This window comes from Aphelocoma coerulescens, chromosome 11 (genome assembly GCF_041296385.1).
Source record: "Aphelocoma coerulescens isolate FSJ_1873_10779 chromosome 11, UR_Acoe_1.0, whole genome shotgun sequence".
Taxonomy (NCBI): Eukaryota; Metazoa; Chordata; class Aves; order Passeriformes; family Corvidae; genus Aphelocoma; species Aphelocoma coerulescens.
In genome coordinates this window covers 17,545,989-18,122,704 of record NC_091025.1, presented here as the reverse complement: position 1 = coordinate 18,122,704, position 576,716 = coordinate 17,545,989, and the positions used below count along the sequence as shown (strand labels likewise).

At 40.0% G+C, this 576,716-nt stretch overlaps 1 protein-coding gene and 3 long non-coding RNA genes across 16 annotated transcripts; 2 read left to right on the top strand and 2 right to left on the bottom strand.

Annotated features, from left to right (window-relative positions):
• Positions 1 to 135,204: 135,204 nt before the first annotated feature.
• CDH8 (cadherin 8) lies at positions 135,205 to 496,802 on the top strand. 11 transcript variants are annotated; one of them, XM_069026618.1, is made up of 14 exons: positions 345,536 to 346,107; positions 347,087 to 347,259; positions 361,065 to 361,155; positions 361,249 to 361,511; positions 400,389 to 400,683; positions 417,247 to 417,366; positions 429,746 to 429,913; positions 433,638 to 433,825; positions 436,522 to 436,775; positions 443,913 to 444,049; positions 462,179 to 462,300; positions 469,649 to 469,766; positions 492,921 to 493,172; positions 494,779 to 496,802. In XM_069026618.1, exons 3-14 carry the CDS (start codon positions 361,074 to 361,076, stop codon positions 495,270 to 495,272), a joined length of 2,493 nt encoding a protein of 830 aa, XP_068882719.1. In that variant the 5' UTR covers positions 345,536 to 346,107; positions 347,087 to 347,259; positions 361,065 to 361,073; the 3' UTR covers positions 495,273 to 496,802. The 11 variants fall into 11 exon arrangements, with proteins under 11 accessions (XP_068882721.1, XP_068882718.1, XP_068882719.1 ...); XM_069026620.1 differs by lacking the exons at positions 345,536 to 346,107; positions 347,087 to 347,259 and adding an exon at positions 135,205 to 135,355; XM_069026617.1 differs by lacking the exons at positions 345,536 to 346,107; positions 347,087 to 347,259 and adding an exon at positions 135,205 to 135,411.
• LOC138116784 (uncharacterized) lies at positions 275,465 to 281,574 on the bottom strand. The gene is made up of 3 exons (XR_011154354.1): positions 281,490 to 281,574; positions 278,041 to 278,133; positions 275,465 to 275,741 (listed from the first exon to the last, which is right to left on the bottom strand). It is a non-coding gene; the product is annotated as an uncharacterized lncRNA (long non-coding RNA).
• LOC138116852 (uncharacterized) lies at positions 340,563 to 345,220 on the bottom strand. The gene is made up of 3 exons (XR_011154365.1): positions 345,062 to 345,220; positions 344,425 to 344,482; positions 340,563 to 340,644 (listed from the first exon to the last, which is right to left on the bottom strand). It is a non-coding gene; the product is annotated as an uncharacterized lncRNA (long non-coding RNA).
• A 5,097-nt stretch (positions 496,803 to 501,899) lies between the features above and the next one.
• On the top strand, positions 501,900 to 517,056 carry LOC138116996 (uncharacterized). 3 transcript variants are annotated; one of them, XR_011154441.1, is made up of 5 exons: positions 501,900 to 502,060; positions 502,685 to 502,745; positions 503,299 to 503,378; positions 512,867 to 512,925; positions 516,035 to 517,056. It is a non-coding gene; the product is annotated as an uncharacterized lncRNA (long non-coding RNA). The 3 variants fall into 3 exon arrangements; XR_011154442.1 differs by lacking the exon at positions 502,685 to 502,745; XR_011154440.1 differs by lacking the exon at positions 501,900 to 502,060 and having other exon boundaries at positions 502,576 to 502,745.
• Positions 517,057 to 576,716: the final 59,660 nt, after the last annotated feature.

Genomic DNA, 576,716 nt, shown 5'->3' with positions numbered 1-576,716 from the left:
GGTAAAATAAGAACTTTCCATAGAAATGAAATAAGAACTTTCCATAGAAATGAAATAAGAACTACAGTAGCCACAACTCGTTCAGTTTGAAGTTTTATTGCCAAACCAAAACTGAAACCAGAGTCAATGGAGGCCAAGACTCTTCAATTAAATTCAAAGGAGGCTGCAGTGTGCATGATTCTCCATTGAATTAATGAGAAATATGGTATATGGGTTTGATTCTTACATTTACTGGAATCTGAAGTCAAGGCAAGTGCTAGAGATTCCTGGGATCCCTCAAAGGGGAATTGGTCAATTTTTACAGTTATAAGCTGCTCTGGAGGAGAGGAGCTGCTCTCCCTCCCTTCTGTTCCATGAGCTGATCTTCATCACGTAACAGAATGAAAGGGGACGACCTGAACATGAGGGGAAAGAAATGAGCAAAGCTGTGCAGTCTGGGATTTATGGAACTCTCCCAAAGGGTGTGCAGTGGGGATTAAAACAAATCCTTCCTAACTGAGCACTCAAATTTCCAAAAGACTGGATAATTCTTTGAGGAAGAGGGAAGGACTGAAAGACAGGAATGTCACCTGTCTCCTGAAAGTGGCAGTTATTCTTGTTATTTTTTTTTAAAGGAATTAGGATTCTACCTTCATGAGAGACTGGGAGCTGTGAACTACAGCTGAATAAAGTCACCTACTGGTGCCTAGTGGATCCAAAGGCCAGATCTATCTTAAGGAATCCCACACAATGACCCGAGGCTTCCATGAGTGCAGGGGGGTTGCTGTGAGTTCCCAGTGCTGTCAGCACTTCAGGATCCTTCCACTGAGGTTTTTGTGTCTCCTCATTCCATCCCTCTTTCAGCACCACTCACACCAGGCACATGGGAAAGGCTGGGTCCTCACCCACACAAAAAGCCAAAGGTAGCAGAAGAAACAGCACATCCCTCTTGTTTTTGACCTGCACACCTAAAGTGCACAATTCTGCCTGCAGAGCATCCAGGCAGCCTCAGCTCAGAATTCAGTGCCAAGGGGTGTGGCCTGGTGGTCAGATGCCCAGAGTTAGGTCTTGCAGAGCTCTCTGTCACAACCCCTAAGTGCCTTTGAGCACTGGGCTAAGTTGTTGAGGCTGAATCAGAGCCTCAAGCAGTCATTTTTCTTGTTAGTGCTTAAGGCTGGCTCCAGGAAAAGCCTTGATAAAATATGAAAGCCTTTACTGAAGAATGGAATAAAATGTCTCAGGCCAGGGGATTATCATCAATATATCTACAGGGAGCATAAAAATACCCATAGTCTAAGCATAATTATCTCCTTTTCTCTCTAAAAACAAAATGGCACTTCTGCAGTCATACATTTTGGAGATTCTGCTGAGCTGGGCCAGAATTTTTACAAGAGCATGTAGGGACAGAACAAAGGGGAGTGACTTCCCAGTGCCAGAGGGCAGGGCTGGATGGGATATTGGGCAGGAATTGTTCCCTGGGAGGGTGGGCAGGCCCTGGCACAGGGTGCCCAGAGCAGCTGGGGCTGCCCCTGGATCCCTGGCAGTGTCCAAGGCCAGGCTGGACATTGGGGCTTGGAGCAGCCTGGGACAGTGGAAGGTGTCCCTGCCCGTGGCAGGGGTGGAATCAAACGAGCTTTAAGGTCCCTTCCAACCCAACCCATTCTGTGATCCCTGTGGTGCACTCCAAGGCACTGCGCTGCATCCACCACTCAGTCAGCATTCCCATGGATTTTAAAAGCATGGAAGCTGTTCCTCTGGGCCACCTGCAGAGTCAGCAGCTCCTGTGCCACACCTTTATTCAGGTGGGTTTGTCATCCAACAGCTCAATGTGTCCGTCTTACATGTGTTATGGGCCAGTTCTTCACACTAATTAAAGTACGTGTCATAACGATGAGAGCTCTGCAGTGCCAAGCATTCATGGTATGGTTTCAGGCTACAGCATCAATCCATAAGCTGGCCTTTCTTCCCTTGTGCCACTATTTTATTTTCAATTGGGCTGAGCTGAGGGGACGTGCATTGCACACACTGCTGACTGAGCCTGTAACAAAGATTTCCTTGACCTCATTGGTGTCTGGAACACAACTCAGCAGAATAAAATTTCAAAATGAGGAAGGATTAACTTATGCAAATAAGTAGAAATGTATTATTTCCTGAAAAGTTGCAAAACCAAATATGTATGGCAAATGAAAAATCCCCTCAAGGATCTAGACTTTTGATGTAACTGAATACTATATTGTCAATTACTAAATGGATTTTAAAATCTTCTGATGATTTGTAAACATGATACAACGCACATAAAACAATCATCAGATTTGAAAAATTCCTCAGTTTGCCCAAGGGAAATAAATAAGCACAAAGTAAAATAAATCCTTGCCAGCATCTCTCATTATTTTATGAAAAATATTTCTTAAACATTTGCCTTTTAAGTGGGAGGCTTCATAGTAAATACTCTAAACTGTGTGGAGAAAAAAAACTAAGAATGATTCAGTAAATGGATTCTTTAAAAAAACCCCTGAATATCCATTAAGCCATTGAATAAAAAGTACAGCTTTCAGGTTAAACTTTTCTTTCTGGCTGATCCCCAGTCTATAAGACACAAGAATTCAGTGTGTCAGTTAACCATGAGCTGCTCAATAAATCCAGTCATGAAGGCAACTGCAATTTTAATCAACCTGTGAACAAAATGTGGGTTTAATACTTTAAGAATGACACTCAGCCATGTTAGTCGCTTAAGCCTAAGACTTGGAAAGCATTACACATCAAGAAATGTGAGCTTTAAAAGCTGAAAGGAATCTCAGCTCAGGAATCTCAGAAACCTTATTAAACACCTACATGTGTACACAGAAATCTAAATATCTTAAACTGACCAAAACAGTCCTGGTTAAATTTTACTTTATTAAAAAAAAAAAAAAAAAAAAAAATATATATATATATATATATATAAATTGTAGCATGAATATCCCAAGATATTTTAAAGCCTGAAGTTTCTTTTAACACAAAGAAAACACAAATAATCTGTTGCTTTGCTCCCCCAAAGATGGGGATTTGCCTGACCAACACCTTTAACTGAGAAACCAGCAGAAAGAAACTTTAAGGCAAGAGATTATATTTTGGGCAGATCTCACTGTCAAAAGCATTGGGCAAATTTGTAAAACAATCACACAGCTGAGTTCAGCAGTGTGCTAAAGGCATTGTTTCAGTGGAACCACAGCCCCACTGTCCTTGTTTTAGTGACAGTGCAGAGCTGAGCCACTGAGCCCCTGACATGAGACTCAGTTGGGAATGGAAGAAGCCTAAAGAGAGACTCAACCTGTGCTGCCTCCTGACCCCTGCCAGCCATGCCAGGGGTCTTTTGTCCTTAGCAACCATGTCCAGAAATTCCCTTCTGTCAAAGCAACCATCCCACAGGAGAACATTTCTGAGGAACTCCGCACAGAGAAGGTCAGCAATGTTTGATCTCCTCACGCTGCTTTCTTACATATTGGAAAAGGCAGGTGAGAAAATGAGTAAATGACACCCTCAGGATGTTTCAGAACATTGGGAATTTGTCATTAGTCTCTGAGACTGGCAAATATTATATCCTATTGATCAAGAAGACATGGGATATTGAGGAAAAACCATGTTGTTTTGTTCTCTTTCCCTTTTACTTTGACAAATTACATTGCCCCGTATCACACTAAATTCTTCTGAGTATTGATTTTTTCAGTCCCGGCTTGACATTTGAGGTGACTGAAAGGGTTCAATGTGAGATCCTGAAGAAAAAAGAGGGAAGCAGAACAATGGTGCTGTATGGGGTCTGCAGCCTGCAATCCATCCATAATCCGCAAAAGATGACAAGGCAGATGGATATTAAGCCATTTTCCTTTCGTGTTATTCTGTTGTTTGCCGCAAATGTGCTGCTAAGCAGTCAGAGAGCACATCACAAGGGGCGGCTTCATCCCAGGAATTGCAAACGGCTTGTCCACCAAAGGTTAGAAAGAATCTTTCCCAGAAAATGCAGTAGGAGCTCCCTCTACTGATATTTTTCAGCTTTCCGACCTTCCGGGATTCGCAGCTGCAGGACACCCAAAAACATTTAAACTACACACACTTCCTTGTGTGTTTCCTTGTCACATAAAGGAACAAAAGTCATCATTTAGTGTAAGCTCCATCTAATATTGGCATTATAGATTTGCATAAATAGATTGCTGCATCCATATTACCCTTGTGATTCACCAGTAGAACTAGGAAAAAATTACCTCTGCTTTTATAAAGCAGTTCTAGAGTTTCTTCTATCATGAGGCACATCAGCTTTGAGAGGCTGGAGGAAGCAGTGTAGCTGTATTAATCTGGATTTGGTCTCTAGCAAATACATTCCTTTTCATTTTATAAAAAAAATGGGCATATTTTTATCAATTTCACTTGTGGTATTTTAAAAAGAACAAAAAGCAGCAATAAGATTGTCTTAATAGAGCCAAAGTGTACCTAACAGTTAAAGATGTAATTCATCACCTGTTCTGGGGCATTATTCACCACATTAAGGTAAAACAATCAATGGTCTCTTGACACAACTAAATGAACAAAGTTTTTATCATGACTGTAAGCACTTTAAGGTGCAAACACAATATAAAAAGCCAGAGGGGTTTGTAGCACTAAACATCACTATTCAGCCACATTTATAGGTAATATGATGGAACAGGCATTGAAAATCAGGTATTAATTGCACATTAATATTGGCCATAGCTGTTCACTACCCAAAGGACTTACAGACCAGGTGAACCAAGGTCTACATGTGCTATCTGACCTAAGAGGTGGAATGTCTCACTCACTTCACCAGATTCAGGCCACACTGCATTTTAAAAATCCATCTTGGTACAGAGAGAAATAGAGATAACTATAGGAAGTTCGGCAAACTCATTTTTTGTGTTCCCAGTCATACATTTTTACTGAAATGTCTTTCAAATTCCCTACAAACTCTATAAGGGATCATTAAAAAAATCTTTATTAAAGACAGCCCTTGTTTGAATGAAGAGAGTCAACGTAGTTCAAGCAATACTGTGCAAGAGAGAAAAGAAGAAATATCTGTGTTGAGATGCAGCTCTGGGGTATTTGCCACAAGACATTGCATTTTCCTGAGCCAGAATGTGATGTGAGCCACTACATTTGAGGTCCTTTCACATCAGTTGAGAGCTCTGCCTTTGGTTCTATGTGAATTAGGCTCCTCCTGTCAGTTTGAAGGTTTTATAATTCAATGTGGGGGTTTATATGACTACTGACTTTGACCATTATCATGTAAAAGAAAGTGTCATTATTTAGAAAATTGCTGTTTCCTACTTCTCAGGCCTCTCCATTTTACCAATTCCATTTTCAATGACATGCAGCAAACTGAATGCAATCAAGACAGCATTTGTCCTTCTGCTTCCATGCAGTTCTTTTAAAGTTGAAGTCAGACAAGTCACATATATATTTCACTGCTTTACACCTCAGGGTGAAACTTCAGGGTGTCATCTAGGGCTTAGTGATAAAAGAAGGACTGATTAAAAGAGACTGACACTACAGAGCTGATAGAGTTGAAGGACTCTAGGGGCTTCCATGCTATTAAAAATCAGTCATGATTTTCTTTCAAGAGGACTGTTTCAAACAATGAGATTTAAATATTAATTCAAAGCAACATTTGTTGCCCCTCTGCTCTGTGTATTTCTGGATGCCTCATTACAAAAATAATTTGATTGTCATCTGTATCTGTCAAATGGAAATCTAACAAAATGCTGTCTGTATTGTTGAAGTTAAAGAGATATCAGCGGATTCCAAAATGACTTTGTACTAAATCCTACCCAGGAAGATTCCAGCTGAAATGGAATGATTGCTATGGTAGCTTTTCCATGAGGAAACATGATTTAAATTTCTAATTTGGATGCAACAATTTAATATTTACACCCATGCCAACTATACCATTTAACAGCAGGTTTCCTGCTTAAAATTCAGGAATTACTGTATTCAGTAAAATATTAATACACTGCACTTACACAGGGCCTCAATTACAGGATCTAAAAGTGCTTTTTAAGCATTAATTCAGATTCACATCATCCCTGAGAGGAAGGGACTTGTAAGAAGCATTATACTTGATTTTTAAAGCAGCTGAAGTAAGAAACAGGAATGCCACGCTCCTGGCCCAAGGGCACACAGCAAGGCTGCAGTAAGGCCAGGATGAGAATTTCGGAGTTCTGCTTCCTACTGCTCTTCTCTCGCCATTAAACTACAATTTTTTCCCCAATTTTTCCTTACAATACCAGTTATGACCTTAGGTAAGTGTGCACATCCTTCATTATCTTTGTCTAGACTTTGTGCGAAGATTTGTCCATTGGGTTCAATATATGGGAGATTTCCATGAAAGCCAGACTCCATTGGCACCTGTACAGAATCTGGCACAAATCTGACAATAAATCAGTTGCCATTTACATCTTCGAAGGATTGTTTAATTTAATCATGGAAAATAATATTTCTCTCCTGGTACTGGATTGGGATTGTTCTTCCCACCCAGGAATTAACGTCTGAGCTACCCAGCCTTAATTCAATCAGGGAACAATCACATCAACAGCCACAGCTTTTCCAGCCTGAAAGGGAATTGAAATTTTTCACTAAGTAAAGGCAACATGTCAAATCCATAAATTATCAGCTTATTGATAATTATCAGATTACTGATTATGATAATTATCAGCTTAAGGATAGTTTAGAGATTTGATACTATATTATCAGGTTACTGATGTTTTAGGCTGAGAAAGTTGGGGCTGCTCAGCCTGGAGAGGAGAAGGTTGTGTGGAGACCTCACAGCACCTTCCAGGGTCTGCAGGGGAACCAGAGAGGGACAATTCCTCAGGGACTGCAGTGGCAGGACCCAGGGAATGGCTTCCCAGTGCCAGAGGGCAGGGCTGGATGGGATCTTGGGCAGGAATTGTTCCCTGGGAGGGAGGGCAGGCCCTGGCACAGGGTGCCCAGAGCAGCTGGGGCTGCCCCTGGATCCCTGGCAGTGTCCAAGGCCAGGTTGGATATTGGGGCTGGGAGCAGCCTGGGACAGTGGAAGGTGTCCCTGCCCATGGCAGGGGTGGCACTGGATGGGCTTTAAGGTCCCTTCCAACCAAAACCATTCTGTGATTCTATCACCCTACTTTAACAGCCTAAAACTAATGTCAAGTTCTTTGACATCCTATCCTTGCCATCCCAAATATGAGCAGCCTGTAATTTTTCCAGTTATTACCAGCATGCAGTGCTAAGTCACCATTTTGCCAGAGCAGAACAACAAAGAAGAGTAAGAAAATTAGAATGGAGCCACAACACCTGTGTTAGGAAAGATTTTAACACTGCACAAAATTAACTGATTAGAAGTTACCACTTCTAATCAGTTATGCAGTTTTCAAAAATACACACTATAACTGTACCATAAACTTTTCCTTTAGAAAGGATTCTATTGTAAAAGCATTACTTGTTTGCTAGGAGTAAATTTTCTTAGCATTAGTTACTATTCCCTAGAAGCATCTTTCCTTTCTTCGAGGATAATTTACCAATAGAGAACAATAACAAAATCTTATTCCCTTTGCCAAAAGGCTCTGAAAAATCTTATTTACTGTGATACCAGGCCTTTTAAAAATGCTGCTGCGTCTGAAAGCTTTTGACTTTCAGCGTGTTTTCTTTTTTCCATTTCATAAAATGTGTAATGTCACTTTATGTCTCTAGTTTCTCCATATCTCTTCTCCTGTCTGTCTCCTTCTATAAAACACTTTCATGCATTGTTTAGCTGATGTCAAGAGCTGTGGAGAGCAGGTGAGTAGTTCTCCCATTGACTGCTTAGGCAATTCAAAGAACATCATCATAACAGAAAAAACCAGCAAAGAACAGTAAAAATCTGATGAGAGCTTAGAGTGCAAAGGGTGAACCTTCTACTTTCCCACAGCTTGAAACTGTATTTTTTTTTTAGCACAGATACAGTTCTTACTGAACTGTAGCACTATGTGAACATATATGCTATTATTGACCTTACCACCTAAGCTGGCAAGGATTCAATCATCAAAAAATACAGACTTTTCTAAAACAGAAGCAGTTGGAAAGAAAATTTAATTTTGCTGAAGTATTCCATGGCTGTAGAAAGAGCACAATTTCACAAAGTGTTTCGTCTCCTGCTGATAAAGCTGATGAATAAACAGGAAAGGAGATAAATGGAAAGAATCTGGCCCCCAAATCTGCCAGACAGCTTTCAAAGGATTCTTCCTCTCTTTTTTCCTGGGTAATAGGAGGAACTACTGAAAAGTAATCCTTTCTGGGAGAACTGCTATGTGGGGGGGGGGGGGGGGGGGGGAAGAAGCTGAACCTCTTTATCTTTTTATGAAAAAATAAATTGAAAAAAAAAACAAAAACCAACCAACTTCACAAATGTGTTGCTTCAAGAAAAGGCATTTTCCATTTTTGGTTTTGCAAGAAGGACTTGTCAGTGAGGGATCAGGTGGAAAGCTACTCTGAGTCCTGCCTTTTGGTGGGGAATGGAGCTGGATATTCCTGGCACCGTCAGGACTGTAACGTGGACAGGCTGCTGGAGAGCTGCAAATACAACAGGCTGAAGGGTTCTGCAACAGTTCCTCTCTGTAATGTGATGCCAATTGCTGATTTCATCTTTTCCTAGAACTGATTTTAGTTTTTGCAGTTTATGCTGGGTCTGAGTAATGCAGTGGATACAACACTTCTAAGGACACCTCTATGTCAGCTTTGAATACTAAGCCACAACTTAAAAAAAATAAATTAGAAGGGTCAAAATGTGAGTTTTCCTTCTGTTGACAAGATGTGTGAAAGCTCTGAAGTAGAGGGGGAATGCCCCTCTCAGCCACTCCTCTGGTTAGTCATGTGTTCACAGGCTGCTCATTTTGCTCACAGATTTATGGGTCCAAGAAAAGATTTGGCAAAGTTCGTGCTCAGAGCTTGGCTGTGAGATATAAAGTGTGAGGATCACATAACAGAGAACTTAACTTCCATAATTCTGAAGGGATCACACCACCAATGAATAACAAAAATACACAGTGATTTTTGGCTCTTTGTACAAGCCTGAGGAGTCTGTTAGGACCAATTTAGAATGCACTTAAAAGACAAAAGTTTTAGGGGATGCCCAATAAAATGACATCCAGTGGCAAGGTCAACCAGTGCTCTTCACCTCTGCAGTCACTGCATTCTACTTTTAAATCTGGCAAAATCAGTGCTAAAGATGTCACAGTTTCAATGGTTGGTTAAACAATTCCTCCCAAACCAGATTTTCAAGCTGGAAACTTTTTTCAAGAAACATTATATGTTGCTGTAAGTTCAAAAAAGAGTTTCCACATATTATTAGTAGCATAAAAATAATGAATGAATTGCTTAATCTAGATTGATGCCAAAAGTACATGTTATGCTGAAAAATTTTTATTTTAAAGAACATTCTTAGTAGAACTACACGCTTTTTTTTTTTTTTTTATGTTTATCATTTTTTTTCATTATCTCAATTTATTCCTCCAAAGAGTACCCTAAAGGACAGGTAATTTCTAGGGCAGGTGAACTGGAGTTAGGACAAGGCTGACAAGGACAGACTGTCCACCAAGCAGGACAAACCACCATAATATGTCAAGAGCAATGCAGCACTTTTCAGAAGCAGCCACCACATCAGTTAATTAGGAATAGCTAAATCTATAATGAAATCCAAATTTTTAATACCAAAGACTTGATTAGCTTTTATCTCCTCACTTAAAATAGTTAATTTTTCAGAATTTCTTGAAGAAAGCCTAATTAGTTCACTTGCAGAGTTACCCTAAAGAAACAATAAATGATACAAAGGAAAACAACACTAGAAAGAAGAATGGTGTCATATAGGAGGAGAGGTTTTCATGTATGAACCTCAGAGAAGAGAAGGCAGATTTTTCAGCTAGACCAATTAGAATAAGTGTTTGAAAAAGTAGAATTAACAAAAGAAAAATAACTTATGAGAGGACTTTTGCACTAGAAGGGAAGGAACTAACCTGTTTGTTTAAGTTAGCAACGAATTTCTTGTGCTTTAGAGGACTAAAATATCTGAGTATTAGTAATTTGCCATGGCATGATAACAAATATGCAGAATAAGAAATACTGTCTTCTAAATAATATATTAAGATAAGAAATTACCCATAAACTTTTTGCACAAGTGCATCTGAAAAACTCTGCAGGTCTGAAAACATAGTCAGCTATTTGAATAATCGATCAAATGTGGAGAATTGCTAAGGAAGTGTGACTGGAGCGAAGGGCTCCTGCTGGGGAAGTAAATGGCTACAAAACAAGTGGCCTGGGGAGTGTGATGAAGCGTGGCTGCCTGCTCGCTGCAGAACACCCACTGCCTTCTGTGATTTTACATCTTGGACATTAGTTTTAATTCTCTACTTTGCCAGCATTGCAGGTACTCCATCCTGCTCAGATTTCACATGGTAAATGCTGTTCTGCAGTTTGGATGTGGGTCTGCTGTTATAAAAAAAAAGGAAAACGAGCCGGTAGGTGATGAGGCAAAAAATTCACAGACCTTGTTTGAAAGCCACGGCTGAAAATATCAGAATTCTTACTTTATAGCTGCCCTCAGAAACTCTTAGAAACAAAACATTGTGATTTTGAGGTACGAGTTAGATGTTGAGTTAATATTTCTATTCATCACTTACTGTGTATGAGTCAAGGAGAAATGGAATTAAGTATTAAAACTGGATATGGAAAATTCTGTCATAGAATCACAGAATCATGGAATAGTTTGGGTTGAAAGGGACCTTAAAGCCCATCTCCTTCACTTCCTGCCATGGGCAGGGACACCTTCCACTGTCCCAGGCTGCTCCAAGCCCCAATGTCCAGCCTGGCCTTGGACACTGCCAGGGATCCAGGGGCAGCCCCAGCTGCTCTGGGCACCCTGTGCCAGGGCCTGCCCACCCTGCCAGGGAACAATTCCTGCCCAATATCTAATCTGAGTTTCCCCTCTTTCAGTTTGAACTCTTTATTCAGCCCCTGGAAGGTGCTGTGAGGTCTCCACACAACCTTCTCCTCTCCAGGCTGAGCAGCCCCAGCTCTCCCAGCCTGGCTCCACAGGGGAGGGGCTCCAGTCCCCTCAGCACCTCCGTGGCCTCCTCTGGACTCTCTCCAACAGCTCCATGTCCTTCTTATGTTGGGGGCACCAGAGCTGAATGACTGTATCAACTTCTCATATTTTAGAACTCAAAAAAGTCCCTTATTTCTTCAACTGACTTTACACTAATTACTGAAGGAGGAATTAATAGATGTTTTCCTATTTTTAAAATTCCTTCCTTTCTTTTAATGTTCGGAGATCTCTAAATCTCAAGAATAAAGATCTCTGTCCCTCATCCTATCACTTGCACGGAGCCACAGGAGAGACCCAGCTCTCTCTACCTAGAGGATTTTTGCATTGCTCTCTAAATGGCAATGAGTATCAGTTACTAGAGGATGTATGTACACTTCTATTCATGCTTTTAACTCCAGGGGATTGCTAAAAACAGAAAAAAAGAACCATCTAATTTTTTACTCAGCAAATTAAAGATATAAAACCAGACAGAGTAGACATAAAATATTTTCCTATAAAAATACTTCATTAGAAGTTACTTTTTAATTTATGTTTAACTTATGCTCTCTCTCTATTAAAAATCTCACTAAATTAGTTAAAGAAGTCAACACTAAGACTGTCCTGGAACTTTCATTTCTTTTTACATTGCTCCAGTATTTATCTTAGGGATTTTTTGTTTCTTTGTTTGTTTGGGTTTTTTGTTTGTTTATTTGTTTGTGGGATTTTGTTTTTTGTTTGTTTGTTTGTTTTGGAGGGTTTTTTGGGGGGTCTTTTGGGTTTCTTGGGTTTGTTTGGGTTTTTTTGTGTGTTTTTTTTTCTTTTCTTTGTTTTTTAAGGAACTCAGGGTGCCAGGATCACTGGCACAGATGGCATACAGACAATTTTTTTTATATTATGCTTTATTATGTAGGTACAGGAGAATAACACATTTAAAAACATTCAGTGGTGAAGTCAACCCATGCAGTTCAACCTGTTGAGATATAGAAATCCTTCTCCAACATCTGAACTATGGAAACCAGCAGCATTCTGTCTGCATGGTCAATAGCTTGTAATTAATAGCAAGTTTAAGGAACTTCCTGATTAGTCATTTAGCAGACTTTATAACTTCATTTTTTTTCACCATGGGAAAAGAGAAGGGAGGTGCAGAGAAACTGAATTAGGTGAGGAATTATGTTCCAGAACACAATACCATTATGTGCTTTACCTCGCTGCCTCTGCAAAGTGTATATATGATCCTAATTCCCAAACTAAGCTGGGAGTCCAGAACCTTGCCAGAATTTGTTAATCACTAGGAAACATGTAACTTATTCTGCAGTCAATAGTTAACAGTTGGCAGGAGCATAGCCTTTGGTTTGGAATTGATTTTGCATTTGTTCAAGGATGACATTCGTGCTGACAAGTGAGACCAGATAATTCAGATTTATCAGTTCTGACTTGCTGAATAACCATGTCAGAGACATGATGGATGGCTCCCAAACTGGCACTACGACACTACTTGGAGAAGGTGATAAATAAAAAATTTAGCCTTCTCTGTGCTGCATAGGTTAATATTCCAAAATGTTAAATGGCATTATCATAGATTTATGGAATGGGTTGGGTTGGGAGGGACCCTAAAGTTCATCCCATCCCACCCCTGCCATGCCCAGGGACACCTTCCACTGTCCCAGGCTGCTCCAAGCCCCAATGTCCAGCCTGGCCTTGGACACTGCCAGGGATCCAGGGGCAGCCCCAGCTGCTCTGGGCACCCTGTGCCAGGGCCTGCCCACCCTCCCAGGGAACAATTCCTGCCCAATCTCCCATCCAGCCCTGCCCTCTGGCACTGGGAAGCCATTCCCTGGCTCCTGTCCCTCCAGCCCCTGTCAATTGTCTCTCTCCATCTTTCTTGTAAGCTCCCTTCAGGATACCAATATCTTCCCAAACCTGTAAACATTCAAAAATTGATAAAACATCTGTTTCAACAGTACTTTTTAGACAAGAAACACTGAGGTCTCCATGCCATGAAAAGGTTGGGGCTGAAATCAGCTTGGACTAGTCATTTGTCTGAGGAGAGAAGGCTTCACACAACAAACTCCCACCAGTCCCCCAAGCCATTGCCCCCAGAGACAAGAAAAGCAAAGTTCATTTCTGACAGTGGCATGACAGCTCTTGGTTTTGTCTGAAATGACAGCTCATCATCAGTGACATTTCTGAGCAAGAATGGAGCAGATCCTTCAGCTGCCATTGGGGGCTGAGGGCATGTGGAGAGGAAGGCCACGGATCCATCATCTTTGGCTGTGTGCCATTCAGGAGGAGAACAGGGCTCTGAAGAGCATGAGGAGCCACTCCCGTGGCTTCCAGGACCTGGGAGAGATGAGAAGGTCCTGGCAGGCAGGATGTTGCAGAGCCAATTCTGTTATGCTAAGGAATACTTCACCCAGTCCAGGAAGAACTGTCAGGCCCTGAAGAATGTGGTCCAAGTTGTGGAAATCATAGAAATGAATCAAGTTCTGCATATATTTTATCAATTTCCTCCATCATCATTGCCCATGGAGGGGTTGTAATTAACAGGCACTCTGTAGAAATATTTACAGAAAGCATATTTACAGAAAACAACTGAAAGAAGAAAATCGTTACAATTAATAATTCAGCTGTCATGTCTCTAATGGTTTTTGTAAAAATTAGTAAAAATCCACAAAACATTAAAAGTTTAAGGGGTATCCAACTATTTAATTCTCTTTTATTCTTACTGGGACAGCAATGTTCATCTTGCTTTCTGAAAATGGATGTACTTCCATCTTGAACTATTCAAGGACATCTATTTGTAAAATTCTGTTTTCATGAAGGGCTTGGATTTTTTTAAATTATCAGTTTCAATCTTTTTTTATAGGATAGGAATATCCTTCTACAATTTGACTCTAGGCACACCATCTCAGAGTTGAGAAAACAGAGACTCTATAAAAACCACAGGTTTTAATAAGTCTAAAGAGACAGAATTAGCTGATTCTTTCATTAAGTTTTCCTCTGCCTGCTTTAAAACTCAAAGTACCTCTCTCTTGCAGTCTATTAATACAGTATTGCAATCACTGTAAATGTTCATGACCTCTCAAATGTGGCATTTAATGTTTAATTACCAGCTCAGGAATAGACAGCCTAAGACTCACAAGAGAAGATAATAGTCAAGAACAATTTCATATTCTACCTTATAAGCACATGACAGAAATTGATATTGAACATTGTTGACCCATTTCTCCCTTATTCAGCTGTATAAACAACTGCTCATTAAGTGTCATAAAGAGCAAATTTTGTGTAAAACAGATTTCTTCATAAAATAAGTAAAGAGCTACGTAAAAGCAATTGCCTTTTGGATAACTTGTTCTCAAAATTCTTATTATTATGTTGGTTAAAAAAAAAAGAGAGTAATTCAATATTAAAAAGCAGACTTTCTACATCCACATAGATTCTGACCATCTGGAGAGACAGACATGTATGCAAATATAGAAATAATTGTTTGATCACTTAAAGATGTTTGGGAAAGGTAACCACTCCTCCCTAAAATATATATTTTTACTTGTAAGTGTCACTGACCATAATCTGTGCACAACTTACAGCCACATTATAAAGTGCAATAAATTAAATCTTATAAAAGTGATTTAGGCAATAATCATTTCAGTTATCAGGGCCAAATCCACACTGGTTTGCAAAGCAACTTCCAGATTGCCTTTGTATTATTATTGATAACTAGATAATGAGAGTCTCGTGTAACAACAACCCATAATTCCTGAGTTTAGTACAACACCCACCAGTAAATATGGAAACACTCCCACGTAGGATGACACAGCTGTAGATCTCTGTACCACTTGTTCCATCTCATAAACCATTCTTACATTGGCATACCACGATTGGCAAAGTAACTCATTAAAGATATGCACCAATGGATCCTAAATTTGTCATTTCACCAGGAATCCTATGTACCCAAGCTTAGTCACAAAACTGTTCCAGCTGTTGTTTGACTGCCAGGGAATCCTTGAAGGCTTAACATCTACATCAGTACAACTCTGAGACCTGTCACAAAGTTGCTCCTTAAATATCATGTCAAGAGAACAGAGCCATCTGTTCTCAGGTAACACTGAAGTGTCCAACACTGATTCCAGGACTTTTCTGGCATAACTAATACAGGAACAGACAAACACCCTGACAGAAGAGCACTCAGCTGCAGCAGGAACAGATCCACTGCATCATTCCAAGGTTTAGTGTGAATCCCTTGGGATTTCTTGTAGTCTGTCTACTGCAAATTTGTGAGAGGCATAAGTCCATTTTCTTATTTGTACCTTAGAAAGGTATTAAAATAATGTTTTCTCTTTATCTTTTTTTTTTTTTTTTTTTTTTTTTTGTTAATCTATTCCTTGTTAACACCCACACTCATTTCACAAGGCTCAAAGGTGATATATCAATGGTATCCATGGACTTTTTTTTTTTTTTAATAAAAATAGAAGCACAAGAAGAAGAAGTTCCAAAAGATAAATTCACACAGCAAACTGGAACAGTAGGAAATTCCAGCTCATAGGAGGTTCCACGTAGTTCTGTTGACTTCAGTAAAGCTGTGCTGCTCTATGGTAGCCAAGAATTTGCTCATCTGTCCCTGCAACCAGGCCTTGATGTATCTTCACAGTCAACAGTGCAGCATCTGAGTCAAGCAGATCAAAGTAGAAAGTCAAGTCCCAAATCTGCTTGTGACAACAGCCTTAAACTGAGAAAGATTTAAAGACATTAGTACAGCGTTAAACTGTGATAGAATATTCACTTCATGATTGAAATGATCTCCTTGAACAGGTTAAAATCCCAGAAACAGCTGTCCTGCCTAAAATTCATTTGAAGAGCTCTGCTAACTCCTGCATGCAGTTAATGGGTGAGGTTCAGCTTCTCCCTTCTCCTGGTGAGTGCTTGGATCCATGTCCAGCCCCACTTGAGGAATTCAGTGCTGACCTTAAAGCCTACACTGAAGTACAGGATACATTCCTCAAGTGTACTGAATCACCACAATGTTCTTATCATTCATACCTGTAATGCTTCTCCAGAGACTAAATAACATAATTTCTAAGGTTTATTGATTCTGAAAGAGTATCAGTGAGGCAGGATGCTTCAAATGTCCATTAGCATGCACTGCTCAGACTGCCAAAAGGAAGAAAAACAACAACAAAAAATAAATGGGTCTGAAGCATCAACAACAGCATGAAACTCCCTGTAAGTCTCCAGAGCAGCTGGAAATAGGGAATCCATAACACACAGTATTCCCTCCTTCTGCAAGGCTTCTCCATCCCACTCCATAGGACCTGGGACACAGATGAGACCATGGAAAGACTTGAAGGAAGATGTTTGGATGTGGAGACAGAGTGAAAGGGAGAACGACTTCTAAGAGAAGATTTTAGTTGTTGTTTCATTAAAAGCAGCCTGAAAAGAAGCCACAGTTTTTGATACTTCCACTGGAGCCTCACTGTCCTACATATTCTCATAGGAGAGGGACAATTCCTCAGGAACTGGAGTGACAGGAGCCAGGGAATGGCTTCCCAGTGCCAGAGGGCAGGGCTGGATGGGAGATTGGGCAGGAATTGTTCCCTGGCAGGGTGGGCAGGCCCTGGCACAGGGTGCCCAGAGCAGCTGGGGCTGCCCCTGGATCCCTGGCAGTGCCCAAGGCCAGGCTGGACATTGGGGCTTGGAGCAGCCTGGGACAGTGGAAGGTGTCCCTGGGCATGGCAGGGGTGGCACTGGATGGGCTTTAAGGCTCCGTCCAACCTAAACCATTCCATGATTCTATAATCTCCACATGCATGATCACAGTAAACTCCTGTCCCCTGAGCTCATCTGTGCTTCAGTGACAGTAACTCGTGTTGCCACTTGGTACAGAAATGGGACATTTCCAGGTTCTTTGCTGTTAAATTTGCTCTGTGCACTTGTTCACCCGTCCCTGACTTTCTGACATTTGAAATGCAGCGTGAGGCATCACTTCTTGGTCAAACATTTGTGTGATGCTATGGCTGCTCTTAATTATTTATTGTGGTTGTTTCAGATGATGCAAGGTCTGGGAATACTCATCCTGTCTATTGTCAGTTTGATGTTTGCTGTTTGAGGTTTTTCCCCAGGAGCACTCTGATGACATTAGGAAAGGAACATAAAACAAACCAGCAAACAAGCTGCTGCAAACTGTGATAAATATGCTGCATTTGCACACACAAAAAGCCTCAGGTTTGTTTGTTTGTTTGTTTTTAAATTATTCTAAATGGAGTGATTTTTCTTCTCATATGAAAGTCACTCTCTTTAGCAGCACAGAGCAATTAAGGTGACAAAAGTTCTGCTCTGACTTGTACCCCACAGTTCTTGCTATTGAGTCACCACGAACCCACACTGCTGTACCAAGAAGTTTATTTGGAAGGTTTCTCATTAAAAAGATGATTCACGTGGCCATGCTTAGTTTGAGATCTAACAAAGGCATAACCAGAGTTGGTCTGGCTGTGACTAAGGCAGTGCTGGAAGAACTGCATCAATGAAAGTGCAACTTTATTCAATACAGGAACAATCAGGAAAGGAAAATGCAGGGAAAGTAAAGAAAGCACTTACATACAACAACAGGACTCACTAAACACTCGTCAGGCTGTGTTTAGTGAGAGATGGAGAGCACTAGATATCAGCACTAAAACATGCTGACACTTAATTCTCTCCTGCTCTTCCCAGTCACTTTTGAGAGCTCTCTACACAGTGTGTCACTGGATTTGTCTTTCATGTGCTCTTACTGGGAACAATAGAATGATGGCATTGTCTCTGACACTGCCTAATGTGTACAATGGCAATTTGAATGCATTTAGTTCCTATCTATTGTTTTAGGTGACAGGTGCCAACCCCCACTCCCAGTCTACAGTGTCATTCCAAAGGCACAGAATATGAAATTTCATATTCCTTCAGCTCCACAAAAAGACAAGAATTTCGAGAGAGATAATTCCCTCAGCTGCTATTGTTTTTGCCAAAGGTCTCCTTAGCTCTGTGCTGGATCAGTGCTCCTGATTTAGCAGAGCCATGTTACTCAGTGCAGAACTGGGGGACAGGAAAACATTCAGGCTTTAGACATCTCAGTTCTGCAGGAGAAAGGACAGCAAGGATGGAGACTGCATACAAATGAGGAGGCCACTCCACCAATCTGTGTTTAGATTTGTCTTTGAGGCAAGTCATCAACAAAAAGGTCTCTTAGACACCCAGAAATTGCTGGAAGACTTGCCTTTACATGGCCAGTTCAGGATACCAAATCATAAAAATTGAAATATAAGTAAGCATTAGTTATGGTATCTATCCCTCATCAGAATTAACAGTGTTATTCTCTGCTGATTTTTAGTATAAAACTTGCTTAGAGTCCTGGATACAATAAATAAATGGGAAAAGAGAAATATTTCAGGTACTACTAGAACAGATAATTATGTGACATGCTTGTTTATTTATATATGGATTAAAAAATCCAGAAACATTGCTAGTCACTAGAAAGCAGCCACTTCTGCCAATGAAGGATGAGTTAAAACATTCAGCTTGAAGACACCACTGAAGTACCAAGTTGGGAAGCTTGCTGCTTCTGGAAATTTAGGTTATTTTCTCATTTTAGGTGAGTGGAGCTTTCAATGAATTTGTCAATATCATCACTGACTTGCTTAAATGTATAAAAAATATATGTGTGTCACATTATGTATGGAACTAAGCTTTGAAATGTGTTGGATTTATCCCTTTAAATTAGAGATAAAACTATAGAAGCTGATTTTACTCTTAAAATACAAGAAAAAAATAATTACACATAAGAAACCAACTTTTAAACTAAAAACTGAGAGCTCTTTCTTTTTGCAGGGACTTTTTTCAGGATGGCTACACTGGAGGCAAGGTATGGTAACCAATGGCATAGAGCCACAGCCTCATTGAAATGCAAGTGGTGCTGCAGAGTGCCAGGGAATGTTTGGCTTACTGGAAGAAAACTAACCTTGAGAATTCAATTTCCTTTGTCCAAGAAATATCATCACTAATCTCACAGTGTAGTTCATTTGTAATTAGTGATCAATCAGGGAAATTTCTGTATTCATTAACAAAGTAATTAGTGAATATTTAGAGGGACCAGTAAAAAAACCTACAGATCCGTGCTTCTAATTTAGTCTTAGTACAGTGGGAACCTTTCCTCCCTGTTCTTATGGAAAACTAACTAAAGTATACAAGTAATTTTCTCTGATTTCTACATCGTGCTGCTGCTTAGATATTTCAGAAACATTTCACATCTTGAGTTCTGAAATATTCTGGAATTTTTAGTTTTCCAGAAGTTCTTTAAGCACTTACAAATCTTGCAAGAACATAAGTTCCTGTGAGGAGTGGACAAGGACTCTCAGCTTGCCCAGTCTGGGGAAAAGGAGGCTGAGGAGGGGGTGGCCTCACTGCTCCCTGCAGCTTCCTGAGGGGGACGTGGGGAGGGGAGTGCTGAGCTCTCCTCACGGGATACAGGGATAGGACACACGGAATGGTTCAAATCTGCACCAGGGGAGGTTTACAGTGGAGATAAGGAAGCATTTCTTTACCCAGAGGTTGGTCAAGCACTAGAATGGCTTCTTAGAGAGGTGGTCAGTGCCCCAGGTCTGTCAGGGCATTTAAAGGACATTTGGACAATGCCATTAGCAATGTGTTTTGACTTGGTCAGCCCTGAATTGGTCGAGCACTGGGACTGGATGATCCTTGTACATCTCTTCCAAATGAAACAGTCTATTTATCTTATCCTATCCTATCCTATCCTATCCTATCCTATCCTATCCTATCCTATCCTCTATCCTATTCTCTATCCTGTCCTATCCTATCCTATCCTATCCTATCCTATCCTATCCTCTATCCTATCCCCTATCCTATCCTATCCTATCCTATCCTATCCTCTATCCTATCCCCTATCCTATCCTATCCTATCCTATCCTATCCTATCCTATCCTATCCTATCCTATCCTATCCCCTATCCTATCCTATCCTATCCTATCCTATCCTATCCTATCCTATCCTATCCTATCCTATCCTATCCTATCCTATCCTATCCCCTATCCTATCCTATCCTATCCTATCCTATCCTATCCTATCCTATCCCCTATCCTATCCTATCCTCTATCCTATCCTATCCTATCCTATCCTATCCTATCCCCTATCCTATCCTATCCTCTATCCTATCCTATCCCCTATCCTATCCCATCCCATCCTACTATCCTATCCCCTATCCTATCCTATCCTATCCTATCCTATCCTATCCTATCCTCTATCCTATCCCCTATCCTATCCTATCCTATCCTATCCTATCCTCCATCCTATCCCCTATCCTATCCTATCCTATCCTATCCTATCCTATCCTATCCTATCCTATCCTATCCTATCCTATCCTATCCTATCCTCTATCCTATCCCCTATCCTATCCTATCCTATCCTATCCTATCCTATCCTATCCTATCCTATCCTATCCTATCCTATCCTATCCTATCCCCTATCCTATCCTATCCTATCCTATCCTATCCTATCCTATCCTATCCTATCCTATCCTATCCTATCCTATCCTATCCTATCCCCTATCCTATCCTATCCTATCCTATCCTATCCTATCCTATCCTATCCTATCCTATCCTATCCTATCCTATCCCCTATCCTATCCTATCCTATCCTATCCTATCCTATCCTATCCTATCCTATCCTATCCTATCCCCTATCCTATCCTATCCTCTATCCTATCCTATCCCCTATCCTATCCCATCCCATCCTACTATCCTCACATCTGGAAAAATTCTATTCTCTTATACATCACGGCAAGCAAGCTTAGGCATAATTTGGTGAGCATGACCTCCTCTTGATTGATTTCTCCACAAGGCCTCTCTAGAGGCTGCAAAACCTTGCCTCAAGTCACACCTTTTCAAAACTCCAGTGCTCCTTACACATACATTGGAACAGGTCAGTGGCAGGATGCTGGCACCACCTGCTTTCCCCACCACTTGCTGGGGGTTAAGAAAAAGTCTCCAGAAGAATAAGGAGCACTTGAGTCAAACACCAAGAGAGCAGGAAATAAAGGTTTTGAGCAGAAGGAGCAGCAATACAGGGGAATGGACTGGCAAATTATGAAACCCAGATTCACAGAAACCCCTAAGAAGAGATTAGGCAGGCACCTGCTGGAAATATTTCTATAGCTATAGCTAGGAATCTTGCCAGCCCTCTGCTGAAGAGGAGGAGTGTCTGCATGGAAGCTTTCCTGCCCCAATTTAGATAGCACACGGCTGTGGTACACATATTCCCTTATCCCACCCCAGCATCATTGCTGCTGTGTTAATAAGCACTTGGAGACCCATATTGCAGCAATTTCCAAAATGAAAAGAGCACATTGCTCCACCTGTGACATCAGATATAGTCCAGCTGCAGTATCCAGAGTGCTTCATGTGCTCTCTGAGACCCAAATCCTTACATGTCCTCTCTGCAGTGTGACCTTGGGGGCTACATTAAATCCATACAATTCCTAGGCAGTGCCCAGGGCCTTTAACACTACAAAACAAGGCCAGTTAGAAAGGTACAATTTCTCTCTACTTGCTAAAGGACCTCTACAGGGGAGCAGCTGTTGATCAGTCTCCCAGGCACTGAGATATTTGCAGCCTCTAAAGCTCCACAGACAATTCATGACTGCAGTTCACACCTCTCAGGTTTTAGATCTCTTCAATCTCAGGATTAAAAACAACACCCCTTAATATCTGTGTTCTTTCCTTATGAAATCTTCTGGCCTGTGCTGGCTGAAGCCAAAGCAGTAAAATCTCACAACCCCCTGTTCTGTTCTTCTTAGGGTATAGGGGAGCATGTTCTTATCTCACTCTCCTGCCTGGGACAGATGCAGTGCTGGGCCAGCCCAGCAGTCCAGCCCAGGGCTCTGCCTCCAGCAGCAGTAAAAGCTGTTTCTGAAAATCAGAAAACCTTAACTATTTTCTTCAATCTGTTATTTTTTGCCCCCCTACAGGCACTGGAGTTGGGAGAATGTACCTCGCTGCCCTCCTTTTTAGGATTTGTGAAGATATCCTCCACAGATTTGTCTAACCCTACATTAAACCTGTTGACACTCTCTGCCTGTACCATCTCATGGGGCAGGAAAATCCAGGAATTCATTGGATGCAGTGCAAAGAAATTCAGCCTCTGTCTAGAGACCACCTTCTCTGGCCCCTTCAGTCAGTGACACACCAAGGGTCACTCATACTGGCTGTCCAGACAGACAGAAGGTCTGTATATATTCATATATTTATATTTATATCTGTATAAACTCAGGGCAAGGCTTTGTTAGAGGGCTGCCATTCCCAGGCATTCGGTGTGGAGTCGATCTGCACAGGCACAGTTCCCATTTTTAAACATCCAGAGCAGAATGAAGTGCTGGACAACTGTACCAATATTTCCTACTGCTCAGGAAAAATTTCCAGGTGAAAAAAACAAACAAACAAAAAAAAGGAGATGCCTTGGTCTATTAGGAACATTTTAAGTCCACACAGATCTCTGAATTCTATTGATAAACAAAAACTGTCCCTACTACATGAGCTGGTACAAAATATTGACTTAAGTGAGAAGAAGAATGGATAGAAGATACATCCAATTCCTTAAATTAATTCTCTTAATTCTCAAACAATGTCTCAAGGCTTTCAGTGGATTTCTAGAGTCAGATTTTATATTTGATTATGTGTTGCAGAAATTCTTCACAATTCTGTTAACAGGTAACCATAATGTTTATGATGAAACAAGCAATACTTGCCCTTCTCTTAGAATTCTATTGGAATTGTGCTATCATTATTTTGGATGTGTTATACTAATTTTCTGACTTTCCTGAATGATCAAAGTTCATTACCATTATACTTTAACATAATTATACCTGACTTAATAGGCACCAAATTAATTTTCCATTACCTTAATGTACCTGCTTTAAAATTATGATATTCAACTCATAGTAATAACAATAAAAAAAGAACATTCTCAAACAAAGGTAAGAAGTGTTTGAAGGGAACAAATCCTTGCATTTTCAGCTAGTGAAGTATGAGGTGTGGGGATACTCAATTACTTGCTGTTGAAATTATGTTTCACTTTTAAAGAATAAACCAGCTTTGTCCTAAAAGCATATATATGTCTGGGATACAACATATGTGTGCTTGAGAAATAACAACTCCATTAAATCTATCTTTCAATAGCAAAAAAAAATCTCTTGTAAATATAGAGTGCAATCTAATTTATTTTGATAAAAATAAGTTCTACACTCTGTAAAAACTGTTTATGAAGTAGCTGGAAATATTGGATTTTTCATTCATTGCTATTTTGTCCACAAGCTTCATGTAAATACTCATATAAGAATGCAGAGGAACAAGAGAATGACAGAAATACACAGAACTATCATGTATATATTTATATAAAACATACCTTAGGAGTTTTAGAATAAAACTAAACAAAAAGTGCCTTTTTCCTACCTAAATACCTATCTTTTCTTGTACCAAAATCCTGTATCTGTTATGAACACTGTGTCTTTAATAGACTGGATTCTGTAAACACTTCTTATTTAATTTCATGGAAACACCACTATTACAAGGATAAAATTGTATATAAAATCAAAGACTTTGCAGCACTGAAGGCAATATTTTTCAGAAGAGAGATTTCAAAGCACAGCCTTGCTGTGATGTTCAAGAAAAGCCATGTCAGGCCCTGATAACACTTGGCAATAAGTGCCTATCCCAGCTGTTCCACACATAAGGATCATTGGGTTCCCAAACAATAACCCTCAGCCATGAAACAGAAGGGTTGGGCCTGCCTGGGTTCTGAAGCTGCTGAGGTCCTGAATTCTCAATCTTTTCTCAAGGAAAACATTCAAATGTTTTCCCTGGTTATTTCTTCAGGACTGTGCCTTGGGAAGGGAAAGGCAGTGTTTTGGTACTGCAGAACATCCAGGGCCAAGATTTAACTGCAGTGAACAGAACCTGAACAATGGGAAGAGCACAGTCCCTGAGGCTTCTAAATCAATATATGTGGAAGGATGCAATGGGCAACCCCAGCAGGGGCAGTCAGGGAGGAGGGAGAATCGAGATCAGAACTCAAGCTCAGCAGAAATAATTTCCTAGGTGAGTCTCATGTGTGAGAGCTTTTCTCTGCTCTACCAATCATTCTGTAAACATTGGAATGTTTCTGAGACAGGAGTTGACAGACATTTCTGTAGGTGTAAAAATGCACAAGTTTCCACTCTTCCAAATCACTCGCAATGATAACCAAACTCCCCAAGCAGGCCCCCTAAATAGTCCAACCACCCAACCAGGTAAACCAAACAAACTGACTGGAATAATATCTGTAAGCAAATTTCTGGATTTGAGCTCCTGCTTTGGTCAGGCAGTGATCATTTGATAACAGAGTTGTGTTTTTTTCCCAGTTGTAGGGGGGCCCATTAAAGCAAACAGCCTCCTGGAGACTTGAAAATGTATGTATTGAGTCTGTAAGGGGTGCCACGATATAAATTGACATCTATAACCCACAGTACTTCAAAGAAGTGCAGCACAAAGCACGTTGCCATGTCTAATAACCATAAGTGACAGATGGTTGCAGGGTTTCTATGCTTAACAACTGAGTGGAGAGGCAGCATTTGTCCTGGATTAAACTGTTGCATTTTGGAGTTGCCGTTAATTACAGGGGAAGGTAGGTTATTAAAAAGGAATGTATTTCATTGGATCATTTCCCTCTCGCAGTCCCTATCTGTGACATGTGTTTTAAGAAAGTTTATCACACTGGTTCTGTGAGGGGACGAGGGTCAAAGAAGCACAGCCTTAGTCTAGACTGATATAATTGGCAAATACATAATTTCACAGATTGAGGATATTTTGGAAGAGTCAAAATTCCAGGCTTCAACATTTATCACCACAATCAAAGGCAGGCACGGCATGTAGGTGTAAAATGTGAGGGAAATTTCGGTCTTGCAGTGTTCTACTGATGTAATTCCAGTAAGAAAACCAGAGGAGTCAACAATTCTCTGCATTTTATCATGCAAATGGTGGCTCTTGCTACAGTGGCAGAGGGAAGGAAAATTCTATAGATAATCACATTATAAAAGGTTTTTCTCATAACTACCTTGTTTATAGTGTCATGCCTAACTTAGTCCTGGCAGACTCTGGTCTAATTAGTTGTGTTTTAATTGCTGATGCCCAAATCAGTTTCATAGCAGTGGATTCATATTGATCTTTACTATGCCATTACTCTTTTTAAAAAAAACCCTTTTGTAGTTAACAGTCACCTCTCTCTGCTTCCCAGAAGGTTTTCTTGAATCAAGAAAAGCCCATCTTATTCAGTGTTCTTTACAGATTGCTGTTTCTTTGATGATTGCTTTCTCTTCCTGACATAAATGAGTCAGTTCCAATATCAAAGAACATAATGATATCTTTAAAAAAACCCAAAAACAACAAAAACCCCACAAACTTGAATTTATGATGTAAGATTTTTGGAGGATGTAAGACTTTAAGAGTTGAAATACAAATCAGTTGATGCAATTGCTTCAGTTTCAGGCAATTGAGAATTTCAGTAAGTGCTAAAGATTTGTTAACACCACCACTTTGTTTAGCTTTTTAATATTTTATTTCCCTTTCCTTTCTGTTTTATAGTTAACTGTATTGTATTTTAATTGCTTGCTTGACATGATGGCATCTCAGTGGGGGCTCATGGGGGAGTTTTATAACACTTTAAATAATTAATGGTAATTAATAGACTGCATTAAATCAAGCTCTCCTAATATTTTCTATTTCTTCTGTGTACACCAGTGCTTTCACAGGATGAGAGTTTAGCTCATCTTTTACAATGTTTTAGGCTATTTATTTTTACCCCATAAAATGTGAAATACTTTAAAAGTCTTTGTTCTGTAATATGCTGCCTTTTGTACTCCAGAACAGCATCAAACACATTGGAGACATTTTTATACCTCCTTTCATTTTTAATGAAAATGCCACACTGGAAAAATATGCTGTTATAATTTGGGAAAGCCAGATTTTGTCATCCTTACATAAATAGAAAATTACTGATTAAGTTTGTGGGGCTCTACTTCATTCTTATAGTTAAAACTTGGTCACAAAAGTCCACTACTGCTTAAAAAGGGTATACAAAGTGCTTAAACCCACAGAAACTAGCAAGTTTTGTTACTGGTAGAATGGTCTGACATCATCCACCCGGAGTAAGGCAATCCTGTACTTGAAGCTAAACCTGTGTCTCAAAGTCACTAAAAGTTACTTAATTATGATGAGCCAGAGCCTTGACCCAGTGAATGTTGGTGTTTGAATAAACTGCATTTACCTGTTTAGTCCTATTATAAAGTGCTTGCACACATTTAGATGTAGCATTTGATAGAAACACAAAGTTTATTCCTGGCCAGTGAGATGTTGAGACACAAGGACAAATGAAGTGACAGCAAACTCCCTCTCATTTTGTTTTGCCATGTGATGTTTAGAGTTGAACTTGGAAATAATCTAATTTTTGTAATTTTTAGACATGTTTATTATAAGATTATATTATCTTATATCTTAAGATTATTTATTATACAAGACATGCATGGAGTATTTCAGCTGTCAGGTTCATTTTTATCACTGATAAAGTTATTGGATGCTAAAAATTTCCATATTTTCTTAAAACTAAGGATCTTTGCTTATAAAAACAACTGTGTTATTATTCCTGAAGGTTTTGAAACTGAGACATTAATGTACTAAAGGCTCAAAGACCACACGTGGTTATTCTCAATATCAAGCTCTTTCCTGTTTTCCTCAGTTTTCACTTAGGACACACAGGGCCTTTCCTGAGTTGCTTGTATTTCCTTATTCCTCGTATTTCAAAATACACCTCTGTGCCACCTTCCTTTTTCATTGTATCAAACTATGTCTCTATTAATATCTCTTTGTTTATTAATTAAAGCTCCAAATTAGGAGAACATGAAAGAATAAATAACATCTGAAAAGTCTGTGTAGCCGCATTCAACTCAGAAAAAATATCATTCAACCACAGAAAAAATTAGGTTGAAAGTGGCCTCATGATGTCTGTAGTCCCACCTCTTGCTCTAAGCAAGACTAACCCTAAAGTCAGGTCAGGCTCTTCAGGGATTTGTCCCATCAAGCTCTTAAAATCCCCACAGATGGAGACACAGCAGCTTCCTGGGCAATCTGTTCTGGCGCTGAACCACTCCCATGTCAGAGGCATTTTCCCTATAGCCAGCTGCAAAGTCCCTGAGCTTTCTCATCCTCTGTGCTTCTTTTGGAGATGGAACTCACAAATGAGGCAACAGGAGAGTAGGAAAAAAATTTAAGATACTTCACCCAAAAATGAAATACTGAAAAGATGCTTTAGAAACACTTTGAGTAGTCAAAATGTATGAAGTGGCATGAGCTGTTTCAAATGAATTTAATCACAGACCCATGGAACGATTTGTGTTGGAAGGGACCTTAAAGCCCATCCAGTGCCACCCCTGCCATGGGCAGGGACACCTTCCACTGTCCCAGGCTGCTCCAAGCCCCAGTGTCCAGCCTGGCCTTGGGCACTGCCAGGGATCCAGGGGCAGCCACAGCTGCTCTGGGCACCCTGTGCCAGGGCCTGCCCACCCTCCCAGGGAACAATTCCTGCCCAATCTCCCATCCAGCCCTGCCCTCTGGCACTGGACAGCCATTCCCTGGGTCCATCCCTTGTCAATTGTCTCTCTCCATCTTTCCTGCAGCTCCCTCTGGCAGGACAAGGTGCAATTCCTGCAGCACCAAGGACTGAGGTCAATCAGGTGTATCCTAGATTTAAAACACAAGTCAGGCTGTAAAGACAGAGGTACCCAGAACTGACATAAGAAGTGAAAAACAAAGATAAAGCTTCAACTCCTGTGACTAAGACAGAAACAGAGCAGCATTTAATAAGAGGTTTTCAGACTTTCATGAATATGTGATGTGAGTGCTTGGGGTCTACTCACAGGCACGCCAATTTTCCTTAATATAACCTCCCTTTAGATTTTATGTCAAGATAAAGGGATCTTTCCCTTGAATACTTCTTTCTTGCAACACTCAAGTTCATACCTTTATCAGAACCTTCTTTTCAAAACACAAGTGACAGAATTCTGACTTTGTTCAGCTGTGTCGCCGACTTCCAATTGGACAAATATTTAATTCACTGCTTCTATTTTTAAACAATGCTGCTGAATAATTTGAGCAATTGGATGCTGAGCAGAGCATTTTTTTAAAGTAACATTTTCCAAGTGGTGTCATTAGAAAGAGAATAATTCCTAAAAGGTATCACACGTAAACTCTTTTTTTTTTTTCAACTTCTAGAAAATTCACAAAAGCCATTGTTCAGAAAATGAGTGTATAAATAATACTCTGCTTATGAGTATAAAGCAAAAACCACCGAGCAAATGCTGTGACTCAGGATGGTTTCTGCATTTCCCTGTGATTTTATGCAGCCTCGAAGAGTGTAAAAATAGGAAACATGTTCCTTAACTTATGGAAAAGATGTCTTAACTTTCATCTTGATGTAAAAAGGAAATTTTTTAGAGTAAAACAACCATTCTCTGGAACACCCTCCCCATGGAGGTGGCAGAGTCCCCATCACTGGAGGTTTTAAAGATGTGATGGGAGGGTGTGATAGATAAACTCCTTTTCCCATGGAAGTCTGAACACAACAATCTTTCAAGGTCCATCCCAAACATCCAACCTGGGCTGTTTTAGGCTTCTAGGAAACATCACAGCCAATTTCACCACCAATCTCACCTACTCCTCTCTTTCACCACAGCCACCTGCAGGGTAACAGGCATATGGGTCCTTAAGTCTTAATTACTCCTTAAGTCTTAATTACAGCCTTCAAAAGACTAAGAAACATGTGACAAGCAGAAAGATAAGAGAATCACCTGAACTTTTTGTCTGCATTTTGGCCATTTCTCGTGGCTTTCTTAAAGATATAAACAAATGAGGAAGTATCTCTCCCTTCAGGTGCAAGGGATATATGTTAGACCACCATGCATAATTTTTAAAACTATAAACAGCACCAAATTCTTCATTTTACAAAGGAGCTGTGCTCACAGCTTCAAATGGCTGTCTCAGGCTTCTGGTCAGGTCCTGGTTATAAATAATGACACTGATGGATCAGCTGAGCTCAGCAGACATGGAATTGTTAAAAATTGCCAGACATCCCAAGGAAAGAGCAGTGTCTGGAATGGTAGAGAAGAAACAAAGGGAAACAAAGCCTGGCTAAAATAAGAAAGTTGGAAATATGTTTTCAAAGGGTGAAAAGTGCAAAGCACTGAAATGAAGATTCTTGTAAATTTATACCTGATTTTCTCCATCCTTTCTGTCAGCTTTGCACCGAATTCTGAGGTTTTTTTCTCTGAATTTGTCACAATATTTTGCAGAAAGTAAACTTAAACCCAGGCTGACATAATAATGTAGGCCCTATCATCAGTCGTGCCACATGTGGGGAAAACATTCCTATCTCCAGCCCCACGTTTAGGACCTGCTGAGGAAGGGAGTGAAATAATGCAACAGAAACTCCCTGAGACACAGGAGGGCTCCTCCTTCCCTGGTTTAAGGCACAGCTCAATTCACAGCCTGGCTACATAAATTACAGGCTCATTCCTAGGAAAGTCAACAAGGGGAAAAGACAGCAGCCATCTATCTGTGAAATGTAAAATACTAATGGAAAGTACATAAGGCTTTTTTACATAGACTACACACCATTAACCTACTCTCCTCCATATTAGTCGATCATTCTAAACTCAGCTGCTGCCTTTACTCGAATGTTTTTATTTGCTGTTGCTCACTTGAAAAGGGGGTAAAATACCAGGTTATCTGAACACCATGGAAAAAAGCTACTTTTAAGGTAGTTAGAGTTCTGAAGCCTGCCCTCATAATTCACATGATACAAAAGGCATTATAATTACAATACCTCATTCCTTTGACAAAGATTATAGCAAGGACAGAAAATGCCCACAGATTAATCCATCATTCTGACACCATTTTTAATGAGTGGGAAATGCCAAAAATATGATCCTTTACCTTTGCAATTCAAAACCTGTAATATCATGGACCAGTATGAACTCCTCAGATCTGGCATTCCTGCCCAGGAGCTTGCCACTGATCAGACTTTTTAAAACACATTGCACATCACCTGCACAGATTAGAAATTAGATATGCATAAATTTTATTGTATTTTAGAGCAAGAACAAGAGGATTTTCTGTCTTCATTGCTTTTGAAATATCTTTCTTTTGAACAAAAGTGTAATGTGCCAGTGTCCCCTAGTGGGCACATGAATTCAGAGGTAGCAGGTTCATTTCATACCTGTCTGTGCCCATCAGCGTCAGCGCCTTCAGAAAGATTGTGCTGGGCTATTGCATGAGTTTGCACCTTTTTTCTATTCTAAAAACACACCATGAAGACCAGGTCTGATAAATTGTTGTGAAGAAATAGTTAATTCAGAGAAGACAAAACCAGATGCAATTACCTGGGGTATCCAATGGGATGGGAAGACAGAATAGATTTGAATGACTACTTCTGTTTTCTCCTCTACGCTGTGTAGGGTGAACTTGGGTAGGTTGTTTCCTGTACGTGGGCTTCAGTTTTGCTTGGAGATAAAGATTTTTAATAGATCCCCTCCTCATGGAAGCACTGCACCACAGTGTTTCAGTATTAGGTGACGGGTAAAGAACAGTTGCTATATTTTTTCAAGTATGTGTCAATCATCTTCCTTCTCACTTGAATTACCAGTAAGAGTCTGGAGGGATCACAGGAAAGCAGCCTAATGAAATGCTTAAATGAAAAAAATGACTGAAATAGGGATCACTTTCAAAACTCACCTTTCTTTTAAATGAGCGTAATCCTTGTGAATTGGAGGAATTCAGAAGTCATTTCTGCATCAGGGGGAGAACTAACCCCTTCGTGGGCTTCCAAGTGCATTGGAACACTCAGGTTCTTCTAAGAAAAAGTTTTCAGTTATTTTCGGGTTTCACTAGCATGAAATGGGCCACAGAAGCTGCAATCAGGTGTCTGTTCATGACTTAAAATAGCACTCAATGTTTTTGGCATCCAGACAAAGCTACAGTCTCCCTGACATGGGACGAAGAGCTGGAGCCAGAGTGTCAAGGGTGGATACTGAGATTCAGGATGTGGCTTTTGAGGAAATTGAGCATTATTTGCACTCAACATCAGTCACAATTTGGGGGCTGGGACGGCACAGCCTTAGGAGTTGCCTCATCAATGAAACCAAAAAACTCATGCCCTGGCCATGTGTGCTGGGACCCCAAAACCCCCTGCCCTGGGCTGAGCCCCAGCGTGGGCAGCAGGGGAGGGGGGATTCTGCCCCTCTGCCCCTCAGCTGAGCCCCCACCTGCAGAGCTGCCCCAGCCCTGGGGCCAGCACAGGAAGGAGCTGGAGCTGCTGCACAGAGCCCAGAGGAGGCAGCAGCATGATCAGAGGGATGGAGCAGCTCTGCTGGGAGGAAAGGCTGCCAGAGCTGGCATTGCTCAGCCTGCAGAGGAGAAGCTTTGGGGTGAGCTCAGTGTGGCCTTGCAGGGCCTGAAGGAGCTGCAGGAAAGATGGAGAGAGACAATTGACAAGGGCTGCAGGGACAGGACCCAGGGAATGGCTTCCCAGTGCCAGAGGGCAGGGCTGGATGGGAGATTGGGCAGGAATTGTTCCCTGGGAGGGTGGGCAGGCCCTGGCACAGGGTGCCCAGAGCAGCTGGGGCTGCCCCTGGATCCCTGGCAGTGTCCAAGGCCAGGCTGGACATTGGGGCTTGGAGCAGCCTGGGACAGTGGAAGGTGTCCCTTTGTTGGAATTCCATTCCATAGTTGAGTGAAATGATTTTTAAGGTCCATTCCAACACAAAAAATTCTATGATTCCACAATAAGGAGGAAAATAGCAGATTTCTTCTTCCCTACTTACCAAGTTCTTTTCATAAAATAACACGTTTACAAAAAGAGAAAAAAAGCACGTATTGATGCCATGATGATTTTTTTGCCTTTTCTTTTATACCCCTTTTATACCTTTTTACAGCTTCTGTATTCTTAGTGCTTTTTGCCTACATTCTTGGACTTGTTTGTTCAGCCAGGAGACTCAACATTTGAGAAGCTTTGTAGTTAGGGATCAGTGTGCCCCAGACCCCAAGGTCCTCTCCAGAACACATTCTGTAAACCAAGATAGAACCATCCAGGGGAAGGTTCCTTGGGGAGGGGGGCTCACTCGAGCCTCTCATTGGGGAATCTTTGATAGATCTGCTAATTAGTAACACCTACAATGTTATACCCGACCTATTGGGGGTGTGCACTGTGGGGTGCATGGAGGTGCATTCGACCTGGACGTGTGCACCTAAGGATCCTTAAAATAAATACCAAGGTAAAATCCCTTTTTCCCTTCTAACCCTGTTTGAGTCTTGATTTTAAGACCAGAAAAACCATCATATAATTAATGTCAGAATTTTAATGATATATTTACATTTCTAAAGCAAATATTACCTGGTAGAATGGCTTCTCAAGAACATTACACTCAAGTTGTGGGAGATGCAGATTAAAACTTTCTCCCTAAAATCCCTTTGTGTAAATCATGGTGAAATCGCTTCATCTCTCTGGGCAGCAGTTGCATCCCCCAAACTGTGTAATCCTTCCTTTGAGTGCTTTTTAGGAGCTGCTGATTTTGTCTGCTTTGAAGTGTCCAAGCCCTGGGTTAGGATGTGGCTCTGTGGAGGTGCCCCTGTGGGATCTGTGACAGCAGGGTTTCTATCTGTGCCTGTGCACCAAATAATAGATACCTTTCTCCTCAGCTTATTTCTTTGTCCATTGCTTTGATTCCAGCATTTATTTATTTTACAGGAATGGCTTCATCTGCCTTGTGGGATAACTTTCAACCTTCCAAAAGCCAGACCCTCACAATCTGTTTGGTAACAAAGGAATAGCTACAGCACTGCATACACCTCCTGCAATCACAGAAATCAATACAAGATAATTTTGACATTTCTTTAAAGAAATGGAATTCTGTTCAAACATATCTATCAAGATATGCTTTATTGCAAAACAAAGCTGCAAAAAGCCAACATTATTGTTCTTCTTCTGAATTTATACAGGTGCTAAATCACCTTTTTTCATGGAGGGTATTGCTTTAACAAAAAAATGCAGTTTTATGAAGAGATGTAAGACAGGAGAGCAATCAGAACAGCAGAAGTGCTGCTACACCGCCTTATCTTGGATCTTTAACCTCTGGAGAGATTGACTGAGCCAGGAAAATACTGCTGGGTCACAGCCCCCTTTCATTCAGACTGGACTTACTCCAACCAGGGAATCCCTGCCAACCACCCGCTGCGTTGTGGGAGACCTCATGATCAGTGTGACATAACCTCAAATCTTATAAATATTAATAGCTTAGCAAGGATCAAAACACAGATATGGAGAAGCTCCTGAGCTCAGGGCAACACATTTTGTTCTTTAATCCCAGCACAGAGCAGAAATCCAATAGCAGTGGGGGGCAATTGCCTTCTCTTCCCAAGGCAAAGTGCAGCAGGTGCCAGTGCTGCATTAGCACATCCCCTCTGGGAACATTTTATTGCCCTACTAATCACACCTACCTGCATCCTGCATCTTCAAGCCATCTTCATATTTGCATCTCTGACAAAGTGCGCCTCCAAGGAGCCATAAGGAGGGTCTATAAATGTGCCAGGGTAGGGAGGGGCAGCACAAAGCACTGAGGGCAGCAAATGGCTTCCCAGAGAAAATATCCCAGTGCAAAACCAGGAGTAAAAGTGTCCAGGCTGGTTTCAGTTATTATTAGAAGTGTCTAGTCTGGACATCTAATACATTTGATGACCAGCTGCTTCATTTGAGAAGGAGTTTGGTCTTGATTCCAGCCTCCTCACCAAATCCACACTTTCAGAACACTATGGAATACTTGAGTGTCTTTTTCCTTCCAATATGACATGCATCACCATGTTTTTAAAGAGGAAAATACAGTTTGAAATATCTGAGATTTTAAAACTTGTTCAGAGCTGAAGTTATAAATTAATAGTGCAATACTTTCCATAAGTAGTCCCATATTTAGTGACAAATCCTTTCAGTGCAGCACCAGTGGAGTTAAACTCCCAGAGGGAACCCTTCACAGTCTGAAAACACCACTCCCCTTCCCAACCTGATCTGCCTATCAAAGCAAAATTGCTCAATAAACCTATCACATAATGAGAGGAAAACAACCCAGGCCGTTGGGTGTGTTCTGAGAGCAAATTGTCTTTGCTTCACATTAATGAAAGTTGAGACAAAATCTCTTTCTGGCATCATAATCAGAAAGAGAAGCAAGGAGAAAGAGACAAAGAGCATCCTGGTTTTTTTTTAGTTTCATCACTTACCAGATTTTGAAAGACATTTACAACCTGTACAGCTGATTTTAAAAGGGTGGTTTGGTTGCTATTGAGCTCGAGTGTAAACACAAACACAAGCAGAGAGGACTTGGTGAGGGAGGCAGAGGTGGGTGGGAGGGACAAATGAAACCCCTGCCAAGTCCATCCTTGCTCCATTTTCTCGATTACCTTGGAATCCAAGCAAGCAACTTATTTTTTGGATGGAGGGGCAGGAAAAGGACAAGTAGGTTTAACACATCCATTCTGAAAGACTGGTTTTTTTTCTCCACTACACAAGGAAAGGGACAGCAGGTTCTCAGTGTTATTGACTCTTTCCTTCCCACAGGAGCTGAGTGGTTTAGTGAAATCTCTCCTCATTTTTTTCAACATGAACAATCCTTTGATTAAACCTCTATTTGTGTCTTTCTCTCAAATCGGTGTCTAATACAAAACATTCCAGTCTCCAATGAAAATTTATACTTCAATAATGAAATAATTTCTTGTATTGTGGGTGAGTCAGGGTCTGCTCATGATTAAGAAACACTAAATATGACAGATTACTTGCAATTAATTATTACTTCATCCCCTCAGAGAATATACCCTACAACAGAATGCTTTCACACAATCTCCTGAATTTCTCAGCTCCCCAACTGCTACAAACAAATGCATTTTGTTTACCTATTGCCTATGAAATAGGTTTGTTTGAAACATGACCTGGAAGATAAAATAGTCCAATGTTGGTGAAGTGCTGTAACCAGAACAGAATGCTGAATTTTACGTTTTTTTTTTTTTTTTTTACACATAACATCTCTCTGCCCATATAATTATTTTAAAAAGACAGGAAGAAAAGAAAAATAAAAGCCAGTAGGATCTAAATAATTTTCTCTCATCCTCTTCGCTGCAGTCACTGGATTATCCAGGCTTCTCAGTCTGAATCAGTGTGCATTAGGAATGTTCCCGATTTCAAATACACAAATACCAACATCAAAATGGGAGAGTATCCACAGGAGTCTAAAGTGAGGCTTGTCCAAATCTGTTTGCAGCAGAAGGGCCGTGGAAAGCAATCGCCCTCTGCACACTGGCTCAGAGGCACTGCGGTCTTAATGAATTTCAGGCTCAGACCAGTTTACATTTCCTGGCACTTGGTGCCTCAGTGGCATCTGGTGGGGGGTTATTTATTTATTTATTTTAAAAAATTTGCTCTGCAGCACAAGCCTCGGTAAATTTGCAAGGTTTTCGCAAGTCAGCTTGAAGGGCTTGTTCAGCAGACCTTGAATTATCACTAAATGATCAAAATTAGCTGTCAGCTTTGAGGAGGGTAGAAAATCCAGTGGCATTGAGTACAAATCTTAGTGCTCAGTGCTTTGGGGGCACTCTGGAAGCTTTGAGCACAGAACCTTTGGGTTTTCAGCTGAATTCGGGGGGAGCAGTGTTGTGTCTAAGCTTTTCCTTCAGCACTGCACCTCAGCAGGCGCAGAGATCTGTCATCCCACAGAGCAGCCACTGCATTAGTGGTGGCACAGGCAGTTCGACCTTCATTTATCAAAGGAAAACATTCACCTTCAGCCTTTTAAAGCTCCTGCAGGAGTCACTTTTGCTGAATTCGCTTGTTACTCCTCTCACTGTTTCCTCCAACACATCTTCTCTAGTTCTCATTCTGTAACAGTTTTACAGAATTAGAGTACACTGGGATATTGAGGATGATGCACAGGCCAAGGACTGGAAATTCACAAATATCCACTACAAAACATCAGTGCTAAACACAGAAAGGCCTCAGTTACAGACTCATGTAAATATTAAGTTCATAAAATCAAGACCAAGAAGCCAGGAAGCGCTAGAATTCACCTTAGCCTTAATTTCTTCTATTTGAGAATACATGTCCCACTTTCTGTATACTTCATAATATCTGATAATCTCTGTGGTGATATTAGAATTTAATGTCCTCATGTCTAATTCTTCTGTAAGACCAACTCCTCCCAAAGGCTGAGTTCAACTAGTCCTCAACTAGACTAGATGAGGAACTTAAATAATTCTGTGTTAACCACCTAGATTATCGGAATACTTTCAGATGTACAACAGTTTTTCTAAGCCTTAGAAACAGCTGTGCTGCCTTGGCTAAAATTTTGCAAACACCCAAGGAGGGAAACTCATGAAAAATTCCAACTGAAAATGTGCAGCACTACACATGAAGAGAAAAAGGTGTGGGATATCCCATTTAAAAGGCATTAAAAAAGTAAATAAAAAATTAAAAACAACAGTACTGTGCACATTCAAAACATTTTAGCAAGCAAATCCCAAAATAGCCTTATAAAATTGGTAGAAAAATGTGAAAACTGATAAAAGATATCAATTAAATAACTTAATCATGCAGTCAGTAACAAAGGAGATGTTGCATTCCACATTTCTCCTCCTCTGAAACCAATGTCAAACCAGACCCCAATAACGGTTTGCAATCCCTTTCAGGTACACAAAGCAAACCTTTGTTGCCACCGAAGGATATTTGTACAAACAGAACAGGCAATTAGGTCTGAAACCACCCATTTCACATTTGCAAATGCATCCTGATAGAAACAAATGGAGAGGGTTCAGGTAAACAAGTTTCAGCACATTTGCAAGTGAAAAATCCCTGCCAGCAGGTGGTAATTTGGTCTACCCTGGACACTTTAAGAGCTATTGAATTGCATGTCACAGCGCTGCAACCTATATTTCACTATATGCTCTGTTTTCCCTAAGTGTTTGGTAAGGCAAGGAAAACCAGAGCCAGCAGAGAGGCACACAAACAGAATAGCAAATAGGAGCACCTTTCATTTCAGGCTTTTTTATCAGAGAATTATATTTTCAATCCTAACACAGGTCACAATAGTCACAATGGAAGTTTGTAACTTGCTTTCCAGGCACGTCGTATGGTTGGGAAAGATTTTCACATAATCAAAGTTGGATATTTCTAGAGAGATCAAAAGAGTCTGTGAAGTGGAGAGCAGGTGCTACAGACATCTTAGAGGATCTGAGAATGCAATTAACCAGCAAATGAGCCTTGGAAAACCCAGTCTTGCTGAACAGATGAGCACAATAAAAGCCACTGAGAAATGAGATGGCCAAAGCACTCTAATAACAGCAGCAGCATGGAGACATCTGCCCTGTGCCTTAACCTTTAGGAAAAGAGAGCAGATCCCACACAGAGAGGGAAGTAGGGACAATTATGTAAATGTCTGGTGCTCCTGGAGGAGATGGAAGTTTACTGATTGCTTTCAGAAAGGCTCAGTTAAGCAGAGCACCATTGGCCTCTCTCTGTTCACTCCAGTGGATTGGTGCTTGGGATGGCGGGTGCTGGAGGAAATGGGTCAAGTGGCTTCCACAAGATTATCAAATCCAAGTGGTTTTACCCCTCAGCATTTATGCAGCAACTTTTCTCATCATTTATATTCTGACTGCCAGCCTCAAAGTTGAGCACTGGGAGGTGTTTAATAAGCTTTGTGGGAATCTGTAGTCACTGGCAGCCTTTAACATTTGGACAAATGTAATATGGCTTGGGACAAATGAAAATAATCCATCTGAACAATTTCTGCTGATGCCAAATTTCATACAGGGCTTATTTCAACAATGGAAAAGTGAGGTCTCAAACTTTGAAAATAGGTCAGACTTTCTATAACTCTGAATTTTTTTGGGGCTTCTACAATACACTCTGCAGTAGCTTATGTCTTTACAGGGTATTAATCACAAAAACCATCACATATCAAGCCTAGTTTGGATTTAATAGGCATTCAGGTTAAAAGGGGGATTTTCTGCTCTGACACAGAGGATCTCTGTGACAGGGCCATAAAACGTCCTCTTTTATGGAGAGAAGGAATTCAAAATGGCAGTATGGGAATGCAGTGTGATGTCACTCACCTCGGGATGGGCCACAAGGTGCAGATGGCACATCAGCTTTAAACTACAACTGCCACGAAATGTTTCACGATGCAGAATTACTGAATATATTCTTATTTCAGTCTCCAACAGCTCTGAAGCCTTAGAGAGCTTTGTCTTCCCCACCACTTAGGCTTGCTGTGACTTGTTGAAGCTGGAGTTGTGGCTGGGGTGACCTCGGGGCCCCGCAGCCAGCAGGGCCAGGCTGTGCAGCACCCCTGGGGAGATGAAGTAACAATTATTTCTAAAGGCTTTTGACTAGTTTGCTTGATCATTTTTTGCTACATTTTTAAGTGTAAGGACCTGGACCTCAGGTTGACACTGGATAATTTTTCTTTTTCTTTTTTTAAAACTAATGATTTTTAGCACTTCACAATCCATAAAATAGACAGAGTATTTTGTTATAGCGCTCAAAGGATTCTTAAATGGCACTTAAGACACTTCTGAGCCCAGTTCTTACATACTTAGATGTAGCTACTTCCCACTACTAGATTTAAGAACGTTTTCCAGCCTGAGTTAACCATGTAGAGATTCAAATATCCCTCCCGCACTGAGAATGAGCCTCACACTCACCCTTAAGTGAGTTTGTTGGCTTAAATGTAGCTGAACCTTAAATTACCATATCCCTGGTGAATGGAAGTGTCAAACCATGTGCTGTCTCCATCTTTGAAATGCTTCATTTTCATATTGCTGCCTCCCCTTCTCCCCATTTCATGATACGCAGTTTCACAGGAAATTGCTGTTTCCACTCCTTAATGCTTTTTATTTTTTGCTTTTTTTTTTGGTATAAGCTCGATATTTTATTAAAACAAGGATAGCAGTTTAGCACCAGTGACTTCAGAGATCCTCAGTGGCTTTTGCAGTAGGATGGTTAAGGCATGATGGCTCTCTCCTGTCATTTATTAAGGATTTAAGGAAATTAAAATCTTCCAGTCATGGAATTGATATTTAGAGGTCATCAGTCCACACAGTTGGAAAGACATTCGGAAATATTTTCTGAATCATGCTAGGAGAAAAATTTTACCCTTACTATTAATTAGCACAGTGTGACAAGCAAAATTCTCTTCAGGTTTTATTCCTTCATTTGTGGATAAAAGTCTTAAACTTCATTTGCTCATTTTCATTCTGAGGCAGCAGGCTGGGTGCTGCTTCCCTGAAATAACTCCTTCTCCCAGCATGGCTGGGTAATTCCACCTGATGGACCAGAGTTAGGGATAGCTCCAGGGAGAAAAAGATGGAAGAAGTGCTTGGATTAGTACCCCAAAGCACCCAAGGCTGAGGGATCACCATGGGAACTTCCTGTTGGTTCTTACGGGATGCGCTCCAACAATTCTCTCCCCTTAAAGCTTTAGGAGAAATACTGGGACTGCACAGCTGATGACTCTAAGGATCTGACCTGTGCTCTTTTCCATCTCTTTCCTCCTTTTTTTTTTTTTTGGTTTGGTTTGGCAAGGGTGCAGGTCAGGAGGAATTTAATGTCCATGAAACATTCCGAGTGCCTCAGCAGCTACAGTTATGTTTCTCATCACACTGTAATTTTTCACTCTGACCATCACCTCTCTTAATGTTGGGCTGGTTCCTGATTTTACTTTTTCGGAATGTATTTGCTGATATTGATGTTTTAAAAAATCTGGATAATAAAATGAATCCATTTTTACTTGAGTTGAACACAATCATGTTGCCCTGGCACTTCTGCCCATATTGATTACTTGGGAAGTAATGATCATGTTTACTCGTCCAAGTATGCTGTGTATTTTTTCAGAATTCTCTGATGTGAACAGACACAGCCCCCACTTTGAAATAAGAACTAGTATTGGATCAAATACAGAAGCCACTGCTTTGTTCACCCTTCTCTCAGAATGTGAACATTTATCCCCAAATCACAGGGAGTTATATTATATTGGATTAAGGCCAATTCTTGTCTTGTCCTTCTCCCACTGCATGTCAAATTCTCATAAACACATCATTAAAAAAGTGTGTAAGAACTCTCTTTCTCAGTCAAACACAAAAGAGTGATATGGGCTTCTGCAAGAGGAAGAGTTCATCCAATCCCACTCCTGAAGGGTTGCCATGGATTGGTTTGAGTTCCCCTGAGTATCCTCAGGACCATTGAACTGACTCCTTAGGATCAAAGAGAAGGGGAATTAAGTAGAGTGGAGGTCACACACCACACCTGTACAATTCTAACTTCTTCTTGATGATTTAAAACTTTCTGCATTTCAATATATCACAGATTTAAAACATTCTGCATTTCAATATATCACAGATTTTGATCAGTGTTTTCTTCCACACAGTTTCTCGATCATTTGAGATTTAAACTGATTCATTCTGAAAACTTTAGGGAGAAAGCATTAACCCTGCCAGAGCGAAAAAAATCAAAATACTGTAGGATTTCTGAAAGTAGTTGTCACTTGTGTATTGCTCTTGTATATAATGCTGACAGATTATGTTGGAGAATTCCAGAGCTTCATTTAAGCTGCATAGCAAGGTCTCTGTGGTGCTGCAAGTGGGACATTGCCAAGCAGAGATTGCAGCCAAGAGAAAACTTCAAATAGACTTCAGGACTGACCCAAGGTTTGTGAGCAGAGAACAGTGATCAACAGAAGTTTTTGGCTCATATCAGATATGACATGTCATTGTCATCACAGAGATAGAAATCACTTGCCCTGTTGTCCTTCACTGTCTTTAATCTGATTCTCTTTATGTCACTTTTCCGCTTCTGTGTGTGATAACACAACAGAGCTGAATCCTTCTTTTCCAGTTCCCTATAAAAATATTCCCAAATTCACATTGGTGCTGGCATTGTAGCTGCCTTCTCTTCATCTCTCACCTTCCTTCTAGAAGCAGCCCAAACCACCAGATATCCAGCCCATTATTAATTGTGTTTTCTAATGATTTATTAATTGAACAGGGGAGCAGTACTTCTGGCAACATTTACACTTGCAATTAGGGAATCAGATCCTCCATAGCAGAAGTCTAATTTTATTTGCCTTATCTTAGAAGTAGCTGGCTCAGATATGAAGAAATTTGTATTACTGAGGGATACAGAAATCTGAAGATGCAGAATCTATTCTTTTGTAGAATACTGTGAGCCAAATTTGTTAAATTTATGCACACTCATGGCACTGTGTTGGGTCTCTCAAATGTTTCCACACTTATTTTGTTTTGTTTTTTTTTTTTTTTTACTTTCTACTTAAATTGATTGCAAATCAGCTTAAAGTACCAGACATGCTGCTGGCATTGCTCTTTTCCAAACTTTGTGTGGGTGATCTGGGACAAGTGGCTTGACCTCTCTGTTGCTTGGGCAGGTATTTGGACGGGGCTATGTTGTGACCAAAAGTAATACAATTATTAATGGAATATTAATTAATACAAGTGTAAATACAAGGAGGGGTGGAAATAAATGGTATTTAAGGTCCTTTCCAGCCCAGTCCATGCCAGGATTCCATGATTACAATGCTAAGAGTGTGCATGCTCAGGGAACCTGGATGGCACACAGCAAAGAAGGAGGTCTGTCTCCTCCCTAATATGGCCAAAAACATGGATAAGCCTGTGAAACTTCTCTCACAGTTCGTTTCAGTTGCAAACTGCCAGGATATCAGAGAAGTCATGTGGATAAAATGAGAGCCAGCTGAGGCCAGAAATCCATCCCTAATCATCCACCAGGGTGATTCCATCTAACACCATCTAACAGGGGAGTCGCCCCTGTTAGGAGGGATATGGGAGAAAAATAAAATTGCAGCACTTTCTCCTACCCTGCCTTTACACAGAAGCCTTGTTCAAGCACCCACATAGAGTTCTCCAAGGAAATTTCATTCCAAGTTTATTCTACCAGCCCTTTGTCACCCATACTGGACACCTCTGTCAAGGTGTGTATAAATTACATCATAATAGATGTCTCTGCTTCCATAGGAGATCCACAGATATGTGTTCCACTGTTGACTGAAGTATGTTATAAAAGTGCATGGAGCAGCCCAAAACACTCCTGCCATTCCCAGTTTTTATGCCATCACACTTCCAGAAGTGCTCTGTCATCTCTGGCCTTTAATATTTCAGATTGTCACAAAGTGTTTTCAAAAAAAGCCTGAAAAAACCTATAATAATATTTGATCTGTAATTTAATTATGAGATTTGATTTAAATTGATGGCATGTAGATTGGTTAGAGCAGAGCTTTTGGAATTATCCCCTGCCATGTATAGGGAATATAATTCAAAGCCTTAAAGAGATTAGGCTTGAATTTTGAAGGCGTCACAGACTTGTTTTATTCAGCCTAATCTCTACAAAAGTATGTTTGGCAAGGATTTACATGGAATAGTGCCATTTGCTCCTCAGATTGAAGTTTTGTTCCTCTGGACGATCTTTAGATGCACCAAAGAGTGGGGAAAACAGCTTTAGTGCACTGATTAAAACCAGGGTTTGTGACTAAGCATGGTAATGGTGATGATGGAACTGATAAAAGTAAAATACCCAAACATTTGATTAATCATTTAAAAAGGAACCACGGAATCTATTTTAATTTTCCCACACCTTACACCTGGAACCTTGCTAGGAAAGGGTTTGGTTAATACATAATATAGGCCTTAATATAGGTAATATCTTTCAAACTGAAAGCTTTCAGGAATTTCTTGGAAGCAGGCAGGTATAAAGATGCTTTACCTACTGGTGAAGTATCCTAAAACATTTGTGTAGAGCAATTTCTACCAGACAGAAATGAAAGTCAAATTAATTATTTGTAAAGACGCCAGACTCCATGAATTATTTCCTTTGGTTTAAAGGAAACAAGCATCAATACAAACAACAAATATGTGTTTGCCAGAAACCAAACAAACCCATAGTTTACAGCATCTGTCATTAATCCATCAAATATAATTTTCAGATTTCTTACACTTTTTTTCCTCTATTTGACAGTGATCAGACCTAATTTACTTAATGCAGGTATTTTCAGGTTACCACTGCTTTCATCATTTTGAATTTTTTTATTATTAGAGATGGATAGTTCCTAGGACTTTCCTGTCATTTTTAATTATTATTTTTTATTCATCTAGTTAAAAGTCAAAGTCCACAAGTAACTGAGTGGTCAGCTTGTCAGCAGATCCCTCTCAAGTGACTGCCCCACATCTGTTCTTTATTAAAACAGAACCCTGCAGTTAAGCCCAATTTTGTTCCTCTGGACGATCTTTAGATGCACCAAAGAGTGGGGAAAAGAGCTTTAGTGCACTGATTAAAACCAGGGTTTGTGACTAAGCACGGTAATGGTGATGATGGAACTGATAAAAGCAAAATACCCAAACATTTGATTAACACCTGATTTAGCAAAAAAATTGTTTCCAGCAGAAGTGATTTAATTTGTTCCCACTTCAGATCCACCCCTGGGAAGTGCAAAACTGAATTAAAACCAATCAAAAGCACAGTGAATTTTCTTTTACACCTTTCCTTGCCACTGAACGGAGTCTTGTAGGGCACAAGACTGGGCAGCAGATTTTCTTACTGTCCAGTCACTCAGGACATGGGAACAAACCAGAGCTGTCCATCAGCAGTTCTGTTTCAAACTTCCTAAAAATTTTATTTAGCTCTTTTTAAAGGCTACATTAGAAAAAAAAAACAAAAAACAACAGTATTAAACAACCAAGCCAACCCAATCAACCAACCAACCAAACACCCCATAGAACAAACAAACCACAAAAAAAACCCAACTTGCTTCAACTTTTGTTTCTTATCAATAAGATTCCATTACCAAACAGCAACTAATTACTATTTTATGACTATCTGTTAGAAAGTTTGGGAAAATCCACTAAAATTGAGGTAGTGGTATTTGATTTTTCAATATTTACAAACATTTTCTCTTTAATATCCTCCATATGGGTTGCCTTTTTCTCCTTCTGTCTCTGTTCTTCAGCTGGTGGGGATGGCTTTGAGTGCTGAATACTAATGAACGGATTTTTGGCCCAACATACAATTGTTCTGTATTATTAATTCAGTTTGAAAAACATCTGAACTGAGTAGGAAACAACTGAGATCCCATCGTGCAGGGCCAATGGAAGATGCTGGTGGAAACACACGTGAGTGCAGAGAACACTTGTGAATGTGCAATGTTCTGCTCAAGGTTTCCTCACGTTTTCCTCTTGGATGCACCTTCCCAGCAAGAACATTCTCTGTGTTCCTGTTGTTCCTGCAAGCTCCTCAGTATCTCCAGCACTTTTGTTGAAATGCAGCAGAGAAACGAAACATCTGGCAAGTCACCAAGCCAGAGTGACTGGGAAAAGCTGAAAAATCCCTCGGAGAGGGAGCAACATCTGCTTGATAGGCAGTGAAAAATAAACCAGCAATAAACTCATTTTAACAGCAAATAAAAGGTACACAGGTCTAGGGAAAGGTTTTCTAGAAATGCTGATTACTCACATTATGCAATTAAATTGGCATTACTGTGTTTGACAGTCATAGAAAAGCAATTGTGAAAAGATTATGTGTTCAAAGAAACTGATATAAGGACTTAATTTTCTACTTGCATAGCAAGAAAATCTGCCTTTTGAAGTCTCCTGGGTATTTTCTGGGCAAGAACCTATGAACTTTGTCTTCTGCAATCCCAAAAAAGCTGTAAAAGAAACACTGTGCTCATTTGGGTCTGAAAAAACACTGCAGTCCCAATGTTTTATGTTCTGTAGAAATGCTATTAAAAAAGATGAAAGAAAATAAACCTCCACCTCACTTAATGAAGAGATCAGCTAATTCACCACTTGAAATTAAGGACAACTAAACTTTTATCATTTACTGCAAAATTCACCATGATTCTAGATAAATTCACTAGAAATGATTTGTGTAAGAAGCTGTTGCCAGTGAGGGTTAGCCAATGGAAGATAAATGCAAGAATATAGATGTGAGCAAACAGACAATATTTAAGTTATGAACTTAAGAAATATGCTGTGATCACACAAAAAAATCCAAACTTCCCAACAAGGTACAAGGTGCTGGTTTTGTCATGCACAGGCTCAAATCTGTTTATGCTGCAGGTCCAGTTTGCTTGGGCCTCAGCGAGTGAATCCTTTCCTAAGTTACATACTCTGAAATAATGCTGAGAACTGCAAGGGATCATCCCTGAACACAGATACACCACTGAATTGATCAGATTTGCACCCTTTGTGTCTACATGGGAAGTGTGCACGGAAGAAATGGGATTTTGTCCCATAGGACTGCAGCCTGATGCAGGTGAGGAAGTACAAGATATGTCAAGAAACAGCTCTGAAGAAACAAGGGAGAAGGTGAAGTTTCATTTGCAGTGTCCTCCTGAATCACTGCATGACCATGAACACAGGCAGTCTAAGATGTCCTGAACTAATAAATTCCACTGAGAAGGGCAAAGCTGTGGGAAATAGCAACTGTCTGTGCCCAAGGAAGGGCTCACAGCTGAACTCTGACAGCAACAGGAGCACTGCAGCACTTCAGCTCTGAAACAGAGCACACAGGGTTCTACCTTCACCCAAGAGCCATCAGAGCACACGGGCTGCACCCAAAGTTTCATGGATTTCCTCATGCACGTCACCAGGCTCTAAAATCATCTGTATCATGCTCAAGTGGATGGGAGAGGTTCTAGTCCAGTGGATTTAGATTTTGGAAAGTTCTTCTTGTAAAAAGTAAAAAAATCTTTAAAAGGTCCTATCACAAGGATAGAGGTAAATTACCGAGTTTTTATTTCATTAAGCATTTCTGAATTGTCAAGAAACCATTGTGTTGCATTAAGTAAAGTGCTCTCAAAGAATTGAGGCTACATTTCTGTCATTTGGGTCCTTAAAGGCAGTCCTATTTCAATAAATACTTATTCATTTCTGAAATCACAGGTTTTTGTAAAACCTGGAAGTACTTATAAAGGGTTATGTGAGTTTAGTTAAAATAATTTATCTTACTTGAACCTACATTCTTCACTGAAAGGATCTAAACTTTTCTCCCACACCATATAAATGGCTCATTAAAACTAGTTACATTCCTTGGTTAGTTACATATGAGCTGATGGATCTTGCTTGTAGTTAGAAGACAAAGAAAAAAGTAATTTTAAAAAAGATCAATTAATGATTCTCATTGATCTGAACAAGCTGGGCCTGACAAAAAGGCCCTGAAAGGTCCAAATTAAAAGATGTAAGCTACAATAACTGGCTAGAGATTTATTTATGTCCCTGGCCTTTCCAGCTGCCTGCACTGGGCAAGCAGCACAAGTTGTTTATGCCTAGAGAAGGCAGGAAGATCGGGATTGACAATGGCTGTTGTCATCATGGGAGGACAGATGTGGAGAGAGAGGAATTAATCACATTCCAGACCACTCCTGTAGCATATTGTCACATATAAATCCAGTGTCCCCATTGATTCCTATCTGTTACCTAAATGTTCTGACCAGAACAGCTCAAAGCCACAGGTTGTTTTAATGACTGTATTATCATGAAGCCTTCCTTCCTTAATAAAAATAATACTGCAATGCACTAAACCAAAATGATAATAATAAAAAGATAACAACTGCCAATAGATTCCACACAGGATGAATTGGCTTCCAACTTACAGAAAGCTCTGAAATATACATTTGTCTGTTCAACATAAAACAGATTAAATTCTTCATAGTGAAAGCCTGGCAGAGGTTTTTAAGACAGATTTCTTTACCTTGCTGATATGTTTTAATTCTCTTGTCACTCCACTTACCACATCTAAAATTGTTGTTACTGGTACATGTCACCGATCTGATTTAAGGACTCCAGAGAATTCTGCCTCAGAGATGGAGATTTTAGCTATTCCCCTGAGTGAAAAAAGCCATTTAACTTTAGTGGATGAAACTGCCACCAAAGACAGAGACACTAAATGCATGTGACATCGCCCTTGAAACCACAAGTAATTACTACCACAAGTGCCACTCACACACCAGTATGCAAGAGACACTTAACTGATAATGTAATAATAGACCACCAAGAGAATATACAGGCAATCTCCATTAGAGAGAAGAAATTTAATAAACATTTACCAGCTAAAATATCCTGTGTGAGGTGACATATTTCTCTGGCATTCAGTGCACCTGAATGTGAACTCTTTTGCACAAGGTTCACCTTTGCTTGTGTATCTGTGCACTGGTAACACCAGGCAGGTTGGCAACTCCCTTTGACTCCAACAAGTATGGAGCAGAGGTTTAAGATCACAGAATCACCGGATGGTTTGGGTTGGAAGGGACCTTAAAGCCCATCCAGTGCCACCCCTGCCATGGGCAGGGACACCTTCCACTGTCCCAGGCTGCTCCAAGCCCCAGTGTCCAGCCTGGCCTTGGACACTGCCAGGGATCCAGGGGCAGCCACAGCTGCTCTGGGCACCCTGTGCCAGGGCCTGCCCACCCTCCCAGGGAACAATTCCTGCCCAATATCACATCTAACCCTACTCTCTGTCAGTTTGAAGCCATTCCTCCTTGTCCTGGCACTCCAACCCTTGTCAATTCTCCCTTTCCATCTTTCTTGCAGCCCTCTTCAGGCACTGGAAGGCTGCAACCAAGTCACTCCAAAGCTTCTCTTCTCCAGGCTGAACAATCACAAGGAAGTGGGTCTTCATCTCATGAAACTCAAAGATAAATCAGTTGCAGAGGGGAGAGGTTACTTGTACCCCGTTTCTCTGAAATGCCAGTGTTGTGGCACCGTCACTCCTGCCAAGCCCTTCCCCGCAAGCACCAGTGCAGGCCGGGCAGTGGCACACACCCACAGCAGGGGCTCGTGTGGCCGCTGCACGTCTGCACACACAGCACAGCACTCCCACAGCCCAGGCACGGGATGTTCCCACACATATCCCGTTTGCACTGAGGACTGGACAGCAGCAGAGCCAGCCTGGCCGGTTCCAGCTGATGCACTGAGCACTGCCGGCTATTTGTGCACCAGCTCTTCGCTCAGTTCTCAACAAAAAGCTGAAAACGTTGGATGACTCATGTCATGCAATGTCTTGAAACACGTTTATGCAGGGCTAAACAATTCAGAGCCCAGAAAAGATTCCTTGCTGAGTTCCCCATCACCACAGGCTCATCCAGACCTCATCCAGACCAGGACATTTCAGCGAATGTAACTTTCTTTGGTTCCTTTTGCTCTCCTGCCCTGGCTCTGGGTGTCCCTCACCCTGCTGCACCACAGGTCCCCAAATCCTTGTCATGCAAATTTTGGTCAGGTCACAGGCTCTGGCCTGGGGCTCCCACTCCGAGCCCACCCTGCAGCTGCACTGAAGGGATTCCAGTGAAGGGGATCACAGAAGGACATGATACCCTCTGTCATCCTCTTCCCAGCCCACATTCCCAGCACCTGGGACCCTCCCCAGCGGTAACCTGTGAAAGTTAACAGTAATAACTCAGGTACCCATGCTGAAGCCCTGGTGAGAGTTATGCAAGGACGAGCAGAGCTGCTTCCCTCCCAAGCAGTAAGTGAAATGGCTTTAAACAGGACGTAACTGGGGGCAACAGGGAAAGATGAAAAGGCATCCATTTAAAGCAGGGTCGATAATTATCAGCAGGCAGAACCAGCCTCTCTCCCCATGCCCCTCCACCCATACCTGGGGATGCACTGTACATGAGCATCAAGATAACATTCCAGCACTTCCTCACTTACAACTCGTTTACAATTCACCATAAAAGCAGAGAGAAGTCTCCATGAAGGGCAGGTCCTCCCTCCCCTCACTCTACTGACACCGCCCAAGCCGAGGCCAGCCTGAATGGCTGCAACTTCAGGGCCACCCTGGGACTTCCCTCACGTTTCTGGGTGGATTGTCACAACCAGGCAACACACTGGGCATCACCAAGAGCACCAGCATCCCTGGGGCTTTTTGCAACCAAATCTTTATGTAGTGTCAAATTACACACTGGTCCTTTTCAGGAAGAAATTGCTTGAGTCACTGTGGCAAAACAGAAAACCCTATTGTGGGCGTCTTTCCTTTCTTCTGCTTTCACCTACGACTCCCACATTTTTATAACTGAAAATTGCAGTTTTGGTTTGGTTATGGTGAAGTCTGAAGTCTTTCACTAACAGATGTACAGACGGGAATAACTTTAATCTTACAACAAAAATGTATTTCTAAACAAGTACATCCCACCTGTCCCACATCAGACATGTGAATGAGACTTGGCTTAAGTATTTAACTTCTCTTGCTCTCCACAAGTCACAACCAAATATTCCTTAGTACTCTACCTTTTATCAGAAAAAAAAGAAGAGATTGTTTTTCTTTCTTCTTTATCCACAGCTGTTTAGAGTGGACTCATTATTTTTTGAGGCCACCTTGCACACTGCTTTTACTTACTCATCTAAATAATGACAAATCCACAATAATGTTTTTCTCTAAAATCTTTTTAACCAAACATTGTTGCATTCGAATTTTTTCAGAGCTATGCCAATTTAATTTCAGTGACTTGTGTATATTCTGTTTTACCCAATTTCAGAATCTTCTATAGAACAAGAATTATGGTTTCTGTATATCACCAAAATAACACAAATAGGTGCCATGTTTGGAACTCAACGTCTTTTGGAAAAACAAGCTTAAAGATTTACCTGCTTCATACACAAAAGCTTGGGACTTCCATGAACAGCACTGTTATTCATACACAGATTTACAAGGGGAGCTTTTAACTGAATGTTACTTAAATAATACTCTGATAGCCCCTTTTCAGGAGTTCATGTGATATGTTTCATATTTCTTGAAAAAAGTAATTTGCGGTTGATTTAATTTTCTATTTTTAATTTATTTCTATCTTCCTAAAAAAAAAAAAAAATCAGTTTTAGACCTTCATGGTTGAAAATTTGCTTTAATCATGTTTCAGGATCAAACTCTGGTAGCTGTAATTATGATATTGTAAAGTAAATAATAATATTTAGCTACACCCCTGCTGTCTCATGAGAATAATACCTAATTGCCAAAATCTGATATTTTAATTTAATATCTTCATTGCAACAACACACTGAGTTCCTAGCACTGCAAAAATTAATGAGCTTTGCTTCGAAAATTAACTTGAACTGTAAATAATTAAGCATCACCATATCTACATGTTCACAGGAATTTGTTACACAAATAATAGGAAAACATTCTATATTTCTTTCCTTCAGCCTGTCAATGCCATTAACAGATCCTGAAGGGATCTTTCATAGATATTCAGCACATCTAATAAGGGTGTGGCTCTGCGTGCAGCACGGACTTGATTTGGGGGCTTAAATTATTCATTAGATTAAAAAAAACAGACGAACTGATTTCCATTTTGGCTCCTTTCACAAAACATAATTATCTTCTAAAATGGCATAACACTTTAAATTAATGTTCTCAGGCACTAACAAAAGCTATAAAATTTTCAAATTCAGTGCCAAACAGTTAAACAAGTGCCCACTAGATAGCTGTTAACATGTAAGGTCATAATATTTCCAGTGGCCAATAAATGTAGAACTTGTCAAGGAAATTGTCTTCAATGAAAAAATACAGGTCTAGCTTTGCAATTTTTGTGCTCAACAAAAAAAAAAAAAAAAAACCCCAACACATTCCATTACATATTTATATTAGGGAAATGAGCAATATTGTCTGAATAAAGGGTTTTGTCAGAAGGGAACAAATAAACTTCTGCCACAGAATCTCCTCTGTCCTGGCTTCTCTATGACCATGGTGGGAGCTTTTTTGCCAATGTTTCCTTGCAGAAGGAAGTGCTGGAGGGTCACTCCTGGGAGGAGAGGCTGAGGGAGCTGGGAAAGGGGCTCAGGCTGGAGCAAAGGAGGCTCAGGGGGGACCTTGTGGCTCTGCACAAGTCCCTGACAGGAGGGGGCAGCCGGGGGGGTCGGGCTCTGCTCCCAGGGAACAGGGACAGGAGGAGAGGGAACGGCCTCAGGCTGGGCCAGGGGAGGCTCAGGGTGGACAGCAGCAGGAATTTCCCCATGGAAAGGGTGCTCAGGCCTTGGCAGGGGCTGCCCAGGGAGGTTTGGAGTGGCCATCCCCGGAGGTGTCCAAGGGACACCTTGTTTGCTTTCTTGTTTATTCAATAGTAAAATGCAAAATCTACTGTATTTAACGTAAGTCTTGAATTAAGAACCCAGCTAAGCTTTTTTTCAAGGCCAGAGCTCCATTCAAGCTGTGTCCTTGGTTTTCTGCCCTTTCTCTCTAACATTTCTCTTTTACTCCTGCCTCACACAGATGCTTCTTGTCTTCCCATTTCTCTCACAGACATGCATCACTTCACAAATTAATAACTAATGAAGCCCTTATGCTCTCCCATGCTTTGCATAAACCTTTCTTCTGCCTGATGACGTGGGATTGTTTTCTGTGAAGATTCCTTTAGTTTTAACAATTGCCTTTGTAGAACCAGATAATTATTTATAACTAACAATTCCCCTGAATAAAGAGCAGCTGTTTAAATTATCCAAAATTATAGGTCCAATGCCATTCACACCAAAGTATGAATGTATCTGCATCATAATTATGATGATAATTCTGGATTTTTTGCCAATGGAATATATGCATACAATACTTTTTTAAAAAACTGTATAGCAGCAATATCCCATTGGTTGGTTGTCTTAGCTTTACCTTAAAACAATTTTATATAAAGAAGGAAGTGAAGTTTTATAATTTTCTCAAATATATCCAAAGCCATGCTTCTGTTTCCTTTCATTTTGCTTTGTCTGCAGTAATCCTCTGCTGCAAAGTACCTTTAAAAACATAATTATTTTCATCATTAACAATCCAGAGTCCTTAAGGCTGAATATGTAATGGTAAGGTGCTGCAAGCAATGTGGGGTTTCTAAGATGCTTAGAGAACTTGGTGAGATGGTCCTTGACTTTTAAAATATTGGTTTCAGTGGTGGTATCCAGTGATGTTAGCTACCTGAAGACCTTGACCTGTGCCTTCAGGGCATACTCAGCACTTCAAGACATTTTCATATGTAGTCATCTCGCAATATATGCTCAAAAAATATTTATTATCCCAGCTTTTTTTTTTTTTTTTTTTTTTTGCATCTGTCCTGTTATTGAAGAATTTGGGGAAATTCTTACATAAAGGGTCTTCATAACACTTTAAAGAAACGTGCTCCTGGCTTAGTGTTGCAGCTTCATCACTGTAAGGAAATAAAAAAAAAAAACATGGTTCTGAGCTTGCAAATACCTCTCATGTCAATTCAATTGGGAATTCTGCCCCTCTGCCCCTCAGCTGAGCCCCCACCTGCAGAGCTGCCCCAGCCCTGGGGCCAGCACAGGAAGGAGCTGGAGCTGCTGCACAGAGCCCAGAGGAGGCAGCAGCATGATCAGAGGGATGGAGCAGCTCTGCTGGGAGGAAAGGCTGCCAGAGCTGGCATTGCTCAGCCTGCAGAGGAGAAGCTTTGGGGTGACCTCAGTGTGGCCTTGCAGGGCCTGAAGGAGCTGCAGGAAAGATGGAGAGAGACAATTGACAAGGGCTGGAGGGACAGGAGCCAGGGAATGGCTGCCCAGTGCCAGAGGGCAGGGCTGGATGGGATCTTGGGCAGGAATTGTTCCCTGGGAGGGTGGGCAGGCCCTGGCACAGGGTGCCCAGAGCAGCTGTGGCTGCCCCTGGATCCCTGGCAGTGTCCAAGGCCAGGCTGGACATTGGGGCTTGGAGCAGCCTGGGACAGTGGGAGGTGTCCCTGCCCATGGCAGGGGTGGCACTGGATGGGCTTTAAGGTTCCTCCCAACCCAAATTATTCCATGATTCTGTGAAAAAACCTTGGAGGACTTAGGAAAGAAAATAGAGTATTTCAGGCTGACAAGTGATGCTGATTCTTCGCTGCCTTGTCAGAAGAATGAGAAGATCAGCAGAGCACTGCTGAGTTACACAGCTGAGCACCACATGCTGCAGGACTCTGATCCCATCTGAACAGAACTGGCACATTACAAAAACCATTTCAACTTGTTCTCATTATCAGCATCAAGAAAAATACAACTGTGAGCCTTGATGAATCCATATATATTTATTTTGTGCGAGGAGGGTTAATTCTCAACCATACTTGTTATTAATATGCATCTATTTTAAAGCAACTTTCTATGTCCTAACCAAAATAAATACGTTATCAAAACAGTTGGCATTTCCTGCCCCTCTTTGCCTGGTCCCATAGCAAGTCACAGGGATTGTGTGGTACCTCACAAGCTCAATTTGTGCTTTTGTTTGTCACACGGCTTTCAGAAGGCTCTCTGTTGACACACTGGTTTCACCTACTGTGGTTTCTGTGAAAATCAATTTATTACTTGGCTTGTTTGTCTGACAATCAGATAATAAAGTAATATTTGGAACAAAGTCTGTGCTGGGATAAGAATATTTCCCTTCTAGCTGAGAGATGCATAATTGATTAGGAGGAATATATGAAACACAGAAATCCCCTCCTATTCAGCTCTGGCATCTGAGTTACAATTTATCACCTGGGTATCAGCAGGGGAAATGGATTCTGTATTCAGTAATCCATACTTTTATTTGCTTCGAATAGATGCAGCAATCTGTCTTCCCTTTCTGTGCCCTCCCCTGCCAAATCAGGCACAAATACCCACAGGTGTTAAATACAATGACTGCAGTTGGTGCATTTCCAAAATATAACAGATTATGTAGATGTAAGGCCCAGAGAAACCACAGGAGACAAAAAATTAGTTAGGATACCACCTCCCTAAAGGGGATTTTAGGCTCACAGAATTGACCAAATCACAGTCTCTGATCCAGTTAGCCTTGTTCATGGCCCTGCTGAACCTTGGTGGGTGCCTAAATTCACTGGTTCTTCCTCAAGGAGCTCTCAATTTACCTGAGCTTCCCCAACACCCAGCTGCAGGGGCATTTTTCCCCTTCCAAACTCCAGAGTCACCAATGCTTCCCTAGAAAGGCACCTATTCATTGCTTAAAATCTGCCTGGATGGCCCAAAAGGCAGTGAGGAGTAAATTGAGGAAGACTAAAAACACCAGAGGGGCAGAGGGGTTAGTGGGCAGCAGGTAAGGGGAAGTCTTCTCTCAGAGTTGTTCCAACGTATGCTGGTGCTCTCCCTTTGCTCCACAGGCACACACAAAAATAAACAATATCCTGAAAAAAATTCAGAAGCTATTTTTCAAGACTATAGAAAGACCCTGGGCTGTGTTTTCATCAAATTTTGCGTATCTCTGACTTGCTCCTCTTACTGCAAAGCAAAAGATATCCTGACTTACTCTGGGAAGCCAGAGACATCAGAGTAATTCAGTGTGAAGTCTTGCTCTAGAAAAACAAAGGAATCATATTTGAGGCACATAAATGCTATCTAACATACAGGACAAAATTCTGCACTGGATTCTGTGGAAAACATCTGCACTGGCAGTATTTGGAAACAAGTAATTTTGATTTCTGTTGAAGATAAACCATCCTGGCAATAAGAACAAACCCTCAAAATAAGCAGTGCAGTACATTTTAAATCACCCCCTAATCACTGTGTGCATCCTGTGTATCTGCTCCAACTGCTGTCCGAAAAATATGACCCTCCCTCCCAAAACTCCTCCCACTGAAATTGTGGAGCAGTATCAAAATTTGCCTCCCCCCAGAGGACTGGAAGCAGAAGAGACCATCCCTAACGTGGCAGTGAGCCCACAGAAGCAGCACCTTTCACTGAGGATTTATTTATAAAGCTACTCTTTCATTTGTTCATTGTGAAATAATGAGTTGCAGGAGAGGAATGCTCAAGTTTTACACAAACCCTCTCAATAAGAGATTTTTAAAGTGGTTTGTTTTTTGTTTTTTTTTTTTTCTGTATAAACCTTTTGTGAAGCACTAGAATGTGCTGCTCAACTTGTTCTGAGCAGGGTGTCAGATCAAATGACCTTCAGAGATCCCTTTCAGCCTAAGTTATAATCATACTACAGGTGATTTGCTTCCACCTTGTAGGGCAGCACAATGGAATGAGGCTCTTTCTGCCCTGTTTATACAAAGCTTTGATCAACTACAGTAGTGTATGTGGATCCTGTGCTGTTTAAATTTGACTATGGCTATTGATCCTCTGGCTAGGACAGAAGAAATAGGAAGAATAAGAGAATTTGATATTAGTACAGGATGTCAATTACCCACAAATATCAAACTGCCTTGCACGGGACAAATAAGTTTCAATTTAATGCCTGCATCGCTGTACAAGAGTGAGTTCTCCTCCTGTGATACAAGGGCATAGAACATAGATTATGAAGATGGTTTTGGCTCATTCATCTTTTCACTTTGGCCCTTTTTGAAAAAACAAGCCAAACCCTACATTCACACACAGAACAGGGCACGGGAGGCTGAGCGTGGAGGGATGTGTTGGCACTCTGGGAAAAGAAGGATTTTCATATATGACCACTGTACCACTAAAGTAACAGTACTGCTCAGGAACAGATACATAACCCAGGCTGCTTGGTTAAGTCATAAGTTCCAGATTTTTCTGGTATTTATCACTCATGAAAGCCAGTAGGGATTGCATTCAATGCGACAGATTAGCAAACGATTCCAGTTACAGCTTCAGCAATTACAGGAACTCCACCCCACCTCCATAGTACAGAATAGGGGAAAAAATTAATTCCCAAAGGAATCGAGTTTAAAGCCTCATATTATTGAACTCACTTCTTTTATTCCTTTCAAGTAAGTATGAAAGCTTAGTGAGCTTATCTGATTTTCATATCTAATCATTAGACAGAGAGGAGGTGAACAAGGCTTTCAGATGTTAGCAGGAGGGATGAGAGGGAAAAAAGGAACACCTGTCTTTAATCTCTGCATACATCTGTTATTAATATCAAGGGCAGTAGGAGTTAAAAGGTAGTCCATAACCATAAATACAGGACAAAAATAACCATTTGAAACTTCAGATATACTTGGATGGTCATTTAGGATGATGTTGAATAAAATTCAAATCTATTTGTATGGTCATTTAGAATGGCACTGAATATCCAGGAGAAATGTGCACCAGTTAAAGACCTTGTACAAGCCAGTGTCCTGATTTTAAAGGTTAGGAATGTTCCTCAGAAATGCCAGCAACTGATACAGGTCTATGAGGTGAAATCACATTCAGAGCTTCCTGCATTTCTAGATTACTATTGTCAGTTTTAACCTGTCCTGTACATATTTTATCATCCCTATTCATGGCTGCTGGTCTTTCTGAAATTGGGTGTGGGTGATACTGTGGGAATCACATTACATCCCTCTGCTGAAAAAAGAAAATGGTATGTGGGCACCAAAGGACCAGAAATCTCCCCAGGCTGACTGGAAGGGAGTGTGAACCTCTGTGGATGTTCAAGATGGTACCAGGTAAAACAACTCTCCTGGCAAGAAATGCCCAAATCTTCCAATTTAGATGATGGAACTTTAGATACTTTCAAAATCTGGAGTCATATCCATGAATCATGGAAGGGTTTGGTTGGAAGGAACCTTAAAGCCCATCCAGTGCCACCCCTGCCATGCCCAGGGACACCTTCCACTGTCCCAGGCTGCTCCAAGCCCCAATGTCCAACCTGGCCTTGGGCACTGCCAGGGATCCAGGGGCAGCCCCAGCTGCTCTGGGCACCCTGTGCCAGGGCCTGCCCACCCTCCCAAAGAACAATTTTCAAGAAACAAAGATTTCATGCTTGGTTTTTACAGGAACAAGCAAGAAGCCCATGCTCAAGGCCAAATTAAATATTTATTAATTAATTATAACAAAGTAATTAGTGTCAAATTAGAATATACTGGAGATTTGATTAATACTTAATTGTCTTTACTCACCTGGGAGTCTGTTGTTTCTATATTTTCTGTCAAGTTAAAAATACAAGAGGAGAAAAAGTTGTGTATTGCATTGAATGATACATAATTTTTGAAGGTTTCTGTCAAGCAAAGAAGATAACAGAGCTAATATATATCTACATATCAATTAAAATTTACATTTTTACATATAAATTTTAAAAATCTGCATTTTACTAGCAATCCTGAAAGTTGCCTCCTAATTTAAAGACTCAGCTCTTCTATACCATAACGTATATTATTAGTTTTTCTAGTGAATGGGATAGCAGGGTCACACCCAGGATTCATCTCACCTACATTCTAAATTGCTGAAACTAAACCTAAACACTAGTTTAATGGCAACAGGAGTTTAACTAGCCAGTTTTAGACCAGGTTGGAGAAAAGACATGAGGTTAAATAAAAACCTAAACCCCAAAAGTCATTCCTGTCAACAGCCTCTGGGCAAAAGTAACATGAATTTAAAGGGTAGGAGTAAGATAACCTGAATTTAGAAAATGAGAAATCCTTGCATAACCCTGGTAAATGTGAAACATAAATTGTACAGTTCTGCAAGGGTTACAAAATGTGTCTGCTTTAGCAACCATCTCTAACCAAAAGGCCTAATAATTCTCTGGGAATGCCCTAGACTTGCACTGACCTCTTGATTATGGAAAACTAGGAATTGAGATCTGGCTGATAAGATCCGATTTTAAACCCTGCTCACTCTGCTTTGATTGCATTTAAAGAAAGTCAGTGAAAGTGAAAGCAATTCATGAGTGTTTATGAGCTACAGACACCCAGTAACAAGAAAAGAAACAAAACAGGCTGATCACTGTCACCTTCCACTTTTTTCAGGCAAACTGATGGGTCATTTTTGCCCTCCTGTCGTCCCAAAAGGTGTTGGACATTCCAAACATCAGCATAGTCCATGGATGTCCTTGTCTTTCTCTGGAGCCAGAGTAATTAAAAAAAAATAAAATATTTAAGTAAAACCTACATTCCCACATAATTTTTAATAAGCTTTTGGTAGTTCTCATTAAAGACCCATGCCTCTTAAGATTTCATCTTCTTCTTCTGTACCTTTAATATTGCTGGATTTACCAAAATATATGCAATAGATAATTTGTCAAGGTTGACACTGTAACTTAGTAAATACTTTCACCCAATGTGTGTGCATAGAGGAAGGAATTTCAGGATATATTGCTGGAAATTCATTTGGGCATTCACCTTAGATGATTACTGAACAAGTCAAGAACAAGAGCAGAAGAATGAACACTGATTTTCAGTCAGTTGTGTAACCATTCACATGTAACTGTCCATATCATACATTTGCTTCCTCAAAAAGAGGTGGAAATCCAAATGACACCATGTGTTTATAGAAGTCACTGAAATAAGTGTTCAGATAAAATATTAAATTTGTCTGTAACTTTCCACATCAATGAGGTGCCTGCTTTGTCTCTATGCAAATGCATAATAAATTTGCTACAGCAATATTGACTTTCATCTTCACCTCCCCTGTATGAAGAAAAGCCAACTTTGTGGAACATAAGCAGAGGGTTTTAAGAGATATAGACTTTATCTGTCTTTACCATATCAACACAGAGTGAAGGAGATTAAGGTTTTGTTGGACATTTACAAATAAGTGAAATACACTCTACATGTCCAGAAAAGAAGCACAAATACCTCCAGAGCCAAACTGTATTGCAGGAAAGCACTTGGGCACAGGATTGCAGTCTTGTGCAATGAAATACACCTGGTGGAGATTCCTTGGCTAAAGCATCTGCCCAATTTACCTGGTCATTGGAGGCTTCCTGTATGGACAGTGGAGTAAGGCAACTTCCAGGGGTGATACACCTCATTAACAGAACAAGGTGTTTATTGACTATGGGAGCTGTTGTTTTCAAGCATTTTCTTTTTTTTTTTTTTTTTTTTTCCATCTAATTTTGCTAAATGGTGGCAGACCAGAGATGGATGAGGGCTCAGATGCTGAAACTCTGTGTTTGGACAGGTGGATTGAGCTCCTCACTGGGTGTGATGGGCATCCAAACCTCAGGAACATTAATCTACCAGCACTCTCTGTGTCCAAAATCATGAACCGTAAAATCCTGGAATGGTTTGGGTTGGAAAGGATCTTAAAGCCCATCCAGTGCCACCCCTGCCATGCCCAGGGACACCTTCCACTGTCCCAGGCTGCTCCAAGCCCCAATGTCCAACCTGGCCTTGGGCACTGCCAGGGATCCAGGGGCAGCCCCAGCTGCTCTGGGCACCCTGTGCCAGGGCCTGCCCAGCCTCCCAGGGGAAAATCCCTTCCTAAAACTTAATTCAAATTGACTCTCTGGCACTGGGAATCCATACCCACTTGTCCTGTCCCTCCATCCCTCGTCAATAGTCTCTCTCCCTTTTTCCTGTCATCTGCTTCAGGCACCAGAAGAAGGGAAGGACTACAGCTCTATTATTTCATTTAGTTACCAAATTTGATAAAGAATTTTGATTTGAGAGAATTAAAAAAAAAAAAAATCTAAAGATATTTCCCCCTTTTTCTTTTTTTTCATGTGTGTGGATTTTTTTTTAATTTTGTTTTGCTTTTGAGGCAATTGAATTGCTTCAAAATGTAGCAGCATACAGGAATAAGCACTCAGAAATATATTTTTAAAGGTGAGAGTTATTAAATACACAGTTCAAATTCTTTGGAGAAACACCTATTTGCCTCAGTTTGCCATACTGGGACATGTTTAGCATCACTGAAAATTAGGCCTTTATTCAAGTGCTTAACTTCAAGCAAACATTCATACAGACCTGTGAGAAATACGAATGTTCAAAATATTTCAGCTTGGACCCTTCAGGGACTATAGAACCTGGAGAGAGGGAAAGAAGAGAAATGTTATTCACAGCATTTTGTGTAGCAGAAATTCTACCATATCAATGACCAGCTGAAAAAATTAAATCTTTTAAATAAGGTCAGAGAGGTTTGAATGCAAATCTATGCTTTATATTTTATAATCGTATTATATTTCTGTGAACAAGAGGATGGCAAAGCAACCAGCTTCTGCCCCAGCTTTGCTCTGATCCCGGTTAAATTTCCAAGTAAGCATCAGATGCAAAGAGCAGTTTCATAAAGGCCTGAACTTCCAGGAACTCATTCTGCTATTGCCATCTTGTGGATGACCCACAGCGTGGTGCTGCTCATTTGGCATCCCTTCCCTCCTGCTTTCGTGAGGAATATTTCCTGATATTCCACATTGCCATGGCAATCCATTACCTGAAAGTTACAAAGTTCTTTATGTCAAAAGAATTGAATTTATTAATTTCAATTAACCAATTAAAGAAAACTAAGCTTGTTTCGGTAAATTGTGAGTTACTTTTTCCAAGTAAGATTTTGAACAGTGGTAGTATCTGAACTTTAAAAATTATCAGCTGTGCCATAAAAGTGTCTTTAATTACCTTTGTATAGTTCCCTTTTTGTTAGATGACTGCATTGTGCTGAAGAAGAATGAGCCATTGTTTAAGGCACAAGGCTCATGTGATTCACGAGACTTCAAAGTCACAAAGCCTGGAAGATAAAAGTTTTAAATATAAATGTGTAACAGATTGTGCAAAACTCAGACACCCTGGTGCTCAATGGGAGGAGCTATATTACATATAAAAAAGCTTTCCAGCAATATTGTGGACTTGTTATTTTTGTCTCACGTTTAACATGTGAGAACACCCCCTGAAAACAGGAGTCCCAAAGGCAAGGAGATATGTGATGTAATGATGGAATTCCCAGGTTTAAAAAGATTTGTGTGCCTAAAATGTCAACAGCTTTGCTTCAGATTTGCCCTCATGAGTCTAGGACTAAACAAAATAGTTAAACTAATGGCAAAACAGACATCAGAACAAAGCATTTCACTCCCACTGGGGCAAGAACTACAGTGGAAGTACCACAGTTACCTTTTAGCATCTTTAGAAAGTATTTTCTAGCTACAAGCAGCCTCCAGTGCTCTCTGCCTGCCTTATTCCAGCTGCTGGGCAAGTTGCTTCCAACCTGGAAGCCCAAATGCCTGGTGGTGATGAATCCAGTCTTCTTGGCCACTTTGTTATGTTGGACACATGGAATTTTACCCCCCTGCTTTGACCCTTGGACAGTTTTTTATCTTGTACCTCCATATTCCTTGAACTCTTTTCTCCTCCTTAAAACCTATTTTCAGTATCACTTCAGTGCAAGAAAAATTCAAGGATTTTTGAAGACAGTTTGTAGCTGGGTTCAGTTTAACTTTTCTGCTTGTTTAGAAAGCAAGTCACAGATTTTGTAACTGGGAAAAAAAAAATCATATTCCATTGAAAAGTATTCCTTCAGTAAGTTTTCCCTGGGTTTTGGGTTGCTTATACACAATACAATTGCTGTGATTATAAATATGATAGAAGCCTCTGCGTTTTGCACCACAGCAGAATTTTGAATCATAGAAGCACAAGTGCTTTGTCAAGGTGGACCCCATTGGTACAAAATGAAAGAGGATATTAAAATACAGCAGCTTTTATAAATGTTAAAGCCCCAATCTGGACAGAAACATGCCAATAAAAAGATTCAAAGGACAAAAAATCTGACCTTAGGAAAAAACTCAAGGAGTAAAGTAGAAAAGACATAAAGACAAGACTTAAAATAGAAAAGACAAGATAGAAAAGATGTAAAATAGAAAAGACAACCCCTTGTCAGGCATCATATTATATATTTTGTCAGACAGTTTCTGATTATAGGAAAAGACTCTGCCATTAAAAATAAATTACAAAAGTAGTTTTTTTTCCATATGGTTTTCCCTACACAGTAATTTCTAAATTTCCCACTGTGAATACACGATTAGTCAGTGCCTATTTACACAAACTCTGGGAGCTTGCAGAACACTATTCAGGGAAAGGAGGGCTGAGAGAAAATCCTTTTAAATCAGCAAACATTGTGGAGTACCTCAATACTGCTGTTGGAATTAGAGTACTCCAAATTTTGCTGAGTGGAAGGGGCCTCCCAAAAGTGCTCCTGCACTTGGGCAGAGGGAGATATAAAGAAGATGGGCAAACCATGTGGTACCTCATGGCATCACTTCTATAAGAATGGTTATATGAAGGTCACTGTTACTTGGAACACTCTGCACCTCTGTCCCAGTCTGTTTTATACCTTGCATCCATGGATTTGAAATATTCCTGATGCAGAGGACACCTGGAGAGGAACAACAGATATGAAAGTGGACACCGAGAGCTCTAAGTTTTGCACAATGAAGCTCCTGGAGACCAAGGTTTAGGAACACAGGTGGGAACCACACTGGAACCTGCCAGCTTCAGTGGCCAATTCATGTGGCCATCTCCAGGGTCACCAAGTTTTGTCACCTGGCACCATATAACATCACCCTTGGGGCCTGGGGCTCTTGTCAGCCCACTGACATTATAATTAGTGTTCACAAAGCCTCACTCGCCCTTCAGAACTGCTGCTACCCTGACTCAGTGCAGCACACCTAGACACAAGTTAGTGAATGTAAGACAGTTCTGGCATAGAAGACTTTTTTTAAAAACTGATACCGTTGGTTAAAACAAATATTTAAATTTTGTCTGAAAACACTAATTTGGTATTCTTCACATAAAGATATTTAGAGACTTCTGAGGTAACACAGGCAAGCTGTCTGGTGCTTAAAACTGACATGAATGTTCAAGTTCACAATATTTTGTGTGATGTATTTTATTCATGTCAAAAGCTATCTTCTGAAAGGAAATTATTAAAGGGGTGATGGTAGAAACTTTAAAAGTTGTTTTGCATCTCCCGCTTCAAAAAGTTATTACAGTTCATTAGGATTATGATTTACTAGGAGAAAGGAACAAAATTCATCCCTGGCAGTGTCCAAGGCCAGGTTAGACCCTGGGGCTTGGAGCAGCCTGGGATAGTGGAAAGTGTCCCTGCCCGTGGCAGGGGGTGGAATGGGCCTTAAGGTTCCCTCCAACCCAAATGATTCTGGGATCTCTCTTTGCAATAGGTCTTGAAATATGGCAAGCAATATTTTGGTCCCTTTTTGTTATATATTTTTAATTGCATTCTGGTTAAGCTGAGCTCTGTGATGTTCGTTTCCCTTTAGGGTGATGGCTTTTCCACCTGGGGCCCATTGTCCAGTTAAACCTGGGCAGGCAAATGGGCAGAGGCCCCTCACAGAGGACAAACCTTCTGGACTTGCTACAACTGGTTAATGCCCAGGGAGGGACACAGAAAAAGAGCTTGTGCAAACATATGTACAATTTATATTGTCCAGCCCAGCATTCCATAACTAAGATGTAAAATTTATAAATGCCTATTTATTATCTTTAATGTATTTCTCTGGCTCTATGATTTATTGCCCCGACATGAATTACTTGATTGAATCCTATTTTCCACTCCCTGGCTCCTCACCCCCAGGATCTCTAGCACTGTGTTTTTGTATTTCTTTAGGGATGTAGATCCCATCAAGTGATAGCCAAGTGCATTTAACAGGAACACCGGTGATTTCAGCTGCAGGACTCTTGGCATGAATGAACTACAAACTGAGTTTTAGAACCCTGAACAAGATGTCTAAAGTAGTTTTAAATAGCTCCCACTTACATTGCTTAAAAGATCTGAGGAGCTGTTTATTTTCTGAGGGCATTGTGAAGTTCTGGTATTTCAAGAATTCAGAATACAAACGGTTTTCATATAAACACTGAATTTCAGTAGAGATTATTAGAACAATTGAAAGGCCTTGCAATAGAGAAGTAATTGATCTGTTCTATTCAAATGAAGAACACTTGTGTACAGTTTAATAAAAAGCATCTCTCATAAAGATTATGTCCTGCATATTGTGGGAATTCTGTCACCACAGACAACCTAGATTAATTGTAATAATCAGAAATTGTCACTAAATCTCTCAGCTTATGCCATCTAATATTGTGTGAATAAATTTCATTTTCTAATATTATGAAACAGTAAGAGTATAATAAATCATCTACCTAAGTCCTTTGAGAATTTTTGCATAATTTTCCAAAACAAATTGATTTTAGCAGTAAAGCTACTAACTTACATGGGGAGGAATGGTTTTCATAGTGTGATGAATTTAATTTCTATTTCCCTGTTTGCATGAATTCACTCCAGCAATTCATCACTGCTAGAATTAAACTACAGTCATGTTTTAGTTAAGCAGGCACAACCTACACCTGGATGACAATAAAGGGCCTTTTAAAGGGAGGATGTGAAATGTAGTGAAAAGCATTGGAAAAGCCACCCTAGCTGTCAAAAAATATAAACAATAAGATGCTGCACAGCCATATTAAGTATTTGGAGAATTTTATCCATAGATTAGTTGTCAACTTACAGTTTTTGAGGTCTAATCTTTCTGATAATTTAAGTGGTTTTGTTCTAAGATGGGATATTTTTCTTAAAAAGAACAAGGGTGTAAAAGAGAGTTTGCAAAATGAGTAGGTTTAAATTAGGACAGAATGAACTCTCTTTTCGGATTTTCAAAATGAGTCATCCATCCAAACACGTACAGCATGCACAATATGGGAATAAATTATATTTTGCTGTCAGTTCAAGCTGGTTCAACTTGGGACTGAAAAGTAAAATAATACCACTGGCAACCCAAGTATGAAAGGAAAGAATTTGTGTCTTTATGTCCACAGTCCAGCAGAAAACAATCCAGTGCCTGATGGGAACCCAAAGTGAGTGAGTTTATAGGTCGGGAAAGCAGTGCAAGGATGTGTTTTCCATGCCTGCTCTCTTTGGTAAGTGCTGCTCTCAGGCAGGAGGTGCCTTCCCCGAGGTCCCATTAGTCGGGATTCAGTCAGTGTCATGCAAAGATTCCACCCTTCCAACAGGGCAGGCCAGGAGAAAAGCTATCCAGGATTGTTCCTTGCTCAGTCAAGAAAGCATTAAAATACTCACCTGCCTTTTCTTCAGATATCAAACCCAACTGAAAGCTGCAGGAATCCAGGACAGAAAGGAGCTAAAAATGGACCCCTTTTTTCCCCATCTCGGGCAGCATCAGATCCAGTGTTCCCTAACAAACACAGCCATAGGACACTAAACAATAAAGGAAGTTGCCTTTTTTGCCTGTTGAGCTGAAGAGGGTTATATTTTAAGGCATAGTAGAGCTTGGATTTTGCCTGTGGATATTCTAGGAATAACATAATACAAAAGAAAAAGATGCAGATTCTCACGGGAATGGTCACAGTGATCAGACTGGCTACTTTGCAGCTTTTCCCCTCCCTCCATCCTTAGGATAAGAAGCAGAATGCTTCATTGTCATGATCCAGAGATGGTTTATCAGACCACTGACCCCTCTATTTATAAATTGATGCCCATATTAAATTTCAATGATGCAAAACTTGTTTGCTAGGTAATGACACGACACATTTGAAAGGAGAGCTGTCACTTAGTCTGTTTAGCACACACAATATGGAAATTAATTTCACAGAAAGTAACTTGCTCCTCCGAGGGAAAAGGACACTGCAGATATTTATAGACTATTTGATTAGTTCCTTTCAGCAGCATCAAATAGGATGATGCTGGAGCAGTCTGTATTTACTTAATACTGAACCTATAAAGAATCCATCATTTACATATTCTCCTCAAAAGCACCAGCTGTACATTCTTAAATAAAGTCATAAATGGCACTGACAAGACTTCATTCTTTTAATGAAAAAAGAGACACTCTGTGGTACAGACTGTGCCTGTACTTCACTTTCCAGACTTTATATGATCATAACTCTATAAATGTTCTCAATTGGAATAGGAGAAAGGGAAGTTGAGACTTCACTTGAAAGTGAATTTGTTTGCTTGTGGAGTCTATGTACATTCAACAACATTTGATTTACATATGTTATGGATAATTATTCCAAGTGTAAGAGTAAATATGAAAAAGAAAACATTATAGACAGCAGAGTCATTTTACTTCCAATCATCATTCTACTTCACCCTTGCAGGATTCACATCTGTGCTCTGCAGGCATTGCTTGGAATCTAGATTTTAACCGGAAATTTTCCTTTGGATAAGTTTTAGTAGTGCCAAGCTCAAGCTGAAGTGGTTCCCTCATTTTTTTGAACCAGTGTGTCCCTGTTTCCTGGCCACGTAACTGGATGGGAATCCTTTCTGGGGTCAGCACTTTGCTCTGTGCTGATGGCAACAGAGTGCTGGATGCTTTCATAGCACACCAAAAATGATTCCTAATTGGACACATTGTTAAGTCTCCCGAGAATATTTGTCATATTTCCCAGACAATTCATTTCAACTCATTCCCTTCTTTGTATTTTGATTTCTTTGGTTCTCCTGATAACCTGTATAGATTTTACTGGGCCACTGTCAGATTTTTTTCCCCTTTTTTTTTTTTTTCTTTTCATTCTGACTTGTAAGATCACATCTTGCTTCCTCTATGGAAGCTTCCAACATACAGAATGTTTCTGCGACACTTTCATGGCTATTTCAAATATCCCAAGCCCCTCTACACAAGGAAGCCTGAATGTCCTAGACACAGTGTAATGCTTTCATTTACTTTTCATTGTACTTTAGAATATTTACTGTATTTTCTTAAAAAAATAAAATAAAATAAAAAAGTAGAGGCAGAGGGAAGGGACAGGAGCAAGGATGGAGAAATTATTTTGTTAAGGAAGCTCACACAACCTCAAGAGCCTTCTGGAATGAATCCTTTTAAACCCAGCTTTTTATGTCCTTGATTATGCAGGCTGCATCTTCCCTTTAATAATTTCCTCCCACAGAGTGATTTGGAATTACATGATCTGTGGCATGGAGCTGTATAGCAAGCAAGACACCCAAAAGCAGAAGTTTTTTTTTATCAAGAAATTAAGCTCTTCTTTGATTAGAAAGGCAATTATGTAGCCATTAGTCTAACACATCAAATCTTGGGAAGTAAATAGAAAACTCAGCAAAACAGGAGCAAATGGCCACAAAACTCTAAAATTTATAGACAGTGCCTTGTTTTGACAGCTTCATAAACTTGTAACAAAATCAGAGCAACAACAGTGGAGGTTTTGGGGATGTGCTTTGTATTTTCTTTTTAATTTATTTGCAGTTCACTGCAGAAAAAAGCTGAACCTGTGAGAATGTATAATTTCCCCTCCTCTGCCCAGCAGCTCCCACCCCACCATGGTATATTGAGCACACATTGCCAATAAAGACTGCTTGAGTCATACACAAAAACAGCGGAAAATGCTCAAGACTGAAGTAAAATTTTCTAATTCATGAACTGTTAACTTTAACACTCATGTTCTTTGCTACAACTTGAATGCCTGCTAAATGGATGCATTATTGCCACAGCTTTCATCACCAGCTCCTGCAGTAATCCTTCTGTTTAATGATCCTGATTTAAAAATTGTTACAGTTAACAACTCCTGATATTTTACTTTCAGCATTTTGGCATTCAGAACTGCTTAAATGAAACAGTTCAATCTTCTAAGTGACAATAATAGTTCTCATTATACCAACCTGCAGGACTTCCATTCTGCTACATTTTGATATATTACGGCCCTGCTCTGCTATGATCATTAGCATTGTATTAAAAATACACTTAATCTTTGTCAGAAAGCTCATCAAATATTGAATTTTTTGTTTGGAAGTTTAACTTTCTTCCTGGGAATCACTCTTCCTCTTCCCACGTTGGACATGGGCTAGAATTTAGCTTAAATCTAAGAGTCTGACTGGATCATGCTGCTATTGCAAGTGTGTACAACAATGCATTAAATCTGACAATTTTTAGAGTAATTCATTGATACTACTCAGTAATCTCTGTATTATTAGACAAAAAAAAAAAATAAAATAGGAAGGACTTGAAGTGGTGCTCTTGAAGCCTGTCAAAGGAGCTACACTTTCTTGCTTTCATGATTTTATAGTGAGAAGAGGAGGAGAGGAAAAAGTCGAAACAATTTGCTACTCAGTCTCCAGGAAAGGAGGAGACAACGTTCTGTTTTCTGTGTAATTGCAGCATCTATTTGTCCATCCAGCAGTTCAGTTGAATTTGACAAATGAGCAATGGTCTCACAGAAAATAAATTACCAGGAATGCTGTTAAAACTTGGAGCTACACAGCTCCAAACAGACACAGTTCCATTTATTCTTTCCTACCTCTTGCTGATGAATAGATATGGAACAGAAATGACTGAAAGTACTAAGAAACAGGAGCTGTGTGTGATGGAGAGGAAAACAAAGAGCATCATGCAGAAGATGAAGATTAAAAGGGGGATGGAAGAAGAAGAAGAGAGAAAGAATCAGCAGCTTTGACATTTTCTTTTAATTGGGGACTATTTGAATCAAACCAGGGAAAGGAAATTTTCCAGGCACAGGAACAGGACAAGTGATAACAGAGGTACAGAATGTTTTTAATGCAAAAAGTTCCTTTTGTACAAAAGGCAGAAAGGGTGCTCAGGCCTTGGCAGGGGCTGCCCAGGGAGGTTTGGAGTGGCCATCCCTGGAGGTGTCCAAGGAAGGGCTGGAGGTGGCACTCAGAGCTCTGGGCTGGGGACAAGGTGGGGATGGGGCACAGCTTGGACTGGATGGCCTTGGAGGGCTTTTCCAACCTGAATGATTCTGGGATTCTGTGATAGTGAAGACTTCAGTGACCACGTAAAACTGAAAAGGCCTTGGGAATTCCCTGTACAGCTGCTGTAGATGCAAAAGGTGCTCTCTAGATGTGTGTCACAGGTTTCTGTAACATCCAACCCGTAATCCTCTGCACTGAGGCTGCCCCAGATCCCTGTGGCCTAGCCCAACTCTCATGGATCTCATTTATGTGCTTAAAAGGATCTTGGCAAAGGATCATCAGCTTTTGTGTTGGTGATTAAATTCCAGCGGCCATTAAGAGAGGAATATCCTGAAATCCTTCGAGCTTCAAGTTTCTGAAGAGCTCTGTACCTGCTCCTTGTAACTCAGTGTAGCCAACACTGCATTTAGAAGCTGTCTGTGCAGTCCCACTACACATTAGTATTTTATGTGCTAGAATATGGGAATTAGAGACAAGTTACTTTTGCTGATACCTTGTTCCTGGAGATATTCCAAGGAACAGAGCTCACGCATAGCAAGGCTACACAAAGTGCCAACTGTTTCATAAGCACCCACTATAAGCAATTTCAGCCTCATCCAAAAAATGCAACTTACACTGGTAAAAAAAAAATCACAGTTGTCAATTCTAATTATTCATCTCAAAGTGAATCTTGGCTTCATGTTAATTTTCTTTTCATCAATGAATCAGTCCAGTTAAATCTCTTAATTGTCATTTACTTCAAAAAAGGAAATGTTATTTAGGCAACAGTTCTTTCAATTCTAAGGTAACAGTGCATGTAGACTTTAACATTATTTGAGTATATGATCCAGTATGTATATAATTATTTCATTAGAATTTGGTTTAGGGCATACCATACGTTTCTATGCTGAGGAAATTGAAATAAAGAAATTGAATAAAGAAATTAACTCATTATGGAGACTGTGTCATTGGAGGTTGACTGAAAGGTTAAAATTCCTGCTGAAAGCCTATGGAAGACCAAATGGCATTCCCTGGATTCTACTTTAGATTATTCATACTACATGTCATACACCTAAAACCTTCCCTGGTAACAACCTCAGCTGATGCAGTGGCTGAAATCTGGCTGCTGATGGATAAGTAATCAAACCAAATCACCCTTCATTTGTCCTTAGAGCAAAGTCAGGATTTGAATGTCACAGGATTTTAACCTGACCCCATAAACTGAAACAGGGTAAAGAATATTTTCATGTGACCAAGGAGAACGTGGTGCTTCTAGAACAGCCCAGTGAAGGTAGCCACAACTAATTGGCTACAAACACTATTCAATAGACAGGCAGAAGAATTAAAGACTGTGATGTCGATTTGGGTTGGTTTTGTTCAATCTGCCACACAAAGATGTGTCACAACACAAGAGTCTCAGATTAAATTTGTATCTCATATTCCTACTTAGATAAAGTGAATAATCAGGTTTATGTGTTCCTTGCTCTCTGTCCCTGCAGAGGATGTCCTTCTGTGCTCTGGAAAAAGTTCTGAGGCAGCACTGCTTAGAGTGACCAGGGAAACTCAGAACACAAGTTCACAGATCAGTGAGATTTATTTTAAAATTTTAAATCACATTAAAAATTTCTTTGCAAGCCAAAATAGAGCAACAGCACTGTGTACTCAAATGACTAACCTTGTAATCTCCTCCTAAATACATAATATTATTTGGATTCACTGCATAAAAAATCAAAACCTATTCCCAGTTCTGAAGGCCTAATTGTTCAGCAAAGAGTTCATTAGCTGGGAAGCTGATTTTTTCTTCTCTTCTGTAGCTACAAAGGGCTCTCTCTACAGTGATGGCAGCTTTGCTGTTTCACCTTTGTCTCCAAAACTCTTACCTGGCCAGCAGAGCATGGGAAGATTATCCATAGGGTTGAGATGTCAGCAGATCAATAACTGTCTCTTTAGGGACACAGAGTGGAGGAGGCTGAAACACCAACAGAGCACCACCTAACCACAGATTTCCTCAGATTTCAGCACTTGTTACACTTCTGGATGCATAAGTCAGCTGGAAATTTTCTACCCTAGGGACAGGATTGTCCCACAAAGGTTTATTCAGCAAAGGGCTTCCAACATAAAAGCTGCTGAGTGTTATCTTTGAATGAATCAAGGAAAAAAAAAAAACAAAAAACCAACAAAAACAAACAAAAAACCCCCACACAATCCACAAGTCCCAAGTTTTGCATTATTTACAAGATTTGCATATCAGAGAATGAATTGCCCAAGGCAAAATTAAGACATTTTGCATAGAAGTTTATTCAGTAGAAGAAAAATGCAACATTACAGAGAAGAGTACAATGGGAAATCCAGATGTGTAATTCACTTGGAAAGATTGATAAGAATGCCTTGAGAAAGCTGATCAGATGAAAAATTCAAATGAGGAAACAGTGGTTTAGTAGATAAAACTGGAGATAAAATTCTCTACCCATGTTTGGCAAAAGATTTTGAAATCAGGTTGCTGCTTCTTCCTGTTTTCTGCTGGGTTTTGAGAACCTGCCTGAGAAGGTAAGCCCTGACTAGACTTTTTACCACGTTTTTCATCCTCCAGATCTAGAAGGAAGAGGAACACTGCTTCTCCCATAAAAATCGCCTAAAGCCTTATGTTTGTGCAGGCATTATTTCTTCCAGTCTCTGTGCTAAGAGAAGAGGTGAAGAGGTGGGTTGGCTTTATTTTTTATGACTTTATTCTAGTTACTGCCACCTGGAAACATCTAAACCACCACTGACAGAATGAGTAGGGTACACAAAAAGCAGCAAAATGGCAAACAACTACAACAGGGTTTTTTTACAGGTTAATCCTGATGTCTGACAAAACTGCCCAATTCATAGAAGATGCATTTTAACAGAGCTGAGCATCCATGGGCAGGAAATACAAGAAATACAAATGGAAAGGGAACACCTCAGGAAAGACAGGCCCTGCCTGGTCCTTATGTTAATGTCACACTGATTGAGCAATTCAGTGCAAACCTAAAGGAAAAAAAAACATTTTACTCCTCTGCCAAGGAATATTTCTCGTTGATTGGGTGTTCCCATGTTTAAAATCGTGCTTGGAGAATGGAGCAGGCTCAGAGAGAGACATAATGTTATATAAGAATTGCAGAAAAATCCTTGTGGTGAAAGATTGAAAGAGTTCAATCTACTCAGCTTTGCAAAAGGAAGATTGAAAGTGATTAAAATTGTTGTTGTAGAGGCACATTTATGAGGAGAAAATATCAGTTACAAAAGGGCTCTACAACCAAGCAAAGAACAGCACAACATGAAAAGCGAAGGCTGGCAAATAAAAGCTGTTAAAAACAATTGGCTTTAACAGTGACTGTGATAGAATAACAGCAGCAAACTATTGAGGTAAAGAGAAAATTTTCCATCTCTTCAAGAATGCAGATTGCATACCAAGAGAAATCCAGCCACACAGAAATTCATATGATCAAGGCAGAGTCATTAGGGTAAGCATATGATAAACTTGAAAAGGTAATTTCAGGCAAGAGAGGTCTGCTAAACTATAAAATATACATCTGAACAGTCTGCCCACATCTGAATGTGAGAAGCTGCTTTAATGAATCCATGGACACAAAATATAAATCAGTTACCAGATAATTAAGACTTGTGAGTAGCCAAAGGGCAGAAATATTTTTGATGTCCAGAACCAAATCAGGACCAGGACATTTCATAGAATCACAGGATGCTTTGGGTTGGAAGGGGCTTCAAAGATTGCAAACCTCCTGGCATTTTTTCCATTAAAATAACTGAAAAATGTCCCCTAATTTGGCATGAACTTGTTATTATTTTCTCTTTTGGGAAATCCATCTTTTTTGTTTGTTTGTTTGTTTGTTTGTTTGTTTGTTTGTTTTTAGCAATTAATATGAACTTTTAAACACCTGGTTACTGTGTTCACATTTATTTACATACATCATCTCTTCACAAGGCAGGTGCTGGTTTGGGATTTCAGTCAAAAAGCAAGAATTCACTTCATATTTCCTCTCCAAATGCTTGTTTGGATGTTTTTCTTGTGAAACTTTCCTGGACCAAAAAGAAATGAGTAAGGAAAAAAAAATCTATTAAAGGAACCAAGACTGCCTATTTGACATAAATCAGGAGTTATCAGCACCTCATAAGTATTCTGGGATATCATTATATACCAATGGTACAAGAAACAAGATTCTGTTGGGTCCTACACTGATTTTCTACCTAGTCTGTGCTGCTGATTAAGACATAAAGGGACAGGAGGAGAGGGAACGGCCTCAGGCTGGGCCAGGGGAGGCTCAGGGTGGATAGCAGCAGGAATTTCCCCATGGAAAGGGTGCTCAGGCCTTGGCAGGGGCTGCCCAGGGAGGTTTGGAGTGGCCATCCCTGGAGGTGTCCAAGGAAGGGCTGGAGGTGGCACTCAGAGCTCTGGGCTGGGGACAAGGTGGGGATGGGGCACAGCTTGGACTGGATGGCCTTGGAGGGCTTTTCCAGCCTGAATCATTCTGGGATTATGAGATACACAACTTGAAGAAAAAGGTTTCCCAGTTGTGACTGGTTTCATAACAAGAAAGGAAATTTCTCAGAGTACCTTGACCTTCACAGTCATAAAAAGTGGGCTAAAATTTTGCTCTGCCTTTAGCAAGCAGAAGAAAGCTTATGGTATATCTGCTTTCCCTAAAAATAGGGTAAAAAAAATTAACATCTGAAAACATCTGAAAATGCATATTTTTCCTTCATTGAGGAGCAAATACCAGACTGCTTAGCTTTAAACACATGGCCTGGAGTTCTCCTGACTTTGGGGGAATGAAAGCCTTAAATCAGATTCACATTGATGGAAGTATGAGTGTGGAAATGAATAAAAGACCAACGCCATGCATTGAATTCACACTTCCTGGAGTGTCTCTTATGCATTTGTTGACCAAAGAAGAGATTAATTGTTTCACTTGTAGAAATTTCACTGCTGCCTGAATTTCAGAAAGGCAAATATTTAAGCAAGAAAAAAAATTGCTGGCAATAAAAATTGGATACTTCTAAAGCCATTGGTAAAAGCCTCATCAATATTCAGGTGAATATAGAATACCTTCCTGAAAAGCAAACAAACCCCTCATACATCAGTATCAGTCACAGTTTGACAAGGAAAAGCAGTTCCTACTTCAGAAATTGTCCTAATCTTAAATGAAAATGTTTCAAAAAAATAAAGAAAATTAGAAAATGGAGCAAGAAATCCCTCCTGGTTGGACATATCAGGAAAATGCTGATAGGCAATACATCATGTTTGACCCCGATAACCTCTGATCAAAATTTAAATTGTTCTCTGTAGAAATCATTATATTGTAATTATTTTCTCAAAAGACTCATGATTATTTAAATGGCATAGGATTTATCACTAAGTGATATTCCCAGAATGAAAATGATTTCATCAGAATAATAATAACCTTGCTAGAAACGTCAGTACAATAGCGAGTTTGTACCAAATCAAAAAAATTTAAAAATCAATACATCTGGGGCTGAAAATTTTTACCTGCACAGCATGGAGGAACTCTGAGCTACGTAAATTGCCACATCTAAGAATTTTAATAAGAAAAGTCTCTCTGACTGGTACTCCTCACTTTAATATTATCAAGACCATCTTGATGACTCTTTTTTTTATGGATTCTGCTGCTTTTAGCTACAATCCAAAGAACAGAAATATGACAAATCTGTTTCCAAGGGCCTGGAGTGCCAGGACAAGGAGGAATGGCTTCAAACTGACAGAAAGTAGGTTTAGGTTAGAGATTAGGAAGGAATTGTTCCCTGGCAGGGTGGGCAGGCCCTGGCACAGGGTGCCCAGAGCAGCTGGGGCTGCCCCTGGATCCCTGGCAGTGTCCAAGGCCAGGTTGGACATTGGGGCTTGGAGCAGCCTGGGACAGTGGAAGGTGTCCCTGGGCATGGCAGGGGTGGCACTGGATGGGCCTTAAGGTCCCTCCAAACCCAAACAATTCTGTTATTCTATAACTCAAGATGAGGAGCTTAACCTTTTTTGGGGGGAGATTATTTTAATTTCTGGTCAAATTTAGAATAATACTTGAAAAATATAGAATTAAAGCTTTCAACATGTAAAATTACAGATCCATACCAACTTTATGGCATGAACCTGATAGTCCTTTGCAGAATTACATTTTTAATCTTTCTGACTCTGTTTAAAAAAGGACCTTTTGGATAACGCACAGTTGCAGAAATGGCAAGAGCAATTGGAAATGTATATGTGACAGTCAAAAGGATAACCAACAAATAATCAATAATCCTGTTATTAGAACAAAGAACTCCTGAAGTTAGAACAGCCTTGGATGTGTGTCTGGGGTGTTTATATGTAATGAATAAAGTGACTTGGAAGCTCACAGAACATTAAGATGAGATCTCCAAGTAAATTCCAGAAATAGAAGCAACTAATATTTATTTACTGAACTACATATTTTTCCAAGAAGCAAACCAATAGCTCTGTTTAAATGAAGGGGCCATGAAGAGTTGCTTGACAAGCTGTTGTCAAGAGAGATAATTCCTGATCTGGAGATGGGAGGAGTGTTCTCTGCAGGCATCAAAGGACACACAACATTGTTCATGGAAAGGTAGTGATACACAGGTAAAATTACACCACACAGAGTCCAGGTTAACTTGCTACTTCTTCCCCTGGATAGCTCAAAGATTCTTTATAAAGGCATTTTTCTCACAGGAAATCTGAAAACTGAAGCCTGCTCAGGAAGTTTCTTGCCTTCTGTGATTGCTTGGCTCTCCTTGCAATTGAGGTAACTACCATCACACATCTGTTTTTTAATGATACTCTTAAACTCCCCATCAACAATCAATTTGTGGCTTTGCTAATCACTGTTCCTGTGGCTGCATTTCACCTTAGAGGTGGCTGGATTTCTGTAATGTTGGAACCAGTCTTCCCTTGGTGCACTCACAAAGCAACAACCCCTCAAAATCATTGAAACAAAAGAGACATAAAACTGGAGGCAGTTTTTCATCTCTATAAAATAAATGCTCAAAGTATTTTCATTCTTGTCATTCTACAAAGCACAAGACCAGCATAATTACAACAATTTCATGTACAGCAGACCTGGAATAAAGTCTGCTTCAGGAATCTCTTCTGATTCACCTAATTGGGATTTGGAGCGCTTAATCTTATTTCTACCACCGTGGTACTCCTATCAGCTATGTTCTGTATTTTAGTTGCTTCCCAGGAATGCAAAGCATTCTTAGTAGCTGTTTTATTGAAACTCTTGCTGCTCCACTGTCTCACAACAAAAAGTATTTTTGACAAAATGCTGTTGTGTACAAGAAAAGCATTTTCTTCCAGGTGATCAAACCCACGGGAAGACATGAGGTATTCTCTTCAGTGTATTTGCCTTCCTCTGTTCCAGTCCTTCTGTGAGATGTTATTTTTGATAACATTCTCATGTTCAGGTCACAGGAATTTGTACTTTGTCTCATTTCTGAAAACAGGTAACAGAAGCTGAATGAGGGCGTGAGGGAGCCTGAGCCATGCTGAGGTGAGTGACCATTTGACCTCTGATTTATGCTGTGAGTAACAGGAACATTAGTGCCCTTTCCAGGTAATCCATTAGTCTTATTTTCATATTATACTTCCATAAATCCTTGCAATAGCTTTTCTAAAGATGAATGACTATGCAGCCTCAGTTGAGAAATTAATAGGAGGTCTGCAAACCATGGCCAGTGGAAGCACCATCAACCCACAAAGCAGCTCAGCAATGTTTTTGCTGAAACTGTCTGCAGCTGGGTGATTGGAGTGCAATTTATTTTCACAAGCCATCATTTCAGGCACTTTCAGATGGCTTTTTATGGACATTAGTGACATTGCCCTGCATTAATTGCAGGTACTATATTTCCTTCTTTTATTTCTGTGCTGCTGTTCACAGGTGTGGACCTGCTGGAGGGGCCACCACTGGATCACACCCTGAGCAAGGCTGGGAGCGACCTCTGGAGAGTTTCTAATCCACCCTGCTGCCCAGACCAGGGGCAGACAGAGCAGGTTGGTATCTCCAAGGATGGAGAACCCAAAATCAACTTTGGACAACCTTTTCCAGTTTTGGCTGTCCTCACAGTGAAAAGGGGTTTTTTTAGGTTTAGATGGATTTTCCTGCATTTCAGGTTGCTCAGATTACCTCCTGTCCTTCCACTCCATACCACTGAGAAGGGTTTGGCTCCATCTTCCTTTCTACCCCTGTCAGGTATTTACACACTCCTGCAATGTTCACAATTGCTATCAGCAAGGGATAAACTGGAAGAAAAAAAAGTTGCTTTAGCCTCTTCCTGCTCCATTGATTTGTTCTACTTATGGAGCAATTTTACATAGCAGTACTGCCTGCAGACTTGAAACAGGCTGGAGGCTCCTCTGGGCTGGAGGTGAACAATAATTCCTCCTCTTCTATTCCATGGAATTGTAGCTCAGACTGAATTAACCCCTGAGAAGAGAGGCAGACCTTCTCCCCTTACGGGAATGAGGAGTTCCTATGCTGCTTCTCACCAGGTTGACAGAATACACAAACGAGAGGAGCCCCAATTTCCCCTCTGCACAAGGAAGATTTTGACAACAAAATAACTCCTGCTTCCATGAATTTTCAAATTTTCTATCAGAATAATGTATTTAAATTCAATTTATAAATGAGTTATAATGGCAGAAAGGCCAGGAAAGTTTTGGTACCAGAAAATAAGGACTAGAGAGGTAACTTCAGGTATTTTAGTATCTTGCTCATTGTCCTCCACCCCCACAGAGGGATGAGGGAGAAAATAGGAAGAACTAGAGTGGGAAAACTTGTGGGCCAAGTAAAAAACACTTATCAAGTACTGCTGGGAGCAAACCAAACTGAGGTCACCCCAAAGCTTCTCCTCTGCAGGCTGAGCAATGCCAGCTCTGGCAGCCTTTCCTCCCAGCAGAGCTGCTCCATCCCTCTGATCATGCTGCTGCCTCCTCTGGGCTCTGTGCAGCAGCTCCAGGTCTTATGCGAGAACAAGAAGGAGCTTGGTGGATAAAAACAGGAATATTCTCCTCTTCTTAGAAAGGCAGCCTGGCCAAGTCGTGTGATTTACAGAACCCTGAGCTGCTTAACAAAATTATTTTCCTTTACTCTTCTGACAAGCCTCTACTTATTAAAAGTTTGTTTTGCAGGAGTGCAGCAGCTCAGGGTCATTAGGAGAAGCAGAGCAAGAGCAATAATGACCTCACAGCTGTATTGTACAGGCTACAAAGAAAGGAGAGAGTTTGTATCTGAAACCCTGAAAATTTCACATCATGAATTAAAGTTCTAGTGCAAGTCTGCATTTTAAAAGACTGAAAAAAAGCCCTGCTTTGGCACATGACACTAAAACTTTGAATTTCAGCATTTCTTCAAAGGCATTCACACATACAACAGGAAATAATTCTTTGCATATTTAGTGAGCATTTATAGCAAGAGTCATCACTTCTGTTCTCTGTATCATCACAATATTCATCACAATGAATTTTAGTCTAGACAGTTTTTTCTCATGATTAAAAATGTTTATTCATAAAATAATTTAGTTTCACATTTGAGAACTTTGTATAATTCATTTGCATTAAATAACAGTTTTAGTGGCTTGAAAAAGGAAACAGCTCCACTTATTTTCTGTATACACATCTCATAACAGCATTTGAATATTTAGGTTGCTATCATTTATAGCTGCTACCACCTTGGATTTCAGTGTAATTTATCAGGCTTTGTAAAAGTATCTCTGCAATACCTTGATTAAACAAACATTCCATTGCTAAATTAATCAGAGCTTTCACAATATTTCCACAGAATATTTGTTTGAATTAGGACTGGTTTTAACTAAGATACCTTCATGACCAAGAACTGCAATAGGCATTTAATGTAACAACCAAATACTTGACTGCCTTTTCTCTGTGTTTAGACATTACTGCAGCTCCTGGTGACTAGATTAGAAGTGGTGTTAAGGAAGATTTAGATTAATGAAACAACATGTAAAGTCATGGGAGAATATATTAATAGAAAAACCACACAGTTATCACACAATCTGTTCTTGCACTTGCCCATTAACACAGATTTATTGTGCCCTTACACAAATGAGTGCAAGTGTGCTTGACTCTAAAGGCTTGGACCAAAGATTCTTGACATCAACAGAAAACTAGTGACTTCAAAGAGCTTTGCAGCAGAGTTTATATCATCTGTGAGACAGACCTCCCATACAAAAAGATATGCAGCATCAGATCTGCTAATTTAGACTCCAACTATTATGCTTCAAACCAGGGTTTATGCTAAAAGCAGATCTGATAATTAACTGAACTGGACACCTGACTCTTTCCAGGAGTGCCAATGGTCTCTGCCTGTTCAGAACAAGGCTTGAGCCCAGGAGATCCAGAGACAGTCCTGTAACACTGGTGGCAGGTAGGGACACCAGGAATGAAGTTCCAGCCTGTTCTCTTCAACAGGGGAAGAAACACACCCTGTTGAAGGAATAAACCTTCCCCAGCATTAGGGTGCTTTTGATAAATTTACATATGCACTGACAAAGAATACCTCCTGCATCGGTCCATACCTTAATTCTTTGTGCTAGTTTCCATCTAAGAAGGATTCACACCACACTTAAGGTTCTTTTTTAGACTAAAGACAATCCTTTTGTTAATCTGTAGCAACGGGACATGTTTATAGTCCTGTTTAAACTGGAACACCACCCAGAGTTGTGATGTGTCCTCTGCTGTCTCAGTGATCCAGGGCAATATGAAATGCTGCTGGCAAATAAATTCTGACAGCCAGTGCTGTGAAGCTATTCTGACTGTCACCCAGGATTTCTGAAGTACAGCCAGCACTGGGCATCCATTTTTACTGACCCAAAGCAAAGGACAGCCTTTTCTTACTCTTTGTAATACTCACACAGACCACAGAACTCTGGAATTTTACTTTATTCAAGTGCTTCTCTTTTTAGGAAAAACTGCCCTGCACTCCATGTAGTTGCACTGCTCAGTGTGGCTGAGGAACTGGATTTGGACTATGAATAGAATATAGTCATCCTTAATATTTCCCCAGTTAATGAGCTGTATTAAAATAAACCTGCAGCTTCATCCATTAGCTCTCCTCTCTACAGGAGAAGGGAAACGCAATCAAAAGAGAAAAGGAAAAATTAGTTTTGGCTTCAGGGCATCTTTGTTTCAGTTTAGCTATGGCATCATCTAAAATCAGGAAATATTCTAAGACTATCAACATTCTAAGACAAATTATGGTGTTAGTAACCTTAAATGGTGAGTAATGTCATAGACTTGGGTGTCAATCTTGCTTCATATTTTTATTCCAAAGGCCTTATTTTCAGTCATTGCAGTTCACCTCCGAGTGCCTTAGGTGAAGTGTTCTCAATGTGAAAGCATTTACCTTTGGCCAGATGGAAATATTCACCCCTCGCTGTCAGATTTCTCTTATCTTAACCAGCACTGTGGAAAGATGGAGAGAGACTGTTCTCCATTTAAATTCTCCTATCCTCTTCCCTTTGGCTTTCTTAGCAAATTTTGAGGAAGACAATTGCTTGGCTTATTTTTTAGTAAATCATCATGTACAAGTATTATAGTGGCCTTTTCCTTCTCCTCCCACCTGCTCCAAAAAAATAGTGCTGGAAATTACTATGTGCTTTATTTTTTCCAATGTACTCAGTGTAAATCTTAAATTCATTGATCCCTTCTCCATGCAGTGGCAAATTGTGACATATTTCCCTATTACTTTCAGTCACTTTTAGCTACAGATAAATATCTAAGGAGCTTGAAACTGATGGTCATAAAAACAATAGATGGGGATCTTTCTGCTAAAGGCAGAGGCTTTTGCTCTCACAAAGGCATAAGACACCCAGATTTTGGCAAGAAGCTGCCATGTACCCATGGGCTGACTTAAGGAAACTTCTCATTCCAGCCATGCAGGACCCACTCTGAAGGTGCTGCTGGCAGCACCTGAGCTGGGACCAAGGTCCCTCCACAGCTGCTCCTCCCACACTCATGCCCACACCCACACCAGGTTTCCTCACCAGCTCAGCTCCAGGATTTCTATGGCAGAGTCTCAGATGTCCTGATCCTCAAAATAATTTAATCTTGGTGCAACAACTCAATAACAAAACCACAGCCTGAGCTGATGCCTCAGTGTTGGTCAGTGCTGGCTGATCCTTAAATGTCTGTTCTGCTGCCACTTCATCCCTCTGACAGCTGCTTCTGCTTTTCCCTCTCTTCCAGCAGAGCAGAGTATGGCACGATCCACACATGGCAGTGCCCAGACAAATACCTGGGGAGCCTGGCCCCAAACTTCTCAACATACATCTGTGCTTATCCAGAAAGGAGGACAAGACACACTTGTTTGCACAGAGCAGAATCAAGCACATGATATCAAAAGCTGGTGTCCAGGACACGGTTGGCACAGGTTAGCCAGATTCATTCTAGTTTGAAGTGAATTTTAAATTAGTGTATATGGATGAAAAATTCAAAGTCCAGCCTAAATCCAATGAAACTACATAGGCCTTGTTTTCGATATCTTCCTGCAGCATTTTACAGCCTCACAGAATAACATGAGTTGGATATCCGAATAACCTGGAAAGTCCCACAGGGATCATTGATCCAGCCCCTGTCCCTGCCCAGACACCCCACCAACCCCACCCTGGGCATCCCTGGCAGTGCTGTCCAAACGCTCCTGGAGCTCTGGCAGCCTCGGGGCCGTGCCCATTCCCTGGGGAGCCTGGGCAGTGCCCAGCACCCTCTGGGGGAAGCAGAACCTTCCCTGCTCTGCAGCCCAAGCCTGCCCTGGCGCAGCTGCAGCCGCTCCCCGGGTGCTGTCCCTGGCCCAGAGCAGAGATCAGTGCCTGCCCCTCCTCTTCCCCTCACAAGGAAGCTGCAGCCCCTGCTGGGCTCTCCCTTCAGTCTCCCCTTCTCCAGCTGAACAGATCAAGTGCCCTCAGCCATTCCTCATTCAGCTTCCCCTCCAGACCCTTCCCCATCCTCATCCTCCTCTAAGCCAGTCGAAGATGTGGCAGTAGCTGATGGCTTCCTTGCCAGCTTCCCTCTGCAATTTCCATTGTTTAGACACAGACCTAAATTGAGGACTATCCTCAACAGCCTGGTGAGATCTGGCAAATTTGTATGCAATTGGTGCTGCAGGAGAGGCAGTGCTGGTAGGGAAAAGAGGGTTAGCAAGCTGCCAAAATCACTGACAGTGAAAGGATCACATCGACAACACACTTCCTCGTCTTCCTCACCAGAGCTCAAACACAAAGCTCAGGGAGCCAACAGAAGCAAAATACTCCCTTAGCAGAGGTCTGGCTCCTTCAAACTTTTAAGAAGCTCCAAGTCAGCTTTCATGGAGTTGCTTCAGAGCCCAGGAGTTCTCAGGTGTGCAGGAGAAATGAATCAGGATTTCAGGAAACAGCTCTGCAGTGGACAGTGGGAAGGGCTGGCAAATGCTTTTACAAAGGCAGTTCATATTGGCGCTACAGTTTCTCTCTGACATATTAATCCACACACCAGCAACTGAGAAATGAGACCTCAATTCCAGCTTGGATCATCTGGCCTGGGCTTCCACATGGATAAGAAGTGCTGTGATAGTTCTCTATAGCAGCTTAATTTCAAAATCGCTGAAGCCTGAAAGCTTCAAATGAGTTTTCCCTTTCTGAAACAGAAAATAAAACTTCAAGATCCAACTGTTGAAAAGCTTCCCTAAATCTCGAGGGAATGACAGTGCATTTTTATACAGCAACAACAGCCATCATAGCCATAATTCTTAATTAGAATAAAGCCTTAGCCATAGAAGATCCAATATGGTTTATGTACAACGTTTCTTACTGTTAATCTTAAAAAAATATATATATTTGAAAATTGTTCTCTTTCCTACAGAGTACTAAAAGTCCTAAAGCACACAGCACATTGATAGTAAATATTGAATTTGAGGAGTAGAGAACAAAAATTTTAAGTAACTCTCCCCCTGAACATTTCAAAAACAAGTCATAAGCAGAAATTGGAAGGTGCCATTACTATGCAACAGCAAAAAAAGTGATTGGCAAGGTCAGACTGTTTCTTGAAGCAGTATTTAAACACTCATCTTACTGAAACTTGAGAAAGTTGCTAAGACAAGGCACAACAGAGTATTAAGAAATTAAAAAGCCTTAAGTAGAAAAAGGCTTTCCTCACAGGGAGCATGAAAACAAAATTGATTCTGCAATTGACCTGAGATATTTGAATTGACAGAATTAAACCTAGTGTGTCCTCAGGAAGCTATGTAGTATAATTTTCCAATATTAGTGTGTTGTCCAATTATCCTTCTAAAAATGCATAAATCATCATTTTACCCAAATGCTTTCCAAAAATATTCTTACCAGAAGCACTCCCACATGGTGCTGGCTCAGGTCAAGGCCCCATTTATTTTAATAAGTATTCAACTGTCCTAGTTCCAACTGGTTGTTTAGGAAAGAGGATAATAAAAAAAGAGTAAGTAGCTGGAAAGTTCTCTCTCAACAATTCACACTGAGGGGGTTTCCTCAGACAGGTGTGGTTTTATTTTCACAGCTCTTGATGGGTTTCTTCTTCACAATTCAGAGTAACCTTGAAATCCAAATAAATTATTAGCTGCTGCACATCCTGCAGCAAAGGATTTCAGTGTTTAACAAGGTAAATGTTAAATTTTAAGATACTTTAAATTAATATATTATAGTACTGATGAGGAATGTTCAACTCTGTCCCCTCAGTCTGTCTGCATTCAGTCTGTACTTGAAAATAGAATATTAATCCCCTTATTAAAAAACCATAAAAATTAAGGTTACTCAACTGTGCATGTATTTAAAAATCTGTTACTGCTGTGCAAGCATTTGTAGGTTCAAGAGTAGGCAAAATACAACATTTTTGACTGTAGCAAAGTGTAACACCTGAACAAGGTGAAATGAATGATTTTCGGGCTGATTTATGCTTTGGCCTTTAGTTTTGAGAAATTCCTCTGTTATGCCCTGACTTGCCTGAAGATGGTACTGGCATCACACAGAGCTTCCTGCCAGCTCCAAAGCACCACAGCACAGCTCAGACACCTCCTCTTGTCATCCTCAGTGCAGAGCTGAAACCATCCCAGGCAGCTGTTCTGAATATTTTAATCCTGTTTCTTCTCTAATTTACAGTAATTTAAATATAAAATAATAGGTTCTTCATGGTGCATTATTGTGCAAATAGCATTTAATGAACCTATTTTTCTGCAGCTCTAACTTAGCTCTCCAGAGTGAGCATTGCTACAGGTGGGAAAATAATGGAAGTTTCAGTTCTGTATCCAAACCTTTAAAAATGGAGAGTGGCTTGGTTGACTTTTAACAGAACTTGAGGATGGAAAAGGAGAGAGAAAATGGTGAGGGGAAAAAAATATCTGCCTTGGGGCAGCCTGCAATGCATCATTTACCACAAGATAAACTATTTAATGCAAAAACACTGCACAGAAACACTGAAATATGCTGTTTTGAGGAAGAAATTAAGAAATACTTAAACTGAAAGGGTAATTTTTTCATAACAGTATTTCACTTTGAAACAGATAATGAAACACTAACCACTTGCTTATTTCTGGAGAGATTTACTAATTTTTTTTTTTTAATAAAAGAACTAAATCCTTCTTATTTAGGAGCAGGAAAACTGAGAGGAGTGATGAAGATCACTGGACATATAAATATTATATATATGTATGATGAAGGTTATATATCAGTTATGGATGAAAAAACATTACTTAGAGTCAGCTGAAGTCACTGAGCTTAAATGGCTTTGAATTTACATTTTTCAGCTTTCATCTTTTTAGTTTTTATATAAATTTGATAATTTTAACCTTTATGTCTTTTTATGTAATTGATTGATGTGCCAACAGAATATGAGCTTTCAAGGCAGAAGAAATCCACAAAAAAAACCCCCAAAACCCTGAATGTCCTAATCTTCCGATAATGAAAATGTAAAGATTTTTGTTTAAGCTAAAAAAAAAGAAAAATATTTATATGTGCCAGGCAGCATCTTGGAGTCTAATGGGAAATCTCTTTTTAATGCTGCTGGGGACAAATGATACAATCCAGAGTGACAGACTGTGTTCACCTTGTGATGAAAAATGAGATTTGTGAGGGAATATTCTAATGCCTACTCAAATAGGTGGACAGACTTATCTGGATCAGATGCTTTTTGTGATGTAAAATGCCTCATTTTTGGGTACCAAAGATGATCTTGTTCATATACACATGATGCTGAATAGAAAAGCCAAACAAACCAACAATCCAACATATCAGGGGATGGGGCAGAAAACAAAACATATCCACATTTTATGAGTTTCTACTCTGGTGGCAATGACATTTGACATTTCACCTTGGAAAGAACAACTGTATTGTAACAGAGAGCAGACTCAACTAATCTAATCCAAAACACCTAGAGAAAAAAACAAAACAAAACAAAAAAACCCTAAACGTGCATTACTATTTTCACTGACTTCAGGGACTTCACTGGACACTGAATAACCCATTTACATACAATGGCCAAATTTTTCTAATAAAAAGCCAAAAATACACCATAAATTTTCACAAAGATTCATAGATGTATAATAAAGACTTAGGAACTTAAGAAACTTAGGATTTATTTGCCATGTCAGGGCAAGGGGGAATGGCTTCCCAGTGCCAGAGGGCAGGGCTGGATGGGAGATTGGGCAGGAATTGTTCCCTGGCAGGGTGGGCAGGCCCTGGCACAGGGTGCCCAGAGCAGCTGGGGCTGCCCCTGGATCCCTGGCAGTGTCCAAGGCCAGGTTGGACATTGGGGCTTGGAGCAGCCTGGGACAGTGGAAGGTGTCCCTGCCCATGGCAGGGGTGGCACTGGATGGGCTTTAAGGTCCCTCCCAACCTAAACCATTCTGGGATTCCATGACTCTGTGAAGTCTTGAGAGAGCAGTTGTGGAATCTAAATATGGCTTTTCCAAATTAGGAGTAAAGTCAGGAAAAGACATAACTTGTAAGCTTTTATGGGTTGATTTTTGAGTACCATCACACAGAGATTCATACAATACCTTCCCCTTCTGAGGTGACCCCACAGACTAGAAATAAAACCCATTAAATTAATTGAGCTCCCCATGAAACTTGGAGGAAGGGTCAAAAGTATATTTTTTCTCCCACTCAGTAGTGAGACACATCATCTCAAAAACCAGCCAGAAAACAGACCTTGACCTTTCCCCTAATCCTGCATCAATTTCCATTTCAGCTCTATTTTCATAAAGATTAAGCAAAAGAACTGGATTGCAACTGCATCTGCTACCAAACTTGTAGCCAACACAAGTCTGAGATTACCCCTTAGCTACTGAATAATTAACATCCTTCCCTGTATCATACCAAATATCTGAAGGATTTCATGCTTTTGTGATGAAATATTTCTGGATTTTTGTCCATATCCTCTATTTTTTCCAGTTCTTCAGTGTTGCTGAAGGATGGAAATCTTTTCCATTTGAAGGAAGGAGAATGCCAAAATAACAACCTCATGGTTTCACTTGCAATTATATAAGTTTTGAGTACCCAAGTGGGATCCTGAATATTAAAGGTTTTTGAAAAATGTTCCCTTGGACCAATTACTAATTGCTCTGTTGAGCAATTAATGATCTTTTATGTCCTATTAGAAGAATCATTTAACCACCAGAATCTTGCATCTTTCTTTCATTTTATGTTTCCTGAAATCTGTTCCTCAGCAGAGAACACATTATCTGTATCACTTGCCTATTTTCTTCTTATTTGTGAACTTATGTCTTTTGATGATATTTCTCTTTGCTTGCATCTCCTTTGAAATTTGAATCCTTGGTCACTGACATTGTTGTGATGTAGCTTCAGCTCAGCTGCACTTCCTTTTTTTGTGAAAGACAAGTAAGAGAAATAATGGCTCAGTGTGAACCACAAAGGTTATTTGTTGTTCTTTGCAAAACATGCCCAAAAAGTCTTCTCAAAATACTTGTTTAAAAGACAATTTGAGAGGTTTTGTTATTGCTGCATGCATCTCCCATAATGGACATTTCATCTTTTCAGACCATGTGTGCTTTAAATGGATCCATTCAGGAAGCATTTTTCTGAGTTATTGATGGCTCTAAATTAACACCGTAATAACTAGAAATGGCCCTGACCTCCTGTGCTTTTGTGATTTGTCTGGAAGGCTCTCCACAGAAGACAGCATGGAGAGGAGAGCTGTGCTCTGGTTACACTACAAGGACCCTTCCCTTCCCTTCCCTTCCCTTCCCTTCCCTTCCCTTCCCTTCCCTTCCCTTCCCTTCCCTTCCCTTCCCTTCCCTTCCCTTCCCTTCCCTTCCCTTCCCTTCCCTTCCCTTCCCTTCCCTTCCCTTCCCTTCCCTTCCCTTCCCTTCCCTTCCCTTCCCTTCCCTTCCCTTCCCTTCCCTTCCCTTCCCTTCCCTTCCCTTCCCTTCCCTTCCCTTCCCTTCCCTTCCCTTCCCAGAAATGGCTGGAGCCAAGCAAAGCACTTAATTTATTGGATTCCTTTTGGCACAGGGGCCTTTGGGAGTTACTCCCTCCACAGCTGTTACACAGGACCACACCACTAATTCTCTGTCTTATTTAGGGTTTCGGTGCCAGAAAGAAATCCTGACTTTGTAGGGGACAAACACGATGCAAGGCTCAGGTGAATGGATGTCCCAGGGTGCTGTACACTCAGTATATGTAATTACATTGCAGTCAGGGCACTCCTGGAGGCTGAGAGCCTGAACAGTGAGATTCTGAGTCCTGCTGTCAAAGAATTGCTGGAGAAGAACACAGATAATTGACATAATTCTTCCTTTCTGGCCACATTTAAGCTGTGTGATGCTCTTATTAAGCTCAGATTTTTACCTATTCCTTATTTATTCCCTCAAAGAAAGTAACAAATGCCTTCTTCAGTAAAGCATGGGAGTCCATAGATTCTGAGCCAGACCCAACAGACTTTTGCAAAACACTTAAGGCTGGAAAAGCCCTCCAAGGCCATCCAGTCCAAGCTGTGCCCCATCCCCACCTTGTCCCCAGCCCAGAGCTCTCAGTGCCACCTCCAGCCCTTCCTTGGACACCTCCAGGGATGGCCACTCCAAACCTCCCTGGGCAGCCCCTGCCAAGGCCTGAGCACCCTTTCCATGAAAAAATGAAATATGAAGGCTCTCACAACATTCTCCCAGCTCTCAAATGTCTCTAACAGTTAAATCTATCAGCTTTGTCTTGACTGCTTTCAATCCTATTCCCTAACATTCATTTATATTCCCTTCAATTTCATAGGTGCTCAGACAATAATTCCCAGTTTTTAACTCCATCCTGGGCATCATGGGATTAAAAGCTTTTGTGTGTAGCACATACATTTCTTGCTGTGCTGTAAGTCCAGCACAATTTGCACCTGCTTGTACAGTTGACTGAGCTAAGAAATCTACTCCCTGTTCTCTTACCTGGAAACCAAAGCCAACCACCCAGACATGCAAGATGAATCTAAAGAAAAGTTTTGGAGTTCTGCTTTCATATGTCCCTAGAAATCCATCGTAAAAATTATTTTGCTCACTGGAAGCCTGACTGTAAACTTCTTATGGCTGTAATTCCTGATTTCAGCCAAGTCAACAGCAGCAATTCTCAGTGATTTTTATTTTAATCAACGTGTGTAAATTGCAATGGCCAGTTAATAGACAGCCAGGTTTGTATTTCAATATTCTTATTGATATACTGAAAGTATCCAAGACTACAGGATTCTCCTACATGTTTTTCTTAAGGCAATGTAGTTTATTTACATGCTTTAAGCAATGCAGCTGCATCCAGGAATGCATTCTAAAAATTCTGCAATTAACAAAAAATTGTTTAAAAGAAAGCTATAGCCCACATTTCTTTTACCTTATTGCTAAAAATAACAGTAATGTTTGCACTTACAGCAGTGCAGCATTTTTGTAGCCTTAATTTTTAAGCTCATCCAGCTCTCACTCTTTACCTTTGTATGTGCTGCATATTAATATTATTATTCTTGGCTCCGTTTATAGCTTCATGAAAACTGTACAACCTACTTCAGTATTCTTTAGTCCTTAACAAGCAAGACTGGGAATTGAGGAGTAATCAGTAATGGTTATCTGCCTTTCCTATTTAAAAACAATAATGATGTTCACTCATCCTGAACAAGGCCTTTAATTAATCATTGTAGTAATGCAGACTGAAGTCCCAGTGTTACTATCACTGACACATAACAGTAATATTAAGTCCTGCTTAAATGCTTTTATTCTGTAAATGAAATCTTTACATCAAGTCCCAATAATTTAGTAAAATTAAAATATAGCCTCATTGTTCTAGTTCTTACAGAATTTTCAAGCAGGTGTATTATTTTCAGGCAGGTATTGTTTGTATCCCATGAGAGCTGACAGCTACACTATTTAAAGGATATATTTTCAGGCACTGCATAAATATATTCATATATATTCTCAATATATTTTCCTTATATATATATTTAATTCTTATCTTTAGAGAAAAGTTTCTCCTTCTATAAGGTTTTTCACTCCATTTTGCAACATAAATCTAAATTCCACAAAGTGTAGCTTAACGTCCAGGTTTGTTTTTTGTTTTAATACTTCCCTTATTTAATGGGTATGGGGAGAACCCAACTTTGTGCATTACCTCACACACTGGTACCCTGATTGACTGAAATGCAATATTCACCTTCTATTTAGATGTGTTCCTCTTCTACTACTAGTTAATAGCCTAATTAGATTAAAAGCACCCAGTACATCTTTTTCCACGTGAATAATTCAAACGAAATGACTAATTAAATTCTTCAGGGAAGCACACAGCTATTTATGCTGCTACCTTGGAGTGCCCATCACAGTGGCCACGCACACATCTCCTTGTTCTGTCACATCTCAGAGCATCCCCCCAGGTTGGGAACGCTGCACAAGGAAGTGCTGTGCATCTGGATTCTCTGGAGAGCAGGAATCAGTTGTGCAGGGACTTAACAAACTCCAGCTCCTAAGGAAGAAAGAAAACAAAACCAAAAGGAAAGGCATTTCTGCAGCAGCCTGAAATGTAAAGGGCCACATTTCATATATGCTGTGCCCTATAGAGTGTCATACTCTGAAGGCAATGAATTACACTGAGTTATTGGGTTGCTTAACACCTCTTTAGCTGGACTCCACATATATTTATTTTTACAGGATTTGATACTTTTTTTTTCCCTCAAGCCTTGCCACAGGTACTCAAGGAAACTTTGGTGAGTATCAGCTTTGCTTTCCATCCTAGATTTTCCACAGTTCTCATGTAACATTCTGGTCCTGCCAACAGAGGAGTGAGTCAGCAAGGCACAGAGATGACAGTGTTAAAATGAAAATCAAAAATAAAAGAAAAAGAAAATAAAAAGGGAGGAAGAAAAAATAAAGGAAAGGTTCTTAGGTTTCCATTGGGTGACATGATATTCCAGAGCCAAAGACTGTTTTGCATTCCAGGCAGTTGTGGACAAATCTCTTGACCTCTGAGCTTTCAGTACCAAATTAGCAATTGTGGATGCTGAGTTTTGCCTACCCAGATCATCAGGTCACAAATACAGGTATCAATCAGTGCCTGTGAGGCACCTTGGTAATATAGAAATCAAAGCACTAAGTATTTGTCTAGCTGGGTAGAAACCTGGTATCAAGATCTCAGCATGAAAATTGAATCTGACTTTTAATGAGGAGATTTGGATAGGTGGTCCGGTTTTGAACTTAAAAACACTGAGAAACACTTTCCAAGTACACTTTTGTCCTTTTAATTAGAGCCTTTTCTCATTTTTCCAATCCATTTCAACAACCCTCTAATATTTTTTCAGCCTTGCCTTTTGAGGGGCAGACACAAAGTGAGGCAGATATACTGAACAAGGAGATATCAAAGCCTGAATTTCCCCTGTCGCTTTAACCACATGAAAGCTCTCCAAATGTATTCCCTTGCTCCTCTTAGTGGTTTGTATAATGAGATCAGTGGAAGTGAACACTAACATCTCCCTGTTCCATTTGCAGCTGCTGGGAGATGAAGGATAGCTGTGCTATGGTAATGATTCTATTTGAAAAGGGAATATTTGCTACTGCATTCTTTCTTACAGAGCTTTTTTTTTTTTTTTTTTTTTTTTTTTTTTTTTTTTAGTTTAATGTTCTGACTCTGTTCTCAGTTTTGGGGAGGAAAGGGAGGAAATAGAAGAGCACTAGAGAATGGGATGATCCCTGCCTCAAAAATTTAAAATCTGATGAGAAAGAAAGAGGACAGAACTAACTGGTGGTCTCGGAAGACAGAGAAAAATTTATGATAGGGTGAGGAGGGAAAGTCTGTGGTTGCTTATCAAAGCAACTTTATCTGGAGCTCTGATGTCCAAAATAACCTGTGCCAGTCTTCAGAACTGGAGCCAGTAAAGTTCTGCAAGAATCAGAGAATCCCAGAATGGGTTGGGTTGGAAGGGACCTTAAAGCCCATCCAGTGCTACCCCTGCCAGGGACAGGGACACCTTCCACTGTCCCAGGCTGCTCCAAGCCCCAATGTCCAGCCTGGCCTTGGACACTGCCAGGGATCCAGGGGCAACTCCTGTCCTTGTCTCAAATATTCCTGACATGCTCAACGCCCTCCCTCCAACATCCTGTATGAAGCAGCTCTTCACATGATCATCTTCCATACATATCAAGTGATTTAACAGTTTCAGATACGTTCCACAGATAAAGCCATGACAGCAATAAAAGTGCCCAAAAAGGCTCCCAAAGCTGACATTAAATTGGATTTATTTGCTGTATTTTGCATACATCCTGCTGTGACGCCACTCCAGGCTACAGAAGCTGCTGCTTATTCTCAAGTATGGAATGCTTATGCAAGGATGCACCAGTGCTCCCAGACAAGATGCAAACAGTTTTCCTCAGAAGGAGTGTTTTATGGTATGCGGATTTTTGTGAAAAAAGACAAAATACACAGACTTTCCCTTTGATAAGTTCTGGCTGAGAAGCGATACAATTATTTTTATTTTTATTTTTATTTTTATTTTTATTTTTATTTTTATTTTTATTTTTTTTATTTTTATTTTATTTTTATTTTTATTCTTATTTTTATTTTTATTTTTATTTTATTTTTATTCTTATTTTTATTTTTATTATTTTTATTTTTATACAGATTTTCTTCTCCAGACAGAGTAGCCAGGGGGTGTGTCCCTTTAACATATTATTTTCTCTAATAATACCGAATTTTGAGAGGCTTACTCCCACTCCTGGGCAGTGCAGTTGTTAGTCCCTCTTCAGGGATCACTATGGCTTAATCTTAGTTCTGAAGGAGAGTATCATTAGAGGTCTTTGAATAATTTATTTTTTGATTCAGGTACTGAACCAGGCAATAAAAACTAAGAATAACTATGCAGATCAAATTAAAGCTAAAACTTTCCACTTTTTCCTCATCAATTCCAGAACTTCAGGAGTTTAATTGATTTTGATTTGCAACAAGAAATGGCCCCATTTTGTTTCAGGGATCTCTTTGAAAAGCAAAGGAAAATAGGTAAAATTTTTGAACTGTGGGTAGATGAAATATTGGTTGCATTTTATTGTTGGCTCAAAAGTTAGTCTAAGGCAGAGTAAGAGAAGAGATTGAATCTGAATCATCATCTTTAGGGAATTGTCAGCCTTGTTGATTTTGTCTCTGCTTTACTAATTAATTATTTTATCTCTGAACACAATCTTGCTGAAATCTGCATGTAGCTGGCACAGACTGAATTCAGAGAAAAAATCCAGAATGAAACTACAAAAGGTCTTGTAGGAAAGCTGTAAAGAAGATTTACACTGACCAGGCAAATGCATGAGCAGGTAGCAGTTACTAACAGCTGAGCTTTGCCATCCAATTACGTATAAATGTCAAATAATCAAGAGATCTGTCTCGTTTATGAGCCTCAGTGAGTTAACTGTTCAGAACTGGACTGTTATCAGCTCACAACCTACTGAGAGTGATGCTGGAATATCACCTTGTAGCATTCCATGACCATCTTTTCCTCAGAAATCTCTCAGCAGCATTTCACTCTTCTAAATCAGAGAAATCAGACATTTAGGAATATTGTTAACTCTTGTTCTCTAATTACAGCATGAGCTAAGTGACATATGGGTGCTTAACACATGAGAACAGCTTGTGGGCAAAGAGCCTGGAATGGGGTCTTTGAGGAAATATATGGTTTTGGGGGTGCTTGTGTTAACTAAACCAGGAAAAAGAAAACATGCATTAGGAAATACATACACCTTTCACCTTCCATGGAATCATAGGATTGTTTGGGTTGGGAGGGACCTTAAAGCCCATCCCATCCCACCCCCTGCCATGGGCAGGGACACCTTCCACTGTCCCAGGCTGCTCCAAGCCCCAATGTCCAGCCTGGCCTTGGGCACTGCCAGGGATCCAGGGGCAGCCCCAGCTGCTCTGGGCACCCTGTGCCAGGGCCTGCCCACCCTCCCAGGGAACAATTCCTGCCCAATATCCCATCCAGCCCTGCCCTCTGGCACTGGGAAGCCATTCCCTGGCTCCTGTCCCTGCAGCCCTTGTCAATTGTCTCTCTCCATCTTTCCTGCAGCTCCTTCAGGCCCTGCAAGGCCACACTGAGCTCACCCCAAAGCTTCTCCTCTGCAGGCTGAGCAATGCCAGCTCTGGCAGCCTTTCCTCCCAGCAGAGCTGCTCCATCCCTCTGATCATGCTGCTGCCTCCTCTGGGCTCTGTGCAGCAGCTCCAGCTCCTTCCTGTGCTGGCCCCAGGGCTGGGGCAGCATTTTGGTCTCATAAAACTCCCAGATTTAGGCAAGGGGATGATGTGAGTTGTTTCTAGTGTTTGTTGATTAGCCGTTGGTACCTGTGAATGTGCCAGCACTTGTTAGTTCATTTTAATATAGAATAGAAAAAACCCTTTTCCCTTTTTTTTTATGTAAATGTTTGATGCAGTATGTCATTTCACACAGTCACAATAAAAAAATGAATCAAACACAAAAATAGTTGCTTTGTTTGCCAGTCAGAGAACAATGCCAGTTGTCAGCATTTGAAATACTATAGAGCCATTTGACATGTGTACAAAAAGGACTGTGCAATCTTGACTTGCCTTATATTGCATCTGCAAATAGAATTACTTAATAGGATTACTATTGAGTTATATTGAACATTTCTATTCCAGTTACAGCCTTTATGCATTGCCTCTCTTTGTACTTTACATGTGTAACTATATTATTAAAATGAAAAATAAAACACTGAAGTGCAAGCTGCTTCATTAAAAAAATATTTATATGGTATATCTCAAAAATACTTTGAAACTTGAACAATTATGGTAAAACAAAACTCCACATGCTAAAATTTATTTTTCATTATTTCAGAGTCCAAGTCCCACAGATTGGTTTGACTTGGAAGGCACTTTAAAGGTCATCTCATTCTACCCTCTACCATGGGCAGGGACACCTTCCACTGTCCCAGGCTGCTCCAAGCCCCAATGTCCAACCTGGCCTTGGACACTGCCAGGGATCCAGAGGCAGCCACAGCTTATATCAACACTAAACCTGTTATTTATGTTATGTAGTTAAAAAGTATGGATCAATCAAATTCATCATTTGAAAGATCATTATTTCTATTGGTCTGACCCAAAAGAAATCAGAGCAAAAAATGGGACGTTGCTCATGGGGAGGAGTGAAAACTGAAATTACTCGACAGGGAATGGGCAGAGTGGGGGGGATGTTCCCCTCAGGATGTCTGATTGTGGTTGTGTTTTTAAGCTGAAAGCTGGTAATAGCTACCGTTTGAATTTTTGGCAAATAATTTGTTGCAGCTGTAGTTGTTCACATGCACCATTAACTGCCAGGGCATATATGGAAAAAATTCCTGTCTTTTGCAGGGTATTTCATAGCTCTTCTGCTATAAGACTTAGTACCCTAAGCCATGAAAAATTTCCCAATTCCAAAGTATTTCCAACTCTCCAAGAAAACAAAAGTCCAACTGTACCTATTGGAATTCTTCACGGTGGTTAGAAGCAACCATCACTTCTGTTTACAGTATAGGATTATAAATTATATTGAAATATCATTCAGTTAGAGTCATTCTCCAACACTGCAAGGAGATGGATGGTCTCCAGGGTAAGGTTGTCATAAAAAGGAAAATCAAAGCAGCTGAATAATACAATAAGTCTGTGTATCAAGCCAGCTCAACCAAGCAGTGATAAGAACTGTGGCAGGCTTTGAGGAGCTGGCTGACAGATTTCATTTGTCTGAGTTCAGATCCTGCCCCAGTGTCATATGTCATATCCTCCCACCATCCCTTTGGTGTTCTACCAGCACCCCTCCAGGTGCTGTCAGGGGATTAGAAGGAGTCTGCCAGTTAAAATGCTTGAATGGATAAGTCAAGAGTACAAGTAAAGAGCCCATTTCATTTTTTTTTTTTTTTTTGGGGGGGGCCATTATATGCCACAGAATTGACACATCTTTTGCATTTGGCTCTGGGATTACATGTTAAACTTTAGGACACAAATGTGTAGTGCAGTGTTGAAATGGGACATAAATGATATGTCATATTTTATTTGACATAAATAGTAACGAGAAGGGAAAATGAAGATGATTAAGCCCTTTGACAATATCAAGAGTTAACTTTAAATATGTGACAACTGATGCAACATCTGGAGCCTCCTTTTCTCCAGGCTGAGCCCCTTTCCCAGCTCCCTCAGCCTCTCCTGGGGCTCCAGCCCCTTCCCAGCTCCATTCCCTGCCCTGGACAGGCTCCAGCCCCTCAGGGTCTCTCTTGAAGTGAGAGGCCCAGAACTGGACACAGGACTTGGGGACTATTAAGAGTTATATTTTACAGACCTGTCTAATGCACATTCCTGAGTTAGTTCTGAATGAGTTTTGAGAAATAATTGAGATTACTAAAGCAGGTATCCAGCAACACCTTGGTGCATAAATATCCAGCTGAGGATTCACCCACCCTGCATCTGCTGTGGCTACTCTGGATGTCCTGCTTACACTGGTGCTCCAAATCAGCACTGGGTACCTGTGCTCAGGCAGCTGCACCACACTGTCCACAAACACAGCTCAAGAGCAACTGTGCTCAGTTTTGGGAAGCAGCTCTGATGTGAAACACTTCAAACAACCCAATATATATATTTCCCCCTGCTCAGCAGGAGCAAGGACTGGAGCACCATGAGCAGCAGTTGTCAACACAAGCACACAGACACAGTCCCAAACTCCACTACTCTCCATTCTGTGCTCTTCCAGGGATGAGAACATGAACAAGTCCTCCTGTCAGAGACCTCAGGGCTTCAGGTTTTGAAGCTTCCAGCTCCAGCAGACACAAATTCCCATCTCATTTTACACAAGTCTCTCCCCTATATTTGCCTATACAAAACCCATGTAAAACAATAAAAACCCCAATTAAAAAAAAAAGTAATCAAAATAGCACATTTTGTGAGCAAAATTCAGCATCACACCTTTGATGTGAAACCTGTTATAATTTGAAAACCTAATCTAAAGCTTGCAACTGTTTCAGAAACCATTCTCCATGAGCATTGGATAGGTATAAGTTTTAATTGCAAATTCTTTGCTTACAGGAGAAATCTTTGGACATTATCAACACCCTGAACAGAAATGGGAAAGGACAAACTACAGTTTAAAATTTAATGGCACTTTTATTTCAGATCAAAATTGAAGGTTTTGCATAGCATTTGTGTTCTAGTCCAATAGGTTTCTAAAATCAAGGGAATAAAATTCAAGTCCAACATTATTCATAAAAAAAATATTTACATATGTATCTCTCAGCAAATATCACTTTATTGAAATGACAGGAATATTCATGCCCATAGCAGTGCTAAGCTTTTTGATCATAGATCTCCTGGAGGAAGTGGACAAAGGGCAAATATCCAAAAATTCCTGAGCTGCCAAGTGCACCTGAGCTGCAGATCACAACACAGACACAGCACACAAATTGTAGAAGAAAAAATAATTCTAAAATTCCAGTTCATATCTAGTCAAGACATAGGCTTCTACATTTTCATTTTTTATTAATTTAAAAATCTTTACCTTTTCATCTGTGAGCAAAAATAAAAGTGTATGTGAATGAAAATGTCTGGAGGGAAATAAAGCAGTAGCTGAAGCTGCCTTTAATCAGCAGCACTCAGCAATAAAATAGCTGCCAAAAAGCTGTTTCAGTGCACTGGAGTTACCAGTCCAGCCTGATGCCAGAGTGCCTCTGGCAATGTTGTTTTGACACACTGATAATGGCTGAAACTTGTTAGCAAGGGTTGTATTAAATCATCTTGTCACCAATTCTAGCTTTTATCAAGTTAACTTAAACAAATCCACCACTTAAAGTAGAAAATATTTTTTTTCCATAGAGTAAGTCTGGCTACAACATCTTTGAAATCTCATTTTCCTGTCTATATCTAGCACCAGACTTGTGTGTGGAAGACAGAAGAAAGGATAAGCACCTCTCTTTTTTTAATTTTAAAAAATGTAAAGTGGTATAATGAAATTGTTTTTCACTCCCAAGCTTTAAAAGCACTGCCTTTTAAATAATGTTGATCTTAGCTAAAATGAGAAAGAAAAGCACCTGGTGGGTGGTGCAAGATTTCACATCAAAAAGAAGCTCTCTAGAAGAAACAATATTTTTAAAGAGTTTACACTTGGTACTGTCAGTCATGTTTTGAAATTTGGCAACTTTGATACTTTAGGGTTGCAAAATAAAATAAAATAAAGCAATTAAGTGTCATAGTGGAGTCAAAGGATGCATATGAAGGATGACAGAAAGCCCACGTGGCAGCAGTAGATGGATTGGTGGCATGGCACAGCTGTCAGGGTGACTCCAACCCTGGAAAAACTGGAATTGCCAGAGAGGATGGGCCCTGACTTCCTAAGAGAGCACAAACTGCAGCAAGGACTCCTGAATGAACCCACACCCACGTGTCCTAAAGTTTGTGAACTCTGGGAGAACAGCCAACCACAACACTTGCTTTTATCTAAGCCCTTGTATTACACAAAGGTGCAACAAAAATGCCTCAAAGTGTTTCAGCAGTTTCTAATTAAAGTATGTGAAAAGTATGCTGACATAAGCCTCTGCCTTCTCTTCACTAAAACACAATTTCAGTAATCATAGTAGATTAAATCCTGTGTCTAAAAGGTTTTTTCACTCCTAAATCTAAATTGAACCTGCTAACAAATAACCTGATAAGAAACTAAAACTGACCACTTTTCTTTCAACCATTGTTGACTTTCTTAAACTAAATTATGCTATTTTTTACCAGTTGGGCAGAAATTGATTGTGGTTCATCTCTCAGGGATATCAGTCTCTTGGGCAGAGCAACCCCAAACTGGGATGAGCGGATGCACAGCCATATCCCAGGAAACTTTATGGATACAGAGAGCTGCTGTGTCTCCTGGCTCTGAACTCAAGGTATTTGGGTCAAGCTTGAGCTTCTTAAACTTTCAGAAAACTGGGAAAGTTAACATAGCTCTCAGAGGAATGGGCCTTCCTGTGTTCTTCTGGGTGAATAAACACTACAATTGTTTTGAATGAGCTGTTTTGAGTCACTTGAATTAGCAGGAGCTCCCAAAGGAAATTTTCATACTCGTGACAAATTCAGTTGGGATTGTTGTGTAAGCACAGTTTTAAAAGAGTAGATTGTGACTGGAGGATTTAGCCTGAGAATGATTAATCCCAGCATTGTGCACCTGTGACTAGGAAGGGAGGCAGCAAACGTTCCTATACTGAAGTGTTTGAAAAAAACTGCAAAATGCTTCTCCGGTAATCATGTTTCCCATCCATGAAGAGGATTTGCTGAAGCTTTACAACTCAAAATGGGGTTTTACACTGTCCTAACTAACCTGCTTTGCCAGCCAGACCCCTCTAATCAGAACCTTAATTCTGGAGAAAACTCATCTCTATTGGTCACATGTGAAGGCAACCAAATACCCAACTAAACCTGTTGGTATTTGAATTCTTCCTCTTCTCTTTCAAAAATAAAGAAGTATCTCCATGGATGAACACAAGGGCACTGCAAAATGCCCTGGATGCCCAGAGAAGCTGTGGCTTCCCCTGGATCCCTGGCAGTGTCCAAGGCCAGGCTGGACATTGGGGCTTGGAGCAGCCTGGGACAGTGGAAGGTGTCCCTGCCTGTGGCTGGGGGTGGAACAGGATGGTCTTTAAGGTCTCTTCCAACCCAAACCATTCTATGATTCTATGATGATCCTATGAAAATACTCTGCCCCCACAGCTGAGCTCCATAATTGATTTCCTTTCAAGAGCTAACTAAAATATCACCATGGGTTTTCTTCTTCGAAATCCATCAGCTACCACATGACAGCGTAGATGGGCAAAATTCACGCCTCAGCTGGATGAGTTCACGATAGTTCTGCAAGACTGACTTACAGGTTATCTTGATCACTGGAGAGTCAGTCAAATTCTTAAAGTTTCACATCTCAGTAAAGTTACTAAATCCTTTGGATTTCTAGTAAATTCACAATCCCACATTTTGACCTTCTTTCTCTGTAATTTACAGCAAAGGCCACATTGCTCACCTTAAAAATTCCCCTTGCAAAGAGAAGCAAAAGCATGAAAAGTATGAGTGGGTGGGTTCCCTGCACATTTAGCAGGGACACAAAGCCATTTCTCATACTTCACTAGCTCCATCTCCAGCTGGTTCCTTAGAATTCCACATTCCTTAATCCCATCAGTGCTCACTTCCAGCAGATACCAGCACAGAACTTCATCTGAGCAAGGTGGGGAAAATAAAGGGAAAGCTGATTTCAAAATCATGAGCTGAAAGGGGTTGGTTTAATGAGGACATTATTCAAGAATTCCACATATGTAACCTACTCCACGTCTAGCTGCACTTCATTTATCTAAATTACCTTTGCTTAAGGATGAAAATGGGATTCTTCGGGAGCCTCAACACTACAAGATGTAAAAGACAGAACAAGTCTAAGTGTTGATTCACATACATTGCAAATTCAGCTCCTTAAATCTGTGTCTGTGTACAGGACATTATTTTTAATTACATGATTATAAACAACACACAAGGAGAGAAACCTAGATTGCAGTCAAAAGGGGTTTTTCATGGGTTAAAGAACAGTCTCTTATATATTCTTTTTCCCTATAAATAAAATCAAGCCCAGAATTTTCCCAAACACAATGACATATTTAACTGGATAGCCAAAATAGTCTCACAGAAAGCCATTGGGATACTCTGTGAGTCCCCTTGGACTACGCAGAAAATCCATATTTTTCCAGTGTTATAAAAGAAATGGACACTGCACATACTACTAACACATTTTGGAATAAGGTTTTACAAAATCTCATATTAGTATTCATGCGACACTAAAAAGTCACCAATCGGCCCTGGATAAGAGATGTCTAGAATATGATCCTTCTTCTTTTTAATAAACAAAATCTTTTTATTCATGGAAAAAGATGAAAAGATGGAATGTTTCACTTGCATTGTGAAATTTGAAGGAATGACAAGTCCCTTAATACCAGCCTATGAAATATCAGATTGCATCTAGAAAGGTTTAAAGAGTTTATTAATCTTCAACAAAGAACAGAGAAAAACTCAGAAGCACTCAGTGTGTTTTGGAACAAAAAAAAATATTACTTATGAAACTTATAGTCATTAAAAAAGGAAATGGGATTTTTCCCATGAACTTCCGTTGGCATTGGAGCAGTCCTCAGTTCCTTTAATCACAACAAATAAAAGTTGAAGTACATTAAGAGAAGTAATACCATAATATCTTATGCTAAATTCAACTTTTTTACTTGCTAAGCACTATTTATTCTATCTGGTTAACTTTGAGAAGTTTGGAACTAGAAATGCCTCTTCTCCTGGCCTTTCCCTTTCTATGAATATATTGAAAAATTTTGAAAACAATCCAGAGAGTTTTCATTAACAAAGGGATATCAAAGGTATGTCAGGAAAATCTCCAAGGAAAGTTTAGTAAATGTTTCTCCATTTTTAATAATAAATATTGATTATTTAACAGCAAGGCTTCCAGATGCTGAAATGGCAAAAGCACTGCTGGCAGCAAATCAACACAGTTGGAACTGTCTACACTGAGTATTAGAAAATAAAGTTAAGTGCAGTAATCTTGGGAATTATTTTACTTCTCTAAGTAAAATACCTCAGCCGACACTATTTTAATTATTTCATGGTCACCAAATTCACTTTGTGCTGATGCTGTGCTTCAGCCAACACTTGTTTCTGAATGAACCTGAAGTTAAAAAAAAAATAATTAAAAAGTCATAGAGGGTGCAGCCAGGTGAAGGCTGGGCTCTTCCCAGGAAACAATGGACAGGATGAAAGGAAACGGCCTCAAGCTGTGCCAGTAAAGGGTCAGGTTGATGTCAGGAAGAATTTCTCCACGGAAAGGGTTGTTATTGAAATGCTTCTCATCAGTATTTGTTCTGAAAAGAAAGGGATAGAAGGAAAAATTGTGACATTGGTTGGCTCTTGGTTTGTATTTATTGATTTAAAAATCCATTTAACCTTAACTTGTTCAGTGCCTTATTATGCACAAGGAACATGACCTAACCAGTGCTAAACAACTTCTGAGAAGGAGCCTGATTGATTTCAAATCCCAGTCATTTAACTCCAAGCCAAAAAGAGCATTGGACTGCAAAGAAACAAACAGGCTTCAATCACAAGTGTTGATATGAATCTGGCCACGTGGGGGAAAGCCACCCAAGGGCACAGAAGAATAAAGAACAACAAAGTGAACAGAGATGTGAGAAGACAGGACCTGTTCATTATGGTTATACAGTAATTGAAACAAAGGATGTTTCAACAAAAGTCAAAATGCCTTTAAAATAAAACAAGGTGTGGAAACTAAATTCAAAGACATTATGTGCACCTTCGCCTGTTCTCTGAGTTTTAGAGACTCCACAAAGTGTTTGCAGTCTGCCAAAAGGCTGAGGACGTTCTTGAATTTGACATTTTAAAAAGACAAATCTTCTGAAAAAATAGATTCGAACAAGCCTCCCCATAAACAACCTTTCAAATGAAAGTCATACCTCTAATCTCTGCTCAGCATTCACAGCTTCTAACTCTGCAGATAACTTTATCCAGTGGTCAGGCGAGTGGAAGCAATTATCTATTCACTCTTAGGTACAGCACACAGCCATGTATATTCATTTTCTGATGAGGTGAGAATGGACTTTCACCTGACAAGAAGATCATTGAGAAAGACTGTAGGCTCAGTTTATTTAATCCTGAAAATATAATGGGAAGAATATAATAGCAATGGGAAGAGTAATATGACAATAATGAGAAACTCATAATATTCAAAATAATTACTGTAATATTCTTTTACCACAGGTGTAGCACAGACTGGGAGTGAGGAATACTTTAGCACATAAAAACTTGGTGTAGCATCTCCACAGAGAGACAAGCAGTAATCATTCACAAACAAATGCTAGAACTTATTAAGCATCAGACTGAGGCAGACAGAAACACAGGGTGAGGAATCCCAGCATGGATCATGGTTAACAACAGGCTGGGGAAACTCAGAGTAGACACCTCTGGACATGACTTACTTAAGTATTACACATAATAATGCCAATTAATGATGCTAATAATAATGCACTCAGATGGATAATAACAGCTTCCTCTGTGACCTGCAAACCCGACTTCTGGAAACAACCCTGCTAAAGTCCAGCTGAGTAGTTTCATACAATTTTTTTTCTAATCTTCTGTAGTGAGAACCTGTGTCTTACCCAGTAAAACAGATTAATACAATGTTTTCTGATTTTGAGAAAGACTTTCATTACATCTGCTTCCTTTTGATCTTTTTTTAGAGCTTAACACTAATGATGAGAATTTGATTTCCTGTGTTTATAATAAAGCTCGCATTAACTATATGTTCTTAATTAAAGCTTTAAGATGTATTACACAAGAACATGAGTAGATTTAAAGGCACTAAAGTATTTTTTGAAACAGTTTCAGCATTTTGCACTTTGCTTCCAGTGTATGAACACAGAGATTTCACAGACAGTGGAGCCAGAGCTGAAGACTACAAACAGGAGCAGCATTCCAAAAGCCTGCAGAGGAACAGGAAGAATGGATCATTTCTCAATAACTGAGGTGCAGCAGAGAATGAAGTTCAGTTTCAAAATCTCCTGCTGCAGGAATCTTTTCAACCTCCCCCAGCCCACATGGCTTTTCACCTCTTCATCTGATCTCTGTTCAGGAGGAGGGGTGAGAACTGGGGTGGTGAGAATTCCATTTACTGAATTAAGGTGCCATTATTTCACCTTCCCACCTCAAATCATCTGATTCATGAATAGCACAGAACCATCTGGCCTTAGTTGATACTGGACACTGAGGTAATTGTCCATTTGTCTGTTCCAAAGCTGTGAAAACACTGTGCAATACAGGATTTAAAATGAGCAAATGAATCTTAATGTCCACTCCTTCACTGGTCTGAGTTCACTTGCAGATGACACTGAGCTGAGGGGGCAGTGGGACCTGGACAAGCTCCAGAAGTGGCCCCTGGGAATCTCCTGAGGTTTAACAAGGCCCAGTGCTGAGCCCCAGCGTGGGCAGCAGGGGAGGGGGGATTCTGCCCCTCTGCCCCTCAGCTGAGCCCCCACCTGCAGAGCTGCCCCAGCCCTGGGGCCAGCACAGGAAGGAGCTGGAGCTGCTGCACAGAGCCCAGAGGAGGCAGCAGCATGATCAGAGGGATGGAGCAGCTCTGCTGGGAGGAAAGGCTGCCAGAGCTGGCATTGCTCAGCCTGCAGAGGAGAAGCTTTGGGGTGAGCTCAGTGTGGCCTTGCAGGGCCTGAAGGAGCTGCAGGAAAGATGGAGAGAGACAATTGACAAGGGCTGCAGGGACAGGAGCCAGGGAATGGCTTCCCAGTGCCAGAGGGCAGGGCTGGATGGGATATTGGGCAGGAATTGTTCCCTGGCAGGGTGGGCAGGCCCTGGCACAGGGTGCCCAGAGCAGCTGGGGCTGCCCCTGGATCCCTGGCAGTGCCCAAGGCCAGGCTGGACATTGGGGCTTGGAGCAACCTGGGACAGTGGAAGGTGTCCCTGCCCATGGCAGGGGTGGCACTGGATGGGCTTTAAGGTCCCTTCCAATACATTTTATGATGCTATGATATCCTTTTTGAAATTATTCTCATTTATCATGTACTTGCCTTGATCAGTGGTTAAGCTGTCAATAAAAATTGACACTGGGTGGAGAAAAGGAAAGAAATAAATGCTCCTCTAGGTAAATTAACAAGTTGTTATATCACTTCTTGTATCTTGAATTACTTTTTCATCCTCTCTCCAAAGCTGGCAGAAAATGCTTTAACACCTCATTAGCTCAGTGCTCTGAGTACTAAACTGCCTTCCTGGCCCTTAAATTTGTCAGCACCTTCTGTGTCAGAAGACAGTAAGAAAGAGGCCATAAATTTTTGCATAAATGAAAGTTTATATCTGAGAAGAATAGATATGATTACTAAACTTATGATTATCAAGCAAAATTCAGGAAATCCTCTCCCTTTGCCCAGCTGCATGCATTTCTATTTGTCTTTGGAATAACTTGTGTGACTTCCACGTTCATTATTTGCACTTCGTTACTGTGAACAGCATTAATGTGTTCTCCAAGGACATGTGATAAATAACATAACACATACCTCTCTTAAATAAATGTTGGTGAACACAGCATATTGTTTTAAGCTATTAGCAACCAAAATATAATTACTAAGCTTTTTGTAACCCCTAAAAGAGCCCTCTCGGTTGTCATTACACACAATTAGGTATTTATGGGTAATTTGGGATTTATGAGCTTTAGTGCATGGAATCTGCACCCTCCATATGCTTCTTCCATATCTTTAAACTACTGTAGGTTGCCATGGTACTTTCTTTTTCCTTCACATCATCACATTTTGCACCAGATTCCAGACTTCTCACAGTGAAGTAAGGCAGATGGTTATCCCTCTTCAGTCTCGTTGGGCAAGGGCGATGGATTTGCTTCACTGCCCAAGCTGTGCTCAGTGACAAAGCATGGGGAGCCACTTGAAGAGGCAAATGTGAAATATGACTTTCGAATAGTGCTATGCCAGCTCCTTTTCTTCCATGTTTTCAATCAGGCCAATTGCTTTAAACACCTTTTCATGGACTAAATTAGGGAGAAATAATTTTGTAGAAGTAATGAGGTCACCAAAAGGGTTGAAAAAACTGTGACCACCTACTCTTTGGTGGAGTGAACTTTATGAGATGATACACACAAAATATATATTTTAATACATATTTAAATAGCCCATAAACATGACAGATAAAGAGAGTTTGGGTTTTCCAAATTTCAGGCAAGAGGTTTCAAATTAATTTAATTTTATAAGAGGTGTCCAAAGAGGAGATTGTCATTCAGTTGAATTATGTATTACAAACTGGAACCCATCTTGATTTCTAGACACATGCAAAGCTTTGTTCCTGTCATTTTACTGACTTTCAAAGATAGTAAAACCTCCTTTGTTCTTGATAAGTCTGTATCTGCACAGTTCCACTGCCTCTGACAGAGCCAGCCCAGCTTTCCAGCAGCACAAATGAGAGGACAAGGCAGATCAGGGACTTTTAACACATCTTTAAGGTCTGATGTAGTTAGCTGCAAGCTGTCTCCATGCAGTAACCACACAGTCAGTAGGGAAACGGGCCATTTTCAATTAATTTGGACAAGAAAGCACTCAGTCAGACGTGCTGGTTTAGGCCCAGCTCTGTTTTCAGGAGAATGTCATGTCTGTGCTCAGATAAGCTTTTTCTCTTTCATGAGACAGATATCAAGAATAGTTCTTTTGTGAAGATCTAAAAGACAGGAATATACTAAAATAAGGCAATGCTTTCCAGGAAATGTATTTATTGATTCAGGTATGAAATTTATTTTCTCTTAAATCTGTGTCCAAACTTAGAAATAATCACAAAATTTGACTTGCAATAAGGAGTAACCAAAGAAAGAGAAGTTCTGTCTTAGACTGTCCCTGGAAATATTCCCACACTTCTTTTTTTAAAAAAACTTATTTAATTGCTTTATACAAGGACAATGAGAAACTAAGCCTTCATGATATCTGGAGACTTCTGATTTCCTATGTGTGGATTAACTTCATTAATCTTTTTCATTTTCAAGCCCTTTGCATCTTTGTGTTTTCTTTATTTTTGGTCTCTCAGATGCCATAAAACTGAAATTTCAGAGTAAATTATCTATTAGTCTTCTAAATACAACAGAGGCGATCTGAATTGAAAAAATTGTTGGGCAGAACTTGTAAATAACACTAGACTACAGAGTTCAGAGTATAATGTTACTAAAATAGACTTATTTTGGGCTTATGGCAATCTAGAATTGTCTTCTTAGTGATTAATTAAGGGTAAAATCAATTTGCATTAGAAACACCTATTTGTAATTGAATACTCTCCATGAAGAAGCTCTGAATTAAAGCTACCAAGGTCCTGGTTTCATTTTCTGCATGCTTGGTGACCTTCTCTGGGATTGAATGTTGACAATGTATCGTGGCAGAAGGTGAACACCTCTATCAAGGTGCTAAAATCCCACTTTTCCCCTTGGTTTTTTATCTGAGGGGATTGACAGACTGCAAAAGCCATGTGGCACAAAATTCATTCTACAACCACTTGAAACCTGCAAAATTTATACTCTGGATCTGGACAAGAAAAAGAGAAAAAGCTGCCTTTACTTTTATTGTAAATCAGGACCATTGGCAATGCAAGCTGCAGTGATATATAAAGATCTGATCCCTCTCAGCCCTAATTCTATAATTCACTTAATTAAACAGCACTGAGTTCATTTACACTGATGTGCTCCTGATCAGTTTGACTCAGATGTATTGCACCGAAATCCCACATTTTAGCGTGAAGTTCCAATCTCAGGGCTCACTTTCCCAGATAGAATCCATGTTTCCTGAAGTGCTAGGGAATTTTAAATAATGCAAAAACCTGAAGCATTTGGGAATAGCAGTGAAAGTTCAGCTTACCTTGGGTTTGCAGGCTGCTGGATGTAATGAAAAAGACTTGAGCAGTCCCTCTTGGCAAACCCTGCCTGCACAGAAAGGTTCTTTTTGTCACTGTGATTAATTAGGGACTTGGAGTGGTAAATAGGAACTTGTTAACACCGAAAACACAGCATAATAACAAAAAAGATAAGGAAAAAAATGCAACATTTTTTCCTTGAAAGAACATATGTAAACATTGATTTAATAAGCATTTTCATACTTTTATTTCTACTTTTTTTTTGCAGTAATAACAATCAAAACACAGGCTACTACAGCAGTCAGGTACAGAGGTGCGGGGAGAAGAAAGCTTTAAATCCAGGGTGCCCCCTCCCTATGAAACTTATCCATTTCACCTTCATTGTAACAGGAAAAAAGTGATTTCTAAATGCATCAATAATCTAAGTCCCATATTTTGGTCCTTTGTTGCCCCTGAGTCCCTTATCTTTCTGGCAGGCTGTGATATTATCTGTTTCACTGCAGGACAGAAAATAAGAGGGCTGTCAGGATGACATGCATCTAAAAGCACAAGCTTACTTTAAATGAAAGACCTTCCAACAATTGAAAATATTCTCTCCTTTAGGTGTGTTGTTTGATATTGCTTGACTTGCCAATACATTCGGATGGAGGCCAAAAAAGGCAGGAAAAAACCCTTCTAATGCCCATGCTCAGGCTGAGCAATATGGAACAGAGCTGAGCCTCTTGTTTTTTGGAATTCTGTCCCAGAAGGGAATACTGAGCCTGATCCAATCACTCCCACATTCCAGTTAAAATCCACATTTATTTTGCATTATGTTTAACTCAGTATAATAGAATCAAGTTAAAAAATAAACACAAACTGTACTTGTATATTTACAGTAATAAACAGAATACTGATACAACCCCTCATAATCCCTTAGGTTTCAGCCCATGTTAAAGATTAAGTACTGAGCAACATATTTATCTCACTGTGAAATATTTATCTTCTCCCCTCCTTTAAAGGATATATAATCTATTTTCCCTGCAGCAAAAATATTTTGCTTTGAAAGTACTTGTTTTTTTAAATCTGATTTTAATACTTAATTAAAAAGTACAGGCTTCTTTAAATGGAATAGATGTTAGAACTAAAATAAAATAAGAATAAAAATAAAAAATAAAAATAGAAATAAAAAAATAGTGTCACCAAAAAAAAAAAAAAAGGAATTTTAGTTGCAATATTAAGTGAAGCCAAATCACAGGGTACTGAGTTAACTCAGAAATAATCCAATGGCAGGATTTTGCTGTAGATGTCATACAAAACTAATTAGAGTTTGAGATTTCAAAAAAGCATTCAGTCTTGGTCTAACTCTTTCTTAATCCTCAGGAATTCAATGATAAACCACTCATAAGTTTTAGTGGAATCAGAATTATGTTTCTAAAACACTTACCAGGTATATACTAATTACTTGTTCTCCCTCCCAAAAAATCCTCTCCTTCCCCAGATCTGTTCTCATCAGAGACAAATATTTTGGGCACTGTATTTGTAAAGGTAGAACACTAAAATTCAAGTATTCATAGCAATATGAACTCAAGGAAAAACCAAGGTGTTGGGCAGGTTAGTTTGTGCCCAGACTATTGCAGAAAATAATTCAGTACGTGATGTGTTTTTCAATAATTTGTCGAACTGTAAATTGTGAAAAGTTCACCTGAAATCCTCTTTGCCTAAAATTTGGCCTTTCTCCTAAAATGCTTTCCAACACTGAATTTCCAGCACTGTTTAATTCCTGCCTTACATGCAGAGTCCATTGATGTATATTGGAATCACTCAAGCCAGGACACGTAAATTGCAGGTGGAATTTTAGCAACTCTAAATGGAAAATATGGTCGATAATTGTAGGAAAACAAGAGGTGTTTATATAATTGAGACCACAGCAGAGTGAGAACAGGTATCATTCTACTGGGTTTTTTTTCTTTCATTTGAAGAATTTGGGGCTTTGTTTGTTTTTTTTTTTAATTTCTCTGATAGCAGAGCTGTAATTATTACAAATTTACAGTAACTAATTATGTTTTCTGATTCTGAGTAAATTACTTCTGGGTAGCTGTAACACACAGGTCTGGTTTTCTGATAACAGAAATGGTCTGCAGTGCTCTGTTAATCATCTCACTCACTTAAAAGTAAAAAGAATAATGATATTTTCAAAATCTGATCTTCAACTTGGCATTCACCACTCTGTGTGTGCTAAACCTTTCCAAAGTGGTTTGACAGCAAATTATGGAGAAATCTGCATTTTTAATTCTCTTCAGAAAGTAAATTTACATTTGCTACAAGTGCAAATCATTCTCATATTTGACCAGTTTTCCTCCACTGGGTAGTTAATTGTCCTGTAAAGTTTTATTTTACGTTTATCACTCAGAGGTGGTTGGCAGGTGAAAAAAATAGTGGAAATACCAAAGCCTGGAACACCAAATGCTCAGCACACTGCTCTTCACAGGGGAAGGCAGCATTTAAATGGAGACATTCCCAAAACCCAGGATCCACATTTGTGTAATATCTGACAGTCCTACCCTGTCTGGCTGTGGGTGTAACCAGGGTGCCTGGGTACACTGACAGTCTGTCCAGCCTGGCCTTGCAGATGTGCAGGAGGCACACGGACACTTTTGAGAATGCAAATCCAGCTCTTTTAGGCAAAAGATGTTCAGCACCGAAAAGCCAGTAGGTGTTACAAAAGTGGACGGACATAAGATAGCGCAGGGAGATAACAGGGCACTGGGATGTGGGGCATGGCTCAGCACTGGGACTGGAAACTCACCAGCACTTGAGCAGCTCACGTGGGGGTGCCTTGCCTTGAGTGACCCCAGGTCACAGGAAAGTGGCACAGTGTTGGCACTGCAGTACCAGGAACACAGTAACAAACTATTTTCCCCTCCCTTCACCCTGAGCTCAACAATCTAAACTTTGTTTAAAGTTATGGATTTTTGCAGCATGATCACCTCGAAGACCAGAAGCATTGCTACCCCAGAGATGTGTGATGCTGCTCGCTGTGGCTCATTCTACACACTCAGAGGAAAAAACACTACATGGGTTAATGGTATTAATTCAGTTTATGGCTTCCAGAATGCTGCTGCTTTATTGTCTGTTTATGTCTTCGGAGAAAATACATAAGTAGTACAGTTAAAAAAAGTTAATCTTAATACAGTCTTCTCCAAATGCATTCCTTTGGTGCCTGTGATTTACTCTGCAATCTGCTTCTCCTTGAGGGCACTGCCACTTCTTTTGTTTAGTTTTGTTGTGTATTACACCATTATTTTACAGAACATAAAATATCACCAAGAAAAAATTAGGCCAGTGCAAAGATAATCTTTGAAATGTGTCTTGTTATTCATAATAGGGCACCTTGTGAATTTTCACCTGCGCTACACATCTATTTCACTTCAGCAGATGTTGCTGATACTCCTAGGGGTATTTTAACTTTCATTGCTTTATTTTCTCACTGAGTAACCAGATGCCAGACCACAGAAACCCCAAATCCTGGTGAAATGTATGTCTACTCCAGTGATCAGAATACAAATTAGGTCTCTAATCTACCCCAGCAGGACATAATTACAGATTGAAGACTGCAGGCAAAGCCCTAACTGGTGCTTACTTTGCATTTCTTCCAAATATATAACACATTTAGAAAGAATGATACCGAAGTCTACACTCTGCTTGGCTCTGACACTGAACTGCTGAGTGACTTTCTCTTTATTTTCACTACTGGCCAATGGGTTTAATAGAGAGAGCAAGAACAAGTCCAGACAAACACAAGTGGTGTGATCAGAAGCACGCAAGAGGTTCAGTATGAGGGGAAATTAAATAGGTTACACAACCTCTCCTTCCTAAAGGGCTGGGAAAGGAATATAACAGAGGTCTGAAAGTTGCTAGGAGTGCAAAGAGCAAACGGATACGTGTTCTTCCACAAAACACAGGAACCTGGGTTTATTCAGGGGAACTGTCAGGCAGCAGGTTTAAACCAAAGAACTCATGCAACCGATGTGTTTGCTACACGAAGGCATGGAGATAAAAGGTTGTACGGCTTCAAAGAGGAATTACAGAAGTTCAGAGGATGGAGATTTAGTATTAAGTATCAAACACTGATATCTGTGTGCAAGATCTTGTACAAGACACCCACATTTCCTAGAAGCTGGGAAAACATGACCCTAGCTATGATGCGTTCTTCCCCTAAAATTCCAGTAACCTCCTCTCTTGGAATGAGATGTCAGAATAAGCTAAATTTATACTTGTGTGGCCATTACATAATCAGCAAAACATTTATCACAGAATCACAGGATGGTTTGGGTTGGAAGGGACCTTAAAGCCCATCCAGTGCCACCCCTGCCATGCCCAGGGACACCTTCCACTGTCCCAGGCTGCTCCAAGCCCCAGTGTCCAACCTGGCCTTGGACACTGCAAGGATGGGACATTCAAAACTTCTGTGGGCAACCTGATCACAACAGCTCATGAAATTTCACATTTTCATGAAGCAGGGGAACTTCTGGTGGTAGTTTAAAAAAAAAACTACAGAAATTAAGGGAAGGAAAGACTGGGATTAAAAAAAAAGATCTTTTTTAATATTTGGACTTTTATTTCTTTTTGTTTGTGCAAAATTAGCAAGTATAATGCTTGACCAAGTTCACTTTTGATCCAGATAAGCACTGATGATCTTAATTTTTTAAAGAAAGAAGGTACTTTGTACCTGGAGATGTCAACAGAAGGCAGAAGATATGCTTAAATAATGCAGGGATTTTGCCACAAAGTTTGCAGCCACAGATTTCCACCCTGGGAATGCTCGAACACTGTGTGAAATCACTACATCACAACCAATTCCTGCAGTCAAGAGAGTAACAACATGCTTGACTGTTTAAGTTTCAAACTTAAGTCACACAAGATTAGAAATAAAAAGGGAAAATTACATAAAACAGAGCAATTACTCACTTGTGTCAAAATTGGGCAAGGATAGTATTATATGCAATATCACTGAATTAAAATGATTTTATTTTTTTCCAGTTACTTTAGCATTTGCTGATCTGTTTGAGATTTTACACATGTGATTTAACATGTAATTTTACTTAAAAAAAAAAAAATAGTGCCTGGAAAAAATCTCATCCATTGTGAGCAACAGCAGCTATAAACTAACATTTGTACCTTTTTTGTAACCTGGTTTTTAAAAATATGTCTTTTTCATATATAATTAAATGAACTGTTTAAACATCTGTATTACAGTGTCAGACTTATTTCAACTTCTCCAGAAGAGATGAAGGTTTATAATAATTTTCAATCATTTAAGGAAAGAAAGGTACCTTTTAGCTGGTGGTGATATTGAACTGGAATTTGAGCATTTTGTTTATATGTAAAATTATCCAATCTAAAAGAAAGTATAAAGTATAGATAATGTATTCTATCAAGTTGTGTGTTGGGGAGTAAGAATTAAAAACCAAAGTACCAGCCAAGACAAAGGCCATAGAGAGCCCCTGATCTATAAATAGCACTCTTAAATTATAAAATACTACAAATGGTTTTTCCAGGCTAATATTTCATTAAATAGAAACAGTAATTCCCATGGTATTAGCAATTTAAAAGCAGAATCACAGGGAATAAAGGAACACATGAGGGGACAAGAAAATCCAACCAAACTTTAGGCTAACTTGCCCAGAAATTTACTACTATCTGAATGATAGTGCTCTCAGTAATATCCTGAATATATTTATGTCTTTAGCATGTCACAATGTCCAAAAGTAGTGTTATTACAGTAAAGGGGCTGGCAGTTATAGGGATTTTAACAGCATTATGGAGAAAATTCTAGTATGGAAAATAGATTATCACCAAAACTTCCACCAAAAAAAAAAAAAAAAACAAACAACCAAAAAAAAAACCAAAACCAAAAACAAACCAAACCCCAAACCAGGCCTTTGGGAGATCTTTTGCCTTTAGACAAAATCATCTTTCATTCATTTGTGAATAAAAGCAAGAAAACATCTTCAAACCCACTGAATTATGTTCATTAGAAAGATACTACTAAGGTCATTGTATGAATAGGGAGTGTGGGTTGCTTCTAATATGTTATACATCTAAAATAATTGTAATTCCAATAGAACTCCAGAAAAGTTTGAACTGATGTGTTTTTCATACCCAGCTCAGGTTTTAGTTACTACCTTTAACCCCAAAACACCTGAAAAAGTTTCATATTTGACTTTCAGTGCTAGAACCAAAGCACACAAAAGTGCTCCTGTGCACCCAACATGGTGGTGGGGGGAAGAAGAAACCTTCATCTTTAAAGAAGAGCTTCAAGCATTCTCTTTAGCAGCCTGAAGGGAAAACGGGAGCTTTCCATAAAAAGATTAAAGAGCAGGAAAGACACTGGAGGAAGATCTTCCCTCCACTTGGACATGACAGATGATATACCATGTGCCAGTAAAATAAATAATTTCTAGCAGGGGGAATACACTTAACAGCTGAGCAACAGAGATGTAACTTATCCTGTCAGATCATGGGAGTGAGACAAGGAATTAGGAGTCCTGAAATAGTAACAGGGAACAGACAGAAGTAGTTAAGGATTCTACCATGTGACGCCAGTGTCAGACCCTTTGAAGACAAATGTGGCATCTCAGATGAAAGTATTATTGTTATGAATTTAATTGCCTAATAAAGGCTACAGAGATGGCAATTTATAAATTATTTAGCTGTTCTGCATTTTAACTGCTTCAGTTTTCTTAAGATATCTTCATCTTCTTAATTGATGCTGGAGCCATGAGTTACAGCTCCCCACCCAAACCTAAAGGCAGCTCCATAGGAACAGCTTTGTTACACTGGGAAGAGACTCCAGGCTGTCACTGAGTTCAGGAGGACAAAGATGAGCCTCACGTGCATTTAGACCTCCATTTATTGGAACTCAGCACCTGACTGGCCTTAACAAGGCCAAACAAGTGCCTTGGACACCTTTTGATGCAAGTCTGTTGGTATTTTGTTGGCACACATCAGCCTCCAACACTCTCTACGAGGACCTGAAATGTGTAATGGTAGTTGGAATGTGCTGGTCCTTAGCACAAACATCCCCATTATTAAATATTTCTGATAAGACTTGGATTTTTATGTATTTATTCTAATTCTTTTTAAACAGAAAATACTCAGGGAAACTTTTATTCATTTTAGTTTGATATGTCAGCAGATTTTTTTTTAAATGTCTTTTAAACTTTCCTTCAACTTCTCTTTTACCCTCAAGGCTACTTTTTCTGAGTATGAGCAAGTCACATTTCTCTTCTGAACAAAAATTACAATTCCTACTTTTCCTATTCTTACCATCACAAATACAATTACTTTTAATAAAATATCTTCTTATCCTTGATATCTGATACATTCTCAAAACAATTATTCATTTAGAACATTTCTGGGCATTAGAATCAGATAGATAAAATAAATTTTATTTTTTGGCTTTCTTATTAACACAATCTCTTTCTTTAGCTGTAGATATGATATATACACAATATTTTCTCAATGCAAAACATTTTAAAAGTGCACTAAACCCCTTTTATCTGTACTTTGTAAAGTCATACCCAGGAATACAAATGGGTCTGAGCATAGAACAGCAGTTTGGGGTGTAGATTTTGACATCCAGTGAATACAAGTTTCAGAGCATGAAGGAACTAGTCCCAGACACTTGTCCCAAAGACAGATGGGAAATTAATCACCAGCAATTAAATCTATAAATGATAGTTTAGTGAAGAGAACAATTAACAGTCCTCATCCTTTTGTGGTTATTCAGGTCCTGACCCAGTCAGTTTTGCTGTAGGATCAGGAAAAATTTGCTTACTTTGTGCTGATTGTTGCTGACACCAATTTTCCCAGTTTTAATTGTTGGATTATTCCTTCTTCTTGCAGCAAATGCTTTCAGCTCTCAGAGCTGAGGGGAGGCAGCCTTGGCCCAGGCAGGCATGGGACTGTGGCCAAAGCAGGCATCACAGCCAGACTCGTCCATGCTCTCATCACTCTCACTCTTCCATTTGCCACTAAAACGCTCCCCAAATGTTTCTTTTTGTGCAGCCTGGCAGCACCACATGTGTTTTAGGACAATAATAATGACAAACAACTGCAAAAATCCCCCAAAGCTACAATTAACACAAACTGTGATGTCTGATTTCGTTTTAGCTGTAGAACCAAAATGAGGTGTCTGTGCTTTGTTATCGCTCGAGTGAGGGGCGAGGGAAAGTGATTGGGCAACACCTCAGGCTTGACATGATTCTAACTCCTAATTAAGCAAACCAATTGCAGCTTGAAATGTAAGCAGACTGCTCTCAGGGACGTTCCATTCCTCCACAATGAGCACTCACACACTTGGATGCTTTTCCCAATGAAACGAAAAAGGAACACGTCTGAAGCAAAGAACCCACCCACATGAAATGGCTTTGACCCTACCAATGGATTTACTCTCCCAAATAGTCACCTCTTGAGGATTTAGTTTTCTTTCAGGCATCTTTGCTTGAGATCCCACAGAAGTAAAAATGTCCCACAGTATTCTTGGCCAGAAAATGATCTGTTAGATGGCTTGACAGTGCTATAAGGTGTATTTGGAAACGTTCTGGCATCAGCAATTCCCTGTTGGAACTGGAGGTGAAATTCTTCATGTCAAGAATAGTGTCACTCAGCAATTGTTCACATAAGACTTGTATTATAACCTCTTTATGTTGTAAGGGGGAACTGGATATTCTGTTAACAGCCAGGAGAGGAGCTGATGAAAAGCCTTCTTAGGGTTCCAGAAGGAAACGAGAATCACCTGTATCTGATTTACTCTGCTGCTTCAAGGACATACCCATACAGAAGATGGAACCCAAAATTTGCCATTGTTTCCCCCTCCTGTACAGTCTAATGCAGCCAGATTGGCAGGAAACTTGAACCTCAGGCTGCTGTGGTACAAGGAGTCCCTCTAAATGCACTACTTAGGTATTTCTCAAATCTACTTCTGATTTTTTCTAATAAATTTGCATCTCAGCCCTTTAACTGAGGCCAGGGGTGGTTAATTTTGCAGTGCACAGCGGCCCTGCTGACCAGGAGCTGTTTTCAATCCGTGTCCATCCCACATGCAATGCACTGGTTTGTGACAAAGAACTGCTTCTTTTGTGAGTGGCAACCATGGCTTCAACGGAAATTTTGGTTAAATATGTGATTCTGTGCATTTAAGGTGAACATGAAGATGGCAAAATAAAGACAGACTTATAAAATGAAATTGATAGAATCACAGAATATCCTGAGTTTGAAGGGAGCCACAGGGATCATTGAAATCCAACTCCTGGCCCTGCACAGGGCTGCCCCAAGAATCACATTTATATTACCAGAAAATGACTGAATTGTGCAAAATTGAGAAGAGAATTAACTTGTGCCTCAAAAGATCCCATGCCAATACACATTAATATTTCCTTTGGAGATCCTATAGGTAGAAGTGCATGTTTAGAGATTCACACCTGTATTTTAAATACCTCTGTCATCGTGGAACAGTAGCTACATAAAAGTTGTGTTTGGGTTAATCTGTAAAATACTTTTTTAAACTGAGTTAAAACACATGGTGATAGAGGAGTTTATATGAGAGATAAAACACCTTGTTTCCAAAATCATCTAGGGAATTTAGCAAATGAAGGTACAAAAAGAACAGCACTGTTACAGAGAGTAGATACAAGTTCATTATTATACTGGTTCAACTCTAGATAACACAATTATTTTATTCCCTTAGTTTGTGAAACTGTTTTGCAAAGATCAGTTTTCCTCAGCTGATCTGATGCATGCAGCAATTCCTTCATAATAGAAGTTTTTTTATGTCCAGTAGAGGCATTTATGGCAGATGTTTAATGCAAAATTACCACAAGTCTTCATTACCAACTGTTAGGAAGCAGATAACGAATTTGGTATGCCCTTTAAAAATAAGAAACTTCAGGAAATCAGGAAATCAGCTCTTTCTTCTTTTCAGGAAAATTTATTATGTTGCCTTATAGATTCCTTCCCTCAAACTATTTTTTCCTTTACTGCTTCCTTCTCATGGCTCCCTAAGCAAACAATGATGGCTTTTTCAAAGCAATTTATTTCTTTTGTTTTCTAAAGCCTCTGCAATTTGAAAATGCATAAGAAAAGTGCTGGGAGCAGCCAGGCCACCATAAATTCCCTACTGTTGCTTTTTGTGAGTCCATCACCAGCACAGATCCTGTCATTGATCTGCATGTGCTGGAGCTCCACAGAAATCAATGGAGACTGCTACAGGAAAAAAGGAATCAAAGGCAGGAAACTGTCTCCTAATGAACAGCCCTGAAGTCTGTCACAGCTCCCATTAGCAAAACCAACTCTGCAGAGAGTTCCCCACACACAGCCCAGTGCCAGCCAGGATTAATTTGGGAATATGGGCATTTCAACTCTCATCACTAACAAAAATCCTGGGTTTTTTCCACAGTTCTCCTCCCAGAAGATGAAACATAGGTTTGTTATTTTTCTCTCCTTTCCCAAACATACTTTAAGATTCCCTGGGCACGGAATGACTTCCTCAGTCTTGGTCATCCTTGGCATTCCTGGCTGAGCTGAGGGAGTATCTCGGAATATCCATCATGTGGAAGAGTGTTATCAGTAACAAGAAGGATAATTTAGGAAACCTGTTCCTGAACAGAACACAGTGGAAAAACAACTCTAAACTGCACTTTCATATTTACCTGGGATAGTGGAAGGTGTCCCTGTCCATGGCAGGGGTTGTAATGAGATGAGGTCCTTTCAATCCAAACCCTTCTACGGTTCTACAATTTACATTATAATTTACATTAGTACTTACATCCCACTAGTTCTGACCTGTCACAAGTCTTAGGGGAAGCCTAGACTTTAACAGAAAGTTAATTCAACATTTTAGAAATTCCTGCTTGATTTCTGCAATTCCATTACATGAACCAAAGGCACAGGTAGCCAAAAGGAAATTTTCCAAATTCCCGGGGAGGGAGAATAAACCCATTAATTTTGTTACCACTTCATCTTACTCCACACACTGCCTTGCTCATAATTAATTTTAAAATAATTTAAACAAGATATAATGATCTAAGTTATATCTCGTGATCTAAAGGATCATGGAACAGAGTTTTACTGGTTAACTAACCCCATGTTACTGATATGAAATCTGCCAGTGTCATAGGATAAAGCTAGACACATAAAATAAATCCAAACATTTTAAAGCTATCATTTGTTCCTCTTAATATATTAAAGAATGTTTCAAACATAAGAATTTTACATAGAATCTACAATAATCAACTTTAAAAATTTTAACACATTCTTTATTTTAAATTCTTCAAATTAAGAAAAAGAAAGTTTTTCTAAGCATAAAACCACACTCTGGACTATGTCATATTAGGCAAACAACACTGAAATATGAGAAGGCATCATGAAATTTGATGGTAGCAGTGATTCCTGGTGGAAAACAGTAAATTCTCCTTGAACAAAGATAACATGGATTTACACCAGAACAACAAAAACTGATCAGATATTTGTAGAGACATCCAGGAGGAACACTTATAATACAAGGATGCAGGAAAAGCATGGCCACTTTCTAATCCCACAAGATGTGTTCAGAGAATGTGAAGTATTATTTATGCATTGTCATAATGTTTGCATTTGTGCAGAGCCCCTGGATGAAATCTTGGGAAAAACTGAAGGCAACTGGAATTTACTACTGAGTTGGAAAAAAAACCCCAGGAATCCATTCTATGTCTGAAACCAACACCATAAAATATTTCTCCGTTTCTACTTGTATGTTTATTTTTTATTACCCTTATTGAACTTTTCTGCAAGAGAAATGCTGTCATAGTCTCTTCAATAATGATGAACTTTGTCAAGGCCATTAGAGAATTCAGAGTGTCCAAAGTGGCACTGACCTTCCACCTGCCTCCAAAAGGGAACATCCACTCTGGAGCTGCCACCCCATTCACCATGGCTGAGGTTACACAGCAGGAATAGCCACTTGTGCAAATAATAGACAATGCTGGGGATTTCAGTGTGATAATGATTCTTCTGGAGCATATTGTTCAAAAGAATTAAATATTCAGAGTAATCAGACACTCTAAATTGGAACTCTGATTCCTAGCAGTTTCCTACACTAATTTTGTAATTCCTTGGGTTTGACATGTGCAAGGTTAAATAAAAAAATTAAAATCATATCTAAAATGCAAAGATTTCCTAGAAATAAGGCATTATGCAGATGAGAGTTTCAGCTTTGCTCTATATTTTCACATTCTGTGTAACTTGGAGAAATTGATAGTTGGCATCAAGTGACAGAAAAAGTCTCAAGAAAATCTATATATCCTTTATGCAATGAAGCATGAAGTAATTGCATTGAAAATATAGTCTCTGATCCTGCAGACCTTCCATTTCCCCAGCACAACTTCCAAATAATTTGCTTTCATCTGAGTGAAAACCAGAGGAGCTTGGAAATGAAAGTTCACCCAGCCAGTCTAAGAACTGGATTTCATGAGAACTGCTCACCACAGATTATCCAGTTCCATTTCTGGTTTGTAGTGAAAATAGAAAATTAGCATTGGCCAAATACCATAATTTGATAATCTGCATAAAAATGTTTTAGGTATAAAATGTGCCCAGAAGTATCTGTGATCATGAGATATCAAAATCCTTTAATCCAAAGGCATCTTATCTGGCAGGTGTAAAGAGACTTTGCCTCCATCAATGGGATTCCTAATATCTGTCAGTTGAACTTCTCCATCAGATCCTTCCAGCAGTATTTTAGTTTTAGTTGTGGATCCAGGCTGTGTGGCTGCTCCAGGAACTTCCAATGGACATTGCCATCTAATTGCCATGCTGGTTGCTAATTACCCCATCTTACCACTCATATATTGATTCCATATTTATATTAATTCCACACAGAGGCAAAACCATCTGAAGGAGGGGGTGAGAGAGTGTCAGAGGAAAAACAAACACAAGTTTTTTGCTGTTCCTCAGTGGTGCAGGCAGATGGATGTCACACTGCCTTCAGAATTCCAAAGAATCTCAGCTGCTAGCAGGAATATGGGATTTTTTTTAAAGTCTTGTCTTTCTCCTCACACAGCATGTTTAATTTAAAGTTAATTTAAATTATAGCTACTGTGGTAGTGAAAGAGCAAGAAGGAAAATCCCAGATACAGACCAGTAACGGGCTGTGCATTCATTCACACAGGAGAGAAGTCAAACCCCACTTGTTTCTCTCGTGGTGCTGCCACTGCCTGGAAGAGCAGGCACAGGGATTCTACTTCATGGAATAACAGTTAAATACACCTCTGTGGATCCTTCCAAAGAGCAAGTGCACTCAGCAAGAGCTGAGTTAGAAGTTCTAAATGGCAATTATATTGTTCCCAGGGAGCAAACACATCATCATCCTCTGGCTGTGCTGTCTCTTGCTTTCTTTCCAAGCTTTGCTTTCTGCCAGGCTGATGTGAGTACAGCTACACAGCAGCGAGAGCAGTCACTTAGCAACTTCACTGTACCCACTTGGGAGAGGAGTGTTTCCAGGGAAAAGTTGCTTATTGATCCAAAAGAACTCTCTGTGACTCTGCTGTGCACGCAGATAAGGGCGAGTTTGGCAGCGTGATATATACAGATGATTGATAGATATGCCTGGAATGGATGTGAACGTGTCACTTAAGCCCTCCAAAAATAGAGTCATTAAAAACGAAAACCAAACATTTTTTGACACTTTTTCAGCATTTAAATAAGTTTATGAGAGATGAAGTACTCAAGGGACTGGAAATTTTGAGGAATAGCACATTTCTCATCGTAGAATCACAGAATGGTTTGGGTTGGAAGGGACCTTAAAGATCACCCAGTCTCACCCCTGCCATGGGACACCTTCCACTGTTCCAGGCTGCTCCAAGCCCCAATGTCCAGCCTGGCCTTGGACACTGCCAGGGATCCAGGGGCAGCCCCAGCTGCTCTGGGCACCCTGTGCCAGGGCCTGCCCACCCTCCCAGGGAACAATTCCTTCTGTATCTGTAACCTAAATTTCCCTCTTTCAGTCTGAAGCCATTCCCCCTTGTCCTGTCGCTCCAGTGTCTGATGAAAAATCCCCCTCTGGCTTCCTTACAGACCCTGGAAGGTGCTGTGAGGTCTCCACACAACCTTCTCCTCTCCAGGCTGAGCAGCCCCAGCTCTCCCAGCCTGGCTCCACAGGGGAGGGGCTCCAGTCCCCTCAGCACCTCCGTGGCCTCCTCTGGACTCTCTCCAGCAGCTCCAGATCCTTCCTGTGCTGGCCCAGGGATGGGGGCAGCTTTGCAGGTGGGGTTTCACCTGAGCAGGGCAGAGGAACAGAATCACCTCTCTCAAGGTGCTGCCCACTCTGGTTTTAATGCCCTACCCAAGGGGCTGTCTGAAAAATAAGGGAATAGGCTAAACAATTAAGAAACTTGCTTTGAAGAAAAAAAAAAAATACATATCCCATAACCTTAGCTGCTTCATTTAAATTCTTCCTGAGCATCAAGAGCAAGCAACAGGACAAGAACAACGGGCAGGGCCTGAGCCCAGGGAGCTCCCCCTGCACAGGAGGCAGAACTTCTGCCCTGGGCAGGGCCCAGCCCTGAGCAGATTGTCCAGAGAGGCTGTGCAGTCTCCTCCCTGGGGATATTGCAGAGCCCCATGGACACACTGCTGTGCCCTGGGCTCTGGGATGGCCCTGCTGGAGCAGGGAGGTGGCACCAGAGGAGCCCCTGGGGGCCCCTCCAGCCTCACCCATCCTGGGGTTCTGGGATATGTGTCTGATCTACCTCCAGGGCATCATAACATCCAGAGGAGAAAGGCCCAAAATAAAGCTGAGAAAAAACATTTTTCAGTCCTCTGTGAGCAGCTGCTGCTGGGGAAGCTGAACAAACCAGTGTGATCCACTCCCAATCTTGTTTGTATAAAGCTGTGGTAGAATTGCAGTCATAGCAGGGCTTTAGATGAACCCAGATCTCAGGGAAAGAAGATTCATGTGAGAAAACCCAGAAAGAGCTGTCCATCCTGTGCTTATTTAGCTTTCTCCATTATCTCTATGGAATACAAGCACCCTCCTTGCCTCTGCACATGCACAACTTTATATATTCACCTCTACACGGGTATTTTATCATATAAAATCACATAACATTATGTATCATAGAAAATAAATAAAAAGCAAACCACCATGACTGAAATCTGACAAACAAAAGAGACTGCTTTAATAGCACCGTGCTTTTGCACCCTGTGGTATTTCTATTTGCATATTAATGAAGTTGAAGGTCAGATGCCACTAATTACAACCTATTCACTCTGTCCAACATCCCACCAACGAATACTCAGGAGTGGACCTCTTAATGCCATTATGCAAATCATACTTAAGTACAGAAATAAATTCAAAATAGTGGCATCTAAAGCAGCATATTAGCAGGAGGTAAATTAATAAATATATTCAAGCAATTGAAATTAAAAATTATTATTCAACATGAGATTAATCATTACTGAATGATATGTAAAAAAAATAATTATTTCTTTCTCCCTGGTGTAACAGACTAAAACATCCAGTATCTTGGCAGGATGTAACATTCCAGCATTGGTCTGACAGACAACATGTTGAAGTAAATATTAAAGGATTACCTTGATCAGTAGAAAAGTGAAGAACTGATTTTAAGTTGTTTGAAAATATATTCATGGAAAAAAACTCCAAGAAAGCACCCAAAAGAAACCCCCCCCACCCCCCAAAACACCAAAAGCCCACAACATCTCATAGTATATAGCAGCTTGGTACTGGAGACAATATATAATATGCTTTCTATAAATAATTGCTAATGTAAACAATAAGTAAATCATTGTTTACCACTAAAAATTAGGTAACTCTCACATGTAACTCCATGGCATAAAAAAAAGTTTTTATTATTTCTTTGGTGTTGAGTGTGAAAATAAATCGACCATTTTTTCTATCCCCTTTTCTATAAAAAATGAGAGTGTAAACAACTGCACAACTTGAAAGAGAAGATCCCATATGAAAAACATCCCTGGAAACAAGCACTGAATTCAGACAATCCAGCATTTCCAGCACTTGCTGAAAAGGAGAAAGGAGGGAATAAGATTCTTTTGTCTCCTGTGTGTCAAATACAAGACTTGCAAAGACAAAGCTGTGTGTGAAGGAACCCCTGAAGTCATGAGCGAGGTTTCCGCTGTGGAGAATGTGATGGAGGTGCAAGAAAAGCCACAGGTCAGCATTTGTAAGGCAACAGAAGAGACTTAACCTGTGGCAAAACCCCAGAAGGAATTCTAGTGATGAGAGGGATAGAGTGATAGGGAAGGGTGGAGGGTGTCTGTGCTGCTGGTTTCAATCACGCAGGAAGAGAGAAATTATTTACAACTTAGAACTGGCAAAAACCAGAGAAGCATAACAGAGACTGAGAGATCATGGAGGAGTAAACAGTGGTACTGCAAAGTGGTGATTGGGAAAAACACTCAGGGAAGAGCTTGAAGGCAACTGAGGAAAAGAAATAGATTGGCAGGGAAAAACAAGTGTGATGTCATAGAGCAGTGCAAAGAGTCAGGCCACAAAACAAAAGGATGAGCACTTGTTCTGCAACAGATCAATCTCGCCTTAGTCCTTCACCCCAATATAAAATATAAAGGAGAGCAAAGCAAAAAAGATTATGTAAAGGATAACTCCCCCCCTAAAAACAACTGTCAGTCGAAGCAGCAGAAGCATCCACTCTGTTTTCACAAATTAAAGCTCCATTGTGGAAGAACTTTACTTGCTATGAAAACTTTAGGCTTTAAAAACTTTATCTCCTCTTCCAACGTCCTTCATACAAAAATTGTATTAATTCTCTTGCACCAAGACTTTCTTCTTTGGTTGCTTGTAAATAAATGTTCAGCTTTAAAATGATAACATTTCTCTGCAGAACAGAAATCAAGTGCCATGACAAGAGACCTATGGACTGAAGGGTAGGAGGGGGAATATCACCACAGCTGGAATTCAGAATATATCAAACTGTTTTTAACATTAGTGTCAAAACAAAGGGAAGGCAAGTGCTACAGGAAAAGCCTGGGACAATACAAGAATGCTCTCAGCATCGTGATACATGTTAAGAAAGATCATCAGCATTTCTTGGGGATAAATTTCCCTCAGAGTAGAAATCTGTCAGAGCAGTATTCAAAATGGAGAAGGGCACACAATGCTATGGAAATCTTCGTTTATAAAGGCAGGAAACAAAGGAAATTCTTTTAGAGTATCCTGCAGAGGATGGTGGAATAATAAATCACCATCTCTGGATCCTGAATTCTGTAATATTTACCCAAGAGTCTTACATCTATTTCTCAAAAATACTTTATCAATAAGGAAAAAAAACCCAAAAGAACCCCTCTCTAAGATTTCACCTTAGTCTATGAACTCAACAATTTAGCCAATAATGTCTTTGTCCATTTCCTACTTGATACTTCAGTCTTACACCTGTTTTATCTTTGTATCAGTTCCTTTGGATGAAGGACTCAGCAAAAGTCCTCAGGAACTAACTACAATTTGTATTCTCCTTCCCTTCTTTTTTTGCCTTTCTGTAGTATGTAAACCCTTTTAAGCTAATGAAATTATTCTTATTTTGGTTTTGTCTTTCATTTTTTTTCAGTGCAAGACAACTGGACAGGCACACTTAATGTAATTCCTTTTATATTAATCAAGGGAAAAAAGTGAGAAATTTATTTCCCCAGGTTTTGTTTTCATAAGGTTGTTGTATTAAACCCATTTCAATAGCTGTTATTTCATTATCATAGTAGCAGAATAAAGAAGAAAAAGTGTTTAATTAACAAATATGAATCAACATTTTAGGACTGATAATTTAGAGGCTTTAAAATAATGAACAAAAATAAAAGCACAAAGTCATGAAAGATAAGACTTAGCAGTATGTTTTTAATAAAAAGAGTTTTCTGGTTTTTGTCTAATTCCATCTGGTTTCAATCTTAGAGCTTTTCACTGCAGCAATCCATTAGATTGCATATCATGGCTATAAAAATCTGTCAGAGGAAAGATTTCCCCTCATGGTGTAAGAGAGCTGAATAATCAAACACTCCTCCCATTATATCTACAATAATAATTTCAACATTTGTTCTTCTATTGCAAATTCCTGTCTGTCATTTAATAGGCATGAGACACAAATCTTGCAAGGAGCTGAGGAAGAACTCATTTCCAGAATCCTTTAGCAGCAAGTTTTACCTGCACACAGCCCTTTGCAGCTCTGTGGTGTGGTTTACCCAAAGCAGTGATGTTTGAGCTACTCTGAAAGCTCCCCTGCAGCACAGGTTTACTTGTGCTGAGATGAACAATCAAATGTTAACAGGGTTTGTCTTGTCTGGCAGAACAGATTAACATTAACAAAAGTCACCTTTGTTACAGAAGTTTGGGAGTCTCTCAAACCTTTCATATGGACTTCAGAATGATGTGCTGAATGCCTTCAGCTGCTTTCCCCATATTTTTGCATGATTTTCCCATAATCATCAGGCTGCTTCTACTCTGAAACCCTCAAGGAAGGAAAATCTTGGCAATATTTGTAGGTATTCCGGTGGCATGTTAAAAATGGTCATAAGCAATTACTTAAAGATCTTTTTTACTTTTTTTTTAAGACTTCTGGAGTTCTAGTTTAGAACCATGAGAGTGGCTGAACATAGCCAAAACATCTCTAATTCATGTGTTGAGAGAGAGAAATCCTTTCATGGCATCCCAGTCCCTGAAAGGAGCCTACAAGAGAGATGGAGAGAGACAATTGACAAGGGCTGGAGGGCCAGGACCCAGGGAATGGCTTCCCAGTGCCAGAGGGCAGGGCTGGATGGGATATTGGGCAGGAATTGTTCCCTGGGAGGGTGGGCAGGCCCTGGCACAGGGTGCCCAGAGCAGCTGGGGCTGCCCCTGGATCCCTGGCAGTGTCCAAGGCCAGGCTGGACATTGGGGCTTGGAGCAGCCTGGGATAGTGGAAGGTGTCCCTGGGCATGGCAGGGGTGGCACTGGATGGGCTTTAAGGTTCCTCCCAACTCAAACCAGTCTGTGGTTCCACGAAAACACAGCAGGTCCCTCCCAACTGGAGAACCAAGGCAGACCTGAGTATATTTGTACATTTGGAACTACAAATATCCATCCTAACCCAAACCTGATGAGCACAGAGCTGTTCAAGAGTTCACCCCCAAACATGTGACCTGCTTCATGTCTCATTTCCTTTTCTTTGCCAGCCAAGTACCTCCATTTTACCATGTTCACCCTTTCTAAATCAATCAATCAATCAATCAATCAATGCTACTGTCTTGCTGGTGCCTCAGTGGAGATCACCCACCCACACACTTCAGGAGTTCCTCAATAACTCCCCTTGTAAGCAAGGAGGTTTTAGTACAGCTTTTTTCCTGCTTGTTTAATAATTCATTCCCACTGTACACAAACCAGAAAAATAGAACTGTTTAGTAGGAAATAGGAAGTATAGCTGGAACCTTGAAGTGTGAGTGTGCTGGTGTTAGAGCACGAAGTTGCTGTGCTGAGCCCTAATGAATACACAAGGCAATAAATAACTTAATCTGTAGCAAGAAAGCACTAGAATATTCACTTTACAGAACTAATCCACTGACATGCAATTCATTAATTATCCCCATTTGATCTTTTCAGACACTGTAATTGACTGCAGATGGAATGTCACAGTAAGGCACACAGAAAAGGCAGAAGTTACACTTGAGAGCTGGTTATGCCAGCCCCACTGACTGCTGACAACAACCACCACAGAACCACTGAGGCTGGAAAACACCTCCAGAGTCCAGCCTTTGAGCCATCACCACTTTGTTCACCAGCCCAGAGCCCTGAGTGCCACATCCATTTCCTTGGACAGCTCCAGGGATGGGGACTCCAACACCTCCCTGGGGACCCCCTGCCAAAGCCTGACCACCCTTTCCACTGTTAATGTTAAGAGCACACAGGCATAAACACAATCCCTGTTTTTCTCAGTAACTGACAACTCACACTATTATTTCAAATCACAGTTGAAGTAATTCAGAATAAATTTCTACGCATCAGCTGGAAGCAGTCTAAGCAGAGTGATTTCAGAAAGCTTAGTAAGGACTTTTATTTTGTGGTAATAACAGAAATGTAGGCCTTGGAGGCTTAGCACTAAAAGAAGGAAGAAAGAATTTCCTGGTGTATAAAAGGATCATTTATAGCAACATCATGATGGCCTCAGTGAGTAACACTTTGCAAAGGTCTCATGGTGCAAAAATACCAAAGATATTGGTTATATGAGGTGAAAAGCACTAAAGGACCAAGCTCCCTTGAGGAGCATACGAAGAATACTGCAGCTCCCTGTCACCGAAACAGCTTTGTTACTATTTCCCTGTGACTTTGAAATTATTTACATAACATTTAAGATTGCCACTTCTATAACAGGGCTAACAAGCAGCTCACAGGCTTTGCAACATTATCCAACAATGCCAGCTGTAAATTAGCACTAAAAGCTACAGCACAGCTAAAAAGGAACCTTTTCATTTAACTTGGAAGTTCAAAGTCCAGTTGACTTTACAGTTTCTAATTGAAGACTCTCTCTTTTCTCAGGTGGATAGAAGGTACAAAATTATTTTAAAAGGTGATGATAGGCACTAAACATAAGCAGATGCACTGGAATAAGAGAGGAAAGGCTGGGGAATTTTTTTTTTTTTTTTACCTTTGCCAGGTAAGTTACATTAAGGTTTTTCTTAATTTCTTTTCTTTCCTTCTTTTTTTTTTTGATGTCCTGATGATATGTCTTCAATACTAATGTAGAAGTCACTTAGTCCAGTTGTTAAATAGAAGCCCCCCAGCTGTTACAGAGGGTCAGAGGAAGTTGCAGAGCACATTATAGACAAGCTTCTTTGTATTAAATTGCCACACTGAGATGGGAGGTTACCTCACTATCAGAATCAGGACTTGTTTAACCAGGATAATCAGCTTGGGTAGTTAGGTAACACTCTTCATTAAATCTGCTTTGTAGCTTGTGATAGTGCTGAAATAAGTGGTACTCGCAATCATTAGAGAATATATTTCTATTTTCATGCAAAATGTTCTAGACCACACTAAAAATCTTGCTGTTTAAAGCCTTACACAACTCTGACATCCCAATTCATGTCCAGGATTATACTTGTCTTTTTTAGATATCAACAGATAAAAGATAAAATCACTTCTTTCTCACTCAAATGAGCAACTTAAGAACAAGGGAACAGATAAATATATTTCTTAACATAGTTTGGCTTAATTATAATGAGGCACAAGAGATCACAGAATCACAGAATGGTTTGGGCTGGAAGGGACCTTAAAGCTCATCTCATTCCAGTCTCTGCCTTGTGCAGGGACACCTTCCACTGTCCCAGCTGGTTGCTCAAATCCTGTTAAATACTATGAAATTGTATCTCATCTATCAGATCAAGAAATTTCTTGCAGCATAAGGTCTCAATCAGATTTTTATTCCAATATTTAAATCATTGCCCTTTGCATTTGAAGTAGAGCGGACAAGTACAGGGAGTTCCACATCAGCTTGCTTTTAACCAGTTGCTGAGGTTGGTTGTGTTGCTTTAAGCCTAATTAACTGCACTGACAGAAGTTCACAGAGGCTCCACACCTCCAAAAGGCACTGAGGACAAGGTGAGCACAGAGTTCTCAATATCCTGAGGAGCCATTGCTGAAACAGATGTTCTTGAAATTTATAAGTTGAAGAAAAACGTGACATTTCTTGTTTCCTCAGCAAGAGAATACTCAGTGCTAATATAGTGGGAGCCATAGCACAGAGAACACTGATTTCTTTTTTTTATGTGAAGAAATTAGATGGCCCCATCATCTGAATAGAAGATATATAAAATATTATTTATGTGAGTGAAAACTAAAACTTTTATTTAAGCCCAGAAGCTGGGCACTCTTCTTGTGCTCTGAAGGTGAAATGCTTCTGTGTTATGTAATAAGCCTTCATAGAACCAAAACCAAAATGTATTTGAAACAAAAAAATTACTTTATATTGCATGCTACTGTATAGGGGAATAAGGGGAAATCCAATCTCAAGACAATTTTCTGAAAGCAGAAAGAAAACAATGGAATTGCTAAGAAAGCAATCAGATACTTTTTTATACTACCTGTCTTGATTTTTTAAAAGCAATAGCTCTATCTCCCAAGACACAATTTAATACTTAATATAATTTATTTTTTCCTGAGTGCAAAGAATTTAAATTGTTTCTTATAGCATGTAAAACAAACCAAAAAAACACAGGAAAAAAAAAAAAAAGTCATTTACTTTTAAGATATGCAAGGAAGAAAAAACCCACATGTATTGAAATCGTAAAATCTACTTTCTCTTTTCTCCACACACAGAATAGATGGTGATAATGCAGCTCTGGAATCTCCATCCATAATTATTCATATGGTGCTTTAGTAATCTTTGGTCTACTGGAAATCACAGAAATACTCGGTTTTGATTTGGTTTTGCATCTTCCTTGGAAGATAACTATTAATCATGGAATAATGAAATAACATGAGCTGGAAGGGACACAGAAGGATCATCCAAGTCCAGCTCCTGTCCCTGCACTGGTGTAAACCACCAGTGGCTGACATTTCTGGAGAAGACTATCCAATTAACAAATTACAGAAGCCTGAATTCTATTTGCATCAATGAACTTGAGAAAACAATGACCCACAATCAGTTCATTCAAAATTTTAGTTTCCAAACTTTAGTTTCTAAAGAATCATTAAAATACTGTTGAATTTTCCTTTCATTTCCACAAAACACATTCTGTCTTTTTGAGTCTTAATTGCTTTTGCAATAGCACACATTATTAACTGCAACACTAAACGAGCTGGAAGTAGTGTTAGATGTTTATTGCTGAGAGGCATTTTCATTAGGAGACTGAAAGTAATGTACCTTTTCACTTTAGGGAGATGACATACACAGAAATGTAATAATTAACCCCCACTAAATTTTAAAATTGTTCTTAAAGTGAATAAAATTTTCCTTACTGATACTCTAGTTCATCTGAACAGATTATTAACTGCTAAATATGTATTTCTCTACTCAAACACAAAATACTACATGATGGATATTTTTCAAATTATTTTAATTACAAGATTGAATTTTTAAATGCTTCATGCCATGATCTTGGTGATGTCTCTGCATGAGGCCATCAGATTCCCAGGTTTTGGTGTCTGCTCATTTGTGATTCTCAACAAGATATTTCTTCCCTGAAAACTAAAGATTCCCAACCATTTCCTCTCTTTTGCATGTCCCTTTCAGTCCCTCCAAGTCCATTGTTCGTGGACTAAAAGACAGAAATGCAGAAGTTGTAGCTCTGCTTCAAGGAGAGATACAGTTCTATAGACACATGCAGGGAAAGATGAATTTTGGGATAATTTGATGTGGGTGTTTGGTGGATTACTGCACAATACAGACTGCAGGTTATCATTTGCTTTCACACATAAGAGCACTGACCCAGCTGTGCTCCCAAAAACCATTTCAGGATGAAAAGAGCTCCACCCCTGACTTAGTAAAGTTCTAACAACAAATTAATCTGAAAACATGAGCAGCCACAATTATTAAATTAGCGTGTGTGAGGAGTACAACAGCCCTCCTAAGTAACGGAGTCACTACATTTAATGACTATCAATTAAACAAATGGAGCCACAAGCACAAACAGGTATCTGCTCTCTGGGTGATGGACACAGGGTGCACACCCTGACAAGACTCCTGTCCTCTGTACCACACTGGCAATTCTAACAGGGTTAGCACAGATGCAGTCAAAGTGCCAAATGACTTCCGAGGCAAACACGAGCAGCACTTAACTTCTGATCTCCAGGTAATTAAATTTATTAGGAATGCAGACTTGAAGCCTTCTGAAGCCTCTGCAACCCAGTAAACACCTTCCAATTGGTGCAAGTCAGGCATCCTTATGCCTTCAGATGTCGGGGTCGCTGCTACTTTCTGCATTTGTTCTTTCTGGATATTGTTTTATAAATAATACACGTGAGTCTAATTCTGCTCAGACTCTGTCAGACAAAACTATCTGACATTGTTTGCTTTCCAGAAACGTGATTACTGCCTCCTGTCAGAAGTAAAGCTCTGTGGGAAATCTATTTTTCCTGGTCAAGCAAATACTTGGTGGTGAATACAGAGTGAAGTGGAGCACTCCAAGTACAAAAGGAAAGTGCAAATTATGCAGAGAGTGTGACTGGAGGAGAATGAGGAAGTGCAAAGCAAACTACATGTGTAGGAAAGTGCTGACATGTATCAGTGATGATGTAAGAAACTCATCACCAGCCTCTGCTATCACCTGCTAAGGTTCACAAAGCTGGAATCTACTCATTTCCATGCTAATTGTCATGGTCCCTGTCCATTCAGCTGGGGAGCTATCGGAGCTAGTCTAGAAGAGAAGGATAAGTCTTGCAATTTTAACCAATTGTAGGCAGGTGTTTGATTTACTTTCCAGAAGAAAACTTCTCCTGTAAGGTTTTTTCCCTCGAATATCCCAGGCTGCTCCAAGCCTTGTCCAACCTTGGACACTGCCAGGGATCCAGGGGCAGCCCCAGCTGCTCTGGGCACCCTGTGCCAGGGCCTGCCCACCCTCCCAGGGAACAATTCCTGCCCAATATCCCATCCAGCCCTGCCCTCTGGCACTGGGAAGCCATTCCCCCTTACCCTGGCACTTCAGGCTCTTGTAAATAGATTCTCTCAAATAATGTAGAGGAGGGTAAAACATTGCAACTCTTACCCAGTTGTCAGTGGATCAAGAACCTGATCCTTAAACAATTACATCTGGAATTCAGCAGCTTGGTACTCAGTACTCTGCTCCATATTACATGGCATTTACCAATCAGCACCATCTTACTAGAGAACATAAATGTGGCAGCTGTAGGCTTCTCAGTGATGGTTATTTACAGATGCCTGAGGGTTCCAAGATCTGGCATTCAATCCTTTCATAGTTCACAATCTATCAGAGCCACTGCCTCAATACTGTCAATGCTAAATTTTGACTTAAACTTCACATTTATTAAGAAAAAAAAAAAAAAAAAAGTTAAGAACCCAGAGAAGATATAAGCTATTTTATTTCTAATGTGGTTTTAGCTCCAGTTTGTATTCTTCAGTGCCTGACATTTTGCAAGTCATATGGTGCATTTCCTCAGGGAAAGTAAATCAGCTGCTCTCCTGGAGTGCAAGCTTCCTAATACACAAAAAAAGTGCTTTGTTTGAGAGCAAAAGCGCTGTACAGTTGTTATGGCAACTGGATTTTAAAAGGAAGTGCATAGTTTTGAGGGGCATCTGCTTAATTCCCAAACAAATTCTTCACCCCAGCTGCCCTGGGAGGAATGATTTTAAGTCAGTCTCCTGCAAGATGCAGAGTGACTTCCAGCTGAGCAGCTTAGCACAGCTCCCACTGGCTCCATGGAAAGGATGACCCCGGTGTTCCAGCTGGGGGAGCCGCTGCCTGTGAGCCCCCAGAGCCCCCTGTAAACACAAAGGGGCAGCACATTGCAAAGGCAGCTGAGGCAGTGGGTGCATGGGATAAAAACCTTAGCAGCACTCAGCAGAAACAGAATGTCCTCCCTTCCTGGGCAGACACACAAAACTAACTTCCAGTGCAGGTGTAAAGTCCTTTCAAAACAAGGAAAAAGCACAAATAGAAATCCATCTGGTGTGTGTGTGTGTGTGACAGGGGCTGGGAACTGCAGTGCTGCTCGTGGCTGTCACTGTGCTGTCAGAACCTGTCAGAGGGGTTTCAATAGGAAGCTGTGAACCAGGAACTGAAAGTTCTTTCATATCTTTAAGAAAGCCTGTAATACTTGAATCATCCATAATTGACAACACTGACTTACAGTTGTCTTCACTGTGTGGAGTTTTATGAAATTTCAACACTATACAGATGAAGTTTTGGGGGTGTTGTTTCAGAACCATGCAGCACTGGCATATACAACATATTTATGCATAAAGAGAAAATTTAAAAACAAAAATACTCACATTAGTGAAATTTTGTGCCAGGACTAACGGCTTTGCATAGAAAAAATGTCATCCAGGGAGTCAGAACTACAGCTAAAGAGCCAAGATTCCCAAACTGACATGGGATGCACAGATGTACTCAGGAGTTCTTTCAAAAGGGCATTTACCATCAAGCACAGAGTGGAGAAAAATATAACAGGAAAGTAACTGAACATGCCAAGAATCACACATTATTTTAAATTCAAAAATAATTAACTAACTTCTGAAAGCCATGTAAGTGAAAAAGATCAAAAACATACAAATCCTCCAGTAGCTTGTTAAAACACAAACAGCTTGAGAAAAGTAAAATGCCATACAACAACAATCAGAAGAAGAAAAACTAAGTCTGGAATCAACTAGAGTAAGGAGTTCAAAATATGTGGCCTTGGACCATGGACTACATTGCAGCTGCTGAAAATACACTTTCTGCTCACCTGGTAGTGCAAGTGCAGGACTTGTGTTTTGCATTCAAAACTCTGAAAGTCCTACCAAATGTACCAGTACTGCAGCAAAGCTCTGGGATTTGTGCTGGTAAAAGTCAGAGAGATTCAAGAGGTGTGAATAAACCCAGCAGAAATCACTTCTGGGGCTGCTCCCTTCCCTTTCCCCTTCTTTTCACGGCTGACTTTCTGTTTTCAGTGCTGCAGTGAAAGATGGGTATCAGAGTTGGCTGTTTATACATGTAAAAAATGGGCATCTTTAAAAATCTCTAAATTCTAGGTAGCCTATAAATACTGCCAGCTCTCTGCACCTGCACTGGACGCAGCCAGATTTATAGAATGAGGAATTGTTTGTTCACAGATGCATCTTAACATTAAAGTCCATTTCATTTACATGACCCTGGAGCCTTGTCCAGACAAGCTCACTTGAGCTTTACCCAGATGGTGCCCATTTGCTCAGGCATCATTTATTACAATTCCCTGAGGTGAGGGCAGGCAGCCAGCTGGCAGAGGCTCCCAGACTTGTGCTGGGGAGACTGCACGTCTTCATCACTGCATGGCAAACACTGCAATGACAGTTCTAAACCTGCCAATGCTTGCATCATTCTGCTGCTTAACCTGCTGTGTTCAAGCTTGTTTTATGCCTGAAAATTAAATATATATCTATAAATAGGCAGAGTTGTGGAAGAATTGCAGCAAGAGCAGAAAGGAGCTGCCCTGAATTAACAGGACACTGGTGTTGCCATCTTAAATAAAACTCCAAACTCTACAAGAAACTGGTGCAGGATAAAAATAAAAATATCAGGTGAGGTTGACAGTATGAAGAAATAATCAAGTTTCTTCAGCAGATTCTTGTTCTAACAACCTAAGCATTTTAATGTGAAGCTTTTTCACTTTCAGATATTCTGCTATGGCAGCATTACCAAACAGATGAATGAAAGCTACAAGCAAGAGTTTCTATTTAAAATGTCACAGGGTTAATATTCCATGTCCTAGCATACATGGAGGAAGACCAGGCAGTGCTGAAACATGAAACTAATTTATTTAAAGCTGGAAATTTTTTACCACTGTGTAACTGCAACTGATTATTTCAGTTTATTATATCAGATTATTATAATTATAATTATTTCAGATTAGTATATCTCCGGCAACATACAACCTATATCCCTACAAGACTTTTATAGATTACATTCATTAAATATGCTAAGTTCACTGTTGCCACACAACTGCTTTATTATCATGACATTTTCTTTAAGATAACACCTGCTATCAAATGCAACCCACAGAGCTACATCCATGTTTAAAATAATAATAAATAAATTACCCCCTTCAAAACCCATCTAAAGCCAGTGTGAAGATTATACAAGGCATACACTGGTAAACATAACAAATATCTGGCAGTTTGTAATGACCTGGTGGGGAATGTCAAGTTAAAATTTACCCACAGCAGAGCAGTGATAGTGAAGGGTCCAGTTTATGACACCAAACAACAGGGAATAAATTTGTATTACCCAAGCAGCAGCCAGTGCATACCCAAGTATGGAGCATCAAAAGAAATATAACCTCTTCTATTCCATCAACATTAATGATGCCAGCAACAAAAACATTTATTTTTTTTCCCAATTTTCTAATTTTCAAGTCTCTAAAGTATTAAACCATTAATATTTCCCATGGATCTAATAGAGAACAACTCACTCATTTTAAGACAGCTTCTGAGCATTTAAAAGTGTATCATTTCATACTCAAGGAGAGAATACAACAAGTTTAGAATTTACTCTGAAAATCCAACTTTTCTAGTTAAAAATGGAGAGTCTGAGATCTCTCTTCTCTTTTCCCAGGAAACCAATTCTATCTCTAAGTCTACATCCAGAGCTTCATTAAACACAAAATACTTGACCAAACAAGTTTCCCCATCACTTCCCTGTACAAATGACATCCCAAATCAGAGGTCTGGCTTTAAACTTCAGCAAGGACAAGGCCACGAAGCAGCCACCTCACAGAGAACAGAGCACAGCTCACCCAGGGGACAGGTGTGCCCCATCCCTGCCAAATTGCACTGGAGAATCACCTGGAGATGGTTTTCCCTCGGCAGAGCTGGAACCTGGAGCAGTTTCTCCCAGGCAAGTGAGGAGCTGCCTGCAGCAAAGTGCCACAGGTGCTGTATGAGCCCAGATCCATCAGGGCAGGGGATGGTTAAAGCCAGGGCACACTCAGCTGCTCTGTGTTAGCACGGCCTGATTGGTGTGAGGGTGGGAGGTAAAGCTGCTCTCCTTCCTGGGTGCTATTTAAAACAGCTCAGAAAAGGAGGGGAAGAGCTCCTTGTGTTTTTGTCGTGTAGTGGGAGTGCACGTGGAGTAGTGTTGCTTTGTAGCTCTGCTTGGGACCCTCTGGAAGACACATGCTGGTGGGGACATATGATATTACAGCACCTCTTCCTGGGACTCCCTGTCCAGGCTCCAGGTGAGGCAGAGGGATGGGTGTTATGATCCAGTTTAAACCTAGAAAAGCAAAGCAAGGTAAGTCTCTGTGCGTAAACCGGAAAGAACTTAGAAGGTTCAAAATATCCCCAGAAATGAGATTAAAACTAAATGAGGTTAGATGTTTTTGCCAAAAAATGGATGTATTTTATTTAAGAGTAAAAGAGGCAAAGAGAAGGGAAGAGAAAAGAGAGAAAGAAATAGAAAAAAGAAGTGGGTGTGGGGGAACAGGGAGAGGTGACAGGGGTTAGGTGGAAGCACATCACCCATTCAAGGGTCCCAACAACGTCTCGTTGCTCCTCTCCATCTGGTCTGCTGGGGGTGAGGGTCCCCCATCTCTGCCCCCACACCCCACACTGCCACACACCAAAGAGTGCAGAATCCCATGGATTGAGATACACTTTGGGCCAGCTGGGAATGCCCACGTGCCTCCCTTGCAGGGGCTGGCTTGACACACTGTCCCTTGCAACACTGAGGGTCTGTTGCATCACCTCTGGTGCAGGGTCTGGGGACCCCTTTGGGGAGCCCCTGTGATGGGCCATGTCACCCCTTCTGCTGTGGATAAGCTTCCTCCCCCCCGGTGAGGACCCCTCAGCTGGGCTCTGCACAGTGGAGGATGGGCAGTCACTGCACCAGAGGCTTTTCCAAGACACCCAAAGCCTCTCCTCCCACCCCTTGGTGTGGGGGTCTGTGGGAGCCTGGCAGCTGATAGCCCCGGGGCTGTGGTCCTCATCTTGGAGGTGTTAAGCCTGTGCTCAGTGAATGTCCCCAGCCCCGAGATGTTACTTCATCTTATCTTCATCATCGAGCAGTGTCAGGCCTCACTCAGGGCCCCATTCGGGGTGCAGTAGTCTTCTCTGCAGCTTTTGCAATACAGTTTTAAAAGTCCTTTAAGAAAATGTTTAAGTCATAAAATATAATATTTCAGTCTCTGACAATGGGTCAGCTTGGGATGGGTCCAGCCTGGGAAGCTGCAGTCAGAGGGGGAGTGTGCTGTTCTCTGCCCCTTCACTGCAAAGGCCACAGTGACGTGAGCTGGCGTTCCTTTGGCTGGGGTTTTTGGGAGAGGGGGTGGTGAATTCCACGGGCAATCCTGACTGTGGCAGTGCTGGCCCTGCCTTGTCCCTGGTAACACCATGTTCCCATCTTTGGGAGAAGCACTGCTGTGGCGCTCCAAGGGCTGAGCTGGGGAGGTCCCAGTGCTGGAAAGGCTGTGTTTCCAAGTGATTTCTCCATGTGTTTAGGTGCCTAGAAGGATATGCTTGTCAGAGGTGGCTCCCACTGTGTTTCTTAGTTGATTGCACATTTTAAAGCTGAGCTGTGTGTTGTGGGCAGGTGTGCTGGTGCTGAAGCTGGCCTGCTCCTCTCAGGGAGCTTGTTTTTTCTTTTGTAACCTACTGAAGTCATGTTGGTTTCTGTGAGTTTAGGGACTGTTAAAGTTAAGCATGTGTTTAAATCCTTCACTGGACCCACAGGCTTGTTAATGAATTGCTTTGCTGAATTGGTGATGGGTTTTTCAGCAGCTTTTCACTTGGCCCATCAGTGTAAATACTTGATACTGCTCTTTCATCAGTAATAGAAGGAAAATATTTTTCAGTTACTGAAACACAGAATTTTGCATTTTTTTTGTTTCCTGCCCATAAATGTGCCTTAAGGCTCCATGGAGCTGGCCAGCTGCAATCCTTCTTTTCCTCCTTCCATTCTGATGATGTTGGGAAATGCTTCTCCATGTTTTTGTTATTTTTTTTTTCCTTACACCTATCTAGAAACTCTGGCTTTCTCTTTCCCTTCAGCTATCACAGTATTTACTCAATATGTGGATTCTTGTACCCAGTGAATCTCAGAGCAATACACATGTTCAGTATCTCAAGCAGGCCCTGTTTCCACAAACTGCAAATTGATTTTCCCTCTCTGTTTTTTTTTTGTGAGTTGTTTAGACCCCACCTGTCCCACAAGTGAAGGCTCTTGGTAAGAGCAGGGACCTGCTGGGTTTCTAATCTAATCTTTGCTGATAATTCCTTTAGTACTAGTGGAGTTTTGTTGGTTGGTTGGTTTGGTGTTTTGTTGGTTTTGGTTTGTTCTTTGAGGGTTTTTTTTCCCTCCCCTCTTTCCTTTCTTGAGTTTCTGCTGCAGGGAAAAGTCTGTCTTGATGGATTTATTTCTTGTGGGGAAGTTGGTTTCTAAGTATTGCATCATACCAACATATGTGTGTGCTATAAACTTCCTGTTGCTTTTAATTAAGTTATAATTAATTGCAATTTTGGCTTGTGTTTGTTGCCTGTTGTGAGTTTTCCTAAACTTTTCCTGGTGGATTTCTAGGTTATAGAATGTGGGCTCTCAGGACTGGGTCTGTGATCCTGTACAAAACACAAAAGCAGTTCTTGGAGAATCTATTTGAGGGGTGCTTTGCAACAGAAAAATTGAATACATGAAGTGTTTGTAAAGAGAAAAACATGAAGCTGTTTTTTAAAAATGGCTACACACAAAAAGCCCCTTGTTCATGGTTTATAATAGTATTGTAATTCTAAGTTGTTGTCAGTTATGTGTAACTGGGGAAAACTAACTGGATTTGTTACTTTAGTTCAGCAAATCACCCATGGATTGATAATTAGTTTGTGACCTCAGATAATAAATTCAATACATTAGCAGCTCTCCCATGAGCATTATTTTTTGAAGGTTATGACTGCAGAATGTACATTTTTTTAACAAGTATTTTCCAAACAGTTCAAGTAAATAATGAAATACCACAGACTGAATATCACTTATTTTGACTCCTAACCATTCATTACTTTTCTTGAGAGGTTATAAGCATTAATTAACTTTTTTGTTGGTACTGAAGTACTGTAAAGGCAAAGTTTATTATAAGTACAATTCATGAAGGGCCAATACCTTCATTATAGTTTCAGGATGGGGGACAGTTTTAGGCACTCCTTTCATCTGTGCCTGCTGATGTCTTACCTGTGAAGGAGTGGATATGTTTTTTGGGGTTTTTGGCAGTATTTTTATGTATGAACTTGTTTCAGTGAAGCTGAAACAGACAGGTTTACTGAAAATTTGTTTTCTTTCAGCACTTGAGCTTTTAGGGTTTTTTTAGCTTAATAATTCCATTTTTTATCACTACATTCCTGGGGCTTTACTTCTGATAGCGGTGTAAGCGCTTTTGGAACATCAGTGGAAGGGTTTCATATTATTTCTAGTGACACAGTAACAGCCCCAGAGGAGTCATTACCATCACACTGCAGGCACTGGAGCTGTTTCAGTGTCAATGAAGTGTCTCTCAGACTTCCATCCGTGTGCTAACAGCCCCAGAGGAGTCATTCCGTGTCACTCAGAGAGCCCGAGCGCTTATGATGTCAATGGAAGTGTGATTTTAATGCCTGGCTACGTGCTTGTGAGAAAATTCCATAACTGTGATGGAATACAGGGTTTACCTTTAATATGTTGTTGTGGCTGCTTTGTGCAAGGTTTGAACATAAGCCTTAAAAGGAGAGGAATCTGCAGCCTCTGGGGTTTGTGTTTTGGCAGCTGGAAAGATGAAATCACTCAGGGATTTGCACCTTTTCCTGCACTACGTAGTGCCAATGTGTTGTAAAGCTGTGCCAGGGTGGTGGATGCAATGGAGCAGCAACCACTGTTCTGGCTGTGCCACACCAACGGGGAAAGCAGCAGTCCTGGCACAAAGGGATCTTGGGCACACCTGAAAATCATTTCTACAGTCAAATGTTGGTAGGCTGGTTTTGTACAATGACAGGCAGGTGGATATTTAATGCAAGATTTTGGGGCTTTAACAAGGAAATAATAATCTCTTTTTATAAGTTCTTTAAATGCACTATTATTATTTTTACTTAAATGCACTCTTTATTCCCTGCACTAATCTACATGGACACTTGGAAGCTATACCTCTTGATTACATATTTTTTTTCGCTTTTTGAAAATATTACTTCCTTAATCATTGATTATAATGAGCCTTACAGGTAGTACTGAAAAACAGGCTGAAATCATTTTTTGTCACAGTTTCAAATACAACACTTCGTTAATGCACTTCAAGGTTAATTGCTTTTTATGCCCTATTAAAGGGAGTGGGATGTCTTTTACATAGAGAGAAACATAAATGTTTAATTTTGTTATCTTTGCGTTAATACAAGGTAAAGGAGTAAGGTATCAGTGATTTTAAGAATATAGATTAGCTACTTGTACAAACCCACAGTTCCTTCAGTTCCCCAAATTAACCTATTTAAGGTACTTTAAAGTGCTAGTAATTAATTAAAAGTACATTTCCTTCTGGCTTTTTTAGCCCTAATTCCTTAAATTGCAAGTAAACCCAACCCAGGGATTGTTTTCCAGTGCTTCAGTAATTCTGGATTGTGAAGGAAGGCCATCTGTGTGTTTCTGTGTGTTCACACAGGGTAATGCACAACTGGGTGTGTCATTTAAAAAATCCACATAATGACAAATATTCTGAAATCATGCTGTGTCCTTTAATGGTAAAGTTTTGTTTCCATTCAGTACATAATCATATTTTTTTCCTGACAAATTTTGTGTGCAATGCAAATGCAGCTTCAGAAGGAAGAGCATTCTATGTTTTGGTAACTAAGAATTGTAGTATTTGCTGGTCAATATTTGAAAAATTCACAGCGTTTCTTTACCTCGATTTGTTATCATTTTTATATATATTTTTGTATGAATTTTTACCTTAAAATGGCATTTTTCCTCAGTGCTGGAAGGAGTGAGGGTGATTTTTAATTCCTTCATGTTGTCCCTCATTATTATTCCTCTATACCCACACTAATTGATCAGGTGTATTAGGCTTTCCAAATTGTTAGTCTAACACCAGGTGAATTTAGACATTCTCTCATTCTCTTTGCACACCAGGCTTCAGTTATTTTTCAGGACAAATAGGCAAAATGCTGCTCTTTCCTCCTGCTCTCAGAAATCGTGAGGTGGGAATATCCAAATTGAACAACCTTGTTTGTATGGGAAGACTCTGACTCTGTGCTGCCCCCCAGATCCTGTTCATGGTTTGTACAAAGTCTTCCTTCACATGAGTTTTGCTTTTACTATTACAAATTTGTGTGTTTTGCTGGAATATTTGTGATACAAGAAGTAAATTCTGATGGTGCATAAAGCACAGTGATGCTGCAGTCTGCAGATGGAGACACTTAGAGGTCTGTATTTTAAAAACAGACATTAAAAAGAAATTAAACAATTTTTTGGGGTAGGTGGAGGCTAAATTACTGTTTCCTCACACTTGAACACAAGAACACGTTTTAAAACTGAGAAGCTCTGGTGGAGGTGGCCTTGCAGTAGCTTCTGGTGAACATAATAACCTTACATACAATGCCAATAAGTTGGTGTGTATATATAAATACACTATATTTTGTATGCACTACGACTCCAAATAATTTGGTAGCTACAGAAATATCCCTTTACCCATGTTCTACTTTATTTCAGAGGCTGTGGCTTATAAACCAGGTGGTCAGAGGTGATTTGTAGGGGAATGAATTCTGCTTCTAGGATGTTAATGGCTCTCTATTAAGTATTACAGAATTGTTTGGCTTTAACTTGGATTCATGTTTTGACTAACAAAAAAAATGCTTTGACTGGCTAACAATATATTACCTAAATAATGCAATACAATACATGTATTTCATAACACCTGGCTGTGCGATTCCTTCTGATGCTCTCATCTTGGTGGAGGGACTCAGCTCAATGCTTATTTCTAAATGTGTAGTACCTTAGTGCCATTTACTTACCATAAGAGTTCTACCTTAATTCTTGGGGCTTCCTTTTTGTAGGAAGGAACAGAAGTACAAATGTAACTTTCCTTTTTTCAGTCACTTTGTCATTTGTTTCTGTTATTGCTGCAGAGATTCTCACAGTTGAAAATCTGCAATGTAAAATTGTTAGTACATATAAAGGATGTTGTTTTCTTCACACCTTGTGCAAACCCCTTAAGTGGTTTCTAGATTTTGATGGTGGCATTTTCCCTTTGGATCCTTAAGCTGTAAACTCTCATATCTGAACCATATTACCCTTGCATTCCCTTTCTCTTTTGTGTTGTATTGGTACCTTCTTATAGCAGACTCAGCTGTGCAGTTTTCTCAAACTTGGGAGCATGTTACATGAAATATGAAAAATGGTACTTAAATGGAATGAGCTTAACCCCTTAAGAGGAGTAGGAGTCATATAAGAATAAAACAAAGTTAAATTCTTACCATCTTCTAAATCAAGTGATCAGGAGCCTTCTGGTTACACTTTGCTGAGGATTAAGTCCTGTGTCACAGCAAATCTGAACCCACATGCTGCTGGTCACTGGAGTCTGGTACTTAACCAGGCATGGCAGCAGACTGCTGGCTGCCACCACTAGAAAAAGGGAAATGCACCCTTTCCTAATGTGTCAAAAGGGAAGAAGAGATTGGAAGTGAGTTTAATCTGGGACTATGAGTGCCTGAAAATTAACAGAGCACTTCTTCAAAGGGATAGGATTGGGAGAAACAGTGTCCAAGTGAGTAATAGCAAGATAAATGCTTTGATGTTGCTCTTTATAATGACCTCGCTGTGCTACCAGCGAGAGACCAAACACGACCTCTGCCCTGACTGTTTTATGGTTTCATTAGGTGGTAGCAGAGTCTGGCAGTTTGTCTCAAACGTGAGCAGGGCCATCATGACTGCAAACCTCCTCATCCTTTCACTGAGCATAGGAACACGTGTGGAAGTTGAAACAGTGGTTCTGTGCTGTTCCTTTTCCGTGCTGTTTTGACACTTGTAAACCAATTAGTGAGATTTATCCAGAGTTTTACAGGCTTCTCTCTTTGTCTTGGATTTCTGTGGTTTGAACAAATTGGCTTCAAGTTCTTTTGTGGGATATCTATCTATGTTTTATTTTTTTTTTCTTCTGAGAACTATTTTGAAATCTCCCCTGGTTTAGTTGTGACATATTTCACTGGTGCTATTTACTGATAGCCCCAGGGGCAGCAAGTACAGGTGGTGTTAAACACTGGTTTAGTGCTGATTGCAATCCTAGCAAGTGGCTGCTGTGGCTACTTGTTTGGGGTGTGTTTTGCTCTGGAATCCTTTGATATGCAGAAATAGGACTTAAATGAAGAATGTGCTGCAGTTCCATTAAAAAGAAATGGGCCTAAGTTTGTATATTTGTGAATTTTGAGAATGTTCAGATCACTCTTATTAGACAGCCATCAAAAATCTTTGAGAGAATAGGACCTGCTAGATAGATAAGTGACCACTAAGAATGCTAGTCACCAAAAGTTTTTGAACATGTTAAAAAAAGGTGTTACAAGAATGTAATTCCACTAAAACAAAATTGTTATCCACCTAACTTTTCTTCTTCTCTACCCTCACTTCTTGAGTTTGCATCTGCTTCTAAGAACATGTAGGAGTTTGCTCTGTTGAATATCAGTTCTTTCCTTGAATACTTGGGGGTGGAAAAATCTGTATTGGCTCTGAACCAAACATGAAACATTTGTCCAGAGTGTGCTGTCCTGGTAAGGTCCCACTGCTCATCCCCACTGCAGCTGTTTCAGTACTTCCTCAGTCCTAATTCTCTGCTCTCTATTGCTACTTCCATTTTTCTCCTCCCTTTTCAAAACTAAATTATTACAATGGTGCCTTTTTTTTTTTTTTTTTTATGAGCCTTGAATCACTGATGGGCCTGAAAGCCCCCCAAGTGTCTCATTTCTGTGTACCCAGCTGTGGTACAGTGGGGCAGGGAGAGGGGGAATATGGTCAGTTCATCATCCCTGCTGCTCCTTCCTCATGCAGAGGAGACCTGTCCCTGCCCCAGCAGCAGATGGTCCTCCAGGAACTTCTCCAGAGTCCTTCCTGTGGGCTGCAGGACTCTATGCCACGGACTGCAGTCTTTCAGGACCAGGCTGCCCCAGCACGGGTCCCTCCTGGGGTCACAGGTCCTGCCAGCAAACCTGCACTTGTGTGGGCTTGTCTCTCCATGGGTCTGCAGGTCCCTGCCAGGAGCTGCTCCAGTATGAAATTCCCAGGAAGTCACAGCCTCCTTCAGACACCCCCTGCTCCTGTGTGAGGCCCTCCAGGGGCTGCAGGGGGATCTCTGATCCATTCTGGACCCCAGGGGCTGCAGGGGGATCTCTGATCCATCCTGGACCCCAGGGGCTGCAGGGGCACAGCTGCCTCTCCCTGGGCTGCACCCGGGCTCAGGGGAACCTCAGCTGCAGCTCCTGGAGCAGCTCCTGGCCCTCCTTCTGCCCTGCCCTGGGGGTCTGCAGAGCTTTTCTTCTTCTGTGTTCTCACTTCAGCAGTTCTGCAGGATTTCCTCCCTCTTCTTAAATCTCACCCAGAGGTGCTGTCACTGCTGCTGATGGGCCCAACCTTGTGTGTCCTGGAGCCACCTGGGACTGGCTCTGCCAGACCTGGGAGAAGCTTCCAGCAGCTTTTCATGGAAGAAGCCCTGCCAGTACCAGAACCTTTCCACACAACCCCAGTACAATGTTGTTAGACTGTCAGTCTGCAAACTTATTCTTAGGGTTAGGGGTTACCCTTTTCAGGGAGGTGCAATTTCAAGTGATCTCTGCATCACGTATTTATTCCTTGCTTTTACAGTAATGCTAAAAGTAACATTTTAATTTTTAGAGAGCACCACGGAGGTGCTGGACGTTCGCAGGTGTAAGGATTGTTGCATTTTGTGATTTCCCATTTAGTGGCTTTTAGTGGGGGCTGCAGCAGCCTGTCCATACTGGGCAGTCATTTGTGCTTAAAGGTGGTAACAAAGGCAGACGTGGCAAACAAAGCGCTGCAGAGTGACCTTGCAGGCGGCTGCCCGAGGCCCCGTGCCGTGGCACTGACATCATTAACTGTGTCTGGGCCCTGAGATAATCAGACTTTAGAGGAACATTTCGCAGGGGGCACCTTATGGCTGCCAGTTCTTCATGCACTCATTACCATGCTCTGTGTGTGAACAAGGAAGAGCTACCTTGGGCGTATCAGCTCGTCTGGCTGCAGGTATTAGGGATCTTGACAGACTAAAGCAGTGTATTAAGAGCTTTCACTCTGATGATACTCTTAAAAATAAGACTTCAGAACATCTAGTGCATAACATGATTCATCTAAAACATCAAATAACATATGTTCTTAGCCTTTGATGGCAGTTTTGTTATGCTTCATCTGAAAAGTAAAATTAGTCATAAGTTTTTAAAATGCCAACTTTCTCTACAATATTTCTGCATGTGCATCTTGTGAAGAGGTTAATTTCTGTAATCACTCATTGACGCAGTGAATCGATGCTGGAGTGGAGTAATTGTTAGGATAAAATATTTTAAAACCACCTAAATTATAAGCCTGATTATCATGATGAGAATTAATTGGATTAAATAATCCTTTATAATATTTTTGGGTCTGAGGTCTGTTATACTGCGGGTCCTGTCCCTTGACAGAGGAAACATTTGCTTGTCCTCAGCACCATCTTCTGAATTCCTGGCAGAGTAAATCCTCCTCAGGACAGCATGTGCTTGGGGATACTTTTTTGAGAGGTCAAGTTGACTTCCCAGAATCTCAAACTTCATTTTCCTTGTCCTCAAGTATAGAATATCCTAAATTGGAAGGGACCCACAAGGGTTGTCCAGTCCAGCTCCTGGCCCTGCACAGACACCCCAACGATCCCACCCTGTGCCTGAGGGTGTTGTCCAAATTCCCTGCCTAGGAAACCCAGTAGGATACCATGTTTGTGATCTTAAGGGAAAATTAGCTTAGGATAGATTATGTTCCCAGAAGGTATCTAAGTACTTGACCTCCTTCTTCCATAGTGCTGCCTTCCCAAATAATCTCACAGACTGGTGACTGAGTGCTTTGCATTTGGTAACAGAGGTAACATTGTGTGATTTTTGTCAAGCTGGTGTAACAGAAATGCCTTCAGTCTGATAGTTTATACTGTTCCTGTCTGTCAGACAAGAGCTTGGGTAAGTTACCACATGTTTGTGAAGGCATTTCCTCCATGCTTAGAACATAAACACACTGAAAATGACTTGATTCAAAGGTGCTTTGCCTATTGCTCTTGTCCTTCAGACAATGCCAGTTGTAAAACACAATTACTATGCAAGAAATTTATTCACTCTAAGTAGCGTTGTTCATGTAATTTCTGATTTTAGGCAGAGTTATGAAGAATGAAATGCTAAAACCTGTAATTGTTTCATAAAGTAGCAGTAAGGGAAACACTGGAGGACTTGACCCAAAAAGTAAAAAAGAGAAAACCAATATCTCATTTATGTGTAACATTTCATTTAAAACTTTTACTTAGTTATTCACATTTTATTCATTACTCTTGTAATTCTCTGCTCCAAACAACAAAGCCTTTGTCCCATGTCTTTTATTAGAAGACCTTAATTCACTGGTGGTTTGAGAGAGAAATATTTAGATATCATTAAGGCATGGAGTTAGGCATATTATAGGTTCTCAGAAAAAATAATGTGGCTTGTATCAAAAATTAAATTAGGGACACTAAAAGCTTGTGAAGGGCACCTCATTATTGAACTTTGTTTTGTATATGATGTGGGTTTGGATGTATTTATGTTCAAATCAGGATTTTGTTGGTATAATTTGAGTGGCCAAATTTAGATGCAGGTCCGCATCAGTTACAAATCTGCTCTGTTGTTTGCATTTGTGCTCTCAGTGGAGATCTTACAAACCAGATTTTGTAGTCCTGTGAAATCTAGATCTGTGACAGATTTGCTCTGAAATTACCTGATGTATTTCATGCCTCCTGGAGGAATACCTTTAAAAAGATATCCACACTGTGCTTTCTGTCCCTGCAGTAATAATGAGCTGCCTATTTAGCTTAGAGTCCTTTGGTTTTATTTTCACAAGCAATTTTCTCACTGTGGAAAAAAACAGTTTTAATATTATGCTCTGAAGAAACTCTGGGCTTGAAGGAGGCTGTTGAAGGTTATTTGGTGGTTTATATATGCAGGAAGATATCTGAAGGGGACACACACGCCCTGAATATTGTAAAGAAATGTGCTGGGTTTAAAGCATCTGGTTAAGTGCTAAACTGTGGGAACTAAATGAATATTTGTCTTGCCAATTGTGTGGGTTTGGGCCCTGAAAGGCAACTGATGCAAAGATTCTATGATAATGGTTGGCAAATATTTTGAATGTACCTATGGGTGTTCCAAAAAATAACAGCTGCAGCAGGTTGGTGTTAGGAAGGATTTAATAACTATGGTAAGAGAAGCCCATCTCAAAAATAAACCATGGCCTGCAGGTGTCTGTAGTTGTGTTGTCTGGATTGAGCCAATAATTTCCTGTAAACGGGAATTTTGTTGTTTCTGGCTCTCATCCTTAGCTTTGCACCCATAACAGTAGTAGAGAAATGTTGAGTATAAATATTTGTAAGTTGGGTAATTAATCATGTGATAACTGAAGACAAGGGCAGCAAAACTGATTCTGTTGGATGAATTAATTATGACTTCACCTAAAGCAGAATTTCTACCAGCTGTTTAATGCTATATAGCTTCTGCCTGTGCAATTGGCCATTTCTTACCTTTAAACATGAGTAGAAAAAAATCATAAAACATACCAGAAAATTAGCATGAATTTCATATCTCAGCATTTAGTGACATGCCAAGATAGTATGTGCACTGTGTTTGAAAAGAATTCAGTAAATCATGATAGGTTATGGCAGTACTCCTTGTAAAACTTGCTTCTTCATTAGAAATATCTGGTTACCATATACTGGCTATATTTCATTGCTTTTCATACATTCTTGAGGGGTTTTATCTGATAAATCTTATAGGGGAAACAAAATTTGGTTCAATGCTCAACTCCTGTGTGTGTAGTATTGACTTGAGGTCACAGTGCTTCAACTCAGGCAGCAGCTGGGTCAATTCAGATTTGATTTCTGACTTGAGTGTGTTTGCTGTGATGGGATATATTAAAGACTGTGGAGTGTTCATATTTTTTATCATTTAAAATTTTTTTTAAAATTTATCATTTTTATCATTTAGCTGTAGTAAGAAGCAAAAGCAGGAGAATGTTACTCCCTGCACCCACATGTGTGCAAATGTGCTCAGGTGCACACTGGCCTCATTTTTAACCACGAGCTGGTGCCCTTTGAGCAAACCTGGAAATTTATAGCCCAGCCTAGTCTTGTTAGGGTTGAGATATTAACAAAAATAGAAATAAACTGTCCATATTTTTACTGAATATATTTGACCTATAATGTTGGAAATAAAGGTTACACCGTTAAATCACTCGTTCCTGTGTTCTTATGGTGTTTGCTTTGCTTTCCCTTACAAAGAATAAGTCCAGATTTTTACAACATCTGGTATATTTATAGCAATTAGTTCTGGACAGGTTGCACTGCTGTCATTCCAAATTGCAAAGTCCAAACACACACAAATTGGGACTAGAAATGATTTAGTCAATGAGTAAGTAGTTTATCTTACTTGAATTGGAAAGCTATCAAACCTGACAGGTGTGACTATTTTGATGCTGTTTGATTAAAATTGAGCTTTTTATAAGTGTTGAATCTTTTAAGTATGAGTATGAAGCAATTGATGTAACTATTGTTCACTAAGATTGCTTTCTTTGAATAGAATATATACCAATAAATAGGGATTGTTCATAAAAGAATTCAGAATAAAATGCACATTTACTTGTAAAATGGGTGTTCTTGTGAAATAAATGGACCAATTATAATAATTAAGGTTACTCTGGTGGAAAAAGGTGATTTATTTTTCTCATTATTGTATAGACATAAAGGTCACTGTCAACATCATTCTGTCGTTAAGTCACTTGACAGCTTTTGCTTTCACCTCTAATAATATTGAAAAATATTTACAGAGCCTACCTTAGTGCATTTCCTATGGCATAAAAAAGTATTTAGCATATTAATTGTTCAAATTGCTTATTTTTGGCATAGGTTTTGATGACAATGACCTGTGCCAAACCCCATGTATTATGTCCACACAGTGATCAGTAACTGCTCAAACACAGACTTAGGATAAAAGTTCAGTAACAGAGAAATACTTTTCAGCTATGGAAATGTCAGTGTTTCCAGTGAAGCTGCTGAAATTTTCTAGTATGAGAAGGCTAATTTGTAGTTTAAGGTGTGTTATATTGATAATGGTAAAGCATGTTACACACACACAAATTTATAATCACAGAATCTCAGGAGGTTTGGCTTGGAGGGGACCTTAAAGCCCATCCAGTGCCACCCCTGCCATGCCCAGGGACAGCCCCAGCTGCTCTGGGCACCCTGTGCCAGGGCCTGCCCACCCTCCCAGGGAACAATTCCTGCCCAATATCCCAATCCAGCCCTGCCCTCTGGCACTGGGCAGCCATTCCCTGGCTCCTGTCCCTGCAGCCCTTGTCAATTGTCTCTCTCCATCTTTCCTGCAGCTCCTTCAGGCCCTGCAAGGCCACACTGAGGTCACCCCAAAGCTTCTCCTCTGCAGGCTGAGCAATGCCAGCTCTGGCAGCCTTTCCTCCCAGCAGAGCTGCTCCATCCCTCTCGTTAACCTTATGATGTGTGGTGTAGCAATATATGAACTATTACTTGACTGTTTGGTGACAGCATCACTCAAGAAGGGAATCCTAAGGAGCACCTGCATCATGGCCCTGTCTGTGTAGGTGCACAAACCTGGGCATCTCTTCAGTTATGGAAACACAAGCTTTGAAATCCATTTGAAGTTTTGGAGTTGCCCTGTTCCTCTAGCTGATCAAGAAAGTTTGCTTGCTCAAGTACAGGATAAAGGACAAGAAGCGTGCATTGGGGAAAAATACTTCAAATAGATTCCTAGAAGGAAAAACATGTCTTTGTGGAATTTCCCTCCATTTTTCAGCAATTAGTTACTGTATCTTTGTCAGTGTAGTGTATATTTTAAGGGTTTTTTTTTATTTAAGTGTTCAATGAGGTATTTAATTTGATGCCTCCCCTAATCTGTGGTTTTCTTTTGGCAAGGAAAGAATCCATGTGCTCAGATAATGCTCTTCATTATCTTGCACAGTCTGATTACGTTGTTCCATGTCACTGTGTGAATTTAACCTGAGACTGGCTGCTGAGCTGTGGACATGAGGGTTACAGAGCACATGTGTTTGACTCAAAAATGTCAAATGTGGAAAAAACAGCAGTATAAACTAGTCAGGAGTGCTTCAGGAAGTTAACAGCTTTTGTGTAAACAGGTATTTGCAGCTGGTCAAGAATTGAGATAAATGGTCAAGATAAGCGTGCTTGAAAGCTTTCCTCTGCCAATCCCTAGACAAAGGCAGTCTTTTGCCCTCTTCATGCCTGGTTTTCATAGCAGACCCACAGAGACACGGAAATGGCGTTGCAGTGCAGGGCTGGAAGGCCTGGAAGTGTTTCTCTTTGACTGGTGCTGTTGTGGTGATTTATTGTTTGAAAAGTCACTCTGCATGTTGGGACCAAGGCAGACTCCGAGCAGAGAAAAGGAATCATTTATGATGTGTGATAACAATGTATGTTAACAATTGTGTTCTCATTGCTTTTCTGCCCTATTTTTAATAGGGCAATTTAAGAATTGTGCAGCTCTTCTCTGCTTCAAAGCAGATTAGCAGAACTGGAGTCAGTGGAACTATTTTCAGCTACCATGTGTCTGTCCCAGAGTTAGAAATAGGCCATATTTTTAGGTAGAACTTGATTATAAAATATTAATCTTGTGTCCTGAGTAGCAAAGATGTTCTGTTGTTGATACCATAATTCTGGAATACATAACAGCAGTTTAGTAGCAGAAGAAATGGGTAAAGATATGGCCCCTGTGGATTTCTGATGTTACTCCACACTAGTTTTTCATTACTTGAGGTAATTGGAGTAACTTTTTGCCAGTATGGTTCTATGCAAAAATGCCTCATTGGCTTACAGACTGAAAGATGGAACAGTTTGCATTTTGCAGTGTTAAAATTATCACATTTTAAAAAAAAGTTTTATCCATAACTGTGAAGAGCTCAGTTTGAGAGACTCAGCTTTCAAGGTTTCTGTCTCAGGTTGCTTTGTATGTTGAAGTTCCAGCTTTAATCTAGGTAATTATTTGATTTGTGAGCTTTCAGCTGAATGATGTTTGCAGCCAGTAGAAATTGGCTTTGTTTTGTACAAGTCAGAGTTGTTCCAGGTTAGCTGAGAATGTTGGCCTGCAAAACTTTTAGTTCCTGCCTTGAAGCCTTGAGAATTTTCTATCTTAGAAAGAATGAGTTTCTACAGGAAAGGCAAGAGATGCCAGAGCTTTAAAATAGTGGTTTACAAAAGACACTAAATTAATGTGTACTTTTGGATTGAATTTTTCTGATTAATGTACTGGTCTCTAAATCACCACAACTTTTTATATAAATGCTTTCAAATGCAAATTAGTGTAAGCAAGTGGGAGAATATGTGCAGAGAACACTAAAAAAAGGCAGCTATGCACTATATAGGGTCTCCTGTGAGAAACAGCTGCTGGGAGGAGGATAATCCTTCCAAGGAAATCCCTAATGAGCCATATTTTGTCCAGCTAGATGTTACCTCTCTCTGTGGAGGTATACATATGAAATGATTTTCACTACTGTTCCTAGGATGTATAATGCAAGAATGTGATGTGTGTAAAATCCTTCTTTAATGCTCTGAGGTGGTAATTTATAGTTCTATTTGATCTTTAGGTAAGATGCTTGCTCTATCAAATATGGTGATTAGTCCCTCTTGAATATAAGAGAGGGATTTCTGGCAGCAGAATTCTGTTTGACTGTAAAGCCTTGGAGGCTGGAAAGAAATCCTTCATACAAAAAATGTCTCTATATAGTTGCTCATCCACCAGATTCTAAAAAAGAACCTCTAAGCTGTCAAGAAGTACAATATGATAAAAGCAGGAATGATGAAAAGGAAATGGCACCTTGCAGCTGACCGTATAAAAGCATAAATTCCTCCTGGGACTTCTGCATATAAAAGATAGGTTTCACTACTTTTCTAAGAACACTGGATCACATTAACTTATTCAAATAGGAGGTCAGATCACAGTGTTTAGGTTTAAAGCTGTCCCACGCAGCCCTTGATAAGAAAAAATTGACAAATCACACTTTTGAATAAACTCATTTTAATCCTTTTCTTCCTTTTGAAGTAATAAAAAATATCCCTGTCATGCAGTTACCATTGCATTTAATGGCTGTCATTTAGTGAAATGGAAAAATGATATCAGAACATAATGCCTTCAAATATGGCTAATAGCATTTTACATGAGGAAAAATACTTTTATTTTACATGAATATAGCTGTTAGTCTATGATTATTATTGAGAATTTTACTGCTTTGCCTATTGCAGCAGAGTGATAAGAACAGATATAACTCCTGTCATCCATGTATAAGGACAGAGATTACTGTTCCTTAAATTCTATATAATTTTAAGAGCTTGACAAATTCTTGGCCAATTATCACTTTATATCATTTTTATTTGGTATAGTAAGAAAAACATCCCAAATTTTATTTTAAAACAATGCATTGATTTTTTGGGTTTGAATCTGCTGTCTTAAATGTGCTTTTATCTCAGAGCACATAGCTCTTGTTGACACTTATAGCAATGCTGTTGTATAAATGGGCATTAATTAATTCTAAATTACAGTGGGTTACATATGGAATTACAGATGACAACCAAATGAGTTCTTGGTGATTAAAGTTACTGACATTTCTCATTAACCTGGGGTGCACTGGACATAACCTGCACAGATCCTCTGAGCTGCACATGTGACCAACTGTGCTGATCCAGAGGTGGCCACACAAAGTGGATAAAGGACCACCTTAGCCTGAGCTGACATTTGAAAGAACCCCAGACAGCCAGACCTAACTGGGATCCACTCACAAGGAAAATTGCAGAGCCAACTGAAAGGCATCTTTGGAAGGCTAAGCATGCTCACTTCTCAACTCCAGTGCTTACTCCAGGCCATACTTTCCCTGGAGTTTTCACGGATATTTCACTAATGGAGCAACTAAAAGATTTTACCTTCTTTGTGCCAGACATGACTGTATTCTAAAGTGGGGAATTAAGCTCTGATTTGTAGTTAAGATGCAGCAGATCAACTCTTAATTATTGGAGGATTCTCCCTCCCCCAAAATAATATGAGACTCTTAGTTATGGGGAGTGGTTTCAGGAGCAGATGGAATGCTAAGTCATGGCAGGGTTTAGCTGGGAATTGAGCATGTGACCACTCCATAGCTGATTTTTCTTGGAGCATATGCATGAAACCACCAGGTTTTGTTTTGTAAGTGGTAGTTAAAAACAGCAGAAAGAAACTAGGAATGGTTTACAGCATAAAGGAAAGACTAAAGCATTACTTAGAAATATTATAAAGGTGTTTGCTTAGAATGGGAAATTTTAGTCCTGTGCACTGTTTATTCCATGATCCTCAGCCAGATTGTTGTTGCTCTGTGTCCATCATTGTTGCTTGTGTGATGCCACAAAATCATGAATATAGATAGATTCATGGAGGTGAAATTGGCTGTTCTCCTTGTGAATCGGTGGAGATGCTGATCTCCAGAATATTTCTGATGCAGTTTCTGTTCACAGCAAAAAGGGGGGAACTCCCTCATGTTCTTATGGGTTTGTAAATTCTTACTGGGAGAAAAAGGATGAATGGAATGTCCAATATGGAAGAATGTTAACCAGGGTTAATGAACAGTAACTATTCAGATCTCCAGGCAGGGGTGTTGTTATTCAGTATCTTTCAGAAGATGAATTAAAATAATCTTCTGTATTTCTCATTTGTCCACTGCCTCCAGCAATATTTTTTTGCATTTAGTTGGTAAGAGAAGATGCCAAGTATCTTTAGATGAACAGGTAACCTTTGCTTTAAACACTGCTTTCACTCTGAGCTAGTTTGTATATTAAAATACCAGTGGCATCCCATTTAGTTAATAGGTAGGGAAGTTTAAGGATGAGTGTGTGTAAACCTTTCTATCTATTAATTTTTTCCACGATGTCACAAATGTCAAATATGAAACCTTAAGCTACAGTGCTGCTTTCTGATGCAATATGTTCCCCTTGTGACTGCAAGTATGGGATAAAAGGATTTGCTTTTCATCATAGGCCAAATTAAATTTTAATTGCCTGTGAAAATACAAGTGTCAAAAGCAAATCTTCAAGCTGAGATTATGATCCTTTGTCACAGATGTTATGTCCCCATTTAAAAGTAAAGTAAGTGTTTTCTTCACTTGAAGTATGTTTTCCACAGAATATCCTAAAGTTCTATTTCAAAACACTTTGCTGTGATATGTGTATGTTGTTGCTAGTAGAGGATAATCTCAATTTGTGTATGATATCTGCAACTGTTATGCTTAATATGTCAGGTTTTTGATGTCCCATCAACGTGCAAGGACATCAAACGGAGCATAAGGGACAGCTGGTTAAATGGCTCAGGGTGACACATACAGAGCCCCTGAGCAACAGGAGTCAAAGGAGAACTTTCTTAGTGGATATAAATTAATGAATCTGCAGAGTCCTTAATGCTGAATTAAGGAAAGGAATGGACCCAAAGCTTTTTTGCCCAATTATAATTGTTACTTATTTCCTGTTATTCCAAGCTGTCTTAATCAGAAATGCTGGTTCAAAACCACTGTCAGGTTGATCTGCTTGAGCTGTCAGTGTGTGCTGGGACCCCAAACCCCCCTGCCCTGGGCTGAGCCCCAGCGTGGGCAGCAGGGGAGGGGGGATTCTGCCCCTCTGCCCCTCAGCTGAGCCCCCACCTGCAGAGCTGCCCCAGCCCTGGGGCCAGCACAGGAAGGAGCTGGAGCTGCTGCACAGAGCCCAGAGGAGGCAGCAGCATGATCAGAGGGATGGAGCAGCTCTGCTGGGAGGAAAGGCTGCCAGAGCTGGCATTGCTCAGCCTGCAGAGGAGAAGCTTTGGGGTGACCTCAGTGTGGCCTTGCAGGGCCTGAAGGAGCTGCAGGAAAGATGGAGAGAGACAATTGACAAGGGCTGGAGGGACAGGAGCCAGGGAATGGCTTCCCAGTGCCAGAGGGCAGGGCTGGATGGGAGATTGGGCAGGAATTGTTCCCTGGGAGGTTGGGCAGGCCCTGGCACAGGGTGCCCAGAGCAGCTGGGGCTGCCCCTGGATCCCTGGCAGTGCCCAAGGCCAGGCTGGACATTGGGGCTTGGAGCAGCCTGGGACAGTGGAAGGTGTCCCTGGGCATGGCAGGGGTGGGACAAGATGAGCTTCAACATCCCTCTCAACCCAAACCATTCTGTGACTCCATAAAATACAACTCAGTTGATGCCTTTTCCTGGTCTTAAAATCAAGAGTCCAACACAGTTAGAAGGAGAAAAGGGATTTTACCTTGGTATTTATTTTAAGGATCCTTAGGTGCACACATCCAGGTCGAATGCACCTCCATGCACACCCCAATGCACCCCCCAAAAGATCTGGTATAACATTATAGATCTTACTAATTAGCAGATCTATCAAAGATTACTCAGAGGCTTGAGTGCGCCCACTCCCCAAGGAACCTTCCCTTGGATGGTTCTATCTCAGTTTACAGAATGTGTTCTGGAGAGGACCTTGGGGTCTGGGGCACACTAACCCCTACTTACAAAGCTTCTAAAATCTCCTAGCTGAACAAACAAGTCCAAGAATGTAGGCAAAAAGCACTAAGAATACAAAAGTTGTAAAAAGGTATAACAGGAGTATAAAAGAAAGGGCAAAAAATCATCATAGCATCACAGTAACTGTTTCATTCCAGAGGCTGCTGGTTCATAGTTGTCCCACCAAAAAAGTCACCAGAATGGCATATTTAAAATGCTGTTTCCTGCAGCTGAAGCTGTACAGAACAAGAGAACAGTAGAGATTAACTTAGACCCTTTCTAACTGGTAACCCTGACATAGCACTGAACAAGGTTGCTCAGGGCACAGCCTTCTGTGCAGATTCTGACCATGAAGGGTACTGGTTTTATGCTCTTTAGAGATTGGATGTGGGTTTTGTTGACAGCAAAGAACCCATTTATCATTTGTTCTTTCACATAACAGTCATGGTCACATAGTAACTAGTTGCTAAAATCTGATAAAGGTAAAAGGTACAATTGTGTTCTTGCTGGAACAGAGTGAGAGCAGCGTACAGAGGCTGAACATTAAAGCTGACCCTTGCTGTGCTCTGCTCTTTGGATTGGGATCACTGTAGCTGCTATGACTTTTATGAATGGAAGAAAATAGGGAATATTATTTTTAAGTCTGTAGAAAAGCAGACATGAACTTAATGATTTTGTTTCATTCAATTATCATTCAAATATGGCATGTAATTGTAAAACTTATGGAACTATGAAAGTGGAAATTTATAATGATGCAGTCTTAATTTTATTAATTTAATCCATAAAGCAGATATTACACCAAGACAGACATCAAATTAAAACTCTCAGACTCTAATTAACTTTAGAAGTCTCTTATGTCTAATTTATATGGCTGTCATAATTAATTTAAATACTGATTTCAGCCTGGTCATGATGCAGAAAACTCCATTCAGTGGCAACCATTAAAGAAATATTAAGTGGGATCTTATTCTTTTAACCATGCTTTAATTTACTATACCATGTCCAATTGGCTGACATGAGTTGGACAATATTAAGGTTCTTTATAGGAGAAAGATAACTTGAAAAGTGGACCACACCACAGACTATTAGGATTGCTTGGCCTGTCATGCAGAAGGAATGTACCAAAGTAGAGAATAAAATTTTCTAAATGTCCTTTGGGTGACACCATGAAGTCATCAGTTTTGAATTTGAAGGTACCTTTGTGCTCTTTTGACTAAAGTGATGCAGGAGCAGAATTTCAGCGTCTGTGGACCAGATTCAGTAAAGGATTATAGAAACTTGTGCAGAAGTAGCAGGATCAGCTGCTGTGTAGTGCTCTGTGGTGTGCAGAGCTCTTTCTGAGTGTACCCTAAATGCATCAGGCTTTGAGCAGTTCAGTGCCCATCATGCAAAAATTTAATCCAGATTCTAGAATCCATTAATTATTCTGCATAACCTCACAGTGCAGCCCAATTCAGTAGATATTCTCTGGCTGAGCCCTGTTGATTGGGCATCAAAGAGTTTATTTATGGGTTCTTTCTATTTATGGTTTTTGGAGGAATAAGTAGCAGCAGCTGCCTGTTAAATTCTCCAGCTGGGTCATTCTATAGTGCAACAGGTAAAATAATCAGCCAGAAAACTGAAAATGTGTTTTGTTTATTACTTAGCACTTGGACACTGCTCTCAGGGATGCACAGGCTGGGAGTGTTGGGGTGTCTGTGCAGGGCCAGGAGCTGGACTGATGATCCTTGGGGGTCCCTTCAAACTCAGGATATTCTGTGAAGTCAGGATGAGAAGGAAATTGGGGTGAAGTGCCGTGGGTTAGCGCTGCACTCAGGGGACAGTAGGGTGGGCACAGCTTGTTTGAATAAAGGGACACCCCTGCTTGTAAGTCTCTACTGGTGAGCTCTGAGCAGAGGAGCCTCGATGTGTTCCTGGGACCTGTCTTAGTGACTCCAGCTTGGCTTTGTGTTGGCTTCTTGCTGTCTCTTGCCTTTGTCTATGCTCTTTGCTGTTAATTGCATACACACCCATCTTTTTTTCAATGGAATTTTATTGAAATAAACATCTGGGAATCTGTTCTTTAAAAGTTGTAGGTAGATACAGAATTCAGTTGTACTTAAACATAGTCAGAGGATTGAGGCTTTGAAACTTGCACATACAACCTGGTTAATCCAGCTCATAAAGAGTCCTATTGGGCTGCTTGGAATTCCACCCTCAACTGATGTAAAGCTGCACCGAGTATCTCCAGCTATTTCCAAATGGGAAAGTTAGGAAAGAATAATTGGTGAGTTATTGCTTTGCTGGTTTTTAGATACTCTGTAAGTCTGTTGTGTTGAATTTTCCAGTGGTTTTGGAACATTTTTCCTTTGCTTGTAAATCTTCAAAATATTATTAGGCTGAAGTTGAGTCAAGTGTTTGGAAATTTAGGTTTATACTTAGATTAGGATACTTATCTGCATTCTGGTTTCTTGCTTCTGGTCCATCAGAAAGCAAGAATTAAATCTGTCTGGTCTGAGCTTATTGCAATCTTTAAAAACTGGAAAAATCCTTTTAATCCTGTGCTTAAGTAGAAAAGTCTCATTTTGAAAGAGGCTGTATAACAGTGGATTAGATAATTGTGTGAAAATGAGTTTAGAAAAGCCAAGACAACATAAAGACAGTCATATAAGACTAATTATCACTTCTTTGGCATATGATAGCTGTCACATTTTTCCACTGAAAATATGGATACTAAGCATCAGAATAAAAGAGAAGGGAAAAACAACTGCAGAAGCATGTAAAAGCTGTATTCTTCCTTGCTAGATGCAATAAAGAGCTGGCACATGAGGAGCCATTCATCATGGAAATGAATGGAGTAATTTGTTAAACTTATTTCACAGATGTGAAAAGAAGTTTAACTGTCTTCATTAAAGTTTATATGGGATTTTTCAACTTCCGTGTTTTCCCTGAAATTGCTTCCCTTCAGACTGAACGGGGGGGAAACAACACCACATTTATTTTTATATCTACTGCAGCTGAGTTGGTTTTTGATGGAATATTTGATTTGAATCAATTTATGGTGACATATCATCTGCCTTCAGATGAGAGAGAGAGAGGTGATTTTTGTTGCTGCCTGGCAATTCAGGTAACATGACAAAAACATTGTCTCTAACAATTGGTGTGAATAAAAGTTGACTCCTTAAAACTTTCTCTCCAGTTAATAGTCTTAAATATTTGCAAATATGGACAAATTTTATCCCAGTATAAAATGTAATTTTCTCTTGCCTGGATTTGAAAATATCTTGAGAGAAGGAATAGTTCAGGGGATTCTTCACTTCATGATTTTTAATTATATTTTTTAAGAGATGTCGTTGATTGACTCGATGTTGATGTGAGAAACATTAAAAACAATAAGAATTTTATCTGAATTTAATACTTTTTTTCTACAAAGGCTGCCTTTTGGCCAAGCCAGTGTGACATATTTCCCTCTCAGTGATAGCTCTCTTTCAGAAAGTTCAAGCTTTTCTTTGCCCTATCTTGTCTTCTAGGAAAGAGTCATGCGTCTTCCCTCATCTCTGATTTAACATTCATGCTTCTTCATGGCTGTCTTAAAATGCTTTTCAAGTCTGGTTCAAATCATATTTTTCCTACACCTTTTAATCTATTATTGCCAGTCTGTAAGTTTATCACTCTGCCAAGCTCAGCTCACTCTCCAAATCCCACAGCTCATTCCAAATGTCAAGAACCTTTCCCTAGAACAAGTCTGTTATGCTTAGAACAACAAAAAAAAAAAGTAAAAAAAAATAAAATGCCATCCTCTAATTTTTTTCAAGTGTTCCAGAGAGAAATTCAAAATGCTTACTGTGGAAATGATCTATGACCTATAATGAGTTGGTATTTCCCCTTTAGTTATCCAGGTGAAACATGGAAAATTTGTACCAGGATGAAAAGCCCATCATCAGAAAAAATTCTACAGGAATTCAGGGTATGGTTTTCTTACGCAATAGTAGGGGCACAAATTCTAACTTGAGCAACTGATATTTGTCAAATATTGTAGATTCAAGTGAGGAGCTCATTCAAGCTGGTGGAGGGCTCAAAGAACCAGTGAGGTTGGAAAAGCCCTCCAAGGCCATGCAGTCCAAGCTGTGCCCCATCCCCACCTTGTCCCCAGCCCAGAGCTCTGAGTGCCACCTCCAGCCCTTCCTTGGACACCTCCAGGGATGGCCACTCCAAACCTCCCTGGGCAGCCCCTGCCAAGGCCTGAGCACCCTTTCCATGGGGAAATTCCTGCTGCTGTCCACCCTGAGCCTCCCCTGGCCCAGCCTGAGGCCGTTCCCTCTCCTCCTGTCCCTGTTCCCTGGGAGCAGAGCCCGACCCCCCCGGCTGCCCCCTCCTGTCAGGGACTTGTGCAGAGCCACAAGGTCCCCCCTGAGCCTCCTTTGCTCCAGGCTGAGCCCCTTTCCCAGCTCCCTCAGCCTCTCCTGGAGCTCCAGCCCCTTCCCAGCTCCGTTCCCTGCCCTGGACACGCTCCAGCCCCTCAGGGTCTCTCTGGCCATGAGGGCCCAGAACTGGACACGGCCCTCGAGGTCCCTCAGCAGTGCCAGCACAGGGGACGGGCACTGCCCTGGTCCTGCTGCCACCCCAGGGCTGGGACAGCTCAGGTGCCATTGGCCTCTTGCCCACCTGGGCACCCCTGGGCTCGTGTCCAGCCCCTGTCCCAGCACCCCCAGGCCTTTCCCACCAGCAGCTTTCCAGCCCCTCTGCCCCAGCCCGGAGCATTCATGGGGTTGGTGTGACCCCAGGGCAGGACCTGGCACTTGTCCCTGTTGTCTCTCACACCACTGTCCTCAGCCCATGGATCCAGCCTGTCCAGATCCCTCTGCAGAGCCTTCCTGCCCTCCAGCAGATCCATGCTCCCACCCAACTTGGTGTTAAACATAAACTGTCTGAGGGTGCCCCCAATCCCCTCATCCAGATTGTCCATAAATATATTGAACAGCACTGGGCTCAACACTGAGCCCTGGAGAACCTCAGCAGTGCCCAGCTGCCAGCAGGAGGTGAAACCACCCCACCATCCCTGATGTAATGTAATGGAACTGTGCCAGCATATGCACAGTAAGGCTCAGGTTCCTGGAACACAGCAGGCAGTGAAATTCAGGAAGTGCACAGGGAATGCATTTTTTCCACCATAACAGCAGACGTGCATATGTTTCTTTGTAGCTGCTAGAAACGTGACAAATTATCTGAGTAGCTTAACAGTGGGAGGGATATAGGAAACAATCTATGACTACTGCAGTTAGCAGAGGAGTGGAATTTTAAATGCTGATGGTAAATAAATGAATCAATAGAAAGTAATGACCCTTGTTAATTTATTCCTACAGAATAATTTCATAATTTTTAACGTTTTATTCCTAAAGTGCACAGAAATCTGCAACTCATTCTTTTATCACTCACAACCTCTCAAGACTATTGGTGTTTCAGAGTTGGGTACCACTTCAGTCACAGTGAAATGCTGTAGGTACCACATATAAAATTCCTTTGGTGTGCTCCTGTGACTCCAGAGTGCAGCAGAACTGGCAGCCTGCATTGTTACACTTGTCATGATATCCATGAGAAGTGTTCTGTGCAGGATCATGGAGAGTCGTGGCATTTCTGACCAAAAAAGAAAAGGGAGGAAAAGAATGAAACCCCACATGTAAAAGCTGTTAGAGCAAAGAAGTTTTGGGAGTCTCCATGAAGCCATCATAACCGAAGTCTAAAATTAGCATTGAAGATAATAATGTAAATGCAGGTCTGTAGTGCTTATTCAGAGAATTAAAAAAGGATGTATTAATATTTGCAGCTATAGACAGCTGTTATACTGCATACTCCAGGCACACTTTTGAATTGTTTAGATTTTTTTAAATTGCTTATTAATTTAAAGAGATGTAAATACTTAAATGTTTAGCCTGTCTATCCATCAATTACGGATAGGGTAAAATAAGGGCTCAGAAACTCCTTACAGAGAAAATGGGGGAAAAAGGATGGACTACAGTGGCTGGGGCTAAACCTGTCTCACCATGGCAGCTTTTAGATACTGATCAGACGGAAAAATTGAAAGAATATCCTTTCTGTGTTAGTAGTTTAAGGGCCTGCCAAAAGGGCAATGATTTTTATCACAGGACTTCATATAGATCATATAGAAGCTGTGGCTCCCCCATCCCAAGTGTCCAAGGCAAGCTTGTATGGGGCTTGGAGAAACCTGGGATAGCGGAAGGTGTCCCTGCTATGGCAGGGATGAGAGTGGATGAGCTTTAGGGTCCCTTCCAACCCAAATTCTTCTGTGAACTTCCCTCTCTTCAGTCCAAGGAGATGTTTTAGAACTGCTGTAGAAAGCACAGACTTTTTCAGCCAAATTAGTCTACCTGTAGCACTTCAGAAAAGCACTGCAGTGTTGTGAATCCATTAGAGGAGTGCTCAGGAATAGGAAATAATTTCACATTGCCTCAGGTTGAAACATCTGGTTCAAGTGCAAATTGCATTTGTATTGTCTTACAGCTCCCAGGAGCTGTACACGGGGGAGGGAAAGTCTGTCAGGCTTTTCCTAAAATTCATTTTGATTTTGAGTTTTTACAGAGCAGTTCTGAGTTCACAGCTCCTCTCCACAGTCTAGTGCACTGCCTGGAAGGTTTTGTTTTGAAAGCTTTGTTTGCAGCTGCCTTTAGCTGTGAGCGTGACCTGCGCTGCTGCTCCCCTTGTCTGCTTTGGTGGGATCTGGAGATGCCTGATGTTGAGGAGTTGTCTGCTGTCCCTCACTGAGCTCATACCTTGTCAGTTCACTGACAAGACATGGATGCTTTGCTAAATTCATCAGACACATTTATCAGTGTTGTAGATTCAAAAAGTTCCTTCTTAAATAAAAGCAAAAACGACAAAAACCCAAAAAACCAAGTACAGTGGTTTTGAGACTACAGTAAATGTTAAGAGCAATGACTCAAGTGGGGTATTTTCATTCTTGTGTCACTACTTGTCTGTCTCCTGTGCAGCAAAAATGGATAATTTTTGCTCTGCACCCTTTGAAAGAGGTCTAGCTGGTAAAAAAAGTCCTAGCAAACATTTAAATATGTGTATTGTTCCTTTTTCTTCATGAGTTAAGTAGACTATGACTATTTACTTTGAAAAAACAAAAAACAAAACAACCTATTTTTTAATTAACAACTTGGTTGCCTTGTGTTTAGGCCAGCATTGGGCAATTGTTTTTCAGAGGGAACTGTAAGAAGTAAGAACAAAATCATGCCTACAGGGCACATCTTGCAGTTTTTCTAGGTTAATACTTAATATTTCCAGTTTAAGTTTTGAATTTCATGATCTGGTTAAAGTGTAGGGATTCAAAATCTAATTTTTTTTTTTTTTACTTTTTCATTGTGACTTGGTATTTCTCAATGCTGTTTTGTTTCATTAAACAAACAAATTTTTGACTAGATTTCAATCAAAATATGAAGGCATGGGGAATCAAACATCACTAATAAAGACCTAAATCTTTACTCACATAAATAAAAGTGCATGAATTTAAGAAATGGACAAACCAGGATCAAAAATCATTTTCTCTAACAAAAACTTTCAGTTTCTTATGGATGCTATAAAGTGTTCTCCAAGTCATGAACTATTACTATTAAACTCTTTCCACTAGCATTATTTACCAGAGGTTAAAATTCTATCAAATGTCGCTTTTCACCCAGTCTATAGCATCTGTATTTGGTTTGTTTATATATGTGTTGTTTTTCTTGCGTGCTGTGAATACCATCAGGGCTTCTCTTGTCATGGACTGTTCATTAGGGACAATAAGAATCTAATTTTTTTCACTAACATAGTATTTGCACAAAAGAAAAAAGAAATCTAGCAAAAAGCAATATCACAGATACCCAAAATTGGCTTATTCTCTCTGTGTATCCCATATTTAAAATCCCAGCAGTGCAACATCAGGAACTCCAGATGTGCCTCATCTTTTGACTTAATGCTTTCAGGATAAAATCAGGTTGTCTTTCAATATTACTGGCAAATAATTTTGGGGAACTATCTCCTTGTTCTTACCAGACTTTGGTAATCAAAAGAGAGATAATTTAGAGTTTAAAAATATAGTGTTCAATTTCCTCTGGAATGCTTCAGAAATTAAAGAAATTAAGAACTAAGGTAAGAATCAAGTAGAGATAGAAAGGAGAGAACACAGAGAAAAGGAGTGGTTAAGAATGCAAAATTAGATAAAAATGATCTTAAATAAACTTTGTTCTACCTACAAGAGGTTTTTGGGGGTGTATCTTCTTGGAGAAATTTTCGTTTCTTTAAAAATTTTTAGTCTTTATTTATTTTCCTTGTTTCTTAAGTTTTTTTTTTTGTTTATTTTAATCTTGCTGTGCTGCTTTTACAGATCTCTGTCTGGACTCTAAAAATATTCAGGCTGATGCTTTAATAACTGCTGGTTCTCACTGATTTGAATTCTGTCACCCTCTGGTTTTATTTTAATGAACAACCCGTGGGCTGTATCCAAGCCATGTACTCCCAAACAAAAACACTCTTGCCATCCAGGAGGTGTTTTTCTTAGATTTGTAAAAACTGGTTCAGTCGGACTATAAATTTTTCTGCCTGCAGTGTTCTTGTTGGCTCTAAGTGGGGAAAATAGCATTGTCGTTTAGGTAAAAATTAAGAATTTGATCAGTAGATGGTGCTATAATCTTAGTTTTAGCTTGTTAGTGCAACAAGTCTTGAGAGGCTTGCTGCATGATTTCTTTGCACCTTTGAAAAGGAGACTTATAAATATGTAATCAACATGGTGCTATAATTATTTTACATGTTTGACATTTCAAATACTTTAATATGGTCTTTACTCAGAAGGCAATGCTATATTTAGGTTTAATTCTTGATGAGAATCTACTGGACAAGTAACTGGTTTGATTGTGAAGAAAATGCAGATTTGATTGTGCCCACTGTGCCTTTTTCCAGAGCTGTGCATTGGGTTTGCTGCGCTTCTACCCAGCCCATCTCCCAGAGGTTCCCTGGTGTGTGAGAGAAGGAAATCTGCTGTTTCCTGAGAGTGCTCATCTCTCTGGAACCCCAGAGATCTCTGCATGCTCAGTTTCTCTCTTTCTCGTCTCCTTTTCTCAGAGGGGAAAGGGAGAGGGTGTTTTTGGAGGTTTGACTGAGGTGTTTGTGCTCCTCAGAGAAGAGGAGCAGCAGGTGCAGCCTGTTGTTAAGATGAGCCTCTGGGGAGGGGGAGGGACTTTGTACCCCCTTACTTATGGGGTGTGTGGTCTGACTTTAATGGCTAAACCCCATATATTTAAATATATGAAGCTGGAAGCAGTGGCAGTGGTAAGGATTCTCTGATCACTTGCAAGTGCATTGAAAATTTAGGAGAGTGGCAAGTAGGGGCTGCATCTGGTAGGGAACTACACTTTGCTAGCAGACTTATCCTGAGTATCTATGGTTTGTGTAGTATGAGAGCTGTAAAAGTCAGCAGAGGTACCATCAAGGAATGGGGAATGGAAACCAAAGACCAAACATTCCTGGAATCTTTCTATTTCAAAACTGCAAGCATTCTCTCACCCTTTCAGAGACTCTTGTGGGAGCTCCTGAGCAGGTGCTGTGGGTGGGAATCTCTGTATGGGGCTGGAAACCAATGGGACAAACTGGTCACTTTGTGCTAAGGTCAGGAGAATTTCTAGCAAGTTTCTGTCAAATTTCAGTGTAACCTCTTTGGACAAATGTCTCTTCTTTCCTTGTAACTTTGCATGCATCCAGCACTGCCCCAGCCCCTCTGTAGGGACATGTCAAGCAGAGAACACAGTTCCTGTTCTGCAGGTAGTAGAGCTGTGGGAGTGTACGGGACTTCCACAAGGGCACAGCTCCTCAGATGTGCTCTGGCATTGAGAGCAGGTGGCACTAGAGATAGAAAGAATTGACTCCCACCTTGTGCATTTCTTAGCCTCTGTTTCTTTGCCATTACAGACTCCTATTTGAGGGAGGGCTGGCAATGATCATTTGCTAGCCTCTTTTGAGTAGGACTCAAGGTATGAAAAGTTTCATATTAATAGCAAAGATTAAGTTAAGTTTCACATGTCCCTGCCAATGACACAAAAAAATGTAAGTTATTTATGCTGGTAGAGCTGAGAGTACGTGAAAAGCAATTTTTATGGTAGAATTACTGTTACTTAGTATATAATGTTCCTGTTCTAGAATGACCAAATAACCAAAACAAAAACAAACAAACAAAACATTAAATGAGGCTAGTTCTGGAATGCCATGTTTCCTACTGTAAGTTTTGGGTAAAGGATCAGATGAAGCAATCTTTCCTGGTGTATAGACCACACCTGGAATACTCTGTCTAGCTCTGGGGTCCCAAACACAGGAAGGACCTGGAATTGCTTGAGCAAGTCCAGAGGAGGCAGCAGCATGATCAGAGGGATGGAGCAGCTCTGCTGGGAGGAAAGGCTGCCAGAGCTGGCATTGCTCAGCCTGCAGAGGAGAAGCTTTGGGGTGAGCTCAGTGTGGCCTTGCAGGGCCTGAAGGAGCTGCAGGAAAGATGGAGAGAGGCAATTGCCAAGGGCTGGAGGGACAGGAGCCAGGGAATGGCTTCCCAGTGCCAGAGGGCAGGGCTGGATGGGAGATTGGGCAGGAATTGTTCCCTGGCAGGGTGGGCAGGCCCTGGCACAGGGTGCCCAGAGCAGCTTGGGCTGCCCCTGGATCCCTGGCAGTGCCCAAGGCCAGGCTGGACATTGGGGCTTGGAGTAGCCTGGGACAGTGGAAGGTGTCCCTTTGTTGGTGGAATGAGATGAGCTTTAAGGTCCCTTCCAACCCAAACCATTCTGTGATTCTACATCAAAACTATTTTTGCTTCTCTTTGAAAAATATGTAGCAATGTTGAACAGTTCAGAGGAAAAGATCAGTGTGGTCCCTTGGCACAGTGGCTGCGTGCTTGAACAAGGAATGTGGTTTAGAGGCCCTTATTTGTGACAGCAGAACCTGTGATAGCAGCCACAAGGACACTGAACAGTTCCTAGTACTTTTGATTATTAAAACTGTGACAATTTTATGCTAAGGTGTGAATAGCTGTGAATGCAGAACCATTTTAACTGTGGGGGAGCCTTAACACGGCTCCTAAACAGGCACTGAAGATCTTACCAGGTGTATGTGGAGTCACATCTGTGCCACTTAATTGCTGCAAAGACTTGGGAGGGCCCCAAAACCAGTGTGCATTATAAAGTGGAAGTTTTTTTTCTTCCCCTCAAGATCTTCACTTGTGGGAGGATCCTGAAGGGACCATATGACTTACACTAATTTTTGCTAAGGAACCAGAGGCTATAGATGCAATACAAATATAATACAAATGCTAACCTGGAAAGGCCAACAGTATAAAATTTGTATTTTGTTTTATTTTATGTTGCTGACAGTTATGTCTTTTATGAGAGTTCCAGATTGCTCCCAAGCAAAGATACATTGCAATAACACACAAATACATTGTATTGTTAGGAAGTGGCTCATTATAACCTCATCTTATCATATAAACCACCAGCTCAGGGATGCATTAAAGCACTTAGAATGTGCCTTATGGGCCTGCACAAGAAACAGATTAATGCTTGTGAAATCATATTTTAATTTTTAAATATTCTTTCAAGATGAAAGGAATCCTCTTAGTGCCATGGGTAAGCAATATTTTAAATCTGTGTGATTGTAATGTGGTTATTAATTTAATGTATTATTCTCATACAAAAACACATATTACCCTGGGTCTGGTTTAAAGTGACAATACTGTAGGCACTGAGTGTTCCTTTTCTGAGCAAATACAGCAACACAGTCAATCAAAGCCAGGCAATTAGTTTGGTTTAGTTTTATGCAGCAATATACATCCTGATGTACTAGAAAGCACTTAATTGTTCTTAATATAGTTGTATTTCATATGATGTGGCCAAATGTAAAAAACTTTATACACTGGGGGGGAAAAAAGAAAGATAAACATGAAACCTTTGAGATCATGTGATGTAACTATACAATAATCCCTCTCCACTCTGAAAACAAAAGGAGACTCCTGAAATACATTATCATAGTTAGAAATGGAATTAAAAATTTAAATAAGCAGTTGGTGCTGCTAAGTTCTTCTTATCTCCCGAATTATCACTTCTGAATTAGAATACAGTGTACCAGGCACTAAAGCCAAAAATTCAGTATTTCTGCTGCAGATAGACAATTAATGCCTCCCTTTATTCCAAAGAATGAAGGTGATGTCATGATGATTTTTTGCCTTTTCTTTTATACCCCTTTTATATAGCTTTTTGTATTCTTAATGGCTTTTAGCCTACATTCTTAGACTTATTTGTCAAGCTAGGAGACTAAACAGTTTAGAAACTTTGTAGTTAAGGATCAGAATGCCCCAGACCCCAAGGTCCTCTCCAGAACACATTCTGTAAAATAAGATAAAACCATCCAGGGGAAGGCTCCTTGGGGAGGGGGGCTCACTCGAGCCTCTCATTGGGGAATCTTTGATAGATCTGCTAATTAGTAACACCTATAATGTTATACCTGATTGATTGTGTGGGGGATTGCGGGGTGCATTTCAGTGCATTCCACCTGGACATGGTGCACCTAAGGATCCTTAAAATAAATCTGAAGTAAAACCCCTTTTTCCCTTCTAACCATGTTTGAGTCTTGATTTTGAGACCAGAAAAAGGCATCAAGGATGAGGGGGAAAAGAATCAAAGCAACAGCAACAAAATAAACCCCCCCAAAAAAAACAATCTTGTAGGAATTTGTAAATGGTTTGTAAAGGGTTCAGAGGCAAAAAAGCAGCTGAACTTCTAAGCTTTGTAAGAGTTGCAGCTGCTGCCAGCTAAGCAGCCTTTTGCAAGTTATCCATGGAAGGATGTGGCCCCAGATGTCTACAGCTGTAGGAAAGAATATAATGATAGAGAAGATAATATTGAATCCAAAATTAATCTTGCCAGTTAATCCCAGAAATATAAGAATCTGAGTTCCTTGATTGTGTGTTGCTGATCCTGATCAGGATCTTGTTGATCCTGTTTTGTCCTTCTGTTGAACTTCAGGAACTGCAGTTAAAGTCCACCATCAGTCTTGTAAAGGTGCTGCTGAAATTGAAATAGATGTAAGTGATACTTAAACATAATAAAAATTCTCTGTTCCTTCTTCTTATTGTCAGATGGCACTCATGAGGGAAATGTTTACTTTACAAACAGCAACTTGTTTACCAATTTTTTATAGTTGAACCACTAAGAGCAAAAATAATTACTTCTGGTATTCTGAGCAAGTTCCTTAGTCACAAATTTCTGCTGAATAAGAGGGAGGTTTTCTTTCTTTCTTTTTCCTTTTTTTTCTTTTTTTTTTTTTCCCTGAAAGACTGCAAGAATCTAATTTTGGACTTAGACTTTAAATCTTCATCTTCAAAGAACAATTTAGAATAATGTTATTACAAGAAGAGATAGACAGGTTTTTGTGTGTGTCCTCCCATAAACCTCCCTCTCCCTTTCCATTGTCTCTGATGGACAATGGGATTTGTCCTGGAATAAGGGCCCCACGTGGGAATTGTCCAGAGATAAGGACCCCAGCTGGGATTGCAGGAGGAACTCTCTGGATGCTTGACTGTTTTAGCTCCCTCTAATTCTCTTGCTAACAATTCTATGCAAGGTGACAGCTTTCTGTATGAAACCAAAGAAAGAAATGATTGGCATCACACATCTCTAAAACTTAAGGAAATATTGATCAGTGTAAAGAGTGAGGAATAAAGTTCATTACAATAAAAAAAGCCTGAATTCCATGTTTCCTCCTTCACAGCATTAAAGGACAGCACTGTAACACACTGAGAAATATTTTCTTTGCTTGTCTTTGAGTATCTTTATCAGACATAATTTTATTGTGGGAGAAGCTTTAGGTATGGAAGTATGAATGTGATGTGAAATGAATGACAGAATGCATTTCTTGTTCTTCTTGTTTTGAAAAATCTTGTTATTTAAATGATCACTGAATTCCTTTAGAAGTATGACAAACTTCAGCAATTTACATCTATTTTCCTAAATTACTGTGTCATTTAAAGCTCTTCACATTATTTGTTATACACACAGAAAAAAACCCTCCCCTTATAGATTCACTTTATCATGGGCTAAAGGCATAACCAGAGTAATTACACATTACAGGATTGTAAGAGTATCCACATATAGAATATAACATAACATCATTTACTAATGCCTGTAGGTGTTCAAAATTGAACACAAATTCTGCTCTGAAATAGTTTAGGATTGAGATATTTGATGTACATTATATTAGAAAAAAAAAATATCATTTTCAAGTCATATAAAGGAAACACAAAAGATACACAAAAAGTTTTTATTTTTTTTTTTTTATTTCACCAGTATCTTAGTATTGTCTATTCTATCTTTAGTCAGCTCAAAGCATCAGAAAAAGTAAAATCTTACCTCAAATCTGTGTCACTTGCAGTGATTTGAGAAGTATTTTTTTTTTTTTGTCTAAACTAAAAGTAAATAAATAGTGGCTGGCTATTATATAGCAGATATTTCAGCTGCTCCCAGTGCACATTGAACAGAACTTGACTGACATTACCCCTTTTACAGATGAAAAATTTTAATCCAAGAATCTGTTCAAACATCAGAAGGCACATTTATCTCCACAGCCTGGTTGTCCAGGAGCTGAGCTTTGCTGCTGATTACTTTGAGCATCGAGGCCACTCAGGGAAGCTCTCAGTACCTTCTTGATTAGGCTTCCCTGTTGGTGAAAAACAGAGGGTTTATTGTTAGGAAGTTTCAACATCTTTTGTCACAAGCACTAGAACAGAATTCTAATAAATGTGTGAAACTGTGCAGAAATACATATAAGTTGCTGGTATTATGTAAATACTTAATCACTTCTTACAGTGTCATGAGACCATGAGGAAATTGGGTGTAAAAAAAATGGTTTTGGTGGTACTGTGGTACCCAAATCCTGTTAAGAACTGCTCAGTGCACAACAGACTGACATGTCAAACTGTCTGTGGACTCTCAGCAGTCCTGGCCTCAGTTTTTCAGGGAAGGTGAGTCCTGTAGAATAATCTGAAGCTGTATATCTCCAAAACAGCAGCAGTTTTGAGAGACAGAGTCCACATTTCTAGTGCTGGATTGTCACAGGCAGTAAGATTGGGCTGAAGGGAAGAACTGCCTGTGGTGCTAATCACAATTTCCAAAGCCTGAAGCCCTGCCTTCAACCTGATGTGCAAAGTGAGGGAATAGTTTTGCTTTTACTGCATTTTTAATTTTTCTACTTTTCTTTCTTGATTAAAAACCTTATTCTGCCAGTGCTTAATCAGTCACACCTTTTTAGCATTTTGTGACTACGCTTCTGAGAGTTTTTAAATGTTTTGAAAGTCTTAATTTAGGCTGTGGATGAGCTCAGATACATTGATCTGTGCTGAGGATTGAGGGAAATCATTGTAGGAGTACTAGAAAGTGCAGGGAGATCCTCCACAGTCTCCATTCGTGTCACTCATTGAAAGACACCAGAGGACTGTGTAGGAATCTCCTTCAGCTCCAGTAGCTGTCCCTCAGCTGGAGTTTTTCAGTAATGCAGCTCCTCAGAAATCAGTTTAATAATTATTTCTGCACATGGATTTTCTCTATCAACATGGCATCATTCTTGAAGGAAACCTAACTGGCTTCCACTGGAAAACAGAAGATGCATAGGTAAATGCTTGTCCATTCCGTGTGATGTATATTTTTTGAAGCCAGTTTATAATAGGGCAGAACAGAATTTCTCTCATTTAGTGGATGGATTACTGTAAATAATTCACTAATTTGCCACTAAGATGTCCGCAGTATAAACAAAATTAGAAGTAGAGAGAAAAAGCTTGGTAGTGTGTCAGAGAGCAGCTAAGCAGCCATACTCTTGAATTATTCATATGGCTTATGTAAAGATGGAACCTAGAAAATGGAATAGAAAAGGTTGTTATTTATTTCTTCTACTGAACAATAGCACATGTAAGTGGAAATACAAGTAGGGTCAGAATTGTAGTTCTATTGTCTTTTATTTGTGTTTTAAAATAAAATTGATTTGTCTGTTTAATTTTATTGAATATACTTAAAATTCTGGTAAGAAATTTCCTCAGTTAAAAATTCTGATGAAGTTTTTGTAAATATTGCAATTACGCTGAGGAGGTGTTAAGGCATTGTCTTCTCAGTTTTCTATGTATGCTGCCCAGGAAAGGCAGCAGATATGCTATCTGAATATTTTCCTGTGCCTACATATTTTCATATTATGTAGTATTATTATATATTGCATTTCCCCATATCTCTAAAATACTGACATTGTCATGGAGAGTGGATTTTTGTGGTTAAAGAATCTTGATGTGAATTTCTCCTATGCTGAGGATCCAGAGCTGGACACAGCCCTGCAGAGGTGCCCCCGGGCTGGGCACAGGGGCAGGATCCCCTCCCTGACCTGCCAAGGCTCTTCCCAATGCCCCCAGGCCACCCTTGGCCTCCTTGGCCCCAGGACACTCTGCTGCCTCAGGGACAGCTCCTTGTCCCCAGCACCCCCAGGTCCTTTCCTGCAGAGCTGCTCCAATGGGTCCCTCAGCCTGTGCTGGTGCTGGGGTTGTTCCTGCCCAGGAGCAGGACCTGCATTTGCCTTTATTGACCTTCAGATGTTTTTTCCCTGCCCAACTCTCCCCGCTGTTGAGGCCCCTCTGAAGGGCTGCACAGCCCTCAGGGGATCAGTCACTCCCCCCAGATTTGTGTCACCAGTGAATTTGCTGAGGAGGCACTGACCCTTTCATCCAATCACTGATAAATAAGTTAATGCTGGCACCATTATTGAACTTTGGGGGACAGCACAAGTGACAGGTCTTCAAGCAGGCCCTCTGGGATCTGCTGTTCAGTATCATTGCTAAGGCTACAGATAAAGATTTTTCACTCTGTTTTTCCTGTATAGTTCCTTTTTTTACCCTTAGATAATGAAGGTGGGATAGGAAGAACTTCAGGACACAGTTTATACTGTAAAGCAAGATTTAAGTTTCCAGTGTGCTCATTCTTCTGAGTAAACTTTTTGATATACTCTGTGGTTCATTCACTTCTAGATGTGACTGGATTGCTTGTGTGTTTCTGAGCCTAAAAAGAGATGGATGAAAAGATATTTTCACCATCTTTCCCTCGGGATGGAGTATTTTATGCCTTTTAGTGCAGAGGTCCTGTATTTGACCCTGATTTCTGCTGACCTACTTGGGTCTCATTATCCTCAGGAGTTTGTAAGGATGGGTGTTTCACCTGTTGAGTGGTAGGAAGGAGTCAGGCACAGAAGTAATTTAAATCAGGAGAGCTTTGCCCAGTGAAAATGAGGATATTTGTTTCAGTATGTTATAGGGTCATGCCTGTGCAGTTGAAAGTGCCATTATTACCTGTATTTTAATGAGAATTCTTCCGCTGCTGTTCTGGGCTGCGGGCAATAAAATCCATGACACAATGGCTGATGACACAAAAAAATACTGTGGCGTCAAATTCTCTTGAGAATCAGGGCTGGTTGGATATTGGTTGGTTTAAGAATTTTAGTTTCCTTACGTATTTTCACCTTCTTTTGCTCCTTTTTTAATTAACAAAGTTAACATTATCCAAGAACTTCATCAGTAAAATTTCTTTGGTATTCTCTTCTCCCTTCAACCTATTCCTCACTTCAGCTTGTCCTGTGCAGAGACTATCAGCATCCATGATTTGTTTTCTGGTCACATTATTTATTTCAAAATGATATATTAAATGTGCAGTTCACATGTGTATATTTTGTATTTTTCCTGTCGCTTTTGTCTCGTTGCTAAAGGGCTCTGTCAGCAGAAATATGACTGATAGAGGCGATAGATCCATGTACTGTTACTAATGGTGCAAATGTTACACTATTTTGTCAACAGAGCTCTATTGTTGAGAGCAATTTCTCTCACTGTGTCAATATAGATGCCATGCTGTGTTGATATTAATGGATCTGCCAGGAAAGGCATTTAATTAATCAGTTCCCAGAATAAACTCTGTCAACTTTAATTTCCTAGTTAACAGTAGTGCTTGGACCAGCACAGTGGGTCAGTCAACAAATGTTGTAATAAGTTAGATTCATGTTGGAAAAGCCTTGGTTCAGGACCTCGAAATGCTGCTGAGGCCAGCGATTTGTTTCTTTCTTTCTGTGACCATGTTTTAGCAGTCTGACAGCTCTGACATTTGTACAAGGAAGGAAAAGAGTGGTCTGCAGTGTTCCAACAGGCCAGAGCAGCAAAACCATTTGCTGGACTCTGAAGGAAAACTAGGAGTACATTTAGTCACCTGTAGATCAGGAAGTTTTACTGTACAGTGTAAAAGGACTATTAACTGCAAATAAACATTGTATATACCTAATATCAATGGGGGTGTGGTATCTGCATGCCTGTAAAGCATTTAAAATGCTTTTGCTTTCTTCTCAAAATTTGGAATTTACCAATTTTTGATCTTTTGTATCAGGACAACCAGGTTAGTGGAATGGTACAAACACAATTAATGTACATGGCCTGGCTCATGCAAAGCATCTTATTTGTGTTGTCAGATGAGTGGAAGCTACCTCATCATCCAAGCAAAATCTCCAGAAAATTAATGTTTCTTAAGAGATAAGACTAGTATCTTAAATATTTGTCCTTGACATATCTTTACCCCTACTCATAACAATATACATTTTAGTGTAATTTATACAAACATTGAGTAGCCTTTTTAAACCCTTAGAATTTTAACATCCTGACATTTTCTGTTACATCCAGTTATTTACTCTTGGGTATTGATGAATGGTTTGAATTTTGTCTTAGTCATGGGTAACAGCACCTTTCTATTTGGTTAGGGGTTGGTTAGGCATGGTAACACCTGAGCTCTGACCAAATTCCTCCAGGACTGGACAGGGGAAAGAGGGGTTGGGAGCCAATATATGAATTTTATCATTTAAGCTTTTTACTCTTTTTGAAGGCTATTTAGTCCTACAGTAAAGTAGACATGCTTTGGGCTTGCCTTTACGACTTCTTTCAGTAGTAGAACAATCAGAATATCTGTCCTATTAGAATTTGGTTGAAAACCAAACCCAAATTAAGAAAAACACTTCCCAAAGAAAACCAAAGTGATTTTTTAAGTCTTATTTGGCTATTTGATATATCAAAGGCCTTTTCCAGAGAGTGGAAGTGGCAAATTCCCTTGCAAGTGCAGAAGTGCACATGCTCATGGAACCTGGGGTCATGCCTGTTCTACTAAAATCAGCTATAAAGTACATTTTGCCCACCAAATGAAGTAGTAAATGAAATTCTGTCTCTTGGCTTTTATTCCCTCCAACAAGTACATTATTTATTGACAGGAAAACTGAGCTAAGTGTGTTTTATCTGCAGAATTACAGATGGGCATTGTTAAATTGCAGTGTTTTTTTAGCAAATTGAATTAAAGGGCTTACCATCGTTTGTATTGATGGAATGTAATAAGAACTTTAATAAAACTGCTTTGTTACTAGAGTAAAGTAAGGTATTTCCTGAAAAATGTGTTTTATTGACAGAAGAGAAATACGATCTTGGAGGAAAGTACAGGTCAACAGAGTATTGTGCAAACCTTGAAAATTCTTTATGGTGAAAAATTGCACCTCTAATTCTACTTCCACTTGTTAAAGCACTGTGCTGGGTGTGATGATTTCAGCTAACAAAAGGAGTGCCACAGACTCAGGTGACACTAATAGGTGTCACTCCCTTGAAGCCAGTGGAGCTAAGCTGGCTTAGAGTGGATAAATATTTGTCAAGTTGAGCTTATGAAGATCTAAAGTTTTGTATTCCTACAATAGCATATTCTTTTCTTGGAAGGTGAAGAACAATTTAGCGGAGAGGGATGAAAATACTACACCAGGTCTGTGTCTCTGTGTGGTGTTAATATTTTGTTGTGTAGCTTAGTTTAATCCACTTCTAATTCTGAACTAGGGTGGTCTAATTATAACAACTTAAAAATTATTACACCAAAAATAGGGCACTAAAAATCTATTGGATGACTCTTTTCTCATTTAATCCATCACAAAGATTTAATATTGAATTCATATTTGCCCACTATGTCTCAGCAAAGAGAGCACACTTTAGAATGGAAGGAAAATCCCCAGCAGAAGGGCTGTACCACTATTACAGTTTTCTTCAAATATGTGTATCTAAGATATACATCCTCAGAATAATAAAAGGTGACTGTCCCAGTGTATTACACAGTGATCCAACTCGTGTATTAAAATAACAGTCCTATTATAGAGTTGAACTTAGGTGGGTCATTTTGGGTCTGTAAATCTTTTGATTGCAGTTCTTCTCTTGCATCCTTCAACTCCTTCAGGGACTTCATTGTTCTGCTTTCAGAAACCAGAACAAATGTGTTATAAAAGGTCTTCAGCAGGAAATACTGTAATGGAAGCCCTGCAAATGTAATGTGAAATGGAGATGAAGATAAAGTGATGGAGTGTTGATGAATACACTGTTGGGATTGACTGCTCGTGAACTAAGTATTTTTTTGCACTTCTGTTTCTAATGAAGTTCAAATTTTCATTTTACAAGCATCCACAGAATTATAGCAGTTATGTTTGAAGCATTAGAAGAATTGTCATTCTGGGGAGCTGGTGGAAGCATGATACTTTTTCCTAGGAACTTTGCAATCTAATCTCACCTGGGTAACCAAGTGGCTTGTTGAGTATTGTTTAGTAGTCCTTTCATGCTTTGTGGAACAGAGAAGTCTTCGTGTGCAATGGAATTCGTTGCAGATAAAGTTGCTTAACGGTGTGGACTGAATTATTGGATGTGAGAATTGAAAACAGAAGTTGCTTAAAGTGTTTAAATTTCACAACCATCATTGGACAGTCTTCTCAGTCAGAAAGAAAACTTTCCTTTGTCTAGTTGTAGCAAAAACACTTCCTTCTTAATTTTCAGATATCCCAACAGATTAGATATTGTAGCATGTTCTATTCTACTATTACTTTTTTATAATGCATTTAAGACTTGTTATATGGCCTGTGGAAAAAAAAAAAAACAATTGTAACAGGAAATGGGAGACAAAATGAAAATCCAGTAGATGGTTCCTAAGTCTGTTGTCTGCTATGAGCCCATGAGCAACCATGGCAGTGCCTCCGGGGTGTAAAGTAGGTAAGAAGGAGGGGAAAAGCCCTGCAGAAATGAAGCTGGAGAGAGGAGTGAGAATGTGCCAGAGGAGCAGCTTTGCCGAACCCCAGGGCAGGGCAGAAGGAGGAGCAGGAGCTGCTCCAGGAGCTGCAGCTGAGGCTCCCCTGAGCCCGGGTGCAGCCCAGGGAGAGGCAGCTGTGCCCCTGCAGCCCCTGGGGTCCAGGATGGATCAGACATAGGGACTGTGGCTGCCCCTGCAGCCCCTGGAGGGTCCCACACTGGAGCAGGGGGTGTCTGAAGGAGGCTGTGACGCCGGGGGAAGGACAAAAGTTGGCGAAATTCATGCAGGACCGTGTCCCATGAGAAGGGACCCCACTGTGGAGCAGGGGAAGAGTGTGAGGAGGAAGAAGGAGCAGAGGCAACATGGGCTGAACTTACCACAGTCCCGATCTCCATCCTCCTTTGTCACTGAGGCAGGGGGGGAGCAGGCAGAGAACTCGTGAGCAGAGTTGATCCCAGGAAGAAGGGAAGGGTGGGTGGAAGGTGTTTCTAGATTCAGGGTTTGGTTTTTTTTCAATTTCCTTTGAGCCTCACCTTGAATGCTGGGTTCAGTTTTGGCCCTTTTATGACAAGAGACCTGGAGGGGCTGGAGAGTGTCCAGGGAAGGGATGAATGCTCCAGGCTGGGGCAGAGGGGCTGGAAAGCTGCTGATGGGAAAGGCCTGGGGGTGCTGGGATGGGGGCTGGACACGAGCCCTGGGGTGCCCAGGTGGGCAAGAGGCCAATGGCACCTGAGCTGTCCCAGCCCTGGGGTGGCAGCAGGACCAGAGCAGTGCCCGTCCCCTGTGCTGGCACTGCTGAGGGACCTCGAGGGCCGTGTCCAGCTCTGGGCCCTCATGGCCAGAGAGACCCTGAGGGGCTGGAGCGTGTCCAGGGCAGGGAACGGAGCTGGGAAGGGGCTGGAGCCCCAGGAGAGGCTGAGGGAGCTGGGAAAGGGGCTCAGGCTGGAGCAAAGGAAGCTCAGGGGGGACCTTGTGGCTCTGCACAAGTCCCTGACAGGAGGGGGCAGCTGGGGCAGGGGGGGACGTGTGCTCCCAGGGAACAGGGACAAGACAAGCTTCCAGCTGTGCCGGGGAGGTTTAGAATTGGATATTAGGAAACATTTCTACATGGAAAGGGTGGTCAAGGGTTGGAACATGCTGCCCAGGGTGGTGATGGAGTCACTGTCCCTGGAGGGTGTTCAAAAAACTTGTGGATGTGGCACTTGAGGACCTGGTTTAGTGGTGAACATGGTGGTGCTGCTGGTTAACAGTTTTCCTTGATGATCCTGGAGGTCTTTTCCAACCCCAATGATTTTAACAGTCAATGATTCTACTGTGATTTAATTAAATTCCTTTACTCCAAGTTGAGTCTATTTTGCTTGTGACAGTACCTGGGGGCTTATCTCTCCCCATCATTATTTTGACTGATGAGGCTTTAGGCATATTTTCTCTCCCCATCCAGGTGAGGAAGGCAATGACACCTGGCTGGGTGCCTGGTGTTCAGCCATAGTCAACCCACCACAAGGAAAGTTCCTAGAGAATTAAAATTTTGGTTTTTGTTTTCATATTGTACTAGAATACTGCAGAGTGAGCCATATAATTATTGTGTTACACTGGTTTTGTGAAAAGATTTAATAAGTCTGTAGAAAAAAGTCAGAGTTGCATTCAGACAACCATATTACAAACCAATTAAATTGGGTGATTAGAAAGTGAGAATAAATTGATTTGTTAATGTGTGTCTGTCGAGGGAATACTTTGCCCGTCGCATATTGCAGTGGACATCCAAACAGCTACCCAAAACCCACAAGTTTTAATACATAACAGCTTTCCAAACAACTTGCTTAGTGCTGTGTCAAGACCACAGTGGTAATGATGCCTCATGCTAAGCAGTGGTTAAAGCCAGTATTTAAATGAACATATTAAGTGCTATTGAAGATCAGCATCACGTGGATGGCAGTTCCAAAAGCTGTCAGTGCACCAAAGCCTTCAGCAAACGCTCACCCTCTGCAGGACCAGCTCTTGCCTTCTGCTCAGAATGGGAAATTAGAGTGATTATAAACCTTTAATCTTCTTTCATTCCTTAGAAATAAAAACATAAAGCCAGAACAATTAAAAGTAAAAGTAGCTGAAAGCCATGATTATGCAAATCCCCTCAGATGTCATGTTAAAATATAGCCAAACACTGCCAGAAATGGGAGGAGAAAGGATTCTAGGAGGAACCCAGAAAGCATTTCCTTAGCCAGTAGTAGGTGATAACATGATTGAGTTAAGGACCACCTGTGCTGCTGGGCTGCAGCTGGAATGGGAAGGAGAATGGGAGACCAAGGAAAAGGGGGCAGGTGACAGTGGAGGATGTTGGGCAAAGCTCTTTCATAAGAAGGATCTCAACACTGCAGAGAGGGACATCGACAAGCCTACAAAGGGGCATGTAATGGGAGGAGCAATTGGAAAACAAAAGGAGAAAAAATTGAATTCTGCAAAATTATTTTTAAAAGAGGTAAAAAGGCAAAGGAACAAGAGAATTGTATCAGTGCTGTAGATTTAAATATACCTGAATGTAAAGAGGAAACCATAAAGATAATTATTTAATTGGAGTTATTGGTGAATTGAGTTAAAAGTGATTAAAATTAGGACCATAAATTAAATTGAAGTTGGGTATTGTGGGTTGGTTGGTTGGTTGTTTTTTTTTGTTGTTGTTATATACTAAGGCTATCCAAAACTCAGTTCCTGCTCCACGGAGTACCATGTGTCAGGATTCCATCAGTACACTCTCTATATCCCTTCACATATACTTAGCCTCTTTTCTCCAATTCATTTTCATCACTGGATTTTTCATCTGCAAGACAGAACTGTGTAAGATATAAATTAAAAGTACAATTCTCCTGCTGCTTATGCTTTTTTTGCAGTTGCATGAGTGGTGTGTATGAACAATGGGAGCAATAATAACATGGAAATCTATCCTGCACTCTAAAATAAGGAGGAACCTGAATTCTGAAATTCATTCTTTGCAGAAGGCTTTTGGGCTGCGGTCCAAGGAGTCAAATTATTGGAAGGAAAGATGCTTCTATCACAGAATGAGTTGAGAAATGAGTAGTAAGAAGCAGGTTTGTTTTGATAGAAGTGGAGTTGTTAAATGCTGTATTTATCATGTGTCATTGTCATGTTTGTTGATATGACAACATATGTGCTTGTCCTTTCATTTATTATGGAAAATGACCCCTAGTTTATTACTCTGTGTCATCTTTGCTCCTAGGACTGACATTTCAAGCAATGTTCTTGAACATGGATGGTAGATCCATCTGCCACGGAAATTCCTGCCAGTCTTTCCCCTTTTCAGGTTTAGGTATTGTTTTGTCATGGTTTTAGATATTGTGCAAGAACAGCTTTCACAAGTGTTCTTTAGATCTTGAGCTGCTGGTAGGACTCCTGGGCTATCACATTGAGTAATTGAATATTCTGGTATCAGAGTTAATAGATATTCCTGCATAAGTCTCTCCTTCATGGTGATAAAATGAATGTATTTTGAAACACATTAAATCTGCAAATTTGAGTGCTTTGCCGGTGTTCCTTTTATTGCAAGGTATGCCATTTTCATCTTCATAAAATTAAATGCTTACGTGTACCATATAATTAAATTTAGGCCCAGCAGAGGATTTGATCTGTAGGTTTATTAACTTTTGGCTGCATCACTATTTAATTGCTTTGGAAGTTTTATCAGACTAAAATGTGTCCAGGATACATTTATCAATGAAAAAAATGCAAAAATGTTGATATAAAGAAAATGGTAAAATTTAAACCCCAAATAATTTCTATGCTTCACAGTAACTTACAGATGGAGGGTGAACATGAGTCTGCCTCCATTTCTGCTATCAAATCCTAACCACTATTTTTAAAATGTCAGAGGTAGAAGAACCATAATTTTATTTTGTTGCCCAAGATTTTTACAACTTAATGCTAAGAGAAGTCCTATTCAATTTTTTTTACATAAAACTAGAAACTTGATGTTTTTGACAGGAATAAATTTACTTCAATATAAATATTAAGAAATAAAAGTCTAAAATTATGCAATATTATTGAACATGTTTTCTAAATTTATGTTCTGTGTATCAAACCATGCCCTGAAATTCTTTCATCTTCTTTTTACTTTGGTGGTGTTTTCTAAGCTGCTATGAATGAACTTGGTCTTTTTTTTTTTTTTAAGTTATTCTTTCACTGATCTATTTTGCTTCCACTGAAATTTGTCATACTCTGGCTAGCATTTTCCTACACAGTTCTGGAATTGCTTCTTAAATGTACAGTCTGGATGACTTTCCCCTTGTCAGTAGTGCGGTTTCTGATCAAAATTTTATAAGCCTCACCACAATATTGCATCATTCAGTCCTAATAACGATGTCTTCAAGGATGGAAACTTTAGAGCCTTTCTAGGCATCAAGATAATCACATGAAGCAAGCTTTTATAGATAAATATATATATATAACTTGCTACTTCTCAAGCACATCTCAGTGCTTGCACACTTGTGCACATGCTCAGGGGACTTTACAAAAGAACTGCTAAAAAGCATTTGAGGCACTCCCACACATGACACTGTACAACACAATGATTTCCACACAAAAATATTTAGTTCTCATAAGAACAGTGAGAATAACTTCTTACTGTATTTGCATCTTTGTTTCTTGACGTTCTCTTTCAATTTGTTTTTTATAATCCTTCTAATGTTGTAAACCTTTTAGCTCTCAACCATCCTGAGGGTAATACTTGCTAAGTGCTCAGGGTTGCCTTAGTAGATGACAAGTCTTTAGAAGAAGTGAAAGTCGTTATTATTGTTGTCATGTTCCTGATGTAGTTCTTATTTGACCCCATTATAATGCCACACACAGAACTCTACAGATTATGACAGACTTTCTATTGTAAACCTCATTTTTAGACTTCAAGCTTGACTAAGAATATATTTTTGAGTGCTAAAACAAGTAACGTCACGCCTTGAGAACAAAGCACAGAAAACAGGAATAAAACCCCAAATAAAATAATTTATTGAGGGACAGAAGTTTAACTGGGAGATGTGGCCAATCCCCAAGTGCTCTGCAGGGCCCTCAACAGCTTGGAGGGGTGGGCAGGGAAAAAAACATCTGGAGTTCAACCAAGGCAAATGCAGGTCCTGCTCCTGGGCAGGAACAACCCCAGCACCAGCACAGGCTGGGGAGACCCATTGGAGCAGCTCTGCGGGGAAGGACCTGGGGGTGCTGGGGACAAGGAGCTGTCCCTGAGGCAGCAGAGTGTCCTGGGGGTGGGGGACAAGGGTGGCCTGGGGGCATCGGGAAGAGCCTTGGCAGCAGGTCAGGGAGGGGATCCTGCCCCTGTGCCCAGCCCGGGGACACCTCTGCAGGGCTGTGTCCAGCTCTGGATCCTCAGCACAGCAGGGCCAGGGAGCTCCTGGAGCGGGGCCGGCGGAGGCTGCGCAGCTGAGGAAGGGCCTGGAGCAGCTCCGTGCCCAGCACAGGCTGAGGGAGCCGGGGCTGCTCAGCCTCGAGAGGAGCCCCAGCTGAGAGGGGCCCTCAGGCCTGGGTGTCCCTGTGTGCGGGGAGGGCTCCGAGCAGGGCCCGGGCTCTGCTCCGGGGCCCAGCAATGGCACCAGAGCCACGGGCAGGGCCTGAGCCCAGGGAGCTCCCCCTGCACAGGAGGCAGAACTTCTGCCCTGGGCAGGGCCCAGCCCTGAGCAGATTGTCCAGAGAGGCTGTGCAGTCTCCTCCCTGGGGATATTGCAGAGCCCCATGGACACACTGCTGTGCCCTGGGCTCTGGGATGGCCCTGCTGGAGCAGGGAGGTGGCACCAGAGGAGCCCCTGGGGGCCCCTCCAGCCTCACCCATCCTGGGGCTCTGTGGGGAAAACCATATTTGCAGTAGTACCAAGTGTCCATTGTATGGTATAAACAATACACAACAGCTGGAAGTACCAGCATGTGCCAATTACACATTTATTGTACTCTCATGTTCTGCATATACTACAAACAATACAGCAGAAAATAACAACTATTTCTTTTCAAAGTGGAGTTTTTTTGTCCTACAGCAAGTCATTATCAATTATGTTTCAAATACCAAATTTGATCAAATATCAAGTATGTTTCGATTCAATAGATGTATTTGTATAACTCTGAAGTAGTTACCTCTTGGGTTGCTACCAAAGACCTTAAGGTTAAGAAGGGGCTATATTTCCAGAAACTGTTTTTTGTTTGTTGGTGTTTGTTTGTTTGTTTAAATAAGAACATGAAAATATTAGAATCTAATTCACCTCTAACATAATTCAAAGTGGTGGCATTTTGGAATATAGTTAGAAGTTTTTTTGTGGATTGGTTATTCACTTTTTCAGGTGTCACCTCCACTAGTTTAAAAATGTGTATTTAATTGCTATGGTAATTTTATTTTCAATAGTAACTTAAAGTGATGTGGTCAAGTCTGAAAATATTTCAAAATTATAAGTACCATATAGTCCCCTACCTTTCAGGTTCTTGAATTTGAAATTTAGGCAATGAAAATATTCTAACTTTGAGGTGAATCTGAGTTTGAAATTATTCATTGTATGTGGCCTAACTTCTGAGTGACATAATTTAAAAGCAGTGCAGATCAGCTCAGTCAGGAAAAGGTCAGCTAAATCAGTATTTGTAGTTTTAAATCTCCTGAAGTGTATTTTTTTTCAAACTTAGTCTGTCTTCAAAGTACCAATCAGCTCATGTCTCTTGCCCAGGTGAGCTAAGGTTAGCTCCAAACACTTTGCACATCACATCTGTTTAGAAGTCTGAGGCTGTAGAGTTTGGAATTAAATGCAGTGCCATTGCCTTACATATGATTTCAGATACTTTTTAAAAAAATTGTTAAATTTTAAATGTCTGCATTGATAAATATTAATCTTTTTATTAAATACATTTTTACTTTATATTGGACTACAAGCTCTACTTGTAAAAAGACTCTACTACAACACTGTGAGAGAGACACACATTAGGATATTTCATTCCTTGGAGAAATAGATTTATATTCTATTATAAAGTTATCTGATTTTGACTGTATTATAGTTCTGTCTTTATAGCATTGTATTTTAGCCAATGCACTGTGAATTATCTTACACTCATTCTTCTCTCTTAACAGCCACACTGCTGATAAAAACTTTAAAAGTTACTTTGATATCTCTTTTGCCCAATGGCAAAGCTCAGCTGTACTCACTGTCATTCCTGAACAGAAGTTTAAACATTAAAAGATCTCTCTTTACAGGGACTAGAAAAACCTCCCAAGGAGTGTATATCATCAATTCCAATGTTTTCTATCTTATTGTTAAAAAAATAAGAACATTATTTGAATCAAAGTCCCTCATTTGACATCCTTGTGACAGGAATCTTTTTTGCATTTAAAGATCAAAAATACATTTTCTTGGAATAAAACCAGCTTGTTCAAACTGTCTCCAGTCCTGGGGCCAAGCACAGGAAGGAGCTGGAGCTGCTGCACAGAGCCCAGAGGAGGCAGCAGCATGATCAGAGGGATGGAGCAGCTCTGCTGGGAGGAAAGGCTGCCAGAGCTGGCATTGCTCAGCCTGCAGAGGAGAAGCTTTGGGGTGACCTCAGTGTGGCCTTGCAGGGCCTGAAGGAGCTGCAGGAAAGATGGAGAGAGACAATTGACAAGGGCTGCAGGGCCAGGAGCCAGGGAATGGCTTCCCAGTGCCAGAGGGCAGGGCTGGATGGGATCTTGGGCAGGAATTGTTCCCTGGGAGGGTGGGCAGGCCCTGGCACAGGGTGCCCAGAGCAGCTGGGGCTGCCCCTGGATCCCTGGCAGTGTCCAAGGCCAGGCTGGACATTGGGGCTTGGAGCAGCCTGGGACAGTGGAAGGTGTCCCTGGGCATGGCAGAGGTTAGGAATGGGATGAGCTTTAAAGATCCCTTCCAACCTAGACCATTCTGTGATTCATTCTATGGTTTTACTCTGATTTGTTGTGAGTAGGTAAGGGTTTTATGAAATAAGAGCAGTTACTTTGTAAAGAAAGTGATAAACTTTCTTAGAGAAAAGGGAATATTATGGTTCTTTCAAACCTGCGGAATCCTCACCTTCTGATGAGCAATTGAAATGGTGTAAAGCTGAGATTTAGAGTAATGAAAAGTAGAAGAATCCATTAATGATGGAGATTTGCTGATTGGAAAGGGAATGAGGTAGGATAGGCTTCATTGTGGGATTTAGGTCATAATTTGTTTTAGTTGATTCCCCCCCATTTCCACTTAACACAAAAGGGAGAGTTTTAAACAGGAGAAGATGGAGAATGAAGAATGGAGACTGTCTTCTGTTTCAATTCATTCTTGCAATGCAGTGTCAGTCATCAGTTACCATGAAACTTTTTTTTATGGATTATAATTTTTGAAACTTTAATATGGGATTTAAATTTTGGTTTAGCTTCAAAAAGTAGGCCATTTTAAGGTGTCCACATCTGAACAACCCCACCACCACTCTGCAAGTTGTTTAGTCTGAAAATTAATGTTTTAGCTGTATATCTATTCAGCTCTAGCTGCATGATATCTAATTTAGAATTATTTGGTTTAGTACTATTCAGGTATTCACGTTTTCAAAGCTAGTTATACAGCAACAGTGTATTAGCCATGCAATTTATCAATATTTACTCATTATCCAAATGGCAGACTACTTGTCATAATTAATTATTGAAGTAATAAATAGTCTTATTAATAAAAATGGATGACAAGAACAGAATGATTTCCTTGATAAAGACTGATGACAGATTCTAGTATCTGTTACGACACTCAGAACACTGCACAGATTGAATCTAAGGCCTCCTGCATGGATAATAAATTGTTATTTCAGAGAATAAAATGATTGATACATTTGCTTTGTGTGGGAAAAGCACCTGGGAAAAGATTCTACTCCCTAAGTTATTTAAACAGACTATGGTGAAAATTTCTTTCCTTGTGACAAATTTAACTTTCCAAGGAAGTGACAGCTCTTTGACAGAGAGAGAGGAATTGATGCTTGCTTGGGGTCCTTGACTTACAGATTCTCCTAGAAGTCACATTCATTTGGAAATCTCCTGGCATTGCCTCTCCCTGTGCACGCTCCTTTGGCAGCACACGGAGGAGGGGCTGTGCCAGGGCGGGAGGGTGATAGCAGAGCACAGGCACGTGGCAGAGGCTGCTGAGGCAAATGAAGCCTGTCACACACTTTGGGGACACTTTGCTGTTATTGTTGCGTGGCTGAGGTGGCCTCTGCTTCAAACTCTCGTGTTTCCCTTGGTTTGAGCTTACCTTTGGTGACAAAGCAGCCCCAGAGGCTGAGCATCATTTGACAGCTTGGACACAGCTGGGCTGGGGAAAGGAAGGGGTTTCACTCAGAAAAATTATTTTTAAAAAATCCCAAAAAACAACAAACTAAACAGTATCTCAGGAAGTGTTTTATTCATAACTGATATTATTGAAGATTAAAATCTAAATATTATATTTCAAAAGTCTTCTCAAGGATGTTGGGTCCAGAAGATGCCTGGCATTTGATTTCCTTAGCTTAGAGAAAATAGTACATTTTGTTTCCTTTGGTGCATCTTTTCTCATTTTTCTGTATTTTACTTGAACTTAAAGGAGATTCATATATATAAAAATTCTCTGGCATTTGCAATGAACTGAGACATGGAAGTCCTATATAATTTTCTCTTAATTACTTCCTTAATAGCCTATTTAATGTAGTCTATAAAATCAGTCTTACCATCAACAAAGTCATGATATGGAGATTTATAGCAGTTCTTACAGAGTCTTGTTCAGTTGCTGAGCTTGAGATTGACGTTATTATAAAGAAGCAGTAATAGAATGTGCTATTCTACTGAGTGTCCATCTAATTAATTTAGGAATTTTTATGCTGTAATCTGCACTTTGCACTAATTCTGACTCATGCTTCTATAATCATACATAAAATGTAGTTGCACTTCTATTGGAATTTTGGGTTTAGGCCAGATGAGTAAAGCACCAAGAAATTACTCTGTATATTAAGACACTAAAAAGAAATTATTATTGTCAGGTTAGACACACTCCTCTCTGGAACTGACTTTGCATCTGACCCAGTGATTTGCTGGTTACTTGCATATAATTATTCTTGGAACAACAATATTTTTTCTGGCTCATTGATGATGGATACCCTGAGCCAAATCCTTTCACAATCAGCTGCATCCAGTCTTAAGTGACAAGTCATCTTTCTGGGAAGACTTAGATAATGGTCAGAAAAGACACAAGAATAAACATGGCAGAACTTTACATCTCTTTAATATCAATTTCTTTTTCAGCAACAAGTAGAAGGGATTAGGGGATAACTGGCAACTTTCAAAACTGCTTCCTGATGTGGATGATCAGCAATATAATTGCACAATAAATTCTAATGGTTAATTCTAATTTTGGCAATTATATGCTATATGTGTCATGACAACAGCTCTGTAGGAATTTTATCTGTTTCAAAATTATCAAAGTTCACATTCAAATGATCAGATTCAAAGGAATTCTGTCCAAACTGTCTATCTCTGCAGACAAATAGATGTAACATAAGAGCCATCTTAGGAAAATGAGGATTTTGTTACACATGCACTTGAGATTAGGAAGATGTGGTACTGTTTTATCTTTACTACACACCTGAAACCACAGAGTTCAGAGCCATTGTTTGGTTTGACTGATATTAGAATGCAAGATCTTCAGGATCGTAATGCAGTTCCCAACGCAGTTATTCTTGTCTTCACACCCAAATATTTTTGGCAGCAGGTTGATGAGCATTTCTTTCCCCTGCAGAAATTGCCCAATTGGGCAAGTGAAGAGTTCAATGTAAAATTTATGTATCTTAGAGGGCTGGCTTTGTTGAATTAGTTGGTTTAGTTTGTAATGTCAGCAATTCAAAGTGAAATCTAGATGTCTTTTTTTTTTTTAATTTTAATGTTTCTAAGGCTTTTTTCAGTAAGATCTCTCTTGTATTTAATAATAAAAGTTATTTAGAATTCTGTTTGGTTTAGCTGCAGTAAATTATATAGCATTCTTCCAAAAGAGACAATAGAATAGTTTTAACTATTCAAAGAATCAAAGGAGAAGGAGCAGAATACGTGATGCTGAAGTGGAGCATACTGCAGAAATCAAGCTGAAGAAGTTGATGGGAACTTATTAACACCTGCTCCTTCTGCTCAAATCTGCTCTAAAATCTGAACATCTCAAAGAATTCCATTTAATGTGAAACCTTCTACCACCTGATAGTTACTTAACAGGTGAGAGGAAAATCAGGAAATCACCAGAACTCATTTTTCTGTATAGAATTAATAACAGCAGAAGTTTAAAAATTACTTAAGTGCACCAAGAAATGAGAATGATGATCAGGCAGATAACAGGTGGCCTCATGCACGGTTGTCCAGGTTAGCTTAAATGCTGTAAGATAAGTTTGTTGTGACTCAGCTCTTTGCATTATGAATATAGGAGCTAAACACCCTAATTCTGGGCCCTTTTAGAAAGCTTTCCATGTAAATTTTGTTTATACAGTTTCAACATGCATTCATATAAAACACCCTATTTTCATGTTTTTAAAGTAAATTGCCCTGAATAGAGAGAAGATGATTTGCAATGTAATTAGGCTAAAGTGAAATCCAAGTTTCATACAAAGGTCAAGTTATCCTCAAGTTTATAATTTACAAAGTTTTTACCTTTTCTATCAGTCTATACCCTTTGAAGTGCTGTTTCATATTAAAACGGATGTAATTATACAGTGTTTCAATTGTTAATTGCACCAGTGGGAATGAGTGATTCATTTTTTTCCTAGGTTGTAAGGCACTGCTCTTGCAAACCCCAGACACAGAATTTTACAAATGGTCTAGTTCTGTATCTGTTGTCAAATGAATCCATCTAACAGACAGACGTGTATCACACACTGGCAGGTTTGGAAGAACTGGACAGAAACTGCTTTTTTAATTTCAGAGAGTGGTTGGAAAGATGGAAGCATCTCTTGTGCGAATTAAAAGAGGGAGAGCTAGACTACTTTCAGCTATATGTAAAGTAAAACATGCTCATGCTCCTTTTCTTGTATATCCATAAAGGATTGCATTTTGAAATTACTCAGATTTTTTTTTTCAGTCTTGTTCTGTTATTATAGAGCTGCACAGCAGCTTAATCTAATCTAAACGAGGGTAGTGAAATCCTTCCTCTTGCTTAAGCCTTCTATTTTCAACCTTTTCTCTCTTCCCACCATCATCTGTACTCCAAGAGGCTTCTGTGGCTGCTTCCTTTGCTTGCCACCTAAAAGCAGGTAAAATGTTCTGTACATGTTGAATGATCCATAAAGAAAACTACCTACAGCTTTTAAAGGTATTACTTACAGAAGGATGAAATTTAGTATTTATATGGTTAATCAGATTGGGTTGTTTAAGAGTTTAGAGGGCCAGCTAAGTGGTTGGGTTGTGCTTTCTGGAAAGCTACTGAGTTATTTACCTTGGTGTAGATATCAGTCTGGCATAGTTCTTGCTCCACAAATTCAGCATCTAGGGGGACCAGACTTCCTCACATTCTGAATATCAAAAAATCCTATTCATGGAATTCAGTCTGAGTTTAGGAGCAGGGCTTATGTGCACTTGACACATACTTCCAACTAAACTTTTTATTTTTGGGGTTTTGTTTTTGATTGTTTGTTTGTTATTTGGGATTTTGGGGGGCATCAAATAAAAATTTAAGCCTGTTTAATATGATTATTAAAATTACAGGGGAACCTTCCTCTCCAAAGCATATTCATAATTATACCTTATAGCTCTTGATCATAATAGGTGATCCAAGGACGTTATCTACACCTAATCACGAATTCATCCATGGTTGAAATCTTACAAAGTAGAAATGTTATCATCACTTGCATACATCTTTCATACTTTAAAAATAATAATTAAGTAAAATGAGTTGAGTGCTCACTTTTTTCATTTTGAAATATGGCTGGATAGGTACAATATTATTTCCTTAATTATTCTACAAATTTAGAGTAATATATTAAGAGTGCTGTAATATTTTTTATCCTTAGGGATATTTAGTTCTTTTAAAGCAATTTAAGCAGGAGAGCCTTATTGCTCTGTCAGAGTGTAGTTATGCTCAGAATTATGAGCACAGAGAATTATACTCTCACCCCTGAAAATTAACAGAGTTCTTCTGCAGAGAGACCAGCGCCAGTTCTTACAAAAATATTGTGTCGTAGTTTACAGCTGGAAAAAAAACCCCTTTGGAATTACAGTGCAGATTTAGGGAAATAGCACAAACCCAAAGTGAATTCTGATGATAGCTCTGGGATTAATCCTGAATTTTTGTAAAACCTTGCACTGGCTTGTACTGGAAGGCCATGATGTTATCATTAAAGTCTCAGGGCAGAGTTCTCACATGCAGCAGTCCATTACCCAGCCATTGGTTAATTAGTGACCAACAGGAACAATTAGCTGTTAAATGTTTGGCACTTTTGGGGAGAGTTTCTAAAGGGTACTTTGGTTTCACCCAGCACATCAAACTAAACTCTGAAGTTCCATGGGTGGTTTTTCTCTGCATGGTGCCCTTGTTTTTTGCCATTAGGCCAGGAAGGAAGTTCACAGACTCCTCAGCATAGATATCCTGGATTTCCAAGATTTGATGCTCCTGCATTGCTCTGATCTGGAAAGTTAAATGTTGGTACCACTGTAGAGGGAATTCCTAAAAGTGTGACCAGCACAAGACAGCGCCATTCAGATGGCAAAGTGGAAGCAGCTGCTTCTTAGTCTGGGGTCTGTGAGACATCTGTGGCTGTGGGATAGCAGGAGATCATTGACTAGGAATTGGAGATCAAGGATCCCTCTTCCCCGAGCAGGGAACAGCACTGAACTTCCCCAGCAGCTCTTAAGGGTTTCTGGCCTGGGCAGTTCAGGAGTTTTCTGACACTGCCTGGAGAGTAAAAGGCTTTGGCAGAAAGAGCACGTTGGGGAATAAGGCTTAACTAACTGGGAGGCTGCAGATTCCTTGGTGTCCACTCCAGTGCTGGTTCCTATCAAAGCAAGGTTCCCTCCTCACACAGACACCAGGAATCCTTGTGTTCCTTCCTGTCCTTCTCACAAAAGACAGCTGCTCCTTGCTACCCTTATTTGTTGATCTCATTCACACATGTAAACAGACACCTAACAAAAAACCCAAAGCTAACAGTAATTGTAAGAGAATCATTATTATCCTAATTCCTCAGTCCCCTGTGCATAATGGAATCAGACTTTCACCACCATTCAGTGAACATTTTGAATTTAGGCTTTTTCTTAGTGACCATTAATTTCTAGAGATGATGCACCTGGTTTAATGAGAAAATAGGATTTTATTCCACTTCATGCATCAACAACTCAATTGTTACCTAAGTGCAATTACAAAATAGTGTAGCCCAGCTTTGTTGGGTGTCAAATACCCACAGATCTTACTCGCTGTCTGGGGAATTAAATAAGTACTGCTGAAAATGAGGGCATTTGTTAATGCAGAGTGTGTTAATTAAACCACTACAAAAAGTAGAGCTTGACTTCTGTGAATGCAAGGTCAAGTCTTCCCCACCTCTGGTTACTCAGGTGTTATCAGTCATATTTGTCAGTGACAGTGACAGAGGAGGTATTGATGAGTGATTTTTAGTGTCATTTTTTTTAAAAAAAGCAAACCAACATGGGGAATAAAAATGGGAATGTCTTCCAATTTTACTTCCAGATGCTTGTTAAGTACAGACACAAAAGATAACAGTGGAGCTCACCAAGATAAAACAACTTACAGAAAAAAATAGTGTAAAGGATTAATTCACGTAGGTCTGTGTACATTTATACATTAAAACCATCAAGAAATGCTGAAATTGTGGGAGTGCTGATGATACTGTGTTTGAGAGATCTGAGCCTAAGTGCCAAACAACTATATGTTATGACTATTCAAGTTAAATGTGTGCAATTATAACTGATAGGTTTAAAATTATTATTTTGAGTATCTTATTTACCACTTATCAGCTGCCGGTTTCAAAAACAGTGGGGACAAATTGATGGGATGTTTAACTATGTGAACTCAAGTGTTTTCTATCAGCTCTGCTTTTGCTTTGGAGCTGAATTATGTACAAAACAGAACAGTTTTCAGTAGATCTGATCAGATTTGCCCAGAAACATAAATTCCTGTAATAAATTCCTTGATATTCAGTTGAATTATTTTCCAAAATATCCATTTATTCTAACTTTTTTATTAAATGAGATGCTAGTGTTGTCCTTTTGTAAGTGTACAATATACAGGGCACCAAACCCTCTATAATCACTATTTATAATAAAAAGTGGAAGCTATATGATTAAGTCTTAATCTCTTGCATCGATATAATGTTCCTTAAATTTGTGGTTTTCATTTTGTTTTTAATGCATTGTTACTAATGATTCAATGATGCTAATGCAGTGAAGGGATAGGGAAGTTGGGGAATGCTGCTTACTGCAAAAGGTTAAATGGTTTTTTGAAGTAATTCATTACAGCTGAAAGAAAACATTAAAATTCTTAAATCTGTATACATTTAATCTTTTATGTGTGCTTTTAACAAGAATGGTCTGCACATCTGTGTCAGACATTGCTAACTGGAATGCTGTGTTTTATTGAGGGTTATAGTAGACTTTGGAGCTAACCTGGATTTGCTTATCTGCATGGTCAGTGGGATTTGGAATGACAATTTATTATAGTGATTAAAGTGCATTATAATTTATTTATAATTCACAAATGGCTTAGAGAGTTAGATTTTTGTTATCTTGTTCCTGAATCCTCTCTTCATAGCTGGTGTCAGTATCCACTAGCTTGGATTGCTCATAGAACATCCTATTTAAGCTGGAAGGGACATACAGTAACCATTGTCCAAAGGCCTCTTAGACCCTGACAGACTTGGGCACTGACCACCTCTCTAGGAAGCCATTCCAGTGCCTGATCACCCTCTGGGTAAAGAAATGCTTCCTAATCTCCAGTCTAAACCTCCCTGTGTGGCTTTGAACCATCCCTATCACCAGATACAGGATGGGTGAGGCTGGAGGGGCCCCCGGGGGCTCCTCTGGTGCCACCTCCCTGCTCCAGCAGGGCCATCCCAGAGCCCAGGGCACAGCAGTGTGTCCATGGGGCTCTGCAATATCCCCAGGGAGGAGACTGCACAGCCTCTCTGGACAATCTGTGCACCAGGGAGAGGAGCTCAGACTGTCCCTCTCCATGTCCCCTCCCCAGCAAGGAGAAGAGGTCACCATTATTTATTCTTGAAATGGTAGCAGATAAACAGAACCATGACACAACAATTCTCTTGCACAAACCCTTCCAAGTTCTCCTCTCCCCCTCCAGTGGAACCCATCTTACTGCCCTGGAGAGGGAACTGTGAGGATGAATTGTTTCTTCATTTCAAATAAGGTGAGAAAATACAATATTATACAGCTCTGAGGTTACCAAAGGAAAAGTCTGTTCATGTTGGCTATACCTGAAATAACACAAGAAGAGAATTTGAACACAAAAATCTGAATCAGAAAATGAGGTTTGAGTTTTTAGTCAATATTTAACACCAAGATTTAACACCTCCAGGGTTTTGCCTGAGGGATTTTTGCAATCGACTGTATTTGTGCCCATACAATTCCTTATCAAGAGCAGTTCACAATTGTCATGATCAATTGTGAAAATTTTGGACAGTGTAAGAATTTTAAACATTTGAGTACAAACAACTGTTGAATTTAATGGTTTTTTACTGAGTGTTTTGACATCAAATAGTTCTTATGCCACCACTCAGACCTGCTGAGCAGCAAGTGATGCAGCTCCTCACAGGATGGGAATGTTTGGAATTGGAAGGTGACAAGGAAGCCCATTCTTGTGTTCCTGCAGACACAAACAGGTGACTCTGCTTTGGGCAGCAGGTTCTGTTCAGATGCTCTAATGTGTTCCAACAGCCATGTGACCAGAAACAGGCAAAGTGTGGGAAATGCCAGCCTTTTTATGTGTGGGAGAAGAAGGAAAAAGCTATTTTAGGAGTCCTAATATTGATGTTCTGAAATTGAACATTTAGAATTGCTAATTTCACCAACTAGACATTATAGCACAGAGAACCGAGACTGCAACTGTATGAAGTGTTCCATATAAACAGTCCTCTAAAGAAGCAGAAACGTGACTGTTAACAATATAAACACCAGTCCTTCTCAGCAGGTTGAAATTAAAATATTATAATGAAATTTTAAAGTTCAAGCAAGCAAAGGATTTCAAACAACCAGCTGATTTTGTGTTAGGCAGCATAATAGAGTATACGAGAAGCAAAACAAGAGAAAATGCAACACAACAGGCCTTCTTTAAAAGAGCCCATTAAATGACACTCCAAGTCTAATGGATAAGATTCCCAGCTCAGCAGAGACTGTGGAGCAGATATGAAGTTCACATTGTTGCTAGAGGTTTCCCTGGGTTATACTCCCACAGGTTATTATTTCATTGGAAATAATGCCTCTCACCTGTGGTTAAACGTGACAAATACATTAACAGAACAACACCATACCAGAATAACATTCCCCTCTTTCGGTTGTCCTGGTTTTACTTTGAGATATTACCCATTGGCAGCTCAGTATAGTTGACAGAAAACATCCTTGTTAAGCAGCCTACAATATCCTCACCATGTAACTCTAGTCCAGCTATGTTATCCTTGAAAATTAGTTCTGTGAGGACATAACTCACCAGCAGTGATGGGTCAGAACTGGGCACTCCCAAAGTTCTGAAGCCTTGCAGAAAGCAGCCTGTGTCAAGCCACATGTCTGACACCACATAGATGGTTTTATTTTTTCTGTAAGACATTTGGACTTAGCAAAGTCTGTGGCTAAGGGTGTGAGATTAGTTCTGCTGAGAAGAATCTCAGTGTTATAGTCTTGATAAATAGGAAGACTGTTGGGGTCATTCTCGGATCCCTGTGTGTTCTCCTTTCTCTCACCCTTATACATTTCCATTAGGTTCTTGTATTTGGCTGTAAGGTAGAAGGTGTTTGTGCTTCTCAGTTTCTAATTAAATCTGCTTCAGAGTAAGTCTTCTCAAGTGCTTCACTACAGCTGGCTCCACTAAAAGTTATTGAAGTACTATTGTTTTCTGTTAGTGACATAGAAATTCTTGTGAGGGGAAAAAAGAAGTTCTCAGTTCTTGTTAGAAAAGGATTAACTTTGTCATAGAATCGTAGCAGAGTTACCTGGATTGCAGCCCCACAGGTCAGCAAGGCCAACTTGCTATTTGAAGAGAAAATATTATGAGTCTACTGCTAGATAAGGTCAATAGCTTTGTCTAGCACAGGTTTAGAAACCTCTGTGACTGGTGATTTTATTACCTGAAAGGACAACTTGGCCCAAGGCAGCACTATCCTCCTAGTGAATTAGTGGTGGAGTGTTTTTTGTTGTTTGGGTTTTGTTGGTTTTTTTATTTTTTTTTTTTTTTTGCTTATTTAACCTGACCCTTCCAAGCCTGAGTTTCTGCTTTTCTGAGTCTTCAATGTGACCAAGAAAAGTTCAGGCCCATCACCCCTCAGTCCATTGCAGTGTTCTATAACTAAAACTATATTTACAGATCTTGTCATCGTGATTTTCTGGTGGCCCCGTTTTCCTTCCTCAAACATTGATTTTGTTGTCTGTAAACCTTTGATTATGAGTGTCCTGGTTTCATTTAGGTGCTCCAGCAGGGCCATCCCAGAGCCCAGGGCACAGCAGTGTGTCCATGGGGCTCTGCAATATCCCCAGGGAGGAGACTGCACAGCCTCTCTGGACAATCTGCTCAGGGCTGGGCCCTGCCCAGGGCACAAGTTCTGCCTCCTGTGCAGAATGGATTCTGAAATTCCAGTAGGTTTCCGTGTTTCCTGCAGTTATTAACTGTGTGATGTTTGTAGCATTTAAGTGCAACAGAATTGTGGCTATACAGGGATGTGCTAAATAACTTGAAAATGTAAGTGGGAATGAAGAGCAGGTCTTATGCTAATTATTACCACAGAACCTTTTCCCTTTGGCCAGTGTGACCAAATTGGCTGCTGCAGCCCAGTGGATGATTCTGTTTGAAACAATTTATTACCTCATGGTTGCAGGACATCAATCTGTACCTCTGCAGGCAAGTACCTTCCTGCTCCTCTGCTTTATCTCCACGTTTAGCTGCACAAGAAGTGTAAAAACTCTTTCAATTTTCCAAGGCATCTCCTCTCTGGTACCTCAGTCCCACCTAATTGTGTTGCAGTGGATTTTGACATCCAAGCTAGTGTATAACAGATTTGCTTCAAACTGTGGGACAAACCCTTCTTTAATTCATACTGATGTCAAAAGAATTTTGACCACTTTGACACAGCCTGTTACAGAATGGCACTGATGTTATAAAGCAGGGTTTTGGTATTTGAATCCCATGCTGGGAAATGGAAACTATGGGTTTCATTTGAGAAGCCTGGCAAATTTCCAATTGTATGTAATTTTATTTAAATTTTATTTAACCTGTCCACAAAATGAGTCTGAAACAGAAGCCAGTTATATTTTTTTCAGTTTAGGTTAGTTAGGAGGAGTTTGCTGAAGATTTCATTGTTTGATGCAACAAAATCAAACATCTCCTGTCTTTCCCTCCTGTGTTTCTGACCTCTCTTTTCCTCAGTGGCATTAGCAGTGCACGATGATGAAATAGTGGTATTGTGCTGGTGCCAGGTGGTCATTTTCCTTTAATTCAGGTTCCAGGTATTGGAGCTGCTTGCTTTTCAGTAATTATTAGTTGCTCTTGCTACTCAAGCTGAGGGCAATTTTAGTGCTCATTACAGAAAAGATTTTTAAACAAGGTAATTAGCTATTTGCCAGTAATTGGTGCAGTAGAATAAGAAAAAATTCCACTGTGCTACCTGATGTACTTTCCCTCTGATCTCTGATATAGATTCTCAGCTGTGTTAATTGGCCTAGCTTGGTGGAAGCCAAATTCAGTTGTGGTTTATATACCTGAGGATCTAGCCTATCTTTATTTTTTCCCCTTTTACAAATGTACATTGCTACTCTGTTTCATCCTTTCTTTTGATCTCTGCTTCTTTTCCTGTTGTCCGCTTTGATGAACTTTAACCACAAGAAATAAGTAAAAAATAAAAATTATTTTTAAAGATTTATATATGTGCACACATCTGGAAGAGATTTTGTTAGGGAATAGCAGCCTTGAGAAAACAAGTCTGTAAAAGTTCAGAGATGTGGTAATTAAACTTCCATGCATAAATTCTTTATTTTGTCTCCCCACTTGAGCTATCCAGAGCCTTTGGCTTTCACAGCACTTGACATTTTGATAGCCTTTGCATTTTAAGCCAGTTTCATTTCATCTCATCCAACACCTAGTTCAATCTAATTTCATTTTTGGATTAGTGAAACAGAGACTGAATGCAGCTTGGAAAAGTTTGATTTGGCTGACTTGGAGAGCGTAATCTAGGAACCCTCTTTTAAAGGCAACAAGGCATTCAAATTCTTGGTGCAAAATTTAGATGCTTTACACATAACATAATTCAGATTTTTGTAACCTCTTTTGCTACATACCTTTCAAATAAGAGAGTGTTAAACATTCTCATTAACTTCATAACTCCAATGCATTTGTGGAGAATCAGCTCTCAGAATCTGTAAAAGAGCCTCTCCTGCTTTTGCACCTTCTGCAGATTTATTTGGGCTGCTTGAGTCTCAACTCATGGTTATGGTGAATCAACATCAGCATTTCTGGTTCTTCTCCAAGAAGATTATAATGTTGATAACAGGAGATTTCTTGCTTTTCTGAGAGGTAGCTGATTATCGATAGTGCAAAAACGATTGTTCTCCTCCTCATACTGGGTTATTAGTTGTTTAGTACACCATAGATACTTATCAGTCTATTCTGAGAGAAGTAGTTACCCAGCATTTGGGGTACAAGTGTTGCTGTTTGAGTTCTTATTAATTATTGGCCTGATAAAAACATAAATGTTCTAAAAAGAGGGGGAAAAATTCTAGAGCTACATAGAACAGGAGAAAAAAATAATCAGGTGATGTTGTGAATAGTGTGTGTGTCTATATGTATATATCTCTCACATCAAATCCATGGGAATTTTTTTGATTCCATGTTTTATTTCCATCATCATTACCATATTCTTTATCTAAAAGAAAAGGATATCGTTCACATTCTTCCATAATTTTTTCTCTGCAAAGAAATTCCACCACACGAACTCCATCAATATATAGAACATTTCCTCATGACAGTGTCACTCTGTCTGCTGAGAGGGGCGTGATAGGAAGAGAAATGAGATTATATTGGTGTCATTACTAATTGAGTTCTGATGTTGGGGTTCATTAACACAGAAGGAAACACAGCTCTACAGCCAAGACCTTCCTATGAAAATTTACAACATTAAGTGGCCTGCATGGTACCAAAATCACATTTTAGCCGAGGTATTATGCAGACTTTGTGTTACATTTACGTACTTGATTAAGAATATATTAGTTATGAGTTCTGTCAATTTACTAAAGAATAACCTATTTTTTCAAAAAGATCAGTTAAACATTCACCATTGTAGTTCATACAAATGAGACACTGTGGGACTGTTCCTATTGATTAGACACATTATCTTGCTATGAGTGGCCAAAACCAGCCTGCAAATTGTGCAAAGATGTAAAATTCCAATAGAAGGCAGCCACACAATATTGTGTGATGCAACATCTGTTGGGGTTTTATTTAATCCCATGACTGACCATGTGATCAAAGGAATTTGTAGACTCCATGGACTAGACCTGAATAAGAATAAAGTTCTCTAATGGATGATTTTTTTGAAAAGAAATAAGTAATGGTGAAGAAATAAAGTAGAGCTGAAGCTTTAGTAAGCTCAGAAGATCACAAGGTAAAATCTGCTGTCTAAGGGGAAAAGGGATTCTGGAGGGGTTGACAGTTACTTAAGGAAGAAATATTAAGACTAGCAAAAAAACAAAAAGAGCAAAAGCTCTCCTAAAAAGAAGGTGGCACAGGAAGATTAGTGACACACCAAGCTGGCTAAATAATGAATTCTTCAATGACTTAATGATGAAAAAGAAACCTATAGAAAATAGAAAAGGAGTCAAAGTATTAAGAGTGTAAATATAAAAAAAGAAAATAGCACAGAAATATAAGCAAAGCATCAAAAGAGCTCACAAGTCACAGAAAGAATAAAAGGCAGGATTCTGTAAGTACATACAAAAGTAAGAGAGAAATGAAGAGCTGATCTGCTCCTCAGATGAGAAGAAAAATAAATGACAGTGGATATTTTTAGAAGGTCAGGCTGTTAACATCTCTTCTGCATCAGCCTTAACTATAAAGCTGTGCTGTGATAATTTTAAAGGAACTAACATTAGTGTCAAAGGAAAAATGCCAAATGTAGTAGTGGGAAAGATCAGACCAGAGACTCCTGTGTAAGACGGGTGCTTACACATCAGCTGGTCTGGGAGACACTCATCAAAATGCTTGAGAGAATTGACTGAAGCTGCTGGAGGCATCAGGGGGTGTCTTTGAAACAGGGGATGGCTAAAGTTCCAAAGAAGTGCAAATTTAGAAGGTATTTAGCTATTTTAAGAAAGAGGAGACAGTGAGAGGCTGGGCTTATGAATTAGATGGAAACAAATAATGAAACTATCACTTTATAAACACACACAGTCAGTGAGAGCACTGATAGAATAGATTCATGAAAGAAATCATGTCAAAACACTGCAGTTTCTTTTGTTATAGCAGGTGTTTTATTCATATGTGTGAGGTATTAGATATTCTATAGATCTTCATTTTTTTAATAAAACATATAACTCCATCTAGTAGCAGGATATTCTCATTGGTAAGTTAAAAACACTCTAGAAGAAACTGTTATAAAGTACCTTAGAGAATTATACCCAGAAAGTATTTTTCAGTGGCCCACCACCTAACTGGGAAGATTCATTGAGAGTGATGATGTAGAAAGTTAAGCAGGATATTAGGAAAAAAAATATTGCTCCAGGTAAGTTTTGCTGGAGAAATTGGCTCGGACTGTTGTGGAATGTCATCACTTCTAGCAAAAAAATTACCTACTTATCTCAGAAATCGTTTCCATAAAGTTGTTTTTTCCATGGGACAGAGAACAGTCTAGATTTTCTTTTAGAGCTTTTCTTTTAATATTTGTACTCTAAAAATATATTTCTCATCGTTTTCAAGAAGAAAAACAGAGTAGTTTTATTTTCTCCACATAAATTAATGAGATTGTTTAAATTCTTTGTGCATCAGTTATGGTCTGAACTTCCAGAAATTTCTGTTGCTCAAACATACTTCTTAGCCCAAATTCAGTTTGAAATTGAATTTCCTGTAATTGATTATTCAGAAGGTTTGAAAAACAAATGATGTCTGTAACCTGATCCATTTGCAGGCTTTCACAGCTTCGAGTCATTGCTTTGTCCTTGGAACCTATTGCTCTGAACCTACAGTAATAATTAAAGAACAGGATTTAAAAATGTATGACTTTATATCATACCTCCCTAACAGTATTATACTTAATATTCTCATACCCAGAGCACTGGTATTTCAGATCTCCTTGGACTGTTCTTCCTGAGGCAGAGGGGAAGGCCACTGTCCTCTCTTCCTCACCCTTTAAACACAGCCTGGCCTCATGATTATAAACACACAGGGCTGATCATGAGACTTCACATCTCGATATGATTATCTCAACTCATTTGTGTTGAGTGTGTCCATAGAATTTAATGAGAGGAAGGATTTCTGTGATCCTCACTAATAACAAAATGGTACTGGAAAATCCTGCCTCTCTCAGATTTGATTTGTTCCTGTCATAGATTTGTGTATCTCAAAGTATTGATCACTCACAAAATGGATGAGGAGCCAGACGAAAAACAGGTGTGAGTTGTGTGTTTAATATCACTTTCCCTTGCCCTCAAGGTAACAGATATGCTGGAGTGCACCAAGGTGTGACAGTGAGTCTCCAGCTGAAGGGAAACACTCTGAAATAATTGATATTTACCATCTTGGTGTATTTACAAACTGACATGCTTTAACATGAGTAATAATCTCCATGTCCCTTCCAGCTGTGCAGTTTGAGCATAAACTCTTGCCTCAGTTTTAAAATAAATCATAGAATGGTTTGGGTTGAAAGGGACCTTAAAGATCATCTTATCCCACCCCTATCTACCTTCCACTATCTCAGGTTGCTCCAAGCCCTGCCCAGCCTGGCCTTGGATACTTCCAGGGATGGGGTGGCCCCAGCTTCTCTGGGCAGCTGTTTCACTCTGTTATTTCTTTTTAAAAATATAGATTCACCAGATCCAGATTCCATTTCTTTTCCTCAACCACCTGTGTTGTTTCCTTTTCCGCCCTGACCTGCACTCACCAATTCAACAGGAAGCACGCTGAATATTGTTCTTACCCAAATGGGGAGACATAAAGAATCTCCAGGAATCACACTTGGCACACAGTGATGCTAAACTATGTCTGAACACCATAATTCTATATACATGGCTGCATATTTCTCATATGTATTTAATACCATAATGATCATGGAATCACAGAACCATTTAGCTTGGAAAAGACTTCCAAGATCATCAAGTCAAACCCGTGACCGATTCCCACCTTCTCACCCAGCCCAGAGTACCCAGTGCCTTGTCCAGTCATGTTATGAGGGGCAGGAATGTATCACTCTCCTTTTCTGTGGCAAAACCAGTGTGAGGGCTCTTTCCCACTGGAGGTTCTATCCATGTAGCCAAGAAAGAGCAAAGTCAGTCCTTTTATCCAGGAGTTAATTTGAGCACTTGTATGAAATGCATTCCCAGTTCTCTCATCAGAAGTGCTCTGACAAGGCTTTCTTGTGTCACTGGTGTGACAGGGGGACGGCAGTCTGACTGTACTGACCTGTTCCCTGCAGCCTGAGTGCAGTACCTGCATCTCCAAAGAATAATCTTTATCCATCCATGAAAATCCTGGGGCCATTTCTATTCCCCTAAGCCTGGAAAGCCCACCCTGAACGCCTTCAGTCTCAGTGTGTGTGGTATGGATTTGTGGAGGAGTCTGGTACATCTGCAGTGAAATATGTCCTTCTGCACAGTAGGACAGAGCAAATATTTTAGAAGGGTTATTCCTCAGAGGTCAGTGAGCTGGAAACATGGATCAGAGGCATTTCTGGTGAGGCTGCTCTGACAGTGTACACACTCCAGTGGTAATCGGGGTTAGGAAAGCAACAAATAAAAGTGACAGAAAGGCAAAATTAAAGATCCATCATGAAAGAAGGAGGCAAGGGGAGATTTTTAATAAGTGGAGGAGTTACTTTTCTCTTAATTAATGGCATTAATTTGGCTGACTGAACTGTGATCAGGGACTCTGATTCATCATCTGGTTATCAAAAGTGTTTACGAGCTGACACCTCCTCATTTCTGCTGCCAATTCACAGAGATGCAACTCCATAAACTTGTGCGGTTAGTTCAAGTATCCTCCATGCACAACCAGATTAGGAGGAGCTTAAAGTAAATCACTTGATTCATTGCAATGTGAGAGTGATGGCCAGTTAGATTAGGGCTGCAGGGTTGGAGAATGGAATTAGCTTCAATATTGGAGAGATGAGAGAGGTGAAAACAAACAAAGATGCTGGTCAAGAGCTGCCAAACTCTGAACCTCTGAACTTAAGGCAGTTTTTCATTTAAAAAAAAAAAAAAACAAAATCCCTTTTATTGCAAATGCATTTTTTACAGGAAAAGATACCAAAGTGTTCTGTAAGACACTTCTGAAATAGTGTAACTAGATTAAGGAAAAGTGAGTATTATAAAACTGCTTTTCTCAGGGAGGAGATGTATTTCCTTCCAAAGGAAACTCTATGGTGCAGTAATGTAGTATGCAAAATGAGAAATCACTTGTCTGCAGGTTTTGGGGGTGGGAGTTGTGCTGTTGGCCCAAAAGGGGAATATGTGTTTCTTAAATGCTAGTGTAGAATGATTTCTAAAAGCCAGGGCTTGTTAACAGATATCAAACCACCTTTGCTAAATCTGTCAGTTCTTGTCCCTCTATACTTAGAGGAGATAATAGGTGTGATACATGATTCATCATGCACAGCCTCCTTCCTTATGCAAACATGAATAAGCTGAGATATGGGAAAAACTGAGATGAGGCTTTCTGCTCTTTATTCTGAATACAAATCTCTTTCCATCACTGACATTGAGGAATCCCAAAGATGTAACACAAAGACAAACAGATACCAGTAGCATGTTGTCAATTATGCATAATTAAAATTTTTTCTTCAAGAAGAGTGTGACAGGAATGACCTCTCACAAATAGTATAAAAAGCTGGAAAAAAAATGTGCCTGTTAGTTATTGTGCATTATTTAAATTTATATAATTATTTAAATTTGTATAATTCTTAAATATGAAGCTTGTTAGAGGCGTCACTTTTTGCATGATGGATTCTGTTTTCAGTTGCCCTAACTACAAATCTGCAAAGGACTAGCCAGTATTTTTTGTATGAAAATTCTGCTGGAGCACAATTCACTACATTCCCAAATTCCCTTCATAGTAGACAACTGATAACAGGGTGAAATAATTTCTGAAGAGAAAATGGTTATGTAAGGTTTTGTTTTATTGTACCAAAGAGAGTGACAGGTTTTTTTCTTTAAAAAGCGCCAGTAGTTGACGTTCTAAAACTGGAACATGATCTTTGGCAGATGAAAGTGCTCTCTGTTGGCAAAGCTGGCTGGCTTTGAAAAATTCCATATTATTCAAGTTGCAATTGGGTTAAGCTGCACCATTTATAGGGCCCAGTGATATGTGAAAAATGAGGTTCACTCTTAGTAAAATTTTAAGGAAAGTTTAATAAAAGGGACAATTAGGAGACAACAGCACAAAGGGTATTACAGCCGGGTGCTTTGGCAGAGAGCCAAAGGCACACACCTCTACATCCAAAAGATCGTCTTTAAAAGCACATCTCTTATTGCATATTCATCACAATCATGCATGATTCATAAATTCTTTGGAGTTTCTGTGTATCATCCCATCAGCCTTATCTTCCTCCTTGGCTCCATTCCGTCTCTGCTCCCTCCATAAATTCTTCTCTCTAGTTTCAGTTCTTCTTCTTCTCTGATAAGACACTCCAGGAATGTGAAGGCTTTCTCTGCCTATCTTTTCTAAATTGACTACAGAAACAATAGACATTCTATATCATGTATTGCATTACAGAATCTAGGTAAAGTTTTTCTAACATTAAAGAACATGAAAAAAGCCAACATCACAATACATTCATAACAGATATCAACACAAAAAGACCTGTTCTCACTCTAATCCTATTTAGAAACTGAGATGGAAACCAAGCCTTTGGTGTCTGTTTATTCCCATCTCTGAAAACCTTGGCTAGCCATGACAGATCATGGCAGTCCCCTGTTGCTATCAGTTAACTGCAGTTGCATGCAGGAGATTTGTGAAGGCTTGGTTTTTAGCAAATTCATTGCTAAATTGCTAAAGCCATGGGTGAGATTTCCAGCATAATATCCCATGTTATGATTAACATGTTATCAGTTCTCCTCTGGGCTCTGTGCAGCAGCTCCAGGTCCTTCCTGTGTGGGCCCCAAGGCAGGGGCAGCTCTGCAGGAGGGGTCTCACCTAAGTGGGGCACCAGGGGCAGAATCTACCCCTTGATCTATATAGAAAAATGCTCTTGAAGCTCAGTGTCCATGCAGAAATCATCAGCTGGATTTTATAGAATTGACTCTAAGATCACCTTACAATGCTTTTCAACATACAGGACATTTAATTCCTTGCAGTTTCAGCTGATAATTTTGTCAACCCTGTCCACTTTCAGTCTGAGTTTTGCCTGCTCACGGCTGAACCTTTTGCACTTTGTGAAGTTTGGTAATTGCAAAGAGGCATTTCTCTGTCTTCTGCACGCTCTTGGAATGTGCTCTTTCTGCACCCAGATTCGTGAGGTGTTTTGAAGGGCTTCTGTTTTAAAGGTTAAGATAAATTTCATAACCTGCAGATTCTGATAAATATGCACTATATTCATCTTTCACCATACTGAGTAACACTTATTTTTCAGTTCTTTAGCAGGAAGCTCCATCCATACCACAGGAGTGACAGCACAGGGTTTTTGGCCTGTCAGCTGCACATGCTTGTCTGGTTTAGAGTATGGCAAATTATTTTGCTCAGGACAGAATGCACAAAAAGTGTCAAACACTCAATTAGAAATACAACTAAAAATACTCATAAGCCTTGTTTTTGTAGGCTCAATTTCTCTGCCTATAAGGATAAGACAATAAGAAAATTAGCACTGACAGCTTCAAATAAGTTACCCTAAATGTAGCTAAGTAGACATTCATGTATAAATTGAAAGATTTTGCATGTGTGTGTGTGAAAACTGCTTAAGTTTATTCAGAAACCACACTGGTATTTTTGAGATAAACACAAAATATTGGCATGAGAATGATAAAAAAAATCGAATTATTGGACTGAGTCCAGAGAAGACACCAGGATGATCAGAGGGATGGAGCAGCTCTGCTGGGAGGAAAGGCTGCCAGAGCTGGCATTGCTCAGCCTGCAGAGGAGAAGCTTTGGGGTGAGCTCAGTGTGGCCTTGCAGGGCCTGAAGGAGCTGCAGGAAAGATGGAGAGAGACAATTGACAAGGGCTGCAGGGACAGGAGCCAGGGAATGGCTTCCCAGTGCCAGAGGGCAGGGCTGGATGGGAGATTGGGCAGGAATTGTTCCCTGTCAGGGTGGGCAGGCCCTGGCACAGGGTGCCCAGAGCAGCTGTGGCTGCCCCTGGATCCCTGGCAGTGTCCAAGGCCAGGCTGGACATTGGGGCTTGGAGCAGCCTGGGACAGTGGAAGGTGTCCCTGCCCATGGCAGGGGGTGGCACTGGATGGGCTTTAAGGTCCCTCCCAACCCAAACCATTCCATGATTCTGTGTTTGCAGGCTGGGTGAATTTGTGTGTATTTTTAATCAATGCTTCCTTGCCCTGTTGGTTACATGTTTTTTCTTTTCCCCATTAAAATTGCTGAAGTTTACTGCAACCCACTTTCTTGTAAAGTACTGGAATTGAAATTGAGATTTCCATTGACATTTCTCAAACAAATATTTGTGATAAGTTGAAGTTAAAAACATGGAACAAATAATAGAGAGGTAAGCTTTCTTAATTAAGCTTTCTTTAATTAATTCAGAAGAATTAATTAAAGAGCTGTACTGATATGCTACTTTTAAATGGTAATATTTGGAGGTTCAATTGTGCCTTGGAGGTGTCCTAAATTTAAACGTGATCACATTCACTGTATAGCAGAATTCGGCCAACAAATTTTAAATAAAACTTTGACTTTATTTCTTTTTTTTAGTTATGATAAATTTGGGTAGGTGCTGCTTTTTCTTCTTTCTGATCTTCCTTTCCCTATAAAATCAATAGGCTTTTTATCTCTGCCTTTTTAGTACCAATTCCTAAAATGTTTATGCACATTTAATTTTATGCACTGACACTGTTCTGAGGACAGATGAGTGCCTGGAAAAAATTTTCAAGTGGGGAAAAAAGAATCGAGTTCTTGGTGAAGCAGGAGGATTTTATCTTGGCTATTAAAATGGGACAGACACATAAAAATGTCAGAACTTCTCTATTTATCAGCACTTTTCAAAGCACTCAAGCATTGCAGTCAGAGACAGTTACAGCCACTGGTTGCTGGGTCTACACAGGTATCATATTTGTAACCATTAGTATGCAGACAGCAGATGATTAAATGCACTTGTGATAAAATGTGACACCATTTTATAAATGAGAATGGAAAATGAATTTATAACCATAAATCATGTATTAAAATATATGTGACAAGCTCAGACTGATGAAGACAATGCCAAAATAACAAATAGTGGATATGTCAGTTTTATCATAAGAAGAGATGTTTTCTTTGTGTTTTATTTTATGTCTTTTTTGTTGTTGTTGTTTACATTCATGTGTCTCAGCAAAAAAACAACAACAGAGGTGTAGCTATGGCACATCTGTTCACTTTTGGTGGCCGCCAGCATTCTTTTCTAACACTAAATAAGACCATGACATCCTTGTCCAGAAAATTTAATATAAATTGAACTGACATAATCTCTTTTATCATAATAAGCATTTTTCCAAAGTTTTTCTATAGAAATTTGAAGATTCTATCCAATTAATATAAAATCATTTACCTGAGAAGCAGTAAGAAGTTCCATTGTCCATGTAGCTTTATTACAGATTCATTGTCAAGGAGCCTGAAGGGAATTTTTGAGATCATCTGGGCACATAGACCATCTTCTCAGTTTTGGGGACAAAAGATATCCCAAACCTGGTAATTTTCCTAATAATACATATTTCTTTGAAGATTTATTAACATTCACTGAACTTAGGTGTTTGCTCAGAAGATCCCAGGCTGGGCAGACCCCCAACTTCAGTTTACATAATTTTGTGTGTAAATTCACTTAGGGACTTCTGATTTTCCTGGTTCAGAGATTTTATCATCCCAAGCTTTAAATCCTGAAGTCTTTCTCTCATTTCTTGCTTTAAGCACTCTGTTTCAGCTGATTATTAATACTGCACAAGCACAGTTAGTCCAGTGGGCTTAAGACAGTGTCAGATTCATCACAGAAAAGTCATTGAGATGTATGTTCTTAACTGAGGTTTCATGGATAAAGGCTTTTGGGAGACTCCAAAAAAAAGCTGTAGTTGAAATATCAGGTAAATATATCTTGTTCTTAAATTTTGTGAAGAAAGGGGAAATACTTAAAATAAACCCCAAACATCCCTTCCCCACCCCCCAAAAACAAAACAAAAGAAACTTTCAAAAACAAGCAAACAAAACAACAAAAAAACCCCAAAATCAAACAAAAAAAACAACCCCAGCTTTATGTGAATTTAGACCTTAAACAATTTACAACTTTTGTTTAGAGAAAAATCTTAGTTATATTAATTATATTTAAACCCACAGCATGTAAATTTTGATTAGATAATGACATGTACTGTATTTGTATAATGCAGTGGACTACTGTAAAGAATAATTCTCTACACAACATGAAAGGGAATTGTGTTCATGTTTATCTTAATTATTTTTTCACAATTTACTTGTATTTCCCTCCTGTTTAAAGGCACCAGTCAAGGTTGGCAGGAGTCTGTTTGGGGCTTCTTTGAATGTGGAGGAAAAGACAATGTTTTGGCTGAACTATTTTAAGTCAGGACACAAAAAACCCCATGGAACAGGCACGAACAGATAAATCTGTTTGTCTAAGGTCACACAGAAGGTTGGTGGTGGAACTTGGAGTAGAACTCCCGATATCTGACTTCCAATATGAGAGTCCTAATAAATAATTCATTTAATTTCTCTGTTTTTATCTGCTTGCAAAATTGTCCTGAGTGTGCTCCGAGGCATTCTGTATTCATTCCGGAATGATATTTTGTAAAAAGCTCAAATATTGTTTGATTATGGCTGCCTGGCGTTCTCACTCCTAATTCCTGTTTCATGGATGGTTGTATGGGAATGTAAGGCCTTTTATCCCAACATATAAACCTCAGTCAGAGTCGGTGGGGCTGAGGTGGGGTTATGCAGAGGAGGAAACCTTCAGGATTACTCAGAAAAAAATAAAATTATGGTTATTAGTGCTGGAAAGATGAAAGACATCTCATTGTTTCTCTCATCTGGATAGTCAGCATAGTGCTGGTTTTAAATTATTTTATTAGAATTTAGGTAACAATAATTTTAAGTATCTAAATGTATGAAATTTAGCTGAATAGAAAGTTTAGAGTATCACTTTTTGAAACTATTTCTCCTAGAAATGTTCAGTCGCTCAGTAATGAAAAAATTGAGATTGAAGTAAAATTTCTATTAAAATTCAAATGACTATTCATGGAAAATGCTTTATTCATTCTACTCTGATATTTATGTATTATATAGAAATAATCTATGTGCCCAGACAGTCTGGACTACATTTCCTAAGTGCATGACTGTAAATCTGGGGGAAAAATGTGGTAAAATTTGGAAATTACTTTCTCTATCTACAGCTTTGATCTTGTTGGCATTATCTCCTCCACCTTTCTTATTTTTATTTTAGAAGAGAAAATATTTTGGTGATTGCATAATTAAACTTAGCGAAAGACCTCTGGTTGTTTTAGAAAATGTAAAAAAACCCCTAATTAACTGGATAATGCTAAATCTAACATAATCTCTTTAATAAGAATGAAAAGCAGGCACTCAAGAATGTGTATTTTGTTTTCTGCCTTAAGTTCACTTGCACACTATGAGGGTCTGGCCTTGGAAGTGCTTTCTTAGCCAAGAGGTGGCCACTACTTTCTGCACTTGGCATCTTTCATTCAGTTAGGAAAAGAGAGTCTTCCTTCAGGGAAAGAAAGCCCAAACTACCTGAGCAAGGGGTAGCCAGGGGGGGTCGGGCTCTGCTCCCAGGGAACAGGGACAGGAGGAGAGGGAACGGCCTCAGGCTGGGCCAGGGGAGGCTCAGGGTGGACAGCAGCAGGAATTTCCCCATGGAAAGGGTGCTCAGGCCTTGGCAGGGGCTGCCCAGGGAGGTTTGGAGTGGCCATCCCTGGAGGTGTCCAAGGAAGGGCTGGAGGTGGCACTCAGAGCTCTGGGCTGGGGACAAGGTGGGGATGGGGCACAGCTTGGACTCGATGGCCTTGGAGGGCTTTTCCAGCCTGAATGATTCTGCAACTGGAATGATTCATTCCAATATTTAACAACCCTGAGATTAGCTCAGGTACTTAGAGCATGGTGCTGATAATACAAAGGTTGTGGTTGTGATCTCCACATGGGCCATTCATTTAAGAGTTGGACTCAATGATCCTTTTGGGTCCCTTCCAACTGAGACAATTCTGTGATTCTGTGAACCCTTTGTAACAACCCACCACACCCTGTCCATGGGGAAATTCCTGCTGCTGTCCACCCTGAGCCTCCCCTGGCCCAGCCTGAGGCCGTTCCCTCTCCTCCTGTCCCTGTTCCCTGGGAGCAGAGCCCGACCCCCCCGGCTGCCCCCTCCTGTCAGGGACTTGTGCAGAGCCACAAGGTCCCCCCTGAGCCTCCTTTGCTCCAGCCTGAGCCCCTTTCCCAGCTCCCTCAGCCTCTCCTGGGGCTCCAGCCCCTTCCCAGCTCCGTTCCCTGCCCTGGACACGCTCCAGCCCCTCAAGGTCCTTCCTGAATTGATGGGCCCAGAACTGGACACAGCCCTCGAGGTGAAGCCTCACCCGTGCAAATACGCACTGCTCTCACCTCCAGTTCATTGTGTGTCACAAAAATGCGGCAGCATTTTCTGTTGGTGTGGCTGGCATTTAATACCTGATGAATACATGCAATATTACAGAGAAATATTTCTTCGGAAGGTAGTCTTGGTAACCACAGCAAAAGTGTCACTACAGATAACTGTCATGCTTAATTGTTCAAATTATACTGTGACCGTTATTTACCAAAAATAAAATTACATACTTTATGTATAATTGCTAAAGAAATTGAAACAGAAATTTATACAAATAGAGAGCAGGAATTCTGTTAAATGAACTGTTTGTACTCATTATCTCTGGTGCTATTATTCTGTGGTCAAAAATATACATTAGCTCTGATAAGAGTGTGATGTTTTCAGGAAAATATTATTGTGCTTTTTATAAGATAAATTGTTTCAAAATAGCCTCTAAGAAACCTTGATGATGTGTGTCACATTTTAGAATATCCATAACCTATTTTCCATGGTAAATGAATTAGCTGTCATTTTATCCACATCTGTATATTTTATCACCTCTTCCCCTGTTGTGATTTGATAAACATCAGTAGCAAATCAAACACAGAACTTAAATGTACACATGAGAATGGCTGAATAAGTCTTCCCCTAAATAGAGAAGAATTTTCTTCATCAGCAGTGGTTCAGGTCCCTAATTTTGAGGACAGAACTTTGACTATTGTGGTAACATTTATTATCTCCTTCAACCTTCTTTCCTGCGTGCATTTTGTTGCTCTGTGTATGGAACCTGTGCAGGGATGACACACGAATTTGGGAGGTGTTCCATATTTTTTTATGGGTGTTGGTCTCTTCTCCCAAGTAACAATGTCTTGTCAAATTTAATTTAGCTGCTTTCAAACATTTGAATATATGAGACTTTTCCAGCACAAATATGTAATTTGGATGCCAGTATGGTAATCAGAGACTGACTAATATTAATATAATGAATAATAATGGATAAAATATGAAGTGAAATACTACAAGGATTGACTCCCAAGTTTAACATAGAACAAGATACACATTTTGATTTTAGCTTTGTTTCTTTTTCACCTAAATAAATTTTTAACTTGGGTTAAATTAATATAGCTAAGGATAATTTAATGGAAAGACACAAATTGTATTTTCTTTTCTCTTCAAAATAAATTAATTCACAAGGTACTTTATCTTATTTAAAACTCAGCCCCAGAGATACCAAATAAGATTATTTTAATGTGGAAAAATAAACTCAGTGCAGCGAAGAGGAGTTTAACAACATTGATAAATAAAATCTAAACATCAATACTTGTTAGCATTCCTTTAACTGCACTTTTCTCTGATTTAATGAAAACCTTGCAGTATTTCTTAACACTAGAGCACTATTGATTATGATTATAAAATACTATCATGCTCCAGGTCCTTCCTATGCTGGGGGGCACCAGGGCTGGGGCAGCTCTGCAGGTGAGGTCTCACCTGAGCAGGGCAGAGGGACAGAATTTCCCCCTTCCCCTGCTGCCCACTCTGGTTTTGATGTAGGGCAGTTCACAGGAGTGTCCTGGGGGTAGTTTTGGGCACCACTGTATAAAAGCAGACATTAAGCCATTAGAGAGTTTCCAAGAGAGGCCATGAAGAGGGGGAAGGGTCTGGAGGGGCCACTCAAGGAGCAGCTGAGGGCACTGGGCTGGTTCAGCTGCAGCGGAGGAGCCTGAGGGCAGAGCTCGAATATCAGCATATTCCAGTTAATTCATGCTTAAGGTGAACAAAAAAAAAAAAACAAACAAAAAAAAGAAATTTCAGATGGGGAATGCTTAGGTTTGTGAAAGAAAATCTGTGGACTTCTGTACACAGCTAAAAGCTGGAAGAGCAGCAGAGCTAAGGACGGAATTCTGTAAGATAGAGAATAGCCTACAAGTGCCATTCTTACTTGGGCTGCTCTGGTCTGAGTTGGCCACAGGACACTTTTTATTACATGTTTTCCTTTAGTTAAGTGCTGTATGGTGTGTAGACTTCATCTATTGCCCCAAAGGAGAGAATTATTTTAATTATCATGTTTTGGTCTCAGTTCTCAGATCCTGGATTTGATCGTGTCCTGTTTGGTGCAAGTCATTAAACATTTTTTTGTTGATGGATGAGGTTTGTCATACGTTTAAGGGAAATATGTTTTGAAAAATTATTCAAAAATTTAAGACTTTCTAAATAAGGTGAAGGCTGACTAATGATCCACTTATGCAGAAAGATTAGCCAAAAGTGTTTCTGGCTGTCTGATTTTCATATGACCTACTGAGGACACAATGAGCCTCTTGAACTCCAGCTGCATCCAAGTAAACCGGCCCCCAGCAGAACCAGAAGGAAAACCTGAAGATGTGCTGTTAAAAAAGGCAAACATCTTTAATATTGCTATGCAGAAATCAAGTGTCAAACTACGTCAAAAATTCCGACTAGACAAAATGCCCCCCCATATTTGTACTAGGAAAAAACCTCCTGTAGTGATACCAAAGAGAATATGGGAATAAGCTCTGTTTGGGGAAGAGAGAGGAGGAAGGAATTTGTCTGAGATCACTAGAGGAGGATGATGAGTTGCTGGTGATGACACCAGAGCTTCTCTCTGTGGTTGTCTGTAACACAAAATATTTGTAGAAAACCTTAAAATGATGGCCTGGTGCCAGATCATTGCCTGGACACATTCAAGGGCGGTTTCTTTTGTACTGATGGAGTAGGAGGATTGAAAAGGGAAACATGGATAGCCTTGGCATCAATTTGCTACTTCTTCCTCCTGATTCTCGCACCTTCACTACAAAATATCCTGGAATACCTCAGATTTTAGGATAAAGTCCTAATATGTGTTGTTGCTGTTAAAATATTGTATGAATCATAGAAGGTTATTCCAGGCTTTGGGCTGCTTAATAGTAGCTTCTGTCAAAAGGGAGAGAGCAAGCTTTGGCAAAAGTAGTGTTTTTATTCCTCTGATTAATGTTCTACTTAAGGAATTCCACTAAATTCTCTGGACCTACCCAAACTTTCCAAGTTATATGCAGATAACTTCTCATGCCATATCTTGCAAGGAACTGTGGAAAGGCAGGTTGTATCCTGTATTCCTGCTGAGCACTGGAATAGAGAAGCATGGTAAAATGTATAAAATATTGACTTAATTCCCTGAAAATTTGTCCTTTCCATCATTTCTACAGGTCTTAGATAAAGAATAACATTGCTGGAACAGAGAATTTGCATTTTGTGCCAGGCTTGCTTTATATCACTTTGGAAAATATCCCAATGAATCCTAGTAAACATTATTAGAAAACAATGCTGTATTAAGACTCCATGGTCTGTGTGGTTAAACAGCTTCTATATCTCCCAGCAGTGAGTATCAATCCCATTTTTTATGCATTTTACATTGCATTTTTGATATTGCAAAAGTAACTTCACAAATTAAGCCATTATTTTAAAATTTGCATGGGAATGTCTGTTTTCTGGGGACTTTCATAAAAGTTTAATGAAACTGAAGCGATTAGGTTCAGTTTTTTTCTTCTGGAAAGCACTCTGGCTTTTGGAGCATACAGTATGTTTACATTTTAAGTTGCCCCAGCATATCAATTAGTGAACATGCTTATGAGATTGTCCATTTAAAACAAATTCTTACACCACATACAGCCTTGTAAATCACAGGATGCTGACAACATGAAATGCCAGCTGTGAAATGAGAAACTGATGAAAATGCAGTAATTCTGAATTTTAATATAATATAAATCATGTCAGCAATATTTGTGAATAGCAGCTGTCAAGATTTCATTTGAACTGCATGTATTCTGGTATTTTTATATTCTCTTCTTTTCTGATAAATTAGAACCTCCCTCTGCCCCCTCCCAACCTTGCTGTATGATAACCTTTACAAGGATTGGAAATTTGTATAAAAATTTTGACTGAATGGCATGAAATGGATTCATGTGTTCAAACAGAGAAAATAATGGCTTCAAACTGTCAGAAAGTAGGTTTAGATCAGATATTGGGCAGGAATTGTTCCCTGGGAGGGTGGGCAGGCCCTGGCACAGGGTGCCCAGAGCAGCTGGGGCTGCCCCTGGATCCCTGGCAGTGTCCAAGGCCAGGCTGGACATTGGGGCTTGGAGCAGCCTGGGACAGTGGGAGGTGTCCCTGGGCATGGCAGGGGTGGCACTGGATGGGCTTTAAGGTCCCTTCAAGCCCAGGACATTCTATGATTCTCTGAATTAAGATCATGATCAAAAACATCACATATATCATAGTGGTGCTATTTATTTTAAAAACTCGGTATTTAAAATTTTCCAAAGCATTTTTTATTTGAAGATGTGATGGGGGCTGAAGAATTCTATCGAGCAGATTGTGATCTTCAGACTCTTATCCTGCAAAGAAATCCAAAAAGTCAGAATGGTTCTTTATTGGGGTGGTTTAGATATGGAAGTAGCTGCAGAATCGGATCCCCAGTGTGGGGAGGTCTGGATCTGTGCACTGCCTGGCGGTGCTGTGTGCATGCTAAGAAAATGAAGATCAGGCTGGAATGCCTAAAAGGAACAAATATTTTCTGAGGTTTTTGTTACTGTGTATTCATCCAAAGCAAAGGAATTTGTCCATGACTGCAAAAACCTCTCTATTTTCTTGTCTGCTCTCTGAACACTGGTTTTTGTTCCCATCATCTCCTAAGGCGTCGAGAAAAATCAGGAAATGCTGCTGTATTTGAATGGGCTCTGAAATGCTGGTGTTGAGTGAGTGATACAATCACAACTAAATGAGTTGCCTGTAGGATAAAGAATTCAGACGTCTGTCAGTGGAAGTGACCCGATTTGTATTGAGTTTTAGGAAGATAAAATTGAATTGCTGGCATAATTTAATATGATTTGCTTCAAAAATCAATGTATAAAATCATTTAAGGCTATTCTTTGAACAGCAGCAAACAAACAGTATTAAACAGTTGTTACCAGTAAGGTGTGATGTGCAGATTTTCCTACAGACAGCTCCCACTTTGGAGCTGAGGCTGAGTGTGAGATAGAGGGAATTCCTGAAGCTGGGAAAAGCAATCATGGGGAAGCCTTCAGAGGAGGAGCAGGTAACAGCTCTTGCTTTGATTTTTCAATCAGTGTCACTTGGTCTTTCCATAGTTTAGGTTGGGTAATTCATTTTCATGGAAAGTGTGATTTGCTGTGAATGTTGTGCAGGCACAGGTGCTGCCCATGGCATGGGGATGTCACCTGCCAGTCCGAATGTGCCACCCTGACTGGCATCCCAGTCCTCCTTTCTAATGCAGAAATAAATATGTAAAAGCAATGCAATCAAGAATTTTTTTATGAGGAAGCCACCATGTTTCACTCAGCAGCATGATTTCATGCTCAGCTGGCAGTGATTGTAGAGAAACCCAAGGGCAATCACAGGAGTTATAGAACTGTCATTTGAAGGAAAAATCTCTTACATTTCCCAATATACAGACTAGATGGGGCAAAAGGGATGGGAACTTCAGCAAAAACAAATGTCAGTTGAAGATAATGAGGCATAAATAGGCTTTATAGTGGGAAGAAACTCACAGGGAAATGATTAAATAGCTTTTGAAAATATAACTGCCTATAAAAAGTGGTCCTGGAGTTAAAAAGGCTGAAGTTTGCAAACACAATAATGCTGGTCCAAAGGAAAGCAGTGGCAAAACCCCGGTGACTTTCCCTGCACTAATTGCACCTCAAAGAATTCTAGAGGGAGGATGCATATCCAGAATGGAACAACCAGGCAAACACACATTCTGTAATTTCAGAAAGTGCTCACACTTGGGCTTTGAGGAAACTTAGGCCTTTCTATTCAATAACAAATTGGTGACTCTCCTGAGAAAGTTTTGATAACTTTGATTCTTTGATTTGCAATTCCTTTTGTGAAATACAAAACTGAGTACAGTGACTTCCTCTGCTCCAACTATCAAATCACTGAAAAATGCAAACAAAATTAAGTACTTTGATCCACTTATGACCAAATATTATCTTCCCCTAACATAATGGTGGCTGCTGCAATAATCTACCAGCAGTCTGGAAGCTGGGAGTCTTTTATCTGGATGAAAATATGGAGCATGTTTTTCCACTCAGAAAATAGCAAGTTAATAGTTAAGAACTTTTAAGACTGAGAAAATGGGCTGGGGCAGGGAAATCCTGTAAGAGCATGAGAGGAAACATTTGCTGACTAAGACCAGCAATCAGAGAATCGGAGTAGGAGTTGTAACATTTTAATGTTTGTTTGTTAGTCCTAGAAGACAATCACCAAACTTTTACTACAAATTTTATATATATATATATGTATATATGTAAATGAACATCAGAGCTGGTATCATTTGTTGGCTTTTGGGAGCTTAAAAATAAGTTCACCTCAAATCAAAAGTCTCTTTCTTTTATGTTCTGTTTGTAGTTCTAGGCCATAGGGAAGATGAAATATGATCTTTGTTTTTATATAGGCCTGTAATTTCTAAGAGTCTATGTCTAAAAACTTCTAGAACTGGTTGCACCTTCAGAACAATTGTGGTTTACACCAGATGATGAATAATTCTGATTTTAATTTTGTTCTATACATTTTTCTTTCCTTGAGAATTTAGTGATTAATCCTGCAGTCCATTGTGTTATAATAGATTTTTTTAAATATCCAAGTTGTGATAAATATTTATCACAGACCTTTTAGGGGATTTCTGCTCCCATCTGAAGAGGTTTAGTCTTGCTTCTCTGGTTGATTTCTTGTATAGATGCTGTCTCATAGCTCTTATTGGTGTCAGCATTTTTATACCTTTTTTGGTTCTATTTTATATTTTAAGCTGAAGTGATCAAAATTGTTGGATTGTGACTAATTCACGTAGTGACAGTCATGTTTTTCTCTTCAGTAATTTTTAATGCTCTAATTCCCTTTTTGAACAGTTCTGTTCTCATTTGAACGTACCCAAAGAACAACCCAAAGTGAAATGAAGTTCTGTCTTCCAAGTGAAAACAGTAGCAAAAATACATATCCTGATGCTGATTCTTTTCCATTGGCATTTCTTTGCATTTAGCATTATTTCATTTCATTTATTATTTTATTGCCCTTAGTATTGTGAAGTTCTTCAACAGCTTTTCACATAACTGTTTTATTTCATAATCCAGAATAATTCTGTATAATCAACAAAATTTTACCTCAGCATTATTTTGCCCTTCTGGATCCCCTATGTTGAATAGAGTATGTCTTAACATCAATCCTTCTCCAATTCCCTTGGTACCTTTCCTCTTAGGTCAACAAGTCTTTCTTCTTATCCATTATATCCAATCTTTTAAACTGTCAATAGCCCTTAAGAGAAGCTTCTCCTTTATCTATTGCCATATCTGTTCTCTGCTGAGCGTTTGGAAATGGATCATGTGAAAAAAAAAAAAGAAAATTAAAATAATGCTCTGGATCTGCCTGGCCCTACAGTTCCTTAACAAAATCAAATGGATCCATAAGGTTGGATTCATTCTATACAAATATATCAGGTTTATCAATTTACTGAGAAATTCGGTTCTTTATTCAGATTTCCACAAATTCACTTAGTATAGGGGACAGAATTGCTCGTTTGGGCTCATGACATCATCCCTGGTTCCCATTTTAAACGCAGGTGTTGCACTTACCACGGTCTGCTCAGTTGTTGAAGAGGATTATCCAATAGATAACACATCATCCTCGGAGCTCAGCAATTTCATATTTAATTACATTAGAACTTTCAGGTGAATAATTTCTTCTGCTCTCAACTTTTGATGACTTTATACTATTTTTTTTTCTAAAACTTTTTTTATTGATGCTTAAAATTGAGGCAGATCCATAATTCTTAAAGAATGGCTCTGATGTCATGAACCTCCCAAACCTTCACAGTAAGCACTGGTGGAGAGTCAGTTTAATTTTCTTGTTGTGGCCTTAACTTTCTTGAGTATTTTTTTCATTCCTTCATCATTTGTCATCCCTCCCAACTCTAGCATGGCTTTAGGGTCCCTTCCAACCCACAACACTCTATGATTCTGATTCTCTGGTTGTTTATAGGATCTTTTCCAGCTTATGGCTGCTGAGACATAGTCGCTGCTTTTTATTCTGCCTGCAGATGTTCTATAGGGGCTTGAAAGCATTCATATGATAATTAAGTGAGTTGAGATTGTTGGAATATGAATAAACAAGTTGGTAAATACCAATTATATGCATTTATTTAGTGTGAGATGAACAAATGTTTCTAAATGCTGTATTTGAGAAAGGAAGTTCAGCTACAAACCAAGTCTTAAAAACTTCTGCTGTGGGACTTCATAAGTAAAAGAGAGAGAAATCATTCATACATTGCATCCACACAATCTCCTTTTCTCATAGCTCTCTGTATCCCAGAAATCATATTTGGAGTGCCACTATTGCAGAGATACAGCTCTTTTTGGCTGGAATTAGTTTTCACGCATCAGAGCAGCAGTAAAACTAAAATCTGATTTTTCCAGATACATTTTTTATGACGTGTCAAGCACTGCTGAAAACTTTGGGGATGCTTCATGTGACAAGGTGAACTGTATCATCAAAATATCCCGAGCTTTCAAGTTGAACCTCGCAGTCCTTTGTGCACGGCTCAGTTCAGAGCTGCACATCTGTGCACACTGTCACTCCGAGCAATACAACCTGCATCTGGTAGGACTTGGGGAAATGGGAGCACCCAGGCTGCCAAACTGATCCTTCCTCCACAGGGAAGGGTCTCCATCACTCATTCATCTCTTTGCCTCTTCCAGCTTTTCATGTGGTTCCAGATCCATTTGTATTCATCCAAGAGGAGGAGTCAGGAAATGTAAGGCACTGCCAGATTCGTGTGCAGGCCCCCTCGGTCCTTTTAATGTCCTGGTGTGTTTCATTGAAGTTCGTCATCCTGAAACAAGCAGCTGTTGTCTTCTGCAGGTGGATTTTTCAGATTTGTAGAACTGATCCTTGGGTTTGAAGAGTATGGGAATTTCTTGGAGAAATGCTATGAAAGAAAACTTCCCCAGAAAAGTACTTGCATCATAAATTTTCAGCATTTAGAACAGACATCAAGTTTATTTCTGACCAAAAAGTTAATACAAAAGAATTCCTGACATCTAGAAATAATTAAGGAAATCATACCAAGCACATTCTTACTTGAGCAGTTCCATTGTGGGGTATTTTAATTTTGAACTCTTATTGTCTCATATTTGTAAATGCCAATTCCTCAATTGAAGTCTAAGCATTCACAGACCCTTTTCCTTACAGGGATTCCCATACTGGTATCCCACATCTTCTGAGTATTTCAGGAGTCACTGTGCTTCACTGTCTTTTACTGGAAACTGAGTTGGAAGAGTATAATTAGTACTGAATAAATAGCTAAGACATCTACACAGTGAAGCTGAGAACTTGATCCAGCAGCCAGTCTCATGTTCTAGACTGGATCTTTTTATTTATGAAAAATAAACTTAAATAACCTTAAAAAACAAAACAAAAAATCTCCAAACCAAACAAGCTGCACCACTGTCTGGCAAAAGATCATGTGACCAACAATGATAAGCCACATTCCAGCTGCAAGGCCTAGGTGAGATTAACCCTTTTAGTGCTGTGAAGAGCTGAAAACCTGAGGGAGGAGAAAGAGGAGATGCTTAAAGCTGAAATTCTGCTGTGAAGCTATGATATATCAGAGTACCCATTGTAATTTCATGAGGGCATGGGGGGTGGAGTGTTCAACTTGTGAGCAAAAGCACCTGAGCTGAGATAGGCAGATGCTGACGCAGCTGTAATTTCATGAGAAGTTTGGACAGGGAGAGATGGAAGTGATGAGGACTTTTGCTCCAAATGGGAAAGGAGAAAACCTCAGTTCCTAGAGATGCTCCCAGAGATAGTCCTAACGATGAAGATGAGGAGGACCCTTTGCTCCCAGGGAAGGAGAAGGGCCTCTGTTCTTAGAGATGAAATGCTCCCAGAGATGGGTGAAGAGAACTTTTGTTTCTGAACGGCTCAACCTTAAAATTGTACCCCAGCAATTCAAGAGTGGACCCTTGAAAGCAGTTGTGGGAAAAGCTGCAAGTCGTGGGAAGGGACTCACATGTGAGCAGAGAACCAACCCGGGCGGCTGTCTCGTTGTGATAATGTGTTCATAGCATGGACAAGAGAGACTCCTCTTTCTAAATGGACTGAACAAGGTTATTATGGAAGTGGTAACAGACTGAACATCTCAAGGGTTGTCTTTTTACATTGACAGTGGGAGAAGTGAGGAAGGTAGGGGGAGGAGAAGTGTTCTGAAGGTGTGGTACGATATTTTTTTTCCCTTTTCTTTTTCCTTACTGTAGGTCTATTAATAAACTTCTTTATATTCTTTCAAGTTTGGTGCCTGCTTTGAATTTCTCCTAATTCTTATCTCACAGAAGGTAAACAGTAATGAGTATTTAGGACCAAACCACTACACTTAAGCAAAAAACCCCAACCCCAAACCTGTGCAGTTGACACTGCATTTTTCTAATCATCTGCTGAGGAGTGCAAAAGGTACTCAAATTTCAGATTGTTTCATTTGCTTGGTTTAGGGGTTTAACTGACAGGTCACAAAGTTTAAGAGAAGTTTAAAAGTTATCTTTTTGGATGATTCAGAAGCATGTTGTGTTAATCCCCTTTATCTTCCAGTTTCTCAAAAAAAAACATGCAGGCATAGGTGATGATTATTAACAAAGACATTTGTTTATTATCAAAAAGATAATTATTAATGAAGAGAATGCTGATTTTCTGTGAAAAATAAGTAAATCCATATAACTTCTTTTATTTCAATCGGATTATATACAGACTGCTAATAGCATCCAATATAAGAAAAATGTGGGTTTTTTTTCCCTGTGGTTATGAATGCTTTAAATGCTGCCATTTTTAGGATACTCTTTGCCTCAAAAGTGGCAGAAAAGCTATTTCAAGAATTTGGAAGTGAGCACATAGATCTCTAGTGGGGAAAAGAACAAACAGCATCTTATAAGACATTGCAAAAGTTTAATTTCTGATCCAGTATCTATAAAACCCAAGTTGTTTGAATTTTACTCAGTTCTCTTTTCCTCCCTCTTTCCCCTTTTCAAGAGAGTTTGGCCACATGTGCTTAGATCATAAAATAAGCCCTTTAAAAATCTAAACTTACTGCAGGCTGTCATTCCAGTGTGTCTGGCATCTTCAAATCTCTTGCAGGAAGAAGGTGACATTAATCTGCCAGTCCTCCTTCACAAGTTTGTGACTTTTCCGAGGGCCTGAGGCAAACACATGTGCCTAGTCACTAAAGGATTTGCTAACGCTCCTGCAGTGCAGAGTCTCTACCCCAGCAGCTGTTGTTTAGTGATAGATCACTGAAGCAAAAAATTATGCTGGTATAAAAAATAGATCTTGAACCACAGCTCTCATTCTTATGCCTTTGTTGTGCATTAGTGGCGAACCTCTGGGATTCATTTAGCTGTAATCATTCGTTACTGAGGGGCAGAGTGTCTTTCAGACACTGGTGATGGAGTCACCTTTGAAACAAGTGCAAATGAGTCCAAAGCATTCAGCAATGCATCCTCCCCGGGTTACATTTCAGAACTGGCACATCCTTCAAGAGCCTGTTCAGAATGTATAACACAAACAGGAATATAAGGAAAAACATTTTACTTTTTTATCCTGTATTTCTGAGACACTTTAACTAGTTTACCGTCTGGATTTGTACTCCTTTGTTGAAGAATGACAGATATACAAAGCAAGCACCAGGAGGCAAATGCTGCTCCTGTTTACACAGAGTGTCAAAAAGACCTGTGAGGTGTCTGATCAAAACTCAGTGGAGCAAAGAATAGTGGTCAATGGTTTGGGATTAACAGTCCAAGTATTGCCAGAGGACACTCAGAGGTGTTTGGGGTGGGGTTTTTACTTCAACTACCTTTTCATGCTCATTAATTGCCAAAATCAAGGGAAAAAATGTAAGTTTTTACTGACTTGACATGGAATTTAGTTTGCAGTTCAGAGATGAAATGAGAAAGCTCGTAAGACAGCTGTGAGAGCACTTGAGGCACTACCTGTCCCAAATATCTGATCAGAGTGGGGAGTTGAATGCTTAGGTGTTGAGGTTTTCATACTGAATAAAAACATTTCCACTTATGTGTAAGAAATTACACCCACCCCCATAAAGCTGTTTGTTTTGGTTTTAGGTTTTTTTTCTGTTTTGTTTTCACAAAACTATTTGACCCACTCTGAATTATTCAGATATTATTTATGGTTTGGGAATAAGAGCTAATACATGGATCCATGCCATTACTAATCTCATACTATAGCCATTGATTTAAAAAAAACCAACAAAAACAAAACTAAAATCAGGATAAAGTGCAGATTAAAAACAGATTCAAGGAGAGCTTCTGTATCCAAGCAAAAGTTTTCAATTTTAACCCCTCCATATCCCAGTTTTTTCCCTTTTGGTCATTGATTCTCAGCTTTCTCTCTTAAGTCCAAAGCATTGTCACTCTGCACCAGCCTGAAAACACCCAGAAGGGAAGAGTTCATGTCTGAATTAAGCTGAGGTCTGAGCAGAATCACAGCTTTTCTCCTCTAATTTTATTTGGAGGACTTAATCCTGCCTCACTTTGTGAGCAGTTTTTTACATAATGTTTATGAATGAACATATTTTTCTTTTAAAATAAGAGAGTGAAAAAGAAAAGGTAAAGATGCTTTCATTTAGCAGTTGAATAATTAAAACAGACCCAGGAAACTTTTTACTTCTTTGTAAAAGAAGTAAACTTTTTACTTTCTTGTTTCCACCTGAAGTAAATCATGGCCAGTTCCCACAAAGCAGGTTCCAATGGCAATTCCAAGGCAGGAATTTGCAATTCCTCCACCTTGGATGGAAGGGTGACTGCTTCAGTCACATAAGAGTTTCTGGTTCCATTTTTACTATGGGGATTGTTTCTCCCAGTAAGAGTTTCAAATGAAATACAGTCAGTAATAAGTGGGAAAGCATCTTCTATATTCCCACTTAGCTTAACATTTAACTTAAGCAAACTGAGCTTAACAATTATAACTCTGTCACTCTCTCAAATATATATATATATAACTGCCATATATATAGTATCTTCCTCCAGCTTAAATATATCAGCACTTTGCATAATTATCATAATAGACAACTCACATTTAGTCTATCACTTAACACAAAATAACCCACCAAAATCTGTGAACACTGAGTTATATTTACTCTGTAATTCCCACAGAACTGCTGCAGTTGAAAAACCAGAGCTGCTTGGTTATGCCTAAATGCCAAAGTGCAAGCCAAGGTTTTCTGTGATTTTAAGGATCAGTGAAAGGCAGGTGCGTGGCCTACACCATGGAAGGGCTTATCCAGCGTCATTCCGAGCACTGATGGAGACATTCTGTTTGTGTGAATGAGCTGGGATTGGCTGGGGTAGAGTTATTTTTCTTCCCAGTGGCTGGGATGGGCTGTTTTGGATTTTTCCTGAACACAGGGTTGATAACTCAGGGATGTTTTGGTTATTGCTGAGGAGGGCTTACACAGAACCGAGGCCTTTCCTGCTTCTCAGCCCTCCCCAGCAGGGAGGAGCTTGGGGGGGGGGGGTCATAAGAAGCTGGGAGGGGACACACAGGCTGGACAGTTGACCCCAACTGACCCAAGGGATGTTCCCACACCATGTGATGTCAGGGTCAAGGTTTAAAACTGGGGAAAGAAGGAGGAAGGGGGGGGGGACATTTGGAGTGATGCCATTTGTCTTTCTAAGTCCTAGTTCTGGGTGATGAAGTCCTGCTCTCCTGGAGATGGTGAACACCTGCCTGCCCATGGCAAGTGTGGAATGAATTCCTTCTTTTGCTTTGAGTGTGAGAATTTCACTTTACCTATTAAACTCTCTTTATCTCAACTCACAAGTTTTAGAAGCATGGAATCATAGAATGGTTTGGGTTGGAAGGGACGTTAAAGCTCATTCAGTGCCACCCCTGCCATGGACAGGGACACCTTCCACTGTCCCAGGCTGCTCCAGGCCCCATCCAACCTGGCCTTGGACACTGCCAGGGATGGAAGTTTTCCCACTTTTACATTTCAATTCTCTTCCCCATGTTGGTGTGGGGGGAGTGAGCAAGTGGCTCTGTGGTGCTTGGTTCCCTTCTGGGGTTAAACCATGACACCAAGGCATGAGCTTTTAACCCATTTTTCTGTTTCCACACATCTCTTAAATTCCATCCTGGGCAGTTTATATCAGTTGGTTATTGTGAAAACTGCAAAATTACCAAGGTTTAAAATTTTAAAATAGTTTAAATGTCTTTTTTTTTTTTTTTTTTTCCCCTTTTGGATGTAGTGTAACAGATTTTCAACGACTTGCTAGTGGTTTTAACTTAAGTGTTTAGCACTGTATTTATGAAGCTGCTTCCTTTTTAAACATGCCTGATAATGAACCAGACAAGGTAGGAAACACCGTGTAGCGGAATCAAGCTTTGCTATTTGACTGTGTGATTCCTCCTAGAAAGAAACACACTTTTCATCTCTTAAAAAAATCTTTACAGAGACAGAAAATTTAATTCTGCCAAGAACATGAAAACAGATTAACGTTAATGTTTTATATGAAACTTGCTATTATTCATCATGTAGTACTGAAAAGATTGCCAATAATCAAATTACAGACAAATACACACCAACAGCAGTAACTATTACTGTATGAATACAGGTAATCTTCTAGCTCCTGGTTTTTACTTAGTCCCTGGGCTAAATTAAATAATCACTAACAGAATTCTAACTTCTGTAGTATAGCAGTATAATCTTTCAGCTGACAGTTTGCCAGAGTCAAGTGAGAAATATTGTTTTACTAGGAAGCACTGAGCCTTGGAAAAAGGTGTGACCTGGCTCTTTCCTCCAACTTGTCTCTTGTATTGTGGGATAAAGTATTGTCTCAAAAATTCTCTCTGTAAACCTAGAGAAGTGGGGAAAAATCTCAAACATATTCCATGTATTTCCTATCTGCTTAGAATCAGCAAAAGGGAGAGAACACAAGGCATTTGTGTACTTCAGTGTTTTACCTTGTTAGTCTGAAACCCCAAAAATATCACAATTCTCACTATATTGAGCATATTTTTACTGTTCTTGAGCACATCTTCAGCAGCTGCCTCAGCTGCCTGTTGGGGAGTGCAGGTACCATTTACTCTTTGAAGCTTTCCTACTTCAGAAGGAATTGAGTGCACATCCTGCTGTTTGGAGGAGCAGGGCTGAAGTAAGGAGGCTTGACCTGTGAAATATTTGTTAGTTTGAGGTCTGCTGTAATAGTTAGCCAGGCCTGCTTCCATTTGGAATAGTCAAAAATCTTAAGAAATGTTGTCAGGAGAGGTTGAATGAATCTGCAGGAGGACCTGCACAAGGAAAAAGTGTTACAGATTTTGTGAGTGGGAAGGATCTGTAGCCACAGCTCTGCATGGAAACAAACAGAGAGTTCTGGCATCAGAGTGGTTCAGTGGTCACACAAAAGTCAAATAACGGAGAGAATTGTTCCATTCCAATCCTGGAATGCACAGATCAGTAATTTCCAGGAACTCTGGTACAGTAAAAGCAGCTTTTATGCCAGACATGTAAACCCTTCAGACATGGGGAATGGTACTGTTTGTATAGCATTATATATTACATGTATAGAACATGAAAACATCATATTGCACTGAAAATTTGTAATAGTCAACATACGTTTTCTCAGGTGTGTAGTTCATAATACTCAGCAACATTTTCAAGTGTGCCGAATTTATGGAAATTTTATTTCCTAAGAGTATCAACTGCCATATATATTTTGTTGTTGAAATATAGAGAAAAATTGTGAATACAATTCCTTGTTTTGCATGGTTATTTCTTTTATTAGTCCAGGTGAGAAAATTCGTCCATGTTCCATTAATCTTATTTGATTTTTTTTTTTTTTTACTCCTTGCATTAATGCTCAATTATAATAACATTTTGTGTTTCATCTGACTCTTTGCTATCAGTACAGAATCAAAAAAACCCACTATTAATAGTGGGTTCAATCAATTTCTGAGTGTATACATTTCCTCTAGGTACCGATCTAATTGCAATCATAGGAGACATTAAAGAAACATGCTCTAAAATGGGAAAATTGTCTCAGTATGAGTGCTGTACACAATGAGTAAATATGTATCTGATTCTTCTAAGTGCTCTTGGAGTGAAACTTTATTAATTCACATAAATAATCAAATGCATATTTTAAGCTGCCTCCCAAAATGTGGTTTATACACTTGACCTAAAAGACAGCAAACACTTGAGCAACCATTTCTGTGTTAAAGAGAGCATGGCTCAATTCTACCCCAGCTCTGCTTCCGTACAAGAGGATTTTATGTGTCAGGACCTCGAGTGTACAAATGTGACCCCAAACAGCCTCACTGGGGCTCTCACCCACGTGGTCCCCGTGGGTTTTGGGCTCCATGTAAGCTCAGCCCTCAACCTTCAGTCCTCATTCGAGGCACATCACAGATGTCCTTGTGCTGACTCTGGTGGTGTACATGTGGCACATCTGGTGTCTCATCTGCTCTGAGGGTGGCTCAATGACTCCTCACATGCACATTTGTACCTGGAGCTGTCTTTGGCCACATCTGCCCAGCTGGGCTTGCCCCTGTGTCACAGCCCTGCTGTCAGCTGTCTCAGACCCCAACTCCCTGTGCTTCTGTCTGCACATTCACTTTGGGCCCTGGACTTGTTTCCCCACTTGTCTTATTTGGGATCCCCACTGGCTCTTGTTACCAGCACCAGTCCCTGTCTGCCATGTTCAGATCCTGAACATCTGGGGTTGAGGAGGCTCCCTGGCTCCCTCCTCATCCCTGAGAGAGCAGCTGGCCCTGGCTGCTTCCTGATGGGGAAAATACTGTGTCTATCTTAGATGGCATGGTTTTCATCCTGGAAAAACTATTGCACATCCCCAAAAGCAATCTCAGCTGGCAGCAACAGAAGCACAGGCAAGTAGGGAGCACCCAAATTACAGCTCCTATGAGTGAAATGGCAGGTGAATGCTATTAAATGTCCAGCTAAAACAAAGAGACTTGAAGTTCTGAGCTGGAAACTGCATTTTGCCCTGGCATACAAGAGCTCTGCATTTCAGTTTCAATTCTAGTACAGGAGGAAAGTAAACCCTGCAATACATTTTCTACTGAAAAGAAATACAATATGAAATTGTTTGGGTTTTTTTTTCCTCTTTCAGCCTTGATCTCTGAATGATGAACTATATTCCAACCAAACAACTTGGTACTGAAGAGGTCTAATTTCTTGCAATTCGAAATCACTATTGGATTCATATGCCCAGTGCTAATTAAAATTGAGAACATGATACTCTTTCCTTACCACCTGTCTGCTCTCCAAGTGATACAGGGCTGGGACAAATATTCCAGGAAAAATCAGAACAGCAATTTTTGCTAGAGTAATTTTTTGCTAGTAATATTTTGATGAAACAGTATTCTTCAGCTCTGGCACCATTTTCTAGATCACAGTGTGTGTGTGTGTGTGTGTACAGTCCTTAGACAGTTACATTATTCTATCTTTCCAGATTTTACTGATCTAATTAAAAAGATCCAACTGCATTTCTAGATAAATATAAAATGAAATTATCCTGATGCTTACTTTTAAACTGGTAGAAAAGAGCTTTGGTGTCTGACGGGATCTGATGAATGCAGCTAAAGTGGAAATAGCAAATTTTCATAGAATATTTTTTCTCCTTGTGATCTGTTTTCTGTGGTTTTAATCTCAATCAAAGTACACTGATGTTCATGTTCAAGGTCTATGCAGTGGCTGTTGAATGTATTATTCTCCCAAATGATACCCAGGTTTGTGCTGAAGTTATTAAATGTATTATTAGACATTTAGGTATGTATTTTTAGTTTTGCTTTTTTAAGTTTGCTCAGGGGAAAATATTTTTCCAAAACAGGAATGAATTGTAGCTTCCAGTGTGGGATAAGATCCATGTGTAGCACAGAGAGGTGTTCATGTGTTGTTCTGTAAAACAAATGCTGAGGAGGCAAAGTGTCAGTGTTCGCTAAAGCCACAGTCCATCCAAACACAGTGCAGAAAGGAAAAAGGTCCATATTCACAGAATCACACAATATTTAGGGTTGGAGGGGACCTCTGGGGATCCTCCAGTCCAACCCCCCTGCCAGAGCAGGGTCACCTGGAGCAGGTGACACAGGAATGTGTCCAGGTGGGTTTGGCATGTGTCCAGAGAGGGAGACTCTACGCCCTCCCTGGGCAGCTGCTCCAGGGCTCTGCCACCTTCCTTCCTTCCTCATGTTGAGATGGAACTCGTTGTGTTTGTGTTTGTGGCCATCACTCCCTGTCCTGTCACTGGGCACCACTGAACTGAGCCTGGCACCATCCTCTGACAGCCCTGGGAGATATTTGTATGGGTTAATAACATCCCCTCTCAGGCTCCTCTCCTCCAGGCTGACCAGGCCCAGCTCCTGCAGTCTCTGCTCATCAGAGAGATGCTCCAGACCCCAAGCCATCCTTGTGGCCTCCTCTGGATCCTCTTCAGCAGCTCCTTCTCTTTCTCAAGCCCAGAGGAGCCCAGAGCTGGACACAGCACTCCAGCTGTGCCTCAATGGGCTGAGCAGAGGGGCAGGATCCACTCCCTGACCAGCTGGAAATGCTCTTCCTGATGCCCCTATGATCTCCTTGGCCCACCTAGCTGAAGGGACCATGAGTGAGCTTGTGACCCACCAGGACCCCCAGGTCCTTCTCCACAGAGCTGCTCCAGCAGGTCTTCCCCAGCTTGAGCTGCTGCTTGGTGCAGCTCCTCCTGGGTTCCCTCGGGTCTCTGGGCAGGCTCTCGTCCCTCTGCTTTAGCCATAGCAATGGGCTGCCACTGACTGTGGGGTTTGTAGCTCTGAGTTGCTATTTCCCTGCTTTCAGATCTCCTGCTCTGGAGAGTTGATGGCGAGGAGGTGGATAATTCAGTCCTCACACATAACACAGTTTGATCCCATAAGCATTCCCATGAAAGCCACGGGCTCTGGGTTCCAGTGGTGTGAATTTAACAGAGCAGGGAGTCCTCGGGCAAAGTTTGACTAAGCAACTCTTTCCAAAATGTGATATGGCTGACATGGAAATTCCTGTCAGTCTTTATCTGGAACAACTGCTCATTGTGGGAACAGTGTATGTGACACAGGCCTGGAAATAATTTTAAATCTTAAAATATTATTCCTCAACTGATATACCTTCTTTTTTTTTCCTTCCCCACAATAAAGCTCTGTAAACTTTTGGTTACTTGGGGTATTTATCCACTATCAGTTATACCAAAATTATGAGGTTTAATCAGAGCAGTTTTTCATTGTAGTTGTCAGTATTTTATATAAAATCTGAGCAGGATTAGTCAGCAGCAGGATTAATCAGCAACAGGATAAAGCAAGCCTCTGGTGTCAGAACTGTATTAGTGTTCATGGTGTTGCTACTGTTGACTAAACAATGCTTGAAATTGCTTAGACAAATAGTAACCATCTGATATCTTCAGAATGATAGTGCAAAACTAAAGTAAACTTTAAATTGTTGTAAAGACCATTTTATATAATGATACTTCTTGTGTATGAATAGAAAGGATGAATGTTCTGCATTTGCTTATCACTCTAAAAAGATGTTACTACTACCAATTTTTTTTAAAATGCTTACTATACATTTGAATGCATATCTAACTCTCTACTAGCTAGAAACAACTTTACAGAAACACAAACTATTCTGAAATGACCTTTCTGAATAATTGAAGATGGCTTTTCATTTTTACCATCACCTCCATAAACTCAGTATGGCATCAATGACAGTTCACCTCAACCTCAGCCATAGAGCAGCATTTACAAACACATTTAAGGAGCTTTACTGTAAGTAATGAAATTATTAGAGAGCAACAATGTTAAATTGTTAAATGAATGTTAAAATGTGCTTTATGAGCACAATAATTTTCACAGCAAACATATTTTCTTCTGAAGTCCTGATGGCTAAGAGTTGGACTTTGTGCAATTGTGAAGTGGGTGAGTGATGAAATGTTTTCTTCCTGCATGAGGTTGTAGCTTACTTAGGGAAAAACTGATCCTGTATTTCTGGGGAATGTTTTAGTTGTGGCTATTTTCTTTTTTTAATAGAATCATAGACACCTTGTCTTCACCCACTGAACTGCTGCATTTTCCTCAACTGTTGCTCCTATCAATACTGAAAAGCATTTTCATTGTCTGAACCTGATCTAGTAGAGGAGGAGCAAAGTCTCAGAGCTGGAAATACATGACTCAATGGAGAGCATCCATTTTTACGAGTTACTTGGGGACTGAGGCAGGTCTAAGGCAAAAGTACTACAAGATTTTCATTTGTGAGTCAACCCTTCTGATTTTCCCTTTAATTTCTTTATTGTTCTCACACCCATCCTCAAAGAAAAACAACCCAGATACGCTTCTAGATTTAGTTTTGCTATTATCAGAGGAGAAATAACTACAAAATCTGCCCTTCCACCTCCTCAGCTGGAAGTGAGGTAGGCACTTGGAGTAGAACATAAGTTCTACATGTGAAAAAACATTTGTGATGTTGAAAATTGTTAATCACAGCCCTTTTTGGGAACAGGAGTAAACATAATGAGAATAAGTATCAATAGGGGTCAAGCTAAAAAAAAGAATGTCAAAAATCAATGCCAACAGCTGAACTGTTACTGGACTAGAGCAATTAGCAGCTAAGTTAGTTGTCTCCAAGTACTCCTACGTGCTTAATTTGGAATACCACCACACTCCTTGTGCTTTAGACTCTTTTATCTTCACATATAACCCCCATTTTTTTCAGCATTCAGGTGCCCAAGCTCTTGAAATTTGATATTCATCAACACAGGATGAGCTGCTTGGAAAACCTCCTGTAATATCTGAACGTAGTGACAAGAGGTGTCTGTATGTCACTGTACCTAAAAAGCTTCAGATTGGTCTCAAGGCTGGGGCACTGTTGCAGCTAGACTGAAATGAACTCTGCATTTCTGGATGTCCAGCACCCCTCTGTGAGTGGATATTTACATGGATGCTGATTATTACATTTGTCACCCATTTTTTGTCATAACTCTGTGATGCCAGAGACAGTTCTCATTCTCATGGAAGTGTCAGCACCTGTTTAGCTCCTGTATGTGGATAAATAATTATTGGCTTAGACAATTAACAAAATAATTGGGATACTTTCCTTGCTTCCAGGGCAGTGGCACAAGACTGGAGAACAGGAGGTATTGTGAAGATTCCTTTTCAAGCACCTGATTATCCTGCCTCTGTAAAAGCATCGTTTGTTTAAAGTCAGCAAATATATTTTCCCCTCTTGGTTTCTTCATTCTTCTCCCACATCACTGATGAAACATTCTCTCAGTTAACACATTGAGGGCAGGAAATGCTTGGAGCACAAAAATGAGTCTTCAAGAGCTGTGTTGGTTTTCTATTAGGAGTAGGTTGTGTAAAGGAGTGTCAGGATAAGATTATTTAAAACATCCACTGTCCTTGATTTCTTCAATGGTCAGAATTTAAACAATCCAAGTGGAATTTCTAAATTATATTCAAAATCTCAAATTATTTAAATTGTTAGGCAACTGCTTTGTATTTTTTGATTCTGGTTGTTATAGCACAGCAAAGCTGGACCAGTGCAGATCACGGGCAGATGTGGGAGGCTGTGCTTTACTCAGGGAGTGTAAACTGTTTCCAAAATAGAGAAAAATGAATTCTTTAATCTCTTTTTGTATTCATTTAAAAATTGCATCAATTCAAAGTACCATTGATTTTGGATTCTAACTGCAATAATTTAATTTTTACTTTTATTTTTTATATCTGTAGAAGTAAAAAAAAAAAAAAAAAGCCATTTACAATTTATGTTGTCAGATGAAATATTTTTAATCTGCAAACTTTTCTACCTTAAATTTAGTTTGAATTTGAGAGTGAAAAATTCTTTTTACCTATTGTTACACTACAAAGCAGGCAATACCTTTGTGATCAAGCCCTTTGAAATGAGAACATGGAGATGACTCCCTGTGGTTTGTCTCAGTGTAAAATGCTCTGTATTCCATATGTAATGGCTTCCAATAATCATTCCTCTGGAACACAGAAATCCTTTTGCTCCCCTTTCAAATGTGCTTATCTTCCTCTCTTAGAAAACTGAAACAGAAGTGATCAAGAGAGAGTATTGATTCCAGAGAGAGTGGTTTGAACCCAAACTGGGACACCATAAAGGGATAGGAGGATTTTTGTGCTTGTTTCCATGGGCCATGGGAGTAGTCTGAGAGTTTTGTATCATATTGCCAACAGGTAGATGGAGAGAACATTGTTCTAGGAATGGAAATAGTGGGAGCCAATGGAGAGAAATTTCCTTTGATGCAATGATGCCTTTGTGGGGTACAGAATCTGCTCCAAATATCACTAGAACAGGAACTTGCTGCATATCACATATTTATGTGAATTCAGCCTATAGATTAGGTGGTTGTGATTTCCTCCTAGTGGATTTTGTCCTGTTGCCAAAGGAGCTGCCACTGCAGAAGTGTCTCTTGTTAGTCAAGGGTGTGACAACAGACAGAAAAAAGGGTCTCTAATTTTCCTTGCTGGGGATGGTCATGACTCTTAAGTGTATTCTTTACAATTGTGGCCTTGCAGGGCCTGAAGGAGCTGCAGAAAAGCTGGAGAGAGACAATTGCCAAGGGCTGGAGGGACAGGACCCAGGGAATGGCTGCCCAGTGCCAGAGGGCAGGGCTGGATGGGAGATTGGGCAGGAATTGTTCCCTGGGAGGGAGGGCAGGCCCTGGCACAGGGTGCCCAGAGCAGCTGGGGCTGCCCCTGGATCCCTGGCAGTGCCCAAGGCCAGGTTGGGAGCAGGGGTGGCACTGGATGGGCTTTAATGTGCCTCCCAACCCAAACCATTCAATGATTCTACAATATAGAAAAGCTTGAAAACACAAAGATCTTTTTCAAGGCCTGGGAGAAAGTGTTCTACTGCAATTGAGAACTGTGCAGAAAAGTAAAAGGCACTCAAATGGTGCCATTTTTTCACATCACATGACCTGGCTGCAGTCTGTATTCCTAAACCTTTCAAGACAGCAAAATCTAAGGCAAGTTTTGTCTTTCAAAAATGATACAAACACCCCCAAACACTTTAAAAATAATTGTTTTTATAGATGCCCTGCACTGTTTTATCCCCTTTTAAGGCTGTGCATTACTGTGGATGCTGTGAGAACATATTTTTTTGTGCACTCAGTAGCCAAAATGTGTGAAGTCTTGCAAAATTTCCTTGGTGGGCTCTGCCATCTGCTGTGGACCAAAGGTCAGCAAGTCTCTGAACAGTAAATACCACACAGCAAAATTTCATAGGAAGAAACTTAAATTAAATTAGTCTGAAGATTTAATTTAAATACATTAATGAAATAAGCAAAAATATGTCTGTCACAACAGTTCTGAATGCCAACTCTGCTGCCTACAAAGAATTCTTTATTACCAAGCTTGAAAGAAAATGTTATCTCTTAGTTATTCCACTGTTAAAAAGTTAAAAGTTCACACAGTTAGAATACTCAGGTCAGATTTGTATCCTCTTCCTGCCACATTCATGCATTTAGCAGTAATTTGATAAACAGCTTAATGTTTGCCCATAAGCTGGGATTCCAGTTAGAAGATTTAATTACAAAGCCTATTTTGGGCACTTTGTTTTAATACTGTGGTGGGGTGGCAGCACACCAATGTGATGTTCTGTGATGCAACATGTGCAAAATAAAGTGTGTCTATTCTGTTATGTAGGAGGAGGAGAATACCAATCACAAGAAATGAAGAAAAAGCACCTAATTCTTTTATACATTATTTCAATGAAAAATTGCAAAAATGTAGAAAGGCAGGATGCAGACTTGTTTAATGCAGTTTATATATGTATACTCTTTTCACCTTTCTAAACAGGAAATTAAAATTTTCAGGAATGTGATTTCGCTGTTTTGAAATGTGTTCTTTCTAAAGGAAAGGAGGCTGTCAGTGCATGTAGCTGTATATTCGTTTTTAGGTTTTGTTGAGAAGCCAAACTAAGAACATAAAAGGCATAACTTGATATTATGGTAAAGAAAAGTGAATTCTGCATCCTATGCAGAACAGACCAGGAGGGTCTGTCAGTGCTGTGCCTCCTGTGCTGAAATCTCATCACTAAGCAAAGATTTCAATTGGAGAAACATTTTCAAAGTATGTTCTGATTAAGTAGGCTTTCCTTGATCCGATCTTATTGAGCATCCTGGTACTACCTAGGAAAATTGGTTCCAACTCTTCCCATGGTCAGCTGGAAGATGGAAAGACATTCCTTGTTCTGATTGAAAAAATAGCTGCATTTTAATTGGAGATGTCTGTAAATTTAATCTTACAGGACTGGTTCTCCTGATGCAGGAGAAGATAGAGGTAAGAGCATTTTGTTTCCTTGCAGTGTCCCTGGGTGATACAACTCCAAATGAACACAACATGTGCAGGTTAAGTCCACCTATGCTGAAGGTGTGTCAGACCCAGGGGCTGAATTTAATGAATGTAGTAGTAATTAAGCAAGTTACTTCTCTTAATCTGTGCTATGTAATTGTGGTTTGGTGGTTTGCCATTTTTAAATCTTTGTTTTGTGTGTAAAAGGATCATTTGTTCTCCTTCCCTGTCAAAATATTATTGTAAGAATTACATGGCATCGACTATTCTGATCATAAGAATTTCTTTCTGTATTTTCCTGCTTCAGAAATCAGTAAAATAACAGTACTATGACAGTTGTCAGACAAAGACAGCTTTCCTTTCAAAATTATGATGAGTCCTACTATAATCATCAAGGCTACCTTAAATTCACTGCCCTCTGAACACCCCTTCTGACTTTTTACTTTGGGCTAGGAAGATGTCAGGGAAATGAGTCAGTAAATGTGAAAGATCATCAGAGTAGCTGGAATAATATTATATTTACTTGTGTATTTTTTACCACACAGTGAACATTTTCATAGTTTAATGAAGACAAATGAACCCCCCCCACAGTCAGGATCTGATTTTAGTGTCACCTGCTGGAGCAGGGAGGTGGGAGCAGAGGATCCATTGCTCTTCCTTCCAGCCTGACCTATTTGGGATCCTCTGGCTCCTCTGTGATTCCATTGAATCAATTTTGTGTTCTGCTGTTGTGCTCTGCTGCTGGTCCAGGCAAATGCTGTGATTCTTGTCATACTCAAGCTTTGTCTTGAATTCATTTAAGAAAGTTGTGAACTGTGTTTCTCATTGGACAAATTTGGGTCAATGGTTGCTGTGGTGCAGGAAATACTTCATTAGAGAATGCTGCAAAATGTTAATTTCTCTTAAAAAATAGTAGCAAAGATTTGGTATTTCTTTTCACATTAAAATAGGATTATCCTTGATTTAGGTGACTATGTTTGTTCTCTCATATTTGATCTCTGCAACAGCTACACTGGTTTCTCTGAGATTTTTCTTTTCTACCTTTTTGAACTCTTTCTTTTCCACTAAATGAGCTCTTTTAGTTCATTTTTCCACATAGTCTTGCTCTCTTTGGGAATTTGTGTCCAGGCAGTAAGAAATGTCCAGATATCAAACCCTTTTTTGCCATTTCCAAGTTCTTCTATTTTAAGAAAATTTATCACTCAACTTTATTAATGATTTGGGTTGGGTTTTTGATTTTCAAATTTATCAGAGTAAATCTGTGTCTTTATCTACATGATTCTTCTCATTGAGGTAATAGTGCCATTTAAAAAATAAATTTAATTTGAAAGCCAAAAAAACAGTTTTAAAACAAAGGCTTTCAAAATTTTATCTCAATGGATTTTCAGAAAATGCAGTTTCAGGGTTTTCTATTTCTCCTTTCAGAATTTAACTCTGTTTCATCTCTCCAACTTTGTATGGTCCAGTTCTGACTAAGCAGGTAAAGGCAGAGAATATTCTTGCAATTCCTAACACAATGGACCTGGTGCTGAAACTTAAAATGAATTTAAAATGTTGTTTGTTTCAATACTTGAGCTCAGATTTTCATGAATACTTGTTAAAAAAAACCAACAAACTAAATCTTTTCACAGCTACAGATCATTGGCTATTCACTGCAAAATGTGCAGAAATTATTTATGGAAGCAAAAGTTTCCATTATTTATGTTCATTTGTTGTGTGAACAAAAGAGTTCACAGAAGAATACAGAGCTGGAAAAGCCATTTCTAGAGTCTGTTTCAGGAAAATACCATTTTAGTGCTCTTAAATTATACAATTTAGCTCTGACGCTGTGTTCTGATACCTGGAGGGGAAAGGAAATGTAAGAGCCACATTCAAAGTGAATGTTGGGATCTTTTCTCTTGTTCTGTTTGAGAGATGCACCACTACTGGCTTTGGTGATTCTTCTTAAATTACTGTACACGCATTTCAAACACAGAATGTGTTCTCTGATCCTGGATATCTTTGCTTGTAATTAAAATCAATTCTACAATAGGTATACAACTGATGTTGCACCAACAATGCAATGTTGTTGATTCTTTTAGTGCTTCATTTGTAGACATTTCATTTTTCCCACTAAAATGATTTTGTTCCTTGTTTCCTGTACCCTTTTAAACTGAAATTATCAGCTATTATTCTCAACTAGAAAATAAAAACAAACTTTTATGGGGAAGATCTGAGAAAAATAAGTGAAGCAGAGCAGCTTGACATGACAGTAGAAGCAATACAGGAACAGCCAGAGACTGATTAACTCTTCCTTTGAGCAACAGCAGAAGCACTGAGAAGATTAAGAGCCACTTCTAGAAAAGGGATGAGTTTGGATTCAGAGAAGAGAAATGTGTGATAACCCTCACCTCTGTCTTGGATTTGAATCAGTAGAGATTACATGAAATTCCTTGTGGCTGAAACACTATTGCAGAGTGGCTGTGCTCACTTTACCCAGACTCCAGAGGTGAGTGCAAAAAAGTAATATCCAACTTTATGAGCAGAATTAGGAGCAGCTAGAGACAGCAGAACTCTTAAAAAATACCAAATGCCATGAACCTGAATTATATTTCATTCAATTGGTTCTAGAGTCTGTCTAATATGTGTATATATACACACATATATATTTAATTGGTTATTTTCAGAAATTAACACAAGATTTAAGCAAAATCCTTGCTTTCTTCTTAGTGCTGCCTGAAAGAACTTTTAGCCTTCCAAACACATGCAATATCACAGCAATTATGGGAAAATTAAAGCTCAGTGTTCAACATGGTGGAAGAAGATGATTTGATTTTCATAACCGAAGAAGGGCAAAATAAACCTAGCACTGGAGAACAAGAATCCAAACTAATCAAAGTTTGAAAAGACATGAGGAAATAGAATGCAAAATAATGTAAAAGGGAAGAATGAATAGCTGGGTTTATACTGTTTCTTTCTGTCTTCTTTCCATTCTTTTAATACCATCAATTTATTCTAGTATATGTATATTTTTATGGAATTATAAGTCAAGGTCAATGAGCAGGTCTGAATGGGGAAGTGTCTCTGAATGCTAACTTGGATTTTAAGGCTTTGTTAAGCTTGAGAAAGTGCTGTAAAATTTTTTGAAGTTTCCATCTAGGATCTGGTAATTCTGTTCCCCCAACAGCCTTGATTACAAGGAAGCTGAGTTGAATTTAGTGGCAAAATAAAGAAACACTTTTTGGATAAAACATTCTGTGGCTTCTGCAGCCCTTCAGGGCTCTCCTCCTGTTTCCCCTGTCTACCTTTTTAGGCTTGGCTTTGGAGCAGGGTTAAACCATTGGAATTCCAGGCTCCAACCCCAGACATTTCATATTTCTGTTATCGTAAGAGACTGTGGAGCATCACAAGAGAAATTATTGTCTTATGGAGAATTGTACAGGTGAGAACAACTCTGGCACTGCAGGCTGGGAACTGAGGATGTAAAGAAAGATTCAGGAGCTGTGGTGGCCAAGGTAGGACAGTGGGTTACACAAACAGCAGTTCTGCAGCCCTGCACTGCTCCTTAAAGAAAACTTGAGGCATATCTTTCCTTTTGGGGTTTGAAGGACTTGCAGTGACTGGAAAGATGCAGTGAATGACTGGAAGTGAAGAATGATTCACACAACAGCTCCAGCTGAGTGCAAAGGACAAAGTAGAGGGACAGAGGAGACAGATCAAAGCTTAGCAAGTGAAACACTTCTTAATTAAATTTAAAACCAAACAAACAATCAAAAAAAAAAAAACCAAAGCACTGGGCATCTCAGCTGTTTGTAAAAGTGCCAGGACAAATGTGGCTGTTATAGCCACAAAATGGATTATATTTTCACACTTTTGTTTATCTTCAGAATATTACACAGGAGCCTCAGAAGTTATGGAAATGCAGATTGTTTAGTGCTGCTAACATCTGTTCCAGACCAACAATGAATCTCCCTGTGAGAGAGATGAATGAAAGAAATGGGGAGGGAATATGAGACAGGGCATTAATGATCAGGGTCAGGTTACTGACATTGATTTTTACCTACAATTTACTTTGTTATGAAGGGAAGTTTGGAAATTTCTTCCACACGAAAAATGACTTCATTCACTGTGAAGTCAGTAAAACAAACTATTGATTTCCATATGACAAAAATTAAAATAATCTCTACCAGTGTATAGAGTGTGAAGATATTCCAACCAGTATTACCTAAAGTACTTTACTTTATCAGATACAGGAGCTGCTTCCTAGAAACAAACAACAACAAAAAAGATATGCTGATATTCTTTTAGTTTTCATTATGATAATCATTCTCATTCTTAAAAATCACTTATATTCCAGCACTTGGTATTTACATAATGGTCTCCATCTATATACACGGGTAAAAAACATTAACTAATGGATATTTTAAATAGAAGCAAACACTGTAAAGTTTCAGATACAGCTGCAGGGATTCCCTTAAATTAGAGATTCCAAAATACTCGCTGCAATTTGACAGTTTTATGTCCTTGGCTGATAGCTGCTTGGACTGGAACCTCAGTGAGTTAATCAGATTCTCCCTGACTGGTGCACATTTGCTTTAATTACACTGTCAGCAGACCCCTGGTTAGATAATGTACAGATTACATAGATGTGTACGGCCCAACGAGGCGTTACAGAGCAGCCACTGGGGTGGGCAGTGACAGAGAGCAAACCCTGCCCTTTGCAGTTGTGGGTTTGAGAGGAAATGAATCTCTGATTTCGGTCAGGCACTTGGAGGATTCCCCCCTTCTCCAACTTCTGTGCTTGCAGCTTTTCAAATACACAGCAGAGGGATTAAAAAACTCCACAGTATGAAGAGTGGTGAGATTTTTTTCTGACCAAAAAGATCTTCACAGCATTTTGCCTTTCCCTGCTGGCACAGTTCCAGCTGGCAGAGATTGCCTTATTCTGTCTCGTGGCACACCAGGCCACATCTTCTGGGAGCCACAGAGAGAAACGTCACCTCTTGCCTTGAAAACGTTTCAGCAATTCCACATATCCCGGTGTATTTATTTCTGTAGGAAAATCCCCTATCCCCAAAGCACCATGGTTGGCAGAGATAGCCACATGAAATACAGAGTTTTCAGAGAACAAATGAATCAGCAGCTGCTTCTAGCAAGGGATTGTTGTATTTTTGTTGCCAGACTTCTGCCTTAGGACTTCTATTTGCATATATATTAGTACATATATATACACACACTATATATAAATATATATTCATATATATACACAAAAATATATACTTTAATAAATGCTTCAAACATAAAATATGTATAACTATGTATGCACTTATATGCATGTATATTTATATGTATATTATCTACTGGGGTAAACTGGCTGTAGAAAATACAAAAAAAAAACTACTTTTTTTTTTTTTTAAGTGTCTTTGGGCCTGCAGGTTCCATCTCTGAAAGTCTCAGTTCCCCACTTGTGAACATAAAGGAAATATTGGCCCCCCCTGAATCACACAAAGTCATGTTTGAAGTTAAAATTCTACCCTGGAGAGGGTTTACCCAAGTTTGGTAAAATTGTGAGAAAGCTGAGTGTTGGTGGAGCATTACAGGAACTGCAGCTGCGGGAGAAAATCACTGTACAGCTGCAGGGGATGGTTAGCCTGGTGTGTACCTGAGGGAGAGTTATTTCTGCAAGAGCAAAGAGAATTTGAACTTACTCATATCTTACTCATCATAGGGAGATCGTGAATATTTGAGCTCAACATTCATAGCCACAATAAAAATTAACAGAACAATAATTACAGCAACCACAGAAGGAGTTCTAAACACAGGGATGGTGTTATTTCCAATACCCCCAAAGACTCTGCACTCCCAGCCACAGTTTCTTTTTCTTAAGGAAATTGGACTGCAGCCGGCTTGGCAGAGCCTTGGGTGTTTCTACCAGCCATAAACATCCCCACCACTGCTATCCTCCAGAAATGAGCACTTCATTCTGCTCCTTCTGCTGTTAAAGTAGCACTTGAATACAATTTTCTGTCACAATCACACTGCTCAGTCAAGCTCGTGCTTGTGAAATGTCAGTATTTGCAATAACTCTTGTTTTGCTAATTAATCTTACCCTGGTGAGGAAATTAAGACAAAGATTCGAGTTAAAATTTTGTGACACTTTTATTTACAGTCTCGTTATCCCACTTCACTGTTTTTCTGGAGTTTAATATGACACTCAGACTGTTTGTTTTTCTTTTTTTTTTCCAAAAACCTCAGAATCCAATTTCACCAGCATGACAAGCAGAAGTTTTATTCATGAAAAGAAACACTCAGCAGCCTGTTCCCAAAAATTCCTCTACACAAAAGCACCAAATATTTTTACAAACATGTAGGCTTCTGATATATTTATGAACCTGAATTTATTTTTTGTAATTTATTTTTTTTCCTATTACTTTGTTAAGGAATTGTAATACAAGATATTATGTTACTGGTTTATCTGGTGTGATTGAATATGTCAATCTACTTTTCCACCAAATCATATTTAGAAAAGATTTTAGCTGTGATAAAACTAAAGAAGCATCATTCTCTCATCCTGTTTAAAACTTGATTTTTGAGGGAAGGTGGAAACAAAAGCAAGTACTACTCAAATTTGGCTGATATCACATCTGATCCCAATTTAGCTGATCTTAATTTCAGGAAGATTTCATACAGAAAAAAAGTGATGGCTATTTATGCTATCACTTTATACTCAGGGCTGAATAATGAAGAGTCTAACTGTGAATGTTCACACTCAGGTATAACAGGTATTAGGTGTAATATTGCACTGTTCAGTAGAATTCATGATACTTAAGAAAAACATGATACTTAAGGAATGACTATTTTTCATAGGGACCATCATTTTCTTTCCTGTTACTGTCCCAGAATTAGAACAAAAATTTTTTAAATTGCAATAGCAGATTTTAACTAACTTTTTAATACAAGAATGTTTAGCATACCTCTCCCTTAGGCAAAAAAAAAAAAAAAAAGTTATAAGAAAAAGTAGAATTAATTTTCACTTTAATCTGTTCTGTACTTATTCAGAACTTTACACTGAAAGGAAATGTTTACTGAAAAAGAAGCAAATAAAGAGGAGACCTGGGAAAACAAAGAGAAGTGGTGGTTGGAGCAAAACCTGCCATAGAAGAGACACAAAACAAACAGAGGTTTAGTGTCCAAGAGTTGAACAGTTTGTTACTCACACTCCACATTGAACAAACAATTATCTCCACCACTCTCAGCTCTGCACTCCTCTCAGATCCCATTTGTTCAGAGGGGTAACTTTAGGAGCAGATTTCCTTCTCCATTTCTTCTCTGGGGAATATCTCTGCTTTAGAACACTTTCTGAAGGCATTAAGCAAAGATTAGTTGAATGTGAGAAGTACAATGATTGCTGGTTTCCTTACAATCAGGAGCTGCTGTAGGTTGTTAAATAGCTGGTGTAAACCAAAGTGTTTATGACCAAGATGTTCATTGATACATTTATAGAAATTGTGTCAGCTGTATTGCAGCTCCCCCTGGCATTAATAAACTAGCCTGGGAGTGGAGATTTATCTGTTACATCACTTTCAACGAAAAGAACTAGAGAGTTTTTTTCAATTGCTAGTAAAGTAGACAAAGCCTGGGGAGGGTGAACCATTTAATCCCCAATAAGCAGAGTTTTGGGGCATCTGAGGCTCCTCACATTTTTGTAAAAGTGTCACACCAAGGGGCTTGGGAGTTTTCCATTCACCTGCCAACTTAAAAACAGATGCAAGAAATTCCACTTGTGTCTTTTGGACTCCCCTTTCCTCTCAGCAGCATGTCCTCACCATTTGCTAATTATGCTGTCACAGGCCTTTGGGTGAATTGTTCCTAATCTGTTCTGCTCATTCCACATTTCAAACTGAGACTTTGGCTCCATCACCTGATAGTTGAGACAACTTCCTTAGAACTGGGACCAAGGTGAAAGGGTTTGGCTTCCAATCTGCTTTTATCCTGATACAAAAGAGAATTTTCAGATGGGTGGTTTATATACACCTGACCTCTGTTAGACTAAATATTCTGTACAAATAGAATAAAAATATTACTGCAGCATTTTATCTAAAAGTTTTTCTTGTCCCAAAACAAAGCACACCCTTTAGAGTCCATTCTTATTAAACTTGAAAAAACTGTGCTGATGGAAAAAAAGCAAGATTTACTGGCCTACCTTGGTCCAACTAATTTACTTTTTGTTCCCTTTGTTCAGCTGTCAAACTAAAGGGCGATGTTCATTCATCTCTGGAAGCTACTGTGTTTTGACAAAGTCCAAAAGTTTTCTTTTATTCTTCAGATTGACTACAGTTTCTTCTTTTGCAACAGCTGGAAGTAATTATGTTTTATCATTTAGCTGGATAAATGGTTATTGTTCAAGCAGTCTCTAAAGGAAGTAAAGTTTTAATGGAACAAACTAAAAACCCCAACAATATATGAATATATATTAGGTTTAACTCGTTCCCAGTGTTTGCATAGTCAAGGAAGGAAGTAGGAAAAATTGAGGCTATCTCATTTCCATGATACAATACAGTTTGATGCTCCCTTTCCTTTGAGCTTGGAGAAGGCTGATCCTTAATTGCTTCAATTAAAGTCAGTGTTCAAGGATTTCGGAACATACAAAGAAAGGGAACACAAAGCTCATCCAGTGCCACCCCCTGCCATGGGCAGGGACACCTTCCACTGTCCCAGGCTGCTCCAAGCCCCACTGTCCAGCCTGGCCTTGGGCACTGCCAGGGATCCAGGGGCAGCCACAGCTGCTCTGGGCACCCTGTGCCAGGGCCTGCCCACCCTCACAGGGAGGAATTTCTTCCAAATATTGCATCTAAATTTAGTTTGAGACCATCACTCCTTGTCCTGTGACTCCAGTTCCTGAGGAATTGTCCCTTTCTGGTTTCCCCTGCAGACCCTGGAAGGTGCTGTGAGGTCTCCACACAACCTTTCCCTCTCCAGGCTGAGCAGCCCCAAGTCTCTCACCAACTCCAGCAGAAGGCCACTATGTAAAGTAGCATTAAAAAAGTGAGTCATTTACCTTTTTCTTCTAATGAGATGAATCATGAGAAAAAAGCCAGATTAATGTTCCAAGGAGCTTAATTAGAATCAGGTGAGGGCTTGAAAAGGGAGCTAAGGTGCTTTCAGGCAGTGCTTATATGAAAAGCCTTAATTAAGAAGACTGATGGCCTTTTACTTAAGTCTCTTCAAGAGTGCAGAGAGTCTTGTTTAACTCCTCTGGATCCAGCAGCAAATCAGATTTGAAATTCCAACATTTTTCTTAGTGACTAAAACAAAACTGCATCTTTGTGGCTGCAGGGGACTGTGCAGCAAACTCCTTTCTCTGTGGTGCTCACAGGAGTGCGGTGTCATGAGGGGCACAGGAGAAAATACAATTAAATAGGAATTCAATAAAAAGTTTACTGGTAATTGAAGCATTCATAAAATTGCAAATATTTCAGTACAACTGCAGTGCAAACAATCGAATGGTAGATTACAAAAGTATTTTATGGCTAAGACTGCTGTGAATTTTTTTTTATTTGCTCTCAATACACAAATCTCACATGGAATTCATTTAGTCATCTTAAAATTCACATAAGCTTTAAATTTATTACTTTAGGCAAGGGTTTTTTCCTTCTTTTTTTTTTTTTACCCTGTAAGAACAATAAGGTATATGAGGAATTTTAGCTGCAGGGTGCATATTTGGAGAAAGTGCTTCCTGCAGAGTTTCTCTGCCTTTCTTGTAAATTAACTGCAGAAACCCTGGTCATGTTACAGTATGACATTTAGTTTTCTAATCTGTTTAATGCCATGGTTTGCACATGATGTCTTTTGATGTGCTTTTATGTTTTTGATACTAAAAAACCACATTAGAGTTGCAGTAGGGATTCTTTCCACAGACAATCTAACTTGTAACAAATTGCATATTTCAGAAGAAATATAACAAAAGGCCTAACCTTTTATTCTGTTCATTATTCTAGAAATACAGCCCCCATCTTATCTCTGTGTTTCTTGATATAATTTACGAGCACCCTGTTGGACACATATCAATGCTGCATCCATATCAGTTACATTCATGCATATTTCAGTGACTTCAGACTAAAAAAAAACCAAACTTAGCATTTGGCTGGGCTCAAGTAGTCACTTGAGATATTTTGTAATCAATAATTACGTGCATTTGTGTACCCGTGAGTTTATACACAAACACACACACACTGCAACTCTCTTTTGCCAGGGTGGGAGCATTGTCTTGTACTTCAGCTGGATTGAGATATGAGTTAATCATCATCTTTTTGCAGTTATTCATACAAAAGAGTTTGTAAAAGGAAAATAATGACTTGTTTTATACTCCATCTTCTTCAAGCCTTACCACTTCACACTGTTCTTACTCCAGTTTGCTTAAAGCTTTGCATAACCAGTATTTCAGAATGAGTGCTAAAGATTATCTTCCCAAAGAAAATAAGCATTTTTACTGTAAAGACTGTTATCTTCTTTCCTCTTACTTAGCAAAATTTCAAAATATAAATATATGTAATGGGAAAGAGTCTGGGGTTAAGAGACTGAAAGGTAGGAGAACTGAAAGATTTGAAATTATTCAGAACAACAGCTAAAGGCTTTTTTTTAATGTGACCTTCACCTTCTCTCTTTTACCCCTCCTCCCACTTTTGGTTTCAATCTATTTCTGTAATCACAGCCTTGGAAATTCTCATCTCTACAACTTTAGTGCATCTTGTAAGCAGAAGGAAAAAAATAATCCAGATAAAAGTGCAGGAGTATTCCATCCCAGCACCTTGTAGGGAAAATGATTTAGAACAGTACTGTCATCACTAAATGAATTATTCACTGAACAATACTCAGCTGGCAGTTCTACTTTTGTGTTCCTATCCAGAACAAAAGATTTCAGATTGTGATCCCAGTTCCTAAAATTTCCATACACAACAAGCCACCATCATCTTGACACCTACTAATTACTCTGCACACCAGTTGCACCTAATTGCATGTTCACCAGTAGATGATGAAGAGCTAAACCTAAATTCCAAGTTTTGTTTGTCTACTTGAGGCTCTGTAAATTAATGTGTTCTGCATGAGGTGGATGGGATTTGTCAAAAAGCTGCAGGAAGCTACAGATGTGGACTGTTCGTATTTATATCCCGTGTTGAGCAAAACAGACAGTGGAAGGAGACTCCTACAGCTCAGTGTTAGAAAAACTCTGATTTCTAAGGGAAGAATTCTGAGGAAAGGATTTTTTTTTTTTTTTCCCCTTAGCTTGCAAGAGTCTATCATGTCTGAAAAGTTTTGGCATTTGGGGAAGGTGTCTAATGACTGGAAAATTGCAAACATGCCAGGCAAGGATGGGGATGTGGGGAAACACAGGCTGGGCAGACTGGAAAGAAAACCTAGAGAGGAATTCAAAGCCCTGGGACAGAATGAGCCCATGGAACTGAGCAGCTCCTGCCTGGCAAGGGGTTCACCATCCACAGAGAACAACGTGGGGGGAACAGTCAGCAGGGAAGGCTTCCCTCTCCCAGGCACTTCATGGACAGAAGCCCTGGAGAAAAGGGAGTTCCCTCATTCCCATCAGTTTTGGGGAACCTTCTTGAGTTCTAGTTTTGGGCCTGTGTGAGTACAAGTAATCCCAAAGTGCTGAGGGTGCTGAGGCACGTGAGGGATGAGGGGAGGAGGGAACTGTGTTTGTGGAGCTGGGAGAAAGGAATGCTGAGAGGAAGGGAATCTCATTGCAGTATTCCAGGTCAACAGACACACAGAGGACACATTTCTTCAACTACTTTTATTATTGTTACATGAAGTGGTTTGAAGTTATTTGTTGCATTAATACTGGGGTTTCTTTACGGTGTAAGCTGTATACTGATATTCTCTGTACAGTATAAGTTTAGTACTGAAACCCAAAAACCTTTAGGTTTTCTTAATACTTTGTCTGCTGCTCATTCTTTCCATCCCTGTCAGTTGCTTTTCATGAGCCTGGAGTATTCAAGGTAAGTTCTCTGTTGTTCTTGCAATTTACCTTCTCAAGATAAAAATAGTATCTCCTTAATATGTAACTTCCACAATTGTAATTTGAGTCTATGTGGGAAAATTCCAAGACAGAAGCCTAAATTAGAAGCAGTGGACTAAATTTAGAGGTGTTAGCCAGCAGAAATCTTAGTTTAAGGAAAAGTGAAGCCCTGGGTATGTACCTGAGGTTGCAGAGTCCTTTCCCAGGGCATCTGGCAGCTCACCCAGGTGTCAAGAGCACCTTCACAGCATTTCCTCTGGAAGTCTCCCTACACTCATTTGTCCTATGGTGTTTCAAAGAAAGGCAAAAAATATAGCACTTGGAGAACATTGCTTTGGGGAAATAAAATATCTGTTCTGATGCTTTTTTTTCTGCTATAAAAAAAATTGTGAAAGTGGAATAGACAATAGAGTTAACAAAACCTGAACTGCTGGGGAAAAGCACTATATGTGCAGGCTCTCCCAAAATTCCTGACAGGAAAAAGAAATTAAATCCAGCAGTTCCTAGCTGGAAGCACAGTCCCCTTCTAATGCACAGAACTGCAACATTAAGAGCCCTAACATTAAAAGAAAAAAGCATATTGAGGCAGTTTAATTTAATTATTATTTATTGAGCTAATTAAATGACTGGTTATGTAAAACAATGTGGATTAAAGCCAATAATATGTGAAATGGTCACTTTGTATATATATTTTTGTTTTATTTGTAAAGAATTTTCCATAACTTTTCAGCTCCGAAATCACTACTCAGCAGAACGCTTTCTCCAACAATCCCCCTAAATAAATATAAATTTTAGTCAGCTCTCACTTAACGTAAAACCCCATTCTGTTTGTGCCTTTTCAAATTTGTCATGGCTGTGTCTTACCTTGGCACTGCCCTTTTCCAAGGGCTTGGCCAAAGTGCTGTTTGTGCCAGAGGCACAGCCTTCTCCAGACTAATTCTGGATAACTGAAAGGTCATAGCCACAAAGAACCAGCAGGTGCAATTACTGCCACGATAGAAGGGTGCAGCAAACACATCTGAATGCCCAACAGAGTTCACTATTGTCTCTGGCACTGGTGTGCACAGAGGGCTGATCTTGGGAACAGAATGGAAAGCAATAATTAAGGCCTTTAATTTGTCCCTGAAATGTTAAAAGAAGTCTGACAGAGTAAACATCGGTTGTGACAAAAAGAGCAGGAGTCCTGTGTTTATGGGAAAGGTGGAGGTTTACAGGGAGTTAGCTATTCTTCCACTGCTAGGCAGAAGTACCGTTGACAACTCCAAGGGATATTATTATTTCCTCCCTTTTTGTCTCAGACTTGTGGGAGAAATAAACACACATACTTTGGGTGACTGATTTTGGTAATTAGCAGAGAACCTGATCCTGCTAAAAAAGCATTAGCAGAATGTGATATTTTTTTCCAGCAGTTTCAATTTTAATTCTCTATGAAGAGACACAACTGGCTGTATTAATTTAATTCAGATAGCTTTTTTCTTTTCCTGACCTGCCATGTCACATAGGGTGGAAAAACGTGCCCAAAGAAAATGTAGTGTTGGGTTGCAGAACAAGGTTTTTCTTCAAACATAATGTTTCAAAACCTCAGAAGTGGAAAAATTTATGCTTGTACCATTAATGTCTTTTCTTTTTCAAAATACCTCATCACCATCTTGTTAAAGTAAAAATAACCACCTCTTCTTTACCAGCAGAGTTCAGAGAATATTCCAATTTAGCAGAAGCTTTTGAAATTTTGCCACTGTTTCTTTTTCCAGGTAATACAAAGCCTTTGGATTGTTTTTGCAAAAACAAAATTGCCAAAGTGTCAGTGTTCTGCTTAAGGCCTGATTTTTTTGTTTGAGAAGTTTCTTCATGTTTGAAAATGGTGACAGTAGGACATAGTATGTCCTTTCTAAAACTTGGGCTGGGTGTGAGTAATTGCTCATCTGTGCAAAACTGAGGAACTGGATCCAGGTTTTTCATCCATTCCAGTGGGACATTCCTACCTTTTGCACAGAGCTTCCTCTGGGATATTCATTCTGCATTCTGTTGACTTGATTCACCTTACTAAAGGGTAAATCAGATTCCTTAATTTCTTTACACATTAAGCACAATGACATTGAGAAAGTCAATTATCTCTGTTACGTGTTTCCTTAACAAGGATTTGCTCTCGTCTCCTTGATCAGGACAGGCTGCAGCTTTGTCCTGTGTCTGGGGGGTTTCAGTTAATTTTGGCTGGTCCCCAGCTCAGCGTGACACAGATCAGCACAGGGGCACTCCCTGCTCAGGAGGCTTCCAGGGCAGCATCTGTGGAGGGGTCAGGACAGGACTTATGTGACTTTTTCATTTCTGGGATGACCTTAAGGGGCTGGAGCGTGTCCAGGGCAGGGAACGGAGCTGGGAAGGGGCTGGAGCCCCAGGAGAGGCTGAGGGAGCTGGGAAAGGGGCTCAGGCTGGAGCAAAGGAGGCTCAGGGGGGACCTTGTGGCTCTGCACAAGTCCCTGACAGGAGGGGACAGCCGGGGGGGTCGGGCTCTGCTGCCAGGGAACAGGGACAGGAGGAGAGGGAACGGCCTCAGGCTGGGCCAGGGGAGGCTCAGGGTGGACAGCAGCAGGAATTTCCCCATGGAAAGGGTGCTCAGGCCTTGGCAGGGGCTGCCCAGGGAGGTTTGGAGTGGCCATCCCTGGAGGTGTCCAAGGAAGGGCTGGAGGTGGCACTCAGAGCTCTGGGCTGGGGACAAGGTGGGGATGGGGCACAGCTTGGACTGGATGGCCTTGGAGGGCTTTTCCAACCTCAGTGATCCTGGGATTCTGTGATATTAATACTGTTATAGTTAGTGCCCAAGACATGACAAAGCCTTCCTTAGAAACTAGAACATTCCTATGAGTGCTTTAAGGAACCAAAGGAAAACCCAAGGAAAGATGAACTTGTAAAACAAAAAATTCACTGCTTTTTTCTTGCTGTTAATTCAGATTGTGCAGGGTCTTCTTAATATAGAAAAATATGAGGAAAAGCAATTTAAAATTTTTAGGAATGTTGATTTTTTTTTTTTAATTTTCCAAGCTGCATGACTGGAAAATTACTATAACAATTTATGTTTTTTCTTTCTTTTATCTCAGTAAGAGGGAAGAAGGAGCTGAAAGAAACCATTGAAGATTAAAATTTTGTTGTTCAAAATTTAAAGAGCAAACAAAAATAATTATCAGGATTTCTCCTTGAAAAATCCTGTTAAATTACATTGTAATTTGGATCTTCTTAATGTTGTGAGATTTTTTGTTGTTGTTGTTCTTACTGGCTTACAAAAAAACAAAAACACCTTTCTGTAATAAACTTCAGAAAAAGAAAAATTTTTACCTCTATTTGTCTATAGCAACTTGGTTGAAATGACAGAATAATTAGAATTAATTAGTTAAGATTGATGTAGCAAACAATATATAATCCCTAATTGTGAGATAAAAGTGGCTACTTGTGACACTTAATGTATTCCAGGCACCTAAAGTGGAGCTATAATGGTTCTTTTTAATGTTGCTGTGTTTTCACTATGCTGGATATGTCACTTTATAGCTTCCTTGTAGCTTTTAGACAATAAAAGTCCCAGTGTTAATGCAGCCAGTAGCCCTTGCAGGCCAGTTAAACTCAATATGCAATTGTTGGTCTTAATGTAGCCTAAGAGAAGGTGCCTATTGAGACCTGCCCCAACTGCAGTGCCAGACAAAGGAAAAGGCTGCAATTTACAGATTTTGCAGACCTACACCTTCCAAACTTGTTACAGTGGCTTCTCTGGGTGAAAAAGAAGAAAAAGCTATAAATTAAAGCATTGTTTAGAAATTAGGTTACTAAAAATGAAATGTAAACCAGCTGGGAGATTTGTGCTTTCTCTGAACTCCTGCCCTGTGGGATGGATTCACCTGCCAGCAATATATTTGTTAATTGCTGCTGTTGTGGTCCAAGGAGCTTCTCAGAGCTTGACACTACTATTGAACATCTAAATTAAATTCCCTCTTGATGATGCAAAGGTACCTTGGAACAGCTTTCTGCATTACCTCATGAAAATTTTCCATTCCAAAGGTCTGCAGCAAGTTTTCTCCTTCTGCCATTAATCTGTCTGCAAAGTACTGTCTATCCAGCTAGTGATACCCCTTTACTAACTATCAAACTGCTTTCTAAATTAGTTTCTGTCATTATTAGAATGTGTGTGGTTTAAAAATTTGTCTGTAGTATAGAGTAAGTCAATTTTTATTCACTTGAAAAATAGTAAGTTGAATGTTAAGATATATTTTAGATATTAATAAGTTAACTTACACCCAGGGTTTTACTTCAGCTGAATGAGATAATATTTTTCTTTAATATTTAATTGTGTTATGTATGTGAAAGCTCTCTAGATCTCTCTGGACATTGCTTAATAAATTACAAAAGCCCAAGAGTAGTGAACTACAAACATGGCCCAGCAGAGGCTGCTTGGAGTCACAGCGCCTGATTCTTCCCCATTGTGTTAATGTGTGTTTAATACTGTGTTTAAGGCCATGAGGTGAAGGTAAAACATACCTAGAGAAGGGTCCAGATTGAATTTCTGCCAGATATATAAGCTTTACAACACACAGAATTCTGCCTTTTCTGTTCCACATCCATCTGCAGGGCATTGGAGTAGGGTCAGCTTCAGCTGAGCAGATGAGTTCAATGTCACTCTGTGCCTGCAGAGAAAATGCCTGGAGTTGGTGTCATCTAGACTTTGTAGGAGCATCCTAAACTTGAGTTACAATGTTGTACGCCTCAAGTACAAATGAGATGTGCTGGTAGAGTTTATAAGAAATGTCTCTCGGACATTTTTGGGAGCTGTCAGTCCCTGGATAACAAGACGACATGGGCATGTGGCAATGACTCACATTTCCTCACACAAAAGGTAGCACAAACCCAAGCTTACATCCTGACATTCCTGCATTTGCCTCAAACCATTCACCGGTGTGGTTTTATTTTTTAGGAAGAAAAATCTTTATTTAGGAAGAAATTCCTGTCTGTGAGGGTGGTGAGGCCCTGGCACAGGTTGCCCAGAGCAGCTGTGGCTGCCGCTTGGCTCAGACAAGCGAGCAGAACACCTGGGACCAGCTGTGCTCCCCCAGCAAGGCTTTTACAGCTTTCCCATCACAGCCTCCCTTTTCCCAGAGGTCCAATCAAAGATTAGGAGCAGCACTGCGCCAGAGCTGGTTCTGGAGACAGGCAGTGAAAATTCTCCTGGGGGACAAGGTGCTGCAGAATCCCCACACCTCCTTCAAAGCCCTGACAGCAGTGGCTGTGGACACTAATGAGGATTCAGTTGTACTTAGTATAATCTGATCAGAACATGTATAAGTAATTGAGACTATTGGCTTCAGGTGTAGTCATTTTCAAGCTTTTACAAGAAAGGCTATCACCTTGTCTGGCAGAAAGTACTTTTAGTTTCTTATTTTTCAGAGATTAAAAAAATCCTTTCCTTAAAAGTCATTATTTTAACTTTCAATTTCAAACTACTGCTTTTGAAGTAAGGAATGCTAAGAATCTTGTGAGTGTCTATTAGTGTCAAAATTAGTGTCTATTGCTCAGTAATAAATATAATTAGTTTTCTTAAGATTTTTCAATTGCTATATAAAATGCAAATTTTTCTGGATAAATGAAGTTTGCTACAAGTTTACTGATATAAAAGGCTTTCACAAAAAAAAAAATTCTGATGGGTTGCTATACCCATCAAACTGAAGGAGATTCTCCAACATGACTTAAGGGGGATAAAGTACATTTTTTATCCTGTTCTCTCCTTATTTATATACCTTTTTCTCCTCTTTATAGCAGGTTTTCCACTCAGATCAGACTAGTAGAAAAGTATTTAACTACATTTTACTTGTTATGCTACTGTGCTCAACTTTTATCATACCAAGTAAATGTATTATTTATATAAATTATTTAATAGTGTGACTAGGCTTTGCCATCATGAATCAGTTCTCTCATGTGACAACTGAAATTCTTTGTATTCTGAGCATCATGATCTTTAAAATTTGCTTCCATCTCTGACGTAGTTCCATTTCTGAACCTTTGCGTGTTTTAGCCGTGCTGTTCTCATTCTGTTCCAGCTGCAAACTGGTAGAGGACCCAGGGAATGGCTTCCCAGTGCCAGAGGGCAGGGCTGGATGGGATATTGGGCAGGAATTGTTCCCTGGCAGGGTGGGCAGGCCCTGGCACAGGGTGCCCAGAGCAGCTGGGGCTGCCCCTGGATCCCTGGCAGTGCCCAAGGCCAGGCTGGACATTGGGGCTTGGAGCAGCCTGGGACAGTGGAAGGTGTCCCTGCCCATGGCAGGGGTGGAACTGGATGGGCTTTAAGGTCCCTTCCAACTCAAGCCACTCAGTGATTCTGTGATTCCATATTAACTTTGAATGATGGTTAGTCCTGTAACTTTTGGGTTCTAAACCAACATTTTCCATGCAATAATCTTTCCTTTTCATCCCTTTATATTCTCCCAGTTTCACACCACCTAATAAACAAAACAGGAAATTCAGTTAATTCAAGGAGACTTTCAGGCTCCCCCAGAGTTATTACTTGAACCTTTGGCCAGAACATTTCAGGAATTCTTTCTTTCCAAATCCTGGTGGTCTTTGCAGAACCACAGAGTTGTTTAGGTTGGAAAAGACCTTCCAGATCATTGAGTACAACCATTAACTCAGCACTGCCAACCCCACCACTCCCCAGTGTCCCCAGTGCCCCACCTGCATGTCTTTAAATCCCTCCAGGAATGGTAACTCCACCACATTCCTGTGCCAGGGCTGGACAGTGACGGTTGTAATCACCCAATATATTGGTAAACCTTGAGATTATTTGAGTTGGAATCCTAATCCTCCTGTGTCTGAGAATTCACTTAAGAGAGCACTGAAACAAGACTTAAGAATGTGTTCAGATAAGTAGGAGTAGTACTGAGAAAAATAATTATCTTATCCATCAAAATTATGTTGGGAAAAGTTTTGTTGCTTTCCATTATTTTCACTGCCATTCCAAATGCCAAATTTTCTGTGAAATTTGGAGATTACTTTCTTGAACAAGTCACAGAGAACTCTAACGTCACAAGTCAAGTAAATAGGAAAATCAATTCTCTTAACTGAGGCAAATGCTATGAACAAGTAATCATAATGGCATTTTTTTTGCAATCTCACATCAACGTATTGTATACTGACATAATAATAGATTGCAGTATCTCTGAAATTAAAAATGGATCTGTATATCTACATTTCCCGAGACATTCTCATATTGTACAGCATTTGATCAATTCTCACCCTCTTTTATAACTATTGATGAAACAACAAATTTTTCAGAAATAACTGATCAGTGTTGGAATCCATTCCCAGAGTTCTTATTGTATCCATGTATTATTTTCTAATTTATGATTATGTTTTCTTATTTATTGTTTCAAAGCACAGACATATTTATATCTCAAACTCATCAAGAAGTTCTACAGACACTAATATTCTCTAAAACCCTGCATGACCTACAATAAATTCATGCACTGTAGCTACAAAGGTGCTGCAACCTCTCCATTCTCATCCATTCATTTACACAAATTGTAGGGCAGTTTTTCACTGGGTGTTTTCAGCAGCGTATTTTAAAGATAAAATGTAATAGTGCAAATCATCCACATTAGAAGGTGGGAAATAATTAGATGGTAGAAAATACCTTTTCATTCTCTTAATCAGTCTCTTAATCTGTGAAGATAAACATTTACTGCTCTTCCATGTAAGTTATCAGTGGAAGGTTGTAGGGGAGGATATGAGGATTGTGTAAAAGCACGACCCCAGTGTTACTCCTCAGCGGAAGAGTGTGCTCTGGTACTTATTTCCATCCTGCAGACAGCAGTTCATCTGTACACCATTTTTTAAAATAGGGCACATGTGTTTAGGGGATATAAACCCACCAGCTGTTTGCTGTGAAACCCTGCAACAAGTGCATTAAAGAGATTTTTGGAAATGTGCATCTACAGTCACAGCTCTTTCATTATAATGTCTGTTTCTAAGCAGAATGTGGCTTAGCACAGCACTTTCCATATTAAAGTTTTTAGAACAAGAGCGTGCCATTACAGATATTAATCCATTTGTGCTCAAAATAGGATTTTCCTAGAATATCATTAATTATTGGCACGAGAGATGAAGAAGTTAACGTTTAGATTAAGGTTAAGGTTTAGATTTAATACAGTGTGATCTAAAATAATCTGTGATGATGAAAAGAAGGTATAAAGGCTAGACTGGCCTAACTTTTCTTCAGCCTTGTCTTCCAAAGGCTAAATTCCCAAGTAAATGTTACTTATTCCTGCTTGCTCACACCTCACTCCAGGATACTCCTATCCCAAAGCTTGTGCAGTTCGCAGTTGTTCTGATCTTCCTAAATTAACAAATAAATGATCCTTCTTCTCTGCAAATTAGTGGTGTGAGCTGTGCAGGTATCAATCCAAGAAGAAAGATGGAGTGGTTTAGATGCACTGTAGGAAACACAGCCCTGTCCACTGGGTTGGAAGAAAGGGAAGGTTACAAAGACAGGCAGAGAGTTCAAAAGTGCTGGGTTTAAACTTACCTGAAAATGTCTTTTCATGTAATTCCAGTAATAAAAAGCTGAGGGTTAGGGCTAAAATTTTTCACAGAATCACAGAATCATTCAGTTGGAAAAGACCTCTCCAAGATGAACATAAATTACTCAGAGCTGGTTGGAGGAGTTTCACCCAGGGTTATGATACACTATGAGAATATGCTTACATGTATTTTTATATAAAATACACAAATAAATTCATAATATAGAGTTTTCTTCACAGGGGGCTGCACATTTCTGGTGTATTTTCCAAACAGTCACCTTTCCCAAAATTTCCTGAATAGCTTCTGTCTCCCAAAGGTACATTAAGACACTGAATCAAAGCTAACTTCCCTGGTGGGACCCCTCCATGACAATTTTTCATTGCTGGCTCATTGGTTTTTCTGGATAAACCAGTAATAGTTATTTGTCTTCTGAATCCAGTTTTCCAACAAAAAGTCTGAACCTGTCTGTTTAACATAATCTTTAATTTTTTTAACTGAAAAAAACCCCAAAAACCAGTTCTTCAGCTATTACTGTTTCAGAACTGAAACAAACTGTTTCAGAACCTCTCATTCTGCTTCACCCAGTAAAAGCAGATATGACATCAGGTACCTAAATGCATTTAGTTCATGCCTTAAAGTGAATAATTGAGCAGGATTTCATAAAAAAAAAAATAGCTTAATGCTAAGGGAATGTTCCAGTTTAATCCAACATTTAATGAATTATGTGGAGAGGCAGCTGAACAGGAAACAAATCTATTTAGGTTCCTCTTGTCCAGGAAAACATACCAAGAGGTCTTCACCATGCTGAGGAGAGCAATGTGGCAGGTCACCTCTGATGTCAACAAATTCATCCTTACAAATTCAGTGAAAGTGTCTTTCCAGCATTCAGCAATAGATACCAAAGTACTTAACAAATTCAGAAGGTGAAAATACCAAAGGTACTGACAAAACTCCAACCCAAGAAGTGCCTCAGTAGTTCATCATCTCAGGTTTGATGCTGAAGTAGCAATAAAACCTGATTTTAATATCTGCTTAAGGTTGAGAAGGACCTTTTCTTATTTGAGTCAAGTCGATTACAAGAACCAAAAAAAAAATCTTATATACAGTGAGAGAAAAACCCAATTTTGTATATGTTCTTCATTCTCTTAAAAGACAGCTGTTCCCACAACAGCCAAATAAAGTGCACATTATGTTGTCATGTCATGTGTTTTTAAAGTGAATAGTAGCAATCATCTTCAAGGATGTGCTAGTATAATTGTATTTCTATTTTTAATACACTTTTAATACATGATCTAATTTACATTTGTCTATAGATATGCAAATTTACTTTCCATACGCAAATATCACTAAGGCTAACTATAGTGCTGTAGGAATTGATCTGTGTAAGTGCTCAAGGAATCGTGACCCTATATAAGAACCTGAATGTTATAGCTGAAATATTCCCTAAACAACAAGGAATCCAAGCAAATGGAAGAAAACATTCTATTTTGATGAGATACTTAAAAGCTAAGAGTCTCTAAAATTCTTAGGTGGAATTCTCACAGATTGTGCCATCTGCATGTGCTGTGGTTAGAACCCTCAGCAAAGAGCAAACACATTTCCCTTATATTCTGAAGAAAAGGGGCAGGGATACAGTCTTTATACTCTGTGTAATTCTATGTAATTCTCAGGCAAAACTTCAGTTTTAACAAGAAAGCATAATGCAATATCAAAACCAGTTAATGAAGAATACAAAAAGTGAACAAACTGAGCAAATGTTGGCAGTGAGATGGAAGCTCAGAGTTGCACCCTTGGTTCTTTCTTCTTCTACTGAGGGCCTATTGCAGGTCATGGAATTAGATCCTGTTTGGAAAACCTCTGCTTTCTGCTGCCTTTCACACTGCTGATCTCTGATGAGACAGAGTCACAGCAGATTTGGGACAGTTCTTAGTAGAGCTATGGATGGGAACTCTGGTGCTGCTCATTTGGGCACTGGGAACAGATTCAGCTCTGGCTTAGGAGCTGCAGGAGAAGAAACTCCTGGTTTAGCACTCAGCCAGAGACAGACTTGAGGAAACAAATCTGCTTTGCAAACTTATGGAAGGTAACTCGATGGGTTATTTTTACTTAAATGCAACTGACTGGTTTGGTATAGAATTCAGAGAGCAAGCCTGTGTTGGAAAAAGTTCTCTGTCGTCTGTGAGAATGTGCCCTGGTGGAGGTTTGTGTTTATCAAAATGTTAGTTTATCTTTTTTTAAGTAAATAAAAATTCGATTTCTCAGTAGACCACAGATGTTTTTTGCAGGCTGAGCAAACTTTACCATAAAATCTGAGTAATCTCTAGGTGGACCTAAAGCAGGTAGTTTAAGCTTCTGTTAACTGGTCTGGAGAGCAAAACAGACAAGATATTGGCCATTATTCGAATCACTGAGATGTGTTCAGAACTGCAGATGTTTTCTGAAAAATCTGCACTACCTTGAGCTTTTGCAGTATAGAAAGCATTTTGCAGCTTTGAGTTCTTCAGGCTGTGCTACATCCATGCTTCCTCTAAAATTCTTGTTACTATCCCCAAATGGTTTCCAGGCTGATGAATTTACATGCATTAAATCCTAGTCAAAATTCTGGTTTGGAATTCATCTTCCTATAGATTCATTTGTCTGATTTTTAACATAGTCCTGCAACAGTTTAAATACAGAATATTTATAAAAGTAATGCTGACCAGTTGAACAGAAAAGCTATATCTATCTTAGGAAAAGTTATGCTGAGACCAAAATTTACAGTTTATTATGTCATTTAATGAGGCCAGACCAAGTGGCATGGCCATAATGAAATGGCTCCAAAAGTCATTAATAAAATAGAAGAATAAAAGAAATAGGTGGTGAAAGAACCACAAACCACAGCAGAAAAAATTAGCAAAAGCATGAAACAAAGTCTTTGTGATAATATCATTACAAGTATTGCATTATCAGTCAGAGAGTGGTATGGAATTTACTTAGACATTCAGGACCTCCTGCATTGAAAAGGTGAATCAGAGTAACCAATGCTGTGCTTTACAGGAAGTTTCCTGAAGAACTGACAGGAGGGTCTCTGAAAAGGGCAGCAGAAAGAATAGGAGCAGATGAAAAACTGGAATACAGATGGCTCTTCTTAGCAAGAGCAGAAAAATCACAGCAATCCATATTAGAGAGCATAATATGTGTGCTACACAGGGCTGGAAAGCACTGGGGAAATTTAATTAAACTCCTTTTTGCTTCAGTAGACAAATAATAGTGATTCAATATATACATTCCAATGACATATTAGGTTTAGGAAGTGAGATTCAATATCTCCACATACTGCCAGGAGGGTTGTTGGGGTTGCTTGTTCAGGTCTGAATTGGTGGATCCCAGACCCACCGAGCTGGTGCCAGGCACTGATCCCACCTCACAAGCTTCCAGTGGGGTGCAGGAGCATTTCCTCCAAGCCAGAGGCTTCAGAGGCTCTTGGACTACAGAGAAACACAACATTTAACTGCAGGAACACAGCGAAACCCAACTTTGCATGAGAATTGCAAGCATTACAGACAGACATGCTAAAATCATTACGTGATCAAGAAACAAAGCATGCTAAATTACCATGGCTTATTAACAAATGTTTAGAGGCAGATACATACATTCATACAAATTTTAAACTGGGCAAGACTGTCAGCTTTAAATTACACAACAATTTCAGAAATAGAGCAGTTGTCTGTTTACACAAGCACTTTGGAAGACAACATTGAGCTTTTTAATTATCTTCAGAGACATTTTCTATTATGCTTATTAAAATTTTAATCTATACCTTGCTAACTCATCATATTCATTGATTTAATTATGAGTACATGATATTTATTTAGAGTCCACAAAAAATGTTACAATTATACTTACAGTTATGTTTCATCCATGTTATTTTAAAGATTACTTACTTTAAACTTTGAGATTCTTCTACCACACTGTCATGCTCAGCCTCATAAAAGGGTTTCTAGCAAAAAAATGCAAAAGCATCATTGGTGATCTCTAGTCACCATTCACAGTTGAGGCTTGTCTTGGGTAGAAAAGATCTCTTTGTTCCTTAAAATTAAATCTCAGCAGTGGTTTATGATCCTCCAGTTTTAGTTCGGTGTCAGACAGAAGAATTTTCTGTCACAGGGAGGAAAGATAAATCTTTCCAAGATTTTTCACTGTGATTTACATCAACAATGAGATTCTATCACCTGAACTGTATTCAGATTGTTTTCCTAACTCGGCAGTAGAGCTCTGGCTAATTTTGCCTACCTTGTCTCAGGATTTTTGGAAATGTAGCAATGAGTAGAGCATTAAAAATATTGAAAGGCATTGTTCATAAACATTTATCCATTTCCAAGTAGGGTTTAATTCAAAGCAGATTGTTAATGTCATTAATGTTTTTCTTGGATTTATACTAAAGAAAATCCATTAATTTGAATATTGACCAAAAGAGGCTTTTTCTGTAATTACAGCAGAGTCATGGGGGGAAAAAAATTGCTTTGGGCATCACAAAAACTAATCTGGGGTTAAATTTCTTAAACTATTAAGTAATTTATTAAGTTCCAAGATAAAAGAATGCAGTGTGACTCAGCTGCTTATACAGCTCAATGTGAATTGTGAATATTCTCAGTGAAGAAATTTGAGTCAGCTGGGATGGAAGTTATGTCTACAAAAGATTCCTCACGCGATAAACAAAATCCTTCAGTAAAGACCTGGAATATGTCTACAAACAGAACTTAAAAAGGCCTCCTCTGCTGAATACACTTTTCCCATCAGTATTTAGTCCATATCTGCCCGTGAGCAGCTTGAGCTTATATATTCCAATGAAGCCATTAGTCTACAGGGGTAGAAGTTATGTTTGACCAGTGAAATCTGGATATTCTGCACTGAAATCAATTTGACCCAGGCTTGTAGGTGCCTCATATTTTATATTATTTTCTGTTGTCTTAGTTACATAGTGAGAGAGGAGAGCAAAAGGACAGATAAACATGCCAATAAAAGGAGACAAGTAAGCTATTATCCATCCTCTGACTCTTTACACTGAAAAAATGGGAATTAGTATTCCAGGCTTGTGGCTCTACCTCTTGGCTCTTAGACTTTTAAATGCAGTTGCTAATAATCCCCATGCATTCCTGCTGCTGACAGATATGCCACAATACTTTAATCAGCACTGGCTACAAGGCTAATAAAGGTTACTAATAAAATAAAATTCTGTAGGGGCTCCCTCTTTACAGGCAATATCAAGCCCTGTGAACTTTTAATGCCTCCTCTCTCCATTTAGATAGTCATGGCTCAAAGCCTGTATTAAAAATAGCAAGGAATGTTTATTCTGAAGTGCTTGAAAATATTGCAAATTATGCTGTAGTATTGGCTTACTCCAAACGAATCTTATCCCTTACTGACCTTTGCAGAAACACTTCTCTTTCATTTGGCAGCTTCATTTCCCTCCTTTCCTTCTGTCTTATTCCCCTGTCCTTTACCTGGTTTATTTAGTCATCAGGAATTGGGGAGATGGGGCTGCTGATTTTAACTATGTAGCTGATAGGTTTGTTGCGCTCACCCAGAAGAAAATACCTATTTCTCATTCCATTTCCATTGCAGCTTCATTTTCATCTCAATATTGTGTTCCACAGCAGCTGCACAATGCATTTCTTCTGAGGAAAGCAATGAATGTATTTACTCTTTTCTTTGCCTCTGAATGGGGTACTGTGGATTTTTCCATCCTTTATATTCCTGTTCATTTTATTAAAAAAAAAAAAAATACATATATATAAATTCATCAGGAAGCTAAAACTAAATGCAACAGAAATGAACATTTGGAATAAAGGTCTTTTAGTTAGCATTACTTATTTAAAAAAATGGGTAGAATACAATACAAAAAGTGCAAAAATTAATAAGACCAGTGGAAAGCTAAAATCTTCTTACCATGAAAAATGGATATATCTTGTACTTCTCAAGATCACCAAGCTTCTATCAGGTCTAATTCTACCCTGATAGTTGATATAATTTTTCAGACTTCATAGCAAAAAATTGGATCTTTTTACAGTCATGAAGGAAAAATTGAAGCTGGAGTGGTCTTGACAGAATGAGTGCATTTAACTATGGAGCCTCTATTTCATTTCAAACCACATAAAGCAAAACACCCAGACATTGATCTGCACCATGGAGTTGTTTCAGCTCAGAGTCTCCACTCATGGGACCAGGAGATATTGGATTCTTGTTTCCAGGCTCCATCCTAATCCAGCAGTCAATGGGCTTCCCAGACTCCCATAAATCTGCAGCAAAAGCAGTCTGGCACTGACATGCCCATCACAGCCACCGCTGTTGAGGTGGCTCATGAGTTTATGGGTCATCAGCAATGGCATAACCATTGTGTTCTGAACATGAGACACCCCAGTTGTGCCAGAGCCATTGTCAGCACACACAGTTTTCCCCAGTGCTCCTCTGTTAGAAGTTTAGCAAGACGAGGTGCCCGGGCCCCCGGTGGGGGGAGAGAGAAGCAGTCCCACCAATATGGTTGATAAGAGCAAAACTCCATTTATTAGCAATCCAAAGGCACTTATATAGTATACCATCTTGTTAACTCCTAAGTGGCTTAAAGCTTATCAAAACACATTTCTATTTCTACACAATTGGACTTACATTGGCAAGCTTCCATAGTCATGTTATGATTAAAAGAATTCGGTGTCCATCTCCCTCGTTCACTCCCGGACAGTACAGCTGCACCATTCCAAAACTCCCTCTTTGTTCTCAGCCCTGCTTGTTATTTTTCACACAGGGACTTTCCCATGGAAAGTTTTCTCACACACAAGCCTTTAGCTTCTTCCAGGCCCATTGCTTGCACAGTTCTTTTATTGATCCCAATAATTCTATTTCCCAGCACTCCTCAGAAGGAATCTCATAATCCTGACGCACACCGTTCTGTCGCAGCTGAGATGGACGCCACACAAATCACGCACGCCAACTCCATTCAGAAGGCAAACAGCATCTTTAATTCTACAAAGCCTCTTTTATACACTTTCCTGGCACTCGTGCTGTGTCCCCATTGGCTTCTACATTAACACCCTGCAAAACTCCTGGTTACTTGCAACTAACGCCCATCTAAAACAATCTAAAGCAAATATTAGCCTCCCTAGAGCAAGCTGTGATTTCTACTTCTGTTGTTTTGGGTTCTTGCTTCTGTTGATGTTAAAACTTCTCACGGGTACAAACCAAATTCTCAAGGGTACAGAGTGATTGCATCCAAGTCGAGCTCTGTGAAACTTTCAAAGCAGCTTGTTGGTTTCCATTTTGTTCCTTTGTGCTCCAGGCACCTCCAGTTTCTAGGGATGAGCTCTCCATGCTGGCAGAGCACTGCCTACATTGACCCTCAGTGTGTTTTGGGAGCTCCTCTTTTGCCTGGACTGTGCTCAGCGATGTGGTTTAGGGAGCTGAGGCTCACTGATGTTCTCTTATCCACGTCTACATCTTGCCTGGATCACCCTCCATCCTCAAAGATAGCAGGGAATCCCAGATGCCTGGGAACAGAGTGCTCCCAAGTGGCTCTGTGGCACAGGTACCCTCAGGTGTCACAGTGGGGGGATCTATAAAGAGGTGATTGTTTTGTTCCTGCTCATGAGGTGAGGATGACGAGGAGCCCAGAGCTATCTGAGGAGCACAAACTGAGGAAGGACATTTCTGCTTCCTTTTCAGGTCTTAGGTAAGGTTTTAGACCTTACTGTGAGGTGTCACTCAGGCTCAGGGGCAGGGAGGATTCTGTACCCACCTGAAATGTCTGACAAAGCCTCTTCTCTTTCTGATGAGATCTCTCTTCCCTCACGTGACACAAAATACAGTGCAGGGAGTGCTGCCCACTGAAGTCTTCTTCAGACTTTTCTACCAGATCCTGAGCTTTACCCTTGGTGTTTCAGCTGGGGTTTTCTCAAGATGTGTCAGAGATTCTCTGGGGGGGCAGGGAGCCCAGAGCACCTTGGACTGACCATCCTGCAGGGCTGAACATCCTTCCCTGATAGCCAGAGAGACCTGTGCCTTTGCCACGCTGACAAGGATCAAACAGTTACAGGAATGTCCTAAACTGAAAGACTAGACATTAAAAATATTTTTAAAAACCTAAACAAAACCAGTAGTAAACAATACAAATCAGGCCTTTTTTTTTTTTTTTTTCTTTTCTTTTTTTTTTTTTTAATTTGGGATCTATTTCTTTCTATTGCTGCTTAATTTTCACTGTTTCAGTCACTGTGCTCTCCTATATGCCAGCAGTAATGGATAATCAAATCTAAGCAATACATCTCAAAATTCTAAAGCCAAAACAAGACTAACGAGCCACAAACTAAATGCTTATGTTAAGTATGTCATCAAGATGCTTTAAAGTTTAAATCTATGCTCTATTCAAGGATTTCTGAGAGAAAAACAAGACCACATTTCTTGATTACAGTATTTGTTCAGACTTTGTGTAAGTTAAGAACTAATTCTCTTCCTTTCATTTAAGATTAAGAAAAAAACAATCGGATTAAGTGATTTTCTGTGAGGAGGACCAGCAAAGTGACTATTCTGCTTAAGTCCTATTTTCAGGTCTAAAGAAGGAATCAAATGATGTTTAAGTTTTTGTGAAATTTGTTAGCAAAGGTATGAGTTTTTTCAGCAGAATAGCACAATAAAAAAATAAGTTATTTTGATATCCTTGTATTATAGATGCTTAAAGATGTTTCTAGAAGGACCACTTAGAAACACAAGGTTATATCCCTTTTTTTTTTTTTTTTTTTTTTTCCCTTTCTGGCTGGTTTTGAAATGCTTCATTTTTTTCTAATAGCTTTTACACTCTGTTCATAAAAGAAAGTCACATACCATCAGTTAGCTGCACAGAGAAAGCCTTATGTTTTCTACTAATATGCCCAATTTGCTGTACTATTTTTGTAATCCTGCCAGTGTTTAAGGCTTCAGTATTCATCACAAAGTCAAACCCAATTTTTTCACTGTTTGATTTCTTCACTAGTACTACAATTAGCATGTCCTCAGTCCTGTTCTTCCTTTTTATCAACAACTGGCAAGCCTACAGTGTTTGTGGTTCTCCAGTGCTGGAAACATTTACAGTAAATGATTTTAGTCATATCCAGGTGAAAATTCTGGATGCAGAATTCTTCTTTACTGCAGCACTGTCTTTTTGTTCTTACTTGACTTCAACCCAGGTCTTTCTACTGAGGAATCTTGTTTGGAACTCCTGCTTTCCCATCTGCTGGTGCAAAACTGATGTGCAGTGCAAGAGTTCTGCTTGGGCCTCTTTTGAAGTGGCCTGTGAGGTTTGCAGTGTAAATACAAAAGTGGAATGCAATAATTGTTGAATAACAAATATATCAAATAACAAAGCTATCACTTTTCCTTGCTTGTATTATAAAAAGTAACACTTTCACCATCTGGTTACCAATGATTTTCTATTCTGGATCCAATGGCATCATTCTCAACAAGCTTTATCATTAAAATTTGGTCACAGTTCAACCACAACTGTACCTTCTGTCTGAGAAGGGCAATGTTCTGGTTGAGGTGTGGACTGACTTATGAATCCTACTTTTCCATTTAGGACATGTCTATGTCCCGTTAGTCCCAGAGCCCCATGTGAGTTCAGATTTGGGATTCGCAATGAGTTGGCCTGGAACTCCATGCAGTTGAATACCCAATGGCATGGGGGTTGGGTGGTGTTTCCAAAATAGTCTTGTCTCTTCCTTTTTACAGTCTCCAGGTACTACTGAGCTGCAACCAAACAACAAGAACAAACTAGTTACAGTTCTAGCTCTGCAAGAAAGCTCTGCCATTTTTTAGCTGTCAGGAAGCTCTTGTGTGGTTTGTGTGTAGCAGCTGTGTGATTGCTCAGACAATAAACAATCAATGTTTTGCATATTTCTAAAAGTTAATGTAGTTTCAAAGTCATAGATGATCCTACTCATGTAAGATATTATTCATCAACAAAAGTGTTAAAGTCCTTGACTGTTAGGTTAAAAAATATTTACTAATTTATTTCTTGGGGTTTTTTTCCCTTAGTGTTCACTGCTTGAAAATTATTTTGATGTAACATAACAGTATATCTTTTATTACAACCCTTTCATTTTTTCTATACTTTTACTCCGGCTTTCAGTTATTCTTTCCCTTTTTAACGCGCAGTAGTAGCCCCACATTTTCTATAGCTCCAATATCAAGTGGTGGGACACAAGACCATGTCTGTGAAGCCCAATGCTTGGTGCTAAGAGCTTACCCACAATAGGGGACATTCAAGGCTTATTTCAGACCAGTTTTCATTTGGTCCCATGGACTAAATTTTCATTAGTGGTTGCATCTAACGCAGTCCAGGAAAAGAATAGGAAGGAATCCGGTGTGTTCTCTCCATGTCTGCTCCTGTGGTAGGCAGTAAAGGCAGACCCAGAGATGGGTTTGGGCAGTGCCACTGTGATTGAAACCAAAGCACCAGGGCACTTACACAAAGTACTGAGCACATGGGGTTGTACTTGAGGGTTCTGGGCAGATTTGGAGTGCAGTTAAGTCTGAACTTCGTGTGCCTCTACAAAGTTACCTCTTTGCACTTTAAAGCACTAAGATGGACCAGTTCTCCAGCCAGGCTGAAGAGCCACAGGCTCTGGAGTAGCAAAGGACCACCCAGGAGTGTTGGAAAAGAAAGAACAGGACCCTAAATGTTTTTATCTTCCATTACCCTGAGCAGCCACTGCCACAGAGATCCCTAAAGGACATGGCCATGCCTTCACTGGTCCCCTCAGCCTGGCAGGGAGGGTGACCAGTCTCCAGTGAGACAGGCTGTGTCAGGCTGGTGGTGCCAGGGCAGGGGCTCCAAGCTCAGTCTTGTGCAGATAAGCTCGAAAGAGGCAGAAGAAAACACAGCAGCAATCACGTCAGCCTGTCAGAGCCCAGCCTTCACACAAAACAACAAGATCCAAGATGGTCAAAGCTGAATGACCCAAAAAGCTCTGCCTGAAATTGTTGTACAGAGCCTGACAGTTATGGACAAGGCCTGCTTTAATGGAATAAAGCCACTGCAGAGGGGAGAATGAAATGAAGAGAAAATTACCATGTGAAGAATTTATATCTGATTCTGACACTTTCTTTTTCCATGTAATTATTAACGAGTTTTTTAAAAGTCCATTAAAATTCCATTCAGACTAAGATGAACTATAAGAACAGGAATAAGGGTAATGCATTGAAAGATCCTGTGTTGACAATCAGTTTTAGGCAGTAACCTTAATCAAGGTTAATGTCATTTCAGTGCCTCATCTCAGGTCCTCATTTCATGTCTTAGGCAAGCCTGGCATTTTTACTCTTGTTTTTGTTTGTTTTTTTTTTTTTTTTTTTCCCCAAGTAATCTGTTTTATTTGTGATATGTGCTGCAGACTAATTATTCAGGCTTATCCCATGTTCAAATAACTTCTCTGATGAAACTTCATAAAATATTTATTGATAAATGTAAAGTACCCAGGATCTAAAAATATTTTTGCATGATTTTATCTCAAAGCAACCATTCTTTATGTGGGCCTTCATACCAAGTTCTCAGTAATTTAAGTACTTGATTGTTTTACTCTTGCTATAGAAAAGTCTATGGGTAGTTAATTCTATTTCTAGGAATCACAACAAATAGTTCTGGGGTTTTTTGATGGTTTGGTTTTGTTTTGTTTAGGTTTTGGTTTGTTTTTTTTTTTTTAATTTCTGCAAGATACCATTATGCTGTGCATGTTACATTACCCTGTATTAATTCTGGGTCATTAACCCAGTTTATTACAGCATGGTTTCCACAATAAGCCCCCTGATTCAGCTGCATAATACATCCTCCTTAGATAATCCATTTGCCTGCACCACTGTTGTGCCCTCCTGACATTATTTAGCCCCATACCTTTAGCACTTTTAGCTGACCACTGATACTCCCCCAAATGCAGACATAACCCAAAGATGCATGGTTTAATCTTGTGTGTAAGGAGAGGGGGAACGGGAGAGTTCACAAAGGTTTGGGTTGTTGAAGATCAGGGTGTGAAATTTGCAGAGTCCTTTTCTGACAAAAATTCAAATCCTGCCTTGGAAATGCTGATCTGACAAACTTTGTTAGATGAGTCATCCTAATTATGCAAGTGACCTCACTGTCTGTGTCACATTGCTTTGCAGTTTAAGGAAAGATTAAAAGATTTGGTCATTAGGAAGGGGGATAAAAATTGCTGCACTTAATTGAAAATGCAGGGAGCACCAGAATGACAGAAAGGTGTAGCTTTTGTATCTAAAGCAGACTCTGAGAAAATTGACGTGTTATTCACCATATTTTCTAGGAGTAAAGTTATGGATTTCTTTTACTCATGTTCACAGTGTTGTGTGCGTTTTGGGAACAGCACCATCAAGTGGATGGAAACACAGAGTTAGGTCACTTTTAGCTCCATTTTCAGAGCCAGACAAAACAAAATAAACAGTTGTCCTTGCTTTAATACGGACAAAAATTTGTTCACAGCCAGAACTGAAAACTAATGAATCTTCTGTACCAATACAATTAACATTATACTCACATCTCATGCTGAACTGTACAGGAATTTACCGTGTCCTGTGTTGGAAAGGAAGGTCTGAGGATTGGCCAGGTCCTTTCAGCCGTGTTGGCCCTGGCCAGAGCAGTGTATTACAGGTGGGCAATCAGGGAACTGTAGGAAAGTTTCACCTGGTGCAAAAGGGGATTTTCCAAGGTGATGTGCTGTGGGGGAAAGGCACCTTCCATGCCCCTCTAGTCATTCCTTTTTTGCCTGGCTATTAATATTGATCAGCCTCCTTGGAGCTGCATGTGGAATGGGTCACCCCACCAGGCTGAAATGGGATGTGTTCCCAGGCAAATTCATTGGGAACGAGATTTTTTGGGGGCCTCAAGCCAGTGTGGGAGTGATGTGTGAGGCAAAAATATACAGATGGTCATAATCTCCTATATCCATCTGATTTATTCTTTTTTTAATCACAGTACATTCTGATTATAGCTTTGACTTTGGTCTGCCTTTGCTACTGTGTTTTCCACTGCATATCAAAAAAACTTTTGTCTGTTCTAAAAAATATTAAGCAATGGTCTTAGCTGCTCATCTGCTAAAAGCTACCCATATTTATCCACCTCTCTTGTTTACTGTCATTAATAGCAATTGCATTTCAAAATCTGACCTTGAAATGACAGTTTATGTGCATAAATTCTCTCTCCCTCTAACACACATAAACACACAGCATTCATGAACACAAACATTACATCAAAAATCTCTAATTTAATATTAGAAAAATGCAAGTGCAAAGAAAGAATACTTAACAGTATTGGAGATGTTAATGTAAAATATATTTTTTCATCAAATATTTTAATTTTTTTCAAAATTGTATCTGCATCCTTTCACTCCCCCCAGCATAAAAAACATCAAAGGCAACTGCACAGTTAGAACAGAGGCATTGTGTGGTTATGGTGCTGTTCCAGAAAAGAATAATAGCATAAACACCAGGAATTCTGTTTTCTAATAAAAGCAAATATGCAGTTGGCTCACTATAAAGAATTATTTGATGTACCTATAGGGAGTATCTGGAGACCATTTGATGCGAAACTGTTGTGCCTCCCACTTGGTATTTAATTTTAGGAATATGTTCTCTGTGTTCAGCTGAGAACCTGCTTTCTGTTTGCCTTCTCCCCTGTGAGCATGGAGAAAGCAACAGCACCGAAGATGGAGAAAGGATGCTTTGTCCATCCTACAGGTGGCTGTGTTTTTTGGGATGAGTGAGTGTAGCCCAGGGACATTATTCATTAAAGCACCTAGGAGTCGCTCAAGGGAAAAGGCACCACAGATTAACTTCTGTTAGAATTCTGTGCCACATCCAAGTGTTCATTTTCTGAGGAGGACTGATAGTGTTTCACATTACAGTAATCACATTAGGTCTCCTAGCCTTATATTCAGCCACTGATGGAAAAGAAGCACAGCTTAGAAGTGCTTAGAACCTCTTTTGGCAGCTCTCTCTAGGGGAACATGCATTTTCCTCACCACAATGAGGACCATAAAGAAGAGAAATGATGTGGCCTGGTATAGATAGGGAATCACATTACAGTAACTTTTCACCAGAATTAGAGTAGTTAGAGACTACTATATTACAGCAGTGCTTGGGAACTCTTCTACTCTTAAGAGCCAACTGTCAACATTTCTGTTATAAACCCCATTTTTCAGGAGTTTATAACTCCTCTGGAAATTCCACTCAGGGTGAAGCTTACTTTAGAAAGACTAAGTAAGGGAGTGATCCTTTGAAAATGAAATAGAAGGGAAAATAAAAAAGAAACCTGAATCCATGCATTTCCCATTTTGTTTCCTTTACCTTAGTACAGTCGCTTTGGGTTTAGTATAAGGGACTTACAAATCGAGTTTTCAAAAGCAGTTCAGTGCTGATACAGAAGTTATCACTGTAGAGTCAGAATCCAGCTCAGCTCCAATGAACAGCTTCCAAAGATCTACTAAATGGATACAGAAGGAGCTAACTCCTCTGGGACAGTCTGGTAACAAGAGAAAAAACTCAACAAAATACAACCAAAGCTGTGCAAAATGAAATGATGGAGATGATTCTTCCCTGGGAGGGTGGGCAGGCCCTGGCACAGGGTGCCCAGAGCAGCTGGGGCTGCCCCTGGATCCCTGGCAGTGTCCAAGGCCAGGCTGGACATTGGGGCTTGGAGCAGCCTGGGACAGTGGGAGGTGTCCCTGCCCATGGCAAGGGGTTGGAAAAAGATGATCTTTCAGATTCCTTCAAACCCAAAACAGTCTGAGATTCAGTGATTTTTAAGTCTGAAGAGAGTCTCACCCTGGCATTAGAGGGCACTGAAGGTGCTGCCTTTCCAACAGAATGTTAAACTAAAAGCTTCCTTCAGGCACTGGAGTTTTTGTTGAACTCTTCCAAGACCCTCACAGTAGCCTCAGTGCCACAACCAAATTTCTCAAGTGATCATTAGGACTTAGAACAAGTGAACAGCACAAAAATAAAGCTGTGAGTTTTCATCCAAATTTCCAAGCAAATTTATGGCTGTTCTTTATGACCTTTTTGAATAAATGTCTAGAATCATCCTTGTATTCAAAATTTATTAGAATGCCCCTTAAATGTCAAACCTTAATGTTTTGAAAGATTTTCATTCCTATTTGCAGTGTATCTTCTGGTGTAATTTGCAGAATCCCAGAATTGTTTGGGTTGGAAAGGACCTTAAAGATCACCTAGTTCCAACCCTCTGCCATGGGCAGTGAAAATGATCCAATATTGATGATAACTCCGTGATCTTAGAGGCCTTTTCCAACCTTAATGATTCTATGGTTCTGTGATTCAAGGGCGTTGCAATGCAATATGACACTTTTAAGTAATCAGCAGGATAATTATAGGAGAAATAGAGAAATAAAGAAATGTAGAAAAAAAGGCTGCATATTTTGTTCATGTGCAAAATTAAAATGATGGGAAAGGTATCCCATCCATGCTGTTCAGCTCTCTTGTGCTGTTGAACATTCCTGATCCATTGCTTTTGCATTTTGGATTTCTGTCTTCCAAGCACTAACGTTTATTTATTGCCAGCACTGTTGGTGGATGCTGGGATTATGTGGGACTCACTGAACCAAGCTGCTGGTGCCTTTTCACTGAGGCTGAAATGGCTGATTGGGTTTTTTGTCCGTACCTCTGACTCCTGCAAATCAGAGCTTCCAGTGGAGGATGATACAACCCCCTGACAGGAGGTGGTAGCCAAGTAGGGGTCAGGCTCTTCTCCCAAATAATGAGTGATAGGACAAGAGGACACGGTCTCAGGCTGGCCAGGAGAAGTTTAGTTCGTATATCTGGAAAAATTTCTTGACCAAAAGGGCTGTTAAGGACTGGCACAGGCTGCCCAGGGAAGTTCTGGAGTCCCTGGAGGGAATCAAAGGCATGTAAGTGTGGCACCTGGGGACATGGGGCATTGATGGGGGAACAGCTGGACTTGGAGACCTCAAAGGGCTTTTCCAACTTAAAGGATTCTGTGAATATATACATATATATGTATGTATGTATGTATGTATTCATATACATATATGTACATACCAAGAATAGCAAGGTCTCATAGAAGATTTCCACTTATTTTATAATCTTCCATCTTCTGGAACAGGATGATGTTCCCACAGCCTGGTTTCCCACAATCTGTGTCTCATCTGAGGCATTTCATTGTGGGCCAGTCCTTTTCTGAGTGTGTAAAACCCATACCTACAACACCTTCCTTTTGTAGCAATTTCTCTGCCAGTCCTGCAGCTGAACTTCCATCCTTCCACTGGATCAAGCAGATGATTTTTCCACATTTTCTATTTAATTAAATTACAGGGAAAATTAATGCAAGGCATAAAAGAACATGCAGCAACAAGATGAACAATAATTCTCATTGTGCAGTTTTACTCATATTTTATATTGTTGCCTGGCACTCATTGATTGTGCCTTGAGTCAAGAAACAGATGAATCCTCATCTCACATTTTTCCTCTCCTTATTTTTTTATGATTCTCTCTTCTTTCCAGGACAGTAACTAGGAATAATTTATTGCCCAATTTTTTTGCTGGATATTCAAATAATTACTCACTGTATATGTGGCAGAACAAACACCTCATCATTAGCACATTTTTAACTTTTTTTTTGGGGGGGGGAGGGGGCGTGTGCTTATTGTTGATAGACCTGAAAATTCAAAGGGTTTATTTTATTGTTTTATTTTATTTATTTGTTTTTGGTTTTGTTTTATTTTTTATCCCCATCTCGACTTTCACACAAAAAATTAAGACTGTGAAACACAGGGGCAGATTATTTCCTCTGAGAGTTAGGGAGCTAAGGACATTTTATGATTTTCAAAATCAAATTTTCTGGCTTCCATGGTGTTATGACAACACAAGATAATTGTTACTTGTTATTCAAGGGCCAGAATGTACTTACAATCTCTTCCCTGGATTTCCTCCATAAACTAAAACTCCTCTTTTCTGAAACAGCCACTTAAGAATTTTGATTATTGCTGATACCTTACCAATTGAACCAGAATAAAAATCGAAATTGCCATTAGCGCTGTAATTTCAGCCTCTATTTTGATAAGCATTTTTTAGTGCTCCAGTTCTGACAAATAAAAACAGCAGTACAGGTGGAAAAAAGCTTTTGATAAAACTCTTCTCACAAAGGGAGATGTTTTTGAACAGACTTTGAATCAAATCAGAATCAACAATAATTTTTTTAATGACTTTGTGGTTTGAGTGATATATCAAAATATGTAAAACAATAGCAATCTCTGACAGGAGTAATAACAATCACTTTAGGGAGGATAATTTACATTCTTCTGGGGAATGTGTAAATCCAGGTGGAAAAATCTACAGAAAAAATTAACCAAACAGGTTGTTCTAGCATGTCAGATAATCTGTATGAATGAAGTGCCTGCTTTCAAAGATAAATGCATCTATAAAGAAAAAAAAAATAACCTTTTTTTTAAATTTATAATAGAATTGTACTCCTTTTTGAATGCTAAGAACAGACTTATGTCTGTGAGAATATGTTTAAACACATACTGCAGTTCTAGGCTGAAACTTTGTATTTTTGTGTTGGGAGCCTGAGAGACTGGCAAACAAAAGGATTGAAATAAGTTTTATTTTCCTATTTCTGCTGCTCCTGAATGGGGTAACGTTATCAGCAGAGATAATAACACCTTTAAATGAGTTGGAATTTATTTGGTTCACAAAATCATATGGAGAGATTGACAGCATCTCAAACAGCAGCAGCCAGGGAGGATGTGGCTGCAGTATTGACAGAAGTGATTTTTCGAGTAATGAAGAAGGTTCTGTGATTAAGTTCCCTGAAGCACACCCTGCCTGCCGTGGGCACTTACTGGATATTGTCACCCTTCTGTGGCACACAAGAGCTTCCCTTTTTCCAGAAGCAGGATCAATAGGATTAGGGGATTTGTGCTCAAAGCTTGCCTGTGGCTCCTTGTTAAGCATGTCGTGTGCTTTATAGCTGCCTTTGACTGGCTTCCTGCACTGTGCTGTGGTATTAATCACCTAAATAATATTCCTCCAGCCTGCTGGCTTGGGCAGGGTTTTTAGTAGTCTAAAAAATACCGTATTTAAAAAAGAGTCAGAAGTCAGACTCTGAAACTCACGTTTAGAATTTTAAATAGCCTGCTCCTCAGGATTTCTGAGTCCTCTTCAACTTTCCTAGAAGCTGGCGATGCTCACAATTATTTATTTTCTTATTAGAAATAAATTGATGGTAGGAGTTCAGCAGAGGACCCATTGTCTGTGTGTCCATCAGGGTGGGTCAGCACGGCCAGAGGGGTGACCCAGCCAGGCAGACCCCTCCAGGCAGCCGGGCAGGGAATGGCTTCGCTGACTCCTTGCAGGTCCTCCAACACCCATCCCACCTAAAACTCCCTGGGAAAGCCAGGTCTACTTTGCAAGACATGATTTGCATGAATGGTAAAGCCTGACTTGTGTGCTCCAGTTTAATGGGCTTCCACTGAAGTGTGGAGCTCAGACTTTTTATCTCTGCTCGTTGTTGTTGCTGGTCCAGTGGGCTGGGATAAAACCACAACAAAAAGAGGTGATTGTGGAGGGAGCTGAGGAATCCAGTCCTTTGCAGAGCCCTACATGAGGCACATAAAATGGCAGCTTTGAGTGATGGCACATAACATTTCACTGCCCCATTCAACAGCAAGCAAAGAATACTGCAGTTTATCCTCCCCACTTGAATCCAATTTATAACTCCTGTTCCATGTGTGCCCCCTGTTTGTGTTGAGACACACAGCTCCATCTTCCTGCACATAAAGGGACTTGTGGAAGGGCAGAGGGGCCAGCTAAACCTGGAGCTGGACACACCAGGACACCCCCATTCCTAGAGAAAGGAAAAGAGGGGGAAAGGGGAATTTTCTTACTTGTGAGGTAAATTTTTCAAAGGTTTCCTATTGAGGAGTTCAGAAAAAAGATGCAGCTCACCTGTAGCTTTGCAATTGAGTAGTTCATTACAGAGCTAATTAGATGAAGTGCTTGATCAGTGATGGGTAAAATATGTCAGAACTTATCTGAGCACTGGTTCAAGAATAGACTTATCCTTCTCCTAAGATGGAACAGAAATAGACTCCAAAGCAGAATGAGCTGTTTCTCAGGAGAATTTGGCTTAAGAAGTTCACTATTAAGGAAAGAAATTTAACTCAAGTTTATTGTTTTGGAGCTGCATTAGTGGACAGGAATTAGGCTTTGTCATGCTGTCCATGAAAAGGAAAAATCACATAAAGGAGCCCAGGAGGACAAGGACTGCATAGCGCAGTTTTGTTGAAACTCAGTGTGTGTAGATTTGAATATTTGGGACTTGAACAGAGACAGGTAATAGTGGCTGAAATTGCACTAGGAATGGACATTGGTGCTAGCTCAGTGAAAATAAATGTACTGGAAAAACTGGGCATGAGAAAAATCCTGGGTATATATACATCCTCAGCTATTTTATAGAGGACAAAAGGACAGAGGAGCCATTGAGAGGGGTGAGTTATCTGTCTGCTAAAGGATTAAACTTTCCCTGATGTTCCTAGTCTAGCAAACTGCAATGACTTTTGCAATGATACTGTTCAGCTGCAAAAATGGTCAGCTAAAGAGAGGAAAAAACCATTTTTCCTAAAACTGTCATACAGACATTTAACGAGAAGCTCTAAGGTTACTTTTTAAAGGACACAATTGAACATATTGGAAATGTGAGACCATTTTGGAAAAAAAAAAAAAAAATTATATTCACAATCAAGTACAGATATTCATCCAGGGAGTTACACAGAATAGATTACAGACTGCAGATACTTTTCTAATTAATTCTGTGTTAGTTACCTGATGCCCAAGTTGATGACTTCAGTTGTGCTACAACAGCAGCAGTGATGGTCAAATTAAAGTTTAGCACCATGAGAGAAGTAGTATTGATTGGAAGGTGTAAACAGGCAGTAGCACTGATAACAATAAGATATTTTTTTAAATTATTATAATCTTTTCTTGGGAAAAATATTGATATAAATATTGGAGAAAAAGCAGAACAGGTGGAGTACATGTATGCCTCGACCATACATGCTTCAAAATCTGTTCCTAGGTCCAGATGGTAATAAGTGGAGATATAAAATTTCACTGTAGAAATTAGGAGGAAAAATAAGGAGAATATTCACTTTTTATATATAAGAGTACTAGCTAAGAAAGTTTGGAGACAAAAAGTCGTAGCCAAGTTTATCAGCTATCACAGTAAGAAAATCTGAGGAACTTATTATTTGATTATGGATCATCTGGATGCATTTATCAAAGAGAAATCACTGCAAAATATTTTATAAAATCTTCTTTTGAAAAGCATTGGGTGGGAAATTCACTTTATATATACAATGAAAATATTCCAAAGGTTACTCTGTTTAATTCAACCCAAAAATACAAAGGACTAATCAGTGAGATCAGTAAGTTATAAATTGTGAGCAGCTCTGGATCCCAGTGACAGAGGGTAAATATGAACGGGAATACTTTGGGAATTAGAGGTCTAAATGCAGGTGCACAAAAGGTCAGGTTCCCTGATTTCTATTATAAACTATTTGAAAGAAGAAATGTGTTGTAAGGCAAAGAAATACGATGAGGAAACAAATCCCAGGCAGGGTGGTCAATACAAAGGGCAGGACAGTAACAACAACCTACCAGAGAGGAGGTCATGTCCCACATTATTAATGAATAATGTTGAAAAATTTGATGTTTTAGTTGAGAGAAGCCTGGAAAAGTTCAGGTGACAGTGCAAACGGGAAACGTAATATGAATGTCTGCAAAACTTCCCTGGAAATGTAAAAAGACAAACCTTCCTGTGAATTTAATGGGCATTTTTATTTTCTGCCATTGCCTTTTTTTTTAGCTCATAACCAGAAAATAACTCTCCTTTCTGAACTCTAGTATCCATTTAAAATAGGGAAATGTTTGTCAGGTGTGAATCAAAACCAGCGATTTTTATTCTTTAAACTTGAAAACCCATTCTCTGAGTTATGGCTCTTGCATTACAGTATAAGTAACAAAACTAATTCAGAAAAGAAAAATAGATCTCATCTGAGTATAGATTTTTGCCTGTCATTAATCTTTATTTAGTTTATTAATATTTTTTTACAGAAATAAACATCATTACACTTCTGAGAAATACTATTTGTGTTATTGTGGAAAGGGAGTTAAAAGGAATAAATCAATAGAAGATAAACTAAAGTAAAAAATGAAAAATTCTTCTCAAACTGAAGGCAAAATGTCATAGCACCAATCTTCTTTATTCTTGGATATTTTCTATAAGTTGAAGTCACTGATCATTACACACACGTAACAAAAGGGAGAGAAGTGGTTCAAATTTCTATTTGGAGCCAATAATTTACAGAATATTCAGTGCCCCTTTCTTGGTAAATCCGAACATAAAGCACACGAGGGAAGGCTACTGTTGATTTGCTATTCATTGTTCTCAGATTAACTTCCTCTGTCTTTCCTTGGACAGTCCCATTCCTGATGGAGTTTGCTTCTTTGAAACTGGATTTTTTTTCCCCTTAGTGTAAGAGAGCAAAAAAGAAATTTAATCTGAGACACTTCTGCCTCCTGTTTCGAGGAACACAAATGCAGCCCTGAATAGGTTTTTTTTTTCCGATTGTTGGACCATTTATTGAAAAACTTTCATATATGAACAGAGAGATAATAAAAAAAAAAATAAATCCCAAACCTTGTGATTAATCTTCTTGGAGTAATAATCTTCTGAGCTTCCAGGTCTTTTCTGTTTAACATTTGAGCAGAACACTCCAAACTGTGTTTTGTTACTTCTCTACATTTTGATATTTATTTTCCATAGCTGTCACCATTTTCCCACTAATTCTACTGCATTCTTGCATTTTTTAATGCTTGTGTCCATGGAAATTATGTAAAACATTAGATAAAATGTGGTTTTCTCCTAAAAGAATGAGATTATATTTTTTCTTAAAAGAATATTTTCTCTTTGTCCATTTCATTTACTTATCTTAATGACTTCAGGATGTTCTAAAATCTCAGGCACCATTTCATATTGTAAAAGCAACTTGTGTTCTAAGACACCATCCTGAAGGAACATCAGGAATGGAAAACAACCAACTTAAACATTGATTCAGTTCCTTCGAAATCCCGTCCTGAAATTCCAGATATTCTTCTCTCTTCATTAGCAAACAGAGAGTTCACACAGCAGTTGAGCAGGCAATTTTTGCCCATAGCCATTTTACAGCTTTAAATGTTCATGTTACTAAAAACTCTTTAAATAAATTAATATATAAATTAATTAATAGGATGTTCAAGCTAGATTTCAGTACCCAAGTAATTTAAGAGCCTTTTCATCCACTTCCATTTAAAATGTTTTAAAATTTGGGACTTGTCAGCTTTGTCTCCAGTCATTTTACTGAAGCTCCTTATCTAAATCTTATTATTAATATTTCTGCAGGGTTGTTTTCTGTCATCCCAAATGCATTTTCTTTCCATAGCCATCACTTTTTTCAGCATTCTTGGGATAGATCTTAAGCACTGAGGATGTAGCACTGTGAAGGTTTTGCTCACACTTTCAGTGGAAGTTGTGCTCAACATCAAACAGAAAAAAAAAAAATATCTATAATTACCAAGAAAGGGTTGTAGGTACTTTGCTGATAAATCATAATTCCATGTTTTTAAGGACTTTTCATTCTAGGTGAGGATGTGAGCCTTAGAAATTTAAAAATCATAATTTTACTACAAATTCTGGAAATACTTCTGTTTGCTAAGACACTTTTATACTGGATTTGAAGTGCTTTTTGTGAAGATTAGTACTAAACATATGCAAACAAACAAGCAATATCTCCTACCGTTTTATTTTATTATGTAATTATTTTTGGAGCAACAACCAATGACAGGCTTTTTTTTCCTCACACAAAAAATCATTGCATTAATCATAGTGTAGAAATTCCTACAAGGTGTGACACCTGTGAGGAAGATGGGAAATGCAGCAGCAGCTGTGCATAAACCCCCAAAGCCTGTTGAAATTAAGTGCTCTGTTATAAAACACAGAAATTTATAAGTACACAAACACCAATTTTTCTCAGAAAGAAGCATTTCTCTGATCCTGCACTTGCCATACACCTGAGTTTCAGAGCAGCAGTGGAAGAGTGGAAATAAATCACCACAACAACCTTTTGCTGAGGCAATTAGCAGGCTGGGCATGACTCATTGAATAGTGTGAGATAATTAATTTTTATTAGAGGCAGGGATTTCATGCAAAATAAGAATAACATTGCAGCAGAACGGATGGACTCAGGGGTGTTCCTAGCACAAAAGTTCTAGGGTATGCAATGGTTTTTCAATGCTTTTTTTTTTATGTATCTGAGGAAAAGGAGCACAGTCAGAGGGAAGAACAGAGTCACAGAATCATGGAATGGTCTGGGTTGGAATGAACCTCTTTGATCATATCCTTCCAACCCCCTGCTGGGGGCCAATTTTCCCCCAACAATTTTCACTGGCTCAGGTTGCTCAGAGCTCCATCCAACCTGCCCTTGAATCCTTCCAGGAGTCCATTTTATACACACCCAACATGTGTGTATATATATGTATATATACATGTATATATGTATGTACACACACACACTAAAGCATTAACAGATATATATGGAATAAAAAATTACAGGGCTCATGGCCTCACTGACCCTGAGGCAGAAATCCCCTGAGTTTTTTGGAGTTATAGGATTTCTCTATAGGATAGAGATATGCTTCTTCCAACCTGCATTTGATTTTTACTCTCGTGCTTTGCCTCGTTACTGAAAGCAGTAACACTGCAACAGCAAAGATGAAACACCAAAAATCACCTTTTGCTCTGACTTCAGCGAGCAGAGATTTTGTTCAGATGTGTCACAAAGAGCAGCTCAAATCCCATCCCCTCCCAGGTCTCAGGAACAGTTCTGGAAGAGCACACAAAATGCCTTGGAGCCTTCCCACACTTTGCAAGCTGGGCTGGCCCTGGTAAAATACACAACATTTTAGTAGAATTTAGAAGAATTTTAGTTTGAAGCAGACTCTATTAATGCTACTTCTTGTTTGAAATATATGTTATTAGTGCTGTACCCACCTATTTTTGTATTTCTACCAGGGAAAATGTGATTATCATAGTAATTATGGCATAAAACCTTTAAAACTTATGTATTTTTACAACTTTTATAGCCATCTAAAAGGGCATTTTCTTCCAGCCAAAGCAGTCAAATCTTATCATGTAAATATTCTGGGACAGACCTTTATGATCCAGGGCTTTTTTTTTTTTTTTTAAATAAAGTTACTTTAATATAAAAAAAAAAACTGAAATAATGCTCTTTGGGATATGTCCACCTCAATCCCACCCACACACCCAGCAGAAGCTCCAAACAAATTAGATTCACATTTAAAAAAAAAATACTTTAAAAGCCCTACTGGAATCTAACACAGTTAGAGAATAATTTATGGAGAAGGGAGTAGTTACCAGGCTTTTATGCATTTCAGTAGCTAATTATTAGTTATCTGTAAAATTGGGAAACTTTTTTTTTTTATTTGAAATTATTTAACTTTATGAAGTTATGTTCTTAAATAACATCAAAAGTAGAAGTTGTCCACTTTTTCTAGTCAGTATTTAATATCTGCATATCTGTGCACTGATCAGAGCTCCAGATAAGACTTTCCTGCAGGGAATTAATGCAGTTTCACTAACAGACATTTATCCATACCATATGTTAGACAAATAGTAAAATACTGCCGTATTTCTATTTCTTTCCCAAGGGGAGCCATTTTCAAGATTTATTCTCCACCACCTCCTTCTTTTATTATGTTCATGCTAAAAACCACTTCTTCCTGCTGTGTTCAACCCAACCAGTGTCAATGCACCCATACCATAAGATCTCAAAAACTCTATAAGATGGGCAGAATATCTGCTATATCTTAGTTAAGATAATAGAAAACCTTAACTAGTCAAATGTTAATTTCAAGCCTTAATTATTTAAAGGGGGGGTTAGAAAAAGTACCTCTTTCCTTCCATCCTAATATTCCCCCCTGAAGAAAAAAATAAGGATTCTGAAAGCTTTATAAATAATAAAAAAGGAAATGGAATAGATAGGAATTGTGCATTGTTTCCACACAGTGATTGCTACAGCTAATTAATCACATTAGTAGGACAGTTGCTTCTTTTCCTCCTAAAGTTGTGGTGAGTGCTCCCCTGGCTCCGTAAGTGCATTTGGCATGGCACAGAGCACCCAGGGAATATTGCACTTGTGTCCCAGCTCACCCCTGCTTTGGTGCTGTGGTGGGTGACCTGGGCAGCTGTCCTGTGCCCACACAGCTGCTCTGAATTCCCTCCACGAGGCACAGGGAAACATCCCCCAGAAAAGCTTGCAGAGAAGACTAAAGCCAGCGAGATCCCTAGCAATTACCTCCACTGGCAGAACAGCCTCATGGACAATGCATTTATTACTAATTAAAGAAGATTTAGATGGTGAGAGAAGAGGTAAACCCAAAAACACCTCCCCTCCAGCTCCTTTTCCCAGGCTCCACTCCAGTCCCTTATTCCCAACTCCTCCAGTGCCTCCAGGGCGTTGGCTCAGAGGGGCTGTGGTCACTCCAGGGTAGCTGCTGCTCCCTCCTCGTGCCTTCCCCTGCTCCAGCACGGATCCTTGTGTGTGCTGCAGTCCTTCAGGATAAAGCTGCTCTGAAATGGCCTCTCTGGGGGCTGCAGATCCTCGGGACACATCCCCTTGCCTGGGATGCAGTGTGGGTGTCTCTCCAGCAACTCTTTCCACAGGCAGGATGTAAGCATGCCATGATAATCCTCTGCACAGGCTGCAGGAATGTCCACTCCAGCACTGGGAGCATTCCATCCTACACCTTATTCCCACCTCAGTGCCCTCAAGACTGTTTATTTCCTCACTTTTTGAGTGCCTTTTCACTTTTCTTAGATGTGTTTTCCCAGAGATATCACTGCCTGTGTTTACTGTCCCAGCTGTGACACCTTGATGTTGTCATCAGATGGATGCCATGGATGGTGATATTTCTCCTGAAAATATGGGGGGGGGGGGGGGGTTTAAATATTTTGAGGAAGCTTAAAATTCCTCTGGTACATCAAATCCAAACATCTGGAGTTTAGAGCTTTTTGAAGGCTATAACTTGTGGTTTGAAAAGGAAAATAATTATCTTTTATTCTTGTGTGATTGTAGTGATTTTAGTCTGTGTTGGTGCTGGTCCTTCCTGCTGGTAGGGGTTGTTTTATAAGTGGTAATTCATGGTTTTATCAATTTACGTATTTTCAATTTCAAAAGGACTTGAAAGCAACATTGTAGTGTGGTGTTTTATTAAGTTATAGTCCCTTAGCAATGTTTTTACATGAATGCTGATTTCACCTGATATCTAAAGGCAGCACTGGTAGCCAGGACTCTGCAGTGAGTAGATTCAGGTGTGGGAAAGTTTTGTTAGGCAATTTCTCACCTGAGGAGGGCCCTGGGCCGCCAGATACCATCGTAGCTGAAGCATTTGCTTGTCTGCCTTCAGCAGAGAATTCACTTTGTTGGGACCAAAATGATCTCTTGGGTTTTTTTATTCTTTCCATTGGCTGTTTCAGTAATAATGCTGTTTTCCATGTAACAGTGGCCTTGTTATTGTCCTCCCCCCTCACAAAATTTCTCAGCAGTGTCCTTAATTGCCTCCTGACATTCCTGGTGTGGCCCTTCACACAATCCTATAGACAGCATGGCTCATGGAGCTTAATGAGACTAAGTTCATTAAATTAAACCTAGTAATTAACAAACTTGCTGCTTACTTCTCAGTTGTCTAATTTTTGACACTCTTGGCAATTGGCTTCCAGTGGAAGCAGAATTGCATGCAAAAAAAACATAAAAATGAAAAATAAATTCATCTTCATTAGGATTATAGTACTGAATTTAAAACCTTTTGCTGATGCCTATTGACTTAAAAATGTGGGGATTTCCCCAAGGAAAAAAAAAACAGTAAGGAGAGAGTTCACTACAGGAGCTTTTGTTCCTATATACCTGTGCCTGAAATAGGTTTTGGATATAATGCAATTCCCTGAGTCTCTCTGATCCATCAGAATACACCTTTGGCCTCCATGGGAAGACCAAGTGGAGAGGGTGGGAGGCAATCCCTAACTCCATTAGGAACCTGAGCACTAGTAAAGGTAGCAGTAAATCTCAGTCCTATCACATCTGGAGTTTAGACTAAACTTGTACCAGATCTCCAGCTTTCTCCTCAAAGTAAATGCTGGAAAAACACCTGGAAAAAAACTCACGAAAACCTTTGTCCTCTTCTCCCATCCATGTAACATTGCAGTGGTTGGGCTGGCTGCTGCTGAAGCTGATTTCTTGCTGCTAAACTTCAACTCCTGACCCTGAAGTATCCAAATGTCTGTTTTGTAAGCTGTGGGCCCCACCTGCAATCACCTGGGGTGCCCTGACCAGCTGCTTCTGAAAACCTGGGACTGTGTGGCAATGATAAATTTATGGAATAGGGGAAGCAGTGGGAACTGGAGTGTGTTGGCCATGACTGCACTGCTGAAGGAGTTGAGAATGCACAGAGAGGGTGCCCTGTCCAGGGCATCAGGCAGGATGAGCAGTTGTGATGATTGTACTTGGTATGGACACAGGACACTAAAAAAAAAACAAAAAACAAAACAAAACAAAAAAAACCCCCACTATGTTGTTAAATGAAATTCAGCTTAAACTAACTTTTCCAAAGTTTAGGTTGCTACGTGTAAGGTGTTTGTCCAATCTCCTGGTCCCAAAATAAAATACAGCTTTAACTGCAGAATAAGCAAGACTAAGGAGATTTGTCTGATTATGCAATGGCAGAGAAGTTAGGGTAATATCTACTCCTGCAGATGTGAATTTATTTTTAATTTTCCTGTTGGGTGAGTGATTAACCATTTTGGCTGTCCTAGCTTTATTACAATTAGTATTTGTCCATGGAAGAGATTAGTGGTGCTTTTAGGCAGGTGATCTAAATCACCTGATCTAAAATCTTTAGCAGTGGCTGTATCTGCCTGGATTTTCAGCTTTATGGGTTTGCAAATCAACGGTTTGCATGGGAAGGGAAAGAGTGGTTTTCTTTCTTGAACCTGATTTAATTCAGCTTTCCCAAGGGGGCTCTGCTAATGATGATCTAATTCAAACCAGGATGCCTGGCTCTAAGGCAGGCCGTTTTTCTGTTTAAAGACCAACAGGAGGGAATGCTCTAAGGCAGAGAGAGGCTGAAAGCAGCATAGATCAAACTAAAAAACAAAAACTTCTAGGAGGAAACATTTCTTCCTGAGATCACTGAAAAATTATATTTAATCATAGAATCATTTGGGTTGAAGAGGCCTCCAAGGCCATTCAGTCCAAGCTGTGTCCCCAGCCCAGAGCTCTGAGTGCCACCTCCAGGCCTTCCTGGGACACCTCAGGGATGGGGACTCCAACACTTTCCAATGCCTGACCACCCTTCCCATGGAGAAATTTTTCCTGAAATTCAAAAAAAAAGAAAAAAAAAATCTGAAACGTTACCAACTGCCTCTTTTTTCTCAAACAAACTTTCTAAAGCCTCACACCCTGAGCTGTTCATGCTGCCTGGAACTGTTGGTCTGTGAGAACTCAAAACATGGTGCAAACTGTTGTATTATGAGATCTTCTGCTTCCATCTGGTTTTTATGGCTTTTGATTTCACTAGTTGAGAGGCGTCACACCTTTCCAATTTCCTTGATTAGCTGCAGTTAGGAGGTTCTGAATGTGTGTCTATTTGTAATCTTCTGTGATTGACTTCAGGCAAAATGTTTATTTTTAGTGTTTGAGTAACTGAGATCAAAATTATTCTTCCATTGTTAGCACTCATCCAGGTGCTTTCTTTCATTTAAGATAATGGAGTGGTTCAAAAAAAGAACTCAAACCCTTTGTGTGTGAACATGTGCTGCATTTCTGATTTCCTACTGTAGAAAAAAACCAGAAGCAATCATCACATTTAAAGACTTTGAAACTCCTGTTGAAATTTTGCAGCTAAGATTCTCCTCAGTGGTTTTGAGTATCTTCCTAGGCATTAAACTTTGCAAATTTGCAATTTCTAAGGAAAAAAAAAATTGTTTTGGTATGCTTTTTTTTTTTTTTTAATTTATATATGTTGAAGAAAAACAGTCAGTACAGTGATAAATGCAAGGGGAAATGGGAAAGCAGCACTAGTGCAAGTGTTTCAGACCCAACTTCAGTTACTTCAGCAGTAGAAATTTAATAAAATGTTGTGTAAAACTTTCAGGCTACTTCAGAGTGAAGAGATGTAATTGAAATTATCTGGATCTGTTTGGTATAAATTCTGTCTATGAATCAAAATGTAGATCTTAATATTTTTTTTGGTTTTTAATGCAAAGTAAGGAAATCATTCCTGCAACAATAGAAAACTTAGTACTTACGGTTACTTGGTGAAACGTGGTATCAATTTTAAATTATATTGGGGAGCAAATAAAAGGAATTGTAGTATCCTCAGGAAAACTGTGGAGTACCTACTCCAGGTAGATAGATCTCTTCCTGAAGGGATGGAGACACCAAGTGCTGGAAGTGCAGGCTCTGTGATCTTGTCCCTGGTGCTCTGCAGGGAGAATCTGCTTTGGTTCAAGGGAACGGGATCAGCTCTGCACAATGGGGATGCAAATCCGTGCTGACAGCTGCACAGCCAGGGAAAAGTATTAACTTGAAATGCTTTTATTAGAATGCAACAATTAATTTGCCAATAGAGGGGCCTGTGGAATTTTGCTGTGATCACTGTGCAAGAAAGGAAGAACTGCTGAGGGAGGCTCCTGTTTAGGAAAGCAGAGCAGTTGTATCTGCTCTGAAAAATGAAGTGTCTGTGTTTCCTTTTCCCTCATTTTTGTGACTGTTATGTTTTGATAGAACTGATATCTTAATAACTGATGAATAAACCATGATAACTGTTAAATGGAAGAGAGAAATTAGCATCAGCCTCTTAATCTGGATGATTGGTTTAAGACTAAATCATTAAAATCATAGTTAGTAAAAGTAATTTCTTCTGTAATGAATTCTGTAATCAATAACAATAGGGGATTTTGTGAAGTCATCCTTTTCCTAAGTAAAATGTGTCTAAATCCACTTTTTTTTTTTCTTTCATTTAAGACCTATTTATTGCTATCCATGTTCTTTATCCTTGCACAAAGTCCATACTTTGTGCACATTTACCAACAATATTCCAGCTCTCAGTTTTAGTAGTCTGGGGAATAAAACTTGTGACTCCAGAATCACCTCTCCTCTAATAATTTATTTGTAATTCTGAACAACTTATTTCAAAAAAACCCCCAAAACCCAAACCACACCACCTGTTATATTGTAATTCATTTGCCTGCCATGAAGCAAAAATATATGAATTGTATTTTCAAGATGAAAGGATTATTTACTGAAATAATTGGGCATACTACTCTCAATTTAAAACAAGTATGTGTTCAATAAGCCTGAAATGCAGCAGGTTCTTACGTGTTGTAGAGAATATGGAACAGACCCAGGAATTTCCTAGAGGTTGTGCTGAAATATGATTGGGTAATTATGATCAGTATTGATCTAAAAGCCTAAAACATCTTTATTTACTTTTTCAATGACATTGAGATGATTCTGATACTGAGGAGAAGGAGGAATTGAACCTGTACAGGTGATATGGTGTTTCCTCAGTAAATTAGTAGATAGCTTTGAGTATTCTATTAGCAGAGTTGTACATACCCTGAAAGCTCTTTAAGATGTAAAGAAAAGAATTTAGCAAAGTCTTTTTTTGTGTTACTTGTTTGTCCCTGAAGACCTTTGGCTTCTAGAATCTGGTGCCATGTGCAATGAGAGCTGCAGGTAATGCACAGATCTGCATACTGACCTGAGAGAATTGTCCCTGCTGCTCTTGATACTTGCCTGTCAGTATCAAGCCCAAGAAAAAACTTGCTGGAGATGAAGTCGTTCACTTCAGACTAGACTGAGCTGATTTACTGTTTGTTCAGTATAGGTCAAGAGCACAGACACAGCTGTTGTGGCTGGGGTGGTGAGAAGCAGCTCATCCACGTTCCTGCAGCACTTTTCAGGGCAGTGTTTTCTGGCAGTTTTTGAATCGTGCATTCCACAGATCTTGGCATTTTCAAGTAATTGCTCTGATGGCCAAACAAAAGGAAATAGCCAAAGATGGGTGTTGTTTTCTTGTGGTAAACTTCTGATAGCAGCTTGTGTACAGCAGTGGTGGAAGAGGTGCTGAGAAACAGGGAACCAAAAAGAAAGCATTGCTGACCCATTCATTTTGTGTAGAATACGCAGACTCACAGAATGGTTTGGGATGGAAGGAACCCAAAGCCCATCCAGTGCCACCCCTGCCATGGCAGGGACACCTTCCACTGTCCCAGGCTGCTCCAAGCCCCAATGTCCAGCCTGGCCTTGGGCACTGCCAGGGATCCAGGGGCAGCCCCAGCTGCTCTGGGCACCCTGTGCCAGGGCCTGCCCACCCTCACAGGGAACAATTCCTGCCCATCTAACCCTGCCCTCTGGCACTGGGAAGCCATTCCTCCTCCTCCTGACACTTAAGGCCTTTGTTCCAAGTCCCTCTCCAGTTCTCCTGGAGCCCCTTTAGGCACTGGAAGCAGCTCCAAGGTCTCCCAGAAGCCTTCTCTTCTCCAGACTCTCCTCTCCAACTGTAAATTTGGAGTAATACATGAAGTTCTCATACACTTTCTTACTGGTTGAGAAGCATGAATTTATTTCCTATCTCTTATATTTAACCACTTTCCAAGATACCCCTTTACACTATGTGTGTTTTCTCAGTGCCATGATTCCTAAATCCTGACATTTTCTTGTACAGTGACCAAGTCACAATATCTACAGGGAGTTCAACTTCCCTCAGGTTAGCACTACAAAACAAAGTCTGTCTTGTGCTTAAAAGCAACAGAACCTGGAAACTGACTCTTCGTGTTGTTTCAAATTTCCCTTGCTCCTTCAAGGAAAGGAAGTGTTTGTCACAATATTGAAATGTCTTTGTAGCCTTTTTATTTTCTGTTGTCTCTTGAAACTTCACATGCTCAGCTTTTCCTAGGAAACTGTAATAATACTGCAGTGTTCCCCAGCTGTCAGACCCAGACATTTATTCACATTTCAGATTGTGTGCATGTGTGGACATTGAAAATACGATCTATCATTCAACACCTTTTTGTTTATGCTGGTCCTGACTTGAAACATATGTTAAGTCTTGCTGGTTTAATCCTGCATTCCTCTTTCCCAGTGGATTTAGATAAAACATGAAAGGCAAACTGGTGATGAGGAGAAGTGACAAAAAACCTGAATTTCTGTTCATTTCTATATTTGTGCTTTTTTCCATGCCGAATTTCAGGTTAAGGCATGTTATACCAGCCTTTCATCCCTCTGAGTGTTGAAAGGAAGATCACCATTATGTGCTGTCATAAAGCCTTTAAAAAAGGCAAATCTTTCAACATATTTGAGATTGGGGAATAGGATAAAACAGTACAAACTACTCTCCAAGTTGTAAATGAACCTACCTGCCAAAACAAAATGGATGACAAAATTGAAGCATTTAAAAATACAGGGAACACTGGAAACAACATGATCTCCCTCAGAAGGTGGAGATATTTTTAGTTTGGGATGGTGGGGTAGAGAGAGCCTTTGGTTTCTGATACGATTGTTCTGAAAAGTTCCCAATCAGTGGAAAATGTTCCACTGAGTTTTGTGCATATTAAATGGCTGCTTACAGAATGTGGACCACATGAGCACGTGCTTTTCTTTTCTGTTTGTGGATATTTTCAAGCTTTGTTGGGATTTTTGGGTTTTATGATCACTTGGGAGTGATTGAGTTCATGGTTTGATTTCCACCCTCTGCCAGCAGACTAGTTTGTACAGGTTTTGAATCTCCAAACAACTTTCTGTAGCTGCTCTGTGGGGCTCAAAGTAATTTACCCCGTGGCTCAGTCTTGACATAAGAATGCTCATGTGATTTGCTGACCTTTATCTCGTACCTCAATGCCAGATCCTTTTTTTTCCCCTTATCTTACTTCATGTCTCTGTGGAGTGAATATTTTTTGGCAAGGTGAATAAGGCTCTGTAGTGCAAAAACACACTAAGATTGCAGTGTGTTGTTCCTTTTTCCCAGCAATGATTTCTCTTTGTATTTATTTGTATTTTTATATGAGAAAGGCATATGGAGAAAGTATCCTTTATTTCTTGCATTAAAGGATGAACAAAGCAAACGAGTGGAAAAGGAACTGAGATATAGCCAAGTGTTATGTTACTCCTTTCTCTTGTTTACTGAATTGGTGTTTGCTCTGAGAGATGTTTCCCAGCAGAGTCCAATGCCTTTCTCCAAGTTTGAATTGTTTGAGGAAAACGAATGGGTTTTTTTGCTTTTGCTTCTTACACAAAGGTAATAACTAATTCAGTTAATCAATGTGTGCTATCCTTTGAGAAGGGCTTGGAAATGAAATTTTTAGATGCATTTTTGATGTAAATTTTTTTTTTTAAATAATAAAAACAGTGTAGGTGAGGTTAAGCAGGCTTTGTAAGTGCATGGTGAGGCCAGAGGTGTTCCACGTACATCTCGGTTTTTGGAGATATTCTTTTCAAAATCAGCTGTCACATGCTTGAAACCTTTGATGCTGAGCATTTAGTAGGGATACCATTCTACCAGAAAAAAGACTTCCCAAGGTGCTTGTATATAAACTTCAGTTTGAAAGATTAACTGGCAATGTGATATAAGCATAGAATATCTCAGTTCTATACTCTGAAACACAGAAGACTGCAGATCTTTTAAGTGATTATTGCTTAATGACAGCTGTTGACTTACAGGAACAATAGAATTACAGTCAGCTGTAGAATTCAATAGAAATCCCTGCATCCTGTAATGCTGTAACTCATACACTAAGGACTTATTGCCTCTGTAGTTTTTAGCTGCTCATTTGTTTGAATGGTCTCTCGCTGGTCTGTAACCAATTTCTTCATCTCTTAATGCAGAATGGAAGCAGTAACAGTAATGTTCATGTGATACTTGGGGATAAATTGAAAGAGTAGTGCCAGCAGGAGCTACTCTCTAATCCACCGGCGCTCCTTCAGACCCAGAATGTGACAATTTCTTTGTCCTAGATTGTGTTTCCAGCAGGAGAGAATACTCCAACTCCGTGACACAGTTTTCTTTCTCTGAAGAATGTGTGTTCTACCCTGTTTGTGTCTGAGGGGGGATGTGATTTATGCAACCAGCAGTTGGTTTCAGCACCAGAGAACAACTCTTTTAGAGTGAGTCACATTATTTACGTGTTGTGGTAGTAATGCTTATATCTCTGCCTGGTGACTTCTGCTTCGATTTATGTCACTGCAGAAAGCATCTGGTTGTTCTTTCAGTTCCCTGACAGTTCAGGTTTGGGTTTCACACTCTGCTTGCACTATTTTCACATTTCTGCCTTCTCTAGCTGACTGTTGTTATAAATCAACGTTTGGTCAATTTGTCTCCTACTCTGTCTCAAGGCTCCCCTAGATGCATGTTGACAGTCCGAAATAGTTTCTTCAGGCTGACCCAAATGGTTGCTGCTTGCATGCAAAATGAATTAACTTCTGCCTCCCCAGGATGAGAAAGGATTGAATGGACAAATTAAACCCAGGCTGTATTTATCAAATGAGTGCTATAGGAATTTTCTGCATTCCTTACAGTGCTTTTGTACCTCCCTGCACTTCACTGAACACCAAAGTCCCTGGTAGTTGTTACAGTGGAAAGAGTCATCCCAAGGGCTCTGTCGAAGGAGTGGTTGCTTCATATAAAACTTTTATATCAGGAAACAGAGTGAGATCAGTGCAGAAGAATGAATAAGGTACAAATGTCTGAATGACCATTTCCTGAAGAATAACTGGTTGTGCAGCTCCAGTGCTACATGGGAATTTGAGACCTCCTCTGTGGAGCCAGGCTGGGAGAGCTGGGGCTGCTCAGCCTGGAGAGGAGAAGGTTGTGTGGAGACCTCACAGCACCTCCCAGGGGCTGCAGGGGCTGCAGGGAAACCAAAGAGGGACAATTCCTCAGGGACTGCAGTGACAGGACAAGGGAGAATGGATTCAAACTGAAAGATGGAAAATTTAGATTGAATATTGGGAAGGAATTGTTCCCTGAGAGAATGATGAGGTCCCGGCACAGGGTGCCCAGAGCAGCTGGGGCTGCCCCTGGATCCCTGGCAGTGTCCAAGGCCAGGTTGGCCATTGGGGCTTGGAGCAGCCTGGGACAGTGGAAGATGTTCCTACCCATGGCAGGGGTGGAACTGGATGATCTTTAAGGTCCCTTCCAACCCACACCATTGTATGATTCTATGACACCCCTGGATGCAGTGCAGATTTTTAGTAATGGTGAAATGGTTTGTGGGTGACAGTGTTCTTGCTTCAAGGAAGAAAGGTGCAGAAAGGCCTTTGAGCCCTACAACCTCTCATGAAGTAAACGAAGCCTGTGAATGCAATTTGCAAACAAGTGAATTCCCTGCTTTGCCAAAAGATGAGCTCTAGGCAAAGCATTGTGTATTTACTCTCAAGTAAAACCAGTGCTTTCATCTGGAATGTTGAGCCTATTTCAGTTGCTCTTGCTGTACAAATTCTGTAAGCTGTTTTTAAGTCTGCATAGGGAAAAGAGAGGAAGAATTCACCACAGTTTTGATGAAATCAAATTAAAAATTCATGGAAGTAAAGCACTGTTCTGCCTGATCCAGTAAGAGACAAGTTTGGGAAATAAAAAAGCATTAGGAGATGCAGAAGCCTCTGGTGCATTATTTTATTTAATTTTAAATGTAACTTGTCTATTTTGTGATGATATTATCACTTGCCTCTTGAATACAGTAATTCTCAGAGGAATAATCTTCCCTCCTACGCTGCTGATGTAGGAATGTGCTGTATTTGATGATCAACAAGAGTATATTCCATAAAGGGCTTTAAGCCAGTAGTGCTTGGAGGAAACAGAGCTTGTATCAGTAGCAAATCAATACTTTCTTTTTATATTTGAGGAACACACATATTTGTGCTAGATAAATACAGCTCTGCCTAGCTCTGTTTAGTTTGCTTACCTGCACAAATTCCAGAGATCATATCTGCATTTTTGTCATTATCATCTCACAAGTCTATTCACAGCTGACAGCTACACTATTAAGGGTGAGGTTTTTTTAACATTCACTTTTATATGCTAGAAGAAGTCATGGCCTGGAAAAGAATTGAGAACTAATAGTAAACCTTTGTTAAATTAGCCATTGCAGTTGGAATTAGCAAGCAAAGTTAAATAGCCCTTACAGGATATTTTTCAGTGGGATACCTCATGGATGTCTGCTTTAAGCAAGAACAAGGCAGGAGCTCTATGAGACTAATTTGCAGCATAGGAACTCAATTAAAATGAGAAAAAATACAACAGGATGAAAATGGAATGGTGTGATGAACAAGTGCAAATTGTATCTCCAGTTTCATGCATTTTGATAATTACAGTTTCTTGACAAAGTCTGTGTACTTCCAGCAGTGTGTCAGGCAATTTACAGCAGGAGAGAGAGAAGGTCAAGTTCTCTAAAAGTCCAGTCGTGGTCTCGCACCATTCCAGCAGAAATAAATCAAGTTCCCAAGAAGTTTGGGGCCACCTAAACACACACTGAAGTTTGTAAACAAGAACTGCTCATTAGATGAGCAGTATTTTGGGAACTGGACACCTTGGTATGAGATTTGCAAGCAGCAGATGGCCTGAGCAGGGAGCTGGAGGGGCTGGAGTGTGACCAGGAGTGCTGGGCATGGAGGTCCGCAGGGCACGGCTCAATCCCAGTTTAGGGCACAGTGGGATTCAAGGAGGAGAGGAAAGGTTTTGGTCACACAGCATAGGGGTTATAGGTCTGGTTCTTTGTTCTGTCCATGCTCAGCAGTGCCCATGTTTTCACAAAACACACCAAGGATCCAGGACTCCTCTCCTGGAATGGCTTGTGCTGTCTAAGCAGCAGGGAACTTCCAAACTTTTAATAAAAAAAGCAACCACCACTCCAAAGAGCCATCAGGGGGAGAGGGGATGCATTATTCCTGCCACTGCAAAAGGGCAAGGAAGGAGGGTGCTGTGGCCCTCTATGAGTGCAGATTTTTCCAGTTGCTAAGTCCTGTGTCCCACTTTAAATATTAATGATCTCCATGCAAATGCTCCATATGGCTGCAATTCCTAGGATGTAAATGGTAGCCTAAAGGAATAGATTTTATAAAGTACTGAGAAATTGCTCTGCATTATGTTCAGAGGAGTATTATGTAATGGAAGCAGCACTTTAAAAATCGTGCTTTCCTCTCAAGATGGAAAAATGTTGGGAAATCTTTATTGTCTAAAGTGTTTAGTGCCTGAGAATTCCATAGAAGATCTATTCCAGATCTTGTAATAAATATTGTCCTAATCTGCCATAGGGATGTGGCAACTTGAGCTATAGTAAATGAAGAGCATTGTCTGAGGGCTGTAAGTGGATTGGATTTAAAATGGTTAGATTGTGGCTTTGTGAGGGAGAGAAAAAGGACAGCTTCTCACTAAGATAGCTGTCAAACCGAATAGTCCTTTGGAGATAAGGCATCAATAACTTTCTCCTAATCTTAGTTGAGCTTAATCAAACACCTCACTTATCAGACTTAGCTGCTCTCAGGTAAAAGCCTTCTTATCTGGCATTCACAGGGTTTTATAGGAAGTTAGTTAACATCAAAAAGCGCAGATTTTGAGCATGACAAAGTCACCTCTACTCCACAGAATACAAGCAATCACACTGCTCCCAACCAGGAAAAACAGATAAATCTGAAATCTGAAAAGGTTCCAGTCACAATTGGGAAATTTTTCTTCATTAATTATGATACTGGCTGGGACTTTTGTTCTTTGGAGCTGTTGTGCTCCTGAGCAGAATAGCACCAGGTTATAGGAGCAAAGAGGGTTGAATCTTTCTTGTTTGGGAAAATAAAAAAAAATTACAGGACAGGGAAAAGACATAAATTTACATTGTTGAGGGATTATTTTTATAATAATTCAGTACACCAGTAGGTGATACTACAGGGCCTCCTTTGCCAAGTTTTCTATATAGCAGACCAACTGTTAATTTTTGTTTGTTTGATGCACTTCTATCTCTGAGTTTTCACTTATTGCACATGTCAGCCCATGAGGAGGGCTGCCTTGGTTCTGATTCTGCTAATTTTAGTTAGAACAGTGTCCTTTTTTTATGAGTAAATACCCTGAGAAGATCCAGAGAAAGGATGTTGTTTGCTAAATGGCAAAGGAGATATGAAAGGAACAATGTAATCCAGAAAGGGAATTGACTTGGCACTGATGTAAAGTAATAGGGGTGATATGAAAGTCTAAGGGAAATGTTTCATTTCAAAAGATAAAAAGCATTATGAAGATTTCAAAGACCTAGACTGCTACTGAACTGTATCTGGTGAAAGAGGAGTTTGAAATATTAAGCATTTGAAATGTTTTGTTCATATGGGAATTCATTTGAAATTGTTGTTGATTTTATTATGCAGTTCATGTTAATGGATATTTGACTGTAAGGTTGATTATTAATGAAGGACAAATGAAATCTATGCTTAATGTTATGCCATAGTATGTCACCTTGAAACTTTAATTGTAAAAATTCAGTAGGGCCAGACTTGATCAGTATTTCAATTGAGAGCCACAAGATAGTTGAAGTAGTGCTGTGACAGGGCCCTGAACAGCTTCATGGCAATTCCTGCCACCTTTAGAGACAGGGACAGAATTCATGCAACCTTTCATCTGAGTATATTATTTTACGGTGGAGAAAAAAATAACCAAAACCAACCCACTTTGGAAGGCTCTGGTTGGACACCAATCAACAAAACCTGTGTAACACTTTCTATAAGAAACAGGTTTTTTGCAGTCTTGATGGCTGCAATATTTATTTCAAACTATTTTGAGAATGCTGAGTGGTTGTTCTGTTTCATTCCATGATCTACAAGTTCAAATTCTCCAGAATTCTAGGGCTCCCTTAGAAAATATTTTGCAATGATACAGAAATACTCACTGGAACAGTCTAGGACTTTGTGTGTGTCCATGGGGCTGTTGACAGTGTAGCTCTTTAATAATTTGCTTCGGTTTTTTTTCCTGATAGAAAATATTGGTTAGTCAGAAGAGTTTCGCTGAATATAAATTGCTAGCTCTAGGATGGGGTTATTTTAAGAACTAAGGAGAAGCAGCCTTCTTTATTCCCTTTGCACAATCCCAAAGCACAGCTGCTGTCACTCACCCAGCACTGGGATTGCCCCCTTGCTCCCACAGGCATTCCTGCAAAATGGGAGCCCAGGAGGCTCTGGAATGGGATCCATGATTGCAGGTGATGGGGACGGAGGGAGCAGAACTGTAGAACAGCACAGCTGTTTCAGAGGCTCTGCCACCCAGCACAGGTGCAATTCTGGGGGCTTTGTCAGGAGCCTGACTCCAGGGGAATAAAGCCAGGTTTGCAGTTGGAATGTCACAGTGCCACGCTGTGGTGGTTTGCGAGACCGATCATAGGCAGGAAACTCATTTGAGGAGCCCTAAAGCCACGGGACAGGGCTCTGGACCTTGCTAATCGCAGGTGTGACAGCTCTGCACAAGGCTGGCACCTGGGAATTTTGCCAGTGTGGCTGCCTGCCTCCTCTGCCTTTCTTCTGCATTCCACTGAAACCAGGACTCATCTTTGGGAGGTTTTTATTTCCTTGTGAGTCACTTGCTCTGCAGTCAGCAGAGGGGAATATCAGGAGAAACAACATAAATTCAGTAGTCTTCAGTTTGTTTTTGTTTTGTTTTCTTTTCTTTTTTTTTTTTTTAAGAGAAAAATAAATTTCAGTATCCAGTTGCTTTAGTCAGGCTTCAGATGTAACCTGCATATTTAATCTAATATTCATTAAACAATTCTTCAGGTTGATTGTTCAAAAATGTATCTGTCATCCAATCTAATGGATTCTCCTAGGTGATCCCTGTGGAATTGTTCATCCTCAGAAATCCCTTTCTAATCTCATCTGTCTCTCCCCTCAATGTGCTTGTGAAATTAAAACACTGCACAAAATCAAAGAAATAAGCAGGGAGGGAAGGATAAACCACTCCCAAAAAGCTGCTTCTTTCCTTGTCTGTGGCCCAAGCCAGGGAAGGATCAGCCTCTGTGCCTGAAACAGCCCAGGGCTCACCCTGGAAAAAGCAAGAAAAGTCATACTAAAGCAACTATCAATCTATTTAAACTTCTGTATGTCCAGCTTGATTTCTTCAGCTGCAGGTAGAGAGCAGTGGAAAGCAAGTGCATCCACTTGCATTGTTTTGTTGTTTGTCCAACAGGTCCTTGGATGTCAGGCACACAAATTTCAAATCTTTTGAATTGTGGCAGTTTGCAGAGTTCTAAAAGGTAGAAAGTAAAAGAAACATAGGATTATTCAGTGGCTAAAGCAGAGCTAGAAAGAGAATTAGGAGTTCACTCTTCCACTTCTACACATGAGAAGAGATTCTTTAATGGTGTCAGGCCTCAATATTTTCCTAGGAGTTGAGGAGAACAATTTAAACTCTTTAAAATTCTAAATAAGATTTTTAATGAGTAAATGGATGTTCCTTTGTGCCATGGGATACTACTGCAACCCTTAGAACTGAGATATATGGCCTTAACACAGGTGAGGCAACCTGCTTATAATTAAGATTATAGCAGTCTTCCCAAGTTATAATTACAGTGCAGTGTTGTGGGCACTGGTGTCTTTTTGCATTCCCCACTAGCAGCAGCACATATGTGACTTGGCATTTAACCACGTGCATCGTTCACATTACGTCACTTTAACAAGGTCAGTGCACCTGAGATGAAGGAAGGAGCTCTTGCACAGCTCTCCCCCTCTCTGCCCCTGCCTGTGTAAGAGCAAAAGCTCCACAGGCCATTGTGCTGGTATCTCTGGGCTTTCTTCTGCCAGATGGTTGGGTTGCAAGTGTGAGGTCTCAATCTCATTCCTCTTTTACTTTTTTTTCCCCTCCTTTGGTATATCTTTAATTCTGGAGAGTTTGTTAAATCTGAGTGCAGCATGTATAATTTTCTCATTAAATCAAAGGACAAGGTCATTATATGTTAAAAGGAGGAAATAACTAGTTCACACATGTTATCTTCACAAAAATATGAGCTGAGCAATTCTGTACTGACCTTTCAATATCATTCAAAATTAAATTCCATATGCACTCTGCTACTGTCTTCTGTTCTATGATGCTAAAACAGCTTTTAGAAAAATATAAATGGGAGCTGTTTCTTTATAACTATTCCATTGTAGTCGCTTGGCCCTGATTTTTATTTGTTTGTCTATATTTAACATTTTAATGTACCACACACATGTTCTCACTGTATCGATCATGGGAACATCAGGTAGTTTCTAACTGCAATAAAAACCACTGTAATCTTCTGCATGCACTGCTGTCTCCAGGAATACAGGCCTTAATATGCTTAAGAGTAACAAGTGGAAGGACTTGCATCATTAAATACTGTAGAAAAGACATTAATATAGATTTGTAGTCATAAAATGAATTGGTCTGTCTCGGTGGCAGGAAGCAATTTCTGCAGGGTGTAATTCCAAACACAAAAGAACATTGCTACAAAGGTGCTGTGAAGACACAGAGCAGTAACAGATAAGCCCCCAGAGTACACATTTACTAGAGGAATATTAGAGTGATTTGAGAATGAAGGAATGGAATAGTAACACTCAGGGCTGCAGTGTTCACATCTGTGAATATGCTTAATTGTTTTATTGCAGCACTTTAAATGTGGTGCCTGACAAATAGGAATCTGTAAGATGCCTCCTTATCCTGAGGCCTTAGGATGGAGGTGTTTCTCTTGCTAGCAGGAGTGTCCTGTGTGAGCCAATAATTTATGAAAAGGCTTGGAAACTGTGCTAAGGGAGGCAAGTACTTTGTGAGGAAAGCTTTGTCTGGCTCTGCTCTCAGAACCCAGCAGAGCTGGCTTGTAATAGTTCCTGTGGTCCTGGAAAACAGCAGAACATTGATAAATATTTGGGGTGATGATAAAAATTTAGGGATGATGATGACTATAAACTTTCTGTGCCTACAAATGAAACATTGAGGCCAGAGAGCATGTTGGATAAGTGGGTAATATTTTATTGAACCCTCTTGCCCGAAACCTGCTCGGATGGTGATGAAATTAGAGATGGGTAAGAAAGTGTTTCATCTTAATGCAGGCTGGCTTTTGAAACTCCAAACAAAAGGGTTGTAGGGGAGAAGAACAAACTTTGCCAAGGTTGAGGGCAAAATATTAAACAGCAACAGGAGTGCCATGTTCAGATGGGTCTGCTCTATTCCAGATTAATGTCCTGACCTTTGTATTTCATTAGTCTGGGCTATCTCCACATCTTTCTGGGTTTGACCAGAGACCCTTTCCAGTGCAGTGCTGAAGTTGGTCTATTCTCAACCTTTTGTCTATTGTGGCTAAAAATAGTTGAGTTGAGCTAGTCAGGAATTTGACTGTTTCAAATACAGACAGGGAGGGTGACTTGCCAAACTGGAGGGAGCACAATGAAATGGTTTCAGTTTGAAGTTGAGTTCATCCCTTTGCTTTAAGATAAGAAATTCCTGAACTGAGGAGGCAGATACAACTTCCACTTTAAGAAAGAACACAAGGAAAGGTCAAAACAATTTAGAAGAGATTTGTCTCTTCAAATAAGGCAAGTAGTTATGTTGTTTTAAAAAAGGAAATGAAATCTTCATTGTGGAGGACTTATTCATGTAAAACAGATTAAAATATGCATTCATAATATGTAAATATAGAGTCAATTAACATGAAGCTTTTTTACAGTATAAGTGATTGTAACCTGCCAGTGTCCTCTGGGACGACTTTGAAACTGAAATGCTTCTTCTCTATAGTCCCAGTTAACAAAAATCAATAAACAGTAAACATAGAGCAGTCTGTTGCCAAGTGAGCAGTGTCTGAATAGGACAGTTTAATTTTCAACAGATGAGCAGAATTCACCAGGAACAGATAGGCTCAGGAGCCCTGCATGCATTCCAGTAAGCAACAGAAAGACTAAAATTCAGAAAGAGGATTAAAATCTGTGGGTTTGGGCTGACTCCTGTCTGGTTTCCCTCAGATTTCATCACTTACACCCCTGTGAAGTCAAGATGAAGAAGGCATAGAAACACTGAAGCATTTATTTCCCACTTCCAATTTGATCTTTTCTTTGATCCTTGAAAGATTCCATCAAAGCAGGACAGCTGGAATCTGCCAGGAGGCCTGTTGGTGAAGGAGGTCGTGGTGTGTCAATTTAGCAAAGGTGACATCTCTCCCTTGCAAAAGATGGTTCTGCTCACAGTCTGGAAAAGGGATGCTGAGGGAAGAGGCCAAACTCATTGCAGCTCTCACTGTTGCCACAACTCCCTGTAAGCCTAGTGCTTTTAGGAATGCTCAAGTCATAGTAAAGAGATAACATCATTTATACTTCAGATTATACAAGTGGACGTCTGAATATTTTTCCCTTGAGCAGGTGCAGTAGTCACCTGATAATTAAATGATGCCATGTGACAGTGTTTGTGTGGTGGCCATGCTCTGCTCCCCTTTCTAAAATTTTGCCTTTCAGAAGTCATAGAATTCTAGAATATCTGGAGTTTGGAGGGACCCACTAGGATCGAGTCCAGCCCCTGTCCCTGCCCAGACACCCCACCAGTCCCAGCCTGGGCATCCCTGGCAGCGCTGTCCAAACGCTCCTGGAGCTCTGGCAGCCTCGGGCCGTGCCCATTCCCTGGGGAGCCTGGGCACTGCCCAGCACCCTCTGGGGGAAGCAGAACCTCTCCCTATCTCCAGCCCAAGCCTGCCCTGGCCCAGCTCCAGCTGTCCTGTTTCCAGTGACAGGATGCAAGGGAGCAGCACGAAGCTGTGTCTCTCATATAAACTCTCCCTTATAGGAACATTAGGCCATTTTTACCTGTGATTGCTTGTGTACAACGTTCTGTTCATTTCTCTGATTTTCATTTGGCACATGATCCTTCCAGTATTCATCACTGCATCTTTAATTGCACTAATCCAAGTTGCAAATAGCTGCACATTGCTGGTGGGCAGAGGTTGGCTCAACTAAGTACAAAACTCTTAATTTTAAGTAGATTGCCGAGGGTTTTGCACATTTGGTATGTTCAGCTTTTGAAAGCAGTTTCTGCTGAAAGTCTGTCTACTTAAAATTCAAGCACTCTGCAACTAAGGAACTCCAAAAAGAGGTAATGAACCATAAATTATTGCCGTTAGATATTTAATACTCAATCAGTATGTGCTCTCTCATGCATATCCCACTGGCATTGCATTTATTCTGACAGTGTGGTACTGGTTCAATTACTTTGCTCATTTACAATAAAAGATTAATGAAAAGAGGTATATTTTAGTTCACAGAGATTAATTGCATCCCTTACTTTCCCTACTCTAGAAATATTCAACCCATAATCCTGATAGCTTTTTCGTCAACAAGTACATGGAAAATTAATAGACTTCCTTCTGCTGGAATCCTCAGTAGGCTTGCAGATACAAACATCCAGGGAAAAGCTGACTGAAAGTTGGCTTTCTTGTATGGAGGAATTAATTTACCTCCTCTCCCTCACTCTTTCTCTTTCCTTTGCTCTTTAATCCATTCTGATGACACTTTGAATTAGCCAGAAGAAAAACAGGTTTGTGCAGTAAGTGTTGAAACCAGCACCAGTCCTTTGTCTTAGTCATCCAACCAAAATTTGTGGTGTCTTTCACTTCTGACATGTGGCCAAAGACCATTGGTGAGGGGAGGACGGACTTCCCAAGAGCTTTCTAGGGTGTTAATGCCTTATAAATTTTAACAGCCTTTATATTTGCAGGGCACCTGCAAAGATTACTAGTAAAACTTTATTTTTAATCTTGCTATGAATGTAGTTGGTACTTGTTTAAAATTGCAGATTCTCATATAGTGTAAGACTCAATAACCTCCTGAGTATTTTAGTTTGGACGTTTTGCTTCACTGTGTAAAGATGATGGGGGGTAGGAAAAATTAACAAAAAAAGGTGTGCTGTTGACATGTAAGGAGAGAAAAATATTTTGCTTTCTTTTAGTGGACTTCTATTTACATTAACAAGAACACTAAGAAAAGGCAAGAACTACAATATCACAAGGAAACACATCAGTGGCAGTCATTTATAACAATACAAATTGAGGTTTGCATGCAAGCTGCAGAACCCTAAGGCAGATCTTCAGCACTACATTTATAGCAGGGCAGATTTTAGGAGGGGTTGCTTTGTGTTCAGCTTAGATAAACATCCTGAAGTTCAGAATTTGTCACAAATTTCTAAATTGTTAACCTTACAAAACTAGAAGGGAAATCTGATTAAAGGAATCATTCTTGCAATGTTATGGCAGTTGTGGATCTGCCCATTTCTGGAATCTATTAGTGGGGGGGAAAAAAGGATGGAATATTTCAATATTTTAAACCTTAGACATTGGTGTAAAAATAGATGTACATTTTGGATATGTGTATAGTACATGCACGTGTTTTACCTAACTGGTTTGCCTCTCCATGGTCATACAGAAAAGGGTCTTGGATCTACTTTTGAAAATGCTTCCTGGAAATCCTGCTCTAAAGCTACAGTAAAATATGTAACAGCCATCTAAAAGTCTACATCCAACTCAAACTCAAAATGCAGTTTTATGCATTATGATCCTTCTTAATCTGTACTATTTTCCATCTTATTAAAGCTCAGCATTAATTCAGAGTGAGCCCCACAGACTTAGGGAGTAAAATGGAAGCTGAACTGGTTTTTCTTGGGGTAGCAACATTTATGGGGCAGTTTGGGCTGAGGTGAATGAAGAAGCACAACTTCAGGGAGTCCACGTTCTCTGTGGTCACTGCACAGCCAGCTTTGCCTCTTCCCAGGGTTGAACAAAGACATGGATAAAATATTCAGCTTTGGGTTTTTTGTATGTTGCTAATGAGGACTTCAGAGGTCTGTGGAATCCATCTGGAGTAGGGCCTGTGCTTCCCTCCTCGGCTTTGTCTCACTGCCACTGGGCAAGATAAGGAATTCTGAGTCCTTAGCTTGAAAAGGAGGGTTAAATCCCACATGTGTGCAAGGTCTGAAGAACTGAGCTGAGACAATATTGCTTAATCCACTGTGCTCTGATTTTATGATGCTGTAGTTCATTTTCCTCCTCTTGCTAGGCAAGGGGATCTTTCTGGAAATGATTTCACTGGGTGATAAATGTTCTTCAGCTGCTCTTCAGGAGAGGCTGGGTTTATTTTTTAGTTTATTTTAATGAGAACTGAATACTTTGCTGGTAGCTACATCTGATTTAGAAAACCACAGCAAAGTACTGCTGCTGCATATAACTCTTTCTGTGTGAAAACTATGTTTTAAATCTGAATAATTTAGCTTATTTCATGTCTGTCTATGCCTACTTTTTCTTTGAATGCTGGATGATTCTATATTTAATTTCTGATCTTTCTACTAGCGGATTTTTTAATTTAATAATACAATAATATGCTTTAGAGCTGCCTGTAATTACTTGGAAGATATGACTTCTCTTTGTGTAAGTTATATGTCTGTAATTAAAAGAAGATCTGGCACATATATCTCCAGTTAATAATACTCATGATAATAGAAAACTTGTGTCAATTTTAATAGGAAACAACTTTTTAATTTGCTTTTATTGAATCCTGTGTAAATTGACAAAAAACTATTTCCCTCCCATTGCACAGTATGTCTTAAGGAGAAAATTTGATAAAATGCCAGTTTTAAGTTCTGCATAGTTTTGCTTTAAGCACCTTTGCAGAATGTCCCTGGGAGCTGTGCCCTGCCATTGGGTTTCTCTGTGGGAAGATGATGCAACATCTGAAATCAGAAGCTGGTTGAGTGTTTTTGCTCAAGTCAAAACTTGTAATGCTGACGAATCACTTGTCCCTTAACCTTGTAAGCACCAGAGCTGCCCACACAGCTCAGATTCTGACCTTCAACCTTTTGCACAGAGGTGGAATTTTAAATGTTTGCTATCAGTGTGTCATTCTCCACAGCCTGAGCGATGAGCTGAGAGTAAGGCCAGAGCTGGTGGATTTAAATCTCCGGTGGCAGAGAACAAAGCTGAGATAAGGATGGAGCTCCAAGTCCAGTGTGACAGCAGAAACTGCAAGAGGCAAAGGAGATTGTGGATGATTTTCTACAACACCGCTCATTTTCCTGACAAATATCATAAAATCATAGAATGGCCAGGGTTGAAAGGGACCATATAAATCAACTTCTAATCCCTTGCCATGCCCAGGGACACCTTCCACTGTCCCAGGCTGCTCCAAGCCCCAATGTCCAGCCTGGCCTTGGACACTGCCAGGGATCCAGGGGCAGCCCCAGCTGCTCTGGGCACCCTGTGCCAGGGCCTGCCCACCCTCCCAGGGAACAATTCCTGCCCAATCTCCCATCCAGCCCTGCCCTCTGGCACTGGGAAGCCATTCCCTGGCTCCTGTCCCTCCAGCCCTTTTCAATTGTCTCTCTCCAGCTTTCCTGCAGCTCCTTCAGGCCCTGCAAGGCCACACTGAGGTCACCCCAAAGCTTCTCCTCTGCAGGCTGAGCAATGCCAGCTCTGGCAGCCTTTCCTCCCAGCAGAGCTGCTCCATCCCTCTGATCATGCTGCTGCCTCCTCTGGGCTCTGTGCAGCAGCTCCAGCTCCTTCCTGTGCTGGCCCCAGGGCTGGGGCAGCTCTGCAGGTGGGGGCTCAGCTGAGGGGCAGAGGGGCAGAATCCCCCCTCCCCTGCTGCCCACGCTGGGGCTCAGCCCAGGGCAGGGGGGTTTGGGGTCCCAGCGCCCACGGCCGGGGCAGGGCCAGCTCTGCCCCGCAGCTCCCCCAGGGCCTCTCCCAGGGCTGCTCCCTCTGCTCAGCCCCAGCCTGGACTGATCCCGGGGGCTGCCCTGACCCAGGGACAGCCCCAGCACTGGGCCTTGTTAAACCTCAGGAGATTCCCAGGGGCCACTTCTGGAGCTTGTCCAGGTCCCTCTGATGGCCCCATCCTCAGGAATGTCCCTGTCCCCTCAGTTCTGTGTCACCTGCAAACCTGCTGAGGTTGCTCCTTGATCCCAGCATCTTTTCCTGCCTTCGAGCCTGTAGGACCATGTGAGGAGAATATTCTGATGAACATCCCTTTTGTGGGATTCTACACTATCAGTGGTGAGGAGTTACCCACAGCAGGGTCTCCCAGTGGAACTCCAGTTCATTTGGCTGTAGTTGCCCTTTCCACACTGTTGGAAAGTGGAATGACTGCACCTTGGATAAGTCTAACACTACACTTTTGTTCTGTTGGTTCTGCCTCAGTCGGATTCCCAGCTGCTTGTTAATATTCTGTGTGAATATTTGTATCTCTGTGCCTCTGTTTCATACTAGGGAAGGACCTGGTGGTGTCTAATTTGAAAATCTAATTATTCTTCAAGCAGAGCTCTTGCAGAGACACCCCTTAAAATAAATTCCACAATTTATCAAGTTTACATTCTCGTAAAGTTGTAGCCCAAGTCCTGAACCAATTAGTTCAGTGTGGTACTAAAAGATGAGGGCAAAGGTTATTTGAGGGGTAAGACATATGTGATCTTGTCTCACTTTTTCTCTACTCTGTCTTCTGCCTCTTCTCAGAGACCATATCTTAAATTATAATACTTTAAATCTCCTTGAAACTCTTCAAAAAAATCTGCTGCAAAACTGTATTTTTCTTCATCTTAAATCTTAACTAACTCTTTATCAAAAATTTTGGACAGATAATTTTCCACAGTCTTCAATGAATAAATCAAAGTATCTCTTTCTTTAGCGTTTGGTTTTCTTTCTGTTGCAGTTAGGGATGGACCAACCAAGGGAGAATAGAAGAGCATTGATCTCTTCTTCCACTTGGCTGAATAAGATCTCTGGTGATGTTTGTTTCTAGGACACGATTCAAAAGTTCAGGAAAATCAAAAGTCTTCCCATTTACTTCAGAAAGCTTTGAATACGTCTTATAGAGGATAACTACACATTTATTTTTTGTGCATATATATAAATATTAAACCCAGGAAAATATCTGTATAGAACCACCTTGCTTAATTAAAATTTGATTTATACAGATATTGATTCTTTAGCTCAGCAAAAGCACAAGCAAAAACAAGGCAAAGAGTGAAATGATGATGTGTTTTTTGGGGGGGAGGAATGTTCTAGCAGAGCCCTTTATATCAAGCAAGTAAAAAGTAATATGGAATGTCATGGGTTGGCAAAGCATAGTCCCAGAAGTGATGTCCTTGCAAAGGGGTGCTTACAGCTTCCTCTGTGACCTGACAGGACCTATCAGCAGCCAGTTTGAATATGGACAATTCTTTGAGCCACTTAAAGTTGTGACACCTCTGTGATCCACACTTAAGAATAGAAACCCCGGGCAGAGGCTCTCTCTCGTTTCCAGTGCTGGCACAGGTGGCTGCGGGCCCCGTGTGGGGTCAGTGGGCCCAGCCCAGACCCTGCTCGGGCCAGGCCGGGCTGGGCCACGGCCATCCTGGAGCCGGTGGGCCCCGTTCCACCCGCGGAACCCCCCACAGCCCTGCTGTGGGCAGCCGGAGCAGCTCGGCTCCACCCCCCTTCCACTGCGATAAGCCACATTCCAGCTGCAAGGCCGAGGTGAGATTAACCCTTTTAGTGCTGTGAAGAGCTGAAAACCTGAGGGAAGAGAGAGAGGAGATGCTTAAAGCTGAAATTCTGTTGTGAAGCTATGATATATCAGAGTATCCCATTGTAATTTCATGAGGGCATGGGGGGTGGAGCGTTCAACTTGTGAGCAAAAGCACCTGCACTGAGATAGGCAGATGCTGACGCAGCTGTAATTTCATGAGAAGTTTGGACAGGGAGAGATGGAAGTGATGAGGACTTTTGCTCCAAATGGGAAAGGAGAAAACCTCAGTTCCTAGAGATGCTCCCAGAGATAGTCCTAGAGATGAAGATGAGGAGGACCCTTTGCTCCCAGGGAAGGAGAAGGGCCTCTGTTCTTAGAGATGAAATGCTCCCAGAGATGGGTGAAGAGAACTTTTGTTTCTGAACAGCTCAACCTTAAAATTGTACCCCAAAAACTTCAAGAGTGGACCCTCGAAAGCAGTTGTGGGAAAAGCTGCAAGTTGGGGGAAGGGACTCACATGTGAGCAGAGACTCCTCTTCCTAAATGGACTGAACAAGGTTATTATAGAAGTGGCAAACAGACTGAACATCTCAAGGGTTGTCTTTTTACATTGTCAGTGGGAGAAGGGAGGGAGGTGGGGGGAGGAGAAGAGTTCTGAAGGTGTGGTCTTCTTTTAGGTCTGTTAATAAACTTCTTTATATTCTTTCAAGTTTGGTGCCTGCTTTGCGTTTCTCCTAATTCTCATCTCACAGAAGGTAAACAGTAATGAGTATTTTGAACCAAACCCCTACAAATAAGAAACAGGGTCTGATGTGCTGAATTATTTTAATGACTTAGAATGCTGGCTCAGATTGTACAGAATGTTAATTATTTTTTAGAAGGGGAGGAAGATCAGTTTACTTCTAAAAAATGTAATCAAATGTAATTCTGCTCTACCTTTAAGAAAGTAAGAGAAGATAAATTTTAGTCATTTTTACTTATAATTAAATTATATTGAAACTTAGTGTCTTACCTCCACTTACTAGTGCAATATTTTAAGTCAGAGCAACTCTGTGAATGGCTTTGTGAAGCAGAATAAGCAAAAATCAATCAGTGAATTAATAGTTGTATATAAGGGTGGTTCTTGGTGTCTTCTCAGAACTGTTCTCCTTTAACAATGTCTTTTTTTCCCCTGGAGTGAATAGGGAAGGAGGAGTTTCTTGAATGCATCTGCATCAAATATATTTTAACATTTCCCTAAATCTGTTGGATCCTCATCCTGCTCCCTCCAAACCCTGACACTGCCCAACTCCATGACAATAAATGAACTAGGTAAGGTTATAGAAGGGTTTATGTGATGGAGGCAGTTGGATCCTCATGAAATTCCGTCTGCCTCTCCATGCCGGGACTTGAGAGGGAAGAGCAGGCACCATCTGAGCAGTAAAGCTTAAAATTACTTATGCATTATAAATCATACAGGGGTGAGGAAAAGGTCTAGAAGCTTAAAAGATAATGTAGGTCAAGCTTGGGTATCTTGTTCCAAAATCAGGCTGCAGTGCTTCCATGATCAGCCTTTCCATGGCTGAGATCCTGGAGTTCTCAAAATTGGTTCTATTTGGATTTTATCCAATTTCTTAACTTTTTACTATTTTTATCTTCCAAAAGTAAGGATGGTAAAAGTGATTACTATTGGGAAAATTCACAGATGCTTCATTAAACGGATTCTCTTTTGCACACTTACAAACAATGCATCTGAATCTCCATATCTTCAGAGATTTTCTCGTGTTCAGTTCCATCTCCTTGGGAGGAAAAGATGGAGTTTCACTGTCTGAATCTTCTGTATAAAAATGTTACTGGAAAAGCAGCATATACTGATACTGGCTATTTCACTACATGTTGTGTACAGGTTTTTATGACCCAAACTGTTGGAGACCATGATTTTAGAAAGCTTACATGAGACAAAACCCCAAAAATATTCCCAAAACAAACAAACAAAAAAACCCCACCAACAACAACAAAAAAAAAAAACAAAACAAAAAAACAACAACAACAAAAAAACCAGAAAACAAACAGAACTTTTGGTAAGCAGCATTTATTAACTGAAGAGTAGGCATTGTTATTGAAATAAACATAACCAAGCAAGTTGTTACTGGTTACTATCTTTACAAAAAGATAATCAGGTGAGAAAGATGATCAGGGATCAATATTTTTTTGCCTTTTATCACAAATTATTTTGTATTTAATTCTATTTGATTATGTAAACAAAGTTTAATGACTTTTATTAGCTGAACTTTCTGGAAAGGAAACCAAACCCAGCAATTGATCCTTACTGTTCAGATAATTTTTTCTACCTAGCAGCAATTCTTTGTGGCATATATTTAATTATATCTAAAGAGCTGTCATTACCTACAATGGAGCCATAGTTAATTAGACCTACAAGTGAAAAAACAACATTCTGAAACAACTTAGAAACTCACCTGCTGCTGAAGGAGAGGGAGACATGTGGTTCCTTCTTCCTTCATGAGGAAGGTAATGGAGCAGTGTTTTTAGGGATAGCAGTATAGATGGTGATATGTTTATCTCTTGAGCAAAGGAAAAAAGATTTCAAAGTCCTACTGAGAGTTGAGTGGCTCAAAGATTTACGACTAATTTTATAACTGGTATATATTTGCTAAATTTTTTGGGCTTTTCTTATGACAAGAAGAAAAGCATGTGAGAAACAAGATGAAAGAACATATTGTGCAAATGTTATTTTTAACCTTTCCACATAATGTAAATCATTCTAAGGAGATCCAAAAATGCAACTCTGTTGGAGTCTTGAGTTTTTGTTCATGGGATCATAGAATATTCTGGATTGGAAGGGATCCCCAAGGATCATCCAGTGACCTCTGTCCCTGCCCAGACACCCCACCAGTCCCACCCTGGGCATCCCTGGCAGCGCTGCCCAAACGCTCCTGGAGCTCTGGCAGCCTCGGGCCGTGCCCATTCCCTGGGGAGCCTGGGCAGTGCCCAGCACCCTCTGGGGGAAGCAGAACCTCTCCCTATCTCCATCCTAAGCCTGCCCTGGCGCAGCTGCAGCCGCTCCCCGGGTGCTGTCCCTGGCCCGGAGCAGAGCTCGGAGCGGGGCCTGCGCTGCCCTCGGCAGGAGCTGCAGCCCCGGGCAGCTCTGCCCTCAGCTCCTCTGCTGCGGCCGAACCGGCCCGGGGCCCTCAGCCTCTCCTCGGGCGGCCCTGCAGGCCCTGCCCCAGCCCCGGGCCTCCTTTGGACACTCTTCAGCAGCTTGAGATCTTTTTTACCTCGTGGTGCCCAGAGCTGCCCCAGGACTGACCAATTCAAGTTGCAGTCATTGCTTTTGTGAGCCAGCTCAATCTAGAGCATGAACCTTCTACATATTTATATACATTAAGCATCCTCAAAGATAAAAGGAGCCAAATTCTGGCATCGATTAACTCAACTCTGTTGCTGGCATTTGAGGCATTACAAAGGTATGATGGACAGTGCTTGGATCTTTTGGGTTCTACAAGGTAAATATTATACTTTAATGTGAGAGGTAGGTGTGCATGAATATGTCTGTGGCTGGGAAGGAAAAGGAGGTTCATGGCAGCCATCCTCCATTGCTGAAGTTTGGGATAGACCTGTTCCACGTAGAAGAAAAGGTGAAGTGATGATTTCAAGGAAAAATACATAAGGATCCTCACGAGGGGGAATTATATCAGTTTGTTTCTTGAAGCAATAAGAAACAGCAAAATATATTAAATTAAGCTCTAAAATCAGTTCTTTGTGGCTTTCTTTACCCTGCTATTCCTCTTAAGTTCTGGCATGTCTGAGAGCCCAAACACTGGCTCAAATGCTCATTTGGGAACATATTCCTCATGAAGGTAACTATGGATGTGATCAGCAGCTCAGCTGGACTCCCTAGTTTGTTGTTCAAATAAAGAAAAGGACAAAGCAGTGTGTGTTTGAGGTGGGCCCTTTCATAAAAAAATATCTTGTGTGTATCCCACTGCAGCTAAGGCCAATGTTGCTGCTACAAAGCTGACTTGAATGGAACTTAGTTTGAAAGAAATAAGGACTAAACAAAACAGTTTACTGTAAACCCAGGACCTTTGGTAAAAGGACTGGTTCTGGTGGGTGAGCAGGACAAAAGCAAAACTCTTGGAGTTCCTTGTTTTGTTTGGTCTTTGTCAGAATTATTTCACTTAAGTAATATCTGTTAAATGGCCATTAAATAGGCTGTTAAACAGCCATCAGTTTTGCACTTAGTCAGCTGCTCAGGTGTTGTACTCAGCCGCTGTCCCCACGGACTCTCCTGCTGATCTCAGCACCCAAGGGTGGAAGACAATGCTTTAGAAGGCTTCTTGTGTCTTCCTCTAAAGGAGATCTGCACCGTACTTTGTAGTCATCGGGATTACACTTAAAGGGTAAAAACCCCCAAAGTTCCTGAAGTAATATATTAATTTGTTTTGTGACTCTGAGAAGGAGTTAACTGCCAAAGATTTGAGAAAATAGTCCCGCTTTGAAGGACAAGAATATAAGCAGGCAGGAGCTGTAGAGGTTTTCTCCTAAAAAAAGAAAAGGGCTGGGGAGTAAGCAAGAGAGTGGAAGGGTCTTGAGAGAGGAGAGTCAGGTCATTGTAAATGGGTGATGTGCTTTCAGGTAGAGTGGTCAGACTCAGACCTGGAGAGAGGCAAAACACTTCTACGAAAGCTAATGACACTGTTGATAAAGTTACCAAATGTATTTCGGAATCAAACTTGATGTGATACAGCTGAAATGACCAGTTGATGCATTTATAATCCCTGAACCTTTTGGGTTTATCCTCTTCCAAGCTCTAGTGATTTCCCTTCTCTGAATTGTTTTTTCTTTGCAATCTCTATCTCACTCTAGGGTTCTCTATTCAAAGCAGAAAATGAAAGAGTGGAAAAAAGGAAACTGAACCATTTCACAAGAAATTTATTGCATATAGCAATTTAGTAGACTCATTATCCCAGTGTGAGGAAAATATAGTAGAATCCTAAGAAAACCGACACAATACAAATGCAGCGAATATACCCAGGGACTGAATAGACAATATAATAATTTCTCAGTTCAGGTTAATAAAGATCCTAATTCATTTTGCTCTAATAGAATGTATTAAGTAAATGTTAAGTGCTAATTAGTATCCTGCTATTGAAAAAGCAAGAAATATATCACAAGAGATGAGTTCAAACTGGTAGAAATTGTTAAGTTCTGGGTAATTGGGAACGGTATAATGAAGGTATTGGCAGAAGTCTCAGTAGCAAAAAGGTTAAAAATGCTGGTAAGAATTTTCCAAGCAAGTTTAGTTCCAAAAATAAAATATATCCAGTGCTGAGAGAAAGGTGGAGAAAGGACAGTTTTACATTTTTGATATATATTTTAAGACTGCAGCAAACAAACCAGAAAGGCAGTTTCAATATTGCCAGTGCTATTAACACTGCTTTTTGATTGCAGCAGTTTAATGTATGCTGTTTCCTGATGGGTCCCTCCCTGTGTCCCTACTAAACGCTTGTTTTGAAATGCAAAGACACTCTTGTAAGTAGAGTCAACAGAGCTGGTGAGAACCAGTGAAAAGAGAGTCATTTTGTTGAACATATTCTGACTGGCTACGAAAATCAATAACACGTCAGACAGTGCATTTAGATATATGCTCATCTCTGTGGCGTATCTCAGCTTTTGGCTCAATGGGAGCTATTTCTGCCATGGATGTGCAGGTCATGCAGTGAACTCTGGTGTCCTGAAGTGAATTGTATTTGTCAGGCAGCTTTGACAGCCTAATCAGTGCTTTCCACGTCTTGCAGAAGAGGTAATTCTAATTTAGCAGATGAAGTGACCAGAAGTGCATCAATTTATTCTTAAAGGACACATTTCATAGAATCATAGAATGGATTGGGTCAAAAGAAGTCTTAAAATAACCTTGTTCCACCCCTGTCATGGGCAGGGACATCTTCCACTGTCCCAGGCTGCTCCAAGCCCCAGTGTCCAACCTGGCCTTGGACACTGCCAGGGATCCAGGGGTAGCCACAGCTGCTCTGGGCACCCTGTGCCAGGGCCTGCCCACCCTCCCAGGGAACAATTCCTGCCCAAGATCCCATCCAGCCCTGCCCTCTGGCACTGGGAAGCCATTCCCTGGCTCCTGTCCCTGCAGCCCTTGTCAATTGTCTCTCTCCAGCTTTCCTGCAGCTCCTTCAGGCCCTGCAAGGCCACACTGAGCTCACCCCAAAGCTTCTCCCCTGCAGGTTGAACAATCCCAGTTCTCACAGCCTTTCCTCCCAGCAGAGTTGCTCCATCCCTCTAATCACCATTTCAAGTTGCTGTCCACGCTATAGCAATTATGAGCTGATATGGAAACACAGTTTCCCTGACCAATAGCACACACCAGAACTCTGAGTTATCAGAATTAAACTTTGTCTGTTGACTCATGGTGAATTAACAGAGAAAATAATGAAGATACTCCTTGCTATTACTGAATTCGAAAGGTCTGTCCCATGCAAACTACATGTTCAAATGAATTTAGTCAGGTAAGGGGTATCCTCTAAATGAAATTAGGAAGAGACCTGGGAATTGTGCAACACCAACATGCCATGAAAACCATCATAGATGACCTTTCCAGCAGATCCGGGTTCGCTCTGGTTTGAGCGCTCATTTGTGCAATTCGGTACTGAACACGTAGTGCAAGAGAAATGGTGACTCTGTTAGTGAAAGTGAAATATTGACAAAAGGAGTCTCTGGCTTGTCCCATCTGTAGAATCTGAGTGCTTATAACAGATTTGGGAGCACCAGCCCAAAAAGGATAAATGTGCAGTGTGGCTCGGTGAGCTCAATGTTTTCACAGTAATAAAACATAAAATAGCTCCCACAAATAGCTCGTGCTGCATTTGAAAGTTGCCTACAAAGGGTATTGCTTCTTGCAGCAATGGGGAATTTCAGTTGTTATTTGCAACAGGACATATCTTACTTGTATCAGTGTTTGTAATACCAGGCTGCTCTTCTTTGGAGGGAGAGAGGACAACCAGCACATGAGGAGGTTCTGGTGGAGCTTGGGTAGAGTAGAACTTAAAAAATTCAGGCTGGAAGGAAGGTCTTGGCCTCTTGATCTCAGCAGCAGCATTTCCTTGGTAGGACGAACTCAACTGTTTGGCTGATTTCTCTCTCTTCAGCTCAGCACAGTTGCCTTCTGTGAATTTTTGGTCTCTTTGCCTGCTTTTAAATCTACCTTTTACTTTGGGGGTTTCTATTCAGCAAAGTAAAATACCTTCATTTCTAGTTCCCCAGCTCCTCAGCTGCTGTTCCATGTTCATGTGATCACTGCCCTAAGCCCCTTCCTGTCACTTATTCTGACTAACAGCCCAAAAACCTGGGCATTTGCTGCTTCCTGAGGGGTACCACCTGCAAATCTAATTTCAGGCTTCTGGTGAACAAGGGACTGCTCCTCTTCCTTCAAGGATTTCACTTTAGTGCCCGACAGGCTACATCCATGCAATTGTTTGCTTAAACTCTGGGTTTGGCTGACCTTTTTCAGCCTGTGGATGGTCTGGAGAGTATTGAAGAGATAACTTAGTGAAACAGAAAGCAAACTGTAGGAATGCAGTCTGATGTCTCATAAAACTGACAAAGTAGGCAAAAAGTGAATGCTCTTCCTCAGTTTATTATTAAAAAAAAAAAAAAAAAAGAATAGATGACCTTAATCCTTCCTCTGTCTAGAAGAAAAATGTGTTCTTATAATTAGTTATGTTAACTACTTTCCAGAGTCACTTTGTACCATCCAAAGACCTTGTAAACCTTTCCTAAATTGAGCTATTGAAATACACTTTCAGATAGACTTCCCGTAATGGATTTGTATTTGTACTGCTGATGCATTCAAGAGAAGTTATTGAGTCCTTCTGTGCCTCTTTACCCATTCATTCAAATGGTGCCCATAGAAAGGGTTTTCCAGGGCTAATATTGTATTTTCTGTGAATGTATTTTTCTAAACTCATTAAAATTACTTTTTATGTGAATGCTTCTCTTTGGGGATGAGATTTTAAAAAGTCTTCCTCCTGAGAACAGCAGGGAAAAAAAAAAAGGCCATTTAACAGTGCACCAGATTTGGCTCTTTTCTGTACAATAAAGCATTACAGAAATGTGGAAAAATTGCACCAAATCAGGTGCTTCAGCGTGTGAGGTGGGGTTCTGTATCTGACACAAATGTGGGGAAACTTACTGCTGTTGCTGTGCTGTTGCAGCATAAAGGATCTGATTTTAATTGAGTTTCCATGTAATGATGACTTCAACAGTAATTTACTAACTTTAATTAAAATACTTTCCAGCTAATCTTTGGACATTATCCCTTTAATTATAAAAGGCATCTGTTATATTAATAGCCTTGGAGACTGCCTTATTTGCTTTAAAATGTAGGTGCATGTACAATTAAACTTTTGCCATGTTTCACCGTGTTCTGGGCAGGATCAGTGACCATTATGCATTACAAGGTTTACAGAGCTGTGATAATGAAGCAAGTTTGTGCTGAAAACCTGTACTTCAAGGGAGTATTAAACCTCATTAATTTCATTAGCTGAATGCATCTTTTTCAACATAATTTTAAAGAAATCTTGCAACCCATGTGAGAATACTCTGGCACTGCAGAATGGACCAATTTGTTTAATAGCTGTGACTTCATAGCAAATAAACATTTTCACATGATTAGTCTAACAGTGTGCTAAGGCAGGATTTTCTTTCAAAGTTTGGAGTCTTCTCTTTTGCATATTTCTTAACTGCATTCAGCAGTGACATGTTATATTCCACATCATTAAGAACCAGTAGAATCTCGAGAAATGGTATTGCATGGTGCAGAACAAATGAAGCTCAGAGTTACACAGAGCAGGCTGGAGCAAAGCTGTAATCTAGGATGGGAGGACAAATCAAATTGATGTCTGAGGAGCCTGGAGCTGGCTGCTTTCAACTCAGCTCCTGTCCTACTCTTGCAACTCTTTCAAGCTTCAGTTGTTGCCTTTACCACGGGTATGAATTGAAAAACTCCAGTCTTTTGGAACTGCTGTTCTAATTGTACATCTCTCTTCTGAGCTCTTGTGTTTCCTGAAACAAGAGAAGACCACAGCTCTTTACTCATATTTTTTTTCCAGTAGCTGAGAAGGATACACAGCATGGAGAAAGGAAAGCAAAGCTGTTTCTTTTGCAGAGAGAATTGGTTGAAGAGAGCTTGAAAGTGCATAGTTGCAGGACAGGAGACATCTTGAGGGTGTCAGAGGGAGGGGAATTTCAGGAGTGAAGAGGACTGAGAAAGGATGGCCTTGAGGTATCTCTGCCTCAGCTCAGTGTGAGGTGGTGCAAACAGGACCCAGAGTCCTTGGGGGCAGAAGAATCCTCCCTTCCACCATTGGGGTGGGCAGAGGACACAGTCACTGACACCACTTTGGGTCAGCTCTAAGTACCTTCCTGAGGGTTATTTTGGGAGACCACCTACTAGGCACCCTCTCAAAAGACAAATTTCCCTTCTTCTGATGAACCCATTTCCACACTGGTACAATGGAAATCCTAGAACTCCAGGCTAGAAGGCACCTCAAGGGTCATTTGGTCCAACCTTTCCTGGCAGAAGCAAAAGTTGCTCTGTGTTTGTGAGGGCACTGTGTTCTGTGCTATAGGGTTGGCTCTGTCCAACTGCCACACTGGGGGATATCAGAGTTATGGCAGCTGACTCCTCTTGAAGGTTGTCTCCAGATTTTTCCCTCTTTTTCTCTTTAATGCAAGTGGGGTCTGTGTTTTGTGCTCTAAATTTAAAAAATCCCCATAACCCAGCTGTGTAGCTAGAAGTACTTGTTAGAAATTGTTCCCTTCATGTCTTCCACATCTTAATGGCTTTTTATTTACATTAAGAGCTAAAAACAAAGAAAACCCACCTGTTAAAGTCATGACCAATTAGCCTGAAAGAGATCAATCTTGCAGTGATAACATAGTCCAAACAATCAGTGCTTTGCTGTGAGCTGAAGAACTCTATCCACTCAGTTACTAAAAATGTACCCCCCACAAATAAACACAACTCTTCACTTTTAAAGAAGTCCCATATTTGTTTCTGTATTTAAGGAAGTAATTTAAATAACGACTTGATCATTATAATGATCATAATTCCTCCTAAGATTGGTTTAGCTAATATTAACTCTAAGACTCCTTCCGTAGCTCTTGTTCATCTGGAGTAAGACCCTTCTGTACTGTCTGAATTGTGGTTTGGATTCTGACAGATCGTTCTCCCTGCTGGCTCCGAGGTTTGGTACTGTGGATTTCCAGAGCTGTCCCTTTCTTTTTTTGCACAGTCACTATTCTTTCTTAATAGGCAGAAGATACAATAAAGAATTCAGGAGAGCCTAAAAGTTTCAACTGTCTCTAAAATAGGCTAAAAGTTTGGTGTGCAGCTACGAAAAACACGTTTAAACGTGAGCCCATATTTAATCCTATCAGATATTGGCAGTACATTTTCTCATAAAAAATATAGAACTGTTTTTACTTTTACCCCAAGAGGAAAAGTGAAGGAATTAAGATAGGGAAACTGTAGCCCATATTATTTTCCTTAGTGTTGATTATTTCCAGGCTCTCTGCATTCATTCCACACACAGCAGAGCACCAGTTACAGAAAGGACGAACACCTTGATGTATGTGTAAGGAGCAGCCAAAACTGAGATGAGTGAGGAAAGCCTTCATCCAAAGCTACACTGGCAACTCCTGGTGCTCACCAGAAGAGCATGGAAATTTTGGTTCTTTCCTTAATCAGTATCTTGTGACCCCAAGGGTTTTGTGTAAATTTAGTCCTCTGGCTGAGAAGGGTTTGCATTCCAATACCTTTTCCCTGAACTGCATTGTTTACTAGTTTTTTGTAGGAATGTAGGTGTGGTTGGGTTTTATCCCTTTCTTTTCCAGATTTGTCTGCTGTAAGTTACAACACAGCATTTCCCCTGATTTACACAGCCAGGAGAAATCCTCAAACAGAAAGCAATTGTTGTTAATTTGTATCACACTGCCTTAAAGAAGAGTTGTTCAGTCTTTTAATTTTGCATAGTTGTTTTTATTTTAGTATCCCTGCTAGACTGCTTTCTCCATGAAGTTTAGTGATGTTAATGATAGTAAAGTCATTTGCAATTACTGTGATACAACTTTGGTTAAGACAAGCTAAAAGCTTGAGCTAGAAACTGGTGATCCTCTCCTTATTCAGTAGTTGCTTTTATTAACTAATTTAGTTGCAGGGTATTTATGAATGGAGTAGTAAGTTTGCATGTTTATCTAAAATTAAATCAATCACATGCTGACACAGACAATATTTTAGGGTGGTAAAACTGTGGGCCATGCTCTCTGCTTCACTTAACTTGATTTGACCTCACTGGATTCTATTCGTTCTGCTGCTTCAAAGTGATTCAAGTCCCATTATCTTCCATGGAAATGTTCATCCAAGTCCTAATCTATTTGGAATAGAAACCCACTTGGCAAGAGAGATATCATGTGCCATCCTCTCCCTCATGTTTTCTTAATTTTGTTTTTGAAGATCATAAAACTGCTTCTATTGCAGTGTTCCAAAATTTTTGTTACAAATAGTCTATACTTTGAGGGGTGGAAATGGTGAAAATACAAGGCAGCCTATGTTATATTTGCGTTTTTTTAATGTTCAAACCTTTTTCTGTCTACAAAATGAGAAGACAGGGTTCCAGCACACTGTGGATATTTGTAGAGGTGATATTGTCTACACTTACTTCAATAGAAAACCAAAGAGAAACAACTGAAGGTCAAAAATAGAAGGTTTGGGGTTTTTTTTAATCTAACTGCAAGGTCTTGCTAATGTCCCTACTCATGATTATACAGTTTATTCTACAATGCTGATATTAAACTTGGAGTTGTGTGGTTTCTCACTAACTTCTAATTGCTTTCTCTCTAATGGAGTGTTACTTATTAGGTCTTGCTCTTGATCTTTTCAAAATTATCTGTTTAAACCATCTCAAATGCAGTTCTTTTCAAGACTGAAATAGAAGAGGACAGATTTATCCTGTTAATGCTTAACTATTGCACACAACCTCCAGTTGGTGACACGGCTGATTAAACATCATGCATTATCTAGTGGGAATGACTCCTCACTCTCTCTGAATGTCTTGTTCTCTCTGTCACTACCTCCACCTTGCTGGTACTCAGCATTATGAGGCTGCTTTTTTTTTGTTTAAGCCATGGTCTAACCTGAGGTAACAGATGAACCAGTGTTATTTGTGTAAAAGGGCTCATGCAATTTAAGATATTCTCACTGTTTCTGATATAAGACTCTGTTCTGTGATAGTCGTCCTGCATGTTAGGATTTCCAGAGGTTTTGGGTTTATAAAAATCAGTCATGTAGGAGAGGTTTTTACATCAGACTTAGCTGAATAGTTGTCAGTTGGATAGTCATAGAATCATGGAATCATAGAAGGATTTGGGTTGGAAGAGTCCTTAAAATCACCCAGTCCCACCCCTTGCCATGGGCAGGGACACCTTCCACTATCCCAAGGGTGCTCCAAGCCCTGTCCAACCTGGCCTTTAACACTGCCAGGGATAGAGCAGCCACAAGGGCACTTCCTGTGAATTTGATGTAATCTGTCCTGGAGCAAGGGGTTCACAAAAAGGCCCTTTCATCCAACAGCTGTCTGAACAAAGTATGGAATTTTTATTTACATTTTTTTAGCCTGCATATATCTTCATTTGAAAATCTCTCTGGTTCTTGCAACCTTGGCCAGGATTAAGACACTGACTCGTGTCTCTTTAAGAAGCAAACACAGGACATTTGCTTTTGACTTCCAGTGTTACAGAGTTTTGTACAAACTGCATGGATATCTTCCTCATTTAGGAATATTTTACAACACATATTTTTGAATTACTCTGGGTTTTGATAAGCAATCCTGCAGTGGCTTTTATTAAAATAAAATAGCAAAGCTGTTCTTTTGTCGCAGGGGGCCACTTTGATAATTCACATCCATCAGATGGGATCAGCTGGACAATGCAGTACTATGCACTGTGCTCTGCTGCAGGTATATGTGGGATGGAGGCCCAAAGCAGAAAAAACAAATTCTGGATACTCAAAGAACAGGTCATGGGAAGTGAGAAGGGGACACTGCATGCTTAAAATTGGGTGGGTTCTGAGGACAAATAAATCCAGAAGATGAAGGTCCTTGTTAAAAACAAGCAGTGTGAAGAGATTTCAAGATTATCCCAAGACCAAATATCTTTTGAACACCCTGTGCCAATCCTGTATTATGCTTTTCCTTTGAATTAGCTACCTGATCCAATCACTTTTTCCTTCCAAAGGTCCAGCAAGGCATTTGAAATCATTTGCAGCCAACTATTACGAGTTGTGTAAATATTTGATGGCATGAAGTCCTGTGGGCACTGCAATAATTATACAAATTGTAATGCTAATCCATGGTATCAATAATGCCTTTGGAGAAAATAGCATTATATACTTCAGTCCCAGAGAATAATAACAATATTAATGCAGCAATGACACTTGGCAGAGCTACTTCCCCAGCCTGTGTTCACTTGGCAATTGGAATTGCAAAGAAGCAGGGAAAGCACACATTTCTGGCTGCAGTTCTGCTTCCACAGTGGCAGAAAGAATTTGGCATTTAATGATATGCGAAGTGTTGTTCCTGTTTGATTGTAGTATACTATACATGCCTTGGAGCATGACTTAGAGTAATTTAACAACTGGAATAACAGGCATTTGGGAAGAAACTAATTTCATAGGAAGGCAAATCACAGACACTAGGCTTGTTCATAAAAATGTTGCCTTGTCATGCTTTGTGACGTTGCATCTCATGCTTTGTGACGTTGCATCTCAAGCTAGCGAGAGGATGTGTGGGGCAGCATCCCTCAGTTCAGACTGGATAATCCACTTGAGAAAACATCACCATTACTGAATGCAAACATGGTCCCTAACCTGCTTTACAGACCCACATCAAAGATCAAAGGGTTGAGGTTTTTTTCTTAATTTTTCTCTGACTGTCAGTTTGGACTCTTGCACAGGTTTCCCTGTGGCTGCCCTATCCCTGGGAGTGTCCAAGGCCAGGCTGGATGGGCTCTGAGTAAGCTGGGATAGTGGAAGGTGTCCCTGCCCATGGCAGGGGGTGGAATGGGATGAGCTTTAAGGCCCCTTCCAAACCAAACCATTCTGTGAGATCCCAGGATGGGTGAGGCTGGAGGGCCCCCCAGGGGCTCCTCTGGTGCCACCTCCCTGCTCCAGCAGGGCCATCCCAGAGCCCAGGGCACAGCAGTGTGTCCATGGGGCTCTGCAATATCCCCAGGGAGGAGACTGCACAGCCTCTCTGGACAATCTGCTCAGGGCTGGGCCCTGCCCAGGGCAGAAGTTCTGCCTCCTGTGCAGGGGGAGCTCCCTGGGAGAGCCCTGCCCGTGGCTCTGGTGCCATTGCTGGGCCCCGGAGCAGAGCCCGGGCCCTGCTCGGAGCCCTCCCTGCAGGTGAATCCCATCTGGACTTGTGGGTGTCTAACTGGCAGAGTAGGTCATTAACCATTTCCTCCTGGATCAGGGGGGGCCGGAACAAGATGATTTTTAAGGCCCCTTCCAACCCAGGGTGTTCTGTGATTCTATGGGGGCTTCACTCAGTCACCAACTTCCAGCTCTGGGGTCTGGGTATCCTGAGCTTTGATATTAAAGAGAGAGGCAAAGAAAGCATGACATAACTCAGCCTTTCCCTCCTCCCCTGACACTGTCCATCCCCTCTGCATTCAGGAAAGGATGGAGACTCTGCTGAGCCTCCCTTCTGTTGTCAATGCATTTATACAAACTTTTTGTTGTTGTTGTCTTTAACTGCAGTGGCAAAATTAAGTTCCAGTTTGGCTTTGGCCCTTCCAGTTTTCTCCCTCCATAGCCTCTCAACATTCTTTTAATCCCTCCAAGGTACTTGCCCCTCCAAAGATGATATACCTCTATTTTTCCCTGAGTTCCAGCCTGAGTTCCGTATTTAACCAGGCCAATCTTTTTCCTTGAAAAAATATATATGATGGAGCTCTAAATGATTCTATAGAATACCTTTCTGTGAGATGCTTATGTATCCCTACTTAATACATAGGAAAACCATATGGAATAGGGTGAAAATAATTTGGAAAAATCAATAAAACCAGCTTTCGATCACTGGACTTTACAATCTCTTGATATGAATATCTTGCTTACAAAAACCCTACATATTTCCTAAATCAAGTAAGAAATTGAGACTGAAAGTGGTCTATTCTTGCCATTTCTTCGTTATTATGAAGATTTCAGGGTGTCTGATGATGCAATCTATAAAATGTAGTAGGGGATGGGTGTTATATCCTATACTGAATTTTGTTACAGTTGCCATTTTTTGGTGAATATCAATTCAGTTCTATGTGACACTTCTAAAACATTAGAAGTCAATGATATAATGAAATTCAGAGTAGAACATGCCAATGCTCATTTGAGGTCTCTTTATCATATTCCCATCAGTTGAATAAAAAAGATCAGTTAGGAAATGTTTTAGGTGAAATTATAGATTAGTTTTCTATGTGTGCATGCTAAAAACTGGGTTCAATTTCAGCTGTGGTGGCCTATAAATTTGCTATTTTAGAGGCTTTTTTCCACTTTAGTTCTTCAAGTTCATTGTGTATCATCAAGCGATCCTTTTTGCTGCATTTTTAGCAACTAATCTCTGATCAAAGGAATATAAAAACCTAAACATCAAAAGTGCTTCTTAAGGGTTTACAAATCTCTGCTTTCTTCTATATCACAGAATGTGGTGACTAGTTTGGAGGATGCTGCATATTATTTTGGGAGAAGAAGCCTTCAATCACTTAAAGAGTAAAAGATCTATTGGTAATTTTTATCTTTGTATATTATATTAGCTTCTTCATTTCTTCATCAGAGCCATCTGGAAGGTAGATGGTAATAAAGGCATTGAATATAATTATAGTAATTCAGACCCAAAAAAGCAAACAACAACAACAAAATTATTAAAAATTATAGTATGACTTTCTGTTCCTGAAAAAGGAAAGCAGCAGAACTGACTGAAAGAATAACAAAACGAGTGGAGCAGAGAAGTCACATAAACATCAGTGCTGAACGCTGGGCATCTCCCTGCTCCTGGCAGTAACTGAACGTGTCCACGCAGCAAAATCTTGCAGGATTTATTTTTTAACTTCACACATAGATCTTTTATATTCCTTAGTGTTCCTCTCTTCAGGAATTTTACAATGAGAAAATCTGAACATCCCCAAACAATGGAACATTTATCAAAACTGTAGGTGTGAAGGAGTACAGCAGCAGTGTGGGAATGTGTGTTTGTGTGTGTGCCTTGATGGGGAAAGCACTGGGATCCTCAGGAGTGGTGGTGTCCTACCAATGAGGAAGTCAAGTTTTTTTAAGGAGAAAGCCTGGCTAAACCATGGAATCATGGAATCTCAGAGTGGTTTGGTTGGAAGGGACTGTATAAATCATCTAGTCCTTTCCCATGGGCAGGGACACCTTCCACTGTCCCAGGCTGCTCCAAGCCCCAATGTCCAACCTGGCCTTGGACACTGCCAGGGATCCAGGGACAGCCCCAGCTGCTCTGGGCACCCTGTGCCAGGGCCTGCCCACCCTCCCAGGGAACAATTCCTGCCCAAGATCCCATCCAGCCCTGCCCTCTGGCACTGGGAAGCCATTCCCTGGGTCCTGGCCCTGCAGCCCTTGTCAGTTGTCTCTCTCCAGCTTTCCTGCAGCTCCTTCAGGCCCTGCAAGGCCACACTGAGGTCACCCCAAAGCTTCTCCTCTGCAGGCTGAGCAATGCCAGCTCTGGCAGCCTTTCCTCCCAGCAGAGCTGCTCCATCCCTCTGATCACCATTTCAAGTTGCTATCCATGCTACGGCAATTATGAACTGATATGGAAATCAGCTTGCCATGTCCTGGCACTCCAGGCCCTTGCAAATAGCCTCTGTCCATCTTTCCTGTAGCTCCTTCAGGTGAATCCTGGGTCAGTTGATTGGTATATATGTGCTGCCTTTACTGTTAGAATCTTCAGAAGATCTCAAAAGAGTTTTCAGTCAGCTCTGCTTTTTGAGGTTTTTCAGTGAAAATCCCCTAAAATCCTATATTTGCTGCCAAAATTACTGTATTGTGATGACTTCTTGTGTACTTTGCCATGATACTGCATTTCTGAAAGCACATCTAATCAAAAAGCTACCATGCATGGAAGAGAAAAGAACACCTATTTCACAGGGCAGGTGAGACTCCAAGGTCTGTAAGACTGATCCTGTCTCCCTCTTGACAAAGCTCAGGTGTGGTTTTGGCTTTGCATTGGCCCTTTGACTTTTCTGCTCTTTTTAACTCTTTCCTCACTTGCTTCCCCCTGGACACAATCCAGCATGTCCTCTGCTCCTGTTTTAACCACTGCTGGTCCTTTCAGATTGTCATAAAATCCCAGAATGTCCTGAGTTGGAAGGGACCCACAAGGATCATTGAGTACAACTCCTGGCCCTGCACAGGACATCTCATTATGCTTTCTTTCTCACCCAAACTACAGGGTTTCCATTTTTTTCCCCTTTTTTCCCCTTCCTGCTAGAGATTCATCCTAGCATTGTGGTTATTGGGTTTTTAATTTACTCTGGATTTGCCAATTTCAACTTTTGGATGCTTTTTATTCCCCCTCCCTGCTCTTCTGCCATAGGGACACAAGCACAGGAAAGAGTGAGCTGCACCCCTGGGGGTTTGAAGAGCTTGGGTATTTCCAGTCCGTAGGTGGTGGGACACTTGTGTTGTCTCCACATGCAGTAACTTACTTCATTCAGGAGAACCCTGGCTTAAACCAAATTGTGATAGGCCACCACTTCACACTCATGGAAGAATAAAGAATAAAGGAGACAGTAACAATGTCTGGGGAGAGGATCTGCTGTCAAACCCTTCCGAGGGGGTTCTGTGACCACCGGCCATTAGCTCCTGTGAAGCACGGGGGTCCCACACTGCATTTCTGAATGAGAACATGGGTGGCTCAGATGTTCCAGGTACAGATTTTCAGGAGGTTTGTGGTTTCCCCATAATTACCCAAGGTCATGGCATGGAATTCTACATAAAGTAGAATTCTACATAAAACTACGTGGCTTTTCCCTTCCTGTTGCTACTGTCCTGGAAAGTGATGCTAAACTCTCCATTGATCCGTGTGGGAGCTCAGCTGGACTAGCTCCAAAATGCTTTTGAAAGTCCTACTCGTTCTCCCCACAGTTTGATTTATCCAGTCTATTCTAAAGGGCAATTTCAATCCCTAATGGAAGCCATTGGTATTTTCAAATGAGGCACCTTTTAAAATGTGGAAATAACTTGAAGACTAATTCCTGGTAAAGTAAACATTGAGTGTTAGCTTTTTGTTGTTGCTGTGCAGAAAAATACAGTTTTGCTTGGGGTCGATAAGAGATTGAAAAGTGTGGGTAATAATAAAAGCTGAAGTGGGAGTTACTTTAATAATGGGATGTCATGTGTAAGCCTATAAAATAAACAGTAATTATCACATTTGAGAAACGACTCTGTTAGAATTCACATTGCTCTTGACAGCTTCATCTGTACATCAAGCCTTTCTGGAATATGCACTTTCTTGTTCCTAGCAAACAAATGAAACAGGAATTCTTACCCTGATAGAAGGTGTTGATTTCAACAAAACCTAAACAAAAAACTAGATAAAAGAGAGCCAGAGCAGCAAACTGCAGGATTAGTTCTTGCTAACACATTTTGCTGTTACAGAGCAAGATAAAAAGCAGAGCTGTAGTTTTATTATTTACGGTTTTCCTCCCTCTTTCATATGGCACATGTTGAAAGAAGTGGGCTTTATGTATTGCAGCAGAAAATCAGAAGTTTAATGAGCAGTAGTGAATTCAGAATAATGCCTCATGATTGTGAATCATAAACTTGGGTATATCAGACTTGGAGGAAATAGTTGGCATTTTTTTTATGTTTTTATTCTTTTTTTCTCTATATCCCCACACACTCAACATTTAATGCGAATGCCAGCAATATTTGTCCTTTGGGGAATGTTTTGGGGTTTTTTTTGTAATTTAATATAATATTAAACTATAGATTTTTTCCAAATATAAATATATCCAAGAAAATAATCTACAGCTGTTTGCTGTATCTTTTTTATAACTTTTATTTAATCATTTTTACTTTTTATTCAGCATTTACAATGGAATTTAGGTGGGTTTTGCTTTCTTGAGAGAGGTTGAAAGTGTAACACTAATTCCAGCAATGCAAAAAGCTCTTTGTCTTATCAAAATGAGCTTCATCAAGACCTAATTCATAAGAACAGACTGTACTTAATCTGGCAGTCAATAACATATACTTGGCTATAAAGATAAAATTAACTTCAATAGATATTTAAATATATTTCAAGATATGTAACTTATCTTCTACACATTATTTCTGAATTTAGACTTCTGAGGCATAGAGAGTCAGAGTCCAAGTTGAGGTGTGCCAAGAAATAGGAACAATTAAATCAAGGGAAGTAAGGACCAGTAAATAAGTTGCTGGAATCTCATTACACTGTCCCTTGGAAAGAGTTTAGGCATGTTATTAATTTCCTTCATTTATGTGGGGCAATTAGTCTGTGAACTTGAAGTGTTGTGAGAGAAGAGCAGGTAGGGCACACACCACACGGATGGATTCACTATGACAGGTGTTTTTTCTTAATTTTTTGTTTGTTTGTTTATTGAGGAAATACTTCTTCAGTACAAGTGATTTCAGTGCACTGACTTCATGCACAGGGATGTTAATGGCAAAGCCATTGATCTGGACATCAGCAGGATTACAGACTTCTCTACAGCCTTGTGTCCATGGGCACACTCTAATGCCAAGGAAAATGGGGAGATATGCTGTCCAACAGAGCAAAAAAGGGGCTCAGTGTTCCCCAAGCACATGAGGGAGGAGCAGCAAAGGACAGGAGCAGCACTGGCTGAGCCCTGCACAGTGCTGTGGGCAGAGGGAGCCCCTTGGCTGGGCAGTGCAGGTCCCTGGGCACACCCTGAGTGCCACCCATGACAGGGGTGATACCTGGGGAAGTGCTTTGATCCCAAACCTGTTTGTCACCATTCTCAGCACAAATGGATGTTAAATTAGTCCCAGCAACAGCCTGGCAGTGGCAGGCTGGCCTGTCACAGCACTGCTGCTGTCACGCCAGGCCAGGGGGCTTGGAGCCTCCAGCCAGTCCAGGGCTGCTCTGGCAGCACTGAGGGAAGAGCACCATTGCAAAGACTCCACAATTCCCTGGCAAGCACACTACAGCTCGGAGCCTTGCCGCAGCAGAGATCCTTTTCGGATAAGGATAATGTTTGAGTTGGACTTGTGATGCAGAGCTGCAGCGCCAGTGGTGTTTGATTTGAGCAGCAGGGCACAGGTGCCAGCAGGCCAGGCTGCAGCCCCGTCGGTGTCAGTCTGAGTGCAGCACCTCAGCCATCCATTTCCCCCCATGGGCCTGGCTGTTGGCTCCCAATTCCAAAGAGGGAGGTGCAGTCAGATGTTCCCACACCCGGAACATGGCACTGTGTGCTGAGGGAGGGGACCAGGGCCAGGCAGTGCAGATGGCACGAGGGGCTGTAAAACCCCAGAGGCATTTTCCTGGGCAGGCTTTGAGCAGCAGGGCTCTGGAGAGAAGCACCATATCTGAAATCTGAGGAAGCTGGGGAGTTTATCTTTGGTTGTTCTTGGCTATTCAGAGATCTGTCGGGGAATGTGTAGCTGGAGCACTGCAGCAGGTGACTGGTTTGGCTTTCTTTGCCACAGCTCCCAGGCCCTGGAACATGGTCTGCAGCTCCCTGGGTGTGTTTCACCCAGTAAAGTGTTTTAATGTATTTGATAGTGCCTTCATACAGCATAATTTTTGATATGGAGGTTGCCTTTGTGATGATGATGCAAAAGAATAACACCTTAAAGCCAGGGCAGGTTATGCACCTGGAATATGTGGCTGTAGGAGATTGATGTGCTGTGGAAGCCTGGAAGGAACAATCACACAGGACTAAAACACCCTCCTGAATATATTGAGCTAATCGATTGGTATTTTTTGTGGTTTGTGTCAACCCCCATCCCTACTCAAAGCTTTTTAATGTTCCAGAGAGTGGAATACAAAGGCAGAAAAAAGAGGAAAATCAAGGGGACACATTATCTGTGGTTTTGAAAGGATGAAATGAGGCAACAGAATGAATGCTGGGCCACTATTCCTAGTATGACTTGTGTCCAAGTCTTGTATCCAAGTTCAATTCTCTTAGCTTCAAAAAACTTCATAAATGCAGAAATCTCACCTGACTGCGGGCTGGGAGGAGCCTGTAATTTCTGTTCAGTTTGTGCTGGTTCATTGTTGCATTTAAGTCTTTGCACTTTAGCCATGGAATAAAAATCTCTATAAAAACTAGTTGTGATAAATCAGTGGCAGAGGACAGGATGGCACTAAACCCTAAGGATTAGGAATATCTTGGGTACTCCACACCCTGTCAGGCAGTCAGGCCTGGGCTCTGGTCTTATATTCTTTTCACAGGTTGGCTTCTGTTCTCACTCCAGTCTAGAGCCAACCAGATCACAAAACTGGGAAACTCTTACATTTCTGTAGCAAATATCAAAGGCACATCTGCAGGTGGGGTGGAGAAGTGATTGAGAGCAGCCCTGGGGTTATATGGGATATTGGGCAGGAATTGTTCCCTGGGAGGGTGGGCAGGCCCTGGCACGGTGCCCAGAGCAGCTGTGGCTGCCCCTGGATCCCTGGCAGTGTCCAAGGCCAGGCTGGACATTGGGGCTTGGAGCAGCCTGGGACAGTGGAAGGTGTCCCTGGGCATGGCAGGGGTGGAATGGGATGGGTTTTAAGGTCTCTTCCAAACCAAACCATTCTGAGACTCTGTGATTCTAATTCCAGTGGAAGATATTTATTTTCCAAATGTCTCCTTTTCAGCTGTTAACAGATAATGAAAACAACTCTGCCTGGTGTTTGCATTTCTTTTCAGACAATGAAAATTCTTTGCTTCCTCCTTTTTAAAAGCAAGGATCATCCCGTATGTGGTGGTGTTATAGCTCTGCAGTAAATTTTACCTGAATTCACAAACCCACGGGAGTCAGTTTGCATTTGAAGTAGAGGTGCTAGTTTTTCCTTTTAAAAATTAACATTCAGAAGTGTAAGTCTTATTTACCAATGTCCTTCTGTGTTGAGAATAGCATTAATATATGACATAGCTTCAACTAAGCTAAGATTTCTATCTGGTAATTATTTTTTTTCCACCTGAATTTTTCTGTCCCTTGTTACAGCGTGGAAACTGCAACACGCGTATCAGTCAATGAGGCCCGTGGAAAAGAAATAGATATGGATCGATTCTTGGTAGATGTTTCAGAGATGTTTATTTCTCCAGCCGCATGGCCGAGCTCTGCTGAGGAACTCCTCAGTCACGGGACCCGAGGGTCCTTGCCCGCGCAGGGGAACACAAACCAACCCATGGGGAACGAGGCTGACCAGGGACAGGGAAACACCATGCCTCCCCTCAGGGCCCCTCTCCCAGGGCTACATGGCGGGGGGAAGGGACCCCGACATTTCACTCGTTTATTTTTAACAAAAGAGATTTAAAACTTAACATTGAAAACAACTGGATAAAGATAACAAGAACAGTTTTAAAACAAAACAAGCCACCCTCCTGAGTCTTTAAATGTCCAAACAGATTCTCTGGAACATCTTAAGGCTGACAGAAGATTCCCTCAGCATGCTTTGTGGGGAAACTGAGGCAGGAGAGTGTTTCTTCCATTTGTACCTGTTGGAACTCTAAACAACAATAGTTAATTTCCTCGCTCTCCCTCTTCATCCCCCACTCGGCATTGGAAAGGGATTTTTGGGGAAACAATTGGCAAAGGCATGGTTTTGTGATGGAAACCATGGGTGAAAAAATGGATTGGGAATACACTGGGGGTAATAGGATATAGGATAAAAGGGAAAGGTGGGATTAGGAAACTGTAGGGGGAGTTATAATAGAGATATTGTCTAACATGACTACAATTTTTAGCATACATACTGCCTTTTACAGAAACACCATCAGGCCCAGTGACCTCTGCTGCTTGTAACCCTCTTCTACCTTGCACCTCTACCTCCCAACCTTGGGATGCATTTTTCGGGGTTATTCTGTATAATAGCAGTTCTATGAATGAATATGTCTTCCTGGTTGTCACATCTCGTTATAAAACCATAATTTTGTTTAACATTATACCATTTTACTATTCCTAAAACCTTAGCTACGGTGATTTTTTCCTTTTTTCGAGTGGTTGCTGTTTCCTGTCCCACTGCGTTTCTGCCTTCTATTTCACTCGCTCCCGTGCTGGAATTGCTGGAGCTGCTGGGGCTGCCGGGGCTGCCGGGGCCGTCAGAGCTGCTCGTGCCTGTGCGCTCTTCCCGGGATCACATCCGGGCTGGGCCAGGCCGGGCCACTCAGCTCCCCGCACAGCGCCTCCTCTGCTCTCAGCTGCGCTGCCTCTGCCTGGCGCTGCGCCCACGTCTCGGCCGGGCCCCCGAGCAGTGGCCCCCTGCACCCCGCTCCAGCGCGCGTTTCGGCTGGGCATGGCTCCGCTCCACCGCCGCCAGCCGCCGCCCGCGCGCTGCCCCTCTTGGTCGGGCGTTCACGGGGCTCGCTCCACCACGTGCTGTGCGGGGCCGGGCGGGCACCGCCGGGTTGTGCCACTCCCGCCACGCCTCGTTCCGCTGCCAACGCTGCGGCTCACGCCGCTCCGCCCACGCACGGGAATTGCCTCGCTGCTGCTCGCAGAGGGCTCAGTCCATGTGGGCGAGGCCATACGTTCCCTGAGCCAGGCTTCCCTTCGCCAAGACAGAGATGACATTGCTCAACAGTCTCGGTAATTAAATAATATTCACGAAAATATTCTTCTATCGGCATATATTTTGACTCAGAAATTAACTGTGTCCAAACAGTCTTCCAAAAGTCTTTGGTAGGAATTAAATCCCAAGAAACGTAGAAAAAGTTCTTAAACAACCATGAAAGGAAATGTTTCAGTTCCTTTTAAGCTTGAATTAAGCTAAAATTTACAAATCGTTGTTCAAGAATCTTTTCAAGTTTAAGATAAATGTCCATATGCGACTCGGAGAGCCAAGAGTCTTTCCATGGTTCCTCCACAGTTTAGAGATGGAACAACAAAACAAAAACAAGAAGAGGAATCGGGGATCATTCTGCCCGCATTCACCACCATTTGTTACAGCGTGGAAACTGCAACACGCGTATCAGTCAATGAGGCCCGTGGAAAAGAAATAGATATGGACAGATTCTTGGTAGATGTTTCAGAGATGTTTATTTCCCCAGCCGCATGGCCGGCGCTCTGCCAAGGAACTGTGGCAATCACGGGACCTGAGGGTCCTTGCCCGCGCAGGGGAACACAAAACAACCAACGGGGAACGAGGCTGACCAGGGGCAGGGAAACACCGTGCCTCCCCCCCAGGGCCCCTCTCCCAGGAACACATGGCAGGGGGAGGGCCCCAACAGTCCCTCACTGAGGAAATTCTTTGTATTATACAATGGAGTTTAAAAAGCCACAAACTGATCTGGATTTGTGGTGCATAATTTCTAGTCATTTTTATGTATATTAATGTTAAATCATGTTCTTGATTTCCATAAATGACCCACATAACATGCCAAATTTCTTCTACGTTTTAAACAGCCCTCGATTTTGATGAACAAAAATTGATAGGTATGAGATGAACAAAAGAATACTGATGACACATAATATAAGCCTTGATCTAAAGTTGTGAACTTGTCAGATGATCTGCCAAAAATGGATTATTTTCTAAAAGTTTGAAATATGGCTGAGAAGCCTGCTGACCATTATTCACAGCCTTTCATTTATTACATTGATGCTGTTAGACAAGTGATAATCATAGGCTTTAATTTCCTGCAGAATTGGGCATAGGTGTAGAATGCTTTATATCATTTAATATGCAAAAAACCCCTCAGATCAGAGAATGGAATTTATATCCGTGTCACCACAGGTTCTCTAATCTGACATGGATTGATATTAATACACTACATAAAACTGGAAATTTCCTAGACCTCTGGTATTTCTTTGCATCCTTGATGTTCACACTTTCAAAAAAATATCTCTGTGCAATTTCATGTCCATTTTCAGTACTATACATGCTGTAGTATTTTGCTTGATTAAATGCCTTATAATTTTACTCTGAATCCAAATTCTCTTGCTCTTTACTTGAGCTGGATTGCTGAGATCTCTGGTGGGTTGTATAACTCATAAATTTGTTGATTCTCTTGTCTTTTTCTGCAGTTAGGAGTAACCCACAGCACTGTTCCCAATGTGACGGTCATCCAACATGGATGTTTTTTGCTATAGGTTTTTAGGTTCTATTTGAGCAGTTTTGTTTTCTTTTGCAAGAGATTAAAAGCTACTTGGTCCCCAGGGCATGGCTCCCCTGGCCCTGCTGAGTGCCTGAGCAGCTGAATGGAACTGATAATCTTTGGCATTTAACAATAGGTTAATTTTGCTCAGCTACATATGGGGTTCCAAAAACAAAAGGTTTCCAAGGGGTTTTTTTTATGTTTTTGTGAAAAATATTTCATGCAAAATGTTTTAAGCTTAGCACCTTCCTTCAAAGCAGCTTTTTCCTGCTGCAGGTTTACAGAAAACATTCAATTTCCTTCCTGTGTGTTTTTGTTTTGTTTTTTTAAATATTAAATAGTCTCAAAAACATGAAAAACATGCTAAAAATATTCAAGGAAAAGTGTCAATTCAGCCTGGAGAAGAGGTGGTTTCTTAATTGTGGCCTTCCAGTCCCTGAAGGAGCTACAAGAAAGATGGAGAGAGACTATTTCCAAGGGCCTGGATGACAGGACAAGGGGGAATGGCTTCAAACGGCCAAAGGGCAGGGTTAGATGGGATATTGGGAAGGAATTGTTCCCTGTGAACCTGGTGAGGGATTCCATGCTCATAATAGCTTCATGGTCTTTAATTTATATTACCCAAGAATCTAACACAGTACTTTAGCAAACGAAACATTTTTCTGTTTAATGTTTTTTTTAGTGGACTAAGAGTATAAAAGGATCTGACTTCACGTTGTAGAACGGAACAGGCTATGCCTGTTTGTAAGTAAAAGCTAATGTTTTGCATTTTAACAGGGAAGGAAATGAACAGTGGCACTAAAACCACATCTGCCAGAGCAAAGCCTAGTGGCAAAAAGTTACCTCTCGTTACAGTGATGACAGTATCCAGATGTCACACAGTTAGGGGCATTTGTTAAAATCTTTTTGAAGTAGGAACACCTGTGACCATCAAAAGTGATAAATATTAGATAATAAAATGCATTCCTGGTAGGTGCACAGTGTGACCAACACAGTCAGGGATAGAGCAATCAAATTCCCTCTACCTCCCCTCAAAATGCTTGCCTCTGTTTATTCCTATTTATATAGTGCTGAAGCTTTGAGGGTCTCTTGCTTTGCTTTTTGCAGCTATTTTATATAATGTCTACTATTGCATGGTTTCCCATTTGCTTTCCTGGGGTGTTCTGGGTTTTTTCGGGGGAGTTTTGCATTTGGTTTTGTTGTTGTTGTATGGTTGTTGTTGTTTTTAGACTGATATTCTGCGGGAGCAAAGTTCAAATGTCTGGAGTTTTAGATTTGGTAACCACTGGGAACTGAGGGTGCGTTTTTCTGTGCAGCTGCACATTTGCTTGGGGCCTGCTGGGTGTTGCCCCACTAAAAATAAGGAAATTTGTTGCACACATTGCCATGGGCTACGTTTAAGCACAAACATTTGAAATGTCATTCTGTGGTCTTTGCTCTCCTCACTTTCAGTGAATCTGAAGCAGAGTTTTAGGCTATTGTGGAAGCAGAGCCTACAGCATGCCTGAGTTCTTTATTCATTTTAATATGACCTAAAGCAAAAAAAATCCCCAAACAACACAACAGATTCCTTTGTTTTGCAATGGACCATATAAGCTTGGCCACTTGGAATCCCTCCTTCTGGAGAGTTAACTGGAGCCATTCCTAGCTTGGATATGCTTTGCTTCCTCCATACAATTTGAAGCTGCTGGTAACTCCCTCTGTTCTCCAAAACAACAAAGAGGGCAGTAAAACACCATCCTCTTGCTGTGGAAAAAAACATTGTTTTCTGTAATGGCACTGCTTTCAAACGTGCATTTTCAGTTCCAAGAGGATATTTAAGGTATCCTCTGAGTATCTGTGTTTAAATGGAAATGGGCACAATTCTGCATTTCAGGTGAAAAAAAAATATGATTACACTTTTAGTTTTTGAACAAAAATGAAATTACTTAGGTCTTTGCTGTATCAAAATCCACTCTTTCTGTTTGATGCATCGATAGTGACCTCCGGGGTTGCTGTTCTGCTTCTCAAGGGGATTTTGTCTCTGCTCTTTTGGCTGGATTCCAGGTTTGGATGACAATTTCAAGGTTACAGTTTGTTTATTTTTTTATCCAGAGACAGGGGAGATCAATCCTAATCTATAGAGAGACTGAGTCTCAAATGCCACAGAGCCAGAGGCTTGACCCTCAGAAGTGCTGAGCACTCAGAACTCGCGGGCTGTCGTGTGGCACTCGGCACCTCAGGGGTCACACCTACCCCTGCCACCTTCTGCTGTGGCCTGGGAACTGAATTCGTCTCTCACTTTGCTTTCAGAGCAGAGCACTTTCTTCCAGTTTCTGTGGACTCAGTTGAATTCTGTCTTTCCAAGTAAAGTGGATAACGGCATTCATGAGTTTTTCTTCATTCTCAAAGGTAATGTTTGAGACTTACTGGTTGTTTTCCTTTTATTCTTAGACTGTTTTCCACTAGTCTGTTCTACTCTTGCATGCTGTGATCCTTTGTTTTCTATGCTAGCTCTGAAATATAGAAAACCAGGCTACTGGTTCAGGCAGCAGCTCCTTTTTTAGGAACTAACCTTTGGTCTTTGGTGGACTTGAGGCAGTGCTGAAGAACAGAAGGCTCTACTGTTCTGGTGCTGTCAGCACCAGCAAAGAGAAACACAGACAAACTGATTCATTTCTTTCTACGTCAAATTAATCCTGAAAACATTTACCTGTGGTCACCCAAGTGGAGGTCTCCCTCCACCTCCCCAGTGCTCTGTGACCTTTAGGAGTCCTGAAAGGAGGCTCGGTGCTGGTGACAGTCAAGAGATGTCAGCAGAACCTGAGTGAAAATATCCCAGCACAGCACTTCTCCAGGATGATTGAAATCCTATTTTTGGAGACGATAACATCATAACCTTTTAATTTTCCTTTCTATTTTTTTCTGGGTGACAGATTGACAAGCCTAGAGGATGAGGCTGTCTATTCATAGAGCAGGTTTGGCGTGGGCAGCAGCCCTGATTGTTCCCCACGCTGCCCTGCTGGTGTCAGCCCTGACCTCAGGAGCTGCTCCTGAGCCCAGGAGTGAGCCAGCAGTCCCGAGCCCTTCTCCTCCCAAGCCAGCCCAGGTGGCTGATGCTCAGTGGCAGAGCAGAGGTGGCTCTGCAGAGCAAACAGCTCCTCCCAGACATTGCATTGATCACTCACCAGCCAAGCTGCTCCGAGCTTGCACTTCCAAGCAACCATCTGATTTCCTGCCCCAGCAGGCAGGAAACCCTTTTCCCTCCTGTCTCCAAGCTTTTGTGCTCTTAACCACTGCTCACACTTCATATGGCATCCTAAAAATCCAGGAGTAGAATGTGGGTCTTCTCTCATGCAAAATCATTTTAACTATCAGTAGTATAGTCAAAAAAATAAGAAAATATATTTTTACAAGTTGTTGTTTATTTAATGTTTACTACAGACAGCAGGTTCTAACACAGGTTATGAAAAAGATGTGCCATAAATGATTTGATTTTTGTATCTTTGATGAGTAGTTCCCCTTCTCTAATCCTTATTTTCTGCGCTAATGTTAGCACCATCTCCATTTGTTGCATGTGAAAGATAACACTCCCTGATAATGAAGATATTAGTCAGACAATTACCAGAATTGCTGCTTCTGAGTGTTTTATTATAGAAGTGGGGAGGGGGGAGGCCCTTGCAGCAAGAGATTGTGCACAGAGAGTGATTCTGCTGTCCCTGCTCTTGCTGGTGGGGATTCTCATCCACGGCCTCTGAGAATGAACAGCAATAAAGAGAATCCAGAACCAAGGTAGGATAATATCTAATAATTTCCTGAACGGACAAAGAAAGTTTTAGGGCAAATTTAGAAAGGTATTACTATCTCAGCTTTAATGATACAATACTTTATATTAATTTAAAATTCTTCAACTTCAAAATATCCTTGTGGCCTTCACTCTCAGCCCACACAAAGCTGCTAAGACAAGGTACCTTTCCAGGCTAGAAAGAGCCATCAGTCAGCAGCACACAATAGATATCAAAGACATCCCACTTCTAAAGGTATCATTAATACCAATGCAGAACAAAGTGCACTGCAGCTTTTCATGCCTCATCTGAAAGAAAACCACAGTCAATCCCACCTTGCCTAGCTGGGAAGGAGGAAGGGATGCATGCACTCTAAGGTTTCTCAAGGATGAGCACAAATTATGTCTGTTCAGGCAGTGTTACTTGGCTTTGTATTTGCTTATGGATCACTCCCGTTATTCCTTTAGGAAACAAAGCATTATACTGTCAGTCTTCGAAAATATGTATTGTTAACATTAGCTTTACTTTGCATTAAACATTTAAATTATATATGAGACGACTCAGGGTAAGGGTGTGCAGTGAACTGTGGTGGGGAGACTAGAAGTCTGTGGGAAGGCCCTACAGCTGTCCAAGCATGTCTGGGCTCACCTATAAAGGAAATTATAAACCCTGTCTCAGTCCCAGTGACAGTGGGCACTGACTTTTCAGAAGGAAGGTTGGCAAACCTCCCACTAAACCCTCTGGGCACATGGGTGTGGTTTGGAGGTGAGTGCTTGGGAGAACAGAGCCTGGGAATGATGCTGGGAGCCACCCACTCACCCTGAAGTGAACCGGAAGGGCAGAATTGCAAAGAGAAAGCTTCCTTAGCTGGGTAGTTCCAGCCCTTCTGTCTCTGCTGGCAGCATCCTCACATATTTCCTATCTTTTCAAAAACACAGAGGATAAGGCAGGGGCCTTTCCAGAATGTGCTGTGGTAGATCCCTGAAACACACCCAGGTGAAATCTTGGTGGGCACCCAGCTGGAAGTGGTTGGCAGGGAATTTTCCAACTTCCCTTCACCTTCTGGGCTGTACCTGTGCCAAGGCAGACAGCTTTACTCTACATTTCAGTGGTGAGCCATTTGGACCCATGGTATGTATTTTATTCCTCATTTGTTCTGCAGATTAAGCTTTTTATTTGAGAGCATAGTGTCACTTTTCACTATTCTGTACCTTGCCAGGCAGAAACAGATGCCTTATTTGTGGAAACTTTAAAGCACAGTAAAACATAACACTAGTGGGAAGCTCTCATGTTATTTCTACAGCCTCCTGAGCCTTAGTTAAGTGAAGTGATAGGATATGACATGGCTTTTTTGTTTGTTTGTTTGTTTGGTAACTTTTCCAAATAAACAATATCCTGGAAATAAGGTGTGACATTATTAGGTGGGTACTGAAGTGAAAGCTCAGTGCTTGTTTGCTTTGTAGCATTGTTTTACTTGTGCACTGAAAAGAAAGGAATGCTGTGGCAATGTGAGTGGCAGCTACACATGATGGAATGTGTGTTTATCCCTGTTTATGTTTGCAGCATCAGGAGCATTAATTAGAAGACTCTATCTCCTGTGCAGTCCTAGCTGCCATATGTAAATAAATGTTACCTAGTTTGAGGTGAGTTATCCCATGTGTAAACAAGAAAACCAGACTTAGTTTGAGCTTTTTGATAATTCACAAGATTCTTTCACTAAGATTTGATTTGTATGATTCTTTAATATTCTGCACAGTATTTGGACTGCATAATGGCACTACTCCTGCCAGCAACCCTATGCATCTGTCTACCAAAAAATAACATTTCTGTAATTACAGGATGGGTGATGATGGATAGAGGAGTGGGAAATGCTGAGGGACAGCAGGAAGACAATCATAGCAACAAAACACACAATCGACTGAAGTCAGAAGAATATTACAAAAATAAACAAGACCTTGTGGGAATTAGATCAGAATAAGTATTACTGTGGTAAACAGAAAGAATGGCTTAACTGAAAAGCACAATAACTAAGCAGAGAGGGCCTCAGAATTTTGTGTGCTTGCAAATGAAGAGAATTTCCACTAAAGCACCATTAAACTGTAGCCTCTGATAAATCTGCAATGCTGATGAGTTAGATTTGATTTGTCACTGTTTGCCATTTGATTTTAATCAGTGTTTCTGCGAGTGTATGTAAAACCTGGGTTTTCAGGGGAAAGCTGAGATGGGCAGACTACCTGGCTAAGGCAGAAAAGGTGACTGGAGCGCACTGAAGAGACAGAAATGCTGTTTTGAAGTGCCATAACTGGAGGGAAACATTAAAAGTTTTGGAGGTGTGCTAGAAAAAGAAACTTCTTTCTGGTAGGAGTGCAATGCTATGGGCTGAATTTGGGTTGATTCAGAAGCTTTTTGCTCCAACTCTTCTTCTGTTTGTAGAATAATTACAAAAATCTAAGGAGAAAAAGGAGAGAAGAATTAATGTTGAGAAAAGAATCTGTGACATCCCTAGAGGGATGATGGGGGGTTGTACCCCTTGCAAAGTGTGCACCCCCCAATCCTTTGCTATCAAATTGACCCTTTCTGTCATTTGCAAGGTGTGTATTTCCTGAGTGTTGTGGGTTTGACGCTGGCTAAAAGCACCAGGCACCCATAAGAATCATAACAAAGGGTTCATGATTTGAGATAAGGATTAGGGGGAAAAAAACACTCTAAGGTAAAACAGGTTCAAAACTTAAACAGTATAAAGAAAATTTATTATTAACAGAATTAAAAGTAAAAAGGGCAATGAGAACTAAAATAAACCTTCAGAACACTTATTTTCTTCCCCGCCCCTCCCTCTTTCTCACTGACAATGCAAGGAGACAAAACTTGGGGTTTTGGTCGGTCTTTCACTTCCTAAAAATCTTTCTTCAGTACACTTAGGGAAAGGAATTTCTTTCTTTTGCTGTGCTGTGGGATCCTTCCCACAAGAGACAGTTTTCTGCAAATTTCTTAGCATGGCCTTAATTTTCACAAATCGCGCCCAACCTGCTGTAACGTGAGTCGCTCCCACAGGCCAAGCAGTCTTCCCAAAACTGCACATCGTGGGTCATTTTAGTTCATGGGGTTTAGTCTTTTAAGGATAAGCTGTTCTAGTTTGGAAGCAAGAGCTCTCTTTCTCTATTTCTGGAAGCAAGGCTCTTCTCTCTCTGAGTTCCTCGCTAGATTACAGCTTTACAGCATCCACTTGCTCCAGCGTGAGCACTTTTCCTCATGGGCTGTGCATGGTCCTCTGCACCCCTCATGCACTTCATGAATTACAGGGAAAAACTGTTGTATTATGGTCCTCACCACGGCTTGTAGAAAAAAATTCAGCTTCGACACCCAGGGCACCTCCTCCCTCTCGTTCTTTTCACTGACCTTGGTGCCTCCCTGTTGGTTGTCCTCACGTGTATTCATTTTTTTCGTCTTCTCTGACTTGGAAGAAAATTGTTGTCAAGTTCTGTCAATTGAGAGTTTTTTATAGAGCTTCACAGCATTGAAAAGGTTGATCTCGTTTGCTCCGTGTCAGGGAATTGTTTGTCATGTTCTCGTCACTGGCCACGTGGTCCCCACCAGCACCGCAGGGACAGCCCTGGCACACTGGGCCCGGTGCTCCTTGGAGTCGGGTTGCTTGGGAATGCAGCCAAAGCAGGTGGCAAACTGAATCTAAGGCTAAATACCGGCATGAGAACGATAGCCAACAAGTACCGTAAGGGAAAGCTGAAAAGAACTTTGAAGAGAGAGTTCAAGCCTTGTGGTCGAGCCTGCAGCCCGTGGACGGTGTGAGGCCAGTAGTGGCCCCCCCTGGCCCTGCCTGGATGGCCCCAGTGGCTGCCTTGCCACCCCTCAGAAGAACAAAAAAGAACGTGCGCTGTTCTTTTCCCTACTGAAATATGTCATCCCAGAGGCATCACCAACTTCTCTAATCGGGCTAGCAATCTGCCTATCATCAGAGCCTTCAGCAATTGGCTCTGTGCTGGACATGGTCGAAGCTTCCACTAGTTTCATCTTTCACAACCTGCTCCTGTGGCTTCCTCTGCCCACTAAAAAAACTAGACTGTTTAAAACAAACACAATGATGATTCCCTGGGAGTTCCCAAGTGCTGCTTTCACCCCTGTGTCCTGTCAGTGGACGGTGCGATGCTCGATGGAATGCTACAAACATGGACAGAGACAAGGTTTATCTGTGCTGGCTTAACTCAGTTCATCAGCACAGAGAGAGCCAAGCTAGGCCTAAAAAAGATCAGAATTAGAAAAATGAATGGCAAAGAAACAGCCCCTCACCAGCTCATGCAGGAGCTGAGGCTCGTGGAAGTACAGATTGTTCTCTCCTGAGAGCTGACCTCGAGTTGAAGAGGTAACATGGCTCCTTTCTCACTTTTTCTGTATTTGCATGGCTATAAAAAAAACCCAAAAAGCCCTTCCATTTTTTTTTCCCCATATCTTAAAGGGATTTTACTAATGTAATAGATAAAAAAGAAATATGTTAAATAAAAACATTTATTAGAGGACATAATTTTAAATATTTAATGATATAATTAAGTCTTATTAATGTAATGGTCTTTATTCTTCAATTTAAAAATTCACAAGGTTAATTTTCCTTTCATCTTTATTATGCAATGTTTGCCACAATTATTTGTTATATATTCTTATAAATATTTGATGAATATTAGAGATTTTAATTTAAATAAAAATATAGGTCATCTTTTACCACAGTAACTCCGGTGTTAAGCTGGAATTAGTGAAATTAGCACAGCAGTGAGTCAGGCCCTGCTATTCCTCCAGTTATCCCAGAGCTGGCTTCTTTGACTGGAGTTATCCATGGAAAACACACCTTCTACTACTCTCTCTTTACTTTTAAAGGCTTACAAAGAATCTGAGGATCAACAAGCTGAGGATTGGTCACATCATTTTCATGTTGCCTCCTCTGGGGGACATTAATTGCATCATCTCAGTCTCAGACACTTACTCACTTGATTTTACTGCATTTGACAATAAAAAACACCTCTGAGCATTGGTAAATGAATTTAGAATATATTTCAGGAGGTACTTATTTGATTCATTAAATTACTGGCATTAAAACCAGTTGTTTTGAGTAAAATTTTGCTACCTCTATATGCTCTGCCTTTTCAGCTCCTTACTGAAGAAGGAAAGTCCTCCAGCATTGAGTCCTGTGGATTTAAGTGATTGATATTCTCCTTCATTAGCAGTATTTCTTACATATGCACCAGAAATATTTTAGGGGAAATGGTTGCTTTACTTTACAACAGTATTACGATTTTTTTTTTTAAATCAGTCTGCCAAACTGCAATGTCACTAGCTGCTGAAAAAATCACTTTATGGGCAATATGTTGACTTACCTTCTTAATTAAATAAAGAAACAAACCAGAACTCTCTGGAGAAAAGTACTTTGAAATAAGCATATACTCCTAATCTGTCACTGCATTCAGAATGGAAAAACAAATACCACTTGAGCTAGCAGCCTAATTTCAGCTTGTGCTGCTATTAGATTTGGGTTATGAGGTGTGCAAAAGTACCTTTCGGGGAGTTTCTTCAGGTGGCACATGCTGAAACCTGGGGCTTGTGCTACTTTCTCTTCCATTAGTAACCATGGCTCCCTCTGGATTGCTCACCTGCTGTAATTGTCACCTCACACGGACCTAAGATCTGCAGTTTCTCCCCCAGATAAGGAAGGCACTTCATGAAGAGCTGGGCTAAACTTAAGGGATTTATTATCTTCAGGACAGAGGTGGCAGAATGCTGTCCATTTTTTAGGTACCATTTTACAGCAAGAAGCTGCCCTTGCCACTGACGGGCTTTTCCCTTTCCTGCTGTTCTCCTGCCACCCAGAGCAGGTGTATTTGCTGCTGCTGTGAGAGCAGGTCACTCTTATCCCTGCAATGGTGAGGGCTGAACACACCTGGGGAAGTTTACTCAAATCTGCTGGAAATGAAGGCAGTTTATTCGCCCAGATCCCTGCCAAGACCTGTCTAACCTTGATGTACTTTAGCTCTGTCCTTGCTCTAAATCATGAGAGCATCTATTCCAGCATTGTTTCTGGAATAACTCTCATTGTTGTGTTACTGCTACCTCAGTGCCTGGATGCAGCGTTGCTGTTAAAATAGGTTAAAATAGGGCATTATGTGTTAGAAAACCATGTATTCGCAAAGTGTGGTGCTTAGCTCTGTCCTGTTTGCCTCCTATGGATGTTAAACTGCACCAGAACTGTGTGTTCTCTGCAGAATGCATAAGGAACAGTCAAGGTACAAAAATTACCCTTCAGCAAAGCCAAGCTGCTAAGCAGGGAAGAAAGAGTCCAAGCTGGCAAACGGGAAACAATCCTGTGTGCTTCTTGCAGCACCTCACTTGGAAACCACAAGTCTGCCACCACAGCCCAGCTCAGAGATAGTGATGATGACTCTTTCCACTTACAGGAAGTCCTACTGATTTTACAACTCATAAAAAATTCAATTCTCTCACCTTGTGTATCATATCCCTGTTATAGGCAACCATTTCATCTCTCCTGGGAACCACCCATCCCTCTTACCTCAGCTTTCAGAAGTCCATTAGAAATCTGTTTTGTTTAGAGTATGCTTAAGCTTGCTATTGTCTTGGAATTTTATGGTAAATCCTGCCTGAAAGTGAATACTTGTCTTCAAGGTCAGGCCACAGTGAAATGAGGAGTGGGGAAAAACTCTTCAATGGTTCTCCCCAAAACTAACTCATTTGTGCAGTGGAGAAAGTTATGTGGGGAACTCAAGTGTTAAGTCTGCTTTTTAAATGCAGGGGAGCCCTTAGAAATAAGATTAAATAAGTTAAACCTAATTAAAGTTATTATTTAAACTTATAAATAAGTTAAACTCCCTCTTGCAGGTACACTGATAGTTTTTAATTCTTTGTTCTTGGAGCTGCAGCTGGTAATTCTCTCTCTCCACACTTTTGTCTCTCAATATCCTCTCACTTCTCCTCCTCTCACTGTTCTTTGGTGTCAGGCAGCCACTGCACAGAACTTGCTCTCACTGACAGACAGGACTGGATTTGTCCAGCCAAGTGATGCCAGAATTTTGAGGGAACACATGAACATTACAGGACAGATGAGAACACACAGAACTTGTTACATGTGTGCCCCAATATTATTTTATTTATAGCCATTTAGAATTGCCTGCTTTCTAAACTGTGGACAAAAAGTACTTTTAAACACCTCTAGAAGCATAATTAGGAGGTTTGTTGTTATTCTTGTTCTAGGGTCATGTTTTCTTGATGAATATGGTAATTTCCTTTTGCAGAGAGAAGACTGTTGTTTGGGTTCTGAGAACACCAAAAACTGTTTGTACTTGGACATTTGCACAATGCCCAAAAGAATTATTGAGTTTTATTCAACTTATACCTCTGAGAATAAAAATCTGACAGCAACGGGAGTGATTTGATTTTGCATAGGGGAGATAATTCATTTATAGCCACAAGATTAATGCAGTGAACATTGAATTTCTCTTTCCTCTGAAAGAAAAGCAGTGTTACATATTACTTTGGGATTTAGAGTAGTAGCTGTTAGGGAAAGAAAAAGGGAAAAAAAATTATTTTAACCTGCTTAATTACTGCACACTAGAGGGCACTTGAGGTAGAGCAAACAATATTTGCACAGCTCCTGCGACCGATCCCGTTCCTGACGCTCAGGAGGCAGAGTGAAAACACAGCAAAAAATTAACTTCCCAAATTGCATCCTGTAAAACTTGTATCCTTCTGTACATTAATGTACAAAAAAAAAAAAGCCAAAAACGGTTCAATGCCTTGCTGGATATAATTTTCTTTTGTCTTCCTCCCAGTGTTGGATGTACAAAAGGAATAATTGTTTTTCTAATAGCCAACCTGACAGCAACTAGTCAAAATTGCAAACAGTGCCCAAGGAATAATAAAACCTGATAATGTATTGCTATTTTTATGCACTCCACAATATCATTGGTTCAAAAGGTACATAAATTAGTAATTGGGGGGTTTATATTTTATAATCTCTGGAAAGTGGAAGTGGCTCAGAGTTAGCTGTGTTTTATAGTTCTAAATGGAGTGTTTGGGGATGGGAAAGGCTGTGCTAAGGGCCTACAAGCCCAGGGCTGCTGTTGGGTTAAACCTTTGTTTCTGTCTGACAGGACAGACCTTTCCTTGGGCTGGAGGAGGAATTTGAATGGTTATAGGAATGTGTTTGTCCAGTTAAAGCAAAAGTAACACCAAAATCAGTGCATCCATTTCTTCTCACGTCACAAGTAACAAGGGAATGGAGTTGGATTAGATGCCTTTCTCAGAAGGCCAGACTTGTAAGGAAGGATTTTTGGGTGGTTGAGAATCACTTCTGTCAACTTAAGGCAGCTGCTGCTCTTTCTCCAGTGGGGCTTTCCAAGCTTTCTATTCCAGTGTTGGATATTGAATTTTAACCATGTGTGATCTCTGAAGGAATCTGGCATTCCTTTGCAAATCCCTCACATCTCTCAGGCTTTCTAGCCTTGTCTGTTAAGATGTAAACAGGAATTTCTTTCAGAGGGAAAAAAATTGAAACCAAACCTATCCCAACCCTGTACCTTTATCTCACAGGCTGCTAGTATCATTTCCCTTGTTTTAATCTATAGGATCACTTGTAAGCACTATATAATGGATTTTTTTTTTTCAAGTTACAGATGTCTTCAGTGACTTCCCAAACACAGGAGATCATTATTTTTCCTGATAACCAACTTGTGATAACTGTATACAAGCAGGTTTTAAAGGTTGCAAGACAGTGATAAGAACATGTTGTAAAGGCAATTATGTCTCTGTGCTGGCACAGGGAGCTGATAAAATGCATATTTTATTCAGAAATGTTCTGGACTTAAAATAACCTTCTTGTTTCTTCTTATGGAGTGTTAATTCTAGCATGCAAAGCAAACTAAATTAGGGAATAATCCCTCACATAATTTGAGCAAAAGGTGCCAATGATGTAGAGTGGGTATTGCCTAAGAAAACAGCATTAATGTGTTTAAAGCTTTAATGGAACAATGGCAGGTGACACCACTAGTCCATAAACTTGCTTTAGTAACTTTCAAATCAGCTATTAATTTCTTATTGCTTTGAAGTGGCATTTTAGTGGCAATCCCTGTAAGCAAAAGTAGCTTGCAGTAAAGTAATTTATCTTGATCAAGCAATTCACTCTGGACTCATTAATTGCATGTAATTTTGGATCAGGCTCTATTTTACATATTAAAAACTGAAATCAGCTACTAATGCTTTGAGGGAAATATCTCACTGGTAGGTGATCTGATGGAATAAAATGTGAATATAAGGAATTAGTACAGTGGTTTCTTTTCCCCTCTCAGGCCCTGACTTTGGCATTGTTATTTAAATGAGATGACCCCTAACGCTGACTCCAGCAGTGGCCCTGGCAAGGCTGTGCTGTGACTGAGCTGCCCCTGAAGAGCTCATTTCAAGCCACTTCTATTGAGTATTTTTTAAGAAGTAAGGTCTAAACTCTCTGTCTTCAGGAAACAGTTGCTCACACTGCTGAGGAACACAGAATTAGATGATAACCAACAACTGTTTTCACCATCTTTCAGAAAAGATGGTGGAATTCCATTATGTCACATGGTGTAGGTGATAGATATTTCCTGTCTGTATATGCATGGGAAGTCACATTGGGGTTTTAATCCTTCTTACTCTTAAAAGCAAAGCAATATGGAAGAAAATCTCCTGGTTCTCTTCCAAGCAGAGGTTAATTTTTTTCCCAATTCTCCATCACAACTAGTCAAAAAATCAAACAAAAACAACCCCAAAAAACTAAAACCCACCTAAAAGAAAAAAACAAACACACAAACAAAAACAAAAAAAACCCCAACTAAATAAAACAAAAAAGTAATCAAAAAATACCACAAAAACAAGATGAAAAATAACCCCAAAATAAGAAAGCCAGCAACCAACCCATACCACAAGCCAATACATTTTGTAAATATTCTGTTTTGTTGTTTTTTTTTTTTTTTCCGATCCCAAAATTTAATACCAAAAATTGCATTCCAGTTTGATCCAGGATGCATTCAATCACATGCATTTTTTAGATGACTTCTTTCTTCAGTACAGTGATTAAACTAAAAATCTTCATCCCATTGCAATTGGACTAAGAGCTGCTTTTTGCTTAAAAAATGAAATGGCCATTTAGAAGATAGAGGAATAATCTTCCTTGTAATATTTATTTAAGAGGAAACAGGTTCTAGCCAGCATATTCATCAGTTATGCAATAGCGTGTGTATATATATATCTCACTATGATAAATATCATTAAATCATTTCATCTGGATAGGATGCAGAAAGTTGCAAATGTTCCTTTGCTTTTCCAAGCTTATTTTTACATTAGTTTTAATCCATACACTTCTTCCTGTCAAGATTTACTCCATCATCTGAAAGGCTTTCCAGCAGGGGAATCCATGGATGGCATAATCCATTTTAACAAGACACTTACCATCCTCTCCTACAACCTGAGGATAAAAGAGCACAGCTTTTGCCCTGGTAATTTCCAATTGCAAGAAAGGTCACGTAGAACAAATGGCACAAGTCAAAGGTTGGAATCAAAACAAAAAACTAAACTTTTAAGCTGCACTTGGAGGTACAACCTCTACCATTAGCTTTCTTCCCACATAACAGCTGTGCTGCCTGTTTAAAGCTGGGACACAAGGGATCTTATTAGGAAGAACTTTTATTCTTGGTTTCTTCCATCAGGTGTTTTTTTAATAGAAATTAAAACCAGGTGTGCAACCACTCTTACTGAAACCTTAAAAAAGTTTGAAAATGGGCATTAATTTCCAGGAGTAAAGCCAGGCTTAGCATCCTCATGCTTTCCTTGTGACAAAATCTGTATTTTCACTGTGTTGTTTGGTTGGTGGAAGGATGGGGGAGAAAAATACCCCTTGCCTCAGCAGAACCCCAGGTAAAAGGAAGCCACATTTCTGATCTCATCTATTGCACAGCCAAGTGTTTTGTATTTCCCTCAGGGCTCTCTGCCTGCTTCAAGTATTGTGTATTTTTATATCCATCCTCCAAGGAATCCTCCCAGGCTCACAGCTTGGCAAGTAAACTCTTGGACTGAGGGAAGCAAAGAGGTAGTTGGATGATTCTTCATTGACCTTGAAAAATGGCACATTCTGGGTGCATTTTGCTACATTCCCATCAGTTTGAGGCTTTTCAGAAGGAGGATTTGTGCAAGAAATGCACCTGTTATCTGCAAGAGCCTGCATTTAGCTAAGATAAAGTAGAGCAAGTAGCAGCTACACATGGAGGTCTCATGCACTGTCTTACACGTGTGCATGCACTCATAGGATCAGCATGAAAAATGAGATTAACAGTCATGGACCTAAATTATATAGAATTCTTACTAGGTAGAGGAATATTAGGGTCCACTTTCTGCAATCCTAGGTAGATCTTCAACAAAGTAGTCATCTTACCTTTTGCTTAAGGTGGAGAGGCTTTCAGGTGCTTTGAATGAGGTTCAGATGACCAGCTCTTTAACAATAAAGTTGAGCAATGAACCAGCAATGTACTATAGAACCACACAGCATGTTCAACTACAACGTCGTACTGGTCAAGGAGAGCTGGAGAAGGAGGATGGAATTGAGTGCAATTAAGCTTCCCCAACAGCACTAGCTCAGTGTGGAACCAGTCCTCCATTTTAAGAGTCCCTACCTGCACCTGACCACATCTACACCGTGTGCTCTTACCCCTCCCCTTTCGGCAAACATCAAACCTGGGGAAGATTCAGAACTATGATGTATTATTAAAAATAATACATTTAATCTGCCAACAGACAATCCGTGCAACATGAAAAGGAGAAAAGCTCAATGGATCAGGAAGATGGGCAGGGGATGCCAGTGGCCTGTCCCTCGCAGGGTGCTGGCCGTGGTTTTTGTCTGCCTCGGATGGGACGAGCCCCCTCCAGCTCTGTAAAGCCAAAGGCAGGTGAGGATGCCCAGTGCTGCCCTCCATGAGCCTGCATCCGGCGCTCCAGCAGCCGGGGCTGTGCAGGATCCCGGCGCCGTCCGTCACAAAGAGGATTTGGGAACGGGGCGAGGGTCAAGGACTTACTGCGCGGTGCTGCCTTCATCCAGCTCCCGCTGCGCGGAGCTCGGCTGGCGCTGCCCTGGGGCTGCTCCGCGCAGCGCCCGAGGCTACCGAGGCTGCGGAGAGCCTTGAACCGCCTGCAGCTCCCCGGGGCGTCTTGGGAAAAGCGTTTTAAAGGATGCCCTCCCTGTCCCCGGGGCTCCCGCCCGCAGCGCTGTCACACGGAGATGAGCGGCTGCCCGCGGCCCCTCGGGGTGCTGCCGCATCCCCTCCTCATCCCTCTCCCGGCCCCCCCCTCCCGGCGGGCATCCCCCCAAAGGACGAGGGGTCTCCTCCTCGCCGGCGCTCCGGGCACGTCCCAGCCGCGGCGGGCGCGTCCCCGGTGGCCCCGCTCCGGGCCCGGCCCCCCCGCCCCCGGGTCCGCCCGGTGCCCACCCCCGCCCGCCCTCCCTCCATCCCGCATCGCTCCCTCCCTCCGTCGCTCCCGGGCGGCCGGAGGAGATGCCCCGGCGCGGAGTTGGCGGCCCGGGTGCCCGGCACGGCCGCGGGGAGCGAGCGGCGCCGCCGCCCCTGGAAAAGTTGTGTGCCTGCCGGGGGGAAGGCGGGCAGCGGAGGGAGGGGGAAAACCACCACCCCAAAGTGCTTACACGAATTTCCCAGCGCTAGACCTGCCTCCGAGATCAGCCCAATAAGAGCTGTCAGGGGAGGCTCCCGGCTCACTTTTCCACATCGCTTCACAGTTACGTTTGGCAGGCAGGCAGGCACGATAGTGCGCTCAGCCCCGGAATTAGCGGATTTATTTGGAATATCCCTGCTTTCCTGGAGACGTGCGGCTGCCGCTGGCTTGTGCGACGGGAGAAATTAATAACTGCACTCCGGCATGCAGGCACAGAGACCCGGGAAGCCCAGCAACCAGCGGCTCCGCCAGCATCGGCAGCCTAGGAAAGCATGAGAAGAAAATCTGGAGAACCCTGCCTGTTCCCAGGGACTGGCTGATGTTTTTTTACCTCATCCTTTCAATCCGTGCGTGAAGTGGCTGTGGGCGAGCGGCTCCCTTGCTCCTTGAAAGAGTGAGTATTCATTTTATTCAGACAATTTGCGGCTGGCTGGCAGAGGGCTCTCTCTCTGTGGGTTTCTGGCTGACTTGGGCTCTGTGTGCGTGCGAGGTGCGCTGGGCGAGCGCCTTCCTCGTCCATAGGTGCGGTATTAGGCTGAACCGGGCTGCTTCATTAAGTCGGATGTTTTCAAATTGCCGATAATGAAAATGTCGTAGGATGCTTATTAGTATTTTATTATTATTATTATCATTATTCTCTCGGGAGAAGAAGTGGTGGTAATTGTATTTGTCTTCCCGCTTGTCGGTGGTTTTTTTGGGGAGGTTTATTTTTCCTTCCGTTCTACAACCCTCCTTTAAAGGATCAGGAGGACTTTGGATCACAGAGGGTTGCTTCTAAGGCTGACGAACCCGTTTTTTCTCCTTGTTTTCTTATTTAGTACAATAAGTCTCTGGGCTATTTCACTGTGTTGAATAGATGCAGGGCTGCATTCATGCATTGAAATAGATTGCAGTTTTCGTGCTGAGAATAAAAATCACCCACCAGCCAGATATGTAAATGAGGGAGGAGGAGGCTGGAAGAACCTTGAGGGGGGGAAATCCCCCTGATTTATCATCACCTTCCCTCCCCCCAAAGATTTGCACCCCCTAAGTAAGTAAATAAATAGGAATGGCTTCATAGCTTCCTTTCCTACTTTGAGAGAGGAAAGCATCCCATAACTGCTGCTCTTCTTCTTATAAAGCAGCGATGGGGATGAATCTGTGGTCATAACTAGCCAGGAGTCATCCCTGTCCCACAAGTTGTTTTTCTTCCTGTCCTTTGGCTGACTAAACAGAGGATGCACCCAGCTGAAACTTGGGAGAGGGAGAAAGCCTCTTAGCCCCAGCCACTCGTTCGCTGCCTCGCTGCCAAGGCTCCCAGAGCAGAAACGCAGGAGCCTGTGGCCCCCTGAAGCTGCTGTTCCACTAAACGCTTCATCTTCTCTTTGAGGAAGGCAGACGAGGAGCACATCCTTCTATTCTGCTTGGCTCCAGTATCTGCTGGGTAGCAGCATCCCAGTCGGGAGCCCCGAGCCGCCAGACAGCATCCCTGCTCGGCAGCACCAGCGCCGGGCTTGGCTGGGAGGCACTGCAAGGCTCCAGCACAGATGCCTGTGGCAGTTTCTAGGTGGGTAATATAAAAGAGATTAATTCAAATCCTTGTTTAGACTCTGCCTACCGCCATGAAGGTGACACTACTTAACACAGGCAGGAATTCCTTTGCGGTTCGTCGCCGTTCGGTCATGTCTTGAATTTGTCTCAATTCAAACAGTTTGCGTTAAGTAGCAGACTGAATAGAGTGGAATCCATCCAAGCTGGCGTTTAACGGCGCTGCACAAACCTGCTGGCGTTGCCAACAGGTATCAAACTGTACCCTCGCTCCCCTCCCTTTCAGACAGGCACAAACACACACACTCTGTTTCATGCAAACGAGTCTGGCTCTTTTCTCTGAAAGGAGAAGAAACACTCATACAACTTTTATAAAGGCTGACACCTCTAAGCAGCCAACTCGATCACATAAACGGCTCGCCCGTCGTGGCGCTGGGTATCGCAGACAGGTGTTTTTGGGAGGCGCTGATTGCAACTACTCAAATAAACGTTCACTTTTTATTGTTTCCAATGTAACAGGTTAGCGCTTAATGGAAGGGAAGTTAACAGCTGCTCACTTCAGTTTCAATTAAAGAATAGAGCTGATAACTCCCAAAGCTATAGATTAAAATCCTCTTAACTTCATTCACTCTCTTTTGGAAATTCTTCAAGAGTTTCTCTGCAACAAGGATAAGGAGAGATATGCAGTGCTCTTGTATGAATGGTATTCCTCCTCTATGTTCAATACCAGACTGCTGTGAACAAGTACAGACTTCACAATTGGCTTCTCAGTAAATATAAGCAAATAATGAATAAATTCAGAAGACTGGAAAATTACCCTCATGTACATTTTACCCACCTTAAATAAAATGATGAATCCTCTAGAAGAAGTTAATGTTTGGCATATTTCACACCCATAAAATCTGCTAACATCAGAAGCCAAAAGCTCTCTGTGGTGTTACCTCCCAGCCTAATTGTATGCATGTTAGAGACAGAAGAACCTTCGGAAGTGGTTATTATGTGACATTTTCTTCCTTTAAACCTTATTGTTCCACTTCACTGCTTACAGAACGAGCACAGCTTGCAGGTAGCTTCCTCCTAAGCTATTTATTAACTCCCTCTTTTTTACAAACTTGCATCCTGGCTATGGAGGACTTTGTTTTCCATGCTTACTTGTAAGCTGAGGGCCTTCAGTGTCCTTGGAGATCGAAGCATTTCATGTAAGTTGGCTCTTAAATTATCCAGGTGAGCAGTTTGTTAACTGGGCAGGCTGCTAGCCAAGAAACTAACTTTGGACATTTTCTTCAATATTAAAAAATCAATAACACTCTGTGTGCCTGCTTAACAAATGCAACTGGTTTTAATAAGAAGTATGGCTGTATATGACAGCTACTCCTTTTATGTCTTTTGTTAAAAATGAAGTTTTCATCGCTGCTAGGTGAGGTAGAATCCTCCATAGATGAAGTCACTCAGTGCTTTTTCAGTGTTCTTCAGTCATTCCCATCAGCTCCCGCTACTGAGGTCCAAAACAGAGTTGTAAAGGGGGAAGTAGTCCCACAATCATATTTAAATTCACTTTTCTGTGAATTTGTAATCATTTGAATTTTTGCCATTTGTGATCTTCTGGATTTTTCCAATAATACTGCACCTTTATCAAATCAATTTAATCGATCCCTGGGCACTTTATTTGCACCACTATTAACATATGATGCATCGTCTTCTCTGAAAAAACTATCCTTCTCCCTTCTTCAGGATGTAGAACCATTTCAAGTGAGAACCCACAATCAGCCGTGGACATAATTTAGGTCTATTAGTCCTTGAAGCACGTCTTGAATTTTCTTTCTGTTTCCTCACACACAGTTGCAGATTTCATCTTTTTAAATCTTCCTTTAGGAAGACCATTCCCACAGACTTTAGCTGGGACTTTTTTGGACATTTATTGAAAATAGGGGCCTGGAACCCACCCACTTGACTCTTGGTATGCACAGATCCTTTAATTTCCAAAACTTGAGGGACTTTAAAGGGAGAGAAATACTGACCCCTGAGTTTATGGACAAGAAGGAATGTGAACATGTCCTATAATTTCTCGGAGCTGTGTATTTCTAAGTGATGATTGTGCATGTTCTGTAACAGAAAGCTCATGCAGGAATTTTTATAAATCCCCCATACCCATCAGATACCCCATATCTCAGCAGTATTCCTTTTCCATTTTAATATTATTAGAGCCTGACTTACTATCAATACAATTGTATGCTTATAGTATACACTAAAGTGGTATCATAAGAGTCTTTCATCTATGAGTATAAAATAATAAAACCTAAATCCTTTCAGTGGGAGGCAAATGCTATGGCAATTTGAGCTTGGAACATTTTAAGCATCATTGCTACCATAAGATCACATCAATAGAATTAAATTAGATCATGGAAACTCAACATTTTTCTTAGTGTTGTTGCCATAGAAAAGGTGGCTCACTTCAGAGCTTTCTGAACATAACTATTTGAGCAGTAGACAGACAGAGAACAAAATAAAGTCCAATTTGAGATTTCAAATGTGTTTCTGTATATATAGACACATTTATTTTGTTCTAGAATAAAATTCCCTTCTTTGTTCTAGAATCTGTTCAGCATGTTTCTCATTTTGTCAACCACATAAATAACATCAACTCAGTGGCATTTCAACTACATTAATAAAATTTTGTTCCCAAAATACGTTGGGTACTGATGGTACCTGGAGTAGTAAATTCAAGCTGAAAAGAAAAAAAATTATCTGTGAACCAGTTCAGTCACCAACAGATAGTCTTTTAGCTGGAGTCAGATGCTATAAAATCTGATTTCCGCCTGCCTTAGCCATGAGAGCAACCTTTATCCATGGGTTGGTTGCAGTGATAGCACTCATAGAATTGATTTTCCAAGGTGTTGATCATGATGTGTCTTGTGGAAATCATTTGAAATTGAGAATGGTGAGCATCCTGGCTCGGATTTGAGATTAGCAATGTCTCCCAGTCCCAGATCTGAGAAGGGAAAGCTCCCATGGGAAGTGTCTCCTGTACCCTGCAGTGCCCAAGCCCTAGACAAGCTCACAAAGGTGTTTCTCAGTGTCTTGTTCAGGCCTTTGCAACAGATGTGGGAGTTCAGAACATGAAAACAGTCTTGGCAGTATCTGGTTCACAGTTTCAGCTCTCTGATTTGGTGTCCGTTCACGCAAAGTGGCTTTTTCCAGGGAACCAAAGCTCAGCCTCATTTGAAGAACTCCCATAACCGTTTACACTCATTTCCTTTGCAGTCACTGATGATTAGCATCATATGCACATATTTTATTCATTTATGTTTTATAAAAAGATAAATCTAAAACCTGTATATTTTTATACGTACACGTTATTCCCAAGCTCTCAATACTACTGCAGATGGAGCGCATGCACTCAAGAGGGAGTGCAATTCTCTGAGTTTTGCAACCCTTCAGATGTGAATCTCTCTTATGGATTAAATGTAACAGCCATGATTGCCCTTTAAGTAACAGAGCATCAAAACTTAATGTCACTGAAGTTTAGATTGAGTTCTGTGTTCTAGTGTCTGACCTTTAGTTTTTTGCGTGTTTCCAAAAGTTAGATTAAAACAAAGGAACGGGGAGAAAAAAACCCACAAAATCTCAGCTTGGCCGCTCCAGAAGAAATAAGTTTAACATTGGAGAGCCCTAATTCTTTCCAAACTACTCATCTAAATTGATGGTAAAACTGCCATCAAATTCAGTGATGCAAAATTAGAAACCTTCACTTCTAATTTGGCATATCTCAGCAGAGGAGATTTGAGGTTTACTGCAGTCATACTGTAGAGTTAGAAAGGTCCAGGTATATTCCGATTTTTCCTTTTAAAAATTTTTTAGCTCACATACACGTTGATGCATAGGTCTGGAGAGTTTATGTGGCTTTCACTTAATCATGATGCCCAGTCATAATTTTTAAATCTTAGTTTAATCAGAATACATGTCAGGAAAACTTATGGGTTTTTTCTTCATTACTATGTTTTCTTTATTTCTGTAGAGAATACCTAATATTCATGAAACAAACCCAATGGAAACGAAAGTTCTGTTGTACCTATTTATATATTAAAAAAAAACAAGACTGAAAAGCCCAGAAAGCAAGATATTTATGTCCTCCATTAATATTTAAAGATTTTTTTTTTCAGGAAGCACAGGATAAGCACATCCCAGCTGCTGAAAGTCCCCTGATAAACAATGCCCCAGGCAGAGCACGGTTAACACCTAATTCTCTGTCACAGGCCAATCTGTTTGCCATTTTATGAGCTCGATTCATGTTGAGCACAAGTTGTCTTTCTGCCTTCTCTCCTTTCAGAGCGATAGAGGTTTCAAATTGTGTAACACACCTTCCGAGGAGGGAGCAAGGGTGTGACAGCTGGGGCTGGCACGGGCTGAGGTTGGTCAGCCTGTGCAGTGCAGTTCTATTTCAGTCAGAGGAAAATCGCTTTAATCAGTGGACTGGAGAGAATAAAAATTACTTCAGATCACTTCTTCCTCTTTCTACAGGATGGAAACAGTGCTGATGCGACTCTTTTTGTTCTGTTTAAGTTTCTGGACCACTCTGGAAGTCTTGTCTTTCCTCTCTGTTTTGAACCTGCATCATGAGATGATGTTCTGACACACATCAGAGGAGTGTCTGACTCCCAGAAACCCAAACCTTTCTTTTTGCCTAAGTGTAAGAAGTTGATAGGGAAAGTTGCAAATACCTTTTGTTCTTCTGTAGAGCTAAAATAGCTGTATTGCCATTTAATGCCTATTGCTTTGGTATCAGCTGTTATGAAAAAGAAAAAAATCCACTCCAAAAAAACCCCAACCCAATCAAACAAAAAGCTCACACAACCAACCAAAACCAAAATGATCTTAAAATACTGTAAATACTTACTTCATTAGGGAGGAAATGTCACCTTCAGCTTCAAACTGTGGGGCACATGCTGTCTCTTTGTCCTGTACCTGAGCATGTGTAGCACACTGGAAGTGCTGGGCACTGCACAGTGAAAGGAATAATAAAGAGTAAAAATAGTTTGAAGGTTCTGACGACACCCTTGGTGGGTTTCTTTAAAAGCATTCCGGTTCCATAAAGTAGTGGCTGCTTCTGGAAAGACTGACAGCTTTATATAAAAAAAGTCTGAGCCTTGGCAGCTTTAAAGTTGGCCCATATTGATTTTACTATCGAAGAGTAATAAAAATAAGAAATTCTATTGATACCAAGAGAAGTAGAACAATAAGCATGATAACACTGGGTCAAGATACTCTTTTGTGGTTTGTTTTTTTAAGAAAGGGTTTCCTGATAGTAGTTATTTGTCAAAAATTATAAAAATTTACGTAGACACATAAAACAGACTTTGTAGATATGATAAAGTATCATGTTAAACAGTCACATAATAACAATTTATTATGATATTAATTGAGATGTATTTTAGTGTGATGGATGTTGTCATTTTCTCTTTATCCCAAAGCCTCAGTGAAACAGTGTAATGACCTATATCCTGTAGCATCTTCATCTCCACTCCAGAACACCAATTATGGTGTTTCCCAGTTAAAGCACCAAAGTAAAGGGAAGAAGAAGAGGAATTTATCTTAGAAAGACTTTTCTAAACCTTCCTTCCCTCTGCCTCTGAAACAGACCCCTAAAACTGAAGTAACCTGCTTTTGGTAATGATAATCTTCTAGATAGATGAATGAATCCTTCAGTAATTATTCAAGCTCTGAATGTTGAAGAAACTGTTCAGCATTTCTGTAGATGTGTGTATCCCTGCATGTCCATATTTTCCCAGTGCATGGATTCTCTGAGCTATATCTGATGCAGGGGCTAACACTGTGCCTAAAACAGTCCTTTAGCATTTGACACAAGCTCAGGAACTCATTTAACAACCTAAAGAACTGTGCAGAAGTCCTTAAAAAGAGTAGCAGAGCATGACTAAGCTTAAAAAAATAGAGTGACCTATCTTTGCTCACTGAATTACTCTGTGTGTGGGCAGGGCAGAACACCTAAGACAAAAGCAGGAGAAAGGTGGTGCCTGTTGCCATTGCTGCTGAAATAAATAATGCTTTGGGAATCTGCTTTTGATTTCCCAGGCAGACATAAGCAAATTGCCACAAGCAGTACATCAACATAAACCTGGGCAATTGATTTGCACTTGGATTGGCAGGAGCCTCTGACAGCACAAAGGATTCCTCGCGCTGCTGCGATAGCAGAGTTCCTGTAACATTTCCCATCTCATTTCCCTCCCCGTGCAATTTCAGGTGCGTGGCCGAGGGAAGGCATGTGTGGATAATGCTTTAATGCTTTTCTGTGTTCCAGCTAACTTCAGGTGACGTAGCAGTCCCTTAAAATCACTGTTAGTGAAATCTAGTGCAGATACACGGGTAATTATGGTTTGCAGCAGTGCCTGGGCCATGCCTGGCCCAGAGTGTGGCTGCTGGCTCTGTGCTGCATCCAGCCCCTCTCCAGGGCACTGGGGCGTGCTGGGTCACAGGAGTTCCCTCCTGATTGAGCCTGGTCTCAGACCAGCACATCTGTGGGAGAGGTTTCTGCCCCTAAAACCTGCCAGCATCAGTGAACAAAACCACGGCAGATTGCCATGGTTGGATACCAGGGGTCCATCAGACATTTATTTAAGTAGTTTGCTGTACCTAATTGCTTGTTTGTCCTCTTCTCCAGAAGTTTTCCTCCACTCAGTTTTGTTGATTCAACTATTTCTCTGCTCTCTGAAGCATATAGTGAAACTTCATACGCTTTTTGTCAGCACAGTTGTTCTCAAAACTTCCTGATGCTGTCCTATGGTTGATGGGCTCCTTAGTTCTGAAATGATCTGGGTTAGAATATTGAAGGAAAAGACTTTTTGGAACACAATTTTGTTGCAAATTATTTTTGTTAACCCACATTTCACTGGCCTGTCTTAACAGTGTTGATTGCAAATAGCACAACTGCAGGGAGAGGAAACGGCAGTGGAGAAGGAATGGGAATGTGTAGCTTGCATGTTGTGGGGGTTGAGGGGGGGTAAGAGCCTCTTAAATGAAAATTGCTCTTGGTGGAATTATAGCATAAGCAATGGCCTAACCCAGCTCTGTCAAAATGATTTGGTTTTAAAAACACCTTACTATTAAAGGCGTTTAAGTTAACAAGATCATTTTGACAGAACTGGGTTAGGGAGTGACTGCACGCGCAGTTCTGCTGGCAGATAAGAGGCAGGAGAGTCTAGCCAGGGCATGCAAGTGGCACTTTGCAGTGGGCACTGTGAGCAGGATCTGAGCCACTGCCATGGCAGTGGGGCTGATTACAACCTCACTCTTCATCTTGCTCTTAGGTGAGGAATTGCTTCTTAATTTGACTATTTTGTGAGTGAGTGAGTTATCTTTACACAAACGAATAATCCGCTGAGGAATAAGAGTTATTATTTATGACAAGAACTATTCATTCCTTTGCAGAGGAAACATGAACATGCTGCCTATCCAAGGTGATTTAAATCAAGTTCAGGTACAATTTAATGGGTATGTACTGAGAACAGGATGAGTGTGGAGCTCAGTTATGCAGGCGAGGATGACATGTTTATTTGTTGGATATGGTGTCTTGATAGTTCTGTTCTGGTAGGATTTGGGTTTGTTCTGCTTTAGTGACAAACTAGAAACCTTTACCACAGATCTCTTGTAAGTGAAAGGGATGGAGCAGCTCTTCTGGGAGGAGAAACTGTGAGAGCTGGGATTGTTCAGCCTGCAGAGGAGAAGCTTTGGGATGACCTCAGTGTGGCCTTGCAGGGCCTGAAGGAGCTGCAGGAAAGATGGAGAGAGACAATTGACAAGGGCTGCAGGGACAGGAGCCAGGGAATGGCTTCCCAGTGCCAGAGGGCAGGGCTGGATGGGATCTTGGGCAGGAATTGTTCCCTGGGAGGGTGGGCAGGCCCTGGCACAGGGTGCCCAGAGCAGCTGGGGCTGTCCCTGGATCCCTGGCAGTGTCCAAGGCCAGGCTGGACATTGGGGCTTGGAGCAGCCTGGGACAGTGGAAGGTGTCCGTGGGCATGGCAGGGGTGGAACTGGATGGGCTTTAAGGTTCCTTCCAACCCAACCCGCTCTGGGATTCTATGAAGGAGAGTAAAAAGAATTCCTACAAGTGGGACTGGTGCTTTAAGGCCTTTAATTATTGTTATTGAAAACGTAGGGCTCTGTTGTGCTGCTAAACAGGGATGAGTGAAGCAAAGACAATCACTCTTCCCACTGTGGGAAGGCTTCGCATCATTTTGCTGCTTTAGGTGGGAACAGACCTTGTCTAAATCCTTGAGAAAGGGAATGAGGAAGCAAAAGTTGTAGTGTAGCCAATGCTACAGAGAGGTAAAAACAAACCTGAAAAGTTTAAGAAGCAAGAACAGTGTGACGTAAAAAAAAAAAAAAGTTATAAATTCAACAGATATTCCACACCTGTGGGGACAAAAAAATGGTAAGAAATGGCACTGGCTGGCACTCTCTAGGTGGTCGTTAAATGAAGGCCTCTCATCAAGTATTTGAGGTTGCTTGCATTGTAATGAGGATCTGCTAATATTAAATTAACATCTAAGAGAGACACTACATATTTAATCTACAAAATATAGTGGATCCTGAAAATTCTACCCAAAAAACCCTTTTGGGCAAAAATCCTCAGTGTTTTTTTGGTATCTCTGGTATAACTCATTTAAAGAAAGCAGTATCCAAGGGGGTTTTTTACCTTAATAACATTTGTTTAGGAACTGATAAAATCCACCACAATGAAATAGTGAGGTCAAAGGGCTGAGATCCTGCATATCATCCCTGCAAATGAAATAATGAAAAAACTTTGCTGCAGTTCTTAGGACAAGCATCGATGTCTCTTGTGTGGCGAAACACTAGAGTGGCTCTAAAATCTTTTAAACTGAGATCATGGTGTAAATCAATGCACTGGCATTGTAATAAAGTGGTTTATTTTACCAGAGGAATATTCTGTGCTTTGAAAATGAAAAAAAAAAAAATTGATTTTCTTTTAGAAAGTTTTTTATCATCCTACTTTGCTTCTTTTTCAATGGGAAGTTTATACCTTCAACTACTTTAATTAACTTTATTAATCTTTTTAATAAATCTATTGCATTCCAGTGGTCACCTTTTAAAGCTACAAGATGATTTTAAAATGCTTGTAGTGAAATGAGTTCTGTCAGAAGTGCTTTCCTTCACTCATACACAAAATGAGCTTTATATCTTTGTGAGTGTCTGTTGCCATACCTGGCTCTGGCTCTATGAAGGGATGAACTCACCTCTGTAACCTGCACAGATCTGAGTTCCAGAAGAGGTCCCAGTGTGTGTGACGCTGTTTTCTGAAGCTGTGTGCTGGTTGTGTCCTCCTGTTAGGTTATAAACCTCTTCATAACTGCTTTGTGTTGTCCTTGTACAGGACTTGTGCATGCTGTGGCTGAGTTTAATGAGCAGTGTTCCAAGATGCAAGTTTCTGTGAACAGAATAATATTTTTCTAAAACTCTATCACCACAGAGAGTGGAAAACAAACCACTCAGCCTTATCAGTACTTCTCTATAGGCTGCGCATGGGGAGCAGAATTTAAGAATACGGTCTTAAGTTTCTGAAAACGTATGGCAGTTGTTTGAATCTCTGCTCCATGACATAGTGGAGCATTTTCTTTCATCCATTTGCTACATTAAAGGCATTCTTTATATTCTAAATATTACTTTCCCCTCTCAGGCATGAATGGAGAACTAAAGCTTTTTTGTAAACATCTTTGCTGGATTAGAGTTGAACTGGAGTTGTATGTATCAGACAGTGTACAGGGAAACCACTCAGAAGATCACTGAAGTTTTGTTTAAGACAACAGCCGAAGACCATCTGAACATGTGAAGATTAAAAGCAAAAATTTTATTTTCATCAACACCAGCAAAATCTTGATGAAGGTGGAGCACTGCCTCCACCCCTGGGGCCAGCACAGGAAGGAGCTGGAGCTGCTGCACAGAGCCCAGAGGAGGCAGCAGCATGATCAGAGGGATGGAGCAGCTCTGCTGGGAGGAAAGGCTGCCAGAGCTGGCATTGCTCAGCCTGCAGAGGAGAAGCTTTGGGGTGAGCTCAGTGTGGCCTTGCAGGGCCTGAAGGAGCTGCAGGAAAGCTGGAGAGAGACAATTGACAAGGGCTGCAGGGCCAGGACCCAGGGAATGGCTTCCCAGTGCCAGAGGGCAGGGCTGGATGGGAGATTGGGCAGGAATTGTTCCCTGGGAGGGTGGGCAGGCCCTGGCACAGGGTGCCCAGAGCAGCTGGGGCTGCCCCTGGATCCCTGGCAGTGTCCAAGGCCAGGCTGGACATTGGGGCTTGGAGCAGCCTGGGACAGTGGAAGGTGTCCCTGCCCATGGCAGGGGTGGCACTGGATGGGCTTTAAGGTTCCTTCCAACCCAAATTATTCTGGGATTCTGTGAAATACGCTCTTGAAGGGTCATGTGCTTCTCTTCTCTTTGTTGCTTAGAAAAGGTTGTTCTGGCTTCACTGGAATAATTCTGCTGTCATTCCATACTCACCACTGCTTTAGACCATGGCATAATATACAAAGTGCTACTGTGCCTCACCTTCTGGTCTTCCCTGATTTCCATGTCTGCCTTTACATATGGCTTTTAATATGTTACCATAACCTGACTCGGTATCCCTCTCAGCCCCTCCTACACAGCCAGTCCAGAGGATCACAATTTAACTGCCAGGCACTTTTCAATTTTCTGTTAGCCAATGTATAAATTGCTAGGCCACATATTCAAAATGCCTTCCACAGCTCCCAGACTCATCCATGGTGTTCTGCTCCCAGGAATGGAGCAGAAAAGTAATTCCAAATTTGGTAAAGAAATTTGGGGTCATTCCCACCTCCATGCATTGCCCAAAGTGTATGCCCTAAATTTACTGATAGAGCCTGAGTGAGACTGTTTCTCAAATAACTCTTACAAGGCTCCTGCTGGCCAGGTTGAGCTGTAGTGAACTTTATTCAGCTCGATAGTTCCACACTGACCACATTCCTCTGCAAAACTGGGATGTGCCAAAGTCCTATCGGATTTTTTTTTCCTTTGCCCTGCACTGCCCAGCTTTGCTGTCAGTGCTCAGAATCTCACAGCTTTGTGTCCTCTGAGCTTGTGTAACTGTGCTCTGCACAGGGCTGTTTCACTGAGGGGGGTTTTAATGGCACAATCACTAATATTTCTGATGTGGTTTGGACTCGTTTGCCTTAAGGTATTGCTGAACACACAGCTACTGTGAGGACAGTCCAGTCACAGTGAATCTTCTCTATTAGTGTGAGTGGAGAGGACCTAAATTTGATTGGAGTAAAGGAAGAGTTACAAGCAGGAAGTCTGGGGGAGGAACCGAGGAGGGATGCACTGAAATGAACTTAATGCTTTCCAAGGCTTGAGAGTGGCAGTGTGAAAACCAAATATCCTGTTCTTTCTTCAAAGAGAAATGTCTCTGGGAGCATCGTATTGTTTTATCTCATTTATTTCATCTCTTTTAGAAGGCAGGCTGTGTAGATTAATTAGGAGTTGTTTTCAAAAAGCTTCTTGAATATGAAAAAAAGTGCTTTATTATTATTATTTGGTCCTGTTGATAAAAAGAACTGTACCAGCTTGTGCTGGAAGAGTAAGGACATCATGGCCCATTTGGGGACTTTTTAAGGCTTTGACAGAGTGAGGTGTAATGTGCAATTCTTTCTGGTGTGACTATTTCTGGGTCAGAAATCACTTTGTATTTAAAAACTGAAAATCAGCTACAGACCCTTGTGTTTTCAGTTTCCGCCCCCCCATTTTGAATTTAATCCTGGGTGTTGGTTGAAGGTGCTGTCTCTTGCTCTATTTTACAGTGGTTCTATTTCTCCTGTGTTTTGATTCTTGCTCCATTGCAGAAATCAGAAAAATCTGTGCCCTGGCAGGCACAGGTACCCACTCATCCAATCAGATATAAAAATGCATCCCATTTGAGCAAACCTAACCACTTCCACTGTGGCTGCTCCTCTCTTTTGATGCCTGCTACCACCAAACATGCCCCTGGAAATCTCTGTTTAACATGTGCCAGAAAGCAGCAGCAGCAAACTCCATTTAATTCCCCGGGCTGAAGAGGCTTTTCAGAGGGTGACTGATGCATCCCATCATTAGACCGTTTTCTCCTCTTCCTTTTCTGGGGTTGAGAGGATGTCAAGACATTTAAGGTCTCTTTTGCTTCTCTCACATTTTCCCCAAAACTTCCCTGTAAGAGCTTGCTGTATTCTCTGATTCCTTTATTTCCACCCCAGTTGGCAATGAGGCCCATAAAGCTCCAGATTCTCCTGTAATGGATATTCCCCTCATTCTGGATGCATTGTCAAAGCACTGCACTATTAGCTCACCATTCTTCCATGCTGCTTGAGAGATTGACTTTAACTTTGGTAGCTGCTCCTCTCCCCTTCTAACAAGACAAGTTTCTCACAGTTTCAGGTTTTCATGCAACAGATTTCACAGTTGCTTTGGCAATTACTGAAGTTTAAAAAAAAATACTTTCTACATTGTTTGCTTTTAAAAGAACAGCTGACTTTTACTGGTGTTCTGCATGTTTTATGCCATGAGTGTGTATGAACCTTAAAAAAAGAACAACAAAATGCCACCACCCCCCCCAAATAAAACCCCACAACTAAGCTCTCAGGATTTTTGTAGACAGGAAACACTAGGAGCTCATTTTGAAGTAGAAGAAAACCAGCCTAAAACATAGTGTAAGCTTAAAAATAGGCATTCCTCTCTTGCATGTAGTGGTTTCTCCTGAGATTGTTTGGATATGAACCAAAGAAAATGTATCAAGACTCCTTTCACATAACTCCATAACCCTGTAATGCAGCCCTTCTCCCTGAGCCATATCCCATCTAGCTTTCCATGTGATCCATGGCTGCCTTTCAGGGTTTGCCCATCCCTCTGGCATCAGCCGTGCTGTGTTAACTTGCCTTTTCTTTTCAAGGGATTTTTACACTGAGATGAAACCTGGTGTGACCTTCTAGTGCATCAAAGGGTGGGCAGAGAAAGAAAGACAAAATGCTCCCAAGTGTCCATCTAGGAGAATGTCTTTGAAATAAAACATGACTGTGTTTTCTCTAAAAGTGAAGGAGAGGCAGCGAGACCTGCAGTGCAGATGTGCATAAATGAGCTTCCTTAGGTCCTGGTAGTGGGCTGGTTTGGGAATCATGGATTTCACACAGGATTTAGCAGTGCTGTTTCTCTGCTGGGCTGTAAAGGATTTGCTGGGCAGTGGTGCTGCTGCAGAGAAGTGACAACTAAACAGACAATGGGCTGCTGGAGCCTTGTATATTTAGGATAAGTTTGGAGTTTTTTGTTGTGGAAGAAAGGAGAATAAGAGTGAAAGAACATAATTTTGATTTGCGTGTTTGACAGACTGTGTGTTTGTATTTGACCACATTAAAAGTGCAGAGTAGTGAGAAGGTTGGGAGTGTCTTCAGATGCCCAGATGAACTTCAAGGTTTCAGAATAGTCTGGTTTGGGAGGGACCTTCAAATTCATACTCTTCCAGCTCCCTGCCATGGACAGGGACACCCTCCACTAGACCAGGTTTCTGCAAGCCCTGTCCAGTTCTTAGGCCTAGATATTTTCCTAAGTGTGTGCAATCATTCATCTGGGTCTTTTCTCAGTGTTTCAGGCAATGAAAGAATACACTGAATTGATTTAACTACGCAATAATATAATGAACTACAAATTTAAAACCCAACTTGGCTTGTTTATGATGTAAAAGTAAAATAAGATATTTCAGAATGCTTTCCTAAGCTCTTTAGTCACTGATTTGAACTTTCTTTTTTTTCCCCCCACCAGGAATCTTTAATGACTGGAAAACTCAATGGATCATGTTTTTATCATCTAAGCTATTTTTACATTGACTGTGCTGTAAACACATGGAGGAGCTGTAAGTAAATGTTCTGTACTGCATGATGAATTGGATTGCTACAGTCTGGAGGAAAGCAAAATAATAATTTCATTTCTGTGGTGATTTGCGTAGCTTGTGGTACAATGCCAGAAAGACTAACGGAAATGCTTATGGATACATGGACTCCATTAATAATATTATGGATTACTGTCCTTCCTTCCATTTATATGGCTCCAATGAATCAATCTCAAGTACTACCAAGTGGATCCAGTACAGGACTAAAAAGGCTAAATGAAGAACAAAGAGTTTTGCATCGTTCCAAGAGAGGCTGGGTTTGGAATCAAATGTTTGTATTGGAAGAATTTTCTGGACCTGAACCCATCCTAGTTGGCCGGGTAAGGCAAGATTTGGTTTCTTTTTTTCTCTGAATGTATAAATGTATAGCATGAGGTCTTCAGTAATTCGGACTCTTCTACGGAATTTAAGGCTGAGGTGCTTTGTGATTTCAAAGCTGTTCTCTAACATCCATAGATGTGTGCTTTAAATGTATGTGACTGTAAGAACGTGGTTTCCAAGTTAGCTAACCTGCTATTTCCAACAAAAATGTGCACATTCCATTTGTCAAAAAATCCCACAAGCATGTTCACATCCTTTCTTTTATATCATTAGTCACCACTCCTCACCTCTGTCAGCTGAAGATTTTTACCAAAGCAGCTCTTTGTAATATGTTCCTGTGCATTCCAAAAGGTTGTTACACATATAGGTCATGTTCTATCTCCAGTCTGATGAATCAAATAGTTTATGCATTGAGAATTTTTAAAAACAAGAACCAAAAAGCAAAGTGTGGACTATACAGCAAATTATGATGTCCTAATTTACATTGAGGTCTATGCACACATATGGAATAACGTTATTGCCAGGGATTTTGTAATTTACTTTCAAAGTTAGGAAGATAACACAGGGAAAATTATAATATTTTTCTGTGTCCCAGCTTTTCTGCTGCCCTGAAGCTTTGCTTGTTGCCATGCATTAGTTTATGCTGTATCTCAGTGTGTTACCTCCAGTCAGTGAATCAGCCTTGCACTTGTATGAGCGAGCCATCTGTATCCACCAGGGATGAATTATCCTTACAATTATTCTTAGAAAAGAATGATCTGTTCATAAATGCATGTTTGGCAGTGAGCAGGTATAAATACCTAATTGTTTATCACTAAAGTTCAATTCCCTCTGAACAACTCAGTGCATTATTGTCTTATTAGCTGGTTATTGAGGTTGAGTAAAGAAAAATCCAGACAAAATTGTGGATAACAGCCAATTTCATGATAATCTTGGAATTTCTGTGGATAAATGAATAGCATATAGTATAATATAGGGACTGGCAATAGCTCTGTCTGTTACTGAAGAGAACACAGATCAAGTGCATTCCTAAATCTTCCCTAGTGTAGCTACTTTCCAGGTGAAACTCAGGGTCAGAAGGTGTAATGATCTTTCTATTCAGTGACTTTTGGTGCTGTGTCAATTTACATTTATATCAGGTATTTCATATCTCTTCTCATTTGTTTCTCTGGGGTTAGTAACGTATCTCAATTTCACAGAGACAGCAAAGAGCATATTTCACGTCTTAAACTGTTTTATTCAACCCATTCTTTCTGGAATATTTTAGTCGAGCTTTTAAAATTATTTTGAGTAGCTGGGAAAAGTCCTGGGTTTGTACTTAGTAGTATTTTGATTTTCAGGGTATATCCAGGTCTAAATATTACTACTATTTTAAGGGGTTTTTTTGTGATTATATTATCCTGAATTGTTTGAGTCATTGGTGAATAGAAGTGGGTAGGTTAAACTAAGCCAAACCAAGGAAGACATTATCCTATCTTCTGCTGGCATTTTAAATAGAATTAGCTAAAATGCTGTGACAATCTATTTGTTGAGACTGCTGCATAATTAAAACACTGCATGTTACAGACGGAAATGAGCAAAAAGTGAAGTTTGTTCCCATAGGGGGAAATTTTTGGTTTATCCATGAAAATGACTTAGAATATTTTTGGAACCCTTCTCTCTATTTTTTTCTCCCTCTCCAGAAAAATCATCTATATTTCTGACTTATTTTTCTTTCCTAAGGCTTGTGAGTACTGAGAGTGCTTTCAGGCTGGTGTGTGCTCAGTGGGAGCAGAGGTACTCCACAGCTTTCAGAGCTGCTCTTAATCCTTCCTGACTGGAAAGCAGAGACTCCCTCAATTATAGTTCTTGGCAATCCTTCCCAAAACTTAAAGGGTGTACAAAATGTCACAAGCAAAATGCTTTCCTTCTCGGTGAAGTTGGGCTGTGGTTTGTCCTCTGTCACCCTCATTGGTTTCTTATTCATTGCAATTTAAAAATAACCTCCTTTTCAGAATTTGCAGTAGATTTGCACTCACCTGGTTCCTCCTCCCAGCTTTTCCACTTACACTCTTCCTCCAGCCTTTGAGTTTTTCCCCTGCCAAAGGATTTGTACACCTGGGGTATCTCCTTCATTCTGGGACTTTATTGACTATTTTTTCTGCTCTATGTCTTACCTCGATTTTCTTTTTTCTTTTTTCTCCAGACTTTGAATGAAGGACACTCAGTAAAACAGGATATAGTGAATTAGTGCAGAGAGGCTTAACATTGTGGAGAGAGTGATATCAAACAGCTGCCCCATTTTTGCTGCATTTTCTGGATGTAAATGTGCTTTTGTGCCGTTACAGAGGCAGTACTGCTTGCATGTGCTTTTTACATGTTAAAAATTCTAGTAAAATCTTCAAACAAATCTTTTATTTGGTGGTTAATTGCTTCAAAGGAAACATTCTTCAAGCAAATCTAATTATGTAGATCTTGGTTACAATTTTTGTCTCTACACTGTTGTAGAGTGTGCTTTTCATAGTCATGTATGATTTGTACAAACATTTAATTAGGTGCTTTGGAAACTAAATATAAAAATAAGTTTTGCACAAACCAACAATACCCACACAAGCAGAATTTGTTGTATGTTCTCAAAGGTACGTTTAAAACCCACTGAAAATTCAGCTCTTAAGAACTGCTCAGAATAGAACTGATATTTAAATAATGGTTTTCGTGTTAGTGGGTGGAAAGGCACTGAGTAGAAGCATTTGGTCCTAATGGAATTGATGGAATATATCAGCAAAATAAAACTGAAAGCTGAGATTAATTTTATAGAATACAAACAGAACACAAATCACTTTGCAAATAAAAGCCTGGATGTGGAGTCTGTGTGTTCCTCCTGTTGGTTGAAAAGCTCTCATACCAAAGTTTGTGAAGTGCAGAGAAATTTAGCAAAATGGGATTACAGAGGTCTGTAATACCTTTTATTAAACTGCTCAGTTTTTCCAGGAGAAACAGCTTCCAGACATAAAGACTCTTCTCCAGAGTTTTAAGTGTTGCAGTGCAACTGCACACACTTCAAAGGTGCTTATTCATTGCTGTTTTGCATGGATATAGAGTAATAAATGTATTCCCAGTGTATTTGCTCTAATAAATGAAATAATCTGGGGTGAGACTAATAGGAGGAATTAATGTGAACACCTTTTAAAGTGTGGTGTTTTTCTTCAATGACTCGAGTAAAGGACCAGAGCAAATCTTTTGCTTTCATTCTTGAACCTCTTAGAATGAATTTGAGCAATATGCACTTTTAATGCCAAATTTTGTCATGATGTGTGGTAGGATCAAGCTCAAAATAAGCAACTCTACTTGAGTTCCCACATCTGTAAAGTAGTTCTTTCTGAATTTATGGGATTTCTCTATGAAATGACACAAATATTCTAGTTTTTCTTTTACCTTTCTTGGATATATTCATACTGCATTTATTTTGCCACATGATATTTTCATAGAATCATGGAATATCCTGAGTTGGAAGGGATCCCCAGGGATCATGTAGTCGAGCTCCTGTACCTGCCCAGACACCCCACGAACCCCACCCTGGGCATCCCTGAGAGCAGTGTCCAAACACTCCTGGAGCTCTGGCAGCCTCGGGCCGTGCCCATTCCCTGGGGAGCCTGGGCAGTGCCCAGCACCCTTCCTGTGTCAGCTCTCCATCCTCTTGTTCCAGCCTGTCTGTACATCCAGGGTGCTCCATCCATGGTGCAGAATCCAGCACTTGTCTTTGTTAAACCTCACAAAGCATGGAGAGAACAAAAGAGAGAATGAAGGCAACAGAAGTTGGTTGTTTGTGTTTATGTTCTCTGGCTTGCCAATAAATGAACCCAAATTTAGGTCCAGACACAAAAATCCACTAGTGGTCACTCAGGCTGGTGTTGTCTGTGTCACGGCACTCCACTGGGAATAGTTTCCAGGTTGTCACAGACCTTCCACAGACTTTTTTGAATTTCTCTGTTTTCAGTCCCAAAATAACATATTGCCTGTTTTATCCCTGTGAGGAGAGATTTGGGAATTTTGGGAGCAGGGCAGGGAATAGCAGCCCCTGTGGCACATCTGTGTTCCTGGTCCAGGCCTCTGGAGAAGGTGCTCTGAAAATCCTGGATGGGAGGAAACCAGTGAGACTCTGATGGTGAGACTTAGAGCCAGCTTGGTCAAGTCAGCTCCTTATTGTGGTGAGCTCAGGGAGGCGTTTTCCATCTGTGACTGCTTCTGAATTATGTGCTTTGTGTCTTCTCACTCTGTTAAACACAGGTTTTCTTGTACGGCTTGTGGGCTGAGGGAGCTGGGCAACTTTTGCTGTTTGGAGCAGCAGAGACTTTTCCCTCGATTTTTGGGACTTGGGTTCAGGCCTTTAGAGGAGAAATAATTTTCTTGTAGGAGGAGCAGTGGAGAGGCATCCTGTTTTCACAGTGAAGTGCTTCAGGCTGAGCTACTATAAAACCCAAACCTGGAAATGCAGAGAGCACTTACAAATAGCTTGGAGCTGTATGTTCTGCATTATCCATGCTTTATGCAATCCTTGATTTCTTCACTAACATGCATTTTCTGTCTTCACCAGGAAATGGTAAAATGTTATGTGTTTAAAATCATGACTAGTTCTGTTAGAGCACAAGCGGTGCAAACAGGTGAAGTAAAGAAGGTTTTAATTAAACAAGTTCCTTCCTCACATTCTGCTTTTCATTCCTGCACTGAGCTTGTGATTATGATGGCTGCCTAAAAGCACTGTTGTAGTCAAGTGATGCAAACCAGAAATGTAGATAACTAAGGTTAGCAGTATTTTGAGAGATGAATTACAGGCTGTTTCACTCAGTGGAAAAAATCCTTGTGACATGTAGGCGTAGCAAAATCCTAGCATAGGTTTCATAGGGTATAACACAGTCCTATATTAATGCCTTGTTAAAGTTTTCACAGAACAGCAATCACCACACCATATTAGGTAGATTCTACCCTTTTTTTTCTAATACACACTTGTATGTTTTTTCTGTGGTATAAATGCATACCATAAAATATTCAATATCTGAAATGTTGCAAAGTCAACAGTGCCTTCTGAGCTCTAGATTTTTGTTGTTGTTTTGCAACCATAATTACACACTAATTTTCCTGCTTAAGTTTAATAAACTCCCAGAAGCTGAAATGTATCAATTATTTTGCTACTGTATTCTTTATGAACAATAGTAATTCCCCCTGCCTTGTGTGTGCTTGCAAGGGAAGAGGTGACTGTGTACTGCACAGATTGCTCCAGTTTGCATGGTCTCAATCAGCTTAGTAAGCAGGAGTATAACTAGCTCTAAGAAAAACTCTCCTTAGTTAAAAGCTATTGCAAAGACAGTAAATATAGCAGACAACATTTTGGAGAAGTCTGATAAAACTAGTGGGTTTTTAACAAATATTCCTGAGCCTACACAACTTTATTTGTTTCTTTTTAGCTGAGAACAAGTTCCAAGAAGAAATTTAAATATAAAGCATAAATTTAAGCAAGGACAGTTTGACTGACCCAACAGTGTCTACATTTTCTACTACAGTGTAAAAACTATTTTACTGATTTCTCTCTGAGTTAAGAAAGAAAGCATATCTCCAGACACTGAAAATCTCATTTCTGTGTATTTCTGGGACTATTACTGAATAAAGTTGAACACTTTCATGCTTCTTCATCTCCAGCCTGGGGCATGATAGAGCCACAATTTAAGCAGAGACACAACTTAAACCCCTTGTACATCAGGTATAGAACAGGACTGGTGGTAACTTCGAAGAGATGTTTTATCAGCTACTTATGAATCCAGCATCTTAAAGGGTCAACCTGCAAAACACCAGGCGTCTCCTCAGCTATCTATTTTCTTTCATGAAGTGGGAAAAGGTCCATGATGGGAAGAATAACTTAAAAGTTGGGCAGGGGTTTTGCTGTTCAGTTTTTTTGTCTGTTTTGTTGTTGTTTTGTTTGGGATTGGTGGTGTTTTTTTGTTTTTGTTTGGTTTTTTTTAATTTGCTTTTTTTTTAATAAAAAGGAGTGGTATCTGTTACTTTAGCATTATTCACTTAAATTCCTTTGTCGTGTTTTTCTAGGACCATAAAGATTTCTGATATTCTGAAAAAAAGAGTAGCTAATGTTGAGCATTTTGTTTGTTTGTAAAGAATTAGAAGATTGTGTGCTTTTCAATATATTGATCTGAACACTTTCTCTGTCTCTCAGGGAAATGTTGTCCAAGTATGCATGGAAAATGCTGAAGTGACAGTATGAAAAATTGAATGGAGTCTTCCCCATGATATTCTGAGATGCCCTATGATCATTTAATCTTTCCAACATTGCTTCGGTAAATGGTTTTCAATTTCTACCTGTAGGGCCCACCCCTCGTGCTGTCAGGATGCTTCAGTTCCAGTTGTCAATTTAACTACCAATTAGTGCCAATTGTGAGAGGAGATTTTGCTAAAAGTTTGTCCTTGCTGAACTTGACAAGCATATTTCCATCCATCGATGAGCTCTCAGGTAGCTGTGATTTCCCAAAAGTGCCAGAATGTGTCTTTCAACCAGTAAAGTGAAAGGGAGCTTTTATTGTTCTCGGGTCCTGATAGGAAATTCCTCATTTGCCGTGGATTTGTGTAACAAAAACCTTAATTTTGTATTAAAATGAGACCAATTCCTTTGGTGGCTGTAGGCTTCCAGTAAGAGCTACGGAGCTGAAGTGGTGATACCTCAGGAACTGAGCCACACCTCAGAAAGGCTTTGTAGCTCATGGGCAGCACTGTATTTTTAGGATGTAATAAATATACAATCACAGGAATCACAAGAAAAAATAAGCTTTCAAGTGAAAATAATGAGAATGAGTTTGCATAAATTTTGTTTCTTGAAAGTTCTGTTTTAAAAGCTGGGGTTTCTTCCTATTCTGGCAAAGTCAAGGAATAAAAAGGGAGCTATAGTATGTGTGGTGCAACAGACCAAGGAATTCACAGCTGAGGGTCTTTTGTTTGGCTTTTGGTTTTGGTTGTGGTTTTGGGGTTTTTTTTGACAAAGGCAGGGATGTTAACGTTGGGCAATTTACGGTGTCAGTTTCATTACAGAAATAATTTGCCTCAAGAAATATTTTAGGCAGTGTTTAAAGGTAACTGTTATTTGCAAACTATATGTGAGGCATGTAGAATTGAAAATAAATGCAGATTATTCTCCTAAAGATATTTAGGCAAATATTAATATGTTTGAATAGCCTCTCGGTGATCCCTGAGGAACACCTGTAGTGATACAGAGCAATTTATAACTTTCCTTTTTCCTGAGGACTCCCTCTTAGTGTAAAAATTCCCCTGCAAGGATTTCTTTCAAAGCCTTTATTTTACAGCATTCATGCCAGCAGCTAAGCAAAAGTAAGTGTAGCTCTCCCTGGAGACTGTCAATGGCATTCCTGAATTAACCGCAGGAATCATTAGGAGCCACAGAAGACATCCCTTTCCTTGCTCCGGGCTCTGAGCTCAGTTACTGTTTCCCACCCAGCCCCTGGTGAGCAGAGGCAAAGCTGAGGTTTGTTCCAGCCTGGGAACATGCTGGAATAAAAGGCTGGTGAGCAGAGGATCACTGGAGGCGAGCAGCAGCGCTGCAGGCACAGCCAGCAAAAGGGATTTCAGAGCAGTTCAGAGGGCCCCAGTCTTTTGCTGGTTTCAATGCACAAGCAATGTTAGCTAATTCTCCTTCCCCTGGCCAAGGGAACTGCATGTGCAATAGGGGTCCTGCTACCAGGGAGAAAAAGGGGATTTTAGTATGGGCAGAACTGGTGGGGGACATCCAGCTGTCCTCAGAGGACAGAGGAGGTGAGCCAAACCACACCTCTTCCATCCCGTTATTTTCTAAGGTCATCATGCCACGAGCATCATCAGGATCTGTGACGTGTGGTACACCCAACCTAAGAAGTCAGGATTTGAAAGTAAATGGGCAAACCCACTTTATTTTTTCAATTAGTTTGGGATAATCTGCAGCAGAATGGGTGCAGCATGGGCCTGTGTATTAAAGGGTGATGCAGAAGGCTCAGAATCTCATAGTGCTCACCTCAAAGAGCTTAATGAAAATCTGCCATATTTTTACAGAGTAAGTTTTCTAAATGGAATTACTAACACACCTGCTATCTTGCTAGTCCCTTTTCACTAGTTCCTTTTATTTATTTTGGTTTTTTTAATTCAATATTGCCTGTTTTTCAGGTCACCTGTTTTCTAATTATTATGCAGTCTAAAGCATTTCACATAGACCATTGGCACACTCTGCAATTCCTGGTGTTGTCCTGCCGTACTGACAAGAAAATACAACATCCAGAGGCAAAAGGAAAATGCTTGTGTTTCTTTCTTCACATAAAATTATCTGAAACAAGACTTAATGCCAACACGATATTTCCAATTTATTCATTTATTTCTGCTAATTAATGGGTCTTGGTTATGATGTTGGCCGCCCCACATGAATTGAGAGCAGGTGCTGATCTAAATTTGCAAGAACTTTTTATTGAGTTTTCATATGAACAAATAGAATTTATTTTAATCATTTAAAGCATATGCCAGGATTTTACTTGGTCTGTAAGACCAAATGGATATTTAAACCATGGGGGTTTTTTAAGAAATCCCAAAGTAAAATTGTTTCTTGTGCAAATTTTTTAAATGTTGTACATATCCTCAAAACACACTCAGCTACAGCAAAAGAGGACTGATGCACTAAGTAGCAGTAAATGTGAAAGCTGTTAATGCTGCCATTTAGATACAGAATCCTCAGCTAAAATTTTGATCTGTTTTGTTGAGTAGGGGACAATTCCTGCCTCAAAGCTGTTGCTGTCTAATTGGGATATGTGATTTATTAAAAATGGAAATGAGATATAAAAGGAAATATGTGTATACTTCAGAATGTCGAACAGAGGGCTTACTGGCCCAGTGGAGTTATCATAGCTCAAAAGTAAAGAAAGGAAATGGACTACACTAAATTGTCAGGCAACATAAAGCTTCTCTTTCTGTGTAGAAGGCAATGACACTGATCATTCCATTAAATAATTATTTTGTGATTGATCTAAATTCTGTCCTTGCAGAAGGCCACCTGCTCATTACTGCCTATCACTGATAAGCCAAGGAATGCATGGAACTGAGCAGTCTGTATGCAAAACCAAATATTTGGATTTTTAAGGGAACTTTTTCAGTAAATGTTTCTATCTAAATGAAATGCATTCTGCACAAATCCTGTAGCAGGCAATTCTCTATGGAGCACAGACTGATGGACAGTAAACTAAAACTTTTCTCTGTCAGGCTGGACGTCCCCTCTGAGGGAGTAGGTTCACTGCAGTGCTTTGCATGGGGGATGAAATGCAAGAGTTTCATACTCATAGAGTGAGAGAAACCATAGCATGGCTGAGGCAGTATTTATTCCACAGACAACATCTATTCAGAATGCAGAATACATCTGTTAATCCTTCAAAGTGCAGAATAACTGGATAAAACGATACTTTTCCAAATCTAAACCAGGCAGATGTGGCTCCATTTTCCAGTTTCACTAGGCATCCAGTCCATCCTAATGTATTTAATGTAAAGCTTAAAATACAGTTTATGCAGGGTCTCGTGGAGCCAGGGAGGTGAAACAAAGAGCACTGGCTACACTGAGATGAAAACTGGTGTGTCTGTTATGTATGCACAGGCTGGTAAATGTGTAAGGGAATATTAAAAGAATTTCTGTTAAGAGGGACCACAATAACCAGAAGGGCAGGTGTTTCATTAGGGAAATTAATTAATTGTTGCTCCTTCTGGCATGAAGTAAGCATAGGAACGCAAGAAAACCACAGCACTTGGGTGGCTTCCTCATCATGTAGAATGGCCACACTGAGGTCACCCTGGATCTTCTCCTCTGCAGGCTGAGCAATGCCAGCTCTGGCAGCCTTTCCTCCCAGCAGAGCTGCTCCATCCCTCTGATCATGCTGCTGCCTCCTCTGGGCTCTGTGCAGCAGCTCCAGCTCCTTCCTGTGCTGGCCCCAGGGCTGGGGCAGCTCTGCAGGTGGGGGCTCAGCTGAGGGGCAGAGGGGCAGAATCCCCCCTCCCCTGCTGCCCACGCTGGGGCTCAGCCCAGGACAAAGTTTCATAGAATGGTTGGGTTGGAAAGAACCTTAAAAATCATCCAGTCCCACCCCTGCCATGCCCAGGGACACCTTCCACTGTCCCAGGCTGCTCCAAGCCCCAATGTCCAGCCTGGCCTTGGACACTGCCAGGGATCCAGGGGCAGCCCCAGCTGCTCTGGGCACCCTGTGCCAGGGCCTGCCCACCCTCCCAGGGAATAAATTTTTTTCCAAATAAGCAACCTAAACCTAAATACTTCAGTTTGAAGCCATTCCCCCTTGTCCTGTCTCTCCCGGCCCTTGTAAATAGTCTCTCTCCATCTTCCTTGTGGGCTTCCTTCAGGCACTGCAAGTCCACGTGGTCTGACCCTTGTAATGTTCGTGACCTTTCCCATTCTTTCAGAAATGCTGTTGAATTTTTCTCTAGTAACTGTGCCTTCACCCTCGATGCAGCAGGATTGGGAGCTGAAAAGGAGAGAGGAAAAAATAAAAGAGAATGCACTGAAGGTAATTTTGTACGTGGTACCACCTTCTGCTTTGCAATAAGAAAAGATTTGCAGCCACTCAGAAATCCTTTGTTTTATAATCTCCCCTATTGATCACACCTGTATTGAAATCCTGATCATGGGAGCTCAAACATTCTTTGCTCAGGCCGCTCAGAAATAATTAGGTTATCATTTATTTCATCAGGGAATCAAAAAGGGGTAATGAGACATCTTTTAATCTTTAAAAGTGTTTTGTCATTCTGTGCCTTTCCAATGGAACACTGGTCTGCATTCTTTTGGAAGTGCAGATTGCTCGTTAGGAATGTGTGCGATGAAATAATTTAAAAGATGGAACCTTCATCCTGTGTATTTCTAAATCTCTACTCTTTTCAATTGACTCTTCATATGAAACATTTCTTTTTAAGGATATTTGGAGAGGCATTAAGTGGTTTGGGTGCTAAATCAAAGCTTATAGGTGTTAATGATGGGCCATGTAAGTAGGAAGAGTATTCTTGGGTATAACCTGTCACAGCCAAACTGGGGAAGGTTTGTCCTTGCTACTGTTCTGGCCTTTTATTACAAAGAGCAGGAAGAACAGTCAATAACCACTTATTAATGATTTTCTCTGTCCTTTATTGTAGCTTTAGGTACATTAGGCTCTCAGTAATTATCTCATTCATAATCCTCCATAACAAGTAATATTTTCTGCATCTTGTGAAGCATAATTGGAAAATATTTTCTTTGGATGTACACTATTTCTATTCCCTCTTTAATATAACTTTCCCCAAGAGTATCTTGCCAAGGAAAAATGAGCAAGCATAATTTTATACAAGTAATCAAATCTCTCAAATGTTGGCATGTTTTCCTTTATCTCCCTGGGACCAAAAGCTAACCTTCAAATAGACCCAGGCATTAAAGGGGAGAATTTCAGCACACAATTAGAACTCAAATAAGCTTGTGCAAGGCAACTTGAACAGAAGTGCTATTTTGAGTTATTAGTACTATATTTCTACTACAGAATATTCCATTTGATTAATATAGAACTGCAAGGGAGCATATATATATATACACACACACACATATTAGTTTAAGTGCATGTGTTGTGTCTTTGTGTATATATAGGTATGTCTAATGCATTATTTAAACACTGCCTTACAGCAGGAGTTTGCAGGCTTTCTAAATAGTTCTATTTTTGCCCGCTTAGTACTCCAAACCACATCTTGAAGCAGGTTTTATCTTACTGTGTTGAGCAAAATAAATGGGGGTGGGGGTGGGGGGGTGGATAAAGAAAGAAATCACCATGTCTTTAAATTCCATTCACTTGTAATACCCACCAGAACAGTTCATTTATTCCAAACCTTCTGACACTGGAGGGGGAGACAAGGAAGCCCTAAGGGACCGCAGATACAAAGCTCAGGACTGGTTTCAGGCTGAGTAAACACTTTAATCTGTGCTGGACCTACAGTGAAACCTTTCAGCCTCCATTTTTGTTGTGGAATTCTCATTTCTATTCTCACTCATTTCAGTGTCAAGGGCTCTGGTGAGTACAGAACCCAGGGAAAGATGATACTGAGAGAGCATTTGAGTCCCCAGATGTAAATAATTCACCAGGACTCTGGTAGTGTGTAACCCGGCAAGATAGCTGCCATGTTCACTGTGCTTAAGCTAAAGGAGACTCTAGATGGCTCAGGGAAGATTTTTTTTTTTCTAGTTTAAAAGTTTGGCTTGACTTTAGTTGCATATTTAAATGCAGCAGTAGTCTTATGTTGGTAATTAAGAGTTTTATGGTGTGAATATGACCATTTTTTAAGACCAGTTTTTGGATTATTTTAAATTCCATTTTCAGTTAGCTAGTTTATTCCATGGCTATCCTATGTAAAGTCTGATAATCGAGGTCAGAATTTGGTTTTTTATGTGCTTGGGTCAAGATTTTTCTATTTTGCATTACCATCAAAATATCCACTGAGTTCTTCCAATTATAACACTTGAATTCTAAGATAACATGCTTAGTGAGTTTTTTGTTAATGATTGTCTTAATTTACTGTGAAAACATTGGTAAAAATGGGATATTCAGTACTTGGCTTTTTAAATCTGGTGCAAGTATGATTAAAAAAACTAAAAAAAAGCCAAGAAAGAATAAAAGGCCTCAATACAAAAGTTATATTTTTAACCTGAGTTGAAACAGCAATGGAGATGAGGTAACTTGGCTAAGAGTTGTGATAATCTGTTGGGTTTATTTGCTGATGGAACAAGCTCAGCTCACCTGTCTCTGTCTGGAATTTCAGCCCAGGCAGAAACCAAAGCTTTGGTTTTGACCGTCTCCTGAGTCAGGCTCATAGCTCAGGCCAGTATTCCTTCTCCAGAAGAAAAAAGACCTTCTTCCAAGGGGTCCTGACAGTCTGAGATGGTGGCTCTGTTCTGCAAGTTCTTCCCTTTGCACAAAAAAAAAATTAAACATCATGAGCTAAATCAAGAGCAGGGATAAACAGAAAAGGTGTAACTTTGGGGAAGGGAATTGAGAAGGGTGGAAGCTGCTGTTCAGCTTTCTGTCTTGGTGAGAGGAATTTCAAATACCTGCCTACTTATACAGTAAAATATTGGGTGGGGATATTGTCAGCACGTTTCCTGTTTCTCTGAAGGTTGGCTGTGGGATTCTGTCCATCAGGCCCTCTGTGAGAGGGTGTGCCTGGTTTTACACCCGGGTCACATGGAAGGCTCACATTTGTGCAAAGTGATGGCTGGCAGCTCTTTTCCAGCCTGGAAAAAGGCATTTCATTGTTTCACAGCTAGAGAGAGTTCAGGTAGAGCTGCTGAAGCTGCTGGTGGATTTCTAAGAGTGACTCTCAGAAGCCATCTGCCAATGTCCAGATTAGTGCTAGAGAACTGACCTCACCTGGACCTGCGAGTTAAATGACCTGGGAGTTGCTTAGGAAATCAAATTTTGTCATTCTCTGATGGCACTTCTTCTTTGTAGGTGAGGTGACCTCTAACACTCCTTATTTCCTCTCAATATTCTTTGAACTACACCTCAGTCTGTTTTATATGAAGCTGGGTTTAACATTAGTCAGTGTTTCTTGTGAAGCTCCCACAGACTTTGAGCCTGTCTGTAAATCAGGCCTTGCAGATAAAAGAATGTGTATTTGCACACTTCGTCAAGCCTTAGGGCTGGATGATGTGTTCAGTTTTTAAAATACAGCTTTAAAATAATGAAAAGCCCCCTTTAGAGTGCAAAGGCAACAGCAGGGAAGTCAGAGGAGTGGCACATTGCCTGGCACGAGTCAGAACATACACAGTGACGCCTCTCTAAAGAGCTGCTGGGAGATCTTGTACAAGTTCTGCAGTATTTGTTGAACTAGAAACAGTATCATGCACCTTTTCCAGTTGCATTGTGCCTCCCTGCTACTGAAATGAGCTTCCACAAACTTCACTTCAGTGTATTTGACATTTTTATTGTGTTTTGTATCCTTTTGTCCTGTAAAACAGTGTCCTTTGCACATTCAATTCGTTGTTCACAGGGTCAGCTTTAAAAGGTTCAAGAACTTAGTGGAGCACTTCTGCTGTAAGAGGAAGCAACCTTTGCTCCTCATACTTATTTTTCTCCTTCTCTGCATTCCTTTATGCTGATAAGGAAACTGAAGTTTGAGAGAGATAAAAAAATTTTTAAAAATCCTTTGCCATTTACTTTCAGTTTGTCCAAGTGCAGCATATCTGTGCTGACTCCATGTTCAGCATTATCATCAGGACAGCTTAGGCAGTGGGAAGAAAGGATTGTGGGAATAGAAAAAAGAAAGATTTCAAAGGAATTCATCTTTATTTTTTTTTTTAATTGCCCGGCTGTACATTGTCATTTAAGATACTAGTCAACCTCAGAAATGGATGAGACTTTCTCTGTTGGAAATTAGAATTTCAGAAAATTAGTTTCTTTCTAAACTTTGGAGAGTGATATTTGAGATGAATAGAGACTCTGTGCTGTTGTATTTATTTGTTTATTAATCTTCAATTCCATTATTCTTGGAATTCTCTTGGAGATCAGTGAAACATTGGCATTACAACAAGCACAACTTTTATTACTGAGATAATAGGCAGGTCTGGAACAGGGACCTTGCTGCTTCTCTGTTCCTCTTAGTATTCATCTTAATTCATCACACTGGGTTCACGTGGCATAAAAATGGGATGCACTTCACTGAAAAAATATGAATATATCCTCAGAAATATGCAGTTGTGTGTACCCTGAGATGAGAGAGTCACTTTTAGTATCTATATTGGCTTTTCAAGCAGCAGTAAAGGAAACTCTGCAATAATAACCGAGCACTTGTAACTGGCAAACACACTCCTGCAGTTCAGAACTGGAATATGAATGGGCACCACAGGAAGTTTGCCCATTTCTGATGAAAACAGTTTTTAACAGCATGAATTTATGAATCTACTCAGTGCAAATGAGAGTTTATTATGCTGAGAGTCCAAAAATGATGCTTCATTTATTAAATTAATACAAAAATTGTATTCAGATAGTGTTGGAGAGTTTTGTAGATCTTCCTGAATATCAGAGCCGAGGCTGAAACCATTGACTTGGGTTATGGGAGGTAATGGTGAAAACAGGACGAGCTGCCAAAAACTTCCTATTCTTTGCTTGATTGAAATGAATGTGTATTTGGAACAGCACCTGTCACAGTTTCCCAATCTGTGCGCTAGAGAAAATGATGCTTTCCCATTTTGAAAATTCTGGGTTTGTTTAATGAAAGCTTTTTTAAATTTTTTTTGCTCTATAAAAAAGCTTTTGCTCTTTTCAAACCATTCCTCCACAACATGGGTCAGCTGCAGTTAATGCTGCAAGATTTGAAGCATTGGCATCATCATTGTAGTACAGTCTGAAGTAGCTTCAAATTTCCATGGATATGGCGGAATTTATAACATAAAATTCAGGCAAATTTGATACCTAGTGCCACATAACTCTAAGGCTCATTGCCAGGTTTGGATATCTAGTCTGCCAGCTGTACTGTGCACTGCCCAGCTCATTCAAACCATATGCCTTGAGCAAACAATCAGCAAAGTGTGTTAAAAGCTCTGAGAAGTACCACATTAGCCATACGTCAGCCAGCTGCATGTCCTGCCCTATTAATTTCAATAAAGGCTTACCCCTTCAAATCTGATTTTTGGATTTCTTTGTTCTAAAAACATGGCTTAAATAAAATCTGTGCATCTGCAGTTAGGTTTACAGCAACAAACTCAGTCTATCTGCAAAATAATATTGAAATTCTGGTTCGGTTTTAAAAGTTTCCCTAGAGACAGAAGAACCCATTACAATCTCTTCTGTAGCTGGAAAAGAAACAGTCACTCATGAGCACCCTAAAGCCTTTTGTAGCACATATTCTTCACACTCTTGAGGGACTCTTGCCCAGAGTAGAGTGCTCAGTCTTGTGCCATAAGAAAACTGAAAAATGTATGTATTGCTTTTCCTCCTTTTGTTGGATTTGGCTGATGCTCACCCTGCTGGAGTCACTACCCTGAGGCTGTTTGCAAGAGTGAGTCAAGAATACACTGGCAATAATAAACATGTAAACTGTGTATTTGTATGGCTTCCTACATCCGTGAGGCACTGCTTTGTCTCTACACCTCTCTGTATTTGTTTTATGTGCCCTGGTTAAAATGGATTCTCTGGTGTTTACATTTCTATAGCCATGGATGGTTATTATCTACATATTAGAAGGGGTGAATATGAAAAAAATGAGAGATAGCATCGCCATTGTGACAGGTACAAAATACTTTTTCAGGGTCCGGGGTGGTATTCTTTTAGATTCAATTTTGTGGGGTTTAAAAAACACAAGAACAATGCATATTAATAAAAATGTTACAGCATCTCTGAATGGGAATGAAATATTTTGCTCCAAGCAGTCTTAGCTAAATAAAAAAGGGTAGCAAGTATATTGTGAATGAAACATTTTCATTGCTGATTCTTACCTACATAGTCTTCTGCTTTGATCCTCTGAAATGTTTTATAGAGAGAAACCAGTGTTGTGAGTGCTAAGGCAGAACAGCAGAGCAGCCTACTGGGGTTAGTTGTCTGTTCTCCACAGTGCTCACAGTTAAGCCAAAGTGAGGCATAATTAGGCAGGTAAATTCAATCTACTTTCTATCAGTCAAACTGGTTTATACCATTATTAATATCACCCTGCAATGTTAGGCATAAAACAAACAAACAAACAAACAAAAAAAAAAAAACCAAAGAACTTTAAATATTAGGGGTAGTAGAGAATCAGACAGACTTTTATTGTTTATTTGACTGGAGCAGCTCCGTGCCCAGCACAGGCTGAGGGAGCCGGGGCTGCTCAGCCTCGAGAGGAGCCCCAGCTGAGAGGGGCCCTCAGCCCTGGGTGTCCCTGTGTGCGGGGAGGGCTCCGAGCAGGGCCCGGGCTCTGCTCCGGGGCCCAGCAATGGCACCAGAGCCACGGGCAGGGCCTGAGCCCAGGGAGCTCCCCCTGCACAGGAGGCAGAACTTCTGCCCTGGGCAGGGCCCAGCCCTGAGCAGATTGTCCAGAGAGGCTGTGCAGTCTCCTCCCTGGGGATATTGCAGAGCCCCATGGACACACTGCTGTGCCCTGGGCTCTGGGATGGCCCTGCTGGAGCAGGGAGGTGGCACCAGAGGAGCCCCCATGGGCCCCTCCAGCCTTTACCTATTTTGTGTTTTATTTCTCTGTTGATCCGTGAAAGTTCTCACAGTAAATACAAATTACAAGGACACAGTTCCACTCTACAGGGCTTTGACTGTGTGCAACAGATGCAACACAGCATTGTTTATCCTTTGTTGCTGCTCATCTCATCTCGTCACAGACCTTTAATGACTTTATTGGGTAGTTCATCAACTCAGCTTTCAGTTTACTTTTTCCTTCCACTCGAGGTCATTGCAGACAGAATACATCTTGAATTGGCACAAGATATCTCACTGTTCTACATAGCTAAAAACTACTAAAGCTCCTTCTCATTTGTACAGTAGTTCTGGGTGATTGCTGTCCTCCAAATTCTGGTCCCCAGTATTAACAATGTCAAACATGGTTTGAGACAGTGGCAAATTCTTGGAGCTTTTACTTTTTCTTGTGGTGGAAAGGCCAACAGTCTTTTACCAGGTCTTGATGGTGGCTATGAAGTCTTCTGGCTTATGCAGACTTAGGTCTGCAGAGACATAATCACTGATATAAATATGGGTTTATAAAGATTGCTTCAAGGTTGGGGATTTGGCTCCCTGCAGAAGAATTCCTCCAGTGTTAAACTTATACTACGCTGGATGAGAGCCAACAGGCTCTAAACTTGCTCTTAAGAACCTGAAGCTGGGGATCTTTTCAGAGAATACATCTGTATTGTTAATTTGCACCTTGAAGGAGGAAATTGACTGGAGAGTTGGTGAGAATGAATAAATTGATTCACAGTGGGTTGACAACTCCCTGTGTCTCACTTTCTGTGAAACATCTGTGGGTGATGCCACCACAAAACTTGACTGCTGGCTCGCAAGCTGGTCTACTATCAATATGTGATTAAAAACCTGTTACTCAGATACATGAACTGGATTTGTGGCACTGTTTTCCAGATTACTTTGTCTGACTTTGCATGGGTGATAAAGGGACTGGAGCAGAGCAAGGAAAAACCTGCTTCTTCAAAAAATGTCATCTCTGCTGACTCATACATGTGCAAGTGGAATAATGCAGCAGAAAATCAGCCCAGACCTGAAAATAATAATTTATCAAGAAAATATTTTTCTTTATAAAAAGTTTTTTTTAATAGCTTTAGAGACAAAAATAATGAAGATGAGTAAGTTTTAGCAAGTATTACAAGGTGAAATTTCTAGCAACCAAATCATTAAATGCATTCATTTGTAAACATCAGTGATGGAGATGACAAGTTGTATAGATCACAATTCTTCTCTTCTTGTTGTGAGGAGTAATGATTTATTATTTGAGTAATCATGCAGCACAACACAGGATTTAGATTTCCCTAGAAAAAGATTTGCAATGTTTATGAATGTATTAGTATTTCATCATTAGAAAATTATGAAGTCAGGAAGAAAAATCATTAGTTTCTAAATGTGATGCTTGTACACTGTATAAAGCTGTAATGTAAACCAGACAGGCAGACCTGTGAATCAAATGCTCTTGCACATCATATATGAAAGATTTTCCTGATTTGTTTCTGCTGTAGACAAAGAATACTCATGTTTGTGGCACTTCAGTCCATGATGAAGGTACAGAATGTACTCAGAAAAGCATCCTTATTTTGAGCACACTTAATAAGTAGAATTGCACTGTTTGGCTTTCTTTCATTCTGAAAATTGTCCAGTTTCATACAAAGATTAAATGAGACAAGAGACTCAGATGTCCTGGCAGTCTACACTTGGTGCTGAAGAATGAATGGATTAAATACATTAAATTCTTAGCCAGTATCTTTCTACAAAGGAAAACATAACATTATGCAATTACACAATATGGGCATTTTAATTTTTTCAGCCCTTGTAGAATCTGCCTGTGGATTCTTTCCCCCCCCAAACAGATACTATTGTAGCTTTGTTCTAAGGAGCAATTTCCCACATCACAGCTGGTCATCAGTGAGGCATTGTAGGCTTAATTCCACGGCTGGCCTTCAGTGAGGCGTTGTGATTCCCTTGTGCTGCTCCGTGCCAGGACACACACTCGGTTCTTGATGCAGTGAGGAGCGTTGGATGTGGATTTGTTGGGAGCACAAGCTGCAAGTTTGTTTTTTCAGGCTAAAGGGAAGGACTATTAACCACAAACTCTAGAGCCTCTGATTTTATAATTGGAAATCAATTGGGCAAAGCCTAGTTTTGCATATGCGACCTCTTCCCATGACTGTATTCCAGAATGGTTTTCTCCTGAAATGATTTGCTTAACAATTTTACATTAACAGCTAATCTATTTGCAAAATCAGTTTGAAGTACTAAATTACCTGTGTGCTTTTGGTGACCACATAGAAAAAAAATGTTTAACCAACATGGAATTATCTGAATGGTGGTTTTTTTTGTAATTTACATTTTAATCTCATTGTTTATTTGCTTTAATTAAAAGCCATCACAAAAGTTATTGGCACTGTGGAGTTGCAGTGACTTTGGTAAGGGCACAGTGGGGCTGATTACATCTGGAGTTGAGATTGTTCTCTTGTGTCCAAAAAGGGTAAAATGCAGCTCAAGTGTGTTAGGCCAGACGTTGCTAAAAGACTTTTACTCAACTGATTTGGCCACCACGGGCCTGTGTGGCGGTGTGGACTCATTTCTGTCCTGATTACCCTGATATTTGGGAATGCTCAGGTGGCAGGGATATAGAATTTCCTATTATTACATTTCCTATTATTATTTCTCTGGTATTGTGCACAGAGAGCTGTGTAGCTCTCTGAAAATGTGCCTGGCCAGTGTGTTCAATAACAATGACCTTCAGATTCAGGGCTGGGGGAATAGGACCCCAAATCTGTTTTGTTTGCTAAAAGATGGACTATAAAGCAAACTGTAATCAGTGACAAGTCCTTCAGGGGCCAGAGTGGGACCAGTGTTATTTAATATCCTCAGTAAAGACGTAAATGAATGGATGGAGCACATGGATTAGATCAGAGATTAAGAAAAAACTTATTGTTCCCTGGGAGGGTGGGCAGGCCCTGGCACAGGGTGCCCAGAGAAGCTGTGGCTGCCCCTGGATCCCTGGCAGTGTCCAAGGCCAGGTTGGACATTGGAGCAGCCTGGGATAGTGGAAGGTGTCCCTGCCACTGTTGTTTTTTCCTGTATATACAGTGCTTGATTTTATACAAACATATCAGCATGGCAATGTATGAAATATGTTGCTCTTCTGGTTAATTTTATGTTGGAAATGGAGAGTTCTTTCCATGTTAGAGGGAAAATTTCTAATTAATCACTCAGTAATTTTTTTTTATTTTAATTTGCAGTAATTAATTTACTGTAGTGGTAGCAACTTATATTCTGGGAAGCAGGAATGAAGAAATAATCTAATGAATCTTCTCCTTTCTGCCTGAGGTCTCATTATCTGTGCAAGCTTATTATTTACTACCCCAGAGTAGTGCTGTTGTAAAATGTGCAGGAATATCTGAGATTTGTGGTATGATAGGGCTGAATTGAATTGAATTGGATCTTAGTAACTGCAGATGTGACTGGTTTCATCTTTATCAGCTTATCTAAGCTTTTGCACTGGAAGGCTTCTGTCAGTTCAAAGCCCAGATGCTGCCTGGTTGAGCAGAGCTAAACTATGGTAACACTTCTTAGCCTTTCAAAAATAATTCTAATTTTAATTCAAACATATGTACTACAGAACTTGGAGGAGTTTAGATATGCATCAAGTAAAAATTCCTTTCCGTTTTTATAAAATAAGGAGGCACAAAAAAAAGAAAAGAAACATATCAAAGCTCTTGAAGTTTAATTTTAGCTGTCTCCAGAAACGCTGCTTCTTTCCATGTGAACAAATATAATTGAGTTCTTTCCCCATTCCCTTGCTTTAAAAAAAAAAATCACTAAAATATAAATCAAGATTTAGCATCAAAGGGCAACTTTGTCAATACAGGCATTTGGGGAAATTCTTAGGATGTTGGAATAATTATAACATTGGATTTCTGTTCAGCACAGGGATAGACAAAAATCTGCTGCTCCAGAGCATAATGAGATATCTAGTTCATTTCTGCATTTGAAATGATGGCAGAGCCTACAAGTGCAGCATGGATAAAATGTTGTTTGGTTGTTTTTTTTTTTTTCCTTGGGCTTTGGTTTGTTTGCATCTCCAATTTTGATAGTTTGTACTTCAGCTGGACATCATGGCACGTTCAGAGGAGAGCTGCATACTTTCTTTTGATTGCATTCTTTCAAAGGGCAAAAAAACGTGCCCGATACGGATCACAAATACATCGCTTCAAAAAGAGCCTCAAATTTATGGCTGGAGATTTCTACAACAAGAGCAAATTCAGCCTGATTCATTTACTAGTGAAATATATTCAAAGCAATCCCAGAAAGGGCTGTGCACAGGAATGGCTGGGTTTGTGCATCAAAACTTGTAATCCAAAATCCTTTGGCCAAGGTAGGATCCATGAAAGATAAGCAGGAAGAAATTATTAGGAAGAGACTGTTAAAGAACTAAGGAGATCTCAGGTCTAATAATTTCTTTTCCCTTCCCAAAACTCAGTCCATCAGCTTTCACACTCCTATGTGGTATTTGCCATTTATTTATTTTGACTCACCTCTTAATGATATCCTAAATAAGGTGAGAATACGTTTTGAAAATATAATATTCTGATCCCTGGAAAAAAATAAGCAATCAGATCGCCTGTAGTGTTTGTGGACTCAGCCTGGGGTGATGAGAGCAAAAGTAATAAGTCCAGGAAAATGCTTGTGGTGCCTTAGAGATCAATCCGTGGCACCAGTGTGACCCTAAGGAAGGGATCCTTCATCCAGAGTGTCAGCCTTCCTGTGCTGCAGCACAGTCCTGGTCAGGACTCTCAGATGGGTCTCAGAGAAAGCAGCAGGATGTTCCCTTATGCACAGTGCCCCAAACGATGGGGAAAAAAAATGCAAGATAGAAAAAAAAAAAAAAAAAAAAAAAAAGGAGGGGGGGGAGAAAAAACTTGAGAGATCTGTTTGAACATGTGAGGCCTTGACACTGTGGGGTGACCCTGTCACTTGGCAGTGCCCAAGCACAGCAGTCAGTGGTGCCCGTCTTTGCCAGAGACAGCCTCCTGCTCTGTGCTCCGTGTTCCTTGGGACCTGACAACGTGTTTATTGATTTCCAGAGATGTTTTCTGGGGGAAAATTATTGCCTTCACAGGTGAGATTTCTCTGTGCTCACTGTGGATTGCTGAGGAACTGGAAGGGACTCGTGTCACTGGGAATGATGTAATGTGATTTAGGAGGAGATAATATGGGGATGTTTGTCATCCTGTGATATAGCTCAAAGATTTTCATTATAAACGACAAAAAAAGTAATAATTTAAAGGTCTTTCTAAATCCTACACAAGAAGGGCTCTCAGTAGCTACTCTAAATGTGGAATTTACTCCAGTCTTAACTCTTCCTGCTTGGATTATTTATTCAAATTGTGAAGAAAGATGCCAAGTCATAGTTGTGACGTCCTTTATTACAGACACACAAGACACAATTTTGTTTGTTAAGATACACTAATAAGAGATCTCTCAATCTGTACAACTCAGGAACACAATCAAAGATATGATGTTAGAGATAAAATAGTATGTACTAGATGAATGATTAGGATATGGTTACTTAGCTTCTGTTAAATTGAAGTCTGGTGGCAACAGGCTCAATATGAGTGACCAGTGGGGGCTGCAGCAAAGAAAGCCAACAGGCTGCGGGGTCATACCAGCAAGGGCATCAGCAGCAGGGACAGAGTCCTTATCCCACTCTGCTCAGTGCCTGCCAGGCCACACCTGGAATGCTGGGCTCACTTTTTTCCCTGCTATGCAAAAAAGAGGTGAACAGGCTCTAGAGGGCCCAGAGAAGAGCAACAAAGGTAATCCAAAGGCTGGGAAGCTGCCGTGCAGGGGAAGGCTGGGAGGACTGGGTTTGTTCAGCCTTCAGAGAGGAAGGGTTAGGGGACAACTTATCACCATGTCCCAACATTTAAAAGGCAGCTGCAGGGAAGATCTCAGAGCCATGGATTGGCCTGAGTTGGAAAGGACCTCAGAGATTATCCCATCCCATCCCATCCCATCCCATCCCATCCCATCCCATCCCATCCCATCCCATCCCATCCCATCCCATCCCACCCCCTGCCATGGGCAGGGACACCTCCCACTGTCCCAGGCTGCTCCAAGCCCCAATGTCCAGCCTGGCCTTGGACACTGCCAGGGATCCAGGGGCAGCCCCAGCTGCTCTGGGCACCCTGTGCCAGGGCCTGCCCACCCTCCCAGGGAATAATTCCTTCCTAATGTCTAATCCAAACCTGTCAGTGTGAAGCCATTCCCTCTTTTCACCAGGAGTCACATGGAAAATATAAGGGGTAATGGGTAAAAGTTCCTTGTGGGGAGATTCCAGCTGAACACAAGAGGGATCATTTTCACAATGTGAACAAGCGGCCATTGGAATAATCTCCCCAGGGAAGTGGTGGATTCCCAAACATTGAGCATTTCTCAGATTCAGCTGCTCAGGGTGCTGGGCCATCCTGTTCAGACCATGCTTTTACTGTGCTCTGGCGAATAAAGGTTGAAGCAGATGATCTTTGAGGTCCCTTCCATCCTTTCGTTCTGTGATTCCATGAAGTTTGCTGTCCACCCCTGAGTTGAATGCCAATTCTTGTTTATAACATTATAAAGTTAAAAAGAAAGTCCGATAATTGTCTCCAGCAGACTCATTTGCATTATTTCCTCCTAGTAATTACATGAACAATGGGGATTCTCTACCTAAGAGCAAAATACATGTTGATCTGTATGTGCTGAAATATAATCACAGCAAATGTGTTTTAATTATGTGCAGAAGTAAAGGCACAGCAGAAAGCTGCTCTAATATCTACAGAATGAGTCATCACCTAAAAAGACTAAAACATTAAAATAAAGCTGGTTCTAATACGGAAAACAATTAAATTATGATAAACAAACGGAATGAAATTGCTTTATTTTTGTTGGAAGGAAAGGTTTAATTGGAGGATTTGTGTAGGCAGTAGGGATGGCTTTGCTTTTAAAGGAAATAAGAATTTAATTCTCCTAGAACTTGAGTGCTGCTTCTGAGATGAATGACAGATTCTCATTTCATGTGCAGTTGAAAAGTTGGGGAAAAAAGATACTTTTGTGTCACTCAAAATACAAACTCTTGGAATATCAAAAAATGTTTTGAGGTAGGCATAGTGTTTTAATTAGACCAAATGAAACCCCTTACATGATAACAAATGAAGTCCATTTAAAAGGGAATATTCTGTTTAAGTTTAAAACATATTAAAAAAGATAAATACTTTAGGAAAAGGAAATTAATGCATATACAGGTATAACAAGCTTTTGAATGAAAAATGACGTTGAAGAAAACAACATGGTCAGAAAAAAATGCTGCCTTGGTCCTTCCCCAAATTATTTTCTTCTTAAATCAACTTTTTAGCTATATGAATGGTTGGAGGGAGTGTCACTGAATCTTAACTCTTGTCCAGAAAAAAGAACTACAGGTGAAAAAAATCTGTGCAGCTCCAAGTACCCTTGGTAAGGCTGGTATTTTGGGGGTGGCTTCTTGGTGGTCTGAGCAGCCATCCCTTAGGACCTTTGACTATTCAGTTTGTTTGGAATGTTGGGCCTCCATTTCTGTGAGTGTTTCCCCAGCAGCAGAATGGGCAGACAATGTGAGTTTAGCTTAGCACTGGTGTGGAGATAGATGCTCTCTTGGTTACTGTGGTGACACATTCGGCGTGTGCAGTGATGAACATGACGTCCCTATATTCAGATCTGCGTGATGGGAACGTCCCCTTGATTGCAGGAAGACAAATAAAAGGGTTTTTCTGGATTGTGGGAAGCTGGGAGTGAATTGCTGGTGTTCAGGATGTGTGATCACTCAGCGCTGCCCCCCAGGGCTGGATGACACGGCCACTTTGATGATGACTCTCTTTGCTTGGGCTATCAATATAAAGTGTCACTTCTGGAAGAGAATCAGGCCAGAAGAGAGCTTTAGCCACAGGGAGGGAGAAGAAATTAGTTTGGCAGTGAGATTCAAGGCAGAATAAATAAAGTCTGGGAGTATTCTTAGCAAAAAAAATGCAGTCACTATTGAATAGAATGTGATCCAAGTCAGGTATTATTTCTGGGGGAAAAAACCCAACAACTCCATATCCATCTCTTCTGCAGTCAGAGGAGCCATTGAAATCCATCTCTGCAAACTTGTGGCCCACCTTACAGAATGTAATGCTTTGTGTTCTTGATTTTAACCAGCTGCTATCCTGATTTCCTGTCATATAGACTTCCTGGAAGAAATTCCTTCCCATCAAGCAACTCCCCCATCCCTTTGATGGCCAGGGATTGCTTCCCCGGTGTTTCCCCACAGGCCTAAAAGTTCAGTAATTGTCAAATGTCTTGTAGGCAAGAGCAGGAAATGGAAAGAAATGTACTTATCAAATGTAAAACTCTCCAGATAACCCTCAAAGTGAATATTATCACAAGCATTCCTGGATTTTGGGGGCAGTTTTCCTCTTTGCTTAAGGCTGTGGTTTGTTTGGTTTTTATTTTAAAAAAAGGAAAAAAAAATAAGTCCCAACCATCTTGTAATTAATAAACTGGCATCTGGAAGTTGAATTCTCAGCTTTATTTTCTGTGGCAAGATTTAAATATCCTAACATTCCTGTAACTTTTTTCTCCATGTGTTTTAGGAACCATATGCTTGGTATTTATTTTCTTTTGTTTCCTTCTGCTTCCCCATGTATTTACTCTAGATATTTCTATTTCTTAGTTGTTTTTAGCCTCCAAACTGGTTGATATTTGGCTTTTGAGTTTCACTACCAGTGTCCCTTTGGAACTATATTTCAGCAGGCAGAAGAAAACTGAGATATGAGGATTACTTTCTCTTGTGACAATATAGCATAATTTTGCTGGAAGCTTTTTACATTTTTCTCTATTATCCATCACCTAATCTGCATAACCTCATTCATTTTTATTAGTAAGGGACAGATGTCAGACTTGTAACTATTCAACTCTTATATTAAAGTTATTTTTTGACGGTGAAGAGGAAGTACACTGCATGGAATACAGCTTCACTACTGTTTTTCATTTTGCCTTAAAAATACAGATTCTTTTCAAGTCTGGAGAATGGTCAGACTTAACCTCATGTTTGTCTAAACTGTTAGAACTGGACTGAGTAGAGACCAGGGTGGCAAACAGCAAGCAAGGTTTAAGTTCCAGGCCAGCTGTAAGAAATCCAGGATATTCGTGGATCTGGTGGCACTGGATCTTTAAATGGGGATTTCCATCCATCCTTATGGATTCTGCAGTCCCCACAAGTGGGATCCATCTGTAAGGGGCTGCTCGTGTAACAGTAGAAACCTCCAAGAATTTTCCCATCTTTTTGGATTCTTTCACAGTCTTGGACCTGTTTGTTAAACCTGCGTATCAATAATATATGAAACCAAAGCAGAATATATAACTTGCTCAGGAACTCTGCTTTTCTTATGGATTTCTCTCCTATTATTGGGAATGTCAGTGGTGCAGTCCCACAGAACTGCTGTGTGTTTTCTCTTGGGGTTTGTGCTGGTTACAAGTGCAGGGTTTCATTCAGCCTAATTATTTTGTCTTGAAAATAATGTTTGAGCTTGTTGTACCACTGCATTCACACTTGCTCATCACATACTCAGGAAAGAAAAGGAGACTGGGGAACCCAGGGGGTTTCCCTGCTCAGCCCCCTTGCCAGCACTGCTGCTCTATAATCAGCAGCAGTTATGCGCCAGACTGGAGAAAATGATGGCTCCAAGCGTTCCTGTCCTTCTGCCTTTTCCTGAGAGCAGCTACCAGTCAGTGGAGTTGGCACAGCTGAGACAGGAAACTCTGGGCCAGCTGATAAACACACACCAACTCACAGACCACTGCTGAGGTTTTTAAATAGCCTGGCATTTGGTTTAATGCTGGTGTGATTGTGATTTCTGACTGGCCATGGTTCCAGTTTGTCTCAAAGCAGAGTTAACCTTTGATGAGCCAAAACATGTTTGTTAACTCCCTCACTTTTTGTGTCAGAATATTCCTAACAGGACTGGCCAACAGTGCATTTACACTGCTGATGTTTTGTTGAAGGGCTTAATGCAGCAGATTATCATTTCAGTTAACTTTGCCATCAGTGTCCATTTACATACCCAATAATCCCATCTCCATAGGCAAACAAAACATTCCATCTCCTATATCCTGAGTAAATGTGAAAAGGCAGCTTTACTGACTTGATAAATAATCTCAAATATTTTACTTTACTTCAAGGTGTTGCTATTTTCAACACTTTATTATCTCCCAGACAGATAATTGTTAATCTCATTATTTATCTCATTTGTATGGAAGTCAGTTACACCTCTATTAGTTATCAGAAAAAGTATAAAAAATAAACTTGTAGGCTAGTCATAAAATCTGAATTTAATTTGACTGTAAATTATGGAGTCATAATATGAATTAATAACTAGATGTTAGTTGTGAGGGGTTTTTTGAAGGGTTGTTATTGCTTCTGTATCCTTCTTTATAAGTCTTTGTGCTTCTAACAGAGTTTTGCCCCTTCAAATTTCAGACAGAGGCTCCTGCTGAGTTCCTGGGGTTTTTATCAGGCCCTAAAACCATTCAGATTAAAAAGAAAAATCATCTCAGGACTAGAAATTTGTGAAGGAATTCAACTCTATTTTTCCCATGAGTTTGAGTAATACTGAATCCATAGGTGGCAGCTGTAGAAATTAGCCAATGTCTTACAAAGTTTTTCTAAAATTATATATTCTGGGTTCATTCTTCCTTGACTCTTGTTCAGAAGAAGGGAAGGGGGGGGGGCGAAAGGCGTTTTCTATTTCCCATCAGCAGATGAGAGTGAGGTAAGCTGGGGAGGGCTGTAGCACAGAGTATAAGAGTCCTTGGGACAGCAAGGACCTCTATGTGTTACTGCAGTACAAGTAATTAATAACCATTATTTACAGCTCAGTATTGGCTGCAGTTGCCCCCTGCCCGGCTGCCATTTGGTGCTCTCAGTAGAGTTCCCTCAGGAACTCCAGCAGGAGTAGCAGGAACCTTCATAAGATATTTGGATTTTGTTTCATTCTTGTATCCAGGGTGTGATTTGGATCATTTAAGAACTCCACTTTCCAGTATTGTACCTCTTCCTCGTCTTTTTAAAGGTGGCTTTTTTTGGTGGGATTTTTATCCTGAGCACACATTTTATTAGAGAAACTTCAGCAGAGTCCTTGGAGACCTTCGAAGTTCTTTCTCCCTCATGCAGCTGTTTCCCTCTTTTATGGAATTTATGTTCTCCAGTGGGCAGCCTGATGATCAGTTCTTTGAAGGAGGGGGAATACACGTCCTGTGTATTTGAAAGGTCCTGAGAAATCGTTATTTATCTTTATGTATCTTGAGTGCTGCCCCAGCCCTGGGGCCAGCACAGGAAGGAGCTGGAGCTGCTGCACAGAGCCCAGAGGAGGCAGCAGCATGATCAGAGGGATGGAGCAGCTCTGCTGGGAGGAAAGGCTGCCAGAGCTGGCATTGCTCAGCCTGCAGAGGAGAAGCTTTGGGGTGACCTCAGTGTGGCCTTGCAGGGCCTGAAGGAGCTGCAGGAAAGATGGAGAGAGACAATTGACAAGGGCTGGAGGGACAGGACAAGGGGGAATGGCTTCCCAGTGCCAGAGGGCAGGGCTGGATGGGAGATTGGGCAGGAATTGTTCCCTGGGAGGGTGGGCAGGCCCTGGCACAGGGTGCCCAGAGCAGCTGGGGCTGCCCCTGGATCCCTGGCAGTGTCCAAGGCCAGGCTGGACATTGGGGCTTGGAGCAGCCTGGGACAGTGGAAGGTGTCCCTGCCCATGGCAGGGGTGGCACTGGATGGGCTTTAAGGTTCCTCCCAACCCAAATTATTCTGGGATTCTTTGCCTCCTGTCTTTGCCATAGTGAGTATCTTCTCCTTCCACCCCCAGAAGAAAGGAATGCAGGACAGCTGCTCACCTGTCCTTCCTGAGAGGAACTTCAGGGAAAGGCAGGGAACAGCTGAATGGGGACAGGGCCATATGGGGTTTTGGCTGTTCTGTGCTCATGGAGTGCTACGAGCTCTCCCCAGCTTGTGTGGGTAGAGCAAACTGACAGTGATTCAGCCATCATTAAATTAGTACAGATGTCTCCCGCAGCCTCCCACAGGAGTCTTTCCATGAGCTCAGACAATTTGGATAAAGGTCTAGACTAAATCATTGCTAAGTCTACATGGATTCTGGCTGGTTTGAGATTGACATATGTTACACACTTTCAACTACTGGGATACTGATTTGTATACAAGTTGGCTGTATCCATGCTGAGCCAGAGCTTCTTTTTTGATGGGATGTTGACCCCAAATTTTGGATGTTTGGAATCACAGGTAGGTCAGGTGCTTATAGCAAGTGACATAAATACTCCAAACGGTGCCCACACTTACAGTCATAGCACTGCTATTTTTGCTTCCATTGAAACAGATCAGGTTATCTGATGTGCCAGAAAAAAGTGGTAATTGTCCCTGAGACTTGAGTCTCCAAATGTCCTGGGCAGGGGACTGCAGGACTCAATATAAGCTGCTGGAGAATCAGAGGTAATACATCAGTAGGTATTAAACCCTGCTGGAGCAGGCACAGGGGTTTATTTCTGCGTATTTAATACTGTCGATGTGTAATGGTTTATGCATCCTCTCCCCATTCAATTCTTCCAGAAAAGCATTAACAAAGGCAGAAGCTATGATCTATCTCTAGTGGTTTAAAGAATATTTCAAATTTAATGGTATTGCAAATTGATCGCATTATGAGAGACATAACCTTTGCGAGTGAGTTTGTAAGAAATTCACAGGAATGCATGACTTAGTGGAAATGCATGGGAAATTACATTAGGAAGCTTTGAAAACCACAGAAGTGATGAGGCAAATAACTCCTTGTGAAACTGCATGAAATGATAATAACTAGTTTCAACCAGGTTCCTCTGAATAACTTACAATTCTGCATGAGTTATCCCTAATAAACATCTAACTGCAAGAAAAGAGGGAAAAATAATCAAATTATCCTCATGTTACATCTATTTATTCTGATGTATGACACTCTGATGTTGCTGTGTAATTGCAAACAGAGCAGCTCTGAAGAACGGGTTCTGGTTTGTTTGACATCTCATAAGGAGTTTGTTTTGTAGCCTTTCCGAGTTGTGTTTATTTTCACATTCTAAGTAATTTGAAAGATATTTCAAGTAAGAAAAAACTGCTACTGCACCCCTGTGCACAGTTCACAGGTTAGTGTAAGTGCACTAGAAATCAGTCATGTTGTCACCTGTAAGCAGATAGTTTATAAGAGAAGCAATATGTAAGTACCCACAATTTAATTTTTCAGCTCTCTTTATTTCACTGTTACCTTCTCAACAGCTCTCAATTTTAGCTCGAGCTGGCTGCAGAGCTGATGTTTATATTTCTGCACTGTAGCTGTGTTTGACAGCCAATTGCTAGAGAAAAGCTTTCTATTTGCACTGCCAGCTTTACACATTATGTGGTTTTAGACAGTACTTACTTCCTTATGTTCAGACACTGAAGGATGCTAAGCAGTAATCTTAAATTTGAAAAATTACCTTAAAAAAAAAAAAAAGGTATTTTAATACTTTCAGGCTGGTTTTATTAAATATTATTAGCAGAAGACATCCTGCATGGATTTGAAATTCCTTTATTAAAAAGCAAGACAGGTTAAATATATTATCTCTGGGACCCTCCCAATCATTTTGAGCAAAACATGAAAAGAAGCCAGGCTGGTGAAAGCAGCTGAAAACAGGGCCTTGAAGGATTTTAAAATCACGACAACTTAAATATGCTTAAATAAATAGAAATATCTTCTCCCCTTTGACTACTCTGGCCTATTGTACTTTTCTGTGCCTGGCTGATCTAGGCTCTAGCTTGTCTAGTTTGGCAGATTTTGTAAGCAGCCTTCAAATTACTGCTGTGCCTATGCAGTGATTAACTTTTTTTATTCCTCTTCTGCAATCCAAAGGCTGTGTATTCTGGGATATGGCTTTGACATTCACTTGAGGAAATCATTTCAACAGCACGAAGAGGTCTTAGTGCTCAACTGCAATGAACTCTTGGCCTGAGAATGAAGCCTGGCAAGTTCTAATAAGCTTTGAAGGAGAAAAGTTAAAATACAGCTCAAACAATGCAGCAGAAAAGCTAAGGACATGGTGAATAAGGTGATGATGATTAAATGAACAACAGAGTAGGATTTGGGATACAGGAACTGCTGAACTTCTGGTTAGCCTGTGCAATGGGGATTCATATAGCTTATGGTTTTTTACAGCCATCCTCATACTTTGTCTATATTGAGGATAGAGCATCAAGTCAGCCTCTGCTGGCAGTGAAGTTGACAGCCCAAAGGGAAGAGCCCTCTGAAGTCATTCCTGGAGGCTTCACAAGCCTTACAGGTAGTAAAAACAAGAGCATAGTTTGTGTCCAAGACTGACAAGCTGGAGGAGGGAGTAAATGGCTTTGCTTCTCTTTCACTGAGTTGGGAAGAGAGTGACAAGTGCAGGAGGAGGCACTGTTAATTATAATGCCTGAAGCACTGGAATTGTTAATGTAAGAGCTTGACCCCAAACAGTGGGAGATGACAGATACTTTTTTCCCCCCATAAAGACACAAAAGAGATTAAACAAGACTAAAGCTTGTTTTACAAGACTAAAGCTGCATGCAATTTTTGAGGCTCTCTATGCCCAGCTCTCAGATCTCCTGTGGTGAGCCACTGTGTGCTGTAGATGAAATAATAGGGAAGCGAATGAGATGGGAAAGGATTCCTCTTTGGCAGCATGACATAACTTCATCTCATGCTTCCAAGTGTCAGGAACAGTTGGGTTAAAAAAATCCAGAGCTGCTTCCAGGAGCGGTGTCTGCTGGAACAGGGGAAAGGAACAGCAGTCTGGGTTCAGAAATAGTTGCATGATCTCCCAGCTGGGCAGAGAGCCAGCTACAAAAAGGTGCCAGCCATCTGAGGCCACTTGACACAGGACACTTGGGCGTTAAAGAGCTGAGGAAAGCAAGGGATGGAGGCGTCAGGCCAAGCTGCGGTGGGACGCGGGTCAGGTGCGGTGGTGGCGTTCTCAGGACAGAAGGGAAGACAGATGGCATTCCCAAATGGAAAGGGCCAAGGCCAGAGCTAGGAAAGTGAAAAGCTTTAGCTATCATCTGGCTTAACATAAGGACTCAGAAGCAGCAAGGTATGTAAGAAATATGTGCAGGAAAAATTAACCTGAGAGCGGGGTTTGGGTGGAAACAAAGCACCTCGTCCTTGTTCCCATCACAACCACTGGGGATGTAGGTGGGGTTGTGGAGCTGGGGAAGGCTTTGGGGATGTGGTTTCCTCCTTCTCAGGAAGTTCCCCTGGCAGGGGAACACAACAAGAAATATGTAAAAAATTCCAATTACAAATGCACATCGAGATTAACTGGAGATAAATTCCTAGAGCTGTCTAAGAATGGCTTGAGTAGTCCCACGGTCTGGATGTTTTTTCCTAATATGAATCTTTGTGAGACTGAATGTGGGTTTATCTCTCCCTCTGTTCCTCCCATCTGTAAAAACAAGTATAGCTATATTTTCTTCTCCCAAGACATTAAACAAAAATAGATTAAATTAAAGATTGTTAATTCAGCCTGGTGAGGAAGGCAATACATGATAAAAAAGGGCCAATGGCACTGTGACCAGGAAGGATCTAGATCAAGATTCAGGCAGGTTCCTAAGCTCTTTCCTTGCATCAGCTGGTCATAATCAGTGGATTAAAATAACCTGACTGTTAGAAGCCAGGATTGTCTGCAGTTTTCAAACAGCAGTTCCCTCCAGTGTACTGTGGGATGATACCAAAAGGTAAGCAATGAAAAGCCGTGTGTGCACAGTTGCAGCATGAACATAAACAGAGACAAAATTAGGAAATCAAATAGAATAAAAAAACAGTAGCAAAGAATAAGCAGAAACATAAAAAGAAGCCATCTGGAATCAAAGATACTCAAATGACATGGTAGGAAACTGAGGCAGACAAAAGCAGAGATTACACTCTTAAATGAAATTGTTAGGGATATTATTGCTTTAATTCCCTTTGAATCTGGTTATGAAACTGCAGCTGAGAAGTGTGAGCAGTAATGTTTTTTGACAGTTACTCCAGAGGCTTCAACTTACATGATTCTTGGATCTTAAGTGGAACCTTTGTCATCCACGGACATGTCTGTTTCCCTTCTGAAAGTGTTCCAAGGACTGACATCATGTCAAGAGCATCAACTCAGTGCCCCATTTTGTCATGACCCTGAATAATAATGCGGAATATTTGATTCTCCTCTTCCCCATTGTGCAATTATAATTCCCATTACTAAAGATGGGATCAGACTATCCATGGAGAAAATGAAAGATTCTATTAAATTGAAATTAAATTCACTTTATTAATTCTGTGTTGTGTGCAAGTGAATCAAATCTATTTATAATAGTTTAATTAGGAATGACTCTTTAAACCACGGGTCAACAATAAACATGCTCATTGTCCATGATGTGTTAGAGCACATCAACAATACACAAAAACCATTCTGTAACTCCTAAAGAGGTTCATGTTTTTAGGAAAAAAACACCCCTGCAAAGCCACATACAGAAAGAAACACCTGAAGAGTAAGGTACATTACAGTTTTTGAAAGCATTGATATATATATAAAATGATTGTAAAAGTCACTAAAACCCTTCCATACTTTCACAGAATGAGTGAGAGCTCCTTAGAACCCAGCAGTTTCAGAAAAGAGTCATAAAAAGCTGAAAATTCCATCTCAAAGTCCATTAAATGGGGTCTGCCTCATAAATGAGGAATTTTATTGCAAGGCAAAGGTAAAAAATAGAAGAAGAACCTGAAGCATTAGGACAGTCCTGGTGTGTTGTGCTTGTGTCTGTGTAATATCAGGTGAAAATCAGCGAGGCACCCTTAAAAGAAGAGATTTCAGAGTTAGGATGGAGAAGGATGATGCAAATTTTAAAATGAAGTTTTAAGGGTAGATGATTCTTTTTCCCTTGAAACAAGTACGGGGTAATTCCCTTGTAATTACATGAGGATGAATTAATTACTTTCTAACAAACTCAAATAAAAACTTGACTGCATAATGCCGCCTTCTCTTGCCTTAATTAAAAATGTCCAGGAGCATTTTCATAATATGTAGATTCTCTCTCCCCCCCCCCCCCCCCCCATGTGAATTATCTCTATATTTATGCTTTTTTACTGATACAAGGGAGTGGGGATTACAAATCCTCTCACTGATGGTGGATCTATTATGGGCTGGTCTGTATCAAGCTGTGCATCAGCACCACACCCCAGAGAGGGCTGGAAGTGCCCAACCCTCCCTCAGAAGAAAACCAACAGCTTTCTGCTCATCTGGGCATGGCCCAGCCCCAAGTGCATGATGCACTTTCCTGCTGGTGAACACATGGAGTTCTTTGTGCTGAGCAACCTGTTGTTTTGCCTGCCATGGGTTTGCCAGGTAGCTGAGTGAGAGCAGGTGAGACAGCTCCCATCTGCAGAGGACACTTGTAAATCTGCTCAGAATTGCAAAGGAGCTTCACCAACCTCGCTTCCAGCCTTTGTCCATACATTAAATCCCCGGCTGCAAATGTAGTTTGGAGCCAAGTAGTTGCTAAGAAAACCTTGTTTAAAATATGCTGAACAAAGAGTTATGGAATAGGAAAATTTAATAACAGCCCCACACTGCTGGAGTTTTACTGCAGAATAGCACCTTTGCATCTGCAGAATATAGAGGCTCTTGGAATAAGTTTCATCTCTGCATTTTCTCTGGCATGGATTTAAATTATACATGTTTGCAATATATATACATGGGAGGTTATAAATGTATGTTATACCCTTGGATAGTGTGTTGGCAGTACTTTTTGATGTGCATTGGTTATTAGTGAAAATACTGTTAATTTTGCGGCAGCACCCTGTGTGTGCTGTTCCTGTGAATCCTGGCTTCATCGATTACCATCTGCATTATCAGATAGAATAGCAAAGGAATTAATAAAGACTAGAAATTGCTCTAGTCTGAGGGTTCATTTGGAATGAAGTTAATTTTTAGGAAAAAAATGATCTGTGCTCAGGCTACGTGGGAGCCATTAGTAAGGTATTAATACAGGGCGTCTGCATCGCCATTAAAACTAGGAGATGGTCCAAAATCCCTCCTGTCACCGTAAATCCAGGCATGAACTGGGTGATGGACTTGTATCTGCTGCTTTAAGGGAGAGAGGTGTTTGAATTTATAGGCAGGGCAGTGATGGAGGAAGAAGATTTCACTTCCTTTGAAGTCTAATGAACCGAATCTCACATAATGGAAGTGATTTTGCCTCTCTCTGAACATGATGAGGTCCTCCAGTAAATGTGCTTGTCTGTTTCTTTTGGGGTGCTCTCTAGCAGTGGGACATTGGGGCAGGTACAGACATTTTCTATTTTAAACAGAAATTCTTGTTGCATCTGGATGTTGCTGTGAGAAAGAAGAGGTCAGCTTTCAAGCATAGGTGTAACAAATAAAGCTGCAGACATGGAAAGCAGTTTCATATCTACATTTGTGAGGCTTTTTGAGCAGAAAGCACTATTCATTTCTCATAGTCATTATGCCCTTCTATCATTCACCTAGATCCTATATAATTACGTGTTTAATGATCTTTACCCTTCACACGAACACGGCTTGCTGAAGCTTGACTCTTGCAGTAAATTATCATTCACGTCGGGTAGAAGAGAGGAAATATTACTTGGGAAAAATGCTGTGCTGTCTGACTTAAAACTTCAGTCTGTGATATAACTTTGTAGTAGGTGATGATGACTTAATCTTAAATCTAAACAATAAAATGATTTTGAAGAAGTGGCTCTTCCATAGGTAATTTCTTAGAATATTTTGATATTAGAGTGTAAGGACTTCAAAACCTAGAAAAATTATTTTAATTATTTAAGTCAGTCTGGGTGCTCCCCATTGATTGTAGTAAATGCCACATTTATATCTTCTTTTCTATTAAAGAACAACAACAAAGCAAACTAATTTTTGTCACTATAAATCTTTGGTTTAAAAAACTGATCTTCCACTCATCAGACTTACTTTCACCTTTAATATTATAAAATACTCCTAGCTCTTCTATTTTGTTTAATGTTTAGCCCTTCATTTTATAGTGTGTCAAATAACAATATTTGAATAGCATATAGCAGTTCTTGCTATTGATACAGTGGAATTTAACTTCTTAGAGGGAACGATTAATGGCAATCATAGACATTTTTATCATTTTAACTGTTGGTGTCTCACTAGAACTGCAAAGGTTTTATAGCTCTGCATTAATATCTACCAGAACTGATTTATGAACCATAACTGCTGTTGGATATTACAGGTAAAACCTGAGATTATACAGACAGCCTCTCCTACTTATTAGCAGATAGCAACTTGGAGAATCTTTGAGCCTTCCCAAATGTCTGTGTGGGATATCTGTTTATTCTTTAAAAATCAGATTCTAGCTTTTTGTTGTGTAGCTGGGTGAGCTGAGATGTTCCCAGTTCCTTTGCTGAGCTGTGGGTGTCCAGACAATGCTGTGATATTACATCACTGCCACTCAGCTCTGAACATGCTGCCAAAAGCTTCATATGCAATCTTAATGCCATATAGATTTTATTCAGGGAACAAACAGATGCTTAAATCATAAACAATCTGTTTAAAACACAAACAGATTCTGGATTGATCTTTACAGGCTCTGGGGCCCTGAAAATAAGGGTTATAAGGACAATAATCTTAAAGGCAAAAAAAGAGTTGTGTTAACTTTCTGAGCAGGCAAAACTGTGATACCAGCCAAGAGGAGAGGGCAGCAGCTGAGTAAACGAGGCTGATTGTTCTCAAGCAGGAGCTGATGGCAGGTGCAAAAAGAAAACCAGATTGAACTTTTGGAAAAGGGACTCAGCTGTCGCTTGACATCTCTGTGTACGTTCCTGTGGGCTGGGTAGGAAGAGGGAACTGGATTGAGTCATACATATTCACAGCTAAAGTGCTCTGAAAAAGTTGTTAAAACAATGGTGGTGTAATAAAATGCTGCCCAGCAAAACACAGAGGATGAGTTTACACCTCGTGTGGTTCGTGGGAGTTCTGCCATTATTGCAGAGCAGGGAATGCACTGGTGGCCAGGATTTTGTATCTGTAACAAACCACATCAACAGGGAAATCAGCCCTGCCTGCTGCTGTCCACTGTTCTCACTGCAAAACACCGAGGTTTGAGTTTCCTGAGCTCTTGAACAGCTGAATGCCTCAACAGATGGGTTGTAGATAGAACTGTTTGTGATCAATTATGGACAAAAGAACCTGCAGAGCCACTTGTGACATAAGAATCTCCCTGTGGTTTGGCTGTAGCTGGTGTTACAAGGCTTTTCTCCACACCTATTTTAATATCCTAATGCAAGCTCTTATATTAAATGATGCTGCTGCCTGGCCCTGGCAACCCCTGCTATCAATTGAAGAGTAAAATGCATAACCAGCAACAACTTCTGTTGAGCTGTCTGCACAAAATGAGCAAACAGGAAAAAGTCTTCCAGTATTGCTTGTAACTCATGTTGCAGCCTAAGCAAGTTGTACACATTTCCTTCAGACTATCTTTCGTGAGGCAGAGATAAATAATAACACATGCAAGTTACATTTTTAATAATGTTATTCACTTCTTATTGATCATATTGAGTGTGTTAGACCTAATAGTAAACAGAACTTAAACCACTATTGCTGTGTATTCAAGTTATTATCCTGTAATTTTGAATGTGTTGACAGTGATACATATGGTCCAACCAATTCACAGTCTCACCTTCACAACTTAAAAATTATTGGAGATAATCTGATATTCAGTATTTGGCTCTGAGCCTGCAAAAAATCAATGAAAGTCCTTTGTCTCCAGTTTTAATTAATAAAATCAAAATAAAAAACCTCTCTTTTTTATACTGCTTCATATTATTATAATCCTGTCTTGTTTTTTGAAGAGCTAAATACAAATTAAATACAATTTTTTTTTTTTTTTTTTTTTATTCTGATGGGACTTGGAGGAGAATAGGAAGATATGTGCAAGGATCCTTCTTCCAGGGCACATACTTTTAGAATAAAGATCTTAGAACCTTTTAAGTTCTGCGAAGATCTGAGTTATGATAGAGTTCTGAATTTCTGTGACTGCTGTCTGTGACAAGATTCCATAGATGCCCATGTTCAACCGTTTCCAATCACCTGGAAATAAGCTGAAAGTAATAACAAAAAATAAGAAGTTAGATTTAAACATATGTTATTGTTAACCCTTCCCTTCACCCTTTGATCTAATAGGTTAAGGACATTTTGTACTTGTTCATTTTGGCTGATAATGGTTCTGAAGGCATTTACATTTTAGAATGGAGATTTAAAATATATATAACAGCTGCTTTTTAAATAGAAAGTCTAATTATGCCTGTGATTGCATTCATTTTTGATTAGTGTGCATAAATCCCTGCTCTCCATGTGTATTCAAGCTGAGATATGGATCACTGGTGCTGGGATTGAAGTACAAAGGAACAACTTGAGAAAATGTGTAGTTAGACCAAAGCAAAAAAACCCCAAAATTCTGTGTGTACATTTTTTTGTCTCTAAAATGCACTTTTTTTTTTTTCCCCCCCCTTTTAGTTGCACACAGACCTGGACCCTGGCAGCAGCAAAATCAAGTATATTCTGTCGGGAGATGGAGCTGGAACCATCTTTGTGATCAATGACAAGACTGGGGACATCCATGCCATGAAAAGGCTGGACCGGGAGGAGAAGGCTGAGTACACCCTCACAGCGCAGGCAGTGGACAGGGACACAAACCAGCCCCTGGAGCCCCCCTCAGAATTCATCATCAAGGTTCAGGACATCAATGACAACGCCCCAGAGTTTGTAGAGGGCCCCTACCACGCCACGGTGCCCGAAATGTCTGTTGTAGGTACGTATGTCTGAGCATCCCAGACTCTGGCTGCTCACAGCTTTGGCCATGCCAGGAGGCTGTTGAGTTGGTGATGAATAATAAGGTGTTTATTATGTTGTTAGCATTCATTTGCATATTTTCAAATCTTTTCTTGGCCGAAGCTTTCATCTGCAGCACAATAGTCGAGTCCCTCAGCAGTAAGAAAATGACTAACAGCTGTATTAATGTGTCTTTCTTTGTCCAACAACACTTTAATGGGCTAAATTTATATTTCCCTTCTGACACTGCAGTTAGAGTATTGTTATTGAGAAGGATTTATCAAGATTTGTCCCAGCATGATGCTCTAATCCTATTGATACTTTGTTGATGTTTAATTATCTGTTTGTGTGTTTTCCTACACTTGCAGGGCATTGATACATAGTTGTTTGTTTTCCTCAAAGTGCAATTGTAATCAGGCAAAAACATTGAAATGAAAGATGCTGTGTCTGGGAATTGGTGGTTAGGCTCTAGAGTGGACTTAACTAATTAGCCACAGGATTTGCATGGATGATGGAAGGGAAAAGCAGAGAAAGCTGTGGAAAAAGATGGTGAAAAGGGAAATTAACTGTGTGAAAGCAGAAAAGAGAAAGGAGAAGAACATAATCTTCTTAATATATTTTACTTATATTTATTCATTTTGTCGGATTAGTGTGAATCTGTTTCCTCATGGATTAATATATTAGAATCTTTTCTGCATAGTTTGTCCCTTGGTTTGTGTGTGCAAGTGAAGGTCCTCACAGAGGCAGATACTGACACACCCAGGGCCTCACTGCCCACGGCACACATCGAGTGCAGCTCATCTTCAGCTGTCACTGAAGCCAAAGGGAAGCAAACCCACCAAACCAAGGGAATCCATTTCAGGGCAATAGAAGAATTCAGCATAAGCAAAAGCATCAAAATCTAGCCATGAAATGCAAAGGAAATTCTAAAGCATTTTAGTGTTAGGTTGAGGATAATGTGCTTTTCAGAGATTTGTCTACATCTGTCAAAGCAAGGTAATTGAAGGAGTGCCAAGACACTTTGTGAAATAAAGCAGCATCCTATCACAAAGTTTCAAAAACACCACCCTTATTTAGCTAAAAAGAGGAGGAATGTGAGGAGCCAGAACCATCCTCTTGCTCACAGCACAGTGAGTTACACCAAGGCATTGTCAGATACAAGTGTGATGCACTGACTTCAGGGCCATACCTGAGGCTTTGCTTTCTACATCAGCTCTTCTCCAGCAGATTTTCATATCTTGATTGCATTGAATTGCTTGTGCCAAAACTGATATGTGAATTTTCAAGCCTTCATTTCAGCTCTTTCACTAAAACATAGCTTTTATGTGTTGAGTTACTTCTAATTATACATCGGCACAAACATAATATGGACCTGCCTTCAGAAGATATTTCAGCCAAGCTCTAGGTGAGCAAATGACTCAATTAAATAAAAAGTGAGAATAAAAAAAAACAGAACAAAGCAAACAAACAAAAAAAGAAACCCTGTGTGGGAGAAGGAGGAAGGAAAACTGAATGCTGTTATTTCTTTTGTGAATGGGGTTAATGTAGTATTCTAGGGAAAAAAAGATATATGCAAGAAAAGAAAAGATGGTTTCTGATCACAAAGCCTACTATAAAAATAATTAATATCTGTGTATATTTATAATCTGTAATAAAGACATGGCCCCTATCCAAGCAGTATTCACTGCAAAGAGGAGAAAAAAAAACAAACCCCAAACTGAAAACTTTAACTGGAAACTAGTCAGGACATCAGATGAAAAAAAATCTAGTAAATTGTTAACATGAGGCTTAAAAGATGGTAAATGAATGAGAGGAAGGGAATAAAAGAGAATTAAAAGATGAAATATTAGCAAAAGAGAGGGAAAGTGAAACAATTGAAAAAGGTGAAAGAAGAAGGAAAAAGGTGAAGAAGGGTCATGAGAGCTTAATTATAAGTTAAAACTTCATCTGGGAAAACTTTATTGTAGAGGATTGTAGTAGAAATGTCCAATGGCTGGATATAGTTTAGGGAATAGTAAAAGGGGCTGGGTCCTGGAGGAAGATGTTTCACCTTTTCCCCAAGTGTGCTGGAAAAAGAGAAACAGTTCCTCTCTGACCTGCCTCTGAAAGGACCCAGTTCCACACTGTTATGTATTCTTAGGTTGCATGGAAGAGTTTTGTCCAAAGGCAGTTTTTTCTAACAAAAATGTAGGTAGAGATTTGCAATAAATCACCTGAGAGGCCTGAGGTTTATTACATTAGCTCTGAGTTTTGCACATCCATCCCTTAGGATCCCTGGCCCTTCCATGTGTTTCACATGACATTCCTATGGGTGCATATTTCCAAGCTGTTGCTCTACAGAAGCACAAATGTGCACTCCTGCTCTTTTGTTGAGAAACAAAACCTATTTCTCTGCTGTTGCTTCAGAACTCAGAGAATGGTCCTGATTGCGTTACATGGGACATGAATCAGTGTAAAGTCTCTGCAGCAGAGGCAGTGGAGTCTGTGTCTTAATCTCTAATGGAACCAAATGTCAAGGCTGGAAAGTGGAAGATAAGAGTGTTACCCTTCACTAATGCTTCTGTTACTATTTCCATCTGCTTTCCTCTCTTGACCCACAGGTAACAACATCAAAAGCTGAAGGAAAGGACTCACTGTAAATTATTTTCGATTTCTTGAAGGTTTTTTTTAGCTCTCATAAAATTACTTTAATTCCTCTATGATGTTTATAGGAAGACTCTCCCTTTCAGAGTTTAAGGAATTTTTATTATTTTCCCGCCACTAAGAGTATTTCACTTCTATTATCCACTTACTTAATTCCCTTAAAGAGATCTCCACCCACTGCCAATTTCAGCCTTGACACTTGTACAACACAGGCATTACTAGGCAGTGTTCTTACTCAGGATAAAACAAAGTTCTACTGAACCTTTTCTTTCCTCAAAACGCTTATATCAATTTTCTGTTCTGAAACAGAAGACGAACTCATATGCTCTCTATATATAGTTCTTATATAATGAGGATGCAGTACAAGGCATTTTATTTTTGGGCCTCTGGGGAAGGCAGTGCATGAAATACAGATGAAGGCTTTAACCTTCCATTGTTCTAAGGTTCTAACACAATGCAGTTTTTCTAATAGGTACCTTAGACTTGGTCTTACGTTCCTGGCTAGAGGAGATATATTATAGGAATGTCAGGGGTTGTTCAGACTATCTAGAATTGGAATGATAAACTATGGGGATATGAAAACTGGCTTCAAACTGACAGAGTAGGGTTAGATTAGAGATTAGGCAGGAATTGTTCCCTGGGAGGGTGGGCAGGCCCTGGCACAGGGTGCCCAGAGCAGCTGTGGCTGCCCCTGGATCCCTGGCAGTGTCCAAGGCCAGGCTGGACATTGGGGCTTGGAGCAGCCTGGGACAGTGGAAGGTGTCCCTGGGCATGGCAGGGGTGGCACTGGATGATCTTTACTGTCCTTTCCGTGGCAGTTCTGGGATTCTGTCCCTAGCTGCAGTGTGCCAGCACATGTGGGGCTGTGTGTGTGTGCCAGCGTACGAGAGCTGCACACGGCCACGGCGTCCCCTGCTTGGTTCTTACTCTGTGTTCTGGTGCTCTCTGGAAAATCCTGCTTCCCTACTAAAACAAAAGGATTTGCATGGCTCTCCTCCCACAGCCTGGTGCAAAGAGGATCAGTATTACCCGGAGCTCTCTCCGGGAGGAGTGCTGCTCACTTCTCAGCTGTCTCTGCAGAGCATACTCCCACACGCGCTCGGTGCCGACCGCGTCACTGTTCAGTTATTCTGAAATCATTTATTTCTCTCTGTGAGCAAAGAGACCAGCACATTCCAGGAAAATAAAAAAAAAAAAAAAAGTTTTGAGAACTAAATTGGATTTTTTTTAAACTGTAATTCCTACATAATCTACCGTAGTAAGCCCTGTTCCCCAACTCCAAAAATGATGATTTTGCTTGTGAAAGCTAATAGTGTATATGGAGAATATGTTCTTTGCTGAAATGGTGCACTTTAATCTTTTAATTATGATATTAATTTTCTTAAATAATCAAAGATCAAAAAGTGAAATCTGTGGAATGACTTCGTTATACCAAGTATTACATTTCACAAATAGGAAATAATTTAATTTTTCTGTAAATCTTGCTTAATCACTTTAAAACGTAAAAGGGCACAGTGGGGTAGAAACTCAGTAAAAACTTAAAAAAAAAGATTTGTCAGTGCTTCTGGGAGGAAGAACCCCTAGATTCTATTTTTTTCCCTCCCCATTTGTCTCTGAACTCTTTATCTATGCCTGCAGTGAAGATAGAATATTATGTAAATGAATGAGCAAGCTTGGAAGATCCATAAGGGTAATTGGAACCAGTTCTGTAGCTTATTTAAAGAAAAAAGAAAAAATAGAAAGAAAGAAAAGAGGAAAAAAAAAACCCACACCCTCCCTTGAGTATATTCTGTTTCTGTATTACCTTCTCAGCTACACACAGATTCATGAATTCCCCAAAACATGTGCAGAGGTGGTAATGGGAGCCAAAGTAGATATTGTTTCCCGAAGCAGAGTTTTAGGATCCCTTTTTTCAGGACAGGAATGAGGAGTGAAATCTCTTGATTTCGCTCTCAGTACAGCCAGGAGTGTTTAGACAGCGAGCGTCATGTTGAAAGACAGGAGACGACTGAAGCAGAGTGACAAACGTGTTGGTGAAATAAAAAAGGACACAGATGGAAAAGGAACAAAAGCCATAAGGGAAGAGAATTCTCTCATAGTTTGCCTGAATTAAGGTAAACAGACAAACTTTAACAATCTCCAAATATTAAGGCTTCTCCTGACAGTCACAAAAAAAAATTAATAAGGTACACGCAGCGGAATTCAGTCTAACATTGCTCTAGAAATGTTTTTGCCTTTGCCACTTGAAAACAGTAACAATATGAAAAAGCTTAGAATATTATTTTTGTCCTTAAATGCCTCCATGAAAGGTCTTTACTGGAAAGGGTTTAGGCTTTCAGTTGAGTCAGAATATCAATTTTCAGTTTTGGCACAAGTACATCTACTTAGGAATGTGTTGCCTTGAATCAAGGTTTGCCCTTGATTACACCACTGCAGATAAGAGTTTCTGTCTTTTTTTTTTTTTTTTTTCAAAAGTAGGGCAGGGTTCTTTAGTCCAGCCAGGTGTATTAGGAGCACACTGTACATAGTGCAGCTTTCTTTCCAGTTCTCCCAAAGACATTCATTCTCTTCCACTTACAAGTTGTTTGCCAAAGGACAAAACCTGCTGCATATGAAATCAGCATGCAATGTCTGACACGAATAGTGATAAAACAACTTGAAAAATTAGAAAGTTGTGATAAAAACCTGACCTGAAATGTTATCAAGATCAACTGCACTGTCTTGCTGGGGTCTTTATCATTGATTTTTAAGGCACTGAGCATGACTGTTAAATCAATGATAGTTTGTCACAAAATTGTGGAGTAAAGGGACTGCAGCACTGGGGTCAAGTACAAATTAGCCCAAAGGGTAAATGCAAAGGCAGTGTAAAAGCTAAGGGAAAAACCAGCAGATGTTGTAAAATATGGCAACAATGTACCAGCTGTTAAAAAAACCCTGTATTTTCATGTCGTCTTCTTCCTCCACTTGTTCCTCTTGTGCATAATCACATTCAGTAGCTGTGGGACTGAGGAGTTTTATGTGAGATTTCTTTGGTGAGTTAGCATGTGTTTAAAACGGGCACGCACAACCTTCAGGAAGGGCTCAGGACACCCAACACCAGGGCTGGCTGGCTGCTCCTTAACCTGACTCCCTAAGAAAACAGTTCTGAGCACGTGCTGCTGTTTCTGTGCCTTTCATTTCTCATGAGGCCTGATCAAAAATGTTATTATTTTTCTGTGCTGTTCTTACATGATCATTATGAGCTTGAGGACCATGGTGAAATTCTTTAGGGGTTTGTAGGCTGATGCTTTAGCTGTCCCCATCTCTATTGTCCTGAGTGTACTAAGCTTGATTGACAATAGAAAATTACCAAAATCAGTGGGATTGCTCCAAGTAGTTTGTGCCAATGGCAGAAAATACTTAAGTATTGAGGTTCTGAAGTCACTGAGTGGTCCTTAGGAGCAAGGCCTGACTTACCTGTGCAAGGTGTGGAGCTATTGATGTGTGCTGGTTTCTTAGACAAACACTGCCTTTCTTCCTCTCCATTCACTTTGTCTCCATTTGTCACAAATCATCCATTTTTTGCACACGTGCATTCCCTTGGCACGAAGGAAAGTTGTGCAGATGACATAGTGAAGATAAACTCTGCAGGAAAAATCTGCTGGGATCAGAAGTGAAGTCACAGTTCCTTATGGAGTTCTTCCAGATGGAGAAATTCATCTTCCCATGATGTTCCTCTTTCAGGATGAGGACAGACAGACAGAGCTGTCACATTTTGATCATGTGATGGCAGAGCAGAGGAAATTTTGGCAGTCTCAGGTGAATGTCCTGTGTACCTACAATAATCTGTCCTACTGTGGTTTTTCCTCTTGCCTCATAGCCACAAACACCTTGTTATTTTTGCAGATATTCTGCTTCTAAAATCCTTTGTGCGCTTCCATTTGTACATATCAAATTTGTCATTGTGTTTGTGTTCTGTGACTGTGTGAAAATAAGTCTCTGACTCAGGTTTCTGATGCATTCTCTTCTGGTTACAAGTTTAAATCTACTCTCAGCATGGATTTCTCACAATTTTCCAAAATGTAAAATTTTGAAGGAAAAATAAGGTGTTTCAAAGAGTGGTAGGGTTTGATTTTGCAGGCTTTGAAACTGTGTTATCTCATTTTTGTAAGCAGCTTGTCTGGAGACATGAGCCTGTTTGCTGGCCAAGGGATGATGCCTAAGTGGAAAACAGAGGGAGGAGAGGAAGTAGAGCAGCACAGGTTCCTGCCAGACTGATGCTCTGTGAAATGCCACAGAACAGGTCTGGAGAATAATCTCACCTTTTTCAATCACATGAAATGTAGAGAAGGTCTCACCACAGGGTAGAAGGTTCTAGGTCAGAAAATTAAGTTCAGTGGGGTAATATTTTCACAGAAACTTTGATTGCTGTAACTTCTATTCCTCTGCTAGCACAAAGGCTTGGCTTTAGAACTCTGGGGACCAACACTACTCAAACTCTTCATTAAGTGGCCTGTGTTAGACATCTCTCTGAGGGACACACTTGATATTTGGCAAAATGAGATGCGATTCAGAATCCACCTTTTTCTCTGGCGCTGGTCATTCCCCACCCTGCCCTGAGCTGACACCTCTGTCTTTGTTTAGGTCCTGTTTTCCCATGAAAACAGCTCAGCAACTGCCTGTGGAGCTGCTGTCAACACAGCTTCCTCTGGAATCAGCCCTGGGAGCTGCTGGGCAGCTGATTAACTGTGCCCCTTCCCTGGGCCCAGAAGGGCTCTGCTGCCACATGCTGGCCCCCAGTGGCCTGAGGGGACAATATTTCAGACCCTGCTTTTGCACCCTGGGTTACAGTTGCTGGCACACCAGGCTTTGCTCTCCCAAACAAAGCGAGCAGAGCATCAAAGCTGCAGAATGATAGCAGCCACTTTCTCTTCTCACCACACAAAGTCATAAATGAAAGAATTTCTGCAGTAAACAGCCTAGGCTGCTTTATTATTTATTTATATATTTTTTACAATACACCTGAGCATAACCCAAAACTTCCACTGGCATCAACAAGACTTACAGTACCTTTTTTTCTGCTTGATAATATAGTGTACAGTGATCATCCAATTTTACTGCCTTTGCCTGGGGACCTCGCAGAATGAATGCTGATGAAATAGTCAATTGATTAGAGACAAGCAGTCTTTCAAAAAGTCCTGAACAGAAGAGGAGCTATTTCCCACTTCTCTCACAAATATCAATTAATATTCTATAGCAAGGGTGATATCTAAAGGGAGAATAAAAAAAAAATTGCATGAAAGGAAAACATAATTCTTTAAGCCAAACATAAAATACATTTTACCCTTCTGCTGTTGCCTGTGATGTTTCAAACCGTGTACTAATCCTAACAAACAGCCACCCAGGGGAATTTGTAAAGGAATACCTGCAGGCTCTCTAATGGCACCATCTCATAAGCTGTAGCAAGAAAGAACTGCCAGCCTTAAAACTGAAAAGGCAGTGTCCCCTCTTGTTAGATCCACTCAGGTAAACCCAGGTAACATCAGCCAGGATAATTGCCGGGGAGGCATCCATATCCCTAAATCTGAATATGCATTTCTGTTGTAAAATATTTCTGCTTCCAAAAGGTTATGTTAAAAAGGCACAATCAGAGTTCCAAAACAATTAGTTTATGCAGAGAAAAAAATGGTAAAATATGCAGTTGATTAGATTTCCCAGCCACGCTTCCTCCAGCTCTCATTATACAGCTGCGAGGTGCGGGGCTGCCAGCTCGCTCCATTCCGTGGATGTACAAACAGCCTTTTTCTCCAGGCATAGCCAGCTCCTCTCATACTTCTGCAGTCACACATTTGCATACAATATGTTTTTCGCATTTCCCTCACATGATAAAACGTCCTTAAAACGGCACATGAGCAATCTGCACAAACACTGGTGCATTACATGCCGTGAGTTGTGCGTTTGCTCAGAGATTTGGACTCAGACATGTACTGCATGACATTAACATTCTTTAAAGGTTTCATTAACTTCCTAAAGCATCTACTCCAAAAATTTCATTGTGAAATATGTAACAGTCTGGGAGGAACAGTCTGGATACCTCTTCTGCTTGTGGAGCTAAACAGCACTTAGTGTATCAAAGGTATGAAAGGATTATATTACTGGTGGAACCAGGAAACAGCTTCTTGCATTTTCCTGCATGGTGCTACATAATTTATTATAGACCAAGCTGTTAGATTCTTCCAGATTCTTTCATTCAACCAGATTTTCAGGGGCTAAAACTTTTGGTTTAGATTACCAGTTCTTTAGAGCAGCATCTGCCATTTCCTATAGGTCTGTAAAGTACTAAAAAATCTCTTTTTTCTGTGCATTTCGGTGAGATTACATTAAACTACTTATATAAAACAACCTGCAAAACAAGCAAGTCATGCTTTGTCACTCATGTTTAATATTAAAAACAGAATATGAACTGTATCTGTTGCAGTTTAGTTCAGAAAGTGTATACAGGTGTCCGTATGAGTATATAAGTGCACACAGCTGTTGAGAAAGGTATACACAAGAAGAAATGGCCTTAAGGTGCTCCAGGGGAGGCTCAGGTTGGACAGCAGCAGGAATTTCCCCATGGAAAGGGTGCTCAGGCCTTGGCAGGGGCTGCCCAGGGAGGTTTGGAGTGGCCATCCCTGGAGGTGTCCAAGGAAGGGCTGGAGGTGGCACTCAGAGCTCTGGGCTGGGGACAAGGTGGGGATGGGGCACAGCTTGGACTTGATGGCCTTGGAGGGCTTTTCCAACCTAAATTGTTCTGCGATTCTAGGATTTTATGATATAGAGAGAAATTAATGTAAACAAAACCAAAATTCTTGAAAGGTTTCTGCTTGTCCTGTTTGGTGGAGTGTCAGCTTTACACACTTGCAGTTCCTGGAAGGCTGGAGTCAGAGACTGGGGTGGCCTGTTTTGAGTACATCTTCAAAAGAGAAGAGTCGCAGGATTGAAATTTAGACATTCACATCAGCTGGCCAATTTAATTTCTGTTCCTCTCCAGTCAGCCAAGAAAGGAGGATTCCAGGAGAGGATGATTCTGTCTTCCTCCCTCAGGTAGAGCAGGCAGGTGGTTCAGCTAGGTATGTAATTTAACCAGTTGAGCCTAAAACTGAGTTGTATGAATAACCCTCTTTTCCTTCTTCCTTACCTTAATCATCATAAACAAGATCATGACAGCATCACAGTATTTCACTACTTAGAGTCAAATAAATTACAGTTGGGAAAGACAAATTACCCTATTAGTTAATCTTCCTGTCTTTCCAGGGTTTTCCCTTAGAATACATTATCCAGCATCCTGTGCAAGAGAGTGAACTCAGTGAGGAGGATTCTGTTATTTCCCTTGGGAAGCTATTCCTCCTTGTACAATTTCTCATTGCAAGGAAGCTTTTGTTGTTGTTTTTGCCTTTGCAGAAGATTCAGTGAAGTCTTGTATCTGTGTATTTGTGTGGTTCTCATCACCGACACCACCAGTACTACATCTGTAACATACACAAATTCTCTTTCTCATTTCTACCTCTAGAAATAATTGCATATTGGATTCTGCCATAGATACAGTTGAATGCATGCTGGCATTCCTGTTTCTCCAGCATGGCAAGCACAAGTTGTCCATTTTTCCCTCAGTGGAGTGTTCTGGCCCATATCTCTACTGTTTACCTCCGCTTAGGGTGTCATCTCTTGCCTCATTAATCTTTCATTCATTAAGGGTCCAATGGATATTTAAAAAGCAGATATTTAAAAAGCAGATATTTTTCTCTTTTTCTCATGCTTTCCTCTAAGTGTGGGAAGATCTGGAAAACTCACCCAAGCCCTGTGTGATCTGTTCCCAAAGCAGCCCCTGACATTTTTGCGTGGTTCTGAGGTCCTGTGGGTGCTGTAGGTCAGGCAGCAGCACCACCATGTGCTGGCAGCATTCCTTCCCAGGGCTATTCACATCCTCTCAGCACAGAATCATGAAATCATGGAATTCCTGGGCTGGAAAGGACCCACAAGGATCAAGTCCAACAATCTCCTTGTCTCTGTCTGTCTGTATTTGTCTATCCTGGTACTTGGCTCTTGGAGTCTTTGGGGAAAGAACCTTCCTGCACTGTGAGATCTGATGCACACACTGGGCTCCCAGAGTTTTGGCAATGAAGTAGCTGTTAATAAAAATACATTCCAATGCAGGTGCAGAAGGTAGAGTTGAAATAATAGCATATGATCTGCAAAAGAACCCTTAAACACTCAAGCAACATTCCCACAATTTATGTGTGTATTTATATATCTGCATGAGCACCAAGATATGCAATGATACTTTATATGGGTAATTTGCATATGTTAACAAGTTCTGGAGTGCTTTAAACAGATTCCTATTTCATAGACATTTCCTTTATTTGCTTAGTGAAACCTCTAATTCATAGATTTTGTCTTTAGAAATGGTCTCATGCAATCATGCAGGATGATAAGCTTAAAACTATGTTTTTGCATTTAAAAAAATGAACAACAATGAAAAATAAATAAGAATAAGTTCCTTCAGCTTTGAGGCAGTAATAATTTACATGTCAAGAAGTTATGCAGGTTTTTATGAGATTATTGCAGTTTTATTCAATAAAAAATTGTTACCATGACAACAACTGTCATGCTACCTGTGAGATTATAGCAAAGAAGGACAGTGAAGAAAAGGCTTCATTTTGGAAAGAATGCTTATCTGACCTGCTGGGTACAAACAATGCTTTGTGTGACCACCCCTGGCTGCAGGGCTTCCATCAGCCCAACTCCAAAGCCAGCTGAAGGTTTTGAAGCACAGGGATCTTCTTAGGGAAACAAAAGAGTTGGTAAATAATGTGAGGCTTTGCCATGCAAATACTCTCCTAATGTCCTGTCAGGTTGGTAATCAGATCTTTGGAATGAAATGGAGATTTCAGCCTGTCAAGATTTGGGAAGGTTAGGAGAAAAAGGGTGAGTGAGACCAAAAAGGGCATCAGAAAAGCAAAAAAACACCAGACAAACCCAAAAGTCCCTGGGAAGATGAGAAAACATGGTTCCACCAGGTTTCATTATGGTCATGTTATTTATTTTTACCAGCCATTGCAATCTTTCAGCAAAATGGTTGTTCATTGAATATGGATTCATGTAAATTCCTGGCACCAACTATTCATTACCTCCTCTAGAACATTCACATTTGATTTTTTGGATTTTTTTCTTTTCCCAGTGCGCACATTTCACTGCCACACCAAAAGAATTTGCTTTCCTGCTCCCTGTGGCAGCATATGCATTTTTCTTTCTGACTAATGTGCAGACTCTGTACCCTGGCCTGCACGTAAAAACATAGCCAAAACAACAGAAAAGCCCTAGCTGAGTACACACATCTTATTTTTCATGATGGTTTTTAATCTTAGTTCGCCAGCAAACACAGGCTTCCTCACCTAACCAAGTAAAAATACTCCTGTTGTTAATTGTGTGTCTGATTGCTGGCCTGATGTAAAGACAGAGTAAAACAATCTGACACTGACAGAGTAAAACAATCAACAATGGCTAATGGTTAAAGCACATCAGAAGTGTTCATTAATTAAAATCTGTTGAATCTCTGTGCAGTCTATATTTATGGTGGTTAAATCCATATTTAAGTGTCATTATCACTGCAAAAGTGTACCAGAGGAAAAAACACACAAAGTTTTTTAACAGAACATCTTAAAATTTGCCTCATCTCCCAAAAAAAAAAGGATTTGGTTTACATAAGGCAACATTAGGTATGTAAAGAAAAAAACCAGTGTCTATGTTGTTGGGCCAGATTATATAAAACTGCAATATTATTGTAATTAGGACAACAGTGACTTGGACTACAGTAGTGGCTTTCTTATAAAAATGGCACCATTTCAAATTTATAGTGCCTGGCTAAATGAGTTTGTTGTAGCATTGACAAAGAAACAAACACAAGCCAAATGTAGTCAAACACAAACAGAAACCTTAGCGTTTTATTTGCTGGGCAGAACCCAGAATGTTGTTTTTCCAAGAGCATTTACTTAATAAGTGCCCTTCCCTGCATTCTTACAACTTTTTCAACACAAAATTTTTAGCTTTAAAACTTTAAGCACATTATGCTAGTAAAAAATATTTATGTACATGTAGTTTATAACTGCAGTGTCTGTAATGGAGTAAAATCCTGCTTAAATATTGATAATCCAAAGCTTGGAGAGTTCTGGGGTGGAGGTTGCCTAAACAAGAGCCATGGTGGCTGTGAGTTCCTTTTATTCTGCATTATTTTTCACTCAGTTCTCCAAATCTTTTGGTGCCCAGGTTCTGTCATCTGTGGGGCTGGGATTGGTTGTTCCATGTGAACTCTGCACATTGCAGGGGAACCAGAGCAGCACTGACTTAGCAACATCACCTGCAGGTGTGGAGGGGACAGAGTTTGCTCCTAAATATACTGATTATTGCCAGTGTGAACAGCATAATGTGGCGTGTTTCACACCTGCAGAAGATCTGACTCAAGGCATAAAGAAAAAAAAAATTCGAATTAAAGGTGATAAAATTTAAACTGTGCCAAAGCTTAACTAATTTCAATAGTGGAAGCTATTTCTTTAATTTCTGTTTCACGATTGCTCACATCTTCCATAAACAATTTTCATCAGCAAGATTGTTGGGAGCAAATTACTGGATTTGACAGGCCTCAGAAGTGTGTATGATGGTCGGAAATGAAGTGCTGAGAGACAGAAACAGGCTGGGGAAGAAATTGATTTCTAGGAGGCAGAAGAGTATTTCAGTTGTCCATTCCCTTCATTAATTTTATTAGGTGAGATTATAATCACACTTCAAGTGACCTGTAAGGGAAAGAAAAATAAGATTATGCCTTTCCCCCTTCCTTTTGTGTACTTTAACTGGAAATACTGGCTCACATACCACCCATGTATTTTTAATACATGTATAAACTTCAGCTGAACTTGGGGTCTCAATAAGTGATTGAATTATTTTATATCACACGAAAAAAATCCTGATAGCTGAGCATCAGGATTGGAAGCAGTGTTAGACACTGAGTAACGCTTTTTATTAGGGTATATTCAACTTTTTTATTCTAATGAACACTTAGGATAAAGAATGTGCTTATCAAGGAATCAGCATACCCATTCAAGTCTGGGAATCTTGAAATAAATATCTATAGAAAGTCTCCAGGAATTCTCAAGCGAAGAAAGATAAGAATAGAAATTATATATCAAATCTTTCTAAACAAGCAATGTAATTATTTCTGAAGGCCTTTGAAATGAGAGCCAGCTAGGAAAATCAAACACAATCTCCAAGAAGTCAACAGTTTTATTTCTTTATTTTCCTTTGTGTATAAAGTATATAATGAAAACAAAATGAAACAGTCTAGATGAAATACTCTAACTAAAATTTTCACTTTGTGATGAGCCTTATCTTATTGCATCCCTGTCCCACTGTATGGTGTTCTGCACAAACATCTTCTGTCTTAGGAGATTACAAACCACAAGTTTTATGACAGCAGCCACAGAAGGGAGCACATCACCTGCTACTTCAGCCTGACTCCAGCTGAAGGAAGCTCTGAGCCTGCATTCATGGCTGGTGTCACACCTGGGACTGGGCTGCAGGGAGCGTGGGGATGTGCTGGGATGTGCTGGGATGTGCTGGGGTGGTGGGGCTGTAGCCTGAGTTCCAGAGAGGGGAGGTACAGCTTGGCTGAGGGATGATTGTCTGTGGGAACAGCAAAACAGAGCCCTTGTAACAGGTGTGAGCTACAAAAGTCGAGCCAACAGAACTTAAACATGTGAGACGATCCCATTTGCTACAGCTTCTCGTGCTCTGTGACTCCTGTGGGCAAGCCACAGAGGGGCCTTCTGTCCCTCTCTTCCTGCAACATCCGAGCTCAAGCTTCCTGCAACTTCCTTCTTGTTGTTCCCTGTTTTCTGCAGCCTGTGCCACGGCCTCTGAGTGTGTCCCAGGGCTGCTTCCCCCTTCCTCTTTATATTCTCCTGTGTGTGAAGGAGGGCACTGAGGGTATCACCTGCAGGCTGAGGCTGCTGAATTTGCCACAGGGCTGGGCACCACACGTGTCACCTGTGTCCTTTATCATTTCCACTCAGAGCTCTCAGGAGTTGTCTGTTAGTGTCTGGTTGTCACTGGTCAGACAATAAATTTCTGATGTTAATTCCCTACAAACACACCACCAAGTTGAGGATAAAGTCCATTTCTCAGGCTCAGTGACAGGATAAAAACTATTCTGTTAAAGGTTAGGTATAAGATCACCTTTCAGCATCAAATACAGTTAAGCTTCAAAACATGGACAGTTTGCATGTTTATAAAACAGGCTCAGCAAGCTGTCAAAGAGAGATGTGACATAATCTTCCTTTTCCATGGGATGTGCCCCAGCTGCAGGACTCCTCTGGCCCCTGCTGAGCTCAGGAGAGATGCTGGGGGGGTGCTTTCCCTCTGGGTGGGCCATGGTGGAGCTCACACTGATCTGCCTCCCTTTGCTAATATTCTCCCCTATAAGAATGGGCAAATTTGCACCAAAAAGAAATGACCAATACAAGCCAAAGGCTTTTTTCTTTTAGCTCTAGTGAGATACATTTCAGCAACCCACACTCCTTTCCCTGGAAATTATTCCATTACTTCCTTGTAGCAAACCTGCCACAACCTAGGTCTGTGCAGAGCTTGTGCTCCCTAAGAGAGGTGTTCTCCATCCTCCCAAATCCTGCCCTCCCAAACCACAGCCCCACACCCTGCCCTGGTGTTTAAGTGGCCAGGTGGGAAAGAGGGAAATGGCAGCTCTTGGGTCATATGCAAATTATATCTAAATAAGCAAACATTCCTCTAAATACAGCACCTACTGTAACCCCCAAAACTGCCCCAAGCCATAACAACCTTACAGTACAGGGAGAGAGGAAGATGTGCCAAAGGGATCTCCTTCCCCTTGCTCTGCCACTCCTGTTCTGAAGGGCCATGGGATCAGGATTCAGCAGCACACCAAGGGTGGGAAGGAACAGGAGGTTATTTTTACTGGCATATCCAGAAAAGGGGATTTTTGGTGGGTGCTGTCATTATTTTCCTTTCAGAACATAATTCAGCCCTTGACCTTTCTCCTGCTCTTGCTTTCTCTCCCTCTGTAGATACTGTCTTTATTGTCAGCCTAGTTAACACCATCATACTTTTATGTCAGCCAAAAAACATCTCTGCAGCAACCTTAATGCAACCAGCTGAATTCCATTCCATTTTGCTTCTTACAGAAATGCAAGTGCTATGTTGTCTAAGAGATAAAAAGGGTAATTTCCTTATTTTTTTTTCTATTTATTTTTGTCAGAGTATGGAATTTATAACCCTGGCTGAACAATGGCCCCCTGAGTGGCAGATACTCATTTCAGAGACAATCATTGTTGTCCCAACTCCGTCACTGTGGCCACATCAAATCATTATCGTGGCTGCAAGCCAAAGGAAGAAAAAAGAACCCTTTTTATTATTGTTTTTCTATCTGGTCTCTGTAACTTAGCAAAGTTTTTTTTCAAATGTGGATTTGCAAGCCTTAAATGCCCAATATTATATTGTATTATTAACCTTGTGTTTTGTAGCCCTTTGATATCATTCCTTTGAAAATGCTTGAAGTCTGCACAGTTCTACAGGTAGCTTTAAATGCATTCTGCAAAGAAACTTTAAATAATACAGATACAAAAATGGCTTTTATTTTACCCTGAAATTCAGGCTGCTGGCACATATCAGCTTGAAGGAAAATGTTTTGTTTCTGTTCCACAAGTAATACTTTAACTTGTTACTGTTATTTTTCCTTCTTTCATTATTGTTATACAGCTCCCAAGGAAATGAATTTTTGTTTCAAATTAGTTTTTGAATAAGATATGCAAATTTCCAGGGAGTGTAAACATTAATTGTGTGTATTCTTTCTATTTAGGCACCTTTGTTACTAAAGTAACAGCTACAGATGCAGATGATCCAGTGTATGGGAATAGTGCCAAGCTGGTTTATAGCATCCTGGAAGGACAGCCTTACTTCTCTATTGAGCCCCATACAGGTAGGTGACTCTGAACAGCAACCCCTGGCTCAGGAAATCACCTCACCTTGCTCCAGGGGAGGCTTAGATTGGAGACTGGGAAAAATTTCTTCATGGAAAGGGTTGCCCAGCGCTGGCACAGCTGCCCAGAGTGGTGGTGGGGAGTGCCCATCCCTGGAGGGATTTAAAGCTGTGTGGATGTGGCACTTGGGGATGTGGACAAGGTGGGCTTGGCACTGCTGGAGAATGGTTGGGCTCGATGACCTTAGAGGCTTTTTCCAAGCTGAAGTAACCCTCTGGTTGTATTGTAGAGGTGACCATCCCCTGCCTCCTGTGCATCTCATCACCCAGGTGTAACCCAGGTCTCACTCATGTTCCTCAGAGTCTGATCTTGGGGGAAAATAAAGGAAAACCAGGGATTAATGCTAATGGGAGTGATGGTGTGGCAGTGTTACAGAAGTTACTGGAGCAGCTGAAAGGCAGAGGAGGAGCTGTGTGACAAAACTGATCAGGGAATGCAGGGCTTGCCCTGTGGGATTTGATGAGCATAATATCATTTTCATTCTATAGAGTCTATAGCATTCCCAGTTTAGCTTGGGAATTTCAGTGAATAGATTTTGTGTTTTCATTGAAAATTCTCTTTCTTGATTGGTTGGATCAATTTGAGGAGAGAAAGAGCATCAATAGTGAGTGTTGGCATGAAGTTTCATTGGCACACATTTAGGGTAACTTTATTTCTCTGCGGTGTTACAGTCTTGGAAGTCATCTGAAAGAAGTGCCAATAAATCCATTCCCTCCTGTTTTCTGTACATATGTTTTACTTACAGCAAATTCATTTAGTTATGTCTAAAAACCAGGTTTTAGGAGGATTTGATAATATTTCTAATATTTTTTCACCTGTTGCTAGAAGTCCTTTCTAATCACTGAGTGAAGATGTGATCTCCTAAGGAGATGAAAACTAAAACTCTTTTTAAAGCATACAAATACCCACCTGAATTGATACAGCTGTAAAGCAGTAAAATTGGAGTAAAAATTCTTGTCCTTGTGCAGACTAAGAAAATTATAAAATAAATGCTCAGAGAAATTATTAAAGAATTCTTTTGGTAGATCAGGTGTACTAAGTTTTCTCACCAATACTGAACACAGTACTCCTGTAATCTTTAAAATACGGAATTTCTTTAAATCTTTCTGGTGAAATGGCATGGAAAAATTGTTTCCTATTCCTAGAAATGCCCTAACTTTATGGGATTTTATGTAAATAGTATGCATCAATAAATATTAATGAATTAGTCCATTAAAGGGGGGGTTTTCTGGTTGAAGGACAGCTATCCTAAATGTGAAAGGGATCTCTGGAATGTGATTCAGCCTTTTATTTTTACACTGCATGTAAAATAGAGTTTTACAGAGAAAAATTCTAGCACAGTACAATGGAAAAAGAGCAGCTTGTTCCAAAAATAAGTGTGTTAAGAGAGTGTTATTAGAGAAGGCCCTTAGCTCCTGCTGGCTCATTTGTCACAGTCGTGGAAATATAACTCTGAGCAGACCTCTGACCATCAAGTATCAAAATATACTGTTTGGTTTCTTTAATATTACAAATTATTGCCTGCAGTAATGACTTGTGTGAGCTGTGTTAATTAGAGGGGAATTGACTGTAGGGTTTTTCTCAGCTTCTGCTAGGGAAAGTTAGTGCCTTAGCATGGGAACACATCAGCTTTCCTAAAGGAAATGAGAAGTGCATTCTCCACCTACACAGAAGATTTTCTTTCCCAGAAAAATGGCCTGAAAGAACTATTCCAAATGTTAAAAAAGATTTCATTTTACTCAGTTTTCTTATTTGTATTGCATTAAATCCTGATGCTTAATCCAAAGAAGTAACTATTCCTCACCTAGGAAAGTGATTCCTGTTCTCCTGAAAGCCAGAGAGAGCTCCAAAGCTTCTTGGTGAAAATCAGGATTTTTCTCCTGTTTCACTGGCGTTAATTTCCCTCTCCTCCCTTCATTTCCAGATACAAATATTCCTTTGCAGAGCAGATCAGTTACCATGAAAATGACATGTTAGTGTCTGAGGAGAATTTATTCACAAAGAATTCAGCTGTGGCCAGAGTCCCTAAGTGGTTTCATGTTATGGAGCTGCTGCTGAGTGAATGAATGGCTTCAGATTCCCCATTTTTCTAGATCTGTGGAGAACATCAATTATGTTCTTCTCTAATTCACTGCAACAGGATGGGTTTCTGTACTGAGGCTGTTCCCTGTTTCTTTGCCCTCTCTATGTAGTGTCCTTCATCTGTGGTGGAATCCTGCTCTCACCAAATTGTTTAGGATATGTAAAATATAAATATATATAAAAGCTTAATCATTGAACCAGCCAGATGGAGGTAGTTATGTAGAAACTACAGCCACATATACAGGGTGGAAAAGATTGCTCTAAAGCAAAATGTCCAAAGCAAATACAAAGTGTGAAGATGTTGGACTGTTTCTTTATATTTGTCCAACCTTTGCAACGTGAACCATCACAACTCTCGGTAACTAAGCCAGGAAAACACATTTTCTTGTAATCCTCAGGACCCCCAGGGGAGGTTTTCAAGCAGGAAGATGTTTGAATACTGTTGTGACAGTGTACAAACTAAAGCAGAGGAGGTGTATTTTACCCCAGACAAATCAAACCTGAAGATGATCTTCCACGTGTGGTACATACTTCAGGGTTTGAGGGTTTGGGATATTTTTGGGGGTGGGAGGGAACATGGGTGTGTGTACAGCTGCATTTTCTCTGTGATTACATTTCATTAGTGCCCTGATAAGTTGAAAGCCTTTTCAATTAATTAGAAACAGAATTGTTTCTGAACACAGGTATTGTGTCTTCCCCAAAATGGAATCAGCATTTTCAGGAATGGGCTATGTGGGAGTGATCCACTTCAGAATGTAAATATTTTCTGTCATTCCTAGGAGCGTATCGAGCGTTACAGAAGTATGGCTACTGAGAGCTGATCTATTTACTATTCTTCTAGACGACTGGCCTTTTATTATCTTTCTTAGAAACCAAGAGTAAATGTAGTCCTGTGCAGCTCCAGCACCAGGGAAGCCTGTCTATATATATATATATATTTAATTTCCTGGCTCAGAGTAAGGATTGTCTGACCTTCCTGCTTGGTTTTAATGGCATGCAGAGAGTGAACCATGAGGAATTAACCCAACCAGGCCTCCTGATTCCTCTGCCTCTATAATCCTGAGAACAACAAGAGAGAGCAAAGGAGTAGGATGTGCCTTCATGCCTGTGCTAGGAAAGGTTCTCACCCCTGAGGGTAAGTGTGAGGAAAGCAGTTGTTTACTCTCCTGCTTTTTGGTTCCTCCTGGCTTGGCAGTAACTGGATGTGGCCCTTATCTGAATCACTCTCAGCTGCAACTCTGGCATTACTCTCAACCTCCTCACTGAAACAATTCTATAATGCTGGGCACAAAGAAACAAGTGTTGGTGAGTGGCCCATAAAACAATAATTTTCCATTACCTGAGATGAAAAATGCATATACTGCTGCAGTTCTAGTTTGCAAGTCCTTCTGTAAGAGTTATAGACACATGAAAGGAGGTAATTCGGAAGTTATTTTACACTCAGTGCTCTGAATGTGGCTTAGGGTAAATGCTTTTTTGATGGCTTGTTCTGAATATTTTTCCCTTTTTGTAGGTGAATTTTATTATGACCACTGGTTTGTTGGATAGAGGGTGGATATAAATAATACATGACAAAGACACAGATTTAGATTTTTCTGTGAGAGGCAAAACTTACAATGTGATGGCATCAGATTAGTAACGAAACTCATGGTGGGCTGAAATATATTCCTTATATCATTATGGTTCCATCTCAGTAACTGATGCCAGGCTCCCTGCCTAGTGTGTTTTATTTATAAAGGTACATACACGAGTTGTATGGATTCTCTCATAATCCAAATGATGACAATCCAAATGCTGGGAAAGGGGGTTCCTTAAGACTGCTAAAAGTAGCTGGAGTACACTTCTCACTTTTAAGCTTTTTCAAGGATATTAAATCATGACTGTCAGCTTTAAAATAAGATTATCATAATGGAAAGTAATATGAAGTGACACTGTGTTCTACAATATAGGGATAGCAGAGGAAATACATTTTCAGCTGTGTCTGACTTATTTACATTTCACATGAACTTAAATAATGTCACTCCTACACACACCTGAAATATAGTTACACGAACAAGGCAAATTACAGCAAAGCCCTACTGCACTGGAAAGCACATGGGATCAGTGGAGCACAAACCCTTAGTCTGGGGGGAAAAAAACAGCTTTTAAGCATTGCCATCTTGGATATTGGCATTTGGTACACAGCCCAGGCTCAAGGAGGTACTGCTGAGATGAGTGGAAGAGTCAGCAGACCCAGAAAGCTGAAGACTCTCTTCACAGAATGTGGATATCTCTTTGGAGAGTGAATAATTGTGGGGTTTCTCCCAATACCTGGTTTAATTTTCAGCTGGAAGGGCACATACGTTAAACAGCAGAGTTTTTAATGATTTAGTGTGTGGCCATCTCTGGTGCACAGTGTTGAACCCTTGAAATCAGCACATAAATGAATTTGTTTCATTCAGTAGGAGGAATGAAAATGTCACTCAACAAAAGCCAGATCTGAATCTTTTATTTTAATTTGCAATCTTGCCTCCATTTAGACATTATAATAGAGTCCAGCAGAATGAAAACAAGCAAGGGAGCAAGAGGGGATAAACCAGCAAGGTTTCAATTACAGATATGTTTGTGATGTTCAGCCTGTTTCTTCTATCTGGTTGTTACTCTCCAGTTCATTTCCAATGGTACACGATGCCCTCAGAATATTGTGTGTAAGGCTGATAAGAGTTGTCATCATAAAAAACCACTGCTGAGATACTGAGAAAGTTCAAAGCAGGATAGTTAAGGTCAGGAGAATATTACTTATAATGAAAGATTGATTGAACTTCATTTGTATAAACTGGATCAGAGGTGATTAAAGAAGGATTTGAAATCACTACACAAATATTTGAGAGGTGTTAATAAAAGAGAGACATGGGGACTGTTGCTGTAATTACACATGACACAATGACAGGGAAGCACTTCAAGATGGAGAGAAATGGGGAAACAGTTTTGGTACAGGAAGGAGTCTACTACTGTAAGGGGAAAGTAATGAGCTGCTAGGAACAGAACTCACTCGTGTTCAACAGAGCCTTCCTAAATAGTTCAGCTTCTAAATACTTTAGATCTAAACCCTCATGGGATTAACGTAGAGAAAGTACTTTTTCAACATGAGTCAGAGCGTGGATTGAGCTGCTGCTTTCCAGCTCATTTTATTGACTACTGCTGCTTCCACAGCCGTGCCAGTTACTGCAGATTTCAAGTTAAGTAAACTCCTAACTGAAATAATAAAAAGAGGCATGAACTGGGATGGGTGGGTGTTGTTCTGCTTTAGCAAGAGGCAGGTAGAAACTCCTTTTCATAGAATTGTAGTATCACAGAATCACAGAGTGGTTTGGGTTGGAAGGCACCTTAAAGCTCATGTCATTCCACCCCTGCCACGGGAGGGACACCTTCCCCTAGAGGAAGGCAGGTGTGTGCAGCAGCATCCAGGTCCCTGCAGCCCACAGAGCAGCATTCCCAGGGCAGCACTGTGGCTCCAGCACACACAGGGATTCCTGGAGTTTGTCACTGATCACTGCTCTTACAGCAGTCAGGCACAATGCTGGGAACAGAGTCTGTTTTCACACTGCTGGGAGTCTTTCCTTGTCTTTGTGTACTAAATAGTCTGTGCAGCCGAGGAGATGTGTCAAGGTGCTTGTACTGAGGCTCTTTGGTGGCCCTGTGAGTTGTCTTGGTGACAGCCCATTAGGAGAGGGCTGGACTGACACAGAGCCAGAGCAGAGCTGAGTCAGTCCCGCAGCTCTCGCTCATTAGCTACAAGAATAAAGTGCAGCTATTATGGATCAGGTATTAGGATTGGGCCCTTCAGTGGCACCAAGAGCTGTCCTTGCTGATTAATAAAAGAAGCATAAAATCACTGCAGGGACGTTTGAAAACAGTTCTGCTGGTCTGCAGTTGGTAAAGCTGAGTGGCTTAAGATCAAGGCAGATTGGCGTTTGCAAAGAAGCGTTTTCTGCTTCTTGAGTTTATCAAATAATGGCAGTAACAAGAACAGCTGATACCACACATATTTCTTGCATTTCAGAGCAATAGCTCTATCATTTTAGAAAGCTCGTGAGGTAGTTTGAACTTGACTGTTCCTCATGCTGAGTAGGAAAATGGGCAACATACTTAAATAATGTTGTGCTTCAAGGGCCTGAATTAGAGAGAGAGGAATTTGAACTACACAGCTGGAGTTGGAAAGCACCTGAAAAAGAAGCCAAGGCTACTTTCTGTAAAGTGTCTGGTGTAATCACAGCTATTAGATGGCTACAAATAGAATCCTAAGGAAACAAGGTCATAAATGCAGTTCCAAATGTTTATTTACTGCATTTGTTCTCAGCTGGTGGGAGGGTGATCTTTTCACCACGCCAATGAAATGGTCCCAGGGAAAAGGCAATGGCTGGTAAGAAGAGCTTAAAGCTTTGTACCCATTCTCTAAAACCCAGAGACAAGTTCACCTGAGCTAAAAAGGCAGCATTATAATGGGTGTTATCCAGTCATGTCCTGTAGGATATACTTCTAGCAGAATGCACACAGAGAAAGGCAGGTAATTTCCCATGCAATAACAAACTTGCAGGGTCTGCTTCAGAATGAAAACAAGAGAAGAAACCACAAGAATTGTAGCAATATGGGCTTAAAAAGAAAATCCATTAATCTTGGGTTAAAAAACACGAATTAATAAAACCATATTCAACTTTAATCTCATGGTTTAACAAAAAGTGCCATCTTCCTCATACACTTTTTAAAAATAAGCATTAGAATAAAATATGTACACTATTAGCTCTTCTATTGAAAATACAAAAATGGCACAGAAATATAAAATGTAATATAGCATTTGATTCTTCACCTAGTCATTATTTTTACTGTGTCTAATGTCTTTGATTTGAAATATATCTAGATCTGAATGTAGTTCATACAACTCCTGTAATTAATGACTTTTATGGAAAGTTAGGCAGCCTTGCTAGAGATTGCAGATATGTTTCCTTCTGCTAAAATAAAAATCCTACGGCATTAGAACTAAAGAAGAAATTAGAATATTTGATGATAATTCTTATTAAGGAGATTATGATAAAGGTGAATAGAATTTAAAACAGTGGATCAGTATTCCTTTATCACATCATCAAAGTACTACATTTTTTTAAACTTTGAGTAAATGTAGTTGTGATCTACTCATTTTTTAAGAATTATGGTGTAGATTTTCCAGAGATCTCCAAATGAACCTTTTTTATGAACTGCTAAAACCTCACTGTGCTTCTCGGGGAAACAAAGAATGCCTCTCACGGCTCTCTGAAGAAACTGCAAGATTGATTTTGAGGAGTTTGGGTCCTAAATGACTGTTATATTTAATAAGAATCTCCACCAAGATTTTAGCACAGAAGGAAGAACAAAGCAATTACTTAGCTCTTGCAACATGAAGTAGGGAAAGTTCCAAAGTATCAAAGTATGCAAGTCAAAATAGCAGGAAGTCTTCAACAAAGCATGTGAGATGAATGGGATGCTTGAGAAAGGCTTTTCAGGGCCAGGTTCCAATTTTGCATAGTGCTTGCTTGGTTTTGTGCCATGTGCTCAATTATTATTATGTACAGTTTTATAGCATTATCATAAAGAGATCCTTTAAAAAATGGAGAGAAAGGTGAAAGCCAGGTCTTTATTTCTGTTGCTTCTTTTGCTTCTCTTCTTCCTTTTCATGAGCTGCAGCCTCTGCCACTTTGCTTCTTTTCCCCTGGTCTTTTTTGGAGTGAGACAGTGTATATTCTTCCAAATAGGTTTTTGAAAGTAGTCCCCAGGGGTGCATTTTAACTGATTCAAGTTGTGAGGCAGATTGTGCAAATTGCTCAGTGTGTGCAGTCAGGACCACTGCACAACTAAATCCCCTTCTGCAGCTGCTTTATTTGCTGTTGAGCAGTGGGACACCAATGGCTGTTTAGGAAAAGCAACTCAGCCAAAAAAAAAAAAAAAAAAAAAATAGGCACTTCAATATTGGCAGGTTTCATCCTTGGAAGGAATAGTTTGCTTCTTGGCTTCTTTACCTTCCAAGCTGCTTCCTGATCTTTCCAGCTTGAAGGAGATGATCTGTAGGGAAATTCTGTGAGTGGCTGTTCAGTGGTTGTACCACATGTCCATGAATGTTTTCAGAGCACTAAGGTTTGGGAATTATTTCAGGCTACAAGGAGACAAAGCCTTAACTGAGACATTATGGAGGGAAGGAACCTCGAGTGAGAATGCAGTGAGTGCCCTTGGCCCCAAAAAGAATCAGGTTTTTCCCTTCCCATTTTTGGCAGAAAATTGACTGATAGAGCCTTAAATCCTGTGGGGATACAAAACTGAAAATTCTACAGGCAGCCTTCTGCACTCCCCTAATGTTCAACTGAAATCTCTCTTGGTGCAGCTGAAACCCATTTTGGGGTTATATTTTAAGCCCATTCTCTTATCCCCAGTAGAAAAGGAGAGTAGCTCCCAGTAGTTTTTACATATTTGGTGGTAAAGTCTTTCCTTATTCTTCCTTGACTATAAAATCAATATTTTTCAAACCTGGACACACTGTTCCAGCTGCAGCCTTACCTGTGTGAGTGCACTGGAAAGATTATGCCATAGTTCTTCCACATAACTTACTAACTAATACTCCAGGAAATGCTTGAGCATTTTTATCAGCAAATTGCTGTTTTCTCACATTCAGCTCATCTTGACTCCACATTCTCTTCTGTCTTGTGAGTCATCTGCTCTATTGTAATTGGGAAGTTAATTGTTTCCCTCACACAAAATGCTTTTTACTTGCCAAATTGAGTTGCATCCTGCTATTTCAGACTCTCCAAATTGTGAAAATTGTTTTGAACTCTAATCATATTCTTCCTGTACTTGCAAAGGCTCGCAACTCAGTGCCATCTGAAAGGCTTGATAAGTTCTCCCTGCCTTCTGGCATTCAGGAAATATTGAATGATTCTAGAAGCAGAACAAACCCCATGAACCATGTCATCCATCTCTCCAGTTGACAGTAAGCCATTGATAACTGTTCTGAATACAATCTTCCAACAAGCATCTACCTGCCTTACATTAGTTTATGGTAATTCTCTCACTTTTAAACTACTCCTGTTTGGCACATCTCCTTCTCATCCATCACTGCATGCTGAAAGTGATTATGATTTTATTCTCCATTTGTTTCTGGGTTGAACTGAAGCAGAGCAGGTTGAATGCTCAGTGAGTTAATGTTCTGTGTGCTGGGTGCATGTTGGTATTTGGTGAGCCTGGATTGGGTTCTAAAAATAAGCAGATGCTTTCTGTACTTCCTGCAAGCCCAGCCTGAGGACTGGTGAATAAAGCAAAAGAACAAATAAATATCCTTGAGATTCTCTGCAGCACTCTCTCAGCTTGTATTTGTCTTGATCACAATAGACAAGAATGGAGCTTTTTGGTGTTTATTAATTTGCCTCCTAAGAGATATCAACACTTCCCTGTTGCTGACCTCGATTCCATAGATTCTGAATGCAGCGGTAACAATCAGCCCGTGTAATTTGCATAGATTTGGTGCTTAAAAACCTTCAGTTCCTCTTATAGTAATTTAAACAGTAAAGCGCTTTTTAGTCTTTTATTGTGTTTGAAATTGAAACTTGACTTTGACTCAGCTTCTGGCAAGTGGTTTATGGTCTGTGACAGCAGATATGTATAAAACTATTGAAACAACAGCTTGTGTTAGTACCTTTATACAGAAAAAGAAACCCAAAATCTTTTGTATCTTAAAAGCCCAAATTTTAATTTTTGGCACTTCTAAAGGTGCTAATCTGCCTGATATATTTCAAACCATAGGCAAGGGCTAAAGTGTTCCACGCATCAAGAGACAAATTAAAATACCTGTCTAGGAAAAAACATCTCTTGAGTAAAATAATTGACTTTTCTCAGTGGAAACTGCAGAATACAAAATATGGCATCTCATACAACTCATCTGTAGGCTACAGTTAATGATGTAAATTAAACTAAAAAACCCAAACAAACATTGAAACTCTGTCTAAAAATAAATAATGGAGATAAAGTATAGTATGCTTAATACAAGCCCCATTGAAATAAGGGTTCATTGATATTTGAATCAGCTTTATTAGCGAAAAAAATGAATGTGAACCAAATTCTGATTGCCTAGGTTTGCATTAGAATGCTTTTTATGAGTCATTTCACTTATAACAATAGACTTATTTGCAGAATACATCATTATAATTTGTCAATAGTAACCCAGTCAGTCCAAACCAGCCACAACTGTCAAATGCTTTTAGAATTAAGCATCATTTACTCTCCTACCCAGGCTGCCATGGAGGAAATGACCCTACTCTTTCACTGACTGTATTTTGCACCTATCACATCTGATAAATGGGGTTTATTGTTCCCCTGCTTTCACTCAGAAAACTTAACACAAGCATTTTCTTCAGTGTGTGGCAGAATAATTTGGGTTCCCTCCTGAGGCACTTTTGCCTGCTGTGCCATTGGCCTTGAGTCTCCAAACCCCACTTACCCCATGCTGGAATAAAAACCTCACTGATTGTGAGTTTTCCTGTCCCTCTGGACATGTTCTGTGTCACCTGCTCCAGGTGACCCTTCCTTGGCAGGGGGGCTGGACCTGCTGATATCCAGAGGTCCCTTCCAACCCCAACCCTTCTGTGGCTCTGAGTTCCTCGGGAACAAGAGATTCCTCTGGCGTAAGGCAGAGATTTCATTTTCCCCCAGAATTACAAAATATGTGAGGCAGCAACCAAAAATATTTTATGGAAAAAATTTACAAGAGTGTAGGTTACAAGTCTGCTCTCATGTTATATTTGGTGGTTTATGGAGGAAGTGTATTGCTTTATTCTAAATGCCTTACACCCCCTTGCTCTCAGCATGGTCCTCAGCCATGAAAAGAAGGTCTGATCAGGTTCTTAGTATTATATTGTTAAAGATAAATGGATATTTAATAAATATTAGCATTTATTTTAGAATTGATACATTTTAGAATTTACTAAAAGGCATCTCTATTAATGCTAAAGGAATATTTCTTTATTCTACGTGAATAGGTAATCTCAGCATTTCAGCCAGAGTGCCATTTCTAAAAAGCTTATTTAATAGAAACTGTGTCCCACAAAAGAGTAGGAGCTGGATGAAGCCTCCACACTTATTCCAGTCCCAACAGAGAAATCAAAACTAAAACAAAGAATTGTTGAGTTACTGTTGATGCCTGCAAGAAAAAATGATTTCTTTTTTAATGGCATTTTTATAAAATAGATTAAAAGAAATAAAAAGCCATATTTCAGTTGAACATTTTGAATTGTTTTCCCTAGGTTTAGTGGGGCTTCTTTAGTCCGTTATGATCTTATTATTATGGTGGACTTTACTAAACTTCATTGAGCACTATTTAAATTTACCATTAAACTTTGAGCATTGCACTTTCCATACGTATTTTGGATATAATAGCACAGTACAGGTGGAAAAGTTTTGGAAAGAAAAAATGGTTTGAGTATTTCATGATTATTTCTTCTACCAGATGTCCATGAAATCTATAGGAGTTTACAGTGGATCTGACCCCAGAATTAACCAGACTGTCCATTGTTGACATTTCCTTCAGCCCACTGACATTCTATATTTTGATATACATCAGATCATTTAACTTCTGTAGGTTTAAAAGCTTCTAACCTGATAAAGTAGGTGATGGCAGCTTCCTGAGGTCATTGCCCCACAGGTGAACCCCTCGAGGAGGGACAGTGGAGCCTGTCCCTCTCCTGTTCAAGTTTGCACACTCAGTTTAAGACTAAGAGAGCAACTGTAGCCTGCAATATACACAAGAGCAGATTAAACAATGGGCTGGGTTTAAAATATTTTAAACAATCTGAACAGATGTGGTTAATGGTGTTCACAGAGTCAGCTTTCTATGTGGCCGTCTTCTGTTTGGGAATTCTGTGGGGAAAAGATGGATTTCTGTGGGAGGTAGGGCGGAAACCAAGACATTTGTCAGGAATAAAATGTAAAACAAATCTGTATCACAACTATGATTAATTCTTGGGTTTTGAACCACAGTTTCAGTGCACTTCTAATTCAATCAAGGTAGGTGACCTCTAATACAATTTTTTCAAAATCTCAAATTCTTCTTCATCCTTTGTGTTAAGAGCCAAGCTAACTGGACCTTTGACATTTTTGTATACCAATATTTGCATATATCCATAAAACCAGCTGCAGACTGAATTTGTGTCTATGCCTGACTGTTTCTCCTCCCCATTATTGTAGCTATAATTAAAACAGCTCTTCCCAACATGGACAGAGAAGCCAAAGAAGAATATTTTGTGGTCATCCAAGCAAAGGACATGGGAGGACATATGGGTGGACTCTCTGGAACTACAACAGTGACAATTACACTCACTGATGTGAATGACAATCCTCCTAAGTTTGCACAGAGTAAGTGTCACTATATATATGTGTATATCCTATATAAGAAGGTATTGTAGCATTGTTTTGGGTTTTTTTTTTAATAATAAGTTGGTTTTTTTTTAATCTTCATATTGCCTGGCTTTTAAATTTAACTTTTAAAAATGTAGTTGCTACTACAGAAAGGTTAATAGTTCTCTGCCTGATTAAGAGCTTAGGAAAGAGGGAATCATGCCCACAAGAGTGTATACAGATCTCTGCCTTTCTTGTTACCCCTCTTACATCCACCCAGAAGGGCCTGGAGACTTTTGAAAACAGATTTATTTCCTCTCAGTGCAGTTGTTTCTGTGTGCTTTGTTGCTTTTGTCTCATGCAGACAAGTGACACCACCAGTAAAAGACACATATAACAGATAAAAGGAATAAAGCCTTGACTAATTAGACAATACTGAAGAAAACAAAGAAGATAAGTCTGAATCTAGATAATTGTTGATCTTTAATTCAAAATCCATATTTTCTACTGTGGTTCCAATGGGTATCTTGCTGGGCTAAGTTAAAATGATTTGGCATCCTGCTGAGATTCTCTGCAAGATTTGTAGTCTGTTTCCAAGATGAAGACAAAAAGAAAAAAAAGAGGAAGAATGAGCATAATGACTGGATTGATTTTATTTGGAACAGGTGCAATCTAATGCACTATTAGAAACTTACCATTTTATCCAGCTCCTTCTGGAGAATTAAAAGGTTTTTGAGCCTGCATCTAGATTTTGTATCATTTTTGCTTTCTTAGAACTATGTTTTTCTACCAGGGTGCTCAGGGACCCAAAGTAAATTTTTTTTTTTTCCATGTATGGATGACTTGAACTCCACTTTTTCCCTCTTCTGAGGATACAGAGTGAAATGGGTTTGTCCTACTGCTCAGCATATGATAAATACGCTTCTGTAGCCTGTAGAACATGTACATAGAGATGGAGAGAAAGAGAGGCAAATCTAATATAAATAAGCAGAGGCAAAAGCTTATTTTCAACATGTACATTTTATTACCTCATCTTAGTGGTTTTTAACAGATAAGCACTCTGCACAATAAAAGGTTCCCTCTCATAAAGAAGGAAATGCATACGTTTTACTTCATGTCCCGTTGCATTGCCTTCTCTGTGTTAGTGTTTCCCAACAATTTCCCTAATAATGTAAATGTCTGCAGATGAACTGTATCACCAGGATGCAGAGGGATGTCTCTTTTATACCTGCACCATCTGTGGCTCCAACTCAGGGACCTTTGCCAGCTTACCTGGCTTTTTATATTGTACCAGCACTGACTCAAGTAGCTTTTGGCTGCCAATATGTCAAAAATCTGACCCAAAAATCAGCAGCACAACTGGTACAAACTGGGGGAAGCCCAGGAGCACAGCATGGAAACTGCCCTTTCCCAATGCTTTTGGGCACAGTGACACACTGACTGGGGGCACCAGCAAGACTGCATCATTATCCCTGGAATACATTTGCTCCTGGATGAGTTTTGCTGCAGCAACGAGGAAGATGTTGCCTCCAAAGCTGTTACAGCCCATGCAGGATTTAAGCTTCCCTCTAAGAGTAACCACTGGCCATTATGCAAATTCATTAGGGAAAAAAACCCCTGCATGTACCCTAACTGTATTAGGTATTTATTGCTTTTAATGATGAGCCATAGCAATATTATAGCTGGGTGTTATTCCAGATTCTGCCTTTTAAAAGGCAGCATTCTGAGCTTGTTGCCCAGCACCACAGATTAGCCACAACTCTGCCCTTGGACAAGAGCTGAGCAAGTCTGACATTTTTTTTTTTTACACTGTTGAAGCACAGTTTGCATTTGCCTGGAAAGGAAAATAAGAAAGGATCAAACTTACAATAAGCCTAAGCCAGAATGAAATCGAAATTCATAAGATGTAATACATGCTGCTTGCACAATAAATGGTAATGAGCTCAGGAAACAGGGTGTTTTATCGGGTTATTGTTTCCAGGCAGGACAGAAATGTAAATTTATGGTTTGATTTCAGAGTGTTAGCCTCCTGGGTTTTAGAAATGAAAAAGATGAACTTTCACTACTTCTGTGATCTCTCCAAAATAATTTTAGAGGCGTTTTATAAGTCACCAAAGTTTTTAACCTGGCAGTTTACCACAGAATTGTAATGAGAAGAACTGTGCACTGCTGTGGAAACCCAGGGCTCTCAAAGATGCCCAGTGTGGATATTTTGGTCAGCTCAGCCCTATGACACAATTCATAATTCTGGAGAGCTATTTGTGTAAAAGAGTTAGCTGCATCATAATTTTTAATTTATTCCTAATATTTTGCAAACTATTTTACTAAATCTGAGAGCAAAATTTCAACCTAACAATGCAATCAGCTGTGCCTGGAGGTTCAAACCACAAAGTGTGGACAGCAGTGTAAATGATGAACACATAATTTAGTCTCCCAAGGCACTTCATTGCTTTGGCTGCTCATTGTTTGTGAGCCATTATGGATATTCTGAGGAATCTTGATGATCTCCAAATTATCTCTAACAATTTAGCCTGGAAACATTAAAAACAAATCACTTTGGGACTGTATTGTATAGGTAATACTTGTATTTGTGAATTCCTCACTGTTTCCTTCCTATTTTCACCTGTTGCTACTGCAATTAGCTACAACAGGTAAAGCAACAACTCCAGAACATGGTTTCTTGGAAAATTATTACCTGCACTTCACAGTAATAACCACAGGTTGTCTTAGAACAGCAGGGAGGACAGAGAAGAACAAGACCAGAATACTGTGTCAAAAACTGTTTAAATAATATCTATTATCTTTGAATTCCTTTTGCCTATTTTAACTCCTAAGCAGCATTTCACTTGATTAGATCGTGTATTAACCTCAGCTTCACTAAACACAAATTATAAGGAAGTAGAAATATAAGGACTCCAGAGAGAATTTTGGGTGTAAAATGTGTGTCTTCTGGTTTTTAAGAGTACTGTTAGGAACAGGGAGATACAAAAGAAAATGGCTATTTTGGGTTTTGCTTTAGTAAAATTCCTGCCTAAAATAATACATCTAAATAGATTTTTGATGCTTTTTAGCTTAAAAGGTTTGAAGCAGGTGTAACAAAAAATAAAATGCTGACAATTTGAATAGCAATTTCTAGTGGATTTTAGTCTAACTTTACAACAAATAGTAAACACAGTAATGATTGCTATGAAAAGTTATTGTTTCCAGTAAAACATAAATTTTGGGAGTTTCCTTGACTGTTTCCTGATTAGTTTCTTACCACAAAAGAGAGGTGGAAGGGCTTAAACAAAAAAAAAATCAAATTACATTCTAAAAAGTAGTTAATATTTGAAGTTATGTAAATGTTTACACAATAGGTTTTTAAAGTATTAAACTAATAGACTATGGAGTAAAAGCCAGAGTTTCTTGGTTGAATTGTAACTCCTTGTCAATCAAATATCTGTAAAAAAAGGTAAGTTCTGCAGTGTTGAAAGGAGCTCATTATTTGTGTTTGCCAACACAAAACATCCCTGCAAGGAAGAAGCAGGAGACTGCTGGAGTGGAAAGGACACTCACCTCCACTAAAGTGAATATTTTGGTGTGAGGACCAGGTTTTGCTGCTTTCAGTCAATAACTTGTGTAAATGGGGGTTGGATCAGTTGCACATCTCAAGAGTTGGTGTTGGGGAAGTGTAAACATTGAAGAGCACACAGGGGACACTGGGACCAGCTGTAATGTTTAGTCTTTTCCTCTTATTTGTAAGGTCTGTATCACTTCTCAGTAATGGAAGATGTTGCTCTTGGTGAACCAATAGGAAGGGTGAAAGCAAATGACCTGGATATTGGAGAAAATGCTAAATCATCCTATGATATTATTGAAGGAGATGGAATGGATATATTTGAGATTACTACAGATGCCCAAACTCAGGACGGCATTATTAGAGTGAGAAAGGTAAATCATATCTCTGTTAAAAAACATCAATGTTTATTGTACATACAACTACCCAGCCAGACTTTGCTCTGTAAGGTGCTGGATTTCCAGGGATTCTTCCTTCTGTGGATGAGGTGTCAAGCCAGTGGAGTGATGAAAAGGGGTGTATTGGCCATGTTGCTCCAAATTTTCATTGAGGTGACAGCTGGGGAGACATCCATGGATGTTGGAAATGTGTTCATCTTATCCAAGCTCCATGTGGTCACAATACACAGGTTTTGCTCCCTTTGTTCCAAAGAAGAATAGATCAGATTCCACTTTAGTGGTGGTTTAAACTTCCATAAAATCTTGGCTGAGTATTCATCAAATAACTTCTCTCAATCATTTGATTTCCTGTATAGCTGTTCAGAGAAAAATAAATCACAGTGTATTAAGTAAATTAACTGACATGTGAGAGCTTCATCTTCTACCTGTTCTCATGTTGAACTGTCTTCACTCAATGAACAGGATTTCAGTGAATTTTATTAATGAGCTCAGTAGTTTCACGGGAGAAGTGCCAAATTTGGGCCCTAAAGAAAACCACGTTACCTTTTCTATGCTTGTACAGTCTTGATGTGTGCAAGGTGAAGTATTTGCATGTACACAACAAAAGCACCACCCAGTTATGTACAGAAGTATGGGGAGAGGCAGCATAGAACAAAACTCCTCTGGTAAAGCTGGGGAAACATTAATTGCAGATTTAGTTGTCATTATTTTGTGGGGAAGGAGAAAAAGCTGTTTCTCATGCTGTGTTCTGAAAAAGGATATGAATATAATTTATAGCAGTGGCACAGAGGGTTTTAACTGCATAGCACAGATCACTCTAAATGAATATTTGTCTAAAAAAAACAAAAGTAAACAAAAAACGTGATATTTCAGTGAGAAGAGGTGAATCCAACGAGTACAGGTAATTAATATTCCACTTGTACCTGTCATTAAAGAGGTCAGGCAGATTGTCTGTCAAAACTTTGTATTTTCTCTTTCTCAGTGAGTAGGTCAGCACTGTAGATTTATAATAAACTGATGCATATTTATCTAAATTTACATTTGTTTTTCTAAAGAGAATATTATGATACACATCCCAGCTCTTCCTTACTGTTATTTATTGTATGCTGTGGCCTCTCCTGTAAGCTGAGGCAATTAGCCTTTTGCCCCAGTTCCCTTGGCTTTATTTCATAACTGAGTCTCAACCATAATGTTGTTTCATATTTTCATTTTGACAGCAATAATAATTTTGGTTCTACTCCAGTAGATGATGTATGGAGGGGTGCTGCTCACCAACAGATTTTCTTCAGCATAAAATCATGGGCTTTAGACAATGCTGAGTAAATTTTCAATATGATATTCTGATTAGGTATGACTAAATGTATTGGGGTGCTGTCATTTCTGTAAAGCATATGAAAAGCAATTGAAAAAGTGCTACAGGAGCCATGATTGGCAAATTGTGAATATGCTGATTTCTAAATCCCCATTCATAATTTCAAAAGCTTACTAATTTAAGAGCTGCTAAAGAAGCAAGGTTTTCTTGTGTTTACTAGAATTTGTGGGAAAGAGCAAATCCCATTAGAGCTTGATTCATACCTGAAAAAAATCAACAGAATTTGAAAATATACATATTGAAGGCTTTGACAGACTTCCTGAAGATTCCTGTTTGTGCTCTTGCTGGTATTTGCATTGCAGATTCAGAGTGTCTATGTCCTCTTCTTTTTATCCCTGAGACATTATAATGCAAATCTTAATATCTTTCCAGTGCTTGGCAATTTGCATCTTTGAAATTTGAATCGTTGTGAGACACAAGAGAATTATGTAGTGAATATAGTAATGTGCTTCAAGACACAAACTTGAATCTCCTATAATGAAAAAGTCTAACACAAAAGTGTCACAGATTTGGGGTTCATTTGGTATTTCAGTCCCTTAAATCCACTGAGTTTTCATCTTTTATGAGTTAATATGGAACTGTAAAGTAGTAAAAATGGTGGTGAACATGGCAGGTAAATTGATAGAATAAAGTAATTTGTTTTGTGATTCTGTCTGTGGGGAAAATAAAAAGAAAAAAGAAGATACAGAAGTAGAAATTACTACAGTTTGAAGAAATTCCTGAGAGGTGTCTACCTCATTTACTCTTATAAACTGAAATACAGAGGTACTTGTAGTGCAATAATATTGAAGTACTTTCTTATATGATTAGCTCTACATTTCGCCTCTCCTGTCCAACAAATAATAATTGCTAGCTCTTTGCATTTTTCACACTGTTCTGGAAGTAGTAAAATATTTATTCTTTGTGGAGCCAGTTTAATTTTTTTTCTTATCTCCAACCAGTAAAGCACTGACAAAGTGCATTTTTGGTCTGCAACTCATGTCATCCCCAACAAATTTGTAGTATTTGTCTGATATGTAATTGTAATGGTATAATTCATGAGAGAGAGTATTTCAGTAAATTTCTTGTGAAAAACAAGGAAACAGTGTTGTTTCCTCTGAGGCTGGTAAATAAACATCTGTCAGTATGTGCCTAGGAAATCTGCAGGTTGGGTTTCTGGGAGCAGGAAGTGACTGCATTAAAACTCATTCCAGGTGCTTAAAAATGCACATAACTTCCATCCATCAGCATCATCATCATCATCATCACTTGTCCTCTGTGGCCATTAGTGAAAGACATTCATCTTTGTCCTTCTCAACAGCCACTGGACTTTGAGACCAAAAAGTCCTACACTCTGAAGGTGGAAGCAGCCAACATTCACATCGACCCTCGCTTCCTCAGTGGGGGACCCTTCAAGGACACGGCAACCGTGAAGATCGTGGTGGAAGATGCTGATGAGCCACCAGTCTTCTCCTCACCCACCTACCTTCTGGAAGTGCATGAAAATGCTGCTCTCAACTCTGTGCTGGGGCAGGTGACAGCCCATGACCCCGATGTGTCTTCCAGCCCTATAAGGTAGAGCTGCTTTAAAGTGCTCTTTGGGGGAACTCCTGGCAGATCCCAAGGGTATTTCCCCACTCGTTGTGTGACTGTTCTCATGCCATTCTGTTTCTGTGAAAATGCCTGGATAGGATTTGGTTTATGCTGTTAGTTTTATCAGTTCAGATCATTTTCAAAGTCCTCAAAATGTTCCTTGCCATAGGAGTAGTCTTATGAAACAGAGGAATGCAATGAAAGTAAGAAATGTGAGTGGTTCTTATGAAAAATGAGGTTGGATGAGGTTGAATCATCAGAGTGTATCTCTGCAGTGAATTTAAATAATCCAGTAGTCTGCACTAACAATATTGAGTTTGTGCCATGCAGTTGTAAGGTTGTCAAAACATATTTTGTATTCCTTTGTCTAAACCCATTCCTGGTTTAAACATACAAAGTCAGAGATGATTATGCCCATGTGACTTTTGCATCTTCAGTTTATAATATTTTCCCTTTTTGATCTAATTTGAAAAAAAATCTTTTATTCCAGTTTGATCATTTCAGTGGGTTTTATCTCATTTGATGAGCACACATCTTCCCCTCCCCCTTGGTAGTGATTGCATGGTGTGATGAGAGCGTTCCAAAGCACATTCTAGTCTGTGTAGTAGTGCCTGCTAAAAGCATTAGGAAAACCAACACCAAAACGTGAAATTAAGGGCAAAAGTGTATGTGGAGAGAGTCTATTTAATAGTAATCATCACTGTGCATTGCTGCCTCAGGGTGTTTAGGCCAGGCAAGTAGTCTGCAGCATCAGGAGGACGATGTTAGTTGTTACAATCCATCATTTTCTATCACTATCATTTCCTAATTGTTGTCACTTCCATCAGGGCTGTTGCAGAGCTGGACTTTAAACCTTTATGTAGATGCCCTACATGCTGCATATCATAGTATAAAGTCTTTAAAGTTAGAAATTCAGAATTGCCAGCATGTTTGGATCCATTAGAACTTGTGTGTGAAGATGTTGGAGAGTATGTTTGAGTTTTATACAACTTCCTCTCAAGGGACAGCTCCAAACTCTGTTCCTGGGCCACGGACAGCACCCAGGGAACGGCTGGAGCTGTGCAGGCTCAGGCTGGAGATCAGGGGGAGGTTCTGCTTCCCCCAGAGGGTGCTGGGCACTGCCCAGGCTCCCCAGGGAATGGGCACGGCCCGAGGCTGCCAGAGCTCCAGGAGCGTTTGGGCAGCGCTGCCAGGGATGCCCAGGGTGGGACTGGTGGGGTGTCTGGGCAGGGACAGGGGCTGGATCAATGATCCTCTTGGTCCTTTCCATCTCAGGATATTCTGTGCTTCTGCACTTCTCATTTCTAAATCAGACTTTCAAAACTAGATGAACACAGCATCAGCTGCCATAGATTTCTAAACAAAAGTGCCATAGAATGGCAGGGTCTGATCTGTCACCGTTGGAGCAGTGGCTCCGTCCCTGATTTTATTGCTGCTGCCCACTGGTGTCTGTGAGAAAAGCACTGCCCTGCACTGCACTGCTGGTACAAAAATGTTCCTCTGACATTTGTCAGAGGTGTGTGAGCCCAGCCATGGTGACAGCAAGCTGCCTCTCTTCCCTTTATTCCAGCTCCAGAGCAATTTCTCTTTCAATAGAACCTTAGTTCCTTCCCTCTGCCCTGCTCAGTTTTGCCTTTGGCTTGGTCCTGGCTGCTCTGCCTCTTCCCCATCCCCTCTGTTCCTCATCCCAGCTTGGCCTCACCCCTGCTTCACTTTCACCTTGGACGATTTTCCACTCTTGTTCTGTTGCCCTGGAATTCTTTCCTCATCCTGCCCCAACCCCTAAAAATTTCAACCATCTACAAACCTACCTCTGTTCTAAAACGGACCCTCTTTATTCTGTCCAAGCCCAAAAAATGGATCTGAGTAAAAGATTTACCTTATTTCCACTTTTTCCTCATTTTATAAACCAAGAGACCTGCAAACTTTTAAAAACAAAAATATTTTGTGTTTGTAAACTGAATTAGAATGTTTTTTTGCTCATCAGGTCATACAGAAACACTTGGCATACATGAAACAGAATTGGCCAGAATTCATTACATTTAAAAAAACAAGGTGATTTATTAGTATGACTTATATCTTTTTTTTTTTCATAACAGATACAGTACTTTAAAAGATTTAATTTTTTCTACAATATTGGGTTAATAGCTAATTAAAGAATATACAGGCCTCAATTTTCTATGCAACGTTTTTGCTCATTTGCTTACCTGATTAATTTGGCTTTATTTGGGACAGGTATAGAAAGCTCAAATGCTTTTTTTTTTTTCCCCCTCCCATTTTTTTGCATAAAAGATATTTTAAGGACCAAAAAATTGATTTCAAGCTAGTAATTCTACTATTAAAGGAGAAAAAATGCTAGTCAGAGACAGGTAGGATGCAGAAATACAGTTACTTTCTTTCCAGTTTGGAACAAAGTAGGAACCTGGCAGGTTCTAACAGAAGTATGTTCAAGCACTGATTTTATTGGTTGGAATGTACATTTCAGGTGTTTCTTCTGTTATTGTATCATGCATATGATGCAGGTTTTATGCATTTGTTCTATGATGCCATTTCAACAATATTAAACTTTAGTTAAAAACTTGAAAAATTACAACAAGCTGGTCTAAAACTGATGGACACTTTTAATGTTCAGTGTTGCCTGGCCTTTTTTTTTTATGTGGTTGTTTTTTTTTTCCCTTTTCTTCAAAACCGTAATTTAGCAGGCAACAACGAATTGTATTTCAAGGAAATTACATTTTTCAATAGATATCTGTTCTATCAATATTTTGCTTAGACAGAACTACTGTGTACATTTGTTATAAAAACCCAGGCAGCACAAACAAAATATGAATCACCTTCTGTGCTCCCAATACCACGTCTGCTTTGCATTGGTCTGGTACACAAAGGCTCCACACATTCAGAGTAAATGAAATAAAACTTGGATATCTCTGAACATGGGAAGAGTCTGATAATTGAGTCAAAGGATAAAACGTTAGAGAGTTTAGTAAAAATATTACAAAATGCAGCCTGGAAAGAAGCTTGTCCTGTGGTCTAGTGGAAGGTGTCCCTGCCCAAGGCAGAGGTTGGAATGAGATGGTCTTTAGGGTCCATTCCAACCCAGACCATTCTGTGATTTTCTCTTTTTTTTTAAGGAAAACAAAAATTGTTCATCCTCATTTCTAACCAACACACCAGTAATTTGTTTTCTGTGCTTGCTTAGAAGAGAAGAAACATTGTCTGATCTTTCTCTCACTTGATCTAAAGCCTCTCATAGGTTCACAAGCAGATGTATAGATGGATTTTTGGGCCTGCCCTGTGCAGAGCCAGGAGCTGAAATTCGGTGATCCTTCTGGGTCAGCATAGTCTGTGATTCTGTGATTTTTTTTTCTAATCCATCAGCTTTAAAACAAGCAGCACAAGCACTTTTTGATCCTTAGTTGCCATTCTGCAGTGCATGATGCTTAAGGGCCTCCTCATTTTTAAGGCTGATGGTGAAATGGATTTACAAAGCTGGGTAATAATTGTAAAAATGGTCTGTAGTTTGTTGTATTCTACCCAGCAATTCCAGGATCGTGTGTCAGGGCCACATCTGGGTGCATGCCTCTCCCTTGGGAAAGGGCCCAGGGAGTCTAGCTCAGCTGCAAGGCTTTGCTGTGGCTGGTGTGGGAAGGGTGGAACCTGGAAAGATCATCCTGTGTTAGCACCCAGCTGTTGGTTCCAGCAGCACTCACTCCATGCTCCTGGTGTTACTTTATAACTATGGTCTGTTTATCTGCAGTGAATTACCTTGGATAAAGCATGATCCAGGCACATAGCAAAAAGCATGAGCAATAATCTTTCTTCCTATACTGCAACTGCCCTCCTATAAATCACTGCCCTTCAGTGGTTTTCTCTGTGGAGAGATAAGATTCACTGGAGCAGGTTTTCCCCACTCATATCAGCAGAGATTTCATCTCTGGCAGCAGTTGATCATTTTCTCAATTCACAGCAGGCCTTAAAAACCCAGATCCAATATTTTGTGCCTCCCCAACAATGCAGTTGTTTATCTGTCACTAAGTACGCTGTCCAATCCGCCTGGCATTAATAAAAATGGAGATTTACCACCCCTGGGGTGTCAGTGATGAGAGTCAAATCTCAGCAGGAGCAGCAAAAAAGGATTTCTTCTCCTATTTGCATTGGTGCAAATAAGGAGAAGATCAAATGAAGTCATAACAGCAGCAGTGCAAGAGCAGGACTGAGAATCATTCCAAGGCTTCTGTGAAACCACTGTGGGGTTGTTCCTATAATTGCCATAGCAGACTCATAAACTAACCCAAACTTCCCAATAACCTGTGCTGGCTTTATGGCAATTTCAAAAGATATTATTTCCCAAGATATTCTTTTCTCATTTTTAGAGAAATATATGTTTTATGTATATTTTATGGATCTGACAATGCATTCCCATTAAAAAGAGTTACAACACCATTATCATGAAAAGGAAACTGCAAATGTACCATTCGTTTTCCCAGGTTTATGACACTGCAGATTTTATTTTTTGGTTTTGTAACAAATATTTATCAAATTAAAATCAGGAGAGGGTTTTACCTCTTTGTTGTCTTGCAAAGACACACAACTTATGTTAAAAATGTTTCCTCTTGAATTTCTGGGTTTGTGTTGTGAGTAAATATTGTGAGGATGAGATGGAATGTGATAAAATAAACTCACAAATGCATCACTCCCTCTTTTATAACTTCAAAGCCTGCATGGCAGGAAGGCCGTGAGTAGAAGTTTAAGGAAGGATTGATCCTTAGAGACAAACTGTGTCTTCCCTCAGTGGAATTTATGTCAAGCCCAGGTCAACTAAACACTGAATAGCATATGAGCATTTCACATTTTATTTTGTTTGTGGACTGTAAAAACTCTGTAAATGTGTGATATCAGTAGAGTTCTTTCAGCATCATTACATAAAAATCAAGAATGAAAAGACAGTTTTAAGTATGACTTCTTAAAAAGAGCTGATTGCTGTCTTTTCTTGTGTTTTCTTGAGTGAAATCTTAAACCTGAAAGGCTGTAAGGTATTTTTTACTAACTTCACTAGTACCAGAATTTGACTTCTAATACTTTAATTGGAACTAGGGAGACATCAAGATACAGTTACGATCCATTTTCAAAAATGATTGCCTGAAGTTAAGCACCTACAGCTTTATTCTTTCACATAAGTGACCTGATTTTCAGAAATGCTGAGTTTAGTGCAATTCCCATTAAACCATTGAGAACTGAGTGTGTGGAGCTCACGAGAAAATCAGTTTACTTAAATGTCCAAATATAGATGCACTTGCCCAGCTTTAGGCACAGATATTTGGAATTTGACTTCATATTTTTTTGGTACTCTTCTTAGCAAACTAGTAATTTTTAAGTGAGTAAAACTAGTTCTTCTCAGAGTTTAAAAACAAAACAAGGAAATATCTAACAAAATCCCATTTCCTAGTTAAACTGGTGTTTTCCCTCTTAAGTCCATTAGTTGTTAATTACCTTACCAGTGTGATCAAGTTAGCCTTGATCTCTCACAATGCAGTATTTAAACACTTAAACTTTGAGATTTTGATAAGCTTTCATCATTTAGAACTCTTTTTGGAAGTGAGCTGTATCTTACAGAATGAATTTCACAAGCAGTCTAATTGCAATGCAACTTTCATTCTAAATATGAAAATATCTGGTGCTGAAATACTATTAAAAAAAGGTGGAACACAATAATCCTAAGATTTGAAATCAGATCCTAGTGCCGTGTCTATTAAAATTGACTGTGTTAGGCTGAAATGAGCTTGACTTCATTGGAATATATTTATTGTAGTGCATAAAGAGACCTCCAAATCAGAGTATTTTTGGAAATTGCTTCTGATAAAGCACAATCCAGAATGGAATAGCTGATTTTCAGATAACTGTGCCATTCTCACTGTAGAAAAATATGTTCTTTTCCTTTTATTGGGGAATTTTAACAGTGTACTTGCAAAAGGTAGAGAAGTGATGAGAAACCGACAGTCTGGAGTCACTTTTCTGGCCACTCCATATTGTAATTGAGTCTGATACCATATCCCAACTCACCCCATTGTGCCTTGCTATAATGCAGAACAGATGTAAGAACTGCCAGTGCATGCTGCTAGGTTCTGTAATACACAGACACAAAGGCTTAAAAGGCTTTTAAATAAATCCACAATTAAGATCAGTAAAACCCCTTGAAGTCAATTTCTGTTGAACCATATCACTAGTTTATCACTCAACTCCCTCTTTCCCTACCTTTCCTGTCAAGAAACTGAAGGCTCAATTTTGTGATTGCGTTTCTTTTCACGAATAATTCATTAGTAAAATAACTCTGATCAAATGGACAAACATAAAAGCTTTCCTGGTGATCTGGACCTGAGCTTTAAATCATCATCCTGCTTAATGCACTGTCGGAGCAATCCATTGCAGCTCTGTCTCTTTGTCAGGCTGCCTCTGATTGGGCTGCAGAATTTACCTGGACATTCACATTTGCAAACTCTGACTGCCTGTCAGAAGGAACTTGTTTTGCTAAAAATCAGTGATGTCAACCCATAAAAGAATCAGGCCTCCAGCGTCAGCAGTGTTTTATGGGAAAAGGTGGTGATTCACTCTGCTCTGCCCATGGAGCTGCTTGAACCATAAGCAAATAATTTGCTTGGTGAATTGTTCCTGCTTCATTAATCTGAAATTTATTGGTAAAATAATACTATTCAGCCATTTTCTTGAATAACCACAAAGCCCTAAATTTTTGTGTGCTTAATACATTATTGTTAAAATTATCATCAGTTACTGTGAAATACCATAGAAACTGTCCAATAAATGTGATGGATTGTGTAATTAACTCTTGATCAGCACTGATTTTCAGTGATGTTACCCAGTGAACCTGAGGGCACTTCATGACCTTCACACTGGGTATACAGCTAATTACTCCTTGGGCAATAATTATTAAGGGTTTTTTTAACCTCAGTTTGTCATTTTGTCTTGTAAACTATTATGCTATTGAGCTTCTCAATCCATTTGGCTATAAAACTGCAGCTCTCAGAGGGCTCCCTAAATTGTCTCTGTGACTGTATGGATTACACCAACTTCATTAAGTAGATTACAGGGATGTCTGTTTTGCAGGTTTTCCATTGATCGCCACACTGACCTTGAGAGACAGTTCAACATCAACGCAGAGGATGGGAAAATAACTCTGGCAACACCCCTGGACAGAGAAACCAGCACATGGCACAACATCACCATTGTAGCCACTGAAACCAGTAAGTGTTTGTGTACTCTGACTGTTCTGTTGGGTTTATAATTGATTTTAAAAGGCTGTGCAGTGGAAGCTGTATATCATCCAGTAAAATAAAACGTACTGGGTGTTTAAAGTAGAGAATTTTTGAAAGAAAGCTTAATTTCTATGCAAGCTCCATTTCTTTTCGTTTTTACAACTGCACATTTTTTTCCAGTGAATATGGTGATAGAGATTTTGAAGAGATAGGTGACTACATATGTACAGGGTATGCAGGATAAACATTAAAAAACAGTTTAAAAAGCCCAAACCAAAGCCTTATAATTAGCTATATTAAGACAGAAAAAATTAAAGCTTTGCTGTTGTAGAAGTAAATTGAAGGCTCAACCCAGACATTTTAAATTCAGAGTGCTATTATGTTTCAGAGCCATAAATGATTAAGCACAGAGGTAATGTTGCATGAAAGTAGTGCTGTTGGATACGTATGGATGAGTTTACTCACACCCGGCTCTCGACAAGAACCTGCATTGTTCAGGTCCACAGAACCCTGGTGGCTGCTCTGCACATCTGAGTCAGGAGAGCTGCCCTGCCTGGCAATACGGGTCATGGATTTTAATCAAGGAGAATTCTTAATTAATTTGGAGCTGCTGATAGAATCACACACGACAGTATAATTTATTATTCATATTAGCACTGTATTTTAGACAATGGATTTGACACAAGCAAAGAAGCAGGTGGGGAATGCGGGGCTGCCACCCTGTGTTGTGTCCTGAACTGGAGCACAAACCCTGGAACTCTGTCCTGCACTCAGTGTACAGGCAGAGCCTGCTTTGTGCACACACTTGAGCCAGCACTGCAGGAATATCTGTCCTCAAAGCCTGGTGGAGAGAACTGGGTGATGCTTGTCCCACAAATGTCTTTTCTGAAGGATACAGCATTATGGTACAGAGCATTTGAAGCTCAGTTTCATAGTACTGCAGCTATGAACATAATAAATTGGGGGATAAAATATGCTTATTTGGCCCAGTTTTGCTGTGTAATATTTTTCCTGTGGTACTTGTTTTCAAAAACAAGCATGTTAGGAATCTGTGACACACCTAAGTCTGAGTGTAAACCAAGCTCCCAACTGCCACTCCTTGTACCCTGTGTTCCTCTGACCCACCTCAGTAATTTGGGGATTTCGTTGCCAGTAGTGCCAACAGTGCCATGTTACTGTTCCTTCTTGCAGCCAAACCATACTTTAATAAATTAGCAGAAATACTTTCTGCTTGAAGGGAAGCCAAGCCACAGGGAATCACACAAGGAAAGAAAGGAAGATCTGGTTTCATTGGGTATATTTCCCCAGGTTAATATCTAACCAGTTAATAATTTTAATGTTTTTAAAGGAAAAATACTTAAAATTTCCATACTGATTTTCTCAGATCGTGAGATTTACCAACAGCATGGAAAGCACAATTCTTAGTTTATGATCCGAAATATTCAGATGTAAAGTGAAGTCCTTTTACATTTTGTTTCCTCCAAAAAGTCAAAAGGGAACAAGATAAAAGGAATAAATTGCAAGACACTCCTCCAGTTTATTTTTATATCTCCCTTACATGTGTATGTCAGAGCAAAGTTGCCAGAAGAGCACTTTACTAAGCCACACAAAAATGAAGTCTGCCCGTTGCATTGTCAGTTTTTTAAAACATAATTATACTTCAAGGATTTTGTAAGAAATCAGCCTTGTCATTAGACTTCATGGGAGCCTCAGCATCTACTGCTATTGTAAAATTGCCTCTTATCAGACTGGCTATGAAAATAATAATGCCAATCTTGTTCTAAGCATTTATGTTCCTGCTGATGGCTTATTTTTGCATTCCTAATATAATTATTTGACATTTACATAAAACAAGGGCTTAATTCCATAGACTACTGTCTTTGCTTATTTAAGTGAAATTATTTTTAAGCTCCTCAAGCAGAAATTAAATTTGCTTATAGAACTGTCAAAGAGGGGAAAATGGGCATTTTTAGGGTTTTTTTCCAAGACAGTAATAGGCAAAATCTCTGCTGTAAAATAACAGAAATCTGTTGGAGGCAGACACAAGCAGCAAATGCAAATACAAAGAGTGTCATTACAACGCCTTCACTGACAGTCTTATTAATGGACTGCTGATCTCTCCCAGGAAAATAAATATGTTGGAATTGTTCATGCAGGAACATTTCCTCTTCCTGGGCTGGCTGCTTCCCAGGGCCTGTGCAAGGCTCTCCCCTCCATCTGCAGGGCAATGACCAGACCATTTAATTGCCATTAAATTTGCTTACTCCTCATAAGCCATCATACTGGATTTTTATTTCTTGATTCCCAGCATGGTAGATCCTAAATATGCCCTGATTTAGCAACACTTTCATAGATAAACACCAACTTTCTCCAAACCATAATTCACTATTTCAGAGCTTTGTGCTGGTAAGACACCTGCAGCTAAATTTGTGCTCTAAAGTGAGGTAATTTTTGGCAGTTTCCTGCTGTCATCATCCCCCAGCCACTGTCTTAGGTAGGAATCTTCCAAGACAGGAGTGGAGCATTACTGCTTCTGCATTTTCACTTGAAATAGGGATGAAGATCCTCAGACTTGTTGATCTTTTGAAAAGTGATCAGATTTAAAATGAGTGTGGATAATTTTAAACATTCTTAATCTGAGTGGTGGAAAATGTGAGCTCAGCCTTCTCACATCTAGCAAAACTAGGAGGAGAAACAGAAAACCATGAGCCAGTGCTGAAAGTGGCTCTTTTGTGGGTATACTTGACAGGCAAAATACCAGTTTGGAGGTTTTCTGTGGGATTTTTGTGGGGTTTTTCATTTGGTTGGGTTTTTATTTAGAAGAGAGATATTTTCTGTTCTTATTCATAGACAAGTGTCTGGCCAGTGCTTGTTCAGAACAAATTCATGCTATTGGTGACAAATAGTATTGTATTCAGAGACCTGTGCAAATTGAGACATCTTGGATGGTGCTGTTTCCCTCCTTTACTTTCCCATTGCTGACAGACTCTTTTGAAGGAGTTTCTGGTTTTCTGCACCCTTTGTTTTCAGGGAGTTAAACTGGCCAGCCAGACTAAAGAACAGCTGCCTTGAGTGGCTCTCCCTCAGACATTTGCTCAGACTTTTGCATTGCCTTTATTTTCTGGTTCCTGAAATGCGTGGCCAATGCACAGAGCTTTTGCCTCCTGTTTAAATCCCAGCAGCCACGTTGCATTCTTGTGCTGAGGGACACACCTGGTGCAGGTAGCTTGGTTTGCAAGCTGCAGGTTGAGCTCTGGGTGGGAGCCCAGAGAGACAGGAGGATGTGACCTGTGACCCTTTGCATGACAGGGGATCCGATGATGAGTGGCACAGCTGGGTGAGGAACACTCAGAGCCAGCGCAGGAGCCCAGGGCTCAGGAGGAGGAGCAAAAGCTTCCCTGTGCTTGGGCTGTGAAGGGCTAAAAGCCCAGGGATAAAAGCCTTTGTGAGGGTCCCTCTCAGAGGCACAGGCTCGGGCTGTGTCTGTGTTACTGTGCTGGGAATAAAGGGCTTTATGGAATGAGAGATCTGAGACTGCTGAGTGAAACCTGGGCTGGAACCAGTGAGGAGACCTGGTCTGGCTGTGAGTGGGGTGTGGGGAGTCAAGAGGGAACCCGGAGCCACTGCTGGGTCCCATCAGTGACAGCATGGGGTGGTTGGGAGTGTGACTGACAGAGAGTCCCATCAATGGTCACACTGGGTTGTGTGACCTTAAGAGTTGTATGCCCACAAGAGCAAATTCTTCAATCTTTTTGTGGTTACTAAAGATGAAACCATGCAAAGAGCCATCTGTGGAAAACAATGAACTGAATGAGATTAACATGGTACAGGTGATGTTTAGGTGATACAGGTGATATTTAGGTGCTGGTTTCAGTATTTCAGATTTAGTTATAAGTTTTCCTGTAAACTCCTTCTGCAGCTTTACTCCTAAATATTCCATATATTTTGTACATTTTTCCTATTGTGTGGTTTCTTACGTCTCTTTCTTATGTGATCAAATTAATTTTTGCCTCTTTGTTGTTCAACATTTTTCCTCCCTGGTCTCCTCTGTGCTGATGAATTCTGCCATATGGATTTTTAAGAGAAGATAATATTAGAAAGAGCTTTGACATGTTTGAAAGATCCCTCTGAAATGCAGGCTTAGGGTGTGCAGAAAAAATACACTCATGGCAAGGGTGAGACTCAAAGCTATTGAACCTGTGAATTGGTTCTTAAATTTTCTTTCTACATTGCCATTCATCCAGATTTACCCTGCTGAATGGAAAGGAGCAGGAATATCCAGGTGATGACAGGCTGGAGGAAGCAGGTCCACTGGCAAAAAGATTCCCTGGGAATGAACCTTTGTGCTCTGTGGATATAAAGGGTGAACGTTGTCACTGACTCTGGACTCTAAACACCGAACTAATGAGATTTCTCATTAGTTTGTGGTGTAGCTGAGACTTACATGAACTTGAAGTTGTAGCCAAGGTTGGGAGGTTTATTTTAAATTTAAATGCTTGAGAGAAGAGGGATGAATACAGTCTTGCTTTGTAAGTCAGGGTTGATAGTGCTGCTCATGTGTTTGAGCTCTCTGGAGCTATATCCTGAACAGGAAAGGAATCTGGGGGCATGTGCAAGGATTTTTTGACAGCCTGAATTGCAGTGCAGTAAGAATGAATGATCAAATTACAGACATCTCTTTTGGTGCATCTTTTTTGTGTGTACAAAGGCTCATCACATCTTTGGTTCTTTGCTACTTGCTTGAAATGAATTTTCTACCATTCAGTAAAATCTAGTGAAGTCAGGATCCTAATAGTCAGATGCGATCCCATTCTCCTGAACCCACAAATACATTTTTTCCTTGTGTAGATTACAATTACAGCTGTAACTCCTGCTCCCATTGACATGCTTGTGTTGCTGGCATTAACTGGTTGGCAATTTTGCCAGGCAGTGAAGCAGAGCAGGGTTCAGACTGGGCTTAACCTCCTCAGTATTCTCCCAGTTTCTTGCACAGGTTTTGCAGCACTTACCACGTTACATGTTGTCAATGCTAGTCAGAGGAAAAGAAAATCAAATAGCCATGACTTATTTATTAGACCATTTTTGCTCTAGATTCTGAATGGAGCTCAGAATCACTGATCATTCAAGCTATCGGATTGCCAGACATGGATAAGGCATGTAATAATTAAACTCTGTCCTCTTTTTGCCTCCAGCTCCATGGATTTCCATTTCCATTTTCTAATGGCTGGAACAGCCACCTTGCAGGTACTTTCCCAGCACACTCACTATGTAAGCCATCAATACTAAGGAAATGTCCTGTACTTCCATCATTGCTGGTCAATTGATATAACAACAGTAGTAATAAATGGAGAACTGGTGTAGTTTGAAACCAAAGCAAAGACTTATCTCAGAGAAGCTGGTTTAACTTAGCCTAGAAAGAAATTTATTAGCAACATAATTTGACTGCACAACAGTCCTCTGATTTAAATATGAATGTCCTGATATTTGCATACTCATGCCTCCTAAACTGAAGCTGAGATCTGCTTGAGATACAGGATTCTAGTGAATTCTTTGGAAACAAAATATACTGCAATGCCTTCATTATTAGCAGTGCTTATCTGAAATTCTCTTTTTAAAAAGTGAGGTAATCTTTTTCCCCAGAATATGTGTATTTCAGAGTAGAGCTTCCTTGAATGATACCATAGATTTCAACAAGTAAAGACTTCTAAATATATTCCACTTGGCAGGCTCAGATTTGTGACAAACACATCAATAAATAACAGAAAGCCTGGCTTATTATCTTTAAAGACAGTTAAATGATGATCCCTTTAAAGTCCCCAAGCTTTTCTTCATCCGATGAAGCACTGAGTGGACTACTCAAGGTTTTTACTTTCCTCCAAGCTGTGTTTTGATCATTTGCAGCACTGGATTCTTCTCCCTCTTAGGCTGGATATTAGGAGAAATTGTTCCCTGGGAGGGTGGGCAGGCCCTGGCACAGGGTGCCCAGAGCAGCTGGGGCTGCCCCTGGAAGTGTCCAAGGCCAGGTTGGACATTGGGGCTTGGAGTACCCTGGGATAGTGGAAGGTGTCCCTGCCATGGCAGGGGGTGGAACAAGGTTATTTTTAAGGTCCTTCCAACCCAAGCCACTCTGGGATTCTGTGATCCTCACACCCTGCACACCACACTCACAGATGTACAACAGAGCAGTCCACTGGGGAATTCCAAAGCCAGTGCCTGGGAGAGGATGTTTCTCGTAGCCTGGAGCTGTACTTTTAGCCAAGTTTTAAATCTCTGAATGGAGGGTTTTAGTGGAATTTCTGTTGTCCTTATTCTGCAGGCACTGCAGTCACAGAGATATTATTTTCATTGTGATTTACTGCTTGATCAAAGGGTTCTTGGCACTCAGCCCCACGTGCCAAGGAAGCAGTGCTCCTGTGGCAGCCTCAGCCCCCTGCCCAAGGACTGGGCAAAGCACCAGAACTGCCACAAGCAGTAGAAATTCTCATGAATAATTATTTAAAACAAGAGGTGGAAATCTAGACAAGATCTTGAAATCTAAATGGCAATTTGACCGCAGTAAATATTTTCCAGGCCCAGAGCAGAGGAGTCTCAAGGACAAAGCTGTGGGCTCTGTCTGACACAGGTAATTACCCACACCAACGGCATTCTTTGGAAATGAAGAAGTATGAGGCAATTTTGTCACCTAATGGGAAAGGGCATAAAGCCAGAAAAGCTCTATATGGTTTACCGAGAATATAAATACAGTAATTGAATCATCACCCAGCACATGCACTGCTAAAGTTACCTATATTGTGTATTCCCTTAAAAAATCCAAGGACACTAATTAAAAGGGAAGAGAGACATATTTCTTCAGAACAAGCCTTCAGCTACAATGTTACTTTTTAATGCCACAAATACCTTTGCTTTCATTATGCTTTCATTTATTTAGTTTTATTTAGCCTTTTATGGTAAAAATAACTACAGGCATTATTAACAATAATTTTAACATTTTAGGGAGTAACTTTGGTACATCATATAATTATCTTTAAATTAGGGCTGAGTAAATTTCAGTAAGTTTGAGAAAGAGAAGGAAACAAGCCTTTATGGAGGTTTAAACAAGAGGAGCTCAGGAATATTAACCTTTTATGCTTGACCCTTTTTGCTCTGGTTTAGTGGAACTCAAGCTATATAATCCATCACTTTTACACTGAAACACAGAATTTACTAAGGTAGTTTTTGTCCATTTGCACATAACTACAGGGCTACACAGAGCTCCTCAGATCCTGATGGGTCACTGCCATTGGGCAGTGGAGGGCTGGTGCATCTTGTCAAGCCACTTTTCAGTTTTCAGCTGTGAAAGTGTATTTAAACATAGCACAAAATATCCCATTGGTATTTCACACCACTCAAGAATAGCAGGAGAGGTGTTCCACATGGATAATAGCATGGCAGTGGCCATATTATGAGGAAATATGAATGGGAAGGGAGTGTGCTTATGAAATAATTTCTGTATGAAACGACCTCAGTAGTTCAGGAGCAAGCCCTGAAATTCAGGTATGGGATGCCAAGTAGAAGTTGGAGACCTCTGATTCCAGAGGGAGGGGAGGCATGGAAGGCAGCTGTGAATAAAGCATCTGAGTAATTCAGTAAAAAGAAACAAATAAAAGGTCAAAGGAGGTAGTAAACATCATTATGGCAAGGAAAAGGAGAGAGATTTGCAGGAACAGTCTAAACTGTATTTCTGTTTCCTGGGCATTATAAATCCAGGCTAGACATCAAGTTCCAGAGTAGCAAATATTCATTTCACAGAGACATACTGGAGTTGGAACACTGTTCAAAGCTTAAAACACAAAAGGTTGGGGCATTAGGTGGTGTTTTAGAAAGAAATAAGGTTTCCTGGGGCACAAAACAGGGAAGGATTCAAATAAGGAGTACAGGCAGAAGTGTACACAACTAACTAATGAACAGAATATTTTGTAGTTACTTTGAGGAAATCTGGAGGCTGGTTAAGCTGACCATATAGATATATATAGATATATAGATGAGATATAGATACATACATGTATTAGCAAAGTAAGTGCATCTTTACCCCGACCAGCTACCAACTGGCCATCTGCACTTCGAACATTTGAATTAGAAGTTCTAAAGAAAAGAAGATTGATCTTAGAATTACTGTGTGGAATTCATCTCATTTGAGAAGCTGAGTTCATCAGTCCTGAGCAGAATGGGACTATCTGAAATCTCCACTGGTTTTTCTGCTTGAGAGCAGGTCAGAGTAGAGGTTTGTAACTCAGTATAATTTTAGACAATCTTCTTCAAGCACATTTCTGTCTAGAATAAAGACTCTGAGTAGCATGCTCTGAGTTTCTGGCAAAGGTGCAGGGCAGCAAAACTGGAACTATTTTCTGGCTGAAGAACAAAGGAGATGATATTTTTAAAGGTGCATTCTAATGTACTAGGGAGGTCTTTTTTGCTTATTACTGAAGGTATGCAAATAAGAAGGTTTGATGCCTAGAACCTGATTCATATCCAGGATATCGAGCAATATTTTATCTGTGAAGGAAACATAAGAGTAATTAAATTGCACTATTAAGAAAATCAGTCTCAGAAAGGAATATGATCTCTAAAAGTAATGACATTTAAGTACTTCCATAATAAATTCTGCTTTAATAACAATTTTTATTAAAGCATTTTGATGTTTTGTCTATGAGTAAGGGAGGGATTTCATTTGAGCCATAAATTATTTTACTACAATCATGAAATAATTTCAAATAAAAAACCCCAAATATTCCAGACAACTTGTTCTCAATCAGTCTGCTTATTGTTATTATTATTGCTGCTAGTCATTAGAAAATTTCATAGCTAATTCTAATTAAGACCTTGCATATCTAAGTCAATATAAGATTTTAATATTCATTATGTATTAGCATATTAATAATATAATTGCTCTGAAGTGTGGGCCAGATTCCTGACTGTTTTATGGCAGCACAATTCCTTTGTTTCAGCTGGAATTGAGAAACAAACCAGGAAGTCATGTCCGGGTACATTTGTTGTGTCTTAAAAGTTTTTCTTAATCAATTTCTTTTCCTGGTTGTTCACTGCCTTATTTTTGAGTCAAATTCTTTTCTGTCATTCAAGGACACCATATTATATTCTGGATTTTTTTTTTTCCTCTTTGTTATATTTAGAAATTAAAACCTGTTACTTCCTCACAATGATTTAAGGCATTGCACTGCCTCGGAAAATGTGGAATCCTAGTTAGGCTTGTGGTGCTGTGATCCACAAAAGTACGGATCCAGTGGTATTTCATCACACTGTTATTACTCTAGAGTGTATAATGACAATATCAGAAAGATGATTCTGAGATTCTTTGTTTTCCTTCTTCTTGCTGGTGCATGCCACAAGGAAATGGAAAACCTTTGTTCAAAATCTTTTAGTGGGCTCTGACTTTTGCTGAAATGCTGGCTCTGTAGAGCAATGCTTTCTACTTGCAGATGCTTCCAGAGATCACAAATGTTGTTTTTCTGTTGCTTACTCTTGAAGTGAGGTATCATTTGCTCATCTGTTTTATGTTTGTTTGTTTGTTTGTTGGATGCGCTTTGACTTTTTGCAAAAAAATTTAACTGTAAAACTTCAAACATTTCTAGGTTGCCATTTCTTGTAGTTGACAAGTGCTAAAACTTTAGCTGTTTTTTTAATTTTTGCGGTTGTAATGATTCCCCACTTCAATAAATAACACAGGTAATTTACTGTGACATAACTGCAAACTTCCTCCTGACTGGTGTCCTCGTTAGAGACAAATAAGGCTCAATTACACAGTGCTTTATCACAAATACAGGTTGTTTTCTGCCAGAAGTTGTTTCAGTTTGGTCTCTGGATAGATGTGTGGGCGGAAGGATGTTGGCAGTATTGGGGTTTTTTATCATTTTCCCTTAAGGATTTACTTAGGATTGGAATAAACTGGAATTGCTTCATTGTCATAAACCTGACATGACTTTAGCAGTTTCCAATACAACCCGCTCAAGCAGCTCTACTAATACTTTATTTTGAATTATGTATTTGTTTACTCATATTGATGTGTCACACAGATCTTGATTATGTGTTACTGTGAATATACAGCTCACGGTGGTCAAAATTAGATATGCAGAGCAGCCTCTAAGGACATGCTGTTTGCATCCAGAGCTTCTGTCAAGAGACAAAGACCCATAGTTTTTACTCAAATATTGCAAAGATGCTACAATATCTGTTTAGAATGTCCATTCCAACCCTTTCCAAGCCTCGTCCCGTCCATTTGTTCCCCCTGCTTTCATATCCCCATTTTTCTCTCCTAGTGCATATCCCATGCATTCACAGAATTCCAGAATCACTGGGGTTGGAAAAGAGCTCCCAGGCCACTGAGTCCAAGCTGTGCCCCATCCCCACCTTGTCCCCAGCCCAGAGCTCTGAGTGCCACCTCCAGCCCTTCCTTGGACACCTCCAGGGATGGCCACTCCAAACCTGCCTGGGCAGCCCCTGCCAAGGCCTGAGCACCCTTTCCATGGGGAAATTCCTGCTGCTGTCCACCCTGAGCCTCCCCTGGCCCAGCCTGAGGCCGTTCCCTCTCCTCCTGTCCCTGTTCCCTGGGAGCAGAGCCCGACCCCCCCGGCTGCCCCCTCCTGTCAGGGACTTGTGCAGAGCCACAAGGTCCCCCCTGAGCCTCCTTTGCTCCAGCCTGAGCCCCTTTCCCAGCTCCCTCAGCCTCTCCTGGGGCTTCAGCCCCTTCCCAGCTCCGTTCCCTGCCCTGGACACGCTCCAGCCCCTCAGGGTCTCTCTGGCCATGAGGGCCCAGAACTGGACACGGCCCTCGAGGTCCCTCAGCAGTGCCAGCACAGGGGACGGGCACTGCCCTGGTCCTGCTGCCACCCCAGGGCTGGGACAGCTCAGGTGCCATTGGCCTCTTGCCCACCTGGGCACCCCTGGGCTCGTGTCCAGCCCCTGTCCCAGCACCCCCAGGCCTTTCCCACCAGCAGCTTTCCAGCCCCTCTGCCCCAGCCCGGAGCATTCATGGGGTTGGTGTGACCCCAGGGCAGGACCTGGCACTTGTCCCTGTTGTCTCTCACACCACTGTCCTCAGCCCATGGATCCAGACTGCCCAGATCCCTCTGCAGAGCCTTCCTGCCCTCCAGCAGATCCATGCTCCCACCCAGCTTGGTGTTATCTGCAAACTGACTGAGAGTCCCCCCAGTCTCCTCATCCAGATCGTCCATAAAGATCTTGAACAGCACTGGGCTCAACACACTGAGCCTGGGGTACATCCCTAGTGCCTGGCCCCAGCTGGATGTGGCACCATTCCCCATTTCTGGGTTGGGCCATCATCCATTCTGTAATCCAGAGAAGATGCACCTGTCCAAGCTGTGGGCTGCAGCTTCTCCAGGAGAATGTTGTGGGAGACAGTTTCACAGGCTTTGTGGTGACATCCAGGTAAACACATCCACCGCCTCCAAATCACTCTTGCATGCAGTATGTGTGTTCCATGCAATGAGTACTCGTGTTACTCAGTACCCGCAGCATCTCCTATCCCTTCTAGGATTTGCTTTTTGGAGCACTTGCTGGTTAATAGGAAGTGGTGACATCAAGGTGGAGTTTTCAAAACATAAACATTGTGATTAAAGCAGCCCAGCACTCAGAGTGATTTGGGATAACCAGAAAGCCTTGTTTCTGGGTTGTTGTGTTTTTGGAAGGGTGGCACGAGGGGTGGGGGTTGTCTTTGCTTCCCATTCCCCTCCAGGCCCAAGGTGGATATGAATTACTTGCAGCATCCTCTACTCCCTCCAGGACAAATTTAGAGCTCGCTCACTGTGGCCCATGTTCTCATTCTCATTGCAGCAGAGGATAACTTCTCCTCTCTCATCCTGCACAGCTAAATCTAAATAGAACAGGATGATTTGACTTTGCCTTATAACCAGGGTTGTGGTAGAAGAGGCCCTTTCCACGCGTGTGAACTACGTTTGAGGGGATGTTTTGCTTTTCTGATCTAGTCTCTCCTTTCCAAGCCCTTTTGATCCCTCTGTGCACTCAGACAAGACAATATCAAGCAAAATAAGATACTTCTGCAGAAAATTACAAACCTTTCCCAGTTTTGCAAATGGATCTTACAATTCACAGAGTATCAGAGGTAATTACAGAGTAACTATTTGTGAGGCTGCTGAAAAACTGCACAGCTTCATGGCATGAAAAATAGCAGGGAGGTTGCATTTGAATGTCGAATTACAGCCTGACCTCGGATAAGCAAAATGAGGGCTAACTGATTCTATCAGTATTCATTGTACCTGTATGAAAGGAATAGACTCCCTGTCTTAAATTTGGTTTTATTATCAAGTTTTATAAATCAGTGTCAATCCTTTGATGTTAACAAAGTACCCAGTTGAAATCCCTGGTTTAATTTAAAGTATATTTATATTTGAAATCTTAAATTATTTCAAATGTAGGAAATAATGAAGTATTGCTACTTACAGTAGCAAGCAAAAAACTGAGTGCAGGGCTAGGTGGAATATCACTAATAAAAACAAGATTCATTTGGTCTTCTTGCAGGCATGACTCCATTTTCTGCAAATTTTATGTAGTTGATTCAGATTCTGATTGGTTCTGGGTTATAGGAAATAATTTTAATGTCTTACGTGCACTTACATGCAAGTAAAAGAAACCCCCACAGAAAAGGAAAGTAAGTGAAAACAGAACCTGAGGAATATGGGGTATTTAATTAACATTTTCTGGCATGGTGTGTGCACATATCAAAGAAATGTTACTCTTTTTTGTTTTGTTCTGTTTTGATATTGTCAGCAACCTGAAAGTAAAGTCAGTGCCTTAGTCCCAAGTGATATATCTCATATATTGATTAAAGGTAGGTGAGTGTGGCCTTCCTGAGTCACCTCTTTACAAATGGAGTTGCTGAACTTTGGGAACCTCTTAACTCCAAATTCAGCTTTGAAGAGGTGGAAGATATTAAGCACCTCTTGGTTAAACTTGTGACAGTCTCTCAGTGAGGAAATAGAAAAAGAGCGTGACAAAGCTTTCCTCTTGCCTCATTCATCCTTCTGGAGCCCACAACAAAATAAACCCAGGGAGCGACTGAAAGGAGACGAAAATTCTCAACTCGGTTATTATTTTTCTCCCAAAGAATGACTTAAGGAACAAACCTGAGAAATATGTTCCACATCTTTTCCTTTCCGCGCCCCTCCCACACACATGCACACACAGAGACTCGCCACAATCTGTGCTCCTCCGGCACGCTCCATGTGCTGAAAGAAATACAAATGGAATAATAATTAGGAGGCAGTGTTTGTTTCTTGTCTTAGCAGCTCCTACAGGAACCTTGCTGCTGTGTACTGATATGTTTATATTGCTATTTAGATAATCCAGAACTTCTCATCCTTTAAAAATACAATAATTTCATTGGGGAATCTAAATCTTCCCTGTGAACAATTCTGCCTGGGTTTTTAGTTTGATTGTTTGAGTTTTCTCCTAGCTCAGAAATAGCTTGTGTTCTGGTATTTTTAACAGAAATGCTGGCTGGCAATTACTGCTGTCTTTCTGGAAATTTTGGAGTGGGTTTCAGGCACTCAACCTCTCTTGAATCAGATCATTACCCAATGCTGCAGACAAACGAGCCCAGAATTTGCTGCATTATTTGATTTCTAGAGTTAAGCTTCAACATAAATAAAACCTCGATTTCACAAGAGCATCTGTGTATCTAAGGATTTTTTAAGTCAGATTTGTCAGTTTTATGTGACAGAAAGATTGTTATAAGTGGTGGCATTCTAGAGGTAAAGGATTGCCTAAAGAAAACAATAACATAAACTCTAACAGGAGAAATAAACTTGTCCTGAGGGTGGATTATCTTAATAAAGTCATCAGATAAAACTTTGATAAAGTCATGGGAACTGGCTCTGTTAAAATACAACTTAATAAGTTTGAAATATAAGGGATGTAAACCAAGCGCTGTTGTTTTTATTAAGTCAGTGATTCAGATTTTGTTTTGATTTCTTTGTTAGAACTAAGACTTCTCTACTTCTAATTCAAAGTTTTATTATGGTAGAAGTTTCACTGAATCAGAGAAGCATGAAATAACCATTTCCAAACCATGTGGTGGTAATAATAACAACAGTAATGATATTATTAATAATAGTAACAATAAAAGATGGATTATTTTCTAGGAAGTTATTTTCTATTCAGGTACTTAATTTTAGGTAAAAATACATGACAGCTAATGGCTTTTTAAAAAGAACATCGAAGTGATTTTGGATGATTTAATTACCTAAAGGAAAACTGGACTAAACTGGATTTCTTTGGGTTAAATAAATTATAAAGTTCCTTTTTGGCCACAATAATTCTCTTTATCTCAAAAACCATTGTATCAGTCAAGGGAAGATGGGGGAAGTGTTTTAAGCAAGCTTATGAGGTCTTTAAGTGTTTATGGGAGTTGAAAAGCAGCATTATATTTTGTTAGATATGGCACAAGACCAAAAATTATATTTATAAGCTCTAGTTACTCCTAGCAGGACTGGCTGTGTGCAGTAACAGTGTTGACAACACTCAGTGCTTTGTAATACAAATTTCCTATTTCCTACAATACATCTCAGTCATGCAGGGCTTTTTCCATGAAGGAAGAAAAGTGTTGATTCCAATAACAAGTGGTAAAACATGGGGATGTAGTCTCCAAAGGTTCATGTTTGGAGACACTAAGTTGCTTGATAATGTTTGTTTGTTTGCTTGTTTTGAATTGGACTTTGGTTATCTGATCTGCCCAGTCATTTTGGTATCAAACTCTGCAGCCTTTTTAAACCCTGAGTGGGTTTCAATGGGTTACTCAGCAAGTTGGGTATTTCAAGCATTTAATGTGCCAGTAGAATCTTGAGAACTGGGGAGAAAAGCAGAAGAGCTTTTTAGGAGCTTATAGCCCTTACAAACCTTTCAATATGCATTTCTTTTGGATTTTCCATTATTTTTGGAAGTATTTTTTAACAACCCAAACTAAGTTCCACTAGGGTTTTCTTTTGCATTGAGTCTTCCTTTCCTTGGATCTGCCTAGATGCTCCTTTCTGTGTGTCTGTGTTCTGTGCTCATCTGGGTCTCACTGCTGGAGTTCAGAAATGTTCTGTGCTCATCTAGACACAGAGTGGTGTCCCCAGATGATTAACTAAGTCCTTCTGTGCAGACATAGCTTGAAAAGATTTTTATTTAACTAGACTGATGGAAATTTTCTCAATAGTTTTTAATCTTTCTCCTCAAAGTGTTAAATTTTCAAACAAAGCTGATGCTTTTCAAGTGACAGCCCTGATGATACTTTTGCAATGCAAGATTCAAGGTAGGTCTTTTTAAACTGTGCATCACAATAAATACAGGTGATAAAGCTTTTAAAACTCTGATTAGTTCCTTAGAGGGTCTCTAACTTTACATTTTTTTTTTTTTTTTATGATTTTGCATAAAATAGCTGATTGGAAGTTAAGCAATCAGTCTTGCTGTCTTCTTGGTACATGCAAGAACACTCAGTATCCCTTAAATCTACTGACTGAGAGGTTTATTGGGAAAAAAAACCCAACAAACCAAACAAAACCCACACAGTGACTAAACTCAGTTTTGTGCCTAGTTTAGAAAGAACTGAATGTCCATTCATACAAAGGAGGAGAAGTTCTGAATGTTGAATGCTGATCAGTGAGACACCCAACAGCCTGAAGGGCAGTGACCATGCTGTCGTGGCAGTTTGGGATCAGTCTGGATCCACGTCAATCCCTTCCTACTCCCAGTTCAAGGATTTGGAGCATTGCCAGCAGAGCTGGGTTTAAACTTGGACATCCTCTGTACATGTTTTACCACCGAGAATCTGCAGACATGAAACGTATGGAAATGAACAGATGGAACTATCTCATCCTGGCAGCGTTTTCAACCTGGGTTTGCTGTTAGTGAGGACTCATTAATGTGTTTGAATAGGTGGGCTCAGGGTGAAGGAAAACACGCAGCACAAAGGGGAATTTCACTGGGAAGTTTGGGATGACAAAATAATGCAGTGTGTTCAGGGTGGTGGGCAGTACAAGCTGTAGATACATTTCCCTCTCTATCTCTCTCTTTCTCAACAACAAAGTTCACCACAGTCACAGGAACCCTAAAAGGCAGTGGGTATCCCCTTGTTTGGAGATTTCCAAACCAGCTGAGTCTCTCTTGTGTTTAGTAAATTAATTTTTTAAATGAATTCTCATCAAGTTTCTAATTATAATATCTTTAAATTTAATGTTTGTCTTTCTGATGAAAGACAAACATTTTGGGGGCAGTCACAAGGGACATGAATAATTTCTTTAGAAGCTTTTCTAATTAATAACATTTCTCTGTAATGTCTTAAAATTTGAACTGCCATCATTAATTTAGATAAAAGTAAATCTTTACTGTTTAAATATGACACTAGTGCTGAGAATTCTGATAAGCTGGAGATTCATTGTCTGTATTTTTTATCAAATGAAGATTAAAAGAAAGTATTTAAAATGTTTGGGATTCATGATTTGCATATTAGCTTTTATTTGGTTTCAAATACATTAGTATTTCATGGCATAAATGTTCACCCCACCTGTTAATCAGTAAGATCATAAAATGCAAAATAAACATAAATATTGCTCATACAATATTTTGGTGGGTGTTTCTTTTTCTTCTGTAATATGTTTCTTTCCATATTAAAACTTTTGACTCTTTAAGATGGAAAACATTTAAATTGCGATCTGTGGCAGTCTTCCATATCCTAAGCAGGAGGAATTTTAATATTTCAGACAATCCCAGAAATATACAGTCTTTTATAGCACTGGCATATTTGAGTTTGTGTTTTTAAAATTGTTACTTGTATGTCATTTCAATGTCAGTAGAACAACTGAAATTGGCACATTTAGATTTGTGGGTGGAGCCTCCCAAATTATGGATGTGTTTAGCAAACAAGGAGAAAACACAGATAGAGGGTTTGATTAGGTCACAGCACAATTCACCTTGGTGGGAACCACAAAAGCCACAGTGTATATGGTGATTCTGCCTTCATTCATCTGTGTCACATCTCTGTAGGGCTGCCACCAGTTGCTCCCTGTGCACTGGTGGGGCCTGGTTTTCCTGTACTTTGTAGTCATTTGTATTGAGAAGTGCACTGAATATTGAGTGTTGTCATTGCTGATGATACAATGTTGAATTCCATGACTGGAAAATGATATTCACTGAGAGATGGACTTTGAAACTAGGATTGAGCTACCTGTGGAGGTGTGCATGGGCTATGGAACAGCTTATCAAACTTCTCAAATCAGCTGGTGACCTCAGTTTAAACTGAATTCACAGGTTTGCTCTTCGGGGAGAAATAATCTAAAATACTTATAAGTAGTCTCTAAGCAAATCAACTATGCTGAATTGAGAGAAAGGCACAAGCAGCTATCTCTGAAAGCTATTCAAAGTAGAAGCAAACTGTTGGTTTAGCTTTTCTTGCCTTACAGCTCATTCTACTCTTCACAGTGATAAGCAATTTTATGCAAAATAGCTCTATATTATAAATGAGTCATTACTTCAGCGAACAAAGAAGTTCACAGGTCATGGTTTTGGTCAGAGGTAGATGATCAAAGTGCTTTAATAGTCCAAATTACTGTCTAGTTTTGCCTCTGTCAGTCTCCCATCCATCTTTTTCCAATGTGGGTCAGCACTTTAACCACGTTTGCAATGAAGAAGTAATAGATGTGCAGTCAGAACAATTAATGGAGTAAAATGTGCTGTTCTCTGCCAAAGATAAACAAAGAAATAAATCTCTGCTGTTTGCAGCCTTCCCTTTTCCCTGTATAATGGACTTTATCAATAAAACAATACAAACTTCATCAAAGAAAAATCTTACCAATTTAGACCAAGAAAGGTCTTCATTGAGCTAATCTCCAACAAATGCTGTTTGCAACAGGGATCTATTTATTCTTTTCAACCACAAAGCCCTGGCCATCCTTCTTTATCTCATGCTCCAACTCCACGATCCATTACAGATGAGGCAGCCCAATAAAGCAAGGGCAGGAGACAGGAAGAGCATGGTGACTGTGCAAGCACTGCTGGATTTAATTCCCAATTAAATATGCTCACCTTTGGTACTTTGATTTCTTTCCTTAGGGAACCACAGCCAGGTGTCCCGGGTGCCTGTTGCTATCAAAGTTCTCGATGTGAACGACAACGCCCCAGAGTTTGCATCAGAGCATGAGGCCTTTCTGTGTGAGAATGGGAAGCCTGGACAAGTGAGTATCCCAGGTTTTATGTGGTGTGTGAGACTGGGCTGGAGTTTCTCCCTGTCACCTTATAGCATTTTTATTCCAAAAATTTGTGCCCATGTGTTCATGCTAACAGCTCTTAGCATTAACCTAAGATAAAACCATGATCAGTTTCTATGGGATGTCTCTTTATATAGAAACAAACTTTTTTCCCTTAAAGCATAGTTTTAAATTAAAGGTGAGTACTTTGGGGGCAATATCATGAAAAAATCCTGAGTGTCTTTAAGCTCCCAACATCACACTCTGTGTGGTGGAGCTCAGCACTTCATAAGTTAATGCATGTTAATAGGTGAGAGTATAATCCAACCTGAATTCCAGTTCAGTTGTTGACCTCCATTGCAGCTGCTCCCAGGTATAATTTAGAAGAAGCAGTTAAAACAATAAACCCATTTCCCCTTGACCTTGTCTCTTTTATAATCTTTATTCAGTTCTTAATTTTCTGTGACAGTTGGGAAAAAAAATAAGGCAGCAAACCAGAACTTGATGGAAAGTGAAATTGTAATTGTGTTTAAAGTATCTAAAGAGGGTGTTGGAGAAGGGAAGTTAAAGTTTTCATTATATTAAAAAAAAAGTTATTTCCGACTTGATTTAGTGAAAAAAAGCTTGGTGTAGGAACTCACACAACACTACCCAAGGTGAGGTAAACAGCAACATGTCAGGAGCAGGATTTAAACTGGTTTTTTTAAACAGTTTAGTCTTTTTCGAAGAAAATGAAGCAGATTTGTTTAAAAGTATTCACTTTGAAGGACAAATGTACAGAAATAGGGAAGAATATCTTATATGCCACGTAAATGACAAGGTGAAGATTCAAGAATATGCACAGACATTTGGAAAGTAATGCAGTGTAAATGAGATGTAACTTTTGTCCAGCAAGAGAAACACTGGGTGTTACAACAATTCAGTGTTTTTAAACTTTGCAATTTATTTCTAGATTGTGACATTTTATTTGAATAAACAGCAGCTGACAGCATGACACGGCTTGTTAATCCAACTATTCCTGTGTCTCGTGTGGGTGTTAGACATTAAATTCACTGTTCTCCAAAGAAGGTTACCTGACAATAGAGTTAGAAGTTATTTTCTTTTTAGTAGTATTAAATGACAACCTATACAGCAGTGTGTGACAAGCCACCTCGGCCAGGATTGCATTGTTAGAGAGGATGATTTGACTTCCAGCACCCCTTTTTGTTTAGCAAAATGGTGTCAAAAATGTGTCATTTAAGGAATGAGAATTCTCTTTATCCATTGAAGAGGAGATGTGCCCTTATGGGCAGCCAGTCATGTTACTGTTGGCATTTCAATTCTTCTAGCTCAGAGTGGATTTCTGTTTAGCTCAGGGTGGATTTCAGATGCTGAGTAGTTACATTTTCCAGGATAGATTAAATCCTAATGACTATGCCTTTATCCAGGACTCAGTGAGCTTCCCTAAAATCAGAAAGTTCTGTTGTACAGTGTTTTCTGACTGTATTTAGCTAAGTATTCCTATCGAATTTCAGGTGGTTTAAGAGATGGTGAAAAATGTTCACATTTCATTTTTGGAATAAAACAATAAATGAGATGATTAAGAGTCAGCAGGCAAAAGAGGCTTTTGTTTAAGCACTTACAGAAAACTTTCATTAAAGCATGATATTCTTTATCTTACCATTACCTCTTACACTCTTGATCTGATGGCAGATGTCACTCTTGAGCATGAATCCTCCTGTGAACTTTACAGATGGTTATTAAATATTTGGCTGCCAGCATGGATGAGGTGGCACTGATCCTGCAATTTATTCTGTGTTTAAACAAATAACACTACTGGAACAGTAACCAGTCCAGAATAATCACCAAGGTTAGGTTCTGAATTGAAGCTGTCGTTCAAAAATTACCAGCTCCTGTAAAGATTTTAGTAACTCCACTGCCTTATTGTATTTTCCTATGCTTATTTCTATATTCAAGTTTTGGAAGAAATCATATTAATCAGTCAGGATGTGGAATTCAAGGAACTACATATATCTCAGCTATGAAATAGCTGATATGAGAAAGATCTTATTCCTAATATAGTAGCAAAAGCCCAATCTGGATGGTTGTCCAAAGCTTAAACTCAAATGTTACATGTGCAGGAAAGGTGCAGTTGTCTTGAGGTATTCCAGTCTATTGACATTTGCAATTCAATTTAAATCTAAGTTTAAATCAAATTTGATTTACCATAAGGGAGATTACACTTGAGCTGTTTGCAAAACCTTATGTGCAGCCACTAAATACATTGCACCATCTATTGCAGCTCACTTTCTAAGTGTTCTATTTTGGGTTCTGATGCAATTGCAGTAGCGAGTACAGCTGCTGGGGAGGTGACACAATGGATTAAAAACTGTTGATGTACAACGCTGCCAGGTGCATTTTCCTTGCCTTCACCTACCTCTAAGAGTAGAGGTACCACAGCTGATGGGAGAGGAAAGGGAAGGGGGAGGAAATATATTTGTCTATGCATGTATTTGTGTGCTCCTTGCACATTTTTACACACAACAGAAAGTTGCCAGAAATGGTTTTTTTGTCAGTTTTAGGAGAAAAAAAAAGAAAACCAAACAATTTGGATGTACTGTTACAGTACCTCTTAAGCTAGCCACAAATCAGCTCTTGCCTTTTCTTATTATCCCTTTCTCTTTTTTTTGCGTAATTCCAATTACTAAAGCCAGAACATTCATGGTTTGCTGGTTATAGCTCTGCTGTTGGTTGTTCTCCAGCACAGTAAAATTATTTTCCTGTACTCCTAGAACAGAACTTCTGTAATGTTGAGTAAGAAAAGTGCCTCACTCACTATTCCCCAGTCCACACTCAGACTTTTCCAGGGAAGTGCTGTTTGCTGGAAACAAAGCTACAAAATTTCCACTTGAGTAGTGCAGAGAGCGATACATGAGAGCTGAAGCCAGCTTTAAACTGGAGCAATATAAAACTGAGTACAGTGTTCCTCTTGTCTCCTGGAATTTGTCTCTATTTTATTCACTTCTCCTACTAGAATTGTTTTTCTTTCTAATGGGAGAAATCTTCAGGTAGATCTTTGTCTGCCTGAAGAGTCAAGTGCAGGTTCTGGCAGTAAAGGAATGGCTCTAGCTGAAAAGGCAAAGTTAAAATTGCTCTGTGGTGAGCCTACTCTTACAGTATCGTGAGTCTGCAAAATAATGCAGAGATAACCATGAACAGCAATGGGAGTGCAAAAGCTTTTCCAGAGCTGGAAGATCAGTTTTATTAAAATTAGGAAAGTGTTTACTAGTGATAAGAAACCATTCTAAGTGAAGTTAACATGTTGCATCACAGGAAAAGTCTTTTAAATAGTGCCATGTACTAACATTGCACATGGATAATTATGATACATTGATAATAACTTTGTTTTTCTATTTATCCTTGTGTATATTATTTCAGGCACATGTGGCTTTGTAGAACTGCAATACAAACCTACAAATTAGAAAGCCAAGTTGTCCTAGGGGACCATTTAACTATTCATTACAATCCAGAGCTGTCTGCTAAACAAAATATGCTGATTTGCTAAGTTTCTGCTAAATGTATGTACAGAATCAAGTGCATGCATGAAGTATTAATGCAACATCAAAGCTGGAACTTTACATGTAAGAATTCCAGAAATTTCAAGACTGAACAGCCAAAGGGTTATTAACTGTCGCTGGATATGCAGTGAAAAAGAACAGTGCTTGTTTTCTTTGTGACAACTATTGACCAATTTCTCTGTAATGGAACAGCTTTGGGGGGCTGCATGTTGTTACCAGGAAAGAAAAGATATCTGTAGTGGGCAAGAAGCCAATGACACCTGGGCTGTGCCAGCCCTGGAGTTGCACAGGACCAAGGCGGTGCTCATCCCCGGTGCTGGCACTGCTGAGGGACCTCCAGCGCTGGGGGCAGCTCTGGATCCTCACAAAAGAGACCCTGAGGGGCTGGAGCGTGTCCAGGGCAGGGAACGGAGCTGGGAAGGGGCTGGAGCCCCAGGAGAGGCTGAGGGAGCTGGGAAAGGGGCTCAGGCTGGAGCAAAGGAGGCTCAGGGGGGACCTTGTGGCTCTGCACAAGTCCCTGACAGGAGGGGGCAGCCGGGGGGGTCGGGCTCTGCTCCCAGGGAACAGGGACAGGAGGAGAGGGAACGGCCTCAGGCTGGGCCAGGGGAGGCTCAGGGTGGACAGCAGCAGGAATTTCCCCATGGAAAGGGTGCTCAGGCCTTGGCAGGGGCTGCCCAGGGAGGTTTGGAGTGCCCATCCCTGGAGGTGTCCAAGGAAGGGCTGGAGGTGGCACTCAGAGCTCTGGGCTGGGGACAAGGTGGGGATGGGGCACAGCTTGGACTGGATGGCCTTGGAGGGCTTTTCCAGCCTGAATGAGTCTGTAATTCTGTGATTTTGTGGTTCACAGAACCATGCTGTGAACCACAACAAGAAGTTGGAGAATTACTTCAGTAGTGTTCCATTGCATGACCACACAACACAGAGTAGTAAAATATGCCTATCAGCACACTAATAAAAACTTGGAAATGAGAATTACTGGACTTTTCTCACCCCTATGGAGTAAAAGATACCACAGTTTTATACAACTGCATATATATTACATTTTTTGTTGTGTTTTTTTCTTCTTTTTTTTTTTATTTTATTTTAAGAGCTTATTTTAATGCAAACGCACAAAGAAATAAGGTTGCTATGGGAACTCTAACTCTTAATTCCATGATGTGTGTGTGTAACACAACAAATGTAGTATTGCACTGAGCCTGTCTTTTGCATATAATTTTTGGTGCATTTTCAGAGAAAGAGGGATTTTGTAAACAATGAAGGGAATGGATGGAAAGAACTGAAATATGAGAAAGAATTCTGTAGGAGAGATAAGGGTATAAGAAAGATCCAAAGCTGCTGGAGAGTGTCCAAAGGAGCAACTCAGAGCTGGTTTTTATTTCTTGAAAATTTCCAATCTGGATGATATTCTAAATTTATTTCATAGAATTTCTGTGAGATGAAAATCCCTATTACTGCTACCCTTGGCTATTGACATTCAGGTGTATTAATTGAAAACCTGGAGACAGTGAAGTGAACTTTTGCAGTTCAAAACTTAAAAAACACTGGAAAGGTTTAACAGTTATGTACCAGCACAGACAAAATATTACAACAACCTGATAAACTGCACCTGCTTTGTGCACTTGCCCTTCCAGATTTCACTGGGCCATTATCTTTTTTTCCCTATTGCTTTCCCATTCTCTCAGAGTTTGAAAAATTGAACAGCCATAAAGTATATCTGTCTAAATATATCTGTCTTGTTCAGGATCCCAGCCCAAACTGCACTTCCCTATGATGATGAATTAGCAGTACCTGCTCCAGCCCTGGGCACATCACACGTGGGTGCTTTAGTGCCTTTCACCTCTGCAAAGAGAAAGTGGAAAATATTTCCCATCTGCAAATGGCTCCATCTCTGCACTGGGACAGACAGAAGCTGCTCAGATATTTTTCCACTGTTTATATTTTTCCCTCTTTAGGATCCATTATTTAGCTATTAAACTGGAGACCTACTTCTTGAAACAAAAACTGATTTAGGCCTTTTTTTTTGTCCAACTTCTCTAATACATTTGTTTGAAATCCTATCAAGGTTTCCACCTTGGTAGATGCAGTTATCAAAAAGAAAAAAATATATATATTTACATGGTATTTAAGCAATCTAAACTTATTTCAGTAGATTTTTGATAATAATAATGATAAATCTGACCTGTTCAGAATATGATTGGGCAAGGAATTCATTGTCTAAAATTCCCTCCTAAGTTGGGTTGTCCTACAAATATCAGTACTTGCTGAAACATTTTCTGCATACATAATATCAAATATTTATGTTTTGGTGTTGATCCCTGTGGTTATCTGGTAAGATTTTGTTCTTTCTTTTACTCTTGAAGAACATAAATATGATTTTGACTATTATCATATATGTAGCACATACAGCTTGATAGTCCTTGTGGTTAAACCAGAATAAAATGTTAATTATTGGTATTTTCTTAGGGAAACATGAAGATTTAAAAATAAAAGTCTATTAATTTGGACAGCATTAAACCTGCTTCCATTTTTCACTCTACACTTTAAAACTAAAATTCGTAGTGATTCCTAATTTGAATTTAATTGTCCAAGAAATTATTGGTGCATTGCTTTAGGCATTGCAAATAAATACATAAGACAAACGTTATTGGATTCAATGGATGTGATAAGGGTCAATAATTCTAATTAAATTTCTTATAAACCTCATCTAGCACGATCTAACTATCACTGAAAGTCAGGTCTGAGGGTGGGATCTGGATCCATGGTTCCTATTTCTCTGGAAAACCTTTGGAGTCAAAAGCAAGTGCATCAAATATTTAAAAAATCCCAGCAAAACAAAACAAAAAATCACAAAGAAACCCAAACAATGAAACAAAAAACCCCAAAAAACCCAAACCTCCTGGTTATTTTAAAATAGTGTTTTCTTCTTTTCGTAGTCCAGTGCAACTTTGTATGATTTGAAGATGATCAGCTGCAGCACTTGAGTAGTGTAGAAGGTAGAAATTGTAAATGGAGCTAAATCCACTTCAGACACTGCAGTTGGTCATATAAACCATATGAGGTTCTTCATACAAAGTTATTTGATTATTCAAAGTTATCCAAACTACCCAAAACACTCTTCTCACCTAATTATCCTGCATTTTTCTAGGAATCATGAGTTAATAATGTTATTAAAAAAATCATATGTTCCTAGCACAGGAATAACTGGGGTTTTATTAGAATTAAGAGAAGGAAAATACAGACCTCAAAATTTCTTTTTTTATTTCAATTTAGATTATTTCTCATCTAAAATTTCACATCCAAATTAGTTTGAAAAAATAACAATTATTCAATGAAATGAAATGAAATGTGGGGGAAGGAGCAAGGATTAAAGATTTATTATATATCCAGGTCCAGTGAGAATGGCACGTGGTCACATAAATGAAAGATAACTGAAAGACTGCCATAGGCAATATGAGTGTTTCTGAAGCCCAGTTTTTCTTTTTTGTTGAATAATAATTTATTACTTATCTAAATCAGCAGCAGTTTCTGCTGGCCTCTCTTACCTGTCTCTCCTTATTCGCTACCTCCTCATTCTGGAAACATTTTAAAAGGGGCAGATGCAGTTCCTTTTCCCAAGATTTTCAGTCTAAGGTCTATAAAAGCCTTGCAAAGTTATAAATTAGGCTTTTTTAATCTAGCATGGAGAGAAATGAAATATGTCCAATAAATACAATGGGTTTTTTTCAGCACTGTCTGTTTATCAGGAGTGTGAAAACTTAATGAGCCCATTTCTGTTGCAGGTAATTCAGATTGTCAGTGCTGTTGACAAGGATGATCCTAAAAATGGACATTATTTCCTGTACAGCCTTCTTCCTGAAATGGTCAACAATCCAAATTTCACCATCAAGAAAAATGAAGGTAAATAGAAAAAACAGAAAATGTGTATCTCGACAGCTTACTTTTGAATTGTTTTGTTGATTTCCGATTACGTTACCAGTGTGTCCTTTGGGCAATTAAAATTTAAATAATCTGCTGAATGGTACCTTCATTATATCTCTTAAGCTATTTCCAATAACTTTAAAGTAGATAAGAAAGTAAAATGAATATGGAATTTAGATCCAGAAGACAGCTCCCTGGTTTAAATAAAATGAAAGGATGGATTTACTGCCTGCATTATTCCTATTAATTTGAAATTCCAGAGATATGGTGTAGGATGAAAATCTGAAACTATGGTGATAAATAAATGTTGATTCCTACATTGACTGTTTATGGATGGGAACATAAAATTAAGTATCCATTAAATCTCCCAAAGAAAGCACCTTTTCAGCCTGTTTGTTGTGTGTATAAAGGTTCCAAAATATTTTGGTGAGGAGCTTTTGCTAGAAAGAGAAATCCCTTAGGTCAGCAAAGTCCAGAAGGGCACTTTGAGTCATTGTGCTTTGGAAGGGCAAAATGTCATTTTGCAGGGCTGTAGAAGGGGACATTCACGTGTGATGGGAAAAAAAAAGAGACCCATTTAATACTGTTGAGCAATAAATTTATACTGATCCTTTTCTTTGGCACACAGATCTCTTTGAAGGTCAGGTGAGAGAAGGAGCTAGGACTGATCCCAAGAATTCTATAAATAGTGCTTGATGTGTTTGTACTTACTTGAATATTCAGCAAAGTTGTTCTATGTTGGCCTTTTTTAATAAAGCACACCCTGCCAGGAATTCTAGTTAAATTCAGTCTCTTATTTGAAATTGTAAGTAAAGCCCAGTTTAGTCCATTACTAGTAGGAAGACGTATGTGTGAGCTGCATGTGCAGGAGTGTAAAGGCAATACATGAAATGTCAATTCAAGAGAAAATGCTGTTTGCATTTTTTATTCTATCTGTTCCAACCTAGAAGTATGATGGCACTGTTTTGCTAAATGACACTGCACCTAAATTCTTAAACCTGCTTAAATATATCCTATATTTTCCTTTTCTTTAGATGTGTTTTTCTCTTCTAGCATTCACAAAGTGTGTCTGTACTTATATCTCTATTTTCTTGTAGTAAATGAGTCTCTGTATGTTTATTGGAGAAGATAAAACAAACCTCTTCAAAATGCATTTCATAATCATCAGCAGTGTAACACAAATTGAATTAAGCATCCTAAATGTGAGGTGGTTTGCTTGGCACAGCATGACAAAGTAAAAAAGATCTTAGCATTTCTCTTCATGTTTAAGTACTGAGCTCATGTTGCTAATTACCCTCATCCTTCCAATCTGTTACCTATTTAAGACCCACTCCTGCTCCTACTCACAGACAATGGCAAAATGAGTCCTGAGCTGAGTGAGAGTGAGGAAACTTCCTGTGTACCAAGGTTGAGAAAAATAAGTCCACTTTTGTTACAGCATTGCCACTCCATTTTATGCAGTTTTTAATGTGTTGGAATCAGTTAAATGTGAAAATCTTCTTAAAACAACTGCCTGAAATCCCTTGAAATTAAAAATCTGCTTGAATAGACTTTTCTGATTTAATCCTTCAGTATCCAATAATAAAATTCCAACTATGCATGCCATCCTTGTCTATCAAGATTGCTCAGTCAGGGGTGCAGTGCATGGTTGATGTTAGAACATTATCTCCCACAGGAAGCAAATACTCCTGTCAGAGCCAAAATCAGGGTATCATTTGGTTGAGGTGAGTTTTTATGTCCCTTAAACATCATAGATCTTCAGCAAGTCTTCATTTAGTTATGACACTTAATGAACTTGACCATGACTTTGTCTTGAATATATCTGCCAGATAAGCATGAGTGATTATTCCTGTTGAAAAACACCAGTATGTCTAAAAAACCTGAATTCACAAGTTGAATTTTTTTTTTTTTTTTTTTTTGTATTACTGAGTATCTGGGCTGTCCATAACCAAGTTGGTGTGGTCTGGGACTGTAAGGCAATGCCTGTAACAAACCCTCCTCTCCTTTCTGGAGATCAGATCAATGCTCAACACAGGAAAACTTGGAACAGAAAAACATTGACTCACACTGGTGGCCAAAATCCTTGACATCTTCCTGACTGTGTTCTCGGCCTCATTTTCCTCTCAGTCTTGGCCCTGCCAAATTAATTCTTCAAGGCAGCAGAAATGTGATGGCTGCTGAAGAAATGCTGTCCCCTTGCTTTATCTCAGGAAGCCTGCTGTAGAAACCCAATTTTTACTTACTAGAATTAGCACATTTCTTAATTTCAATCATTTTTCATACCTTTCCTTTCTTCAAAGTTCTCTCAAGGGCGGAGATAAACAAGAGTACCTCTCCTCAAGAAATGATATTGCCCTTTTGTGTTCTCTCATGCTTCAGGTAACTGTGTGGCATCTGGCCACCATGCAATGATGACACTGAATGTGGTGACATTGGTGTGCAAACAGTGCAGTTTGGCATCAGCCAGGAGAAAAAGCTGCCATGTCCTCTTTCTGTCCCTCATGCTACAGCACACATAAGATGCCTGTGATTTGGAATGTTCCCTTCCTGTGTGGAACATAAGCCTAACCATTAATCAATTTAGTTTGTTGCACAAAGGCTGATTCTGTTGTTCAAGCCTTCCAGATCACCCTAAGGCAAGTTCCCATGACAGTCAGTAATTAACTGTGCTGCTGATATACACTGAAAATATTGTGATTGGCCACATTGTTATTGAGAAATGTGTTTAACTAAGTGACACAATAGGTATCTTCATCAGGAACCACACAAAACAACCCCAAAACACTTCTCAGAAGATTTTATTACGTATATAGAAGATATGTTGTGCTCACAGCAGAATCTGTGCCTTGAAACAGTGCCCTTATGTTCTTTATTTGCTTGGTTTGTTGAATTCCCATATTTACAATCCCTTCCGTAGACAAGATACCCAAAACTGTAGAGGCTGTGGTGCCTTTCTGATGTAAATAATGTAAAAAATGTAAATTTAAATGCCATCATGCATCTCACTGAATGTCTGTGGGTCATCTCTTAACGATCTTTAATTTCAATGTCTCCTGATCCTTTTTTCTGTCCTTTTCTGCGCTCAGCTGTCTGTTACTGGGTGGGGTTTATAAATTTTTGTGCCTTGGGTTCATGGGCAGTGAGTGATAATCAAAGCAAGGCAATCCTCCTCTCTCAAGCTGTAATCAAGGCACACTGATCACTTGGATTGCAGGGTACAAAAACCTTTATTCCCTCTCGAGAGAAATAGTGGAGTTATATAACAAAAATATAAGAAGTTAATGCTACACAAAAATCATGTCATGTTTTCTGTGTTAGTCCTGTGACTAAACCTGTGACTCTGTGACATAACAAGTCCCTGACTGCACAAACTCCTGACTGAATCTCTGGGCACTGTCCACGTGCCTCTGTGCTGGGTTTTCTGCATAGGAGCAGAAGAGGGGAAAAAAATGAAAACCCATGTTTTGTGTGGTGTGTCTGAGAAACTTCAAACCAGAAAAACCTCAAATTTCAGATGAAAATATCTGATGTTTAGACAAGTGTTGATACACTCCAGCAATGTGTTGTAGACTGACTGGAATTAACCCTTCCAAAAAAACTTTAGGCTCACAATAAATGACAAAAAACTGAAAGGAATGTAGAAACTGATGAGGATTTTGTACTGTCATGGCATCAGAAAACCAAAATGAGACCTCTGGAAATGGAATTAGAAATTGTTAACAGCCTTTTTTTGCAGGTGAGTGGTCTTCACAGTGCCAGTACATGGATCTTCTGCATCCCAAGCAACACCCTCACAGCACTACCTGTTTTCAGCATTGAATTCTTAAGGCTTCCTTAGATTGTTCAAGTGAGAACAGAATTCTGTGATAGGAGTGTTTTCACACATGCAAACATTTTGATACGCTGCCAATGCAATTTTTACTGTCAAAAACTACCAAGCACGTCTTTGCCATAAAGAGACCTAAAGTTTTTCCCACGTGACGTTTCCTTTGCTATTCCATTTTTCTGATGCCAGATTCTGTTTCCTAATGAAATAAACCCCAAATCAAACGTTCCAGACTGCCTTTGGATGCAGTAATTCTTCTGACAGGAGAAATGGTGCATCTTTCCTGGATAAATGGGATATTCCATCCCTCTTACAGGGCTTATGTAGCAGAGCAGTCTTGGGGTTGCCTGGGCCATGGCAGGGCTTACCTTTGGGTTAAGAACCTTACTGGCATGAGCTCATATTCCTGCAGAAATCCAAATGCCTGATTTGGCTTGTAATAGGCTGCTTATCAGTAATCAGCCTCCTCTCTCCCCCAAATATTCAATGTCCATCTGGCAAGTTGAGCTCTGAATTTGGTCCTGATTCTAGTGAGTTCATAGTAAATAGGTTTTCTTTTTTCAATAGAAGCATTGTATATCCACTTAAGTGATGAACTGTTCTGTTGGTTCTCTCTAACAAACTTAATATTTATCCTCAGCCATGCTTAGTCTGTTATACCTGGGACACATATAACAGCTCCAAGAGTGATCATGTTTAAATGTCCATTTCTTTTGTTCTTTCCTTCAAGTTAAATCTTGCTTATGTCCTCCTTGTGCTGCCTTGAAAGTGCAGGCACTGTGTTGTTTATTTTTATGGAAATGGCCTGGTATGATCACTCCAATCACTGGCTTGCATGCCTTCATATACTATTGATTATTTTATATTTCATCACCTCTTTACCATTAAAAACCAAATATTTCTAAACTATTTCACAATAGCTGAGGAAAATAATTGCATGCAAGCACTCTTAGAGATCCCAATTAATAAAAACAAATTATTAGCACTTTTTTTTTTTTTTTCTATGAAAGTACTTCTGTGTCACTGTGGTTTTAATACAATAAAACCTGGATTTTTCCCTGTCCTTTTTCATGAAAGTATTTTTAGCAGCATCTGTCAAATACATACCTGGAGGGGTGAGTCTTTTGTTCCCACCAGAGTAGCTCTCATGTGTTAAAATAAGTCTTACCCTGAAACAGTTTCTTTTGGCATTTCTGGATAAGTCTCTCTGCCATTGTCTCAGCTGCCAGCTAAAGCTCCTTCTGTGTTTTTGATTGACTTTTCTCTCCAAATATATCCCTCAGAGAGCTCCGAGGTGACTCCTCTGTTTCTCTGCCCTCCTTCCACTTTGCCCAATTTCAAAGTTAACTCCCTGACCCCAGGTACAAATTGCCAGAGCAAGGACATCATTAAACCCATCATTTCTGGGTGCCATGTGCAGTGAACATCCAGAATAACAGCACCCAAATGGTCCCTTGGATGTGAGCAGCACATCCTCGCACATTGCTGCAGTTTCAGGCAATTTTGGGCAACTTTGTGGCCCAACTGCCACGTTCCAGAGGCTATTCCACAATGGCACTGCTCAAGGGAAAGCACATGCTTATGTATTTCTAGTGTTTAATCATCGTCCTCATTTCTTTTATACAGCAGTAATTAGACTTTCAAACTCCAAAACATACCAATTCACATCCTTGTTAGTGGTTTTCTTGAAATTAAGTGATGTGCTCAGTCTTGCATCTTATAAGTTATTATTTTTCTACCATCTGTCTCAATTAGTGGTATGGAATAACATCCAGAAGAGGTACAGGAATATGAGACATAATCTAAGAAAAAGCATTGATCAACATCTCTTTTAATAGACATGGTTTTGTCACCAGAAATCACAAGGAATAACAAGGGTACTTGCTATTCAAGGTGCAAGCAGTGTGAAAGGAGCAGAGTTAAAAATAAAGCATTACAATGTATTAAAAAATAAAAAACACAAAGTTCTCTATTATCTGGCACTTGGGTGTCAAGATCTGCCATCCACAAGCGCTCATCGTGTTTCTCCAGGAGTGTTTATAGTGTGAAAAAAATGTATTATAAATATCATACTATCAGTCTTTTCCTCAGCATGGCATTTAAACTGGAGTTGTTTAAATAGCAAAGTTCAACATTTTTATAACCTGTACATGCCAGAAGAACCTCAGTTTATTGATTTTTTTCATGAATAATAGAGTTAATAATGAAATTGCTAATACAAAATTATTGAAATATTTCCTTTGTAGTGTGGTTGAAGGATTTTGTTCAATAAGTTCTTTTTTGCTTATATTAGAAATTGTAAGTTATAGAAATTATAACAAAGCATACAGATGTTATTTTGCTGAGTAGGAAGGTCTGAATATTATGAAAACAAATTGTATGATAGTTAAGGTAACTAAGCTCTATGAAACATTGTCATTCTATAGATTAAGAATAATCTGGCATTATTTGTTTTTTCCCAGAAAATTCCTAATTATATTTTGGATGCATACTTGCCTTTCTCAGCTAAAAACCAAATGTGGTTTTTACAGGCCTGAAGTACCACATTGTACTGATTGTCTGCAAGTTATCCTAAACTGCTGAGCCCTTTTTTAAGAATTCTGTCTCTTGTGTGCCTTGCTCTGCTGCTGGAAATTGTGTCAGGATCACAGTGGGGCTGGGTGGGGACCAGGGGACACTGTGCTGCCACACCTCTCTCACTGTGGCAGCAGGCAGGGGCACCATGGAGAGGAAGGACTGATTCAAGCTGCCACTGCATTAATATGCAAAAAGTGATGTTCAGCCAGTGCACACAGCTTTGCTGGAACGAGTGGTTGTGCATTGGGTGGCAAGTGGCAAGTCCCTGAAATAATTCATTGTTATACCAGAGGGAATGCAGTTCCCTGTTTATTGTGCTCAGGTTCCTTTACCCTTGGTCCTTAGAAAATTCACCTGCCTGAAACTGCTTTGGATCAGAAATTATGTTAGATCATCCTCTGTGAGAAAAGTAATCAATTTCCTTATTTACATATCTGGCAATTCTAAGATGTAATGTCATCCTGTGAAGCAGCAGACTGTGCCTAAGACCTCAAAGAGAGGAGCCCTTTCTCATTGACAAAGTGATGAGCTACATGAGGACTAAATCAGTGCTACAGATCTTTATTGGAGATTATTCTCCAATTCTAGAAGACTTGTTAGAATTTCAAGTTAATTACAGCATTCCCAAGGGACCCCAGTACACTCCAGTAGTGCTCAGAAGTTCTGTCCTGCCAGGCACTGGATGCATTCCCATTTCACTGTATGATTTCACATTGCAGTTGAAGAGATATATCTGACTCCTTTCTACTACTCCTAGCAAGGCTACACGTTTCCATGGTCCAGCTGAGAACAGTCCCATCCAACTGAGAATGCTGGTGACAATATTCTCAGTCTGTATCTTTCTTCTGATAACTTTCTGCTTCCTTTCCCCCTTCTTTCTTTACTATCATCACTATCAGCTGTGTTATTCCCTGAAGTTCTGTTTTTCCTCGATGTTGAATATCAGTTGAGTGAGATTTGAAACAACTTCTCTAGCAGGGGTGGCTGTGGTGGTGTTTTCTGAAGTGATTGCATTAATGTGGATAAGAAGCCAGCATTTTCCCACTCCAATCCTTTGTGTGCCACTTTTTCACTGACACCTGCTTCTGCTGTCTTTCCCAGCTTTCTTCTCACATGCAGATCACTGCTCTTTCCAGACTCCTTTCTGATTAGAGCCACAAACCAGGTGAAGTCTCAGTGCAGTTCTTCTGCAAACACTTTTTAGCCCTGTCTGGATGATTTAAGCTTCTTACGATGGTTGTGTGCTTTTCACCACTTCGATAGGCTAAAGAGGTGACTCCTTCTTGGTGTGCACAGCTGAAACAGAGTCTAGGATCAACTCTTCAGAGGCTAACTCAGCTGCCAGCTCCTCCCCCCTGTGACCCTTCTGTCTATTCTGCCCATCTGAATCCTTATTCACTCCTCTCCTGTATTCAGGATGCAGGACTCCAGACAGATTCCCTCTCTCCTCTGCCCTAAGCCAGAGGTGATCCATCAAGTCTTCACTGGACTGGACAGGCCAACCTGATGGATGAACCAGCAAGGAGGGGGCCATCTGGTAAGCTGATTGTCCTCTTCCAGGCATCTTCAGCTCCTCTTCAGCTCTGCTGTGCTCCCCAGCACGTCTGTACTTTTTATAGTTTTGCACTGGCAAAGTGTTTCCTGGGAGCTTCTGTTCCCAATGCTGTTTACCCTTTCCATCCTGTTTCAGTTTAGCTCTGTGGTGACAACTTCTTTCCAAGCCTCCCAAACGCAAACTTGCAGACAGCTACAGAGGAGTTGTCTCTGCACACTGGAAAATCAGACTAATTCCCACAGCATCCCATCCTTTCAGACATTGTCTTTCTTTGGTAATTTGAATCAACCACAATTACACAGTTATTGCAGAGCATTAATGTAAACATGACCCAGCCCCAAACAGCACCCAATGGGAGTGATGAGACCCAGGCTAATACCAAATACACACAGCCTGCCATTATGCATACATGACTAAAGAGACTTTTACTTCACTCATTCTTAATTTATTATTTGTGCTGCTAGCAACAGAATGTTGCCAAGGCATCAATTATGTTTCATTTTATAAATCAAACTAATTGAGAACCAGATGCAATCTGAGTGAAAAAGATCTGAGGTCAGTGTTGTGCACCATATGCACGACAGTGCTTACTCATGATGAGGGAATGGATTGGACAGCTGTGAATTTTCCTGCTGTAGGAGTTTCATCAAGCTCACTAGTGTAACATCCTTAGCTCTCTTTTTCCATTTTATTGCATTAACTTCATAATAAAATTAAAGAAGAGTGAGTAAGGGATAAAAGGTTGTGAAAACAAACCAGGAGAGCAAGTGAATTTGGTTGGTAAATTATCATGAAAATCTGTCTGGTTTAGTAATAACATGGAATATGGATGAAAGAAATAGCCGAGAAGAGCAAATTGAATCTTCCGTGTGACAATTTCAGACGCATAATGGGAAAGTAGACATTAAATCAGGGTCTCAAGACTGAACTGCTAAGCAGGCAGAAAGGTGGTGTTCTTAACTTAGTGCTGTTTTGCACTAACAGCAGTAGGATCTGCAGTAGCTCCTTGGAATTTATCAACGGGCAGGGCCTGAGCCCAGGGAGCTCCCCCTGCACAGGAGGCAGAACTTCTGCCCTGGGCAGGGCCCAGCCCTGAGCAGATTGTCCAGAGAGGCTGTGCAGTCTCCTCCCTGGGGATATTGCAGAGCCCCATGGACACACTGCTGTGCCCTGGGCTCTGGGATGGCCCTGCTGGAGCAGGGAGGTGGCACCAGAGGAGCCCCTGGGGGCCCCTCCAGCCTCACCCATCCTGGGGTTCTGTGAAACATTGCTCCACCAGCCTTTAGTCAAAGGTTCCCTAAGTGCTCTAGAAACATAACTCCTTAAAAACTCACAGCACCCATGATTACGATATTCTAGGACTTTGGAAGTATTTCATAGTAGTATTTATAGCTAAGTGAATATATAATATTTGGAGATAAATTTCCAGATTTTTAATCAGCTACCTTGTAAAAGAGTTAAGAGATTTGTAAGTACCACTTCTGGCTTGATGGGTACATCTAATTCCTCCAGGTTCTCTGCAAAAAGCGATTTCTGTGGCAGAAATGTGCATGGACAATGCGCTGACTGTGTTTGATTTCCTGGAAATAGTTTTAATTCACTGAGTAGGAATGATGTCCTGAGGCCAAAGGTTCTGGTAGGGCCTCTGCCTCATCACCACCTCAATATATTACCCAGCAGAGTCATATTACATCTAAGTTCCTCTGTGTTCACCTCATGGTTTGCTTTTTTTTTGTTTTGACTATTTGGATTTTCACCCTAGGTACCTGACTGGTAAATATAGCACAAAATTTTTTTTTCTTTGGTTTTTGGGTTGTTTGTTTGTTTGTTTGTTTGTTCGGGTTTTTATTTGGTTGGTTTTGGGGAGGTTTTGTTGGTGGTGATGTTTTTTTTGTTTTGGTTTGTTTTTTTGGTTTTTTACTTTTTAAATTTTTTGGTTGCTCTCATTATGGAATATCTCTTTATTTTGTCATATCCTAAATACAGACTGTTGAGGAGGAATTAATTTATTAGTTGCTCTAATTGCACTTTAGTCAATTAATGAGAAACTAGATAGGAATCTGATTTTAAACTTTAAGTTGCAGTAAAGAATAAAAGACCACCAACACTCTTCTACTAGAGGAAGTCTCTAAACAGGCTAAGACCAAAATCTATTTAAGCAAGAATAATCACATATTAATTGTTAATTTTTCCCTTGATTAGGAAAAATCTCCTTTTGTCATTCTATCAGACTACTTGCACGTGGATCCTCCATTGAAAATAGAAGGTATTAATTTTTCACACTTAGCCTTAAGGCTTATCTGATTAACTATTACACAACTGACATTATAATGTGAGTTAAAAAGGCTAAGATCATGTTCCAATTTGCATCTTGTTTTGAATCAATTCCACAAGTGTTTTACACAAGGAAGGAATTACTGTTGGAATCCCAGTCATTGTTCCTCCAGGGTGACCATGACATCGATTATTAAGTGAATTCTGTGTCTCTGCATTCTCCTGAACCTGTCTGGTATGCTCAAATAAGTTTATATTTTATATTTCACATACCCTTTTATTTCCTTCTTGCTCATTTGGAGGAGGTGACTGTTTAAGAAGAGTTTGTATTTCTCTGGCACAGCAAATATAGCAGTGACACACTGAAAGAAACAAAAAAATTTTAATGATTTTTCACTACAGCTTCTGCCATCAAACTTTAGAGAATAAGGGAGACAAAACTGGTTTTTTAGTTGATTGGAGGGGGTTTGTACCACTTAGGTTATTTTCCCATCAACTCCTGATTTTGTAATTTTTATGGGTGATCTTGTTGTAAAATATGTCACTTTGTTGGTCTTCATTTAATTCTGTGTAATTAGGATGTACTTTATTTGGCAAGCAGCCAGTAATTAGTGATATATTTATGTAATTATTAGCATGTAATATTTATATAATAAATCTGCCTAGAAGGCAATCCATTCAGAGGGCAGGGAAGAGGTAGAATACATGATCTGACTGAGCAGAGAGATCTTACAGCTGAGCCAAATGCAACAAAGAAATGCATCAGTTGACCTGTCTAGTCTGGGGAGAGAGTTTGCATATCCTAAAATGATAGGATGTGCACACTTGGTAATCAGCACTGATTAGAGAGGGAGTGAAGATGGGCCCCTGTTTGAAGTGAGATAATAAGGCAGCTTGTTAGGGAGAGATAAATAGAACTTGAAGAAAAGGAGCAGATGTCTGCTTGATGGCGTTGGAGAGGAAGAGCTCGTGGGGTCCTCCGAAGGTAACTGATGGAGCCGATTACAGGAATCAGGAAAGCAGTGGGAGCTGTCTGCCCATGTTCAGAGAGCAAAGGCAGAGCCCCCAGCCTGGCCTAAGTAACTCTGGCTCAAACTAGCAAACTTCACTCTGGCTGTAGGCTAAGAGCTGTATGCATCCTTAAACAGTAATGGTTAAATCTGTAGTTTTGGGATTTTCCGTACATCTGACTCGACTCCAAGAGCTAAGTCAGGAAAGAAGTCCTCTTGGTGGAGTTTTGAATAGTTTGGTGTTGAAGTCTTAAACCTTAAAAGGAGCATCAACAGTAATCTCTGAATGCTGATGAAAGTTCTCTCCTCTGTTCTAAGAATGTTGGGCTGGCTTGAACGTGAACAGTGAATTTTTTCTTCTCTTTAATGGCATAACAATTTCACATCGCTTTCGTAAACACACATAAAACTTTTTGGCTTTGTTTGTGCTGTGTTACGAAACTCATTCAGTCTAACCTAAAACTGAAACTAAAATCTAGGTTATTGGAAATAATAAAAAATAAAATAAAGCTAATTCATGTAGCCTTTTCCAGCTTGTTGCTCCCTAACCTTGCTTAGCTCTGCCCTGTCACTTTCTATAACGTTTTCATCCATTATATGCGACCCTCCTGTAAACTACGCAGTGCTCCCCCAACAAAGATTAAGACCTTGTGATCTCAGACCACTCTACAGGAGTGATGGATTTTTGATTGAGAAATTGTTCTGGAATTTGGAACACTTTTTTTTAGCTTAGCTATGGGTTTCCTGTATGAATTTGGAGAAATCATTTAATCACTGTGCTCCCATTGTGGCATGCAAACACTGCAGCGCTGTGAGCAGCTCCCTGGGGGCTGGCAAAGGCTGAGAGATTCAGGAGTGCTCTAAGGGGTATTTTGGATTCTTCTGAAAGTCCTGGTCAGGAAACATGAGGAATTTGCTTGTCAGGGGAGGAGATGATGAAGCCCAGTCTGGAGGCAGCTGCAGCTGAGGCACTGTGGTATCTTTGATACAAGCTGCAAAGCTAAATACAGAGGGAGGTAGTTTAGACTCAGTTCTACACCTGACATCTCCTTCTGCATCATCTTTATCTAGTCCACATTGTTATGGTGTCTTTTTACTCATATTTTCTATTTTTAAATGAGAAAAAAAAATTATAACAAATCATCTTTCTCTTGTTTTGTTCCTTTCTTCTACTAACAGGCAAGATCAAAAGATGCAGTTGCTAAAACCTTTATAGAGTTCTAATACAGTCTGTCTAGCAGAACGACTTGCTTCAAAAACTTATAAATAGAACCTAGCTTTTTCTAAACTTAAGATTATTTTTCTTAAATATTTTTTCTTTTCTTTTTTTCTTTTTTTTTTTTTTCCCAATAAGGAAACATAACTTTCTCAAAGTATCTGCTGGTTTTGTTCTGCTCACCTTTTTGACTTTTGTATGTTTTTCCTTCATGATCACAGAGGTGTTTTTGGCATACTGAGATGTATTTTCTTCTGCCCGTAGAATCCCCATCTCTTCTAATACTTTTATGTGATCATGCTTTGTATTTTTATTGCAGCTTCTGCCTAAATGCTTCACTTGTACTTTATCAGACTCTTCATCACAGATTAGAAGACAACAAGGAACCATTTCCAAGGTGTTCTCTCAGCTTGCAGATTATTTATATGTTCATATCTTGTAATTTCTCTTCTTGGGATGAAGAGAAAGAACGAATAAGATACCTTTTGTTTTGTTGCAGTTATATTTCAATTGTGAATACAAATGTTTCACTATTTTTAGAACTCCCATCCTTCAAAACCCAACTGGACAAGGTCCTGGGCTCTGGGTAGCTGTGGTGAGCAGGGGTTGGATCAGGTGATCTCTGGAGGTCCCTTCCAACCTCACTCATCCCGTGATTCCATGAGAACTCTAAATTTCTGAACTGGTGCTGTAGTTTTCATATATTCACCCATATTGATGTTGACTTTGTAGTATCTCTGTAGTGGTGAGGCAGAATTCAAGTGCTGATGTCTTTCCCTGGCTCCTTTCCAAGTTCTGTGCTGTGTCACACAATGTACAGAGCAAAGTTGGGGTCTTGCAGTGTGCCCTGGGCTTGCAATCTAAATTCAGATGCAGGTGTGTTCCTGCTTTGATTCTCCATAATCCAGCTGTGTATCCCAGTCTGGAACTTGGGGCTATTTCAAGTTTTTTTCCGTGTAATGTTTGGATGCTGTGAAGAAAGATTCCAGAGTATCTGGAATGTTCCAGTTGAAAACTTTATACAATCTCTTCCACTCTGGGTAATTGTTTGTTAGACTTACTGAAATTTCTTCTCTGGATGCCTTTTGCTCTTCCCTGCATTTCAAAAGGCCATCAGTTTTCCCCATGGGAGTCACGTCCTCGGTGAGAGGTGTGCATGTAATAAGGCATGGTGTGAATCCTCTGGGTGTGAGACAGAGGTATAAATTACTGCCATTAATGGCCTGATGATAACAAATTGTTATTGTTATATGTAATCTGCATATCAGAATGTCTTCCCAAAGTCATTATCATGCTGCCTGTGTGCCCAGGGGCAATGTTACACCATAGCATTTCAGTCTTTCAAATTACAAAAAGCTAATATAACTCTTGATGACATTTACAAAAATGTATAATGGCACTCCTTTCAGAGCTCTCACAGAAATTATTCTCAGGGAACTTCAAGGGAGTTCTGCATGTAGGAGAACTGCAGGATCTGGCACTTTTTACAATCAAAGTCACATTTTTTCTTCAGTGGCACCAGCTCAAGAAAATGTTAAGTCAGAATTGTTTTTAATTTATTTTCTGACTTAAAATGCCCCAGCCAACGTAAGCTGTATTTAACTTCCAGTGCTCTTTGGCAGAGTACACATTCTGAATTTCTTTTCATAGGAAGTTGTTATGTCAGAGTTATAAACCTCTGAAAATTGGCATTTTGTAATGGAAGTGCTGACAAGACCTTTATTACACCAGTACAAATAGGCAGCATTCCAATAAATGCTGGTTGCTGGTTTTGTAGTCTGCTGGTTGCTTTCTGCTACTGTATTTCAAAGTGAACACTATGTAAAAAGTAAGTGGCATAATAGAAATATACTGATAGGGCTGGAATTTGGCTCTTACTGTTACAACAAAACTTCATATGGTTGATAGGTCTGATTACAGAAACAGTTTTTAAGAACTGGCATATGATTTACTGGTAAATCGTTTTAAATCCTTCCCCCAAGTGTCTGTGTACATGCCGCACAGAATTGGAATGGAAAAGGTGATTATCATGGCATGGAGAAGTGGATGTTAAATTATTTAAATGGCAAGAACACATCACATGTAAGACCCTATTTAAGTTTTATGTTTCTTACTGTGATATTCACAGTTTACATTGGAGAAAGAAAGATTTGCTTCAAACATCTGTGATTGTCTTCGTAGTCACGAAGTCTGTGAACTTTTCCAGACCTAGAAGTCACTGATGTAAGAATTGGAGGATGTGTGTGAAGTGAGGAAGGTGAAGAACATGGGAGGGAATTCTTGGAACTTTTCCATCACCTTCCAGAAGCATGCTGAATTTCATTGAACCTGATTGAGATTTTGCTCTACGCAGAAGGGAACACGCAGTCAGTGTGATGTTTATTAAAGCTGTACCTGTCACTGTGGCCTGAGGGGCTCAGATCCCTGTCTGCCACCAGCTTCTCCTCCCACACTGCATTTGTAAGTAGGTATTCATAGAAAGACTGAAAATCCATTATCCCTCCAGAGAAAAGCAGATGGCACAGCCTTGGGATATCTTGACTTTTTTATTTATCCTTGCAGCATTTTCGTTGGAATCTGGTAATACAGTACTGGAAAGTTCTTGGTTTGAATGCAAAATATAGGCATTATTTTATCAAAGCACTGTAAAACACAGTATCACTTTCTGAAACTTTTTGGTTAAAATAACAAGAGAATAGAATTAACTAGAATATGTAGATTTCAAAAATGATCCATCAGTCTATGCAAATTGCTGTGTTAATAATGTATTTTTAATGCTGAGCACATTTGACAGCCATTTCATCTCTCTTTCTAAACCAGAGCTTGGCAACCTGCATTAATTCTTGCACTTTACAGATGTACCATTCAATGCACATGCCATGTAGTGATGTGATCCGAATAAAGTAAAGCATGTCAAAGCAGTGGCATTATTAGTAAACAACTTTGTGACTGGCTGCTTGAATACAGAAGAGAAAAATGAGAGGCAAAAGCCAGTGCTGTTCTAGCACCTCTCACAACTTCACTGGCCTGGATTTACTTCCCATTATGGGAGTGCCAATCCTAAGTGGGACCAGGGGTTTGGAAGGGATAAATGGATATTCCAGAGTGAGTGAGACTCAGGTGCACTGGGTGCAGTTCAAACACGGTGGAGCTTAAACAGACCCAGAAACCAAAATGTCCTGCTTTGACTTGCTCTAGGTGTCTGTAAATTAAAAAGAGAGAGAGAGAGGTAACATGTCCTAATTATTTCTCCACCCCATTAACAATAAAACTGGTATTATTTCAGACTCAAGGCTTGCTTCTACATCATTATTTCTTCAGCAGGGATTTTCTGTCCTTTCTTCAATGAGTTAAAAAACCAAGGTACAAAATACAAGAGTTGCTGCTAGACTGCAAGGGACCAAATAGTTATGTTTGATTATGGCTCTGCTGGCCTAAAGGTCAGAGGAAAGTTTTAGAATACTTAAGAGACAATTATCTAAAGTTCAGACTTTTCCAAACGAATAGAACTAGAAATTATACAGACTATTATCTAAAGTTCACAGTTTCAAAGGAAAAAGGTGTGAGGAAATGCTTATTCATCATCACTTTGCTGTTAATTTGTCTGGCTTTCTTTTTTCCTCCTGTCAAGAATTTATTTACTACAAGTTCTGTATTACACAGTAGTACTAACATAATTATTCCCCTTTCCAAGAAATTTTAACATATGAGAATGATGTATACATGATTAAATATTACTTTGCTCATGATTCAAAATTCCCAGCAGTACTTTTTATTTCTGCAAAGGACTACATGGAAATGTGTTTAGGTTTTTTTATTCATTAGTTGATTCAGCTGTTCAGTTCTGGCATAAACTATTATTATTTAAGCCAAATGGTAAAGAGAAAAAAAATAATCAAAGATACAAAATATGTGACTTTTTCCAATTATTCTTCTACCAATACATTTTCTCACATGAAATACTTATTTTTCCCCTGTGTTTTTCTTGGTGTTTTAAGGGATTGCAGAAACTCCAGGTCTAGAAAAAGACCCAAAATAATTCAAGTGCTAGTTGATTTGTGATAGGAATATTTTGGGAATTGCCATTAAATATGCCAGTATAGAATGCAGCTTGCTATGGGGCAGGAGAGACAGTTTGATCAATTAGGTGAATTTTTATAATGAAAACTTTTCTTTTGAAGCTGGTGCCTACCATCAAATTTGATAGCAGTCATCAATCTGCTTTTTTGAAGACATCACAAATTTTTGACATTTATGAAAAGCAGGTCAGTTTGGAATACCTGTGAATCCTTCAGTGCCATCATAAATCAGGGAAAACATATCATAAAAATGGCCTCTCTTTATTTTCAGATGATTTTGTAAGCCTTCTCTTTCAATAGAATATTTATGTCTTTACCATAGAGATTAGGCAAAGGGTCCTTTTCCTTCTAAAGTGCTGTTCAAGAGGATTTTGTTTGAGACAGTCATCAGGGAAGGCCTGGTACAGCTGTAAAAATACACATGGCACAGTTGTATATATAGATATATTAATAAACATATGTATATGTTATCATAAAAATGTATTTTTTATAAATACAGCCAAGTTAAAAACGCTAATTTTAATCATTAAACAAAATTGTTATAGCAATTCTAATGAACAAATAGATTATCTTTTTCAGCTACTAACTATTGCCAAATTTATAACATACAACCTCACAATTGTACCCTTTTAATCAAATATTCCTTTAAAATGTGTTTCAGCCTAAGGCAGAAATAAATAAAAAAAAATCTGTCTTAAATGGAGATTTCTCATAAAGCATTTTAGTGACATTCTTTTGGAAGCAGGAAACTGATGCTTCCAACTTGTACTAAAGTGGAGTCTGAAACAAATAAATCAGTTTTTCAGCTCACGGCCTGAGCTGCAAAACTCACCCCTGAGGGTTTTGTTTTGAGCAATCGTTTTTTACAAGGGGGACGTGGATGAGGGTGTGCTCGGAGTTGCCACTTCTGGTTCTTGTGGTGGATCAGGAAGGAGATCATGACTGTCCTTTCCCAGGGATTTTGTAATTGCAAAAAGGAAAAAGAGAGATTTCAAATCAAGAGAGTTTGAGAGTTACCACTTGTGGGGCTATGGGCAGTGACTTGTCAGGGCTGCATTCACTGGGTGGGTTTCTGCAGTGCAATCCTACCAATCTAAAGAGGTGTTATTTGTAAATCTTTTCATAGAAAAGTAAGTATTATTGAGTAAATATTCAAAAGAATAAGGTTAAGGAATGGCTTGGAGCTCATGGAGTGTATACACTGACTTTTTGAGAGACCTCCATGGCTCTTGACAGCTTTATTCTCAGGCTCTAAAAAGGGGGTTGGAATCTTCCCTATAATCCACCATTTTTCTGTTACTAGGTTTGAATTCTGAAGAAAAACAAAAATACCAATGTTAGACTGCCATTATGTTTGAATTTTGAAGAAAGACAAAAATACCAATGTTATAAATGATCTTTTAAAAATCTGTTTGACATTGTAAGGCCTCCACTAGTGAATATTAACTATTGCAGGAGACACATGCATATTAATTATGGTTATTAATGGTTATGCAAAGCTGAAATGGCATCAGCATTCTCTTGAATGTTCTCTTTTAGTGCCTTTGCAGCTGGTTGCTAAATGTTCTAGAGCTCACATTCCTTCAAATGTCATGTGCTCTGGTTTTCTGCCTGTATTTTGCTAGCTTCCACTGAAACCTTGATGATAATAATTCAATTGCTTGGTTATTTCAAGTTTGGGGGTTTTATTTAAGAATAGATGCTACTTTTGAACAGAGATTGGAAATGAATGAGCTGTCCCTGTCTTTTCCTTACCAGAAAAAGCAGGGAGTGTCACAGTAAGGATATTTCTGCTGCTCTTCTACTTGTGTCAAAGGACCCTATTTTACAGAGAATCTGTTTGAGATTTAAAAATGTACACAGAAAGATAGCTCTAATAAACAGGAAGAAACATATATTTCTCTCTCTGCTGTTTCCAGCTGTAGAGTTTCCAATTAAAATTCTTTCTTCACATGACTGATATATCCAGCATAGATAACAACTTCTACCACAAAGTCCTTAATAACATTAATTATTTGATCTTTCTGAGGGCGTTATAAAAGGAATAGAAAAAGAAAGGCAGAGTTCTGTAGGTGTAAGGTGGCCCAGCAGGGAAATCCACTGATCTCAACATATTACAGACTGCAAGGGAATTAAAGAATTGCAATAATGTGTGCAGAGAAAATGACATTAGATGCAAACTGACTGCTTCCGATTTTTACTTTTGTTCTGTTATTTTTTTGTCTGGCTTAAAATTGCAACATGTATTCTTGCACAGGGTGGGAGATGAAGGAGTTGGCTCCTGCCTGCTAATTTCACATCCTGATTGCTATCGATGGCATTGAAGTCACTCGTGTCCAGCAAATCCAGAAGTAGCTTTGCATTAAAATGATTGCATTTACATTTTCTCCAAATCTTTCTTCCAAGAGCCTCAAAAGAGATTTGAGAACAGTTGGGGAATCTGCAGAAAACACTTGGCCTTGTGGTAATTGTTGTGGTTATGCAAACTACCTTTGTCTAGAAACCACACAGGACATCTTTTAAAGACCTTCTGCATTGTCATTCTTCGTTCCAGCTGTGAGGGAGATATTCCCAAAGCAGTCTCTTTCATGGTTATTTCAAAAATCTGCATGTAAACTTCAGAAACTGAGAGTCAGCCAGTGAGCTGAGTGACTGGTTTGTTTTATGTGTAAAAAAGGCAAAAGTGAGCTCCAGCTCTGAGCTGTAGTTGTGTATTCCCAGAGCTGTGTCTCTCCGACCTGACGCCAATGCTAATACAGTTACAAAGATCTTACACCATTCCTGAAGCCTGCAGGATGGAATGCAGCTCCTGGTCCATCCTGGGTAGCTGGTACATCACCAGGGAGAGGGAATTTCATAGGACTCATGAAACATAGGACTCCATGAACTTCTCTCCACAGAGAAGGGCACAGAATTCCAGGAGACTCATTCTGATGGGGAATGTCAAAGTCCCTCCTGGATATGCCTCACTGACTGGAGGCACGCACTCAGTGTCTCTTTGCCTGTGACAGGCAGCTCAGAGTTCTATGAACAGAGAGGTTTGGGGTTTTTCTGCACCTGATTGTCCTTGTTTTGCTAAAAGTAACATGAATAAATAACCAACCCAAGCAGCACTATCATGAAGGATCAGTGGGTTAATTGGGAAGATGAGGGGAAGGCGATTGTCCCCTCTCCTGCTGAGCACCTGCTGCCAAGTTAATTCATGCAGCAGTGCTGGAGGTTGTTCCTGGAGGAGACTCCTGCTGGTTTTTCAGCTCTGGGAGAGGGCAATATCCACAGAAAGGAGAAAGCAAATCAGATAAATTGAGTTTATTGCTGATCAGCTGCTAGGATTTATCTTCAAGTTCTAGAAACCAACTAAAATGTCAACTCGGGAGTCATTGTCCTTCATTCAAGAGCCCATCTCTGGCAATACCAAGGTATATTTATTTTAAAACACAGCAATGAAGGGGAAAGAATTTATTGCTAAACAAAATTCCTAAGTCAAATGGTGGACTTGCCACCCATTGGCAAAACAATTTGGTCATTTCATTTTTCTTTTTCTATTTTTCTGCTTGTCAGTTTCTTTTCTTTTCAGGCATAACTTGTTCACCTTCAGTCAAACACAGCAGTTTCTGACAAAAAACAAGCAAACAAACAACCAACAACAAAAAAACCAAACAAACAAGCCATCTGTAAGAAAAGAAAGTTATTCTCTTCTCCTTGTTTGACGTCTCTTCTGAATAGTTCTGACTGTTCCAGCCATGGCAACTTATTTTGCCCTTAACTCATGGTGAAATATCCCAAATCTTGCATCTATTTTGCTTTCTCTCATTTCTTCTGAACTTGAATTGATAAACATTCCTGGTACCAGGTGGTTTCTTACACTCAGCATAGCTTCACTGGTGGGCACTTTATTTTCTCCATCTCTCCTCCTTCCTCTCACTTTTTCTGCCCCCTTCTATTTGGTACTCTTTAGAGTACATTCTTCCTTTTTTACTCAGTTATACTCTGATTTTGGCTTATTAGAATTTTCTGCAGCAGACAGGATGGCAGTGTTTCTCAGGAGGATGGAAGGGATCTGAAGCTGTTCCCAACGAGTGCAGCTTCTCTTTTTTTGTTTCTTCCTAAAGCAGGTGCCTTCCCTGCTTTGCATATCTGTAAAGTGCAGGGCTGTTGGGCTCAGCACACTAATTTCTGCTCCAGCTTGGGCAGAATAGGACCTGCAGCAGGTTTACAGGAAGGAACAGGCTGTATCAGTACAGATTTTAGAGCACTGTGTAAGAGAACTGTAAAAGTCTCTGGAGTTTGGAATAAATGACTACAGATGTGACACTTCTGAGTGGGATTTGTCTCAAAGACAGAAAGAGCTGGATATTGAGCACCACATAATTCTTTTCTCTTTTGAAAGGTTAAAGCAAAAGGATTAAGGATGCAACTTATGCGGAGATATTTTTAATTTTGCAGGAGAATATCAATGGACAGATGAATTTTTTTCCAGTATTTGAAAACAGGGAGGGGTGCTGAGGGGGAAAAGAAGGCTATCAGATTAGAAAAAGGGAACTTTTGCACATCACAGTAATCACTCTTTGGTGGTGCTATACACAGCCATATTCAGGGAAACTGAGCTACTGGATTATTTTCCCAACATAACTTTTCCCTTTTTTCCCTGCAGAGAACAAGGATGGCACTGGGAGTGGTTTAATTTGCACACGTGTGTTAACACCTCTGACACACCCAGCCAAGGAGGAGGAGTGCAGGTTTTGCTCACTTCCAAATGTGTGTTAATTATTGACTTCAAACACACGTGACTTTCCCACTGCACCACACTGCCACATGTGACACCGGGTGTCATCAGGGACTTGGGTCCTATTTGAGTTGTCAGAATTCTTAAGAGCTTATACCTGGAATTTGTCTTCAGTAAACACATATGCTTCCTTTCATTTTAAAAAGGGCACAAGGAAGAACTAGACTATTTATTTAGCTCCAGGGTGCCATCAGTTTTGATGTGACTGTTTCCAACTGGAATAGATAAAACCTCAGGAGTCCTGGGGAAAAGAAAAATATCATTAGGAATACTTTTTGTTCTGCAAAGTGACCATATTTATTCTGCTTTCTGAAAGAGATAATTTTTAGATTGACTTTCATGTGTTGCATATCTAAATGTATGAAAAATGCTGAAATGGTTACATCACCTGCAATGTAAATTATAGTAAGAACCTCTCCAGGCCAAGTAAATGTGATTGGTAGGTGACTGTGCTGTGGAAGGGATAGAAAATCATAGAATCACAGAACGTTTGGGTGGGAATGGACCTGATCTTCAAAAGAAGCCTATTGTCATATGAGCACTCCCAGTATTTTCTTTCCTTCCATGGAATGACATTTAGCATTGCATGTGCCCACTTCAGAGCATAAAATATCAGGAGGCTTTCTGTTGTTCATGATGCGTCAGGAAGGTGAACTTCAACTCCTTCTTCCAAACAAGATGTGCAGCTTTATTTTTAAATTGTCATTGGATCCCACGGCAACACACACAAACAGACACACACATTCCTGTTCTCTGTGCCTGAGAACCTTTTTATTAAACAAAACACAAACAGCAAACTAGTGCAAGTCAACATGCACTTTGTTAGTATAAGTCCTAATATTGAATTATTATTTTATTCCACACACTAAAGCAGTTAAAAGATAGAGAATATTTAAGTATATAAAGAAAACAGAGTTTTTTTCATATTTGACATGCCACTGATCATGGTTTATACCTGAGCACTCTGACACATACAGGATCATTGATATCTGATAGCAGTATGTTCATAACTGGCTAGAATCTGTAATTCTTATAACTATACAAATTAAAATCTGTAAGAAGAAAGATCAGCTTGTGTTCATTTTGTGGTGAACTGAGAACTGAGTGACTCTGAGAGATTTCACTGTGTAATTCCATGGCTGGGTAGGATGCCATGCAGTCAGATGCCTCTTTATATTTCTAAAATTAACTTTCTGCATATGTGTGCAGAGGTAAGAATGTTCTAGACAAATTTCCTGTCTTCCTCCATGGGAGATATAGCCTGGTTTGCTCTATTTTCATCACTTGAGGCCCAATAAATGTTTAAATCACTGAAAATTAGGCCCATGGCCTTTAATGCATTTAGCTTTTCTTTTGTCTTTATATAAAAAAGAGGAATCTTTTATAGCAGGGGAAAAGATTGTGCAATTTGTGGTTGTAAGGCAAGGAAGATTTGTGTTAATTGGTGAATATGATTTAAGTTTGGGTTACTTTCACATTTTGTTTCTCTCTTGTTTTACTGGCTGGATTTTTGTGACTGTGTGACTTGAAAAAAAAATGAATAGTGATTGGGAAGATATCTGTAGGGATATATGCAGAGGGGAAATAAGGGATTGCCATCATCATCCTCTTACCATGTGACATGAAAAAATCCACATATTGCACTTCTTCAGGCAGCTGGACAGAAAGGGGAGGCATTTCTGTGCCACATGCTGCTGGCACAAGGAGGTCACGGAATGTTTGCATCGAGGTTTCCCGAGCACACCAAGGAAGAGCTGCGGGTTTAGCAGCCCCTCTGTGTGCTGAGACACCGCCAATTTTGCCTTTGCAGATAACACCCTGAGCATCCTGGCCAAGCACAGCGGGTTCAGCCGGCAGAAGCAGGAGGTGTACCTGCTGCCCATCGTCATCAGCGACAGCGGCACGCCGCCCATGAGCAGCACCAGCACCCTGACCATCCGCGTGTGCGGCTGCAGCAGCGACGGCATCGTCCAGTCCTGCAACGTGGAGGCCTACGTGCTGCCCATCGGGCTCAGCATGGGCGCCCTCATCGCCATCCTGGCCTGCATCATCCTGCTGCTTGGTGGGTACTCGTGGCACAGCTTGGAGTCACAGCTCCCCTAATTCCCGGGAGCTGTAAGGGGGTGCGGGATTCTGAGAGGAGGAGTGACGCTCCAGTCCAGCACAGCGTGCAGCAGCACTGACAGTGCTGTCAGGACCGAATCCCTTGTGTCCTAAGAGCTGGGCAGAAGCAGAGGGAGCAAAGTCCTGTTCTGAAGTAGTCACACACACTGCTTACAGAATACTCAGGTGTGGAATGGGAAACTGAAAATCAGATCGGGAGTGTGGAGCAGCCAGGTGAACACAGTGTGGACTAGACCTGATGGAAAATGGATCTGTTAGGCATTCGAAGACTTGTATGAATCACATAAGCATAGTCCTGAGCTGGAATGGTCCCACAGGGATCATTGATCCAGCCCCTGGCCCTGCCCAGACACCCCACCAGGGATCCCACCCTGGGCATCCCTGGCAGCGCTGTCCAAACGCTCCTGGAGCTCTGGCAGCCTCGGGCCGTGCCCATTCCCTGGGGAGCCTGGGCAGTGCCCAGCACCCTCTGGGGGAAGCAGAACCTCTCCCTATCTCCATCCTAAGCCTGCCCTGGCGCAGCTGCAGCCGCTCCCCGGGTGCTGTCCCTGGCCCGGAGCAGAGCTCGGAGCGGGGCCTGCGCTGCCCTCGGCAGGAGCTGCAGCCCCGGGCAGCTCTGCCCTCAGCTCCTCTGCTGCGGCCGAGCCGGCCCGGGGCCCTCAGCCTCTCCTCGGGCGGCCCTGCAGGCCCTGTCCCAGCCCCGGCCCTCCTCTGGATGCTTTCTGATAGCTTTATATCTTTCCTTTATATATATTTATATTTGTATATTTCTATTATGAGTTTATTCTGGATTGTAATGTCACAAGAGACACTAAAGCTTTACAAAATAAGCGATGTGGTATATTTTAATAAAACATACAACATTTGTATACAACATCAAGCAAGTGGAGGAGAGAACAGTGAAAGGAGAGTCCTATTTCTGCACTTCGCAGCTTCACTTTGTAACTGAGATTTACATCAGTAACTGAGATTTCATCATTAAGCTGCAAAAACAAGAGAAACCCATTTAGAGTTTTTTTATGCATCTGTCCACGGTTCTGAAATCAAGCTAAGCTCTTTCTTTCTCCCTTATTATCTCATTCTCTTTTTAGTTACGTAATATGAGTCTCTTGCACAGGTAGAAAAAGATACTGATTTCCTTCTCCCATTAGGGTTATGTTTTCAGAAAAACACCCTCTAATTTTTGAAAACACCATCCATAATGTAGATCATTATTGACTATGTGAATAATGATAGCCTGACTCCACTTCCAAAGGGAAAAGTTGAGGCTTGAAAGTAGAAGTATGGGAAATCTTATTGCTTCTATAAAACTGAGCTTCAGACATAAATATGAGCTGATAATCAATGACTAGAGGACTAATCAGAGCTTCTGATGAAATTTCCATCATGTGAAGGGGGTTGAAGTCACAGGTCTTTTGTCTGTTCCCCCCTTATTATTCCCAATTCCACAAAAAGCAACGTCTCACCTTCCCCAGCTGCACTCACCATGTAGTGTTTGGGTTGGAAATGTTTTGCCTAATCAGCTTGTGGTGCTCTCTTTGCAGTCATCGTGGTGCTGTTTGTAACACTAAGAAGACATAAGAATGAGCCTCTGATCATCAAAGATGACGAAGATGTGAGGGAAAATATCATTCGCTATGATGATGAAGGAGGTGGAGAGGAGGATACAGAAGCCTTTGACATTGCAACTTTGCAGAATCCAGATGGAATTAATGGATTTTTGCCTCGTAAGGATATTAAGCCTGACCTTCAATTTATGCCCAGGCAGGGTCTTGCACCTGTTCCTAACGGTGTTGATGTTGATGAATTTATTAATGTAAGGCTTCATGAAGCTGATAATGACCCCACAGCTCCACCATATGACTCTATCCAGATTTATGGCTATGAAGGAAAGGGGTCAGCAGCTGGTTCCCTTAGCTCATTGGAGTCCTCCACATCAGACTCAGACCAGAATTTTGACTACCTCAGTGAATGGGGTCCTCGCTTTAAAAGACTCGGAGAACTTTACTCAGTTGGAGAAAGTGACAAAGAAACTTGACAGTGGATTACAAACTTTTCCCCTGTTGACTTAATGATAATGTAATATTCTAGGGCCACTGCTGTTAGTTAAAACTAATGTGGCTTTTTGTTTTAGAGGCAAGTTTAGCGCCAGTCATCTATAAAATCAACTACATTGTAATGTTGAACCAAAAAAAAAGTATATGTTAGGAGGTTAAGTCTTGTGGAGTGTGAAGTAAAGTATGTGGAGTGTCTAGAAGTCTTTGGATATTTGATATTCACTTGACCACTCTGAAGATGGAGATTTGGATCTTTGATTATCTTCAGTGAATTGAAAAGAACAAAAAAGAAATTGGTGCTCTCTTAGGAAATGGACTTGCAGGGATTTGCTGTTGAACAGTAGCTCCTGCCAGTACGTGTAAAAGCTAAAGGTTTGTTTCTGCATTGCCAGCAAAGATCCCGGCACAGAAATGTTCAAAGCAATATCTTGGTCTTCTTAACAATGCTGAACAGAAATAGCATTGCCAATTCCTACTGGCTCCTACTGTGCAGTGACCATCCATTGTACATACAGTAATTGTTGGCCACGTTACCACAGACTGAATATCATCTTTAAATATTGTGTCAAGCCTTAAAATATTCACATGTTCTTAATCCATTCCAGTGATGGGTAATAAATACTACTAATGTGTAGAGATTCAGGGGCAGGGCTGCAAAACCTTGCTTCACAAAAGGATCTTTTTCTCTAGAAGAAGGATCATTCCTGTGCTTCGTCTTCTGAAGGAAAAAACTGTGAAATGGGATGGACTTACATAAATGAAAGAATTGCTGATTTTATTGCTAAAGATCGAATTTATTTGTTTAATCTTTGAAATAAATATTTTATTGATGTCCATTACTGCTTTTATTTATTAAGACTGATAATCTATAGAGTAAGATTATGAAGAGAACTAAATTATATCAGTTAGATTTTTTTTTCTATATATAATGAATGTTTCATACATGTACATTTTGAAAAGAAAAATGACAAATTGTCACAGTTTAAAGCAGTTCCCTGTCCATTTGCAGTAGCTGAATTTTAAGAGAATGCTGGCAGGAATTAAACTTTCCCAGAGAAAACTTTTGACAGTTTTATATCTTCATAAATCTAGTACCTGGTGTTTTTAATACAAGCACAAACAGCTGGAAGTAAACTGGTTCATGTGAATATTTAAACTATAGACTTTTAGAAATCCACACATATAACACAGTACAGTAAAAAAACATGCTTATAGTTCTCCACTGTATTAGAGCAGGAACCAGTATGTACATAATTTTACTGCTTCTGTTATTAGCATTTTTTTCTATAATATTCATAGTGATGCACCAGGGCTCTTGCACACAGAGAAAGAACACTAGAAGCTGCAAGCATACTCAATTTGTAATGCAAACTTGCCATTTAGAAGTAGCAATTGTATAAGAAGACTACGTATTACATGCAAATCATTTTAATTTTCTACTTTGTTTTGAAGCTATATTATTGTTTGTTTATTTACTCCATGTATTGTATTCAGAGAAACTCCTGTATTGTTTCCTACTTTGTGAAATATATTTTTATAAATACTTTTCTTGTTATTGCTTTTCTTTCAGGTTTACCTGGCCACTACAGAAATGAATCTGCTGGAATAGCTTCAGTTTTTTGAGGAATGTAGTTTCTTCAAAATTATTTATTTATTAGTTGAATACAGACAAAATAAAAAAAAAAGAAAAAGGAGAATATTTGAAACAATTTTTGACAGTGATTGCAGAATTTTGACAGTGACTGGAGCACAGGAATTATGAGTGTCTGATTCACTGCACCATGCTGAAAAACAACCTCACACAATTTTTGTTGAAGCTGGTTAAAGCAACCCACTGATTTTAATTCCTCAATAACACTTGTTCTGCAAACAAAGAATTCTTAACACATCACCCCCAATTTTGCCTGTATTTCAAATGGGAACACTGACTTTGCTTTAGCTGCAGCACGACTTGGTTTAGTGACTCTAGTCTGTGGGCAACTAATACATTAACACCACTTTGGTATGTGTTATAAAGATTTTATTTTATTGAAATTCATGGAGTACCCAATATATTTAAGTTCCACTGCATTAAAAAAAAAAAAAGTTTCTGAATAACTGTATCTAAAAATTTTGGCAAAACACTGAACTAAACACTGAAGTCCTCTAAGGGCAGGAAAGAAGCAGTCCCAGAGGTTTCAATGAAATGAAACATATTTCTGTAACTCACTGCAAGAAAAGCCAAACACACTCTCACTCCTCACTTGCTCCGAGTTCCAGGGTGTTCTGAGCTGCCATGGCAGACCCAACACCAGTGTAAATGGGAAAGGGATTCAGAACTGAGCCAGTTTCTGGTGTCCATCCCAGTCCTGGGAGCCAGGGAAGGTGCTGAGAGCACGGATCATGGCATTGTCTGGGGCCACATCAGCGTTCAGGGCAAGGCGCTCTGGGAGTTAGAGGCTACCCTGGATAGTTTAGCACAGCTCCTTTGTAGGAAAGCTGACAAATGGAAAACCTCCTGATTGCCTTTCTGATTGAAAGTTCCATCTGAGACCACGACAGCGCATTCAGTAATAAGATTTCCAGGAAAAAATCCCATCACTAGCCCTGTAGAAGAGGCAAAGCATGGCAGAAATCTCATCATTGTCAGTCAAAAAGAGATGGGAGTTGTACTGCTGGGCAGAGCCCCAAATTGGGCATTTCTACAGCTTTTAAACAGGAATAGCTACAATGCAAAGGGGAGAAAAAGAATCAATGAATTTCTGACCTGTCAACAGAGACATGCTGCTTCTCGTGTCGTTGCCTTCCCACCAAAGGGAAATCATTAATTCTGCAAACTAATTCCACGTATTTTGAATATAAAATTTATACCAATACATGTTAGAGGGTTAAATGTCGATCACTCAGTTTTCCAGTGTTCCTTTTTTTGACAATAAAATTAACTCAGAGTAGAATTATTTTGGATAACAACAGTATTTAGGGGGATTAGATCATGGTGTTCTACATTTCACATCTAGATTTAGACATATTAGCAACACTCTTATTAAGCATGTAAAAATGTAATTCATCTTTTTCAACAACATTTAATTAGCGATTGACTCATTGCAAGTGACAAGGAAAATGCATTAAATTAGAATTATTAATACTGATAAATTTGAGAAGTAAATTCTCAAAATCTTTTACAAGTGCCAAGTGCCTTAGAGTCCCATTGATCCTGCCTTCACCAGGCTGTTCCTCCCATCATTTGTCACAAATGTAAATGTAAATCATCCCACCCATGAGAGCTGGAATTCTGAGGTGTTGGCCTGCACATTGTAAGGACACAAAATTCAGTTCAGGCATTTCGATACGAAAGCACAGTGAAGGGGATGTGTGTACGTGTTTATTAAATGCATCTTGGGTGGCTGAAGGTCCTCAGCGTGTCCTGTCCTTTCCAGCATCTGAAAGCAGAGGCTGTTTGTGTGCTCTGACCTTGAAATCAGACCACAGCAAGCTCATTTAAATACATTTTTTTACCCAGTATCATTACACCTTTTTGTCTATGATGACTTTGAGATGACTTTGAAATGACTGTGTAATACAGAGGAGAGAAAACGGCTCAAGACTTTCATTTAAATCAGCAGTTGCTGATCACAGGAGAAACATTTAACACTATGGCAACTCCAAATCCCATCAGCTCTCTGGCAGCGCAGCAGTGACAATTCTCAGTCTGGAGAACAGACAGGATGTCTGCAAAATAGTCTGCTTGGAATAACTCTATTTGTACAGCTCTGCTAGAGATGGAGCTGCTGATTTTAACAGAAAGAGAAAAATAAATCAGCTCTACTACATCCGTGCAGTTGCATCTACCTACAAATGTGCGTGGCAATTTTTTTAGCAGCCTGCCTGGTCGTGGAATTCTAGAAATGGATAAATGGGCTTAGAAAGCTTCTCCAAGGTCTGTCCAGCCAGGGGAATTCTTGGCAGGTAGCCTGTTCCTGTATCTGATTTTCTTGGGATATAGTTTCAGTCTGAATGGAGCTGTTTGGCTTTCTCTTCCTTTGCCTGCTCCTCTCTCCACCACTTCATCTATCCTGAGCTGGAATACTGGGAATATAATGTTAGGAAGTTCATTAAGACCGTGTAGCTCTTTTTCTCCTGGTCAGTGTTCAGGGACTGGAAAGTGCAGCTTACCCAGGATAGTGAGGTTCACCAAGTTCCCTTCCTGCCCTAGGAAACATTGAACAGTCTGAATTACACATATGAAAGGACTGTTCCTGTATTTAAATTATGCTCAAAAATCTGAACCTAATGATGGTGCTTTTTAATTAATAGAATAATATAAATAATAGAAAAAAAAAAAAGGTTCATTAGCAGATGTTCACAAGTGGTTCTGATCAAGAGAAGTGAAAAATTCAAAAGTTCATCAGAGCTGCACTGCCAGGACAGGGGACAGGGCTGGATGGGATATTGGGCAGGAATTGTTCCCTGGCAGGGTGGGCAGGCCCTGGCACAGGGTGCCCAGAGCAGCTGGGGCTGCCCCTGGATCCCTGGCAGTGTCCAAGGCCAGGTTGGCCATTGGGGCTTGGAGCAGCCTGGGACAGTGGAAGGTGTCCCTGCCCATGGCAGGGGTGGCACTGGATAGACCTTAAGGTCCCTTCCAACCCAAACCATTCTGTGATTCTATGTAAAAATATTGCTCAAAAAATTATTTTTCAGATTTAGAAAGTTTTTAGCAGTGGCAGGATAGTCTAGTAAATTAGAGCTTAGTAAAAATAAAAATGGAAAAAATAAAAAGTGAGACCATTCACTGTTGTTAGGTTTTGCTTTCAGACCACAGCACGTGTCGTTAGCAGAAAATAGAAAGTACTGATGGAGTGAGCAATGAAAGCTTTCTGTGCTCTATCATTCAGATAAATTCGACTTGTATTATTTCTACATTTCTACACTATTTGTGCAAGATAATATTCTGGCTTTGCAGAAGGTGGAAACCAATTTAACTTGCTGTGTAATTCACAGTGATGGGTTTTGTAATCACACTGCAAAATGAGTCTAGCTGCTCTATTATACACTACTGATACTGGCTTATGTGCTGCAGAACCAGACCCTCTCCAAATAATGTCACAGTATTCTAAATGAGAAAATATAAAAGTCCTGACAATGCTTTTTGTGCAACTGCAACTAAGACATCTTCCAAAATGGCTAATAAAAGCGAACTGAAGCTCTGAGTTTCTGGCAGAGCCTTCTAAATGTGCTCATTAGCATTGCAACAAAACTATCTCTTCTTTTTTTGTTCCTCCTACCCCCCCACCTCACAAACATGAAACCAGTGAAATAAACAACATGAACATTTCAGCCTTCTCTTCAGAGGGGATATGGAATAACTTGAAAAATTCCTTTCCTTCTCCTTCCACTCCTTCTGGTGCCTGTTGGAAAGAGGTCTGTGAGATGATAGGCAGAGTGAAGAGATGAGCAAGGGTTTCCTGATTCATTCCATGGCTGGAGAAAGCATTTCTGGTATGGGGGCAGTAGTACCCTCTCCTAATATTTTTTTGTGCACTCCCAAAATCCTAATTAAATCTAATACTGACTGCTCAAATTCCTGTTCATCAGGAAGTCCCAGGCCAACCATCTTGTGGTAGATACCTGTAGAATCATGGATTGGGTGGGCTTGGAAAGGACCTTAAAAATGATCATTTTCCAACCCCTGCCATAGGCAGGGACACCTTCCACTATCCCAGGCTGCTCCAAGTCCAGCCTGGCCTTGGACACTTCAAGGGATGTTCATCCAGTCTAAATACAGACTCATTCCATGGGGCTGAGGAACACAGAGATTTCTTCCTTTACTGCTGTGGAAAATCTCTGATTTGTGAAGTCTGGAAGAAGCAGCCAGAAAGGCAGCAGGCAGGCAGCACTGATAACTGGTGGTGGCAAAAGGATGGGTGATTCTGGAGTGGGTCCTCATCTTGTGTCTTACTTGGGTCTTTGTGTCAGCCAAGCCTAGCCTTCATTGTTTTACCTTCAAAATATTTAACAGCAAAAAAAAGTCAATCCCCTGCCTTTCATAACAGCTTGTTTTTGAATTATAAAGCAAGTCTTTTGGTTGGGGGGCCTTTTTGTCATTTCTTTCTTTGTTAGTGGAATGTTCCCTGATGGCAACACTGACACAGTTCATTCTGCCAAATTTCACAAGCTGCCAGTTTTACCGACGAATATGAAAACAAAAGATGTGCATTTTTTTAAATGAAGTATTTTTTATATCATTGGGAGCAACAAAGCCAGTTGAATCACCTTTAAAATAAACTCCAACACTTCCACATTTCCTGCCACAGATGGGATTGCTTTTGGACTCATTTTCAGATGCTGATATACCAGCGCTGGTAGTTTTATATGCAAGGGAATTCCTCTTTAGACATTGCTGAGGAATACGTTTCCTATATTTTATAAAAGAAAAATATCATGACTTTAACCCAGGGACGCAGAAATAGGGTGTTTTACTTAAAATCACATTAATAAGTAGAATTCAGAGCTGAATTCCAAGTGCTGGTGCAGTGTCTCAGGTGTGAGATCAGAGCAGCTGGTTAAACCCCAGATTATTTTGGCAATAGGTGTGACCTCCTCCTTCACACGGCCCAGGGCTCTTGTGCAGCTCTCAAGCACAGGGTGATTCTGCAGGGCTTCATCCCAGCCTCTGCCACAGCAGAGTGGGGAAGGTGGCCAAGAACCTGTCACCTCCAGAGGGACAGATGGACTTTCTGGTCTTTGTCCCAAGATAAATTTTACAGCTTCCTTCCAGCTGCTGCAGTGCCAGGTGTGAGCTGGTTCCAGCCGTGGCCACCCCGAGTCACCTGTTACACCAAATAAAGGCAGGGTATTGTTGGTAAAATAGCATTGCAACACGAGCAGGCAATACAATTAATCCTCACCAAAAAAGGCCAAGTGTGAATCATCAAATGCTGTAGGGTTTTAATGGATATTTTCCAACCCTTTTATACCACATGGAGCAGCAGCCATTTATTTTATTGTATATAATGCTTCTTCACAAAATTCTCCATAAATAAAAGTAACAGTGGACGACAAAGGGGCTTTATTTAGACTGTTGTGTCTGCTGCTTCTGTTTCCATAATTTACAAAAAAAAACCAAAAAATCAGGAAATTTTCAGCCCATGATTATATAGACCCATTGTAATATTTGACCAAAACAGAAGACTCCATTACTCTCTTCTTTCTGTCCCATTCTCATGAATGCTTTGGCTTAATTAATTAATTAAATTTAACGTTGTGTCTGCTCTTATCCATGTGGCAATTCGTTTGAGAGCTTTTTAATTCAGACTCTAGTAAGAACCCTTTCCTTTCAGGCAGCCTGCTAATATCAGAGAGGGAGGAGAAACGTTATCTTACAAACCTGTGATTGCCTTAATAACTATTTTTCAAGTTTTCCCACAGCTTCTGCTTCTGAAAATATTTTATCATTTAAAAAGATACGAAAGAATTAGGTGAGTGGGGTTTTCTGCAATCCTAATGGGACACAAACAGAATCTGGTAGTTTTAAGAATTTACTTCCCCTTCATGATGGGCAAATGAGCACACATTGATGTGAAGACTTTTATTGCCAAAAACCAACAAATAGTTACAAATAGAAAGAAAAAAGACATCTAAAATTGTTTTAAAAATATATATATTTTCCTAAATTTTCAGAATGATTTTGTCTAGTTTTAATTTCCATTTCCAGTCATATTTTCAGTGTGTTTTGTGGAATTTTTTCTGGCAACAAGTGCATATACTGTCAGTCATAGGAAAATAATCTGTGTGAAGAGAACACACGTTATTGCTGCAAGTGATCCTTTCACCATGGAACTTGATGGCCTGATAGCAATTTAGTTTCTGGCAAGTAATTTTGGGAAGTGTAGTCCTCCTGGAGAGTTTGGATGCATTCATTTGTTACAAGCTGGGTAAGGCAGGGATGGGCCTGACCCCTCACTGTGCCAGCTGCTCCAGGTGTGAGGGGCAATTTCTCAATTTCTGTTTTTTGTTTCTAATTGCTTTTAGGTGGTGGGTGAAGCAGAGGAAACTAGCAAGGCACTAAGATGTAACTCAATACATCCTGATCTATCCTAATTCCTGCTCAGGTAAGTGTGTACCAACAATTTTTATTAAAAGCCAGAATTCAAATTTTGGAAGTGCTGATAAAATATTTTCATGGCACTGGGTATTACCCATAAGACATTCAAACAAGTTTCTAGAGGTGGTGAAGAGCTAACAAAGAAAAAGGGGTACAGCTGAAAAAAGAAAAAAATAAAATTATTGCTGTGAGGAGTTTACCTGCCACAAAGGGTAGAAGCTTTCCCTGTGCAGGGACACAGAGTGAGATCTATTCAGGACTTAATTAACACCTAGACCCACAAAATATGGCCCTGTGCACTGCAGTGATTTTCTCTGAGGGCACAAGCACAGAGAATAAGTTTCAAACTTGCAGCTATTGCCATTCCTCTGGCAGTCTCACACATCACTGGAACTTCACAGCTCTGCTGTGCAGTGCAAGCTGGAAATGCTCCGAGTTGTACCAGACAGCTGGTGAGAATTCAAATAATGTACAGGAGCTGAAAGGGAGTGAGCAGCTAAAACATGAGGTGCCACTTGTAATCCAGTCTCTGTGCAGCAATCTGGGGCTGACTATAATTGTTTTTGGTGTCTGTGCAGTAAACCCCAAATCAGATTGGGGATGCAGTGATTTGTGGGATGAGGAACAGAGCAGAAAGCAGCATAAACAAGAATAAAAACCCAGATTTTTTTTCTCAAAAATAAACTATAAATATGAGGCAGGGTATGTGTGTATAGGATGAGAGAGAATGACAAATTCTCAAAATTTTGACAAAGATTCTCCAAACATGGGCATTTAAATGCCTGACATTCAGCCTTTATAGAAAGGACTGATAGGTCAGTTTATATAGTTCTCAAGCATTTTTAGTCTTGTGGGATAACTTTTTGAAAACTTATGCATCTACTCAAATTATTTTCTTCACTGCTCCTATGTGCAACACAAACAACTTTATTTTTTCTTGATATAAAGAATCAACATCACAGTCACATGATGTGAACAATAATATATGTCTGACAATCTGACTATGCCTCAAGTAGAAGTTCGTGTTTCAGATTGCCTTTCACCCTGGGGTGAAAGACAATCAAACATCTCACAGGAGCTCTTTCTGATGTTGCAGTGTTTCATCCTCTGATTTGATGATATTTATACAGACCCTTTGCCTATTGCAAATTGAAGGAATGAAAGATGAGGTGGGCTTTTTTGAAAAAGGAACCACTCTGGCAGGTCCATTTCAGAGAAACAGCATGGAGTAAAGAAATTGTTTTCATCCAGTTTGGTAGAATTTCACAACAATCAAAGAACATAATAATTACTTTTTCCTATAAACTATTTTCTAGAACAAATGGATTTCTGCATCACCACTGATTTGCACATGTATTAGGGAGAGAACCACAATGATTCTGATGATCTCATTACTGGTGCTAAAAGAGAGCTGGAGTTTTCCCTGAATGCACAAGTTTAAGCCTGAGTTTGACTGCAATTTGATACACACAGTCTGGACAGCACTGACTGAGCTGGGAATTGCAGACCCTGCACAGCTCTCTGCAGACTCTGATCATCCCAAGTCCTGATGGCAGACAACACTCTCATATTTTCCTTAGAGAAAAAATACATTTGGAGGAAAGCTCCTGAGTCCTGCTTCCCTGCTGGCACAAGTTCTAAGCAAGTCCAAACTTTGTAGAGGCTTCCTTTCCTCCATAAGGCTGGAATGTCTTTGCAGGAAAAGCAGTGCCAAGGTCTGTGTATGGCCATAGGATGCATTCCTGGAACTATCTAGCTAGAATTAGCCTAAGTGAGTTCAGCTATATCAGAAAAGGTTGTTCTGTATCCTCAGGGGACCAGAGCAGGACTATTTTGCTCTCTCACAGTAACACAGAGCACATTCCTCATAAATAAAGAAAGGCATTAGAACCATAGCCACAGCAAATGAAGATTAGAAGTAAAATTTCTAGTCCCTTGTAAAATTAATTCCTCTTGACAGTTAAGAAAAAAGACTTTCAGATCTTGTTTTGTAAAAAATATGCGTTAAGCTTAAAGCAGATCTATGGGACTATAAATAACTTGAATTTTTGAGTGGGAATTGTCATTGTAATACATGGATCAATAAAGAGGATTTATGTAGTCCCCATGCAGATACTTCAGAACAATGGTCAATTCCTCATTACCCTTTACTCTGAGCCTGTCTCAGTTTATGTGCTATTCTTTCAAAAAATATTCCTGACTGATGCCTGTGTGCTTTGCTGATGATGTTCCTGTAGAATGTGTTGCATGCCAAACTTTTATGTGGCCAGAAACAAAAAAAAATTCACCCTCCTGCCAGTTCTCCCCTCCCATCTCTCCTCTGGTTTCTGACAAGAAGGCAGATGTACTTTCCTAACCTAAATACCATTTAAATAGTTATCTTTTTACTTACCACCCTTGGTACAGCAGAGATGAGCTGTATGTTCACCACGTGTTTTGTGTTATGTTGGAGTCCTGGGTGATAAAAGATTTTTAAACATACACTAATCATTTAAATGAGAAATAGTGTCCCTTTCAGGAGCTGGTACTGTCTGAACAGATAACTGTGTAAGGAGAGCAGGAGATAAACTTGGTTTAAATGATAAAGTCTCTGAAAAAAAAAAAAATTAAAATGTGACATTCAAGCTGGATAAATTCTGAAGTCCATCTCAACAGTAAAGAAAGAATAAGGACAATTTGCCCTTCTACTGCCTGAGATAAGTGAATGGTAGAAGGGAAGGGAAAAAGGAGCAAATGATACCGGACTGGTGAGAGACAAAATGATGGAGGTTAAAAAGTCACCGCTATTCACAGAAGGTTCCTCAAGCGTTAACCTGGTTATTTACCTCCCTACTGGAGCAGAGCAAGAACACATTAATAGTTTAATTAATAGCCAGGCTTTAGAGGCTCCAGCATTGCAAGGCACTGTACCAATTTTTTCTTGAGAGATTGGTTTCATCAAGAGTCAAAGTGAATTGAAGGGGAGCAATACACTTCTCTCTCTTTAATGTACATTATTATAAGTTTTTCTTGCTGTAGTAGCTGGACGCCTCTTTTTTTCACAGTTACCTGCACGACCCCTCAGAGCTGTAACAAGGTGCTGTTTGACACCTTAGACAAATTAAATACCTGAAACTGAGATGCTGAAGGAGTTGGGCAGGGCCACACACAAAGTGTAATAAAGCAGGAACCTTAACCAAAAACTTGTGCGTGTCCTGTAAGACCAGGAGAGCTTTCTTCCCTCTGTATTAAAGCAGACAAGAGTTGGAGCAAGCTAACAGAACACACTATAGCTGGAGAAACAGAAAATAGCAGATTTTGTGCTTCTGTTGTTTGTTTTCTCTTTGTTGGGTTAACAGAGTTGGGATGTTGTTCAGATGAAGTGAAAAAGATCCTTCCACTGAGTCTTTCAGTGTGACCAACTAATAATTAATGATTTCTTAATATTCAGTTCAATATTTTCTCAATATTCAGATAAGTGATCTGCCTCATTCCTTAGGAATATTTTAAATGAACCAATCTGGAGTTTCATAGTTCAAAATCTGGATATTTTTTGGCCTGCAAGTTAATTTGCATGTCCCTGCACTCCTGAGAGGTTCCTGTGAGTGCAAAGGAAGTACTGTATGGGAAAGGTATTTCTGAGTAGTCCAAATGGGGATGGTAGTCTCAAGAGATGAAAAAATTACTCTGGTTTGCTTTTTGTACCAAAGGGATGCTCTGGATAATCAGTTAAAAAGCCTTTGAAATGAACCTTCAAAAATTTTAGAATCATCCCTTCCTCATAAAAGGCCTTTTTTCCATCACATCAGTGAGATGAAATGAAGATAAAGGTTGCTCTGTTTAAAATTATTTCCTTCTGACATTAGTTTGAATTTGGCTTTTTTTCACTCTCCAGCAATCTCAGTGGAGATCATGTGGCACGGGCTGCTGTTCCCATGCTCAGAGACTTTACATTTCAATGATGTGTTTGTATGCCTAGATCTAAGCAGATGAGTAGTGATTTGAGCATGCCCTGAATCTGGAATGTGCTGTCCTCGAGCTGGGGAATAAATGTACCCAGCATGGGTTGGTTGTTCGTGTTCCACAGGGAGCTGGGGCTGCAGAAGAGGATTCTGAGTGTCAGTGATGCTGAGCTGAGCCTGCCCTGCACTCACTGGGAGTGAGGTGAATCCCTGGGTGGATGGGACCTGCTGGGAGCCCACTCTGGAGTCCACTGGCACCCACAGCAAGGCTCTGTTCATCTGAAGGATCTGCTTTGGCATGGGGAGGTCTTGGGTGAATGGCCTTGATTTCTGTCCTCAGCTGGGCTGTGAGGAGAAAACACATGGGAAAAGAAGTCTTGGGAAAAATGGAGGGTGCATCTTGTAGAAGGAAATAACACACTCTGGGTAATACTGGAAGAAAGCTTTCAGGCTTCTCACTCAAAGCCTTGATATCCAGTGTTCATCACAAGCCTGTTACTCTTCATTACAGCACAGCGTGTGTGATGGTGATGAGAGACATCAAGGGTGCTCCCTCCCTCCCCCTCCACCACACCCCTGTCTCCCTTGGGATTGTCTCTGATAGTGTAAATCGTCCTAAAATAAGAACACCCTATGGGAATTGCAGGAGGAACTCTCTGGGTGCTCAAATAATGAACATATTCCAGAGATAGGGAGCTGTGATGATTGACTTTGGTGCACATCAGCCTGCAAAAGGATAAAAAAATGTTAGTGGAGACTGGGCCAGCTGGGCAAAGTGGTGTCCCAAGGTTGCAGACAGGTTCTGGGTGGATCCTGTCCCTGGCAGGGACCCCTGCAGGGCATGTCCAGGTCTAGCCTGACCACAGGGGACACTCACTTTGGGATGGGTGAGTAAAAGCGCTCAGGTTGTCACACAGGGAGATAAAACCCCAAAGCAGCTCCACAGGGGCTGTGTGCCTGAGCATTCTGAAAGGCCACAGGCTGCCAACCTGTGCATTCCCACCCAAACCTGTTTCTGTTATCACCCTCTAGACCTGTTTCTGTAACAGACTGCACTGGCAATAAATCTGACCATAATCACCCACAGAAGCAGCACTGTATTTCTCGTGCCTCAGTGAGAGCCTTCTCTCCACTGCTCTGCTCCAATGTGCCAGCTGTGACCCAGATAAGCAGGGGATCTTTCTGGACAATGAGTTTTCTTTGCAACTGTCATGATCCAGAAGGCTTTAGGTAACAGCATTCCATAAACTATCCATCCAGATTCCCAACCATTTCCTCCACCAGTGAGAATCTGCAGCAATTTCAGTCAAGTCATCCAGAGCCAGCAGAAGCCAGGGAAAGGAACTGTCCCTGGGTTTGTCTAATATCCTGCTCCTCGATTTCCACAGGAGGAATCAGGCCCACATATGGACATTGACCCCAGTAACCTCTGTGTAACAATCCCCATTAGCAATTCTGCTTTCATCTTGCTTGCTATTTTATTTGTCCTCTATGATAAAAGCTCCTAGGTATTTTTTTTCCTTCAGTTTTAGGGAAAAACACTAGGCCTGAAGAGAATGCAAATGACTTCTGCTTTGTTTTTTGTGTTGCTTATGGATAAAAGGATGAGATAATAGTAGTTCCATAAAAGATCAACATTCTTTAAAGGTATGACAGATTATGCATTCTTTGTTATCTAAATATTTCCTTCTCCCCATTCTCTGTGTTTTGAAAACAACAAAAGTTATCAATCACCTGGAACTGTGCTGATGTTTCCATGGCAGTTTAACAATTAGGTCTGTTCACCAGGGGCTCTGATTAGTCCAATAAAATCCTTTGTGCAATTCTTTCAGACAGAATATAACCCTGTGTTGCCAGCCTAGGAATAAAATAAAATTATTCTGGCCACAGGCACTTATTTTCTCATTGGTACACAATACTTGAGCCTTAAATGCCTTTATTGTGCTCTTTTAGGCTTCTCAGGGCAAGAGCCTGTGACCAGAACAGCCCTGTGAACAGTTTGCTACATTTGCCCAGCTAAGCTGCACATCAACATCTAAAATTGCCCCTTCTCCTGAGCTCTTGTAAACCAAATTTAGGAGTGGAGAGATTAAATAATCTCAGTTGATTAGATGGGTTCTTCTACCCACTGTCAATGTGCTCACAAAGCTGCCATGTGAGCCCCATCTTCACATGGCCTTGGCTTCCACGAGGAAATCCCACCCCCACAGTTGTGATAGGAGTGAAGTTTCTGTCCCACTTCTGTTTATGTGCTCCTGTCCATCCATGTGGCACTGCTGAGCTGTAACATTTCCTAGGAAGGGGCTGGTACAACTGACATGGGAAAAATTTCAGATTCACACTGGACAGAGCAATAAATAAGAAAAATATGGCAAGTAATATGATTTTTTGTGGGGCTAGGTGTTTGACACTTTACAGTCTTCTTTTATCGTCTTTGGGGATATTTTAAATTAAAAAACCTGATAATTACTTTGATTTCTTTGAAAAATTCTCCATTCCATTAAACTGAAAAATAATAGTGTCTACAGTGGATTAATTACATTTACCTCATTATTCCATGACAGCTTCCTCACACTAGAAATTTGTGTGGTTTAATTCTGTGTTAAAATGGTACAAGTCTGTGCTGTAGACTAAAAGAACATGAATCTTGTGGGAGGGTACAACCAGGTGATGCTATTAGGTTAATGTTTGCAGAGTGGCAGAGCTGGCTTTTATTGAAAAACAGAAAAAAGGAGATAGAGTGGCTTCAGAATGGGACATTAAGCAAATGACTCACTCTTGCTGATACTTTTTGCCTGACAGTGCAGGACTCCAAAGTAAAAATAACTGAAAGGTATTTGAATATTTCATTATCATTTTAGTCAAGGGTATAACCATATCTTGTCTGAAAACTCTTGTCATCCTCATTTTTTTTATGTTCAAGCAGGGAGCTTTTGGTTTTTCTTCCTGTCAGTTAATGTGACCTCTGCGCTTCTCTAAGAATAGAGGGGAACCTGGTGGAGTGTGAAGATCTCATAAACAACTAGGCTGTGCCAATCAATGCCAAGTAGAATCAAAATATGGTCATCCCTTTTTATTCAGAGGGAACAGATGCTCAACCCACATCATTGCCAGGGAGACCTTGGAATTCCTGAATGCCCCTGTTGAACCCTTAGAGATGGAAATGGACATGCAGAGCACACAGGTCTTATTAAGGTTTGCATATGGATCAATATAAAAATTGAGGTATCACCTACCTACATGCAGCCTATAATTTCCTTTATATTGATTTGTGAGTATCAGTGCTAATTTTAGTCTTTCTGAGAGTGTATGTTGCCTTTTCTATGAACAAAACAGCAGAGGCTGCCCTTTGAAAGTACCTTGAATTTTTAGATGTGTTCCCAGAAGCTGGAGCAATGCCCAAAGTTATCTGGTGTAAAATCAGTAGACTTTGCCAAGTGGACTATTATTTTGAGTGTTTTATGTAACCAATATTTTGATAAGAATAATATATAACTACAAATGCTATTTCTTGTGGAGATGCTCTCCCTAGTAGATATCAGGGGTTTACAAAGGCACTGAGGTATCTGTCAATATATTTGATGTATCTGAAGTATTCTTATAGATCTGTCCATGGATGTCTTATCAGATAGCTGGTTATGTAATCACCATGATTATCCCAAATTAATGTGCTGAAAATTATAATGTATTGCACACTTCATTTACATTATTTGGTCTTATTGGATTAACTCAGATCAGCAATGCTTGTTCTCTCCTGCATTGGTTAAATATTTCTCTTTTGGGGATACTGTTCAGCATCAGCCAAGTACTACATGATTCAGGATGGACATTGGCACAAAAGCCCCAAATAATCCCTACACAGGGAACAATGTTGGACTAATCTGGAGGCTTTTTGCATGAGTGCAGAAGAAAGAGTGAAATATGAGGACATGTGCTGTGGTAGATACTGAGAAAATCTAGGGTGGCAGAAAGTATAACATGACACAGCAGCCTCACACTTAATTTAGTGTTTTTTTCCAGGCTACTGGGCACATAGATTTTGAAAATTAAATATTTTTACTGTGTTGACCATTTTTAAGTCAGGAGTGTTGTCCAAACGATTTTGTCCTCTAGTGCTCCAAGCTGCCTGAGATTCTTCTATCATCTCAATATTAAAAATGCAGGCAGCAGCAAAAAAAAATCCTAATATAACACAAGCAAAACCTCTGTAAAACCTCCTTACCCCACTCACCTCACCTTGAGATGAGTTTTGGAATTGAACTTGATTTTAATGAAATGAAAAATTGAATGTTCACATTCAGACCACACTCACTTTTGGTATTGTGCTTGCTCACCAGATATTTTTCAGTGTATTCATCTTCTCACAGTCCATTGGAGAGTCCCATATTCAGCAGCTGACTACCTTGGTAGCAGCTCAGCCCAAGCTAACAATGTTTTCCTCAAAGATAAAACAATAGCAGAGTTCTTCCAGTAATGCAGGATTTTTTTTTTTTTTTTGCTTTAATGTCTTGTCGTGTTATGCTCGGATGTCAGTTTTCAGTTCGATGAAATGAAAATTATATCCTTAAGCAAACAATGGGGGATTCTGCCAGTGTGACCTTTAGGGTCAATCATCTCATTAGCAGTCAGCTTTTACAACTGCATGTTATTTCTAGGAGAGGGATTTACAAGCTGTTACTAAACAACAAATTAAATTGTCCATGAGCCATCATCATCTGATAGAGAAATTCCCCGTGGGTAATATGCTGCTGCTTTCTCAATGGGACGTTTTGGAAAATTTTAATATAATTTATTTTTTACCAGCATAACCTTTATCGGGAACAGTGCCTTTTTTATGATGACTGAGAACTGTGCCACCCGTGCAAACAGCTCCAGATGCACAGTGAAATTCAACAGTCACAAACCACAAGCCTCATTTTAATGAATGCTCACAGGCATCTCTCTCATCTGCTAATTGTTTTCAATCAAATTTAAAATACCACAAATAGAGAGCAGCTCAGTAGTGCATTACAGTCTCCATTAACTAACATTTTTTTATTAAATATATTTAAAAAGCAATAATCTGAGAAGATAGCTTCAGGAAAGGTTTGCATCTCTGCATTTTGAAAACAGTAGTATTGTTTCAAATCAGTTGTCAGGCTGAGCGTGATGTGATATAATAAAGAAATATGTTGTGACATCATATATCCAACATTCTTGAAGATCAGCAAGGGCAGATTTCTAGTGTGTCTGATGGTGGTGTTTTACACTGACAAATTTTTCTGTACAAGCACTTCAGTTGCTCTGACAGGGACCCCTCACTTTGCATATTTTTCTGTTTCTGCCTTAATCTTTCAGGTATTTCAGTCTTAAATATCAGTCTTCTCATACAAAGTCTGTTAATTGTTTTGTTTGCAATCAAATTGCTCATTACTTCCAGAAGTCTTAAGTCATTGTGATGTTGTGTGTTTGAGCTTACCTCACTTTTGTGCATTCTTTTTTAATACTGTCCTTTAAAAAAAACAAAACCAAAAACATGGTCTGGTCCTAATCTATCATTTTCCCTTGTGTCCAGACTTCATGTTCGACTGAGAAACACTGGTATCAAGACAAGTCCAGAGAAAATCTTCTTCTGTAAGTCACTGTGCTTGTCCTGACATCTCTTTAGACTGTGCATGGATAGGCAGAGAATTGGAGATCTGCTTCCCAGGCTTCTGAACTCCTTACAGACAAGTGGATCTAGAAAAGAAAGAAACAGAATCCTGAGTCAGGTACTTAAAACAAAAAAACCAAAGCCTTCCCCAAACTTTCCTACACTTTATTATTTAAGTGTGTTAGATTTTGGCAGGTGGGGTAGGGAGACACAACCTTGATATTGTAAGTTTGAGGAAAACAATGCTCACTTTTCATAAGAACTAAATGCACTTTGTGAAATCTACCTTGATCTGTGCTACAGTCCAGTCAAGTTGGTCAGCACTTGATCATTTACTTCCTCTATGACCTGAATCAGTGCCAGACTATCTTCCCAAATACAAAGACGAGGATTTTTGAGAAGTTTGGTGACTCTGTAACTGGTAACACCACCCACAGCAGGCCTGTATGGTGACCTTGTGCTTAAATTCATGGTAAATATATAAAAAATGCCCTGCGGGACATACAACGTGACATAAAACTATTCTAATTCCTGACACAGCAGGAATGTAAACCCAGTTATTTGCAGAGAGAGCTTCTGTCAAGGTAGTGGCTCTACAAAGGTTATGACTTTTTTCCAGGTTTCCATGAATAGATGTATCTAATTTAGACTAGCAAGAAGGCTAAGAGAATATGGAATTTTCACCTCAAGAAGGGCATGGTCTGTGCCTACCTTCTGATATATTTGGCATGGACTAGAAAATGGAACAAATTACTATGTTCCAAGCTGTGGCTGTCTCTGGATCCCCAGAAGTGTCCAAGGCCAGGTTGGACATTGGGGCTTGGAGCAGCCTGGGACAGTGGAAGGTGTCCCTGGGCATGGCAGGGGTGGAACTGGATGGGCTTTAAAGTCCCTTCCAAACTGGGCCATTCTGTGATTCAATGATTCTGTGATCAATTCTGGATAGCTCTCAAACAGATTCAATTAAACTGTTACTCAGCCAAAACTCACAATTAGATTTACATTGGTTTTTTTTTTTCCTCTCACATGACAGAAGAACATTGTCTAAACCCCACAGTGGGTGTTCACATTAAAGAAGGAACTATATTTAAGGACAGTTGAGAGCTTTTGGAAAACAACTCAGCAGAAAAGAACAAATAGCAATCGTTACTTTAAACATGTGAGGATGTCTTAAGAGTTAGGTATTCCACATTCTCCAGTGATAGTATTCTGTACTCCATGCTCAGCTCCAGAAACTGCATCTCAATGAAAGACTTCTGCCAGATCCTGGGTGTCAGCCACTGGCATCACTGTCCCACGTGCTTAATTCAAGTCCCTCACAACCACTCGAGTGGCTTCTGGTTTTTATTTCTGCTCCCCCTGCCCAGCCAATGGCACGGCGAGCTGGGGTGTTTTGTTACATGCGTCAGCAGCAGAATTGCAGCTGGGTCTCACTTGAGAACTTTTATTAGAAAGATGATGCATGAAGCAGAAGGAACACAGCTTGACTTTCAGAGCCCAGACTGAGGCTGTTGCTCGAGCAGTTGGAGGAGTGGGGGAAAGGCTTTTGACATGCAAATTTCGCATGGTTTTGGTACAAAGGGGAATGATGGGTGATAAACACTGTGTCCCATCGTATGCACTTTGCAGTGTGCAGGCTGAGCCACAGTTTGATACGTGCACCCGGGGGAAGGAGCCAAACAGGGACTGTGATAGGGACTTGATAGGGACATCAATGTCTACAAGCGGCTGAGCTGCCGAAATCCCTGTTGTGGTATTGACAGTGGCTGAAAAGGGCATAATAAGGAGCAGTAGTGTGAAATAACTGCATGAAAGGAAACACTTGAACATTAGGGAAAAAGAATCCCTAACAACGAGAAAAATTACACAACGAAGTACCTATTTTTAGAGATATTTGAAACGTCGCTCTGTGCTGTTCCAAAGTGTGATTTCACTTGACAAGGAGTTATAAAAATTGCAGGTTTTTTACCAATTGTGTCTGTTCAGTCACATTCACTGATTTTTAGTGACAACAACTTGGTTTTATACCATGTAGTTCTTGTCACGGGCACTGACAAGCAACAGAGGGAGAGAATAAGGTGAAGTTTACTGGGCTTTGGTTAGAATCAGGAAAATTGGGGTTCTTTAGGGTACGTTGACAGTGACTTCTGGATTCCTGAAAGAATATTGATATTTTTCGACTAATTTTGTAGTAATAGAAGTAAACACGTCATGTGAATTAAAGTGCAAAATTCAGCCATATGGCTGCTCTAAGCAGAAGCAGAACTTTAAAACTGTGGAGCAGAGAGTTACTGAGAGTTGGTGTAAGAATGTGAAAGAATCAAGGGGTCTTTTTTTGAGAAAAAACATCTTCAATTAAACTGCTGATAGTGCTACCTAGCATCTTTGTGAAATCCAGCGTAGTAGTAGCCTTTAGGTCTCAGTCTCATTTTGCTAGTCACAATGAAAAATGGAAAAAAAGTCCAAAGTTTGGAGAAGTATGAACATGCTGAAATGCACAAGAAATGGTGAAAGTTGGCACCAGATCCTTTCTACAAGAAATAATGAAGTTTGCATTCAGAGTTCCTTTTGAGTGATGAGCTGTGATAACACTTTTTATTATGAGCAGTCAATACTTGACAGTCATGAACCACAAGAAAACCATTATATATATATTTATATACATATATGGTACGGTATGGCCTTTAAAGTTGTGGTATATTGTGTTTAGCTTAGTTTATTTTAAGATAGATCAATACCACCTGCTGGATTTGAATTTCTTAGTTTCCAGGGCACTTGCTAGTATTGTGGCTAAAAAAATGAGTGCCCAATCACAATGTATATTCTTTTTTATCACTTAAGATAATCCAGGTAAAGCAGCTTATGCACACTTAAAGAAATACACTGTTAAAAGCATTTAAAGAGGATTCAAGGACAGAATTACTGAAATTCTGAAAACATGCTTAAAGCCTAATTTTCTCTCCTATATATTAAACTTTTCAAGGTTTTTAAACTTTCCTCTTAGGTGATCATTTCACGTTTGTTCATTAGGCCCAGGGATGAACTCCCACATCTTTCCACTTGTAAATCTAAACAAGATTTCTCTTTCAGGTCACTGGGAAAAGTTATTTGGTAAATAGAGTATTGTATGGATCCACGGCTGTTCCACCCTGCTGGGTCTTTCCTGAGTGTATTTGTCCCTCAAGAAGCAGGATCTGGCTGCCAGTCTGGAAAGCCCTGCCTGCAGTCAGAAGGTCTGGCAGGTGTTGGTTTGGGTTTTTTCCCCATTTCAAGCATTATTCCTGGTAATAATAAGTCTGTTTGCTGAAGTAAGGTGCTGGTGGTACCCCTTGTGCAGTCTGGAACTCTCTACAAGTGTTTGGAACCTACCAAATTATTTCCATCGTGTCCTGGCAGCAACAGCCCTCGATTAACTCCGGATCATTTTGGCACTGCAGGAGCAAAAGGAATAAACTTTTGTCTCTAATTAGACACGGCTGGGTAGATCCATGGATCAGATCCGTTGAGAGGGAAGGTGCCATTCCAGCCTGTCACGTTGCAGAGCAGGGCAATGCTGTAGATGAGAGCTGACAGAACACGGCTCTGTCTGGCGTCTGAGCGCACCCCTCGATGCATCGCTGTGGAACAGCACCGTTTGTTTGCAGTGCTGCAGCCAGCTCCCAGGCCAGCTGGCTCCTTTCCAGGAGTTTTGAATTACCTTTGGAAGATTGTGTAAGACGTTCCATCCAGTAGTTTATTACTACAGAGATCTTGAGCCAGATCATCCTTTCATTTTCCCCTGTATTTTTCTATATTTCAGTAAGGCAGTAAGCCCTGAAGCCAATTTGCAAAACTTTCAGAGCAGTTCTTCCAAGAGGAAGAGGAAGTTCTCCTGTGGCAGACAGGGGCTGCAGAGTCCCCATCTCTTGTTGTGTTTGTTGTCTTCTCTCTTTCTTACACCTTCTAGAAATACTTCTTTACTTATTTGATAGAGTTTTGTCTTATGATACTGTCAAAAGGAATAAAATTAATGAGAGCACTGCAATGCATTGTGGAGAACTTGATTGTTTTTTTTAAACCTGCCCAGTTTCTAGATGGCACTGAGAGCTGTGTGTAGTGTTTTAGGGTTCAGACCTCAGTTCCATTCCTTTGCCTGAATTTTTGCCAAGCCTTTGTCCTCATACCTCAATCTTCTGTACCCTAAAACATGAACAATGAAATTGACCTTTGTAAATCACTTTATCACTCTGCTAAAAAGCATAAGTTGAAATGATTTTTAATTTCTTTTTTTGGTAGGCTTTGTAAAAAAAAAACAAACAAACAAAAAAAAACCAACCAACCAACCAACCACACAAAAAAAAAAAAACACCAGAAAGTAGTACTGAAGCATTGGGGGAGGGTGGGAGAGCTGTCCTTTTGGGGTTGGTCTAATCACAGAGGTTCCTTAATATTAATTAAAAATAAATGAGTGTTGTTTCTCTCCTAGCAAAATCTCATCTTTCTTTTTTCCTGCAAAAGTAGCACAACAGAACCTGGATCTGTTTGGTATTGAGCAAGTTCTGGTGTTGGAGGGGTTTTTTCAGTGCTTTAGTGGGTCGTTGTTCAGAAAGATGCCAGTGTTTTCTTGCATTGCTGAGAAAAGAAATAAGAGACTGGATAATTTTTAGCTTTCTGTTTTTTTCTAAAAATGTAATATCATAACTCTTCCATTTCCATGTTTTCTACTTCCTGTTATTTCTAAAAGAATGAGTCAGAGAAATGGAAACAGAGCTGCTGTGAATAATTTAAAAGTGGTCTGAGAATAGCTAACCATTACTTCTGGTGATGCTGCTTGTGATGGTTACACAATGATAAGATTATCAAAAGGACTGTGGGAGACAGAAAAATGGAAAGGATGCATTAAGTCATGTAGTCATTTTTGCTACTGTGGAATTATGCCTTACATTAGTTTTACTAATGGCTTGTCTGGCTACCTTTAAAAAGTTTGAGAAAATGGATTTCCAGTATTTCTTTAACATTATCCCTATACCTTCTGCTTACACTAAAAGATTTTTTTCTTTTCGTTATTTCATCCTATTATTATCTTAGAGCTAATTGTTCTGCTAAAGACTCTCCAGGTTAAAACAGACAGTGATCACTCCCTTTTCCCTTCATACAAGTGATGGAAAAATCATACTTCAGATTTGTTATGAAACAAAAAAATGACGACACTTTTTCATGAAAATGACAGCATTTCATAAAAGTGAGTGAACTTACTAAATAAAAGTCTTTACTTCTTTTCTGTCTTACCTCTTCTGCCTTGGCTTCATCCTTCCCACCACTGAGGGTAAAGTAGGATCCATAGCCCAGAGATTGGGACTTTTGTTCAGCCAAACCATTTCTGTTTTTCGATGAAAGCAGAATGCCACCATGCTTGTTCCAAATACTGTCTAAATAGCAAAAAGGTAAGATAAATTTAATTTTTTTGTTTGTTTGTTTTCAGTAATCCTCAACAGCTTGTGTAACCTCAATTCAGTAAAAGTTTGTTACCAAGTCTGAAGATAGGACAGAATTTACTTCTTCATACTTGCTTTAGAAGGCTAACATCATAAAAAGCAATTCAAAACTAATTTATTCTAATTTGGTAACTGATTGAAAAGAAACTTTGGCTTTGCCATAAACCACCAAATGCTGAAGAACTGTAAAGATCAGTTTTATCAGGATGGAAGGATAAGATTTTCCAGACTGAAGTTTCAGAAAGTAACTACCACCTCAAAACTAAGCTTTCTGTTTGCTTTTCTCCTGTTAACAGTGTTTTCATAAGAGATTTTAATCCTTAACTCTGACAGAGAAAAGGTCTGGAATTAGAGATATAAATGGCTTAGGGATACAGATAAGCATTGGGATTTTTTTTTTTTTCTGTGTTGCCCGCCAAAAGAGAACACTGGATATTTCCCATTTGGCTTCCCTTTAATTAGTTGATTTCATTGTAACTACACAATTACCTATCTATTAGTATTGCCTAAGCCCTGCTAATTTTCAGGAAAAGCCTACCTGTGAAACTGAGTCCCTTTTTCTGGTTCTCCACCGAGCCCTTTTCTCTGGCTCTGCACTGCTCCGCTGCAGGGACACGAGCACGAGGTGCCTTGCTAGGGTGACCCCCAGAGCTGTGTGTCTGCGCAGTGACAGAAACAGGGACAGAAATGGGCTTTCCTGGCTGTCTGAAGGCTGACCCAGCTCAGAGAAGCTCTCTGCCTCTGCTCCTCGGAGTGCTGAGGAACAGCCAAGATGTGGCCTGGCCATTTCCTCACCCCTGAGCCACTCCCTGCTTGATCAACACCAGGAACATCTCCTGCACCGGCACATTTGACAAAAATCATTCTCTTCACTTGAGGTTTGAAATTGCTCAGGTCTCATTAGTTCCATGTTTCCACCCAAACCTGCCCTGATCTTTTATCACCACTCTTGCTGTTCCAATGGAAAAAGCAGCTGGGCAGCCTCCCTTTCTTCACAGTCTATTGATCCTGTGTCTAATGGGAAAATATAAAACCAGGACTGATGCCTTGGAAATCCCTCTAAGTTTCACTTAGAGGTCGAGTGGTTATAATCCCCTGAAGTGGTCTGGAATTTAACCCTAAGAGCTGCTGATTTTCAGCTGGCTTCTCTCTTTATCCTCCTCTGGACTATTTTTCTTCATGGATTCAAGTAAAAGCTTTAAATCTTGGACAGAACTGGACATTTGCTGTTGCTGCTGGATCTTTCAGCAGGAAGAAAGCTACCTCAGGGAAAGATGTAGTCACCTCTCACTAACGTTTTCTGACATTGTTCTCTGCAAGAAACTACTTCCATTTGGGTTTGACTTCAGCAAGTTTCAATTATGGAAGTTAAAAGGTTTCCAGGTTGGATGTTTCTCTGCCTTTGGGGTAGAGAGTGGCAGACAAGATAGGACAAAAGTTTTATGAAGCAGCTCCCAAAGTGGGCTCCTGCTTTTGCCGGTGTTGAGGGACAAAAGGCAATTTTTCCTTTGGAAATACTATGTTTCTTATATGTGGACTGGATATTTTCTTCTTTCTTGGTTAGGAGATACCACTGGAATATTAATATTTGTGTAGTTTTTTTGTAAATTAAAAATTTTGATAGATATCCTAAAGTTTAAACAGGCTTTTACACATTGAGATGTTCTGCCTAGACAATCATTTTGTAATTAAAATGCTGCCCATACCAAAATCTCCATATTTGATTCTACCAAGCACAGCTTTTCATCCTCATTTGAGATTTGAGGGGTCAAAGTGTTACCATTTCCAATGACTCACTTTTTGTGCTGTGCTGTCAGCTTAATCTAAAGCACAGTGAACTGATGAAACCATAGATTGAGGGGTCACAGCAAAAAAAGAAATCAATAGCTTCAATGTTCAAGCAGGTTTTCATAACTCCCTACAGCCTCTGCTTTCTACTCCTTTCTGCTCCCTCCTTGCTTCCAAAGGATAACAGATTGTTTCTTATTTTAGGTAGTGTTACAGATGGAAATTTAAGGAATGCTGAGCTTGGCCAAAACTGACCCCCTTGGAGTTCAGGTTTTGTCCACCAGTGGAGGAAAAGAGTCCTTGACTATTCCTAAAAGCAGCCTCTCAGCTTTTTGGGGATGTTTAAGTAATCACCAAGTGGTGGAACCAAGATATTTGGACTTCTGCCTCTTGTTAGTGAACATTACAGAGCAATTACAGTGTTAATACACACTGAGTCTTGTGTTTTTATTTTGAAACACTTACAAATGTAATCTGAAATCCTTTGTTTTAGCTGGAGGGGGTAGAGAGGAATATATAGTTGTTTCATATCCATGGCAACTCCTATTTTTTTTATTAATCATTAAAAAGAAAATTTGCAATTCTTTAACCTCTTTTTAAAAAATGATTGAAACAAAGACTCTGTTTTGTATCAAAAATATATCTTACTTATTTAAACATTGAAGTAGTTTTTTCTTTTTTTAAATAGAGTAAAAAGAAAAAATATTATAGAAGATGAAACACTTTAAAACAGTCTCTTTCTCATTTCAATTCAACAGCATTCAATATTTCAATGCTGTGTAACTCCCAGTATATGTATTTTTTATTCTGGGAAGTGAGGCCCATCCCTTTTTAGAGAATCAGTTGTGAACATTGGTTTGCTTCCAAATTCTGATAAAATCCTGATTTTCTTTTTTATTTTTTTTTTCCCTCTGAGATACGTGTCCCAGCTATTAACTGCTCTGTATATACCTTTTCCACATTTAAGGGGTGAAACTAATGTAGTGCTTCAGCCCTAGAATGCATTTTATGGAAGGAAAGGAATGCTTCATGCTTTGGGTCTGTTTTCTTTAGTTTGGTTGGTTCTTGGTGTTTTTTTGGTTTGTTTGTTTGTTTTTTTTTTGTCTGTTTGGGGTTTTTTTGTTGTTGCTGTTTTTTGTTGGGGGGCATGGGAGGGGAAGACAGCAATTATTATATATTAGAAAAATAATCAAACCCTGTTATAGACAAGCACCAAAACAAGTGATAGGCTTGAGAACACAAAACATGGAATTAATCAAAGAAATGCTTTTTGAGTAAGGTTGGGTTTTCATCAAATTTAGAAGGAGCAGGTGATGGAATGGATGATGTTCATTGTAGCCTCTATTATTACCAGGAGCTGCTTGCAGGGGTATGTAAGAATTGGGAATAACCTGGGTTTACCATCTGCAGCAGTATCCTCAGGATAACAAAGCTGCTCCAAGCTGACTTTCCTGGTAACCAGTCTCCAGATTGGGCTCAGAGGTTTAATTTCCATCAGCCTTGCTACACTTTCCATGAAGACTGACCCCAAAACATTGCTGAGGCACTGCTTTGTCTGTGGGAAATGTAACTGATCTCATCTTGGGAGCTGCTGAAGGAAGGATGCTCCAAGGAGTAGTGTTTGCTGTGCTACACTGTGCTTTTTATCTGAGGGGAAGGGATGGCTGTGGGGTCAAACAGATGATGCAGAATGGGTGCTTTGAGAAAAGAAAATACAAATTTCATCTGTTTAATGATTTCCTATCTCCTATCAGACAGGGAGTGGCTCGGCTGAGCTCATGAGGGTTAGAGGCTTCACTTTTACGTGGGATTCTTTCCTAAGATGTTGTAAGCAACAGGACAATTCTGCTCTTTCTTTTTTTTTAATAAGAAAATGCATTTTTAAAAAGTCAACAATTTTGACAGAAACATTTGGATTTTGCTCCAATTTTCCTTTTGCTCTGTGTTGGGCTCAATTAGTTTGGAGTGAGTGCTGATGGAAACCTCCTGGAGAAAAGGAGAATCAGCTGCCAAGGGAGCTGCTGAGCAGGCACTCAGCAAAGGAAGGTTCAAGGGGCTGCAGGTGTGGTGAGAACAGTGCCATGGGAGCTCTTCATGAGTGAGGGAAACCCAGCCAGCCTGACCAGGGCCACCTCAGGTAGCTGCAGGTGGATCCAGAGAGTCAGGAATAAGATGCAGCTGAGGGAGTCTTCAAATGAGCAGCTCCAAGCCAGCAAGGGGGGACTGGTCTGGAGGGATGCAGGAGGTGAGGAAATACTCATATTAATTTAATAGTGAAAAAAGAGTGCAGTTGCTTTAATATTTGATCAAACTGGTCTTGAAGCTTTGCTGTCTGTTCTATTGTGTCAGTGGCTTTTGTATCATCCAAGGTGCTGTTTTTAGGCTCATTGTTTTGAGGTATCTGAGAGAGGGGGCTTGGGACTGTGAGGTATAAATTTTTATAAATGTTTGTCCACTTGTTCAATCTTTGACAGCTGAGAGCTGCAGATTGGAATTTGAACTCAGTTTGGAATAAACTTTACAGCAGATGCAGCTGTGTTGGGTTCTGTTTACATATTCCATGAGGAGGGTAACCTGTACTTTATATCTGTAATTAGTTGTGTGATGCATTGGAACCATTGGGGTCCAAAGAGCCAATTGTGAATATTCTTCCCAAATATATGTCTTTGGTGGAGGGGGAGGGGAGGAGAACTCTTTATTTCTGAATCTCTAAAGTTCTTGAAGTGCAGAATGTTTTCTTTGGGTCAATTGATTATTGACATCAGAAATTCCTGTTTCTCAGATGGGGAACTGGAACAAGGCCTGCTTGGTGAGAACAAAGGCTGTTCTATTACAGTGGATTATTACACTTGCAAACCTAATTATCCCCTCTGGGACTCAGCACAGGCCTAATGCAGCTTGGATTATGGAGGTAGGTTCTTACTTTCAACTTTGTTCAATAGATTTCTGACAAGTCTGGTCTTATAGATGATTAAATTTCAGTACAATGATTAGAGAGTTTTCTGCACAGGAATCGCTGGAATTTTTGGAGGTTGGAATAGAACAACTCTTTCACTCTGAGGTTTGCTTGGGTTTTTTCCTCCTCTTTTATTTTTATTCAGAGGAAAAAAGTAGGATTTTCTTTTCAAGCAAAGCTATCCTTGAGGTCTGGCATGAGAGAAGTGATTGATGTCCTGGGTAACTACAAACTCTATAAGGCTTATGCTGGAGGAATTAAATTGTCATAAATAAGTGGTGACTGAGCAATATTATTGCCATATGTAGAATTAGCTTGGTGAGCAGCTGAATGTCACTGAGTGTGTCCCCAAGGCTGTCAGTGGAGGGGTAACAGGGTGTGGAGAGGCTTTGGAGCTCCAGTGATAAAGTCACTTCATCCAGCTTTAGGTGTTTGTATTAGCTGATTGTTACTGAAGCTTCTAAAGGATGAAAGTGTACTTGATTTCCCAGAAAAGGACAATAAATTTTTTAAAAAAAGGATTTTATTGAAATCTAAATCCTAAGCCTCAAAAACTTACTTCTAAGGTATTAACAGTGTAAACATCAGTCCTTTTTCCAGGTTCCACTTGCTACTAAATGCATATTTTTGTAACCCTAAGTCCAGCTACATATTAAAATTATAATGCTTTTTAATATACTCTGTATTTATGTTACCTCATTCTTGTAATGAAGATAGGAATATTTGCAGACAAACCTGAAAACATCAATACAAGAAAATTGTGAGGGTTTGTCTCGCAGAATTGCAAGATACTTAATCATGAGAACCCTTGTACAGAAGCTTTTCTTGTGGGCTTTCTTAGGTAGATTTCCATGTATCCTTTTGCCTTTTGAGAGGTGTTTTAATAATCTGTCAGCCTATCCTATTTTCTGTGAAATGTAAATTACTGTCATTTATTTGAGAAAGACATCCCAAAAAAAAGAAAAATACAAAGGAAAGAAAGTGGCCTGTAGACTAAAGAGTGATTGGGAGGAAAAGATAAGTGAGGTGGCTGGGGTTTTTTAAGCCTTAGTATGAAACTAAGCTAAAATATCTTTCCTTAAATTTGTGGTGCTGTCCATGAGCTGCACGCTTTCTACACTGAAAGATGAAAAAACTCCACACCCTTACAAACAGCTATTAGACAGTCACGATTTTTTTTGTTGCCTGGATATAAATCATTCAGGTAATAATTTACTGGACAGTAAGAATTCATTATACATAAAACTGATTGAAAAGATTAAGTTGAAATATCATACATTAATAAGATCATTTTTACTGTAGTTTGGCCCTGCCAAGAACCTAATGAACAGTACACTGTGAATGTTACAAATATAGTGTCTGGACACAAATATTGGCTGTCCAAGTGTGTTGTGCTCTCTGTGGGGCTGTGTATTGAAAAATCCCTGCTGGCAGGGAAAGAAACACCCAGCAAAATAGCTGAGAGTTCTGACTGCACTGTTGCTGATATCTTATCAGTGGCTGTGGATTATTGGCAGAAGTGAATGACTAAGGAAGGAGCTTTATGCACAACAACATGCAAAGGGTGCTTGGATCCTTAGGAGCCTTCTGAAAATAAAAATCTAAACAAAGCAAATTATGGACTATGCAAATAAACCCCAATCAAATTAACTTTTGTTCTTTCATGAGACGTTCTGGGTGGCCTCCTGTGTGTGTCCTCTATCCCTGTTTGGTGTTCATCCATATCAGAATTCCTGAGGACTTCCCTATCTCCATGTACAGAAAGTACAAAGTATTTTGTCTTACACTTACTGGTAATGATCTGATGAGTGAAATTCAAAATTGATTCTTTCTGAGAAGAAACATTTTCAAATATTTTTGAAGGCCTGCATAGGATGGAATGCTGCTCTTGGCATGAGGGTCTAAGGAAGTAGAGGACACCAAGGTTTGCAATAACTTTTATTGGCCCAGTTGTTAGAGCTGGTAAAGGTAGATGAATTTTAAAGCACATAATTCCTTTTCAGAGTCTGAAATAGAAACACAGGGTTTCAAAGCTAAATACAAGTGGAGAGAGATTGCTGAGTTTGCCTGAACTTTACAGATAATATTCCATAGGTACCATTCCTGGTGGGTGGCAGCCTCGATTCTCAAGTGCACAGCAAGAGATTTGACTCCAGAGCTGATATCTGTTACACTTGTTTCTTCAAAAGAAACAAAAAAGTTTTAATTTCTGTTTTGATGTGGAGCAAGAAAAATATGTGCAAGGATGTTTATCAGAATCTTCCAGTCAATAGTCATGTTACACTATTTTTCCTCATGAGAGTTTGTATAACTCAGACTAAAACAATTTGCACTGAATCTATTCCTGTAAAACTGTTTAGTGTTTGGAATTCATCTCTTGTTTTTGTGACCGATTTTTGTGTTTCAGGTCAGAATGAATACATCCATAGTGCAGAAAGATTTTTTTTTTTTTTTTGGAAAATATATGTGTTGAAGTATGTCTCAAACCAGTTCTTAATTGTTATTTCATGTTTTTTAATCTATTAATTTATTGCTCCTTAAGTAATGACAGTACTTAAAAGAAATTACTTTGTTTACTTGTAAAATAAAGTACTCAGTTATTCAGTCATAGGCTACTTCCTCTGAAATGCACTGGTAGTGGAAATTTGCTATGAAATAAAAAGGATCCAAGGGAAAAAAAGAAAAAACAACAAAAACAAACCTCAGTGATTTTGTATCTAAGCACACAACAAACAGGAAGGTCTGGCCCTTCTGTGTCAGGTTCTCCCTGTGCTGAACACACTGCAAGATCAGCCCCAAGCCTGGCAGTGTTTGAACCACGCTTTAAGAGAACATTGGAATACTGCCTTGAGTATTTCAACCAAGCAAGGACTGAATTGCAGTATTTACCTTTCCTGTGCTGTGGCTTGCCAGGGAATTTTACACTCTGTCCTTGTGTAAAGTCATGGTGATGCCAGTGGGACCATCTGTGTTAAGGCAAGCAGAGCTGGGACTGGATTTAGAGCAGGTATCTGGCTCTAACCTAAGCTCTGTGTCTCCTGCTACTGCTCTCTGTTATTTGCCTTTGGAAGGATCCAGCCTGTTGGAACAGCAGCCCAACTTTGAGTCTGTCCGGTAAGAACCTGCTTTCCTCTCAAAAACGTGACACAGAGACTTTGGGCAAAATGTTCAGCAGATGCATTTTGATGGATCTCCTTCTCTATTGTCTTCAGAGAAGAGAAATTGATGGAATTCTCAAAAATCACCAGTGTGGCTGCTGAAACCTTGATTCTTGGATTTTACTGATTTAGGTTGATATCCATTCCCACACAGGAAATGATTTTGTTCAATTTAGTAAATTTCCATGTAGGTTGGCCTGTCTGAGTCTTGCCAGTTTTTAACCTTTGTGGTTATTTGGTCATTTTGCCTGAGGTGTTCAATGTTGGAGATACTTTATCCCCAGTTAAAGGTTTTTTGTGTATTTGAAAGTTGCTTGGCTCTCTCTTCTTCCTTCTTTAGCTGCATGTAAAACATCCCACAGATGATGTAGTGCCTCCTTTGAGTGTTTGTGAGCCAGACTGGAACTCACCTGCTTAAAAGGTGGCCCCTTCTTAGGATGTTAGCAATATTTTCTAAATAATTGTAGTAGTTAAAGTGCAAGTACAATGTAATTAAGTAGAAATGTCACTTTACAGCATAGAATTTAACACAGAGGCAAAGCTCGCTCTCTGAAAAGAGCAGAGAGCATGAAATGCAGAACTATTTAATTCAGTAGGAAAGGTTTACAACCCTCCCACTTTGAAATACAGAACAAAACTGTATTATTGGAATGGTAATACACAATACTTCTTAAAGCCAGAGGTGTCTAACCTTCTTTAAGTATTCTTCAGAAGCAATCAGATGGCAAACACACATTTTCACAAAAGCAGTTTCTTCCACAAAGCAAGCAAGCTTTATAAAGCTGCTAAGCCTTATAAAATCTGTTATTACTTGTGTCCTTTATACTCTAGGTGTTTTAGCTTTTAAAGTGATATTATCAGTTTAATTAAAAACTTATCAAAGCCTACCTCTCACGCAGAAGCAATTCAGAAATTCCAAACACAAACATCTTGCCGTGTAAATTAGATGCTAGAATCATATCAAACTTCAGGTATGTTAATTATTAAAAAAAAAAAAAAACAACAAAAAAACCAAACAAATCTCCCAGGCATTTAATGAACTAGATAACCAGAGTACCTTGCTGTTAAAGCTGGAAATGTCTTTGACCTCGGAGGGGATGGAAGCAGGTAATCCCTTTGGTGCAAGTGAGCTTTGATTTTTGTATTTAACCATGTCTAGTAGCCTAAATCTTTTTCACAGGAGGTGATATTAATTATGGGCTGGCATGACAAAAAGGCCACTGAGGCCTCCAGAAACATTCATCAGCATTCAGAAGTCTTTGGATCAGGTTTGCTATTATGGCCTGAGCTTCTGTAAATCCATCTTGTGAAATAATTTTTTCCTTGTGGTTAGATTGAGCACCAGAAAAAACAGGTATTTTTCCTATGAATATAATGGATGCAAACTAAGATTTTCTTGTATCTATACTACTCATGTTCCTTTAGTAAGGTGCACAGTTATGACTGAATTTTAAAAATGGAAGCTCTTAATGTGGTTTTGTTTTTTTGTTTTTTTGTTTTTTTTTCCTTTGAAGTCCTTGCATAATTCTTGGATGAATGCTGCAGTATGGGCTGATGCATTAGACTGGACCATCTTTCCCAGGGTGTACCTGCAGCAGAGCAGAGTCAGGTATTTTAGTGACAGGTGATCAGTAACTCTGCTGTTTAGAAAAATGTCTCTTTTGGGTAAGATTGTCGCTGTGATGTGGTGCTGCCAAGTCTTGGCGGGTGTAGGGAGAAAAGGGTATTTTTTCTGTGAATTCTGGCATTCCAAACCACATGTCAGGCCCTTGAGAAGTATCTGAAAGTCTCTTTTTGGGTGATTATGCCCTAGGTAGAACCCCAGTGTGCTGAAATCTGGTGGGAACAAAAGTCCTGTCTGGAACTTGCTAAACATGAAAAATCAGCTTTCAAATTTTGTGCCTTTTAAGTAAGTTGTTAACAATGGGTTGATGGACGTACATATTTATTCTTGTAAGTCTATTTTCAAGGGACTAAAGTCATCTCAAGCCTTGCTTTACCTTACCCTGTACAGGAATCCTGATCATTCTTATTTACTGTGGCAAATTACGGAGACAACATCAAGTACACGTTTAAACCTTTTTCTCTTCCTTACATGGCTTCATAGTTCAGAGCTAATAGGAATAATATGTGATTTTACTAACTAAAATTTATTCCTTAGGCTGTATTTTTTAGACTCAACTGATTATTTATTTTAAAAATGGTGTAAATAATGTGCATATTTTAGTGTTTAGAGTCTAGACAATAACCTGTATATAGATGCTATAGAAATGCAGTTTCTCAGAGACGAGTCTTATATTGGTGCACATTTCCATAGATTCAGTGACTCATGGAATAACAGATTTGACCCAGTTGAAGTTGTCTCTGTGGGTGTTTTGTTTTGTGGGGGTTTTTTTTGTTTTTGTTTTTTTTTTGTTTGGTTTTTTGTTTTGTTTTTTTTTTTTGTTTTGTTTTTCTTTTTTTAATTTGGATTTTTTTTGTGTTTGATAGGCCTTCTTAGGAAGCTGGTAGGTGAAACTGAAGCCTTGCTTGGTTTAATATAAGAATGGAGTGTTTAGAAATCTAAACACAGGATGTACAAAATCACTGAGTTATTTTAAACTTTGAGTTATTTTGGAAAATTAAGGGTACTGTGGTTTTTTAGACATTTGAAGATTATTGATCTCTCAGCACCCAATTGTAAGCAATTATATCAGCAGGTGGAAACAGTGTAGGGGGTTCCTGTAGTGTCAATGCACTAAGTGTATTTTATATCTCTTTGCTTTCAAAATATTTCAGTTTTTAGTAGCTTAGAGTCCATTTAATCCCAGAGTAGATTGAAAGTTTACTGCTGTGATATTTGAGGTGTGTTAGGGGTTTTGTTGTAGGGCTTTTTTAATGTCTTTGATGTGTAACAAATTGCTAATTCACTTTCAAAATAATCTCCTATATTTTTGCAAATCCGGTCTAACTTTCTGATTAAATATTTCTGTTAATACCAACTTTGGATAAGGGGATTGGATTTAGCGTGTCCAGAATCCTCTGGGGCCCGTGGTTGCTGCTAGAGGTGTGTTGTGAACCTAGGAACAAGTTGTTTCACAGTTGAATTGTCTGGATTTCAGGCAAGCTGAGTGGAGTTGGATTTCTTGGGGGGTTTGAAGCCTTTAGGTAATTGCGTGCAGAGCTCAGACCTCACAGCAAGCTGGGAGCGTGGCAGGAGACTGTTCTTATGGAATGGGTTGTCAGGGCATAAAATTCCGTGGTATAAAAAGGAAACACTGACTAGAAGATTATTAGGATGGAATAATTTTGCTTGGGTCTAAGGCAGAACTGTTTTTCTTCTGCCATTCCTAGGAAATTGTAAGAAATTTGAGGAAAACCATTGATGCTAGAGGTGCAGCAATGCCTTTAATTTTTTTTTATTTTTTTTTAAATGTTCATTCTCAATACTTTTTCAGCCACCCAGTCTCCTTGCCAACCTAATTATACACTTTCACAGGGTGCATTTTTCTGGGCAGTTTTGATATTGCTGATGAAAATCCAAACACTTTCAGACTTGTAACAAAGGTAGGTCCTAGCTGGCCATCCTCACACTCACTTCCATTGTCGTTTGTTGTTCTGAAAGTGTGCTTTCTTTCGCTTTGTGCTCTTTCAAAATGAGCATGAGCTGTACTCTTGACTTGAATGGATGGTGGAGGAAGAAGAAAGGATTTTCCTAATGGTTCAACAAGAGCACTTGGTGAATAATTTATCATCATCAAGTGCCAGCTTTATCTGAAAGCTGACAGGTCTTTCTTTTATGATTCAGTGGTGTCTGAGCTGACCTGCTGTACACGCTGCCCGTCAGTGTTTTAAATCTGTTCTGGTGTTATCCAGCCCCTGTTACACTGATCCACTCCTTTTTATGCTTTATAAAGCATCTGCTGATATTTATGAAGTATATGTTAGCAAATGTAAGAGCAAGTATTTTAAGGCTCATTAATATTTTAAGTACAGAAATACAACTTCTGAACTCGTGTGTGTGGCAGATGTCTTGTTTTATGAGAACTGTAAGAAAGTGATTTTGCTTATTGATTGACATTATCAGGCAGTCAGGCAGACACTCCAGCAGGTGGAATCACCTTTTTGTGTTGATGTCTGCCAGAAGTTAACAGCAAATGTGATGCCCTTTCTGCCAGTGAGAGCTAATGTGCACAAAGGTAATGGGTTTTAAAAACGCTGCAAACCTTAATGGTGTGAGATCAATATTCCTGCTGCTAAGGGTAAAATGCTACTGCATATATTATTAAGACCTTCTTCAAAATTGAATTACTTGAAGCACTTTTGGACTGTTAGAGGATTCAGTATTTATCTTTACAATGAAATACTAATGGACGTGTGTTTGGGGAAATAATATTTTTCTTCTTGCTTAGAAATATGAAAACTTATTTTAGGAAAGTGGAGATGAACACAGCAATGCCCACAAATCTATTGGTTTCCTTGCTACTGGGTAATGTTTGAGATTGGGGGAAAGTTAAATTAGCTGGTAGAGGAGCTAGACAATTTTTCACGGATTACATATCTGCGTGTATTTTTGTCTGCTGGAAAGGGAATGAGCAGGAGAGCCCTGGTTTGTTCTCTCAGCAGTGTGTTCATAACCTCAGTACCGAGGGGACTGTCCCCAGTGAGGCCTCAGAAGCACTGTAGGATGTTGGAGACCTCAGATATTTTCCAAGCCCCAGTGTTTGAATATTAATGTGTGTGTGTGACTCTGAGGTTATGTGTGTTAAGTGCAAAGCATACAATAGCTCCTTGCAGTGAATTTTTTTTTTTTTTTTTAATTTCTTATCTCAAGAATGTTCTTGTGTGTTCTGCAAATTATCCTGTCAAGATTTAACCTGGCTCGTAGTACCTGCTATCATTAACTCTTTGTTTCAAATTGGTGTTCAGACAGCTTCTGGGAGAAGAGTTTTGCCTTCCTGATGGTTTCCCCAAGGCAGCCAGGAGAAGCCAGTTAAAGTAAAAAATGAGTTTTTTGACCAGTTAGACAATCATTGGTCAAACAGGTTGGGTCAAAAAAAAAAAAAAAAAAAAAAAAAAAAAAAAAAAAAAAGGGAGTGGCTTAAATGTTCCAACAGGAAATAGATCTGGCTTCAACTCAGGTTAAACTGAGTTACCACTGAAACATATCACAAATCTGTAAATATTAATTGCAATGAAAAAGGTACTTCTTAGTGTTTGGTTTCTGGACCAGTAAAGCAATTGCATTTGCACTGAAATGTTTGATTCAGCCCCCTTATTGGATTTTCCCACTTGCAGAATGCCGTGTGCAGAACCACCCTGGCACTAAATGCTGAGGGGAGCTGTGCCATGGTTGCAGCTTTATTGCCTGTTTTCCTGGGCTGTGGCTTTGCCCTTCTTCCAGCACTGTGGGTTTTTTTCCCCTGTGCCATGTGAGAGAGATCCAGCTCCAGCATGTTCAGCCCAACACATGGAAAATGAAATATTGTGGCATAAGCACACAGTCTAGATTTTACTCCTGGACAGATGGGCAAAATCATAATTCCCCAGAGCCAGGGCTGTGTGTCTCTGTGTTAGATCACTTGCCACAGTGAATGTATTCAGCATTCTATGACATTGGCATAGTCTAACAGGAACAAGGATCAATGCATTCACTAATCCTCCCCAAACTTTCAAACATGGGAACAAACGTGACTTTGACATTGACTGGTGGGGGCAAAATGAAGCTTATGAAAAAATGAGGTATAAATATTGTCATAAGGTGAGCAGCACATGGAGTTCATCCTGCTCAAAGCCATGTTTGGCATAGATCTACCAGATCTTCTGCCAGCTATTTTTCTTTTTATGCTTCCCCTTCCAGTGCCAGTTGGAAAAATATAAAAAAACTCTACTCATTTGCTCAAGAGAAAAGGAAATAAATTTTCCAATGTTTGTGTATATGCATGCACCCACATACATATGTGTGTGTATATACATATATATAAAAACCTGTGTGTATATCTGTATAAGTTAAAAACGCTTTCTTCATGCAATAGGAAAAAAGTTTTAGTAAAAATAGGAGACAAAAAAGGTAGGAAAAAAAATACAGACTTGGAGAAACTGAGGCACAGCATGCAAGATATGACCATTTTATTATTTTTTACTCTTGTGTTTGTGTATTTACATAAGGTGTCTTGTAAATTATTTGCTAATTTAAAGTATGATGTTTATAAGAGATAATTCATGGATAAGTTAATTCCTGCAGTATTCGGGCAGGAGAAGAGATGAGCCATGTTGGAAAATCACGAATTTAATCTAATATCCCTGTTTGTCTTCTCTCTAAATAATGCTTATAAATGCATAAAAATGCAGTTAATATTGAACTATAATGCACACCTATGTTTTATTGCTAATAAGTTTAAATCATTGCTCTGCAATAAGAACTCATTCAGTGTTTCAGTGGAATGCGTTTTATAGTGATCTTTATTTACTTTTTTTTAAATGTATTATTTTTTCTGCCATGGAGCAGTAAGAGTGCTACAACACTGTCAGCAGTTCTTTAGATGAAGGAACCTCTGTTCTCTGCTGGAGAATCAGAAGCTGTACAGAACATTCCTAACTTACGTGAGCTACCCTCTTGCAGAGCCCCTGTCTCTTTTAAGAGAAGGTGAGGAACTGCAAATAAAGATGGGTTTTCAGAAAGCTCCACTCATCTGATGGGCATGTGAATATATTTGTAATTATAATGAGTCTAAATCTATGGCTTAAGCCTGAGAGGCAAATGGCAGAGTTTCTGATAAAGAGGACTTAACAGTGACTGCAGGATATGTGATGCTGTGATGTAAATGGGAGAGTGTTACAGAATGCTGCATTTTCTGAATTAAAAAATATTTTGGGGTGTCATTGACAGGTATATCCAATTGGGTTCCTCTGGAGTTGCATCCAAGCAGGTTTAACAGCTGTGTCTGTGTTGATAACAAGGAAACTTGGATTACAGGGTAGAAAAATGTTGAAACTGTGTCTTCTTCAGTCAAAATTTTGTAGGATGGCTTCTTTTCATATTTTGGGTGTAAAATACTTCAAGGTGATAATTCACTGTTCTCTCTGTAGCTTTAGATCAGGTCCTTGTAGCTATGATGAGTAAGCACAGTAAATCTACTCACCTAAGGACCAGTTTCACTGTCCTTCAAGCTGCGTTTACCTCAAGCTGTTGGCAATCTGAAAGGCTCTACAGGGAGGTTGGGCAAAAAATCCTGAGCAGTGCAATGGGCTCCTCAGTGTGGCTGTGCTGACAGCAACTCTTGTTATCTGTGCACACACCCAAACCCTGAATAGCCCTCCATTGCTTTCATGGTCATTTCATTCAAAGCTTACCCAAATCTTTTTGGTGCCCTCTGCTGTCAGGGTGAGCCCCAGAGATTGGGACAGACTCAGTACAGCCCTGGGGCCAGCACAGGAAGGAGCTGGAGCTGCTGCACAGAGCCCAGAGGAGGCAGCAGCATGATCAGAGGGATGGAGCAGCTCTGCTGGGAGGAAAGGCTGCCAGAGCTGGCATTGCTCAGCCTGCAGAGGAGAAGCTTTGGGGTGACCTCAGTGTGGCCTTGCAGGGCCTGAAGGAGCTGCAGGAAAGATGGAGAGAGACAATTGACAAGGGCTGGAGGGACAGGAGCCAGGGAATGGCTTCCCAGTGCCAGAGGGCAGGGCTGGATGGGATCTTGGGCAGGAATTGTTCCCTGGGAGGGTGCCTTGGGCAGGGACACCTTCCACTGTCCCAGGCTGCTCCAAGCCCCAATGTCCAACCTGGCCTTGGACACTGCCAGGGATCCAGGGGCAGCCACAGCTGCCAGGGCCTCCCCACTCTGTTCTTCAATGTTCTGTGTAGTTTTGCAGTTTGTTTTCTTGGACTTCTTGGGTTTTTCTTTTTTTCTTGTGAAGCTAAGCCTGTATTTAACAAGTATTTGACCACTTGTCTGGCTATTATGCTGGAAGCTAGATACCTTTTTTCTTTTTTTAACGTCTGCACTATCAGATTCTGATATGAACATGTGAATAATAGAAAACATGTTTTCTTGTATATGGTGGCACTTTATCTGCAGAAAAGTGTTTCATTTTCCTTGAATTTCTAAACCTGCAACAAAGGCAAATGGTGTTTGCCTTTGTTACAAATCTGTTTAAGTTGTAAATTCCCAAATTCTGAAAATTGCTACCATTGCCTTGTTTTTGTATAGATACAACTTTCTTTCTTGAAATGCTTTTCTGTGAGTGAGCTGTAAAGGCGTATTTGTGCTGAGGTCACTGGCTGATGATAGACTTACACTTAGTTTTTCCATATACTTAGAGAAACTTTGTGTATAGTTAAAACTTTCAGAAGGTGGGGTTTAATTCTGGCAAAGAGATGGGCCCAAAATCTTTTCCTACAAAGGATACGATTGCTGTCAGTTCACCCCTCTGTGCTGATCCTAATGCAGCTCTGTAGAGCAGGGTCCTGTCTCCTTGTGTTTCGGAGAATTTGCATTAAGTGAGTCAATACACCATAAAAGGACACTTTGTCTGTGCTTACAAAACCATAACTACTATGTTACTGGTGTTTCAGCCTCAAAATGTTTGAAAGAAAGAAGGATTTGTGTCAGTCATCTGAAGGTATTTTTTTGTCCTCCTGAGTGCTGTTTTTGTTTGCTCTAGCTGGGGTGCAGGGAAGAATCTCATTTATAATTTCCAAGTGATGGTTGTAAATCACTTGTTATTCCTTAGAATTAGGTTCAGTTGCTGTCCAGGACAGAGGGCCTGGATTCCCTGAGAGGGACCCTGTACTAGTTTGAAAACAAACCAGTGGAAGGTACCAAGTCAGAATAACAATTTAATGGGGAAGTTAAAGAAAACAAAAAAAAAGGTAAAAGAAAACACTGGTTCAAACTGACAGAGTCAAGATACAGCCTGAGTCCCTATTAGGCAGGGTGGTGGTAGCAGTCTGGTAGAATGGTGGCTGCAGCCCTCTGAGGCGGTGATCCTGTAGGAAAGGGGTCTGTTCTTCCTCAGAAGGTCCAGTGGTGGCTGTGCAGCTCCTGTCCTCTGGAAATCCAGTGGAAAGAGTGTCTCTGGTGTTCAGAGTCCCAGATTATATCCATGATGGGATGCTTGGCTCCTCCCTCTGGGTGGAGCATCTCACAATGGGGTAATGAGTCATGAGGCCAAGTGTTGATTAGGCTCGTTAACAGAAGATAGTCCGGAGGGAGTTATCTCTGAGTCATGGGGCAGGACAATGATGGGCCATGAACAGCAAGATAGTCTGGGGGGAGGAGGCAAGGAAACACTGCCCCTCCTGATTTCAACAGCTCATGAGGGTGGTAATAGAATACACCTCAACCCAGGACAGGCCCTCAGCCCTGGGTGTCCCTGTGTGCGGGGAGGGCTCCGAGCAGGGCCCGGGCTCTGCTCCGGGGCCCAGCAATGGCACCAGAGCCACGGGCAGGGCCTGAGCCCAGGGAGCTCCCCCTGCACAGGAGGCAGAACTTCTGCCCTGGGCAGGGCCCAGCCCTGAGCAGATTGTCCAGAGAGGCTGTGCAGTCTCCTCCCTGGGGATATTGCAGAGCCCCATGGACACACTGCTGTGCCCTGGGCTCTGGGATGGCCCTGCTGGAGCAGGGAGGTGGCACCAGAGGAGCCCCTGGGGGCCCCTCCAGCCTTTACCTATTCCAGGATTCTGTGAAGGGAGGTTCTCATCAAGCCTGAGGCTCTGGTGTTCTGATGTTTGCAATTAGTGTGGCTTATTTGTGATTGTGATCAAAACTACGGGCTAATTCTTTCTTAAAGCTTTGCAGTGGCATTTGGGAAAACTGAACTTGGACACAGTCTGAAGCTGTACCCAGTGCCAGAAGTTGCATTTAAGTTTAGTTTAAAGCATATTAGTTAGAACTGGTAAGTGGCTTTGTCAGAAGTGTTTCACTGCTCTACATCAGTGGGATAACTGTGCTAACTTAAGAACAAAATGGATGGAACTGTGTAGAAACAGGAGGAGGAGAACAACTGATTTCACCTCCACAGAACGAGTTACATATTTTGTAGCAGTTGACACAGAGCAGTTCTGCTGTAACTTATTACTCTTCAGGCACCTCAGAAAGGTGCTCACGATCTGATCATTCAAAAAATTGCTTGTTGCCAGAATAACACATTGGGTTTAGTCTTTGAATTTTATGTGCAATAGCCAGTAAAATGCAACACTGATTTTTGAAAACATACTTTATATTTACCTCAGAAGTTGCATTAGAATGATCTTGATTTCAGTCATATGTACTGGACATGTATTTTATGTGTGTAATAGTAGTATTTGGACTTTCCTAAGGCTGTCATGATTTGTTACACTATGGGGTCCAAAAATAAAATGATCAAGAAATTGTAGGGTCAGTGAAAGTCATTGGGATAAATACATAGCACTAATTAGTGTGTACTGCTGAATTCATACAGTGAATTTTTTTAGTGAAATTTCTTATAATATGTGTAAAAATAAAATTTTCTTCTGCAACAGGAGTTTGGAAACTTACATTCAAAAATTATTTGCTATTAAACACTTTTATGCAGATGAATGGACTGGATAGCATTCATAACAATATAATGCTGTTCAGGTTTTAATGAAGTGAAAAGCCTGGTATTTAGAGGCTTTTATACACAGATTTCCCTTAAAGACTTCACCCTTGCAAAGAAATTTAAAGAGACTGGTGGAACTTGGTGTTTAAAGTGGTAGTTAAATGCATAGTAGTGGGACAGAGTACTTTTCAGTGTTATTACTCAACTGAGTTCACTGGAACTTGTGTATCAGGTGCTTCTCCAGATACAGAGTTGAATTCTTGAGGCCCTGATGTACAGTTTTTATTCATATCTGTATCTGAAAAATTATATCAAAGAAATATAAACAGCCTGAACCTCTAGGCTGCTTCATCTCAGTCCCATCATTTCCTCCTGTTTTAAAATCTGGCATAACAAGGCAGCTTAAAGGCATCTTTTACTTTGTTTTAAACCACAGTCCTTGATATTAGGCAGCCAGGTAGAGGAATCCAGTGTTTCTGGAGATTAAGCTGTTTGTATACACAAAGCCACTACACTGAATATTTCAAATGTGAGGTGAGGTGTGGGAAAAAGAAAAGAAAAATATAGGCAGAAAAGCATGGAAGGATACTATGGCAGTAGAACGAGTCAGCAGATGTGTTCCTGACTACTCTAATTACATAATGATATTGGCTGTCTAGAAATACAAGAACCTAATGTTGGCAACTCTGTAGCAACAATTGCTTTATGGTTCTGGGTTTTAGCCGCAGTTGGATAGAGGCCGATACTGGTTTCTGTGCTATTAAGAGTAATAACCAGCTTTGTATCCCTTGGCTTTTATATAGCAATATTGCCCCGTAGACCTAAAAGTGCCGTGATTATCCCCATTTCACAAAGACCAGTAAGAAATGTGAGTGGAGTGACATATCAATGTCATTGAGGTGCTCCTGAAATGGAGCATGGGACTCCAAAGTCCCGTGTCTTTGCTTATTAGATTGTTCTGATGTTAGTGGTATTTTTGTCTTGAAGAATGGAAATGTTTGTTTTCAGAGTTTGGTTTCCATTGTAGCTATCAGTAGTTTCTGTATAAAGCAATTATTGTCCTAACTACAGTGAGTTATAGTAGCTCCCAAAATATGAAAAACTCCCAAAATATGAAGGAATACGGACTATGGAATGTTGGAAACATTTTTGTTATATCTAGTGTTATTACTAGTTCACTTAAGGATCATAGAAACCTCAGTGAGCTCAATCATCAGAGCAAGGGATTGTAGTCTCAGATGTATTACAAGGGAAAAGGATAACACAGGAAGACAAAAGTAGATCAAAATACTGAAAGATTAAGAAGACTGAATGTGAAGACCAAGGATGTCCAGAGTGAAGACAACATTTGTGTGCCTGAGAAGTTAGGATCAAGCTCAGCATTGCTACTCTATCCCTGAGAGTAAGCCAGAGCTTGGTCTGGGAGAAATCTTCCTATACAGATCTTTTGTCATTATTGTCTATTTGTAGCTTACTGTTTGTTTGGTTGGGTTTCTTAAGCTCTTTTTCAGTTCAAGATTGTGTTTGGTATGGTTGTGAGGTGTTTCCAAGCAAGGACAGGCTCTTCCCTGAGGTTAGAGAATGAGGATAACCCTGGCAGTTCTCACTGCTGAGCTGCCTGGAGAAGGAAAGGCTGCTGGAAGTGACATCTTTAGTAGGTCTGGTTAGCTGCATGATGGGGCTGGGTATTGAGTTAAAAGTTTATTGGGCATATCTCATAAAGGTTTGCTGGTTTGTTTGGTCTTGGTTCTTTTAAGACTTACTCCATTTCCACAGCATGCACTTATTTTCTAGTGGGCTGCCAGGATTAGGGGAAAAAGACGCAGTATAAAATTGGTTAAAAACAGTGGGGCTGATGCAAGGATCCTTACACATATATCTGACTGCAGGCCAAATCTGAAACAGAGGTTGTGTCCAGGCTTGTCCTTTTATCATATTTCTTATTAATTTAATCCCTAAACTTAGTTCTTTTTCAAATACATAAGCAAGAGAAAAATATTCAGCAATGTGGAGGAAAAAAAAAAATGTTGTAGATTGGGGTTTGTTGTTGTTGGGGGTTTTTTTTAACAGAAATTATTAAGGAAAACAGACATGAGAATTTATATATATAATTTAAACAGTTAATATAGTTATGTTAATATAATTGAATAGCACTTACATTCTGGATCCAATGAGCAAATTCTTTGTTCAAAGAAAGAAGCACTATTGTAAACCCCAGAGAACACACTTTGTTTTGCTGATTGAAGAGATGGTGTTCTGATCTAGGAATTACAAACCTTCTGATACCAATTTTTTATTTTATTTGTAATGCTTAGTACAAGCATTGCCATTTCTTGTTCTGTAAATTTTCTAGGACACAACTGGTGACCAGTTGCTGATAGACCTGCCCAGGAATTCCATCCCTGGATAGAGATAACAACACGGCTGCAGCTGCTATGAGCTACATGTTGCTCTCCCTACAGCTGGGAACAACTGCATTTCTCAGCAAGCAGTGATTAGCATTTTGATCTTGACAAGCACTTTCCTGTCTGAATACCAATGTCTGAATGATTGTTTTTGCCAAGCAAGGCATAAACAGCCATTGCATCTATGGCTTGTAGTTAGCTCCTGCTTTTGATCAAATGCTTGCACAGTTGATTACTCCTAATACAGTCTTTAAAAAAAACCTCCTCTGATTTATAGTTGTAGAAAAAAAATAATGTAGATTTGTGTGTCTAAATATGCTAAATCAGCTAATTCCAGGATGAAATGCTCAGTGTTGGAAAGAGCATCCAGTGTCAGGTGTTGTGATCTAATGTGTTGGTGGTTCATGCCAGTGCTCCCAGCTACATGCAAATTAACAGTATTCAAGTGTAACCACACAGCATTTATAGTCTACAGATTAGCATAGCCTGAGAAAAATCCAATTATGCTTTTCTTGCTTGTTTGCCTTCATTATATTTTTGTTTCAGGGTACTTCTTTTATTAAAATTTCAGAATTATTTAGAGACCTAAAACCAGATTTATAAATAGCAAATGATAATACAAATCACCAGGCTGGAGTACGAGAGTGTTTTGTCTTTCATTAAAGGCAACATCTCACAAAGGAAGCCCAAGTACCAGGGAATAGGGGAACAGAAGTTAAGCTTTGCAGTGTGTTTATGCTTTGCTGCAAAACAGGCTTCAACAAAAACCAACTTATGCTCCTGGTCCCATTTAACTGTTAGGGAAAAGCCTCCTGTCCTCCAGTCGGGGATGGAACAGCTGTAGAAATTTGTCTTGTGGAGGGCTGAAAATAACAGAGGGAGTTTTCCTATAATTGTAGAATAGGTTTGGGGTGGAAGGGTCCTCCAAGACCATCTGGATCTAGTCTGCCAGAGTCTGGACAGGGGGGTTTCCTCAACACAACTGTCATCTCTGGTTAGGGTGTCCAAGGTGCCCAATGGCAGCCTCAAATGAACAGATTTGGTGGAAGGCTGAAGGCAGTTTGCTGCAAAAAATAAGAGCTTGGGTTGGTAGAGCTTCAGCTTCTGGGCAGGGTTTGCAAGTTGCCATGTGCTGATGGGCCAAGCTGCCTCTCAAGCCAATTTCCAACTGGCCTGAAGGATTTGGGATTGTCCAAATACAGTGGAAACTGTTTGTTTAAGCAGAGAAAAATTATACCACTTCATAGAATGCCGCTACATTGCTGTAAGCCAAATGTAGCCTTCTGTCCAGGAACTTTGTTGTTTGTGGTTCTCATCTGTATCTGAGTCAATAGGAGGGAAAAATGTCTGGAAATCACTTAACAGGGAATGATGTTAATAACAGTCAAATGAAATGAATTAGTTTGCCAGTTGTAGATAAGCCCCTGATCGGTGCCCTGCAGCTTTATGAGAAAAATAAAGGGATTGTGGCAGAGCCCCCCAGCTGTGAGACTGGGGGTGAGAAGGAGCCATATCACAATAAAGAAACTGCTGGAGATGCTCAGTTACATATACCTGTGAGGAATTTAAATTATTGATAGGAATATCCATCAGCAAAGAGGTCTTAGACTGTACAGGTTACAGAGCTGTTGATAGCTGGTGGCAGAACATTGAGAGAGATGCTAGTGAGAACCACAGAGGGACTGTGAGACTATCTTGAAGTATAAAAAACAAAAGGTGGTTTGAAAATTTCATGAAGAACAAAAATATGTATTTGTGTGGTTAACTAGAGGAAAGGAGACAGATTGGAAGTACAGCTGAAGGGTGTTTTTAGGGACCATGGAGAGCAGGGATATTCCTCTTTACATTTGCCCATGCTTGAGCTTTTTCCTGAAGTGGAAAGGCCTTTACAAGGTCTCAGAGAGCATTGATGCTACCTTGGGGGTACTCCATAGAAATGTAGTGGAGCATGAATGCTCCTGGAGCCCTTGTGAAATGGAGCATTCTCATGGCATTAGAACTGGGTGTTGTGAAGAAATCTTCCCTCGAAGTCAGGCTAAGGTAAATGAGGGAGAAGTACTTAGCAAGAAAATTCAGAATTAACAGGGTGTTAAATTGCTGCCAAAGACCCTTGTGACACAAGTGGCCAAGGAATGCACCGTTTCCTTGCAGGAAAAAAATTCAGAAGGTATAAAATGGATGTAGCCAGAGCCTCTTTGCTGGTGCCTGGACTGTGTTGACAGCACTGCAGTTTGTGTATAAGCTATACATATAAGTTTGTGTGTTCTTTACTTCTACTTTCTTACTCTTTGGAAAGATTGTATATCCACAATTTCATTTTAGAATGGAACTTTACAAAGAATCAGAATGATTGGGTTGGAAGGGACCTTAAACATCATCTTATTCCAGCCCCCTGCCATGGGCAGAAACACCTTCCCCTAGACCAGGTTTCTCAGAGCTCCATCCAGCCATGCTCCCCTACAGATTATTGGAGTCCCTTTAAAAAAACAAACACAGCAACAACAAATAAATAGTCCACATTCCCAAGTTACAAAACCAACCTCAAAAAACCACCCCCTATCCCTTTTTTATTGCACTTCACTCTCTCCCCAAGGGATGAGAGTTTCCTTAGGTAACAATTCTGTTGTTTCACTGGACTGCCTGAACTGCTCCTCTGTAGTGAGCAAGGGTCAGATGCATAAAACAGAATCCCAGCTGGTAATCTCATGCACAAATCTAAGGGCCTTTAATACACTGACTTCTGTTTAAATTCTGTGCATACTAGATAACTATTCCTTATACAAATGTAAATGGTGTTACTAAAGCTCCTCTTTTAGAGGAGTATAAAATACTGGGGTGGTAATTGATGATGAGATTGAGTCCTTGGGGAACAGGAGAGGGAGAGGTGGGGGAGTGTAGGAAAGAATAAATGAGCTGAGAATCCAAAATAGTTGCAAAGAACGTAATTACAGAATATTTGAGGTGGCTGTGTAGTGAGCCTTAGTAGTGAAATAAGTATGGAGCTATTTTCTAGACAACTGAGCTGTTTGTGAAGAACTAGAGTGATGAAATTCGGGAGGCAGTTGGAACCCTTGGGAATAACAAAGCACCAGGTGCTGTTAATGCTGTGGTTGGAACTCCAAGAATTATCAGTTTGATTTTGTTAGCTTGGGGAAAAAAAAGCCAAGGAATAGTGAGTAACGGCCATAATGAAGAGAAGATAAGATTTTGATTGCATAGAGAAGAGCTATTTATTTGCTAATACAGAAAACAAGTGGCTGGAACTAACACAGGCTAAAATTTGTCTCACCTCCTTGATGGAGTGACCGCTGAGTCACTGCTGGGCAGGGAGTCACCACTCAGATGGAAAGGTGACAGCCTGTGCTGCTTGCTGGAGTGTGAGGATTCTTGATCTTTCTGAACTGCCACTTTCCAACTCATTTTTATGTCTCTTCACATCCACGTTTTTCTCTTAACTACTACCAACCTGAAAGTTTTTGTTATTTGTTCCTAACTGCTGTTAAAATCCCCCAACACTTTAGTTTGTGTTTTCTTCGGGCTGATTCAGCAGCAGTCTTTTGCTTTGAAGCTGAGCAAGGGCCGTAGATCTGTGCTTTATAAAATTTGACCTTATCTTAGGAATAGTTGATCCTTATTAAAGTGGGTCATAGTTATCCATCTGCAAAACAAACACAATGAGGCCTTTATTATTTTGCCCCCCTCCTCCCTGCCAAGGATTTTCAGAATAATAGAAGAGCTTTGAGAAGTTTTGATGAAATACGATGATTGAATTAAGAGGTACAACAGTAGGCTAAATAGAAGCAATATTAATTTCTCAAATCTATGAGAAATTTTGTACTGGTTCATCTAAGTAGCAAAGGATTAATAATTCATAGAAATCATAAAGGTTCAGTAAATCATGCATCAAGTTAAGATCCTACTTGCTATTACATTTTCAGATATTATGAGTCAGCAGCTTTGTAACCATCAGAATTTCAAACATTAAATGTATTTTTAACACTGCTTAAGACTGCAAAAGAAATTATAGAAGGTCACCCTTTTGAAAAATTTACCTGTGCATGTGTAATTTGATATATGTAACATAATCTATTATGCACATCAGGTTTGTATTGTGCAATTTTATTATGTTAAAGCACAGCACAATCTGCATTTTATTTCACCTTCTGCCAACAAAGTCACTGACTGAGAATTGCATTTTCAAGGCAAAGATCTGACTTTTGAGAAATTTCAAACACAGAAATATCATTTTTGCCAAATGTGTACAAGGCCAGGTCTAACTGTAGGCATAGCTTTTCTTGGAACTCTGCATCATCTTTAACTGAAGAACAACTAAGCAGTGTGATCATGAGTCTGGCTTTTCAGCCAGAAAGGCCAGTTATTAGAGGGAAGAAGTCAGCTTATAAAATCTGATTATTTTTTCTCATCCATTGGCCCATCAATAATGATAATCAGAATACATCTGTACATGTTAGCATGAACTTGTTTGCATTTGCATATGCAGTAATATGTCTATACAGATCTTTGAATTCTCTTCAAGGAACAGGAAATTTGAACCAGTAATCTTTTCTTAACAGAGAGGTCCAGTTTAACTTCTCACTAAAGATGTTAAACCCAAGGGCAGTTCATGTAATGCTGTCTTCACATATGATTACTTTAATTTTAAAGTAAAGAATAATGTTAAATTTCTTTCATGTAAATTTTGACCTTCATAATATTTGTGTATGATAGATTTAGAGTTAAAATCTATTTTGAATCATCACTTCATGGAATCATAGACTCATGGAATCATTCAGGCTGGAAAAGCCCTCCAAGGCCATGGAGTCCAAGCTGTGCCCCATCCCCACCTTGTCCCCAGCCCAGAGCTCTGAGTGCCACCTCCAGCCCTTCCTTGGACACCTCCAGGGATGGCCACTCCAAACCTCCCTGGGCAGCCCCTGCCAAGGCCTGAGCACCCTTTCCATGGGGAAATTCCTGCTGCTGTCCACCCTGAGCCTCCCCTGGCCCAGCCTGAGGCCGTTCCCTCTCCTCCTGTCCCTGTTCCCTGGGAGCAGAGCCCGACCCCCCCGGCTGCCCCCTCCTGTCAGGGACTTGTGCAGAGCCACAAGGTCCCCCCTGAGCCTCCTTTGCTCCAGCCTGAGCCCCTTTCCCAGCTCCCTCAGCCTCTCCTGGGGCTCCAGCCCCTTCCCAGCTCCGTTCCCTGCCCTGGACACGCTCCAGCCCCTCAGGGTCTCTCTGGCCATGAGGGCCCAGAACTGGACACAGTACTCAGAATCACAGAATATTCTACATTGGAAGGAACCCTCAAGGACCTCGAGTTGCCTTTCCAGTGCCTGGCACAGGAAGACAGTGTTCTAATCTTGAAGTTTTCCCTAGTCTAGAACTAGGCCAAAGGTCTAGAACATGGCCAAAGAAGAAGACATAGAAAATTAATTTGATGACAGGATGCAACTTGAATTAAGATATGAGGTATTTAAGATACTTAAAACAAATAAAGTACTTGGTTTTAAAAAGATAATAATAAAAGCTCAAAATTCTCTAGATTAGAAGTTGCTCTTGCAGTGGCTTTGTCATTAAGTCTTCCTCTGATGGATCAGTAAGAAAAACAGAACAGGGACCAAGTGCTGTGCATGGAACTTTCATTCATTGTGTGAAAAGTTTCACAAGTGCTTCAAAACTGGATCCTGGCTCAGAGCTGAGAAAGTTACCAAAATGAATAGCGTGTTGAAGTGAATGCTAGGAGGCCCATTTCTTCAGAGAGAAATTATTTGGGAATATTTATAGTGACCAGGTGAGCAGGTGAGAGTACCATCATTAAAATGTATTTAGATACTGCGCTTTTGAATGTGTGGTTTGACACAGGGCAGCACAATCAATTTTTCCAGAAGCAAGGCAGAGGGAAGATGTCACATTTACTGTCGAAGAGCATCACTGTGCACTAAAATACTTGTATGGCACTAAAAGCACTGCTTGTATTGAGCCAGGTAAATGCTTCTGCTGGTGATGAAGAACAGTCAGTTATGCTACCTATAATAAAAACAAGTTAGTCTCCATAGGCAGAAATTGGCTTTATAAATCCATAGGAAGCAGCTCAGTGTTTCTCACGTTGTCAGGCAGTGTAAGGCTGGAAACAGCCAACAGCAAAGCTCTCCAAATGAGGGAAGCTTTGTGGCCAGCAGTAAATGGCAATGCTGGGACACAGGCAGCTGTTAGAGAGATGTGCTCTCAAACACTGAACTGCATTATTCATGTTGACACTAACTCCCAACGACTGCTTCACACTGAAGGTACCAAGGCACAGCCACACGGTTGAGTTTCTCTTCAGAGCAATTCGAGGGACAACAAAGGAATGATGCTGTGTAGAAAATAATTAGGGGAATTAAATAGTCTTGCTACAGGAAAGAGACACAACTCAGGTTTGTTTTTTATTCAAGTGCTGGGGTGATTCGGCAAGTACTAAAAGTGAAAAGTTCAGGCAAAAATTAAGACTTAAAGACTTTTACTAGGAATTGTTACCAGAAGGGTAATGCTCTTATGAGGAAGGAGCTGGGGAAATTTGGAGTGGTAGGGTGGGAATAAGGTTATAAGGATATTTATAGTATTAGGCACAGCACAGAGCCATCAAGTACGGCTTAGGTTAATAAATACCTGTGTACTTTACAATTGTCACCAGAAGGTTCTGTTGTATGAATTAGACAACAGGGACAATCCACACACATTTTAATTTTAGTCACAACCTGAACATTAATGAGTGCTATGAGAGGGGGAGGAATCCCCCTTCTATTTTTTGTTTAGTGTTTGACTTCTGAGAAGAATCTGAACATTTTCAGTAACTCAGCTATATCCCAACTACCTGTGAGTAACAAATATTCACCATAACCAAATATTCATTGAGGATACTGTTGACCTGTGGCATTTGCCAGTCATTTTTCAGTCTGGTCGAAGCTTATTTACCATTAATTTTTTCATCAACACAAATATTATACGTAAAATGAAAGAATGGAAGGTTTCCTTTAGCTCTGTGAGGGCAGTGTGGTGAATCCCCTCACAAGGTGCACACGTGAACCTTTTTGTTGGAACACTGTGACGTTACAAACTGACTTGTGCTTAGTGCTGGGAACTGGGGATGAACTGCTTGGGAACAGAGATGAGGGCCTCTCCATAAGCAGGCAAAAGTAATGTGGAGTTTATTTAACTTTAGTTCAAAACATTGATAATTTTTCATCTTCTAGTGTTAATGTTGCTGGGTTTAGATATGGGGCTTTTTTTGTTGTTTGTTTAGTTGGTGTAGTTAAATAAATGACTAGGCTCAGGGGACGGCGATGCTTTTAATATGTACAAATAGCAATACTTAGGTTGGAGATTATTTTATAAAAATCATTGATACCTTCAGTGCTGACTTGCTCTATAAAATAAGTTACTGTATCAGAACAGGTAAGAAGAGCTGTTCTCCTTCTGGTTGTTACTTTTTTCTTCTCCAAGCTGAAAACAGTGTTCACACTGGAACTCTGAGTAATTGACCCTAGTCTCGAATTATTAAAAATAAAACCAACTTATTTGACTTGAAACATTTTGTGTGCAGAGATTTCAGTTGGTTGCACTTAAGATGGCAGATTGTGCATTTTGATCTTATTTTCTTCGATGCTTAATCCTTAAAACCTTATACTGTGGTGGTTTAAGTTGTTTATCAAAGCAAATATCCCTGGAGCAGAAGAGTTACATAAGGATGAACTGTTTTGGTCTTCCAAATTTTACTTTAACTGTTCCACTTGATGAGTGGGAAGCATGTGAAAAAACAGGAAGGGCCCAGTGTAGACCAGAGGTATCACTCTGCTTTTAAAAATAAATTAGAATTATTCCATTAAAGAAGTTGCCTACGTACAAATATAGTAGTGCTAGTACTCCCCAGCAGTGAGTTCCTGCTTCTTGAAGGCTTTTAGTGGAAATTCCCTCAAATAGGTCCCAGAAAATATTTGCAAAATTTTTCCTGTTAACTACAGCAACAGTTTTCTCCAGCATTCTGGAGCTGGGTTTATTCTAAGCTAAGAGACCAGGCAACAGTTTCCAGGGGATCTTTGTTCATGCTCACGTGAAGCAATTCACTTGTGATGATGACTAGTGTGCACATGAAAAATTGTTTTGCTTAAACAGGTGGAAACTCATCATCCACATCAAAATGTATAGATTCTACAAGCCCAGCAAATTCACCTACTCCGGAAAATTTCCAGTAGTCAATGGTAACCAAGCCACGATAACAGTAATATGGTAAATAGTAAAAATTATAATAGTGAGATCATGATAAAGCTCCCTATTCAGAGAGTATGGACTCAAAAGGTAGGACAGCAAAGGAAATGGAAATAGTCACTTTGTGCCTGACTGCTGTCATTGCAAAGCGCTGAAGTTCTCCTCTTATTGATATCAAGCAATTTTACAAAGTAAGATATTAAGATCAGGGAGCTTTATTCTTAGGTAAAAACCTGGAGATACTTTTTAATCTGGAGGAGGGAGGAGAAGAGCAAAGCCTTCCATTGGGCTTGTAAATGGTATTTTCTCGACAAAGCAGAGCCTGTCATTGACTCTCTTCATCTTGATGGTATTGAATGAAATTTCTGCTGTTCTCAGGTCTGATTTTTGGAATGACCAGTTTATGTTATCTTTTGTCTGAAGGAACTCCTCTCATTCACTTTGCCTGTCTTCCATCACTCTCTGTGATGAAGCTAGAGGTAAACTTAACCTGAATCACAACACTGAGAGGGTCTGATGCCAAAGAGATTTTTCATATGTCATGAATAGGTGATAAGGGCACATGAGGAAAGATTTTCAGTTTATAGATGGCCACAGCTGACCAAAGTAGTTTAAAACTATCTAATATAAATGGCACTCCTTAAGCATATAGAAGGCTCTGTATGTGCTACCAATTAATTTCTCATTTCTCTTGTTCTGTTTCAAGATTGCAGAAGTTTTCAAAAGGAAATCGTACTAGATTTCTCACTTAAAGTCAGACCCTTACAACACTGGAAAGTATAGTTTGGAATTTTTATAAAGTCTTGGAAAGTGTCTGTGAAGGCTGAAAACCAGAACTGGCAGCCAGGAGGCTGCTTCTGTCTGTTACTTCTACAGTGGCTGCCTGAGAGAGGCCCAGGAAGACAAATATCTTATTGTTCTCTTAGAATTCCTTCTTTCACCAGTTTACTTTAAAATGTTTTATCTACAGATTGATTTACAAACTCAGGGAGCTCAGAGTTGGAAGCATTCTGTTAATTTTAGCACTGGTTTAATTTTATTTGGTATTCAGCTGTATGTAAAAGTAGGCTGGTCATGATAATACTTAAATAACTAGATATTATAGGGGCTTCCATATATTTTACTTACTTTTACAGGAAAATGTAAAAGTTGGTTGTCTTTATATTTAAAAATTTGTCAATTGGTTGCAAGAAAAGCCTTATTACGATATTGGAACTTTAGATGATCTTTAAGGTCTCTTCCAGCCTCAGCCATTTCATGATATATGGGTGAACATTGGTTAGTGAGGGCACATTTAAGCAGATTATGTGTTCACTGAGCACTCAAACCCTACACTGAATGGGTGTCCAGCTTGTTAAAGCTCGTTATTAAACTGTTAAAACACACACATTACATACAAGTGGAACAGATTATGTAGAATTTTATTGTTGTTAAACAATGATGGATTAATCACATAGGAACTCAATTATCTCTTGTATTTCATAGATTTCTGCCTTGTATCATCAGTTCATGAATATTTGATATGGCAAGCATGCTTCATTGAAATAACTAATTGCAAATGCTGTGATTTATTGAACAGACTTTACTGGAGTTTTAATAGAAATATCCATTCCAAAGTAATTTGAACGCAGATTGTGTGTTTGCTTTTTAGAAATTCCATCCAGTATAATAAATTTGCTGCTTTAATTGCATATTAACCTTTGAGAAATCATACCTCTGGGAAAGCCTCCTACTGGAATATACACTTTCTGAATTTGGTGGTGACACACTTGCAGGCAACTGCTATGGCACAAAAGCATAATTTGCTGTTCTGATCATGCTGGATGCAGACCCTTTAGTCTGTACACATTTGCATGAGGCCTCAACTTCTAACCAAGTTGCTTCTAGACTGAGTTATGTGACAATATTTATCATCTGTTTATGACCAGGGGAAGAAGGCCTTAACCTGCATCTGGGACCTAAACAATCTCATGGATTTTCATTGCTGGGAGCCCTCTGTTTTTCAGGCTTCTTTGTTGAGATTTTCAGATAAAAGCTCCGTTTCAAATGGGGAAAAAAAATAATGTTGCATTTGAAATTAAAAGCACACAAACATTCCTGAGCCTTGCACGTAGGAAACAACAAGGAAACTCTGGAGCCTTGACCAACATGTAGGACTCTGCTGTCTGGTACCTGGCTTTTGTAACAAGGTGAAAGAGAAGCCCCAGAAGCAGGAACTGGAAGAGAGTTTCTGTTTAAAGACAAGGGGGTCTAGAACTGACTTTGAACTGTGGAGAGAGCTCCTATCTCTCTGGCCTCTAACAAAGGGAGTGTCACTGGAAATTTGATGCTTCATTTATGCTGCACTTGCCCTTGAAGGTCTGAAAGGTTGCTGACTCCTGGAACCCTGTGGAACTCAGGATTTGGATTGCTGCAAGGTCATTTTGTCAGGTTTGGACATGGTGTTTGAGGAAAGTCCTCTCTTTCCTAGCTGGATATAGAGATGCTCAAACATGCTTCTGATGAAATGTAACAGTGAAACTGCTGTTAATTGCAGTAGCATACAGATTATGCTTATTATAAAATTTGCCATCAATGTCATCAGATTTAAGTATTTTAATTCCTCCACATAATTGGATTGAGGTAGTGCTGGCATGTACCTGTACAGAACTCTGATTTGGAGTGGCAAATGGTGGCTCTCCCAGGAGCAGACTTTGTTAATAGTAAAAAAGAGAGAAAATACTGTCAATTCATAAGGTGTTTATTCGAGTTGTTCCCAATTTTTTACTGCAATTCCTAACAGTGTACAATGATTTTTGATGGAGTACTCCAGATAGACTGGAATACTTTTTTCTGGTTGTAGGTTTTAAGGTGTGCACTGGTTAATTTCATAAAATTTAAAATGCTTTTTTAACTTGCAGCTGAAAGTTCATGGTTTTGCTCTGCTCTTCTCATCTCTTTTTTTTTTTTTTTTTTTTTTAACAATCAGGACAAAACTGACAATGAATTTACTGAACTAATTAGCCAAGGTGATGTGGAGAAGGGTTGTTGTCATTAAGGTATTTTGCCCCTTCATTCTTCCTTTCTGATCAGTGAAAGGCAATCAGTGGGGCCTGGAGACGAGATATGAAAGATGCAACTACAAACATTACTATTAGAAGAACGTGTGGGTGTGAATGGTTGATTCTTTACACTTCCTGGAAGTAAAATTGAAAATAATAATAATAAAAAAAAGGAATTAAATTATATTTAAAGCCACATGAAAATCATTCTAAAATATCATAAGAAAGGGGCCAAAAATTCAAAATATCAACCATATGTCTTTATTGCTGCTGGTTATCCTGTGATACTTGTATCCTGTGAGGATACAAGTTTGGAGACAGGGGAAATCACAGTTGGCCATTGCCATGCCCTACCTGTGAAATGAGGTGCAGTTTGAGAAGGCAGAGGTGGAGGGGGGTCAGCTGAAAAGGGGGTTTTTAAAAGGGAGGGGGGCACTGAAAGCTCCACTCTGAGGTTCTCATTGTGGATTTTCTGCAGTATATGCTTCAGTTAAGTATTATTTTCTGGTATATAAGTTAAATCTTTTGCATAATTTTTTAGTGCTAATCCCAGCCCCGTCTCAATGTAAAATCTGGGTTAACCTGTCAGAAACAAAAGTAACACTGACTAAAGAATCTGCAAGCCTGTCATTTTGCTGTTATTAAATGTATTTAATTAAGAGTAATTACAGTGAAACTCCACTTGATTGTTGGTTGAATGTGTGTCTATTGTGGTAGAATACATAAAGGTAAACCTACTTGGTGTGTAATTAATTTGAGCTAGAACGCCAGTAGGTACATGACTACATTTCTATTGTTATATTAGATTTCTGAGGATAATTAATTTAACCATTTAATTAGCATTTAACCACATATCTAAAAAGTATGAGCTACAAAACTTGCTACTTAATTTGTTGCAAATATTTGTTAAGTAATGATTAAAAATCTAAAGACTTTTTATCAGTTTTTAAGTTCAAGTGTTGTGCAAGTTGAGTGTTGCATGATGTCATGTAACTCTAGGTTACTTAAATGCAATGGAGGAATACTGTTTGCTGTTAAACTTAGATCAGATGTCTGAAAATTTGGGGTTTGTGTTTTCAAAGTTTTCTGAAAATAGAGGGCTTGTGTAACCCAGAAGTGAACCAGTTGTGGGCTAAAGGGGATGGCAAGAGGAGGGAGGAGAAGGTTGAAGTGTTGTTTTTACAGTAAAAGAGAATTCTCTTGTAGAATTCTTTTATTGTTCCTAGGACAAGTTCACAAATATTGGCAGTTCAAAACCCAAGATTTGGATGGTTTGTCAGAACTGTGTGCCCTGTTCCCTACGAAATGTAATTTCTGTTGGTGTGAGATGCTTTGTGCTTTCTCTGGAAAGTTTTCCTGACAGTTGTAGTCGGGTGAGGTTTGTGCTGGAACATCGTTGTTTGCTCTGTGCTGGTCCTCTGGGGAAGGGAGGAAAGAGATCCTTCATGTGTCTAATCACCAAACTCTGGGCTCACCTGAGGTGAATGGCTCTTGTTTTCTTGGCTATTCCATCAGTGTTATTCAAAGTGGAATTGCTTGACCCTCAGAGATCAATTGTGCCAGGAGGTGATTCACTTGACAAAGCTTGGAAACCTAATTTGAAGGCTTAGTTCTGAATTAGGCAGAGAGAAGGCTTAAACTTGAAATGTTTTGGTTCAAAGATGAACTAAACCCACTCATTCTTCTTCATAACTTGTTGCAAACATTATATTCCATGATTCATTATATCCTATCCAGCAAGAAATCCAATTTATAGATCCTATATTGACTTCTGCAGCAGTCAAGAAGCTCAATTATTTAGCTAATTGAAACATCTCTGTTTTGCCATCCCATGATAGTGTCAGAACAGTAAAGTTCATTAAAGCAACAAAGCAAGCCTTTTGAAAAGGGAACATAAGAATAAATGAAAAAGATCTGTCAGACAGTGCGTGATTTGGTTTAAAGGCCAGATTCTTTTGATAATGTTTTTTTCTTTAAGCACTGGATTGTGTTTTCCCTCTTTGCCCTTTCCCACTCTTTTACTTGATAGCTGGCAATAGCACCTTCCTTACATGCTTTTGCAGCTTCGTGGGCATTAACTTCCTAGTCTCAAAATCTCCAAATCTTTTTGTTTGCACTTATCTCAAAAGTGGAGCGTGTGGTTCCAGTCTGAGCTGCCTCTGTGAAGGTTTTTAGCTTACTGTCAGATGCTTGAAGAAACACTGGGTAAATTTAAAGTGAACACAGTAACATTGCAATCGAGGCAAAATTAATTTTTCATTAGAAAATTGTATAAAACAACCAGCTGAGCAGCAGAGCACAGATGATGAGTGTCTGTACTCCTGCTTTAAATTTGTTGCTTAAAGGTTTTTTTGAGAAACTTCTGTTCTACAGGTCACTGGAGAATTCTGGTCAGAACTCCATCACTGGCTTCCAGAGCAGGGCTCTATTCCGGAGCTTCTCTCTTCTCTCACTGCCAGGAGATTGCCCAGTTGTAATTCAGTGTTAGCAGAGATTCAAGGCATAATGTCACAAGAAATTTCTGTTCTTTCTAATATGTGCAGCAGCTTTGTGTTTTGGCTTTGGTTGTTGCAGACTTTTTTTAGATGAGCCTAGTAATGAACCACTTCTAAAATTTGAGAGCTTGCTTTGCCTAGAGAAGGATATCGGTGTGTGAAATGCCTTTATTTTTATTTACTGCCTCAGGCAGTAAAGTAGAATTGCAGCCCTATGTTTTTTCCCCTGATGGTTTGCATGCCACATCCTAGAAAAGCTCTCTTAAGAGAGAGAAGTGGGAAGAGGGATTTGGCATCTCAGAGCAGTTTCTTTCCTTTTGCTGGTATTTAAGGAAATTTCAGGTGGCACAGTGATATGTGCTGGTCCCCTGTGTCACGGCAAAATTTCAGCTGTAATGTTACATATTTGTTCTGTGTTTTGGAGGGTTTTTTTTTACCCTGTAAATGTGGTTGTTGGTTTGTCCTTGGGTGCACCTGAGAATTGGACTCCCCCCTGCCCCTCCTCCCCACTAAAATACAGTTTTTTACAGCAAGAAGCAGTGTCAGGTGTGCATTGCCAGTGCCTCCTTGCACTGGGTGTAATTTTTTTTTCTGGTGGTAGAAGAAATGAGTGCATCAAGAGCTTTTTGTGTGTGCATACAGTAATTTTTCATTTGTTTTCCCCATTTTATAGAAATACAGACTCATGGGATGGCCTGGGTTGGGAGAGACTTTAAAGCTCATTCCAAGCCCCTGCCATGGCCAGGGACACCTTCCACTAGAGCAGGTTGCTCCAAGCCCCATCCAACCTGGAAATGAAAATCTACTTTACTTTAATGGAAAGACTGAGGGTGTTTTATAAAGAAATGCCAGTGCTCCTACCTTTTACTTGTGGGATCCTGGGTTGTTGTAAAATTTCTGCTAAAGGCTCAGTTGTTGGGTGCACTAATATTGTATTTCTTCCTTTCCAATCTTATTATAAATAAGTTATGCTTAAATATTTTCAGTGCAAGGGAATATGAACTTTTTTCCTATGTTAAAAATACTGAGGATTTTTATTTTTACATGGAAACTAAAGTCTCAGTAGCCAAAATCACTACTGTGTTCCATAGACTTCAGTAGAGAGCTGATTTATGTTTTCATCCTTACATGTCTTTGATCACTGAGAATACAGATTTTTTTTATACTTTCTTTAATCTCACTTTTGTCCTTTCTCATGAGTTGCCTTTTTTTTTTTTACCCTGCCAATTTTTTTTCTTATGATCAACCCCTCCTTTACACCCCTCCTCTCTTTTGTTAGCTGTATTCCATGTTGTCCACTACCTAGACTACTGTGGTGCTTCTGTATTCTTCTTGCTGTGTGAACTCTGAATACACTGAAATACTATAGAGGTCATGATGGAATAAAATACATTAATAATATTTATTGTTTTCCAGATATGACCTGATGAAATTGCATCAGTGAAAGTTGCAAAAACAGAGAATGGTTGCTGTTTGAATTGGTGGGATGTCACTGCTGATGGTGAAATAAATGCTGGTGTCAAGGCTTATTTTCAATCAGGAACTACTTAAGTAGTTGTGTTGTGGCTTTTCCTGGCTCCAGTGGGTTGCTTTGTACGCAGTTCTTGTGAAATCTGGAAAGCAGAGAGGGCTGGTGCTCTCTGTAAATAACAGACAAACACTTGGTGCTGGATTTGGTGAAAATCACAGAACACCTTCCATGTGTACATATAGATGTATTTGCCAGCTCTTACACAGAAGGCTGTAACCTAATCTGGCACTCCAAAAATAGTAATCTTTTGTCCATATGTAAAAGTGCTGTGCTTTATATTTAGTTCTGCATGTTGGGCTGTGATTTTGGGGCAAAATTAGCCAGCTCTGAAAGACATTTGGCAATCTTCTGGGAATTCTGCCTCTGGAGCATGCAGGAGTCAGGATCCTTGGGTCAGTATAATGCCACTTACATAACATATGCATTCCTGCCTTGGGTATCTGATCCTAGCATCAGCTCCAGAGCTACCTCAGCATGGCTGATTCTTTTTTCTTAATTCAGCTTCTAGTTATCATATTTACAGATTTGTTGCTTCTTTGTGGTTTTCTTTTTTAGTGAGCCTGAAAAATGCAGGGGTTGACATTGTCTGAAAATCTCTTTCTAGATGGAACCAATATGGATTCTGACTAACAGGTTTTTGTTCTTAATTCAGTGCCATGTAAATTCAAGGTAACCAGGGAAACCAAGAGCTTGCTATCCTTATATACTTTGCAGAGTGCTTTCTGGAAATAGTGTTCTCCAATCTGTCATGATCAGTATTCTTTGAGAACACAATAAATGAAAATAACACAGGTAAGAAGCCAGAAGACAGAAGCATTGTGCCAGTAATCATGCAGTCCTCAAAACTTATCATTTTGTTATAGATTTACTGGGGACACTGGAAAATTACTAGATTAAAAAAGCCCTGCTGAATGCATGGTAAAATAAGGTGTGTCACAAATTCAGCCTTTTTGAGCAGTAGCACAGGTGCCTGGAGAGATGCAAATAAGAATGCCCTTCATTAGGAATCAGCTTTATCCCTTAGTTTAGGTGCAGTAACAAACATGCATGCCGTGTATTTGTTTCCTCGCACATGTTTTTTGCACGTGGGATCCAAGAGCGGCAGATGCTTCACTTTTTTTCCTGGTACATGGAGATGTAGAGCAAAATCTTTTCTTTCCCTTCTGAATTTAGTGTGGCAGAAACTAGGGGCAAGAATTAGCCATGGGAGGTCTTGATAAGGAGGGCATGAGGGATAGTAAGTACCCAAAGCAGACACCCTGTACAGAGTGGTGTTGCTGACTTTACATCTCTGTGATGCTTTGTGGTCTCAGCAGCCATCAGGTCTCCCTGGGGGAGTAGAAATGTGCTCTCAATGCAGGCAGGTTTATGTCCATAAAATAAGTGTACACATTTGCTGTATTGGAATCATAGACACACAGTGTGCTCATGCTTAGGTATTGGTTTAAATTCAGATTCTACCTAATCAGTAATGCCAAACCAGTGGAAAGGTCAATTTTTTTTTTTTTTTTTTTTTTTTTTTTTTTTTTTGAGGTTGTGGTGTATAATTAATAAGTAGAAGAGTAAATCTTTACTTACTTTAAGAAATAAGTATTTTGTTTTATACATTATTCCTGAAGGGCCAGTTGGCTTTTTTCATGGAATGGCCTTCACAATGTAGATAGTATTGCTCCCAGAACAGTGGCAAACTCACTTCTGGGATCTGACATTTAGATTTCCATCTCTCTACTATTAACAGATATGTGCTGTACTGTCTCTAAAATTAATTGTGAATCCTATGAAGATATGTTGTGGATGCTAAAAAGTAGGAGCAGAGGAATTTTCCAGCTGCCTTTGCATTTTAGAAAGTTTCTTTCTCATACAGATAGCTGAGAAAAACAGCTGCTGAAGCACTTTGTGAAGTTTTTCTTTCTCATGCTTTAGCTGAGAAACAGTGAAAGATGGTTCTGTAAACTAATTCTCTATCTTGCACCTGGGTTTGTTTTCCAGCCTTGTTTTGGTACTCTGGAAAAAATATTTTGAATGGGTGTTAGAGAACCTCAGCCAATCCCTCTGGGGGTGGCTGGTCAAGCAAACAATCATATCATGCTCTCTCACGTACAAAGATCTATAACCTGGTTTGTAAATAATAAAATAATTCCTTTTCTCCTTGGATTTGGATTGTGTCGTTTCTTGCCGGTTCTCGGTAAAACAGCGACAATATGTAGCAAATGTTTCAAAACAAATTAAAAATTAATGACAAACCAAGTTGGCTTTTTCGTTTGTGGCTTGTATTCTTTCACCTGCAGAAAACTAGAAGCCATCAAAGAAAGAAAGCATTAGATTCTAATTTGGAGTGACTTATTGAAGGAAAATAATCACTAAAAATCTCTAATGATATTTTTTGACAGCTCCCTAATTCTTACAAGTTGCTGGTAAGAGCTGCAGCAAGCTTGCTGAGAGCCCTGGCTCTCACCTAAGTCAAAGAAAAGCATGGCCTGTGATCATTTGGAAGAAATCATAACTTTAAAAGCACAGCTGGAGACAGTTTTTGGTTGTTTCCTTGGGGTTGTTTTTGTTCTTGCAGCATGTGGTAGGATCTCAGCAGCTGGTTCTGCCATTCATGTTCTGTTGCATCCATCTCCCAACAGCCCTAAAGGATAAGTAAGCAAAAATAGTGAGTCTTACTCATATTTGAAAAAAAAAATACAAACCAGGAATTCAGTTTGTTTGTGTCTGTATGTGCCAATCAATGTCTAAGTATACCAAAATGAGTTTATTTTTTCACTCTGAAATGCCTTCACTAGTTAAAAAATAAGAGGTTAAAAAGGGTCTATGAAGTTAATTTCCGATGTGGAACTGCTGTAAATTATGACAACAGTAAGCAGGAAACAAGTTTTTTCATTTATCCAATGTTAATGAAAGGCCACCTTCTCTCAGAGTCTTGCTACCTTTGTTCATGTTTAATAGATATATGTTTGCACTATTTGAAGTCTTCATCTGCATCTGAAGATGCAAAGGGGGAACACCCTTCAGTAGTGTGCAATGATCTTTTCTTTTGACCAACAAAACAGGGACCAAACAAAGAATTTAAGAACTAAAATCAAACCCATCTTGTGAGAAAGATACAAGTTGTTTAATTAACTGCTGAAAAGGTTCCTGTTTTCCATGATTCATGCAAATCCCAGTCAGATCTGCTGAGCTAAGTTGGGTAGGACAGTATAACCCAAGATACATTGTACAACCACACTTAAAAGTGAACTCCAAACTGTACCCAGAGTGGGAAAAGTGTGGGATGTGGCTGCAGATCTGAATCTCTTTAATTATCTGTGTTTAGGATGGGGCAGCAGAGCTGGGGGAGTGTCTGGAGGGTCAGTCCTGTGAGGAGCAGCTGAGGGAGCTGGGAAAGGGGCTCAGGCTGGAGCAAAGGAGGCTCAGGGGGGACCTTGTGGCTCTGCACAAGTCCCTGACAGGAGGGGGCAGCCGGGGGGGTCGGGCTCTGCTCCCAGGGAACAGGGACAGGAGGAGAGGGAACGGCCTCAGGCTGGGCCAGGGGAGGCTCAGGGTGGACAGCAGCAGGAATTTCCCCATGGAAAGGGTGCTCAGGCCTTGGCAGGGGCTGCCCAGGGAGGTTTGGAGTGGCCATCCCTGGAGGTGTCCAAGGAAGGGCTGGAGGTGGCACTCAGAGCTCTGGGCTGGGGACAAGGTGGGGATGGGGCACAGCTTGGACTCAGTGGCCTTGGAGGGCTTTTCCAACCTTAACGATCCGGTGAAATGAGGTGCACTTATGTGTGAAACAGTCAAAGCAACAATTTTATGTACTAGACAGTGAAAGGGTACAATAGTCAACTTATTAGCACTGTTTCTTACGAGCATTGATTGCTTTTTCCCCCCATACATGTCTGAAACAATTACAAAGCAGCTTGGAAATCTACTTGAGTATTTTTTAAAGCACAGGAAATGAAAAAAACACAGCTTCTTGAAATCCTTTCCCACCCACTTTCTGTGATTCTGTTATTGTGGCTGACATTCACACAGTACTCTGTTAAGGTAATTAGAGCATTAAGGTTTATTAGTGCATTACCTAAAGGCCAATTAATGCCTTGTAGCATATGAAGGGTAGTTTAGATGCCAGAAGTTTTTTCTTGATGCACTTTTTAATAATTTTCTTGTGCTGTGTCTCTGCAGGTGCTCTAAATGACCTGTTGGTAAGAAGTGGGTGCACTAATCTGCAGTGGGTTTAGAGTTGCCATATGGGATTTTGAACATGAGGCATAGAAACCTGACAGTTTATATCCCACTGCAGTTAAGAGCAGGAGGTCGATATTCCTTTTGGGAAGGCATTCCATGTTAATTTCAAAGCTGCAGGCAGAAATTACGTATTTTCTTTACAGAGTTACTCATCAGAATTGGTATCTTCATTTTTAAAGTGTTGATAAAAGATAAAATCTTGACCTTTTAAACGAGACTTCTTAGTCAGCTTAGTGAATTTATTTTCACAGTTTAGTGTATCAGAAATAAGTGATGGCAGAATTCTTTGCAATAACAAACAAAATGAGAGCTTTGCAACAGCTTCCCATGTTTTTCCAAGGTATATTGACTTGACACAAACCATACATGGAAACCACACAGGAAAATGCCACATCATTACTGCGTTTTACTCCCCAAGCTGTACTTCCCATTTTATTATGTGTAATGTTCTGGCACTTCAATCTATATTTTAAACAAAAAGAAGTAATATAAGTACACATGTCAATTAATAAGTCTTTCTTATGTAAATTTCTGTTTTAAGTATGAGTTGTCAGGTAGGTTTGGGACTCCCTGCACTTGTCTGCCATAGGATTTTGACAATTAATAATGCCAATTTTGAGGTAAGACATGTGCTATGTAAGAAACCTTGGCTAAATGATAACACACTCCAACAGAAAAATAGTGCTAAACACAAGCCTATAATTTGTTTAATAAATCACACTTGTAGCAATTTTACAAATCATCATTCCTGTAGAGAAGAAATCAGCTATGCCCTTTTTAGATGGCATGTTAAAATGCATCTACTTTTTCAGCCACATTTTTTGCATTCCAGCCCTTCAGATTCCCATTCCTGGGACAAGCTGGACTATAAAGAACACAATTTTACAGGTTTGATGGAGAAAAAGTGCTGCAGTGCCCTAAAGAAGAGCTCCCTGGCAGCTACCCTAGCTTTTCCTTAATGGAGAGGGTTATCTTGTGCTGTCCTGGGATTTGGTGTGGTTAGGAATGGTGTTCCAAGGAAACAAGTGCACACCTTCAAAGTAGCGTTGATAGCATTAATGCTTTGGAGCCAGTAGAGACCTCAGCAAAGGTTTTTGTAGGAACACTGTGTGTGTTCACCTTCCTGCAGGTAGTGCAGAGGGGATTTAAAAATATACTGTGCAAAAACAATAACAGCAGAGGTTATTAAAATAACGCTGGTAGAATGAAATTATTTCGTTACGTGTCAGAAAACCCAAAACAAGGACAACTGCCTCGTAAAGCACCTTTTTAGCTGTTTCCTGTGCAATATTTTATGCTCAGGCTGCATTGCCAGGTCTCTGCAAGTCAGTAAAAGCCCCTTCTTGTGCGTCACAGACCTGACTCTTTGACTGGATTTGTTTTGTAAGATAAAATTTAACGTTGTTCACGTCATCGTAAACAGGAGGGTCGAAGCACAGAGGTGTACAATAAATCCTGGTGAGTGGAGTCACAGGTCTCACACTGTTCCAGGTACCCTTGTGATAGGAGTAAAAAAAAAAATGGTTCTAAAGCATGCAAAGGAAAATGAAAAACAACTTGAAATAGAAAACAGTGATTGGAAAGGTGGGTTATGTTTCTGTGTGTTGAGAATTAAAGGCAGCATAGAGGAAGTGAGAGAGGAGGTGCTGCATTGTCCCCTGAGACTGAAGGAGACCCTGGGAGCTGTAATGAGGCAGCAGAGCTGTGATAGCAGGTGATAAACTGTAAAGTGGAATATTAACTTCCAGGGATTTGAATAGAATCAGACTGAGTGAATAATGAGGCATTTCAGTAACAAGCGAGTGGTTGGTGTTTGAGCCAAGCCCTGTGAGTTCCAATAAAACATCCAGTTAGATTTGATTTCTCTACTTAAAAGAGGGGGAGTAGGGGGGGAGGAAGGAAAAAGAAAACTCTACAGAAACCACCAAACACCAGACAAACGAAACAGCCACGTTCTTTCTGTAGGCAAAGGAAACCAGCTATTTTCCTAGGATTCTACACCTGTACCATCCTGCCTTGGAGAAGAATCATAAAACTGCAGCTGGATCTTTTTTTCTTTAGGTAGCAACTAAACCTACTCATTCATTTGAAAAACCAACCAACAACTTTCTGTAGCTGTTAGTTGTGCATTTCATAAAGATATCCTCAGCTTTGCCCTTTTTAGCTGCTTAATTTACTCTGGGTTAAACTCTCCTGTGGCTTCCCCTGGTCTGTGGTTTGTCACAGCAGACCACTGGGCTTCCTTTGGAGCCATTTCACCACCCTAATTAAATTTGTGGTTAGGCCTGTTTAGCTGTTATTTGCTTCACAGAATCAACTGTTTGAGAGTTTGGTGTCGGCTCTTGAGTGCACTAAAAGTAGCTGTTTTAATTAAACAAAAAAATGAAGTTTGTTCTGTGGTTTGAAGTACAAACATTATTACCAACTTCACCAGTAACTACTTTTTTTAATAGAGAGGTATAACTGCTACAGTAAATACTTAGCTCTAAATTACAAGTTTTTATAAAGGAGACCTACTCAGTGGGAGTTTTGTGTTTCAGGATAAAAGTTGCAGTTATTAAAAAATGTAAAATTTATCATTTTTTTAATGGAAGTTGAGTTTTGCTTCGAATGGAGGTGTTTCAACTGTTCTCTTAAAAACTTTTCTAAAATTCTCATTCATGTTTTGGCAGGGTTTTTTCAGCCCTTGGTGTTTCATTTCAGCAAAATGAGGGAGTTTTTTGTTATACTAATACTACTGTAATACCTATCTAAAATTTTCAGAAGAAGTATTTCAAAAATCCTTGTTGTCTTAAAACACTTATAAACTGATTATTTGAGAGACATTTCCCAGATCTGCCTTGAGGCTCAGCTGTTTGCATTCAGGTGATTGTCTGCACTGTGAGCAGCTTGCAGTTGGAATATTTTATTTTTTTTTAATGGAAACAAATAAATCCATATTCTTAAGTATTAGAAGAACCATTTTAATGTTCATTTGGTTTAAGGGATGGAAAGAAACAGGCTGTGCACTCACTGAAAAGAGCTGCTTATTAATAAAGTTATGATCCTAGGATCTCACTAAAGCCCATGAAGTATCTATCCATCCTTAGTGTGTGATTTATCTATTTCTTATAGTTGTTTTAAATGATAGTTTTGTGTTTATGATAATATTGTGCAGAGAACTGGAATTTGAATTAATGGTGAGGACAGTCCTTAACCAGAACTGGACTGAAGCAAAGCTGTGGAAAGCTGGAGGAATGGCTCCAAGGATGGCAAAGCCCTAAGGGAGGCTGGATAAAATGATTGCTACATCCCAGACATGTTGCTTAGTTTGGCATGTAACGCATTCTCAAAGACAAATAAGTTCTATAATACCCACTTCAAGAGACGGAGCACAGCATGCAGATTAAGATATGTTTAAACACTGAATTTAAATATGCAAATCACAGGCTGAACATAAGCTGCTGTTTCTACTTTTGTGTGGACTTGTTTAGCTTAAAAACACACAATAGGCTGCCATGAATTAATGCACCCAAGGGTAGAGTAATGCACTGTGTTCCTGAAACATGAGGGTCCCTGGAAATATATTTGGATAAGGATCTCTGGCTAATAGGGGCACAGGACTTTGGAAAAGGGTTTCCATTTTTTCAAGGAATTTAGCAAGCCAGGAGACGTCAGAATCCCTGCTCCACTGCCCCAGTGCTGAGCTGTTGGCCTGTAGCTTGTTTTGTGCTCCTTAAAGTTAGGCTTTTATCAGAAATTTCATCTTCAATAGAGATATTTTAGCAGTAAAAGTAAATCAATAACTGTTTTAATTTTGATAAATTGATGTTTTCTGAAGAATAATTCTATTTTATTGAATTTCTATTGAAATTACTGGTACCCTAAATACAAGCACAGGTAGAAGACCCCTCTGTCAATTGAATCTCCTTCAAGATTTCCTTGAATAGGAGATTCTTTCCCCTTGTAATGAAAACAGTGCCTCAGGAAGACCAAAGGGGGGCTATTTGATGTCAAAAAGGGTTTTTGCAAAGGAGTCCCTTTCACTTTACAGTGCAGAGCCATGATCTGCATAAGCAACAATCTTCTAGGATTGTTTACTAGGATTCTAGTACAAATCTTCTAGGAATTGAAACAGCGCTGCAGATATAGACTAAATATTTTTAGGCAATAAGAATAAAATAGAGAAATAAAACAAATACTTCTTTGTAAACCTGGTACTGTTTATGAATCCAGAGTTTTCCATGTGTTACCAGCTGTTTAATTTACTATGTCAAGTCTTGACATTTTTCTGATAAGTATGAAAGATAAATCTATCACATTTTTTCTTTTTAACTGCAGTTGCATTTTCAGCCGAGGATACACTGAAATAATAGATTGTTTAGCAAAGTAAACATATGAAAAGGGTGTTTAGAATTTCTGTGTAAGAAGTAATTAGAGAACTGCTTGTCAGTTTTAGAGCATTGTGAAATATTATGGCATATTGTGACTTTATTTTTACAGAATCCTTTACATACCTGTCACGTTAATTCAGTTAGAAAGTGTTCTTTATGACATTTCATATAATATCATAAAGGCAGCCAGTCATGTTTGTTACTGAATCATTGCATGTCTCAATGTTGAAATTAGATTGGAAAAAGAGAGTGCAAGAAGATTAAGCTCAGTATAAAACACAATTTAAAGGACGCAGATTTGAGTTTGCCATTCCTCTTGCAATCATAAAATCCTTAAGATGTGAACTCGCTTAATTAGACACGTCTACAGGAATTAATATTTTGTCTAGTGTTGACAGAAGTGATCACCACAACAAAATACCTAACACTGATGAAGAAATATAAAACTTTTATTATTGTTCAGTTCTTACAAGGCAAGATGGATTTTTACATTTGTTCAGTGACTCTGTGTTAATTCTTTATTGGCCCACGTTTACTGTTGGCCAAAGTGGACTCGTGAGTATTCTCTCATAACAAGATGAAAGGTTTTTATGGAACTAGGTTTAATTTTTTTCCAAGTAATTGGGTGGACCCCTGTAAGTTGTGTGCTACTGGAAATTATCTAAGGTTTGAAACCTGAACTTTACTCATTGTCCTTGTGAACTGCAGGCTACACAAATTAGAAGGAATGATCCTTTATTTCTTAGTTTGGTCATTTAGGTTTTGGTTGTTTGGTTTGTTTGGTTTTTTTTTTTAACTTTCTCAGGCACTTCTTGGAAGGAATCCAGTTTGTGTGATTGGTGTCTCAAGTCTATCTCTTGATACTAAATATGATTAGGTCTTATCTGTGCATCTTATTTGTTTTGTTTCCATAATTTTCAGTTGTTGTGAGGAGTCTGTGCATTGCTCAAACAGCACCAGGTGTCAGCTCAAGGATTATTGCGTGGACATATCTGTGTCATCTTATCTCCTAGGGCAGGGCCAATAAATGGGTTTACAATGTTTCTGTGAAGTGAATGTTTTGAAAAAGTGGGCTTGCAATCTCTGATGCTGCTTTAACTAAGTTATTTGACTTTGCTGTGTCCTCACAACGTGCTGGAGTTGAATTACCTGGTCTTACACACAGCTGGTGCTGCTGGGCAACCTTATCACAGTTTCTAGATGGTTATTTCCCTCTGTATAGCAGTTATAATTAATACTGTGTAGTGAAGAATCCCTCTACTGATTTGTTTTTATTAACATGGCCTAGAACAGTGATAGTCAATATCATTAAATATTTTTATCCTTCCTGGATAAAAGTAACAGAGCAGATATTAATTGACCAAATAAAAAGGCTTTATGAAACATTGTTATATAGATATCTATATACTTGTCCAGTTTTATTCCTCTCTGAAATGGTGCAGGTTTTTTCCAATAATGTTTACCACAAGCTGAAGTGTTTTTTACACCAGTTCAAAACAGAAGTTGTTAATAACAGTGATAGTATCTACTAAAAGGAGCTATTGCTCACTTAAAGGTGGTTTAATATTCAAGATTACTTTTTTCTTTGCCTTCCATCTCAAAAAGAGTTGACCGTGCTGGTGATTCTTGACTTTACTTCAAAATTTCATATTCAATTTTAAAAAGTCTTGCCAGTGTTGTCAATTATAGCAGGACTTTCACTTCTAGGTTTTGTTCTGTGTCCGTTATCAAGGGACATAAGCTGATTTAAATGTATTAATTAACAAGAGAAGCCCTTGGGAAGTAGGGACTGTGGTATTATTTTCTAAATTAAAGCAGTAGATGTACTTCTATTTATATTTTATTGGACTGTGCTTATTGCTGTGTGCTGGAATGTTCAGCATATGCACCCAGCTTCAGTCGGACAGAATACAATCCTAATTAAAGGATTCTGGAAAAGGACTCAAAAGCTGGTAGCTGTACTTTTGGGTTCCAATATTCTTATTTTTTCTGCCTGATTTATATGCTTGAGACAGTTTGTTGTTGGCCAAATGGAAAATCTTATGAGATAATGACTGCTGACTTTGAATATCCTAATCCTGTAACAACTGATTTTGATGGCTCCTCAATACTAATTACTGCTTAAGCATTTGCTCTCTTTTATGAATCATTAAATAATAAGAAACCATGAATAAAAGTAGTGTGGGTTTTACTTTCAGCTGAATGTACTCTCTCCTAAATGCAGATAATTTTTTCCCTTTTGTGATGTAGTCTTTGCTACTAAATGATGCAAATATGTTCTATATCACAGAATCATTTAGGATGGAACAGACCCCTGAGATCTTCAGCCCAGCTGTTAACCCAGCACTGCTAAGAATGTATATGTGTGGATATATTTATATATCTGTATACACACACATCTCATATATATATATGAATTAGTTGTGAGAGGAGCAGCGCATTTGGTGAGTTTTGGTTAATCCCTAATTTTAAGTTGCAACCCTAGGACTGAAAAATCAGTTGTTCTAATTTAGGATACTTTTAACTTCTCCTTAATTTAAAAAGGATGTTAGAGAATTTTCCTATATGAAAGGGGAAAACCCACCAACAAAGAAGCACACACACACACACACACACACACCCCCCCTTTGGAAAGATTAATGTCAAATGAAGGTTGAGAAACCAAGTCAGACTGCAGATGTCTTGAGACATGGCTGTCCAGGGATATTTGCTGTAGATGAGGAGAATGATTGGAGACTGTAAAAGTCTGATTGAAATTACAGCCCAAATCAGGAATTCTTTTCAAAATTTCCATTTTCTCTTTTGATAGTTGTTGAAGAAAAGATGTTCTAATAAGGCAAGACATTGGTCTTCTGACAACATAGGCATTGTCACAGAAATCTCTTTTCCAGTGTATTTTTTGTGGAGGATGCTTTGGGCCGAGTCCAGATTTATCTCTTGGCACTCCAATAGGTGAAAAGAAATATTGGGAATAATCTATATTTCCTGGTTTCTGTTGATGAGGAAGGGGGGAAAAACTGGATGACTCAAATTTTGCTTGGTCTTTACTCACATGAGACCCTTCACCTGAATTGTACTTTATGTTAAAATGTTCCAAACCCCTTTTTTTTTCTGAAAAGCCAAAAGAGCTGCACCAAGTGCACAAAAGTGGAGGCTTCTAAGCAGAGTGGACTACAACAATTTAGCATCCATCTTTTAAAGTTTGGGGGTTCCTCTCTGAAGTTGACAGTGCAGCCAAAGCTTTCTTAGAGAAAAAATGCCCCCGCTGTGATGGTGTAGGGGGGAAAAAAATGGGTTTTGTGCGCTTGCCAATGGGTGGAGAGGGACTTGGGTACTGATGTGACTTGACACAGCATGTGACCAGAGTCATGGCATGGGAGCTGTTCCTGGGAAGGAAAAATAAATAACTCAGCATTAGAGGTGATACTTCTTCCCCAGCTCTGAAAGAAAGGATTTAAGCTTGATGGGAAAAATTGCATGGAAATACTCACTATTTTCAGTACTTGACAGCTCTCATTGTTACCAGGAGTCCCATTTCACGTGTTTTATAAATATTTCAAATCAAGGTCCCTTAGATGAAGATATTAAGATGCCATCATTTCACAGCAGAATGTCACTGGTGACAGGTAATTTTGAAATGTTCCAAACAAGTTTTATTCTTCTTTATAATTTTTCTTGTTTTTCAGTATTCCTAAATCCTCCCTGATTCCTTTCACGCTTCTGTCTTCCCAGTCAGATTTCATAGAGGGTGGCAATGGAAATGCATATTAAAACACTCTTGAAATTTAAGTATTAAATGAAATAGTGCTTGAGTGTTTTACTGTGATATTTTCATGTAATCTACTACTTTTCTGGATTTTTTTTTTTTTTTTTTCCAGTTGAGGATAAATTTTTGATCTACAAGGTGAAGAGAGAAAATAAATTCCCTGGCAATAGGAACGTTAAGGCAAAGTATCTTAATTTAGAGTAAGGTCTCAGTAGATGGATATCTTGTAGTGAAAAGTAAGCAGGTTCAAAGTAATTCTTTTAATTTTCCAGGAGATTTGAAATGTGACAAATGGAATACTCTAATTTTTCATAAGTTAAGTATATAATTACAACAATTGCACACATCTTTCTTTTTGGTTTACAAGAAGCTCTGATTTTGTTGTGTAACTAATGGCAGAGTGTGGAAGGATTACAGTGGATTAATTTGCAGCAGCTGTTATAACAACATCCTAATAGGTCCTAAGTATAAAGGTAGGACCTGTTTATCTCTTTTTAATTGTGCAAAGTACATATCAGCTGCTAATAAATCTACAATGTCTAGCTAGGCACGAAAGATGCTTCAGATATAAATTGGCTTTTATAATTAACTAACTCTAGGCTGCAGATGGTTTTGATCCACCTTCTGAGGAAAATATAATGATTATATGTTTGCTACTATGTTCTTCTTTCACTTTAGAATTCAAATTTTGGTCAAAGTTTTGACAATGATTTTCTAGTGCACTTTCTGAATGTGTATTGTTAAGGGAATGAAGAACATTATAAAGTTCTGTATGGAAGGAACTGGATTTGAAGTGTGGGGTTATTGGACTTGAAGCAATCATTGAATCACAGAAGGGAGGGAGCTAAAGGGTGATCCCATTCCCACCTTCCACTGTCCCAGGCTGCTCCAAGCCCCAATGGCCAACCTGGCCTTGGACACTGCCAGGGATCCAGGGGCAGCCCCAGCTGCTCTGGGCACCCTGTGCCAGGGCCTGCCCACCCTGCCAGGGAACAATTCCTGCCAATATCCCATCCAGCCCTGCCCTCTGGCACTGGGAAGCCATTCCCTGGGTCCTGGCCCTCCAGCCCTTGTCAATTGTCTCTCTCCAGCTTTCCTGCAGCTCCTTCAGGCCCTGCAAGGCCACACTGAGGTCACCCCAAAACTTCTCCAGGCTGAACAATCCAATTCTCTTAGCATTCCATCTGAAATGATCATTGGGTCTGGTGCCACCAGTCACTTACAGCAATGAAATATTCCTTTCTTAAATTTATGAAGACGCATATAAAAAAGTTATTTTAGCCTTACAATTTCTCATCTGAAACTGTTCTAAAAGGTGTTCCAGATGCTGATATCTCTGATTGTAGAAAACTTAATTTCCAACTTAACTCCATGAGCCCTAATTTGCCTTGCCCTTTAAGGAAAACAATTCTTTCAATCCTTTAATTTGTTCCATCCCTTTCTTTATCTCTCTTGGACAACTTGTCAAGGCTGTGCTGGTAACACACCAGAGTTTTGACAGCGTCCTCTGAGATGCACCCACAGATCCTTGGGGACCAACACCCTTACCTGGTATTGTAGTCAGGGAGGGTCTCTCTGCTCTGGTTGCTGGGGCTGGCCCAAGGGAAGAGACAGAAACAGGAGATGTGAGGCTCTACCAGGAAATAGCTCCAAGAGGCTGAGCTCTGCCTGCTCACCTGTTTTATTGGCTGTCCTGGCAACAGCAACAATGAAAACAGGAAAAGGAGTTACCAAAGACATAATATCTGTAAAACATCATCTCCTTTGTGTGGCAGAGCCCTGACACAATGTGTACACACCTCTCATGGGTCGTTTCCATTTAACATCTGTGCTGAGGCAGGAACAAATCAAGGTCATATTCTGTTTGCCCTGTTCTATCTGAAATGATGTTTTGGCAGTGCATTTTTCCATAGGGTTAATTCCAATACCTCTAGTGAATATTACTTGCTTTTAGCATTACAGCACTGTGCAAATATGGTTTGCAGCAATGAAGGTGTTTTGCAGGGATGGCCTTGAATGCATCAGTATCTCCTTTCTCCACAGCCATTTCTGATTGATGTAGCCTAGGATTTTTCTTGTTTAGCTGAATCCTCTTGACTTTTATACTAATGGTTTTCATTCCTGCTCAGTATCTCCAGTCGTGGAGATAATCCAGTTCATTTGCCATCATATCTCATTTCTGCTCCTTATTGACACTGGTCCTAACTTTGTTTTAGCAGTGCTCATCTGTTCCTTGTGCCAGGGTAATACAAAGAAAGTACTAAAAGGATGGGTTTCAAGAATAAAGTTGATTCTTTCATTTCAGAGTATGGTTAAGATCTAATTTGACATTTTTCATCCTAAATAACTTTTTTTTTTTTCTCATGATGGGTGGGTGGTTTTAGCCGAATGCAAAGCAATGCAGTATGTAAGGCATGCAACTTTCAAGTCATAAATCAGTCAGAATAACAGAAACCTTATTTTCCTGTTACTACCATATAATATGTGAATATAGATGTCACATTCAGAGAAACTTTGCTTCCTTTCTGGTTGAAATGTTATCTTGAAAAACATTAATGCTCTAATTTGCAGAAAAACTCAGCTACTTAAAAAGCATAATGCCCTGTAAGCACTAAAATAACATTAAAAGAACATTGCAACCAGTGCTTTCATGCAGATTTGGTGCCTCCTGAATATGTATTTTTCTTTGTCACTGTGGTCCACACATTATTCACTATAATATTAACAGTGTCAGAATTACCTATTGAGATACAGGTGATGAAAAGGAAAAACCAAGTAAAAGTTGAAAATAATGAAGAAAAAAAATGTTTAGTGGCTGCAGGGGTATCTTTCATGACAATTTTTTCTGTCAGCTCACTCTTTTCTCTGTTGGACAGGGTAGATTTTGATTCTGAGAGTAGTCAATGCAGTACTTGTCAGCATGTTTAAAACCCTCAGGGTGGTAACTATGGACTCACTTCATGCATGAAGCAAATAGTTCATGTGTTTCTTGTGTGTCTTTGGGTCTTTTGGGAAATATTTACTATGCAATGTGGTGGTGATAGTGTCTTTTGGGGAGGGGTTGAGGGTTACTTTTTGTTTCTTTTTTTTTGGTTTTTTGTTTGTTGTGAAGCTCTGCTTCAGGTTTGACATTCTCTCATTCCCCCAAAACAAATTCTTTGTGTCTTTCCAAATATGCTGCTTTGGGATCACTAATTGTGGCAAATTTCAGAATGGCTGTTGAAATACACAAACTTTGTGCAAACTTCCCATTGCTGGAAATATTTGCCTGGTACCTCCCAAAGCTCTGCTGGCCTCACTGTTCTCTGCAATTGACTGAAGTGTAGGTGAGAGTCAATATTATCAAGTGACCCAGTGGATACAGTGTGGTTGCAAATTTGGTAGCAATGGCAAATAGCTTTTCCTCATCTTGAGTTGTTTTTGGTAACCTCAACTTGTAGGTTTTGATCTGATTTCTGGGAAAACACTCTTAATGCAGCACAGGAGTAATTGGTTCTACAAGCACTTTTCTTCTGTTGTGCTGGGCTTCTAAATCAGCTAACCCTATAAAATTGCTCACTTCTCAATCAATGTATTAATTCCATTCTAAACCAATTTTTAATTGCTCTCTAACTCGAGCAGTTTATGATGTAAATATAATTAGCTTTTTCCTAAAATGAGCAAAGCTGGCATTGACCTTTGATACAGCCTTGTAATTTCGGACAATGTTTTCAAGTTCGTGGCAACATCTATTCATCACCATTGCAACCTAGAGCTAAACGATTTCCCCTCTAGTCATATTATTAATCAGGTTTTCTACTTAAATGCCCCACTGTAACCTTCTGCTAATTAACACATGCACGGAAAAGTTTGTTCTGCATTTTCCATACTTGGGCTTCTGGCTGTCTCTCAGATGTCCGTATGGAAATCCCTTAAAACCAGGAGAGGATGTTTGTGTGGGGGGTGTGATTGGGGTTTGTTTTGTCTTAATTCTGTCTTGACAACACCTAAAGTTCATTACACACTTCCAGCTTTGCAATACACGTTAAGATATAAGTATGAATCTGTTTAGAAATGGAAGTGCTCAATGGTGATGCTCTCCATGAAAATTTACAGTTATTTCAGAACCAAAGATTGCAATTTGGTGACTGTAATCCAGTTAATTTTGTCAATGCTGGAGTGGCTAATGGAATTGCTTATTTTCAGTGTGTGCTCTTATAAGATGCAAAAAGGAGTGTATAATTAAGCACTAAAATAAATAAGATGTAATAATGAATTACCTTATTTAAAATGAAGTAGTAATATGGCTTCTCTGTCATGAGAGTATTTTGAATGGGCAGTGACTGGACTGTCTGCCTTCCTTGGGAGAGTCTTTATCATTTTATAGGACTTCTGATGAGGACTGTAGATAATATGTTGATAATTATGCCTGTCTGCTCTTGAGGAACACACAGGCTTTGGAGAAATTTAGATAATAGGAGAAAGAAGGAAAATCATTCTAATTATGATTAAATTAAGATCCACCTTGTAAAAAAAAAAAAAAAAAATCTCTGTTTTTTTGCCTTGAGGACTGGATTCCCAGGCTTTTGTTCAGTCACAAGGTCTGAGAGTTTCTGTTACTTTCATTGACTTCACACGGTGATGTGGGTCTTAAAACGTGTGAATTTGGGAGATTTATGCGTGTAATAAGTTCATAAGATGTGGTAGATAGAAGAAAAGGGGGGGAAAGGAAGAAAAGTGAACACAATCACAGAGTAGAAATTCACTCCTGGATAGAAATCTTTTTGAAATGTTTTGAAATGAGGGGAGTTACTCGGTTGCATTTGGTATTGCTGGTTATGGGGCAGGTCTGCCAGGATAGTTTCACGTTTCAGTGTGGAAATGTGCTGCTTCATGATTTGAGGAAATGATGCAGAATCACATCAACTGTACAGGTTGTTGTGTTCAAGCCGTTTATGAAAAAATTTATCAGACTTAGGTTTCCAAAGGAGAGATTTGAAACTTCTGCCTCTGACAGGGGAGAGTTTCTTTGTTTAGATGGACTTTTACATCAGTAGAGAGAGATGCACCAAACACAAACTCTTTCCAGGGCAGGTGTAGCTCCCCACCCTCGTCCCATCACATTTCAGCAACAAACACAGGCTGGTACAGCAGGAACTGCACTGACAGGACACAGGGAATGGCTTCAAACTGCCAGAGGGCAGGGTTAGATGGGATATTGGGAAGGAATTGTTCCCTGGGAGTGTGGGGAGGGTCTTTAGCTATATATATATACACCAGCCAAAGTATCCAATTCTTTTGAGTCTTTAAAAGTATTTTTTCAGCACAGATTAGACATCAGAATGGAGAAAAATGCTGTGGAAGACAGGGAAGAACAGAAAAATGGGAGGTGAGAAACAAACAGTTAAGAAAATTACAATAAATTTTATGAATTTCTAAAGCCATGTAGTTTATTTCAGCAAAAACAACTCTTTTTTTTTCATTTCTTCTTCAATTAATATAATAAGGCCTTACAGTTTAATTTACAACAGCAGCTAAACTCCCAGGGAGGTGCTCTAGTGGTAATTAGTCATCTGAGAAAATGTAGCAAAGTCCAAATAAATGGCAGATTCATAATCACATCACACATACAGTGCTGTTATAATTTTAGGGTTTTTTTCTTAGAGAAATATGTGCATTATGCAGTGTGCAGTGATGCACATGGACACGTACCTAATGTTGTGGGGGAAGAGTTTAGCTCACAGGTTTTCTCTTCATGGAGAACGGAGAATTGAAGTTTCCCTTGTGAGTGAAAGTGCTGGAAGTGATTTACCCATTTGTAAAACCTTACCTGAAAGTTTGGCCAGGAAAATGGAATTTTGCTTTTTCCCTGTGTTTAAAAGACAGTGAATGTGACCTCACCCTGAGACATGCACAGCTCTGTGCCTGCTTTGCAGTGCTGCAGGTAAACAAGGAAATCCATCCTGCTTCTGGATGGTCCAGCCAGGAATGCCCAACCTTGCAGTGAGGAAGAAGGGATTTTTCCCTTAGGGGAAGAGTGGGGAAATTAGCCTCCTTTCCAAAATGTAACACATTTTGGAAAATGCAGGTTTATATTTTGGGGAAGTAAGGCCTGGTCATACTTTTGGCCTTTGGATGTCAGTCCTTTCACCACATAAATGTGTATTTAAGCTCAGTTTTCCTGCCTTACAGTGTGGTTCATTGCAATATACTATAACTCTTATTATATAAAGTCATATTAAACTCAATGGGGCATGGATTTTTCACTTCAGTGTGACTTTGTGTAGTAAAAATGTATATAGTGAAAGGAATTCTTAATGAAGTAGCTGCCAAGACTTCTCAAAGAACAACTAAGGGAGTGAGAATAAAGATTTATTATCACATGTTAGCATGTAATTTACCTTATACTCACAGCTATATTTTTCTATATTTCTTTTTCTGAAGCATCCACAGTTTTACAACATACCTCTTAACCTTTTTTTTCCTAATAAAGTGTCATTGTTTTAATAGTTTAGGTTTGGGCTTGATGTTGGTGCTAATTCTGTACAAAGAAGAGAATTGGAAGAGGAATAGGTGCTTTTCTTGTGGAGTGAAGTTGAGCAAGGAAGGAACGTGTAGGTAAATGAGTCCAAAAGGAAAGCAAGACAACACACTTTTGGTGCATAATACTTACTAAAATTATCTTTATAAAACCCCAAACAGATACTTTGTATTAAATTCAGTGTTCTAAATCATCACTGTAATCCTATATGGGCTGTGCATGAATTTTCAGACGAAGTTTAAGATATTTTCAGAGATTTCAAAGCTCTAAATGTATAAGAAAATAGGATAAAGGAAAAGGAAGTCTGTCACTCTTCATTTTTTGGTGAAGAGCTGAGAGTGAGGTGTCTCAGCAGTAGGTGCTGCTACCTCTGTCCCTATAAGATGTTTTCAAGTTTCACTCACTGTGGTTTGAAAAGCCTACATTGTAAGTTTGAAGGAAGAGCTCAGCTGCTTAAAGTTACTGTAGTTGAGGTAAATTTATAGGTTGAAACAATTAACTCTTGAATTTCTATGAATTGAAAATAGGTAGACTGATGCCATGAGATTAATGTCTTATTTTCAATGTTTAGCCTTCAGAATCACATGCTGCACAAACCACAACATGGATTATAGTTCCTAAGTCTCACTTGAACATGAAACTTGAGACCTGAAGCTATAAATGTGGTTTTAGGAACTCAGCTGCTCAGTTACATTCGTTCTTTCAGCCCCCTTTTCTGTGGAATCTCTTTTATCCAAAGAACCTGCATAGAGAATGAAATTCAATGGGCTCATTTTCAAACTTAAGCTAATGTGAGACTTGTACCAAAAAAAATAACTTCTTGTGTCTGCTCTGCAGTGATAGATCTATGAAGATCAGTTTGGCTTTTGTTATGAGACTTTTTTTTTTTTTTATGTTGAGATAAGTTATTAGATTTTTAGTGCTCTAGGTTAAGGATTGATATTATTTAACAGACAACTGTTTGTAGTTGGTTGGTTGAGACACAGTTATGACATTTTAATGTCAGAATGAATGAGGTATCAATTCTGTTCCAGAGCAAAGGAAACATCCTGAACATCTTTCAATATTTTGATGAAAGAAATTTCTTTTTTCAAGCTAAATATGCAACTGCCCACTTTCTCCCTTTTTCATTGGAGTGTTTGAAAAGAAATTTAAAATATTAGAAATGTTTTAAAAACATGAAATTAAATGTCATTAATTTTGTGATATATGAGTTTGATGCTTTATTAAAAAGATACTTAAATAGTGCTTAAGCACCTTTAAGGTCCCTTCCCCTCTCCCTCAGGGTGTGGTAAATGTGCCAAGACCTGCATCCACCATTATTCATAGGTTAAGTTCTGTGTATGCTCAAAAACCTAATGAGAGGATTTTTGGGATCGAGACTTGTGGAAATTCTGGGCTAATGGAGTGACCGTGGCGTTACTAAGCAAACAATGGAAAATCAGTAAGAAATGGATCTGTACCACAATTGAGTGCATCCTCTTATTTTCCACCATTCTTTTCCACCATTATTTTGCAATATATAATTCGGTTCTGTCTTGCCACTGGAATCCTGAAATAATATAATTATTGTTAATGGTGCTATTCAGATATGACTAGAGGAGAATTTCGATTAGGATTTTGAAGAGCAAATCTTAATGGTCCCCGTGTACCATATTAGCTGCTAATAAAAGCAGGTCTTGCTAAAAGGCCTTTATAAGGAAAATTTCATCCCAGCACCTTTTCAGTATTAAATTGTAATGAAATTTCTATCAGGTCGGTGTGCTAAATGGAATTGATTACAACACTGTTCATGTTAGCACACACAGAGCGTAATGTGGATCAGAGTTTGAAAGCTAAGTGAATGCAACATTAAAAATGAGAATTTTTCTTTCCACTCAAATCAGAACATTTATGGTTTAGAATAAAAACCTTAATTTTGGGCATTCTAGTTCAAACTATTTAATAGAATAGAACTGTATTTTGTAAAAAGAGTAGTCCAAAGCTATTTCACACTTAATTTTATTGTTCTGTCTCTTGCAAATCACAGGTGTGCAGTTTCCTCAGGCATTCTTTATTCTGTATGCAGTAGGGCAAGGTTAAGAGAAATAAATATGTAATCAAATACCACTATTCAGTTGTCATCTTCCCATGCAACTTCCCAACATGCAAACCCTTTAGAAATTAGGTCAGCAGCACTGACACCCAGTTCCAACATGTAACCTGCTGGGATTCGTGCCCCGCTTCCCACAGTGTCTGATAAATCTTGTGAAGGTGAGAGAGCCTTTGGAATGAAGTAAAAGAAAAATCACTCTTGTCCTAACTACAGGAAGAATGAGATTAGTCAACCCTTTCTGCCCATGCTTGACCAGCCATCCTTTAGGAAGTCTTACCAGTTTGCAAGGAAGAAGTTTCAGGAACTCCTAGAAGTGAGAGAAGCTTCCTTATGGGCAGCAGCGTCCTGTTTGCTTTTCTGATTTCAGGACAAGTACAGCTGCCAGTGTTCTTTATAGCTTGAGTGTTCTCTTGATGGTTTCATTGGCCCTCCCAGATCCTGTCCTAGTTGTTTTGTTGCCATTTTAATTATATATATATATATATATATATATATAAATACATATACACACACACAGTTTTTCTGGTACACTCAGTTGAATGGTTCAACACTTTCCATCTCTTGGCAGTGTTACCCCCATTCTCCTCCCTGTATATTTGACTTGTTTCCAGGTTTCAGATCTCTGTTGTTGGCTGAATGCTCTCTGGGCAGGTGCTGCCAGTGCCTCCACACCTCATGGGACCATGTCCCAGTGCTCCCAGTACCACAGTGCACATCACCCTCTCTCTTCCCTGTGTCTCTAATTTGTTGTATTTTCCTTCCCGTCTGCTTGTGGAACTCTTGCAGACCACACTCCCAGTTTCAATCTGCTTGGCTTCCAGGGATCTCTCAGAACTGTTTTAACACCTACTGGCTTGGGGAACTGTCTGGCTGTTAAACTTTCTGTTCTGTTTAGAAGTCTTGATTATGTTCACAGTATGACGAGCTGCTAGCTGTGCCCTCCTCTTCACCTTCATTTCTAGTCTCTTCAGATGATAAACAGAGCAGGAATATTTCTTAATTTTTAATGCTGCTATAATTATATGTAAGATAAAATTGGGGCAGAAAATAATGATCATAATTTTATAAAACAACCTATGGTACACATGAATTAAACATGACATTGCCATGGTACTGTTTGACTTCAGTGAGTTGAACTTGCCCTTTTTATGTAGGAATCA

Coding starts and splice junctions, on each gene's coding strand:
- CDH8 (XM_069026620.1), top strand. CDS start 361,074: ATGACTGGAAAACTCAATGGATCATGTTTTTATCATCTAAGCTATTTT. Junction 361,156..361,248: donor TGTAAACACATGGAGGAGCT/GTAAGTAAATGT, acceptor TGATTTGCGTAG/CTTGTGGTACAATGCCAGAA. Junction 462,301..469,648: donor AGAATGGGAAGCCTGGACAA/GTGAGTATCCCA, acceptor TTTCTGTTGCAG/GTAATTCAGATTGTCAGTGC.